This window comes from Toxorhynchites rutilus, chromosome 3, assembly GCF_029784135.1.
Source record: "Toxorhynchites rutilus septentrionalis strain SRP chromosome 3, ASM2978413v1, whole genome shotgun sequence".
Classification (NCBI taxonomy): Eukaryota; Metazoa; Arthropoda; class Insecta; order Diptera; family Culicidae; genus Toxorhynchites; species Toxorhynchites rutilus.
Genome location: NC_073746.1, coordinates 237,589,854 through 238,161,792, shown reverse-complemented (window position 1 = coordinate 238,161,792; position 571,939 = coordinate 237,589,854). Strand labels below are relative to the sequence as shown.

Genomic DNA, 571,939 nt, shown 5'->3' with positions numbered 1-571,939 from the left:
TTATTCTGGTGGGGGCGTGGGAATGCAAATCAACTCTTTCGCCCGGCTGCGAAAGCTTCACTCAGCGCCACTGCCTACTAGATCCATCTTCAATGCTAACGATTAGTGCTTTCTTCAATGCTATACCCTATTGAGCCGTCCATCCATTCCAGCAGTAGGTTCATCTAACAATAAAACAAAAACACTTCAAATAGCAACTTGAACGCGTTGCAAATTCCTCATGGGAAAATAATTTCCACTTCAATCCAATATTTATATAAGTATTTTTTATCAATTAATCAATGAGATTGGCTCTTCTCCAGAATACATGTCCCAAACGCCATCGACCGATAGCTGTTCGTACGTGAAACCATTTATCTTGAAAGCAACGTGCTACTTTACGATACTATCCATTTATTTGGTACAAAATATTTTGAATACATACATACTTCTTTGATGTATAATACACACATTTAACTATGCGCGCAAAAAAAATTCGCGAGAAGTTTTTTGCTAATTATTTATTCCAAAAAATTGAAAACAATCTCTATTCTAAGCATCGCAAAGTTGTGTGTACATCTTAAATTTCTCCAAACAAATTAACCTTTTCAGGAAGATCATTGCGAATTAGCGTACTTTTTTTCGTCAGTTTGTGACGTCAACACCAAACCATTGCTTGTGCAGTGTTGGTTTGTTTTATTTGTAGATGTTTTAAAAAGTTATCAAAATTGCAAGTAAGAAGAAAGAAATAGATATTGTTACACGTACAATGATAATAAGTAGGGGAGCCGCGGGTAAGACGGACAGTGGGGGTATGATGGACAGGTGGTTGATTTGTATAGTTGCACTATGAATTTCAAGTTTCTGTTGATGGGAAACCCTTCTACATGTTATTCTATAATATTTAAACCATCCTATGACAATGAATACTGACCAAAAGTGAAATAGAGAAACAAAAACCGAAAATCGAACATGATTCCGCGTGTGGATGTAACTTTTGCGGCTTCGATATTAAGCATTTTGAGTGGTTTAATTGCAAAATAGAATGATGGCTATATTTCAGTTTGTGAGTTGACAGAAAAGCGATATTAGGTATGTACGGAAAAGTAAATTCATTCGTAAGTGGTAAATTTAAATTATTGAAATAATTGCACTAGGGGGGTGAAATGGACAGTCACATCCATAATCACATCCAATGCATGATGGAAAGTGTAGGGAAGAATATTGAATTCTTCTTATATTGCTTTCTCTTTTTGTTCTATTTCAGTTACTGGACGCACAAACACTGAAAGAGAGTGAAAGTATTCCTCTCGCGAGCGACGCTTCGTATATTATGAACCTGTCCATATCCCCCCACTACATGTCCATTATACCCGCACCGATAAAAAATGGTCTACTTTTCGGCTTGTTTTATTTTCTTTAAAAAACATGGAAAAGCACATTTTTATAAAACATTTGGCCAGTTATTTCGAAAACCAGTATATTGTACTGTAAGAAACTGCTTTTGATTTTTTGGAAACATGAGTTTCCAAAGATACAATTGAAGTTTTGCTTAACATGTCCGTCTTACCTCCATCTCCCCTAAGACTTGTCGAGGAAAGACATTACGGGAAACAGCAGCTGCTGTCGGAGGAACCAACTCTACAGTAAAGAGAATCATAAACAAGTGGAAATACGAAGGAAACTTGGAAAATCTCTCGGGTAGAGGAAACAAACGGATTCTATCTTCTGATAATAAACGAGTAATTGTGCGTACATTGCGAAAGAACCCTAAAACAAATAATCCTAAATTGACTACCGAAGTAACCGGCATCATTGGAAGACCTGTCAGCACAGACACTGTCTGGAGAGTAGCACACAGGAACAATCTGAGAGGTCGTGTTGGCCGTGAAAAATATTTCATCTCAAAGGTGAATATGAAAAAAACGACTACAGTTTGCCAAGGCATATGTAAACAGACCTAAAGAGTTCTGGAACAAGATCTTTCATGCGGATGAGCTGGAAATCAATATCTTTGAATCGGATGGAAGACAGATGATGTGGCGGAAACCAGGATCGGTACGGCGGTAGTCAGTTGATGTATGGTACATTGTTGGCTTCTGGAACTGGAACCATGGAGTTTACCGATTCGGCGATGAACAAAATGGCTTTATTGATCTTCCTGAAGCGTAACTTGCAGTCGCCCGGTCAGAAATTGGAACTACCTCGTGATTACTACTTTCAACAGAATAATGACCCGAAGCAAACTGACCTCATTGTGCGGGAATATCTGCTCTATAATATCCCAATAAACTCAAAACACATCCGCATTTAGTTTTCATCAAGGCGCGTTCATAACAAACACGTATTCTCTCTTGGTACGAAGTGCACCAAACTCAGAAACAAGTGAACGTAAAATATACATCCATATTCAGTCGGTAAATGACTTTTGGTCAGTCAGTCAGGTAAATGACTGAACAGTCAGTCGGGCGTTTAGTCGCTATCTCCCTCTACCGACTCGACTATATCATTCCATTCTTCCCAGTCAAATTGTCCTCATTGCATTTTGAAGTGACTTCCCCCAAAACGAATTCGTTCGTCTCTCTTTCTTTCCCATGCACGTTTGCATGCATCGATATTTGAATTCACCGTGGTTTGACAAATGCTACAGGTGAGCTAGCTTTTTTGTAGCATACACGAAAACTACCCACACGTATAAAACAGCATGCAGTGTATGTGCGCTATTTTGCACGCCTAATACTAACTAATACTAATGCGAGGACCTTTATAGCATACTTGATAAATGACTGAGTTCGCCTTCGAAGATTTCGGGCCCTGATAAAGACAACAGCGCGCCTCCATATCAACCGTATACGTTTGTTTGATGAAAAATAACTCAAGCCGTATATGAATCTGCTCACAAAGTTCGACTGTGTCGTCATGGACGACGAAACTTATGTGAAGGCGGATTTCAAGCAGATTCCGGGACAGGAGTATCATATCTCATCAGGAAAAGGGGAGGTGGTCGAAATTTTCAAAACCATCGAACTATCGGAGTTCCCGAAAAAATACATCATCTGACAGACCATATGCACGTGTGGTCTGAAAAGCGGCATTTTCATCACTACGGGAAACATCAATCAAGAGTTTTACGTCCAGAAGTGCTTAGAAAAGCGGCTGCTACTATTCGGTCCTGGCCGAACTTGGCGAGATGCAACTATGAGAAGAATCTAATCGAGTAGTACGATGCGAACAACGTGGTTGTGGTACCCAAAGACCACAACCCTTCCAAAAGCCCAGAAGTCCGCACTATCGAACGGTAATTTTTTTTATTTTATTTATTCTTCGTCTTCGAAATTATAACGTACAGACTGTGACTTAAACTAATCAAAATACCTAATTCTGTTAAAATCAAAGACATTCTGGCAGCCGAAGAGCATTGTGATGACGAAGAGTGCCTTGGGCCTTGGTCAAACGGAATATCAAAAAACTAATAAATCCATGGAAAACGAGCAGCAGTTCAAATCTCTCTGATGTTCGGCAGCGAAAAAGGTCGTTGAGACCACTGTGCAAAATTTAATGGAATGGGGTTAAGCGGAAGACACGGCAGTTCGGATTTGGCGACCCAAAAGAATAAGCGAACATTTTTTTCTTTAAATATTAGGCTGTCAAAAAAGTCCTGCGGTATTTCCGCGAGGTATCGTTGTAAGCGCGTAGTTCTAGTTGTATTCATTGTATCAAGTCATACTATAGCTTGTTGGAAAGGTATTTTTGCGCGCTATAATATAGTCCTTGACAGTGTTTTGTTTGGTTAAGTCGTTCGTGAGTTATAGTGTCGCAAATATGGAGCAAAATAAAGAGAAAATACGACATATTTTACAGTACTACTATGACAAAGGCAAAAATGCATCTCAAGCTGCCAATAAAATTTGTGCAGTTTATGGACCCGACACAGTTTCCATTTCCACCGCACAACGATGGTTTCAACGTTTTCGTTCTGGTGTAGAGGTCGTCGAAGATGCGCCACGCTCCGGAAGGCCTGTCGTCGAAAATTGCGACAAAATCGCTGAATTAGCCGAGAAAGACCGGCATAGTAGCAGCCGTAGCATCGGCCAAGAGCTGGGGATAAGTCATCAAACCGTTATTAACCATTTGAAGAAGCTTGGATTCACAAAGAAGCTCGATGTATGGTTGCCACACACGTTGACGCAAAAAACATCTTTGACCGTATCGACGCATGTGAATCGCTGCTGAATCGCAACAAAATCGACCCGTTTCTGAAGCGGATGGTGACTGGCGATGAAAAGTGGGTCAATTACGACAACGTGAAGAGCAAACGGTCGTGGTCGAAGCCCGCTGAAGCGGCTCAGACGGTGGACAAGCCCTCATTAACGGCCAGGAGGGTTCTGCTGTGTGTTTGGTGGGATTGTCAAGGAATAATCTATTATGAGCTGCTTCCCTATGGCCAAACGCTCAATTCGGACCTGTACGGCCGCATTGTCTTCCATCAGGACAACGCCAGGCCACACACTTCTTTGGTGACGCGCCAGAAGCTCCGGGAGCTCGGATGGGAGGTTCTTTTGCATCCGCCGTATAGTCCGGACCTTGCACCAAGTGACTACCACCTGTTTTTGTCCATGGCGAACGAGCTAGGTAGTAGCCACAAAAGAGGCCTGTGAAAATTGGCTATCCGAGTTTTTTGCCAATAAGGAAGCGAGCTTCTATAACAGGGGTATTATGAAGTTGGCATCTCGTTGGGAACAAGTCATCGAACAAAACGGCACATATTTGACTTAAAACAGATTTTTTTTTTTATCCCATTTATTTATTTAAGGCTCATTAGCATTTTTAGCTGTAACAGAGCCGAATTTGAATCGTGTACATGTCACATGGTTATCATATCTATAATTAGCACATTACACAGTTGCCATTCGCCAGTATTCCTTCTATACCATTACATATGGTACATTCACACAGTAGCCATTTAGGCGTAAGAGTTATTCTTTCTGTTCTTCCATTATCCAGTTGGACCACCGAACAGCGGAGACAGTTGATTGATCATTGTTGAGTTATTTACAGAACAGTAGCCCGATGTGTCTGGCAGAGCAGAGCAGTTGTATGGATGAATCGATCTTATTTCGACCGTGGATCGATCTCCATCGCTGATGATTGTTGCGTGGACGTAGCTATTCTATAACAACACAAAGATGGTCAATGAGGGCCCTGAGTTTTGAACTCACGGTCGATCGCTTACTAAGCGAACGCGCAACCAATGTGGCTACGGAGACCCCCTTTAAAACAGATGATTGTAACTAATTTTATGAACAAATGAAAATTAAAAAAAAATACCGCAGGACTTTTTGACAGCCTAATATATGAATTGAACTACCAAAAGAAAAATAAGATTCTTGTATTATAAATTTTGAACAAAAGAAATTTCTTTAATAGGTCTAAAGATCATTTCTACAACCTTAGTGAAGATCGGATTTGAACCCCGGTGGAATTTTTGGTCGTATACAGATTGAGAAGGGGAGCTGCACGCAATTGTTTTGAAAACTTTGATCACCCCGTCACCCATGTGTGGGTGACACTTTTCTCGTTCAATTTGAATAGGATTTTTAAACGGAATTTGATAGAATAGGCACTTAAATGTAAATAGGGGTTATGTAGGATAATCCAAAAATGAAAAACATAAAAATGTAGTTTTTATACTATACTTTTAAACGGTTTTATTCAACATTACCTACTGTAAATATGTGTGTATGTTTATCTGCAGGGTTGTCCCACATCAATAGAAATTTAACCTCCTTCCTGTGAAAGGATTGATCTGAAATCTGGAGCACGCCTTTAATTTCTGCTGTCGTTATAAAACTGCGTATTCTATGATCTTGACCGCTACAAAATGGCGGCCTACATATTTTATCAAAACCCCATCAATATCAAATATATATATATATATATATATATATATATATATATATATATATATATATATATATATATATATATATATATATATATATATATATATATATATATATAAGTTATCGCCAGGCCCATATAATCAAACCAGCAACCATACCCACGGCATAAGACGTGCTGTGACTGTAAACAACGGAACCGGATCGCAGCAGAGACCAACCGCGGAGGCATCAAATTATGCCGATTCAACATCTCTCCAAGTAATAATGATTTCCAACTCGTATTGTACCAAAAGAAATTGAATAAAGATTCAGATTAAATTAGTGAGCCGACGAGAACAGTCGCGTTTTCCTTTTTAGCTTTAGCTTAGTTTAGTTAGTCTTTTTTTAAAAACTCCACTTCCTCACATGGGAAGTTAAGTGGCGCAGTCGGTAGGATTAGTTAGCGCCCCGTGTTGAGTGTTTAGTGAAAGTGTTCCCTGAGTGCATATCAGATACAAAACGCAGCAGCTGATATATCACGGAGCTAACAACCTGCTTCTACATAAAAAGAACCCAAAGGATATGGGACCATTTCTTTTTCTAAGGTAAGAATTTTATTTTATTCTACTAAATAAATAAGAAAAATAAAAAGTGAAATAAAACAATACATACCAATCACTCAATTACGATTTAACTATCTATAAAGTGCCAAAATAATTAAAGAGTTTATTCTATTAAATAAATAAGAGATATAAGTGAAATAAAATACTTTCAAAAGAACAATAAGTACACCGTAAAATAGTGATTTGATTATTCACTTTTATCAAGTGCGGAATTAATTAAAGTAAAAATGGATGCGCATATTGCAGAATTGCAACAAGCCATCATGGACCGAGATGATCAAATTCAACAGCTTCAGCTTGAGATACAAGGCGCCGTTGAAGCAGTACACGCTGCTCAACATGCCGCCCCACAAATTGTTGCTCCGCAAGCAGCACAAATTATTCAACATCAACCTGAACCTGTGAACGTTCAAAACGATGTTGCCAACAATTTTGCCAGAACAGAAACAATCATAAAATCTTTGCAAACACCACAAATCATAAGGGAAATCGCTTGTTTCGATGGAAACCCAGTGAAACTGCACAGTTTCATCAAATGCATCGACAATTTAATTCCACTTCTGGCCGAAGCTAGAAATTCCCCTATATTTCAAGTCTGGATGCAAGCCATCCGTAGCAAAATAATAGGAGATGCCGATACCGTTCTGGAAATTTACGGCACCTCGACAGATTGGGACGATATTAAAAACACATTGATTACACATTATAGCGATAAGCGTGATGAAATTTCCCTCACGCGGGATTTATTTAAATCGAACCAGAGCACTACCGTAGAAAGCATTGGAGGCGAATGAACTGCAAAGTTTAAAGCCTCTTAAAAACAAAGAAACAAACAAACAACCGTAGAAGAATTTTATAGTCGGATTTCTCATTCAATTTCACTGCTAGTGAATCCTCCTCATTTTTAACGAAAATAATGCTGACGTGAAAGCAGCGAAAAATTCATTTTATCAAGAATTAGGTCTAAAAGTATTTTTGGCAGGATTAAAGGATCCACTTGGACCAATCATAAGAGCGCAATGTCCAAAAACACTAAAGGAAGTGTTACGACTCTGCCTCGAGCAAGGAAATTATAATTATGTTAGAAACCCTTTTAAAGCTGCACCCCCCATCCCACCAAGACCCAACAATTCGACCCCAAATTTATTCCAACAATACCCTAGATCATCACAGCAACATTCTAGGCCATTCTAATTACAACATAGACCATTCCAACCACCACATAGACAATTCCAACCACAACATAGAGCATTTCAACCACAACCTAGAGCATTGCAACCACCTTTCCATCCACCTCCAAGAGCTCATCACTCACAATCTTACAATCAACCACGCTTCAACTTACCGAACCCCCAAAGGGACGCGTATGTACAAAGACCCAACGATCAACAACCGAGACCGGTACCGATGGAGGTTGACCACTCCATGAGAACTCGTCAAGTCAATTATATGAATAGACCCAACTTCCAAATTCCTGAGGAATTAAATCCTGAAAATTACTATTACCCCAATAATGACGAATACTATTACGCATATCAAAATTTCGAAAACCAAAGCAATGAGATTTGCTCAGAAACCCAGCCATCAGACCAACAAATTGAAACCAATAACGAAGAGAAAATCACAAATGAAATCGATGACTTAAATTTTCGACAGCAGGATGCAGAATTCAATCCAACGTAAATAATTTCATACCTTATATCGAAGTTCCTACTTCGAAAGGAGTTTTAAAATTTTTAATAGATACCGGGGCAAATAAAAATTACATAAGCACCCGACATGTTAACTTTGAAAATTGCAGACACACCGATCCAGCCATTGTCAATTAATTCAATTAATCGTTTTGTAGAATTCAATCCATTCATTCAAGTGCCTCAAACACAAAAATTGCAATTTTACGTTTTTGACTTTCATCCATTTTTTGATGGACTGATTGGTTACGAATCTTTACAAATGCTTCGAATCGACATTCTCACAAATACAAATGAGTTACAATTTCCTACTGGGAAAATAAAAATGAAAAGAAAATATCCGTTTGCTACTGAAATACAATTGAATCCTGAAGAAACGAAAGTAGTGAGCCTTCCAGTAACAATCAGTGAAGGAGATTTCTTCGTGAACACTGACATGAATATTTCCGATACCACATTTATTCACTCTGGAATATACAACGCCGTAAACAATCGTTCTTTCATGACAATTACTAATTACTCAAAGGAACCTACTAAAATTAACATTGAGAAACCCTTTGAATTCGAATTGAATAATTTTGAAACACAAATTCGCTCAACAACTCCAGTTCCAATAAACCGAAAACTTTTTGATCAACTAAGATTGAATCACCTCAACTCAGAAGAAAAATCGAAGCTACTGAAAATAATTGCGGAAAACCAAGATGTATTTCTATTAGAAGGAGAAGCTTCATCATTCACTAATGCTATTAAGCGTAATATTCAAACAAAAGACGATTTACCAATTTATGCCAAATCATACAGGTACCCTTTTTGTCATCGAGAAGAAGTGCAGAAACAAATATCCCAGATGTTACAACAGGGTATTATAAGACACTCAGTTAGCCCGTGGACCTCTCCAGTTTGGATAGTTCCCAAAAAGCTAGACGCCTCTGGCAAAAAAAAATGGAGATTAGTGATTGACTATCGTAAACTGAACGATAAAACAATCAACGATCGGTACCCAATCCCCAACATTTCCGATATTCTCGATAAGCTTGGGAGATGTAATTATTTTTCTACTATTGATTTAGCGTCTGGTTTTCACCAGATAGAAATCGAGAAAACAGACATTCCAAAGACGGCTTTTAGTGTCGAAAATGGGCACTATGAGTTCTTACGAATGCCATTTGGACTCAAGAATGCGCCATCCACATTTCAAAGAGTGATGGACAATATTCTTAGAGAGCATATTGGTTTGCGATGTTTCATCTATATGGATGATATCATCGTTTTTTCTACAAGTTTGCAAGAACATTTAGACAATCTAAAGAAAATTTTTGATTCATTGTCTAAATATAATATGAAAATTCAGCTGGATAAGTGCGAATTTCTAAGTAAAGAAGTCGCCTTTCTGGGACATGTCGTCACATCCGAAGGTGTGAGACCAAACCCGGATAAAATCGAGTCAATTCAAAATTGGCCTTTACCTAAGAGTGATAAAGAACTTCGAGGATTTCTAGGAAAACTCGGATATTATAGAAAATTTATAAAGGACTTTGCAAAAATTGCAAAACCTTTGACTAACTCTTTGAGAAAAGGTGAAAAAATAGTTCACAATGAAGACTTCGTAAAGGCATTTGACAAATGCAAAAACATTTTGACCAGTAGTGACATCCTTCAGTACCCAGACTTCACAAAACCTTTTATTTTGACCACTGAACGTATAATCACGCAATAGGTGCCGTACTTTCGCAAGGGCCAATAGGTAAAGATAGGCCAATTGCCTATGCCTCTCGTACCCTTAATAAATCCGAGGAGAATTACTCCACCATAGAAAAGGAGCTATTAGCAATAGTTTGGGGTTGCAAACATTTCAGACCATACCTTTATGGCAACAGATTTACACTTTATACTGATCACAAACCACTCACCTACAGCCTAAACCTCAAAGAACCAAATCAAAGGCTCATTCATTGGCGGTTAAGTTTATCAGAATTTGATTTTGACATCCAATACAAACCTGGCAAACAGAATGTGGTAGCCGATGGATTGTCCAGAGTTTTCCACGAACTTAACATTAATGAAACTGATTCATCTTCCGACGATATCACCGTGCATTCAGCGAATACTGATGATTCAGAATTCATACAATGCACAGAGGCTCCCATAAATTATTTCCATAATCAAATTATACTCAAAATTGGTGAAGAAAGTACTACTTTCGAAGAAGTGTTTCCCAGAGTTTACAGGCGGACTGTTACCAAAGTAATATTTGGCGTACCGTTTCTAATTAAAATGTTTAAAGAATATATGGACCCTCGACGCACAAATTGCATAATATGTCCAGAAAATCTCATAAACCAAATTCAAATTGTTTATAAAAATTATTTCAGTAGATGTCGTACTTTCAAGGTTAGAATATCACAACGCTTACTAATAGACGTGAGATCCGATGAGGAGCAAGATACTTTAATTGAAGAAACTCACGAAATTGCACATCGTGGAATTCAAGAAAATCTGGCAGTAATGAGAAGAAGATTCTATTTTCCAAAAATGAAAATTAAGATAAGGAAGTTTATCATATTATGTAATACCTGCAATCGAAAGAAGTATGAGAGAAAACCGTATAAGATTCTTCTAGGCGAAACCCCTATCCCAAAGCAACCATTGGATATTATCCACATTGATGTGTTAATATCCCAACCTAATTTATTTTTATCAATTATAGACAAACTGTCTAAATTTGGATTTCTACTTCCTATTAAATCAATAACCACAGTCGACATTAGAAAAGCTATTGTCAAATTTATTTCATTATACGGAACACCTAAAATGATAATATCTGATAATGAACCAGCATTCAAATCCATTGAAATGCGGGACATGCTAGACAAACTTCATATTCAACAGTATTTTATACCAACCAACTACAGTGAACAAAATGGAACGGTAGAACGATTCCATTCAACAATAGAAGAAATTTTCAGATGCAATAAAGACAAATATGAGAATGTCACCAATCAGGAAATGTTTCAAATATCGTGTAGCTTGTACAATAATACAATTCACAGCTCTACCAATATGAGACCTCGCGAAATATTCTACGGAATAAAAAGCGAAGAAGAACGACCTTTAGATAGAGCCCAGCTTTTGGAATACCGTGACAAAATTTATAAAGAAGCAGAGGCTAGAGCTACTGATACACAGCAGAAACAACATCAACAACAAAATGCATCTAGAGAAGACCCACCATTACTTGAAGCCGATCAAACAGTTTTTAATAGACGGCAGGGTATTAAAGCAAAAACTAAAGAATGGTTTCAACCTGTTAAAGTTGTCGAAGACAGGAACCAAACGTATGAAGACGATAAAAATAGGAAACTACATAAAGCTAAAATGCGTAGAATAAGGAAGTAATAAGATGAACTCTAATCTATTTTTCTATTTTAGGATATGGACCGCCGTCCGAACTCTCTTATTTCTCGTTTTAGTATCTGGAACTATGGGCAGGCAACCTACCATACAAATAATGGAACTTAGTCACAATCCAGGTCTGCTAGCAATAGCATCAGGTAAAAACTACATCAAAGATGGGGAACACAAAATTTACCACATCATAGATTTCGAAATTTATCACCCCACTTTGATAACGATAAAAAATATGAATATTTGAATATTTGAATATTTGCAATACATCGGAATTGAACGAAATTATCCTTTCAAAATTTAATAATCTTAACTATCTTTATCATAGCCTTCAGAATAAACCACGACCCAAAAGAGGATTATTGAATTTTGTGGGAAGCGGAATAAAATTTATCACCGGAAACTTGGATAACGAAGATTACAATGAAATTATTAAAGATTTGGAGGAGCTAAGAATTAAAGGCAATCAACTTATCATTGAACAAACAAGCCAAGATAAATTATCAATTGAATAACAGAATAGATACAATTATAAAACAAATTAATAAACAGCAAGAAATCATTGTCAAAAATTTCAATCAGGCTCGTATGGATAACACAGCAAAACAAATACAAATAATCAAAGATGTAATGAAAATCAACATGTTACTAGATAACTTAATCTCACATTTCAAGGACATAGCAGAGTCGATTCATTTAGCAAAACTTAACATTGTCTCGAAACATATCCTCCACCCAGAAGAACTTTTGTTTTCAATAGATAGATTAGAAGAAAAAGGCATAGAAATCAAAAATATAGAGCAAGCTTACGACTTCTTTGAAATATCTGCATTTTTTAATTCATCTTAACTGATATTTGTAGTCAAGATACCTTCTCTTCAAAATGTAACATATAGTAATTTGATACTGGAAACCTTACCAGTTGGAAACAAGATATTGAACATACCTGCAAACAAAGCAATGACGAGCGAGATAGGAACTTACTTCATCACGAGAGAATGTCAGCAGATCGAGCAGAACAACATTTGTAACGAAGACATGCTCCTAAACTACAGCGATGATAAATGCTTCTCAAAAATATTACGAGGATTTACTGGAAATTGTACGTTTGAAAAATATGAACGGAAAAATGAAATCAAGCTTCTAACTGATCACCATGTCGTTTTAAAATCTATGATTCCTCTGGAAATCAAAACAAACTGCGGAATTACTGATAGAAATTTATCTGGATTATTTTTGATTGAGTTTCATAACTGCAGCATCGAGGTGAACAAAACAACATTTACAAACACAGAAATAATCAGAAACGAAATTCCAATAATACTCCCTTTCGATGGTTTGAAAATCGAAGTACAAATTACCCAAAACCAGACCGCTATTGAAGATCTACACATTATCAACAGAAATCATCTGGATTCATTGGTGGAAAGCTATAAAACTCACCATTACTCATCAATGAGTTTATCTATTGTCAGTATCCTGGGAGTTATAATAATGATCGTGCTGTACTTAATAAAATCCAAAAGCATCAATATCAGAATTCTTGGAAAACCTCAACCACACGAATCTTTCTTAGATTGTTTACCAAAACCAGCAGAAAATCCCAAGTCAGCATCCGAAGAAGCTAGATCATCCTTAGTGAGCCGGGACGTCTCATTCTTACCAAAGGGAGAAGTTATCGCCAGGTCCACAAGTTATCGCCAGGCCCATATAATCAAACCAGCAACCATACCCACGGCATAAGACGTGCTGTGACTGTAAACAACGGAGCCGGATCGCAGCAGAGACCAACCGCGGAGGCATCAAATTATGCCGATTCAACATCTCTCCAAGTAATAATGATTTCCAACTCGTATTGTACCAAAAGAAATTGAATAAAGATTCAGATAAAATTAGTGAGCCGACGAGAACAGTCGCGTTTTCCTTTTTAGCTTTAGCTTAGTTTAGTTAGTCTTTTTTTAAAAACTCCACTTCCTCACATGGGAAGTTAAGTTATATATATATATATATATATATATATATATATATATATATATATATATATATATATATATATATATATATCAAATGAAAGGGCTTGACTAGTAGAACATACTTATTTGTGGAAAATCCCATTTTAAATGTACTGTTGAAAAATCAATATCTTTATGTCGTCTATAGTAAGTTCTTCTAATATATAGTCTAGGTCTTCACTTGCGTATAGTTCCTCAATATCCTAATCGGAACTCGATAAGATAATACTCGAAACTTTTCTTCTAACGCTTCGCACTATTTCGTCGTTACCACTTTCCTCGCTTTCAGATTTACTATTACGCCGTCCGGTGAACATTTAAGGATGAAAAAAATACATGTGTGTCTAAAAAATTTGTTTCGGAATAAACAGGGGCTTATCCGTGTAGCGCAATTATTATACTCATTCTCAGAAAAAAAAACTTGCAACTTACTACTTCTTTTAGCTTTTTAACTACCAAGCGCATTACGAGAAAAATCGGAATTGCCAAATGTTGTAAACAACATTTCAAGGTGCTGTCTAATGGCGAGAAGGCAGTGATTCATGAGGACAGGATGGAAATTGAGGATGAGGGACAAGCTGTGGATCCACCGAAATTGAATGAGGTAAAGGTGCATAAATAACCAATTGTACCAAGTGTACAAGCAAGCTGATAAAACACAGCTAGCTACGGTTGGCTGGCCACGTAACGCGAAAAACGGATGAGCGACCAAAAAAGACGAATTCAACGGAGATCTATGCTGGAAAAAAAGTGAAAAAAAACACGTAACAATAATGGACTTTTTCCCAGTCTGGCATGTGACTCACCTTAACCATAAACTCACTTTCACCTTAACCGGATTATCTTCTCACAAATCGCTAATAATGGGTTCTCAAATCATATCACACAGTGGACCATATTTCTTTCCGTTATAATCAAAAGACCGGTATAACCTAACATTAAAATGTATTGCCCACACTAATTACTTGTACATACTCGTGTAGTATTCCTCTTCCAAGTCATACAAATCCGCCGCCATATCGTCCCGAACCGCCATCAACTTGTTGTCCCGATCCATCTGTGTGCTTCGGTAAAGCTGTGAACTGCTGCAAATCGCGTCATTCACCGAATGGAAATCATTCAGGATGAGGTATTGCTTGATGTCCGATACGAGCTTCATTAGCGATTCACCTGCTCGCACTACGGAAGAATCAAATTTATTATGAGATCAATGAACCACGTTGTCAAAGTGATAACATTACCTATATTAGAAGCTCGCACTTGCATTTCATATGTGTCCTGCTCACATTGGGTCATTTTTGAGAGCTGAGTTTCGTTTTCGCCTTTAGCCAGGCGCACTATTTCTGTAAAAGAAAATGCGTTGATTGAGTGGAACAACTTAGGCGTCGTGCACAAATTGCGTAACGCTAAAAATCCGGATTTCAGACCACCCCCCCCCTCCACCCCCCTCCCCCCTACGTAACGCATTTTCCTATCTCTAATACACAGAAAGTAACGCAACCTCGACCCCCTTCCCTCCCCCCCTTATCGCGTTACGTAATTTGTGCACGACGTTGATCAGTCAACTTGTCCGTTCATATTTTATGCGATGGATAATAAGAACGTGGATACTGTACTTGATAGATACATGAGAAATGATGTAGTCTTCAAAAAGCAATTGGCACATTAAATGGAACAGAGAATCTAATTTCCCATATAACTAAGTGTGGATGTTTTAAATTATCCTAGTGTATTTGTTCATTTGCTTCTCTAGCGACATATTTTACAAGAGGTTATACACAATTCCAGGAAGTTCACTTCTTTGCAGGCTGTCTAACAAAATTCTTGGAGAAACCGAATAAAAACTCCATAAGTGAAATATTAAATTAAATAATATTAAAGTCAGAATTCAAAATTCAATATTCTTCCAACGGTGGAATTTTATCTTATGATTCGACACAGATTATCAGGTGTCTTGAAGTTATATATATATATATATATATATATATATATATATATATATATATATATATATATATATATATATATATATATATATATATATATATATATATATATATATATATATCCATAGAGAGGGGGGGGGGGTGTTGGATTTGACGGAGAAACATGTTATTTGCAAGTGGTTGAAAAATCTTGAACGAAAATTGTGTCTGAAAATAATCTGATATTATAATGATGAGTTTTGGTAGAAGTATCAGCAATTTTATAGTAAAAGGTAAATTCAACGGGGTCGATTGGAAGATCAATCAATGAACAGTTCTGCGATTGGACACATGAACTTGCGCTTGCGTGAATAATTGAAGGTATTGATAACAAAGAACACATTTTGGGCGGGACGAAGTTTGCTGGGTCAGCCTGTTAAATATAATTCATTTTATCTTTGTTCACTAATCAAACAGAATGTTTTCATCTATCTCAATAGAAAGTTCTTTACTAAGACATTAAAATCTCTGGTCACCCAGGAATGGATTTTAACACAGTATATTTATACATTTGTGTCTCTGTCCTCAATTAGTCTTCCATTTTTTAATAAACTTCGATCCAATATCATAGAAATTTGAAACAATTAAAAAAAATAGTCTCCTGTAACACGCCTGCCTGAATCAACTAGAACACTTTGTACTTCACTAGTTGAAAATACATCTCCACTTTTATGATGAAGATTTGTAAAATCATCAAAATTACCAGCAACTTTAATGGCAGATACATCGTCTATTTCAACAAGGCCAATAAATGTTTGAAATGTCACTAGTTAATCTCCGCAACCATAGTTCGAGACACGGACTATCGAATAAATCGCGTGGTACAAAAAGACATTATTACAAATATTTTTCGTATTTGAAATACGGTACAAATCAATACAAAGACCTGACAATCAAACAATCTGTTTCTATTCCCAAATTTCAAATATTTGGCTCCGATGGTAATCATTGAGTATGACGGAAGCCAAACGATAAATCAAACGTAAAAAATCTGAAAGCATCGTTTAAACATGGTGATGGTGGAATGGTGGTATGAGGGCAATTTGGTTTACATCAATGGTGTATTGAATCAGAATGTTTACTTAAGCTTCCAGGAGCAGAATATGAAGCAAAGTGTGAACAAAATGAGATTGAATCGATGATTCAAGTTTTACCAAGACAATAACCCAGAGCACAAGGCACATAAAGTTCGCACATGTTTACATTAAAATTGCTCAAAAGTTATTGATAGTCCTTCACAATCTCCTGACGTCAATCCCGGTAAAAAAAAACTATGGAAGTAATCAGGGTAGGAAAGTGAACCATTTGATGAAACAATGGATGAATATTCCTTCTGAACACACCAAAAACTCGTAGATAATGGCTAAAACAGCTGAAGACAGTTGCAATAAACAAGGGTTACCATACTAAAGATGGAATTCTGGAATTGATCAACACCTTCGAAATCGAGTTGAAATTTAATCCCTCGTACGAATGAGTTTGAGTCAATTTTCATGCATTAGCACATATATTCGCCATTATTAGAGAAATAAAAACCATTATTCTGAAAACAGATAGCAAACCTTTTAACTCTCATTGGACACTATGACTTTATCTAAATAGATGGTTCCAAAAACTTGTTTTCGATTTTCAAAAGGAAAGAGATCTGCATAATGGGGTACGATTACGAGTTTGAGTCGCTGTATACCGGCTTACCTTCAAAATTTTCCAACATGCTTCGAACATCTTCCTTCAAACGAGTATTGTACGACTTCAGTAGAGCTTCCTTGGATTGCGTTATATTTCGCTGCATTTTTTGCTTGGATGAGTCCGAATTTCTATAATTCAAGGAATAAAACAAAAAAACAAAAATTATGCTAAATTATCTAAAACTAGATGCGGCCCACTTACGTGCACTGGATGTTTTATTTATATTACACTGACATTTGACTACGCACACTTCAGGTAAATGCATTCTTTTAGCACAAAAGCTTCTCCACAGTAGAGGCAACAAATTCAAACAAAATTCACGTGAAATCCGGGGCTCTGGCTACCCTATCCCATCCAATGCAAATTGAGCGTAGGCAGCATAAAACAGGGCTCGCGCTTAGGGGGCTCACGTATTTAATGTTTGGAGTCATATATGTTAATATTTGATTAAGTTGGATAGTTTCCTTTGGCAAGCGATGTTCGGATACCCATCCGGAAGCTTTCTTGGCGATTTGCAATTAAAATAACTGCTAAAGCATTATGCGGAGCATTTCAATTTTAATTTCAGGTTATGATTTTTATGCTCATGATTTTCTATGCTGGCTACAAAAAGGCGGCCATCTTAGCAATCCCTTGGTGAAATCAGTGTATAGAAGGGTACCGAAAACAAGACGTCAAAATATTCATAACAAAACAGCATGGTCAGCGATTAATTTCATTCTCTACGATATTGCATTTTTGAACTTGTTTTAATATCATTTGCATAGGTTGCAACGAAACGAAATGGTAGATTGTATGAAAATAATTAGTTACAGTTAATATCATCATCATATTTTTTGCAGGGGAAAACACCTAAGCGATATTACCAAACCACCGTTGACGAGAAGCCACCGGGAAAGTTCAAACACAAACCGATACCGGATGAAATTTCTCCAGAGAAAAATGAAAACAAGATATCTGTTAAAAAAGAAAAGAAAAACAAGGTGCCGAAGGTAGAACCTGGACCAAATAACATAGAGGTGATTGAGGTGAACGATCAGAGAACCCATCGGCCAAAGCGTAAAAAGCTTCAGAGGAAACTTGAAGAAATTCCAATAGATCCGGAAGCATTGAGGCGGCATTCCCGCGGCGATGGCATCAATTTGGCTGGAGTTAAAACCAGATTCCATCAGATAAGTCAGAAGCGTAAAGAAATCAACATCGAATTTGCCGCCGAACAAGCTGCCCGGGCGGAAGTGTTACTCGACGAGGAAGAAGGTTACATCGAGGCCGATGATGACGAGACAACGTCGGAGATTAAACAGGCCGAAATCGTGCAAAACGTGGACATTACCACCGCGGCAAAGCATTTCAATTTGCAGCTTGATTTTGGGCCGTATCGAATGAGATACACCAAGAACGGAAGTTATCTGTTGTTAGGAGGGAGAAAAGGTCATGTCGCAGCCTTCAATTGGATCAGGAAATCGTTGCTATGTGAGATGAATGTAATGGAATCGGTGCACGATGTTACTTGGCTGATGAATCAGACAATGTTTGCTGTTGCGCAGAAAAACTGGGTTCATGTGTACGATAATAAAGGAACCGAAATTCATTGTATAAAAGGAATGAATCGGGTTACGAAAATGGAATATCTGCCCTATCACTTCTTGCTGAATGCAGCCAACGAAGAGGGCTTTCTTTCCTGGATGGACGTTTCAATCGGACAAACTGTGGCATCGTACAATTCTAGAATGGGTAAAATCAGTTTAATGTGTCAGAATCCTTGGAATGCAGTAACGTGCGTAGGAAACTCCAAGGGAGTTGTCTCTATGTGGGCACCATCGGTACGCGAGCCTCTGGCGAAAATGCTCTGCCATTCAATGCCTTTAACCGCGATAGCTGTGGATCCTCAGGGGGCACAACTTGCAACTGCTGGCCTCGATCGCACAATCAAAATTTGGGATATCCGTCAGCTGGAGGGGCCAATGGTCACATACAAACTTCAAACTGCAGCCTCAGGTATCGACATTTCCCAGAGAGGGCTAATGGCTATATCTATGGGCAACATTTGTGAAATATACAAAAAGCCCAACATTTTGCAACGTGAACATCGTCCGTATCTCAGGCAGCGAACGGCAACAACAATTTCAAACTTCCGGTTTTGTCCCTATGAAGATATTCTTGGAATTTCAACATCAAACGGTTTTACATCCATCATTGTTCCTGGTGCTGGCGAACCTAACTTTGACACAATGGAAGCTAATCCGTTCCAAACGTTGTCCCAACGCCGTGAGGAAGAGATCCACACCCTGCTGGAAAAGATTCCATCTGAGTTTATTTCACTCAATCCAACGCAAATTGGCGAAGTGGATGTACCCACGATGAAAGATCGGCTCGAAACGAAGGCTAAGGCGCTAACGATGAAAGTGCCCAAGATCGATTTCGAGCCACGGGTGAAAAACCGCATGTCGAAAGCGAAGCGGTTTAAGAATAAACAAATTGTGAAGGAAACATTGCGGAATGAGGCAATTCAAAACATCAAGAATGTTAAGGAATCACTCAAGAGTGTTGAATCCATCGAAACACCAGATTTCATTCCTCTGGAATCGAAGAACGTTCTGGATCGGTTCCGTGATAAGAAGAAACTGAAGAAACATAAATAGTTTTAATTTCACTATGTATAATTTGATCAATTTCAAATAAATGTTAAAAAATGAAGTAATTCTCATGATATTTTGCGTAAATTCTTCCACCATATCACTGTTTGTAATTTGTTCGTTTTTTGTCAATTCAAAAATTTACCTGACAAGGCTTCAACTTCCCAGCAAACATTAAATCATATGAATAGCCATAATAGAAGGCGATTTACATACACATTTGGATGATATATGATCCATAGGCGAACCAGCCTACCTCTAATTTGACATTTTTGTAAACATCGCGTTCGGGACCCAAATTATGGCCATACACATGATGCATCCGTCGATTGATATTTCACACGAATGTAATTTGATACAAATTTATATGCGCCCTAGCATGTGTAAAAGTTATACGATCTAATGTTTGCTGGACATACCCAGCAAATATTAAATCGTATAATTTTGCACGTACAAAGCTTTCAAGAAATCAGAATAAATCATAATCACATATAATATCAATCAAAGTATGTATCGTGTATATTTGAAATCGCATAAAATGTAAAAACTCGATTTTATATACCATCATCAAATTAAGTCGCAATTCGGTATAATAAACATCAATTTTATGATGTACATTGTCGTAAAATATATTTAATCCGCATCATATGCGTATGTTACGCTGATGCAGTTTGTGTGTCGTATAAGCGTATAATTTAAATCGATTCAGTACTGTAGTAAATTGTGTTGCATGCTGAAGAAAATCATGAAACAGTAAATCATATTAGATCCTAATAAAGAACATATTACATCATATTGAAATGTCAATGAAATGCTGATGCACTCGAAAATGATGAAATGCACTCGAAATTGCTGATGTTCGATGAAAGTAACAACTGTAAACATCCCTTCTAATGAAACATACAGCAAAACGAAATGAACTACGCCATTGAACGCCAATCGTAGATATATCCCAGCAAACATTAAATCGTATAACTTTGCACATGATAAGTCACATATAATTTCGTACCAAATCACAATCGCATAAAATATCAATCAAAAAATCGATCATATATATCTAAAATCGCATAAAATGCAAAAACACGATTTTCCATGTCATCGATGGATTGAGTGGTAAAGTTGTCGTATCAAATCGCATATCAGTCCAAAAAGCATCGCATATCGTTATATACGGCTTTATATGCGTACAAAATATGGCATATACGTATATCGCCTCCACTTTTGTGTGTATATGCTAGTTATCTGCATCATATATCATACAAATGTGTCTTGGTTGTATGTATATCGCCTCCAATTATAGCTATTCATACGACTTAATGTTTGCTGGGATACCACATCGAATTTGGCACATTGCATCGCATTGTGATAGTTTTATTGATATTCGTTTATTTTTTATTATTCCAGTTCAATGATATTATATATTTGGTTTCTATGATTGGGAAATCAAAAATCCTATTCTTGGAACATAGTTAAATAATAAATTGATGTTTATCATACCGAATTGCGACTTAATTTGATAATGGTATAAAAAATCGAGTTTTTACATTTTATGCGATTTCAAATATACACGATACATACTTTGATTGATATTATATGCGATTATGATTTATTCTGATTTCTTGTAAGACTTGGCATGTGCAAAATTATACGATTTAATGTTTGCTGGGAATTCATGAATATATTCATATTAGATCGCAATTCAATTTCAACAGAATCGCTATTATAGCCGATCAAAGTTGCGTATTCATCCAAACTAATTCGGTAAGCATTTGCCATGTTAGGCGCATTATATGCCAACCAAAATTTAGGGCATGTGATGTTATATATCCGCTTGTTATGCGATTTAATGTTTGCTGGGTACATAACAATTGTTTGCGAAATAGTTTGGAGGAATATACGACTTACACATGCATCTAGTATGATTTTCAATATCATTGATGGATTAAGCCGTATATTGGTATAACCACTAATATCGCGATTTCCGGTGTTGCATACCTGCATTCTATTTATTATATATAACATTGTCAGATCAAATTGCATATCAGTATGACAAGCATCGTATATCGTTACATACGGCTTTATATACAAATATGATATGACATATTGACAGTTATATGCATCATATGTCACCCAAATGCGGCTCGGATGTATGTATATCGCCTTCAATTATGGCATTTTATACAATTTAAATGTTTGCTGGGTGTATATCGCTTCCACTTTTGCATGTATATGCTAGTGTGATATAATGGATACTCAAAAAATGGAATATATGATGATGTGTATGCGATAGTTATACGATTTAATGTTTTTTGGGCAACTACCACAAGCGGCTTATTAATCAGACTTGGTTCATTCAGAACCACGTTACGAAGGTAACGTTTTTATTAAATAATGTTAAGTCTTTTTGCCGCGAACGGCAATTGATACCAATCGAACGGGATATGATACCAATCGAATCGGAAATTTTCTAAGACTTAAAAGATTTGCGAAAAATTGCAATCCCGTAGTCTGTCAATTGGTTAAAATTGAAGAAAATTAGAAACATTCCATTTGATATAAATGAGCATGTATGTTTATTATAGCAAAATGAGACTACGTCGTATAGATTTGGACATTAGTAGTGAATTGAAAATTTTATTAACTCTAACAAACGATGGTTGCTATGCAGATCGTGGATTACTTGATCGCCAACACACCTCCCTATTCATTGATACCTAGAAATCGCTTCTGGTTCATGATTCCAGCTTGAACAAGTGGTTTGGTGAATCCATCAGCAGCTTGACTTTTGGTGTTAACATATTTACCACTACCAATCCACTTTCGATGGCTTCGTGGACAAAATGATAGCGTATGTCCACATGTTTTGTCCTTCAGTTGAACGATCCATTCTTGGCAATGCAAATGGCAGGTTGACTGTCACCCAAGATTGGGATAGTCATCTCGCCGAAGATTTAACCCAATATATCTCGCCACCATAGCGCCTCTTGGAGCGTCTTCGACAACGCCATGTACTCTGTCTCACAAGATGATAAGACTACCGTCGGCTGCTTCTTTACGTTCCACGAAATGGATCGCTTCAAGCCGTACAGCGCCTTCTGAAGTCGACAAACCTTCATACTGTCCTCCACAAATCCTTCTGGCTGTTGCATATAGATAACTTCGTTGTTCAGCTTCCACTGCAGAAAACTGTAACCGCATCCGTCGCCAACTCCATCAGGAATCTTATCGTTGAGTAACGGACCACCGGTGAATGAACTTCGTCGTAGTCAATTCCCGGATGCTGTGAACACCCTTTGATGACTAAGCGGGCTTTGTACCGTTCTCAAGCGGGCTTTGTACCGTTCTCTCTTCCCGTCGGATCCTCGTTTCGTCTTGAAGACCCATCTATTTTTTATTGCTTTTCCACCTTCCGGCAAATCTTCAAGCGCCCACGTCTGGTTGATCTCGAGTGCCGCGATTTCCTCTCGCATAGCCGCAATCCAGAGCTCGCGGTCTGGTCTACTCATCACCTCGTTGTACGTGGTTGGATCGCTCATCTGTCCGGCATCCGTATATCGTATATCTTGTACTGCTTGACTGTAGGGAAACATTTTGTCCGGTATGCGTTCTGATCGTTCAAGTGTTACCACACCACTTTGGCCTCCGTTTGGCCTTCTCGGGATCCGCCTTCAATGTGCCAAAGTGCATGTGCCGCGCTTCTAAGCCCATCACCATCGACGCGTTGTACTTGGGCAATCCCATCAACAGTAGCGAAGCGAGCCACTCGTCAGTCACTGGAAAATCGATTTCCGCCAGCTTATGACTTGTAGACTCTAGTGCATCCACATACGCTTCCGTGCTGTCGTAGTTCTCAAGCCGTATCGCAGTAAGTTGTTGCAGCAAAACAATTCGGCGATAAATTCCTTCACCTTGAAAAACGGACATCAGCTTGTTCCAGGCTTCTTGAGCGTTTTTAGCATCCATCACGATACTGTAGTTCGTCTTTTCAAGACTAAGGTAAATCGTCGACAGTGCCCTCATCACTGCGCACCAGGAGCCCTGGCAAACACCCAGGACACATAATTCTCCCGGCCTTTGAGTTTATCGATCGCCAGAGCCACACTGCTTCCACCGGTCTCTTGAAATACTGTTGAATTCGCCGCACCGCTTCCAGTGTCTCCCGATCCGTTGCCTCCAGCACCAGGATTCATGTTCGCTTCTTGATTAAACTTGATGAAATCTTACTGTTTCAGGAATCTTCTGTGAAGAATGGCTTCGCAATTTCCAGTTAATTTTCTGAACCCATAACCTATAGCAAAGCGAAACTACGTCGTACAGGTTTGGACATTAGTAGGGGAATGAAATTTTTATTAATAATAGCTGATTTACACATTGACCAGTAATTGGCGCCAGTTACTTGAACGTCAACGGCACGCCATATTTAGATCACCAGTTGACTGGTGCTGTGCGTTTATACACATTTTCAGCAACTGGACAGCTTGGCTGTCACTTTATCCTCGAAGACGAATGACAGTTGCGACGTCTGGTGGCGATAACCATTTTGGGAGGCAAATTAATCTTTATCGGTTTTGTAAGAGCGAAGGCAGTTTTAAATTGTCAAAATTTGAATGAAAAATTTTACTTCTTGTCAATTTACTAATTAAAACACGTCGTACTGAACCTTCATCAGCTGTTTCCTGATATTTCCATGATTTCATTGTCTATTATCATTTTCGCTTCACAAATCGAACACATGAAGCACAATGCCGTCAACGCGAATGGAGATTCTTCCATGGATACGTTGAGGGAATTGAATTTGATGTTCCTTGTACCGTCGAACCATCCAGTGTTGGCAAATGTACAGATTTATCCGGAAAGGTATATTTTTTAACTTTTTTTTGTTTTGTTCTGTACAGTAAGAACACAGATGTTTCTCATAAAGCACCGATAGGAACTGTTTTTAAACGGTTTTATTTAGCTTGCCCTGTAATTTGTATGTTTGTACGTTCATATGTTTGTAACATGTTTGTCTGTAGCGCATTACCACATCGATAGAAATTTGAGCCCCTTCCTGTTGACCGATTGATCTGAAATTTGGAACACACCTTTATCTCTGCAGTCATTATAAAACTGGGAATTTCATGATTTTAAAACTCCAATATGGCTGCCGTTACAAAATGGCGGATTACATATTCTCCCAAACTCCTTCAATATGGGTATCAAATGAAAGGGCTTGGCTAGTAGAACACAATTATTCATGAGGAATGCAAATCCAAAATGGCAGCCACCACAAAATGACGGATTACATATTTTCTCAAAACCCCATCAATATGGGTATCAAATGAAAGGGCTTGACTAGTAGAACACAGTTATTCATGTGAAATGCAAATCCAAAATGGCCGCCACCACAAAATGGCGGATTACATATTTTCTTTAAACTCGATCAATGTGGGTATCAAATGAAAGGGATTGACAGTTATTTATAAAAAATGCGAATCAAAAATGGCCGCCACCACAAAATGGCGGATTACATATTTTCTTTAAACCCGATCAATATGTATATCAAATGAAAGGGATTGACTAGTAGAAGACAGTAATTTATGAAAAATGCAAATCCAAAATGACCGCAGTCCCCAAATAACTTATTACTTTTTAAATGGTTTCATTCAGCTTGACCTGTTTGTATGTATGTTTGAATGTTTGTAGGGTTGTCCCATATTAATAGAAAATTGCCCCGTTCCTATTGACTGATTGATCTGAAATATGGAACATACTTTCAATTCTACTGCCATTATCAAACTACGTATTCTATGACCTTGAAAAATTTATTTTGGCATTCGCTAAAAATGGCTGAATGACTTGGCATGAAGAACACGAAACATAATAAACAACATAAATTCAAAAAGGTCGCCGCCACTAAATGGTCGACTATTTATTTTTTGCAATTCCCTCAATATCGGTATCAAATAAAATGATTTGACTAATAGAATACAATACATCATGAAAATATTCCGAAGAAAATTAGGTAAGAAATAAACGTTGGATTTCCATTATCCACAGTTAGTTGTTTCATCATATACCCCACGATGTTATTTTAGTCTCATCATTGCCCTAGATCAATGAAAGAACGGATGTGATAATTACTAACAGCTGCTTGTCAAATTATTTTCTAGCTCTTAGTACATTAAACCGTTTAACTTAAAAAGGTTTTTTTACTTATTTTATTTCCTAGTTTCTCTACATTAAAACCATCCAAAAAATATGTGTTTTTTCAATTTTTGTTTCTTACCTAACTTTCTTCGGAATATTTCGATGGTGTACTGTATTCTATAAGTGAAATCATTTCATTTGATACTAATATTGAGGGGATTGCAAAAAATACATAGTGGACCATTTTATGGCGGTGACCTTTTCGAAATTATGTTGTTCATAGTGTAGTGTATTCTCCAAGTCAAGCCATTCAGCCATTTTTTAGCGGCGGCCAAATCAAATTTTCCATTTTGGCCATTTTGGATTTGCATTTCTCATGCATAACTGTGTTCTACTAGTCAAGCCCTTTGATTTGATACCCATGTTTATGGGGTTTTGAGACAATATGTAATCCGCCATTTTGTAGCAGCCGCAATCTTGGATTTTTAAAATAATGAAATACCCAGTTTTATAATGACTGCAAAGATAAAGGTGTGTTCCAAATTTCAGACCAATCGGTCAACAGGAAGGGGGTTAAATTTCTTTTAATGTGGTAAAGCGCTACAAACAAACATGTTACAAACATACAAATTACAGAGCAAGCCAAATAACACCGTTTGATTATTGTCTTCACCATAGCCGAAAAAGATTTTTCCCCTTCCAGTACAAATAAATATATGGCACCACTGAAACTGCCTGGCATTTCGATTTCACACAAATGTCTAATATGACGCACTGTTTGGAAGAAATTGTCATTTATCTATTGGCGCCAGTATCTAGAAAATTTTCTATTCGCTGGCGTGGCCAATTACTTGTGCGATACTTGCGCAAGTAACTGGAGCCGGGTGTTTACATGGCTCTAATAACTAGACTCTAGTGATTGGATTCTTCTACTAGCGCGTTGACTGGCACCGTCTAAATCAGCCTTAACTCTAACAAACGATGGTTGCTGTCTTTGGTGACATTTGGAGAACATACCTTAATGCATAATACCAGGGACAGACATACAGCTGTACTTGCGTTCAAGGTGCCTCTATATATACCAGGTGAAACAATCATATGAAGTACACTTTCAGCCATATTGGAATTGCTGTCGGTATTGTTTACAAACAGCTCTGGTGAAAATCAGTACCCGGTCGGAAGAACAGGAAAATCATCAGAACGCTGCCTGCGGCTCTCTACAAACTGCTACGACGCTTATTCAAACGATGCCTACTATGTTTAGCTTCCGCGAATTTATGTGAAAAAGAAGGGATGATTTTGTAGAATTTCATTCTTATCCAGTTCATCCACTACTCTCGCATGTGAAAATGCAAAAATGGCGTATCCTAGCAATAACAAAACAAACAACCCCCGCTCCACAAACCGCAATCCCCTTCTTATTGAAGTGATGATGTTGCTTCACCTGTTTTACATTTATACACTATCGTACCATGACAGACATACTTTGGTTGTACATTGTACCGCATGTCAAACTGACAATCAGGAATTTAAATCTATTGGCGATCTAACGTACAAATCTTCAAATCAAAGGATGGCATTCGGTTATTCTGTTTGCTGCGGTGGATCATCGTTACCGGTTCACATATATCAACGTAGGAGTTCCTGGCCGTTCAAATGATTCAACTATTTTTGAGAACTCCAAACTCAAAAAAGTACACTGCACGAACGAGACATTTAAAGCGCATTCGAAACTAATCGAAGGGGTTGTAGTACCGATGCTGTTGATCGGCGATTCGGCTTTCAGACTGTCAAACCAGGTGATGAAGCCGTTTCTATTTTCTGTAGATCAGCCGGAGCATGAAAAGTTATTTAATTATCATCTATCAGCATGCCGACGGGTTGTAGAGAATGCTTTCGGCCATCTGAAGGCCCGTTTCAGAAGAATCGGGAAAGGTTTGGAGGTCGACCTAAATAATGTCAATACAATTATCAAAACTTGCTGCATTCTACATAACCTATGTAACAACCACAATGACCATATTAACAAAAAATGGATGATCCAGCTTCAAACCTTAAATTCGAAGCAACAACCACAAAGAGGATTGATAGTAAGAAACGAAAACGCATCAGCATCCAGGATTAGAAACGTACTGATGGTACATTTCGGTAAATATCACAGGGAAACTGTCCTATTATCTCCCTCTATATTCACTGTATAAACAGTGGGTGGTACCCACCACCGCAAACTTTTTATCAATTTCTGTATTCATTTAATTTTTTGAACATGTTTTATTTGGTTCAAATTTCCAAGTACACAATTCTTGCTTGCACAATTCGACCAGCTTGCTCATCAACGCGTTATTTTCTTTCATGAGCTCGATTATTTGAAGATCTGTAGTCTTGGAATGCTCCATAAATGTAACCATATTTTCGTTTTCCTTTATAGCCAATTCCAACAATTTTTCCTGCGGCTTGATGATGGCAGTGTTGGTGATGGCGATGATACTGATGATGTCGGCGCAGAAGGTGACATAAACATAGATTGAGCGAATGTGTCGTTCTCCGGGTTGTACGCTTCATCTAAATACTCAGCATCGCAGTAGTCATGATCTGGAACAAAATAAAAGATATTGTTAATTGCTTCGTTAATGCCTGATATAGATCAAAAAACTGTTTTCAAGTTGAGTGAAAAACTATTTAAAATAAAACTATAAAATTTGGCTGGAATACTTTCCAGAAGATGCCGGATGAACTATCTATTCTATCTTGAATCAGAACCCAAGTCAAATTACTCATAAATCCAAAGCTGCTTCAATGAAAATGAATTTGAATGCTAAGACTGAGTTTCTTTCGAATCTGTAAAAGTACACTATCTCAAAAAATTGCCCGTAGAGTGCTGACTCAAACGTTTTAACAGCCGAAAAGCATGTTAATTCGAGCCAAAATAAAAGCATATTTGGTCCGTATGCTTTGTAAATATGTCTTTTTAGTAGCTCAGTTGTCAAAATAATCACAAATGCCACAAAAAATATCTTATCTCTGGCATTAATTTCATGATTTTTTTCAGTGGATCAGGAATTTATGAAAATCAGGGGCACTTGTGATTATTTTGACAAAGGGCACATTTCCCCACGTAGGGACCAAATATGCCATTATTTTGACTTGATTATATATTCTTTTCAAAAAGTATCTACCTGTACTTCCGAGAGAGATTATTGATCCGGTTTTTCAATTCGACCGCCGTAAGTATAACGCCGTGGCCTTTCAGCTCCTCACACATTTGCTTGTAGATGTGGGAGTTCTTGGAAGTGCTCCGAAGGGACAGAATATTGTCCTTCCACACTTCAATGACGACCAGCATCCCCGATTTGTCGAGCATCGTAGCCTTCCTTTTCTTTGCTAGCTCCATTACCGTTGTTCAACTACTCTTGGCCACAGGTATATATAGTTTATAGTTTTTTTCCTCACGAACTGAATAGGAATTGGAATTGGTGTTGGATTTAAGATACTTTAAACTCTGGGAGTTCATTCGTCTCTAACTGAATATTTAACACTGCGGTGTTTTGATTCGGTGTTGACAAAACTTGTTCATGGTGCCACTACTACCCGTCTATGGCGCTGCGAGCAGTTGAAATTGACAAGCTGTAACCATGTACAACGGTGAAATAGGTCGGTACAGATACAGCGATTGTACCGAGTTGCTTGCATGATTCTAGCGCTGTACATGGTGACAGACATACAATTTTCGAAGTACAGCGGTAGTACAGCTGTATGTCTGTCATAAGTATAAGACTCCAGGCTAAGACTTTTCCAGCGTATTGAAAGTATCTTTTTAAGGGCAATATAGTACCAAAAATAATAAGCCCACATTAAATGTATAGCTGACGAGCAGTGAGCTCTCTTCGGTTGTTGAAGCCTACTTAATATGCACCCAATACAGCCAACAAGAAACTGTCGGTGACGCCTGGCACAAAAAATTTGAAGGCGTATGCTGAATGTGCCATGAATATAGCACCATTTGACTGGCCCTCCCTCCAATGTGGCCTATTGGAATATATCGTACCGTACTACTTGCACTAGCCTACACATGTCCTGGAAAATGAAATGTTTTGACAACACTTCAACGCTACCATACAAATATTATCCTTTATTCCACGCGGCGAGTGACGTGAGATTGCAATGCTTACCACTTTATTCTAGAGGCCATTTGACTTTTTAGATCCTTTTTGATACCCGAGACTCCAAATATCACATAGTGACGAACTATAGTCACGCCATTCACCTATGGGAATGCAGTGACATGAGTCATCTCACGTCATTCGCCGCGCGAAATAAGGGAGATTGAATCATTTAAAAAGAATTTGTGGTTTTTTTGTTCAATTTTTTAATGAAATTTCTTCTTATTGAAAAAACATTTCTAATCAAGTATATAACCACAGTACGGCATAGTACATTTTGCGTATATGTACTATAAGTATATAACCGCACTTTGAAATAGTACATTTTGCGATTATTCACAATGAATACCAGCATTTTTCACTGATCCGTTCAGTCAAAGTGAACCAAATTAATACTCAGAATGTGTACCTTATACGCTAACGGGTTCAAGCACATTTCAACAAGATACCTATTAGCTTCAAGAAAAAGTTTTGTTGGTTTGAATTCAGCGCTTGGAAATTGTTTAAATTCATTATACTGCACATGATATTGTGCCATATCGCCATGGTAAATGATACATAGTCCGCTCTTACTGCATACTATGGGGTTTTCGTTGATCAATCATAACAATTTCGATCCGTTATTCCTGATGTATGCTTTCCAAATCTGATAAATGGGGTATGTACCTTACGTGTACCTTACATAATGTTTAACCAAATGCTATCAATAACTCGAAATTTTTAGTTTTGCGCCTTGGTCCCCTCTGACTTAACATCAACTAATTGACCATCAAACTTTTGCCATTTTCTGAGTATTTTAAGATTTCATCCATGTTATCAAGTGAAATATACTAACTTCTGGTAAGTATGTGTATTCCCAGCAATCATTAAATCGTATAATTTTGCACGTGCCAAATCTTACAAGAAATCCGAATAAATCATAATCGCATATAATATCAATCAAAGTATGTGTCGTGTATATTTGAAATCGCATAAAATGTAAACACTCGATTTTATATACCATTATCAAATTAAGTCGCAATTCGGTATAATAAACATCAATTTTATGATGTACATTGCCGTAAAATATATTTAATCCGCATCATATGCGTATATTACGCTGATGCAGTTTGTGTGTCGTATAAGCGTATAATTTAAATCGATACTGTAGTAAATCGTGTTGCATGCCGAAGAAAATCATGAAACAGTAAATCATATTAGATCCTAATAAAGAACATATTACATCATATTGAAATGTCAATGAAATGCTGATGCACTCGAAAGTTTTAACCGCTGTTGAATTAAATTTCAGATAGCCGCGAGATAGCTGGTGGATGATAATACAGACGACCGGAGTTCGAACCCACATCGGAGCAGTTTTCACCAAACATCAATCTGTGCCATTTCAAGCATTCATATTCCACTCCCAACACATGTCAATCAAACAATTATTATTTCTACAAACATAAATACTCATATATAAAAATGGCGATTCGTGAGGCTATAATAAACATTTCACGAAAATATTTTGCGCCATTTGTTTTTTTCTCTATGTCTGTAATAAATCGTATATGAGTATGGCAAAAGTCGTATTTGGTGCTTTGACAATTCATGAATACATACATATTAGATCGCAATTCAATTTCAACATAATCGCTAATATAGCCGGTCAAAGCTGCATATTCATACAAACAAATTCGGTAAGCATTTGCCATGTATGTATATGGCCTCCACTTTTGCATGCATATGCCAGTTAGGCGCATTATATGCCAACCAAATTTTAGAGCATATGATGTTATATATACGCAAGTTATGCGATTTAATGTTTGCTGGGTTGCATCAGACATTCATTTTACATACGGTTGGTAATAAGTACAGAAAATTTGTACATTCTACTAACATTTGCATTACCAAAGGTATTTGGTAGTTTCAAACAAGATGGTGGAGTTAACAGGTGGCTCGTAATTTACACTATTTAGAAAATACGTATGAGGAATGGCATGACGAATGGTTTGGATTTGTTTATGTTATTATTTACGTTGGTATGGTTACATTTGATTTCGTCAAAGGCATTTGAAGCAGTATAATAAATAAACAGTTGTCGTAACCTAGTAACCTTTATGCATGCTTCCGCCAGCTGGTGCGGCTAATGTGATATGATTTATTCAGGGAATGCTTTGATGGTGGTACCGCCACTGGCGCATAATTTGCAGCTTTGTTTTTTGTGCTGATTCATAACAGCGATCAACCGTACCGGTGAAACTGTAGTCAATGTTTAGTGTTGTTTGGATACCATCTATGCAAATAAATTCAAACTTACGGGATACGTCCGAACGGCAATTCTGGCTTACGTTTTACCTTCCACTTCACTTTCCTTGGTTTCAAATATTTCTCTGAGTGCAACTAAATATATAATCACAATTTCTTTGAGTGTATTTTTGGCGACCTGATTTTGATACTTTTGTACTATTCCTAGAAATGTCTATATAAATTTTAGTACACGAACGGGAAGCGACAAAAACGAAAAAGCTCTCCAAATTTTACTTGCTCGGCATCACTCGACAATTTGAGTGATTTTAAAACAAGAATTTAATTCAAAAATTATCAAGGGAAATCTTTGAAAAACAGTGCAGAGTTTGTTGGGAATATCAGCACAATAAATTGAGCTCCGAATTGAAAGTGAGTTTGGTTTCAACTGTAATATCTCCTGCAAAATGGTTTCCACCAAAGCAGTACAAAATAAACGCCGCGGAGGATTTAATGGCATACCTGATAGGCAGCGATTTAAGCCTGGAGGTGGCCACAAACCACTGAACCCTAGAAACATGGGGGCCATGTTTAACGCCAACCAGCTTGGGGACAATCCAGGTTTTCTGGATTTCAATGACGACGTTCAAATTCCTCCGGCAACAACGACACAAACCAATGGAAATAGTGCAACAACAAAAGCAACGCCCGCCACAGGTAATATCCCAGCCGCTAGTTCATCTGCATCAACGACCTCCGGTTCAGTTAAAGGACCAATGAGAGGTAACAATCGAAAGGGAAATTTGAATCAGAAGAGACAGCTCATGAGAAATGGGAATAATATGCGTCGTATTCCGCCTGGAATGAACAATCACTGGGGCCCACTGGTGCCTCCTGTGCCTCATATGTTTCCCATGGGAGGTGGGCGACGAAATGGGCCACTTCCTCCGCCACCACCTCACTTTCGTGTACCTCCAATGGGGCCACGTGGAATGAGGGGTGGTCCCATGATGCCTCCACCGCCCCCGAATGGTCGTTTCGTTGGACCTCCAATGGGACCTGGCCCGATGTCTCTTATGCAACGACCGCTACCCCCAATGCCCCCGATGCGGGGCCCCATGATGACTCCAATGGGACGCATGATACCACCTCCGCTTAGAAACCGTGCAGATGGTCCTCCGATGATGAGGCGTAACCCTAACGGTAAACTTCTGCCTAGTCGAGGTGGAAAAGTCACAAAGATAACGGCTCGAAATGTTATTGTCAATGGTAAGGGACTAAAATCTGTGGCCAAGAATCTGAAACCAAAAGTACCTGCGAAACCACGCGAAGAGTACCCGCTCGACAAACCATGGATTACGGAGGAAATCAAAGCGGAGCATGATAAGAAGGTTGAGCTTGCCGACCGGTTGAAAGGCAACAAGGACGATGCGTTGTTTGCTCAATTCAAGGAACAGCGGGACAGGTTTGTGAAGATGTACGACGCGGCGAGACTGGAGTTCATCGGGAAGCACCCGGAACAGGTAACATTATTTATTGGGGAACTTTGCGTAATGAATTCTCAATATCCGGAAGAGTGAAGCTTGTACGATCTCAAATCCTGGTTCGCGATTATTCGCGATAGCGAGTTCTATAGTAAATTTATAGATCTTCCTGAAATTTACTAGTGAGCCACTATATTGCCACCAACGATTTTATGTTTTTCTCTTGAACAATACATTAGGTCGTATGAATAAAAACAAAATTCATCTTTTCTTCATTCGAGCAGTCGAGCAGTGAGATTAAGTTTTTACTACGATTGGTATGAATAAAAGAAACAACAAAGTATTTGTTTTGTCGAAAATGGATGTTTAGCTGATTTCGTATGAATAAAACGGCATTCATCAAATATTTACTTCGTAATTATCAAGTATGCTCATGAGCATACTTTGGATTTGAAAACACTTTCATTCGTTTTGATTTCATGTCCTATTTATGTTGAATGCTGCTATCTTGCGCTTGAAGTTAAACAAGTTAACGATCCGCATTGATGGCATTGAGCTTCGTTTACTAGTTTAGGGGAGCGTAAAAAAATTTATTGATTTTCAGGCGGAATGAACACGTTTTTAAAATTTAAATTATGAATGAAAAAGTACCTTTCCGTACCAATTCGGCATTCTGTTTAAATGAAAAACACTTTTGTTTGCAGGTGGTGAAAAAATCTTGTACGATAATTGTTTTTGAAGACAACTTTATATTATAATGAAAAGTTTCAGTAATAATGTTGGAAATGTATAGATAAAGGGTTAAATAAAAGTCGGAAAATAGTGTTTTAAGTGATTAAATAACATGATGTGAACATTTTCATTCAAATTTTAACATTTGAAAACTGGCTTCGTGTCTTCTAATATGATAGGTATTACACTAACGAGATAGGGACCCAAACTATTGTCCCTAATTGAAAGTCGCCACCAGACGTCGACGCTATTCCTTTTTCATCGCGAATTCACGCTTTGTCCAGAAAAAAAACTTTTTGAAACGAAACCTAAACAATCAGTTGACAGATGTTTGACAAAGTAAAAACAGGAAGTGGGTTATATCTATGGTATAACCGCAAGGGTGACGTAGGACTATCGTTGATTTAGAGATCATTTGTTTGAAGTTGAATCTGAATTCATTCTGAATGAATGAATATTTGGGGGACTTCGAAAACGAAAGCGTTACGTTGGAGGCATAAGGTTTTATGCATCCAATATTGGATACGAAAATATCCTACTGATGGGGAAGAATAATCTACAGAAGCTATCCTGTTAATTGCGATTGATTGAAAAATCACAGAACCAAATGTATTTGGTCACAGTGTTATATGGATAGAAAACATTCAAATAAACTCTTTCACATGAATGTATTTTTAATGATTAGATCTTTCCGGAACGTTCTCGATGCTGAATGGCATCCTAACGGAAAGAGTTCTGCGCGTGTATGTGTCGATCCTTCGCCGTCCACCTCCTCCAGCACGTTAGGCAACGATGTTGTCTTGTCGATGTCCTCACGAAAAATGAATGTGTCTCACCACCAGAATATCGCTTAAGTATGCTTTTTGTGTGTGATTGAATCGAGAGAAGGTGTGGTTTACGATGGCAATTTGGAAGGCAAACTAGAGGGGAATGAACTCTCTGAGCTCGGAACTTTCGGCGACTGAGCAATAATCGATTGCGGGCGCATACAATATTGGATACGGAAATATCCTACTGATGGGGAAGAATAATCTTCTGAAGCTATCCTGTTAATTGCGATTGATTGAAAAACCACAAAACCAAATGTATTTGGTCACAGTGTTACATGGATAAAAAACATTCAATTAAACTCTTTCACATGAATATATTTTGAAAATTCCCAAAGGAACTGGCAGATTATTTTCAGTAACGATTAGATATTTCCACATTTTCCTCGATACTGGAAGCCCACCAGTGGTTAATGCCAACTCGATAACCACCTGTTAATAGCCGCGCGTGTATGTGTGTGTAGCGATGTCTTCCCAGGGAACCGTTTGTGGCATCACTCTCTTCCTGATAGATTCCCTTCTGGCCTAGGGTGCACAAACAGGCTCTTGGTGACACCGTTCATCCGCGCTTTCATGATAAATAAAGAGCTTCACCGCAACAGCGACAACATGCTCCAATCGCTGTTCAATTAGAACTGAGTGGATTTCCGAGCGCCGCTCGCTTATATACCGATTGGTGATTTCAATAGTCTGTTTTGAAAGCAATTTTAAGACTATTGAAACAAGTTTTTGGATCAAAAAGTAACAAGTATATAACGCGTAGACATTTTATCTTTCGAATGAAGTGTTTATCATACCATTTCGTTCAGTTGTTTAGGAGCTATTAACGCTCAAAATCTCGGTCTCCGGCGTAACGCTTTCGTTTTCGAAACTTTGATTTTACACCCCGGTATAGAAATGAAAGACGTAGTCCTACGTCAAAACTATGTTCGAATTCGAAAATCAAATTAGTAAAGTAAACATTTATTCATACGGATTCAAGTAAATACTAGGAAAGTTTACTTTACTTGGAAACGGGCAGAATAAGTAAATACTTTTTTTTATTCATACGACCTATTATCACGTCTAGTCTTATGTGGCAACTAGTACTGATATCTAGCAACATGCCTCATTTCTTTGAGCGCAAAAAAAACTTCATTTTGGAGCCATTTTCGTGTTAGGAATTGACGAATTTCATGCTAACTCGACTGTCCGATTGCAGCACCAGCTCGGATAGCAGTGAAACGTTGTGGGTGTAAACACATGGGTGTTCTAAGCAACTTTGCATACTTGAAATGTGACCTTACAATTTTCAACAAGTCGTCCATACATCGTGAGACGGACAACTTTTTCACGTTTTTCTTTGAAAATTAATAATAATGTTGAAATTGTAACTTTTTTATGTATAAATTTTCATGATTTACATGCTCTGCTAGTTTTTTTTTCTGTTTAGAAACATGTCAAGAACATGTCAAACATGGAATTTACACACAAAAATTCTACGAGTAAAAGATTACTTTTTTCAAGAGTATCCATACAAAAATGCCATGTATTTCAGAAACTATAAAAGTAGTAGGATCTGAGCCTAGGGGCACAGACGGAAGTTTGACGTAGGACTGTGATTGTTCCGAACAGTTGTTTTTTAAAATGTGATCTTTTTCCTTGTTCAGAAATCTGTTAGTTTAACTCGTTCGAAACTCCAAATGGTTACCCTGAAAAGGGGCGTTTGTTATTTATACTCATAACCAAGGATGGAAAACAAGGGAGCATGCTGTGATTTACGATTAATCGCAAACTGCACAGATCGTAATCTGTGCAAACTGCGACTAACTATTAATCCTCACCCATCATAACCAAATGATTTTCTCTTGGTAACTCTGAGTTGACCAAAGCATTGCTAGACTGAAACTAGTTCTAATAATTGAGTTACTCTCCGTCCTCGTTTTGTTTACAACTCCTAACAAGAATTTGCTCCATGGGAATGAGTGTCTCTATGACGTACGCTTTACGATTCTCGCTCTCTCGTCCGGGCGTTCAATTTTCCTTTCCGAGCGCGTTTACTTCGATGAAACTGGGTAAAATAAAAAAAAAGCGCTACAGTAGATAGGACGACTCTAATGTTTCATGTTTCACAGAGGATTTCTCAGATGGTGTTTAAATTAATCTACTACAAACAATAATCCCCCTCAAATCACTAATTTTAGGAGTTAATGTAAATGCGTTATTGGCCAAGGCTATTACGACATCGAACACGTGGTCTTGCGAGATATATTTTTCCGCCAGCTCAACTACAGACCTCTTTTTTCGGGCCCGAGTAAACTGGTGGCTATGCAAGACCTTGATTACCTTGAATTAATCAAAAAACATAAATTAGCGCAAATATGTGAACATGTGTTTTTTTGTGTAAGCACGTAAATATTTGCTCATAATTTTTTTGGATTGTGGAACTCTACATAATTTGTATGCAGATAGACTATCCACAGATTGTGGGGGGGAATACTCATACAACTCAAATGGATAATGATTATCTGCTATCACAAAGGTGAGAAATTTTTCGACGTTTTGTTTTACTACTGATTCATTAAAAAAAAAGCTTTTTTTTTAAATGTTTTCTTATCCTGAGACTGGCTCACCATATTGCACTGCTACTAAAACCGTAGGCTAAATTCAAGGATATTTTTTATTCATTTTCGGCGAATAATCAATAGAGTGCCGTGTTATGAAATATCAGAATAATAGCAAAAACAATATTACGATCATAAGGTGTTGGACAGGTTATTCCAGACGACATTGGAATATATTCCATCTGATCATCTTTAGAAAGGTTAATGAACTTCAAAGGATAAATTTATCTTGGGTACATTGAATTGATGTTCATGACTTCCAGTCGAACGTTTATTCGCTCTGATAATAATTGTGTGGTCCTCACAAAGCATATATTCCAATGCCGTCAGTTCACTGAAATTCTTCGCATACCGTTTGATGATAAGGTAGGATGTTGATAATCATTTGCTGCGATACCTATTATTCCAACATTATTCATTCGACAATATGAAGACTGAATACCTGAAATTAACCAGATTCAACCATGCAAATCTGCGGTCAAAGCAGTATATACACTTGAGAGATGCAACAAGTTTGAAGGGATATAAAAAACATAAATCATTCGATAAATCTACTGCCACATATGTCGGAAGTCCACGATATATGACTAACATACGTCCATACTAATTCATTACATTTATTCGCAGCGAAGAACGTAACCACACAGAATTGAATTAATCAAATATGTGATCCGTTTTATCTACAAAATAAAAAAGGGTCTGAAATTCAATCGAATTCGAAAGGTGTTTCGTGAAGTCACTAATTGAATTACTATTGGAAAAATTATTTGGACAGTGCAATAGAGAATTAAAAATCCCTCGATGAGTGTCGTAAGATTTCAGTTGATCGTCTCTTGTTATACTTTCCGATCAAGAACTCATCATCCGCTCTATGGGATGGGATTAATCGTTTGTGGCTTGCATTCACGATAAAACTTGAGTAGTAGAAGTAATGCTTCGAGAGTAGCTCACCGTTCCAAGTATTCTCTCTGTGTACATATGAAGAATAAAAGAGCATCGCCTGCTGGGGGTGATTTAAAAACATCCGACTAGAGGGATATACTTATTCATTGATCGTTGAATGTGATTTTTTACCATCCCTGCTCATAACAGTCAAACGGTTTGTAACAAACAAAATAATCAGCTTCTGGCAGGAAGTTCAAGAATATCAGTGTGACACATAACAAGGTGGAATGGTAGATGAAGTATATGTGGATCGGTAAACAAAAAAAATATATCGTCATTGATTACATTCAATTTATGTTTTAAGTTTATGGGAAATATACAAAAAAAACAAGTTGAAAATACTTACGATCTCGTTATATTTTGAGGTAAAATACACATGAAATCATGAAGTTGCTTTATTTTCAATGGATAGCTATGGTATTGTGATTTCTTTCCATTGTCTTATTCTTTTTATTGATCTTTTGCTAAGGCACTAGGGCAGCTTTTTCGGTGAATTAATGTTCGTTTGTAGACGATCACAATCCAGTCGTATTGGTTCTACTGCTCAATCTATCATAGAAGAAATTGAGTCATTATGAATTATGAATGTGAGTCATGAAGGTTATTAATATTTTATTTCGTTTCATTTTTCAATAAGTCCTCGCATGATAATAGCTGTCATCCTCCTAGTATTGATATCATTTTTCACTATACAATTGCCCATATTGCCGCAGTCCGGAAAACACTCACTTAAGACATTCGTCACCCCGTCTTATACAGAAGCAGGGTGGCCACCCATTCGAGAAAAGCGGGAAAAAGTCGGGAATGAAAATCCATCGGGAATAACTCGGGAAATGCTTCATGAAGTCGGGATTTTTTTGCTCAGTGTTTTTTTTGGCGATCTAAAATGATACTGTATGTTAGCGTATTAAAACGTCGCACGAGATACAACAATTCTCTCTCTTCGATGTACCAAGATGAAGAACTCTTTTTTTCAACAAAATTTGTTTGGAACCGAAGGAACGTAAAAAATGAAGTTGTTGGCTGACGCCCAGCAGCCTTGAAAACCCAGAAAATTAGAAAGTGTTAAAAGTTGAACTGGATTTGTAATAACGCCTCAAAACATAATACTACCCTATGATCAGAAAGTACCGGTATTTTTAAATAAAACAAAATAGGCAAATTTATTTTATCTCCTTTAAAATGAGGGGCTCAAAATGAAAAAAGTGTAAGTGACATCATCTATTTCTCTATATCGACTTAGCTGCAAACACATTCCTAGCTGTATTTGATAATCTGGAAGATAGGACCCAATCTGTCGGATTCTATAGCAAACTCAAATTGGAACGTTTTTGCAGTTGATTTATGAAATAAAGAGAAAGTGGGATAAGAGAAATCGATCAAGTCACTTACACCCCTTTCCTTCTGAGCCCCTCAAATATGATCCATCTGAAGCAACACACATGTGCCAACGCTTGACCCAGTCCTCCATGCATACCTGGTAGGCTGACGAAGGGTGGCTTTTAGTTCCCTCGTCGCATTCCTTTTAATCATCTTGATCGTCTTAAGGTCGTACCAACATAAGGAAAACAAATAAAGTGGTTCCCGCATGCACGGTACATTTAAACAAAATAAATCCGGTACTTTCTGATCATAATGTGTTAATTCACATTCTTTTCTCTTATGGTTTTCTTATGGTATCCAATAGAAACATTCGTATCTTTGAAAAAAATAATGGTTGATAGTCGAAATATAGATTCAACATACGGGCCGAAACAAGTTCTTAAAATAAATCAAGGTTCTGGAGTAAAACGGGATGCATTTCAGAGAAAAAGGAGTCAGATTCAGGATCATTAAAAAGCGCTGCTTACTTCGTGTTATTTACTTCATCTTGTCTCATATGCTCCTATTCCTGGTGAGCTTTTTTGTCCAGCGTTATTTCAACAAGAAAGGTATTCTGTGTAATTTTATTTGCGATAGTTAATGAAATAATTGAGTTTGGGTTATTACTTTAACCCCTTGAACGACAATTTTTTTCAGTTAGCACTGCTCTGGCAGACGATTTAATTCACTCTATTTAATATATACACTCCATTCAATTCAGTTCAAAGCGCTTCAGGTCTTAGATGCATATATTTCAGAAACAATCTCGTCCGTATCTCCTGAACCCCGAAGTCTGTTGCTGAATAACGCACCGTTCTTTTTTTTTTGTCACATTTTGGACATGCGAAATATTTTCGCAATTCGGTTTTCAAAAATCAATGTTTAACTAATGATACAATACTATAAAACTTTTATTTTTGAGAATCGGGTATTTCGTGATATCGTGCGGGAAAAAGTCGGAGAAATGCGGGAATTCAAATATGGAAATTGAGTGGCCACCCTGCAGAAGTCTTTCGCTAACTGGACTATCTTCGACTAAACATATCTATAACAGGGCGTACGTTAACTGGTCTGTAAAGCAGAGATGTATTAATAATAGATGTCATCTTGAAATATTGCTTCTACTGTTTCGTAGTCCAGTTAGCGAGTAAAATTCGATAATTGTACTGATTTTCCGGCCCAATCAACGAACGATCACTGTATGGGTGACACTTTCCTCGTTGCTTTAATGGAATCTTGCATGAGATTTGAGTAAAATCATGAAATCTTGCATCTGATTACTTCAACATGTTTACATTCGAAAAAGGTCTTGCTAATTTGTTTGATAGAACACAATGTTGTGTTGCATATAACATTAATGGGAACGAAGTTGAAAGAAAGAATGCATCATACATGATTTACCTTCGCTCACAAAACATACCTCTTTTATTTGTTAAATTGCTCACTTGTTTTATTATTACCACTATTGATGTCAAAACTAAAACAAAATTTTTATCGTTCCACTTTTTTACAATGCTGGCGACTAACAGTTCTGTATTTGGGTTTGTCTTCAATATTCTTGTGAACCACCTACAGCTTCTTGTGATATGTTGACTTCAACAGTTTCAGCGTTCCGTTGAATTGATATTCATTTTTCTGATAATCAGACTTGCGATTAAATTTTGTTGCTAACTTCAGAGTTTTAGATGATTATTTTTCTTTTTTTATTGAGAAAATTTTCAACCGAAGGCTGTTTCATCTCTGTTTGATAGGGCGGAGGGAGTCCTGAGGGAGCTCTCCCAAAGAGTGGGGGTTTTTTTTTTATGTTGCACCCTATACATGGAGCCCTGAGGGAGCTAAACCCATGTGTTAGGGACATCAAATTCTCTGATTCCGCCCATGTTGTAGACAAACGCAGCATGACAGATTGTCATTCTGGAGACTACCTGTTGATCGCGGTGTTCCCGTGGATCCTCCCGGTCCACGTTGGCCAGCTTCGTACCCTTCCTGGGCCTATTTTTGCTCAATTTGTTTAAACACCATCCACCACGTTTTTAACTCAGGTATCAATAATTTCTCAAACGGATGAACGGATGGGTGTTGTGACGAAGGAATAGCGAGCGCAACATTTATGGAGACTGATTGGAAGCGACGAATATTTTGTCTATTGGAAATGATATAGATGCAACTTCGAACAAATGATCACTAAACCAACGGTAGTCCTACGTCAACCTTGCGGTTATACCACAAATATAATGCTCTCCTAGTGTTTTGAGTATTTAAAATGATAACACAAATCTTAAACCAAATAGCGCGGTTTCCGCTACGATTTCCAGAGCTGAATATAATTCAGTCGTTGTTTATTTTGTGCATCTTACACATTTTAACTCTTTGTGGTCGTTTGTCTGCTCTCAGCCACCATACCTTTTTTACCGTTCTGGTCGTTTGTCTGCTCTCAGCCACCACAGCAAGAAACCATGCTAATCTTATATTTTACTCAACCATGTATCAATTTATGCTTTTCCTAAACGAAGCTTCATGTCTAGTGAACATGTTTACGAATCAATACGGTGCTCCTATGAGTATTAGATAACGGTACTCAGTATCAAACGCAGTAGTCACCCACTCAAGACAACGCACAGTGCGTTGAATGCATAGGAATGTGGGACAAAAATAATAACAGCAGAATTTAGCCATTGTAACTTTTTGGTGTGATGGAAAAGATTGTTCATAAGTATTAGAACTACCGTTTGCATAAATGTCTCATGTTATTTAAATAATTGCATAAGTGTCTCAAGCGACAAAATCTTTGTTCATCTAAATTGAAAAGTTCTGATCATTTCGAATACTTAGGAATCATTATTTGAGTAACTACTAAATAAGCTGTTTTTAAAGAGCAGAATAATTGTTTGTATAAGTGTCTCATATTCAACGGATAATAAAAATAAAATAATGTATTGATTATGCTTCATATGATTTACTTTTGGAGTCTGTCTAAACAGATTTCACACGAAGTTGAATTACAAAATATAATTTTTATACAAAAACATAACATCAAAATGTTATTACAAAAAAAACAAAAGAAAGTTTATTTTTCATTATCTTACATGTATCATTGCTTTTTCAAGGGAAAATAATTCCGACCAGTACGATACCATGCCCAAATTTAATACGACCGCAAAGGGTTAAAGCACGAACGAACGATCGAGACATTCTCAGGATGATATGCTGAAATCAACGAACGGAAGAACGACTGAATTATATTGTGCAAGGTTCTGATTGAAATAAGACTAACTGTAGTCGCAGTTATAACGAGTGGGTCGTATCATTCACCTGAATCAAACAGTTCATTCTCAAAGTGTATTGTTCATCTAACAAAACCTATACCAAGGCGCCTATATATATATACCAGGTGAAACAATCATATGAAATGAACTTTCATCCATATTGGAATTGCTGTCGGTGTTGTTTACAAACAGCTGCCGGCGGCTCACTACAAACTGCTACGACGCTTATTCGAACGATGCCTACTATGTTCGGTTTTCGTGAATTTATGTGAAAAAGAAGGGATGATTTTCCTTCGCATGTGAAAATGCAAAAATGGCGTATCCTAGCAATAAAAAAAAACAAACAACCCCCGCTCCACAAACCGTAATCCCCTTCTTATTGAAGTGATGATGTTGCTTCACCTATTATACATTTATATAAGCGCCTTGACCTATACCAGCATTTGAGTCGCACAAGCTTCACGGCTAAAAAATTCAAATATATATATATATATATATATATATATATATATATATATATATATATATATATATATATATATATATATATATATATATATATATATATATATATATATATATATATATATATATATATATATATATATATATATATATATATATATATATATATATATATATTTCAGATTGTTATATTTTCTCTATTCAAGTTTCAAACATTGCTCTTGTTTTCTATATCATTCAATAGTAATCATGATATTCTCAATTGTTTCAAAGTTTTTTGATTTCGGTTCTTGTATAATATAAGGTCCAAAGATTAAACACTAGCGTTGCTTTATAATTTATTCCTCAGTCAAGGAAGGTATTCGTATTCTCAATCTCTCTGAAGTAACACCAGCAAGTCCTAACAAAATATGTATAGTTATTGTGTGTCACTCTACAGTTTTGCCCAACTTCGTTCTACTGTTTTTGCAGGACGTTGAAAAAATTCTGACCGAGTCAGGCAAAAATGACAAAACCGATATTCAAAAACCTAACGATGCAGTTTCTACTGATACACCTGCCGCTACATCTACTACTACTACTACTACTACTGTCACTACTGAAACTACTGCTAGCGAAAGCGATGCTGCAGTTACTTCTGTTTCCTCCGCCTAAAGATGATAGTTCCATTTTTTTTCTCACTTGTCATGGCTGTAGCGTTAGTAAATATGTAACGATTCCTCGCGCTCTTGAAATTGTCAAACCGAAAGCCACATGGCGGAGGAAACGCAGATGTCACAGTCCTCGGGAGATACAAAGAAGCCTATTTTACGCAGAGTATGCGAGCGCGGTAGTATTGCGCGAGCCTCAACTATAGTGCTCTATGCTGCATGTTCACATGAGGGATCCGTTTCCCAAGTTTTAATTTTAGCGATAACGATATGCAAACTACTAATGTATGAACTTTGTCGATTTTAACAGTAATTATGAGTAATGATTCGGATCCAATTAATTCAGAAGGCAGTGTAAATTTTTCTTGAGAACAAAGAATATTTGTTTTGTGCAACATAACTTACAACATTCTTGAATCATTGAAAGCTTATTCCGATAAGAGTTTGTAACAGTAATACGATTTTCTTAATTGTAGAAGAGTGAAGCTACAAAATCAATTGTTTATCTTAATAATACATTGCTTCGGATGCTCCCATATAAAGCCTAATTGTTTATTTCGTTCTTGAATTACCCGTGCTAAAAGCTTCAGAAAAACTCGCTTCACTCGGCGTAAAAATAAGAAAGTATATCAATACCACATTTTAACGAGTAAATAATCAGCATACGTAGTGGCTAAATCTTTGAATGTAGTTTACACTTTTAAATAGATATATTGAATAGCTGCAATGCAGGCAACCCATTTGAATTTACCCGAATAAACAGAGTATAAGAAGTAGTTCTTTCTGTGAATAATGTGCTGAATTCAACTTGGAATAAATTTTTAAAAATCACGCGTTTGTTTTATCGTTTATTGCATAGGGATCAGTTTTTTTTTTACAATAAATGATGTTTTAAAATTAAAGCTCTGATTCACATTGTATTGTTCCACTCGAAACTTGTAAACCGTTATGTACCCGAGAAGTAATAAATGCAATTTTATTTCGATCGAAAGAGTGGACTAATTTATATTTTGCTTTGTTTCCTTGTATTATAACTTGTACTATAACAACCCAGAAGATAATCTAGAGACGATAATTCAGCACAAATATGAAAAGAAAGGATTCACATCGTCATCGAACACAATCACTAGAGATTTTATTTCAGGATGGATTTCCTGAAATCAAATTTCGAATCTTATATCATGATGCGGCAGAGAAAGAAAGCGCATATTAAGTAGTACTGTTTAAACTTTAGCATTGCGGGGTTGGCGGTCACAGTTATCAGTAAAAACTGGTTATGCATCAAGCGTGTTAATTTTTGTTGTATTCACAGCAACTAAACTTTGTGTCGAATATCGAACACTGAATGTATAGATTACTAAACAAGAGCATATAACTATTGGTAATTTCTTAACAACATCATACATCCTACAGTTACGAATGAAGTAAAACACACATTAATAATTACAGAATCCACAACGGTCAAATACATCAAAATACAGGATGGTATCTTCTAAACATATGAATAAATTATTGAATAAAATGTTTTTTCGTGTTTGCATACTTTGAGAAATACTGATGTCTTGCTGGATAATAGGATCGTTAAGGTGAGTTTTATTAAAATGGTTTTTTATTTTTATTAAAATGGTTGATTCTACTATTGCTTGCACATCGAAGGACGAAAATCGCCAAACGTGAATGATCTCTATTAGTGGAGAATGAACTGCAAAGTTTAAAGCCTCTTAAAAACAAAGAATTGAAATGAATTGAATGATCTCTATCTATTGTAAATACACCCAGTTTTTTCTCGCGTGTTTTTGAATTAACGCTGAGCAATATCGCATCTCTCTGTCAGCCAAAACTTTTTGAACATTTGAACATTTTGAATTAAATTTAGGGCTTATAATGAAAATTAGTGCCGCACGCCATCACGATTTTCACGTGGATTTTCAGGTGACCTTGTTTTTTTACGCGGCTTTTTTCGCGAGGTGCGTATCCCCCGCGCAAAAACCTAGGTTTAGGTTATGTCTGTGGTACAACCGCAAGGTTGACGTAGGATTACCGTTGACTTAGTAATCATTTGTTTGAAATTGCATCTGAATCAATTCTCAATGAATGAATATTTTGTAAAATTTCTGGAAGGTCGAAGCAAGCGCGAGAATAGAGCTTCTTTCATGTAGGATAAATGATCTTGGTTTGTCCGATTTGGGGTGTTTTCACGCAACTAGTTTCTTCATGAAAATCACATATAATCAATACGAGTTTGGGTTTGTTGAAAAGCTTCAAGTCTCTAGTCTCCTAATACTACCATAAGGCATTGATATTATTCATATTTTTATGTTTTTTTTAACGATTTTCCTCAAAGACAAATTATGATCATGGATTGTCCACCTCTGATCATGATTTGTCCAAAAAATGATCATGGATTGTTGGGTTTTAGAAATCACCATTTTCGAATGAAAAAAATCGAATTTTCAAGTCGATGTTGCATTTATCATTGTTTCAGTTTACTGTCATCATATTGATCTATTCATAATTTAGGCTTTCTTCAGAATATTGCCTTTTCTTGGGCATTTTAAAAGTGTTCATTTTAACACACTAAACACAGAGAAACTTTGTTTCTGCTATGCGCGAAGGACACAATAAACAAACTGCAGCGCGCCAAGCGGTTGCCATAGAAATCATGTGGACAAAACAATAGTGAATCGGACAACTCATGATCAGAATTGAAGTCATCGAAATGCGTTTATTACATGGTTTAGCTATGTAAATGATACAAATGGTGTGCAAGCATGATGTTTATAATTTGTAAGTGTTATAATCCAGAAAAGAACTGAATACGTGCCAAATAATCACCTGGAGATTGATTATAAGTTAGCTTAAGTGAGGGGCGCATTGACATCAATAGAAGGTGGATTTTATGAGCCTTCAAAACATGTGAATACGTAAAAATGTACTATAAAACTACTGCAGATCATGAAAAAGACAATTTTGTTTATATGTTTTGGAATATTTGAATACCTGATTTGACACAGGTGCACTGAATTAGAAGATTCAAAAAAGTGGACAAACCATGATCATATTTTCGACTGGAGAAACCACAATCATTTACCTTATATTCTGCGGATGCATTCTGAGGTGAAAAATTTTGCACGTCCGTTCAACTCGGTAGAAAAATAGAAAAGGGATTAGCCAGAGCGAGCATAATTGACCCATCGAACAATCATGATAGATTTCAATATTTGATTTTCAAAGCAATTTTTGAGCTATTGGAACAATTTTTTGGATACGTATTGAACAAAAATCATTTATAGACCTTTCATCTTTCGAATGAAATGTTTGTCATATCACCTCCTTCAAAGAGATACTAACGTTCAAAATAGTCTCTTGATAAAATCTCACCGCACTGTCCAACAAAATCTCCGGTGCAGTCGATTCCTGTTTGAACCTGATTTGCATGCATTAAGTGGATGGTTGAAGTATAAGCAATTGAAATTGAATATAAGTGAAACTAAATTCATAGTAATCTCGCAAAATGAGACTGTCGATCACGTTCCGGAGTTTAAATATTTTATTATATAGTTTATTTAGTTTTTATATATCACAACATTGTATTTATTATTTATAGCTTACATGGTTTCGGGACTAAGGGCGCTATGTTTTTTTATATTTTTTCTTGAAAGCTGAGGTTTTTTCACATATCATATGTCGAAACTAGAGAACGTTTTTTTTTCGTTTTTGGCTTTGATTTTTCAAAGTTAACTTCAATCACTTTTTTCAAAGAAATATTACTTTTGAACTACTGTACCGATCCACATGATCGATATATCAAACTAAAGCCAATTCGCTAGCCTTTTTTTGTTTTAACACATTTAACACATTGCATTCTGGTCGCATACAACCAGTCTAGTAGCATAGAAATATTGAACGAAGACTGAAAACATGAAGCTTTGAAAAACCATAACATAAAAACGAAAAATAACACATCTCTGGTGTTGGATGTGTTATGTGAAAAAACCTCAGCTTACAAAAAAAATTGTAAGGGGTTGTATCTAGGATACGACCGCATATTTTCGTCGTAGAACTACGCAATTGATGAATTTACGTTAGAATTGCAACCAAATGGCACAGCGAGTAAAATAATGATGTTTTGTTTTTTTTTTTGGTATGGAATTGGTTTGATTTGTTTTGAAAAATCAGAAATTGTTCGGATTTAAGTATTTTTTCTACGCTTTCTACGTTAGAAAATCATCATTTTACATTGTTTTAATTCATAACATATGACGAATGATAGGTACAAGTGTTACGATTCACATTTTTTTCACTAGGCAAATGGTGGGTGGCATTTATTTTCACAGTTTCAGTTTCTGAAAAATGTCCGGAAGTTAGTACTCATAACCTATATTCACTATCAAACATAAACATTTCGAAGATTATCTATGACTTTGGTCCAATCGGGTGTTGAGACCATTGTAAATAGACACAAATATCATTTTCTTACAATTTACTGATGACATTTAATGGCTAAAATGTTTTCAAATAGAAATAAATGGAACTAATCACGTCCGAATCGCGCTTTCAAGTGCGCAGAATAAACAAACATCATCACTTTTGTGGTTCTGAGCCCTAATGTAGGTGTCGCATGAGCTGATTCAGCTTTGCGTAAATTCGTCAATTATATTATGCAATCCACGTGTTTCCCACTTCTAATATAATAAATTTAATGAACGTCCTTTTACGTTTGATATGATACCTAGGACTACCAAAATATGTGAACGGAAGAATTGTCAAACGATCATTGTATTCTACATTTTCCTCTGAAATTGCACATCTGATGTTTACGTAGTTCTCGAACCGCGAAAGTTCGTTCTCCTCTAGTATCTGAAATAACGATTTTCCTAGGCTTCTCAGTTTGAAAGTACGTTTTAGGGAAACATATCCGGTCTGCACAACGACAAGCGAGTACAAAAGTACTCAACACCATAAAATACCCCCGACTTGCATGTATTTGCAAAGCGGATTCTCCCAGGCGCATTAATTTTGAACTCCGTGTTAGGGAAACACAGCTCAGTGGGATAAAATACTCCCGACTTGCATGTATATTTGCAAAGCGGATTTCCACAGGTACATCGATTTTGAAGTCCGTGTTGGGGAAACCGTAAATCGCGCCAATCAAAACTTGGCTGTTAGGTCGTTTAGATAATGCTTAACATTTTACAGTTATTCAATTGTTCATCTCATGAAAAATAACATTTTATTAATTATGACGCGTAGAAATATTCCCTATCAATCGATGCCAAAACCTTTCCGATCTATTACGAAATGTTCGAGTTATAAGCATTCGAAATACGGTAGAGTTAGCACACAAATCGGCAGAACAAATATATGGGAAAAAAGAAATTCTTCCAGTTTTCATGAATTTAAACCGTTTGGAGATTAGCGAATTGTAATGTATAGCATATCAAACAAATCTTATGGCGGGTTTACATTAGGGAGATCTATAGCTATAGATGGATTTATTCACGTGAAAATAGGTGTAAACGGGTGAGAATAAATATGATACACTTATTCGAGGTATATATAACTTGAATAAATTCAGCATATGTAAACGCTTGTAGTTTCTCACTTGTGAGAAATCACTAAAGTTGGATGCAGTTCTACTTCAGGTGAATAAATTCATCGAAAATATGAACATATTCATTATAGAAGTTCACACTAGTGTAAACGGTTGATGCGATTTCTATAAATCTCATCATATTTATTCACATGAATATATCACTAGTCTAAACCCACCCTTAGAGAACTTCCGATTCGATTGGTATGCAAATCATGAGAATCGTTCACAGTGAAAAAAGTTATTAACGTTAACTTTATTTCATTAAAACGTGACCTGTTTTCTGATTTGGCACCTTTCCTGAAAGACGTACTTCTACGTCAAAAATATAAAAAAATATAACATCTTTGAATATCTAACAAAACTGTTTTATTTCATAAAATTCAACTTCAACAACCATTTTCATGGTTTATTAGCACTTTCGTGTACTGCCGTTTTACGCATAATTGTCCCACGGTTCATAGGGATTTCATAGAACAAAGTACAGTTATGCGTAGAACGGTAGTGTATCGGATTTAGTATCACTAAGTATGGTACCGGAAAAAGCACTCCGAAGGGTGCAAACCCACATCACACTTCAAGCAAATATACGTCGGTTGCAATACGCACACCTTCGTTGGGTACCAGTTGGATTCGTATTAATGAAATAATTTATTCCGTCAAACCTAACTTTCGATGACTTCGAGTGTTTGGGCTTGATCTGTATGAACTCGATCCTTGCTGGATTTATATCACTCATCCGAATTTAAGGTCATTTTTACCCAGTGTCTGGCTCTCCGCTTCTTGCTGCTGTCTGAGGAGCATTTTTGTGATTGGCCTCGTTCAATGTTGCTCTCGACATTCACCTGTTTGCCAAAACTGGAAGGGCCGTCCTCCGAGTCACTATCTCCAGCATCCACATCGCTGTCTCCACCGCTGGGGGGCACGATGACAAAGTCAATACCATTCGTTGACACTAGATTTTCGGAAGCGCCTTCGTCCAAATCAGTCAGATAATTGTACAGCTCCTCCGGATTATCGGGAAGCTGATATATCCTATTGAGAAAAAAATATACCGTAGTTGCACAGCGTATGAAATTTCATACGCTCAAAAGTAAACATAGATTTTTTGCGGTTTCATAATTTTCTTCGGATTTTTGCTAGATATATTTTTTTACACTCGTCTAGTAGTGTTGTGTCACAGATTTGAGCAATTCAGAATCCTTTAAGGTGAAGGTGGAAGCTAGCCATAAATGGCTGCCACAATGGCGCTCATTTCTTTCTTTTCCCTCCCTCACCTCTCGCCCGAAAATCAATAATTTTGCGAAACAGTGTGAAGAAAATGATCGTTTTTGCACACTTCCCATCAAGTAATATCAACCAAACTCTAATCGATTACTCACAAGATATTAAATTTTCATCTGCTTTCGCACCATATAGTGAAGAACGTCGGAAAACTCGAGCAAGTGCTCTGAAAGTTAAATTTTCGTTTTTCAATCTTCTGCAATGGTTTTGTTTGTATTGGTGGAAGCATCGTTATTTTTTCGACACTGATGCCAAACAACATCATCGAAACAGCTATAAAAACCACTCAATAAAATGTTATTCCGGAGTCATAGCGTCCCATGTCATGAAAATCAATAGAATTAAATTGTGTTGATATCAATACAATTATTATTTTTACGTTTAATGGGTCTATAATGTAAGTTTTAGCAACTTTAACATTGGGTAAGAAAATTGTATTGCAGAGCTCGGAACACTGCCACGGCTGCTTATGCTTTCAAAAACAGTAAACGGAAAAGTATTAAATTCAATCTAAATGCCTCGGCCAACGAAGAGAAGGGTTAAGGCTTTCCAACGTGAATATGTGAAAACAATACGATCAACGAAGGAAAATATTAAGGAATTATCAACATCGAGTTACTATGCGGAAGAACTTGTTAATACCAAAAGTGCCCCAATTCGCATGTGTTATAAATTTGCTCATGTTACGCTCGCGTATAATCAGAATCATATGCAAATGCACCTTCTATATATATTTATATTTGCAATTGTTCATCGGAACATATCGTTCATACATTTTACTTTAGTATTGAATTGTTTTTTTTTTCAAATGTATTCAAAGACTCGTGTCAATGAAGCGCCACACAGTCTGATAAGTGAATTGATCTATTTACGTGTGCTTTGCTCTTCTCTCACAAACACTATTACCCCATTTTTACACGAGGGTTTACCTATACTACTACAATGGCTAGCTTCCACCTTCACCTTAAGAGGTAAAACTTTGATAAATTTATGTTTACTTTTGCGACTCCATTGAACTCGTACTTTACAAGCTTCAATACACAACAAAACAACAATAAGGACAGATAAAATGACACTGACAAAAAAAACACTCTTAAATTGTCATGTGGTATCATTTAAAATGCCCTCAACACTTTAGTTTCATCAACAGTTTTTTTTTTTAGGGGGTCTCCGTAGCCACATTGGTTGCTCGTTCGCCTAGTAAGCGATCGATCGTGAGTTCAAAACTCAGGGCCCCCATTGACCATCTTTGTGTTGTTACAGAATAACTACGTCCACGCAACAATCATCAGCGATGGAGATCGATCCACGGTCGAAATAAGATCGATTCATCCATACAACTGCTCTGCTCTGCAAGAAACATCGGGCTGCTGTTCTATAAATAACTTAACAATGGATCAACGACTGTCTCCGCTGTCCAGTCTTAACTGGATAATGGAAGAACAGATAGAAAACTCTTACGCCTAAATGGCTACTGTGTAAATTTGTACCATTTGCAATGGTATAGAAGGGAATACTCTAACGCCGAAAAATGGCAACTGTGTAATGTGCTAATTATAGATATGATAAATATGTGACATGTACACGATTAAAATTCGGCTCTGTTACAGCTAAAATGCCAATGAGCCTAAAATAAACAAAAGGGATAAAAAAAAAACAGTTTTTCAAAAACGGTAATTTTTGCGTATGAAATTTCATACGCAGCTTTAAAAAAAATAAAAAAAATATAGCATCCTTGATCCCGAAACCATGTAAACTACAAAAAAAAATAAAATCAATAATTACGAAATCAAAATAATTTTTTTTTCGCAAGTTTCATATTTTCCAAGAAAAACAATCTAATTGACTTCAATTGTATGTGAATCGGTCCAGTAGATCTAAAGTTATGATTTTTTGTGTTGAAAAAAGAGGAAAAGTTGATTTTTCAAACCATCGGTTAACTTTGAAAAATCATAACTCAAAAACGAAGAAAAACGTCTCTCTTGTTTCAACACATGTTGTGTGAAAAAACCTCAGCTTTCAAGAAAAAAAAATTAAAAAATATAGCGACATTGGTCTCGGAACCATCTATATATATAAAAATGGATTTCTGTCTGTCTGTCTGTCTGTCTGTCTGATTCTTATGGACTCAGAAACTACTGAACCGATCGACATACAAATGCCATACCTGCCATACAAATGAAGCATACATTTCCGCATAATTCAAGAACTAATCAAGCAAACGGAACTAAATTTGGCATGTGGAGGTTTAATGGGGAAGAAACATTTCTAAGGTGATTCGACACTCCTCCCCCCTCTCTTAGGGTGGGCTGTCATACAAATGAAAAACAAATTTTTGCATAACTCAAAAACTAATCAAGCAAATGGAACCAAATTTGGCATGTGAAGATTTTAGGGGACACAAAACGTTTCTATGGTGAATAGACAGTCTTTCCCCTTCTCTAAGAGGAGGCTGTCGTACAAATGAAACACAAATTACTTCAACTCGAGAACTAATCAAGCAAACGAAACCAAATTTGGCATGGTCGTTAGACACTCCTTCCCCTTCTCTAAAGGAGGGCTGCCATACAAATGAAACACAAATTTCTGCAAAACTCGAAAACTAGCTTTGTTAGTCCATTTCATGTTTGCGCTAAAGAAATTGATCTTTGTTCGAAAGTGGAAATTGATTTTAATGTGATAAAATTCACTCCTATAGCTTCTTCTATCTATATAAATAAAAATGGATTGCCGAATGTGTTGATAAGAGCAAAACTCGAGAAAAGGATTGTCCGATTTAAGGCTGTCTTTATTCTATCATATTTTCTGTATCACAAATTTATGTCATGTAACGGAGAAACATGTTATTTGCAAGTTGAAAAATCTTGAACGAGAATTATGTCTGAAAGTAATCTGATATTATAATGACGAGTTTTGATAGAAGTACTAGGAATTTTACAGTAAAAGATAATTTTAAAGGGTAGATTAGAAGATCAATCAATAGACGGTTCTGCGATTGGACCCATGAACGTGCTCTTAGTAAAAAAACGTGAATGTGATGACGAAAAATAAATTTTGGGCCGGACGAAGTTTGCCGGGTAAGCTAGTGTAAATTATAAATGATAAATACAATGAATAATTACGAAATAATTACGGTTAACTTTTTTTTTATTAATCCGATTATTTTTACAGGCTCAGTTACATAAGTTTAATGGAGCCAAACTCTTAACTATATTTCAACTAGCATATATCAACATGTTGTTTCCTTATTTCTATGGTTAATGAAATAGGAAACCGATTACTCGCGGTCGACTCGAGTTTAGAAGGGTGACACATTTTCATTAGGAAAAGGATGGGATGTAAGGAGATGTGTGTTTACACTCGCACTCACATTCACATTCACATTCTCATTCACACTGGCACTTCACACTCAATTCTTAAAACTATCCTTACATCTAATATGTATTTACAATTTAACTTATTCTAATGTTAGTAGGAAGGGAACCGATAGCTCGCGAAGGACGAAAAGTAGAGGAGAAGGATGTATGAACAATCACACTCGAAGATCGATAGCTTTAAGGAAAACATATATTTGGGACATGTAATCAAGGTCTAACCGAGCCAACACATCTCTCACCAGTACATTGGACTGCTTTCCTCCAGCCCGAAGGGAGTTTTCTAAATTCGATCTGGCGACAAGATACAACTCGCACGACCAAACAACGTGTTCGATGTCGTGGTAACCATGGCCACAACCGCAGAGATTGCTGTCGGCAAGATTAAAACGAAAAAGCAGCGCGTCTAACGAACAGTGATGGAGAAGGTACGAATAAAGTCCCGACTCAAGTCCAGACTTTTGAACCACGGATTGAGGCTAACCTTAGGGATAATTGAGTGGAGCCACCGGCCCAATTCATCTTCGTTCCATTTGCGTTGCCAGTTACCGATGGTATTTTTACGAACTAAAGAATAAAATTCATTGAAGCCGATTTGACGCTGATAAATTTCGCCTTCAATTGCACCTACCTTTGCTAATGAGTCAGCCCTCTCATTACCCGGAATCGAGCAATGTGAAGGGACCCAGACAAAGGTAATGACATAACAGCGTCTGGATAAAGCACTCAAAATTTCTCGTATTCTCTCAAGGAAGTACGGCGAGTGCTTTTCCGGCCTCACTGAACGGATAGCTTCGACAGAGCTAAGACTATCCGTTACAATGTAATAGTGTTCAACAGGTCGTGAGGCGACGCTGTCCAGCGCCCAGCGTATTGCTGCCAATTCAGCAATATACACTGAGCAAGGATACTGAAGACTGTGTGAGGTGCTAAAAAATTTGTTGAACACTCCAAATCCTGTGGACTCATTCATAGAGGACCCATCAGTAAAGTAAATATCATCACAATTGACACGCCCATACTTTGCTTCGAAAATCGTAGGAACGATCCCCGATCGATGATAATCTGGAATTCCATGGACATCCTGCTTCATGGACAGATTAAAATTGGGTTGGGAATATACGAAGAAGGATCAACCTGCATGGAGACGAATTCATGATATGAGCTCATGAATCCAGAATGAAAATTTAGCTCGATCAGCTGCTCAAAATTTCCGATCACCAATGGGTTCATAACCTTACACCGGATGAAGAATCGAAGAGATAATAATTTGAAGCGATCTTTTAGTGGGAGTACGCCTGCCAAAACCTCGAGGCTCATGGTATGCGTTGAGATCACCAATGGGTTCATAACCTTACACCGGATGAAGAATCGAAGAGATAATAATTTGAAGCGATCTTTTAGTGGGAGTACTCCTGCCAAAACCTCGAGGCTCATGGTATGCGTTGAGGGCATGAGGGTGATCCCATCCCAACGCAATACGAAGACAAAGATACTGAATTCGCTCGAGTTTGATGAGGTGTGTTTTGGCAGCTGATTGAAAACAGAAACTGCCATACTCCATCACTGAGAGAATAGTTGTTCGATACAACATTATAAGATCTTCGGGATGGGCTCCCCACCAGGTGCCGGTAATTGTACGGAGAAAGTTTATTTTTTGTTAACATTTTTTACTCAGATACCTAATATGGGCTCCCTAAGTACATTTGGAATCGAACCAGACCCCAAGATACTTGAATGACATAGCATGAGTGATCGGTTTACCCAAAAGTTGAAGCTTTGGTTTTGCTGGTCTATGCTTCCTAGAAAAAACCACCATCTCTGTTTTCTCCGTGGAGAATTCGATCCCTAGCCCAATGGCCCAGGTTGAAAAATTGTTCAAAGTATCTTGTAAGGGTCCTTGCAGGTCGGATTCGTTTGATCCTACGACAGATACCACTCCATTATCTGCAAGTTGTCTTAGGCTGCAATTTTATGTAAGGCAATTGTCGATGTCGCTTACATAGAAGTTGTACAAAAGGGGGCTTAAACATGAGCCCTGGGGGAGGCCCATGTAAGAGAACCGACTTACTGCCGAATCTCCGTGAGAAAAGTTCAAATGCTTCTCACAAAGCAAGTTATATAACATATTATTCAATAGAGGCGGCAGACCCCGAGAGTGTAATTTGTCTGACAAAACCTCTATTGAAACAGAATCGAAGGCCCCCTTTATGTCCAAGAATACTGAAGCCATTTGAATTTCTGAAGAAAGCAACGCAAGACAATCATTCGTCCCCTTGCCCCTGCGGAACCCATATTGTGTATCTGAGAGTAGGCCATTCGTTTGAACCCATCGATCAAGGCGAAACAAGATCATTTTCTCCAACAATTTCCGTATACAAGACAGCATTGCTATTGGGCGGTACGAATTGAAGTCGGACGCGGGTTTTCCGGGTTTTTGAATAGCTATAACTCGTACTTGTCTCCAATCATCTGTAACAATATTATGTTCCAGAAACCGATTGAATAAATTCAACAAGCGATGTTTCGCCACATCAGGGAGGTTTTTCAACAAGTTGAACTTAATTCGATCCGATCCCGGAGCAGAATTGTTACATGAAAGGAGAGCAAGAGAGAATTCTACTACGAAAACTCAGAATCAAGATCGCACCTATCTTGTGGTATATTTCGAACAATTTTTTGCACGGGAGCGGAATCGGGACAAACCTTTCGTGCAAAATTAAAAATCCATCGATGTGAATATTCTTCGCTTTCATTCGTTGAAGAGCGATTTCTCATGTTTCGAGCCACTTTCCATAATTTTTTCATTGACGTTTCTCGTGACAAACCTCCCACGAAATTTCGCCAATAAGCACGGTTTTTCCCTTTGATCAAATTTTTGAACTGATTCTCAAGGGCTAAATACGTTTGAAAATTTTCCGAAGTTCCACGTTCCCGAAAAGCTTTAAATGCATTCGAGTTTTTCTATATAAAGCTTGGAACATTGGCTATCCCACCATAGATTGGGAGGCCTTCGGGAAATGGTGGAACCTGGAATGGGTTTCGTTTGAGCGCGAACTGCGCTGTCATAGATCAAACGAGAAAGGAAGTTATACTCCTCCAATGGAGGTAAACCATCTCTGGAATTGATGGCTAGAGCAATCGCGTCCGCATACTTTTTCCAGTCAATGTGTCTTGTGAGGTCATATGCCATGTTTATAGATTCAGAAGAATTCGACCCAATGGTGATGGAAATTTTGATTGGCAAGTGATCACTACCGTTGGGGTCCTGGATTACATTCCACTTGCAATCTAACGATAATGAATTCGAGCAAAGCGAGAGGTCAAGAGCACTTGGGTTAGCAGGAGGTTTAGGTACACGTGTTGTTTCCCCAGTGTTCAAAACGGTCATATTGAAGCTGTTACAAAGGTCATATATCATCGATGAACGATTGTCGTCGTACTGTTCCCCCCAGGCAGTTCAGTGAGAATTGAAGTCTCCCAAGATCAATCGTGGCTCAGGAAGGAGTGAGCACATGTCAACAAGTTGCTTGCGGCTAACCGCAGCTCTCGGAGGCCAATACAAGCTGACAATACAGAGGTTTTTGCCTCTGATGTTTGCATGACAAGCAACAGCTTCAATCCCTCCAATAGGTGGAAGGTCAATTCGAAAAAATGAGTGGCACTTATTGATCCCCAATAGCACCCCTCCGTATCTGTCATCACGGTCCAAGCGTATAATATTGAAATCATGGAAAGAGATATCATCTCGCGAAGAAAGCCAAGTTTCGGACAGAGCAAAAACATCACAATTCAATTTATGAATTAAAAATTTGAATGTATCCAATTTAGGGATGAGACTACGACAATTCCACTGTAAAACAGTGATATCTCCGACCTCTCTATTTAAATTAGACATCAAGAGAGATAATCATTGCAAGGAGGGGCCATGTTTGCATCAATTGTTGCAAAATTGTCTTTAATACTGGAAGCATTGAGATGACAATGGTTCTGATGGAGTCGGAAACATTAAAACACTTGATGATTTGATCCAAAAGGTCAGACAACTTTATAAATCCCGATTGGGAAGTTTTTTTTTTATCCCATTTATTTATTTAAGGCTCATTAGCATTTTAGCTGTAACAGAGCCGAATTTTAATCGTGTACATGTCACATGGTTATCATATCTATAATTAGCACATTACACAGTTGCCATTCGCCAGTATTCCTTCTATACCATTACATATGGTACATTCACACAATAGCCATTTAGGCGTAAGAGTTTTCTATCTGTTCTTCCATTATCCAGTTAGACCGGACAGCGGAGACAGTTGATTGATCATTGTTGAGTTATTTATTGAACAGTAGCCCGATGTGTCTGCAGGGCAGAGCAGTTGTATGGATGAATCGATCTTATTTCGACCGTGGATCGATCTCCATCGCTGATGATTGTTGCATGGACGTAGCTATTCTGTAACAACACAAAGATGGTCAATGAGGGCCCTGAGTTTTGAACTTTATTGGGAAGTTGAACTGGACGAAAAAATAGGGACAGTTGGGGTTTTTGATGTCCCCTCGAGTGCCGGGTCGTTCGAAGGTGAACTATTCCCACGGAAGCCAGGAGGAACCTGATTTTGCTTGTCCACTGCACTCGATTTTTTAGGCAAGCTAACAGGGGGTATCACCGGGGGGACTTGTTGTTGAACTTTGGGAGTGGTCACATTCTTGCGCCGGGGATTCCCTTTGGAAATAAACGGTGTGTTCCCGCTAGCTGTGTCCGCTTCCATTTCATCAACTGGCAACGAGGAAAAAGTATTGTGTGTTGAGATTGGTTGTTGTTGTTGTTGGGTCAGTGGAGAAGCGCCCTTTAAAATTTCCGCAAAGGTGCGCTTCGAGCGTTCCTTCAAAGAGCGCTTCTGTTTCTCCCAGCGACTCTTGTAAGTTTCACAAGCTGAGAGCGCGTGTGGAGTTCCCCCGCAATATGGACATCTATGCTCAGTCGCACTGCAGGATTCCCCCACATGTTGCTCTCCGCAAGTTGCACAGCGCTCCTTGTTGGCACAATAATCTGAAGTGTGACCAACTGACTTGCATTTGTTGCAAGTCATGGGCTTTGGCACAAAGAATCGGACCGGCAGTCTCAATTTGTCCACCATAACGTAGTCAGGGAGAGCGGAACCAGCAAAAGTTACTCGAAACGAGTCGGACGGTGTGAATTTAGTTTCTCCCCCTTCCTGGGAGACTTTGCCTAATTGGCGACAGTCCAAGATCTCGACTTCCATCGAGGGGAGCTTCTTGAACTTTCCATTTCCTTTTTTAATAAATTCACACGTCAGACCCGTTTCTGTAATCACTCCCGCAATTTCTACGTTGTGGCAGGGCACGTATGCGCGATATTCTAAAATGAACCGCTTGTCGACAACAATAGCGTTATCTTGCTTCCGATCAGCCACGACAACACGCAGTTTGTTCGGGCGAACCTTGGAAATTTCGACCACAGAGGAATAATTTTTTGTCAAATCTTTCATGATCTGAATGACATTCAGAGATTTTCCTTTAGGTTTAGGTCGGAAGAAAACAACCCATGGGCCAGTTCCAGTTGCATTTTCTGGATAAACCTTGACACGGGGTGGAGACACAACAGGAGAGGAAAGCGGGGTCGATTGTTGAGCGGGAGCGGAAACAGCAGGGTTGGGTGGCGTGATCGGGAGTTCAGCGGGAGCGGGAGCGAGGGGGAGCGAGAACGGGAGTGGGAGCGAGAGGAAGAACGGGAGCAGGAGATTGAGGGGGTGAAGAGGAAAGGTTTGCAAATTTTCTTGAGGGGGGCTTGTTTAGGTGGGTTAATTCCTCCCCCGAAAAGACTTCTTCTGAAGGGGGAACGCGTTTAAGCGACTTCCCACCTCCCGTAGATGTGGGGGGATAGACAGTGGATTCAATCTCCATGTCAACGGGTTCCCCGCATTCTGCCATATAAAGTGGCAGATGTACAATTTTTCAGTGATTTTTCAATCTTTTTTCTGATTATTTAACCTACTAAAAACCTTAATCTAATAAAAAAATATACTTATATCGCACATCCGTGCGGTTGAATTAGAAGGGTTCCCAGCGAACCGCGTGTCGATCGTACAGCACAGCTGCAACGGTGTATGGCTCCACAGTGCGATGATGATTTCGATGACGATGATATGGCGATAAACAAAAAAAACAAAAAAAACGCCTCTCTGGTTTCGAGATATGTTATGTAAAAAATTATCAGATTTAAAAAAATATAGACCATGAAAACTATAAAAAAACAAATACATTCAATAATAGCGAAGCCAAAATTCAATTTTTGTGCAAAAAAAATTTTTTTGGAAAAAGTGGAAAAAAATTGATTCGGACCACCCTAAAATGGAATGTGTCACCCTAACAAAAAAATATAAAATCTAATGGCCACTCCACAAGGATCTGAGGACCCCTATATCGGTTTGGCATGGAATGGCTGTTTTAAAATATAAATACAGTATTAGTGTAAAATGATTACAGGATTTTGTACCGTAAAACAATATACTTCGCACTATGGATGAATTGTTCTATTGCATCGTTTATGGACGTTCATCGCATATTACCAACTCAATCAATACAATACGTTTCAGGATTCTCGTGTGCAAAACCCAAACTCTCATAATACGCTTGTTTTGACTGCTTTTTTAGTTGTGAACATTGAGCGGCGTGCGCCGCTCACAGATACACTTTTGAGGCGTAGAGACACAAATTACGTGACTATCACCACTCTTTCGGTATGCCATTCGTACCATTCGGTAAGCTGGAGGGTACGCTCAACTAGCACTAGCAAACATCGCGAATAACACCAGTTCGTGGGTTATATCGTATGACTTTTATTCCCAGTCATCGTTTCAGCTTGTTCAACTTCACTTGTTGGTCTTGCGTACGCGAGTGGTCTGTCGTCTGTTTTCCATAAAAAAAAGGATTTCACCTTTCGTGTTTTATAATCACATAGTGTAATATAGTGTTGAATCGCTAATATTCTTTCCAGATTATTTTTCTACGTTACTAAACTGTCTAGCAGGATGACTGAGCCGTAAGTACTGACTTTGCAATTAAGTATTGTACTCGTATATGTTTGAAATAGGATATACTCCTGTCACTCGCCGACAGAATGCACTTGAACTATTAGATAAATGTTTTCAACGATCGTTCTTGCATGAAATGTACCTTCGTATTTGTATGAAACAGCAGATTTTTACGTTGCACTGATTAGCTTGAGGTATAGATAATTTGGTTGTAGTTTATCCAGCATTTTAGTAGACCTTGACTTAGCGAAGGTCAGTGAAAAGCGGAAATCATGATTCTTCAGCTTAGCAGTTATGAGTGTATTCAACCTCTCTAGGCTTAATGAAAGTTGGCCAAATAATTACGTTTGGATCAACCAGAAGCGATGCGATGAAATGTGTTGTAAAATAGGCAAATTCAGAATTCGATATTGATACAATTTCAATACAACAACTGTATATATGTCATTGAGTCATGGTAATTATGGAGATAAAATTGCTTATTGTATCGTTTACCTGATATATTGAGTGAATTAAAAGAAAATGGAAATTGTGAAAGGTCAATTAGAAAATCAATAAATGAATAGTTCTGGGATTAAACCCAAGAACGTTCGCTTAATAAGAAACCATGAATGTTCGAAAGTATGCATTTCAAAAAACAAATTTTGGACGTGTTAGAGGCGAATGAACTGAAAAGTTTCAAGTCTCTCAAAGCCAAAAAAAAAAGAAGAAGAAATTTTGGTTCGCTGGGTAAGTTAGTTTTATAGAAATATCGGAATAAGTTATAACCCATAGGGGTACTGGAAGCAAGGTGGTCAGTGGGCGCAGAGTGGTCACCCGCTTATTTGGTAGTATAACTATTGAATATTTATGCCATATTGATAGTCACCTTATGTTTGAAGAATTTCATGACTTTTGAGCATGGATGCCAGGTATGAGATGCCACTGAGAAGCCTTACTTCTTTTGACGATATTTTCGGCCATATAGTAGGAATTTTATGGAAATAACAGGTCGTATGAATAAAAAAAAAGTATTTACTTATTCTGCCCGTTTCCAAGTAAAGTAAACTTTCCTTGTATTTACTTGAATCCGTATGAATAAAAGTTTACTTTACTAATTTGATTTTCGAATTCGAACATAGTTTTTACTTTGTCAAACATCTATCAACTGATTGTTTATGTTTCGTTTCAAAACGTTTTTTTTTTTTGGACAAAGCGTGAATTCGCGATGAAAAAGGAATAGTGTCGACGTCTGGTGACGACTTTCAATTAGGGACCATAGTTTGGGTCCCTATCTCGTTAGTGTAATACCTATCATATTAGAAGACACGAAGCCAGTTTTCAAATGTTAAAATTTGAATGAAAATGTTCATATCATGTTATTTAATCACTTAAAACACTTTTTTCCGACTTTTATTTAACCCTTTGTCTATACATTTCCAACATCATTACTGAAACTTTTCATTATAATATAAAGTTGTCTTCAAAAACAATATTCGTAAAAGATTTTTTCACCACCTCAAACAAAAGTGTTTTTCATTTAAACAGAATGCCAAATTGGTACGGAAAGGTTATTTTTCATTCATAATTTAAATTTTAAAAACGTGTTCATTCCGACTGAAAATCAATCAATTTTTTACGCCCCCCTAAACTAGTAAACGAAGCTCAATGCCATCAATGCGGATCGTTAACTTGTTTAACTTCAAGCGCAAGATAGCAGCATTAAACATAAATCGGATATGACATCAAAACGAATGATAGTGTTTTCAGATCCAAAGTATGCTCATGAGCATACTTGATAATAACGGAGTAAATACTTGATGAATGTTGTTTTATTCATACGAAATCAGCTAAACATCCATTTTCGAAAAGTAAATACTTTGTTGTTTCTTTTATTCATACCAAACGTAGTAAAAACTTAATCTCACTGCTCGACTGCTCGAATGAAGTAAAGTAAAGGTGAATTTTGTTTTTATTCATACGGCCTAACATCTCTCAAAAATCCACATACACTATCATACTGGAATGGCTTCACAAAATCAATGGTCTTCACAGTAAGTCAAAAGTCTTCAAAATGACCTGGTATTTCTGCTTTTGAGTCACATTAGAGCTGTCGCAAAATATAAATAAAAACTAGAAGTGGGATATATCTGTGATATAACCGCAAGGTAGATGTAGAACTACCGTTGGCTCAGTAATCATTTATTTGAATTTACATCTGGAATAAATTCTTAATGAATGAATGAATGAATATTTTGAAATATTGTTGATTTTTTCTTGTTTGTGTGTGAGTGGATGAGTATAAATATGGAATTGTTATTAACATAAAATTCAACTCTTCCGAACTTGTTGGTGGTCCTGAAAAGAGCCGATAAGTTTGAGTGGCTTTGTAAAAGCAACTGAAGATATTTGATACATTTCCGTGAGGATAGTACGCGAGATTGTTCACGACCATTCCATGCGAAAGCAGAATAGAAACTGATGCTTATGGATTGCATCACGGAACACCTAGTCGAATGTGTGCGAATATTCCTTTGTTCGAGTGCAATCTCAAGCAAACAGTTTTCCAAGACACCTCCATGCGAAAGCAAAATAGAAACTGAGAGGTTGGCGTCGGCATCATGCATCATGTCTTAACCGCAGTTCAATCGCGACTGCAATTGCGGGTTTTCAGCTATTGAAACAATTTTTTGGATCAATAAGTAATAATCATTTAAATCTTGGACATTTTATCTTTTGAATGAAGAGGGTATCATACCAATTCATTCAGCCGCCATAGAGTAATTAACGTTCAAAACCTTGCACTCTAAGCGTCTCTCTCTAGTTTCCGAAACTTTGAACTTACACCCCGGTACAGAAAAACGTAGTCCTACGTCAGAACAGAAATTGCTCTCTCAATAGCCATCCAGCCGTAGTTTTGTGCGCATCGTACTAAGGATTTTTTTGTGAAATTTAGTTTAAGGTAAATAATGTTGGTTTGTCCGATTTAGGGTGTTCTCAAGTAGCTAGTAAATGCAAATTGATTTATCTTTATGAAAATCAAACATAATCAAGACGAGTTTGGGTTTGTTGAAAAGCTTCAAGTCTCTAGATGCAAATAATATCATAAGGCGTTCAAATTGTTCATTTTTTACGGTTTTAACGTTTTTGTTCAAATAGAAATCATGATCATGGTTTGTCCACCTCTGAAAAATTAAAAATGATCATGGTTTGTTCGGTTTTAGAAATCACCATTTTTGAATGAAAAAAATTCAAATTTTCAAGTAGAAGTTGCATTTCTTATTGTTTGAGTTTCCTGTCATCATTTTGATCCATTAATAATTTAGGCTTTCTTCTGAATATTGTCTTTTATTGAGCTTTGTAAAGGAAAACAGCACTCAACACAGAAAAACTTTATTTCTGTGTCGCGCGACGGACAACAAAATAAAACAAACTGCAGCGCGCCAAGTGGTTGCCATAGTAATCATGTGGAAAACTAATATCAGTAAACCGGACAAACCATGATCACAATTGAGATCATCGAGATTCGGTAAATACATGATTTAGATATATAAATCTGATACAAACGGTGTGCAAGTATGATGTTTACAATATTTGTGAGTGTTATAATCCAGAAAAGAATTACGTACCGAATAATCATCTGGTGGGTAATTAAAAATTAGCTCAAATGTGAATCCGTAGAAACATTCATCCAACATCCATGAAAGAGACAATTTTATTTATATTTTTTGAAGCATTTTTATACCTGATTGGACAAAGGTACGCTGAACTATAGCATTAAAAAAGTGGACAAACCATGATCACATTTTCGACTGGATAAACCAATATCATTTACCTTATTCAATCTAATATCAGTTTGGACGACTGTTTACATATTCTAGAAGGGGTGAACCGATATTTCGTTTAAACTCAGTGATTCACATATAAATTACTATGATGTTTGGAGCCAAAGTGGTCAGTGGTAATAACTTACAATGTTCAAACAGAAAGCTGATATACCTTATCACATTCTGCTCTTAAAGGCGAAATTATGCGGAATGTTATGTGTTTCTCACTACGTTTTTTCAAGTATGATAAAATTTAAATTACGACTCGAGGTGAATAGGCCAAGCTTATTTCATGCTTGTTCCTATTATTTTAATAATGCTCTAGACAAATTTGGATGAAAAAAAAAATCATAAGTCTGTCCCATTTAGTATGATATATGCAAGTTACCACTTTACCTCCAGGCCAAAAAAAAGTTATATTTTAAAACTTTTTTTTTTTCTAATAATGAAAAATGTACTATTTTTAATTTTTATGATAAAATTCGTTTGCTATCTTAAACGCAAATAAGTTGAACTACAATATTCTTCGAAAAACGATGATTGAAGCGGTATGTGGACCCAGAAAATGGGCTTATTCCTTAGGGTGACCACTATGTCCCCACTTCCCCTACATGTATTAATTATAAATTATTTTTCCCATCATAGAAAAGCCGATATCGCTCTCATTGGCCTGGCCGTAATGGGTCAAAACCTTATCTTGAACATGGACTCGAAAGGTTTCGTGGTATGCGCGTATAATAGAACTGTTGACAAGGTACTTCAAAAAATTCAATATTCATTGCCTTGACGTCACCGTTACAATAAATAGTTTATTTGTGCACTCAGAAAAAAAAATGTAGAGACAATTCTTTTGCTTTTTCTCATTAACTTTATAGGTTACTCACTTCCTCAACAACGAAGCCAAAGGAACAAAAATCATTGGGGCCAACTCGCTTCAGGATATGGTAAATAAACTGAAGAAGCCACGCAAGATCATGATGCTGGTTAAGGGTAAGGATGAAAACTAACGTTGGTTGACGTTTTTTAACCAATTTTTGTTGTTGTTTTTTTTTATTTAAATCGTTTATTTTTACAGGCTCAGTTACATAGGTTTAAAGGAGCCGAACTCCTTACTGTATTGTTACTAGTATATATATACATTTTTCCTTAATTCTAATGTTAATAATATAGGAAACCGATTACTCGCGGTCGACTCGAGTTTAGCAGGGTGACATATTTTCTTCAGGAAAAGGAGGGGATATGAGGATATATTGACAATGATCACACTCACACACTCAATCACACTCATCACACTCAATTCTTAAACCTATCTTATATCTAATATGTATTTACATTTCATCTTATTCTTAAGAAGGGATCCGATCTCTCACAAAGGAAAAGGAAAAACTAAGGGTATAAGGACAATCACACACGAAGATCGATAGCTTTAAGGAATACATATATTTGGGACATGTAATCAAGGTCTAACCGAGCCAACACGTCTCTCACCGGCACCATGGGCTGCCTTCCTCGGGCCCGAAGGATGTCTTCTAAATTCGATCTGGCGACAAGATACAGCTCGCACGACCAAACAACGTGCTCGATGTCGTGGTAACCTTGGCCACAAACACAAACATTGTTGTCGGCAAGATTAATACGAAAGAGTAGCGCATCTAACGAACAGTGATTGGACATGAGTCGGGAGAAGGTGCGAATAAAGTCCCGACTCAAGGATTTTGTTGTTGTTGCACATATGGAAAAAAACTTATTGTATTAAGCCAGATAAAATGTCATTGATAGAACGAATCCCTCGGTTTTTTTCAACCTCCAGTAAACTAATATTTCTATCATTTTCCGTAATAGTAAGTTTTCATATAAGTTAAATTAAATTGGGGACATAAATAATTGTTATGCTGTAGAGAACGTTTTACTGATATACTGATCACTGACGAATAGCGTAAATTCAATGAAAAATTACTCTTAAACAATATTATTTCAACATTTTTCCCACACAATCGTCGTGAATGGACGAAACCCAATCCTTTTTCCTTTACATTAATCAATATGCTTCGTGAGTCATGCAATAAAGCAATTTGAGGTCACGATTGTTCTCAACAGCGATCCTGCGATGGATAGGGTCATCTAGAGGTGACAGAATGCAATCCAGAGTTGCATTGGTTCAAATAAATCTACAGAACGCACTAACACTTCCACTTCAACGAAGTGGTAAAAAAAACTAGTAAATAAAATGCCGATCATGAATAAATACTACTACCATGAGGTACCAGATAAGAACTTGTGCCGGCTTTCTGGGATTACTCACACTGCATCGTTCATGTTTACAACATTTTAATCCATAGTGGAAGTGAAGTTCAACTGCCGTAGGCAGGAGACAACTTTACACATAAAACACCTCAACGCATTCAGCCGCTTAGGGTCTCCAAGTTGAAGCACGACACCGCTAAAACTGGGGCACGCGAAAGTTAAAGGTTTTCGTGTTTGCTGTTGCATAACAGGTTGCACTTACAACAATAACCTTCAAAGCGGAATAAAAATCCTACACAGAAGAGATCGTGCATTGATCTTGAAGTTGTCGATTTTGTGGCTACCCTTTCGGTTTATTTTGTTTCAATAGGAAACCGATGTGGTGATTGTAGTGACAGACGCACCCCTAGTAAAACGTAGAATCTCATAAAACTCGATAGTCTACCAATTCTCGATTATGTCGCGCACATAAATTTGCAACACTAACGTGGTAATGAAAAAAGACTGAAGGTTGAACAGATCTCAACTCTAGCGGGACAGTCACATGGTCGGGGCACCTTATGTTTAACTCAATTTACTCTAATTGCTTCTTTTTTTCTCATTACAGCCGGCAGCGCAGTCGATGATTTCATCAATCAGCTGCTTCCGTTGATTGAGAAGGGTGACGTTATCATCGATGGAGGCAACTCCGAGCACCAGGATTCTGCCCGTCGCTACGAAGAGTTGAAGGCCAAAGGCATCCTCTATGTGGGTTCTGGGGTTAGTGGAGGCGAGGAGGGCGCTCGGTATGGTCCCTCGTTGATGCCCGGTGGTCATCCGGATGCGTGGCCGTTGATTAGAAATATTTTCCAGGTTTGTTAATCCACCTAGCATATTCTGGCGCAGGAAGTTTAATCTTGCTCCAATTTATTTTCATTTTAGGCTATCTGTGCCAAATCGAATGGTGATCCGTGCTGCGAGTGGGTCGGTGAGGGCGGTGCTGGTCATTTCGTCAAAATGGTCCACAACGGTATCGAGTATGGTGACATGCAGTTGATTTGTGAAGCGTACCATTTGATGTTGGCTCTCGGGATGACCCAGAAGGAGATGGCCCAAGAATTCGATGAGTGGAACAAGGGTGTATTGGATTCTTTCCTGATCGAGATTACACGGGACATTTTGAACTACAAAGACGACCAGGGATACCTGCTGGAACGTATTCGAGATACTGCTGGCCAGAAAGGAACTGGCAAATGGACAGCCATCGCTGCCCTTCATCACGGAGTTCCTGTGACGTTAATTGGCGAAGCGGTCTTCTCACGTTGTCTCTCCGCTCTTAAGGAAGAACGAATCAAAGCCAGCAAACAATTAGCTGGTCCTAATGTGAGGCCATCGGTTGCCGATAGAAAGGCATTCCTGACGCACATTCGCAACGCTTTGTACTGCGCCAAAATTGTTTCATATGCCCAAGGATTCATGCTGTTGCGTGAAGCTGCCGATGAATACAAGTGGAATCTAAACTATGGCGGAATCGCCTTGATGTGGCGTGGGGGCTGCATAATTCGTAGCGTCTTTCTTGGCAACATTCGGGATGCTTTCGTGAGGAACCCACAGCTCTCGAACTTGTTGCTGGACAACTTCTTCAAGGAAGCCATCGTGAAGAATCAGCAATCGTGGCGCGAAGTTGTCAGCCAAGCCGTACTGTGGGGGGTTCCAGTTCCTGCGATGTCCGCTGCCTTATCTTTCTTCGATGGGTATCGTTCGGATCGTTTACCCGCTAATTTACTGCAGGCTCAACGTGACTATTTCGGGGCGCATACATACGAGTTGCTCGGTAAGGAGGGTAAATTTGTGCACACCAATTGGACTGGAAAGGGTGGCAATGTTTCGGCTAGTACCTATTTGGCCTAACTGAATGAAGCCAGCACCATTTCCGAACATGATGCATTCCCGTTTCTGACAAGAGTACAGATTTTTATTAAAAGTTGTTATTTATTGTTGCTTATCTTTTCGCTTTCGTAATTGTTTTCCATGCAATAAAACGCTTGCCAAGGATGAAATATTTTAAATGTATGTAGAACATATCACATCAAAAAAAGAAGGAATATCATTTCTGTTTGTTTTGTTCCCAAAAATTCTAAGCCCTTGGAAGAAAGTAGATTTAGGTCACCCGCGTCGATGTCCTCTAACGTGAAACTATCGTTAAAATGGATCAGAACACTTGTCGTAGTGGAACATACGATTGGCAGTTGCGCATGGGAATAATCTGGACAGACCCTTCCAAACAAGCTTTGGTACGAAGAAAAATTTCTTTGACGAAAAATTACCCCGATTCTACGATCTCCGAACTCCGCTGCCCGCTCTGGAAACGAAGCACAGGATAAGCGTAAGAACACACTGGACGGCTCTCCCGCGCGGATTTTGTAATGACAGATCGCCGCGGGGCCTCGATAATGAAATGTGAATGAGATAAAACCAAGCCCCGGGCAAGGGGATATGATCCGCGAGTCAAGATGTGCTACAAATTTAGCTGTCATTGCCAAACCTATCAAATTACTCGGCGAACTCAAGGCAAATCTATGGAACAAGGTGCGCCCATTCGCTAACTAAAAAAAGAATTGTTTTTTGAAAAAAAAAAATTATGTGAAATGTAATGATCATGATGATCACAAGGGTCTGAATGATAATATAAAACGTAGAACCCTAGGTTGATCACTTGAAATGTAGTATTATATTATAATGTAAACCAACTTAAGAAATTAAAAGAATTTAAGTGAAATAAAAGGGTTTGAACGTAAAAACGTAATGAATATAATGAATATAGCAATGAGTATTTCATAAAGTATCAGTATATTCCACAAATTGTGCTCAATCGTCTTAATTTACTTTTGTGTATTTTTTAAATGGCTGCAGAAAACCACTTCACGTTTTGACCCACCTGGTAGTATGATAAGTGCCTTGTTTTACACCAGCTTGAGAGTTTGGCAGTTCTCGCGAGTGACAGTGGTCGCAAATTGCATTTGCGACCCGGACATGTTTGACGCTGTCAAATCCTATGTGCTAGTATACGGATGCCCTCAGGCTGGATAAAACACATAAGGCGGGGCGGGTGTGTGCGGTTCCAATATCACTGTTGTAAGGTTCCTCATACGCTGCGGTGGGTCGATGGAGATGATGCGCCGCAACGGTTTTGTGGGAGTATTAGTGTTTATGCGCTTTTGATAGGTGTAAATAAAGCAAGGCAATAAGAAATGTACTCTCAGGTGAGCCAATACGTGAAAATCATTCTGCGGTCATGTAGCTGCGGATACTCGAATTCCATCCAAATTGTCGAGAAATGCAATATTTTAGACGTTTGTGATCAACTTCTCTCTCCCTCTTGCTCAGGTAAACATCCCCTCTTCCGTTTTCCACCATTCTGTCTTTATATACCGCATCTCTCATCCGCTTACTATCCAAACAGTTGTACCTTGTATCATAGACTCGTCTTGCATCCGTCTAAAATATAATAAGCCGAGAGCCGCTTAATGTGTTTTACTTCAAGTTCCTGCTGCGACTTGTCATTGCGAAAATCGCGCGGGTGAGCCGTCTAGTGTGTTTCCACGCTAATGAAATGTGAATGCGATAAAACCAGCCGGGTGCTATGATTGATGCTAGGATCGTTAGCAAAATCTCAAGCAGAACTGTCAGTGGGATACCCAATTCATGTGAAAACAAAGGGAAAATGTCAGTGGGATACCCGATATGTTGGCTCCTGTCAGTGCAATAGGGGTTCTCTAAAGATGTCACCCACCTGGATAAAACATATACGGCGGGGCGGGTGTGTGCAGTTCCAAAATCATTGTTGTACGGTTCCTTGTTCGCTGAGGTGGCCCGATGAAGATGATGCGCCGCAACCAGGGGTTAGACATCAATTGAATATAGGCTACTCAAAATCAAATTCAATATGGCGTCATTTGTTTACTAACATGTCATTTACGAGGATTGAAATCATTAAAATCACGGAGATAGTATGCTTTATTTTTAACTGCATGAGCGATTTTCATACTTCGGTTTCACATGGAGGTGTTCAAATTTAACATGGAATTTAAAGTTAGCCACTATTCGACTATATAACCGGACCGAGTTGTAAACAATAGTAATTGATAGAACCAAAATGTCAGTAAACCGCAGCAATATTGGGTAAACCGGCAATACGAGGAATTTGACGTTTTAGTCATACCCCTGGCCGCAACGGCTTTGCGAGAGTGTTAGTGTTTATGCGCTTTTGAAAAGTGTAAATAAAGCAAGGCAATAATAAATGTACTATCAGGTGAACCAATACGTGAAAATCACTCTGCGGTCATGTAGCTGCGGATACTCGAATTCCATCCAAATTGTCGAGAAATGCAATATTTCAGACGTTTGTGATCAACTTCTCTCTCCCTCTCGTTCAGGTAAACATCCACTCTTCCGTTTTTCTCAATTCTGTCTTTATATACCATTGTACCATATATTCGTCTTGCATCCGTCTATAAAAATATAATAATGGCAGATAGTGAAACCGTCGGAAGCCGCTGAATGTGTTTTACATGAAGCTCCTGCTGCGACTTGTCATTGCAAAAATCGCGCGGTAGAGCCGTCTAGTGTGTTTCCACCAGCCGTATGGCACCCGCCATGTTTTTGGTGCCAACATCTCAAACGTCAGAAGTTTTTGTTTTCTTCAAAACAGCGATCCGCGTTGACGGCAGTGGGCTTCGTTTACTAGTTTAGGGGAGCGTCAAAGAATAGCTGATTTTCAGTCGGAGTGAACATTTTCAAAATTTAAATTATGAATGAAATTTAGATTTTCCATATCAAATTAGTATTCTGTTTAAATTAAAAACATTTTTGTTTGAAGGTGGGGAAAAAGTCTCATACAAAAATTGTTTATGAAGACAACTTTATATTATATAGAAAAAAATCAGCAACAATGTTGGAATTGTATGACCATATGGTTGAATGAAAGTCAGAAATACGCGTTTCTAATAATTAAATAACATAATGTGAAAATTTTCATTCAAATTTTAAAATTTGAAAACCGGCTCCATGTCTTCTAATCTGGTGTAATCTCTACTAACGATTTTGGGACCCAAATTATGGCTCTAACTTGAAGTCGCCACCAGACGTCGGCGTCATCGCGAATTACCAATTTACCACCATCTGACATATCGTGATGTCGATGATGAACTTTTACAGCAGAGGGATAGTGAGATAGGCGGTGACGGTAGGTAGAGTGAGATAGCGATAATCGTGTCATACACCTGGTTTCCACGCTAAGCTTCAGCGTAAGGTGCTACAATAAGGTGGAACAATATGTCAGAATTGCTATTCAGCCATTACTTGAGCTTGAATTGACAGTGGCCGAACGTATTTACAAACAAACGGCTAGAGTTTTCCGAGGGAGAGGACAACAAATGACTTGCAATAAATGAGCAATGGGGAGTGCATACCGTTATGTGTTTGCTGCACATAAATGTTGTTTTTTTTCGCTGTTGGCATCATTGTTCTGATTCGGTGACTGCTGCAAGTCATTGTTTCATTGCTGTTTCATGGGACCAGCCAAAAATGAAAGTAACTTGAAAGTAACTATAATACAGAAAAAAGGCATGTCGTTTCCCGGTGACTGCTGCTTCAACTGGAGATTAAACTGATCTTACAGGTTGTGGGACACTATAGCTGGTTCGGTTGAAGCCGGCCCAGCGTAGGTAACTATTGGTATGGAGAAAACGCTCTGTAGCATAAAAAATAGACCTGGCTGTTTCAAAGCAAAAATATTCGCTGTTATTTTTCATCCCCTCCGGTATATTCCATGCCTCATCTTCATATTGTCGAAAACGAACCACCTGTCAATTCCAGCTCCTTGCTTCAGCGATGAAGAACTGACAGCGATAAAGGAATTGGTTGATGCCCTCGAATCAGTTCTGGTCGCTGTTGAACTGCTATTTCGGAAAAACTGCACCCTTTATGAAGTTGACGTTGGATTGAAATTTATGCTAGAACAGCGATCGAGCAACCATCAGAAATTGCAGTCCTTTCACTGCAGAAAAACATTTCGTCTATGCAAATTTGTTCGCCTATATGAATAATCGTTCTGTTCGTGGTCGGGACACAATTAATGAGTACTCCGGTGTCTTCTATCAAAAGTCGGACTGCAATGATCAAGCAGGGATTTGAAATCATTCGTGACTTGACGAAATTTGACGATTATGGTATTGATTCAGTAGCTAGACAACACGAGGGAAAAATCCACTGGACGTTGCAGAGCCTGCAAAACAGTTCAGGGAAAAACTTAAACTGCGATCAATCAAAGGTATCAACATCCAGCCCAAGCTCAACGTTTATGACCGGATTGATGAAAACCCTCAGACAAGAGTTTTCGTACTGAGGGCGTCAAAGGCAAATACGCGAAATTCGATGCTCTTCGTACTGTACGCCCAACATCATTGGACTCTGAATGTGCGTTTTCCTCTTCTGGAAAGTTCGGTAATGATATCCGATCTGGATTAGAAGACGACCTAAATTAACACTATTTGTATCCTTTAGTATTACTTAACTAAGTGTAATTCAACCAAGTAGCAAAAACTTGCAAAATGTTTTCGTGTAAACTAATCATTATCAATAAAAGCCGTTTCATCAAGAAAATTTAAATTTATTTAAAGTATTGTTTTTACCGGTTTTATCGGTAATGAAATTTTCATTACCGAATAACCGGTTATTGAAATTTTGGCACGGTAATGCAATCCATAGTTACAACTGCATGAAATATAAAAACAAAATTTTTTTAGAGCATGCAGTTATGGTATGTTCTGATTCTTACACCAGTGGAACCACAATCGAGCAATACGTTTTTAAGTTATTCCATAGTCCTTTATACTTCCATGAATCATATTCAGTTGCTTACTTTTTGGTAAAAACATGAAAAAAGTTGAATTTCGTTATTTGTGTTGGAGTACCAAAAATTACTCTGCTTTATGGAGGGTGAATTAAGTAACTATTAGAACTGAATGAAGTTGAAGAAAACATATTTTTGAAGTTATATCCTCTTCCTCAAATAAATACCAATAACGCCTAAAGAGAACACAATGACAATTATACAGAGAAGTTCAATATTCGGTCTGCGATACCGTGTGCGAGTACAAGATAGTTGAATTTCCGGATTTACATGCATTACGGTACGTCTCTAAAAACAGTCTCCCTTCATAATCAAAAGTTACAACCTTCATTAAAAAAAACCCATGCATTCACAACAAACGTCAAACTAGTTTGTTTTGGTTTTTTTTCCAGTGGTGCGATTATTTGTTGCCGGATAGCTTCATCGTTCCGCATTTTTCGTACAGAACAAATCTTTTATGGCCAGTGCCACCCACAGAATGAAAGTTCTTTCCCTCTATAAAGAAATGCTGCGTGAATCGCAGAAATTCAACTCCTACAATTATAGGTTTGTTCATAAGGATGGTTTATCATATCCCATTATTGATTATACTATCTTCCGGGTAGAATGTACGCTTTGCGAAGAATTCGGGATGCATTTCGGACGAATAAGAGTCTGGTAGATTCTAGCCAAATACAAAGTGAGATGGATTACGCTCTGAAGAACCTGGATATTATAAAACGACAGGTGAGGCTCGTTGGTGTTGAAAAAACAAGCATTGGCGGATATGATGTAATCTCGTTTGTATGTACTCAAGTGCCGGTCTGTGTGTCAAAATGAGAATCATGTAATTTTGCATTACCAATGTGGAGTGAACGGTTTAATTTCCATTATTGGCTGATATGTTAGCCATTGACCAATTGGGATTCATCATTCGTTAAATTTGCAATAGTTTTATCGAGGAAAAACGGCTTCTAATTTACTTTAAGATTTCGAAAAAAATAGTTAAAGAACGATTGAACGTTTTGAAATTCCTTACCGTCATTTGAAACTTTATCCAATATATTTTTTAGGCAATGATTGGACACATGTTCCGGGCGGATAAGCTTGTGATCGAAAAATAATTCCATTCGCGCAATTTATCATTAAAGACACACCTGCAGTGGAGAGGAATGATGACAAACGCATTTATCAACTCCGCGTTGGAGATGGATGAATTTTGTCTTCAAAGTGATACTCTACGATGAACGTTTATCGTGTATATACTGTTAAAAGTCATTTCAGACACAATAAATGATAGCTCTTAACTGCATATCAATGTCAGAACGAAAGAAAGTGCCAAATTCAACATAATACTTTGTACGGGTTCAAGATGCCATTCCTGTCCAAAACCAGTTTCAGTTGTTTCATCAAATCGATCGACTCGGCTGATTTCGAATATTTCAAGTATTTAGGCTTCAACAAACCGATACCGTGTTCCGCGCTTATGCTTCCTCTGAGTTTACGTGTGAATTCGTACACAAACGGATCGATAAGCTCTGCAATCTCCGGTGTCAACTCATCGCCGGCTATATTCAAGTGAATGTTGGAATCACCTAAGGGTGGGAAAAGGTACACATTAATCCTGAAAAAACATAGAGCGTGTTTATCAAATCGATTCACTTACCAATGTGGCCGAATCCACATACTAGTTTGACTAGGTGGCCAACACGGTCCTTCATAGCGGGCACTATGTCATAGAAATTCTTCAGCGGCAAGGATAGATCGAAGGTTAAACAGAAGTTGTTACTGTAAGTTGCTTCCGGTATCCGCTCTCGTAGCTGCCATAATTTCTGAAATTGAAAGCAAAAAAATATGGATTTGAACAACACGAACAACACTTGCAAATAACATGTTTCTCCATTACATGGAATAAATGTTTGATACAGAAAATATAATAGAATGAAGACAGCCATAAATCGGACTTCCTCGAGTTTTGCTCTTATCAATACATTCGGCAAACCATTTTTATTTATATAGATAGAAGAACAATCCACTTTCGAACAAAGATCAATTTCGTTAGCGTAAAAATCCAGTGAACTAACAACGCTTGTCATTTTGTGATTGAAGAACATATGCGAATTGAATTTTCCGAATTTTGCTTCAGAGTTTTTCGAAAATTTTCAATTCTCATGTTTGGTTGAAATATGTTTAACATTTTTATGGGACCCCCTCTCCATTCCAGAGAAGGGAGGAGTCGCATACCATCATAGAAACATTTCTCGTACTCAAAAACCCTTACATCCCAAATTTGGCTCAATTTGCTTGATTAGTTCTCGAGTTATGCAGAAGTTTGTGCTTCATTTGTATGGCAGCCTCCTTTCCCTTAGAGAAGGGGGTAGGTGTGTCAAACCACCATAGAAACATTTAATGCTCCCTAAAACCTCCATATGCAAAATTTGGTTGCTTAGTTCTCGTTGCTCTTAGTTTTCGAGTTTTGCAACCCCTCACTTTTCTTTAGAGAGCAGGAAGGAGTGTCGAACCACCATAGAAATTTTTCTTATCCTCTAGAACACCCACATGCCAAATTTGGTTCCGTTTGCTAGATTGATTGTCGAATTATGCAGTTATGCAAAATGCAACCTGCGATGTATTTGTGGATCTGGCAGATTTTTCCAACTTTGTTGTCAGAGGAAACTGTTTGGTCGTCGAGGGGAAATCCACTCATTTGGTGGAAGGAAATTCAATTCGCTTACATGAAAACTCTATACAGTGTTGGTTATCAACGTTATGTTGGTTAATCTTCATCCTAAACCACTGAAGCCATTCGAGGTAACAGGTTCCACCCGTTCTCTATTAAAAGCCACGGTAGTGCTGGCTAATATCTTGATTTACAATCAGTAACGATGATATAAATTGACCGACAATTAGTTTCATCGTCATGCTCTTAACTTTCAGTATCACTGACATAATCAATCTCTTTTTGTTAGGACAATTCGTGCAACGTTTCAGATCTATTTTCTATACGTTCTGATTAAAATAATTAGAAGTTCTTTTAGTTATTATCATATTAGGGTTAGGAGTATGTGATCTAAAAATGCAAATAATTTTCATTAAAACTTTGAAAATTTAAAACTGCTTTCAAGCATGCTTATCTGAAAGAGAGTACACTTATTTGATTCTGCGTTACGGAACCGTTTGGTACATCACGCCACTCGGGTCCGCCAACCTACGGTCGACAACGTGGAGCGTGCAGCGTCAGCAGTATGCAGTCATAAGAGGGCCGCGAGCGCATGGCTCGCCCTCTTTTTCGCTGTGCAGTTCTTGTGGAGCACCGGTGGTGCCGTGTGATTAGTGATAAGTGAATAAATTGTTGAAAGTAGTTAGTTTTTAAAAGTGTTTGCATATCACGATTCCCATAAGTGGTGTCAGAAGTGGGATCGTGAGGTGTTAAAATAGTGGAAGATCCCGCCGCACGAGTAACCAGCCGTCGAAGGATCACCCGGATGCTGCAAACACAACCGTAAGTGAATTACTTTTCAACATCTAAAACTCTATTATCAATCATGCCGGAAACAAGAGCCAGTGAACTTGAAGCACTCAAAACAGAGCTTGAACAGCTCCGAGCATTGGTAGTGGCCAGGGAGGGCAACAAATATGCCATCCCCGACCCTATTAAAAATATGTCGGAATTTTCCGGAAATAAAAAGGAATTGGCAAGTTGGCTCAAGGAAGTCAACGAGCTTTACGAAATGTTTAAAATAAAAAGGCGAGAACGGGCAACCCGACTCGCTTAGCTCGATATATTTGCGGGCAATAAAAAATAAAATCAAAGGGGACGCTCGCGTGATATTATGCGCAAATGGTGATCCCGATACCATTCACGGTATCAAATCGGTTCTCATCGAACAATATGGGGACCAGAAGGACTTCGCCACTAATTTGTCGGCGATGTTCCATTTGAAGAAAGGAGATAAGAATCATTTGAGATTCTTTAATGAAATCAAAGAAATTAACACTAGGCTAAAAGCCAATCTATCCTCGAACCCGTTATCGGCTCGAGAGGTAGTTGATGTGATAACAATCACACGATATTTGGACAACATCGGAGAGCCCCTGGCCTCCATTATCAGGCAATCGAAACCAAAATCTTTAGAAGAGGCATACCAGGCTGTATGCACTAATCAAAACGCGGAAAGTAGAACGAAACCCGCAAAACAAATTTTCAAACAGCACAGTAACCCTAGTAGCAGTGGTTCTGGTGGCTATAATAATAACAACAACAGCAACAGCTCTTACAGAGCATATGCCAAAGAAACGAACGCAAAAACTGCATTCAAACGACCGATTCAGCAATTTAAACCGCGCGTGGAACATAACACCAACGAGGTTGACGTGGATAGTGATGATGATGATGACGATGATGACAATAACGCGACCGAGTGCGAAGTGCAAAATACACGCGAAGTAAATTTTCACAGAGGAGAGGAAGACCAGACAATAACTTGAACAATTTCATTCCTTACATTCGCTACCGATCTAACAAGGGAATCTTAAAATTCTTGATAGACACAGGTGCGAACAAATCGTATATGAATCCAGAACATGTGGCAAACGCAAAAGTGACTGATCAGCCAGCCATCGTCACGAACAAAAATGGAAAATTTATTTTGGATAAAGTGGTGCACGCGAATCTTTTTCCGAAAGATGTCAACAGAGCACTACCATTTCATGTGTTTAAATTTCATAAATTTTTTGACGGGCTCATAGGGTACGAAAACTTAGCAGCCTTGAAAGCCGTGATCAATACAGATAAACACGAGTTGATTATTGGGAAATCTACGTACCAATTTTACCGGTATTTCCCTTCTTCCATGAATTTTCACGAAAATTTCGAAACTTTCATGAAAATTCCAACTTTACAAGATGGAACGTTTCTAATCGAAGATGAGCTTAACATTACTGCAAATGTTTCAGTCCAACCGGGACTTTACTTGGCAAAGAATAATAGTGCGATGGTTCATGTACATTCAAAAGGCCTACCGAAGCCTATATTGTCGAAACCATTCGAAAATAAAGACTTTCTTATAAAAACCGATAATCCAAAAGAGAATTTGAATTTCCCTGCGGATCATCTAAATAAAGAGGAGGTCAAACTTCTTGCAAAGACCTTACAGCCATTCAAAAGCATCTTCTTCCAGGAAGGTCAAAAACTTGCCTTTACACATCAAGTAAAGCATAGAATAGAGACCACCGATAACAAGCCAATACACCAAAAGACATATAAATATCCGTACCATCTAAGAGAAATAGTGAGTGAACAAATCCAAAAGATGTTGGATACAGGCATTATTAGAGAGTCTTCATCTGCCTGGACTTCTCCTATTTGGGTCGTACCTAAGAAGGTCGACAACTCAGGTGCGAAAAAGTACCGCATAGTGGTAGATTACAGAAAATTAAATAAAATCACACCGTCTGATCGGTATCCAATACCGGAAATCAGCGAAATTTTGGATCGTCTAGGAAATGCGCAGTATTTCTCTGTGCTCGACCTGGCCAGCGGGTTCCACCAAATAGAGGTAGACCCAGCTGACATCCCAAAAACGGCGTTTAACGTCGATCATGGGAAATACGAATTTGTGCGGATGCCGTTCGGATTGAAGAATGCGCCCGCAACATTCCAACGCCTGATGGATTCGGTATTACGGAAACATTTAGGTATTAGATGTTTCGTCTATATGGACGACATCATAATTTTTTCCAGCTCTTTGGAAGAGCACATGAAAGACATTCAAAAGGTTTTAAAAACTCTAAAGGAAGCAAACCTTAGAGTTCAGTGTGACAAGTCGGAATTCCTTCGTAAAGAAGTTGAATTCCTCGGTCACGTGGTTACTACGGAAGGGGTTAAACCTAATCCCAAGAAGGTTGAAGCAGTGAAAAACTGGCCTCTTCCGAAAACCCCGAAGGAACTAAAATCCTTCCTTGGAACAATTTCATACTATAGAAGATTCATTCCCGACTTTGCTAAAATCGCAAAGCCGATGACAAGTGTGCTTCGTGGAAAAACCAAATCCATAGAAATTACTCCGGAATATGAAAAAGCCTTTACTGAATTGAAAAATATAATGAGTTCGGATCTCTTATTGCACTACCCCAATTTTGACGAGCCGTTCGTTTTGACTACGGACGCGTCAAACTTTGCGATCGGGGCGGTCCTCACACAGATAGTGAATGGAGGTGAAAAACCCATTGCCTATCTATCAAGAACATTGACAAAGGCGGAAGAGAAATATTCTGCCACCGCCAAGGAACTGTTAGCTATCTATTTTGCAGCTAAAAAGTTCCGGCCATATCTGTATGGTAGGCAGTTTACCATATACACAGATCATGAGCCTCTTACTAAGGAAATCAAGTTAACAGATGCTACAGGACGAGTGACTCGCCAACGGCTATACCTGGAGCAATTCGATTTCCAGTTGGTTTACAAAAAAGGAAAACAAAATGTAGTGGCCGATGGTTTATCCCGGATACCACGAGCTGACGAATCTGAACTAAATATTCAAACCGTTTTGCAAAACGAGCTTTATGAAAATGACCCGATATATGGACCAGAAATAATTAACAAGTTTAGGAATCAGCTGATAATTAATGTGTCAAACGATCCTAGAAAATCGGCTCACATATTTTATTCTATATTTTCAGGTTACAGCAGGCATACTTTCAACCGTGGAGAATATTCCGAAGATGAAATCCGAAACATTCTTAAAAGTTATCTTTCCCCGACCATATCCAATGGTATATTCGCTCCCCTAGAGATTGCACAATTGTGTTCTAAAATAATGAAAGATCAATTCAAAGGCATGAAAGTACAATTTTGCAATCTAAAACTCCCTGATCTTATTTCTAAAACTGATCAAGAGGAATTTATTCGTAAGAGCCATAATTTTAACCACAGAAGTTGGAAGCTCACATACGAGGAGATTCGTCAGTCAGTTTTCTTCCCCGATATGATTACGAAGATCAAATCATTCGCAAAAAATTGTGAGGACTGCAAGTTCGCGAAATACGAACGACGTCCCTTCAAAATTCCAATAACTCGAAGAGCATACGACAAACCATTAGAGAACATTTTCATTGACGTGTACGTCAAGGAGGGTGAAAAATTCCTTACCCTTGTTGACGCATTTTCCAAATTTGCCCAAATTTTCAAAATCCAGAATGAAACGGCGGATGAGCTGATCGAAGTAATTACAAAATACTTTAAAATTTTCGGCCTACCAAAAACTATAACATGTGATCAAGCCACATCTTTCAGAAGCTCAAAATTCAAAACCTTTCTCCAAAATCAAAATATTGATATACACTTTGCCAGTACTAGTAACAGCAATAGCATTGTCGAGAGATACCACAACACGCTTTTAGAAATGTACATGTCAAACAGGAGAAAACTTGAAGAACTAACCTTATACGAAGGGCTCTCCATAGTAACTGCCCTATATAACGATACCAAACATTCAACTACGAAATTAAGACCTAGGGATATAATTTTTGGAAATTCTCATTCATTGAACCCGGAGGATATAAATACACAGAAAGCAAAAATAATACTAACTGCCAGGGAAAATATTGCGTTAGAAGCGAGGACACACAATCAGAAAAATGAAAGTCAAAACAATAAAGAATATGAAAACCTCACCATCAGTGAAGCTTTAGTTAAAGGGAAAGGAAAGCCGACCCCTTACACCAATAGATTTAGGCCAATTAAAATCCAAAGTCAAACCAGCAAAACTGTAACAGATGAAAAGGCTATCAAAATTCACAAATTAGATATGAAAAGAGCTAACTAAAACAACACTTTATATTTTCTTGCAGAATACTGTGGCTCCTTACGCTGGTAGGGATGGCCACTTCAGACTTGAGAATTCATACCCTGGATCAGAGTCCGATCATTATAGTTCCGTTAGGACCCGCTAAAATAAGCACTAGTTCTCTGCGAATTGTGCACCCCATAAACTTGACCTCAATTGGAACAATTGTAGAAAGCTTTAACGCCGTTTCTATGGAGAGATTGTCGAATCAAACGCCTTTTAAGTCAATAGTTAAAGCAAAATTAGACAAAATAAACTTGAGTTACAACCGAATAAAACCACTACGTAGGAGAAAACGATGGGAATCTCTCGGAAAGGCCTGGAAATACGTATCGGGAAGCCCTGATGCAGACGACCTTAAGATTATAAATTCGTCATTAAATTCATTAATTAGCGAGAATAACAAGCAAATAAGAATCAATAGTGCTTTCGATTCACGAATGAGCAACATTACAAAAGCAATTAACGTCATACTGGAAAATGAGGAAAATGTAATACATTCCTTAGAGGGCTTTGATGTATTAGAATTAATATTCAAAATTGATGAGCTATTATACTACTTAGACATAATCGAAGAGGCGATCACACTAGCGAGACGGAGTATCCCAAGCAGCCGCATCATTCACCTCGACGAATTGGAAACCATTCATCATTCCCTCATTAATGACGGTTTCGGGCTTAACTCGGTCGATAGCATACTTAGTACTGCCAATGCCTACGCAGTATTAAACAACGAAATTTTCATGTACATACTGAAGATACCCAGGATCAAAAATGTACAGTACACCCTCAACTTCATTGAACCAGTCATTGTAGATCACCACAGAGTCCACCTACAAACACAGTTTTATTTGAAAGGACAGAAATCATTCATGTTAAAAAGCGCTTGTTCCAAAGCCAACGCCATGTTTATATGTTCCTCAACGGATCTAGAACCTTTGACGGGTTGTATGCAACAATTGGTCTCCGGAAATACAGCAGAGTGTCCCATAGAACGCACCTACGGAAACAAAACTATTCGGAAAATCAATGATGGCAATATAGTCGTCAATGCAATCAATGTAACACTTTCGTCAAACTGTTCAGTCACCCAACGCACTCTACAGGGGTCGTTCCTAATCCAATACTCAAACTGTACACTGAAATTGGATGACGAGGAATATGTCAACACAAACATGGAGATACAGCCGTTCATACCTACCACGGGATTGAAGGTAAATCCAACCAAACTGTTTAACCACATTCCGTTGGAACATTTACAGGAGTTACATATGGAACAGCGTAACCATATCACACACCTTAACCTGACAGCCGAAAACCTCCATTGGAAACTTCATTTCCTGGGATGGATAGCATCCGTAATCTCATCAACTTTACTAATCTGCATACTGGGTTCATCCATAATCATCGTTTTGAAATTCGCCGCCTGGAAGACACTCCTTACCAACAGCAAACCAGAAGTCATCGAACAGGATACCATCGCATCAACCGAGGCCCATCCCGAGTCCAGAGAGGTACCGCTGATACTTCAGCAGTAGACGAAAGCCGAGGACGTCTTTCAGCTAAGGGGGAAGCCGTTACGGAACCGTTTGGTACATCACGCCACTCGGGTCCGCCAACCTACGGTCGACAACGTGGAGCGTGCAGCGTCAGCAGTATGCAGTCATAAGAGGGCCGCGAGCGCATGGCTCGCCCTCTTTTTCGCTGTGCAGTTCTTGTGGAGCACCGGTGGTGCCGTGTGATTAGTGATAAGTGAATAAATTGTTGAAAGTAGTTAGTTTTTAAAAGTGTTTGCATATCACGATTCCCATAAGTCTGTATTGTGTATCAGCGAAATAAAAAAAACGGTTCCTCAAGTGGAAATTGCTTCACTAAGTTGCACGTATTCGTATTTTTTATAAACTTTAATTGAATTAAAAAAACGGAACTCACAGTACAGTTGGAAAACAGATGGTTTGGTTTTAATTTTCATCATACAACCATAAAATCCAGTAGAAGGCGACACTGTACTATCTATGTCTCGAATTCATTTTGTTTCAAAGAAGTTATATTTTACGGGAGCCGTGAATCTAACAAAAACTAGAAGTAGGTAATATCGGTGAAAAAATGTACATTTTATCTTTTGTATGAAATGATTATCATACCATTTCATTGTTCCGAAGCAGTCATTATTATTGCTTGAAGAAAGAATGGATTCCTCTTTGGAATTAAAGATGTCTAAATTTTTTGTTTATTCAATTATCGTTCAATCGTGGGGCCATTTTCAAAAATTCGATTCATTCGAATAATTGTCTTTCAGTATTCGATTAATCGATCGAATATTTATTTTTCGTAATCAAAATGAACAGACATTTGTAATAAAAAAGATTATGATGTCATAATTTTGAAAGTTACATTGAATATAATTTTAAAATAAACATGGTGCAGAACAATGGCATTTCAGTATATTGATAAATTCACCATTGAAAAAAGAGCACATCATGAAAATCATGCACAATATTTTTATTGCACCAACATACAATTTTTTCTGTTCAAAATTATTTGTTCTTCAAATGCTGTTGAAATAGCAGATTTGTTTGAAAATTTCTGCTTGGTCCCTATAACTACTAGTTCAAAAGAAGTATATTAATAGAATTATTGACTACTAGTATGGTATATTTTCCTTGGTACTCTGAATTTGAATACTAGTACAGCTTAGACCATCTCTTTCAATTCACTTTTACTCATGCAAACGCAGAATTCTCTTATTTTTGGTTGTGCTAACGTAAGGACATTCATCTTTATTCACTTACGAGACGCGACACGGAACTAGGACACAACACTTATAATCCTTACAAACATTAAAAGGGTTAATAAAATTACCTTTTTCGTCGACCGGTTTCGGGCTCGATGTTGCCCATCTACTGGACGGTGTCCGACTGGTTACGATGGAGCACTAACACATATTCATACGGTTATCAAATGCACCAATATCATCTCAACTCTTTCATTCCGACGAAGCTGATAACTCAGCAAAATATATCTTCGACAAGTACTGATAACCGTATGAATATGATCTTCCATCCTGTCGTTGAGGATGACGGAGTAGGTAGGTGAATTCAAGTTTCTCTTCACTACACTGAGGATATGGACAACACTGGTAGAGGAGAGAGAATCTGGATTTTTTGGAGTGGTTCATGAGTCTTATTGGGGCTTCGTGGTACGTTGCCGTAGGTACAAGATCTGACATTTCATTCGCATAGAGGTTACGACCTGTCCAAGCACCAATTGAAGCTATTTGGATTGTGGTCGAACGAGTGTCAACGCTATCTAGAGTCAACGATTGACCTTGTGTTGTGTATGGGGTGCATCGGTGCGCAGCTCAAGTGTTTTGTAGACGCGGAGTGGGTCGGCGATTTTTTCGATCGCATGCCGAGCTCCAGATACTTGCTAAAGAAATCAGGATTGTGGTTCAGTGAGGTATCCGCTATCGCTTTATGTGTTTTTATGACAATGACCACGATGTTCGCGAAGTAGATTACTTGATTGGCGTTGTTGAAAACCGTGTCCCACATGTTGAATCCCGCTCTTCGCATAACACCTTTCAGAGCTACCTTGAATCGCAAACAGGATCGTTGAATAATCGGTCATGATCCACAAATTTCCTCACTATTGGGAATAAATGGCGGTAGAGCATATAGGGAACGACCAAAATTTGGTCAACTCATACTTTGATGTAGGGGAAGACGGAGTGAGACTGCCCGGCGGGTTAAAACGGACCACTTTTAGTTTTATAAAGAATGCTCAGTATTTTGATAAATATGCTACGCAAGAAGCATTAATAGTATATTTTTGTCATTTCGAAACACCTTGCAACATCTGAGCGCACGGAATATCAAAACTGTAAATAAAACAAAGTTTTAGTCATTGCGATTGCAAGTGATCTAATTTTCAAGGCAACAAAAATAAGGATTTTTCCAGCAAAAACGGTTTATTCCGTTAGTTATCAGTGTCCCAGTCCTTCAGTAGATTGTTCCGGTTCTTCCTGCGTGAAAAGGTATGTAAAATGTAATATAAAATGTGTGTAAAGTGCGAAATAATGCAAAGGGTGCTCTGAGAGGAAGACGAATCATTTTCGACGGGGTAAAAGCGCCATACATCGTGATATTGAATGATTTTCATATCAAATAAAACACCATCTTTTTACTCGTGTTGTTTCGTTCAGCCAGCTAGAACGCCAACAGGCCATCCGTCACTAAATTTTTCAACCTCCTAACATCCATCACGAAGCACACGGATTTTCGACCGCCAATGAAATTTAATGTAGACGAAACTTGCGTTTGCACGGAAATACCCAAGGGAAGATTGGGAGATAAATGGCTACCGTCTCTATAAGTTTCCCTTTTTTTGAAAACCTTTACCATTGGTACTCTTCTTACCCCTAAAATGAAAGGTCTTCGTGTTACTAAGAGAAAACGTGCTGCAGAGCAGACGGCCGAGTTGACTTCCAACTACTACATGGAAGGCTTGAAAAGGGCCAAAGCGTCAAAGTACATAAAAGGTATAAAAAAATAACTAAATATGACTTTGAGGAAACCTAAAGGATCAAAAGCATCACCTACTTCGGGGTTCACGAAAAGCGAAATTCCAAACTTCTCGTAAGCGAATTTGGCAAAATCGCGGAACTTTTTTTTTTTATAAATTCGTTTATTTTTACAGGCTCAGTTACATAAGTTTAAAGGAGCCGAAATCTTAAATATATTTTTAAAACTATATATATGAACAATTTTCTTAAATCTATGGTTAGTAATGTGGGAAACCGATTACTCGCGGTGGACTCGAGATTAGAAGGGTGACATATTTTTCTCAGGAAAAGGATGGGGTATAAGGAAATTATTACAATGTTGATAATCACACACACTCAATTCTTAAATCTATTCGTACATCTGTTGTGAATTTACATTTCATTCTCCTGTTTATAGCAAGCGGACCAATTACTCACAAAGGAAGAAATGGAGGGTATAAGGATATAAGGATAATCACACACGAACATCGATAGATTTAAGGAAAACATATATTTGGAACATGTAATCAAGGTCTAACCGAGCCCGAAGGGAGTTCTCTAAATTCGATCTGGCAACAAGATACACCTCACACGACCAAACAACGTGTTCGATGTCGTGGTAACCTCGGCCACAAACGCAGATATTGCTGCCGGCCAGATTGAAACGAAAGAGTAGCGCGTCTAACGAACAGTGATTGGACATGAGTCGGGAGAAGGTGCGAATAAAGTCCCGACTCAAGTCCAGACTTTTGAACTATGGTTTGAGGCTAACCTTAGGGATAATCGAGTGAAGCCACCGGCCCAATTCACCTTCGTTCCATTTGCGTTGCCAGTTAGCGATGCTATTTTTACGGACTAAAGAGTAAAATTCATTGAAGGCGATTTGACGCTGATAAATATCGCCTTCAATCGCACCTACCTTTGCTAATGAGTCAGCCCTCTCATTACCCGGAATTGAGCAATGAGAAGGGACCCAGACAAAGGTAATGACATAACAGCGTCTGGATAAAGCACTCAAAATTTCTCGTATTCTCTCAAGGAAGTACGGCGAGTGCTTTTCCGGCCTCACTGAACGGATAGCTTCGACAGAGCTAAGACTATCCGTTACAATGTAATAGTGTTCAACAGGTCGTGAGGCGACGCTGTCCAGCGCCCAGTGTATCGCTGCCAATTCAGCAATATACACTGAGCAAGGAAACTGAAGACTATGGGAGGTGCTGAAAATTTTGTTGAACACTCCAAATCCTGTGAACTCGTTTATAGTGGACCCATCAGTAAAGTACATATTATCACAATTGATACCCCCATACTTTGCATCGAAGATCGTTGGAGCGATCCTCAATCGTTGATAATCTGAATATTCATGGATATCTTGCTTCATGGACGGATCAAAATGTACAGAGGAATTGATGTAGTCAGGAAAACAAACACGGTTGGGAATATACGAAGAAGGATCAATCTGCATGGAGATGAATTCATGATATGGGCTCATGAATCCAGAGTGAGAATTTAGCTCGATCAGCTGCTCAAAATTTCCGATCACCAATGGGTTCATAACCTTACACCGGATGAGGAACCGAAGAGATAATAAATTGAAGCGATCTTTTAGTGGGAGTACGCCTGCCAAAACCTCGAGGCTCATGATCGCGGAACTTGAAGACGCAAAAACGGTGGAAAGTGAAAGGCGGCTCAAAGAAAACTGACGTTATACGGCGAACAAAGTCGAAGAGGCCGCTATATAAAACTCAATGGCGCGTGTTTAGCGGAAAACACGACTGATACAGTAGGACCCCGATTATCCGCGGAATAATCTGTCAAGGTCACTGCGAATAACGAAAACCGCGGATAACGCAATAAAGGACTAAAACGAGATGCAAACATGCAAAAAAAAAATTTCAGTATGAAACCTATGTTACATCAATACAGAAATCATTAAACTATCCATCTGTACACGACCCTACACCAGTGGTCTGATGGTGTGAAAGACATGACCAAAACAAAAGAGTATGAGCCTACCGCTCGCTGACAAATTTCGGGAAGCTCTATAGATTTACTATAGAATTGGCCTTCGCGAATAATCCGCGCATTCTCCGCTCCCGGATAATCGAGACTCTACTATATATTTTTTTATAATATTAATTGAACACATAAAATAAAAATAAGATGCTTTTTGAATAAAATATTTAAACAAACTACATGCATTTCTTCTCTGACAAAGATGTATCTTCTGAAATATCACACCAAAAACTATTTTATACGAAATTAGCTGAACTTCGTCTCACTCAAAATTAATTTTTTGATATGGATGTTTACGATTTCGATGACATGACAGAAACACGAATAATACTTACTGTGATCTTCGAAGGCTCGTTGGTGACAACACCATCGCTGACAATCCCATGACCGATCACATGTTCTAGATAATCACGAATCTTCTCAGCATCATGCTGCTTAGAACTACCGGTCGTTTCAATCAGGACGTAAAACGGATAACTTCCAATTGGACTAGATGTTCTCAAATGTTCGATACAACATTCCAATGCATCTCGATCGATGAGTTCAAACGAAGTAAGTATTTCCCCAAGACATGCCTTGCATTCTAGGAATGTCCTCAGTACGGAAGAGTAGTCCCTCAAACCTAGAAACAGAACATTTTGTGTCTTCGTTGCAGTCGGACACGCTATTGCTACACGTGTTATTACGCCCAATGTTCCTTCCGATCCAATAAACATATGCTTTAGGTGGTACCCAGTGTTGTCCTTCTTGACGTTAGACATCAAATCCATTATAGTTCCATCGGCCAGTACTACCTCCAATCCAAGAACCGACCCGTGAAGGCTTCCGTATCTCAACAACCGTATGCCCCCTGCGTTGGTCGAAACGTTTCCTCCAATCTGGCAGGAGTTTTTCGCACCCAAATCTAGTGGCATCATCATACCTTCCATCGCCAATTCCTCCTCTAGTTTACCCAGAACACAACCAGACTCGCAAACCAAAATGCCAGAATATTTATCAATCGATTCGACCCGATTCATCAAGTCCATCGATAGGATTATCTCATCGAAGACTGGAATCGAGCCACCGCAGACTCCGGTGTTACCACCGAACACGGACACAGCCAACCGCTTGTTGTTGCAATAGCGCATGATATTGGAAACTTCTTCACTGGTTCGAGGCTTTAGCACGATCGCTCCCAATCCACGGACATATTTGAAATAGTCCCGATTGTATCCGACAGTTTCTTCGAGCCCCAGTAGAATTTGATTACCCGCCGGTAGAATGCTTTCAAAATGCTTAATATCCGCGTCGGTTGCGACACTGAAGGGTCCTCGCTTGATGTTGTAATGATCCTGGAGGTTTTTAGTGATTTTGGAATATTATCAAATGTTAGGCGGCTTTCGAGTTTAAAGTAAATACCTTGGACAGGGGAATTTCGTTCACTCCCGTAGTAAGGGACCTTTGTCTGTACATTTGTAAGGTGCATTGGAAAATACGTGAGAGTTGTCGACCGTTGTGGAATATGTTTGGTAGCATGTTGAAAAAATACCTTGAAGAGTAGAGAAAATATTATAAATTTCAATCTTAAGGGGTATTCTATTGTAGAGACACGAATTTCAGACGTTTTTTGAGCTCCGAAAAAATAAAAGAAAGAATATTTTTCAAACCATTATATCATTAATTGTTTATCTATCTTTTAACAATAACAACAAGAATTTTACGGAAAAAATATTCATATTTTGAATAGTGAGGGCGTTCATAAAAAAAAAGTTGTGCCATGGCGTACACGATTCCAGGCCTTCTGTTTATCGGAAACAAAAAAAATTAAACAGATTCTGAGCCAGTAAAGATGTCATTATCGCATGAACCTTGGACAAGTTAAAAAAAAAAGTTTTTTGACTAAATGGCGGCCGTTTGAAGAAAAATATATTGTTTTTTCCTACGTTTCCCGAATTTAAAAAAAAAATGTAAATTTAAAAAAAATGGATTTATTTTTTTGTTTTTGCGATAGAGAGATGCATACAGATTAGATTTATATAAATTAGACATAAATCGGTTCAGTAGAACTTGAGATGCCACTTTGAAAAAACTAGTATCGAGAAAAGCGCGTTTGAAGTTGATTGTCATGTCCGCACTAGTCTAGGTACCGCATCCTTACAATGGCTGTAACTCGGTAGATAATAGCCTCTTCGAAAAGTCCTTTCTAGGGTAAATTCCTAAATTTCAATGCTTCATATGTTGGCCTAACAATTGAAAAGTGATAGAAGGTTCTTGTAAATTCACGATTCATCTGATGTCATTTGTCATCTGATCAAATGAACAGTGAAATTTTATATCATCATTTTGAGTCATCACTCATAGGCCCTTTCGAAATATTTTGTTTTTTTCGGGATGGTTCACGCGCAGTAGAGAATCCACAGTTGAGCGTTAACTCTTTATCATCACCTCGAGCGTAGCAAACCATGAGAAGCTCTACGGATAAATTGAATATTCACAACATCAAGATCATACTCTTTAGTTGGTATGCTGAACCAAAGACGATTTATATTATACTAGCTGACCCGGCGAACTTCGTCCCGCCCAAAATTATTTTTTTGTTATCAATACCTCGAACAATTCACGTTTTCTTACTTACGATCATGGGTCCAATCGCAAACACTTTACAATGAACTTTTAATATAAATTCCCTAGGATTTTTACCAAAATTTCATTATAATATCAGATTATTTTCAGACACAATTCTCGTTAAAGATTTTTCGATTACTTGCAAATAACATGTTTCTCCGTTACATCGAGAAAATGTTTGATACAAAAAATATGATAGAATGAAGATAGCCCTAAATCGGATAATTACTTCTTCGAGTTTTGCTCTTATCGACACATTCGGCGATCCGGCGGTTCGGCAAATTTATATAGATAGAAGAAGATATAGGAGTGCGTTTTATCACATTAAAATCCATTTCCACTTCCGAAAAAAATCAATTCCGTTGGCGCAAGCATCAAATGGCCTAACAACGCTTGTCGCTATGTAATTATAGAACATATGGGAATTGAACTTTCCGAATTTTCCCATTTCCCTTCAGAGTTTTCTGAAAATTCTCAATTGTCATGTTTGGTTGAAATATGTGTAATATTTTTATGGGAACCCCTCTCCATTTCAGAGGAGGAGTGTCAAACCACTATAGAAACATTTATTGCCTTACATTATTATTATTAATTGATTCTCGAGTTCTGCAGCATCCCCCCCGAGGGAGGGGGAGGGGGAAGTGTCTATCCAACATAGAAACATTTATTGCATCCTAAAACCTCCATATGCCAAATTTGGGTTCGTTTGCTTGATTAATTCTCGAGTTATGAAGAAATTCGTGTTTCATTTGTATTGCAGCACCCCCCCCCTTAGAGAGGGAGGAGTGTCTATCCAGCATAGAAACATTTATTGCACCCTAAAACCTCCACTTGCCAAATTTAGGTTCGTTTGCTTGATTAATTCTTGAGTTACGCAGAAAGGGCTTGGCCGGGTAAAGGAATAAAAAGTGCCCCCAAACCGAATCACCTGTATGGCAAATATTGTATAGGATATAAAATATGAAATTTTAGCGGTTTATTTGTGGTTTAACATAGGATCTATAGTGAAAAACGTACTTTTTCATTTATTTCACGCCATCTTATATGGTACACAATGCGGTACAAAAACATTTAATATATTTTCTGGCATTTCGAAATTTTGAAAAAAAAAATAACTTCGAGGCCCGCTTCTGTTCTAATTTGTATTTGAATGCGTTCGTATGTGTCTTTTTTTCTACATGTGGTGCAATTTTTTCCTGAATTTTTAAGAGCATTGCGAGACACAAAAATAATTTTCTTCATAGTCTGCATTATTATTTTTATTTCCTTGAAATCGATTATTTTATTGTATTCGTGGTTTTCAATTGTAAGATTAAAATTTAAAAAAAATTATAATTTAGATATTTTTAAGTGTTCTTCTCATAAATCCGAATTATCTTTCCACAGGGACTTTATTTTTTCTCACAGAGCTCTATCGTTCTGCTGACTCCTATGAATTTGGTAAACTATCTAAATCCGATGTAAAGATAATCTCATATGAGAAAAAAATATTTGTACAGCGCAATGCTCTAAATATACCGACAAAATTTAGACACATAAAAAACAAAATTTCAATAAATATCAGAGCAGTACTGGGTCTCTAAATTGAAAATTAATTAAATATACCTAAAATAGACGTAGGAAGAAATTTGAATACAAACTAGAGTAGTACTGAATCTCAGAATAAAAAAATGAAATTTAATTTATAATAAAAAAAAAATATTTTATTTACAATAAAAAAAATTAATTTAATTTTTTTTAATATTTTATTTTTTGATAAAGAAATTGTTTGAAAATATTGATTGATACACCTTAGTAAGATGTACTTTCAGTATTTTTTCCATATTTTTATCTCAAATCTATTGAGAATGGCGTGAAAAAACAAGAAGGTGCATTTTTCACCATAGATGTATACCATATAAGATGTGTACCATATAAGGGCTCAAATATATGGTACTACTGCCAAAATATTTTATTTAGTACCCTATACAATATTTTCCATACAGTTGGTGATATGGTCTTGGGGCACTTTTTATTCTCTTACCCAGCCGGAACCGTTGGAGACATAAAAAAAATATTTGTTTGTACCGCGCAACACTGAAAAAAATCTGAAAAAAATCACGCATATCTAGAAAAGCCGTAGAAACACATTTAAATATGAATCAAAGTAATCAAAGTACTGAATCTCTAAATCCCAAAAAAAAAATTCAAAATTTCAATAATTTTTTTAGTACTTCAATTTTTGATAAAAAACTTATTGATAATTTTTCTTGATACACCGTAGTAAGTTGCACATTCAGTATTTTTTCAAATTTTTATCTCGAAGCGTGAAATAAACGGAAAAGTACGTTTTTCACTATAGATCCTACGTTTAACCACATAGGGGTTCAAAGAAACCGCCAAAATTTCTTATTTAATATCCTATACAATGTTTGCCATACAGCTAGTGATTTGGTTTGGGGGCACTTTTTACTCCCTTACCCGGCCTGGCCCTTTGTATTTCATTTGTATGATGTCCACACACCGAGGTTGGGTTCGTTAGCTTAATAAATTTTCGAGTTATAAGCAAATTCGTGTTTCATTTGTATGGCAGCCCCTCCCTTAGAGAGTGGGGAGGGGTCTCGAACTATCGTAAAAACCTTCCCCAGCCCCAAAAACCCCTACATACAGATTTTTACGTCGATCGGCTCAGTAGTTTCCGAGTCCATAAGAATCAGACAGACAGACAGACAGAAACCCATTTATATATATATATATATATATATATATATATATATATATATATATATATATATATATATATATATATATATATATACTGACATAGTATGTAGCATTAGTACTTACGTATTAACGTAACCGGATCGTAATTTTCATTATGAATTTATTTTTTCGTAATGAAATTTATTCCGAGGCCAATGTCGGGTCCGTCTCGGTTTCATATCCTTCGGCCATCATTACATTAACATCAGAATGAATTTTATTGCAAAAAAATAAATTCAAAAAAAAAATTGCGCTCCGGTGGCATTAATACTTAAGAACGGTAATATTTTTAATTTTTCCTCATCCTGTTTGTGTTCATACATTTTAACATTATACTTTTGTTTTACATCTTTGTGTCGTTCTAAATATTCCTGACAGTACTTTATACAGGTCTACGTAATTTTTGGAAGCTAGAATCCCTTGTATAGTTTGTATAGTTTGTTCCTGTTCTTCTTCTTAGTTTTGATTTCTTCAAATGTTATATAAAAAAACAATCGCTCAACGGTTGTTAACGCATTGCGGACCGCTCACGAGATTTCTCGTGTTTCGCGTTCCGTCTGTTACGGATGGATTGTGAAAAAAACCGTGTTTTCTCAACTTGATGGTCAAATCCTTGGTTTGCCAAGAATCTAACAGGGCCTACCGATGGCTCGCCTTCGTCTCATCCACTTCGAAGGGAACGATCTCATTCGTGGATTTCGAACAAATTCATTTTGTTTGCCCCAAAACCTGTGATCCTTAATGTGTTAAGAAATGCGGTAAAATCAAGAATGTTGAAGTTATTTTTTGTCAATCTGTGATGAGCAAAACTAATATCATACCGTTTTAGGATAAAATTTTACCCCAGAAGAATAAAGGCCATCGATGTGAGTCGAGCTCAGGGTTCTCACAACTAGAAAAAAAGGATAATTATTTTGGGGAGTACAAAACGAAAAAACCGAAAAAATTAAAAAAAACTGGAGAAAACTGTAAAAATTAAATATAAACCGGATATGTTTTGCCTCTGTAAACTAGCAATATAAAGGAATATACAGGAAACACTGGAAGGTTGGCTACCTTGGGCTACCTACCAAGCGAGAATATAGAAGATGTAATTTGCGAGTTCTATTCCACTAATGCTCTAGTCAGTAAAATATGGTCGCTATGCCAATCGATCGTGCAGATCAATGCAAGCGCTCAGTGCGCTTGCACAAAACATGCACTCTGTGGAGAGGCGAAACAATTACGTTAACGATAACAACACGATCGTGTCTTGCACATCACCTTTCTGATTTGTCGATACACTTTGCATTGTGGATTTAAGTAAATCAAGCTTATCTGCAAGTATCAAAAGGCTAGGATTTTCGTGACGCCCGAACAAGATCCGATCAAATTCGATAAACGAACGTGTTTTTCGTTTATCGCCATCTTTAACAATCCTTACGAAATGTCAAAATCGAGAATAAGCTTTTATCTACCGACAACCAGCCTTATTTGAGTGTAATATTTTATTCATTACTGAAGTATTTCAAAACCGAACGTGCCCAGATTATTTGTGACTACAGTCCTCATTGATAATTGGAGACGATAAAAGAAGCCACACGTCAATCGTTTAATGTAGGACAGCTCAATTAACATTTGAGTGGCGTTGAAGTTAGAGTGTTTTGTTTATTTGTTGTTCACACAATTATAGCCTTGAATTGTGAGTTTTGATTAGTTGTCTTTCACTAATCATTAATTGATTAGTGTAGTAGAGTGCTTGATCTGAATACAAGAAGCTCCTTGGTTATGTTCTGTGCTTCGACAGAATATATTTATTCCATAGTCCTTCTGTTCTGGAGAAGAGTTGTGCAATAAGAACGTTAAGTTCAGTGGGTTTTTGGAATACGGTTCCGGTATTCGGTAATACGCCCAGAGGCTTAGCACTTCACCAAACAAGCATCATGGGAATTAGAAGAAACAGCAGCATCCTATTTCGAGATGGTGTTGATTCCAGCGGGTTAAACTGACCAATTCAGAGTAATCTATTGGATCCAAGAAGTTTGATTGTGAGACAACACATCGGCAGACGATATTACAGAATCCAGAAATGGAATATTTTATAAACCTGCAACAGCGTTGTTTCAGAAACGGTTCACAATTGTGTTCTGCGACAATAATAGGTTCTAAAATTCTTATATTTTAAATTCGGTGAGATTTGAGATAAAATACCGTTCCGAATCATATTTCGGACGCTCTTTAATAATAACTTGAAATGCTTTTTTTTCCTTTATTGATATAAATTAGACTCGGCTGTCCTATAGGGCAAATTTTATCCAATCAACCATTAAAGTATATACATAACATAAACTTAATAATAAAAAAATAGCTTTGAGGAAACGATTACCCGCGGCTTACTCAGGGTTTGTTCCAAACATACTCACACACATACTTTCCAAACATTCGATAGCTTTCATTCTCGCATACAAAAGGATGGACAAGGGAAGGGGAACTTCATGATGAATTCGTGTAAGAGCTTCATGGAACTTGAAATGCTTAATGCCCTGACGATATAACTAAAGGGTTACTCTAAAGAATCAATTGTGATATTAATTTTATAGTTGTATCATCAGGGCATCAAGCATTTCAAGTATTATTACAGTGACCGAAATATGAAGCTGTCCGAAATATGATTCAGAACAGTACTTAAATCGTGAAACACAGCAACCAGATCATGTTTTTCGGATGCAGTAGAAAAAGAATAGATTATTCAAACTGTTTCCATCATGTTTACATTCTTCAAACATACATCTAATACTTAGGAAATGTTCAGCACGGAAGCACTTTGTATGGATTCAAAATACCGTTGGGATCCATCATCTGTTTCATTTGTCCCATTAGCAGCAGCGATTCGGGACGTTTCGAATATTTCAAATACTTCGTCTTTAAAAATCCGATTCCATGTTCGGCGCTGACACTGCCACGAACCTTAGAGGTGTATTCGTAAACGAACGGTTCCAGTAGCTTGTAGATCTCCGGCGTGAACTTCTGACAGGACACATTCAAATGAAGATTCGAGTCGCCGATGTGCCCATAGCCGGTAACTTTGGTAGCCAGCGGACCAACTCGTTCCCGAACCGCAAGGACGATGTCGTAGAAGTTCTCCAGCGGAAGGGAAATATCGTACTTGAAGCAGTAGCCGTCGTTGATCAAACTGTCTGCGATGAGTTCTCGTAGTTTCCAAATGTTCTGGATAAAAGGAAATAGGAATATGAGTTTTTGCGGCACGTAATGTGAACAACTTACTCTCATCTTAGTAGGTTCGTTGGTTACGGTACCATCCAGCACAATTCCTTCTTCCATAGAGTTCTCCAAAAAGGTCGTGAGCTTTTCTTCATCGTGAGCAACATTGCTTCCTGATGTTTCAATCAGCATGTAGAAAGGGTACTTGTCGATAGGAGATCTGAAATACTGCTCTTTTCCATAATATTCATATGATACAACAAAGCAACTTACTGTAGATTGAAGTGCTGGGTGCTACTCTCCAACGAGAGTTCATCAATCATTTCACACGAAGACAAAATCTCTCCGAGACCACGTTTAGCCGCCAGGAATGTGTTTTTCACAGCGTCATAGCTTTCTAAACCGAGAAATGCAACGTTGACCGACTTCGAAGCCGTAGGGCAGAATATGGACAGCCGTGTGATAATGCCCAACGTGCCTTCTGACCCGATAAAAAGATGCTTCAGATGATAGCCGGTGTTGTCTTTCTTGAAATTGGACATCAAGTCCATAATACGTCCTTCCGCAGTGACGGCTTCTACTCCCAGCACCGATCCGTGAAGATTGCCGTACCGAACCAGCCGTAATCCACCAGCATTCGTCGAAACATTGCCTCCGATGTGACAGGATCCCTTTGCGCCCAAATCCAACGGCATAACCAAACCTTTTTCGTTGACTTTTTCTTCCAAAGTTCCCAGTATACAACCAGCTTGGCAAACCAGTATACCCGAATACTCGTCGATCTTTTCGATTTTATCCATCAGCTGCAGAGATACAACGATCTCATCGAATACCGGTACTGATCCACCAACCAGTCCCGTATTACCACCTTGAGGGCAAACCGCCAGTTTGCGCCCATTACAATACCTCAATATCTCCGCTACTTCCTCTGTGTTTTTGGGTTTCAGCACCACCCTGCTGTATCCACGAACGCTACCCAAATAGTCGATATTGTAACCCTGGATTTCCTCCGCCTGAGTTAAGACTCTACTGCTTCCACCTAGTATCGATTTAAATTTGCTCACATCACCGTCGGTAACTTCCGCGAACTGGCCGCGTTTCACCGGATAGCGCTCCTTAGTGAGAGCCGGTATTTCACGATGGCCGGATGCGAACTGACGATAGAGACTCGATCCGACGGTACGTTTGAGCAGTTTTGCTCCGGTTAAGACCGTGCGTTGTATCATTCCGAGGCTTCCTGTGCAAAGAGTCTGAGGATTGAATAAAGTTTAGCTGTGGTGAACATTTTTGTACGGTTATGGAAAAAAAAGCTTAAATCTTCAAACTTTTTACACACTCAAATATTTTTTCATAGCTTGTTCACTTTCAGAGATTGTGATGACTGTACGTGTGGTGTTGATGTGTATGTATCGTGGTTTTGTTTCTGTGAAGTGTTTGTGCGGTATTCAATTGTCATTTAACAGAATAGGACGGATCTTCGTCGTAACATCGGATGTTCATACCGATGACGATAAATACAAAATGTCCCTTCATGGTCTTAATTTAGCCATTCATTCGTCTTAGGGATAATGTTGATGTCATGTTGCTGTTACGTTATGCGAAAAGCATTTTTTTGAATGGTTAATTTTTTGAAGCATTATGTGATGCCCGTGGAAGACTACCGACTTTGTAAAAGATTTATACATAGTACATTTCGAACGGGTCGGAGTTCGTTGGATCTTAAAGATTTATGAAGTTCATAGGAACTTGTTAGAATACAGATTTATTTTTTTGTTTTTCATCGTATCGGGTGTACATTAATGGATTTCATGCTTTTTGTTAGGCCATTGTTTCAGTCTTACTTCTTACCATAGCTCATGACTCAATCTTTTTCCCGAAGACAGTCTTTTATCAATTGAATCAGCTTTTTCCTATTTCTTTTGTAGCCAAATACCAGTTAGGCTTGAACTTCGTCGCTTGCAGATATTATCCAATTCGTACTACACAATCAACCAGTAATCCTCAATTGACCTTAGCTCTGGGGTATTGGTCATATTCCACTCCTCGGGAACCACTGTGACGCCATTGTTGTTGTGCCACTGTTTGGTCAAATTTAAATTGGGACAACTAATGTAGTGATTGCCAGAAAAAGCAGTCAACCCCAAATTGCTTCTGATAAATTTTCTGGTTCATGGCTCCAGATGTTACGGAACCCGCCTTTCAGTCCGCTGCTACAGATTATTGACTTCGTCCCGCCTAAAATTTATTTTTTTGTTATCAATAGCTTCGAACAATCACGTTTTCTTACTAAGCGCATGTTCGTGGGTCCAATCACAGAACTGTTCATTGATTGATCGTCTAATCGACCCTTTAGAATTACCTTTTACTATAAAATTCCTAGTATTTCTACCGAAACTCGTCATTATAATATCAGATTATTCTCAGACACAATTCTCGTTCAAGATTTTTCAACTTGCAAATAACATGTTTCTCCGTTACATGAAATAAATGTTTGATACAGAAAATATTATAGAATAAAGACGGCCCTAAATTGGACAATTCCTTCCTGGAATTTTGCTCTTATCAACACATTCGGCAATCCATTTTTATTTATATAGATAGAAGACGATATAGGAGTGCGTTTTATCACATTAAAATCCATTACCACTTTCGAACAAAGATCAATTTCGTTACCGCAAACATCAAATGGACTAACAACGCTTGTCACTATTTAATTGTAGAAAATATGGGAATTGATTTTTTCGAACCCCCCTTTGAAAGGGGGAAGCGGTGTCGAACCACCATTGTAACTTTTATCGATTCCTAAAACCTCTAAATGCCATGTTTCATTCCATTTGCTTGATTAGTTCTCGAGTTATTCAGTCTCTCATTTCTTCAGAGAAGGGGAAGAATTGTCAAACCACCGAAAAATCGAACAGCAATTTAGATAATGTTTCATGGGTTTGGAAGGCAACCATATGGTTTTTAGTATCAAATGATAGTTTAGTTTATTAGCTACCGCTTACTATTTTTTCATTTTTCTCTTTTTTGTGATCATATTTTTTATATTAACTATACTTTTGTTTTACATTTTGTGTCATTCCAACCAACCCTAAATTTCCTGTATGCATGTCTACATGATTTTTCGGAAGCTAGAATTCATCGCAAAGTTTTTGTTCTTGTCATACTTCTTATATTATATTCTGAAAACAACCGTTCAACGATTGCTGAGGAATGCGGCAGAATCAGAATTATTGTAATATTTTTTTCTTAATTTAGAAAAAGCAAAATTGTTGTCATACCTACAAAAATTCAAAGAATAGTTTTTGCCTTGAGCTGTTTCACTAGTATGCTTTAAAAAACTGACAATATCCAGGGAAACTGGAAGGCTTGGAACTCTGATTGAAAGCAAGTATATGCGGAAGGTGTTTTCAATTTCAATAAAAAAAACCTAAAAAAAATACATAATGTGATCCTTCCTGCAGTATTACTTTGATAAAAGAACACATATTGTGATGTAAGGCAAAAACCATTTGATTAAGCCTTCCACAGGAAAAAAACAGGTTTTCAAAAATGACTAAAAAAATTGAGAAACAATTGATTTTTCGGACTAACGGTTAATTTTGAAAAACCATAGCTCAAGAACAAAAATAACGCCTCACTGATTATTGGATATGTGATGTAAAAAAACCTTAGCTTTCTAGAAAAAATATAGAAAATATGCGCCCTTGGTCCCGAGACCATGTAAACCCTAAAAAACAAATACAATCAATAAATACGGTTACAAAATCTATTGTTTTAGGAAGTGTAGTATTCTTTCAAAGAAGACATTAGTTAGTTTTTTCAAAGAAGACAAAGAAGACATTTGATATGTTAATCTTCTAAATCAGTAATGTAAAAATTATGAATTTTTAAAAAAGGAATTTTTGGAAAAAAGGGAAAAGGATTGTTTTTTCGGACCACCCTAAAATGGAAATGGATACCCTGATTAAAAAATAAAAAATACGGTTCTTATATTTTGCGAAAATGAACAAAACTACCACTTTTCACGAAAATCCGAGAACCACTATATCGGTTTAGCATGGAATGGCTGTAAAATACCAAAGTTAGAGCTCGGAGATGGTGTCACCAGTTTTTACTGATACTTTCAGGCCGCAGATATGATTGCAGCCAATACAGGAACCAGCGAAGTCCAGAGATAAGACCAGAAAACAAATCTGTAGATTTCAAGACCAGATAACCGTCAAACCCAGACCAGCTGCTGATTGGTCCATTCTAAAGGGTTGCCAATAGTATATGGAAAAATACACATATTATATTCATGGTATATACTCCCGAACTGAAACTGTCAAAGAATAACAGAAAAATATAATTGGTTCAAAATATGAAGTAATTTTGTATTATATCAACCAAATAGAACTATTTATAGAATATATGATTCGAAAAATATGTGTCACGGGCGTGGAAATAATTTCCAGAAATGCTACGAAATGCTCGTATATCAATTGGAAACCTCACATCTCATGTGGCTCGGTATCAAAAATAAGAGTAACAAGCCAGTTGTTAGAGGTCTTAGCTGAAGCCAGGACATCGAAGTTGGAGGTTTGGCTGCTGAGAAACCTGTATTGCGGTAGAATCCGAGTAATCAAAGATGTGTTCACAATCCAATTCTGCCAGCCTTTTTATTCCAAATCGTTTCGTTTTTAAGCGCTTCAGTGAAAATTTCACAATAGTGGATAAAGGTTGTTACAATTCCTTTTTTAAAAAAATTGGTCGATGACATAGAGCAACACATATGATAAAGATATAATGGCTAACTTTAAACCTTAGTCTAAAATTCGCTCCAATTCATGTCCTAATGGCGGGTTTACACTAAGGAGATCTATAGCTATAGATGGATTTATTCACGTGAAAGTAGGTGTAATCGGGTGAGAATAAATATGATACACTTATTCGAGGTATATATAACTTGAATAAATTCAGCATATGTAAACGCTTGTGAATTTCTCACTGGTGAGAAATCATTAAAGTTGGATGCAGTTCTACTTCAGGTGAATAAATTCACCGAAAATATGAATATATTCATTATAGAAGTTCACGTTAGTGTAAACGGTTGATGCGATTTCTATAAATCTCATCATATTTCTTCACATGAATATATCACTAAACCCACCCTGAGAAATTTATTGTGATATTTCTGATTTTTGGTATCAGATAGTTCTCATCATTAATTAACCTATAATTACTTCATGCTATTGTAACCCACTGTTTCTTCAGTACTTGGCGATTGGCGAGACACGTAACAAAAGGAGAGGATGGAAGTGATTAGGGTAAGTGGGGGCCATTTGGACCTCGCCTAATTTCTAAATAAAAAATGTCACATTGAACACTGAGCTACACTTGTTTTCTCTCAATCAATAATGTTTAATCATTACATCAAACTTCAAGGACCAAATATATCATTAAATGAAAGTGATGATTTTTGGACATTGCAATTCGATGCGGGGTGATTTGGTCCAGTGTGTGTTTCATCGAAAGAAACATACTTATGTTTATGTAAAGTAATGCGGGATATCTACCTTTTATGCTTGGTCAAAAAAGTCTGTCTGTCAGTGTTGAAATTCGACCATATGCGTAGAAGGATTCTTTCCATCAAATATAATACTTTATCACCTCCTGAAAGATTCCGGATATATGTAACTTTTGTATGCGAGAAAGGTGTTTTCTGATTCTATGCGGAAATGCGAAGGGGAAATAATTCAATTCTTATTTCATATTAAAAAAACAAAAAAAAATGTATTTAAAATAATGACAAAAAATCGATTCAATTATATACAGAGAAAATAATTGGAGATTCGGTATCCGAGTCGATAACATATGAAGACACGACTTCAAATCTAATCCAGTGACAAACTATAGGCACGCCATTCGCCATCGGGAGTACTGTCATTTGAACCATCTAACGTCATTCGTCGCGAGTAAAGGGTGTGTCACATCAAATTGCATCACGGAAAAAACGCTGTAGAAATTTACAACATTTTTTTCGATGCGGGTAATATGGACATATAGTGGGAATGATAGTGCAATTCCAAATGAAATCGTCCAAAAAATGCAGATTTTAAAAACATGTATTTTTGATTCGAATGAAATCTTGAAATAGTGTCATAGAAAGAATTATAGCGTATTGATGTCAAACCATGAAAAAAATACACTGAGAAAAAAAATTAGTACTCTTTTTTTTATTTACAAAAAACTTTAATTTGCAATATCCAAAATACATATTTTTTAATTTTTTCTTAATTTTTTCATATAAAATAGAAGTCATGTAGAAAACTTAAAAAATGGGTCCAAGATGGTAAAACTATTTTTGACGAACTTTGTGGAACATCGATTTTTTATGAATTTTCGAAACTTCGTATTTTTGTATGTTAACAATCATTTTTAGCCACAAATTATGATTTCTGATGTGATTTAAAACAAAAAAGCTCATTATAAATCTCCTTCTAAATGTAGCCATTCTTGAGATATTTTAAAACATATTTTTAATTTATTGTCTTTTTTATAGTAAATATTCCATTAAAATATGTTTGTCGTGTTATACCGTCATGTTTATGAAATTTTATGAATTTGCTTATAATTTCCAACAACTTTTCCAAATACATCATTATGGTAAAAATATATGTTTAGGAGTTACGTTGAAAAACATTTGAAGACATGTGGGTTAACACAAAACGTAGCGTTGTTAAAAAATCTTTTTTTATCTTAATACAAACTTTTAACATATTATTCGTGTTACACAATCAAAACACGAACAGTAGAATTGAAATCCCAACAACAAATACACCTTGTTGATTCAACCGGACGTTATGGGTACAAATATAATTAACTTGTTTACGTTATGCCTAGATTATAACTGAAGTCAGGTATCTCTAAGCTACCTCTGTATAGGTATATAAAGTCAGGTATCTTTAAGCTACCTCTGTACAGGTATATAAAGTCAGGTACCTTTAAGGTACCTCTATAATGTATATAAAGTTACTCATATTCAAACATCGTGATCAGTCGAACAATCTTTCTTATAGAGTGAATAACAGTATACCACAATGGACTACAAATTTTTTTTTCGTGTTGTAGACCGTTTCCGAAAAACAGTAAGAAATGTTCATCTGAAAAACGTTTCTTAAACGTGTCAATGATTGCGAAACTTAGGTCAATGGGATGCAATATCCTTTTAGATACATCTTTAAAAATTTGCGGATCATGCCGTTTATCTATATACTCTTCCAAACCAAAGCAGTGTAATACTGAGGAGCAGATCAGTACAGCAGTAGGAAATACTTTAGAAGAAGTACCATCAATAGTTTCAGTCGTTTCAGCATCTTCACAAGATTACCAAAACAGCAATATACCAGAGTATTCCCGAGCGTACAACATTGAGCTATTCAACAAGGGAATCGCCGGTATAATGACGCCAATAATGACGAAAAGACTTGGACAGGCTAGTTACCCCGAACAAAAATCCAAAGAAATTTCTAAAGGTATTAAAAGAAATCAATTTTCCTTTTCACATGAAGAAGACGAGGAGTCGAACTTTAAACAAAAGGCAGAAGAGTTTGATGAGATTATCATTCAGCTCAAAGAGAAATTTGACACAGAGACAACAAGATCAGAAAAATTTAGAATTTTAACAGTTTTGCCTAAGTCTTGGTCCGTGCAAAAAATGGAAGAAGAATTTGGCGTTAATAAATATATGGTAATTCAAGCCAAAAAACTGGCAAATGAAAAATGTGTATTGTCGACACCACATAGCAAATATGGACCAAGTTTAAGTGAAGATGTTAAAAATCATGTTTCGGAATTTTATAATGACGACGATATCAGTCGATCATTACCTGGAGAATGAGACTATGTTTCTGTAGCCAAAGATGGGAAGCATCAATGCGTCCGAAGCATTGCAAATTGCTGAGTAGTTCAGGAAATCATAACGTTTGTGTTTGTACATTCCATGAAAATGTAAATCTTATGCTTCATAGTCTCAAAAAATTTTCCTTTAACATTGAATGCAAAGAATATATGGAAAAAATACTATGTAACATATCAAATAGATCAAAATACTGTTACCTTCGTGAATGTAAAAAATGCCCAACAATGGACTGGAAACTGGTTTCTAGATGAGCTTCAGGAACGCAATTTAATTGAAATCACTTATGCACAATGGATTTCTACTGATCGATGCGACATAGAAACTCTTGTAAAACCGGTGGAAGAATTTGTATCGTATTTTTGCGAAAAAATGGAAAAATTACTCATGATTACAATCAAACACAACAGTTTCTTAACAATATAAAAGCTAATTTGCAAGAAAATTTGTTGTTATTTGCGATTTTTCCGAAAATTATTCATTTGTGCTTCAAGATGAAGTTCAAAGTCACCACTGGAACAATGATCAAGCAACAATCCATCCTATGTAGAGACGAATGAACTCTCAGAGTTTAAAGTCTCTTTAATTCAAAACCTAACCTAACAATCCATCCATTCGTTGTTTATTATAGAGATGAAAAAGGTTCTCTGGCAAATTTAAGCTTTGTAGTTATATCTGAAGTTTTAAATCATGACACAATAGCTGTGCAAGTATTTATTTCTAAATTGGTAACATTTTTGAAACAGCAAATGTAGGTAGAAAGAATAAAATTCATGTCGGATGGTGCTGCATCCCAGTATAAAAATAGGAAAAATTTTGCGAGTTTTTGTCTGTTTAAATTGATATACGACATTGACGCTGAATGGCATTTTTTTGCAACATCACACGGCAAAGGACCTTGTGATGCAATTGGTGGTACATTAAAACGTATGGCAACAAGAGCTAGTTTGGCTAGGCAGCATGAACATCCGATTACGAGTGCGTTATTTGACTGGTCTAGCAAGCGAAAAGAAGACTATCTTACAAAATTGTCATTTTCATATATGTCACAAGAAGAATATGATCAGGGTGTGGAAGAGTTGAGTAGCATGTATGATAACACCAAACAAATTCTAGGTACCCAAAAGTATCATTCTTTTGTGCCTGTATCCGAGAATGAAGTACCAGCAAAGTTGTACTCTAACGACAATGCAGCAAATTATCATAATGTGTATAGAAATATAAAAAAACTAATGAAAAAATTAAATTATATACAACAAAATTGTTAGTTAATAAAAATAAATGTTGAAATTCTAGTATTATTATTAGTATCTCTTAAACTCCGATAAATATAGGAATTATTTGACCAAATTGTAAAGAACTACGTTTTATATTAACCCACATGTGTTCAAATGATTTTCAACGTAACTCCTAAACATATATTTTTACCATGATGATGTATTTGGAAAAGTTGTTGGAAATTATAAGCAAATTCATAAAATTTCATGAACATGACGGTATAACACAACAAACATATTAAAAGGGAATATTTACTATAAAAAAGACAATACATTAGAAATATGTTTCAAAATATCTCGAGAATGGCTACATTTAGAAGGAGATTTATAATGAGCTTTTTTGTTTTAAATCACATCAGGAATCATAATTTGTGGCTAAAAATGATTGTTAACAAACAAAAATTCGAAGTTATAAAAATTCATAAAAATTCGATGTTCCACAAAGTTCGTCAAAAATAGATTTACCATCTTGGACCCATTTTTTCTACATAACTTCTATTTTAGATGAAAAAATAAAAAAAAAATTAAAAAATGTGTATTTTGGATATTGCAAATTAAAGTTTTTTTTTGTAAATAAAAAATAGTACTAATTTTTTTCTCAGTGTATATTTTTTTCATGTTTAATCATCAATATGCTATAACTCTTTCTAAGACACCATTTCGGTACGACTCATAGTTTTTGAGATAAAATCGATACGCCCTTTCCAAAAGTTACGCTTGAGTCAGAAAAAATCCCAATTGCTGTGGAAAACTCATATTTCCTTCAACCCAAACGGAATACAAACTTTCATTCGAATCAAAAATACTCATGTTTTGTCTTTTGTCGATTTCATTTGGAATTGCTCAATATGGACAAGTTTGTAATATATGAAGCGTAAAGGTTTATTGATCGCGAGAGGAATAATTTTATTCAACCAAGGTCTGAACTCATCACGAATGTCCGTTAAATGATGAAAAAATCGAATTAATCCACCTAGAAGTGATATCGTGCATTTCAGCAGTATAAATGGACAGACTCTCAACTATTTTGCTTTTTGTTCCAGTCATCTTCTAAACAGTCCCCATTTGGCGATTTGATTTCCATTTATAGACGCAGGGAATTCCTTAGGAATAGATTAAACAGACTTTTCACAGTCCATCTCACCAGTACAATTATTTAAATAATTGAAAATTTCCACTCAAAAATGAATTTACTTTTCCGTACATACCTAATATCGCCCTTCTGTTAACTTAAATATTAAACCACTCAGAAATGCTTAATATCGAAGCAGCTAAAATTGCATCCACACGCGGAATCATGTATGATTTTCGGTTTTTGTTTCCCTTTTCCACTTTTGATCGGTATTCATTGCCATAGGGTGGCTCAAATATTATAGAACATCATGTAGAAGGTGTTCTCATTAACAGAAATCTAAAATTCAAAATGTAACTATACAAAACAACCACCTGTCCATACCACCCCCACTGTCCGTATTACCCGCGGTTCCCCTAACTCGCATCATTATCACAGAAATGAGTTCAAGTTGACAAAAAAACATCATAAACCGAATTTCCATCAGTGAATCGCTGCTGAATCGCAACAAAAGCAACCCGCACCTGAAACGGAAACGGTGAATGTTGATGAGTAGTTAAGTTGTACAACGCTCCGGTTTCGGTAACAGGACAAAGTTCCGTCGAACAACTGATAGCGGACCCTTTTCGATGTTCATTTTTTGTGAACGTATCTTTTTTGGATAATCCGAAAGATAAATTTCCATTTCGTGATTTTGACTATCAACAACTGAACAGTCTGAAGGAAACTCTCGCCCAAAAGTAGCCAGTTTTGTTCAATATAAGATGTGTGTTCTCTCAGGAGAGGGCTGGTTCTATCAGCAATTTAATTCGCAGTAATTCGACAAACGCATCGGAAGTTTGGTTGGGAAATTTTTGTGCATCCTATAGCCAAGATCTGACATTAAGTGATTAATGCTTGTTCCTATCTACGATGGATGGAGAATCTTGTCCCAGTTCGAGATGAGGAAGTATTTTCAACAGATTATCTAACAACGGTTAAAATAATGGATTTATTTTTACCCCAAGTAAATATATCGTCGGTTTATTCGAAATACACGTAGTCAAGAGATTAAATAGAAGAGTTCGTTCTTAAGGATATTTAAGGATAGTACTGCTGTTTTCCAAATGCTCAAAAGGTTAGAGACAATTTTACGGGCGAAATGTCACAGAATATATTGCCGGTTTGTTGTCATTTTGCGTTTCCAATATATCGAAACTGAAGGTATTTTCTCGTTGCCTTTTCAGACTATCCAGGGATATCTTTCACCGCAGTGGAAATCTTTGTGCCAGGACAGCAAACTGATAGTGATGTGAAAGGGAACACAATTTTGCTGAAATATGTAGGTATCATTGACCTCAATAGCTTTTTTCAACATTTAGCTTATTTTGTAAATGGTAATATGCACATAAATAGCAAATATGTATATCTCATTTGAAGTATTTTTCTTACCATTATCATTATCGCGTTAGCATGGATAACCACGAAAAGAGGATTATTGAGCAACTATTTGAATAATAATAATGTTGTCGCTGAACTTTGACTCGTCCTTAACACGTTGAGCCCCGGGTCGGTCCCTGAGGGCCGATATTGAGCTTTTGGTAGAAAAGCGCTGAATGACTGGTACTGACAGTTACAAATTAAGAGAATTTAAAAATATATGGTTTGTTTTCGGATGTTTTACAAAATGTGACTACTTTCTAGTCAAATTACTGACAATTTTCTATTTATATAATAAGTATTTTTGGGAGCTGGAACAGACACTGATACCGAGCAAACATTCTTGATTCGGGCTGAATGGAAAGTGAAGCAAGAATAACTCGGGGCTCAACGTGTTAATCAGTGCATCATAAACATTCGTCTATCAAGCTTCTCCATTTTGCAGCGCGATGCCTCATTCAATTAAATCTTATCAAGCCCAGCAAGAAAATATTAATTCGAAACAGTCTAAACACAGCTACATCTGGTTCATCGCTTCCGAACGCGTGGATACAAAATGGCACTGCGTACAATGCACATCGTTTTCGTTGATCGTGAGTTCGAAGGCATGCCTGCTAAAATTTCCTTATCTCCGGCCAATTTCATTGCTGTGTGTACTCATTTGAGAGTGCACCAATGAGTGTCGGGTGTTGTTAAATAGCATTCCGCATTCCATACCAAACGTGTTCCAATTGGTCCGTGAATTGTAGGGGCCAGTTCCGATTCAACCGAATGAGCGAGTTCTTTCGCCGACGCAAGTATCCGGCGAACATGAACGCATCGATCACATCGCTAAAGCGAATAAAAAAAGTACGCTCGTACGGAATGACGACGCTTCCACCGCCACCGTTAGTGATTGTGACACAGGCGCGCGCGCACACATGTGTGTGTTTCCCATCGTTACATCCTAGTGTTGGTAAATCACAAACAATGTCGCTTGATTCATAATTTCACCTCCGTTTGGCGAATGGGAAGTTGCTCTCGGTTGAACATTTTTTGGGGGTGGTAATATTGTGCGCATGGGTGTCTTTGGTTGCTCTTGCTCCCTCTCCTTGCACAATCGTGTGCTTTTATCACACGATAAGCATCATGGTTTTCAGACATTGAATAAAACTGGTTAGACCCCGACATTTATAGCTAGATTATTGTTATCTCGAAAGTCTTTTTTCGGAATGCATCAAATATACTAATTACAGTCTTCCAGTCATTGCAACCAGTGCATTGCAAATCATTATAGAGAAGCAGATCTGAGTTGAACGTGGGTAACGTTGGCCAGTGCTGCCAATTTCAACCATTTTTATTGGTAAGGAAGAATTTGTGTGTAATAATGTGCTGTGATAATATATAATCTCAACTAATTGAACCCCCGCAGACTGCAGACTTTTTATCGGCCGATAGTTTGGTCAGGTTGGGCTCTTAGTGCAAACACCGACCCAACTGCATCGGTATAATGTGCGCTTATGCATACCATATAATGGATTTCTTTTGCTCCAACCTAATAAATCCATTATTTTCACCCGAACTCAAAAACTTTACTTAGCAATTCAGGTGAAAGAAAAATTCGTATTGTTTGATAATCAACAGGTTCCCTCATCCCTCATCCCAAAAACTGGGACAATCTTCTCCATTCATCGTAGATAGCAACAAAAAGTAATCATTTGATGCCAGTCTGATGCATATAAAAATCTGTAGTCTTCGGGCGTTCTAAAGCCTTTTATTAAAAAATATTGAGCTTGCAAAGAAAATGGGTTTTATTTTTGTTATTATTGATTGTAGTCGTTTTTTATTGTTTTTATGGCCTAGAGGGGTTTTCATGGACTAGAGGGAGAGGGATATTTTTTTATATTTTCTCGTGAAAACTGAGGATTTTTTACATAGCATATCTCGATATCAGAAATGCTATTTTTTGGTTTTTGAGATATAATACCTCTCCGTACTGATAAAATCCGACCAAACTATCGGTCGATAGCACAGGAGCACTTACTCTCGTGGCTACCCCAGCTATAAAAAAATTCGAGGGGTTGTATCCGAGACACGACCGCTTAGAACGTAGGACCACGCAATCTGTTTTTTTTTTGTAGAATCATTTCGAGAAGAAACGATTCTTTCTTGCCTTTGCGAGAACAATACACTAATTGGTCATATGTCGCATTTTGTTTCTTTATATCAATGCACGCATTGCACTGAGTATTTAACGATAATTAAGTAATTTAGTAATTTAACAAGCATCAAACATGCGTCTAACAAATGCACACAGTTGCAGCGATGAAAATGAAATATCGCGAGAATAACCGTTTATAAAAAATCGTTTCTCCATTCTCGGTCAAAACCGTCAACAAAGCTAGCTTGCACTCTTCTCTTGTTTCTCCTGCTTTGCCATGGCTCGGATGGTTGGTATTAATTGCAATGAATATTTCACTTGAAGTGAAATATTCCCTAGCGTTCACAGCACATAAAACACAACATGAGCAGAATAAGCGACCTTTGTTGTTTCGAGCACAGAAAGATTCTGAGAATTTTCCTCAGAGAAGATGCAATACTTATACGCTAGTGACATCTCACTTAGTATGCAAGTTTATTACCCTTCGTTGTTTTTATTCTAGCGGCTGCATAAGTTGTCCGTTATTGACAGCTCTGTTCGAGAAAGCACACAAATGGACAGAACAAAGGTATGAGGAAATAGGAATGCTTCCAATTTTCATCAATTTAAACCATATACAGACTATGGGATTCTAATGTATAGCATATCAAACAAATCTTAGAAAAATTCCGATTCGATTGATATGCAAATCGTTAAAATCCGTTCGCAGCAAAAATAGTTATTAACGTTAACTTTATTTCATAAAAACGTGACCTGTTTTCTGATTTGGCACCCTTAATGTAAGACGTAGTCCTACGTCAAAAGATGACAAACTGGATTTTGGGAACTACCGTGCAATCACGATCCTGAATGATGCCTACAAAATTAAATCGCCAATACTAAACGTATTTGTGGGAAGTTATCAGACCGGATTCAGGCCCGGTTGCTCGATGACGGATCATATTTTTACACTACGGTAGTTCCTCCAACAATACCGTGAGTACCAGATCCCTTGATCGTCTTCAAGGCCGCGTATGATACGATCGACAGACGACAGCAATGAAGAATCATGGACGAATACAGCTTTCCCCGAAAGCTGACAAGATTGATTCAGGATACGATAAACCGTGTGTGGTGCAGTGTGCGAATCTCTGGTGATCTATCGGAATCGTTTGAGACTCTTCGGACTTCGACAAGGCGATAGTCTCTCCTGTCTGCTCTTCAACGTGACGCTGAAAGGTGTTATGCGGAGAGCAGGTTTCAACATGCGGGGCACGATCAACAACCGCTTCACCGACGACGTGGACATAACCGGAGGAACACATGCAATGGTAGTGGACTTGTATGCCCGATTGAAACTCGAAGCAGTGTGGATTTGGATTAGGATCAATGCGTCTAATACTAAACGCATGCTAGCAGAAGGGACTGACCTTAATAGAATTCTTCTTGGTGTTAGCGGTAGTGATCGATGGCGGCGAGCTTAAAGAAGTAGAGGAATTTGTCTACCTTAGCTCATTGATGATAACTGACAACAACAGCCGTGAAATTGTAAGACGCATAGTCAACGGAAGTCACGCCTACTATCGGCTTCGTTAATCCCTTAGGTCCAACAAACTCCGGCCCTGTACGAAGTGTACCATGTGCAAATCGCTGATTCGACGGCTGATTCGTTGTTTTCTATGGGCACGAAGTATGGACAATGCTCCGAAGTTGTTTCGAACGATGTTTTTGAACGCCGAGTGTTCAGAACAATATACGGTGGTGTACAGGAGAACGGAATATAGAGAAGAACCATGAACTAGCATAACTCTACGGCGAACCCATCATCCAGAAGGTCGCCAAGGCTGGACAAGTGTGATGGGCAGGGTATGTTCCAAGATTACCGGATCGAATCCGGTAGGAACAAGATGGAGAGGAGCCCAGCAAGCGAGGTGGTTGGTGGGGCAGAATTCGGCAAGAATTGGTGCGGATCGAGATTATTGGAGAATCATTGTGAAGATCTAGTATCATTATGAATAAAATATCTTAAAACTTAGCAAGCAACTCTATAATGACACATGCAAAATAATTTGAATCACAGATTTATCTTTTATACCGAATACAGTATGAAAGATAATATTAGGTTAGGGAAAAAGTTATCCATTATTTTCTGACTTTAGTGGCCAATATCTCGCGTGATATCGATACTACAATTTCAAATCTAGGCTCGTTGTAAAGATGACATTTCACAGTAAAAAAGATTCTTTTGCTGTTTTTTGTTTGTTCCATTCAGTTGTGAGTTACAGGGTGTTAATAATGGAGGTCAACAAAGAGAAAGTTCGGTACATTTTACACTTTTTATTTTATAAATGCGAAAATGCAAGTCAGGCCGCTGAAATTGCGAATGGTGTTTATGGTTCCGATAACGCAACAGGAAAATACGTGCAATTTAATTATTTTTTTAAATTTCCTAATTTTAAATTTTATTAGATATATTTTTATAGTGCAATGAACTAAATTGAGATCTTTACTGTCAACAAATGGATTGACCAGAAACGTCCAGAATTGTGCAACAGAAGAGGTGTTGTGATCCATCAGGACAACGCAAGGCCACACAATTCCAATAGGATGTGGAACCCCGATTATCCACGAGCGGATGATCCGCGAAAGCAAGCTCCATAGTAAATCTATAGCCCTTCCCCGAATTTGTCAGTGAATGATAGGTTCATGCACTTTTGTTTTGGTCATGTCTTTCACATTATCTGACGACTGGTGTACACGACCTGGTAGATGGATTATTTAATGATTTTTGTATTGATAAAACATATTTTTCATGCTATATCTTTTAATATATTTTTTTCGTGTTTGGAACCAAATTTTTTTCCTTCATAGCGTTATTCGCGGTGAGTCAGACTATTTAGCGGATATTCGTTGTTCTGCTGTAGTCCGGACCTGGCACAAAGCGATTATCGCCCTTTTTTCGCATTGCAAAATTTCCAGAGTGATAAGAAAATGGGGTCAAGAGAAGATTTTAAAAATCTATTGCTAGAGTTTTTCGACAATAAGGACCAAGACCTCTATGATAGAGACATTATGAAGCTATCTTTAGAATAACAACAAATTTTACAACAAATCGGTGTATATTTGACCCGAAACGGACAATCCGAAACATATAAAAAATGTTTTAAATTTCACCCGAAAATAATGGATTACCTCCTCAGCCTAATATTAACACATTGGGTTTCGAATTGGAAAATATCCAAGAGATATAATTATCTATGAAATTACGTGGTCAGATCTTCGCAGATAACTCAATAATACGACAATGTTTTATGTGAAGTTTAGTCATTAAATTTAAAGTGATCAGATAATGTGAACACAAAACCAATTCCAGTTATCTCTTTGAATTTGCACTTCGGTAATAATTATTTTTAATTATTACCGAATTATTTTAGGCTCATTAGCATTTTTTTAGCTGTAACAGAGCCGAATTTTAATCGTGTACATGTCACAAGTTTATCATATCTCTAATTAGCACATCACACAGTTGCCCTTTTTCGGCGTAAGAGTATTCCCTTCTATACCATTGCATATGGTACATTTACACAGTAGCCATTTAGGCGTAAGAGTATTCCTTCTGTTCTTCCATTATCCAGTTAGACCACTGGACAGCGGAGACAGTTGATATGATTATTGTTGAGTTATTAATAGAACAGCAGCCCGATGTGTCTGCAGAGCAGAGCAGTTGTATGGATGAATCGATCTTATTTCGACCGTGGATCGATCTCCATCGTTGATGATTGTTGCGTGGACGTAGTTATTCTGTAACAACACAAAGATGGTCAATGAGGGCCCTGAGTTTTGAACTCACGATCGATCGCTTACTAAGTGAACGCGCAACCAATGTGGCTACGGGGGATCTTTAATCAAATTTAAAATATTTAAATTATTTTGTAGTTTATTGACAACAACTTTGTCGTACATAATTTTTCAATCGGATATGGATTTCGAGTTTCGAAATAAACAATTTGTAAATAAAAGTAACAATTATGTTGGATATGGAAATTGGCTACCATAAATTGTGATTTCGGGTAGCTACCACTTTATTTGTAAAAGGTCGCGTCGAAATCGACTGTTTTTTTGGATATGGAAGGCTTTTGTCTCAATCATAACGGCGGTCATTCAATGGGTATCGTGTTTGGGATAAACTGAAAAAAAATGTTTTACATACTTGCACATTAGACACACAATTTTTCAAAATATATTTATTATTGTGAAATATTCAATGATTGTATTATCCAGATATATGTGATCGTCGCATTTTTTTTCAGGTTTTTCAAACAAAAACTGGATAACACGGCACATTTTTACACGAAAACAATTTAAAAAAAAACCCTAAGAAAACATTCGATAACTCTGTCAAATGTAAGAAGTCTACACTTCGACCTTTTATTGGTGTTTTATTGAAAGTGCTTTTAAAATCTCAATATCAAGTGATCCGACGCAAACGTTGACCATATCAGGATTGGCGGCCATGGTGGGCTTCTCTTTTACTATGAACTGCTGCCCTACGGGCATACTCTTAGTTCGAAAAAGTGTTGTATACATTGTCTGAAGAATGGAATCTCCATAGGCGGCAGCATTGGCCAAAACAAAAAGAACTGTGTTCTATGAGAACAACGACAGGCCACATACACATACCGATAATTGCTCGTCAGCCGTCAGTCCGCCAGAACCACCATTAATGGAATTAACTTGACTAGAAACTATAACTATAACGGTGCACATTCGATCAAATCGGATCATTCTAACTAAATAAAATCTTGAAGTTTTTCTCGACTTATTATGAAGCAGTACTGATTATACTAGCAAGAGAGCTGGACCTTTTTAAACTAACGTTCCTAGGGAACTTCGCCGTCTCAACGTATAACGTATATGTCAAAATGAATAGGTAAATGGGTAGATGGGGATTTGAATTCGGTGTTACTGAAAATAAGAAAATAATGCAACATCATAAGAAAACTTCTTCGTATCAAGATATGATAAGGTTAGCAAAAAGAAAACAGTAGACAAAATTTCCGATCATTCCAATAACCATCAGTAGTCCACAATAAGATGGCAACGCTGACGTCGTTTCCTATCGAGCTTGACAGCGACTTCATCTTTAATGCGCAACCGCGTTTCTTTTTCACCGTTTTTCCGTCTTGCGCATATCAATTGCTCTGTGTGATTCGGTGTCACGAAGTGGGCTAACAAAAAATAAAAAAATAAATAAAAGCTATAATCAATTCGACCAACGATGTGAAACGATATTGTTTTTTTTTTGTATGTGTTGTTCCTCCGCCACTTCATTACGACAAAAATATACATATTACACGTAGAAGCATTGCGATTCGGAACCACGCCCCCTACGCCTTGAAGCAGTAATTCCCCTCTGCAGCTCATCGTTGCCAAGACGGTACCGTAGGATGGCAGAAAAAGATGAAAGAGCTCTGGCAGGGGTCGTGCGCTCGAGAGAGTAGGAGGTGTATAAAGGCCACGCTTTTGCGGACAACAGTGCGGCAACGTTGTTTCAGTCTCACCATCTAGTAGTTCGTCGGTTCCCGAAACGTACGCGACCGTGGCTCTATGTGCTTGTGATTGACAGCGTAAGCAAGACGAAACCAACGCGACGTTGCCTCGAAGAACAGTGGAAGAGTGAGAAGCAAGAACAGACAAAAATAAGCGTGAACTCTGGTCGTTCTGTGTCGAGCGGGAGAGTTGTAAACGTCAATATTGTGTGGCAGTGTGGTGCGAAGAAAAAATAAAAGGCAACATCATAATTTGAACTGTGCTACGAATTCGCGATAAGAAATATTTCATTGAGTGTGATAATCTACAGCGATGAGGCAGTGGAAAGAAACCTAAATGGTATGTGGATTTTGATCATTTTCTAAGATTACCACTTTCAAACGGGATGCAGTGATATTTTCCATAAAATTTGATAGGCAATCGTGGCAAGCAGCAGTGTTTGTGCAATCGCATTCGTGCATTGGTATTCGTGCTAGCTTCACGTGTACGTATCCAGTGGGAATGCACCTACACGTGTGCGACTGTTGACATTGCTCTGCTTTCTATGTTTACGGCGATGTTTTGCTGGATCTGTTTTGTTCGACCAGCTTGAATTGCATCGCTGCAATTCTAGTGAATATGTTACGAATAATAGACTATTTCATTGAAATGCAAAAACATGAGGGTCGCATTTTTTCTCGCTTGCATCAATTATTTGTATAATTCTGTGAAGTTTCCAAGATCGCTGTTATTTTGTTGTTTTCATTGAGTTTGCGTGTTGCCTAACGTCAATGTTTACAATTCATGCTTTGTGCAACAGACAGGTATAGCGAGAGACACACTGTAAGAGTATTAGAGTCGTTTTTTTTACGTCATACATGGAGGAAGGAAGTGTAATATTGAAGTGCTCTAGTGATGCTTGAATGATTCTGGTATGAATGAATGAATGAATCGAATACCCCCTATATATCTTCGATTTGAGGTATGTTTTTTAATGCTTCTCTAGGTATATATTTTTAAAACCAAATTAATAACAGTAACTATCAGCTTGATTATTCAGCTTTTTTTTGCATACTGAAACGTCCCAGTAGGACCTTTAGTTAAAAAGATATCTTTTGTCAAATGAAAAATTAGAGATGGGTTATTCTGTGATACAACCGCAAGGTAAACGTAGGCCTACTCTTATCTTAGTAATCATGCATCTGAATCGAGATGAAGAATAGAAGGTGGGAAGATTCACAGATTCTGGTTGTGTTAAACTTTGATCGTATCAGTAGCCAGGAGTTAGGAAGTTTACATACCAGGCATACCAGTCAGTTACTCAAATGATACAAAATTGAATGTGCCAACGAATAACGTTGCAATGTCTACTATGTTTGGATTTTAGAACAACTTCATGGACGTTTATCTCTTGTCAGCAATTGTAATTACTTTTTTCAAAATTAGGGTGCTGAACACTTCATTCGTTTAAAACTAAGACCCAAACGGATAACTTTTCGTCTCAATCTAGGTCATACGGAGTGAATTAAATTTATTTTTCATGTGCATTTTACAAGAAAAAATGAAACCTTTTTTCCCATGCACTGTCAAATGCTTCTCCGTCAAAGGAACAAAATATTCTGTGACTCAGAATTTGGTCATTTACATTTTTGGTCGACGTAAGCACAAGAAACATTGAATTAAAATCAAGTTTAGAACACCTCAATAATACTGAAGTTTCAGTTTCTGCTGAAACGTCAGTTGGGCCCTTATGATTTTTAACGCTAGCATTGATTTAAGCAAAAAAAACCAGTTCGTTCATTTCATCTGCATATTTTTACTTTTAATAACAACCCTTTTGCTATGTAGTGGACTATTCTAAGAAAAGTAACATATATAAACAAAATCTCAGAGGCGAATGGATTGCAAAGTTTGAAGCCTCTTAAAAACAAAGAATCAATCAATAAACAAAATCTGTTACGTCACAGATTTAAAAATCTTCCCACCTTTCATTTTCCATCTCGCTTCTTAATCAATTCACAATGAATGAATGGGTATTTTAAGACTTTGCTGATCGTTCTTCTTGTAAGTGTGTGAATGGATGAGTATATGTGTTAGATTATTAATGACACAGGGAAGAACAGAATCGTGCAAGTGAGATGTATTTATTTATTCGGGATCGACCCGACCTCATCATAAAATAGACCTCATCTTAAAACTAGACTCTGTCATAAAAATTGGGTAAATAGAACCCGTCTGTATTTGAGCTGTGTATAAGTGCAGCATTACTACCATCACCCAGGATTTTATATTTGTTCAAAGACCACCATAATATATCTTTGTCAACGTATAAAAACAACAACCGATTCAGAACACAAACTCTAACGGTAAGAAAACCAACGATGTATGTAAATGTTCTCTATACTAAACATTACATATTCTCCGCTTTCGAATACATAGCTAACGGTATCATTTGCACGCCATCTATATCGATTTATCATCGATAGTACGTTTTTCACTAGAGGCTTCGATCAGATCGGCAGTAGAAAAGAAACGGTAAATAGTGCTTCATTGAGCGATCGAGAAAATTCTACACCTGCTTCATAATTATAACTAAATGAATTTCCAGTTCAGTTCTTGTTTTTAAGGGAATTTAACCCAAAGGTCATTCGCTCCTTAAATGGTTTTCTTCTTCTTTTTCTTCATGTTGAATTATAGAGGCTTGAAACTTCTGCGTTTCAGTCTTTAGCCCTGAGAAGGACCCTTTTTGAGGAGAGATCTGGCGTAGTGGTAACATCCGTACCTCTCACGCTAAAGGTACCAATTCAAACTCCCTCTTCACCTGCCTTGAAATAGACACTTTATTGTCATTCGACGCTTCCAGCAAACCGTATCCGCTTTCAAAAACATCAAACGACATTCTTGAAATGGAGATCTGCTTAAATACAGATTTGTGTGTTTTCAATAGTCTGTTTTCAGCACTTTTTTCATTGAAACATTGTTTATCGGATCAATAAGTAGCAAACATATAGCTGTTGGACAGTTTATCTGTGCAGAATTATTAACGCTCAAAGAAGGAACGGATTCCTCCTAGGAAAAAAAAACTCAGCACAAATAATACCCCCCTCTTCACGCCAATTGGAAACAGCAATCGATTGTGGTATTTGTCAACGAATGATTTTATAACTGCTGCTTTCATCAATGTGATTTCTTTGATATGGCGAAATATGCTCTCACCATATCAAACATTCCGTATGCTGTAATGATCGGTTCAGTCCGGCTGCAGAAAAGAAATGTGATTTGGTGAGGAGAGCATAATGCATAGGTGTGTGAGCGAGATCATCCTCATGTCACATCGCAATTACCATTAAATGAATTTCCGAACGTGTGCCAGCTTATATAAAGTTTGTGTGTTTTCAATAGCCTGTTTTCAGAGCAATTTTCAAGCTATTGAAACAAGTTTTTGGATCAATAATTAAAAAACATGTAAGGCTTAGACATTTTATCTTTCGTATGAAGTCGTTATCATACCACTTCATTCAGTTGGTTAGGAGGAAGTAACGCCACAAATAATGTTCCGGCGTAACGCTCTCGTTTTCGAAACTTTAAACTTACACCCCAATTCAGAAATGAAAGACGTAGTCCTATGTCAAAAAAAAAAACTCTTCTGTCTCTGATTATCAATATTCCATGAAACAATTACCTCACAGCAAATCGATAGACAGTCATGAAAACTAATATAAATTCTATACAAGATCCAGTTATTGATATGGCACAAAAGTATTTTTGATTTGCACATTCTACGAATGCTTTCTGGAGTGAAACATTTTGCACATCCATTTAACACGGTAGCAAAATACAAACTGGATTGGTCAGGATGAGCAAAGTATGTATAGTATTTTGATCCCAACCGCTAAACAATCGTGACTAAAAGGATTTTATCCACGAAAATCTACCGGCCAGAATAGGAATCGAACCCGCAGTCCCTGACCGTAACATTTTTGTGTATAAATTCCCGCGATCGATATGTTTTTGACACGTTTCTAACTAGAAAAAAGTTTGCAGAACATGTCAATATGTTAAATAAATGTTACGAGTGAAACATTGGTAATAATCTTTCAAAGCAAACATAAAACAGTTGTTGTTAAAAAAAAATTACCCCGTGTGTGGGGTTAGTTGGTCAATTTATTCTGAAATATAAAGACATTAAATAGAAGAAAAATGTCAAATAAATGTTTCTCTGCTTATTTTTCATTTAAAGGGTAAAAGGCAAACTTTATTGTGGTACATATCATTCTAACGCAAAACTTTGTACTACAAAGTTTAATCAAATTTATTCAAAAATAACCAACTAGCCCCGCCCTACCCTACATTACCATTAGATGGGAAACTTACCCTATAATTTTTGGCGTAAAATACAAATTGTGGCAACACTTGATCATACAATGTAACGAATAAAATTATTTGTGAACTAATCAGGAAAGTGGATATGAGGGGACAATCTGTATTCTCCGACACGGACATCACGGTGCTCGGTGCTCAATGCTCGACCACAACGTTGACAATAAAATATAGGAGTAATAATCCAGAGAAGCACTTGCCAAATCGCTGACAAGCTGACAGAAAGCTAATCCGGTTGGAAGTGTTCTCTTAAAAATTGGAAGAATAAAATTCAAAAACAATTGTTCCAGACATAAAATTTTACATCAAAGTTCCATCCGTGCTCCTTTACCTTTTTTAGCAACCTTCGCTCGGTGGACCGCGAATCGAATCGATTGAAAACGTAAACAAATAGTGAGACAACCAATCCCAACCCATGGTTCCGAGTACACGAGTGTACTCACACATAGCCAAGAATTACCCAAGGCACCAAATGTTCGCTACCGGTAGCCTCGATACGACTAATGATACCATATAATCATGTTTCGTCTGTCTCTATCATTCTTCACGTTGACTCTGTCTTCCGCTGTTTTCATTATTATTTTTTTTTCCTGCTAACCCCACTGCAGAACTCAGCTTGGAGTGGAAGTACAACAGACGATCGGTTGATTGGGTAATCGTGTTTGGGCTGTGTGGTAGCAAGAAGAAGAGTAGTGTCGACGGACTGCGGAAGATGGGACAGCCGTCAAAATCAGCTGCTACCGGTGTTTATGACGTGCTTTGCAATTTGAAAAGGGGGTGATGATTTAGAGCACCTCAAACGATTGGTGCGATAATTATGTGCGTGCAGGTTGATTTTTTTGTTGTTTGCTGTTTTGTTTTTCGGCCTATGCCCATAGGTAACCGACTTGTTCTGCTTTTGCCAACGGCAGTACATACATATAAATTCTGTGTTTATTAATGCTTGAATCGTGTGCTACGTTGGTACAGCTTTTACAATATCCTTCACGTTTTTGTTTTTGAACAATCTGAGCGATTTCATGTTATCTCCTTTTCTAATTTTTTCAAAAGCTCTAAGCGGCGAGAGAGTTTCCACTCTATCCTTCGCTTTTTCATTCTAAGAACACTATTTAATTTTGAATTGAATTTTGAAAAGGTATCCATTTTTCAACAACAGAACATTCTAGTTCTGAAACAAACAATCATTTTCTAGCCTGGTCTAGTGGGGTATCATACAATCAGCCCAAAAATACCCAAAATCACAGTTCTCATTATCATATTACGAACTTTAATTACTGTAATTTTGTAAGAGCGTATCCAGAAACATTGTCCTTTTTTCACAAAAACCGCAAGAAGAGTAGAAAACATATACCTGATTGAATAATGATGTACGCAGTTGTTGGAAAACCAATGAAGGTGAAAGATGAAATCGTCCTGCATTTCGACCAAAAAAAATCGAGGTGACAGTAGGGGACAATCGGGAAAGATGGACACCTATGTATAATTGATAAATTACATTTTTATTTCAAATTTTAATGATGTACAAATTTGCAATACAGTATAACAATACTTTTGACACTTACTTTGTACACCTAGCTGACCTTCTGTTAAAATTGTAAATAAAAACAAAAAAATAATCTCCAAAGAGCAGCTTGATGTAAGTTTTCGTCTGCAGAAAATAAGGTTCTATAATAAATAATGATTGAATAATTGTTTAGGGTATTTTTCGTTTCGTGAGTGTTTTACCATCACTTCTTCCAGTTTGTCGATTCAGCGGTGAAGTTTTCTTATTTTTACTCCAGAAATATTGATGAAAAAAAAATTAATCAGTTTTGTTTCGTTTTGAAAACAATTTGATTATCTCCTCCTTTTTTTAACACATGCCAACTAAGTACGTTCGCAAGTGCAAGCAGATATCATGGACGAAATAGCAGAGCGGTTTTTAAAACATAATCCAAATGACGGAAGCTATTTTAAACATGAAAAAAATGAGAAAAATTACGAGCCCTTCTAGGTGATTTTAGTCTAGCCTTTTTGTTCAATCATTTTTAAGGCTTATTTGAAGACCTCCAAAACTTATTGAGTACATAAATTTGAATTTTTAAGTTAGTGCCCATCTTTCCCGCCAAGTGTCCGTCTTTCCCGATTCAATCTTATTTTTTCAAAGATACCGTACACATTCATTTTGCAAAATTTCTGCCTCAAGAACAAATTTTATTATAAAAAGAGACCTAGACTATCAATTTGTGGTGAGATAGCTCTATATTTTTTGTGAAATTCACGAAAAAAAAACAACTTACTTAGGGTGTCTCGACGTTTCAATTTAAAGACATTAGGCATTTTTTTGTGGAAACCCCGATTTCATGTTCTCCCAGAAATAATTTTTCTGTATGTGATCAATATTCGTGGTATAGAATATCTTATAAACTTATAAATTTCATATAAACCTGACGTAGACTAAGGCATAAAACCCGATACTGACTGTTCAAATCCGTTAATCCGTTCTCGAGTTAAATCGTGAGGAATGGACTCCAAATTATTTTTTATTTATATAGATATATTGAAATCAGCCATTGAATTTTACAAATTTTAATTGCCTATCAAAGTAATATACGAAGCACGACAAGCAATACAGTGTTCTACATTGAGAATTAAAAGTCTCTGTAATAGCAACAAAAAAAAAATACAATTTTGTTGAGTCAAAAACTCAACACAAAAATTTTGTATTAATAATTAGTAGGAGTACAAGTATGCTTTTATGGATTTTATGTTTGAAAAAAAAGTTTGTAACACAAAAAAATACTGCTATTTTTTTTCGAAGTATACGCCATCGGAAGCTACATTTGCCCATATTTCAGGCAATACACGGATTCAAATCTAAGAGAAGTTTGGTTGGTTAGAAGCGATCCAGTTATCCAGCCATTTTTTTTTATTTTTTCTTAAGATTGGAACCAGTTTTCAGAAAGGATCGACGACATGGACCGGCCAATTGGTAATCTGAGGGAACAATGTCGGGGGAGTAAGACGGGTGAAGTAGAATCTTTCAGTTCACTCTTCATAGATAATTCCTAACAGATACAAGAACCAGAGTATGGCGTTGTCATGGTGTAAAATTATCTTGTCGTGACTATTCTCTCATTCCATTCGTTTTTTTTTTCTTTCTGAGCTCTGTTCAAACATATAAATTGTAGTCGGTACCGTTCGCTAGTGAAAGTCTCAAACAATACATTTCATTCATTCAAAAAAAAAGCTTTATTTTTAAATGTTTTCTTATCCTGAGACTGGCTCACCATATTGCACTGCTACTAAAACCGTAGGCTAACTTCAAGGATATTTTTTATTAATTTTCGGCGAATAATCAATAGAGTGCCGTGTTATGAAACATCAGAATAATAGCAAAAACAATATTACGATCATAAGGTGTTGGACAAGTTATTCCAGACGACATTGGAATATATTCCATCTGATCATCTTTAGAAAGGTTAATGAACTTCAAAGGATAAATTTATCTTGGACAGATTGAATTGATGTTCATGACTTCCAGTCGAATGTTTATCAGCTCTGATAATAATTGTGTGGTCCTCACAAAGCATATATTCCAATGCCGTCAGTTCACTGAAATTCTTCGCATACCGTTTGATGATAAGGTAGGATGTTGATAATCATTTGCTGCGATACCTATTGTTCCAACAGTATTCATTCGGTAATATGAAGACTGAATACCTGAAATTAACCAGATTCAACCATGCAAATCGGCGGTCAAAGCAGTATGTACACTTGAGAGATGCAACAAGTTTGAAGGGATATAAAAAAACATTAGTCGTTCGATAAATCTACTGCCACATATGTCGGAAGTCCACGATATATGAATAACATACGTTCATAATAATTCATTACATTTATTCGCAACGAAGAACGTAACCACACAGAATTGAATTAATCAAATATGTGATTTGTTTTATCTACAAAATAAAAAAGGGTCTGAAATTCAATCGAATTCGAAAGGTGTGTCGTGAAGTCACTAATTGAATTAGTATTGGAAAAATTATTTGGAGAGAAATGCGAATGTTCAGAATTATTGGAATCTAAAAAACGATTTTGGGCGGGATGAGATTCGCCCAAATCTGCTGGTAATAAAATTAATCAATTGCATCCATTACCCGTCTGCTGTTTATCGAGCGGGAGACGACAGCAAAATAAAATCGACACGAGACTGAGTCAGCCACTCACTGCGGTCAGTGCAATAGAGAATTAAAAATCCCTCGATGAGTGTCGTAAGATTTCAGTTGATCGTCTCTTGTACACTTTCCGATCAAGAACTTATCATCCGCTCTATGGAATGGGATTAACCGTTTGTGGCTTGCACTCACGATAAAACTTGAGTAGTAGAAGTAATGCTTCGAGAGTGCAAGCAGTGGGGATTCCGCTTTCATATTGCTTTTTTGAGATCTTGGTAGCTCACCGTTCCAAGTATTCTCTCTGTGTACATATGAAGGATAAAAGAGCATCGCCTGCTGGGGGTGATTTAAAAACATCCGACTAGAGGGATATACTTATTCATTGATCGTTGAATGTGATTTTTTACCATCCCTGGTTACTAGTGTTACGGATTTGTGACAGCGTTACTAATTAATGGTTCCGGATTCTTTCTACCACAATCCATTTGAAGTTCAGTTCAGTTCATATAACAAACGGGTTTTCCAGTCTCCAAACAAGTTAGCCATTTCTTAATAATTCCATGTTCTACATCCAGCATTAATTTTTAGCATATGTTTTGACATCCTGATTTATAACATGAAATGAGCTTCAAAATAATAAAAAAATGCTACCCTCCCAAACTAGTACAACATTTGTATAATATATATGCCATAGCAATATAAGAGCAATATGAGAGAGCGAAACAAGAGACACATTGCAAATAAACACGATTAAACCTTTCCGCATGCTTTGCTTTCGAAAACGATACAGATTCACGTTTATTTTTTCTTTTTTTTACTCTTAGAAAACACTTCTCATGCATGTTTCAATAAAATTAAATGCGCTGAATAACCCGAGAACTATTCAAGCAAATGGAATCGAACTTGGCATATATAGATTTCAGGGATCGATAAACGTTTCTATGGTGGTTCGACATTCTTCTCCTCTCTCCCTTTAGAGACTGCCATTCAAATGAAACACACATTTCTGCATAACTCGAGAATTAATAAAGCTTATGGAGCCAAATTTGGGATGTAAGGGTTTTTGGGTACGAGAAATATTTCTATGATGGTATGACACCCTTCCCTTCTCTGGAATGGAGAGGGGGTTCCATAAAAATAATAGGGGAAAGGGGGGCACTTTCGGACGTGGGCAGTTTCGGACAACGCTTGTGAAAATTAAGTGGTACAATTTTCAACAAAATTAAAAATATAAATAAGTTAACAGCCCTTCCACCAACAGCTGTCATATGATTCGACATCTCCTGGTAGTTTATTACTTACGAAAACAACACAGTGCCCTTTGTCATAGACGTTTCGAAACTTTTGAGCTTGAAGTTGTAAGTATGTCCCTAATTCCTCTGTGAACGATTTAGAAATATCAGTACACCACCTCAGTTAGTAACTAATATAAAATGAAAAAACGTGCATACAACTGGGAAATGAAGGTCTATTTATTAGATAAAATTATTATTTGTCTTCGGATGGTGATGGGTCACATTCGGAAATTGTTCACGGGGCACATTCGGACACTGTTTAATACCTTATAAAATTTGTGTCTGATTGTTGTTTACTAAAAAAATCAATTTAGTCTGATTGAAAACATCAATTTAGTCTATTCTAATGATGGTTCGAAACTACAAAAGAAAACCGATAGAACCAGCATCAACGAAGATGAGATGGAAATAGCTATCGAACTAGTTTCGAGTAGAACGTTTCCATGATTGCAGCTCACAGGAGGTCCAACTAGGTGAATCGTCTTTCCCAATCTCCCAACTAACGGTTGCATGCTTCGGTTATAATGCTTCTTTCAATCTGAGTAGGTTTTATCCATTCTCAAGAAAGGTTTTTTCGGACAAGGATTTTGAATGGTCCAATGATTTCATCTACCGGAGCGGAGGTAGCAACTGACTAATCGGGTAATACAACAATGCGTCTACAGCACAGATAGATTCTACTTTGGCAACTTTGTCCCCGAAAAATGTGTTCTTCACCGCGGAAAATCACCACTCGAAAACGGAAGAAAGCAAAATCACGAATTTTTACTGACTCTCATAGCAAGCAGTTTCCTTTTAGAAAAATACTGATAAACAGAAAAATGCAGAATATGCTGGAAATAAGAGGAAACCGAAGTAATTGTTGATAAACATAAAATTTTAATTTTTTTTCGTTGTCCGAAAGTGCCCCAGGACTGTCCGAAACTGCCCCAGGACTGTCCGAAACTGCCCCACACATTGGGCACATTCGGACAAAAAGGCAATTTTCAAAAATTCGAATAAACCATTCGTAATCGCATCAACGCACTCATCTATCACGCTCATATGATACATTGATGTCCAAATGACAACCAGGATGAATTCAGGATTTTTTTTTTCAAGTTTGCAAAAAATATTAAAAATCAAGGAAAAAAAGTGTCCGAATGTGCCCCCCTCTCCTTTACACATATTCCAACCAAACATGACAAATGAAAATTTTGGGAAAACTCTGAAGGAAAATGGGAAAATTCAAAAACAAATCAATTCGCATGTGTTCTACAATTACGTATTGACAAGCGTTGTTAGTCCATTTGATGTTTACGGTAACGAAATTGATCTTCGTTCGAAAGTGGAAATGGATTTTAATGTGATAAAACGCACTCCTATATCGTCTTCTATCTATATAAATAAAAATGGATCGCCGAATGTGTTGATAAGAGCAAAACTCGAGAAAGAAATTGTCCGATTTAGGGCTGTCTTCATTCCATCATATTTTCTGTATCAAACATTTATTCCATGTAACGGAGAAACATGTTATTTGCAAGTAGATGAAAAATTGTGTCTAAAAATAATCTAATATTATAATGTCGAGTTTTGGTAGAAGTACTGATATTTTATAGTAAAAAATAATTTTAAAGAGTAGATTAGAAGATCAATCAATGAACAGTTCTGCGATTGGACCCATGTACGTGCGCTTAGTAAGAAAACGTGGATGTGATAACGAAAAATAAATTTTGAGCGGGACGAAGTTTGCCGGGTCAACTATTGTAGCTATACAAATCAACCACCTGTCCATATTACCCCCACTGTCCGTATTACCCGCACTTCCACTATATTTCAAAACCTCTTCAAAAAAATATTCTTAGATAACTCATCTACTTTTCTTAAATGCGAGTCGCTAGTTGAATACATTTTCCTTCTTTCGTGATGAATGGTTCAGGTAGTTTCATACTTTCAAAAAAACATAGTTGTAATATCAGATACTGCCGACATAAAAAAAACTATGGATGGGTTATACCTATGATATAACCGCAAGGTTGACGTAGGACTGCCGTTGGCTTAGTAATCATTTGTGTTTTTTTCAATTAGCAATAATCGCACCTTGGATGTTCCTTATTGGGTACGATATCGCTACTGCGCAGAGCTATCTTTTGTATGTATTGATTAAACTAGTGAATGAATGAAACAATTTACGAATTCAATTGCAAACAAGTCCCAATTTAGGTCAATTCATGCATTATGGTAGTGGTCATCGCAGCAAATAGCTATCAACATTTTGCCTAATCATCAAACGGTATGCGTAGAAATTGTACCCGCTTTTGCAGACCGTGTTAGCAAAACGAATTCCGCAGTGCAAAAATGCATGAGAGTATAAAAGTACTGCTAAGATCTGCAGTGCCGATTTTCCCAACTTATTGGTTTCGAAATCTGTTTTAGGAAAACACATTCCGATTTGTAAAAATACAAGCGAGTACAAAAGTACTCGTAGCTTGCATCTCAATTGCAATGCCAATTTCCCACGCTCTATGGTTTTGAAATCCGTGTTAGGGATATATTCCGATTTGCAGAAACGCAAACGAGTAAAAATTACCCACAACTTGCATCTATTTTGCAATGCCAATTTTCCCAGGCTCCATGGTTTTGAAGTTTGTGTTAGCGAAACATCCATTCATTCCAGCGATAGTATCTCAATCGTTACGCACGTATTACGCACGTATGTTACGTCGTATAACTGAGTGGATTTTCGAGCTTTTATACCAATTGGTGTGATTTCAATAGCCTGTTCTTAAAGCAATTTTAAGGCAATTAAAACAAGTTTTTGGATCAAAAAAGACGGGTGGGTAATGTCGGGGACATAACCGGAGTGACATAGGACTATACAAAGGGGACAGCTTTTGTTAAATATATATTTTGAAAATATATTGTTTTATGTTCTTCTCCTACATGAATACCTACCTATCTACCTGAAAAATGGATTAGTTTACTGTTTACTCTTTATGAATATGTTGATGGTCCTGAAAAGAACCTTTGGTGTTGTGTTTTTGTTATCACTCGATATTCCCATCTTGTTCGGTTAAACCTTCCTGTTTAGCTATTGCGTTTGCCACTCGCCACAGCTTTCACAGTTGGAAAATTTCTTCCCATCCAGCTTGTGATATGTTGTTCAGTAAATTACATTTAATGCGACGTGCCGGAGAAACACTTTGCCACTCACTGAAACTAATTGTTGCCTTGATGAGCGCCGAACCGATGCTGCTCTGTTCTTGATGCGGGTTTTCTCATTGTCGTGAGCAGCTTTGCAAGCCAACTCGAGCACTCCGACGGCCGAAACTCTATAATCGCTTTTAGGTATACTGGTGCTCCGGCACCAATCCGTTCGGCCTAGTTACCCTTGCGGAGCAATCAGTGAATGCGACAAACAGGGAACTGGAGACCTGCACGGTTCGAGTGAGACTTTGCCTTTCCCTTAACTTGTTCTCCTTTGTTACGTCCACGATGCCGATGCCGTACAACCACACGGGTTTACGGTTTGAAAGAAAATAAGATATTTTTTTGGGGTCCGCGTGTTTTATACTCTAGCGGTACACACTCACAGGATAGAGACAAATCGGCAGACTCAGCCAGAGGGGCGAGTCCAACGAGACGAACGAATGAGCGTTAAAAGGCAGCGATGGCAAAAAAATACATTCATTACGATTTGTTCGCTCGTTGGATTCACATACAGGCTAAAAAGGGTCCTTTTCAGGATCACAAAATTATCTTCAATCTAAAGAGTTTATTGTTTTGTTATCACTCGATATCCCCATCTTGTTCGGCTAAACCTTTCTGTTTAGCGATTGCATTTGCCACTCGCCACAGCTTTCACAGTTGGAAAATTTCTTCCCATCCAGCTTGTGACATATTTTACAGTAAATTACATTCAATGGCACGTCGCATTACCACCACTCAGTATCGGATTGGAGGTAATTTTAACCTGGAATTAAACATTTGCGATGACAGTGGTACAGTGTCAACTTTCAATGTGGGGTCATAATTTGGACCCCGAACTCTATGTTTACAAAAAGGTCCAACTAAATATGTTGCATTACAGGTCCGTCCAATTAGCTAAATGTCGATATAAGTGTAAATTACTGTACTTTCAATCTAGAAGCAATTTAAGTGATTAAGTGGTGAAAATCAATAAGCTCAGAACAACTGCCAAATTCACATACTCATCAGATCCTGGCAAACAAATGATGAATAAATCAATTTGTGTTTTATTATTATTTTGGATAATGTTTTAGAAAGCATTGAACTGTATTTCCTAAACTCTTTTTTGGAAGGTTTAATGGCCCTGAAAACCGCCTTGTTTTATGGAATGGTTCCAATTTAGAAAACTTAGTACTCGTGGTTTTGAAAAAAACCATTTCGAACGCCCTCGATGCCGCCTTGTTCTGGATTTGCCACCAAAGCAGTTTGTATAAAGAACAAACTTTTTTCTTCTGCTATCTCATGCCGTTTTGCGATTGCGTTTGCCACTCGCTGCAACTGCCTGTTGTCTTGATGTCCACCGAACCGAATGTGTTCTGTTCCGAATGCGGGTTTTCTTATCGTCGCGAGCAGCTTTGCCAGCTAACTCGATCATTTCGGCGGCCGAAACTATATAACGCCGGCTAGGTGGACTGGTGCACTGGTACTAACGCGCTCGGCCTAGCTACCCTTGCGGGGAACTCCAGATTAACACGGTTCGAGCGGGGTTTTGCCTTTCCCTTCACATTTCCTCCTTTACCATGTCCAGACATGGCTGCTTGGGTTGGTTTGTTGATGTGTTGTGATGCGAACCAATGTGGTGTACGGTTTGAATGAGAATGATCGTTACGGTAGGTAGGTAGGTATTGTATTATAGAGACTTTAAACTTTTGCAGTTCATTCGTCTCTAGCCTTGAGAAAGGCCCTTTGAAAACTCTACTCTACTTTACTCCAGCGCTACCATCTCCGCCCTCTTGCCTTGAGAAAGGCACTCGATCCCTCGCCGTCCAGCCCGTCCAGCAACGATGTTGTTCAGTCGGTGTCCACACAAAGAATGTGATCGTTACGGCAGCGGAGCGGGGATTTTTAAGCTGACTGGCTGGCTCGAGAATTACGCATGTGTGAGACTGCGACCAATGTTTCGTTCATTTTTTTCTTTTTCCTTTCCAATCGTGCTTCATTCTATTTCGCTGCTGCTCTGGTTGCCCGTTTTGGTCGGTACGATTTGAGGAGCACAAAATGGACCAATCAAAAATGGGCACATAGTGCATTTTGACAATGCTTGATATTTCACAATTATTCAATTATTTATCTCAAGAAAAATGAAATGTTATTCGTTATGATAGATGCGTAGATATATTTCCTATCAATTGATGCAAAAACCAAAAATCTATTGAGAAATGCTCGAGTTATAAGCGTTCCAAATCTTGCATTTTTTCTTACTTGTTCAGTGCCTAGATTTCCATTTCACCCCCTATATCTTCCGGTTAGACGTAGTCCTACGTCAAAATATGAGAGGATAAGGTTATAGTCAGATTGACCTAGAAGCTAGACAAGGTCGAGAATATGTCCCTAAAAGTTCACATAGTTCAACGGCGTATCATACAATTCCTGAAACTTCAAGAAGAAGAGCCGAGTGAGCACGATTGATTGAACTTACGTTGAAATATTTCAATAATTATTACATTCTTTTCATTGTGTGTTTTTATGATTCACTGTTTCTACGTGAACTTTCTGTTAGTAATGTGCAGAAAGCAAACAAATCTTCTCTCCTTCGTAGCGTCATACTTTCCTCTGCGGATAGTTGTCATGATGATTGAGAAAAATTTCTAATCTCATCACTTTCCTTGCGTCAAATCGTAAGCAGAGTAATCGGTTATAAAATCCATGAAGTGAAATCATCATTCTATAGAATGTTTGACAATAAAATTTCACAACTGTGCATTCGAAACCAATTAGAAACCATTACCATTAGAAGAACTTAGAGACTCTGATCATGTTTTGTGTGACTGTTGGCAGTGCTGCAATCACCATCAAGAATTGCCACCCATTGTCATGTATATGTTCAGGATTTTTTAAATCGTTCTGTTGAAATAATCTTTCGGAACAACTTGACTTAATACACTGTATTTGACAAAGGAACATGCCCAAATAGGGTCACATACTTCAAAGATATAGTGTTCAATGATTCTGAAGAGAGCGAAACAACATGTACTGACAATAAAAACCCGTACAAATTGTTTTTAATTCCGTAGATCCGAATCCGTATTTCAATACAAATCAAACAAATCGGTTGATCTGCAATTTTAGAAGTGCAGTAGAACTCCGATTATCCACGAGCGGATGATCCGTGGTGCGGTTTATCCGCGAAAGCGAGTTCCTCAGTAATTCTATGAACCTTCCCTAAATTTGTCAATGAGTGGTAGGTTTTTGTTTTGATCATGACTTTTACATTATTTGACCACTGGTGTACACGACCATACAAATGGATAGTTTAATGATTCATGTATTGATAAAACATAGTTTTCATGCTGAAATATATAAATATTTTTTGTATTTGCAACTCATGTTTAGTCATTTATTGCGTTATCCGCGATTTTCGTAATCCGCGGTGAGATAACCAGACTGTTCCGTAGATAATCAGGGTTCTACTGTAAACTTCGATTGAAAACAGCCGATTTTGGTAAGCAACAGTTTTGGTTTTTGGCTGCGTTTTTATGAACGATGAAATTCACCGTCAAGATAAGAATATCTTCATGTGAGCCTATAGTATCATCTCGCCAGCACTTGGTTTAGCATTATTTTACGTTTCTCGTTCGGGAAGAATTTACTATCAAATTCATACCAACTGACGTTCTATTCCCAATAGCACACCAACTGTGATACTATTTATATTCAATAATTCAAGGCAGCTTTCAAGAATTAAACTTGAAATTGTTTTGTGTGGAATTTTATTTTATTCATAATGATTTCCACAGTATTTTCACTAAAACGCAATAGTGTTTAGTTTTATTAAAATTTTATTAATTTTTTTTTTATGTTTTATTAAAATAGGTATACACAAAGCGTGGTATACATAGCGTCGAAAGTTGTCTTTAGATACCTTTTATAGAAATAGTGCTAAATGCTCTCGTTTTGGTCAACACCTATCATACAACCCTCATATATAATTGAACAATTCTGGTCATTCGAGCTGTACCACTCCGGCCAAGGTTATCTCTAGCCCCACAAAATTGTGCCAAATTTCATGTATTCTGTTCTATCGTTCTTTAAGTGCCACGACGCAAACGCAGTACCGAACTAGAAACATTCCGCTTCTAGCATAGAGCAAAAGTACGACTTTAATGTTTGTGTCCTGCCCCCCTCAATCCCTCACCACTCTCTTTGACTGTTGCTGTTGCCAGCCAGCAGCAGCTCCCATGGGAAACGTGAAACACCGGAAAGCTGTCTGTGACGGAGTCCCACCACCGTTCGCATGTTTCTGCCGTGGACGAAGCAGAAGTGTGAGACCATGTTTACGGCGCACGTTTCTGCTTTGGTAGTTATAAATTTTTTAAGCACATTTTCGAGCTGAAATCATGTGAAATGTGATTTCATGTGCACCGCACATCGCCCCACCCGAGCACACGGCTAGCAAAAAGTGTTGCCGATATCATCGTGGCGAATTCCGAGAAGTGGTGAGGGAGGTTCCTAACGTTTGCTCCCGCTTCGTGCAAGTATCCGAGATGGATACACCCCACTTGACGATGCGAATCATTCTCATAACAGTCGCCACGGCGTGGTCCCCCCAGATGATACCACTTTGGAGAGGCAGCAACAAGAGCGCACGACGAGTTCCAAATTGTTGAAACTGTTTATGAAATTCTGTCATTTGGTAAAAAGAGAGAAACGGTGAGAGACGGGAACCCCACGTTGTTGGTGTACTGACGCAGGATTCGACTGCCAGATGGGAGCACAGGGAACCAGTCTTCGCTGTGTTTCTCTTCTCCCTTCCTGACATGTGGCTGAAGTTGGGGACGAAAATGACACAATCTGATGATTATTATGACTGGCTCGTGTTTTTTTCCTCTCTCGCTCTGCATTGCCACTTGTCAGGATGCCACACGATGCCACATAAGGTTCAGCCTTGGACCATGACGGGTAACGACCTTGGTTGCGTCCCGCCATCATACCATCACCATCACCAATATTGTTGTGTTTTTTTTTGTCTTGCACTGCTGTTTTTGTTGCATTTCTTAAGAATTTTCGCCCGTACCGGTGCGACACTCAGTAGCGCGGATATGGCGGAAAGAGAAGATTAAATTTCGCGGATGACAGATTCTGTCGTGGTTAGTTGCATGTCCATTTCGGAGTACATGTTGTGCTGGAAAGATTTTATAGAAAAAATGCACCAAACTAACATCGACTGTTTGAAGTACGGTATCTGATATTCTCTAATGCATTCGAAACCAATTGTCGCAACCTACAAATATCGCAAAAACTAAGCTCATTGAACAAAGTACCGTCTCTCACACGAACCATTACTAACATGTTTTGAAAATACAACAATTATCGGCTTCATACAGCTACAGAAAATGAACCAAATACTCCAGTGATGAGGAAAAGCTCTGTTTCTCATAGTGTATTTTGTATTTCCTAGCGTTGTGAAACATATCATTCCCTTTTTGAAAAGGGATTTGGGTTTAGTTGATTAGGAGTTTCAAATATAAAACCTGAAATCGATTGATTCTAAATATGCGTATTATTTATTTAGTTTTTGAGATATTTAAAATTTACGTTAAAATTATCTTTTCATTAGTTATTCGAGATGAGTGAAATTTTTTCACAACTGTCTCTTCAACAGTAAACGATTGTATGAATACGAATAGTAAAGCAGATGCTGAAACGCATACATCATTTTAAAAAAAAATCTGTAGTCAAATAAATCATTCCACTAGAGGAGCTCTCTTAAGCCAAATCCGAGTGCATTAGGCGTTGAACCTCAAATCGATTTTATGATGGATAGCCTTAACCCTTTCGCTACGAGCGTCGTCTTTAGACGACATGAGAGTGATACTGCGCATCGATCACACCAGCGTGATGTGCATACTTTTCGGCGCAATGCACCATTCAGCGGTAGCACTCTGACGGAGCATACTGCCGTAGAGAAAGGGTTAATGACGCCAGTTGTTCAAACCATTGAATCCCAGCCGAACTAGAGCACCGACCAAGTATGGAAATATTCATTCGCTCATTTCTCCACACCTAATTATAAATCACTCTTGTATCTGCTTAGAATAATTATGGCGAAAAGAATGTAGCGAGCAAGCGTAAGATTGCACGATGAATCATTTTGCACTCCCCGACCATCTTCAATCGGGACTGATAGTGAACATAACAAAACAAAGAATGGAAAACAACATTCAATGAATGAATACTCAATTCACCTTCCCGCTCACCAATAACTTTCATTAATATGGTCTTTTGCTTTTGTTTTTTATTCATTGTTGTGTCAATTAATTCGCAGTGCTGATTGTATATACGCATCATGCGATTGATAGGAGCGTTGTTTGCATAATTTGTTCTGGATGTTTTGGTTAGAAACAATTTGTGTGTTCTTAGTTGACGCCCAGGTACATAGAAATTTAATTTTTCTAGTAATTCAGCTGATTGTACTCGTTGCGAAATTAGATCATTAACAAAAGAAAGGATTGCAAATTTACGGCGTTCCTTTAGTGCTTGGATGTTTATGAGCATGCAGTGTGCTTCATATGAAGGAAGTGGAAATGAGGTTCAACTTACGTAGTGCAAATAAGAGAAACTGTTTCTGGACTGCCTCAATGCGTTCTTCATGTACGACCATATACGGGTTCCAAACGATGTTGCAGTATTCCAGAATGGGCCTTACGTATGTGATATACAAAAGCTTGATTGTGTATGGGTCCTGGAAGTTATGTGAGAAGCGTTTGACAAAGCTTAACACACTATTTGCCTTATTGATTACAGAGTTGTAGTGTTCTATGAATGTGAGTTTACAGTCTAGGACGACGCCTAGATCTCTAACTATTTCACATTTCTCTACATTTTGATTTCCAAGACGTATTACAATATTTGGTACATGATTTTTGCTACTAAATGTAATGGAGTTGCATTTTTAGTTTTAGTAGATTTTTACTACACCAAGTATGGAATACATGTATTTAGTTTTGGAAAGCTTCGATGTCGTTTTCATTACCAATTTCCGCGAAAAGCTTCATGTCGTTTGCATACACAAGTACATTTATTAGCTTGAGAACGAAGGAGATGTCATCACCGTACAGAATGAAAAGAAGAGGACCAAGATGAGAGCCTTGTGGAACTCCCGAAGTGACTTTTACTGGATTTGAGAGAGAATTTTGAAAATGAACAATTTGTTCACGATTTGTTAGATAAGAATTCAGCCAGTTTAAGAGTCCTTGTTCCATTCCACCTATATTTTACTGCCGCGATCGAGGCTCAATGATTGCTATTTGAGTAAAAAACGAATGATTTTACAAAGACACTCGCTGGTTCAAGCAAAAGTTTCCACTTTGATTCTATCACCATTTAACGTCATTCTGAGAGGCAAATGAGGGAATGCAAAAATTTCTGAGAATAAATGAGCGGAATCGAGACAGTATTTTCCGTGCTAATCGAGAATGAACTTTGCGAAAAGGATAGGTGAATGTTTTCTGTCTCAAATAAAGTGAGGCATAAACGGAGAATAGAGGGGTGATTTTTATCTGTGAATGAGTGTTGTTGAACGAATTTCGATGCGATTTTGCCCATATCTGGCACCGACAATGAACTTTTCGTCTGACTCACGTCGGAATTTCTCCGTCTTAAATCATTTATGTATCTATTTCTTCTTACAATAGTTGCATGGAAGGAATATACCGCATCAAAACTTTGCTCCAATTTTTCTCAAAACTTGCATCAAAATATTACACTCCATTGGTTTCCATTGTTGTGTTATTAATAACATAAATAGCCCGATGTTTTCTGTTGCAATGCAGTAGAGCGTGTGTGAACGTAAGGAGGCTGAATCACCGTCATTCGGTATTGTTGCGTGGGCGTAGTATCTATAAACACACACAAAGATGGTCAATTGAGGGCCTTCAGCCTCAGCCCATTAACGACCAGCTGTTCGGAAAATTGAACCGCAATTTTGGTAATTTTTCAAGTCTTTGGAAAGCAACATATGCTAAGGTTTTTGAAATCATACCATATGATAGCTTCATTTATTGACTACCACTTACCATCAATTTCATTCAATTTTGTGTGACTTTATGGGGGAACAAATTCGGTTTAAGGGGATATTCCAGTCTAGAAATTCGAAAAACAATCGAGTTGTTGGTGTTGCAGGTGTTTTAAATTTAAATGATAAAAATATGTGAACATTTCTACAATACTACCTTGATGAAAGAACATTACGATGTAGGACGAAAATCATTCGATTGAGCCTCCTGCAGGAAAAAATAGGTGGGAAAACTGAAGTGTTCGGAAAATCGATGCATTTAAGTGAAAATTTGCATTTAGAGCTCTACAGTTATTCTCTAGACAAAAACTGTTTGCATTAAAGTTGTCACATATGATAGAGCGCTCATTTTTATGTTATCAAAAATAGGGTGATCAAAATTGTTTATGGAGCGCGGATACAAAAATTAAACGCGTTTTTCTCGAAACCATGTTTTGCATACTGGTGGGAGTTCTACCTCCGGAATGGTCCATCCGATTTTGATGAAATTGGTTTCCCTAAATTCTCCACTGAATTTACTATCATCGTACGTAGGATTTTTTTTCGATATTTTGAAAAATAAAATTTCGTTGAATTGGTGAGTTTTTTTGTCTTGATGTTTGAGGCACAAAAGGCTTTTTTTTACACAAAAAAGTCGCCTTTCGTCAAGAACCAATATTTCGAAAAAATCCTACGTACGATGACAGGAAATTTATCCAAGATCACGTAAAAAAACAATTGGTTGAAATCAGTCCACTAGAAAAAATTGCAGAAATCCCACCAGTTTACATGGTTTTGGCTGCAAGTGCTCAACAAACCGGTTGTAGCTATTCAGGGGACAATCCAATTGACACCAATTAATTTTTTGTTTGTTAAATAATATATACCTAATAAAACCGTGATATCAGATTAATCATAGTAATTTGTTTTCTCGTTGAAAAAAATCGCGAAAATCTATTTTTTGTGGTGTTCATAGTGTACTACCCCCTTAATAGATAGAGGTAAACATAGTTCGACAATGTTGTAATCCCAGTTATTTGAGACATCTTTGTAGAACAAAGTTTTTTTTTGACGTAGAACTCTTTAAGGAAGGGTGCCAAATCAGAAAACAGGTCACGTTTTTATGAAATATAGTTAACGTAATAACTGTTTTCACTGTGAACGAATTCTCATGATTTGCAGACCAATCGAATCGGAAATTCACTCAGATTTGTTTGATATCCTATACATTACAAATCGCTAATCTCTAAACGGTTTAAATTCATGAAAACTGGAAGAATTTCATTTTTTCCATACATTGCTGATATGTGTTTGCAAACCCTACCCGTATTTTTAATGCTTATAACTCAAACATTTCATAATGGATCGGAAGGATGTTTGCATCAATTGATAGGAAATATTTATACGCGTTTATCACAATTAATAAAATGTTATTTTTTATCAGATAAAACATTGAATAACTGTAAAATGTTAAGCGTTATCTAACGCCCTAACTGCCAAGTTTTGGTTGGCCCGATTTACGGTTTCCCCAACACAGACGATGTACCTGTGGAAATCCGCTTTGTAAATATACATGCAATTTAAGGGTATTTTTGTTCCCCCCGAGCTGTGTTTCCCTAACATGGACTTCAAAATTAATTTGCCTGTGGGAATCCGCTTTGTCAAAACATGCAAGTCGGGGGTATTTTTGTTCCCACCGAGCTGTGTTTCCCTAACACGGACATCAAAATCAATGTGCCTGAGGGAACCCGTTTTGCAAATACAGTAGAACCCCGATTATCCGCGGAACAGTCTGGCTAGGTCACCGCGAATAACGAAAATCGCGGATAACGCGATATACTACTAAAAATGAGGTGTAAACACAGAATAATGATAGTTTTCAGCATGACAACTATTTTTTATCAATACAGAAAACATTAAACTATCCATCTGCAAGGTCACGTTAACCAGTGGTCAGATAATATGAATGCTATGACCAAAACAAAAAAGCAAGCGCCTTCGTCTCACTGGCAAATTTTGGGAAACTCTATAGGATTACTATGGAACTCGCTTTCGTGGATAATCCGCACCGCGGTTCATCCGCTCGCGGATAATCGAGGTTCCACTGTACATGCAAGTCGGGGGTATTTTTTGGTATTGAATACTTTTGTACTCGCTTGTCGTTGTGTAGAGCGGAATATGTTTCCCTCAAACGTACTTTTAAACTGAGAAGCCTGGAAAAATCTACATTTCAGATACTAGAGGTGAATGAACTTTGGCGGTTCGAGAACTACGTAAACATGAGATGTGCAATAATTTCAGAGGGAAATGTGAAATACAATGATCGTTTGACAATTCTTCCGTTCACATATTTTGGTAGTCCTAGGCATCATATCAAACGTAAAAGAATGTTCATCAAATTTACTTGTAACGAAGAAAATATTTTATTACAAAAATTTCGATGCATTTTAAAATAATATTCGAAGTGGTAACCAAGGTCGTGTCCTAGATACAACCCCATACAATTTTTTCTATATCTGGAAATAACCAATATAGCGTCTTCCTTATAAGTTGCGTTAGGGTCACCATGAAAAAACGGTTTTTTGCTCTAACTTTTATATTTCAAATAAAACAAACATTTTGCGATGCAGAATTTGTCAATATCTTAATCCTGATCAAAGTTATTGATGGGTTTTCACCCAAAAACTCATTATTTCAATTTTAACTTATTCAAACACAAAAAAATAATATAGCTCACGTATTATGCAGAGTTGAATTTGTTCTCTCAAATTCCGTCAACAATTTTTTTTATGTTTTCCCCAGAAAGAATGGCAAACAAATGAAAAGAGCGTATTTTTGGGAAAAAATACCAATAACTTTGTGTGAAGTTGAGATATTGACAAGGTCTGCATCGCAAAATATTTGTATTAATAAGTTCTAAAAGTCTTTCGAAGACAGTTTGTATGTAGAATTTGGAATATAAAAGTCAGAGCAAAAAAACAGTTTTTTTTTTCATGGAGACCCTGACGCAACTTAGAAAAAAGGTGCTATATTGGTTATTTCAAAAGATAGATAAAAACTTCGTTCTACAAAGATGTTTCTGTTCCAAATAACTGAGACTACAACATTGTTCAACTATGTTTATCTCTATCTATAAAGATAAGAAAGTTAGATTTTTTATTTCATCGACAATTTTTGTCACCCTATTTCTGATAACATATAAATGAGCGTTATATCATTTGAAACAACTTTGTCGAAGACAGTTCTTGTTTAGAGAATAACTGTCTAGCTCTAAATGCTAATTTCCACTTAAATGCATCTCCTAGAGCATTGTGCACTGATGAAGAAAACCTAGATGACGATTATATTCCACTGAATGGCAACCTCCCAGCCTTCAATATTATTCTTTTTACGGGGCTTTTTATGCGTTGCTTTTACGTAGACGAGAGCTAAAAAACCCAGATGTCTTCGGATGTCATCGACGGCTTTCAAACCTCAGGTTGATAGACATTGATAGTCAAAATTTATTTAGTATGTACAGTTTTTGGTTTAGGTTTATCACTGAATTACAAACAACTCGGATCGACTATTTTTCAAAACATAGCTTGAGCTTAGGTAGGCTGTACATTTAATAGGTGCTCTTCGTGATTGATCAAAATTAGCGAGATTGCACGAAGAACACACTGAAGAATGCTTGGAAGTTACAAATAATTCTCATTGTGCAAGAAGAATGGAAGGAAAGAATGGTAGTATGGCATTCTTGACCAGACCTATTTTTTCACAACTAATCATTGAGATTCATGAATGTTTTTACGTCCTAGAAAGATGTGCAAATCTTTACGATCAAAAGAAAAACAGCAGATTTTTAACGTTGTCAAATCAGGGCAAATAACGTTTCATCACGGCTGAGATCAAGATGGGTTATCAAGCAGTTCAAAGATTACAGAACAGAATCTGCAACGCAAAATTCGACGATTTTCTCAATTTTGATAGCATTTTCAGTTTCCAGTTTCTAACACTGGGGTAATCTGTAAATGAAAAATCTGCAATAAATAGACGAGAATACAGTTGTTTCGCTAACCAAAATAAGTCTTCTAGAAAACTGGATAGATTTATAAACATACGAAGAAACATTATTGGATTTGTTACCCTTGAGCAGAGACAGTGCATCACGTCACGTCATTGATGAAATATCAATGTGACCGTGAAAACCCGCCTATTCACATTGGAAAAAAGTGAAAAATGATTTTTCGAACTATCGATTAACTTTGAAAAATCATAACTCAAAAACAAAAAAAAACGCCTCTTTGGTTTCGGCATATGTTATGTGAAAAATCCTCAGCTTTCCAGAAAAAATAAAATATAAAAAAATATAGCGCCTTTGGTCCCGAGACTATGAAAACAACGAAAAACGAATACAATCAATAATGACGAGAGCAGAATTCGAATTTTATGCAGGTATAGTATTTTTTCAAAAAAGGTGATTGGCTTTAATTTGATATGTCGATCATCTGAATCGGTCTAGTAGTTCAAAAGTTATGAATTTTAGAAAAAAGTCATTTTTGTAAAGTTGATTTTTCGGACAATCCTAAAATGGAAATGGTCATCCTAATGAAAAAATAAAAAATTACGGGTCAAATGTTTTACGGTAGAGAACAAAACTACCAAATTTCACGAAAAACTGAGAACCACTAAAGGGTGTGTCACATCAAATTGAATCACAGAAAAAACCCTGTAGAAATTTAATTTTTAGGAATTATATCTTCAGCTTTCGTTTATAATCAGATAAGAGTGTATAGATCACGTTGGCCATGCTTCACTGTCAATTTTTCGTAAATTTGGAAAAATGTCGTCGAACGAAAAAGAGCGTCGTGAATTAATCCTGTGCACTCATTTCGAGAATCCGGAGTTGTCACATCGGGACATCGGTAAGATGCTGGGAATCGTCCAATCCACGGTCAGCAGAGTACTAAAATGATACTTCGAGAACCTAACCATCGACCGGAAGGTGAATAACGGCAAAAATGGATGCTCCGTCAGTGAAAAAGATCACAAGCGCGTAGTTAAGCAGTTTAGACGTGATCCGAGAAGTTCGGTCCGGGATGTCGCCAATAAGCTGAATTTTTCAAGTTCATTCGTCCAGCTGACCAAGCAGCGGGAGGGCCTGCGTACATACAAGGTTCAGAAGGCTCCTAACCGCGACGAAAGGCAAAACATGGTGGGGAAGACGCGAGCCCGGAAGCTGTACACCGAAATGCTGACGAAGCCGCATTGCCTGGTAATGGACGACGAAACCTACGTCAAAGCGGACTTTCGTCAGCTGCCGGGCCTGTTGTTCTTCTCCGCAGAGGACAAATTCAGCGTTCCGGAAGAGATTCGCAAGCAGAAACTATGCAAGTTTACCAAAAAGTACATGGTGTGGCAAACGATCTGCTCTTGCGGAAAGCGAAGCGCCCCCTTCGTGATGACCGGCACGGTAAACGGGCAGGTTTACCTTAAGGAGTGCCTACAGAAGCGCTTACTATCACTATTGAAGCAGCACGAGGGCCCGACCATCTTCTGGCCGGATCTCGCTTCGTGCCACTTTTCAAAGGACGTGTTGGAGTGTTACTAAGCCAACGGGGTCACCTTCGTGCCAAAGGAAATGAACCCGCCCAACGCGCCGGGGCTTCGCTCAATAGAGAAATATTGGGCGATTATGAAGCAGGCCCTCCGGAAGAACCCAAAAGTTGTCAAATCGGAGGCGGACTTCAAGAGAAAATAGATTTCTGTTAAAAAAAACTACAACCTGACGTTGTACAGAACCTTATGGACGGGGTAAAGAGGAAGGTGCGAGCATACGGGCTTGGGCTCGAAGTATGAATAAAAAGAAAATGCCAAAAGTTGTTTAATAGTTTTTATTTTACTGTCTAAAATTTTCAAAAGGATCGGTCTACTGGGCGAATTTCTACAGCGTTTTTTCCGTGATGCAATTTGATGTGATACACCCTTTATATCGGTTGGTATGCAATGGCTGTATTCCGATGCGATTTGAATGTGCTGTTTTTCTAGAGGACATAATATTGCTTTATACAGAATTCCTTTATATAAATTAACAAAAAATAGTATTAACAATATTAACAATCGGGGTTCTACCGTATATTTTTGTTGTTTTGTCTGTTTTTTTATGAAAATTCTGGGTTGCCAAGTATTTTTTTTCTGAAAAACGTTTTTATGAAGTTGTACAGATATATTTCATTAAAAAAAAACTCTGAAATAGTTGAGCAGAGTTAATGCAATTCGGGCCTCTTCCTCTGAAAAATCTTATGTAGCCGATTTACTACTAATAATATGTATAACAGAATCGTCAAATTTAGCATAAGTAAATTTAAATGCTCCGTATATTAATCGAATGAACGTTTGCTTTTCGCGATTCACTTCCATGGCCGAAATTGAAAATTGAACGGAAATCTTTACAAGCATTGATTATACTATATGTTTCATGGTCGATTCCGGAAGCTTCATATCAAAATGTACTGGAATTTGTGATGGTGGCGATAGTACTTCAAAGTACTTCCGGTCAGCGTTTATAAAAATCGTTTTTCTGATCTCTGATCCCCTTGTTCAATAATCTAGTGCCAATCGGTTTAAAATAAAAAAATAAGGAATGAATAAAATGAGGGGCCAACGTTTTTTTTAGAATGTTTTTTGTCAGTTCTCATGCAAAGTGTCCCGCCAACAAAACTTTGGCAGAGAGTTCACTGATGTTGATTTTAATGCAGAAACCGATAGAAATCTGGAAAAAATTAACACCTTTGTGTCGAAAAGTCTGGATAATCTTGGAAAATTAGTAACGTTGGCATCACTGACTCCGTATGTTATAATGTAATAATCCCTTTTATTCTGCACCGCGAGTGACGTGAGATAAAAGTCACTGGCTTTATTCCGAAGGTCTTCTTACTTTTCAGCTCCGATTTAATACCACAATCGGTAATAAAAGGGAACACGTCTTCAAATCTCATCTAAGGCGTCGTGCACAAATTACGTAACGTGAGAAAGGGGGTGGTAGTTGAGGTTGCGTTACTTAATGCGACATAAGGTGGAGGAGGGGTAGCCGTAATCGTCACATAAGAAACCCTCATTTTCATTCCTAAATAAATTGACGCACCTCTATATGCTTGAGCAGCTAGCTTCGATTCTGGGACCGAATGAGGTTTGTTTCCTGAGCCAAGATGGAATAGCACGTGTTGTAATGGACTCAACAGGAACTAGTAGGCAGGCACCTCGAATGCATCTCGAATATCGTATTAACTCATTGTGGTCGTTTGTCTGCTCTCAGCCACCACAGCAAGAAACCATGCTAATCTTATGTTTTACTCAACCAAGTATCGGTTTATGCTTTTCCTAAACGAAGCTTCATGTCTAGTGAACCTGTTCACGAATCAATACGTTGCTCCTATAAATAATAGATAACGGTACTCAGTATCAAACGAAGTAGTCATCCACACAAGACAATGCACAGTGCGTTGAATGCATAGGAATGTGGGATGGAAAAGATTGTTCATAAGTATCAGAACTGCTGTTTGCATAAATGTCTCATGTTATTTGAATAATCGCATAAATGTCTCAAGCGACAAAATCTTTTTTATATAAAAACATTATACAATTTAATTACATTGTTAAGTTAATACATATATACTGCCGTTCTACGCATAGTTGTCCCATGTTACTTTTTGACAATTTTCACTTTTCTTCAAACAACGATGTTTTTATGCATAATCTTTCGGAAAAAACTCAAAAAAACTTATTGTTTGTTCCCAGCTTTAAAAAAAACATCAAGCTCAATTGTCCCATGTTGAAAAGCCCATTCAGGAAAAGCGGGAAAAATTCGGGAATTAAAATACATCGGGAAAAAGTCGGGAATTGTTCCACGAAGTCGGGATTTTTTTTGCGCAGTGTTTTTTTTCGACCCTCTAATAAGTTACTGCATATGTTTTAGCGCATTACAACTTTCTAAGCAGTGTGAATCTTTGTTTTTCAAAAAAATCCTGTCGGCTAGGTAAGGAAACAAGAGAAGAATAAGCTTAAGGAAAGCCATCCAAACTTTAAACGGAGTTTTGCATCAGTTTTCCGGTCAAAGATGTACGAGATTGTCGCACATGCTATGGAATTTAGGCGTCTGGAACTAAAATTGATTTGTTGTATTACGGCAGCATCCACAGTTAAATAGTTGTTGTGTGAATGTCAGACAGAGGCAGAGGTTTCTTTCCTTTTCGAAGACATAAAGGGACTTGTGAAGTGTTATGGAGAAATTTATGAAATCCGAACGACTGAAAGTCAAATCTAAATCAACTCACAGAAACCATTCTACTGCTACCTGGAAGTATTAAAATTGGATTTGCAACGAAATCCGCAATCAACAAGCAAAATTTCCGATGAAGGTGTCCTAATATTTCGTACCAGCTATCGTCAGTTCTACTGTGAACTTTTAAAGAAATTGTTCATACAATCCCCTTTGACATATCGCACTCGTTACCTAACGTGTATTAACCCGGATGTGATTTTCAACTTTCCAGATATGGCGCAGAAACGGACGGAGTTATGCTTGGAAGTATTCGTCGATGTTGTTTGCCCGGCGTTTGTGCAGATAAAATAAAGAATGACTATGGACAATTGTGTCCAACGTCTTCTGCTGAAATTGTATAATCTGCATATCAAATAAAAGAGCAAAGGTTGTCTAACTCTTGGATGGAAGTTATCGCTCAGTCGCAGACGGAGCTTTCAGTTTTGACCTTGTTTGTGAAAAAGTTCTGAACCTATCGCATGGCAATGCATCATTGAAGAGAGAGGATTTTCTTCGAAAAGCACGAACGAGGCTAGAAACTCGAAGATTTTGGTTGACACCCAGAGAGATGCAGTCTTGATGGTAGAGAAAATTAAATGCTCAAAACGTGTTGAAAGTTGAACTGGATTTGTAATAACGCTCAATGAACATAATATGTTTAATTCAACTTCTTTTCTCTCATAGTTTTCTTATGGCATCCAATAGAAACATTCGTATCATGGAAAAATAGTAGTTGATAGTTGAAATGAATATCCAGCATACGGGTCGAAACACGTCCTTAAAATAAATCAAGGCTTTGAAGTAAAAATGGGATGCATTTTAAGAAAAGGGAGTCAGATTTTGGGTCATTAAAAATGCTACTTCGTGTTATTTGTTTCATCTCGTCTCATATGCTCCTATTCCTACTAAGCATTTTTATTCAGCGTTTGTTTTTTAACAAGATAGATTTTCTGTGTATTTTTATTATAAATTTTAGGGTCAACTCAAGAACTGATCATATAAGTTATCCGGGAAATGCTCGGAATATGTTTGGATGTGACTAATGAAGTTCTGGTCAGTTATTCTAATAAATGAAACTTTTTGAATTCGGAGCAGGTAGAGGTTGAGTGGATCTGATAAGTTTGAAAGCGATTCAGGTTCCAGATATCTATATTCCAGAAACAATTCCGTCCGTATCTCTTGAATCCAATATCCAAGCAAAAATCTGTTGCTGAGATACACACCGTCCAATTTTTTGTCACATGCGGAACTTTGAAACATAAAGTGAAAAAACATTCGCAATTCGGGTTTCAGAAATCAATTTTTAACGAACGAAACGACACAATATTATTAAATTTCATTTCTGTGAGTCGGGAATTTCGTGAAATCTTGCGGGAAAAATGCTGGAAAATGGAAAAATAGTTCACAAAAAAAAATATTTTTCATAATTTTCCATGTATCACTGCTTTTTTAAAGAAAAATAATTCCGACCAGTACGACATCCATGCCCAAGCTTAACACGACCGCAATGGGTTAATCTAGCGGATCATGATTTTGTCATGGCTAATAAACATAAGCTTATTCCGTGTGTTATCGCAGGATGCAAAATTCGTTCGGGAAGGCACTGTTCATAAAACGCATTTACTTATGGGCTCGATTTTGAAAGGGTGTACGAGCTGCCTGAATTCGAGATTATTCGCCATCAAGGAATAATCAAGCCAGTTCATAATTCATGATTAATGTGGATGGAGAACCAGACGAGAACCCCCATGATAAATAGATTATAGATATCTTCGATTGATTCTCGATGCAATATTAGTTGCTACAAATGCGTCGGTTAGCTTTTCTTTCCCGGGAGTTAGCAGGTTCAATTCTTCCTCATGATCATGACGGATTTCACTTGAATGGAAAACTTGAAACAAGGGACACGGATGAACTGGAAACGAAATATTTTGGGAGTGTCCAAATATTTTTGAGTGGTCCAAAAACCGCATTTTTAGCGTTACGTAATTTGTGTACCATGCCTAATGATAAACCATAGTTACAAAATTCCCCCTGTGATTCTTATCATGTCTCGTCATTCGCCGTGCAGAATAAGGCCCAATAACTACTTCACCTAGTAATGAAGCCGATGTTTGCGGCATTTACCGAAAAGTCGACTAAGTTTGGCAAAGATCAATAACTTCTTGCTTAATGTTCAATTATCTTGAAAGCAAAGTAAAGTAGATTTTTTGTTGATTAATCACGATGGACGAAACATGCAATCCTCACTACACACCATCATCTAAAATATGAACAGTGCAATATATTCGGTGCAAACCGATAGGGACTGGGCGATCTTTATAGAAAGATCTTGACGAATCGATTTTCTAAACGGGGTAGGGATGAATTCTTCAATTTAAACGGTACCAGAGAATCGAATTTTGAAAAATCAAAAGGTTTTCGATCTTTTCATTAAATAGAGAAGCAAAATTTCACATTTCTATTCAAACATCAAAGGCGTTTTGTTTTGTTGAAGCCCTTGAAAAAACTTGAAAGTCCAGAAAATAAGCACTTTCCAGGGCATTCATCCTGTGCCGTCAAGGAATACCGTCACATCTATATATATACAGCAATTTCATGCGAAACCAATATAGTGATTCTCAGATTTTCGTAAAAATTGATAATTTTGTTCTTTATCGCAAAACATTAGACCCGTATTTTTTTATTTTTTCATTTAGGGTACCCATTTCTATTTTAGGTTGGTTTGAAAAATCAACTTTTTCCCCTTTTTCCAAAAATTACTTTTTTCAAAAATTCATAACTTTTGAACCACCGAACCAATTTAGATGACCGACATATCAAATTAAAGCCAATTAGCTAGTTTTGTTTGTAAAAATATTACACTTGCAGAATTTTTTGATTTTTAATTTTTAATTATCGATTGTATTTGTTTTTTTGTTGTTTTTATGCTCTCGGGACCAAAGGCGCTATATTTCTTTATATTTTTTCTGAAAGCTGAGGATTTTTTACATAACATATCTTGAAATCAGAGAGGTGTTTCTTTTTCTTTTTAAGTAATGATTTTTCAAAGTGATCCGATGGTCCCAAAATCATTTTACCCTTTTTTTTTCCAAAAATTACATTTTTCAATAAATTATTACTTCTGAACTGCTGAACCGATTCATATGATCGATATATCAAATTAAAACCGATTGACTATTCTTTCTTGAAAAAATATCACACTCGAAAGAAAACTGGATTCTAGTTGCACAGATCTAGTCAAATAGTACAGAAATATTGAACGAATACTGAAAACATGATTACTTTGAAAAACATATAACTCAAAAACGAAAAACGGCACCTGATTCCAAAATATGTTTTGTAAAAAATCCTCAGCTTTCAAGGAAAAATATAAAAATATATAGCGTTCTTGGTCCCGAGACAATGAAAACTATAAAAAACAAATACAATCAATAACAACGGAAATAAAATTCAGATTTTTTGCAACCGTAGTATTTTTTTAAAAAAAAGATCAGCTAATTGTCTTTAATTTAATATGTGGATGATCTAAATCGGTACAGCAGTTGAAAAATTATGAATTTTTAGTGGTGGAAAATATGAGAAAAAATTGTTTTTTAGGACCATCGGTTAACTTTAAAAAATCATAACTTTTTAACGAAAAATAACACCTCTCTGGTTTCGAGATATGTTATGTAAAAAATCCCCAGCTTATAAAATGGAAATAATCACCATAAAAAAAAATAAAAAATACGCGTCTAATGTTATGCTATAAAGTATAAAATAACCACTTTTGACGAAAATCTGACAACCACTATATTGGTTTGGCATGGAATTGCTGTATATATAAAAGGATTTCTGTCTGTCTGTCTGTCAGAGGAAGGGGAGGGGGGATAACTCGAGAACTAATCAAGCGAATTGAACCAAAATTTACATATGCAGGTTTTAGGGAGCAATAAATGTTTCTGTGGTGGTTCGACATGGAGCCTAATTTGGGATGTGAGGATTTTTGGGTACGAGAAATTTTAGTTTGATACTATGACACCCCTCTCTCCTCTGGAATGGAGTGGGGGTCTCATAAAAATAATACACATTTTTCAACCAAACATATTCCAACCAAACATGACAATTGAAAATTTTCGGAAAACTCTGAAGCAAAATGGGAAAACTCGAAAAATTTTATTCCCATATGTTCTTCAATTACATATTGACAAGCGTTGTTAGTCCATTTGATGTTTGCGCTAGCGAAATTGATCTTCGTTCGAAAGTGGAAATGGATTTTAATGTGATAAAACGCACTCCTATATCGTCTTCTATCTATATAAATAAAAATGGATCGCCGAATGTGTTGATAAGAGCAAAACTCGAGAAAGAAATTGTCCGATTCAGGGCTGTTCTTATTCTATCATATTTTCTGAATCAAACATTTATTCCATGTAACGGAGAAACATGTTATTTGTAAGTGGATGAAAAATCTTGCACGAGAATTGTGTCTGAAAATAACCTGACATCATAATGGTATCATAATGGTATCATAATGTCGAGTTTTGGTAGAAGTACTGAAATTTTATAGTAAAAATAATTTTAAAAGGTAGATTAGAAGATCAACCAATGAACAGTTCTGCGATTGGGCCCATGGATGTGATAATCAAAAAATTAATTTTGGGCGGGACGAAGTTTACCGGGTCAGGTAGTAATTAAATAAATTAATTACTACTTATTACTTATTAGAAAATCCAACAGCTGGTACCTGCTCAGACCTCAGCTGACAACGATTCCATAAAAGCCAACCATGCTAAACGCCTGAAATTTAGTCAAAACCAATTCTTAATGTTCTACCTTTCGTCTGGAGCTGATGTCATCATCCATTTTAGTGATCCTATGAGACATTGGTTGCAGTGTATCGCTACCTTCAATAGCTGCCGCTAGTTCTGATCCTGTCAGCGTTTGTCGGAAGAAAATCATAGAAGAATCAGACTGACTTTGTCAGCAAGCTTAATAAGCGATCCACATGTTGACATTATGTTTTTAAAATCTGTGAGTGTGTCTTAGGTGAGATTAAAATTGATGTAAACTGGAAAACAAATTCACGAAAAGTTTTTCTTTTTTTTTTTTTTATTTCTGTATTATAGTGACTTTCAACACATTTGGCTGGTTCGTCACTTTTACCTTCCATTTCGGAAGAATGTCGAGAGTGAGAATTGAACTCGTGACCTTTAGCGTGAGAGGTATGGATGTTACCACTACGCCAGATCGCCTCCACAAAGTTTTTCTAATCGAGATTCGCGATTTATTCGAGTGCAAAGAATCGATCCAAAAACAAAACAAAAATCAAATTAAAAAAATCGATTTTCTAAATATCGATCCAAGATCGCTCAGTTCTAAAACCGACCAAAGCCAGCACACATACCACAAAAAGTCGGATGGAAATGTTGCTGTCACTACATATTGGAACACCGGCTATTTAGAGAAAGGAAAAACGATATCTGGCGACTATTATGAATGACCCTTACTTCTAATGATGTTTTCGTTGATATTATGGGAACAGAATCTTTCCGACGGCAAATCGGTTGTGATGTTTGCGAAATTTCCGCCACTCTCAAAACAGTAGCTTTCAGTTTGCAGTAGAAAAAGTTCAGTTTATTTATTTTGAGTTTTAAAATATTTAGATCTTTCTTTTTATTACGCTTCAATCCTTTTAAAATACAACACTGATCGTTTCCACAATCATATATTTCCTTATCTACCGAAATACCGACGGCAATTCAGTAATTCTCACGAAATCGCTTTCATTTCGATACCTGCTGACAATTTCGAACACTGGTTCTCGTTAGGAGGTATCCCGTTTGAGAATAAAAAACGGTGTTCTCAATCATTTTTTCAGAGCAACAGAAAAATTTAAACACATTAATTATCCATAGAAACGAAGTTGAAATATGGAATAAGAACAGCAGCAGTGCACACTAATTTTCCCCAAGAAGTTCATTAAACTCGCACCAGACAAGCTTCGTTTTTGCTTGGAAACCTAAACCGTACCGTCTGGCCACTTCACTCAGGTATTTCTCACATGCACACACCTTATCTCCCGGACGGTCGGTCGCTGGTCGCAGCACCCACGGCGTAGAAGACATATTCTGATAACTTTTCTCACTCTCTCTCTCACACACACACGCACACACTCTTTCGTTCGCTCTCTCTCTCTCTATCTCTGGTCGTTGCATCGTTACGGTTCCACGAGTTGTTCGGAAATGATTGAAATACAAACCAGTGGAAATTTAATTTCTAGCAGTTCTATGTTTACCATCCGTTTTCTTCTTGGTTTACTTCACTAACACAAGCAAAGGTGACTTCATTCACACATCGAACTCGCTTCGATCTCAATACCAATTCGATCGTTGGAACAACAATAATCCTATTGGATAATGACTGAGTTATTGAAACGGTGCGTGTAATCCACATTACCGGTCCAATTTAAAATAACTTCGAAATAAAGCTGTCGACGAGCATTTGCTTGGCACACATTTTTTTTTGTGTTGACAAGGTCAACGCGGCGTTCAGTTCGTGCTACGAAAATATGCCACGCATAGTATTAGCTCTAAAACAGCTGTATAGTCAGAACTTCGATCTACTTACGGAAAAAAGGTATCAGATGGCGTAGTTCGAAAACAGTTCACGTAAGGCACTATTGTTTATCAAAGTATATTAGCAAAAATCGTTTCTACCAGCGGCAACCAATGTGGAAGACTAACCTTGGTATTGCTATCAGCGACAGGTTAGCGAAAAAACCAAAATCCAAATTATCCCATTCGCATGCACACACATATGTACTCGTGCCCCTTCACGTCAAGTATGAAATACAAGCAATGAAAACCCACGTCGTTGGGATGAGTGCGCTGGTCAATACAACACACATTTCAGATCACGCTACATGTAGCCGTTATGCCGAACGGGTCGTCAAATATTTACCGCTCACTCCACCAGACGATTGGAGAAGCAAAACAAACCATGGCGTTCAACGAATGACGGACGGCAAGATAAGCATTGACTGCAGCTCACCGTCTCTCATTCACACTATCGCAGCACATGCCGACAGTATTCGTCGGGTTCAGATGTTTGTGAACCTCCGTGGTCTCCCAGCGAACTTCCACTTACACGGTTCTCGTTTTTGGTACCGTACTGTGTGTTATTTATTCTGGTTTCTATAATTCCGTCCGGATGGATTGGATTGGAGTATGTGTGTTTCTCAGTCGATGACTGAGAGCAATGTGGGTTCTTCGGATGTAAACAAAAATGACAGATGATTGTGAAAAGAGCACGCGCGTTGCTGTTTTGGTTTATTAGATTTTTTTCTTGCTACGTTGTGCATAAACTAGCACGTGTTAGTTTCGATAGTAATTGAATAGAAATAAATTGTGAGAATCGTGAAAAGGTGGTGTTTAACGAATAGCGACCGCAACTTTTTGTATGGTCTTTCATATGCTTTAATGCCACACCTTCTATTCGAATACATTGCGTTTAGCATGTAACACAATGTAGGTGAATGTGTGCGGCACGTTTATAGGGTCACTGTCATCATTTGGTACACTGTATTCAACTGAAAATATAGAAATAAAAATAAAAAAAATATTTTCAGTACATGTTTCGGATTAAAGCTAAGGTCATTTTTAGACATTCAAGAAATGGTCCTAGGTAGGATTTTTCTAAATTCTCATTATTTACCGTTTTAGTGAAACGGTATCTAAATCGGAATCCTTGGTTCTAAACTTTGAGGGCGTTTTTATCGAAACTATTTTTTTTCACACTGACGCACATGATATCTTAAGGGCTACTGAACCGATTTATTTCTAATTTGGTATGAACATCCTCTATAATCTCTCGATCACATGAACCAATGTTTTTTCCTAATTTTACTATTAAAAGAACTGAAATCGTCATAGAAAACGTACTGAAAACTTTTCTAATTTCAAACTGCCGCCATTTTGTCTTGTCCGAGATTTATCCATAGCGATCCATAGCGATGTCTTTACAGATTAAGAATCTTCTTAACTTTTTCTGTCGGAAAACAAGAACAGCTGAAATAGTGTACGCCAGGGCATTTTTTTAATCCACACGCTTGCAACTTTGTTAATTATAAATAACTAGCTGTACCCTGCCACGCTTTCCTGTGGCACATTGTGGTTGCATGGTTGAGTCGAATTTTTCGTTTTTTTATGTTGCAACAACAATCCTAGATGTGTTTGGTTGTTTTTCATATTGTATCATAGTTTGAGCTCAGTAGGTTCCGTACTTTTCGAGTTTTTAACGCGCACACAAACGAACAGAAAACTTGTATATATAGAGAATCGATAAATTTTAAATCACTTCGAAACACAATTTCAGTTCATGATTTTGCCAAACACGTGAAAAAAAGATGTTTCCTTCACATAGAACACATATTCATTACTGAATAGTCGATTTTCATTAGCACTCTGGTCATATATAAAATCATTTTTCTTCCAATTTTCCAATTTTTTATGCCGTAACAACACTCCTTGAAGTGAATTGTATATTGTGTCCAAATTTGAGCTCAATCGGTTTCGTACTTTTCGAACACAAAAGAACAGAACATTTTTATATATATAGAGATATTTTTTCGTTTTTTTCCTAAAAGTAAATAAATAATAAAAATATTTATATTGGAAACATTATTTATTTTATATGTTCAGAGCACAAAAAACATAAAAAATCATGCCTCTACACTAGAATGCTCTTTAAAAATGTTGAGCTCCGACCGGTGTAGGTCACCGACAGTGAGGTTTTTGTCTGACCCTCGTCGATCCCTTCGGGTCGATAGTGGAGTTTTATGAAATCATATTATAATTCTATATTTAATAAACATGTTGAGGCATCACAAAAGCGAATTTACTTGACCATTCTGGAATTGTACTCAATACCTATAGTGACTTCCAGTATTTCTGTGAAGACTAGTGTTCTAAACTTTATCAGTCTACATTATTTGCAATCTAGTCATTAAAAATATATTTTGTTTTTCAACTATCGTTTTTAAACATTTTGTAACATGTTCTTTGTTTTGTAGAATGAAAATTGAGCTTCGTGGACATATTTTCACAGGTAGTTGTTTCATCAGTGTGTTTCATCAATATTCCGATTCACCTTTGATCCAATCTCGAACTTTTCTTCGAATGCCACTCATCATATTTTGGACACTCCGTTGACTAATCTGAGCGGCCATTTTGTTCTATGATCTCTTCATCTCTGTCCCATTCCGAGTCACCTTTTCACCTTCACCTTCTGTTTGACAACTGCTCAATATTTCTCAATTAGGCGGAATCGAGGGCAGTTGGATGGATTGATGTCCTTTTCGAAGAAATCCACCCCATTATCTCGATACCACTGTAGTACTTCTCCGTTGTAGTGTTAGTTTGCCAAATCAGGCCAAAACTTTGAAGGCTCATTGTGAGCTTTAATGTACGGCATCATTTTCAGACATTCTTCCTTGTACATTTTTGAATCCATAGTCTTGTTTGTCACGAAAAGATCAAAATTTTTCTCGCAGACGAATCCTTCCGGCGATTTTTGATTTTGATTTTTTTTGCGATTCTCCCCATCCTTAGTTTTATTACGACGCTTACTACGATCATGCCGATCGATAGTATGTCGCTCAAGGAAATGTTTGGGAACACACAGATTTAGCCAATTTCCCCGACTTTTTTTACCTGACCACGTCGAATTTTCGTCGGACACCATAAATTAATTTTCCAATCGCTGTTTCCATCAAGTATAACTTCTTTAAAACAAAAGGAATCGTGATGAACTTTACAGAACTGAAAGAGGAAACAACTGTCAATACATTCCAGTTCCAACCACTAATAGCGCTGCAGTAAAACAAACAGTACGTCCCGATATTGAATGACACGCGCTTTACTTGAAAAATTATAAGTGGGTTCTATCTGTGATACAACCGCAAGGTGGACGTAGGACTACCGGTGGTATAGCAATCAATAAGGGATAAACGTACAACTCTGAGACATATTATCTTTCGAATAAAGTAATTGTTATACTACCTTATGAGCCGAAATAGAATAAAGTCTGCAATTGAATTTCATGTCCACTTGGCGGGTCATTGGCAGCACAATCTCAGATTCCATGATACGTAGTAGTTCTGAAGCCATTCAAGCAACTTAGTATATTCCATATAATAAATTTCAAAAAAATCAAACTCTTTTCCGAAAAGGGCCATGGTTTTTTTCTTAATTATTTACAAAAAATCTAACTCTAAAAATTATAAGACCTACATTATTGGACAAAACATTGGCAACTCATAAGGAGTGATTATAAAAACTAGAAGTGGGTTATATATGTGATTTAACCGCAAGGTGGACGTAGAATGACCGTTGGCTTCGCAATCAACAAGTAACAAGCATATAGCTCTTTGAAATTTCATCTTTCGAATGAAGTGATTATCATACCACATCGTTTAGTTGGAAAACAATTATTAACGCTCAATGGAGGAATCGATTGCTCCTCGGAAACACACAGCGCTAATAATAACTCCTCTCCAATCCCCAACAATTGGAATCATCGGTCGATAGCGACATTCGTGAACATTCTATAATAGAACTGCCGATTTTACCAAAAAAATGAGACTCCGTTTAGTCCAGCGGCAGAAAAGAAATAGGATTGGGAGAGGAGAGCATAGTGTTTGGCGAGCTAGCAAGATCATTCTCATGTCACTTCGCAAAAACAACTCAATGGATTTCTTCTTCTTCTTATTCTTCTTCTTCTTCTTGTTCTTCTTCTTGAATTAAATAGACATTAAACGTTTGCAGTTCGTTCATCTCTGGCTATGAGAAGGAGGGCCCTTGGGGACAACTCAAACCAAATTTTTCCACCCACCTGCCTTGACAAAGACACTTTATTGTCGTTCGACGCTCCTCAGCAAACCGTGTCCGTTTCAGCGAAACATCAAAAGACGTTCTTGAAATGTATTTCCGAGCGGGCACCAGTTCATATACAGATTTAGAATTTCATCAGCCTGTTTTCAAAGCAGTTTTCAAGCTATTGAAAACTATGTAGGTCGACCGATCGGAAAACGCGTAATGTCGCGTGATTGTCAGAAAACTGCGAGCCATGGTAGAGGCAGTGTTATGGTGTTTTTCTGATAATGGCATTGGTCCAATTATGCTGATTGGAATAAGCCAATAAAATGGATATATCAACAACATAATGATCCTAAGCACACCTCTAAGGTGGCCAAACAGTGGTTTAAAGAAAATAACATCTTGGTGATGGACTGGCCACCACAATCTCCGGATCTCAACCCTTTCGAGAACCTATAGGAGATTATGAATCGAAGAATAAATCGTGAAGATGAACAAGAATCAATTATTTGTACAAATACAAGAGGCGTGGGCATCGATTCCATTAAGATTCATTAACAATCTGATCGAGTCTATGCAGCAAAGATGCAAGGCCACAAAATATTGAAAGCCAAAATAATTTGACTAACATAATGCAAAAATATCAAACAAATTGAAAAAAAAATCACTGACAAAACTATTTAAAAAATTTAAATTTATTTTTTCTGAACCTTTTTTTTTAAAATTCTCAGAAAATATATACCATGGATAAAGCAATATTTTCCAGCATTGCATAATAAATATCTATATTTTTAGATTTAGTACAATAAATTGTTCATCCTCTCAATATCAGAAACACGTGTTCAATTTTATTGCACAACCTCACATATGGCTCAATGATATGATATGGGCCCCTTTAGAAAAATTCCGACTCAGTTGGTATGCAAATTATCAACATCTTCTTCTTCTTCAATGGCACTAACGTTCCTAGAGGAACTTCGCCGTCTCAACGTAGTATTACTTGCGTCATTTTTATTAGTACTTAGTTGAGATTTCTATGCCAAATAACACGCCTTGAATGCATTCTGAGTGGCAAGCTCTAGAATACGCGTTATCACAGTGCAAGTCGGAGGAAATTTCTTTGACGAAAAATTCCCCCGACCAGAACGGGAATCGAACCCGAACACCCGGCATGTTAGTTATGACGCTAACCACTCGGCCACGGGAGCACCAACATCTGTTCGGTGCAAATAGTTTTCAAAATACAATGAATATGTCCCCAAACCGTTTTTCGTTAAGCTTTAGTATGGTAGTATACAGCCATTCCATGCCAAACCGATATAGTGGTTCTCAGATTTCGTCAAAAGTGGTAGTTTGTTCTTTATCGCAAATTATTAGACCCGTATTTTTTTTTTATTTTTTTGTTAGGGTGATCATTTCCTTTTTAGGGTGATCCGAAAAATCCATTCTTTCGTATTTTTGCCAATAATGACTTTTTTTTAAATTCATAACTTTCGAACCACTGGACCAATTCAGATGTACGATATATTAAATTAAACCCAATTAGCTGTTTTTTTTTTGTAAAAACACTACAGTTGCAGAGAATTTGAGTTATGTTTTCGTTAGTATTGATTGTATTTGTTTTTTATAGTTTTCATGGTCTCGAGACCAAAGACGCTATATTTTTTTATATTTTTTCTGGAAAGCTGATGATTTTTCACATAACATATCTCGAAACCAGGGAAGCGTTTTTTTCGTTTTTGAGTTATGATTTTTCAAAGTTAACCGATGGTCCGAAAAATCATTTTCCCTTTTTTGCGCCCTTGGTCCCGAGACTATGAAAACAATAAAAATCCAATACAATCAATAATAACGAGAACAGAATTCGAATTTTCTGAGGGTGTAGCATTTTTTGAAGAAACCAGGTGATTGGTGATTGGCTTTAATTTGATATACCGATCATCTGAATCGGAATAGTAGTTCAAAAATTATGAATTTTTGAAAAAAAGTCATTTTTGGAAAAAAGAGGAAAAAGTTTATTTTTCTGACAACCATAAAATGGAAATGGTCACCCTACTTAAAAAATAAAAAAAAAACGGATCTAATGTTTTGCGATAAAGATTACCACTTCTCACGAAAATCTGAGAACCACTATATTGGTTTGGCATGGAATTGCTGTACATGGAGTTACTCTTTTGCATAAAAAGCTTTCATTCCAACTAATTTATTACTAATAGATATAATTATTAATAGATATTTGGAATTAATAGAAGAGACAAAATATATAAAAATATCATCAAAATTATTATCGATAAAAGTTTTAAAAAATCTGTTAAGCAACCATTTTTATCCACCTTTACCCTATTTTGTGCCTTGTTGCCATGTTTATTTGCTGTATCTCCTCCACATAAGTCCCAAAGAAGAATTCCAACATTGCCCACAATCCGAGCATGTTGCCACATTTTCCATCTATGAGCTATGCTTATGCTTTCCTATGCGTACCCTTCTCACTTCGCATAACTTTCGCCCTACGCGCGCGAGAGTATTGGAGTCGTTTACGCTGTTCGTAGAAACACTAACCCATCATGCTTCGGTATTAAATTTCCTGGGAATCACGTCACGTCGCTCTCGATGATGTTGGAGTGATCCCTAAACGCTAACCGACACGTTGCTGGGACTGTATCTTGCAGCGGCGGTAAGAATCCTTAGGAAGTCTCCCTCCGGATTGCACTCGGTGACGTGGCTCGGCTCGACAGTGGCACACTGACCTTCTATGTCTGTTTCCATGATGCGATGGCGCTGCTGTTGGCTGGTGCGTGTATTCATAGCGCTACTCGTGAGAACACAAGAGAACGCACCGCCTGTCCTCTTTCACCCGTTTCCTCCCGCCATCCCGCGCTTCCTCCTCCGCCGGGAAACCGACCGATACACAGCAAATGGTGTGATGCTATTACTCTGATTGACGTTTTCTGGCTTGGCTACACCTCCCAGCCGGTATGTCCTCCTGGTACGAAGCCGCTCCCTTTTGCCGACGGCACAGTGTACTTTTTGGGAATTTCCTGTTTCTGAAATTTATGTTATAAGTTTGTAAGTGATTTTTTACGGAAATTTTTTTCGATTTCGTATACAATTGATCTGTTCTAAGCGTAATCTTAGTATAACAATTCGTTAAAAAAAAAGTTAATGGAAGTAAATAGATGTTGAACGGAGACTCTTAAATTATGTAAATAAGTTATATTTCAACATCAGTATTAGAGAATGAAGTGTTAAAACACAATTGAATGTGGCATATTAAGTTCCACTTTTAATAATTTGCACAACATTTTCTGTATCGTTTGATAAGATGATAATGTAAACTATCGAAAACTTCCTGTCACTCAATAGCTTCGAATACTTATTCGTTATTATTCCATAATTTATAGCTTATCCCGCACCGGCGGATGAACATCGGTTGAATCGGAATCAAAAAATGTCGGAAACATTCGTAGCAAGGTTTCAAAGTATTCCCGTTCTTTGCAGATATGAGCAATTGAACACAGCAGCGCATTTCGCTTAGTACATGTCGCCAAGCGCAGAAAAAAAAATGGCGACCGCCACAGTTAAATTTCGATGAGCGTGGCGAAAAATGTCCCCTCACCACTCGGTGTTCATGATAAAAATATCAACAGCGAACAAGTCACACAAGACGCAAAATGATTTTCAATTCACTCACCCGATAATAATGGGGGAAGAGAAAAAGGAATACTGCGTTGAACAACGTGTACCACTAATAAAACTAATAATAATAATAATAACTGCTACAGAAATATAAATGTCGGACAGCGTTTGTATGTATGAGAGGTATAATCAAAGAAAAGAGCTCTTCCTCTTTTTTTCCCTGCTTCTGTTGGTCGATTCGATATTGAATCAATTTTATTTAATCGCCACTAATTTACATATTAATCTTCTTATTCTTCATGCGCTCTTGGCGTCCGAGTTACGGAGTAGAAAAATGCGGCAACAGTGGCATCGTCTCCGGGGCGTCGTTTCCTACCATTCACATTAGTGAGCAGAATGCCAGATACAAATGGCGTTCGGGAGAGAAAGATGCACTGATGACACAAGTGGAGGGAGTTATGTAAATACTCTCCCCCCCACTTTGTCTGAACTGGGATAACGCTGTTGGGAGGGGCAACGTTTCTGTGTAGTGTTCCCCTCGTGTGACTATATACTGTTCAAGATAATAAAAGTTTATATAAATGAAAAACACACATTTTTTCCGTGTTTGTTAAGAGGGGATAGATAATGAAGAGAGGGAAAGATTAAAGCATACAGATGAAGCGCGCAAGGAATATGTATACATGTATACAAATGTGTTGCACTAACAATTTTGGTTCCCTTCATTTGCCTTCCAGAAGAGATAGCAATATGCAATATTTTGTGCGAGAGAAGAGGATCGAAAATGTCGACGCAGAGTGCGGCCTCTGCGCATAACCCAATAAAAGTGGAACGAATATGACGCAACGGTGGTTGTGTTTTTTCACTGAACATACATTGGTATTGGTATTAGCCATCGCGGCTTGTTTCTCTTTGTTAGAACCGAAGCGACGCATCGGCGTCTTCATTTTACTAGCACTACTACCACTACTACTCTGTATCTGTTTTTTTATTACCAACGGCTTTAAATTCAAATACTTCATTCCAATATTTTATACTTTAATGCCTTCATTTTTCTTTCTCCATTGCTACAGCAAAATGAGTTGCGTTGCGTCATTTTTCTCTGTTCTATCTCAGCCACTCGAATTGGCTCTCTCGAATGCAAAATGAAGATTTCGCTGTCGTGTTGGCAGTTGGCGTGACCTCAAAGGGAATTAAACGAAATGTGTGGAGCAGTCTTTTTGTCGACACCATTTTTGAAATGCGCGCATGCTCTTCCAACTGAGGAACACCTAAGCGATGCGCATATACGATATGGGTTTGTTTGGGAAGACGCCTTCACAAGAGTTGGTACGAAATGCTAAATCAATATTGAAGTATGACGCGTTATGTGATGCTGTTACTGCAGAAAAACCATATGTTCATACGTTTTAACTACGATCATAATTATACGCATTTAGATTGCTAAGTTCCAACAGCGCATAACATACAATTCTCGCGTAACTTTTGAAAAGGTCCAATGTAACATTTTCGTCAACTCGAGAAAAATGAAGTTGAAGACCCGAACATTATTCCGCGAATTGTCTTAAAAGGTATCGATCTTTATTACTACTTTTACCACTAGCAGTCAATGATAACTCTGAAAAACCAATCGTAACAGTTGTTCCGTGATTTGAGCTTAAATTTGAAGCCTCGGAGCGAAAAATGTTACATTGGACGTTTTGACTGCCCCTGTTTGCACATTGGATATATTACGTTTCACGATAAGAATTTGAAACTAACTACTGAAGAACAATCGAAACATCAGCATTTCGTTCTAAAGACAGATTATTATTGTTATCACTCGTTGGATTGCACTGTCATAGATAACAACACCCGAAAGAAACAAAAACTCAAAACGACCGAAGAACGACTTCTTGTTGTTTTGATTGCTTTGTTACTTCGGACGTTTCGAGCGTCGGAGGAAAGAGGCGTCTGAAGTAACAACCGAGTGCTTAAAATCTGAATCTGTACATTGGATATTTTTTGCATCGGCGATTAAAATATGATGAAGATAGATACGTGAACGATTGTTTTTGTAATGCATTCAATGATTGAAAACTAATAGCGTGCATCCATTAACTCGATTTGTTTACATTTGTTACATAGGACCTTTTCAAAAGTTACGCGAGAATTAACTCATCACTTATTAGAACAAGAGAGATTCCAAAGTGATGACTAATAAAAAAAAACAAACTATGTCAAAGCACGAAATTCGATTTTTTTTGTTCCTTTCCGATTCCCTGAAAGATTACAAAGTACTCTACTCCCCCCTTGGAAGATTTTCGAGGATCAAAAAATCAAAACTTTAAGAGCTTTGAGGCACCCCTAAATCATGTCCGATTGAGCTGAAATTATGCACAGGTCATTTTTTTTGGGCCAATAAACAAAATGTACATGGTCGGTTCTTTCAATTCGATATTTTTTTTTCCATACCTTCATTGCCTCTCAAGTCCCAAAAAGTCGATTTTCGGCCAAAATTTTTTTTTCGAGATGACACCAGATCTCGACGTTTCATTCATTTTTAAATCATTTGGCATCGAAAAAAAAAATTCGATTTTCCAAATTTCCTTTCTCTCCCCCCTTGGATGTCCGATAGAGCTGAAACTTTGCACAGATCATTTTTTTGGGCCAATGATCAAAATGTACATGGTCGGTTTTTGAAATTCGATGATGAAATTTTTCCCATACATTCATTGCCACCCTAACGTACACATTATCAAAGTGTGAAGGAATATTTTATTTGAATATTTATTTTCTGAAAGAACAATAAATTATTTGTATTTTGATTCTAAAACATGTTCTATACCTTCAATCAATATTGAAGTACAACTGGATTCCAGATTCTAAATGAATCATCAATACGAAGGGAAACATCATGAGAAAGGCTGCCTTCATCTTCAAGTTGAATTTATTCATTAATCTTACCCAAACAGCAACACAATAAAATAAAATAACGTTTACGTTTCTCAGCTTATTTATAATGCTTCGATATAATGTAAAATTCGATACAACGCATAATACGATTTTGAAAGTGAAATGTACGTTACAGGAAAACCTGTTTTTGTGCGGTCTTTTTTATGCGATTTTCTGTTCTTGTGTGATTTTTTTCTTGTGCGGTATATGAAAAGGTGCATATTTGACAGGATTATCGTCCATTTAGTTTTTGTTCGATGTTTTATATGCATTTCAATGCGAAAAAACCATATCTTCGTCTAAAACATTAATTTCTCAAATTATTTTCATCCTTCCTTCAAATGCACTATGTTGCACTCGACATGATTTCTAATAGCAACAAGTCTCGACATGAACTAAGAGCACAACACCACGCGCAATCGAATAGGCAAACTGTCCCATCCCAATCAGGGAAACAAAAGGAAATCGAACGGTGAACGGCGTGTATTTGTGGATTCTTAGGGGAATCTTTTTTATGCGGTCCCTATCTACCGCACAAAAAAAGTTTTTTTTTTCAAATTTTGTACCGAACACTAGTGAAGTTTCGCACAATTTTACAATTTAAAACTACTAGTGAAGTTTCGCACAATTTTTTAAATGCGACTTTTTGGTGCGGTCCCTATCACACGCACAAAAAAGTATCCGCCACCATGTGCAAAGTTTTGAAAAAATTGGAAAACATATGAATAAAATTGTACGAGAATATGTGTCCGATTGGCCGAATGTGGACGCGTCTTTACAGTCTGGGATATTTATACTCGTTGTTGAGGCTCCAACCTTAGGATCTTCGGGATCTGTCTCTGCTGCGGAGTTCTTGAGAACTCCAGCCCAATGCCTGCTTGCAGATTTTCACTTTTGTGTGATGTGTGGCCGATCACCATGAAGGATGACATACGAGAATATGTGTTTTTAGTCTGGAGGTTCTATTCTAATATTTCTAGCAAATTTGTATTGATATTCATGAGCATAATTTTTGATGATTTGGCGAAGTTGAAGGCAATCAACTAGTAAGCATATACACAGTAATAAAAATGTTCTGCTTTGATGTGGTGTAATTGAAATTACAGTGTTAGAAGTTTTACTAGAATACGTGTGTTTACGCTACGTTACGTGACCTATATTTGGTACCGTCATCCGGAGGCAAATTGATCGTCGGAAATTGATCAAACGTGCTACTGAAAACAAACTAAAAATTTTTAAGGCGTTATTTAATTAAATTAAGAACTTTTTTAATGACAAATTCAATAATCATCTGTAGATTCTTTTCGTCAGTAATTTTCATCGAACCGCTTTTTGAATTGCAGTTGATTACGATTTAAAACAGTAATCAAATATTTACAATTACTGTAAAATACAGTGAAAAAAATAATTTTTCGAAAAAGGGTCATGAAAGGCAACTTTGACCAATGTTGCGACTAAGTTTTCTCGCCAACGGCTGACTCGAATTCGATACGACAGGTTTCATTTAAACGAACCCTTTTAAGTATTATCGGAATCGGTACACGGGTTCTGGAACTATGGGCGAAAAAAGTTTTAGGGCCGTAGATTCCAGAGGCCAACACTATACAACCCAGCCATTTAAGGATTTTCTAAAACTTGCTTATTTGTAATGAATTCAAGCCTATATAACTCCATTGACGTAACCCATATGTTCCGAACCAGGTTTCTGACATATCGAACTTCATGGTTTGTTGTAATTGGCTCATTTGTAACAACTTCTAGGGTTTTTGGACACATTAGTTTAACCCGAATGATCTTCGGATGACCTGCAGATCAAATATTAGATCCAGATGTGGAAAAGTTAAGACTACACCTTTAGGTGGATGAAAACAGAATTTGTATTCTCAATCTCCTGAAATATTATATGAATTACCTTAGATTAAAAAAATCAGTGGGTTTCTATACTTTTTCGTACATATTACAGTGGAAAATAACGAAAAAATAGATTGGTCATTTGCACCCCCGGGGGGTTAACGGTACTTACAAAAAACGGAAAAGAGGGTAATATATGAAAAGGTACAAAATAAAGCAACAATTCAAAAAACAACAGAAGGGTGGTGTCCAAGACACTACCGCATTGTTAACGTAGGACTATAAAATTACGGCCGGCGAGAACGAATATTATAAAACATGAAGAAATAAGTTTTCTTTAGTACAAGTACAAGGTAGAAAATCCTCGTAGCTGGCTTGGAACGTCGGTGACGCCACGGTTTCCGCTTTAATAGTTCGTGTTAGGGAAATATATTGCGTGCTCCGTGGCCGAGTGGTTAGCGTCCCACACTATCATACCCCCGGTTCGATTCCCGTTCTGGCCGGGGGATTTTTCGTCAATGAAAATTCTTCCGGCTTGCACTGTGGTCACGCGTATTCTAGAGCTTGCCACTCCAGAGTACATTTAAGGCGTGTTATTCGGCATAGAAATCTCAACTAAGTATTAATAAATGACGCTAATTAATGCATACGTTGAGACGGCAAAAGTTTCACAGGGAACGTTAACGCCATTCAAGAAGAAGAAGAAGCGATCGATTCACTGATTAAATCGGCACAAGAGAATCGATTTTTGAAAAATCAAAAGTCTCCCCCAATTTATCTTCTTATGCTATATGACTTTTCTTTAAACGGGGAATAAAAATTTCACATTTATATTCAAACATCAAAAGCATTTTGTTTTGTTTCTCTGCATGAAGGTCACAAAAAAAACTTTGAAGCGTAGAAAAAAAATCCAGGGCATTCCTTTTGTACCATCATGGAATCGTGTGATTACATAAATTAATTGAAACAGCATTGTCAGAATTCCAACAATAGGTATCTGCCCAGAAACCAGTTGACAACGATCTCATAAAAGCCAACCGTGCCATACAACTGGAATTTGGTCGAAGCCGATTATTGGTTGTAGCGCCAGTTCTAGAAAACAATATTTCGGCTAAAACTGAATCATCGTCTGACTAGGTATTTTCCTGCTATCGGATATACTGCAGGATACACAAATAGCGAAAAGATTTGAATCTTGTGTTACAACCTTGCGATGTAAGAAATTCTATTCATTAATTGTATTCAGTCATCGAATTAACTCAAGTAACTTATAATGTGCAGTATGGAATACCATTATCAAATGGTATGGAATCCATATCATTTCATGATTTAACTCCCACAAATTGATAGATCTGTGCTCAACCACTACTGGTGTTGAAGTACCCTTTGCGGCAGTTGATGATTTTATTAGCTTCAACTGTATCGAAGCGTGAGCTAATGTGCTGACGTAGATCGTCTTCAAATAATGATTTAGCAAAGTAGCTATGACAAATGTACTCACAAATTCATTACTTTTGAATTTACGTTAATATTTCGCCTTTAGTTGTTTGACTGGTTTTGTGGTGGGACACATTACATCAATTTTCAGAAATCGTACAATATTATGAGCAACATTATTCTAGAAAATAAACTTCTACATTATTTTTCATAGATTTTTTTACAGTAAGATTATCTTCTCTGCGTGAAAAAACGTTTCTACCTCAGTTCAGTGATCGTATGAGCCAGTATGAGTTCCAAAAACTCACGCCTCTCAGTACCTGCCGCTATTTCTGATTATAATTTTTCAGCATTTGTCCGGAAATATATATTGTAGAAGAAACAGACTGACTTTGTCCGCAAGTTTAATCAAATCAAAAAATCGTTTTTTTTCGAATTCAAAGAATCGATCCAAAAAATCGGAAATCGGGATGGAAAAAAATCGTTCTAATAATCTTAACTGAGTAGATTCCTGCTGCTGCTGTATTGAATTAAAGAAGCTTTAAACTCTGAGAGTTCATCCGCCTCTGCCAGTGGATTCCGAAGCTGGCGACGTTTATATACAGATTTCTGTGTTTTCAATAGCTTGCTTTCGAAGCATTTTTTGAGCTATTGAAACAGGTTTTTGTATAAATAAGTAACAAGCATATAAGTCGTAGACATTTTATTTTTCGAATGAAGTGATCATCATTCCGCCTCGTTCAGCCGGAAAAGAGACACATTGTACCTCCAACGTTACACTCTCATATCTGAAATTTTGAACTTACACCTCAGTATAGAAATGAAAGACGTAGTCGTACGTTAAAATTGGATATCTGTAAATGCATATAAAGCAGACATAAAATTGCATAAATCTTGCTGATAAAAGCGTTCAGGTTAGCCAGAGGTGGCTGTTTCTATCTTCTTCAAAGACGGCGCTTCTCTGCTGACACGGGCTCTTGCCATCTCATGATTTTGGATAATTTTTTTGTGTATCATGATTATCATAGTATTAAATACAGTAAAACCTGGTTTTGTGCGATTTTTTTTTGTGCGAATTTTTGTTGTGCGATTTTTTTGTGCGGTTTTTTTTGTGCGATTTTTTTTTGTGCCGTATACGAAAAGAAGCATATTTGACAAAGTTATCGTCCATTTAGTTTTTTTCGATGGTTTATATGCATTTCAGTGCGTAAACAGCATATTTGCGTCTCAATTATCCACTTCTGAAATCATTCCCCTCCTCCCATCATTAGTTTTTCTATGTTTTGGAATGACATGATATCTGACAGCATCACGTTTCGGCATGCAACTAAAAGCACAGAACAACCACGCGCAACCGAAAAGGCAAACTATCCCATCGTAAAGTAGGGAAACAAAAGGTAATTGAACGGTGAACGGCGTGGATTTGAGTTATTTTCTTGGGGGAAACTTTTTTTATGTGGTCCCTATCTACCACACAAAAAAAGTTTTTTTTCAAAATGTGTACCGAACACGGTTTTTTAAAGCTACTAGTGAAGTTTTGCACGATTTTTTTTATTTGCGATTTTTTTTATGCGGTCCCTATCCCCCGCACAAAAAAAGGTTTGCCTGTAGTTTCATTCTATATATGTGACATCCCGAACAGTGAAAATCGATATCACGGACAAGGTTTCAGAGGCAAAATTGTAAATAAGAACGGTTTAAGGACGTTGGACAGCGTTGCTTCACGATTCAATACTATACCGATGAAGTAGCGTTCGCGGATTTTTCGAAGTCTCTTTGCACAACCAAGGGTACTTCTGCTGAATTGAGCGATGTAACTTTGGCTACTAGAGTATGGAGGACTTCTCAAAACGAGACACAACGGCGTTGATCGGCCAGTCTGATAGAAGGAGTATACAATACACAGTAGCTGAAGTTTCGTTGAATTTCCCAATGTCACATTTTTTAAATCGTAATCCCATACATCGTTAGACCTGGAGTCGAATGGTCTACACTCTGTCCAACTTCTATAAGACCACCCTGAAATTATTTCGTTGAAAAACCAAACAGTTGGAATTTCAACAAGATACATTCATACATTGTAAAATGCTTACAAAAAAGTATATTTAACGTCAATTTCGTTCAAAAGAGTAGTTTGTTTATTTATTGTGCTTAAATATGATAATTTCAGCTGTCCAGTTTCTATAAGACCATATAAAAATTCATAAGTATTATCAATGAAAAATTCATTATTGCCTGATTTACATGTCAATAAATGGCAACATTGCCTTTTCGTCTAAAAACCTGGAAAATTCATGTTGGAAAACTATTTACCAAACTCTGCTGAACGGATTTCTCGATATTTTTTCCATTTTTTCAAAATTGCGACCATGAGCTCTTCAATCGTGGTGTAATGCATTCCTTCAGTGTAGATTCTGCGTACAAGGATCCCCCTAAGATTTTCAAAAGGATTGAAGTCTGGAAACGAGCCAGTCAGTCCAAAAATTCAGCTTCAATTGCTCCAGTTTCCTTGCTGGTATTAATAGTAGCATTATTTTGCTGGATTGTGACGATATCCATGCAAAAACAGGAGAGAAGATTTCAGAACATGTATGTAATCCTTGAATGATGTGAAAGCTATCTTGAGCTTTCCAGTTGCACAGAATCTCACCCGAACCATGCAAGAGCCTCCACCAAAATTCCTGGTTGAAAAATACTGTTCCTTCTTCCGTAAATCATGCCAATACCCGTTGAAACCATCAGGACCATCCTAATTGAACTTTTTTTCGTCATGGAAGATACCCTAGCGAAGTTAAAAGTAAAAAAAATTGAGGAACTTTCCTTTATGGTATATAGCAGAGAGCTTCGATTTACGTGGAGCTTTCTTCTTTTTACCATATCCTTGGGGATTCGTCGAATAATTGAATACTACTTGATGGGATCGCACAATCCGACGAGCATTTTCTCTAATTCCAACATTTTCTTGGTGAAATGCATCGATTTGTCCTTTTTCTCTATTCGTGAGCACTTTTCCTTCCGATATTTTCTAGATTTATTAATCAAACTAACTAAAAACAACAGAAAACGTAACAGGTCTTATAGAAAGTTGACACTTGAAAAATACAAAAACATTTATTTACGCTCAACGCTTGCACACACACATATGAAAATCATTCAGTGTATGATAGTTAGCAATACAAGTACACTAGAATATAAATTGAAGCGTTGTTTGTTCACAATGACACAAAGCAGCTGGTTCATACCCTGGACTTATAGAGGTTGGACAGAGTATATGTGGATCGTTCTTAGGCAACATTCGGTGGTATTATTGAATGTATTGGTATTGGTATTGAATTTTCGGTAATGTTCATGAAAGACAAATCTAACAAGTGGCTGTTATAGTGGGGAATGTAGCAGTTTTGGTTTGATCCAGAGTCGAGAATCTATTGTGTCTCTCTTATTTCCAACTCAGAGGAGACGTTAGCGGGTATGGCGTTGGAATTTTTAGCGAGCTGACACAAGACATCCGAAAGTTCGGTTCGGTATGCTTTTGGAGATCAAATAAATGCTGAACTTTCCTACAGTGCCTCCCGAATCGTATCTACAGTTCCTTCTGAAAGCGTTGTTTCCTGTGTCGACGCTCTGCAAACGAAAAGCCCACTATCAGTCGCATGAGATCGGCGCGAGCCAGACAGAAAATTAAATGTCAGTCCCCATGGACCGACGTGAGGCTCAACGTGTTAAATAACTGGCAGTGTAATAGAATCCAAGATGACAGCTTTGCATTATTAAATCCTACCATTCCAATACGGTCACACCTCGTACAAATCTCAAACCAAAAAAGGAATCCAAATATCGAATTCTCATCAATGTGTAATTCTCATCAATGTGCAAAATATGGAAACTGAATCTATAATCTGAATACGAAATCTAGTTCTAATATTTCTAATATTTTTATATTTGAAATCTTAACATCAAATCTAAATCTAAATATCAAATCAGACTCGAATATATATGATTCGATTATATATGATTTTAGACTCGATTATATACAATTTGCAAAATTGTTTTTTATATTTCAAAAAATATACAGAAAAAAATATTTTAACGTTAAAATGAAAATTAATTGGCTATTATAAGTACACCAGGAATTGTTTATAATGATATTGCAGCGAAATTGAAAAAAAAAGATTTGTATGTAAAAGGACAAACTGTAGAGCGATTAGAGAGCTTTAATTGATGGAAACAATCAAGTTCGTTATGGTTTTTCGGAATAAAACTAATAATGAACAATTTACTTTTATGTTTTTCACATCCAAAATGTTATTTAAATCCACTAATTTAGATGTTTCGCAACTATATCCTGTACTAAATTTTCTCATCTTTTAAATCAAAGCAACAAAATCGTCCTATGTAGCGCACTTTATGAATTAGTGCAAGTTTCAGGTAAACACAGCCCAGAATAAAAAGAAATTCAATAACTGTCATTGTTGAAATTCGAACATATGCGTAGAAGGATTTTTTCATCAAATATGATTCTCTATCACCTCCCGGAGGATTCCGAAAATATGTATTTTTTTGTAATAAGAAAGGAATTTTCTGATTTTAGAAGGATGAATCGAAAATTAAATTCATCTTCTATACAACAAAAAATACAGAGGCGTTGTGCACAAATTATGTAACGCTAAAAATCCGGATTTTGGTTTTACGATACTGTGACATTAATTTGTTCGCGGGTGATACTGGGGATTATTCTGAGAGTCAAGTCGGTATAAGGGACGTTTTCCCTTCGAAGTTACATGACAATTCTCACCCAATTCTAAGAAATGGACTCAGAAGTACAATGGCAAATGAACAGAGTTCATTTTACCAATTATTTTTTTCTTACATCGATTCCCAGAATACCGAAACGAGCGCGAAATTGACTGTCACATCGAGAAGCGACTCTCGGAATAACCTCCACTAACCTGTTCATCGCAGCTAAGGATATAAAATAAACCGCGGAACATATAGACGAAGATTTGCATTCTCTGGCTCAGTGGCTCAAAGTTAAATGTTGGCAAAACAAAATACATGCTCATTTCTGCAGCAAACTCCAGTATTGACGTAAATTTTGAAATAGATGGTGAGACATTAGAACGCGTAAAATAAATCAAATACTTAGAAGTTATCATTGATGACACGTTAACTTTCAAGTCTCACATCAATAATATCATCAAAAAGATTGCCAAAAAGTACGGCGTTTTGTGTCGTTTGAAGAAAGAGTTGACAATAAACAGTAAAATTAAATTGTATAAATCATTGATTTCACCGCACATTGATTCTTGCTCGTCGATCCTATTCCTTGCAAATAATACACAATTAACGAGATTGCAGCGTTTTCAAAATAAAGTAATGCGTTTGATTTCAAGATGTAGTAGATACACTTCCTCTAGTTTTATGTTGGGCCCGCTACAGTGGCTATCTGTGAAGCAGAGAATTCATTACTTGACAATCTTCAAAATTTTAAACGATATGCTGCCTCGATATTTGTGTGATCGAATTGAAAGAGGAAGTGATGTTCATAGATACAATACAAGAAACGCGAATGGTGCAAGAACAACCAACTTTATGTTTAGTAGGTCGCAGAACTCGTTGTTATATAAAGGTATAAATTTCTTCAATTCAATGCCCAGAGAAATTAAACGTACGAAAACAATGGCAGAGTTTAAGAAAATGTGTATTTCACACGTAAAATCTGTTTTGTAAACAGGGTTTATATTTTTTCCTAAATGATTCATTTATGTTTCCAATTGATTAAAATTCATAAAACTTATTTACAGGTTAAACTACCATGTTCGTACTGATGATGGTGATTTTTTGTTGTTGTTTTGTTAATGTATATTGTAAAAAAAAATAATAAGCGTTGTCTACGAACGCTTGACCCTCGCGCGCGTTTAGTGGGCCTGGCCTATGGTAAGGGAACACTGGCAGAACACTGATACATAATGAAATTTTTATGTGGGATCTGAAGTGGACACTGGAATGGGGATAGCTCATTCAGAACTATCGCAAACTATCTTTTTATAGGATGGTTATATCGAGTATTTCTGAATGTGGCAGATCTCTATCATGTTCTAAGTCGAAGTAGACACTTTTAGATATTGGGTTCGATTCCCAATCTGTCAAGGATCTTCCCGGGTTGGAAATTTTCTTGAAATGCATTAAAAAAACGTTGGGCCTGAAGTTGGGATTATCATTATGATAATGTCGATACGGATAGGATCATTGTTTTTCTTTTAAAGTTTTTGCCTATTTATAATGTTCGATCAATATAAATTCATGCCTGCAGCAGAGTCAGTTCGCTTTGATTTTTGTTTTATAATACTGATATCTTAATTTAGTTAAACATAAATATTATCTATTAGATAAATCGGCCAGTTCAAACCATTGTAGGGGTACGATGTGGGTCATCATCATCATCAATACAGTCTAGAATTTCTTTTCACTGTGCATAATCGAATCCTGTATATAATCGAGTCAAAAACAATGTTTTTTTTTCTATTCGTTTTTTATGCATTATTTTTCGTTTATTGAATATAAAAGAATTTGATTTTTGATTTCATCCCCTTAAAGTCAGAAAACACCTTTCTCACATGAGAAAATTTTTTTTTCCAGAATCTCTCAGAAGGTGATAGACGATCATATTTGATGAAAAAATCCTTCTGCGCATATGTACGAATTTCAACAATGACAGAGTTATAGAACTTTTTTTTTGTTTCGAACTCTGTTGCCTCAAACTAGCTTTACATTGAAAAGTATGCTATTGAAGACGATTCTGTTACTTTCATTTGAAAGATGAGAAAATTTAGAACATCTAAATTAGTGGATTTTAATAACATTTTGGAATTGTAAAACTTATAAGTTGATAATTTTTAATGTGTTATTATCAATTTTATCCCAAAAATTCATATTGAACTTGATTGTTCCTATCAAATAAATTGTTGCTCTCTAACCGCTTTTCAATTTGTCGGTACAGGTCGGACTCGATTATCCGGAGACTCGATTATCCGGAATTTTAGACTCGATTATCCGGAGTATATTATTTTTGATTTTCGGAAATTTTGAATAATTTGTATAATAATTCCATATTGAATAGCCAATATGGGTATCAAATGAAAGGGCTTGACTAGTAGAATACAGTTATTTATGAAAAATGCAAATCCAAGATGGCCGCCACCACAAGATGGCGCCATATATATATTTTTAACAACCCTATCAATATGGGTATCAAATGAAAGGGCTTGACTAGTAGAACACAGTTGTTTATGACAAATGCAAATCCAAGATGGCGGCCACAACAGAATGGTGGATTACATATTTTCTCAGAACCCCATCAATGTGGGTATCAAATGAAAGGGCTTCACTAGTAGAATACAATTATTTATGAAAAATGCAAATCCAAGATGGACGCCACCACAAGATGGTGCCACATTTTTTTACCCAACCCCTTCAATATGGGTATCAAATGAAAGGGCTTGACTAGTAGAACACAGTAGATCATGAAAAATACAAATCCAAGATGGCCGTAGTTTCCAAATAACTGATTACTTTTTAATGGTTTCATTCAGCTTGTCCTGTTTGTATGTATGTTTGAGTGTTTGTAGGATTGCCCCACATTAATTGAAATTTGACCCCGTTCCTGATCACTGATTGATCTGAAATTTGGAACATACCTTTAATTCTATTGCCATTATAAAACTGCGTATTCCATGATCTTGAAAAATTCAATTTGGCCGCCGCTAAAAAATGGCTGAATGGTTTGACTTGGAGAATACACTACATTATCAACAACACAAACATGAATGAAGGAACGGATGTGATAACTACTAACTGTTACTTGTCTCATTTTTTTCTAGCTTTTAGTACATTAATCCGTATAACCTCAAAAGCTGTTTTATTTATTTCATTTTCTAGTTTTTAGTAAATTATCTGTACCATTAGCATACTACAATGATATCTCTACAATAAAACCATTCAACTTTTTTTTTCAATTTTTATTTTCTACCTAACTTTCTTCAGAATATTTTAATTATTTACTGTATTCTATTAGTCAAATCATTTTATTTGATAACAATACAGGGTAACTTCGATATAACGTACATTTTACTTCCAAAATTGTACGTTATATCGAAACATAATAAAGAACTCAGAAATGTAGCTTATATTACTTTATTGTGTTGCTGTTTGAGTAAGGTTAATGGATAAATTCAACTAGAAGACGAAGCCAACCTTTCTCATGATGTTTCGCTTCGTACTGTTGATTAAAATTTGATTCATTTAGAATCCGGAATCACAAAACAGTTGCACTTCGGGATTGGTTAAAAGTACAAACCAAGGTTTAGTATCAAAATACAGATAATTCATTGTTCTTTCAGAAAAATACTATTCAAAAAATTATTCCTTTGGACTTTGAAAATGTGTACGTTATAACGAGGGTACGCTATATCGAAGTTTCCCTGTATTGAGGGGAATGCAAAAAATACATAGTCGCCACTATTTAGTGGCGGTTACCTTTTCGAATTTATGTTGTTCATAATGTAGTCTACTCTCCAAGTCAAGCCATTCAGCCATTTTTAGAGGCGGCCAAATTGAATTTTCAAGCAGTTTTATAATGGCAGTATAATTAAAGGTATGATCCAAATTTCAGAACAATCAGTGATCAGGAACGGGGTCAAATTTCAATTAATGTGGGGCAATCCTACAAACACTCAAACATACATACAAACAGGGTAAGCTGAATGAAACCATTAAAAAGTAATCAGTTATTTGCGGACTGTGGCCATCTTGGATTTGAATTTTTCATTATCTGCTATGATCTACTAGTCGAGCACTTCCATTTGATACCCATATTGATGTGGTTTTGAAAAAAAAAATATATATATATTTGGCGCTACTTTGTGGTGGCGTCCATTTTGGATTTGCATTTTTAATAAATAACTGTGTTCTACTAGTCAATCCCTTTCATTTGATACAGGTCAGACTCGATTATATACAGACTCGATTATATGTGATTCGATTATATACAATTTTGGACTCGATTATATACATTTTGGAAAAAAATATTTTTTTTATATTTCATATATGACTTATTTCAAGAAGAAATGTAACCTTTCAACGTTAAGGTGAAATTTGAGTACAGTGGGGTAAAAATAGTGATTTTTGGAAATTTTGCTTGATTTTTTGCTAGGAATTCTTTATATCGATATTGCAGCTAAATTAAGAAAGATAGAATTATGGTGTCAAAGAACAAATTGTAGAGCGGTTTGAGAGCTTCAATTTAATTGATAGTAACAATCCAATTAGTACAATTTTTAGGATAAAAGTAATAATAACACATTAAAAATTATTAACTTTTAAGTTTTTTACTTCCAAAATGTTATTAAAATACACGAATTTAGATGTTCCACTACTATATCCTATACTAAATTTTCTCATCTTTCAAATGAAGGCAACAGAGTTGTCTTCCGTAGCGTACTTTTTAATGTAGAGCCAGTTTGAGGCAACAGAGCCCGTAACAGTAAAAAAGTTCTATAACTCTGTCATTGTTGAAATTCGAACATATGCGTAGAATGATTTTTTTCATCAAATATAATCGCCTATCACCTCCTGAGAGAATCTGGATAAATTTATTTTTTTCATATGAGGAAAGGACTTTAAGGGGATGAATCAAAAATCAAATTTTATATTCAAAAAACAAATAATACATGCAAAAAAAACCAAAAAAAATTTTTTTTTGACTCGATTATCCGGAGTGAAAAAAAAATCAATACTCCGGATAATCGAGTCCGACCTGTATATATAATTCCTGATGAAAATTCAAGCAAAATCTTCAAAAATCACGATTTTTACCTCACTGTACATGTAATAGCCACTTACATTTCACCTTAACGTTGATAGGTTACATTTCTTCTTGAAATGAGTCATATTTTAAATATAAAAAAACATTTTTTTTTCAAATTTTATATAATCGATTCCAAAATTGTATATAATCGAATCACATATAATCGAGTCCGACCTGTATTTTAATTTTTCATATGGAACTTCGTGCGAAATGTTTATTTACACGATAAAACACACAATGCAAAATATCAGCTCAATTGGAACACACTTCATTTAATAGAGTCCCAAACGTTATAATTTGAGTTTTTCGAAAACATAGCATAGGGTGTTCTTTCGAGGTGGTGAACATTTTTTTTTGGAGTAACTTTTGGAAATTTTTACCATACATTTCTTGGCACCCTACTGTATATAATCGAGTCTGCCCTGTATTTGTAATTTGGAAATAGGAAATCCAGTATTGTTTCGGGTCCTCGAGTTCGATTCCCGTACAGGCCGGATACTTTTTGTGAATAAACTTACTTACGACTTGCTCGCGCGTACGCTCGTTATCTCCAATTGGCCATTCAGAGTACAATCGGGGCATGTTATCTGGCATAGAAATCCCACCCGAGAAAAGAAGACGGTGAAAAAAACGGAAAAGAACAATGTCGAAGGTAGAGATCGGTAAAAGGAATGTTATTTGAAATATTGATCAACGCTTAAATTCGAGCTAAATGTTTCCGACTTTTCCCTACAAATCGAATCATTTCTTCGGACTGACTGAACTAATCATAGAGAATATGTGAGAGGGTATGTTGATCTGAAGTATGAAACCTCATGATGATTTTTCTATCTAAGTGTAAAATAATCAAAGAAATGAAATAGTAGGCAAGCCATTATTAATTATAATTGAAGGGAAGGCGCCAACACTCCGCCTTTCTCAAAACAAACATTCTACGAAACGCGCATTGCAATTTGCATCTCACATCGACCTAATTGAGAAGGATACATAAATAAGGAACAAATAAATGTGGAAGAAACCTCTTCTGAACCCCTTTTTGCGCTTCCCTTCCGCTCCTTAACCTCTTCCTTCCACTTCCTCTTAAAAAGACGGAATCGCAAAAACAAGGGAGCGCAAAGGAGCGCATGCGCGTGTTTTGCACTGCACAGCGAGATCCCGCGTTTCAGTTCCAGGTAAACGCTTGCATGCATGTATGTTTTATTCATTACTATTATCTCATATTTCTACATCGTTGTCTTGTGTTTCTTTTGTCTCTCATTCCAGTTTGTAAACCCGTCCCCCGATCCTTCACTAGAAACCGTTGTGGGGCATAGTAAGTGAGGCCCCCTCGTTGGATGCAGCCGCACGGAAGGAATTAGAACGCGTGATTTAAACTCTTTCGTCCGGCGGTGAGGTGAGTGAGGAACTTTTTCGAAGCTTGTGGGGAGCTTGTGAGGTTAAAGAAAGTGTCATTATTCACTTCCGGAGTTTTTTGAACGATCCCGTTCACTTGATAATTCGCATGAAATTGTTCCATTACTTACACCGTGTTTTGCTAATTAAAAATTATATGTATATCTGGAATACGTACCTGAATTTGTATCGATAGTTTGGTGGCAATATTTAATCTGAAATCAACAGAATCTGGACCTGTAATTAAGATTTTGATTGAGTCTGGGATTAAAAATCAGAGATATGGAAATCCGTATTGATTACCATATTTCAATATCATATACACTTATCATTATTTGGTATCTGAATGAGGAATCTGTGGTACGATTTCGGAATTTTGCAACTGACATCAAAACAGAGATTGTATTTGGAATCGAAAATCAGAAATATCTGAATATACAATCTGGAATCTGTGATTTGAAATCTATAATTTTGATAGGCTAACTCTATGTGAAGGCTGAGATTTTAAACTTTGGTATCTACATTTTGAATTTGAGATCTAAATCTCTAATCGATAGTTGGGATCTTGACTACTTGGCAATTGAACAAGAAAATATGGAATAGGATCGAGGTATTCTGAGATATTAATGTCACATCTCAAACCGAAGTTTTAATTCCGAAACATTACTCTCAAATACGTATCTGACAGTTCACATTCAAACACAAGGAAATTGCATCTACAATCTGAATATGGAATCTGGAATTTAAATAAATTTAGATTCTTCGTCTGAATTCTGCATTTGAAAATTGGGAATTTGCAATCTGAATATCTAATCTGAAGGGTAGGTTGAAAAAAATAATCAATATTTGGGATCAAGAATCAAAATACTATCCGTATCACGAATCTGTATCTTGAGTTTGAGAATCGAGAATATGTTTCTGGAACACATATCTGAATTTTAATTCTAGGGTAGGTAAATTGGTATCAAAAATGTAAAACGTGAATTTGGAATCTAGTATTTCAAAGGCTCAGACTGATTTTTTTTTATTAATCTGGAATCTCGGATATAAAATAAACGTAACTGGAAAAATCACAAAGGAAATAAGCGTGACATTCCAATCTAATTTCGAGTTCCGTTATTCATGTGTGCTATTTGCCCAGAGAATCTGTTAGTTGGAATACAAAATGTAGAAAATAATTTAAAAACCCCTGCTATATAATGTAAAACTTTTTAATTTTGATATCTTTATCAATCAGAATTCTGAATCTTAACTTTAGAATCTGACATCTGGAATTCAGAAGTTTGAAAATCGGGAATATGATTCCAGAACACAACTATGGAATATGTTTTTAGAATCAGAAATCAAAAATTTAGAACACGTATTCGAAATCCAGAATTTGAAATCTTGAATCTTGATCTATAGGATGAGTCTGAAAATACGAATCAGAAATCTGAAATTCTGGATTTCGAGTATTTGAAGTCGGGATTTGGAATATGGAAAATAAACTGTGTTTCTCACATTAAAAAACTGTGCAGCATAAATCTGGAATCAGAATTATTAATCTTGATTGAAACACTGAGTTAGGAATCTCAAACTCTGGTTTTGGTAAATGAGGCTTGAGCTTGGATAGATTGTACACTTTTTTTCGTGATTGACCTGAACAAATGAAATAAAGGAACACACTAATTGGCGCTTGCAAAAAAAAAATGGAATTGAGAATTTCAATCCGTATTTTAAGTTTAGAATTCGGGAAGATAATTCCGAAGTACGTACCTAGAATCTGTAGTCTGCGTTTAGAAATATGAAAATACTGTATGTGTTCTGAACAATATAATCAGGAATCTGTGAACTGGAATTTAGAATCATGATCTTTATTATGAAATTTGGAATTCAATATTTGGAATTTAAAACCGGGAACTTGGCATTCAAATGTGGACAGAATGTGGAGAGACTTACGGTATTTACAACTGTATCTTTATAAGGCATTCTAATCGGAAATTTGAAATATTGAATATAATTCGGAAATCCGTATCTGGAATTTACATTGTGATACTGAGAATTTTAAATCCAAAATTTAAAAAAAAATTAAACCCAAATAAATCTTCAATTCTGAATGGAGATTTTTAAACAGAATACTGAGTCTGAAGGATTCCAAAGTTTGGAATTTGGAACTCTGACTCTGGTATCTGGAGCATGAAAACTAAAACTGGAAATGTGATCTAAAGCACTTATCTCTTATGAAATTTGAAATCATGAAACGTGTATGGAATTTGTATCTGAAATATGTAATTTGGAATCAATGATGTGGAACCTTGATTGGGTATATAGGATTCGATTCAGTCTGGAGTTCGGAATCTGAATTGTGGAGTTCCGGATTTTGATTTTTTGTCTTCGAATTCGAAATGTTGAATCTGTAAAACAGAATATCAATCTCATACTACATGTATATATCCGCAACTGTTGAAATTGATACCTGAATCTAGAATCTGCAATACAATGTTCGAACTGGAATCTTCATTACCAAACTGAAATCTTTAAACGAAATCTTGAACTGGTTCGCGGACTTCCGTGAAAAGCGGTAGATTTGTTCTTTATCGCAAAATATTAGACCCGCATTTTTTTTTTCATTTCCATTTTGAGGTGGCCCAAAAAATCAACTTTTCCCCATGTTTTCCAAAAATTATTTTTTTTTTAATTCATAATTTTTGAACCACTAGATCAATTTAGATGATCGGTATATCAAATTAAAGCCAATGAGCTAGTCTTTCTTTGAAAAAAATTACACTTGTAAAAGTTTTGGATTGTAATTTTTTAATTATTGGTTGTATTTTTTTTTATCCCATTTATTTATTTAAGGCTCATTGGCATTTTTAGCAGTAACAGAGCCGAATTTTAATCGTGTACATGTTACATAGTTATTATATATCTATAATTAGCACATTACACGGTTGCCATTCGCCAGCATTCCTTCTATACCATTACATATGGTACATTCACACAGTAGCCATTTAGGCGTAAGAGTATTCTTTCTGTTCTTCCATTATCCAGTGGGAACACCGGACAGCGGAGACAGTTTTGATTGATCATTGTTGAGTTATTTATAGAACAGCAGCCCGATGTGTCTTGCAGAGCAGAGCAGTTGTATGGATAAATCGATCTTATTTCGACCGTGGATCGATCTCCATCGCTGATGATTGTTGCGTGGACGCAGCTATTCTGTAACAACACAAAGTAGGTCAATGAGGGTCCTGAGTTTTGAACTCACGATCGATCGCTTACTAAGCGAACGCACAACCAATGTGGCTACGGAGACCCCCCGGTTGTATTTGTTTTTTGTTGTTTTCATGACTTTGGACTAGAGGGCACTCTTGATTTTTATATTTTTTTTCTGGAAAGCTGAGGTTTTTTACATAATACATTCAAAAATCAGAGATGTAATTTTTTTCTTTTTCAAGTTATGACTTTTTAAAGTTAACCGATGCTTAAAACAATTAATTTTTTCCAAGAATGACTTTTTTCAAAAAATAATTACTTTTGAACTACTGGACCCATTCAGACGATTAGCACATCAAATTGAAGCCAATAAGCTAGTCTCTTTGGAAAAAATATCACTCTTGTAAAAATAATGGATTTGGTTTTCGTCATTATTTGTTGTAACAGTTTTTTGTAATTCACATGGTTAAAGCGCTATATTTTTTATGTTTTTTCTGGAAAGCTGAGGATTTTTACATATTTTGAAATCAGAGATGTGACTTTTTTCGTTTCCAAGTTATGATTTTTCAATATTTTCAATAACTTGTTTTCAGTGTCCGTTCAATATTTCTATTCAACTAGATTAGATCTATGCAACTAGCCTTTTTTTTTTGCAAATATACTATTTTTTCAAAAAAGTCTAACTGATAGGCTTTTAATTGATTTGTCGGTCACCTGAATCGGTCCAGTAGTTTAAAGGTTATGAATTTTTGAAAAAGTTATTTTTGGAAAAACTGCGAAAAAAATATTTTTCGGACCACCCTCAAATCTAAACGGACACGTTAATGGAAAAATTTATAAAACGGGTCTAATATTTTGCGATGAAGAACTAATCTACCATTTTTTACGAACATCTAAGAACCACTATATCGGTTTGACATGGAATGGCTGTATATTAGGGTGCCAATGAATGTATGGGAAAAAATCAACCCTAAAATTTCTAAAAGTTACCCTATACAAAATGTTCACCACCTCGAAAAAACACCCTGTGTCGAATTTCAGCTCAATCGGACTTAAGGGAGAGTGGCGCAAAGCGGTCAAAGTATGAGTTTTTTGAAAATCAAAAAATCACCCAATGTAAAGGAAATCGGGGTTTCCGACAAAAATTTTTTGATGCCAAATGTCTTAAAATTGCATAAAAAAAATTTGTCGAAAATCGGCACTCTGGGACTTAGTTTTTTTCGGAATAGGAAACAAAAAAGAATGGTTTAGGGTGCCAATAAATATAGTTATCTCGATTTTTATTCGGAGCTTGCTACGAAATGTTGATTTGCACGATAATATACCCTATGCAAAATATTAGCTCATTCGGACTTCATTTACTGTTGTCGCAGACGTTAAAATTTGAGTTTTTTGAAAACTGAAAAATCACCGGAAATCGGGGTTTTTAAAAAAAATATGCCAAATGTCTCAAAATTGCATGACACGTAGAGATATGCAGTTATCTGTAATTTTTTTTTTGTCGAAAATCAATTTTTCAGGCGGAAAAACGACCATGTGCCAAAAAACCTTTTTTTGTCAAAAAAAAAATCGAAGTAACTGTAAATCTCGACGAGTAATGCAATTTTAAGACGTTTGGCATCGATTTTTTTTAAAAACCTCGATTTTTGGTAATTTTTCGTTTTTCAAAAAAAAAACTCAAATTTTAACGTTTGTGACACCAGTAAATTAAGTCCGAATGAGCTAACATTTTGCATAGGGTATATTTTCCCGTAAATCAACATTTCGTAGCAAGTTCCGAATGAAAATCGAGATAACTATTTTTATTGGCACCATACTATTTTTATTAGCAAAACCATACTTTTCGTTTCGTAGTCCGGAAAAAAGTTAAGTCCCAGAGTGCCGATTTTTGTCAAAAAATTTTTTTCGAGATGACACTAGATCTCGACTAGATCATGCAATTTTAAGACTTTGGGTACCAATTTTTTTTCGGAAACCCCGATTTCTTGGATTCTTTGGGTGATTTTTCGATTTTCAAAAAACTCAAACTTTGACCGCTCTGCGCCACTTTTCCGTAAGTCCGATTGAGCTGATATTTGGCGAAAGGTGTTTTTTCGAGGTGGTGAACATTTTTTATGGGGTACCTTTTGAAATTCGAGATGACCATTTTTCTAATATACATGTTATATTCTGGAATCCAGTATTGAATCAGGTATATGATTCATAATCGGTACCTAGAATCATCGGAATCTATAATCTGGAGACATGAAGAAGTCTTCACGCAGAACCTAGCATCTGGCATTCAAAATTTAGAATATAAATTTGAAGTTTATGTTTAAAACTAGGAAATTTGAAATCGCGAAGACTGAGGCTTTTAGTAATTAGAATCCGGAATCTAAGTCCGGTATTGATATAATTTCATTAGCCATATAAATTATGGACTTTGATTTTAATAGTTAGAATACGGACTCAGGTATTTCCACTCTGGAATTGTTAGAAATTCATATTCATGATTGAGGTTTTGGAAAAAAATACAATATTTTTACGTAATTTTCAAGACTTTATCCAGCCGCAATCGCAATTTTCAGCTCTTGGACATTCACAACAGATCATTTCTGTGATTCTATCGATATTATCTACCACGGACTTCCTCGAGCGAGATGCCTCTTTAACTTAAAAAACAAGGGAAAGGGAGAAAATGCCCTTTTGGCCAGGTACTTCTCCACAATTTGACCGGATGCTCTGACCTCCCGGCCCAAGACGCGGAACGATGATCCTACCATGCTTTCGGTCTTGCTTTTAAGCTTCTGCTGCACTTCACGGTCGCACAGTACCATCGGGAGGCTGGAACCGTATTTCCGTTCGACGCTCTCGATTTCCTCCAGAAGCGAGAGGAGGTTGTAAATGACGGATTTGGCAGTACTAACAAAACATTGAGCGTCGTTGCTCGACTGTTTTGTCTGGCTGCTGCAAATCAATTGATAAGGGGATCGAAGCATTTTTGCAGAAAGCTTAATAAACTTAAGATTTGAGAAAAAATGGTCCATTAAATTATCTATATTCCTCAATTTTTTTTTTCATCGCGCTCCGAAATTAGTTAATTTTTTGAAGCATGTGTTAATTAAGAAACGAATCGAACTCATAGAAATATCGAAAAGTGACTTGCTATTATACTTGTCATCATTTTGTCAAATTCCAGGTCGAGTATTCGAAATGTGAACTGTGAAATTATTAATTTGTACCTTGAACCTGGTATCTGTATTTTGAAACAGAAGCTGATCTACGAGAACCTTCATCTGGAGTTTCGAATGAGTAATGTGGTATTCAAATGGTATTCAAATCTGGACGCTAAGATCCAGAATCCGAACCTGAGTTTCGGATTCCAAAAATTTTGAACCAAATAGAATACGAAATATTCATCTGGAATCCGAATGAGGATGCTTTGAACATTTGGTACTTGGAAATATAATCTGAGATCCAGAGTAGTAGTTACTAACAATCCGGCATCATAGGGTTACCTCTTGTTTAAAAGGGTTTTAATGAAAGAAACAAATGATGGAACCAAAAGAGATGAAATATGCTTTCAAACAAATTATTCTGATATTTTTTTTGCGAAATCTTCGATCTTCTAATCGAAACCCAAGCGTCATATCTTGAAAATTCCCATTGACCCACCCGACGGAAGTTTGAATCCACTATCCGTTTTTCATTTCTGCTGCATTTCTAGTCACTTCCTCTCTTTTCTTATGCTTTTTTGTTTGATATATATTTATTCAATATTTCTTGATTCGGCGACAATTTGGTGAATTAGATGAACTTCACTGCGTAGTTACGATACCACTGAAGTATCTCTTGCCTATTATCCATAAACCCGTTGTAACAATAACCTTGATGTGTCTTCCGTACTGAGAATACCCTGCCAGATCAGGAATTTTCTAGCAAACAAGTCAGCGAAAACGAACTTAAGTTATTCGAATCTTGTCCTCAAGCAGTTGTTTTACGGACTTTTGATTTATGGGTGAGAATCCTAGGTATTTCGCTAGTACCTTTTTATAGAACTGTTTTGACCACAAAAAGAACAAAAAAAAACTTCTTGCAGACGGATTTACGGCACTCCAGCGCTCCAGAGCACTGTGATTACCTTGATTATTCTAGATATTTTGAAACGAGGCTTCGATTCGTTCTTTTGACTGTTTTCCATAAATTTGAACGATTTACCAATTTTTTTAATCAATTTTGATTTCGGACATGGATGATCAGGATTAATTCTTTGCTCATGGTTTTCATAACTTTAAAAATAAAATTATGCTATTAAATAACAAACTTTGTAGTTTGAATCTTGAATTTAAAATCTACACCAAACAATTTGAATATAAAATGTAAAATGTAATAATCGAATCTCGCAAATAAAATCTAAAATACGAATCTGAATCCGTTTTCTGAATGCATAAACACCCGACATGGAAGCTACCGTTCCTTCATGTTACGTAACAAAAATGGGCAAAATGCTTTCTTAAAAATCGGAGTTCTCAGTGGAGTTCAAGTCTGTTGATTAAGTGGTCAGATTCCCATCAAAAAAGCACATTTTCACAGACTTAGCAGTATTTTAGATCGATGTCCTACATGAACATCGGTATAAGTGGCATTTCATCATGAGGAGCTTCAAACGTTTGAGTTTCAAACATTTACGTGTTCAAATATTGATCCATCATCTAGGCAATCCGAAATGTAGCACTAACCTGTTCCACTGAAAGCATACTCAAACCATAATGATACTGCTTAAAGTCTTAATAGTATACTGACGTTAGAATGCTACATTCGCTGATTGTCGGACACATCTTCTTTCGTCGTATCTGATTGGATTGATATTCGATTAATTCAACCAAAGAGTGTTTTGCTGCTTTTCGATATATCCTGGGCCGGCACAATCACTATGATGTATCCAGGGTGGCAACTCAACCGGGAAAATTGGGAAATATCCAAGATTATTTTGCACCAGGAAAAACCTGGAAATAACCGAAAATTTTCATACAAAACCAGGAAAAATCAGATGGATTAGTATTTTTGATAAAGTTTAATAAAGTTGAGAACAACTGTAATTTGTCCATTTCCACTGAAACGCAGAATAAAGAGACGAGTCAGATCGAAAGCTCATTTGGGCAATCTTCCTCAGCAAGTGGTAGACCTGATCCCATGAAACGATACATTCTTGGAGAAAATGTGACGAAGGCAGAACTAATATGGGTACTGGAAACTGTGCCATCACACAGTTCTGCTCCAACCGGAAGCCCTGGTGCTAAGCTCTTTCCGCTTATGTTTCCGGACAGTGATATAGCACCAAAGATGCAGCTTAGCAGAACTAAAATTAGCTACCTGGTCACATACGGTATTGCGCCATACATTTCGAATGACACCCTTCGTTTACTCGAAAATTGTAGGATATCTTTATCGGATTCGAAGTTCGTTCCACGTTCCATTTAGACGTCCGGAGTACTATTTAACTACTGGATCGGCGAAGTTCCCCCTGAAGTTTTGCGAAGTAAGATGGATCGAAAATCAGCCGGTGGCAGAAACAGCCCTGGGCATGCTGCCGTACCTTAAAACCTACGTAGCCGCAGGCAAAGCACAAAAGGAGCGTAAGTACATAGATACGCATCCAGATTTCCGTAGGAGCTTTGCTGCTGTTTTCACAGCCAATACTTTTAGACTAGTTGCAGAGGCTGTTGAGAATAAATTGTTGGGGACTAAATTAGGCTTTTTTAACACCAGCTGCTGCAGTTCAACCTTTCCTGACGAGAGTGACGGCCTATAGCACCTTGCCTTTTCTCCGAACTGACGTACCTTATCAAACCAGTATAGATACATTGCTCAAACCTTCGCTTTTGAAAGGTAATCTGAAGTCCCTCATAAACGTTGATCTTTCTGACGATTAGTTTCTACCAGCAGTTAAAACCGAATTGAGGTTCGCTGTGAAAGCTGCAATCAAAAATGTTGTGAAGAAAAAATGCACGCATGATAGCAGAGCGCGAACGAAGAGCTCCAGAAAGCGTCAGATGGCATTTGGAAGTAACACTCTCCCTTATCACACATGCGCAATTTGAACTCAAACACCAACCGGTATATTCACGGATACTGGTGCTATGTTACTGCGAGTTCAACAGCGTTCTGGTATCGAATTTTTAACAATTCCGATTTTACAGGCTCCTTGCTCACCGTGATTTTTTTCTGTTTCCTCTATTGAAGGGAGAGCTCACGGATAATCACTATACATCAGACGATGGGAAGAAGGCAACACTCAAGGATTCAAGAAAAATCAAAAGTCTTTGTTGATTAGTGGTCAGCTGCATCTCAACATATAGTATCTCCTATCGATTACGAACGTTAAAACTTTTCTGTCACTGTTCGGCTACGGGGAGCCCATAGCTTGAAAAGTAGAGTGGAGTTGGCGTTGATGGTTTGCATTCATGAGGCTCAGAATAGACCGACGGGAAATAAACGAGAGGAAGCGGGAACCTGATGGAAGAGTTCATCGGAAATATTGCCTGTCGTCCATGGTATGACTCGAGTCACTGAACATATTTCAAATATGCATGCTTGATTTTGGAGGCCAACCTCCAGACGGTATCCGCAACAGTATCGTGTAGCGCAGACAAAATGGATAGACCCATTGGAACATGTGAAGAGTATTTTCAGTCTAGTATTTTGAAAATGGCGTCTTCTGTCCATAAGCGCATAGGCGTGAAAATGGAAATCCAGTTCATGTAGTTTGTGCTCATGATGCTTCTCCTTGTCTCCCTCGGTTGGGGAAATCAACACAAGCAAACAGTTTGTATATAATGTAACATTTCCATTCGCTTTGTTAGCATCCAAACCAAAAAAAAAGAAGAAAAGAGCAGTCAAGCAAGGCGCACATTGATCATACTCCGTTACATGCAGCTTACAGCTCAATACAAGTTTCCCTTGCCAGCATTAAACACTGCGATCCGTATCGGACCGACAGAGGGAGACCACATTGTCGATTTATGTTTCCAGATAATAACCATACTAAAAAAGGGAGGGAATGAAATTATGCCCTCGGAGATAAACGAGTCTTGAAAAGCACACGAAACCCTCGTCCGATTCGAGTCCCCTGCGTGTTGTAAGTCATTAAAAAAGAAGAAACTGCGATGAAATGAATGGTTATTCAACGCTACAGAAGAAATAACACACAAAAAAAGAAGGGAACCCATAAATCTAATTTTCATTCCGTTTCCCCTCATCAATTTTAATCTTTTGCTCAATTTTCTGTCTTCGCTCGGATGGGTTTCTTTCGCTTAGGATAGGGGGAATGCGTGGCTACGGGAGGTAACATCGTTCGGTACAAAGAGAACACCGGTAACAGACATTTTTCATATTGCTTTAACGTCCTGCCCTCCTCCCACTTGCCTCCTTCCGCTCGTTCCATCACTCGGCGCTTCTGCTTCTGCTTTGCTTCGTCAACGATTCACGGCTCAACGGCGCGCATGACAGAGAAAGACAACAACACTACGTCAAATAATGTGCTACTCACACTGTTGTGTGCACCGTTTGGTTTCGTAACTGTGGAATAAGAGGATGAAGAAACCCTCCACGGGGTCGAAGTCGGAATGATCGGAATAGTGGCGTTTAATCAAAGTGGTCAAAATTGGTTAGTAGAAACAAAAAATCGAAAAATCTTAGACACGTGTTTTTTTGTATCGTCCTTATGGTATAATTCAAAATAAGGATGGTTTGAAAAATCTGTTAATTCACCAACATGGCCATTTTCGTAAAATTGTTACTTTTGAACCGCCTAATAGATTTACGATTTCTTAAGCGCAATTGAAAGGTATTTTAGCAGAGTTTTAACAAACATTTTGTATGACATATGAAACCTACTTTCAGACGGAAACTTTATAAATGTAGCATCAGAGTCATTTTTACGGGTCCTTTTTTCATGTAATTGCTGTACTATAACTATCATACCGATACCATATTTTCTCTGTCATCATTTTTTGTAACTAGATGATTCTCAATAGGCATAGGCGGTCATAGATTCTGACCCACTTCATTTGTTGTCCCAGCAACGCAAAATCAACACCACGTTCCTCTATAGTGTTGCAGATGTGATACTCGGAGGAAGTACCCGCAACGAGGTCCCCGGCACAAAACTTCCGTTTTCGTGATTTTGACCACTTCTTCGAATGAGAATTGGCATTTTCGAACCTATGGAATGAACTTAATTTTTTTTGCTTATTTCCTTCCCCTCAACTAAAATGGATTGTCCCGGATTGTATGACAAAAAACTATGGATGAGTTATAGCTATGATATAACCGCAAGGTTGACGTAGGACTGCCGTTGGTTTAGTCATCATGGTTTTTTTTTCAATTAGTAATAATCGCACCTCGGATGTTCCTCAGTGGGTTCGATATCGCCGCTGCGCAGAGCTATCTTTTGTGTGTATTGATTAAACTAGTGAATGAAGGAAACAATTTACGAATTCAATTGCAAATAAATCCCAATTTAAATCAATTCATGCATTATGATAGTGGTTATCGCAGCAAATAGTTATCAACATTCTGCCTAATCATCAAACGGTATGCGTAGAAGTTCAGTGAGCTGGCGACATGAAGGGATATCTTCCAATGCAGTCTTGAATAACCGAGTCAAGGCGTTGCATTTGTACCCGCTTTTGTAGACCGTGTTAGCAGAACGAATTCCGGAGTGTAAACATGCATGGGGGTACAAAGGTACCCGCAGCGTGCATCTATTTTGCAATGCTGATTTCCCCTGGTTCCATGGTTTTGAAGTTTGTGTTAGGGAAACATCCATTCATTCCAGCGATCATACCTCAATCGTTGCGCAATCGTAACTGAGTGGATTTCCGGGCGGCACACGCTTATATACCGATTGGTGTGATTTCAATAGCCAGTTTTTGGATCGAAAAGTAATAGACATTTTATCTTTTGAATGAAGTGTTTATCATACCATTTCGTTTAGTTTTTTAGGAGGTATTAACGCTCAAAAACTTGGTTGTTCCGGCGTAACGCTTTCGTTTTGAAACTTTGAACTTACACCCCTCTAAAGCGATGAAAGACGTAGTCCTACGTCAAAACTAGAAGTGGGTTATATCTGTGATATAACCGCAAGGTAGACGTAGGACTACCGATGGCTCTGTAATCATTTATTTGAATTTGCCTCTGAATCAAATCTCAATGAATTAATGAATAATTATTCCTAAAGATTGCTGAAAGTTTTCCTTGTTAGATTGTGAGTAGATGAGTATGAGTATGAAATTGTTGTTAACATGAAATTCAATACTTTCGAACTTGTTGGTGGTTGAGCAAAAAACCGTTGGGCTGAATGGTTTTGCAAAAGCAACTGGTGAAATTTGATACATAACTCTATTTCGTTCTCGTGAAAGTTTCCATGATCACTCCACACGGAAGCAGAATAGCGCAAATCTTCCTTCGCTCGATCGTGATTACAAGCAAACATTCCTTCATCAACACTTCACGCGGAAGCAGAATAGAAACTCATGCTCTTGGATACGATTACATCACCGAATGCGCAAATCTTCCTTTGCTAGAACGCATTTGCAAGCGAGGAAAAGAAATCACAACCTGCATGTAGTCGCGATGACGGTTTCTCTGGGTGCCTTGATTTTGCGTCCGTGTTCGAGAACACATTCCGATCACCACAAAAGCAATCATCATCAATGAGCTAGATTGTTATGATTTCAGTAGCCTGTTTTCACAGCAATTTTTAAGCTATTAAAACGATTTTTTGGACCAATGACCAATGATTGTCATATAACTCTTTGACATTTTATCTTTCGAATGAAGTGATTATTATACCACTCCATTCAGTCGGTAAACAGGTATTAACGTTCAAAACTTTGCAATCCAGCATCACTCTCTCGTTTTCGAAACTTTGAACTTTACATCCCAGTACAGAAATGAATGACGTTGTACTACGTCAAAATTCACTAGAATATTCGGACGGATTGAAGAGGGATTTAGGAGTATCGATGAAACACCCTCGTATCGGCAACGGAACTGTTGGTCAACCCCATGCTTCAACAGACTTTTTTTTTTTTTTTATCTTCGCTTATTTTTCGTCGGCCTATTTCCGCCACTTTAGTGCCAATCACCGACATCAGGGAGGCGACTCCACCTGTTCCTACCTATCAGACTCAACAACTCATGAGCCGGGCCAACTTCTTTTACTTCCGCTCCGAAGGAAGACGTAACCAGAGATTTTTCGCCTCAGAAAATCCCAACGACGCCAGCTGGGATTGAACCCAGGCCGATCGGATTGTGAGGCTGTTACGCTAACCATACAACCACTGGCGCCGTCCCAACAGACTTCATCGCAATAAATATTACTTTCAACTGCCCTTATTCTCATCGAATAAGGAAACGCATATCTTACAGCATGACATAGTCGTGCGCAATCAATCTATCAAACCCACCAATTTAACGCTACCAAATCATCCGTAGATGGCGTTCGTCTTGCAATCCACCGGCAAGCAAGTAGTTAGCAAGTAGAATCGATTTTGCACGATGTTGAATAGGTCGATCGATGTGTGCATACGATCGATGTCAGAAGCAGCTTCACTAGCTCTTCCAGCTGATGAAATTGTTAAGCTTGGTGATTTCAATCTTTTAGATCTAAAGTGGTGAATCGGCCCTGGGAAATGATGTTCGCCGATCCAGTCTAGTCAACTTTCCACTTTGGAACGAACGTCTTACTGCACGGGAATAGTTTCATCAGCAAATGTTTCTTTTGTGAGTTTAGTGTCCCACTATCCTTCATTATTCCTCATATTGGAAGTCAGTGAGAACAGTTTGAACATCGTTTCAACTGCCGTCTGCTGCGATTTTTAAAATTCTGACATCAATAGGTTAATTGATGCAATTTTTAACATTAATCATCTAAGAAGAATCTTGAGATATTAGATACACCATTCATATCTATTCGAATGATTTTGAATTGTTATATCGAATGAAGTCAACCTATGTCATCTAAGCTACTAAGCTATGTAGACATAGCTACTTCCTTAACATATTTCTGGTCTACGAATCGTCCTTGAACAGAGATCGATGAAGATCGCGGCGAGAAGACTTGGGTTTTCGCTCTGGAATATAATGTTTGACAGCATTTCATTTCTCTGAATCTGATTCACAACATTGTTCCGCTAATGCACTCGGTTCATAGCTGCAGTTGTCGAACTCCCGGCTGCACCGATTCTTGTAAAGTCCTGCTCCAACAGGTTCACCAACCTCGCTCGTTGGGCTCCTTTCCTTGTTCCTACCGGATTCGATGCGAACACCATCTTTGTAGGGCTGCTGTCCGGCAATCTTGCAATATGCCCTGCCCGTCGCACTCGTCCCGCCTTGGCGACTTTTTGGGTGTTGAGTTCGCCGTAGAGTTTCGGTTCATTCTCCTTCGCCACACTTCGTTTTCCTGTACACCACAGTATATTGTTCTGAGCAATCGTCGTTCGAAAACACCAAGTGCTTGTGAGTCCTCTTCGAACATTGTCCATGCTTTGTGCCCATAGAGGAAAACTGGTCGAATTAGGGATTTGTACATGGTACACTTCGTACGGGGTCGGAGTTTGTTGGATCTTAAGAATTTGAGGAGTCCATGACAGGCGCGACTTGCATTGACTGTGCGTATTCGAATTTCACGGCTGTTGTCGTTATCAGTTATCAGTCAACGAGCCAAGGTAGGAAAAATCTTCTACCACCTCGACCTCGTCACCGTCGATCACAAACCCTACTTCCAAGAAGAATTCTGTTGCGATCAGTTCCTCCTGCTAGCATGTATTTAGTTTTAGACATATTGATTCCAAACTCAATCAGTCCTGCTTCTATTTCAGTCGGATGTAAAAGTCGGCTACTGTCGCATGTGATCTTCCGATTATGTTCACGTCGTCAGCGAAGCAGATAAACTGATAAACTAGACTTGTTGAAAATCATGTCCCGCATGTTGAAGCCAGCTCTCCGCATAACACCTTCAAGCACCACGTTGAAGAGCAGTCAGGAAATTCCATCGCCTTGTCGAAGTCCCTTGTAAGTCTCAAACGATTCTGTCAGATTTCCTGGGAACCGCACCGCACACCGTTCATCGTTGTCCGAATCAGTCTTTTTAGCTTTCTGGGAATGTTGTGTTCGCCCATGATTCTCTTCCCACTTACCACAAATCTACTTACTATTGGCAATAGATGGCGAACGAGGATCTGAGACAGAATTTTGTAGGGACCATTCAGGGTCGTGATTGCACGGTAGTTCCCACAATCCAGTTTGTCATCTTTTTTTTATAGATTGGGCAGATTACCCCGTCCGTCCACACCTCCGGTAGCTATTCTGTGTCCCAGATTCTGACTATCAACCGGTGCATACACTCTACAAGTTTTCCTGGGCCTTTCTCGAAGAGCCCCTATACGAGGCCATCCTTACCAGCTGCTTTGTAGTTCTTTAACTGATTAATGGCCTCCTTAACTTAACCCATCGTCGGGGTTGGTACCTTGTCGTTGTTCACTGTACCGGTGAAGTACTCATCAACGCCGTCTTGGTCTCCTTTCTGCGCGCTGTTCATCGTGCTACTTCCACCTTTCGATCACCTTGCGTTCGTTCGTCAAGATACCTCCTCCCTTGTTCCTGCACATTTCGGCCCGCGGCACAAAGCCTTTGTGCGAGGCGTTTATACTCGTTGACGGTCTTTGCTGTGCTGCTTTCAAGTTGGTAACGCAACTTCAAGACGCTGCGAGTATGTTGCATCAACGTTCGGGTCCTGCAGTCGTCGTAGGTGGTATCGTGGTGAGCGCTAGTGTCGTATGTTATTGACGACCAAAAGTTCAGAACGCAGTTTGATCATCACCTGGTAGTGGTCTGCATCGATGTTAGCGCCTCGATAGGTTCTGACGTCGATGATATCCGAGAAATGCCGACCGTCGTTTAAAAGGTGGTCTATTTGTGTTTCTGTTTGCTGAGGTGATCTCCAAGTGTAACGGATTTGGAGACTGTGCTGGAAGAAGGTGCTACGTATTGTCAGATTTTTTGAGGCAGCGAAGTCGATAAGCCGTTTTCATTAGTTCTCGGATGGGTGCTGAACCTATCAATTACCGGTCTGTACTTCTCTGAACTCTCCTTCTCCAATAATACCGAAAGAATTCGGGTACTCGCAATAAAATTGCTAGACTTGCAGTTCCATGTTCCGAGTTTCCAATCTCTAGTCCGAGTTCTTTGCGTGGGTCTAGTTCGATTATCCTGTCTCGAATTTCTTTGTGAATTTTCTGTGCGTTTCATTTTTACGGATGGCTTACAGGGCCTACGCCAATCCTCTTTCCCGACGGAGGACCTTCGTACACAGCTCTTTTTAGAGTCCTCGATGACACGAAGACAGTGATCAGCCGCTCCTGACATGAGGAACAGACGCTGTTTTGAGCCGCACCTGACGAACAGACGCTCGGATGTTTGACGGCATCCCAAAACTGAAGCTGCCCAGAGATGTGCATATTGTTGGATTTGCTGATGACCTCTATCGATCTAACTTGAAACTGGATTTAGAGATGCTGGTGGAGAGTAACTGCAAAGCGTTGCATTGAACGAACATCACTGTCGGAGGACATGCATACCTTCAAAGTGTATGCAGGAACATCGGGTAATGAGAATTGGCGACCGACTAAACTTCAACAGCCACGTTGACAGTGTCTTCTAGCTACTGCATCGTCGTCGATACTAAACGTTCAGGCTAGTTGCGACTCTGAAGATTCGTCCGAAAGTCTCCAACGTAAAAAGTATGGAAATTTTCTTTTTTATGAAATAACTGCTACATCAACAATAATAATGTCCGAAAACATCATACTGTTCCCACTGTGCGGTATTAAACAACTGCTTACCCCGGCTGGGTTAAATCGGCGGATGGGGGAGCATAAGCCGTACTCACCACGGTGAGGCAATGTAAAATTGTGAACCGATCGGAATTCATTGATAGATGGAATGGGCTATTGATATTTTTTCTCTCCTTTTTTGCGCTGTTGAGCATAAAAAAGAAGACAAACTCTGTGGACGCGCTGAGGTATGCTTTTTCATGTTGCCGCTGAGTTGTTTCATTTTATGCGCATAATCAAGATTTCGTTGCAGAGTATAGTGAAGTGAGAGAGCGAACGAGCGAGAAGAATGGCGGTGGTGGTTAGGATCGACGGTGGAAACATGTAATATGCTTGGTCTTATGCCCATAGGATGGGGAGAGATGGCTGTAGAGAGACAATGGGAAAAAAAGTTTCGAAATGTCTCGTTGATCGCAGTTTTGTGTTCACGTTAGCCAAGGGATTGGTGTGGGGTAAGGGGTACCCAGCATTTCGCTTAATTTTTTTTGACATCTCCTGTGTGTTGGTGAGACTGCGCCAGATGTTTGTCACTTATATATATAAGGTTGTCCTTTTCCTCCGTATGCGGCGCGAACTGGCTTTCGAGTAAATAATGTAACGATTAACAGTGGTCGGAAAGGGATGCAGTGATCAACTTTTTGAACGCCAATGGCGGTTATTTTCAGTACCCTAGGTAAAAAATCCCTCTATTCGATAAGATAACTTACAGCAGTGTGTGTAATATAACACACAGCGCATGCGTTTAGTGAATCTGTTACCTTGATGAGGATTTTACTTTATATGCTACTTATATGCTCGGTGTTTGGCTAGGGCAGAATCGACCTGCTATTGTCGCTTGTGTTGGTATGACAAAACGCGACTGTGTTCGTGCAAAATGATTCATACAGGGGCGGAAGGAGCGCGCAAGGCATCGGCAAGCCCAAGACAGCCCAGACGAAACAACGAGAACTTGAATTTTCAGTCCGTTTCAACAATTCACGATGGTTTGTCGGAATCCTCGTTCAGAAGCACGCGAAGTTTGGTTTTATTAATTTTTGTGGAATAGCTGGTTATGGTACTCTGTGGATAATTGATGATAGCACGGCGCCTCCTCCCCCATCATTTCATTGGATTACGATAATTCCCCAAACGACGGTGACCAGTATTGCTAAATGTATTGATCCAACATCCTTGGAAGCTCAGTGAAAAGTTTGATCTTGGAACAAAAAAAAAACTGCAGCAGCAATGGGAAATCGGTTCAACCCAAACCACCGATATACCGTGCAGCCAAGTGCTTACAGCAAAAAACACCGCCTCCGACAGTGAAAGACAAAGTGACTAAGCATCGCTCGAATTGTGAAGAAGGATATTCGATAACTGTGTGCCATATCGCACTGCTTCAGATCCGGGTATTCCTGATTGATTGATTTTTATAAATTAATCCGGTTGTGTTTTGTGTGTCCTTATGTGTTACCTAATTTGCCATATGAGTTTATTGTTTACCATCCTTGAAAATGGAAAGACCGAGAGGTTCTAGGTTTTACACAAAAAGGTTTGTTTAGTTTTTTATTTATCGATTCAATTGAACTAGATTTCGTTCGTCTTTATCTTTAAGTTAAGTATTTTTTTGTTGCAACTTCTCCGGTCTCGATTAATTTTGAACTGACGAGGGAATACTTCATCAACTCAACTTTTTGTCGGCAGTGCTTGATTGTATGCATTTTCAAACTTGTTATTTTGAACCGTGTGTATTCCAAATCCATACTATCGATGGGTGTGTGTATGTGTGTGCGTGTATGTTGCTCTTATCATTTTAGTCTCCTGTTTCTCACCATTTCCCTTCACTGTTTGTTGTTACATATTCTCATCCAACTACCACCGCTTTTTGCTGATCGCTTGGCGAACCCTTCGCTATCTCGCGAGTGCTGTGGTTACGGTACGCCTATCATGTTTTATCCCTTGGTTCCTTCCTCTTCTACGCAATGCATTCTCGCCTCACATGGTGTCCCACTCAGGCCATCCCAACCTTCAGCCAGATGTGTGTCTATAAATAAGAAGCTCGTCTCGGCAAAAGAGCAAAGGGGGCAACGCCGGACCAACCGAGGAACCGGTTTTCCATCAATTACAATACTACTGCCCGTGTTGACTCCCGCTTTAAATTAGCACATGGCAGCAGTGATGCCAGCTCGAGTTGAAGAAGAAAACTGAATACCATTCGTAGACTCGTCCATTCGTTATTGACATCGATCACCAACGCTGGATAGACATGTCAAATCAATCATCTCTTTTGTTTACAATGGCTTGGCAGCCCTGACCCGATATGTTGTGTTTAGTGTGTGTGTGTGTGTGTGCGTGTGCGTGTTCGTGTGCGTGTGCGTGTGTTCGTTAATGCTACTTATGACTTCAAGTTTGAGGAATACCTAATCGCTTGCTGCCGCTGCTGCGCTGCCCGTGTCACCACTACTACTCAAGTTTTTCGATATGTTGTACACAACAATCGCAATCGCCAGAACCATTGATACAAGTGTCAATGTAAGTGTGTAGTGGTGTGTTTCGGTTTTCACTTTGCTGAATGCGGCGGCTGCTTTTGCTGCCAGTTGTCGGCCCATTTCGGTAGGGAAACTGGTGAAAAAGTACGAATTTGGGAATCAGAAAGGACTGCTTTCATTCTGGGTGCAATAAATGTACTGCGTTCCCTCGCTCGGGTTTTTTTGTGGAGCTGTACGAGGGATATACAGGACAGATTGGGCCCTTTTTCTGGGAGAATAACATACATTTGTAACACTGTGTGTAACATTCTGGTCGTTGGTTTGTTTATTATTTGATCAAACGCACGATTTCATTCCTTGAGGTAATAATTTTCCACATAAAATTCAGTGGGAAATTAGTGCGGAAGAGCGAACTAAAAAAATAATGACATAAGATGTAATATTTAATGAAAACAGTTTACATCGAATATTATCAAACATGATTTATCGATCCGCAGTTCAATCGACATTCATCCGTTATTTGATTTTCGACTAGAACTGAAATTCAAGTAAAGTTTATATGTACAGGTGGGACTCGATTATATGTGATTGGATTATATACAATTTTTTACTCCATTATACAGGGAAACTTCGATATAACGTACCCTCGTTATAACGTACCCTCGATATAACGTCACTCGATACAACGTACATTTTACCTCGATATAACGTACACATTTTCAAAGTGTAAAGGAAAAAAAATCATATTTTTTTTCTGATAGAACAATGAATTATCTGTATTGTGATGCTAAAACAAGTTTTGTACCTTCAATCAATCCTGAAATACAGCTGGTTTTGTGATTCCGGATTCTAAATGAATCAAGCTTTAATCAACAGTACGAAGGGAAACATTATGAGAAAGGCTGGCTTCGTCTTCTGATTGAAGTTAATCATTAATTTTACTAAAACAGCAACACAATAATGTGTTATAGACTACGTTTGTGAGTACTCTATTATGCTTCGATATAACGTACAATTCGATACAACGTACAATTCTGAAAGTGAAATGTACGTTATATCGAAGTTTACCTGTATACAGTTTGGAAATTTTTTTTTTTTTACATTTCAAACATGATTTATTTCAAGGAAAAATGTAATCTTTCAACTTTAAGGTGAAATTTATGTGGCTATTATATGTGTCGTTTAGTTGCAAAACCGGCCAATTTCTCAAATTAGCCCTTAGATACATTGTTCCACTTATTGGTAGTGAGAAACAGTGTCAAAATTGATCAATTCCCTATGAAACATGCGTTTGAAAATCATGATATGCTGCAAAACCGGTCAAATCCTCTCGACAGTGAGTTTCAATATCCGCTAGGTCGCGCTGCAGTTCCAGATCAAAAAGGCTTGTTGTCAGGCGACTATCCAAGTTTCAGAATATTTCAGAATAATTTTCAACACAAGATTTTACATTGGTTTGGGTCACCTATATAATTTTACGATTGTTCATGGATCTAAAAATGACTCATTGGCAAAACATAATGTGTAATAATGTGTATGTTAAACGTAACATAATCGTCTTCTATAGTGTACTTTGTAGAGCTTTCAGTTTGAGACAACAGAGTCCGAAACAAAAAAAAAGTTCTATAACTCCGTCATTGTTGAAATTCCAACATACGCGTAGAAGAATTTTTTTTTCTCAAATTTGATTGTCTATCACCTCCTGTGAGATTCTGGATCAATTTTTCTTTTCATGTGAGAAAGGTGTTTTCAGACTTTAAGGGGATGAATCAAAAATAAAATCCTTCTTTATATACAAAAAACGAAAAATATATGCATAAAAACGATTAAAAATTTTTTTTGATCAATTATATACAGGATTCGATTATATACAGTGAAAAGAAATCGGAGACTGTATATAATCGAGTTCACGCTGTATTGACATTAGGTGATCTGATTGTTTTCTAATAGACCGGGTAATTTTTTTCCCTAAGGTGACCCACCTTCATACGGTTTATTTACAATTGAAATGTGACAATTTTAGTGGCTTCTGTGGCCAAGTCGTAAGCGCTATCAATGTTAATTACCCGATTCGGATAATAATGCTGTTGATTGTTTTCTTTGCATCCAATAATAGATTATGTTATTGGTTCCAAAATCTCAATCGATTATTTATAAGAATGATGTAAGTAATATTAGTAGGGATGTTTCAGCTCCTCGATGGAGAATGTTTTATATTTCTTCTGGACATATTGGGGATTTATTAATCAAATCGATCGATTCATCATTAACTGAGCCGGAAAAAATACTAAAATGAACAAAAATGTAGAATCTTTATTTTATATATTGGTAAGATTTAACATCTAGTTTAAAGCCAGAAAGAATATTCGCGGGGAATTATAATACACACAGAATTTTTACTGAGAGTAAAGGTAACCGTAATTTGATGCTTCAAAAAGAATGGATTACGTGTTGAAAATGAAGAACGCTCTAGCAGATCGAAAATGCTCAGAAATAGTGGTTCAACCAAACGAGACCTTCTTCTCTTAACGACGACTTTAAAACTTTCGATTCGCCCGTCTCCGAAGGAGCAGAGATACGACAAAATGAATTCGCAACACGACAACGCTCGGCCGCATGTTGTAAGGTTAATTCAGACATTTGGATACTTGGAAACGTCGGAAATCCTACCTCTCGCCCACACTTTGAGGCACACTTTGATGAGCAATTTCATTCTAACGAAAATTTTACAAAAAGGGTTGACTATCCAATGGTCCCAAAAGATTTGTCGTTATCCTGACATGAAATTCCTATGAAACACATGGAAATGAATGAGGATCAGTGATTATATCGATTATATACAGTCTCGGATTTATTTTTACTGTATATAATCGAATCCTGTAGATAATCGAGTCAAAAAAAAGCTGTTTACATCGTTTTTTTGCATATATTTTTCGTTTTTTGAAAATAAAAGAAGAATTAAATTTTTGATTCATCCCCTTAAAGTCATAACATACCTTTCTCATATAAAAAAAAAACAAATTCATTCGATAAGTGATAGACGATCATGTTTGATGAAAAAAATACTCCTACGCATGTGTTCGAATTTCAACAATGACAGAGTTATAGAACTTTTTGTTTGTTTTGGACTCTGTTGGCTCAAACTGGCACTACATTGAAAAATAGGCTACAGAGGACGATTCTGTTACTTCCATTAGAAAGATTTGAAAATTTGGTATAGGTTATATTTGTGAAACATCAAAATTAGAGGATTTAAATAACATTTTGCAAGTGAAAAACTTCAAAATTAGTAATTTTTAATGTGTTATTATCAATTTTATTCTAAAAAGTCATAATAATGTTTCAGAAACCACAAGAAGCCAAATACGGTGAATGGGGGAATTGGGATACGACTGGAATTCTTTGTCATAAAAGTCAGTATTTGATAGGATAAATGAAAATATGCTTGGACACATATTTTGAGCATATATCAAAGCATCACACAAATTTGCAGATGTGGAATCTGTATATAGGCGTCTCAACCTCCTTCTTTTCCAACTCATAAACTCATAAAAATGGCTATGGCTTTAAACTTTACAGTTCATTTGCTTTTAGTATCGCCAGTGACGCCTTCACCGATATTCCTAGTTTTGTAACTACCCAGGCATCTTCTCCAAATATTTGCTCGAAGCATTTGACATAATTTGAACAATAAAAAATCCGACGAACATTTATCAATTTCGTAAACAGGTTACCAAAAAAGCACTCCAAAAAACTCCAAAAAAGGAGTTTTTCCTCAAGCCGTGTATATATGTTTTCATTTTATTGTAGACCATTGTTTTTTATTGTGCACCATTCTGAATTGGGGTGGTCTGTAAAATCGTCAAATACTTCATTTTTTCCAAAAAAAATCAACTTTAGAAAACTGACGTTCAATGGTTTTGACAGTGGACGAAAGGTATTTGGATGAAATTTCTGAGATAAAAATGCATCTAAAATATTTGCTTTAAGATGAAATTTAAGGAAAATCATTTTCATAAATTCAATAAAAATAATTTAGGAACCTTAAAATTCTTAATTTATTTGTCTCAATTTTTTAAAGGCTCAGTTACATAAGTTTTAAGGAGCCGACTTCTTTTCGATAAACAATAAATAGAAAAGGTTGGAACAGAATCGGAGCATTCTTGTGTTCTGTACATTTTTTTGTGCAACCACTGTGAATGTGTAATAAAAGGGTAACAATATTTAACCCATTACTGAATGCAGTTCCAGTGCTCTTTGATTCTAGAACAAGATCAAGATCTGGTTAAATTTTATTTGGCCCTTAGAGTGCAACACTCTCAATTAGGGTAGTTTTCAGCTTTTTGTAGAGTATAACTGTTTAAAAAACTTTTAAAACTTTGAAAACTTTCAAAGCTTTTTTGAACCATTTCTACAACCATTGAAAGGCGTTCTGGGATAACTGTCTACTATGTCCACTTTGGAGCGAACATTTTAGGTAAAATTTTGTTTTTGTTTTTGAGATAAGCTCAGTTTTATTTACAAACTACAAAATTGTTTAATTATTCGGAATGACATATTCTATTCAAAAATTTAAAAATGCAATGCTCAAATCTCAAATTTGTCTGTTAGAGATTGATACAAATATTCCATGAAAAAAGGATCTACTGAAGAAAAACTTGCTCTGATTCCGTTCAAATCTCGCATATTCATTCCATCTCCAAAAAAAACGTACAGCTTTTCCGATCAATAGGGTACATGCATTAGAATTAGGGAGGTCTGGAAATTGGCTGTTTTCCCAATACGCTCATTTTAGAAAATGTTACAAAATTTTGGATCGCTCGACCGATTTACGAATTCTTAAAATGATGAAAGGCATTTCAATAAAATTTACACAATATTATACTGCGTGGCGCATTAGTCACGCAACGCTCTTTGAAGGAAAAAAAATAACGATCGCGCTGCAATTACCGAGCGTGTTGTAAATTGCGTCCCAAAGACAAATACTTTTAACATATTTGTTTTTTTTATTTTTTGTCAGACTTGAGGAGACCCTAGCTGTCCATAATATTTTTAACAAAGCTAAGACTTCTTCGAAACATACTAAAAAAAATCAGGAAGGTATGCGTTTCAATCGGTGAGCTATACTTTCATAAAATAAAACTTTGGACTTGGTATTTTGAGAGAATATATCTGTGTGATATCCCAAAAACGGAAATATTTACCTTCCTGAGTTTTTCCATAGATTCTGTAAAGAAGTATCAGTTTTATAAGTAGCTAGAGTTTCTTCTAGTCTGATTCTTCGAAAACCGTAAAACCAACGTTTTTGAGGTTTTGTGCTTGTTATATGAAGTGTCTAAGTTGTTTTTTCTAGAAATCTACTGAAAAAACGTTTCATTTACACATGTGAAAACATAAATCTGTTAAACGGTTCAAAACCTACGAATTTTCCAAAATTCGATTCTGGTAAAACAGTCGATTTTGCAAACCACCCTAATTTTAAACTATTCGAAACTATGCAGGGCAAAAATCAAAAACGCGCCCAAAATTTTTCAGAAAAGGAATAAATATGTTTTTCTCTAGATCTTTTTTTGTGGAATTAGTGAAAATTCAATTATGTAATTAAAGCTTCAATTTAAAGATTTTCTACTAAGTAACGATTCGTAGAACAACATAGCAGGTAGATAGCAATGCTTACTTTTTGCTGACTACTATTCTTTTCTACCTTTCAAGCTGATCTGCTCGTTCCAATTGAACTAATTGTCACCATGATCCAGAGATGCTAGATGCAAAGTTTAAAAGTATGTGAAGGTTTTGTTTTTTTTTTCGTAGAAAATCCAAAACCTTACCTTGATTTATTCAATCGAATTTTGTTTCTAAGTTTCATTTGCTTCTTTCTCAGTGTTTTATGTTACCTTTTTATTTGATCAATTAACGTTTCATCACAAAAATTTTCATATCCATATATCTTCCTTTGAAACTGCACAATATAGTATGAAATATTGCAATCATGGCATTTATTGCAACATACTTCGAAACATTGAGATAGTTTTGATAAAACGTAATTTGAACATAAAAATATGAAATAGAATCAACAGTGTATGCCTTTAGGAGGCGATCTGGTGTGGTGGTTAACATTCGTACCACTCATGGTAAAGGTCATGAGTTCAATTCTCACTTCTTCGGAATGGAAGTTAAAATCTTGATCAGCCAAAAGAATTGAAAGTCTACATAATACAGAGAAAAAATGCATGCTTTATCAAACATTATTTCGAAATTGTTTTACTAATAATGTATAACTAAGAAACATCTAACGTTTTATGATGTTATCAATGTTTTATTTAAATTTTATTGTATCTGGCATCATCTTTGACGAGTATTCGACGCTTCAGTTGCTCTTTTCATTCAATTCCAAATTTGCCACAAATGCTTTACACCAAAATCGAAGATTTTGATGAAACTCGAAGCGATATAAACTGCTTTTGCACCAACTTTTGACAACTGAGATGTTTGAACTTTCTTAGTTTAGCCAGTAAGGTTGTCGATGCCACCAGGCTGAGGGTTTCTCTGTAGTCTACAGGAAAAGATGATGTATAACATGTGAAATTATTAGATAGGACACATTTTGTAAATTTTTGGCAGGAAAAAAATTTATTTTGGTCAAATTATGATTAAAGGTAAAGTTTCTCGTGAAACCCATCATAGATCAGACAAAAGAATCGATGCTCGCTCTAAGAATATTCTCTAGGTAAAGGCAGTCGCAATTCATAACAGAGCTTTTTGCACTAACACAGGCGTATATTTGGCATGGAAAATGTATGAGTTATTCAAGAAAACGAAGAAATGAAGGCCGTTTCACGATATGAAGATTTAACCTAAGTGAATTATTGATATTCGCTTGAAATTTAATTGCGAAAAATACAATGATGTTATGATGTTTTTGTACATTCAATTATTCTCTTAGTTTCACCGCATTTTTTTTAACATTTAATGGTTTTTAAGCCCTTGAGGAACAATTATCATCTGATGAGAGTAATTAAATGAATAACCAATCATTTTCTCCGGAGAATCATTTTTAATTTCTTCTCATTTTTTAATTATGACTCTTCGATCCATCACATCTTCATTCTATTTATTAGAACAGTACATACCGTTCGTCGGTCAATCTGCTGCAAATCCCTATTGGCTAGGACCTGCTTTTGTCACGCGCAGTAGTTGTAGGGGGGCACCTACATCCTTCAGTGTGTGTTTTTGTTTACTGCTGCTGCCCCTACACTAAATTATCATCAAAACGAAGTAGAAATCAGATGTGAAGTAATATGGGAAAAAAAAGATAATAAACATGGCGTCCATCGTCGTCATCAAACACCCGATGGTCCCGATGCGGTTATGTGTGTAGCTGGAACATGTTGTCACTCACCGAGAGACTGTTGTCCCTCTGACCCTCCGCCGTTCCTTCGTTTATGCGTGAGCCGCCCAACTCCCTGGAGCCCCCGATAGCACGTCTTGGTAGCAGTAGCATCAGCTATAGCTAGCTTTTGTATATTTGCTTTTGGGCATAAATTTCATTCATTTACATTCGTAATCCGTTGCCGTTCATCTTGAAACCCGCTCCGCGCCTTGTTCCTTGCTCCTTGCTGGCTGTTGTGCCGATGTTCTTATCTCCCGGAACGCCACCACTCTGTAACAGCATCTCCATAGTTACCATACCGACCGTTCAGCCAAAAAAAAGCGGCTGTGTGTGGATACGAACACAACACAGCCTGATGATTAATCACGTAATCGAAGCGGAGCTGGTATTGGTGCTGTTTACTTCGGAGTATGCTTGTACCGTAGGAGAGTTACGGCTTCGGCTTGAAACGTTAGCCAAACAGGAGGAAGGGAGGAGGAGAGCGGAGCGTGATAAAAGAAAAATGAAGTTATGCAGCTTCGTTGGCTGAACCCGGCGGCTATGGCGGTGTGGTGTTGTGTTGTGCAGCTGTTCAAGTTCGAACATGACTCCATCCTTTGCCTCATTCGACATTTCGAGATTTCACAGTGCATTGTTTTTTGTTGTGTGTGCACAAAGCAAACATATATGTATGAACATACGTGCTCGTATCGAGGAGAAAGACAGAGCGAGAGAGAGAGAGGGTTCGTTTATTCGAACAATAAATGCGTTTTTGGGCTCGGAATCGCTTTTTGTGAGTCCTTCGTCCGGCGCGTACCGCACCGCGTTGCCCTGATGAGAAAATTTCATATATTAGCTGTGAAATGATCACATGCTGTGGGTTCCATGCTTTTTACTTTGTGTTGTCTTCCCCTCACAACGCTGCCGATTGCAATGGTGATCTTGCTGCTGCTGCTGATGATGATGATGATGACGATGATGTCGATGATGATTGTATGAAAGTACAATAATTTGGATTGATGGCCCTCTTTCGTTCTTTGGCTTTGCACTTTTCGAAAATGGATGGAACCGGAGAAAAAGTGGGTTCGTTGTCCTTTGGGATCTTTCCTCGCTGCTTCCCTGTTCACACAGCTGTTCGCTGTTCGCAGGTAGATTGGAGTAGAAAGCGTATTTCAGGACTGTTTTAACTACTTTTTTGCTGTCTTCCTTCGCAGGACAATGTTCGGGATTGATGTGTATTAATGTTAGTTGTTGGTTTTTAGAACAGGATGTCTCCATGTTGTGGGTAGATAGGATGTTCCTAAGAATATACTTTTTCTTAAATAATCTGAGTTCGCATATTATAAATACAAAAGCTGGAGGTAGAGCTCGGTCTTTGGCGTATTTGGCTTTGTATGTTACCTTTTGAGTACTCATTAATTATGATTCTTTTTTGTACCAGTTTTAAGGAGTCACCATTAATTTGTTTTTCAAATATGGTTTTAGACTAGGGTTAACATGGTCCATTTTTACCATTGGCATAATGTACCAGTTAAGTTTCGGGACTCATACTATATCTTAACAACCAGGGGTGCTAACTGTGTGCCACCAGGCTAAACGGTTACCAGAGAATAGAGTTTTCAGTCCAGTCCGATTACCAGAGAATATTAGTCAGAGTTTTGAAACATTTTTATTGTAACAGTATGGCGCATTCCACCGGAATATTAATTCAGAAGATCGCAATCCAATTATAGTTCGTCAATTTTTGGCCTCAATTCGTGTCTGTATCCTACATTATGCACCGCATTTACCTGATTTGCCATCCTGTATTTTTTTTTTCTTTTTCCAAAAATTGTAAGGACATTTCTAGATGAAACAAAGATGATCCAAAAATCCATTGAAGCTGTATGAGGCTATTTTCGATGCATCAGTCCCCAAACTTTATTGATATACTGTGTGTCTCTAATTGAGAGAACACGGTTTACCTCTTGTAAGGGAATTGGATCTGACGACAGAATATAACTCGCACAAAGGTGATGAATGACACAACAGCATCTGAATGAAGCGCTCAACGATTTCCTCATCTTCGCAATTAAACACCGAATAGATAACAAAGAGAAGCGATTCTCTGGTGAGTGTATGCCAGCTAAACCCACAACGAAACGCATCGGGTTTAATGAGGTGTGTTTGGGCAACTTTTTCAAAGGAAGCGGTACTATTCCATCTCTTAGAGAATCGTTGTTTGGTACGCTTTCTTTTCGATTCTGGCCCGATCTGTCTATGGCAACAGGAAATTTTCGGCACAGAGCCATAACTGAATCAATCCCTTTCGTAAATTCAGAGTTTTTTTACCCCAATATGGACTCAGCTAACCTAGGGAGAGAGATAAGTGGCACAGGTCGGACTCGATTATATACAGACTCGATTATATACAATTTTAGACTCGATTATATTCAGTTCAAAAAATATTTTTGAAGATGAAATATTTCAACGTCAAAGTGAAAGTTAATTGGCTATTATGGAGTAAAAATCGAGATTTTGGTAGATTCTAGTTGAAGATTCACAAAGAAATGGTATAAAATGATATTGCAGCGAAATTTAAACAGATAGTAGTTTGGTATCAAAGAACGAATTATAGAGCGATTAGAGAGCTTCAAATAACTAACTTTTAAGTTTTTCACTTCTAAAATGTTACCTTAATCAACTAATTTGGAAGTTTCACATCTCCTGAAACAATTCGGTTTTGGATATGAGAAAGGTATTTTATGAATTTAAGGAGATAAATCAGAAATTAAATTTTCCTTTTATATCCAAAAACGAGTCCGCCCTGTATTTTGTTCACACAAAGTTCGAATTTGGAAGTATGAAATTCTTCAAATCTCTGAATCGGACAGGTAGTATACAACTTTCTAAGGTCTTCTGGATTGGCAGATGTAACTCGGCAGATGTGCGGAATTACTTTTTTTGCTGGTATTTTTGATTTAGTTACCTAGGAAGGATTCCCCACATTTGGAATCGAACCGGACCCCAAGATATCTAAATGACATAGTCAATCTAAAAGTTGAAGTCATAGAAGTGATGATTTTATCCGTAAGATGAAACTTTGGTTGTGCTGGAGAATGCATCCAAGGAAGAACGCTATCACAAGTTGTTTAGAACGTTTTGGCGGATACCATGTTGGATGATTTGTCTTTGTCTCTCTGTCAGTCTGTTTAATATTTTGACTCAAAATATTTGACTAGAAGAATGTTCTGGACGTGTTAGTCAAGGATTTCAGCCGTTTTTTCCGTCGAAGGGTGTCAATGAACTGTGTGTACCTTGAAGTTCCTATATGAAATTCGACACCTGAATGTAGTAACAATCACAATACTGTTCGAAATAATAGTAATGGCTTGATTTTCCCTGGTATGCGATGTATAGGTCCTACCGTTGCAATGAAACATGCAATTATTTTAGCGCTGTATTTTTTATTGGTTTTTTTAGCCGATCTCATTTTTTACTCTATACAAGGTCATTAAAGAAATGAGTACCTTCAAATTATTGACGGATCAAAACTGTTTTTATTAGTGTCCGAAAAACTCTACTTGTGAATATGACAATAGTTTCTGGTAAATAAATGGCGAACACAATCGTTATATTGCATTGGCTCTATTCACACCTACACACAGAATAGAAGTTAGCCATGAACTGCACTAATATAAGTACGAAATGCTAAACACAAACAACATTTACTTGTATTGCTAATATTTCTAACAGCATTTTAGATTATATTTCGATGTTGAATGCACAATGGGCTTTGACAAGTTCAAAGATACGTCCAGTGCATATAGAAAAAACATTCAATAATGAAAAAAACCCTGTTCGAATTGATCCCAAAACATTCAACACGATATGTGTGACGACAACAACTAAATACTAGTAAAACGTCAATAGTTTAGATTTTTAAATTTCATTACTCCCCCCCATTTTGGGAAACTCGTTACCCGTTATAGAAAGATATGACTGTAAGTTTTGGGAAACACCATTTCCGGTTTTTTTTTCATAATGCAGTGATACAATGTTTACAGTTTAATTCGTCAAGTCTATCAGAATTAAAAAACAGCATTGACGGCTTCGTAATTGCTCATAGTTTTGTTTATCTCCGTGCCATTGTTGATAATGAGCCAACAGATGATAGTGGCTGTGGACGAAATCCGATGAATATGGTGGTTGGGGGAATAATTCTAAACTTTTAAACCATTGATTTTAGCAATTGAGCCATTTTGAGATTCTCCAATCTCAAATGTTCAAATGGTTGTGTAAAGTATCATGTTCGAGTGTTGTGAACTCAACGGATCCAATCTGAAACGTGGTCCATCAGAAGTGTTTGTGCAACCTTCCTTTAATTCTTATACCTATCTTTATACCGTCTTAATACGATGAAGAAGAATTTTCAGTGTGGATTCCAGTGCCTCTTAATTTTTGGGTATCCAAATAGAAATTCATAAAACAGTCATTTTTTATCTTAACTGAGTATTTAAGTAAATTCGAAAAGCTGCAAAACCTTGCTCAAAACTAATACCAACCTCTGCGGGAGACATCCAAAAGCAGACTCCAGCGCATTCTCTTCCAGCGCCTCCACTCTCTCTTCTGTATTCTGCATCGAATCGCCATAACAGCTCTCGAGGGATTCTGCTAAAAGGCGCGAATACTACAAAACTGGATTACCGAAAAACCACATCAAGTAAAAGAAAGAAAAAAAAAATTCAAAAAACCACCCGCCATTTCTAACCACAAATGGACACGCGGAGGGAGAAAAAACGGCGCCGAGGCCCCGAATAACGTCCAAAATGAATGACAGTACAATAAAACCACATAAATAAATATAAAGGAACCGATTCAGCAGCAAGAGAGAAAAAAACGCACTCCATGAATGCAACCGGTTGGGCATGTTGTGCATACTCCTCGTATTTTTTCCCTCTGTCTGCTCTCCCTCTCGAGCCCAAGCTCACTCAAGATCAATGATTAGTGGTGGTTGTGGTGGTGATGTGGGAGTGTGAAACGCGTTTGATTTGTGTGGTGCGATATGACACAAACACACAAGCAGCAGCTATCTCTTCTGTCGCGAATCGAGAAGGAACGCGAGAAGAAACTTAGCGTAGGTACTTTTAATGATATCTCATTCGCTATTCAGGCGCACTATGCTGCACATCTTCTTCATTAGTTGGTACCGTCGCGTGGAGGAATATCCTGGCTTCGGTTCGAACCGATCCTGGTTTTGCATTTGTCTTGGGAGGTGGTAGGCATACCGGGAATATGGAAGAATTTTACCATTCTCTGCTAACTGCCGGCAGGAGATGGGTCTGATTTGAATAATGGAATTTTGAAAATTCATAATGTAACGCAAGGCGTTGTAGGTTGGAGTGGATAATGATCCCGTTGGTGAGGGTGGCGGCTGTTGTTGGGAGCATGATGCCATGAGTTTGTTTCGATCTGAATTACTCTCTATTGAAAGCGATTAGGACACTTACGCACGTCTTGGTCACTTCGGAAGTAAGCACTACGAATAGATAGGCGATGTTTGTATTCAATTATCCTGCAAAAGTTTTGCATTCTTCGTGTTAACAACAAATGTTGAGACCAAGAGTGCCTACCTGACACAAACATCTAATAACTAATATTATTCACGTTACCATAGTACCGAAATTTCTTTGACGAAAAATCCCCCGGCCAGAACGGGAATCGAACCCGAACACCCGGCATGATAATGTGAGACGCTAACCATTCGGCCACGGGTGCACAAACATTAAATTGTATAACTAGCGAATGTCATATGTCCATATTTTTTGAGTGGTATTTGATGCGCCTCACTGACATATACATGCAAAAGTGGAGGTAATATACATACATGACAGTTGCTTGAGAATTGGTTTGGATGAATATGCGACTCTTAAATGCATCTAGTACGACTATTGTCATACGTATATACGATTTACCACAGGGAAACAAAAAAACGAATGACGGAAAATGTTCGTGAGGTTATAATTATTTTCATAACTTTAGGAATCGCCGTTTGTATAAATGACAACATTTATTTTTCAAGAAATACGAATTATTCGATTATTCTTAAGTGGGGAGAGAGTATAAATATTTAAAAGGAGTATTGGGTGTAATTGAGAAAATTTATTCCGATGGGATTCGAGCGTTTGCTGTTTGGATGCTAAGCAACAGCTATATCGCATGGCTTTCTGGAATAGAAGTCCAGAACAGTAAAAAACCGAACATATAATACGAAAAAAATGCAATGGAAATAGAAATGGTCAAGTAAGGTTCAGTGCTACGTGTTTCAAATAATCAAATAACATGAAGTAAAAATTTCCATTTCCATTTTCATTTTTAAATTTTACCAATTTAAATCTGATTTCGGGTCTGCTGATCCGGTAGAGATTAATTCAACTGCATCAGTCTGATATGCATATATAATTTCGTATAGATCCATTATACGATAGTGTATATCATGGAACCGATGCTTGTTACACCGAATTGAGACTTAATCCGTAAAATGATGAATGAAATAGAAGTTTTCAAATTTCATACGATTTTGGATTTACACAAGGTATCTTTTGATCGATATTGTATATAATTTTGATTCGATATTTATATGACTTAGAATATGCCAAGTTATGCGATTTAATGTTTGCTGGGTAATTAGCTACGGGCATGCAACCACCTGCTTAGCGGCTGGACACTCAAAGAACCCTTATCTTCTTGCGTAAAAGACACTGGAAGGTCACCAATAATGTAGCAGTTGGATACTAGCATACAATCACCTTGTTGGTGATAGTTGAGCTCGAAAGCAACTGAACACTGGAATGCCGGATTTTTTTTAATGTTCACAATTTTAAATATCGTCAAAAAGTACTATATTTGAGATATACATTTTAAATTGGGATTCTAAAAAAATGTTTTCATAGCTTTTACTTGGACGGTTGAAAAAATGAATGTGAATAGTGAATAGAACAAAAACAAACTTTTTGATTTTCTATATCTTTTTTGATTAATAATAATAGATTATGTATTAATTTTCACGAATATCCGCCCGTTACCTAGTAGGCGAACCGTGGGTAAGATGTACATCTAGTATTCATGTTGATGAGCTCCCCTCCTACATTTTATTACATTGGAACCAACTTTCAACATTGACGCCTTGTCAATAGTGGAAAATGTGAATACAGACTTGAAAGCTATGTTAGGAATATACCGAATAGGCAAATCCATGTGTGAGCGAAAAATTATGATTGAATCTTACTGGCGAGATAAAACGGATAGCCTCTGGTGGGGGTAATATGAGCAGTGAAAAGTTAGTGGTGGAAAGGAAATCAAACTCGCGCTCTATTTCTTACTCTCTGTTTATATTTCAGTTGCTGGACAGACAAACAAAGCAAGAAAAAGAAAAAATAATTTCTCTCGCGAGCAATAAACTTCTACACTTACCGTGTTACATGACCTGTGCGTTTTACCCCCGTCATTTTTTCTTTACACCTGTACTGCCGTTCTACGCATAGTGTTCTCAAGTTTTGTTTTGACAATTTTCACTTTTCTTCATAAAACGATGATTTTATGCCTAATCTTCTGAGAAAATATGAAAAAAAGTTATAGTTTGTTCCCAACTTTAAAAAAACAACATCAAACTCAATTGTCCCATGTTAATCTATTCATATCTCAATCTATTCATTCTATTCATAACTGTCCCAGGATTTATTTTTTGTAGATTTTTATCAAATAAATCGGTTTAAGTACAAGATTTTTAGTACACGTTATAATCTTTCGGAAAACACAAAAAAAAACTTATTGTTTGTTCCCAGTAATTCAAAAAACAACATCAAGTTGTCCCATGCTGATATTCTAGGCATAACTGTCCAACCATGAATGTTTAAGCCTGTAACCAAGATTGATTGATTCAAATGAGAGGATCTTTTCACATTTCATTAAACGATAGTTCTCTGCTTATAAAAAAACCCAGTGTAATGCTAAACAGAAATGCTTGAAGCTTCTGGTAGACAAATATGCTAGAAAACATTGAATGCTCATGCTTTTCTAAGTTGCTGATTCTGGAACATGGGACAACTATGCGTAGAACGGCAGTGTACCACAAACAAAAAAAAATCAACTTGTGGGTTTGGTTTCAAATGATTCTGGTAGAAATAGGAAAACAAACATTGAACTAAATAAAACGTAAAACGTTATATTGAGATTCTAAAGACTTTTTTTATGTTTTGGAAAACGTATGTTTCCAAAAACACAATCACAGTTCTAACCTGTCCGTCATACCAGCTTGTTGCTTGTTGCTCAGTTATTTCTTGATGGATTTACGCGATTTTTTCACAAATCCATTTAGACCCTCCCTATGGATCTAGTACAATATAGATAATTATATAATTCTCGATAGTTCTACGAGAATCTTATGTCATTCTCGTAGAACTAGTTTCTGTTGCGATTTGTACGTAAAACGAATTAAAAGAGTGACTCACTACCCTGAAAAGATTCAGTCTAGTGATACTTTAGTCAACCCTGTGTTTCCAAGAAAACATCATTTTTTTTAGGAAGCAAGATCATGGGTTTGTATAGATCGAGATCTGCACAGTTTATGATATTAAAACAATTGTGAAAGACATTTCCAGAACATCCATGTGGTACCCATCTCATTTCCTTTTGGAATGTTCCCATGTCGTGGAAACAAAAAGCTCGTAGCTCTTCTAATGTTCAAGTTTAATTCTCCTGTAATAATGCTAACAATTCATCATTTTTCTTTTTTTTCGACTGTCGTTGTTTGTTATTGACATTACAATCTTTATCTTTAAATCGCTTGCTGAATTCACACGCTTTATCATTTTCGTCCTAACTATTTTTTTCTTCTATGAAATAGTTTAGTTTATTTGAAATTTTGTGCTCTTGTCAGTCTCATTTCCGCTCAAAATTCGCGACGAAAAACAGCTTACCAATCGAAACACAAATGAGAGTTCCCACCGGGAACTGTTCCTGATGAAATTATTTCTGTTCCTTTTATTTGTTTTAATAATTTTGCAATGCGAACCGCGTTCCTCACGCATGACCGGCTTCTTGTAGCGCGACTGTGACGAGCAACAAGTTAATACTCACCTTCTAACTGAGCACATTGATTTCGCCGAAGAGAGGTGTATGCGTTTGTGTGGAGTGGGATGATGCAATCGTGAGAAAATAATGACCGACGATCGGAGGAGGGAGGGTAAGAAAAACAAAACGCTGGCTGTCTGTCGAAGGCAGTGCGTATTCGGGCGCCAATGTATAATTAGGGATAATCTTTCGATATTAAAAACCCATCAAATTCCTGAAGAGTTCGAACAGATTCTCTGTGGGTCATTTGAGTTTGTTTGTATATGTATGAGATTTGTTCCCGGTATTTTTTATTGGAATAAGGGTGGATGGTTATTTGCAACCTGAAACGAGAAAAAGAAAGAAACTCACATAATTTTTTAGCATTTCATGACGAAATCTTTTTAAGCTTGTTTCCGTTCGTCTAAGCTGGTAATGAACGGACTGCGATTCGGAACGAATTGTTTTTTAAACAAAGGTTGATCAATCAATCATGGCACTGCAATTTGGTAGTGCATCTCAGAATTTATATTTTATAATGGGTGAGAATCTTATATATAAAACAAGGGTTTTTCCCACGTTCGTATAACTCATCATCACAGGAGAGCGGCTGATCAGATTAGAGTTTTCCATATTTCGTTGAGTATGTCTTCACCCAAATTAGAATGATGAAATACTTTGGAGAATATTTAAAATAATTAAAAAAAGGTACGCAGGTTTCCCAGTGAAAAACATCATTCAGATCAATTTACAGATCTGAACACAAAACTCTTTTCCAAAATATTCTCTAGAAATAAATTATATGGCAGAACAACGTTTGCCGGGTCAGCTAGTTTCCATTTTTTATTAGTACATCAGAAACCATTTTCGTTAAAAGGCATCCTTAAAGCTGAAATGAATGCGTTGACGTTTGAACAGAGCGTTGCTTTAGATCATTGGAACTTCGTTCCACACAAATTTGATTTTTGGATACGAATACTTTCAGGTACACTAAACTTTTTTTACGCGATTGATGCGCGCGCAATAACAAAAACGCGTAACAAGAGATCGCCAATAATCGGCGCGCGCTCGTCACAACCACACATACACTCGCAGGATATATTCACTGTATGGCCGGGTAATCTGGTGAAGATTCTGTCTGTTTGTTGAACTTTGTTTTGATTTATTTTGTTTTTATTTTCGTTAACACTTGCATTAAATAAATATCATTATGTTCGTATTAACAATAATTATCGAATCATGTTCAGGCCTACAAATGACCTCCTTGTGCATGCGTGTGTGTGATATCTTTCTTTATTGGAAAAACATGTCCACATACAAGGAAATGCAAATATCGAGTCAGATTCTAATCCCGTATGTTACTGATCCTTTTTCTTGTTTCTTTTTTAATTTTTAGGTAATTATCTTATATCAATAAGTCATACCATATACCACAGGAATGGAGCATGTTGTTTGTACGAAATCGGATTTTCATCGGTTGATGTCGAGTGTAACAAAAAAGCTTGTGAGTAATACTAATATAATACACAGATTACCATGAGTTGAACTTCTTCATATATTCTTCATATATGTTTGTTTATTTGGTTGTTTGTTTATCTTCGACATAAAATCTAAATTTAGAGGAGTACAGTCAAGATATATTCATTTCTAAGGATTGAGTATTAGACCATCTTATCGTACATTTCAACCGAAATTGACTCATGTTACATATGCTACATTGCGTTGAATATAATGATAGTGCTCCGCACTTTCGTGGAATAGACATTCTTGAAAAGTATTACAATTTTCAGTGAAAATTCAGTGCTGAGACTTTCACTGAGCGCTGAAATTTATTTCCAATAAATAATCCCATGATTTAACTATCGGACCCTCTGCCATTGGTATTTTCGATCTGCCGTTTATAGCGTGGACCCAAATGTGTGTACTTTTACGACGCCCCACTCTACCACCACCGTATTCAATAGTCATGTAAACCTCCAACGGAAGATCAGCAGAAGACAAACCTAGAAAAGAGGTACCGCTGTGCCTCTCTACAGGTTGCTTCCTCTGCACGCGCTCACTCTCTTCCCTCACCATCGAAGATTCGCGGAGGCCCAGGGGCAAAACTTTCACTTTACCGTCTCGGCGGCGGAAGACGAACCCAGCCAACCAATAGGCGAAAAAAAACCTTTCTCTTTTTTATGCACAAACCGTAATTGCAATCCAAATTCAGCTGTGTGCTGTAGATGGGAGAGGTGGAAGCGATCGAAAGACAACACCTAGCTTCTAGCCTAGGAAACAGTGGGGAAGAGCCGATGGAGAGGATCTCTTGCCTAGGTTTTTTTTTGTTTTTCTCCGCCGGGGTCCGGAGCGGGTCTTACGGCAGCGCAACTAGTCTGTCATTCCGCCTATAGAGAGTAGGTAGGCGTCGGTCGAAAGGGAAGGCGCGCGTTCGGTGCGAAAAACGAGTTTCCCAATGGAAGCCGCAAGTGTGCGTGTTCGTCGGAGCGCTGCCTTTGTGGATTACATTTACATTAATTGGTGGCAATTACCCCCTCGCGGTGATCGACGGTCAAGTAGCCAATGATAACGTGCGGGAGATCGTGCCAGTGAAAACGGGATTTCGTAAATACTTTGGGATGGGAGACGTAGACAGAGGTTTCCCAGATGTTTCGTTAGTTTACGTGAGACTTACATAAGTCTGGCCAAGCGAACACAGTGATGTAGTGGTGAATTGCAGTTTTCTCATTAGCTGTGCTATTTTTAATTGTGTTGCCGAAGCAAATGTGCATGTGTAATAAAAATAAAAATGCAATTTTTTATGAATGTGCAATAATACAACTTCGAGTTGTCGTGTACTCTGTGTGTGAAGATGGTTATCTTCATGATGCCGTCCAGTTGAAGAGACTGTTATGAGATACCAACAATGACAACGTCTTGACTTGAATAGGTACACAATTTCACTGCATTCTTTAAAAAATACGTATAACTTATTCCAAATTCCTCTGCCATCTCATCAATCATCTGCTTCGGGCATACGGTAAACCCCAGTCCAGACAGATCTCGGTCTCCGACATTCGCCAACCGTGTTGTCGTGTGGAGTCGAGGGTGCAGACGGCGCTGCAATCGCCGCTGTTTTGCGTTTGCTTCTGTGTAATGGCTCCACTTCACGCGAAGTGTGCTGTTCCAGAGGAGGAGCTGTGGGGGGACCGGTGCACCGAGGTCATAAATATCCACCGTGACTTGGGTTTCTTCTCTCCTTCTTGACTGCGCGCTCGCTAACTTTAACAAACGGCCAAATACTACTCACAGCACGAAACTTCGACGCTGAACTTGTTGAAGACCCTAATACGCGAGAAGAGTGGAGCAAGCGAGCACTTTCCTAGTCGTCTGGCTGCACGGAATGCATACAACGAGTAAACAAAAACAACAACAACAGCAACAATATACGAACGGTCCCGAGAACCTAGCAATGATTTATACTCGTGGTTTTATTTGCTTTTTCTTCGCTCTTTCACTTCGTCTCATTCTTGATTGTGTATGTGTGTTTCTTCTTTTTTTTGTTGTGCGTTTGGTGCTGCTCGCGTCTGCTTACGTGAAGACACTGACTGTAGTGTCGGACAAGGATGCCAGACTAACCGGGTCGAATTCGAGTCGAAGGTTTTCGGAATTTTTTGGATTATTGATCAGAATGAAGGCTCCCTTTTTATTGCATCCTTTTAATGAATTCGCTGCAATATTTGATGTTTTTATATAACATTATACTCATACATGTTGTGCAAATGTCCTCAACGTTCCTGAATTGAATGAATTTTATTTGGAAAACTTGTTTTCCAATCAGTTTTTCTCTTAAAACTTAGTTATTCTACTTCGTTAGTTATTAAAATACATCCATGTATTTTATTATTTTTTATGCACATAAATTTAACCTAAATCGAAAAACATTATACTACAAATTGCCATTTGAGGGAGATGTCTTACATTGCACATTATCGGCATCACACGTACATTTGGTGGAATTAGTGTCTTATCATCATCATCACACTTTGGAGGTTCATTCACCTAAGCTATTCAATCGACAAACATGTGTAAAAAAGGTACTTTCATCGGTTCACTAACCGCAGCAAAATATCGATTTTGGAAGATTTGAAACTGTCACGAGAATTGCCTCTGGGATATATTCGAAACATCGCCCCACCCTTGAAACTACACTTTTTTACAAGTTACAACTAAACCATCATTCTACTTACTTTTTGTTCAGTTCAAGAAAGAATCCTGAATCGTAGAAGGTCTCGATTATCGTTATATATGTTCAATGATGGACATAATATCACATGGAAATATCATTCTCGAATGAGTCTTTGTCAAGACCAGCTATCTATGGCCACAAGAAGCGTTCTACTTCAGCTCATTGCCAGAACTTTGTTGAGGTGGATGGAATCTTAGGATTGATTCTGAAGATTTTTCCCGATATGTTTCACTCGGTTTTCCTCTGTTTATGTGAGTTTTCCCTTTGTTTGGGGAATGATCTCATACTTTTTGGCCCAGAAAAAAAGTGGCAGAAGAAGCGTTGATTATGGAACTGATATTCCCTTACAGCAAGCATTATAACACAATCAATGTACATGGCTTCGTGCTTACAGAATGTCCAGCGGTTGCCCAAAACGGATGCAACGTATACCGACCGATCCGCGGTAAGCTTTCAGTGGAAGGCTAAAATCGTTTTTGATTGAACGCTCACGGTCAGAATTAGTAATGATCTTCCTGGATAAATCCCTACTCTATCAGGAACACCTTAGGAAAGTCATCGTACCGACTCACTTTAATGAGTGATACCTAGTAATGGCAGGATAATGAATAGTTTCCGAATATCCGTTTCATTTTTATTCGAAGGTCTCCACCTTTCCTTCGTTTACGACATGAAGCTGTTTCCTCACGTTAAGTCGGAAACTGATGCATTGTTTCTCCAGTAACAATTGTGAATTTTTCTTCCTGAAATAGCGCGTGATAAATGGAACGACATTGACTCCAAGCATATGTTCCACTTCATCTTCATAATTCTTAAGGGGGTATCAATAAAGATGCCGCTATCCTATGAATCTTGGGCAATTTAAAAAAAATGACATAATGACGGTAGTTTAAAAAAAGAAATTGTTTTTTTTTTGCATGTTTCTTATAACAATTTAATTTGTTTTTAGAGTAAAATAAAAAAAATAATGATTTTTTATTGATTCATTGATTCATGATTCATTCATACCATACTGCATTTTATTTTAGACACTGCATTGCAAAAATGGTCATAATCCGATAACTAATGTGATTTTCGAAAAATTCGTTCTAGGGAATATTCTTGAATGTTTAAATTTCAGAAATATGAAGAAAAAACATTTTGATTTTTTTTTCAAATTTCCAGATTAGAAAAGGGTTTTCAATATTTAAATAGAATGTGGTAGTATTAGTTGTGTGGTACTAAATAACTTACAAGCATTACAAATGCTAGTATACTGTGGCATTAGAGATGCTTAATTAGTGCCGTTATAGGGCTCTGATCGTGTAACTATAAGCATTGATGACTACCAACATATCATAGCGTACTACAAACATGCCTGCTCATCCAAGCAATTAAAATCTAGGTAATGAAGCAATGAAACTGACTGTTGTGGTTACTTTTTAGTCATTCTATACTGATGAGGCTTGGTCTTGGTCATTTTCAATCAATAGTCCAACTGACACGTTTGTTTACTGCATGTAAAGTGTTCAATACTATCAAACTGGAACAAGCGAAAAAAAACGTGTGGGGATAGGGTAATAGTTGAAAGCTTTGGTATCCAAAAAAAAAAATAACGATCTACAGGCGTGTAAGTTTGATACTTGGAAACTGATGGAGAAATTGATGAGCTACTTTTGAAATTTTGGCTTTAAAACATTGGAGAAAAAGCTTCTTGCGTCGAAGTGGTAATGACGATTAGAATGATGTATAGGTCTAGAATCCCATACGCAAGAAAATCGAGGTTCTGCCTGGCGAAGTATCAACATCGAAGGCACAGTAATATATTCAGTGATCCTCCCTGAGATAGACGAAACTAGGAGTTTCTTCATTCACAAAGTTCTAAAGATGTGCCGGCTGGAATTAAACCCATGTCATTTGATGTGTGTAGTTGTCACTCAATCCATACAACCGTCGATGCCTTCAAAAAAAATTGGTTTATATCGATACAAACGATTACTTTGTTGCTATTGTTTCTATAAACATTAGAAGGGTTCTGTGAATACCACGACCGCATTGTTAACGTGGGGATATGAAATTACATTATTAAATTCGCCTGTTCATCACTTACGATATTATTTTGAGAAGAAAAATAATTTAATAATTGACTCTTCAGAGGACTTTTTTGATGATTGGGTGCATAGTTTTTCCGTTATTCTCTCGTAACCTTCGAAAGGCCAATTCGAAAACATGAAGATTAACTCTAGGCCCTAACGGAGGCTGTTGACTGCTCATATACTCGTGGCTAGCAGGTAATTTTCAATTACCATGCTTTTTCAAAGTGTTCCATCTTCTAACTCTAGTACCTTTTGAAAGTTGTTCAAAGTTGTCATTTCTGTGTGTTAATATGGGACTTTAATATTTTTTTCATTAATTAACTCTTTAAGATATAAGATACAGTGTTCTGAACTTATGTTATATTACAATGTGTATAATCTTTCAAAAATTTCATAATTCTCGTCTCTCAATTCTACAATTGCTATAAACTTTTAATCAACGTTGTTGATATAGAGGGATGCGAAGAATGGAATCGAATGAATAGAAGCAGGATTTTCATTCATTATCGGTGGCAATTATTTGAGCTTCTTTGCCACAGATTCCGGCTAGCAGGTATTTCTTTATCAATGCGCCTTTTAAATATTCGCTTTTCCTCAACGATTGACATATTTTCAAAATCCATTAAAACTTGACCCGGTCGATGAAGTACCTCTGCTTTTAGCTCAAGACAACTTGGCGGTTAGACACTCATGCAATTACTGGATACAAACGGTCCCTATTCGAAATCCTTTTGAGGGGGTCTTTTCGGATTTTAAAATTGAGTTTTTTGCTTGATATGAACAGCGTTTTGTTTTGTTTGGAATTGAAATTAAATAGCAATAACAACGACATAAATTCCTCGCGGGATAATTGTCTCGATGTGGTGTAACGTGATAAGTTGCCGGAATAGGGTGCAAATTTACATTTTTTTACAAAATACTCGTCTAAATTCTCGTCAAATTAAAATCACCTGTCGAATATAGGAACAGAGTGCGACGTCGAAATTTTTATTAAATTTATTTTTGAAATGGTGTAACTTTGTATAAAATTGGAGTGTGCCTCATTGAAAAATTTTAAAATCCTTCAGAATGAACGGACATGCCCGAATATTCATTTTAATGCATTTGTGGATTCGATTTTCAAAGTAAAATGCTATTTACAATATATCAATGCAGAAAGCTGTTATATAATATCAAAACACGATCGCGAATTTTAATGATTATTTGATACTGGAGACTGGCAACACTGCTCCAATGCGTTGCAGCATGCGATACATACATAGATCCCGTTCCATGACGCACAGACGCTTGGTGTGTGGAGAGGGTTCGACCCATGTTGAGTATTGGAGCTGAAAATATATCAAATTGTGTTTTGAGGGCGGTCGCGGCAAGAGCCCCTTGGGGGATATACACTGAAAATAAACAATGAAGAGTGTAGGGAGAAAACAAAGAAATATGTACGCTAGGGGTGTTATGTGTGGAGCGCAGCGAGGGGGGAGGGAAGTGGGCATACGGTAGCATTTCGCAAATGGGACACGGCGCAACACCAGAAGAGCAGCGGTAAGCATCAAGTAAGCTGAATCCGAGGGAGTTCGGATGAAGTTTGAGGGGAAAAATGGAGACAAAAAAGTTTTCATTTTCCCCATACTGCTGCTGTTCGTGTTTATCCGATTTTTTTTCTTTTGTGGGTTCTTGGAAATTTTTCCATGATTTTCATTATCATGGAGATATACACACACGCCTTTCCGTCGAGACCATGAAAATGATCGATTACTTTTCGGGACCTCGGCGATGGGCGGTCATTTCTAGTGCATGTCGGTGCCAGCGGTCAAACTAGCATTGTTGGATCTCTTCTTTTTGTTTGAGTATTCATTTAGAGGAAGGGACCGCTTGTAAATAACTGAAATAAATCAATCTTTCACGACTTATTGGCCATTTGTCTTTTTTGCAGTTATTTGCACACAAGCAAAGTTATAAACCTTAGCCATATATGGATTCATAGGAAAAGGTATGGAATTTGGAGATGTTCGCTCCGGGTAGCAGCAAACGGAGATAAGCGAGAATATTGCTGCCTTGAAATTGTATTCCAAAAGCCGAAATTGATTTATGGGTTTGTTGAGCGTTGGACATCTTCCCATAAAAGCAAAGGATGAAAACTCTGGATTCTCATTGGAATCTAAGAATCTTATAAAGCAGATTTCGTATATCGATATTCCCTTCCCCTCTCAGAGTTATAAGTTGCAAAAGATTCCACCAACAAGAAGCTGAACCCGTCCAACAGAGAAGAGGCGTTTTTGCGGTCTCCTCCGGTCGATCAAAACGTAAATGAGGTTCTGTTTCTTGTTTAATTGTACGGTTTCATCATGGCCTATAATCGTTATCTTCAACCACATCGTATCGACTGCAATCATCATCGGCGGCGTCATTGGCACATTACTTCGGCCCGGTTTCATCATCGTTGTTGAAAACGACCGTCGTCATCAGCATCATCATTTCCATCATCGGTCCGTCATCGCCATGCTCTTTTTTTCTGCCATCCGTAAGGTTCTCGCTATAATTCCTCCCGCTTGGAAGACCTGTCTGGCGGGATCTCCGTCCGTTTTGTTGATGGACCAGAAAAAGGTGTCTCGAAACGTTATCCGGCTATCCCTTTTGCACTGCTTGTAGCGAACGGTTGGTCCGCGCATGCTGACTTATTATTATATCGTTTAAATCGCTCTCCTCCAGCAGAGAAGGGAGCGAAAAAGCGACGCGGCTGATCAACAGAAGCAGCAGAAGAAAAGAAGGAAAAAAAGAACTCCAAACTGGTTTTGGATTGGTCGGGTTCTCAAGTGTTGATGCCCACACTCTCGCGTGCACTCCTTGTTACGTTGTTTTTTGAGAAAAGCGACCGAAGAGGGATGGGGATCAACGCGACTGCGCGCAAAATGTGGCAGGAAGGAGTGGAACAATCAAAAAGTTGAAAAGCAAAAGGCTCACAAATTGATGGGTTTCGGCTCGTGTTGTGAGGGACGAGAGAAAGAGACGAAATTGCATTGGACATACCTGCAGTCATTATGTTTCCTGCCTTCGGCAGAAACGACTGTTTGAAATAGCCAGACGAAGGAAATTGAAAATTGAGGTATTAAAAATGAAATCTAAAGCTAACAAAAAAAAACTGCAAGAGCGACCACTTGGTATCTTTGTCCATTTACAGAGCCGCTGTCAGTGTAGGGAGGCCTCTCAGTCCGTGTCCATTATTCAGCTCTATCGTAAGCACAATTTTGCTCTTTGAAAAGATTATCCATTCGAGCTACAGAATAGCCAGTAATAAGGGATTTCTCGTATTCCAACATGGCGGACGCTACCCGCAGAATCCCTAGCACAATTTTTCACCAAGATAAAAAAATTTGCTAGGGTGTGTATTCATCACTCGATACACAAACTATGGGGGCATACTTTTTACCTCTCTGCTGAGGCACATTCTCGGCAGCTGGCCCGCCAGATCTGTTTTCAACAAACTGGATAACCTTGCCCCCTGTGTCACTGCCAGGCATCATATTTTGGGTTGTCCAAAGCGGTCACCATCCCCTGCATCCATCGTTCGATCACTTTTTCCATTCTTGTCTACCACGATACGATGGTACACGCGCAGTAGGAGTTAATTTATTCAACCCTTTCCCTCGATGGAGCGTGTTGCTGGCGAAGGATGGGAGCCTGGTGTCTTCTGCTGCGCTTTGCCTCGTCGGTGGCGTAGGGATGTTCACGAGGTATTTGTATCTGTAATAGATAAATAAACAATGAAAGGTAAAGATCCGTCCTGACTCTTGTTCTTTTTAAATCACATTTTCAAGCATTACATTGCGCGATAACGACCACGTTGAAAACTTTGGAAATGGGATTGATTCTGATGTGTAAAATATGAAAATATTATATTATGTTGATTCAATGTACCGTCAGTGTGGTAATTTCCAGATATTCCCCCAAAATCATAAAACATACACAAGAAACTAGTAATCAGGGCTCGGCATAGTAATATTCAACTGAGTCAGGTCAGGGGACTATGAAGAAATTCCCCTTCGTATTCAATTGGAAATGCCTTTTGGCTTCTTCCAACAATTTCTTCGTTAACTGGACTTAACAGTCAATCGGGCGTTCAGTCGCTATCTTCCTCTACGTCTCGACTATCTCATTTAATTCTTCTCCGTCAAATGGACTCCATTGCATTTTGGAGTGACTCCTTTCAGTCTGAATTCGTTTCTGTCTCTCATGTATCACGTATGCATTTGAGTAAAAATTAATAAAATAATAAAAGTCAATCGTTTTTTGGACAAAGCTGTATTCACTCCTCACGATAGTTTCCTTCGAGGGCTATACCCTTGATATAGCGAGTTTCCAACATTTCGAAACGTCTAAGTCTTCAAAATGTGTCTCAGTGCCACTCTGCAGACTGCCTATTGTACTCAGGAGTGTGGTATGGATCCTCGTTTCATCCATTGTCACAAAACGTCGGATGAAATCCACTCGATTACGCTTCAAAAACTCCAAACCGGCTGCTGAATCATCAACGTGCCGCTGTTTTTAGTCGACGGTCAGCAAACGCGGCACCCATCGCGCAGATATAGCTTTTTCATGTCCAAAACGTGGTAAAAATGTAACCCACTCGTTCTTTTGAATACATACGGCCTCAGCTAACACGCGTAACTTCACTTTATGACCGTTCAAAACGAGTCGATGCACTTGTTTTACGATATCTGGTCTCGTAGCCTTTTTTGGCCTTCCACAGCGAGGTGCATCTGCGGTGCCTGATTGATCCATTTTTAATTCACTAAACCATCGATAAACTGATGTTCTCGAAGGAGCAGAAGTGGAATAAGATTTCATCAACCACTGCATTGATCGTTCAGGAGTTTTTCTCATAAAAAAAACTATGTTTGATCATAATACGATACTCCTCTTTTCCCATTTTCTATAGGAATGCTCAGATAGTAACAATTAAGCAACTGTAGTTTGTGAACAAATAAACGAAATGTCATGAAACTTCACACACAAGCTAGTGACAGATGAATCTCTCGAAATGAGTCTTGTTCTTTTTTTTAGTGGCGCCATCTGTTGAAAAATTTCGAGGCTTTTCAGCCCATGTAGTATTGCAGCATCTCCAGGATCTTGTAAGGCTTGAAGTTTGTCAACCAATGCATCGAACTCCTCCTCCACAGATGACCGCACTTCATCTGACTGCTAACTGCTACTTGCTTAAATATTTTTTAGATTTTAGCACATTATCTGTATTATTATTATATTTAATCACAATGAAACCGTTTAGCATAATACGTTGAGCTCCGTGTCGGTCTCTAGGGACTGACATTGAGTTTTTCGTTAATAAACATTTATTGCTATTTTGTGGCGGCAGCCATTTTTGATTTACATTTTTCACAAATAACTGTGAAAATAATAACGCTTTCATTTGATACCCATATTGATGTGGTTTTGAAAAACATATATGTATATCGCCATTTTGTGGCGCGGCCATTTTGGATTTTAATTTTTCACAAATGCTGTGTTTTACTACTACGTCACAGTTTTTCCATGAATCACGGTTCTTTTATGCTATTTTTCGAACCGCGACTTTTTTTTTTTGAACCGAGGCTTTTCTTTTGAGCCGAGGCTCTTTTGAACCGCGGCTATTTTTTTTGAATCGAAGCTCTTTTTTGAACCGAGACTCTTATTTAAGTTGAGGCTCTTTTGAGCCGAGGCTCCTTCGAGCCGAATTTTTTTTTTGAGCCGAGCTCTTTTTTGAGCCGAGGCTCTTTTTTGAACATAGGCGCTTTTTCAAATCAAGGCTGTTTTTCGAACCGAGACTCTTCTTTGAGTTGAGACTCTTTTCAACCGCGGCTCTTTTTCGAACCGAGGCTCTTTTTTGAACCGAGGCTCTTTTTTGAACTGAGGCTCTTTTTTGAGCCGAGGCTTTTTTAAACGTGGTTCATTTGTAAAAAAACCTGGATCGTATGCTCGCTCTGACCAACCGAGTCAAATGGGCGGCTCGTGAGCGTTCGCCCATCTCTAGTGTATAATACATTAATGGACTGTCATGCATTCAAAATGCCAATATACTGCTATTTGGTATTTCTAAGATAGAATTAGTGCCATATAATGGCTATAAATTAATGCGTATGGTTACTATGGTTACTCGCAGCGGATGCAGTCTTATTTCTATCAGAACATTCTTCTATTAGAAGGCCGTTATCCTTCTTTTTTCGACGAGCTGCACCTTATTTTGGAAGATTTGTAACTTTGTAACTGATAACCTTTAAGAAGTTTCAAAGAGATAGCCCGGTCTACGATTCTGAAGACTGTATTCGAAAAAAATACAGACATACAAAATAGATCGTTGAAAATTTTCTCTATAAACTTTCTGGAATGCGGAGAGGAACTTCTTCGCCCAACCCAAATGCCGCATCTTTGCCGTCACCCCTCTCGTAATTTTTGGGCAATGGTAGAGCCGACTTGTTAATTCACCCAACCCAACATTACTCGATATGGCAAGGTAAAGTTACAGAGTGTTTGGATGGTTGACCTCTTCCAGTACAAAAACAACATTCTTGCTTCAGCAGCAGTCTAAGACGGACAGGTAATAGTGGTAGGATGTGAAATGAGGCCTCAAGAAACACAAGTCGCTTTCGGAGGAATTTGTTTTTGCAGATATGTCTGCTGGCAGTGTCAGTTACGTTGAAGGGCTGATTCATTTTGCTATAATCCACAGATTGCTTGCGATGACGGAACTTTACATGATTTTTTCCGCTTCGGATTATCGTAATGACCTGATTTTTATCAGCAGCAACTATTCGACGCGAGAACGTTGTTTTAGGTCACTTGTAATTTTCATTTCTATCGCTTTTGAGTTAGTCCCAATGATTTGAGACGAGTGAAAATTGCTAGTAAGCTTGCAAGGGCTTCTTCTATTGACACCAGTTTCTCAATGCTATCAGTTCTTCGTTTTCAAAATTTGGACTCCGTAAAATTCCGCAAGCAAATGATGACTTTCGGCTGCAGTTTAGCTCGTCAATCGAACGTTTTGCGAGCCAAACCATGTCTTCACAATTGATCATCCCTTCCGTCGTTGCGCCCATCTTTTCGAAAAATTATCGGAACTGGAACTCACATCTGACGAGAAGACCGGATCGTTCGTTGAGCGAGAAAAAAGTGCGAAAGCTGCAAGATGTACTTTCCGGAGCGGACCGAAACAAAAAATCCAGCGCTATTATCCTGTAATTTTGAACGAATCATTGGCGCACTCCGTCTCTCGTCTCTCGTGGTACGACTGAGTGTATGTAACAAAAAAACTTGTACCCCTCTCGATCAAAGTTGTGTGCATTTGGATGTTTTTTCCCAGAGATCAGAGGTTATTCGGAGGAAACTTGTCCAGCGCAAAACTTGCACCCCTTTCGCTAAAAGTTTGACTAAATTCCTCTAACGGGACCAGTTTTTTTTTGTGTGTGTATCTCTGATGCTTTCTCGTTTTTTTTTCGGTGGCAACTGGAATGGCTCTTCCTGTTTTATTTCGGGTGCTTCTGGTGCAGGAGTAATCCTATGTGATCTGGGCAAAGTTTTTATATATTTTTTTTTTCATTCTTTCTGGTTGGACTACTTCTGTGGCAATTTATGGGCAGATTCGATTTCTAATGGCTTTCAAAGAGGGCGAATGGAAAAAAATCGTAAAAATGGGATAAAACTCGGGGAAAATGTGCTTTGTTATATCCAGGGAGTTCGGGTGTGTTATTATTGTACAAAGCGAAGTGCTAATGATACTGGAAAAATGTGAACTATTAAGTGCTAACCCATTCGAATGTATGTTGTTTATACAGACAACACTCTTGAAGATATTAAAACTTAAGACACATTTGAATTCAGGAAACTCTTTCAATCACTTCTCCCGAAAAAAAATCTTTAAACTTGGTTTCCCGGGGCAAGCGAACGCGCCGTCTGTTTCTGCTTTTGAAGTTCATCCCAGAATTTAATTCGTCCTGACAGTTCGACACTCTCTCGACGATGTCGTCGACACGAAGCGGAAAGCGTGCACCAAATTTTTTTGCACTTTGTATATGGAATCAGCCGTTCCGAAGTGGAAGAAAAAATCGCATTTTCCTACTCCCCACATTTTTGTACGGAACTGAAGGCGGTGTGAGCGATGCGCGAAGGGACGAAGACGAAAGGAGTTCTAACCTTTCACGAAGGAAGCAACAAACTGAGAACAAGCGAAAGTTTCAATCTCAATCTCGTTTTTTCTCACTGATGGGCTTCCGATACTTTTCTGATGTCTGTTCTTTTTTCCCTCGGCATGTCGGGAAAATATCTATTGAAGAGCGATAGAATTCCGTAAAAGAAATTGTTTGGGTTCGATCAAAGACACGGGATTCGGTTGACTTTTGATGACCAAAAGAAAAAATGCGATAAATTTAAATTCCGTATTTCGCTTTCTGCCTAATATTGTAATAGTTTCGCACTCATTTTTCAACAGTATATTCTCCTCGCGACAGAGAGGTTGATTGAGAGCTAAGAGTTTGCAAATTTATTAGTCTCCAGTAAGCATGACAGTGGCGGCGGTCTTTTGCCACCGTTCACGTGGCCTCTTCTCTTTCCGTCCATTCTCGTATTCGCACTAAAAGTACCGTAGCCCCTAAGGAAGAAGCAAAGAAGCGTCATGCTTATTATGATTGTTAGGGTGGTTCTTACAAATGTTATGAAAAAATGAAAAAGCCAGAAAGTAGATTGGTAAAAATGAATTTTCTCCGGGTTAACAATGTTGAAAGCATGTACTTAAATTGATGAAATTTGGGGTATTCGATTTATATGTTTCACTCTGAACCGATATCTGAGAGTATTTCTATCCAAGGGTGTCATTCCAGCTAAAAGTAAACGATTGGCGTTAGAACAGCTCCCATATTTATAGTTCGTATATTTGAGCAGTTCATCATCATACATCCTGAGAAAAAAGTTGGAGGGTTGTGTGTCCGAGAGACGGTCATATAGTTGACGTAGGACTATGAAATCGTTCCAATCGAATCGTATATTCATTACTGTTATCGTTAAATTCGAGAATCAACTTTTGAGTAGAAATTTGGTAGTCCTAGAAAGGGAGATTTTTCGCCGGAAACGTATCGATAGTCAGAGATGAGAAACTTGGTATTTTTTGGGTTTTTAGCATCTATGTAACTAATGCACATTTACGGGAGCTCATATTATGTGGGTAAATATCGTGCACTCAAATCGCTGAAGTATCATTTAGCGTAGCCAAACTCTCGTACCCAAGAAAACAACCGAAGCCAAAAGCTCACGTCATTTATTAATCTTCCTTTTACTATATTCATCTTTGGAAAGCATGTTCCAATTAGAAAGCTGATGCCCAAAACATTTTTTAGATACAATTTCAATTCACGAAAGCTTCAGGAACTCAGTTTTTGTCATAGCCATTAGTGACTCTATCGATTTTGACGTAAGTTTACGTCTTTCGAGAACACATTGAGGACATAAATTGAAAAACTGAATATCGATCGCGTCACGAAAGTCGTCCAATTTTGAGTCATTTCCTTATGGATTTTGCACCAATTTATTTGTACACTCCTAGCTATTTATTGCAATATAAATAATTATAATACTTTCTTTTTTCTAGTGGACTGTGACTGGGGTGGATGTTGTTTAAAGATATTAAAAGTCAGCACGCAACAAATATAGTAACGTAATCCTACGCCAAATATGCGGTCATTTCTCGGACGCACTTATCTTTGTCTCCTCAATGTCTTATCACTCTTGAAACGGGCTCCGTGTAGTGTTTATTTCACTATTATATAGGCTTCAAACCTACAACTTTGTTTGCTTGTAGCTTTGAAAAAGCCAATTTGCAAATAAAAATAAGACACAAGGTGCTGTTCAGATGATGGCTGTTTAATGGTATTCGAACATTTTTTGCTGTGAAACTCTCACGATTTTTTCTGATCACTGAAAATTGAATTCCATCGTGGTCTCCGACAACGTTATTGATATTTGAATTTCAATTGCACAGATAAGAATATGAAATATGCTGTTAAAAATCACTCAAAATTTATTTTTTATTTTTCATTCATGAAACACAATCCATTAAATTTTTTTGAATGAAATATATCCATTCTTTTTCTAAATTGTGGCGTTTAATGGTGCCCTGTCGGTTTTTATAAAAATGAAGGTTTCGTTTTTTAAAAATGAATAATAATAATTAACATGAAAATTATGTATAAGTTATTATTCGGAGAATAGTTGTTGTGGAGATACAATAAATTCTGTATTTAGATAGATTGCATATTGATTTACGGTTTAGTCTAGAAATAGTAACTTTCGTGAGATGTTAAATGCAGGATTGTGTGTAAATTCTATTTTTTGTAATGAGCTTACGCAAACTTTCTTTTAGTTTGTTTTGTTTAATTTTTTCATTCAATTGAAATAAGTTCCGAATATTTTATTTATTAGGTTAATTTTGACATTTTCAACAATTCCATCGAAGACAAAATCTTTTCAAGTATTTCATGGATTTGCTGAAATAACCTGTTTATGAGCGTTGGCCTTTCCCTGTGTTGCTTTCTTCCTTGAAATGCATTTGACAGAAAATTAGATCCAAGTCTGAAAGTCGATGTTTAACGATTTTTTTTAGTTATTTTCAAGAAGCTGTATCTTTGTGACAATGGAACATCTGGAGATGAAATATACCTCATTTAAAGCTACAGTTTCTAGTTTTAGAATGTCCTACTGTCGTTTTTTATTTGATGTGTTCATGGGTAAAGGATCAAAATATCGGAAAAGAGAAAAATAAATTATGTCTGTTGTTTTGAAGATTTTGTACAAGCACTAATCATGTTTTTTTGTAAACGCTTCCATAACGTATTTTGTTAGCGTAACTTTTCAGTTTTCATTTGATTAAAAAACATTAGTTGAACATGCCATATCTTAAATCAGGATCTTCAGATGTTCATTTATGACAAATTTATAGTCCTTCAAAAAGAAGTAATAAATTTCGATGTTGGACCTTGTTCATCTAATTGCTTCTGTCAAATAAATTGATCATTCGTAATAGAATTATTGTTCAAAAGCATTCGAACTGCTTAGGGAGATGTTCTCAAATATACTTTCCTTTATCAGTTATTGTCGATTGGACAGGTCAAAGTCAGTCAGAGCAATCTGAGCATTCCAAAACCACATGCAAGATTAATCAGATATTGCCTATGATGAAAAACGATGCAAAACATGAGAGCTATCCAGAAAGTAGCAGACGATTTAGACTAGCGAGACAGTGAACGGAGCTATTCAGAAAGTAGCAAACGATTTTAAGATAAATAAAAAAAGAAAAATATTTGAAATTCAACTATCGCAAAATGAAAACAATGTTGCGGATATCTGACATTTATTTTCCCTGAGCAACTAGAGCAATCAGATGAATTCGATAGAGAGACGATTAGAGCAGTCATTTTCTATGCTCTACCTAAATAAATTCAAATGTTTCATCGAAGGTGCGATACTTCTATAGTTTCAATCAAAACAAAATTAAAATTCTTTCAAATATATTTTCAAAACTTTGCTTTGACTGAAATCATAGAACAACCCTTACCGCCCGAAAAAACAGCGACAGAGCCGGAGGGAGATTATCGATACTTACTCAAAATACCGGTTAGCGATGGCGAGATGGTGAGGTTATGGCGCACTCCCTGTGTCTTTCGGTACGAGGAAAGGTGATTTTTTTTGCGATGTGCTTCTGTTCCACCCTCGTTCCATTGCTGCTGCTATTTCGCGTTTCTTTGCAATCTTGTCTCTCCATCTATTCATTCATGAGTTGTGAAATTTCGAGTGACGTTCGACATCGTCGACGACAGAATAATGTGGTCATCTGAAATGATCTTCTCGATCGGCGGTGGTGTCTGTAGACGTCATCGTCTATCGGGGAACTGTTATCACATCGTCATGATTAAGGAAACAATTTAAAAGAAAATGTAAGAACCAGTTAAGGCTATACGCACATATTCGCAGCGCAAAATTTCCCATTAGGCGTGCGGTATATGCCCCCATCATGCCAAACCGTTCTTATCTTGTCCCGGATACACCTCTGGTGGGACGGTAAACTCGAGCTCGAGGTTGCCCAAGAGAGCTAGCGTGCTTCCCAGCCAGAAATAAATGGCTTAATTAAAACCTATAAATGTCGTCATAAAGGAGATATTAAAATTCGAAACCAGGGAACGGACACGAACGAGTCGGCGAGAATCGCAAACGCTTGTTCTGTAGCAACCAGGTTTGGTTTTTGCGGGTACTAATTTTGCATATATCACGCATCTATTCCGAGATGCATTTATTGGCCGTTTTGTGCGGCTGCTGGCGGTGTGTGGGTTGGAGTGTGTGTTGCGGGCGTCGTGTGCGGTTAGCGGCTCCTGGTTGAGAGGACCGGAATCGACTCATACTATGAAGTGATTTGAGTGGGTAGAAGTAAAGATTCTGGGATTCAGTTCTGTGGACGATAGTCAAAATCATCGAAACTCAAGATATTTTTTATAGATATTGAAGTTTTATTCAAGTGTAGTACTTCTGAACCTTTTTTATTATTAAATTCGTTTATTTTTACAGGCTCAGTTACAAAAGTTTAAAGGAGCCGAATTCCTAATTATATTTTTATTACTATACATGAACATTTTATTAAATCTAAGGTAAGTAAGGTAGAAAACCGATTACTCGCGGTCTACTCGAGTTTAGAAGGGTGACATATTTTTTCAGGAAAAGGATGGGATATACTTCTGAACCTTAGGAACATGTATTTTACAATCCGTTGTTGCTGCTGTTTAGTACTTTTCATTTCTACTCAACCATTTTTCAGAGGGATCACAAACACAAGACCACAAACACCGATTGGCACAAAAAAAAATCGTATAAAAAAATGTCTCACGATACAAAATCTTTATTCTCGTCAACCATAAGTTATTCATGATTTATCAGTCATTCATGATTTATCAGTCATTCTGCTAGCGACCAGATGCCAGCGGCAGCGAGGCTTTCCAAATGGCCTTTCTCAAGGCCGATTATTTAAATTGGTCTTGTTTTATGACTGAGAAAGTCTGAGAGGCTGAGCATTTCTATAACACTTCGATAATTCAAAACATCATTATCATTATACCAATAAATCCCAACACGCTCCGAAATTCACAGAAGCTCTCTCAACAAAAAATCGGAAAAAATCAATTCGCTTCCAATTACTCTGGATATTATTTCACAATGCATTGAAATTTTAAAAATAATGCCTTAGTCGAATCTTTTGGTGGTCCTGAAAAGGACACGTTTCTACGATACACGAAATTTGTGTCCTGATTGGCAATGCACGTAGCGCACTCAGTATGTAACGAGAAAATTCTTCTCGTGTTGCAGACCGAGACTATTACATGTTTGTTCCCCACCATCGTTATCTATTCAATAATGCATAGAATCAAACAGGTGTGATTCAATCATACACAACCGATCTCCATATAACGGTATCAAAACCGACGCAATAAGTCATATTCAATATTTCTTTTTTGCTTTGCTTTTACCCGTCAGTGCAAGCTCCGCATTATGTTCACTTCGTGCATATTCTGAGAATGCATTCTGAGGCGAAAAGTTTTGCACGTCCGTTCAACACGATAGCAAAATAGAAACTGATGTTGGCTAGATGATGATGATGATGTTGGATTAAAGAGGCTTTAAACTTTTCAGTTCATTCGCCTCTAAAAATGTTGGCTAGAGATGTGCCATCCGCTTATGAGCTGTTCATCCGAATCACTTAATTAAAGTGAGCGGATTCGGATCGGCTCGCAATCAAAAAAACACCACTCTTCAGCTCACATGGGATCTGCAGAGCTACTGAGCTGATGAGCTGCTAAGCTGATGAGCTGATGTACTGATGAGCTGCTGGGTTGCAGAGCTGATGGGCGTTGGAGCGGCAGGGCTGCAAATAATGTGAGTTGTGAGATGCGAAAGAATTATCTGTCTCCCGTTCTTCATGATATGACGTCAGTTTGTTTTCGTTTGCCTCTCTCCGTTTACTAGCTTTAGCAGAGATGCCAGATAGGAAAAGGTTTTTGATTTGAAAATATTAAATTGCTCGATTTTAAATTACATTTTCCATACAATGCATTACAAACTATATCATATTAATAACTGTTTACAAATGAAATTAATATATTGTATTTTATTTAAACATGACTGGGGATGCATCAATGCTGATTATTGATTAGTAATGGTTTGATAATGGACTTCTATGTGGAACATACAGACTTTGATAATACAACAAATTCCACTATCTTCGCATTTGCTAGTCTGTTAGAGATAGAGAGTGCCTGTCTTTTTGTGACCTTTGTCGTCGCGAACAATTATTTCGCGTTGGGCCTATTAGTGGACACTTCGGTAGTTTTATCTAAAAACGTCGTTTCGGGCTATAACTCTGAAGGAAAATAGAAAAAGAAGGAAAAAAAAAGAAAGAATAGAAAGAAGGAAATATGAGGAATATGAACATAACGAAAACCAAACATCTTGAATATTCATATTTTTTAACGTTTTCATTTGGCTATTCCTGGGTTTTCCATTGTTTAAATTCAACATCTCCTCTGTTGGATTTCAGCATTCAGTATTTCATGTATATTATAATAGCTGACCCGGCAAATGTCGTTCTGCCATATAAATTATTTCTAGAGAATATTTTAGTAGGATAAAAAAATAACTAATAGTGTGTTATCGTTCAGATCTGTAAAATTAATCTGATTGATGATTTTCACTGCGAATTATGCATATGTGTAGTCAATTTTTTTCGAATTTTCCTCTTCATCTTAAATATCCTCCAAAATAATAAAGTAAAATCCATCATTATATTCACAATAACGACATATTAATCTCAATGTCGTCAAATTTAATTCCAATTGAAGAAATTACCTCCATATCTCCCAAAGTATTATATCCTCCAAGTATTCTATCATTTTAATTTGAGTGAAGACACAAACTCAACGATATATAGACGACTGTGATGATGAGTTATTCGTACGTGGTACAAACCTTCTTTTATACATAAAGATTAGTAGAATTTATATCAGTCTTAGTTTGTATATAATTACAAATACAATTCGTTCATTTCTGTCTATTAAGAAAACACGCGCAATTGTGCAATTATGTGAACAACCGCAAAATTCAAATGGGCTGAAGAGTCACTTCAAATGATCAGCTCATTTGTATGAGCTGAATGGCTCCGAGCCGCTCACCATGATGAGCTGATTTGTCCATCTCTAATGTTGGTCAAGGCGAGCATAATATTTATAGTGTTTTAACGGCTATTCGACGACACGCATCAACCGCTGACCAATCTTGACTTCGTGGACCTTCAAGCATATTTATACATTTTTGTGATTTCAATAGATTGTTTTTAATTCTGTTTCTGAGCTATATAAAATAGTTTTTGGTCTAATAAGTAAAAAACATCACTCATATACCTTTTATCTTTTGAAAGTGATCATCATTTTACTTCATTCAGCCGGCAAAGAGCTGAAAAATTATGCAGAAATCCTTGCGGGCTTTACGTTTGCTCTCGTTTCCGCAACTTTGAAATTACACCCCATTACAGATGCAGGAATGATGTGGTGCAAAAATGCAGAAGCACTCTCCACCAGACGGCATAAAAATTGGAGCGGTGCCTCCATCGAACAAAATTGCATCACTGTGTGCGATATCTATTTTGAATAATGGCTTCGAAATTTCACAGATGATTCGCCTCTGGCTTCTGAAAAGGGTCAATTTGGAAAACTGAACTAAACTCTCGGTCTCGACAAAGGCCATTTGGAAAGCTTCGCGCCCGTCTGGTCGCTAACTGGGTGACTGATGAATCGTGAATGCTGTCAAATCGCAATAAGCTTGTTTATCTCAATAAATTGAAAACGGGTGGAGCTTGAATTGCAAATTTTTCTCTATCCAGTTTTTCAGTAACATAAAAATGTGCTGTTTTTTTTTAAACGTAGTCCTACAAAAATGGGTAATGATTTATTAAGTTTCCGTTACTGTTGCACATACAAAATTGTTGAAAATAAAATAACACCAGATGGCTCAACCAAAAGAGGTTGAGTATAGCTGACTTAGACCTACTGATTTTTAGAAATTGATTCACCTTTCGTGGCGAGTATCGATCTGTTTCGAGAGATTGTATGAATAATTTTGATGATCTGATATATACAATTTCTTTCAAGCCAATGCAATTCTTTTTAATCAGAGTTGTTTTACATAACACTCGTAAACCTCCTTAAATTCTGAATCACAGCATTGTCATCTATTACTGTACGTAATTGAATTTCTAATATGAAACAGAAATGATGCGAAAAGAGGCCGAGCATGTGAGCAACACTACCACATCAGGTTGAACACATACAAATAGCTTCAGCTTCCAAGTGTGCATCTGACGGAATGTGAAAGCTATTCGCATTGGTTGAATTCCCGGATGCTCCGGAGTGCTCCGATGACAAAATTATGATCTATTAATTAACGTATTCATAACATACACCCGCCTTCGCTCTTCTTCCTCCAACCCTCATAACGACATGATTCCGCCATATCCCTCTCGATTTAATCGAACATGCCACTCGTGCCGCGTACTTTGCTCCCTTTTCCGCAAAATCAAATTGAAGTATCCAGTCGACATTGTGAGGGACCCAGAGCGGATGAGGAGGCTGGCGATAACAAGAAATCCTTCCGCCTTCTCCATTCGAAGCGCGCACTCAGCACAGGAAACCTTCCAGTGCAGAAGGAAATTGAAAACTTATCCCTTTAAATTAAAATTCACAATATTTACACTCGCGCGCGCTGTTTCTACCCTCTGGTGCCATCTTCGCCAGAGAAGGAACGTTGTTTCACTTTTACCATCTCAAACATGTGTCTCGGCTTGTGGCCCTGGTGATGTCTAGCCCTCATATCTCGTGCATTAGTTTGCGTGCTTTCCGCTTTACTTCCACTGCTGTGCATCCTTCCGTGCCGACGATAGGACTCCATCGTCGTCCCTTTCGTCCGAACGAAGCATTTTATCTCGTCTATCGGAAAATTTCAACTTCAGCAAATAACAACAAAAGCGGAGGACTGGATTTGCTGCTCCCTTCGCATTATTGCGTGCGTGTGTCTTGTGTGTGTCGCTCCGAATGGTTTATATGGAGGATTGTACCCCCACGGAAAAAAGAGAGAAAATGCCATTAGCTAACGAAAGGTCCCGTCAGGACTCACCCTAATCGAAATCGTATCGAAAATTTAGGGTGTATTTTCGGCAGAGTGCTGTGCGCGCACATGTGCTTCCTTTCTGGGAGTTAGTATGTGTGCGTGTGCCTGGAATAGTCCAACCATGCTGCTGGGTAGTCTGTGTGCCTGGTAGAAAGTCCATAAATCCTGACAAATCTATAAATTCCATTTCTCTCTTTTTTGCGCCTTTTGGTGCCCCTTTACGAGAGGAATGGTGGTGGTGATGGCGGAAAGGCAGAAAAAAGATGTCTCCGCGTAGTGTGGCTTCGATCCTGGTAGCAGAATGCCGCCCGGGCTCGTCCCTTGTTTATGTTGCGGCATGGAGAAATATGTAACCAATTAGTGAAGTTTGTCGATTGGAGATGGTCTTTCCACGAGATGGTATTAAATGTCATGGTGATTGTCTCCATTGTGATATTTTTTTTCTCATTCTAGGTCGGAGCATTATAATAATCTGCAGAAGCAAGAGGAGGAGAAACTGAACAATAACAACAATCTGCACCAAACCGCCCATCATCATCAGCCGTTGCATCCGAATTCGCAACAACATCAGCAGCAGCAGCAGCAGCACCTCCAGCCGGGACAGCATCCTCTGAAGGACAACTCCAACATCCAGCAGAAGCAATCATCCGTAGTTAAAATCGAACTATTGCGCAATTCCCAACCGGAAGCGCAACAAGGCGGAGCGCGTCTTATCAAAACTGGTGCCCAGTCTCCGGCAGCTGCCTCAACAGCTCCTGCTCAGCTCTCGCCTCACACAACAACCGGAGGAAGTCCTTCGACAGTTTCCCATCTCCGTTCGATTAGACCATTCCCGACATCCGTGACCGCTTCCTCAGGAGGTTCGACGACGACAACCAACACAACCGCCGCAAATAATTCCAGCACCGGTGAACGACCGCTCAAGTGTTTGGAGACCCTAGCGCAGAAGGCTGGTATCACTTTCGACGAGAAGTACGACCTTCCCAATCCTACGCTGGAGAAATCACAGAGTCCAGCGCAGGTGGCACACCAAACGTCGGTGCCCCTGCAGCTGTCCCAAGAACAAATCCAACAATTCCAGCAATTCCAGCAGTTTCAGCAGGCCATCACTGCTGGAGCTGCTACCATCCAGGTTAAGCAGGAATACAATCCACCCCAGCAACAGCAGACGAATGCCGGCGGCGGGCTTGATCAACAACAACAGCAACAACAGGTGCAACAAATGCAGGTTATTGAGGCAATTGGTGGGGCTCCATCCCAGGGCGCTCACCATGCGCAAAATGCTCAAACACTGCCACAGCAACAACAACAAACCGCTACTATTAACACAATGTCCCCACTTCAGGCAATGGCTGCTGGTCAACAACTCTCGGCTGACTGGCAACATGGGCGCGTTCAAGTTCTTCAGCAGCCGATCCAAAACCAATATCTCCAGCAACTCTACGGATCCCAGCAGCTGTTACTCCATCCCGGGATCGGTGGCCAACAGCAGATTCAACTGATTGCAGCCTCCAAGCCCTTCCAAGGAACGCCACAAATGTTGGCTGCTGGCCCCGGAAAGCAAGTAATTGGAACAGGTGCCGGCAACTTCAGTGGAGCTTACGCCCTGCCAACCATCCCTTCCAGCCAATCACAAACGCTTCTTTTCAGTCCCGTAAGTGTAGTACACTCTTTATTATATTGTTCTGTCTGCTCCTAGCGAGAGCATGTAAACTCAAACAATCCTTCCTATCATCTGCAGGATGTTCAGAAACAACTGACGGTTGCTGCGGCAGCAGCAGCAGCAGGGGCTGCTGGTCAGAAGGTACAACTGCAGAAAATTGGCACAAGTATTTCTGCTGCTGGCCAACAACAGAGTGTCACTACTCTGACCCAGCAACAGGCAGCCGGTCAACAGTGTGTCCAGGTCTCGCAAGGTACGATGCCAACAGCTCAGCTGCTTGGTCCTCTCCAGCAGCAAGGGGCTCAGCAAATGCAGTTTACTGCCCCCTGGCAAATTCAAGGAATGGGTCAATTTTGGACAGCAAATGGACTACAACCCCAAATTCTGGCGTCGAACCCGATTATTTTCCGTGGAACGGCTCCCGATGGTAGTAGTAATATGTTCATTCAGCAAAATCCACAGCAGGCAATCCAACAGACCCAAGCACACGGCCGTAAGTTGATCACGTGTCACATATTTAACACATACTTCATTATCATATGTTTTCATATGTAGAAACGCTGACTCTTCCGTGCACAATTGCCCAGCAGCCTCAACAAGCACAGCAACAACAACAGCAGCAACAACAGCAACAACAACAACAGCAACAGCAGCAGCAACAACAGGCCCAATCTCAACAGCAGCAGCAACAACAACAACAGCAGAATCAACAGACACAACAAGCACAAACTACACAACAACAACAGCAGCAGCAGCAACAGAATGCCGCGCAACAGCAGGCAAACGTTGCTGCCCAGTCCCAGAACGCCACCACAACCACAATTCAACAGAAGACCGCAGGTCATCTAGCCCCCAAGCAGGTTCAGCGTCCACAACTCCTACCACAAGGCGTTTCCCCGATCCGTCCGTCCGCTTCGACACAAACGGTCCAAGCTCAGCAAAATCTTCTCGCGAAGGGAGGAAAAATTCGTACTAAACAGCAACCAGTGCGTCCTTCGGGACCTGTACAAATCAAAACTGCAGATATTGCCACTGCTCAGGCGAAGCTTGGCCAGCAGCAGCAACAGCAGCCACAGATGCAGCAGGTTGTGACCACCGGTGGGAAGTAAGTTTCGTGATCACTGTTTTCTGGATACACTAATTAATTTGCTTTTTCTTAAGGATGGTGCTCATGAACACGGGAGGGCAAATCAATCCTTCATCTGTACTGAATATCCAACCGATGCTTACTAACGACAAACAACAACAGCTTCAGCTCCAACAGCAGATAAAGAATGCCCAACAGCAACAGCATCAACAGCAGCAGCAACAGCATGTGCTGTTACAACAGCAGGTAGGGATTTTGCGTGGTCTAACCTAGAACCTTGATTTTCTATTATCTACTTATTTTAGGCCCTTCAACAACTTCAGCAGCAGCATGCTCTTCAACAGCAACAACAACAACAGCAGCAGCAACAACAACAGCAACAGCAGCAACAACAACAACAACAACAGCAGCAGCAGCAGCCGCAGCAGCAAACACCACAACAGCAGATTCACCTTCTGCAGCAACAATTCCTACAGCAATCTAATCAACAGAGTCAGGCTAATCAACTCGTCGCTGGTGCGCAAGCTGCCGTTACCCAATCTGGTCAATTGGTGCAGACCACAGCTGGAACACAGCAGGGCAATATTCTGCAGCAGTTCGTGTTCCAGCATCAAGGTCAACCAAATCAGTCCGGCATATCGATGATCAATGTCACTTCCTCTGACACAATTCTTCAGCAACAGCAGCAGCAGCAACAACAACAACATCAACAGCAACAGTTGCAGCAACAACATCAGCAACATCATCAAGGACCGAATGCTGCCCAAAAAGGAACCACACAGATGATTATCACCAATCAGCTGCCACAGCAAGCCGATCGTACTAGCGCTAGTGTCGCCCAATCGCAGACCCTCCAAATTGAGCGAACAATTTTGCCGGTGGTTTCAATCGCTGGAATGACTTCCGCACCGATCGTTGTCTCTAGCAATGGAGCAACAATCTCCCCCATCAATCAGCAAGGACAACCCGGACAGCTTCATGGCACCCAAACCGGTCCTAGCGCTACCCAAATGCCGCCCGGTACTCCACACCCATCCCAAATCCTTGTCTCAACTATTCCAACATCGGTTCAGCAGCAACCCAACGCCCAAAATCCGATCGTTGCAATGACCTCCCTCTCCGCGGCCCCACTGTCCGCAGCGACCATGATGGTGAGCTCGGTCAACGCCCCTCCGGTACCATCCACTGCCATTACCACTACCTCGGTTACCACCAGTCAGGCTCCGGTCGTTTCCGCTTCCATTACGACCACCTCCGCGAAGGAAAGTGCCGATCTCAAGGCGGCCAGTGTGGCGATGCTCCAGTTGCAGCATCTTTCCACCCCGCAGAAGCAAATCCAGCACCAGCAGATGCTGGATAGTATGAATGCTGCCGCGGCCGCCGCCGCCGCTGCAGCGTCCGCTTCGTCTCCTGTCGCAGGCGGTGGTACCATGACGACGGTTGGGTCCCCCTCGACGGTTAACAGTACGGGGCCCACCCTCACAATGACCATGCAGAGAACATCGATGGGGACCCCTACACATTCCGTTGGCGGCGTTGGCAACAATGGGCTTCTGTCGGCCGGCAGTACACCAACTGGGGCTGGGGATCAGATGAGACTTCACGGGGGACTCCACACTCCGACCAAGGCGATCGGAAGCAGCGTTAGTGCCGATACGACGGCGAAGGACAAAACGGCGGGCGACGTTATCAGTGGGAAAGGTGAGTACCGACATTTCATTTAGCTGTTTAACATATTCATCTAACTCAGAGTCATGTTCGGGTTCAAGAAGATGGTATTTTCAGTAAGGATCGTTATATTTTTCGCTTTATTTTTTATGAAATTAGCGTGGGCCTTATCACCCCATTGCTACTCAAGACATTTCACACTGATTCGGCCCAATAAGGCTCACAGAACGAACATTCGAAGACTTGTTTTGCTTTTTGAGAGAACCAGTCATTCTCAAGAAGACTCCTCAGAACCCAAATGTTGGTGATACCAATCCACAAGGCTGCTTCGATGGATTTGTATATTTTGGAATATAGATTCTCTTCACATCAGACGATGTAATTCAGGAATTTATTATAGGTTATGTCGAAAATGAGTTCATATACAGAAAATATTACTGAACTGTTTTGCCTGTTTCTCTTAAGCAATTTCATATCGGTACAATGATCTGATCGGTGCTAAGCAAGACCGAACTATGTGACATTTTTATGATTTCGACAAAAACTAGCTTCAAGATGCTTCCTGATTATTTGTGTAGGTTAAAGATTTGTCTGAGTAATTATTAATTAGCATTATCAACCAATAAGTTAATTCAATATTAGAAAAAGCAACCGAAATTAATTATTTTACAACGCGATAAAAACGCGACTATTTTGTGCTTCCTTATTCCGAGTTTCAGGTGGTTTCGAGTCAGAATTTGTTCAAAGAAAACATTTGTTCCAGGTTAAACTATTAGATCTGTTTTAGATTGAAGCTCAACTGAACAACCGATGACAACGTTGTGATGTTAAAAGAATTCCTCCAGCGATTTTTCAACCAAAACGATTTCCATGTCTTCAGATGCCTGTTCTACGGTATGATTTTTATTAGTTTCTCTTAAATTTCACTAATAAGGCTCCCGAATTGTTTCGTTCTCAAAACATTGACGAAAAGCGCTTCATTACCACTTTTCTTCGTTGTAAATCGAATAGAGACAAGCCTCGAACCTAATCGAGGTATTTGGACAGTTTATATCCGCAAATTATTTGACTTTGAGTGTTTTGCACAATTTCGAGTCTAGAAAAAAAAAACAAACATAACCTTGCGATATGATTGACGATGTGAAATTGACTCCTTCTATCAACACGATTGCTGCTGAAATATTATGAATGAATAGTTTTTTTTAATATGTTGATTACTGTAATTTATGATTGTTGATAACAATGTTTTCAAAGTAATTGTTTCTTGAGCTGTGAATCGCTTCCGCTCGAATCTCAGAACTTTTTCTTGTTCTGACAGTGGTGGTAGTTTTTTAGGCCTATGCTAAATAGTACTAATAGTATTACTTTAGAAAAAGGTCGAAAATATATAAATTCAAAAAGTATTTCTGCTAGAAGACAATTCAAAGCTAAAATATCCAAAGTAGCCTGACACGATGGCGGCTGGATAGCCAAAAAATCCAAAAAATGCAATTAAACATCCATGAAGCTTTCAAATTTCGAATGTAACTATTCGATTTATAAGTATGGGAGATGGTTTCTTCATCTGTAGAAGCCGTGGCCGAGTGGTTAGCGTCTCACATTATCATGCCGGGTGTTCGGGTTCGATTCCCGTTCTGGCCGGGGGATTTTTTCGTCAAAGAAATTTCCTTCGACTTGCACTGTGGTCACGCGTATTCTAGAGATTGCCCCTCGGAATACATTCAAAGCGTGTTATTTGGCTTAAGAAATCTCAGCTAAGTATTAATCAATGACGCTAGTTAATGCAAACGTTGAGACGGCAAAAGTTTCACAGGGAACGTTAACGCCATTCAAGAAGAATATAAAAATTTCGAGCTTTGCGTTCCATAGAAGTTTATACAGACTCTTAGTGACATAACCGACAACTCTGGTCCAGATTTGTTGGAAATGTTTGGCATTTTCAACCTCCTGTTTTTTTACGGAAAGCGCCCACTTTATCTTTCAAATGGGCGTAACTCAGATCAACTGGAAGGATTATAAGATTTTAATAACATTTTGGAAGTAAAAAACTTAAAAGTTAATAATTTTTAATGTGTTATTATTAATTTTATCCTAAAAATTTATATTAATCTTGGTTGTTTCCATCAATTAAATTGAAGCTCTCTAACCGCTCTACAATTTGCTGCAATATCGAAATAAACAATTCATGGTGATAATTCAAGCAAAATCTTCAAAAATCATGATTTTTATCCCACTGTACATGTAATTTTTGCTTGAGATTGAAAGGTTACAATTTTTCTGGAAATAAGTCATATTTGAAATATAAATAAAAATCAAACTGTATATAATCGAGTGCAAAATTGTATATAATCGAGTCCGACCATTACAATCCCTTAGTCTTTGAATGGCTTAGATTGAAGAAAATTAGCATTACCATTTTCCAATACATTTTTTCTGTTCATTTGTTCATTTGCTTACCTATCCGTCAATAGCGAGCTTCTGGTTGGCCCATCTGGTGCTACATTATTTTGTACTATTTTGTATGTGTAACAATATCGAAAACCTAAGAAATCATTAGCTATTTTTTTAGTAGAACTATTTATTTAATTATTGGGATCAAATCAGAAAAATAGGGAACGTTTTTATAAAACAGAAATAAACGTTCTACGGACAATGTGGAATTCAAAGTTACGATAAATTGCAATTTAAGCTCTGCGCGTTTAAAATTTATGGAGAGTGGAGAGTGCTTCTGTATTTTTGAACCGTTTGTTGAACATTTCGAAAATGAGAGCGTTTCATTCGGGGTGCACGAATTTGAGCGTTAATACCTCTTTACCGGCTGAACGACGTGACATTGAAAACACAAAAATCTCTTAATATTGGTGAAATCAAATTACCTATAAATGTGTTTGAAAGTCCATCGGAGTCGAGATTGGTCAGTGGTTGATGCATGTCGTCGGATCGCCGAGAAAGCACTATAAATATTGTGCTCGTCCTGAGCAACCTCAGTTTCTATTTTGCTATCGTATTGAGCGGAGGTGCAAAAGTTTTTGCCTCAGTATGCATTATCAGAATATGCGCGAAATAAGTATAGTGCAGAGCTTGCACTGACCAGTAGAAATAAAGCAGAAGAGAACATGTAGGACGTACGGCCTCAGTTTTCATATCGTTATGTGGAGATTGGTTGTGTATGATTGAATCACACTTACGAATTGTTGATTTTATGTGTTATCAAATAGATAACGGTTCCCCCATTACCCCCATTATGTATTAACCTAGGGCTCTGTGTCTAGCACGAGAAGAACCTTGGCTATTCATACTGAGTGTACTACGTGCATTGAAATAACGACATAAATCTCATTTATTGTTCTCGCAAGAAAAAGAATGAATCATGAATCACTCTTCTTCAACTGCCACTACCAAATCACGCAAAAGCAATTCTTTTCAGGACCACTAAAAATTTCGTTAAACATTTCTAGGCATTCTAAAACGTTAAAAAAATTTTTTTTGACAAATTTTTGTTTTCGAGATAACAGTAAATATCGACGTTTCGTGCAGTTCTAAGACTTTCAGCATCAAACAAACATTTTTAATACTCGGATTTCCGGTGATTTTTCGATCACCGAATTGAAGTGTTTCAAACACTTTTTACGTCAGCGACACTAAAAAATGAAGTCCGATTGAACTAATATTTTGCATTGGGTATATTATCGTGCACACCAACACTTCACAGCATGTTCGGAATGAAAAATTGAGTTACCTTTTTTTATTGGCACCCCAAAGCATAAGTTTTGCCTCGCATTCCGAAAAAGTCCCAGAGTGTCGATTTTTGATAAAAATTGACTTTTTTTTCGAGATGACAGTAGATATCGACGTTTTTAAGACATAAGGACATTTTAAGACATTTGGCATCAACATTTTTTTTTGAAACCCCTTCTTCTTCTTCTTTGTTTTTAAGAGGCTTTGAACTTTGCAGTTCATTCGCCTCTAGAGAACCCCGATTTCCTTTAACCCTTTCGCTACGAGCGTTGTCTATAGACGAAATCAGAGTGATACTGCACATCTATCACACTAGCGCGATATGCATACTTTTCGGCGCAGTGCTCCGTTCAGATGTAGCACTTCGAAGGGGCACACTGCTGTATTGAAAGGGTTAATCCCCTCTTGGGTGATTTTTCGATTTCCAAAAACTCATACTTTGACCGCTTTGCGCCACTCTTCCTTTAGTCCGATTGAGCTGATATTGTGCATAGGGTGTTTTTTCGAGGTGATGAACATTTTTTATGTGGCAATTTTTTGAAGTTCGAGATGACCTTTTCAAAGTGTACTAGTCAGAGAGAGCAGCTGGTGCTGGGTGAATAGACTCAGGATGAAACACGACTATATCAACCGGATAAGGGCTTTGCTTCTTCTCCGATGGCACTAACGTTTCTGGTGGAACTTCGTCATATCAACGTAGTATTTTATTTGCGTCGTTTCTATTAGTATTGAGATTTCTATGCACAAATGACACGCCCCGAATGTGAGCTGAGTGATAAGTTCTAGAATACACTAGGCCTAGTGCAGTTCGGAAGAACCCGAACCACTGGCATGATATTATGTGACGCTAATTACTCGGCCACGAGTAAAGGTCTACCATATTGCTTCATACTGTATGGCTTATGATGCGGTAAACTAAGTTGAAGTGACATGTGGGTGGTCTGTTTTATTGGTTAGATTCATACAAACGGATGATGATCTCGCCAGGTCAGTACCATGAATCATCGACAACTTCAAATACAGTTTTTGATACGGTAACTCTGAAGGAGATGGAAAAAAGATCTGGTCTCTTCCCACGTGATACTTGCTTGATTATTTTGAATCGAGATTAATCGATATTCATTTCGTTCTAATTTAAGGGTCACGTAGCCCAACAGTCAAAAACGGAAAGATTTTTTGCATCGGATTGTTATTGGGGATGGCAAGTGTATCCATTTCGACAATCAAAATCGAAAAACATCATAGGGTTACCACGGCCATCAGCCGACATCGATGGTCAAGACACAAATCCATGGTTCCATGGTGATTTTGCTGCACGACAACGCTCGGCCATACCTTCGTCAAATCGATACCAAAATAAGTCGATTCGTGAATCGCCTCGAAAGAGCAGCAGTTCTTTAGGCAAAAAAGTCTTAAAAGTTCACTTAAATAGCAATCATTGAAGCCTCGATCGGGTAGATAGTTGAAATCGAGTTGTTTCTTGTGCACTATTACAATGACATTTTTTAGTTTCTAGTATGAAACGATCTAAGCCAACGCAAAAGACCATATTAACGCAAGTTATTGGTGAGCGGGAAGGTGTATTCATGTGCACTTGAATGCTGACAAGGAAAAGAGTACAAGGGAAAATAAAATCATGCATACACGCAGATTCAGTCTATTTTGACTCGCTCGTTATTTTGATTCATGCGATCTTTCCAAAGGAGTTTTCATTCAATGAATGTTGTTTTTCACTTTTTGTTTTGTTATGTTTACTATCAGTCCCGAATTAAGATGGTTGGGGAGTGTAAAATGATTCATCGTGCAATCTAACGATTGTTTGCTGCATTCTTTTCGCCATGATTATTCCAAGCAGATACAAGAGTGATTTATAATTAGGTGTGGAGAAATGAGCGAATGAACTTTTCCATACTTGATGAACAGTAAGAAATTGAAAGGAGGTATATTAGTTTCACTTACACTAACTTATTTGAATGCTTCGACCGAATCTCGCACAAAAAAAAAATCTTTTTAATGTCGCCATTGCATATTGCACTGATGAAGAGTACAAAAGAATGGTGATATGAAATGGAATTGCCGCTTAAGAATAGTGCCCTCCTTTTTTTAGGTACCCATTTCAGTTAAAAAGTTCTCGACACATGGAATGGAGCAATGAGCTGGAACCCAGACTAATGTAAATCATAAATATTTTTCGACTAGACTTCTCGATAGCTGACTAATTTTCTTAAGTGCTTTTCAGATTTTATTGATCGGATAGCTTCTATGTATTAAGCTATCTGAGACTCTCTGAGTAGATGAAATAATAATCAACCAGCAAAGATTCATTTTTTTCTAAAGCGTGATATATTGAAGCTAGTTAGTTTTCTCGACTCTGTTTACAACAGTATACTCTTGACTGAACTGATCTAAAATTCAACTAAATGGTATGGCGAGGAGAGGTGCAATTGAATATAAGAGGTTCACAATTGAATCCCGAACGAGAAAGCAATTTAAATAATGAAAATCAATATGGTACACACATAATTCCATTATCCAAGGTCATTCACAGGCTGTTACAATTAAGCCTGAAATGTGTCATGTATTGTATATCTGCATAACGCTGATGGATTGAGTAAAGCTAATTATAATGCCGTCAACACTTCATACGCTTCCCCTGCGCTTTATCTCACCCTGTTTGGTCAATGCGAAAATTCCACTGATTCATCACAACAACGCCCGAATACCCCAGCGACCCATTTACTAGCGAGACAAACCACCGACGCGGCTTCGCGAATGCTGCACTTGAACTTGAATCGCGCTGCACCGCACCGGTTGGCCCTATATACCAACTGCCAGGCAGCGATACTAAATAAAGCATATCCGTTTCGGGGGGGAATGAAAGAGAACCGGTGTATATCGGTTTTACGTGCTCTCATTCTCATATTTCTTCCTAGGAACTGTTTACGATATATTTATGGACGCCCCATTTGGCTATGGATTACATCTGAACACGGGAACGGGAAAGGTGCGAATAAATTATTAGTCCACGCTCTCGTGTCCGTTCGCTCACCGATTGGTCAATAGATCGCTATAAATATACAGTTACATATTGAGCGGAAGTTATGATGAATGACGAAGGCCACCGGTTTGAAGGATTAGCGTCCCAAAATTCAATTGAAATTGATATTTTCTCATATCTATCTCTATCTTCCGCCAACACTGCTATAGCCCAAATAGTAGTAGGTGTATTGAAACGGACACCTCTAAATAATATCATCAATCCCGTTTCGCCGCGGCGAGAGAGAAAGAGAGTTTACGTTCCCTAGTAGTGTCCCGCGTATACTCAGTGGCTGCAAATGAACGGCTGTGTACCTACTCTTAATGCTTAATGTAAAAGGCAAAAAATTAGCGCGCAGTTGAGTCACACACGTTGGACGCCGCGTGTTTATGGTGATATTCATTGCATTTTTGTTTCGTATGTTTTTTTTTCTGCGTGTAGCGTGTGGTTTTTTTCGTTAACTCATCATTCCCGGTTGGTTCGAAGTCATCTCTCTTTCGCTCAATTGTGTGCAAATAAGGCTCGTTTTGCCCACATCGTCGTCCGCAGCATATACAAGCTGTGAGTGATGGGCTTTTTTTCTCGCGATTAACCATCCCCCTCTATTTATGTGGAAGCGTACAATTTGCGTGCAGCGTTTTGGGCATCTCTTCTACCGTCACTTCCTACTCTTTCGAGCGAAAACTAAATTTTCGAATATCGTTTTGTTTTACAGATTCTGTGCAGAATACAGCTGCTGCAGCGGATAGCGCATCCGATGCGCAATTAAACAGTTCGACGCCGATGGACACTTCGTCGTCTGTTGTCCCGTCGGGCGCTCTTTTGACGACGGTCCCGGTCCCGGTAACGACAACTTCATCCGTGCCCGTCACGCCAACAACAACAGCACCAGTAGCTGCGGGCGCAGCAACACCAACAGCGTCAGCCCAACCAGCTGTCGCCTCCTCGGACGAGCCGACAGATGCGGTGAGCACAACCACAACGACGCCCCAAACGACGACAACGACAACCACGCTCTCCACTACGACTAGTTCGGTTTCATCGGCCGCTTCCATCACCAACACCATTGCGGCCGCGAGCGTCGTATCCACGGTGACGGCCACATCCACCGCCCCAGCCGGCTTTGGCTGTGCGAATGGTTTACTCTCGATGGCCACGACGGCTGTGGTCACGTGTACGAACACGACGACGCTGACCAACGCCAGTGGTGGCGGCGCTTTGACGACAAACACCACCACCACCACCACCCCGACAAGTTTGACCCAGAACAAGACAGGTACCACGGATAAGGGTGGTCTGCCGAAGGCGATGATCAAACCGAACATCCTGCTGCACGTTATCGATGGCTACGTGCTGGAGGAATCGGATGAACCGTTTCCGGTTCAGCGGCAGCGGTACCCGGAGCGGGATGCCAGTGATGAGCCTCCGAGTAAGTATTATTCTCTATTGAAATTTATTTTCGCAGGATTTATTTAAACGAATATCAAATTTTTGAGTAGAAATTTTGAAACGAATTTTTGCGAAGATCTGAATGCCGAATGTTGAATGGTATTTCATTTACTCCAACAGCTTTGATTTGCTTTTTTGAATTGCTTTCACGTATAAAGTGCGATTCAAATACAACATCCACGTCACGTCCACGTTCCGCCACGTCACGTTACCTCAGTTATTCTATTATGCATTTGTTATGGAAACATTCACATGCACCGGCAACGTAACGACCCGTCAGCATACGTTCAACGAAAACGACCGGCAGGATTTGTAGAAAAGAATAATTGACGGAGACGGACGGCTCGTTTGGTTTTTGTCTGGGCTTTGTGTCTCGGCTTTTGTTTTGATTTGGTTGTACAGTAATTTATATCTAATTCGAAATTAAGCTAATTGAACAGATCTGTGATGCAATACGTTTAATTGGAAATTTTTACCTCTTATTGGACATTTTTGTAAACATTGAGTTCGGAGCCCAAATTATGGCCCCACATTGAAAGTCGTCACCAGTCGCGAATGTCCAATTGCTGGTCAAAATCGACTCCAATGCGACACTGAATAGTGCCTCAGCATATCGCTTGATAAGTAACTGACTGTACTTTTTATGCCAACATATCTCTTAGCTCCAAATTTCGGAGTGAAAATCATTCGCGACTAGCTGAGAGAAATATTCTATTTATTATTATTGTTGGATAAGGGTCGGACTACGGAGTTTAAGCAGTTAAATAATTGAATTCAATGATTTTCATTGAATTTTTCAAAATTTAGAACTGATTCTAGGCTTGCTGATTTGAAAGAGGGCATTGCAATTTAAAATTGTTGTAGGTGGCGACACCATGAATAACATTACATAAATCATTCGTTTGACATTTGACGCGACGGTGCTGATGGAAGCATTGACTGCATGTGTGAATTGGTGGAGACGTTGACGGAACGTAGACGTTCTTCTCCGTAACGTTCTATGTGAATCGCACATAATTCGGTTCGTGATTTGCAAATCAACGTCAGTTCAGTTGTTTGTTTTTAAGAGGCTTTAAACTTTCCAGTTCATTCGCCTCTAAGGGTGGGTTTAGACTAGGGATATATTCATGTGAAGAAATATGATGAGATTTATAGAAATCGCATCAACCGTTTACACTAGAGTGAACTTCTATAATGAATATATTCATATCTTCGGTGAATTTATTCACCTGAAGTAGAACTGCATCCAACTTTAGTGATTTCTCACCAGTGAGAAATTCACAAGCGTTTACATATGCTGAATTTATTCAAGTTATATATACCTCGAATAAGTGTATCATATTTATTCTCACCCATTTACACCTATTTTCACGTGAATAAATCCATCTATAGCTATAGATTTCCCTAATGTAAACCCACCATAACATCGGAAAATTGCATCAACTTATCAAGTTCCCACAGTAATTGCACAGTTCAAGCTCTTGTTGCAAACTGGCTAGATATCGTAGAAATTGACTACTCTGCCGTAATCTCACATTTTGACGAAGGCGTCAGAGAGAAGAATTTTCAGCACGAGGCTTTTCTTAAAATACATGTATAATTAACATACGCATAAACTACAAAAATCAGGTCTGTAAAAAAATGTGTGCCCTTGATGGAAAAACCTTGCCATCTGCTTGATTTTTGAAAAAATGCAGTTTCTTCAAGATATGCTACCAAACGCAGTTTGTTATAGAAACAGCGGATCTCAACCGTTGTTTCCTCTGTATGCAGCCATTCCATTCAGAGAATTTCAGGTGATTGACTTTAATTTGATATGTCGATCATCTGAATCGGTCTTGTAGTTCAAAAGTTATGAATTTTTGAAAAAAAGTCATTTTTGGAAAAAAGAGGAAAAAGTTGATTTTTCGGACAACCCTACAATGGAAATGGTCACTCTAATGCAAAAATTAAAAAAAACAAATGTTTCAAATGTTCAAATGTTTTGCGATAAAGAACAAAACTACCAATTTTCACGAAACTCTGAGAACCACTATATCAGTTTGGCATGGAATGGCTGTATGTTTATATGCAATTGAAAATAGTCTTTTATTTCGATCCTATTTCTGAAATATATTCGTGTTGGCTTAGTGATTGATAGCGATAAATTGTTTGATACTGACGCCTACACACAACTGGTGTCGAAGAAGAATGTAGTGCGTAATTTCTGGATCGACTAGAGTGGATAATTACCAGCTATTGATTTACAATTTGCTCGAGCACCGAAAACAATACTGCCCATGTTTGCATAGGAGACGTTAATCACCAGCTAGAGATGGGCAAATCAGCTCATCATGGTGAGCGGCTCAGAGCCGTTCAGCTCATACAAGTGAGCTGTTCATTTGGAACAGCTCTTCAGCTCAGTTGAAGTTTGCAGTTGTCCACACAATTGCATATGAAACGTAATCACCATGGGATATTGCATAGTGTGCATTTTCTTAATAGACGGAAGCAAAAAATAAACAAATTTAGTTTGTAATTGTACAAAAACTAGAACTGATATGAATTCTAATAATATAATATACAACAAATACTGAATGCTGAAATCCAACATAGAAGATGCTTAGGATATGCTGAACTTAAACAACAGAAAAACCAGCAGTTGTCAAATGCCTCCAGGAAATTGGCCGAGACAACGTTTTTTGAAAAAACCATCGAGATTTTTTTTTTGCATCCGAGGATATAAAAATAAATCCACTAATAGGTGCAACGAGAAATAATTATTCACGATCACAAAGGTAACAAAAGGACCAGTATCAATCATCAACATTTATGCCGGGTGGTTTTCTGAATTGTTTTGATTCAGCACGCGGAAATAAATGTATGTGTTTCCACAGTAATGTTTAAATAACAATGCAATATATCAAATTTATTTACAAGCATATAATAATGTTTATTATTTTGTTTGGCCATATAAGAAAAATTTAATGAAGTAACGAACGATTGAATATCTTCAAAACAAAAACCTTTTTTCCTATCTGGCATCTCTGCTAAAGCTAAAGTACGAAGAGGGATACACGAAAACAAACTGACGTCATGCCATGAAGCGCGGGAGACGAAAAATCCTTTCGCGTCTCGCAATTCACTCTCTGCAGCTTTTGCGCTCCACAGCTATGCAGCTCAACAGCTCAACAGCTCAGCAGCTCAACAGCTCAGCAGCTCAACAGCTCTTCAGCTCTTCAGCTCAACAGCTCATTAGCTCCAGCTCCGTAATGAGCTGATGAGCTGCGTTTTTTTGATTGCGAGCCGATCCGAAACCGCTCACTATGATGAAGCGATTCGAATGAACAGCTCATGAGTGGATGGCACATCTCTATCACCAGCACCATTATTGTTGGGAAAACGCATTTTTGTTTTTTTTGCCCTGTACATTTCCTATGAAATAATCTATCCAGTTAAAGGATACTATCGATCAAAAGAAGGCCTAGAAGAAGCAAAATCGCAATTTGGTTTCAGTAGTTGTTGAAAAAAAAACAAATAGATTTGAAAAAAAAATCACGAAATATCTGGAAAAGTTGCTCTGCATTTGTTGCGAGTCTATGATAGTTCCGACACGGAAGATGAAAATTAATCCAATTCAAATTAATCTGACTGGTAATGTGAGGTCTGAAAACTTTTTACTTACACCAACGGTATGAGTAAATCTTCAATACGTCAAATGAGTTGATGTCGAATTGAATCAGTAATGCTGAGAACTAATATTATTTCAATTTAATTACCAAACTGATTATTTTTTTCATCAAGTATATGTTTCAAATGCAGAAATTTACGTTATCACATCATAAAAACTAGATTACTTCTCTACGTTTGTCGCGATGCAGTGAACAGATAACAGTAATTATATGAGCAGTGTTTCAATGGTTTCTTATATCATCTATTAGAAAATGTTAAGTAATGGAACGCCATCATGAAATTTTGGACTCTACTCAGAATTTGATTCAATTGTAGATGTAGATGTAGTACAGATGTAGTACAGTTCGGCTGAAATGTTTATAAGGTAACACAGTAAAACTATTTTTTTTCAAAATTCAATTTTATTATTCAACATAATTACCTTCGAGGGCGATACAGCGATTGTAGCGATCTTGCAACTCTTCGATACCATTTTTATAGGACTTTCGGTTTTTCCTTAATACAGGCCTCAGTTTCGGTAATTCGGTAATTTCGGTAATTTTCCACAGTTGCAATAACTGGAGCAGAATCCGGATAACGTTTGTCAAGCCATGCTTTGGTTTGCACTGTATTTTTTCCATCAAATAGCAATGCTTTATCAATACACGAAATTCTGATTTTTCCATTTTTTTCACAATAACAAAAGTTGCTTCACCCCCAATGCTTGTAACTCACGAATCAATCGACAGATTGCTGTCAAATTTCGACACGTATCCATCGAAAGACGGTGCTTTGTGATAGTCAAGTCGATTTTTGAGAGGCGCCATCTAGACGTCAACCTTATGAACTTTTCAGTCGAGCTGTTATAGTGGTAACCGTAAATTTTTCGAACGATATATGGAAGTTGTATGGAACTACGTCAGTTATTCGTTCAAACTGTGATTATTTGAAAAAATTCTCAAATGTTTTCGGGCAAAAAATGTTTCTTTGCACGTTGAACATACGTATCACATAGTGTAGAATGCGTAGCAACGATTTTATGAATTTTATCGCTATTGGAAAAAAGCGCCATTTGATTTTTTATAGATCGATTCTTTGGTACCGATAAAACCAGTGAATCGATTCCAGCGCCGTTAAGAAAATCAATCCATTAAGATCGATATTTTTCTAAAGATCGCCCAATCCTAATCTGCCTACCACCAGATGGACAAATTGGCTGGGGAGGAGTTGACATCGCTACTTGGAATGCATTCCTTTCGAAAGTGTTTCAATAAGAACTACGCTGCAAGCGATAGCAATCACGATACACAACCCAACGAGTCGAACGTTCGTTTCACTTTATACTCCATCTTTCAATAATCTAACAAAGTGTTGGGAGCAGAACTTCAGGATTTGATCAGTCAATTGCCGGAACCGTTTATAAAAATAAGTGACCTAAATGCCCATGGAATAACGAGGTGGCGACAGTTATTAAAAACAGGTGAAAAACACTCAGAGCTCTTCGAAAACTCAACAAAAACGAACCACTATATGCACAAGTCCTTACAGATTTTCAAACAAAAAGGTACAGTGCCGGATCTGCAATGATCAAAGCCAAGCAAGAAAGTTGTACAAATTTTGTAGAAGGAATACATCCAAACTCCAGGGGAAAAATAGGACAATGAGTGTTCTACTCCCTGGCAGCAACACAAACACGGATGACCCGGCCGTTCTAGCTGAGATCAGTGGCGTGACCGGGTGTCACCCGGGGCGGATGTCTTTGGTGTCACCCTCATCATTCAAACTTCGTTTTCAAGTATTTTGGCGTAACCTAGGCACGAGTTCCAACCTAACTGTTCTCAAAATGTTTTTTTATTTGTTTTTTATTTAACTTAAACATATTTTCGGCACCAGCGAAATATAATTGGAAACCGAAAGCGATCATGACGTTTTCGTTCGCATGCTAGTGTATCATGAAGTACTAACCGAAGCAGAGTTCTTTCGTGCTTATTTGTGTCATGATTTGTAGAATGAAACAACATACGAATGCCACTTAGAAGGAATGACTTCTGCAAGACCACATTTGAACGAACGAAAGTGAATCATTCAGTGAAACGCTCAATCCGCAGACACTGTTCACACTAGTTTCAATCAGAAAACTGATGAACTCGCACCACGACCCTAGCATCCCAAGATAAGCGTAGACAGCATAGAAAGGGCAAGCTGTCAATTCAGTCGAGCTCTGAAGTTTCTGAAGTTTGTTCCGCAATGTGAGTGACAATGCGAGTTTTTGAACCCCACTGATAACTTTGATGTTGGCGTCATCCGAGCACATAGGAAGGGATAGGCGATAGCAGGGCCCTAGTGTCACCCCTCTGAGGGTAGCACCCGGGGTGGATTGCCCCCTCGCTCCCCTCGCTCCCGTACACTGGCATAGATGCTTGCAAAACACTATTGGCAAATCTTTAACTCCAACAATGAGATGAACAGACCTCAAGTAGCAAGAAAGCAAGAGGGAAGGACGATTACCTCCACTTCCACCAACGAATACAGTAGTGCGTAGCACGATCTTATCGCCCACTTTCAGAGCTAAATGACAGGGGAAAGTATCTCCTGTTTGTCGGACGAACACAGAAATGTTTAATTATGATGTTGGGCCTTGTATTTATTTCACTGAGCTTCGATCGCGCCTTTTTTGAAACTCAACGAACTATAATAATGACCTCTCGTTAAGGGAACTGCACAGAACAATTCGAAAAAGGCAAAAGTAGGTTTACGGGGCACGACGAAATAAAATACCCATTGCAACATCTACCAGAGACTGATCATTCGGCTCTGCTGAGAACACTCAATGCGGTTTGGCAAAAAGGATGCATCCCAGAAGCGTGGAAACCAGCGACTATAGTACTAATCCCAAAACAAGGAATAGCAAGAGATCCAAAAGACTTTGTGCACACTTGAAGAACGTGAACCCCTCGATCCAAGACAGTACGCTTTGAATTGAAGTCTACTCAGCAGACTTAGAGAAGCTTTTAGATGCCCGGTTCTGCGGTCTCTTCCCCTACGTGCAGATGCAAACAAAGACTCACAATTGAACATATTCTTCCGAAATTTTGACTTTCATTTCTGTACCGGAGTGTAAGATTGAAGTTTCGAAAACGAGAGAGTGACGCTGGAGTGCAAGGTTTTGAACGTTAATACTTCTTTACCGACTGAATGGAGTGGTATAATATTCACTTCATTTGAAAGATAAAATGTTACATGATTGTCATTTCTAGGTCAAAAAAAACGTTTCAATAGCTTTAAAATTGCTTTGAAAATAGGCTATTGAAATCAGAACAATTTAGCTCATTGATGATGATTGCTTTTATGGTGATTGGAATGTATTCCCGAACACGGACGCAACATCAAGGTACCTGGAGAAACCGTCATCGCGAATACATGTAGGCTGTGATTTCTTTTACCCGCTTGTAAATGCGCTCGAGCAAGGGAAGATTTGCGCATTCGATTTCAGTGATGCAGTCGTATCCAAGAGCATCAGTTTCTATTCTGCTTCCGCGTGGAGTAGTCATGAAAACTCTCGTGTATTGTTCTCACGAGGACAAAATGGTAAAATGTATCAAACTTCATCAGTAGCTTTTGCAAATCCACACAAACTCAACGGTTCTTTTCTGGACCACCAAGAAGTTCGAACTAATTGAATTACAATTTCATACTCATACTCATCCACTCACACACTAACAAGGAAAACTTTCAGCAATATTTAGAAATAATTATTCATTCATTCATTCAGAATTGATTCAGATGCAATTTCGAACTAAAGATTACAGAGCCAGCGGTAGACCTACGTCTACCTTGCGGTTCTTCTAGTTTTTACTACTAAAAAAAGAACGTGAAAATGAAGGCATTCGTGGTATTCTAGAGGAAATCCTCAAAAACAGTAACGACAGTGAGAAGAAACTGCTAAAGTTTTTTTGAGGAAGACTATGATCTTCAATCTTCAATGAAGACTATGATCTTCAATCGTGAAAATTGGACCCTTTTGAAGCGATAAACTTTTTCCGACGAACAATATAGTCATCGAAACACTCTTCATAGCTGTATTCAGAAATTGCCTTCAGTTCACGCAGCGAGTTTGTTTTTATGTCTTCAATGCTTTCAAAACGGGTTCACGAAGTGATAATTCGAGTTTCGGAAATAGGAAAAAGTCACACAGTCACAGTGTTTTAGGCATAGTTGAGTCATGTATTCTGCGTCAAGCAAAAAAAGCAAAAAAAATCACTTGTTTTCAATGACGCTGTAAACAAACTAAATGATCAAAGTTGACATTAAGACTACTGACAGAAGTATCAATTTAAAAAAAAAATAAAATTATTCTGCGGGCAGATTGAAAATTACAAATGCCCTGTACACTTTTACAGAGTGTATTATAAATCCGTAAAGTTATACTTGCACATCTAATGTATATTTTTAAAACTCTACTAATAATCGCTTCTCTTTCCAGAGAAACGCAACACCCTCGAGTCCAACTCTCCCATCTCTCCGCATCATCCGCAGCAGCAACAACCACCATCCTCCCAACAGACGCTCCAACCGCCACAGCCGATTGGTTCCGACATGGGCAACTGTGAGATCTGCGGCAAACCGGAGCTGCGCCAGAAGATGAAGCGGAAACGATTCTGCAGCGTCGATTGCGCTCGCGCGGCCAAGCAAAACTCAACAGATCGCGGTAGCTCACCATCGTACAACGGCACCGGTGAGGCCCACTCCACTAGCGCCGGGGCCGGCAATAGACTGGGAGAGCACCACCCGTCGTCGGTGACGACCACCGTGAATCCAGTGGCACCGTCCAACATCAAGCTGGAACGACCGGAACCGATGGAGCAGTCGCCGTCTGTTCACCCGGCGCAGTTTGCGGTGACTCCAATGGAGACAGGCGCTGCCACCGTCCCGGTCGCACCAACACCAGCTGCCGAGGAGACACCGATCATTAAAAAATGGTCGGTCCAAGATGTATACGATTTTGTTAAGAGTCTGCCAGGATGCAGTGACTACGCGGAGGACTTTGCCAACCAGGAGATTGATGGTCAGGCCTTGCTGCTGATTAAGGAAGATAACCTTGTCAATACGATGGGCATGAAGCTGGGACCTGCGTTGAAATTCATGGCAAAAGTTCACTCTATAATTGCCAGTTCCAACCCGGACGGACAGCAGCAGCAGTCGTAGAAAAATCCTTAGATACTATAAACTGCACCTTCTTCCCTCCCCCGACTTTGTCCACTTTGAATAGACTGTACATTAGTTTATTATTTGTTTGTATATATCCATCTGTAAATAGACCTCTGTTGTTTGGGGCTAGCTATAAAAATGTCTATACAATTTGCATTAAGATTATTTTTTTAACATAAGGATATTTCTCATTACGGAGAAGCTTAATTTTACTTTGTTCCAAATAATAAGTTATTTTATGTAGCAAAATATCCTCGAAGTACTTGTGTACAAGCAGTTGACATTCGATGGGCAAAACAAAAGATGATCAATGTTAGAGTTTTCCAAAAACTCGCTGTAAATAGGTATTATCCACTATCACCGCAAATAGTATTTTTAAGAACAATTTTGCTCGGAATAATCGAATGATCTAAATGTAGTAAGTTAATCGAATTGACTTTGTCCTTCATAGGAATTCAAACAGAGCTCAGCAAGACCAATGTTTTATATACTGTACACATAGAAAATGAAAAAATACGATCAAAACTATTTGAAAACACTTTCTTGAAACTCCACACAATTCATTTTTCGGAAGTAAAAATGCGTAGATTTGCCAAATTGAGGAAAGCAAAGTTTGTTTGCTTTATCGGAACTGTAAATATTGTCACTAAATTCATCGTAAATATTACTAATAGAATTCTGAATCGGAAAAAAGTACGGATGGAATGTAATTCAACGAACGTTTTAAAATAAAACAATTGAAAATAATTACGTATTGGCCCAGTGCTGTCATCCGAACGATCCATTTAACTACGATGTGATACTGAGGCTCCGCAAAAAATCTGCAAAAAATTCTCGGATAATGGATGAAAATGAATTTTTCGAAGCAGTGAGAATTCCCGAACCAGCGAACATTTGCTTTCTTCAAGTAGCGGAACATAGCCCTCCATTATGCCAACTATATCACTGATGCATGCCAACGAGGACGAGCCATTCTATGTATGGTATCTGGCAAGTATGATTATTTTGCTTAGCTTTTGATGTCTCACACATTCTTTATTTTCAGCAATTATGATGATAGTCACCTAATGTTTGAAGAATTTAATGACTTCTGAGTCACACAGATAATTTTTTGACCAATAAACAAAATGTACATGGTCGGTTCTTCAAATTCGATAATTATTTTTTTTCCATACCTTCATTGCCTCTAAGGCTAGGTCCCAAAAGGTGACACAGGGGTAACATTGCGCATTTCGAAACGAGTAACTCGTTTCGATATAATTAAAACTCGAATCGAATTGATTTTAGTATTATGTATCTTTTTTGAGTTAATATTTTCAGTGTACTAGATTTCGAGCAAAATTTGTCTCGAAGAGAAATGTCAAATTTTTGGGTTTGTAAACAAAGCAAACGCCACAGCTATTGCAAATATCAATGCCGAAAAACAAATTTGATTTGATTATATTAGAATTGTGATTAAAAAGAAAATATCTCGAAACGTTTTTTGACGACAGCGATAGTGAAGAAAGCACGCTTATCTCACAGAGGCGAGAGTTGGGGCGATGAAATTGACTTTCGCTAAGTGAGAATGAGTTAGTTTGCCTTATATACGTTTCCGACATAAATGATAATAATGATTCTTTTGTTTCAAGGTTTCGGCAGTATATCAGACTTAGTCGAGAAGCATTTAAAAATATTCCAGATACAACCGAGTTCCAAACAACTTTCAATTTTTCGATAAAAGACTAGCCAATTGACTTTAATTTGATATATCGATCATATGAATCGGTTCAGTAGTTCGAAAGTTATGATTTTAAAAAAAATGCATTTTTGCTGTTCGGAATTTGAGTCAGTGACAAAAATGGTGTTCGGAATTTGAGACAAAAGTGATTAAACATATTTTTAGTTTTTCGCCATGAATTTTTAAATCAATTTTACTATAGTCAAATGAAAAAGAAGGCTCTACTGTATCTAAAAATCAAAATAATTTCGCGAAAGAGTACCATTTTGAGTAATGAGACACTGTTTACAGCTTAAGTGTTCAGAATATGAGACAAAACGGTACACACATGTTGGGAACGTTTTTGTTCGCACCGAAATGTGTTTTCCTAACACGGAATTAAAAACCGAGGTGCCTGGGGAAATCTGCTTTGAAAATACATGCGAGCGGCAAGTACTTTTATACTCTCTTGCCTGTGTGCCCAACACGGACTTCTAAACTGAGGAGCGTCTTTTCAGATGTTAGAGGCGAATGAACTTTCAAGTTTAAAGCCTCTGTAGTATAAAAAATAGAAGTTGAAGTTTTTGATTCATGCAAGCCGAGGGTACTTCTGTACTCGCATGTACTTTTGCGCATTCCGGAATGTGTATCTAACACGGACTACAAAAGCGGGTACGAATATAACGCTTTGGCTCGGTTATTCAAGATTGTATTGGAAGATATACCTTCATATTTTCTGCTCACTGATTTTCTGCGCATACCGTTTGATGATTAGGCAAAATGCTGTCATCAAATTTACTTGTAACGAAGAACACAACCTATTACAATACATGAATTGATGTTATATGGTATTGGTCAAATAATTTACTTACAAAGCAAATACGTTGAATTCAATTGAATTCGTAAATTGTTTCATTCTATCAATACAAACAAATGATTACTAAGCCAACGGTAGTCCCACGTCAATCTTGCGGTTATATCATAGATATAACTCACCCATTTTTTCTCTGCGGTTATTTTCTTTTCCTTTTCGGGAATCACTCGTCATATACCCTGGAACCCGAATCAGAATACAATGGAATTAGTATACATAGCGGAAGTAGTCGAAGCTAGCAATATTTTCTCGGATTTCGTTAAAAGTATTTAAAACACTACGTATAGAGCGATTCAACGGGAAAGATTCCAACATTTTTGTAATATATTTCTTGTCGGATAAATTTCGTAGCCGCCAACGCAGCTGGGAAATTGTGTTACACGCTGGTCATCCTTACAAGAAGTTTATTCAACAAATTGTGAGCTGTGAACTGGGAAAGTTTAAACCTTCCATAATTCTATTTTCACTCAATTCGACTCATTTTTTTTCAATGCGTCTTTTTGAGGAGAATTTTATCTTTTCCCTTGAAAAATAATTATCGTGAATTCCATTTACTGATGCTGAAGTATTGATTACACAGCATTCACATTTTTGAACCGTTGACAAGAAGTAGCGGATTAACTGTTTGTGATAGTTGAATTTGATTAAAATAAAACAGATATTTACTTCATGAGCAAAATTAATTATTTTATCCTACCAAATATGGAGGAAAAATAGGTCGTGGCTGAAAGAATGACCATCTATAACTGTATTGCGGTATTCTGTTATAAGATGCTGCCAGCTTCAAAACCGGAGGATCTATGGCCTGTACGTTTAGTTTCAGAATTTATGGACAAATTTCTTGCGATAATTGATTTTAGGCAATGATTGAGAATAAAGAGTGGACAGGACGATTAACGTTTTCCTCGGGAGAATAGAAAAAAAAAATGGTCTCCGTGTATCCTATTTTGATCCGGAAGAATTTGCGCTTCATGGCATTGTTTGTTTTTGGTCGCGCGCGCGCTCGTGTGTGTGTGTGTGTTTACTATCGTTTTCATCGCCTTTGTTCAGCAGAAAACATTGAACCATCATTTTTACGCAAGACAGCCTATTAGTAGTAGTGATCGCTTCATACATAGCTAACTGCGTTTGCCCTGTCGCACTTGAAGATGCAGAAAAATGTTTGAATAACGGCGGGTTCAGAAGGTTGGAATCCGGTAGTTACTGTGTTGTGTTGCGTGGTTTCAAGTGTAGCCATAAGATTACATTCTTCACGCCGAAGAAGTTTCACCAAAACAGAGAAGAAAATAAGCATGTTCGGGATAATATGGAAATTACAAATGAATTATGTTCGATAATTCCTTATCCATCTTACAAATGACGAATTTCATGCCAACTCGTCTTAGGAATTGGCAACACCATCTCAGATAGCAGATAGCAAAAAAATTTGACTAAGACTTTTTGAAAAGGGCAAATTTTTTTTTCTTGACCTTGCTTTTTACATAACTTATCCTAAATTCGGAGATGTGATTTTAATCGTTTTTAAGTTATGATTTTTCAAAGTTACCCGATGGTTAACAAAATCATTTTTTCTTCTTTTTCCAAAAATGACTTTTTCAAGTAAAATGAGTAAAAAAACTTTCTAAGTTCAACGGTTTCATTGTGATTAAACATAATAATGTACTAAAAGCTAAAACATAATTAGGCAAGTTGCAGTTAGCAGTCTAATAAGCATTAATAAGACTAAAATAAAATCATGGGACATATGATGAAGTCGCTAATTGTGGATAATGGAAATCCAACGTGCCCTACGATTTTATTTTAGTCTTATCAATGCCCTAGACTAATGAAGAAGAGGTGTGATAACTGCTAACTGCTAGTTGCCTAATTATTTTCTAGCTTTTAGTACATTATAAAAGTTTTTTTTACTCATTTTATTTTCTAGTTTTTAGTACATTATCTGTTTCTTTAGAATATTTCTTTACAATAAAACCATTGTATTGTATTTTGTTAGTCAAATCATTTCATTTTATATCGACATTGAGTGGATTGCAAACATACATAGTGTGTTCTCCAAGTTAAGTTCGTTCGTTTGATACACATATCTCAATCAACCTTTTTTTAAGATGATATGGAATCAGCTATTTTGTAGCGGCGGCCAAATTGGATTTTTCAAGATAAGCAGTTTTGAAATGACAGCAGAGATAAAGGTGTTTTATGAATTCGGTTTGTTCCTATTGGCCAAATTTCTATTAATGTGGGACAACCCTACCGACATACAAACATACATACATACAAAGAGTTCAAGCTGGATAAAACCGTTTAATAAAGTAATTTGCTATTTTGTGATTGCGGCCACCTTAGATTTGGATTTTTCATGATCTACTGTGATCATCTGTTCAAGCTCTTTTACCCATATTAATGGGGGTTTGAGAAAATATGTAATATATGTAAAATATGTCCGCCATTTGGTACTGGCAGCCATCTTGGATTTGCAGTTTTCATAAATAACTGTGCTCTATTAGTCAAACCCTTTCATTTGATACCCACATTAATGGGGTTTTGACATAATATGTAATCCACCATTTGGTAGTGGCAGTCATCTTGGATTTGTATTTTTCATAGATAACCATGTTTTACTAGTCAAGCCTTCTCATTTGATACCCACATTAATGAGGTTTTGAGAAAATATGTATTCCGCCATTTTGTAGTGGAAGCCATCTTGGATTTGTATTTTTCATAAATAACTGTGTGCTGCTGTTCAAGCACTTTCATTTGATATTCATATTAAAGGAGTTTTGAAAAAAAAAGTAGTCCGCCATATTGTAGTGGCAGTCATCTTGGATTTGCTTTTTTCATAAATAACTGAATTCTACTAGTCAAGCCCTTCCATTTGATACCTATATTGATGGGGTTTTGGAAAACCCATATCGATAAGGTTTTGAGAAAATATGTGATCCGCTATTTTGTAGCGGCCGCCATCTTGGATTTTTGAGATCATGAAATACGCATTTTTATAATGACTACAGAGATAAAGGTGTGTTTCAAATTTCAGATCAACCGGTCAACAGAATGGGGGTGAAATTTCTACTAATGTGGGTCAGCGCTACAGACAAACATGCTACAAACATACAAACATACAAACATATTACAGGGCACGTTAAATAAAACCGTTTAAAAATTATAATGTTAGACCCGTATTTTTTCGTTAGGGCGTCCATTTCCATTTTTGGGTGGTCCGAAAAACCAATTTTTTCCCCTTTTTCCAAAAATGTCTTTTTTTCAAAAATTCATAACTTTTGAACTATTGAATCGATTCAGATGAATTTTGGAAAAATATTGCGCACTTGCGAAAAATTTGTATTTTATTCTCGTATTTATTGATTGTATTTGTTTTTCTGTAGTTTACATAGCTTCGGACTAGAAGGTGCGATCTATTTTTATATTTTTTTTGAAAGCTGTTGTTACTTGCTGTTTTCTTGAATGTTTTTTACGTAACATATCCAAAAACAAGCGATGTCATTTTTATCGTTTTTGTGTTATGATTTTTCGAATTTAATCGATGGTTCGAAAAATCTATTATTTCTCAAAATATCTTTTTTTTAAAAGTCTCTTGAATGGCATTTACGTTCCCTGTGGAACTTTTGCCGTCTCTACCTATGAATTAATTAACGTCATATAATAATACTTAGTTGAGATTTCTTAAGCCAAATAACACGCCTTGAATGTATTCTGAGGGGCAAGCTCTAGAATACGCGTTACCGCAGTGCAAGTCGAAGGAAATTTCTTTGACGAAAAGTCCTCCGGCCAGAACGGGAATCGAACCTGAACACCCGGCATGATAATGTGAGACGCTAACCACTCGGTCACGGGTGCACTTTTTTTTTAAAAAAAGTCATAACTTTTCAACCACAGGACCGATTCAATTAATCGACGTATCAAATTAAAGATAATGAACTATTCATCTTTTAAAAAATCACACCTGGAAATAAATTAGATTTTGTTTCCGTAATTATTAATTGTATTTGTTTTTAATGGTTTCTATGGTATTTTTTCTTAGAAACTGAGGTTTTATATCCAAAAATCAGTAATGTGATCTTTATCGTTTTTGAGTTATGATTTTCAAAGTTAACTTGTGCTTAATCTCCGTTCAATATCCCTATGCGACTAGGCTAGATCTATGCGACTAGAATTTAATATTTTCGCATGTGTAATGTTTTTTTTAGCTTATTAAAGATTAGCTAATTGGCTTCAATTTTATGTCGATCATCTGAATCGGTTCAGTAGTTCAAAAGTTATAAATTTTTGAAGTCATTTTTGGAAAAAAAAGTGGAAAAATTATTTTTCGGACATATAATAACTCTAAAACGAAAAAAATCACATATCTGATCATTGGATATGTTATGTAAAAAAGCTTTCCTCAACTTTCAAGAAAAAATAATAGGAGTACCGGTAAGTTTCTTCTTTTTTCCAAAACTTAATGCTTTATTCTGCAAAAATGGTTAAAATCTGAATATTCAAAGTATTGCCCATCGATGGTCACAACTTTTTATCATCTTTCTGACAATTCACGGATCCCTTTCGGCCGGTTTGTCGGCTAACCACGAATCGACCCAATTTTTGACTTCATCAAAATTGGAGAAGTGCTGGTCAACCAGGCCATGTTGCATCGATCGAAAAAGGTAGTAATTGGAAGGAGCAATGTCTGGAGAATACGGCGGGTGGGATAGAAACTCCCATTTCAGCGTTTCCAAGTATGTTTTGACCGGTTTCGCGACATGCGGCCGAGCATTGTCGTGCTGCAAAATATTTTTATCGTATCTTTGTTCGTATTGTGGCCGTTTTTCCTTTAGTGCAGGGCTCAAATGCATCAATTGTCGTCGGTAGAGGTCCCCCGTAATGGTTTCATTCGGTTTTAGTAGCTCATAGTACACCACACCCAACTGGTCCCACCATATAGACAGCATAACATTGTGGCCCTGAATATTCCGCGCGGCCGTCGATGTTGATGATGTTGATGGGGTATCCATACGTTGGCCGACGTTTAGGATTGTCGTAATGGACCCACTTTTCATCGCCAGTAACGATTCGACGCAAAAAACCCTTTCTTTTATGCTGTTGGAATAGTTGTTCACACGTGAAAAAACGGCGTTCGACGTCTCGTGGCTTCAATTCATAATTACCAAAATGACCACTTTTAAACCGTGCAAACTACGTCTGACACGTTCGCTCAGTTGGAGCATGGTCACCATAAATTTCCACCAAAATGCGATGACTTTCCGCAGCTTTTTTCTTCATATTGAAGTATTGAAGTAACACTCCCCGTAAAAATACTCTCGTTGGTACCAAATTCGACATATTCGAAGTGGCAAAAAACTATGTTGTTTACGCTTCAACTTTTTGACATACACTGAAAAAAACGCGCAATGACAGTAGCTTTCCAACAAATGTCTGGAAATTTGATTCACTGGAATGATAATCAAGTTACGCCATCTGTTGTAAAACCGAAGAATCTCACCGGTACACCTAATATAAGCTCTTGAATTGTGATTATTATCAAATTGTTATAAGTTATAAGCCAACTATTTTCTAATAAAAAATACTAATCCCTGTATTTTTCCATCAAATCATATTGAAAAAGGTATTTGATTGCCACGAGGTGAAACCATTACTGTGCACTTCGATTATGATGTTATTTGCTTGAGGGTGTTTCTGCTACAAAAATGGTAGATCTAATGATGATATAATATTTGTTGCGCTTCACACTAGCGCCTAGACTCACATTATCGATGTTGTTAGCGCTTCTGCGTCTATGTTTCCGGCACGCGTGGCTGCGCAATTCTCACCCGTTTTTATACCGCTCAGTTGTTGCGTTCGCAAGCGTCAACTATCCCATGCTGGTTGATAGGTTAGGTGTGAATCTGAATGGAAATTATGACGATGTCAGGTATCAGTTAGGTTTATTGTTTGAGATAGCAAAAATGAAAAAAACCGAATCACTCAAAAAAATGAATTTTTATACGTTTTGCTTCGCGTATCATACTATTGGAATGGTTCGGGTCTAAATTCAATAGAAAACTTATGGTTCATTTTAGATCAGAATGTTGACAAAAGAGGATACCTCGACATATTGAAAATCTCGTTGCACACTTCAACTGCGCTTGCAATTTGTGTTTAAAACTATAACGCGTGCTTTGTTTTGTTTACCGATAAATGAACAATCCTAAGAAATTCCGTTTCGAATAATCCATCATTTTAATTCTCTGCACAACATCAATTTTGGTAACGCAGAGAAGTTCCGTTGGAACATTTTGAATGATTTTCTGCTATTAACTTCCAGAATATCAAGAATGCTCAAAAATATTAGTGCACTTTATTTTGTTTAGTACTATTTGAAGCTGTTATACTATGTCATAATTATGATATGTACCCGTAATATATTTTTATCAACTCACAAGAAAACAAAAAAAAACATGAGTTACTAATTATTAAAACAGCAATTACACCCACATCCAACGGAATGTTTCGCATGCCTACATTGTACGCGGACAGAAGACACAAGAAACATACTTTGGATACCAATTTGCCATCAGGGAACAAGTGCTAGTAGAACTTTGAACTGCCGCCGCCGTTAGGGCCCAAGCTGATGCCCCGCTAGCGTGACGATGGGCGAAGTGGACGCGCGTCTCGACGCAGCGGCAGGTTCAAGCTAATAATAATGAAAACCTCATAAAACTAAAATAAACACACCGGAGAGAAACTGAAGCACATAAATGGATGGGAAAAGCGTTCCAGAAGAAAGAACTCTATTGTTGAGTGTGCTTTTTGTTCTCTCTCTCTCTCCCATTTTATCCACGTTCCTCTGTCGGTTTGTTTTGGCGTGGCGATCTAGCGAGAAAATGGACTGAGAAAATAAATGAATTACGAGAGAGAAACAAGTGAAACTGGAAAATAAAGCGGGAAACGTAATGAGCGAACGAAAACATCGAAGGAAACGGTGAGAGAACGAACGGAATACTATGTGAAGAACGTGGCGCAAGATAGAAAGACTAAAACGTGGCGCGAGAGAATTTAAATTATTTTCGGATTATTAGATGAGACTTATTGAAGCATCGAGCACTTCTGCCACATTTTGTAGTTGCTCTTAGAGTTGTCTAGATTTTTCCTTTATTATTTAAATATTCGTTTCATTCGAATAATTGTCTTTCGGTATTTGATTGATCGAGCGAATATTTTTTCTTGTAATCAAAATGAACAGACGTTTATAATAAAAAAAATATTATGATGCCATACTTTTAAAAGTTACATTCAATATAAGGGTCTGTCCACATACCACGTGGACTGAAAATGCATGATTTCAGATACCCTCCTCCCATTCCGCGGACAAGCGTGGACATTTCTCTAGTTTTTGGAACAAAATCAAGAAATTTCTATATTTTTCGGTAAAATTTCATTTCAACCTTATTAATAGTAACGGTTTGTTTTAAATGCTTCGATTTTATTCAAAATTGTCAGGGAAGCTCTTTATTTTCTACCAAACAAATTTTAACAAAATCAGACAATGAAATCAAGCATTCACTGTATTAAGCGTTGTGCTCCGTTTTTGGGATGGGATAATGACAATGAATTGGTGGATTGAACACACTTTGGAAATAAAAGGTATTAATTAAAATTTAATTTTCAAATATGTATCAAATATGTATTCTATCTAATTAGGTCTAATTATGATTTTATATTATGATGATCAATTCTAGCAGGAATATCATAGTAGTTAAGTCGTAGACAGGACTACGTGCTTGAAGTAATCAAATAACACCAAACCAAAATTCCATTCAAATTATCTTAATTTCAGATTGACTTCAGGCCTGCTGATCTATCGTAGTAGAAAGTCATATGTCTCAAAACCTGGATTTCGCGACTAAATGTCGACATTGTACATTCGTGATCGTGGTTTCGGAATAGTTTTTTTTATAGACATAAATTTATTCGATTATAGATGCACCGTTTTTTTGCACAGTACTTCAGCATCCTTCACGCAACTTGAGAATTCCATCCTCTCACTTTTAATGGTAAATAGTGAGTTCTTACAGGAATCCTAATAGTTGATAATCTAAAGATGCAATATCTGGTGAGCAAGGCGGGTGGAGTCTTAGAAGCGCTTCGAGGGCGCTGACGGAATTGATGGTCCTCTATTACCGATTGGAAAAAAAGATCGATCCCAGTTCATGTGTGTTTCTTTCAGAATATACATCTCAGGGAAGAATTTCAGTCATATGAAAAATAAGGATGTTTGACCGGGCAGCACTCTCAGGCAATTCAGTCTTTTTATTGATGAATACAGAGTACTCAGGGTGGGCATAAAGTTCAAAAAGACTTAAGAAAAGATTTATGTATCCACGTGCACGTTATTTAAACCACAAGCGTGTACATTTCCGTAACCCCTGCCCCCCTACAGTTGTCCACGTGGTATGTGGAAAGCCCCTAATTTTAAAATAAACATCGTGCAGAATAATGGTTTTTGCGTGAAATGGTGTTTCAGTATATATTGATAAATTTACCATTTAATGATTTTTTTGCGGACGTTTGACATCATGAAAATGATGCACAATATTTTTATTGCATCAACATACAATTTTTTCTGTTCAAAATTACCTGTTCTTCAAATGTAGTTGAAATGGCAGATTTGTTTGAAAATTTCTGGTCCCTATAACTACTAGTTCAAAAGAAGTATATTTATAGAATCATTGACCACTAGTATGATAGCTTAGACCATCTCCTTCAATTCCGCTTTTTATTCCTGCATACACTGGATTCTTCTTCCCAGTCTCCTCCACCACCAGGGAATTATTTTCATGCTTCAAACCGTAAATGGTTTAGTATATTCGATGAACTTCGACAGAACACCATGATGGTTAAACGAATTTTGGCACTGTATTTTTTTGAAAAATGGTTCCCTTTTTCATTAATCGCGATTACTGTGATTATTATTCGATGTATTCATATTTTGATTTTCCATTATTCGATACAAAATTATTCGATTAAAATTGCAGATATTCGATTGTTTGAATTAATCGGACGATTAACCGATGTCTCTAGTTCCTCTCCATGATAGACTCGAACCTAAGCAGTTCTAAGTGAAATATAAAATCTTGCATGGACCTGATCAAACATTCAACATGTCTCCGAATTTACGAATTCACGCAAAGCTGAATCAGCACATGCGACACCTACATTAGAGCTCAGAACTACAAAAGTGATGATGTTTGTTTATTCTGCGCACTTGAAAGCGCGATTCGGTCTTGATTATTTTCATTAATTTCCATTGGTAAGAAAATAATATTTTTGTCTATTTACAATGGTCTCAACACCCGATTGGACCTCATAGTCATAGATTATCTTCAAAATGTGTTTGATGTTTGATAGTGAATATAGGTTATGTGTACTAACTTCCGGACATTTTTCAGAAGCTCAAACTGTGAATAATGACGATGCAATCGATATCGCAATCAAGTTGGTTCATATCATTGATTATGCAGGGGCTTCCTTTCGGCCGATACGATAAGGATCTGCAATATTTGAAGCGCAACAAATGCCACTCATAATTTGCTCAGTGAAAAAAATGTAAATTATAACACCTATACCTATCATTCGTCATATGTTTTGAATGAAACAATGTAAAATGATGATTTTCTAACGTTTTCAATGTAGAAAGAATATTTGAATCCGGGAAATTTGCAGAAAATTTCTGATTTTTCAAAACAAATCAAACCAATTCCACACCAAAAAAAAACAAAACATCATCATTTTACTCGCGGCGCCATCTGGTTGCAATTCTAACGTAAATTCGTCAATACAGAATGGAATATTATCAAGTCGTTCGAAATACAGAATAGGGGTGAATATTTTTTCCGCAATTAAACTGACTATCATGACTCAAGATATTTTTTTCAATGCGAAGGGGTTGGTAAGACGGACAGAAGTTATCCAATATAGTATAATATTGATATAACTACAGATACAATAAAACTATCTGAAACCCCAAAGCATCTATTTCAAATTTAATCAGTTCAAATACTGAATGTTCTAATAATCACAAAAATTATATACGAATTCAAAAATTACAAAAAAATGCCACAAAAAGGCATAGAGACAATGATCTCGATCTCAGAATGATCGTGCCGGCAAATATATTCTTAACATCATACACACGGTATAAACATTATGCGGTGAGCATTGAAACAATAAACAGAAAATAACAGCCAGCGGATGGAACAAAAGGGAAGAAGAAAAAACAAAAAAAAAAAAGCTTATGCTCCCAAACTATGAAGTCAGCAAGTCAGTATGCTATCAGCTGTATGCCAAAGCGGAGGTGGTATGCCGTACCCAGCGTCGACGGTCAAACGCGCAAACATTGATCGGAGGGTTCCACGCAAACCCAAACTGGGGTCTCGATTTGATCGTGTGTGGGGGAAAAGCGCGCGCGTCTGACGGTTGCATTGCTTCCTTCAGTGAAGATTTACGGCCACCGGAAACTCTCGGAAGCCCTGCGAGGCTCTCGGCTCACAGTCCGGAAAGGAAGTGGAATGGAAATTTGATCGATTCACTGTTGCTAGAGAATACCATTGAAGGAGAAAAGGTCGTAAGTCAGTGACATTTGAAACGGTTCTCAGCGCAATATAGTGTTCAGTAGTGTGCATTGAATTTGACAACTTTGACAGCGGCAATTTTTGATAACGTTCGTAAGCCCCGGTAAGTGCCGGTATGCATTGTGGTGCCGTGAGAATATGTGGGTGTGATTGTGCAGCATTTGGTTACCAACCGTCGTTTGAAAAGAAGGCATTAACATGTGAATAATAATGCAAGTGCGCATGTACCTAACTGACGCGACAAGTGCTGTTTATCTCCGGGGTTTGTTTATGAAAGAAAAATAAGTTCCCGTTGCCTTGGTGATCAACGATTCATGTACTGCATAAGTGACGGATGTGCCGATGTGTTCTGTTGTGTGGTGGTTAACTTACAGATATGTGGCACAGATATAGCTTTCAAGTGAAATAATGCGTCGATGCTGAGTGATACTGAGTAACGTGAAAATACAAATAAAGTTCGCCGCTTTCGAAGAATAAAGCTGCTATAGTTTCCTCGCACACTGCTCGTGGAATTCGGTTTTAAGTTACAATTTTTACAAAAGGGATCAAAGGTAATATATAGGTTTTTGTTTCTTCTTACAAATATAGAATGTGTCAATTAGGCTCGAGAATCGGTAGAAAAAATGATCTTTTTTAAATAAGTTATTTTGATATTTGATTATTTTATTATTCAAAGTTATTTCCTGTAGCTTCAATACATCGATTTAATAACGAATTCGATGCGTGCTCTAGCTCATTTTGAAAAATGGTGCTCATTGCTTCGGTTGAAGCCTTAATGTTTGAAAAAATGTAAAAGTCACAATGTGCCTAATCAGGTGAATACGACGGATTATGTAGAATACAGACGTGGTTTCGATACAAAAATTTATGTACGATCAGTGATATGTAACCTGTTGTTTTCTTTCCTCCTTCCAAAAAATATTGATGGAAAATTCTTGTTTAGATAAACAATCATTGCTGCACACATCTCTCATCCACTGCAATGTTTCTGATGCACTCTAATCAAGTTTCGCGTTAAATTTAATCACTGCTCTTTGTTTCATGTGAGGATTTCAACGAAGACGTTTTACTGAAAACACCTGAATGTTTATTATTTGACAATCAAAATAAAAGAAGTTTTGATCTCTGATTGCCCGGAACTTGATTGACACACTGTGTAAATAGTGTCTTAGTATATGCATTCGTTTTATATTCAGTGCCTCAATATTATTATATCACAACTGAGACACAATAACCGTTTCGACACCAAATTTTATTTCATGGCAGCTTTGAGTTAATTTCCTGCAAAATCCTGAAAAAAATCATAGTTTCGGTGAATGACTACGTGTGTTTAGACTTGCCATGTTCGTTTTTTCTTGTTTGTACGAAAAATGTGTGGTGATAAAATGAACACCCTGAGGAATATGTCCTTTTACTGCGCCCACCTACCGTTACAATCCCCGTTTTCCGAAGAATATTCTAACCTAACTAAGTGTTGTTCAAGACGTTTTTCACTATGAAAAATAAAAATAGTACATTTTTCATTGACAGAAAAAAAAGTCGTCAAATCGAACATATTTTTAGTGTGCGGTCAAAATGATCACATGGAGGTGGTAATAAAAACAATGGGAATGGGATAGATTCATGTGTTGTTTCTTATCTAGATTTGTTTAAATCATTATTTCAATAGTAGGAACATGTATGAGATAAGCTGGGTATATTCACTTAGAGTCGTAATTGAAATATATTAATACGTAGTAAAAACGTAGTAATAAAACACAACGTTTTACATAAATAAGCTGGGTTTTGGTTGGAGTGGTATATTTTTTCCAGAATCAAAGTCACAAAAAGAACACCTAGAAGAGACAAATTTCATGCCAACTCGACTGGCCGTTGGCAGCACCATCTCAGATAGCAGTGAAACGTTGTGGATGTTAAAACATGGGCCATTAAAGCAACTTTGCACACTTGAAATATTCGAAAAATAATTAGACAAGTTATTGGAAAAAAAATTGTTTTTTTTTCTTAAATTTTTACAAAAATTTATAACTTAAAAACTATGATACCTACAAAATTCATGTCAAAAGATGAAATGTGGGAAATAGTTTAAATTTCTACGAAAAAATGCCAAAAATTTTTTGGAAAAAAATTTCGCTGAAAAAAAAGTTATTTTAAAAATTAAAATTATTTTTTTTCGAAAACGTATTTTTTTAAAATTCCCAAAAATATATTTATGAATAGCCTTTAAAGTTTCCAACAATTAATCGAAAGATGAGCACTTTTACAGGGAAAAAGTTTTTCCAACAAAAACTTTTTTATATATTTTTTGAAAAAATACAACTAATCTTAATTCAAGTCAAGATAGCGATATAGTGTATTCGACAATGTTTTAGATCTTATTAAAATGTGAACTTTTGTCGTAGACGTCAACTTTATATCTGTTATAGTTTTTGGAATATAACTCATTTTTGTATGAAGACTTCTGAAAAAATAATGTTTTGCTCGTAACATTTTTGTGTTTAAATTCTCACGTTTGACATGTTCTTGACATGTTTCCAAATAGGGAAAGTTAGCAGAGCATGTAAATTGCGATAATTTATACAAAAAAAAATGTTACGAATTGAACATTAATAGTATTTTTTCAAAGAAAAAAAACCCAAATGTTGTTGTTCGAAAAACTTTTTCCATGTAAATGTGCCCATCGTCCGACGTATGGAAAACTTGTTGGAAATTCTAAGGGCTATTTTTATCTATTTTTTTCAGCATATATTCATATCTATTTTTTTGAAAGCATATGTTTTCGACAAAAATGAATTTTAATTTTCAAAATATTTTTTTTTCAATCAAAATTGAAAAAAAATTATGAAATTATTTTGGTTTTCATTAAAAATTATGAAAAAATTTTTTGGAAAAAAATTTAATTGAAAAAAAAATATGTTGAAAATTAAAATTCATTTTTCTCGAAAACATGTGCGTTCAAAATACTGAAAGAAATAGATGTAAATAGCTCTTAAAATTTCCATATATCGGACGATGGGCACATTTACATGGAAAAAGTTTTTCAAACAACAACTTTTTCATGTTTTTCTTTGAAAAAACGCTATTAATGTTCAATTCGTAACATATTTTTGTATAAATTATCGCATTTTAAATGCTCTGCTAACTTATCTCTATTTAAAAACATGTCAAACTTGAGAATTTATACACAGAAATATTACGAGCAAAACATTATTTTTTTCAGGAGTCTTCATACAAAAATTACATACATTCCAAAAACTATAAAAGATAGAAAGTTGATGTCTTCGACAAAAGTTTATATGTCAAATACACTATATCGCTATCTTGACTTTAAAAAAAAATTAGGATAAGTTGTATTTTTTTCAAAGAAAACATGAAAAAGCCCATCTTCCGATGTATAGACTACTTGTTGGAAATTGTAAGGGCTATTTATATGTATATTTTTGGGAATTTAAAAAAATACGTTTTTGAGAAAAATGAATTGTAATTTTTAAAATAACTATTTTGTCAGCGAAATTATTTCCAAAATTTTTTGTGAAAATTGAAACAATTTCCTACATTTCATCTTTTGCCAACATTTTTGTAGGTATAATAGTTTTTAAGTTCTAAATTTTTGTAAAAAATTAAGAAAAAAAATTGGCTTTTTCCAAAAAGTAGTCTAATTGTTTTTCGAATATTTCAAGTATGCAAAGCTGCTTAAATGACCCATGTTTTTACACCCACAAAGTTTCACTGCTATCTGAGATGGTGCTGCCAATTCCTAAGACGAGTTGGCATGAAATTCGTCAAGAGCAACATGTCGCTGAACTGGGTGCGATATATTACGCATTAGGGATCATTGAAACATTGCCCATCGACCACTATTTTATTTTTTCAGACAGTCTCAGCTCAATAGAGGCAATCCGCTCAATGAAAGTTGATAAACGCTCATCTTATTTCCTAGCAAGAATAAGACAACTATTGAGTGTTTTGGTCGAAAAATTATTCAAGATTACCTTAGCATGGGTTCCCTCTCATTGCTCGATTCCGGGGAATGAGAAAGCGGACTCGCTAGCTAAGGTGGGCGCTTTAGAAGGCACACTTTTTGAAAGGCAAATTGCTTATAATGAATTTTTCCACATTCCTCGTCAGTATACGCTCGTAAGTTGGCAGCGCATGTGGAGTGGTGATGAGTTCGGTCGTTGGTTACACACGATTATCCCTATGGTCTCGACGAGTGCATGGTTCAAGGGATTGAATCTCTAGCTCTCTAGAGCACTGAGAGCACAAGGCAGACAATCGGATATCCCCGTCCGGGATATCTTAGGTAGCCGGGATCCTGATCTTCTGCTTCATCTATACCTGTTCCTCAGAAACGCCGATGTCAACGTTTAATGATGTTTCCTTCGTTGTGCCCCCTGTTTCATATCCCTCCTATCCGATCGATAAACTTTTACTTAGTCGCGGCAATACATACACACACTCTTTACAGATGCACGGGCCGAAGGTTGTGCAGTCCACTGATCATTCAACAAGAGCCAAAGGTTGTACCGCTCATGACAACTCTACACGAGCTGATGATTGCGCCGGCTAGTGACCATTCTATCCTGGATTCCTCGAGTCGAGAAAGACGCACCACGCTAGATATGGGGTACAGACTAGGGGGGCGTTGCTGATTAATGGTCAGCTGCATCCCAATAGGAAGTATCCCGTGTCGGGCACACGTACAGAGCATCGAAGACTGCGACATACCAATTATGAGAACACTTGTAATACTAACCTCGAGTCAACCGCGAGTAATCGGTTACATATTACTAACATAGTCTAAGCAAACATTGTCAAAATATTGAACTCCTGGCCCCGTTAGGCTGACGCCATATGAGCCTTAATAAAATATATATTTTGGATAAAAAAAAAAAAGAACATGTGATAATGTTTATCAGCTTTAGAAAACATAACATTGTAAGTCGTTATCCAATGGTGGCTCATTTTGTAAACAAAGTAATTTTGAATGCGAATTAATCGTTGAAATCAAACAAAATATCTGTTTACCTCTTCTAGAATATTATATAATATATAACTGATAATTTGTTGAAAGTATCAGGTTGAATAACACGGGAAATTCCTCAACCCTCCTGTACTCGCGTGCAAAATCATAACTCATATACTCGCGCACGGTGTCACAGACCGAAAGTTGAGCTTCTCTGTAGTATTGCTATTGTGTATTTTTTAGGCTTCATTGGTTTTTATTTGAAGAAGAGGGTGTAATTGAATGAACAAACGCTAGAAAATATGTTTTCTCCGTCTGCATTCAGTTTTAATAGTCAGCCTCTTCAAAGCAGAGTAATTTTTTATACTCCAACAGAAGTAACGAAATTCGACTTTTTTTCTGTTATTGATTGAAAGAAAGCAACTGAATATGATGATGTATAAATATCATGAAAGTATAAAAAGCTATGAAATAACATAAAAATGTATTTATCGATTGTGGTTTCATTGGTGTAAGAATCAGAACATACCATAACTGCGCGCTCGAAACAAACATATTGTTTACATTTCCTGCAGTTGAAGCGTGTTTGGGGCCTTTTATCGAGGAGAAGAATGTATAACGACCTTCCAGATAATTACCAGATGATAAAAGTTCTGAAATAAAAAGTTTGCATATTTCTAATATTATTTGTTGATAAACTAAGAATTAATGTCTTTTTTTAGATGGGGCATAAAAGATGATATAAAAGGATTTCAAGGAACTCCCTTTTCTTTTTATTGTTTTTTTTTTGCCAAAATTGTTCATTTTAAAGAAAACCCGAAACTGTAACTGTAAAAAAAAACCATAAGCCACTGATTAGTTTGAAGTTTACTGTTTACAATTCTTCCTCAATTGAAATCCTTTCACAAGTGTGTATATGTGTGACCATTGTTTTAGCGAATAACTATTCGAAAGTCAAACATTTCTGCTTGCTTCTGCTCTTATGAATTTAACGACGAATATAATTTAACGACGAATAGTTAATATATGAATCCGTTCAATCCGGTGACAAAAAGGACTAAAATCAAATAAAAATAGTCCTGTTATGATCTTATGCATTATATTCAATAAATATTCCACGCCACTAACAATAATTTATACATTTCATTGAACAATATTCTAAAATAGGGAAAAAATCACTTGTCCAGAAAAGTTACTCCTATGCTCGCGTCGGTGTCTCAGACCGAAAGTGTTAAAAAAGTGACACACGTCCCCTTTGTACCAACACATGCGATACGCTAAACGATGACGACCGACGAATAACGAAGCTAGAGAGAATCGCAAAGTCGTAGTGTTGATATTTTCTGAGAAATGAACGAATTATTTATTTTTCGGTCCCACAGACCTATGCGCGAGTATAGGAGTGTCCAATACGGTGCGCGCAAAATTACACTACCGTGAGAGAACTTTTTGTTTTATTTATTATTTTCCACATTCGACAGTTTCATGTATAACAGGGTGTCTTTAATAGCTTCATATGTTCTATGAAAAGGGTAATCAAGAAGTATAAATTGGTTTTTAGTTAAATTATCGAAATTTAAACATCGATTCATTTTATTACCCCTGTTCATTTTAACCGCATTTCCTCTAAATAATGTATTCGATAATAATAGGCAATGTCCATTCGACTTTTGATCCATAACGTGTTTCGACGTAGAACTACGTCTTTCAGGAAGGTTGCCAAATCAGAGAACAGGTCACGTTTTTGTGAACGAATTCTCATGATTTGCATACCAATTGAATCGGAAATTTTGTTTGATATGCTATACATTACAATTCGCTAATCTCTAAATGGTTTAAATTCATGAAAACTGGAAGAACTTCCTTTTTCCCATACATTTGTTCTGCCAATTTGTGTGCTAACTCTACCCGTATCTCGAATGTTTATAACTCGAACATTTCTTAACAGATCGGAAAGATGTTTGCATCAATTGATAGAAAATATATTTCTACGCGTCTATCACAATTAATAACATATTATTTTTCATGAGATGAACAATTGAATAAACGTATAATGTCAAGCGTTATCTAAACACCTTAACTACCATGTTTTGATTGACCCAATTTACGGTTTCCCCAACACAGATTTCAAAACCGATATACCTGTGGGAATCCGCTCTGTAGGTATACATGCAAGTTGGCGGTATTTTTGTTCCCAAAATATTCAAAAATAATGTACCTGGGGGAATCCGCTTTGCAAATATTAGGCTGTCAAAAAAGTCCTGCGGTATTTTTTTTGAATTTTCATTTGTTCATAAAATTAGTTACAATCATCTGTTTTAAGTCAAATATGCGCCGTTTTGTTCGATGACTTGTTCCCAACGAGATGCCAACTTCATAATACCCCTGTTATAGAAGCTCGCTTCCTTATTGGCAAAAAACTCGGATAGCCAATTTTCACAGGCCTCTTTTGTGGCTAACTTCTGACTACCTAGCTCGTTCGCCATGGACAAAAACAGGTGGTAGTCACTTGGTGCAAGGTCCGGACTATACGGCGGATGCAAAAGAACCTCCCATCCGAGCTCCCGGAGCTTCTGGCGCGTCACCAAAGAAGTGTGTGGCCTGGCGTTGTCCTGATGGAAGACAATGCGGCCTCTGTTTATCAAAGATGGCCTCTTCTTCATGAGTGCTGCCTTCAAGCGGTCCAGTTGTTGGCAGTACAGGTACAGGGCTTGGCCACCGTCTGAGCCGCTTCAGCGACACTATAACTCACGAACGACTTAACTAAACAAAACACTGTCAAGGACTATATTATAGCGCTATATTCTTCCGTTCAAATATTTTGGTAGTCCTAGGCATCATATCGCAAAAGGACGTTCATCAAATTTATTTGTAACGAAGAACATAATCTATTACAAAAATTTCGATGTATTCTAAAATAATATTCGAAGTGGTGAACGAGTGGATTGCATAATATTGGGTTGGGGAAAAAGAAATGTCGTATTTCTGATCGAAATTTGACGCTTTATTTAACATACTTAAAATTATCAAATTTAAGTCAAATGCGCCGTTTTGTTCGCAAACTTGTTGCCATTTAGAAGGCAACTTCATTATCCCCCCTTATAAAACCCCCCCTCCTTATTTGCTAAAAACTCAGACAGCCAGTTTTCGCAAGCCTCTTCTGAGGCCAACTTAGTACCACCAAGAGCGTTTTGCATGGACCGGAAGAGATGATAATCACTTGGAGCCAGGTCCGGACTATACGGTGGGTGCAATAGGACACCCCATCCGATCTCTCGTAGCTTCTGGCGGGTCATCAAAGATGTGTGAGGCTGAGAGTTGTCCTGGTGGAAAACACCACCATTCCTATTGATCATTTCTGACCGCTTCTGGTCAATCGCCCGCTTCAAACGGTCAAGCTGCTCACAGTAGAGAACCGAGTTGAGGGTCTGGCCATAGTTGAGCAGTGGATGATTCCTTTCCAATCCCACCAAACACACAGCAAAACCTTCCTGGCCGTCAATCCGGGCTTGGCGATGGTTTGGGCCGGCTCACCGCGCATCGACCACGACTTTTTTCGCTTTAGGTTGTCGTACATGATCAACTTTTCATCACCAGCCACCATCTTCTTCAAAAATGGGTCGAGTTCGTTCCGTTTCAGCAGTGCATCGCAGGCGTTGATTCGGTCTAAAAGATTTTTTTTGCGTCAACTCGTGTGGCACCCATACATCTAGCTTTTTTTGGAATCCAATCTTCTGCAAATGGTTCCAAACGGTCTTATAGTCTATATCCAGTTCCTGGCCAATCGAGCGAGTGCTCACATGCCGGTCTACTTGGATGATTTCAACGATATTATCGGTTTCCGCGACGATTGGCCTACCAGTACGGGGTGTATCTTCGACAGCCACTTTACCAGAACGAAATCGATCAAATCAACGCTGTGCTGTGCGAATCGTTACAGTATCGGGTCCATAAACTACACGAATTTTTTCGGCCGCCTTCGTTGCAGTTTTACCTCGCAGGTAGTAAATACGTAAAATATGGCAAATTTCTTGCTTGGTGAACTCCATCTTTGACGCGCTATAACTTGAGACTGAAAAGGACAATCACAACACTGTCAAAACGACACTTGTAGCACAGATTGTCGTCTTTAAATAGCCGTATAGTATGACCCGATGCGATAAGTACAACACAAGATATGTTTAAGTGTTGCCATATATTGACAATATACGACATTTCTTTTTTCCCAACACAATATAATGGCGTAGTTCTACGTCGAAAATATGCGGTCATACATCTGCAGTTTCCTCTAATCAAACATATGTCGTTCAGTACTCATGTCCTCTTCTTCAATTACCTTCAATCATACATGGATCTAATAATGTTCAGTTTGGATTACTTTTGGAGGTTGTGTTACATTCACCTGAAACGCATTTACCCGAACATAACACATACCTGAATGACATTCACCCGAATGTAACAAATACACAAATGTGACATTTACCCGATGAACATTCCCCCGAATTCGACATTTTCCCGAGTGCAAGATTTAACCGTTAGAAGATTAAATCGATACAACATGAGAGAGCAACAAAAATACGCAGTACAATGAAAAATCGTGATGAAGAAATTATGCGGGAGTTCCGTAGTGCTTTTTAAGTCTGAGCGATCATTGGAATATTTTTTTCGTAGGAAATTTTAAAATGAAAAATTTGAAGTATAAATGTCTTGAAAATGTGAAAAGAATTGGTAAGAACAAGATGGTACTTGCGTATTAACGCCACCGCCGTGCTATTTTTATTTTGGATTCAATTTTTTTGTTATATTTTTTCTGAGGACAATTTAATGGAGACGGAGTCCTCATCTAACGAGGATAACGAACCGAGGTGGCCCTAAGGCAAGAAATGAACTTCTCAGTAGGGTGGTGTTCAACTGATTTTAATTTATTATCAGGATTATTAACAAAACTGAAACATTTTCTTGAATATTTCTTTCTCGTTCTTTCTCATTCGGAACTTTGTACCATTCGGGTACGCGTTCTATCAAGATAAATGGTATATGAGTGACCTTGTTTCTTGTAATCTCTTTGTGTTATAACACTGTCTTTTTATCTCCTTCATCTGGTTTTTTTCTTTTTTTTATAGATTTCAATATCTAATTCCATGAATTTCATGGCGACTGTTTGAAGCTGATAGCTTTCTTTTACGTGTATGGACTACGTGATGACTGAATAATGATTATAATAAAATTTGAGAGTCTATCATTTATATAAAACTGATAATTTAACCCTTTACGGTCGTATGTCTGCTATCAGCCACCAAAGCAAGGAATCATACTAAATACTTTATAAAACGATGTAATAGTTTACATTTTGTTCCATTCGGATACCTGTCACATTCGGGTATTTGTAACATTCGGGTGATTGGATTTTTGGTGAATGTCTTTCGGTAGCTGTCGTTCGGGTGTGTCTCATTACACAGAATTCCTTTATTATCCCACCAGACACAGAGCATGATTTACTTTGGGTCAAAGTCGGTTTAGAGGGTAGTGTGTCTGCTAATTCATGTGGCGGCACTTTCCGGACAAACCGATACATCTACATTTCAAACGATACAGTAAAATACTATAAGTGAGCCATTCCACGTAAAATCAGCCGATCGCTGCCCCGACCGTGTCCGCAAACTAAAAGGTAAACTCTAAAAGGAAAAAAAGGAAACTTCGAAACATTGTTAAAGTATTTAATTTTTTGCATTGATTTTAAAAACGTGCCAAAAACAGGATTGCAGTGTTTTTGAAAATTTTCTGTAATTTTGCAAATATTGCAGTAAGTTCTAATGTTAAAAGGAAAAAAATTAGTCTAGTGTATCCCCAAAACCCGTGTGAACGTTTCATAATGATACGTTCAGCCGCAATTTTTACCAGAAGTATAAAATGGTATGCATACTGTCAAAATAAACGATTCGTAACTTTCATTTTCGTGAGTTTGTGGGTGAGAAGTGTGTGTATATGTGGAAAAGCATATGCATATGTGTGAGTATCATCACTCGCTGCAATCCTCGTACCTACAATCGCACGAAAACGAAGGTTACGATCAGGTTTGCCATAATAAAATCTGTGTTTTTGATCTCAAAAAATCTATTTATCTGTGTTTTTAATTAGAAAATCTGTATCGAAATCTGTATTAATCAATTACGGTCGTTTGTCTACCTCCAGCCACCACAGCAAAGAAGTATACTAATATTACAATTTATGCAACATTGTATCAGTTCACACTTTTTCTAAACGAATTTTAATATCTTGTGAACTTATTCACGAACCAAAGCGGTGCTACATACTATGAATAATTGGTAACGATAGGCAGTATAAACAAAAGTTGTCATCCATTCTTGAGGAAATGGAAAGGATGGAAAGGATTAATGGAAAATTCCATGTATTGCGGCACTGTGTAGATGAAAAGAGAATTGTTCTGTATGTTCAAACAGGAAGATGAAAGACGAAAGACGCCAAACTATAACATTGTTTAGTAACTACTTATCAGAAGTTTACAAAAAATAAAACACAAAGTTATACATCACTGCTTTTTCATGTAAAAATAGTTGCGACCAGTACGACACACGTGTCGAAATTCAATACGACCGCAAAGGGTTAAATTTATAAGTTTAATCTTGAAGCATAATCTTAGCTTTAGTATCATTGGTTAGCATAGTTATTATGAATTTGACGATGTTGATGGTACCCATGTAAAATTCGTATTCATTGTGCCTTAGTAGGAAAAGGATAAACAGTGTTATTTATTTATTGTAGAACAAACCGATGATGCAGACTTTTGCATCTTTTCGCCTTAGATTGAATATGAGAAAGCAGCATTAAACGCTACATATGAATGATAAAATGACTCTCATTCATACTGATTCGAATGCTATGTGAATATAATTGAGGAGTTTGGAACAATACTATTGAGAGCCAGTCATAACTAATATTGGACCGTTATTCTGGAAAATCTTTAAGTCTGTATGAAAACCTAAAAAATCTGTAATCTGTATCTACAGATTCTTGGATTCAAAAAGCATGAAAAATCTGTATAAATACAGATTATTCTGTAAATATGGTAACCCTGGTTACGATTCGTTCATCAGAGAGTACGCATAGCATTTTGCACTTCCCCAAATTTAAAATTTTCATTTTTTTCTAATTAATGCAAAAAAAAAAAAAATCTAACCCCCGGCATGATTGGTGCGACGCTAACCACTCGGCCACGGGAGTACCTGGAAGGGTCATATAGAAACTTTCCAGGAAACACATGAAAGGTGGTTGAATTGATTTGCTATTGAGTTGACTAGCAAAAAATTGTGTTAGCTCACTACACCTATATACACCATGATAAAAATATGTACATAGAATATTTTAATACATGGAAGTTGGACCTTTGAAATGATGTATATTTCATGCATTGACTTTTTACTAGGCTACAGCAAAAAAACAAAATTCGCCTTTGCACTCTGCTCCTCTAATTTTTTGTCGTGTTTATTAAGGAAAAATAACATTTCGAATACCCTGTTGAATATTTTTTCTGGAATGGAATCTACATTAACGGTCTAACCGTTCTCGAGACTTGGTATATAGTCTATATAGTGTAACAAATGTTTGTGTAATTTCAATACAGTGTTGGAATCTCAATTCAGCAGGAGAATGTATTTCTATTTTCCAACGAACATGATTATCATTATATTTTTATTTGTTGAATCTCGAAAAAGGTTAGTTGCATATAGTTTTTTTTATTATTTTTTTTTGTTATGGTCATGATTATGTAAAGAAAAATTTCTTAAGTTTTTTTAAATTCAATTTTAATTCAACTTTCAGAAAACAAAATTTAATTTATCAAAATTAATCATACAATCGGTTCGATTTATATTGATAACTAGCTGACCAGGCAAACGTTGTTCTGCCAAATAAATTATTGTGAATATTTTGGGTGTTGAATAAAACACACTGATGTATTGTAAGTGTGTTTGAATATTTTAACGATTTTTAAAATAAATCGAATGTGACCGATAAAAAAACCAATTAAATTATTTGAACGAAAGGTTATATGATGTTTCTTGGTGTATTTCATTAACGTAACTGACATGTTTGATCTCTTAAAAGTTAAACGTCAACTGAAAAAAGTAATATAAGTTTGTCGTAAAGTAGAAAAAATGAAATATAGAAAATCAATATTTATTGCTGTCTCCTTGTTAGAAAATACGTGCATGTGATTTTCAACATGGCTTAGTTTATAACAGCTTGGTCTCGTTCATAAATTGCGATACGCCAGCTAACTTCATTGAAGCTGATTAATCGGCCTGTTTGGAATCGCGTTATTTTATCGTTGTCATTCAATCGAGGAGTATTCACATCGGTAATCTAAGTTTGAAACACAGCCATATTGCTACCTTTATTCATGGATGTTTTTATTACTCTTCACCGATTTGTAGAACTCAATATTCATATATGCATATGAGTGATCGGATTTTACAATTCAATCGAAATAGACTTTTACACTCTTAAATTCGTTCGCCTTGTCGCGAAACAATGGTCAAAATAAGTCATCCGTATTTGTGGTTCAATTTACTCTCTATCTGATCGGCATAATTCCGGAAATAATTCTAAATTGTTGAAATTTGAATGAAAATTATTATTCGATTTCGTTTGGATGCTAAATTTGTTTTGAATGTGTTTGAATGCTAAATTTTGCGTGTTTATTCCACCCGAAAAACCATTACTATTTTTGCTTCATAGAAATGGAACATGGAGACCAATGTTGTTTACGTCGAATTGCGTGGCAAGGTTGTCACATTTGCTCAACTCGATTGGACTTGAGCTTGAACAGAATGCAAAATTGCGCTTTTTCCATTCAACAGAATACAACCAACAATATGTGGGGACGAATACGATCGAACTTCATTTTGTGTTTGAACACACGCGCAATGTCATGACAATGCATTGCGCTTTGGCCAGGCTATAACTAAAGCTGTGTCGGCGTTGCTCATGATAGTATCTCACAAGTGAATGTATTATTCCTCGCACCGCTTTTGTTGATTGTGTATTAAGAATTGCAGTTGTGCAATCTCTACCTTCGCGTATATGTCGACCATAAATTGTTGGCACAGCTTACGATATCTTGAATTGGCGTTTCATGACCATGTCAAATCACTATATGATAAACATAAAAATCCATCGAGCGCGCCCTCTGTTTGTTTCGTTGCATGTTCATAAATATTAAATCAAAATGAGAAATGATGTTCATAATGAATTAAGTATCTGTGACCGGGTCTGGTTGGTCTAATGTTTATGCAAGAGATTTTTCGTTAAAGAAACCCTTCTGACTTGCACTGTAGTCACGCGTATTCTTGAGCTTGCCACTCCAGAATACATTCAAGGCGTATTGTTCGTCATAGAAATCTCAACTATTTACTAATAAAAATGACGCAAGTAGTACTACGTTGAGAAGGCAAACCTTGGGAACGTTAGTGCCATTGAAGAAGAACATAGCGAGGGTCGTATGAACGGTCGTATGAACGCAATTCCAGATTATTGTTTTTCTTCGCATTAAATTTCTCGTGTCACCGTGCTATCATGATTCCAGCAGCGTTTGTGCTTTGGATCTACACACGTGCTCTCCAGCTGATGTTTTATCAGGGTTGGTGGCAATAGCGTGATTGTCATTTTGTAATCCGAGCAAATGTGATTTGAAGAATTTCGATAACTCATTGCGCTCATTCAAAAAGGCTTCCAACTCGTCGGAGATGCTCCCTGCTTTAGATGAATTGATGTTACTTGTGTATTTGTAGATGGATGTTCAATGGAGCGGGCGTTTCGCCATCAGTCATTGAACAACTTAAATAAATTTGTTCTGTTGAAAAAACGAACAACGGTTAAATTATTAGAATATTTTTGACACAAAAATAATAAAATCGCAATTAAGAATAGGGAATTGGGGTCAAAATTTAAGGTTTTATGTATGGTATGATGTCAAATTTTTGAAAAAAAATATCCAGATCTTTTTTTCTGCATAGAGCCACCCTATTTGGTATTAAATGTATGGTTATCGGTATCCTACCGGTATCATATATAGTTTACAACCTATTCTCATACCTACCAAGTATTTTGAGTATAATTTCATCAAAATCGGTCGAGCCGTTTCGGAGGAGTTCGGTAACAAACACCGTGACACGAGATTTTTATATATATAGATTACTTTCTGAACCCTTCACATCTGACATCTGAGTTCTCTTTCCTTTGGTAGTTTATAATAATTCAAATGGTGTAGAAATTGGAAACTGTTAAGAAAGGGAATAATAAACATTTCAGGTTCTCGCATTCCAGTGCTTCATATCCTAGAAATCTTTTCCTGTACGCTACATTACCCATTCATGCCACTTGGCCGCAATCCTGTTCTTCAACTGACTCATTTATCCTGCCCCGCAAGGAATGGTGAACGTACGGCCGGGGGTGAAATTGATAACACCGGTTTTTTGAGATACTATTTTTCGATGTACAGTTTAGCCCTAGAGTTCAGCAGCTTGGCAGTTTACGGCGGACGTAAAAGTGGGTCGTCTGCAACTGACAAAACAAGTGCTACGGAAATTTCGAAGTGAATAAATTAAGCAGATACCGTACCGACCGACAATGGTGGGATAGTTCGAAAATCCGAGGCAGAATTGAATTGAAGCACCCGAAGTCGTCGTGGCTTTAATGCGAGGGCGAGGAAAGTCTTGACACTTTGCGTTACTCAGTGTTCCCAAAAAAGGTGGCGTCCGTGCTGCCGGGGGTGTAATTATCGAAAGAATCGTGTTTAATTAGTCAATTTGAACGAAAAAGTTTAACGAACTAAAGTGAAACGAGAATCGGAGAAACACGATAATGTTGTTTTGTGTGATTTTGGCTTTCGCACTCTCGAGCGTGGTCATTGTTTATGCCATTTATAGTTTTGCTTTTTGGTTTTGTTGTGAGGAGTGAGCCGCAGTTTGTTTCACACACAGCATGTGATCTGTCGATCTCGTCGGGTGATCTTTTCCGGCTCAACAAAGTAAAATTGCATTTAAGTTCAATCAATTTCCGTAAAACACATGTCAAATAATTAAGTAGAAACCTGCATGCATGATAAATCTTTTCTTCGCTTAATTTACCGAAAGACTCAAACATACACTTGTCATGCCTAATTCAATGCCATGCCCGCTTGTCGATCGAATCAGGCAGCTCTAGGTCAGTGGATTTCTCCAAAATCCATCTTCAAACGATTGCTACATGACGTTTGCACTCACAACTGGAATGGATCAATGTTTTCGGTTCAGCGTCGTGAAGCTTGAATAAGGAAAAAAAATGTTTACATTAAGGTTAATGATTGGTGAGTTTAACAGTTTCGGCGGTAGCGAATTAAATTGATTTGCGCGAAACCTTCACACTTACTGCCTGTTCGGCGAAATTGGAGGACGGTTTCGAAGTATTAGAAAACTTTAATGGGTGGTGAATTGTTTAGAGATAAAATCATTATTCATTCTAAATTGCAACGATACTTCGGAATGACCTTGATAATGATTATGTACAACTATGTAACCGCTGCTTGCACGCTGGTAGCTTACATTTTTCGCATAGAAGAGATAATTGCTTGATGAAACGGATTACAGTGCCGCATGCTATCACTCGGAAGTATCCATCTATTTCATTAGTGAACATTTTTCATGGTATTTAGTCTGAAAATGGGAAGGAATGGCAGGACCGGTGAGAGACTCTCTTGATTGTGTTGTTGCAGCAGGGGAGATATCTTTGAAACCGTTCCTTCAATTCTTTCCTCAATCAGTTAAGGTAAGATATTCTGCCTAATTAACACGTTCGTTACCGGGTCATTTTTTTTGTGGCAGGCAAAATTCGTTGCAATTTTGTAACTCAAATACGAATGGCTGATCTACATAAAATGATGTAGAGTTACAAGTTATTTTCAAAACATATTTTTGCTGTGAGAAAAAATTTTTTTTTTCTATTTTTCCGAAGATTTTTCAAGCTAAGAAAATTTATTACTAACCAAACCAAAAACAAGTTCATTTACCAGTTTTTAACTTTATTTTGCATCCTTGTTAACGTTCTAGTTGGTACTAGTCGAACTTTTTTCTACAGAGGTATCGAAAAGCTTTATCTTTTATAATCAACATTTCATGAATCGGTATACAATTCTGGAGTTTTGAATAATTTAGGCCGAGTTGAATTATAATTTTGATTGTATTCATCAATTTGAAAAAAATTTGGGGTGCAGATCAGAACCGATTATATACAGAATTGACTAAATACAGTTGTATAGAGTATCATATTATTTGTTCTATATTTAAAATAGGGTAGATGATTTTGGTTTGTCCGATTTAGGGTGTTTTTACGCAACTAGTAGATGCAAATCGATTTTTCTTCATGAAAATCACATATATTCGATATGAGTTTGGGTTTCTTGAAAAGCCTCAAGTCTCTAGTTGCTAATACTACCATAAGGCGTTGAAATTAATCATTTTTTTTTTGTTTTTTAACAATTTTCCTCAAAGAGTAATCATGATCATGGTTTGACCACCGCTGATCATGGTTAGTCCGGTTTTTGAAATCACCATTTTTGAATGAGAAAATTCTAATTTTCAAGTAGTTGTTGCATTTATCATTGTTTGAGTTTACTGTCATCATTTTGATCCATTCATAATTTAGGCTTTCTTCAGAATATTGCCTTTTCTTGGGCATTTTAAAAGGTTTCATCTCAACACACTCAACATAGAGAAACTTTATTTCTGTTATGCGCGAAGGACACAATAAACAAACTGCAGCGCTCCAAGCGGTTGCCATAGAAATCATGTGGGCAAAACAACATTAGTGAATTGGACAACTCATGATCAGAATTGAGTTCATCAAAATGCGTTAACTTAATGGTTTAGCTATGTAAATCTGATACAAATGGTGTGCAAGACTGATGTTTACAATATTTGTAAGTGTTATAATCCAGAAAAGGTCTGAATGCGTGCCAAATAATCATCTGGTGATCGATTAAAAATTAGCTCGAATGAGGGGCGCATTGACACCAATAGAAGGTGGATTTTGTAATCCATTAAAACATGTGGATCCGTGAAAATATACTTTGAAACTAATGTAAATCATGGAAAAGACAATTTTATTTATATGTTTTGAAACATTCGAATGCCTGGTTTGACAAAGGTGTGCTGAATTAGAGCATTCAAAAAAGTGAACAAATCATGATCATATTTTAGACTGGACAAACCAAAATCATTTACCTTATGACTTATTTTAGGAAGAGATTAACATTTCAACGTAAAGGTGGAAGTTGATTGGCTATTTCGGGTACAGTGGAAATAAATCGTAGTTTTGGTTGATAGGAACCATTGAGTATATCATGCATTTTTGGGAGAAAATAATAAAAGACGCTTAAGGAAACGCTCTTTATGTTTTTTAATCAAATGTTACTTAACTCCACAGATTCGAATGGTTTACAAATGTATTCAGAACCAAATATTCTCATATTCCAAATATAAACAACGCATTGTATTTAATTGTGATTCGCTGTGATTTGCTCAAACTTTCTATTTACAAATTAAATTAGGTTGTTGTTGTTGAGTTGAATTCAATGGAATTCCAAAGTTGTTCCATTAAAAAAATAATTGAAAAAAAATTGTACGAAGTTCACCGGGTCTGCTAGTCTTATATATAAATCATCAATAGATTCAATACCAGTTGCGATTTAAATGAATATTTGAAGCCAACTTGAATATTTCCACAATTAGAAAAAATTCAAATTTTGATCCGGATAACATGATTTGCGTTAAATCGGTTCATGACAGATAATAGTTCAGACTCTGGTTGTCCGGCTGATAATGGCATTGTAGGGGCTAAACGCGGAAACGAGGAGACTTGCGAATGTGATCTTAATCATCCTTACATTTTAACTTTACTAGAATCAAGATCTGATACTGCAAGATTCGTCACAGATCTTCAAAACGCTCCGGTCGATGTCTACCCACGTTTGGCGTACGTGTCCGTCTTGGCTCTTCAACAGTAGTTCGAACACAATTCCATTTGATTTCGTCAGCAGAAAATGGTTACGCATTAGCACATCCGGATTAACTTCATCCAAAGGCACGAAGACCAAAGGTCTGATATTGACTTTCGGATCCCCGGTTTCCACAAATACAGTACCTAACATCTCCTCCGTTGGAAGCTTAGTAATGTAGATAGCGAACCCCGAATTGTTCTTGCTATGCTTTCCATTCATCTCGCATCAAGAGCATTTGCATAATATCAGTGTCAGGGCTCCGCATAGTCATAGTCAACTGAGGATAGTCAGCTGGCTATCTGACTGACCATATCCGTACGCAGTCGGAAATGACTTTTGGCTTCTTCACGCAGTTCCTCCGCCAAAATGACTAAACAGTCAGTCATGCGTTTAGTCGCTACCTCCCTCTACCGACTCGACTCTATGATTCCATTCTTCCCAGTCAAATTGTTTTTGCATTGCATTTTGAAGTGACTTCCCCCAAAACGAATTCGTTCCTCTGTTTCTCTCTCCCATGTACGTGTGCATGCATCGATGTTTGAGTTCAACGTGGTTTGACATACGCTACAGGTGAGCTAGATTCTTTTGTATCGTACACGAAAATTACTCACACGTATAAAATAGCGTGCTGTGTGTGTGTGCTATTGTGCTCGCTATTTACTAATACTAACGCGAGGATCTTTATAGCATACTTGATAAATGTCTAAGTTCGTTGGTTTGAGTTCACGATGGGTAGACAATAAACCGTTCATTGATGGGGTAACTACTTTTGTGCATCAGAAATCAAGTTTTCGTTCCTCTTTATATGGACGTAAAATAAGATTGCGTACGCGGGTAACAAATTCCTTCCTAGGGGGATAGAAATGTGCATTGAAGTCAGTTGAGTGAAGAGGCAGAATTGTATTCATTAGTCGCGTCAGCTAAAATATCCACTGACTTGACTAGTTCACCAGTCATCCTCGCTAATCAACGCTAGTCAATTCATTTTCTAGTCAAGTTACTTTTTGTTGGCGGCGACTACCGAAGCAGTGCTAGTCGAAGCGACTGAGAGTAGAGTCGGTCTTCATTTTTCACCTTCGAAGATTTCGGGCCCTTTCGGGCGGGCTCACGAAGATATTAATTGTATAGAAAGGAAATAGTCTGAATTTCGACTAGAAAGTAGCTACATCTCGTAAAACATCCGAAAACGAAAATTTTTTTTTTAAATTTCCTTATTTTGTAATTGTCATTCCCACTTATCGAAGTTTTTCTAACGAAAACCTCAACGTCAGCCCCTACACCCAAACTAGCATTGGCTGAAAACATTTCATTTTTGGCTAAAGTGACCAGATGGTCAGAGGTCTAACGCGGGACACAAAAAACAAAATGTTATGTGAACATAAACCATAGTTTAGAGCAGTGGTGCCCAGGTATAGACATGGTGCGGACCGCATTAGAATTTTCATTATAGCCGCGGGCCGCAATGATTTTTTTCACAGTACTTTTCATAATAAATTTAAAATATACGTATTTAACTGGTACTTTCTTTGGCTCACTTTTTATTTTAAATTAGAAAACATTCAGTTCTATACCTGTACAATTCATAACTCAAGAACAAAATGAGATAAAAACCCAAAACTTTTATGGAAAATATAAATATATCCACAATTGACATTTTTGGCAAAATACGCTAAGCAAAGGTCAATCGTCAATCGCTGAATTTTCTCGATTGAATTCTATACCGATTGGTCATTTCAATGAGAATGTCCACAGGCATGCTCCTTCAACTTGGCCTAAAGTGAGTAATCCGATGAAAAAATAATTTATTTCGACTGATGAACGCTTTTGTTTCCAAAGAACATTGCATTGAACGCGTTCAAGAACAACATATATAACATTGTGCAGCCGTACTGACCTCGGACGTCCCTTTTTGGGTCTATCGCCCATATCAGCTGTATCTCTGTAGTGTTGAGTACACTAATCTTTCGTTGATAGAAAACGGTTTGAGCAGCTTGTAGATCTGTTTTGCCGTTTTCCCGCACTTAAATAACGTGACAGTTGCCACACGCTTCTCGTACAGACCGAACTTTATCGTAGCTAGGAAACCGAACAAGTACTGATGGGACCACGAAACTTGGTTTGAGTGAAGGATGACATCGAACTACACGACTATGCTATCACTTTTATTCGCTCCAAATGTCTCTGCTGAGATCAGTTGCGATTTCACTAACAGAATTATGGCTATACTTGATAATGTAAATACGGTATCACGAATAAATTGGACATTTTTTCAATCATCAAAAAGTTTCTATAAAATTTTTTGTTTGTTTCAATATTGAAAATCCTCAAATACAAACATACTCCAACACTGTTTCGATTTCATTCGAACTACCTTGATCAATTTTATCTAAATCAGCTTGAATGTGAGAGATGACGGTGCGAAGCGTGTTTTCCAAATGGTTGTTAGTTATTTTGGTCCTTGACTTTGATTTCACTTCTTTTATAACTGAAACAATTGCTCACAAATATTTGTGGATTCAAAGAAAGAAGTAATAAAATGAGCATGTTTTATTAGTTCGGGAAATCGCGCTTCTGGAACAAATCTGGAGTAAAAATCCAAGACATCATGGGTTGCAGATTTCTCACGCAGCTCTTAATAACACTGTATTTCAATGAGTTCCATCTGCATGTTTTCAGCGGCATGTACATCATCGAAACTGAATGGGGTAGAGAAAATTGGAGAATTCTTTCAGTGCTTTGCAGTGCCAAAATCTGCGAGAAAAATCAGCATTAATCGACTGGAGTGGATCGAGATTTTTCCTAGTTGTAGACCCTTAAGAAATTTTCAATGTCAGAAGATATGTAAGATAAAAATTTCCTATTTGTTGATTGAATTTGAGTTTGTTTTCGAGTGAAAAAAATAAAAGAAGAAAAGAAGCTTGGAAACTCACGATGATCCAATGCGTGCGAGTTGATTGATGATTTGGACGATATCCTTCAAGACAACCTCGAACCCTACATCCATAGGAAAAAGGCAAGTAAATTTCTCGGTAACTTAAAAATCTTTCTCTCATCTATCACCACTGAATGAAATACATAGTCGGCAGCTCGTTCTTTCAAATTTTCAAACAAACAATTTTCGCTCCTCACTCAGCTAATCCAGCGCAGGATGTGGCAACAAACAATAACAACGCATCGTTCGACTCATATTTTCGTTTCAGATTGACGTTTCCTCGTAACCGAGTAACTGACAACGTCTAAGCCCGGTTTTACTGCCGTTACTTGCACGAATTTATGTGAGTGTGATCAGAACAGAACCAAAAACGTGAAAAAGTCCTTTGAGTACTAACGAGAACAATTGTCAGAAGGTTGAATTAGAAACAGAAAATGATCCGCTTGGATACATACGATTAACAAGAACTACTCATAAATTTATTTTTATTCAATTGTATGAACGAATGTTCAACTATTTTCTTAATTTCGCTCATATAATTTTTTTTCAAGTCAGGCTGCGGGCCGCATGAATAAAGTTGGAGGGTCGCAGGATGGCCACCACTGGTTTGGAGAGTCTCATTTATTCGTGAAACTCTTAACATAAGTCCTTGCAATTAAACCGGATCTGTATTACTTCTTTATAGGTATCAGCACTCAGTTGTGATTTTTCGGTGGTTTAGATTTTGTTTACGCCTGAAAATCACTCACTCAGTTAGATCATTTAAGTCTGGCAAAGACAATTCAAATTCTACAATTTTCTTCCAATTATCGAATGGAATGCTCCAAAATTCCAATCCATTTTTCATTGATTTTAGTGTTAACGTATGCATTAAAAAAATGGACTAATTCCGGATGGCTACAAAAGATAATTTAATGGAACAAATTTTCCTCAAATCTAACGTTTATTAATCCTACAACAAAAATTATTCAAGGCTGTTGATTCGCAGCAGCTCAACGTATTAATCCGCGTAACGCGTAACGCGCGACGTCTGGTCAGTTTATCTTTGGCAGAAATGATGCCATTTCGTATGCTGGAGGGTCAAATGCGCAAATAATGAACTGTTTTAAAAGCTTAAAAATGGTTTGTATGTATGCGAGCAGACATCTCTTTCTGTTTTCTTCTCTCATTTCATTTGGGATTGTGCAAAAAAAAGTCCATGCGACGTCAATGGGGATCGAACCAAGGTCGGCTATAATGCAAAGCTATTTCACACGACCACGGTATCCATATAGCTGCCAGCGCTGTTATATAGAAGCGTGATAATATTACACCTCATTATAAAACGAAGTGTTTTCTAAGAGGATAAAAAAGAACATGAACGAGAATATATCTTTCTCTGTCTGGGCCGTGTATTTGGCAAACTATACGAAAAGCTTTCATATGCTTTCATTCAAATCTGTCCCCTGTTTCGCTCACTCATCTTGGCTCTAACATACATATTGTAGAACATTTTTCAGCTTATTTAATGTAATAAATCGTGATGCCATAACATGTGCTAAAACTAACTTTGGGTGTACCAAACAAGATTCACAAATTCGCATTGTATCATCCAACGGATGGGTATATCCCGGTAAACGTATTTTCTCTATTACTGTTGATGTTAACCGACGTAGTTTATTATGGTTACACTTGAGGTTACTAACCCTTTCCCGTACAACATCGAGTCTCACTCGTAGAGTATTTGCATATCATAGAGCGATAGAACGCACAGCAGAGTAGTGAAATCACTTGATGTGTGACGTATTAAATAATACGGGAGGGAGTTAATACCAGCACTGCATTTGCAATCCCTGCAAATCCTGGAGATCACGGCTTGACTCATGTTGCAAAATAATGTCACACTTTTCTTTGTTGAATTCTGATGATTACGCAGAAACAAAATAATGCTATTTCTTTTCCGCCTCATTACATTTGCTGCCGGCCACGATGGGTAACTTTCAAACAACTGCAGAGCCATTTTTTTCATCCTTTAGATATCTATACAATCCATTCCTTGTTATCATATCTACAGTGACTTACAGTGACTCTTAATAGATACCTAAATCTACAACAACTATTCGATACCTGACCGACCGATCAAGAGATTTTTGCCAGATGGCTATTGTTTGAGAGCTGTCGTTGCTCTCTGAATTGAAACATTGTATTTGACTACAAAAACAAGCTGAAAACTGTACTTTAGCATCCAAGGGTCACCATAAATCCATTTCTACCTGTTATTGATTTTTTTCTATAGCTGTACAAAAAAAAATAAAAAATTTTCAACAAAAAATCTTGAAAAAGTTTTTGTTAGGTAAACTTTTTGTCTTAAATATGCACAAGTTACGATGTGTGGAAGAGTTGTAGGGCATATATTTATCTACAATTTATCTCCCGTTTCATTAAAATCTGAGATGACCATTTTGAGAAAATCAAAAATTTTCAGCCAAACATTTTTTTTTTCGGGATAACACCAGATCTTGACGTTTCATGCATTTTTAAGTCATTTGGCTTCGAAAAAAAAATTTCGATTTTCCAAATTTCCTTTACTCTCCCCCCTTGGAAGATTTTCGAGGATAAAAAAAAATCTAAACTTTGAGCGCTTTGAGGCACCCCTAAATCATTTCCGATTGAGCTGAAATTTAGCACAGGTTATTTTTTTTGGGCCAATAAACAAAATGTAGGTACATGGTCGGTTCGCCAAATTCGATAATTATTTTTTTCCATACCTTCATTGTCTCTCAGTCCCGAAAGGTCGATTTTTTGCCAAAAAATTTTTATCGAGATGACACCAGATCGCGACGTTTCATTCAGTTTTAAGTCATTTGGTATCGAAAAAAAAATTTCGATTTGCAAAATTTCCTTTACTCCTCTCTCCCTTTTTGAGGATCAAAAAATCAAAACTTTGAGCGCTTTGAGGCACCTCTAAAATATATCCGATTGAGCTGAAACTTTGCACATGTCATTTTTTTGGACCAATAAACAAAATGTACATGCTCGGTTTTTGAAATTTGACATAACCATTTCCGCTGCCACCCTAATATCCATCCATTATATTATTGCATAGCATTGGTTGCCAGAAGGATATCCATTCCCGTAACCAACTGAAGTATATGCAAAATTGATTTTTAGCTCATGTTTGTCACCCCGATTTATGGCATTAAATGAGACATAACATAACAGAAAATGTCATGACTCACAAATACTGGTAAGCATTTGTATAATACGAGGGTCACTATTTATATTTCGGGAATAGGAACAAAAACAAATAGTTAAGCTGCGAATATATTTTTATTGTTTTTCAAAGTACTCGCCACGATGATCGATACACTTTTGCATGCGCTTAAACCAATTTTCAAAGCATTTATTCCAATCGACACGAGCCTTTTTTTTAGCGATTGTCAAATTATGTGGGATCCAACGTGAACATAATTTTCGCACAACTAAGTGTTCATGTAAAATCGCATATTTGCTGGTGGAACTAATGCTTAGGGATGCCTCAATCTCACAAGAGGTTACATGATGATCTTGCTTAATCATTTCGGCACAGCATCGATGTTTTCTGGCACTACAGTCGATTTTGGACGATCTTCACGAAACTCGTCGGACAGCGAACTACGACCACGATTGAATTCACTATACCAGCGATACACAGTGGTTTTTGATGGAGATTCATCGCCAAAAGTCAAATTAAGTTGATTGACGCACTCTTGTTGTGATAATCCACGTCGAAAGTCGTAAAAAAATCATCGCACGAAAATGTTCACGATTCAGTTCAATTTTTTTGCCGAGACCAAACTTTCAACTAAATATAAAATAAACAAATAGCGTCCGTATGACAAAATGTTCTGAGTACGTATATCGTCAAAAATGTCAAACTTTACGATGGAACCGTCAGATGGACTCACATGACATCAGTGTTGCCAATTCCCGAAATATAAATAGTGACCCTCGTACAGGGGTATAACTAAAACGTCAAATCCCTCATATTGCCAGTGTACCCAATATTGCTGCGGTTCACTGACATTTTGGTTCTGTCAACTAATGTTGTTTACAACTCGATCCGGTTATATAGTCGAATAGTGGCTAACTTTAAACTCCATGTTAAATGTGAACACGTCCATGTGAAACCGAAAAAAAATCGCTCATGCAATTAGAAATAAAGCAGCGCATTTTTCTTTATTTTTACTATCTCCGTGATTCCAACGATTTCAATCCTCGCAAATGATATGTTGGTAAACAAATGACGCCATACTGATTTTGATTTTGGGTAGCCTATATTCAAATGATGTCTAACCCCTGGTATAATATACATGGTACAGCAATATAAGTTTAATACGAGCGAGTGACACAAAAGACAAATAAGCTTTCCGCATACTTTGCCACATACACGGCCCATATCGAGATAGATATTGTTCTCCTTCATGCGCTCCTTTTTACTCTTAGAAAACACTTCCCAACTTCATTTTATAATCAGGTACAATATTATCACGTATTTGCTGAACATTTATGCTGAAGCATCATTAGCCATGTGGATAGCGTGGTCGTGTAAAATAGCTTTGCATTCCAAGCCGGCTTTTGTTCGATCCACCTTGGCGTCGCATGGACTTTTTTTTTGGTACAATCCCAAATGAAATGAGAAAAGAAAACAGAAAGAGATGTCTGCACGCAAACATACAAACCATTTTTAAGCTTTTAAAACAGCTCATTATTAGCGCATTTGACTCTCCAGCACACTAAATGGCATCATTTCTGCCAAAGATGACATGTTTTCTGCCAACGCTAGTTTGGGTGTATGAGTTGCGCACATTCTTCACGCGTTCCTTACGCAAAGACTTAGGTCCACTAATTGGCTTGTAACTTCGGAACCGGGCATCGAGCAAACCAGGGACAAAAACTACAGCAAAGTTTTATTTTATTTTTTCAGGTTTCCATAGTGTACTACCCCTATAACATTAAAGCTATTCCATAAAATTACTAAATACTGCCCCTATAACATTAAAACTATTCCATAAAATTGTGACATGTTTTCCTACACTTGAAGATAAACGTAATGCAACGTCAAAACTTGTATGTCACCAGAGCAAGCATTACATTTTCGTCCATTCCTGTTCGTTTGCACACATGTGGAACAAGTGGTCAGGTACAATCCGACCACTTGTCCTAATTATGCATCGCGGATAAATTATCCACAATTTACTTCTTCGCCACCTTTGTCAGCAGCAGCAGCATATGCAGACGACGCTTTGGTCTAATTTAATATCCACCTGCCACCGGTCAGCTGACTTTGTTGCTACATAACGTCACGACGGCGGCGGTCCTGCGTTTGCGTGTTTATTTATCAACGAGTATTTAAACTGATCTTTCGGTTCTTTCGCTTTTCGCGGTTTTCTTTGCTCTTTAAATTCTGTTAATATGTCGGCCGGGCATAGTGAGGTAGCGTGTTGTTGGAGGTTACAAGTAAAATTAAAAGCCACAAAAGAATGTTCCCTCGGTTCCGTCTGCAGGAGAGAACGCGTTTATTTTTCTTTTCACGTGAGAACATCTGCACAAAAGTTCAGAACACGACGCCGAAGGGGCTGAGGAAAGCATGCGAAAATCGGCAGAGGATATCATGCATTCCCGTTTCCACCACGCTTTGTTTTGCCACATCTCTGGGAGTGAGAGGATGAACGAGCGTTTCCGCCTGCAGATTACCGTGTGAGAACTCACACGATGATCGGTTCCGATTTGGAGGTTTCTGTCTGGAATCGATTTCTTGCGGTTGGACCCAAACGGTGGAGGTGGAGTTACTCCATGGTAACATTTTGTAACTATTTATCCACTGGGTATTTCTGTTTGCGAAGCATTCCGGGAGGATATGTGACAAATTAGCTTGTCACAAGTTTTTGCCTGATTATGCTGGGGAATTGTGGTGGCTTTGCGTGTTTGCTTATTTTGAATATGTTGCGTAGCGTTTATTCGGTTTCTTGTTTTCTTCAGTTGAATATTTGAACATATTTGCTCCGATGCATGCGAAACACTGTGCGATAAATTATGGTAACATTTTAAGGGGTACACAGTTTCACTGTGCACACACAAAACACACGATGTCTCCAACTTGGAAGTTGGCAACAGCTATACGACCAGTCGAAATTGACTCCGCAAAGAAATCCAGCTTATCTGTGTTTATTTACTTTCCCGTCTTCCGTGTTTTGTGGTTTTCGTATAAGCTAAGAGCTAAGAGTTTCTCTGTTTCGGTTGCCAGGTCGTGTTAATACCGAGGCTGATGACACGCAAAGGAAATATGTTTGGTGGAGTTTTTTTTTCCTCTGTTGAATCCTTCTATCGAAGCAGCTTTTCCGGAATCAAGTGAAGCATGAATTGAGGGGGAACTTTTATTGCAACGGAACCCAAGAGAGGAACTGACTTGACGGGAGCATTCTTTCTGTCCAAAATTTAATGGTTTACTAGTTTGATAGTTTTCCGCATGAAAGGTTAATAAATATCGTTCGTTCAGGCGGGCTTAGGGGGGCTGTAAACATGTGAAATATAAATGTTTGATATGCCAATATTTTACCGATACCTTCTCGTTATCGTTTAGCCGTGGGAGTTTATTGATTCGACGAACGAATTCAATGCATGTCTGCCCTTTTATCATGTTGAATACATTTTGTATCATTGTCGAAAGTAGTTTTCACATTGCCAACAGCAGTTCCGTTCCCATAGATTCGGATATTTGTTGTTATTTGTGGAACTATTAAGCTCTTCCCAATAACGAGAAATGATGATTCACATTCACTTCATTCGGTAGAATATTTCTATTTGATATTTATGAACTAATAGCTTTTAGAAACGCCGCCGAGTTACGTAGGAGTAAGAATTTCAGAGAAGCAATTTTCATTCTTGTTTTCTTGGGATTATTTTGGTGCTGGAAAAATCGAAGACGACTCAGATGGTCAAACTGAAAATCGAAATTTCCCGGTGGAATTTCCTTCAAAAAACTTTCTTCCGACTGATCATGCATATACTAGATCTACAGTACAATACAATAGATACAAAGAATACAATTCAAGGCGTGTTATTTGGCATATGAGATCTCAACTAAGTGTTAATAAGAATGATGCAAGTAGTAACCTACGTTGAGCTGATAAAAACTTCTCTGGAAATGTTGGTGCCATTTAAGAAGAAGGTTGGTTACATATTATTGGTCTTGGCGAGTAGTTCAAAGGGCGATATAGTTGATTTAATCGTGGCTACACCCAAGGTTAATTTTTAGCACATGTTATGGCATCCCGATTTATTACATTAAATGAGCTGAAAAATAACAGAATATGTTCTACTGCCTAATACATGTATATCATTTTTATAATATATATGCTAGAGCCGATATGAGCGAGCGAAACAGGAGACACATTTAAATGAAAGCATATGAAAGCTTTTCGTATAGTTTGCCAAATACACGGCCCAGACAGAGAAAGATATTTTCTCGTTCATGTTCTTCTTTATCCTCTTAGAAAACACTTTCCAACTTTGTTTTATGATCAGGTATAATTTTATACGATTCTATATAACAGCGCTATATGAATAGCGTGGTCGTGCGAAATAGCTTTGTATTCTAGCCGGCCTTGGTTCGATCCCCATTGACGTCGTATGGTTTTTTTTGGAATGAAATGAAAATGAAATTAGAAAAGAAAACAGAAAGAAATGTCTGCTCGTTATTTGCGCATTTGACCCTCCAGCACACGAAATGGCATCATTTCTGCCAAAGATGAAATGTTTTCAGTCAACGCTAGTTTGGGTGTAGCATTATCTTGTTGCAGCTGATTTTAGCGCCGGTTTATAAATAGGGCCCTGGCACGCCCTTGGTTGCAGCGATTCGCAACTGATAAAGGAGCAACGTTCAGTTTCTTCTTGCGTAGTTTTTATGTGATATTTGTTGATTCCAGGAGTCGCCGAAACCTCCTAACCAGAGCTTGGAAATATTGAGCTTGTTAAGCAACATTGAAAATATATTTTTATCAGTGTAACGCGTTTATTTTGCTTGTCGATGCTACTGTCATTCATTCGACGGCAAACAAATTTACAACTGTGAGAATTCATTCACATTCATTCATTGCCATTGAATTGTCAGGAATGTTCTGACTGTTCATTTTCAATATCCCGATATGTGTGTGATTTTCTCATTAAGTCAGTGCCTTGCTTATTCAGTTGTTTTTGAAGTTACTCCGAGAGGGCAACGCAAATCGGTAGCGCAAGCGGAAATGCCAACAAAAGAGCAAGATCTGCATGCACACTCACAGCTAAGGATTGCTTAGGCTTGGACGGCGAGGGGGCATTCTGCAGAATCGATCCAAGCAGCGAATGCAAACTATGTCAGCCAAAGCTAGATGTTGGCAATTTCATACGCTAATCCTATAGCATAGTTTGATCCGTTTGCAAAAGGAAGCTCGAAATATTCCCATTGCGGTCGTGTCTTGGACACCACCATTTTATGTTCGTGTGTTCAGAATTAAAAAAAAATTAAATGTTTGAAATTTGAGTCAAGACGGTATTTTTTACATCGGAATTCTTCTTTTGAAGCATTTCTGACAAGTGGATTTGGTACTGCATATTCACTATGTAAAATGAAAGCAATTTAACTGAGACGGAAACCTTGCATGCTTGAACAATTTAATTTATTGTCACTATTATGAGCATTCTGTACTTTCTTATCTTCCTCAACGAATTTCTCCGTTTCGTCAGTGTCCGAGAACGATGCTGATAGTGAATGAACTAGTATGTTAATGTCAATGAATGACAAAACTAGGGATATTTTGTTTTGCTCACATTCCGTGAACGCAGAACGGAACGAAAAACAGAATGGAAAAAAATGGATGAATCAACTGTGAGTGGCTTGCTGTGATCGTGAGGTTTGGCGTTGGTTCATTTTCGGTATCCCGAATGCAATGGTATAATGATCGAATGTGGCCGGAAATTCAGCTGAAAAGATTGATGTGATACAGATATTTCCAAGCACTGCTCCTAACACAAAATATTGTCAATTTGTTGCCCTGGTCTTGGCATCTGTGAACTCTGAGCCCTAATTTCTGAACTCTGAGATTAAGCAGCAGTTGTGTGTGGATGGTTCTTGTATTGATAGCATTATTTATTCTGTAAAGAATTGCATCTGTTTAAAATATTTTCAACTTCAGATTTTGCTTTTTATTCTTCGGAAATCAATGTTTGGATTTTGTTCCCAACGAATTCAAGTTCTTAATCGTGAATGTCTTTCAAGTTGAATAAATTTCTCTTCAAAGGTTTAAGAAAAAGTCACTCAACTTTCTCTAATAATTGTGTAATTTGTAATAGATTTCAAATCGTGACTTTCATTACAATGGAAAATGTTTTGAAGCGTTGATGGTTCGAAACCCTTTTTCCAAATATATTTGCACAATCATGTCAGGCGCGATCAGGTATCAATTTTCGAATGTGGTAAACGTCACTTGAAGGGAATAATGTGGAAGTTGGAATGAATTGGATGGCCTAATCTTAATACAAGTAAACTCATCTATAAACTTGATAATATAACCAGATTTCTCTGAGTAGTGACAGATTTGTTTGCGAATTTTAATGGACATGACTATATGAAGGCCCTGAAGAACTGACAAGAATTAGTCTAGATGAAATAGCCTATAGGAGTTAAACTACACAATCTACACCCAATCTAGCGTTGACAGGAAACATTTCATAACCGTAAAACCGACACCCTAAGCATTTCCATTTATTTCCAAGACCTCCCATACTCCTCCGACATGAAATCGTTACAGAACCTCTCTTCAACTATTGATGAACTATTCTACAGTATCGGTTGATTATTTTTTGAGTAGAACTCGAACTCGAGTAGAAAAACTGACGTTTTTAGGTGAAATAAATGAGTGTGCGGGTGAAATGGACACACTGTCGGGTTAAAACCTTCAGAGAAACGAATGTAAATTTGTTACAATAAGCAGGTGATGGACAAATTCCTACTCCTGGTCCGAAGTAAACACGAGAGATTTGATTCCAGCTTGGGTGAGCAACCACGGGGGTTGTGCCAATGAGCGTTGAAGCTCTTCCAGACGTTTTTGTTGACAAGCCCTGTTCAACGTTGGTTTTGGCTGTTTTATCAATCCAGTTCTGTCGTTTTGTCTTCCAAGTATAAACACAAGACATCTACAAAAGCAAAAATGCATTTTTTCTGTCAGTGGAACACAAACTGGTTTTACCCTGACTTAAGGTGTCGGTGTTTCGAAATTTCAAAACAACATTTTCCATCATCGATAATCATCAAAACCACTTACCGTCTCACAAAATACACTGAACAATGATCTAATATGAATTAGGCTCACAGAAGTATCGAATTTTCCAAATTTTTCCGACTTCTTCTTCTTCTTCAATGGCACTAACGTTCCTAGAGGAACTTCGCCGTTTCAACGTAGTATTACTTGCGTCATTTTTATTAGTACTTAGTTGAGATTTCTATGCCAAATAACACGCCTTGAATGCATTCTGAGTGGCAAGTTCTAGAATACGCGTGATCACAGTGCAAGTCGGAGAAAATTTCTTTGACGAAAAATTCCCCCGACCAGAACGGGAATCGAACCCGAACACCCGGCATGTTAGTTATGACGCTAACCACTCGGCCAAATTTTTCCGACTAAAACACTTAAATTCCACCAGCGAAATTTTACGCGGACTCCTGTTTGCTGACCGGTCCTGTTGTGTTGTTTGTTTTGACAGTAAAGCGACTTCCGCAGCTGTAGGGTGAGTCGGAACGTGAAAAATAAAAATTGTGTACAGGAGAATTTGCAAGAAATGTCTTCTAATTGGAAAAATCAGAAGGTGTCGGGTTTACCCTGATTTCTCTCTACTGAAATTTCCAGAAGAGGAAAACGGACGTTCAGAGTCCAATGATGGGCGTACAGTACGAAGAGCATCGAATACCATTGCCATGTATTTGCCTCTGATGCCCTCTGTACGAAAACATGTCGGAGGATTTTCATCAATCCGTTTATAGACGTTGAGTTTGGACTGGACGTTGATACCTTTGATTGCTGCAATCGTCAAGTTTTTCCTTGAATGCTCAACAGATTCTGCATCTTCCAGTGGGTTTTTTTCCCTCCAGCTACTGAACCTGTACCATAATCGTCAAATTTAATCAAATCACGAACGATTTAAAATGCCTGCTTGTTCAATGCAGTCCGTGAAGTTTGATAAAAGACGCCGAAGTCATCATTAATTGTGTCACGACCCCGAGCAGAATGCAGATAGCTGTTCTAGCATAAATTGCAATCCGACGTCAGTTTCATAAAGGGTGCAGTTCGTCCGGCATAGCAGTTCAACATCGACCAGAACTGGTTCGAGGGCATCGAGTATCGAGATCGAGCTGCTATTTTTGAACAGAAGGTCGGAGGTCGTAGAATCGGCGCAACACTGCCAGTTGGATTTTTCGATCTTATTTAGATTCTAGAGTAATATTTCAAAGCGGCATAAAGACGAATATTATTTATGGTGTAGAAATTAAAATTACCGAAATTACCAGTTCCGGTTGTAAAATTACCGGTAATTCGGTAATGGAAAACGACCCGGTATTACCGGTAAAACCGGTAACTGTAAAACGGTTAACAATAACTAATGGTGTCGGTGATGTAAGAGGAGAGGCACAGTAAATTTGTGATGGTGGAGCGGCCCGTCGTGAATCCGTGTTGGTCAGTACCTACTTATGTACGGTTTGCTGAGAGCGTCTAGCGGTTCCAAAATAACGAGCTCAAACAGTTTGCGGGATTTAAGTTTCCTCTGTATTCCACGCTGATAATTCAGGAAAGATTGTTTCGCAATACGTTTGTATCCGTAATTGATTCTCGCATATTGGCATTGAAGAGTTTGTTTGCGATATGTGGTGAACTTTCTCAATGCGGCCCTCTTTATGGATTTCATTCGTCGAAGTTCGCGTGTTTGCCATGGTTTTCGGGACGTATGGAGGCACTTCTTCTTTGGCACATATCTTTCGATGACATATGCCAGGACGTTGGAGAATGTTATAGCTGCCGACTCAGCGTTAGCGGTATCTAATATATCTCCCCAATTGAAGCTAGAAAACAACTGGCTGATGCTACGATGGTCAGCATTACGATAGTCATAGGAAACGACTGCAGGTGAAATATTGATGTCCTGTAACAGTTTTGTGCCAATGACAACCAGCAAGGATGGTGGATGATGAGGGGTAAGTTTCACTAGAGGAGCCGGAGCCTCGCATAAGAATGGGGCTGTGTCCTGCGCACTCACAATGCAGAGATCCTGGCTACGGCCATTCTCATTAGTGACGTGGTTAATTTGCGAAAGAGTGGCTATGCTTTAAGTATCTAGCATAAAAGACGCGTTGGAGTGGAGTGCCGAGTGGCCCAGATCCGGATAAAGGAAGCCGTTGCGTGATTTCTTCCACGAGATTCCTGGGATATTATAATCATCCATCAAGATGACTTCGTTTGTTGCTTTAGCGACTTCCAGAACGGAGAAAACTGACTGGCAATGGATCTCTATAAGTTCGCGTCCTCGAGTTCAGTCAGGAGGGATGTACAATGCACATAGATATAAAGTACGATCGTCAAGTGTGATCGCCGTCCAAACCTGCTCTAGGCAAGACCATTTTTGGTTTTCTACAGCCCTCGTCTCGAGTTTGGAGTTCACGGCTACTAAAACACCTTCGTCTCTAGCCTTACGGCTATTATCAGCGTTCCTATCGCAACGAAAAACTTCGTCATCGCAGCCGAACACTTGGTGAGAAAGTATACGTGAGTCTAACCAAGTCTCCGTGAGAACTACTATGTCGTAGCATTGGTCTGATACAGCTACCCGGAAATCGTCGACCTTGTTGTTGATGCCGCCAACGATTCGGTAATATACTCTGATTTCCTGATGACGGTTGGACGAAAGAACGTTGAAATGCGAAGCTGTGGTAACTGGAACAACGGTGGCATCGAGGTTCGGCTCGGTATCAACCACACCATTGATATAAGCAGCACTATTAATGGGACTACTATCAGGAAGCGCAGGAAAGGTACTGCAATCGTACTTGCCTGAGGTAGCAAGTTGGAAGACTCCCTCACTAGCTCCGAACACAGGAACGGAATGTCTTGAGTGGCAGGAGCAGTCAGCGGAGAGACGACAGCGGTGCTCGACTGTGCCGAGCGGTTTGCGAGCTTCCATCATGCTGTTTTGCGCGCATTCCGTTGGGAGTAACCATAGATGGCTGGAAACCAGTGTTGCTAATGGTCACCATCGTATGACTGTTCATGGAGACGTATGTGCTGTGTCATTAATGAACATCATAAAATGAACAGTCAAACAACCGTCGAACTAAAAATGTCATATGACATTTCGACTTTTTTTCGTCCTATACATTAGATATCCATCGCCCCGTAATTAAACAACAGTGTTCACGGGGAACGCTCACCACTGAAAACGTTCATTCAACACATTCGCACTTGATAGGGGAGAGTTCGACGGTTGCTTTGATATAGCAATCCGTCTGAATACCATCCATCGTGTATGGATGTGTGAGTGAGCAGATGGATGTATATGTGCAGCTACGCTTGAATGCAGAATAAAGGGAGAAAAAAATGCACACCACTGCAGTTTTAATGTCAAATGACATTAAAACTACAGTCATATTAGCCGGAATTGAGGGATGGTTATGAGCACAAATGGTAGAATGGAAATAGCATATTTTCATCGCTCTTCTGGGTACGGTCGACAGAAAGACAAAACATATAAACGTTCAATTGATAGTCGTGTTTACGGCTGGGCGTTTATTTCTGATGTGACTGTTAGAACCGAGCAATGCATTCTTGGTTACATTCGCAATACATATTGAGCCGTAACTCTTGAGCAGAGGCAGTATGTGATGGTTGAGAGAAATGTCGACCGTTTACAACACTGCTGGAAACAGTCAGCGGTGACGGTGGCGATGTATCCTCTGATTCGGTGATTGATGAAGGACAAGCAGTAGAAGCGATGGGGGCATCAAAGCGAGGTGCGGTATCAGCCGCACCGTCGAAGTAGGCATCACTTTTAATGGGACCAATATCAGGAAGCGAAGGAACGGTACTGCAATCGTACTTGCCTGAATAATAAATTATAAATAATCATACTTATAAAGTATATTAACAAATTATTCAAAATTTTTGATTAAAAAACAATAAAAACCAAAATACTTCGGATAATCGAGTCCGACCTGTATCACCAACTAGAAACTTGGGGCTTATCAACAAACTCAAACTCGTCTTGATTACATGTGATCATAATTTACCTTAGATGATAATTTTGCCAGTTTCCGAAGTTAACATTTTCTCATCCGTGATTTCACACGACATTTTTTGTTGAACTGGCTGGTTTTCGCTGGATACGTTCCATGTTCCACTTTGACCACCGCTGCAGTCTGACCCGTTTTTACCCGGAAACAATGTTGCCAGTCACCATAAAACGTTTGATGGTCCTGTACACAAATAATCTGCTCAAATTCAGATGTGTTACCTCTCACTCAATAGATCAGCCAGACGGGCTAATCCCAAATACCCTCGATCCCTGGTCTAAGCCGCGGGGACCATTGAGGGAGGGTTCTCAAAACCTCTTTTCGCTGGCTAGCTCGAGCTTGAGATCGGCTTATTACACATCCGTGCACAAATCAAGGACTCAGTTCGCATTTGAATACACACTAGAAATTCTTTTTTTTTCAATTTTTTTTATTAACTTACAGGATGTGTGAGTGTGAGTCTGTAGTGTGTCCTTTCCGAGGCTGGCCGGCAAAAGTCGAGCGAAAGGTGCTTTTTCTGCGGTTGTCGCTCGCTGAGCTGTGCTGCAAGTATCTAGCGCGTTGACGACTCAAGTTGGTCGAGTCCGAGTTTCTCGTCGACTACTGGCTTAGCGATGACACCAATTTTTACTGTGCTAATCATTTAGCGGATGCTATTGGGTCCTGTTGGGGAAAGGAAAGTACAAATTTACCACTGGGTCCAGCTCTATTATCCTTGAAAATCCTTTACCTGAATTATCGGTCCGTTCAGTTCGAACTGCAGTTCCAAAGTGCTTTGAATTTTTAATTTAATTTGTTCAGTATGGACACATGTGTATGCCCATTGTGTCTTGGGTAAAGAGCTTTTTATTATAGACTCAGTAGTGCTTCCCTTTTCCCCAAATTTTCATAAATTCGTATGTCGCTTCTCGAAACCACTACATTTTCATTTGAACCATTGTGGCTTTATGGTGTTTCGCTCGACTCCATGTTTGTGTTTATGATGTATATGTGTGTGTTAGTGTAATTATAGCTAACTTATGCCCTATGGTAAACTTACTTTACATTCTAATTTATTTCTATACAAAATTATTTATAAAACTAATTTATTGATTTTCTTAACGGTAAGAGATGTGACAGCTTCCTTTCGAATTATATGAGGCTTATTCCAGTGTGGTGCAAGATCCTGATTTTTTCTTTTATTTGAATTCGCTGCAATTTTTCTCTGAAAAAGTCAAACACTAGCTTCACTGCTTACAAGTAAACTATTAGCATATGTCGGAATCAAAACAAGCACCGCTGATTAAACGGGTTCGGAAAAGTTCGGGTGACACTCAAATAGGTGTATCACTTTCCCAGTATCATCCTGTAGTTGCGAGATGGTCTGAGTTTGAGGCTAGTTGTACAATAAAAAATTATGAATTATGAAAAAAAACCTAAGAATGTTCGATAACTTTGCATGATTGCATACACGTCGTTGATGGCGAAAAAGTTGAAAGGAATATTTTCCGCGTTGTTGCGTCTACACTCCATTGTGGGATGCAAAGATCGTTGACGGAGTGGAGAACCGACGTCTCACCGACGTAATATCTGGGAAAGTGGTACTCTCGTGGATTGATAGGTATTAGGGAAAATGCATAGATGTGCATTGCATTCAAGTACACAATGATGAAGACATATTGCATCATTCATACTTGCATCCATTCATGTTCAGTTTCTAACGTGTGCTGTATTGAATGGTTGTATGCAAATCATGTGAAGGTTATTCTTCTAAAATTCTTCTTAAGTTTTCGGCAAACGTTTTTACCCACCAGCTCAAAACCCCTGTGCTTTTGAATTCTCTCGAAGCGCACTATACTAATACATTTTTCAACAAGTGCCTCCGGCTTTCATCCACCTTCAGCAAGGGCGGTAGGAATGGTGCCTCCTGTTGCTGTTATCGAGCGTGGGAATGTGCAGCGGGATAGAACAAGAAGCAACAACCCGGTCCGCAACTGTATCGGGTGGTGGTGGGAGCATAAATGTTGCAAGTGAGAGGGACAGAGAGAAAAACGCAGCCAACCGTTAAAAACTTGTTAATGAATGGGAAATTATGTGCAGTTTTGCTTTTTGCTTTAGAGCAGAAAATAAATAAACCGGTTTTGGACGTCATCATCGTGTTGATTGTGCTTTTAATAAATCTGCGGCATTAACGGTCATTACGGGGCGTGAAACAGAATCTTCGGTGGATGTTTTTTCTGCGATTCAATTCTGTTCGGAGTCGAAATAATCGATAATTTGAAGCCACAACTTTTTGACCCGCATTCTGACATTATGAAGTAAGGAAGAGATAAATATTTGTTGATTTTAAATGATGAGTGAGATATTGTTCGTAGATCACTAAAAACACCACAATGTTTTAACTAGTGTTGTCTGCAAAATACTCAAATTGTTGTCATCTTCCTCAGCCGCGTATCTACAACGCAACAGTCGACAAAATTTATGTTGACATTAAGCAATTTCATTTCAAAAACCGTGGCCAGAAACGGAAGCCAACATCTAGAGACAGTAGGCGAAACATCCTTTTCCTTCGCCAGATGTTGTTCCGGGTTAGACCAAATTGGATTGTTGTGAGGGTGCCACTTCTGATGATGTACTCTGGTGTGAACCTCAAGAAAGCTAAACGGTATAGCATAGTCGAACGAATCGATGCTTGATGGTGCATTTACTAGCTTCTATTATTCAGAGTATAGGCTATTTACTACATTTTTTCGGTTGAAAAATTAGTTGCTGAGCGAGAAATTCTTTTCAATTTGCCAATCAAAAATGACATAGCATCCAACAAATTATTCAGTGTCGCCCATTTTTTTCCAAGCCAATCTAGAATAAATTATTCACTCAACAAATCTTGATCAAAATTCGATGATTTTCTCGGCCACACTCACCATGGCTTCTGCCATTTTTAACAGTAACTGCCCTCAGCCGGTGTTAGTTAGCAAAAAAAAAGGAAAAAAAATAATGAGAACAATGCAGATGTTTGTATAATTTACGGACTTTCTCACACATAAATTACATCATCTAGTGTAGTTTTCCCGAGACGGCCCCTCGAAAGGTTGGAATTGGAAAAGAATGATAAAGGGAGAGAGGGAGAGGATAGGAAAGATGCTATCAATCTTGCTCCAATTGGATTCGGCCAAAGGGCTGCTGGCAATAAACATAAAACACAACATTATGCCCCACCGCTACTGCTTCTAGCTGCAAAGTGAAACAACGAGAAAATGGGTTGAAGTGGAGTGGAATTGCGGCCGAAGAGTAGCATCATAAAACGAAACAATCATTGGGCGACGGATGGCAATTGACGTTACCGATGGGCGATATACATTAATTTAAAGAAAGGATATTAGGATTATGCTCAAACCGGACATAGTTATTCCTTATCGAAATGATTTGACACCATCCCGGAATAGAATGTTCTTGATTTTCTTGATTTTGCCAAACATACTACATGGGCTGAAGGGTCCCGGGATTTTTCAATAGATGGCGTCACTAGCTTATGTGTGAAGTTTCATGACATTTAGTTTATTTGTTTACAAAGTACATTTGTTTAAGTGTCACTACCTGAGCGCTCGTATGGAAAATGGAAAAACAGGAATACACCCATACCTCGCTTTACGGCCTAGATAGGTTCCACGAAGCTTGGCCGCAGAGCGAAAAGCCGTATAAGGAATCAAATATTATAATAAAAAGCAATTTCAATCGGATCGGTTCCAAATTTGTGAAACATGTAACATGGTTCATCATTCAAATTGCATTTAAAAAAATATATTTTCGTTTAAATGAAAAATACCTACATAACAAGTACATATGTTTGAACATAAAATAATAACACAGACTCAATAAACCAACAATAACCTATAAACAAAAATGAAACAACTTCATGTTAAATAAAATATGTGTATTTATACTAGAGTGCCAATAAAAATGGCCATCTCGAATTTTCAAACGGGACTTTCTTGAAAATTTTTATTTCGACGAAAAACTACCCTATACTAAATTTAAGCTCAATGTTTAGATTTAGTTTCGATAATCGTTTCGGCGGCATTTTGTCTGAAAAATAATTATAAAATAAGTTAATTACAAAAATACAATTACAAAATTTTAAATTTATGCATACACACATATGTACTTACATACCAATTTTGTCTCTAATTGTCTCCTATTTTTTCCAAGTAAAACACTCACAAGCAAGTTTAAATCACACACTGAATAAAGCTCGTAAACAAGAGGAAATATAAAAACTCTTTTATATATCCTATATCGACTATATCGATATATCGACATTGAATAAAAAAATGTTTGCCGCTATAGCGAAACATTTTTGGCCGTAAATCGATAACATACCTTAATTGAAGAGGGCCGTTATAGCGAAATGCCGTATAAAGAGCGGTCGTATAGCGAGGTACGGGTGTATCGTATTTTGATCAACCTTTGTTTTTTGATGAGAAGAACTCCTGAACAATCAATGCAGTAGTTTTCGAAATGTTATTTCGAAATGAGCCGTACAAGCATGTGCACCCGTGGCCGAGTGGTTAGCGTCTCACATTATCATGCTGGGTGTTCTGGTTCGATTCCCGTTCTGGCCGGGGGATTTTTCGTCAGGGAAATTTCATTCGAATTGCACTGTGGTCACGCGTATTCTAGAGCTTGCCCCTCGGAATACACTCAAGGCTTAAGAAATATCAACTAAGTAATTAATAAATGACGCTAGTTAAGTTAGTAACAGGGAACGTTAACGCCGTTCAAGAAGAAGTACAAGCACCACAGATGCACCTCGCTCTGGAAGGCCAAAAGTGGCTACGAATCCAGATATCGTGAAATGAGTACACCGACTTGTTTTGAACGATCGTAGCTGATACATTTCTTACGATTTTGGACATGAAAAAGCCATTCGCGCGATGGGTGCCGCGTTTGCTGACCGTTGACCAAATACAGCGGAGCGTTGAAGATTTGACGTTTTGTGATAATGGATGAAACGTGGATCCATTACGACACTCCTGAGTCTAATAGGCTTCCGATGTATTCAGGACTACGATGTTATAAATTCTATTTATGAAGTTTCGTCAAATGTTGTGGGTCGAGAAATTTGTAAAATGAATCTTTCAGTTTTACTTGATCCATTAACATACATGTTCAACAATATTATTATCCATTTCAAATATCCCCAAGCAGGGAAATACTCCAAAATACAGGTCGGACTCGATTATATATAGTCGACCATTTTTTTTTTCGACAATTATTTTCAAATCCTATACATAATCGAATCTCAAGAAAACAATTTTTTCATTAATGTATGAATGTCAAACATCAATAGAAAAATTGTTTTTATGTGATTCGATTAAGTATTGGATTCGAAAATTAACGTTGCAAGTGAAATTGCAATTATATATAATCGAGTCCGACCTGTAATACCTTTGAAAAAGACAAAAACAACATAGATTCATTGGACAACTCACGACCCATAAGCCATATTTTATGCGCGATATCGAAAAGGTTCGAAAGAATTCTAAAAACTCAAATGTGCTCTTATTTGTATGAGCATAGTTTTATAAAATCTTTTCAGTCTGTTTTGGTTTTGGTATAGTACCAAAACGGCTATGCTAAAAACTTATGATGATGTTGGTGCTGCTATCGACAGTGGTGGCAAAGTGATTGATTGATTTTTTTAGATTTCTCTAAAGCTTTTGATATGATTTCTCATAATCAGCTGTGCAATAAGCTTAAATTGCTTTTTAATTTCAATACTGATGCCGTTAAACTTATTGAATCCTACTTACGTGATCGTAAGCAAGCAGTTACTTCGGGTGTGCCTCAGGGGTAGGTTCTAGGTTCAATTCTTTTTAGGGGCTGTCCACATACCACGTGGACAGAAAAAGCACGATTTTGGACTCCCTCCTCCCCCTTCGTGGAAAAGCGTGGACATTTGCACCCTTCCCCCTGTTGTCCACATAGACATTTTTCTTTATTTTATTAGAATAATTCAGGAAATAACTGAATTGCGCATAAATTAAATTGTAATTCCATTTAAGTTTATTTTGTTTCAAATTTTACCTTGAACCCTGCCACGTTTGCTGTGACTCATTGATGTTTTATGGCAGAGAAATGAGTAGTAAAACCAAAGCAAATATTCCATATGAGTTTAATTTTGAAATACTTGTAATACTTTGTATTTCTATTATCTTCGAAGATATAAAAGCTATCTGGTTTGTGAACACGGAAACGCGCAATATCCAGTTGAACAATCCGCATCCGCATCCGCAATAACAAAACTCCAAGGATTGATCTTGAGCAAAGCCAATCGAATAAAAATAAATGGATTTAAAATCATTATCATACAATTTAAGCTCACGATTTTTAAACAAAGGCAAAAACTATTTACTACAGAGGAAGTAAACAGAACTATTTACTACAGAGGTATTCTCAATCGAGTGAAAAATTATCCTTTGATTTCGAATTAAGAAAATTTCATGCAAATCGATGGTCAAATCTACTCATCGCGACTTTGGAAATATTTAATACATGGTCCAGTTGTTGCTTTGACGAATGCATTATTTTATAACAGAGTTACAGCGTTTAAAAGGTCACTCAAAACTTTCGTTGTCGCATTTTGCTCCTCTACTTTCTTTGTCGAGTGTAGTTCTTTGCCTATTTCAGCATACGATCGCCACAGGAAATGTCGGTTCATTTACACAATCAATTCACCTTTAGTCATCAGCGTAATAGAAACCTTTTCCGGAATAGTTCGTGGAATTTTGAAAGGGTACTTATACCTTATTAAAAATATTTTCAATATCTATATATTTTTTATATTTTTCAACTGCTTATTGACCATTCTGCATTGAGTGTCTTGATAGCTTCCAAAATGCTCGTAGGGAAAAAACATCACAAAACTCACCACTCAATAATTTTTTACTAACCTTGCACGAAAAGTTGTTTGTATTGCTCTTTAGTTTTCCTCCGCTTAATGTGCGATTCACACAGAACGTTACGGAGAAGTTCCGTCAACGTCTCCACCAATTCACACATGCAGTCAATGCTTCCACCAGCACAGTCACGTCAAATGTCAAACGAATGATTTATTGATTGTTATTTATGGTGTCGTCACGTACAACAATTTTAAATTGCAATGCCCTCTTTCGAACCAGCAATCAGTTTTAAATTTTGAAAAATTCAATGAAAATCATTGAATTCAATTATTTAAATGCTTAAACCCCGTAATCTGACCCTTATTCAACAATAATAATATATAAACAATTTCTCTCAGCTAGTCGGCATGATTTTCACTCTGAAATTTGAAGCTAAAAGATATATTGGCATAAAAAACAGTAAGTTACTTATAATGCGATAAGCTGAGACACCACTTAATGTCGCATTGGAATCGATTTTGGCCAGTTATTGAACATTCGCGACTGGTGGCGACTTTCAATGTGGGGTCATATTTTGGGCTTAATGTACTTACGAACTTAATGGTTAAAAAATGTCCATTAGCTTAATGTCGAATTAGATGTAAATTACTGTACAACCAAATTAAAACAAAAGCCGAGACATAAAGCTCAGACAAAAACCAAACAAGCCGTCCGTCAATTATTCTTTTCTACAAATCCTGCCGGTCGTTTTCGTTGAACGTATGCTGACGGGTCGTTATGTTGTCAGTGTATGTGAATGTTTCCATAATATCTGCATAGTAGAATAACTGATGTAACGTGACGTGACGGGACGTGAACGTGACGTGGATGTTGTATGTGAATCGCACTTAAGTCCTTATCAAAACGTCACAGTTTACCATAAACTGACTTTAATTCAAAAAGTGCGCTATTTTGCACGATCGAATTGCTTTCATTTGAGGAAATTTTGCATAAAATTCTGTTGTAAACACATTTACATTAGTAGAAGATAACGAGAAGGATAATAATGTGGTGTCAAGGAAGGAACTGTAGAGTGGTTGGAGAGCTTCAATTTGGCTGATAGGAACAATCCAGTTTATCATACATTTTGGAACAAATAATTCAAAACACAAACTTTGAAGTTTTTTCTTTACATTTAAAAGTTGATTCTGGGTTCCATTAATTTGAAAGTTTTACAACTGCATTTAATGCAAAATTTTGTTATCTTTCAAATGAACAGTATAATTATTCTAAGGAGCATACTTTCTAAATTAGAGTCAGTTTAAGACATAAAATTAGACTTACGAAAAGTTCAAAAATGTCCTAGTTGAGAATTGACCACATGCGTAGAATTTTTTCATCAAATATGATCCTCTATCATCTCCTGAAATATTCTATAATTTATCAGAACACTGGCTCAATTGTTTTAAGCTGACGACTAACGATGCATAGACAATCTCATGCAAATGTAAATATTGATTCCTAGAAATTAACCCTCTCCGTGAACAAGAGTGGACATTTTGTTGCCCCCCCCCCCCCTAAAGTTGCCACGTGGTATGTGGACAGCCCCTTAGTCTCTATATTAATGATCTTCTGTCAAGCTTGATTTTTTTTTCGATACACATTTTCGCAGATGATGTTCAACTATATATGAATTGTAATGGTATGAACTTGCACAATGCACAAAAATCACAAGATTTGTTCATTAAACGTGGTAGTGATAATGAACCTCCGATTTTGAAAATTGGGATGACACAATACGTTTAGTCGATGATGCCACTAGTCTAGGATTCACAATTCAGAACGATTTCCAATGGGATAAATTTGTTTTGTCCCAATGTAGCAAGATTTACACTACTTTGTGATGTTTCAAATTAAAAGGTTATTACTTGAATAAAGATACTAAACTTAGACTTTTTAAAAGTTTCATTTTACCATATTTCATATCGTGTGACTTTCTTTTGCTTTCGGTTAATGTGCAAACTTTGGACAGGCTAAAGGTAGCACTTCATACTTGTGTTCGTTTCGTTTTCACTCTCAGCCGCCTGGACAGCGTTTCTCATTTACAAAGCGAGCTTTTGGGTTACCCATTCCAAAACTTTATCAAAGCTTTTGATTCATAAAATAATTACCACAAAATGCCCTACATATTTGTATGAGAAATTGACGCCTTTCAGTAGTGATAGACTAAATAAATATGTATTACCGACACGCACCACTGCATTATATGGGAAAACATTATTTGTAAGAGGTATTGGAATTCTCTTCCCAATCATATGAGAAATCAAAAATCATTTAAAATATTCAAGAAACAATGCAAAGAATACCTGAATTAATTTTCATAATTGTTATACAGTGGAACCCCGTTTATCTGCGAGCGGATGATCCGCGGTGCGGATTATCCACGAAAGCGAGTTCCATAGTAATTCTATAGAGCTCCCCAAAATTTGTCAGTGTGACTTAAAGACTTGCTCTTTTGTTTTGGTTATGGCTTTTATATTATTTTACCACTGGTGCACACGACCTCACAGATGGATAGTTTAATGATTCCTTTATTGATAAAACATAGTTTTCATGCTGAAATATCCTTATTTCGTGTTTACACCTCGTATATCGCATTATCCGCGGTGACCTAGCCCGACTATTTCGCGGATAATCGGGGTTCTACTGTAGTTTAATTTTTTTTTGTTTTCTTAATAATTGAATTGTATTATTCAGCCATTCCATGCCAAACCGATATAGTGGTTCTCAGATTTTCGTGAAAAGTGGTAGATTTGTTCTTTATCGCAAAACACAGATATAGAAGAAGGGTGACCATTTCCATTTCAGGGTTGTCCGAAAAATCAACTTTTTTCTCAAAAATGACTTTTTTCAAAAATTCATTTGAACTACTTTTGAACTACTAGACCGATTCAGATGTTCGACATATCAAAATAAAGCCAATCACCTTGTCTTTTTTGGAAAAATACTAAACCTGCAAAAAGTTTGAATTCTGTTCTCGTTATTATTGATTGTATTCGTTTTTTATTGTTTTCATAGACTCGAGACCAAGGGCGCTATATTTTTTTATATTTTTTTTCTGAAAAGCTGATGATTCACATAACATATGTTGAAACCAAAGATGCGTTGTTTTCGTTTTTGAGTCATGATTTTTCAAAGTTAACTGATGGTTCGAAGAATTTTTTTTTTCCTCTTTTTGCCAACACGAAAATTCATAACTTTTGATCTACTGGACCGATTCAAATGATCGACACATAAAATAAAAGCCAATTGGTATGGAACAATCCGGATATCGGGAAGGCCATTCCTGTGAAACCGCATTGAATTTGGTGTTAGCAAAATGGAACGAAAAACTAGTAGATAAAGACACGATTGTTGCTGTTTTCTTGGATCTAAAGCGCGCTTTCGAGACATTTTCTAGGCCCTTGTTGTTGAACACGATTAAGCGCTCTGGAATTATGAGTACTGCATATAAATGGTTTGAAAGCTATTTATGTGATAGAACTCAACTTTTAATGATTTAGTTTTACGAGTTTTACGATATTGCGATATTAATCTTTTTGCTGATGATACTGTGTTATTCATTGCAGCTAAGAATGTATATGAGGCCGTTTTACACTTGAATGGAGATTTGCGTTCTTTAAGTAGATGGTTGAAGTATAAGCAACTAAAATTGAACATAAGTAAAACTAAATATATGATAATCTCGCAAAATCGAATAAAAGAAAACGTGTAATTGATGATGAGACCATTGATCGCATTCGGGAGATTAAATATCTTGGCGTGATTATTGATAATAAACTTAAGTTCAATACTCATATTGACAATATCATCAAGAAAATCGCCAAGAAGTATGGAATCTTGCGTCGACTAAGAAACGATTTAACTATTTGCAGTAAAATACAGCTATGCAAATCAATCATCTCTTCTCATCTGGACTTTTGCTCTTCCATTTTGTTTTTGACCAATGAAACACAAATATCGAGATTACAGCGCTTGCAGAATAAAATAATGCGTTTGATTAAACGGATTATATTGTTTATACAATTTTGAACAGTTTTTGATTTATGTTATATTTTTTGTTTTCAATTTGTATTCGTCTTTATTATGTCTATCATGATCTTGGTGATGATGGACTATTTTTATTTTTTGTTGTTTTTGTTTTGTATTAGTTAAAAAATAAAATAAAAGTAGTCTACAAAAGTTTGAGCGCCGCGCGCGTTTCACAGATATAAAGGATATATTTATTTATTATTTATTTATTTATTTAAAGATACATTCATCTGACATAAGTCTTAATGAACTAGAGGGTTTAATATTATATGAGCCTAGAACCAGTAATACGTCGCTGGAAACGAGCTGCAGGTTCTCCAAACTCGAAAAGCTCCTCAACTGAAGAAAATGTGTGGATCATGCTCGTAACAGGCTCGTGTTGTCCATATGAAGTGCGGTGTGGGTCATGCCGCAACAGGTACGTTGACCGGAGAGATCTGCTTGGTGCACGCAGATTCAAGCGCGAGAGTAGGTAAAAGGAGTCGATTTCATTGGCCAAAATCTTTGCGACATAAGTTGCTTGTTGAATTTTTCGTCGGCGTTCTAATGTATCCATACTCAGCAAACGACATCTTTCAGCATACCGAGGCAAATTTGAAGGATCTCTCCAAGGAAGTTGCCTTAGGGCTCGACGAATGAAAGTTCTCTGGATACGTTCAATTCTGATGCTACATGACAGTTGGTACGGAATCCAAACCACAGACGCAGTCTCGACAATTGGTCGCACAAGTGAACAGTATAGTGCCTTTAGGCAGTACGGGTCGGAAAAATCCCTCGAAATCCTGGATATAAATCCTAGCTGTCGATTCGCCTTAGTGACTACCATTGATCGATGCAAATCAAACGAAAGCTTTGGGTCCAACGTTATCCCCAAGTCACTTACTTGTTCAACTCTCTCCAGTACAACATCATCAATCGAGTAGTCGAATGTGATCGGTGTCCATGTTCGATGAAAAGTCATTACTACACATTTAGATATACTGACAGAAAGTTTGTTCAAGCGGCACCAGTTAACAAAGAGATTCAACATTTCTTGAAGCCGAAGGCAATCTTCGATGTTCTTGACGACGATGTAGATTTTTAGGTCATCGGCATATATGAGCACACAACCACTTAGAAGGATGAGCGTCACGTCGTTGAAAAATATTATGAACAGCAATGGTCCTAAATTGCTGCCCTGAGGAACGCCCGATGTTGCGATGAATGGCGCAGAGGTACAAGATCCCAGCTTAACGCGGAGAGTTCGATTGAGCAGGTATGATTCGAGCCAATTCACTAGACTATCAGAGACTCCCAATCGAGACATTTTCCGCAGAAGGATACCATGATCGATGCGATCGAAGGCTGCTTTCAGGTCTGTGTAAACGGTATCCACTTGAACTCTGTTTTCCAAATGTGCAATACAAGTTGACGTAAATTCCAACAGATTCGATGACACAGAGCGCCCTGGCATAAAACCGTGTTGCGACGGAGAGATGTAGCTTTTGACATGAAAGAAGATAGCTTCTTTCACAATTATCTCAAATATTTTTGAAGCAGCAGAAAGACTTGTTATACCCCGATAGTTTGTTACGTCTCGTTTGTCGCCCTTTTTATGAACAGGAAACATAAAGGAATGCTTCCAAATCTCGGGAAAAATTCCTTGATCCAACGATGCAGTAAAGATCCAGGCTAAGGGCTCAGCTAAAGCATCAACACAGCGGCAAAAAATTATTGCAGGTACACCGTCGGGACCCGGAGAGACCGATTTCTTTAATTTCTTAACGGCCTTAGTGACATCCGTAGAGCTAATCCCAAATAAGCGCAGATTAATGAGATTCTCTGGAACATTGATAGCTGCTTTTACAATTTCATCCGTATTCGCAGTCGCATTCGAAAAAACGGAACTGAAGTGATGAGAAAAAAGGTTGCATGATTCGAGCACAGATGTTGACTCCAAATTGCCCAGAAACACGGACTTTGGAATAGTCGATGATTTACGTTTGGAGTTCACAAAGTTCCAGAAACTTTTGGGATTTCGACGCAAATTGGTCTGAACACGCAAGACATACGACTTGTAGAGGGCTGAATTGAGCTTTCTATAGGCGTTGCAAGCACGATGAAAGTTGCGTTTAGTTTCAGTGGTTCGATATTGGCGGAGTTTACGCTGACAGGAATTTTTGTCGCGTCTCAAAAGTCGCAGGAGAGGAGAGCTCCAAACAGGAGAGGCAGCAGGTTTTCGTCTCGGAGTATTGTCATTAAGCCAATCGCAAATAATATGGCAAAATGTTGCAGCCATATCATTAACGTCATTTGTTGCCAGCCTACTGTTCCAGTCACAACTCTGCAGATAATCGTTGAGCATGGCAAAATCGATTTTGGAGTAGTCTAGCGGCTGTTGAATAGGGTCATATGATTCACAGTTAGCACGGTCCTCACAATCGGTTAGAGTTGGTAAGGAGAATAATAGCGGAGGATGATACAGATCAATAGGTAACAATGGGCATATCGCTTCGTTCACAACAATATTGCAATTAGCATCACATACAACCAAATCCAGGATCCGACCCCGATAGTTGCGAACTGAGTTGTATTGCCGAAAGTGCAGGAAATTCAAACCATCAACTAGAGCAGCGCTGGCAGCAGACATCGTGGAAGCTTCCTGACTTAAGGCTTCGTCGTCAAGCAAATCCCATGTGATGTTAGGCTGATTATAGTCGCCACAAGCAAGAAGAAGATTACCATCAGGCATTATGTCACGTAGCTCATGCAGCGTAGATAGATGCGCATCAATAACACCTACATTCTGACTTCGATCGGGAGGTATATAAACGGCGCAAAGCATTAACCGCTTTTCACGAATACAGGCAGACACACAAACTTGTTCGAGATTATTGCCATGCATTGTGCGTACCTCAACAGATTTATGATGACTTGACACTGCAATAAGCACTCCTCCTAATGTAGTTTTGCGACTAAAGGGTGTGTCACATCAAATTGCATCACGGAAAAAACGCTGTAGAAATTCGCCCAGTAGACCGATCCTTTTGAAAATTTTAGACAGTAAAATAAAAACTATTAAACAACTTTTGGCATTTTCCATTTTTCATACTTCGAGCCCAAGCCCGTATGCTCGTACCTTCCTCTTTACCCCGTCCATAAGGTTCTGTACAACGTCAGGTTGTAGTTTTTTTTGAACAGAAATCCATTTTCTCTTGAAGTCCGCCTCCGATTTGACAACTTTTGGGTTCTTCCGGAGGGCCTGCTTCATAATCGCCCAATATTTCTCTATTGGGCGAAGCGCCGGCGCGTTGGGCGGGTTCATTTCCTTTGGCACGAAGGTGACCCCGTTGGCTTCGTACCACTCCAACACGTCCTTTGAATAGTGGCACGAAGCGAAATCCGGCCAGAAGATGGTCGGGCCCTCGTGCTGCTTCAATAGTGGTAGTAAGCGCTTCTGTAGGCCAATCTTAAGGTAAACCTGCCCGTTTACCGTGCCGATCATCACGAAGGGGGCGCTCCGCTTTCCGCAAGAGCAGATCGCTTGCCACACCATGTACTTTTTGGCAAACTTGGATAGTTTATGTATGCGAATCTCCTCCGGAACACTGAATTTCTCCTCTGCGGAGAAGAACAACAGGCCCGGCAGCTGACGAAAGTCCGCTTTGACGTAGGTTTCGTCGTCCATTACCAGGCAATGCGGCTTCGTCAGCATTTCGGTGTACAGCTTACGGGCTCGCGTCTTCCCCACCATGTTTTGCCTTTCGTCGCGGTTAGGAGCCTTCTGAACCTAGTATGTACGCAGGCCCTCCCGCTGCTTGGTCCGCTGGACGAATGAACTTGACAAATTCAGCTTATTGGCGACATCCCGGACCGAACTTCTCGGATCACGTCTAAACTGCTTAACTACGCGTTTGTGATCTTTTTCACTGACGGAGCATCCATTTTTGCCGTTCTTCACCTTCCGGTCAATGGTTAGGTTCTCGAAGTATCGTTTTAGTACTCTGCTGACCGTGGATTGGACGATTCCCAGCATCTTACCGATGTCCCGATGTGACAACTCCGGATTCTCGAAATGAGTGTACAGGATTAATTCACGACGCTCTTTTTCGTTCGACGACATTTTTCCAGATTTACGAAAAATTGACAGTGAAGCATGGCCAACGTGATCTATACACTCTTATCTGATTTTAAAGCGAAAGCTGAAGATATAATTCCTAAAAATAAATTTCTACAGCGTTTTTTCCGTGATGCAATTTGATGTGACACACCCTTTATTACGTGGACTACGGTCGCAACGAAAAACGTTAAAGTCGCATCCAAAAAGTTGTAGCGAGTTGACACTGTCGTCAAGACCGGTTTCGATCAGGATAATGACCTCGTAATTACAATCACAAATCGCTACGATGAGGTCATCGATTTTTGTTTTCAGACCGCGTACATTCTGGAAGTACATCCAGACATCATTTATGCTGGTGGTCACACGTCTGTTGACACGAGATGGTTCGAAGCGTTGCTCATGTTGACTGGAAGAGTTTGGAAATCTGAAGGGGGGAACATCGTCAGGCAGGATAGGTTGAAAATTACATCCATACTTGCCTAGACAAGCAAGTCGGAAGACCTCTTCTCTCACATCAGACACAGGGCCGGGGCGACTACGGCTGCATACATGGCTAATGGGCTCGACTGTGCTAAGTGGATAGGAGGCTTCCAAAATGCTTATTTGAGTGCGCCCCGGTGTCCATTCATCGGCTATGTTGTGGCTGAGATGGTTGCTGCTGGCTTGAATGTTTGGTTCACAGCAGATGGCCGCCGAAATTTTTGAGCCGAGTGGCCTTCGAATTCACGAAAAAGAACTCCTTCCGGCCACGATGACGGATCCAAGGCATTCGTCTTCAAAGCCGGATCAAGACCAACTTTGAAAGAGACGAAGCGCAAGTTGTTGGTGTCTGTTCCTTTGGCAACTAATTTCACGATTTCAGGTTCTGTTTCGATTTCCAGGTTTGCTTTAACCATTGCAGAGATTTGATCACTTGTCACATCTGGACGGATGCGTGATAAGTAGAGCCAGAATTTGGTCTCCGGTTGTACAAAGATTGGTACCGAAACAACATTCTGACACAGCAGTTTCGAACCAGTCTGACACTCATATGTTTTAGGTATCGGAGAGTCGGATCCCCGGAATCTCTTCGAAGGACGAGTTGGTTCACTTCTTGGCCAAGGGTTAACAACAGGGGACGGGATTGATGGAACAGGCTTCGATGATAACTGCTTGATTTCCGTCTGCAGGTTGCTGATAGCTTCCGTCAGGGAAACCAAAGGTGATTTCTCATCGGCCAAGTTGGTGATCGAACGGAGATGTGAGTTCTCGAAAAGCTCTGCGCATTGATCACACATCCAAAACAGGTTCTTCCGATGTGAAGTGAAGTAACCCGTCAGGGCACGTGACACTTCAGAGCACTGCATGTGAAATAATTTGCCACAGTATCCACGGCAAACCACCACGGTATCAATGCCAGTTATTCCCGACAAGCATTTGGCACATGTTTTATCCATGCTGGCAGTTGAGCAGTTGTAACGCCTTAAAATATATTTCGGGCGGTTCCCAGCCGGTCGATAATGAAACAAGCACGAAGTTGATCGCTCCGGCAACGGCACGAAGGTGATGAATGAACCACAACAGCGCGATACAATTGAAGTGATACAAAACAATATTAACAGTCAATTTGCACTCCAAATAACAACTTCATCAGGGATATTTTTAAACAGGATAGTCCAGACAATTAAAATTAGTAACTTGGTCAATTAAATTAAATTTTTAACTACACAAAACACGTTAAAAAGCAAACAAAAACAACAGTTAGCTTACACAAGCTGCTGTTTACACTTGTACACATTGAAATATAAAGTAAAAGTTTTTTTTAAGAGCCGGTCTAGGAATTTTGATCGTGAAAGAAAATTTCTCGACTTCTCAGTTTGAGGATATTCATTGTCAATCCAAAACAAGGCTGGAGGTTGGATATATGCTTTGGTGGACCAATTGGCTGCAAGAGTCTGGTCGGGACCGTATCGGCTCTGGGTATCGGCTTGGGTTGTTTTTGACATTGCAATACTATATACGAATTTATATCTGAAAATAAAATCAGTTCGTTTTCTTTTGCTAAACTGGTTTCAATGCTGAGAAAAATAAATTATCTTGTAGATAACTCGTCTTGCCCAAACCTCTGTAGGGGAAGGAGGCGGGACCATCATCATCATCATCATCATCATCAATTAGCTAGTCTTTTTTGAAAAATATTAGACTTGCGAAAAAAAATAGATTTTTATTTCGTAATTATTACAAACAAAATACAAAAATATACAAAAAAATCAGAGATGTGTTATTTTTCGTTTTTATGTTATTATTTTTCGAAGTTAAATTGTTTTCATAATTTGATATGTCGATCGTCTGAATCGGTCTAGTAGTTTAAAAGTTATAAATAAAAAAAAAAGTCATTTTTGGAAAAAAGAGCAAAAAGTTGATTTTTCGGACAACCCTGAAATGGAAATGGTCACCCTACTGGAAAAATAAAAAAATACGGGTCTAATGTTTTACGATAAAGAAAAAAAAACTACCACTTTTCACGAAAATCTGAGAACCACTATATCGGTTTGGCATGGAATGGCTGATTGTTATTTTTTATGTTACGTCAGAAGTAAGAAGTCGTATGCTATGTAGCAATTTAAAAGATGCAAAATCTTACGCTATCTACCAAACAGATAAATAAAATAAATAAAATAAAATAGATAGGCAGTCTGCAGAGTGGCACTGAGGTATATTTCGATGACTAAGACGTTTCGTACTACAGAAAGGGAATCGAAATGTTGGAAACTCGTTATACCAAGTGTATTGCCTTCGAAGGAAACTATGTTGAGGAATAAATACAGCTTGGCCCAAAAAACGATTGTTTTCATTAAAAATCCCGGGAGTTTTCAGCCCATGTTGAGTGTTATACTGACTTTTTATGACTCTTCAAAACATTCTATGGTTGGATAACCAGGATTTTCTGCCAGAGAAAAATCATGCTCAAAGTATTATTTTGTCACATACAGCTCTTTCCTTCTAACCCCATCAATAATATTTTACGATAATACGAAGACTTCGGCGACAAAGTGGATATCAGACAAATAGGCTTCTGGAAAAAAAAGTAAAATGAAAGATTATGTTGCAAACAGTCTAGCCTAAATCACGATTTAATTCACCCGTCTGTGTTGTTTTTCTTTTTATCCAATAAAATATTCTAGAGGACAGCATATATTAGTCTTTACCTTTCTGTCAAGTAGAAAACTTATCTGATCACATAAACAATGAATAATGGTAGCCGATTCCACATGATGCTGCACTTAACCTTTGTCTGTGTCATCTGCCACAATACGTAAAATAACTAAATTCATACCACCCACCATGCCAACACAGTACTTCAGTTTCTGCTCTAACGGAGGTTAATGAATTCCCGAGGCTATTTGTCATCTCGCATCCTGCAACCTGCTAGCTTTTATGGCAACGGTAGACCGGCATCTCAGAGGCTACCACAAAAAAAAATAAGCCCCATCTCGTAAGAACATGTTTACGTCTAGTGACGTGTTTGCTCATCGTAGAAAGCAACGTAAGATACCGACCGCTGGGTGAGAATGGTTGGGGATATCCTCCGGTTATACGAAGCGTTCATTTTTCTTTAGTCCTGGCAACGGAACATCGTGTCGAAAGTATTTTTTTTTCTCAACTTTTTTTTGTGCCTTCCATTTAGGTGAAGAGAAAACATGCTAACAGTATTTCAAAGCTGGTTTCAATTGTGCCTCGAGCCTTCGTGACTCATGGTGCTAAATTTAGTTTGTCGCGATCCTGACCTAGTTTAGTGGCGCAGCTTTGTCCGTCTTACGCTTTTCTTCATTTGAAAATTTGACAATGTTTTTTCATTCTCCATAATCACAATTGGTTTGTTGTGAATCGCAATCTACAGCTTGGATGACAAGCATCAACATGATAACGCCCTCCAGATGAACCAGATCATATCGTCAGTTAAATGATTGCTTCAACATGAAATTGAATTCCTAAACGATGATTGTTTGACCAAATTAAACGAGAGTGAATTTTCCCGTACAATGTAATTCTGAAAGAATGTGTTTTCGGTCCAATTTTTCGGCGCTAAAAATTACGAGCTGCCTGCAAAAGTTTGTACTGCTGCTGTTAATTCCATGTTGAAACATATAGCTACAGAGACAATTAAATTAGATCCAACTGGCACACTTTATCTTCAACATCCACAGAGAAAAGCTCCCACGCATAAGTTGCATAACAGTATTCCATTTCTCAGAAAGACGAGGAAACAATACATTGCAGACACCTTTCTTAAACACTTCTCTTTCCCATGTTCGTCATCTGGAGCAGAAATGGGAAGAGGCCGGAGCACAGTTGCATGCGCATCGAACCCCAAATCGGAGTTGGTTTTATCGCTCGTGATGATTGGGATTCAAACTCGTGGATGCTTTTCGTTGATTGTTTATTTTTTGTTAGTATACACAGCCTGCGCTACCGATCTGATCGTTTTGAGTAACAGTTTTTGCTTAGTTTGTTCAGCCATAGTGTGTTTCATGTTACGCTTCTGCCGATAACCTAAACTGTTGGTGAACGGCGACATATGGGTTTGGTTTAGTGCCAGAGACTATAGAATTGAAATTGATTCGACGTGAGGAAAAAGATGCAGCTGGGAGGATAACAGACAGTCAAATTCGATAAATGTGATCGCTCAGCGATATCACTAGATGTTATTGGACTGTTTACACCTAATATCCTTCATCAACTTGGTGAATCTTCAACATAAAAATAACTGGAACAAAACAAGCTTTGGTGCATTTTTTTCCATTCACGAACAATTCTTATGATTTTATAATATACCGAAAATGTCACATTTCTTAATTCTTTAAATTTTGAATACAAACAATTGGTTGATGTTTTTTGCATATTGAAATTATATGGCACAAAATCTGTCTGGAAGGTCATGGTTATCGTAAGAGAAAGCCAATTAAGAGAATCGATCAAAGCAAAAGCAAAATTTAGGGGGTCTTCGTAGCCACTTGGTTACGCGTTCGCTTACCAAGCGATCGATCGTGAGTTCAAACTCAGGGCCCTCAATTGACCATCTTTGTGTTGTTATAGAATAACTACGTCCACGCAACCATCATCAGCGATGGAAATCGATCCATGGTGGAACAAAGATCGATTCATCCATACAACTGCTCTGCTCTGCAAGAAACATCGGGCTGCTGTTCTATAAATAACCCAACAATGATCAATATCAACTGTCTCCGCTGTCCGGTCCGCTGAACAATGGAAGAACAGAAAGAATACCCTTACGACTAAATGGCTACTACTGTGTAATTTACCATAATGTAATGGAACAGAAAAACTTAACGCCTAAATGGCTACTACTAACTACTGTGTAATTTACAATTTATAGAAACATAAACATATGTACATGTACACGATTAAAATCCGGCTCTGTTACAGCTAAAATGCTAATGAGCCTAATAAAATAAATAAATGAAAAAAAAAAAAAGCAAAATTTAGGAAAAAATTGCAGAATAATGAATAATAAATGATGAGACTTGTACAGAATTTATAGGAATTGGATGGAATTTGTTTATTCTATCAAAACTTTTTCCTGTAGTACGATGACCTACAGGAGCGTTCTTGGAATCAAATGAATGCTGATTGATAAGGTTAATTGTATTTAGTATTGACTTGGTTAATAAAACACTGTGTTAATCTACAAAATCTAAAATAAGCAGATAAAATCGGTTTTTTTTCTTTCCAGTATTGTTATCCACTACACCTACGCACAAAAAGATAGAAGCATTCAAGTATCACATCTCAAAACTTGAAGCTTTAATATTATGTATATCCCATCTTCATGCGTTGGTTTTTCACAAAGTTACAGCTTTTCTAAAATCACTCAAAAACATCGACTTCGCGCTTCGTTCCCATAATTTTCGTCGACATATTATTGTATACAGTGGAACCCGGATTATCTGCGGAATAGTCTGGCTAGGTCACCGCGGATCACGAAAATCGCTGATAACGCAATAAATGACTAACAAAGAGATGCAAACACAAAAAAAAATATTTCGGCGTGAAAACTATGTGATAGTTCATACTATGTTTTGGTACAAACTCACACCAGAAGTCAAATAATGTGAGAGCCATGATAAAAAAAAAACAAAATCCTACCACTCACTGATAAATTCCGGGAAATACCATAGCATTACTATGGAACAAGGATGCAAAATTTCGAAAGAACATGTTGAAATCGAAAAGCAATTTTTATCAGTGCAAAATATCTCCACCGATACTCTTCACATCTTTCTATCGCGGTGCCACTGTGCCTATGACCGCTGGCTCACCATCTCGTTTGTTTTGATATAGTCACGGCAGTGGAACTTCATACAAATCACTCGTCGAAAAGTGTCTCCTTTTTCACCGCTTGTTTACATCGACGAATATATTTTTTTCCACTATGTTTCGTAGGAGAGTGTATGCATATTGACAGATTTCTATTACGAGGTGTTTAATGAAGGATGAAAGGTGGGAATGTTTATGTTTATATATGATTCATCGTATGATTTAATTGAACGCATAAAAGTTGTCAACAAAACTGTAGTTAAGCACATTTTTAAATTTGAACAAATATTGATAAGAGATTCCCAGCAATCCTTGATGTTTATTGCGTGATTTGGTTACTGTATAAGTTCGAAACGAAGGTTTAATGTAATGTAATTTTATTTTGAGGATTATATTCACAAACATACAAGTATGATTAATATAAATTGCATGTATATGATGCGCCTAGCATGCAAACGTGGAGTCGATATACATACACCCTAGGAAAAATAAATCGTATAGTTATCGTTTATATTACATCATATACCCCATATACATGTATATGGCCTCCAATTTCATATGCATATGCCAGTTATACACATCATACAAGTAATGTGTCTTGAATGTATGTATATCGCCTCCAATTTTATATTTTTGACGTAGGACTACGTCTTACATTAAGGGTGCCAAATCAAATAACAGGTCACGTTTTTATGAAATAAAGTTAACGTTAATAACTATTTTTGCTACGAACGGATTTAAACGATTTGCATACCAATCGAATTGGAATTTTTCTAAGATTTGTTTGACTTTGATTACAATCCCATGGTCTGTCTATGGTTTTAATTGATGAAAATTGGAAGCATTCCCATTTTCCCATACATTTGTTCTGTCCATTTGTCTGCTTTCCCGAACAGAGCTGTCAATAACGGGTAACTTATGCAGCCGCTAGAATAGAAACAACGAAGGAGGATAGCGAAACGAGAATATTTGCGAAGTAAACTCCACCCTTGCATAGTAAGTAAGCTGTCGCTAGCGTACAAGTATTGCATCTTCTCTGAAGAAAATTCTCAGAATCTTCCTGTGCCCGAAGCAACAAAGCTCGCTTATTCAGCTCGTTTTGTATTTTATGTTTCCCCTCGAGCTGTGAACGCTAGCGAATATTTCACTTGAAGTGCATTTGGCATTGCACTTAACACAACCATCCGAGTCATGCAGGCGAAAAAAGAGAATTGCACACCTTCGATACTTTTAGTTGCCATTCGTATTTGGTCTCGTGCGCATTGGCTCTGTCCTCCTAGCTTTGTTGACGGTTTTGACCGGGATTCTAGAAACGATTTTTCTTCTTCTTCTTCTTATATGGCACTAACGTTCCTAGAGGAACTCCGCCGTCTCAACGTAGTATTACTTGCGTCATTTTCATTAGTACTTAGTTGAGATTTCTATGCCAAATAACACACCTTGAATGTATTCTGAGTGGCAAGCTCTAGAATACGCGTGACCACAGTGCAAGTCAGAGGAAATTTCGTTGAAGAAAAATTTCCCCGACCAGAACGGGAATCGAACCCGAACCCCCGGCATGTTAGGTTTTGACGCTAACCACTCGGCCACGGGAGCACAGAAACGATTTTTCATAAACGGTGATTCTCGCGATGTTTCATTTTTAGCACTGCAACTGTGTGCATCTGTTAGACGCGTGTGTGATGCTTGTTGAATGGCGATGCACTTCTTCTTCTTATTCTTCTTTTGAATTATAGAGACTTGAAACTCAGAGAGTTCATTCGTCTCTGATGGCGATGCACGGAAGATGCCTCTCGTTAATATTCAGTGCAATGCGTGCATTGATATAAAGAAACAAATTGCGACATATGACCAATTAGTGCATTATTCTCGCAAAGGCAAAAAAAGGATCGTTGCTTATCGATGATTAATTCCTATTTGTACAAACATAAATGTTTATAAAGGTTCTATATACATACAAAAATGGTGATTCCCCGGACTGAACATTTTACTTTAATATATTCCGCCATTTTTTTATGTCAGTGATGAACCGTATATTCGTATGACAACAGACTATTATGTTATTCGGTATTGCTCAATAACCTTGCATGCACAGTAAGTTACCTCTAATGCGACATTTAGTTAATTGGGGTACAAATAATTGGACATTTTCATCTCTAATGGGATATTTTTGTAAACATCGAGTTTGGGACCCAAAGTATGGCCCAGATTGAAAGTCGTAACCAGACGTCGACATTGTCCCACTATCATCGTGAATGGCCAATTATAGGCCAATCACGTCTAATGCGACACTGAGTAGTGCCTTGGTATGTCGAGGATTAGAGGTAACTTACTGTATATGCTTTTTGGGCGCATCATATACCACCCAAAATATCAGATATTCGATGCTCTATATACAATAGTTATACGATTTAATGTTTGTTGGGTTGGCATTCTTGGCAGCTTGGTTTGTCAAGTTCATAATCTCATGTTTACAGTTTTGAGTTAAGTGCAATTGAATGACGAAGTTGAACTAATTTATTTTTGTCACTATGTATATCAGAACGCAAAAGGCCGGCAAACAGATAATCTTTCGTTATTAAAAGTTAAAAATAAAAAATAGCAACTTTAACTTTCATTTTTCTTGAAACCGGAAATATTCGGACTTAAAAATATTTTTTAACGTAATATTCCAAACATACATGCATTTACAAAAATCTATCTATAATAATTATAATTATCAGGAACGTTTTCCGCTATTGGTTTTTTTGGTTGTGTGTAGTAAATCGTATATACGCATGACAATAATCGTACTAGATACATGTATAAGTCGTATATTCATCCATCCAATCATCGTGAATACTGTTGCAAGTGGGAAATAAATGTGTGTTCGTCGTACGTGGAGGCGATCTGGCGTAGTGGTAACATCCATGCCTCTCACGCTAAAGGTCACGAGTTCAATTCTCACTCCCGACATTCTTCCAAAAATGGAAGTAAAAAGTGACGAACCAGCCAAATGAGTTGAAAATCACTATAATACAGATAAAAAAAAAAAAAAAAATGTGTGTTCGTTGCTAACGATGCGAACATAAATAACAATATAATAATTTAAATTTGCAAGTCGGTGCAATTTTTAGAGTGTAAAAAAAGTTCACTGTTTACATAAAAGCAATCTCGAATCGGTCCCACTTTTTTGCTTGAAGTTACTATCCCCTGATATAGTTTTCGTTCCATCAACAGAAATATCAGTTCATTCTCGATGTCAGTGAATGCTCAAGCCGAAAATATCATTTTTCATTGCGTCCTGGTGAAATTTTCGTTGGTCATACACCCATAAACTCAGCACTCAAATGTGCCGTTGCCAATCGATGTGTGTGCAATAAGCGGCACAAAAATGGGACCGGGGCTAGAAACATACCAGGAAAACATACACACGAACACGCGTTTAAACGTCTGACGCGGTGTCAGTGAGATGATATTTCCTTGTATGGAATTTTGTTCCCTTCCACTGTCAGCTGATCGAAGATGCGTATGAAAATTTCGGGCGTAAATTCTCAGTAAGACAGTGGAACGAATGAGTGTGGGGAATAATGCAAAAAAACCACGTGACGGAGTGTCGGTCGCATGTAATTAAGTTTGGTTCATTTGTCATGAACTGCAGGGGCATTGGTGGTTGATTTTGATGTTGTTTCAATATCTTGCGCTGTCAGTAAAGTGAATATGACATATATGACATATGACCAATTAGTGCATTATTCTCGCAAAGGCAAAAAAAGGATCGTTGCTTATCGATGATTAATTCCTATTTGTACAAACATAAATGTTTATAAAGGTTCTATATACATACAAAAATGGTGATTCCCCGGACTGAACATTTTACTTTAATATATTCCGCCATTTTTTTATGTCAGTGATGAACCGTATATTCGTATGACAACAGACTATTATGTTATTCGGTATTGCTCAATAACCTTGCATGCACAGTAAGTTACCTCTAATGCGACATTTAGTTAATTGGGATACAAATAATTGGACATTTTCATCTCTAATGGGATATTTTTGTAAACATCGAGTTTGGGACCCAAAGTATGGCCCAGATTGAAAGTCGTAACCAGACGTCGACATTGTCCCACTATCATCGTGAATGGCCAATTATAGGCCAATCACGTCTAATGCGACACTGAGTAGTGCCTTGGTATGTCGAGGATTAGAGGTAACTTACTGTATATGCTTTTTGGGCGCATCATATACCACCCAAAATATCAGATATTCGATGCTCTATATACAATAGTTATACGATTTAATGTTTGTTGGGTTGGCATTCTTGGCAGCTTGGTTTGTCAAGTTCATAATCTCATGTTTACAGTTTTGAGTTAAGTGCAATTGAATGACGAAGTTGAACTAATTTATTTTTGTCACTATGTATATCAGAACGCAAAAGGCCGGCAAACAGATAATCTTTCGTTATTAAAAGTTAAAAATAAAAAATAGCAACTTTAACTTTCATTTTTCTTGAAACCGGAAATATTCGGACTTAAAAATATTTTTTAACGTAATATTCCAAACATACATGCATTTACAAAAATCTATCTATAATAATTATAATTATCAGGAACGTTTTCCGCTATTGGTTTTTTTGGTTGTGTGTAGTAAATCGTATATACGCATGACAATAATCGTACTAGATACATGTATAAGTCGTATATTCATCCATCCAATCATCGTGAATACTGTTGCAAGTGGGAAATAAATGTGTGTTCGTCGTACGTGGAGGCGATCTGGCGTAGTGGTAACATCCATGCCTCTCACGCTAAAGGTCACGAGTTCAATTCTCACTCCCGACATTCTTCCAAAAATGGAAGTAAAAAGTGACGAACCAGCCAAATGAGTTGAAAATCACTATAATACAGATAAAAAAAAAAAAAAAATGTGTGTTCGTTGCTAACGATGCGAACATAAATAACAATATAATAATTTAAATTTGCAAGTCGGTGCAATTTTTAGAGTGTAAAAAAAGTTCACTGTTTACATAAAAGCAATCTCGAATCGGTCCCACTTTTTTGCTTGAAGTTACTATCCCCTGATATAGTTTTCGTTCCATCAACAGAAATATCAGTTCATTCTCGATGTCAGTGAATGCTCAAGCCGAAAATATCATTTTTCATTGCGTCCTGGTGAAATTTTCGTTGGTCATACACCCATAAACTCAGCACTCAAATGTGCCGTTGCCCATCGATGTGTGTGCAATAAGCGGCACAAAAATGGGACCGGGGCTAGAAACATACCAGGAAAACATACACACGAACACGCGTTTAAACGTCTGACGCGGTGTCAGTGAGATGATATTTCCTTGTATGGAATTTTGTTCCCTTCCACTGTCAGCTGATCGAAGATGCGTATGAAAATTTCGGGCGTAAATTCTCAGTAAGACAGTGGAACGAATGAGTGTGGGGAATAATGCAAAAAAACCACGTGACGGAGTGTCGGTCGCATGTAATTAAGTTTGGTTCATTTGTCATGAACTGCAGGGGCATTGGTGGTTGATTTTGATGTTGTTTCAATATCTTGCGCTGTCAGTAAAGTGAGTGTGAGATTTTGCAACTCTGCTATGGAACTCGCTTCCGCGGATAAACCCCACCGCGGATCATCCGCTCGCGGATAATGGAGTTTCCACTATACTAGGGATAAGCTGGTGACATATGTCCTCCATAATTGGTACACTTACCCTATTTAGCATTAAAAAGGTTTCTTCGACTGATTTGTCTGGTGAAAATGATTTGCATCATTTTTGCTATGCCATGAATGAGCCATACCGAGAACCTGCCTCGCTTACATTGATTGATTGATTGATTGAGCGTAGATTGTAAATTTTACTCCGGAAATTGTTTTTATTATACATTTGATTAATATTAGGTCACGCTCATCTATATTATTGAGTATCGTCGAAACATTGCTGATCTAAAGCATACCTTAAAATTCATCAATTAAATTACATTCTAAGCAGCAAATCTGTGTTCTAAGTGACTAGAGTTTTAGGGAAACCATAGAATCAATACGCCAATGATTTCCTAGAAAGTGTTTTAGTTTGGTGAAGTTTGAAAATTTCGGAAAGGTAAAATTTCATTCATATTTTTTTATTTGAAAAATGCGTTTATTGAATCTGATGAGTCTATTATAATTTTCGCTTGACAATGACAGTAAACTAAGAAAAAAAAAATTGATTCGTCTGTTCAGGGAACCGTTTTCCAGAACTCTAGGGGCTTATCAGCATGCTTCTTAGCAACCATTTTTTTCTAATACAATTTTATTTTTTGTTTCTTTAAATAATTTTTTTCAGTATCCCATAAGTGAAACTTTTAAAAAATATAATAAATGAGATACCAAAAAAGATTACAGTGTTAGATTTGTTTACTTTAATTTGAATGGAAAAAATTCAAAAAATTTTAGGTGGTCACTTTATTTTGCTTTTATTTATATATGCTTAGAACACAAATATATAAAAACCAATTGTATGTTCCCGCACTATCAAAGTTTTCCAGGCCCGAGAAAATATACATTTCCAACTAATTCAATAACAAACCCAATTTACCTCATTAACTAGCTTTCATTTGATTTCTAGAACATTCCAATAGTACTTTAGCTACAAGAATATGTTCGGTTCAATGAAAAATTAGCGCTACGAGTTTTTCAAAAAATAATGATGGCACAACAAATCGATAGTTCTGAAAATGTTTGTAAAAGCAATTTTAGCTCTGACGAAATTAAATATCAATATTTTTTCATTCATTTTCAAAAAAGTACTAACGTTTTTTTTGTAGTGTTTTAGAAAATGTTTTGTAATTTCTCAAATGTTGCAGCAAGTTCCTATGTTAACAGGTGAATTTTTAGTACATTAACGTCTCGATGATATAACGCTCAAAAAAAAAATTAGCGTGATATAATGGAAACTTGATATATTCGTATAAATATAAAATATGTTTTTTTCTCCAATATGTGTAATTTAACTATAACTATTTGTCGTTCCACATGCAAAATATAGAAAAACATTTCTTTATTTATCACATGAGCTGTGGTACTTCATATTACAACACAATATAACATATCATATTCAAATTATATATTTTTTCATAGTTTATGTTATTTGATTACGTTTTTCAGAGTTGCTATTTGCATTTGCATTTAAAGGGTGTGTCACATCAAATTGCATCACGGAAAAAACGCTGTAGAAATTTAATTTTTAGGAATTATATCTTCAGCTTTCGCTTATAATCAGATAAGAGTGTATAGATCACGTTGGCCATGCTTCACTGTCAATTTTTCGTAAATTTGGAAAAATGTCGTCGAAACGAAAACGAGCGTCGTGAATTAATCCTGTGCACTCATTTCGAGAATCCGGAGTTGTCACATCGGGCCATCGGTAAGATGCTGGGAAGCGTCCAATCCACGGTCAGCAGAGTACTAAAACGATACTTCGAGAACCTAACCATCGACCGGAAAAGTGAAAAAGATCACAAGCGCGTAGTTAAGCAGTTTAGACGTGATCCGAGAAGTTCGGTCCGGGATGTCGCCAATAAGCTGAATTTGTCAAGTCCATTCGTCCAGCGGACCAAGCAGCGGGAGGGCCTGCGTACATACAAGGTTCAGAAGGCTCCTAACCGCGACGAAAGGCAAAACATGGTGGGGAAGACGCGAGCCCGGAAGCTGTACATCGAAATGCTGACGAAGCCGCATTGCCTGGTAATGGACGACGAAACCTACGTCAAAGCGGAATTTCGTCAGCTGCCGGGCCTGTTGTTCTTCTCCGCAGAGGACAAATTCAGCGTTCCGGAGGAGATTCGCAAGCAGAAACTATCCAAGTTTGCCAAAAAGTACATGGTGTGGCAAGCGATCTGCTCTTGCGGAAAGCGGAGCGCCCCCTTCGTGATGACTGGCACGGTAAACGGGCAGGTTTACCTTAAGGAGTGCCTACAGAAGCGCTTATTACCACTATTGAAGCAGCACGAGGGCCCGACCATCTTCTGGCCGGATCTCGCTTCGTGCCACTATTCAAAGGACGTGTTGGAGTGGTACGAAGCCAACGGGGTCACCTTCGTGCCAAAGGAAATGAACCCGCCCAACGCGCCGGAGCTTCGCCCAATAGAGAAATATTGGGCGATTATGAAGCAGGCCCTCCGGAAGAACCCAAAAGTTGTCAAATCGGAGGCGGACTTCAAGAGAAAATGGATTTCTGTTCAAAAAAACTACAACCTGACGTTGTACAGAACCTTATGGACGGGGTAAATAGGAAAGTGCGAGCATACGGGCTTGGGCTCGAAGTATGAATAAAAAGAAAATGCCATAAGTTGTTTAATAGTTTTTATTTTACTGTCTAAAATTTTCAAAAGGATCGGTCTACTGGGCGAATTTCTACAGCGTTTTTTCCGTGATGCAATTTGATGTGACACACCCTTTAGTTGCTGTATGTATTTTCTTTTATCTTTATCTTCCTCAAAATCAATATCTTCACTTCTTTCCAATCGACCATTCTCTATGACACTGTGAAACATTATTTCTTCTTCGGATTCCAGTGCTGTTATTTGACAGATTAATTTCGTATACGTTGATTACCACACCTATTTATTTTTCAAGATTTGATGATTGTGATTGTCAATGTTAGCGCCTTTTTCAGTGGTTCTGAACATAGCATGAGACGAATTTCATGCCGACTCGACTGACCGTTGGCAGCACCATCTCAAATAGCAGTGAAACGTTGTGGGTGTAAACATATGGATCTTTTGAGCAACTTTGCGTGCTTGCAATATTCAAAAAACTTTTTGGAAAGAGCCAAAAAATTCCTTGATTTTCTAAAAAAAAATTATAACTCAAGAACTATGATATCTACAAAATGTTGGTCAAATGATGAAATGTAGGAAATTATTCAGATTTTCATAAAAAAAACAATGTTTTTTTTAAATTTCGCTGAAGAAAAATTATTTAATTTTTTTAAAAATTAAAAATTATTTTTTGTCAAACATATTTTTTTTAAAATTCTCAAAAAAAAATAAAAGAATGGCCCTTACTTTTTCCCTGTAAAAGTGCCATCTTCCAATGTATGGATGACTTGTTGGAAATTGTATGAGTCTTTCATATCTATTGTTTTTTTTAAATTAAAAAAAGCTGTTTTCGAGAAAAATGAATTTTAATTTCCGAAAAAAAAATTTGACTTTGACTAAACTTTTGTAGACCTGTTTTTTAAATATTGAGTGTTTGTCAGCTTTTTTTTCGAAAAATCCTCATTTAAAAACTATAAGATCTACGTGCTCCCGTGGCCGAGTGGTTAGCGTCATAACTAACATGCCGGGTGTTCGGGTTCGATTCCCGTTCTGGTCGGGGGAATTTTTCGCCAAAGAAATTTCCTCCGACTTGCACTGTGATCACGCGTATTCTAGAGCTTGCCACTCAGAATGCATTCAAGGCGTGTTATTTGGCATAGAAATCTCAACTAAGTACTAATAAAAATGACGCAAGTAATACTACGTTGAGACGGCGAAGTTCCTCTAGGAACGTTAGTGCCATTGAAGAAGAAGAAGATCTACAAAAGGTTGGTTTTATAATGAAAAATAAGGGAATTATTCAAGTTTTCTTTAAAAAATATCAAACAATTTTTTGAAAAAAATTCACTGAAAAAAAATATTTCGAAAACTAAAATTAATTATTCTCGAAACCATGCGTTTTTAAAATTCTGGAAAAATAGATATAAATAGCACTTTCAATTTCCAACAAGTCACCCACAAATCGGAAGATGGGTACCTTTACAGAGAAAAGTTTTTCTGACAACAACTTTTTCAACAATTCTTTGAAAAATTATTATTAATGTTAATTCGTATTATTTGTACCTATAACTTATCGTGATTTATAAAGATAGAAAGTTGAAAAAATTAAATTTTGTTCAATATACTATATCGCTATCTTTACTTTAAACAAAATTAGGATTAGTTGTAATTTAATTAAAAACATTAAAAAGGTTGTTAGAAAAACCTTTTCCCTGTAAAAGTGCCCATCTTCCAATGTATGAACGACTTGTTGAAAATTGTAAGAGCTATTCATATAATTTTTTAGAGCATTTAAAAAAAACTTTTTTGAGGAAAATGAGTTTAATTTTTTTTAATATTTTTTTTAGCGAAATAAAAAAAAATTGGTATTTTTTGTGAAAATTTGAAAAATTTCTTACATTTCACCCTTTCCATAGAGTTTTGTAGGTATCATAGTTTTAGAGTTTTTTCGCAAAAAATCAAGGAAATTTTTTCGGCTCTTTCCTAAAAGTAATCTAGTACTTTCTGGAATATTTCATGTATGCAAAGTTGTTTAAATGACCCATGTTTTTACATCCATTACGTTTCACTGCTACCTGAGATGGTGCTGCGAACTCCTAAGATTAGTTGGCATTAAATTCGTCATGATTGTCTTTACTAATGTTTCTCGGTATATAGGCTTTATATTTCGAATTATTCCCTGCTCATTCTACAATTATCATCAATGACAGTTTAAACGTATCGGAAAAGTAGGAGCACGTCAAAAAAATATCCGGTTTTGTCAGTTTTGTTTCCTGTAACGCTTTTATTCTCCGAATGAATTTTAATGTTTTGAAAAATATCAGATTGGTCGCAATTATGTATCTGGTTAAAATTATCCATATACCAATATTCCCTATGTCCGAAGCAAACAATACTTTTAAGCCTATGCCGAAACTCTTTTGAAATTGAAATTGAAACGACGCAAGTACTTCAAAATTAGGTATAGTCTGCTTAGTCTGCAAGTGAATCATTTTAAAGTTTTTTTCATGTCCAGGTTTTCCGTAAAGGTTAACACATTATCATCTTTCATGTCCACCAGATACTCTGGTCACGTAAGTCTTGGCCCATATTTGGTCATTTCTTATAGAATTCAAATAGTTAGATACTCTTAAAACAACCGATATAGCGCTTTTTTGTAAGTTGCGTTAGGGTGACGACAAAAGAAAACGTTTTTTTCTCTTACTTTTATATTTAAAATTGTACATCGAAACTGTCTTCGGGAGACTTTTAGAGCTCACTAAGACTGACATTTTGCGATGCACAACTTGTCTTTATCTTAATTCTATGTTATTAATGTCTTTCCCCAAAAATACGCCCTTCTCATTTTTTTGACGTTCTTTCTGGGGCGAACATAAAAAAATGTTTATTGGCGCCATTTGAAAGGGCATATTAGATTCTACATAATGTGAATTTTTCGAAACAATGTTATTTTTTGTACTGAATAAACTAAATTTGAAATCATGAATTTTTGGGTAAAAATAACATGGATAACTTTGAGTAGGATTAAGATATTGACATGTTCTGAATTACAAAATGTTTGTGTTGATAAGCTCTAAAAGTTGTCTGAAGATTGTCATTCCCTAGACAATCTTCGACAAAGTTGTTACATATGATGGAGCGCTCATGTTCATGTTGTTAACACCAGAACTAGAATTTTTAGTATAGTTTTCTAATATTGTTATGACTTTCTAAAGATAGTTTATTTCCTTTGAATTTTTTATATTTTGACAATATTTAGTTGTCACTGGTCAAAATGATCGGTTTGATTGAAACAGATATATAAAAACTGTCGGTTGTTTTAGTGTTAAAAATAGGGTAACCAAAACGGTAAAATCGAACAAGTAACTTTCTTATTTTAATAGATAGAGGTAAATAAAGTTCGATAATGTTGTAGCTCGAGTTATTTTAAGTAACTTAGTAGAACAAAGCATTAATTATTTTGAGTAGAATTAAGATATAGACCAGTTGTGCATCGCAAAATGTTAGTCTTAGTAAGCTCTAAAAGTTGTCCGAATACAGTCTTTAATCTATATATATATAAATGGAGTGATGTCTGTCTGTCTGTCTGATTCTTATAGACTCGGAAACTACTGAACCGATCGACATGAAAATTGGTATGTAGGGGTTTTTGGGGCCCGGGATGGTTTTCGTGATATTTTGAGTCCCCTCCCCCCTCTCTAAGGGGGGGGGGGGGGGTCTGCCATACAAATAAAACACAAATTTCTGCATTACTCGGAAATTAACCAAGCAAACGAAACCAAAGTTGGCATGTGAAAGTTTTAGGGTGCAATAAATGTTTCTATGATGGTTAGACAGTCCTTCCCCCACTCAAAGGGGGGGCTGCCATACAAATGAAACACATATTTCTGCATTACTCGAGAATTAATCAAGCAAATGAAACCAAATTTGGCATGTGAAGGTTTTAGGATGCAATAAATGTTTCTATGGTGATAAGATACTCCTTCCCCCTCTCTTAGAGGGGGCTGCCATACAAATGAAACACAATTTTTTGCATTACTCGGAAATTAATCAATCAAACGAAACCAAAGTTGGCATGTGAAAGTTTTAGGGTGCAATAAATGTTTCTATGATGGTTAGACAGTCCTTCCCCCACTCAAAGGGGGGGCTGCCATACAAATGAAACACAAATCTCTGCATTACTCGAGAATTAATCAAGCAAATGAAACCAAATTTGGCATGTGGAGGTTTTAGGATGCAATAAATGTTTCTATGGTGTTAAGATACTCCTTCCCCCTCTCTTAGAGGGGACTGCCGTACAAATGAAACACAAATTTTTGCATTACCCGAGAATTAATCAAGCAAATTAAACCAAATTAGGCATATGGAAACTTTAGGGTGCAATGAATGTTTCTATGGTGGTTAGATACCCCTCCCCCATCTCTTAGGGGTGGCTGCCATACAAATAAAACACAAATTTCTGCATTACTCGAGAATTAATCAAGTAAATGGGCGGGACGAAGTTTGCCGGGTTAGCTAGTTTTAAATAAAAAAATTGAAGCAAAAAAACCTTTTTTGTGGTCATACATTTTTTGCGGCTATACAGGTTATTTTAAGAAATAGAAAAAAAGCTTTTTGAACAAAGTTGCTTTAGAAAACTGTGGTTACAACATTGTCAAACTATGTTCACCTCTATCTATAAAGAAAGATTTTTTATTTTATCGAAAATTTTGGTCACCCTAATTTCGCTAACATAAAAATGAGCGCTCGAAGACAGTTTTTGTCCAGAGAAACACTGTCGAGCTCTAGATGCTCCACTTCAATGCGCTTCCTGGACCATTGTGCATTCAACACAATCAGAGAGAAAGTCGCTCATAGGTACCCGTAGTTGTTGCTTCTGAACTTAAGAAAGTCGTACGAGGAACTTTGAATAGAAATACCTAGTATTCGCTACAGATCCACAGTAAGAAAAGTTTCCACAAGGCCCATTAATATCCGTGATCACCAGAGGCGGCCCAATTTTCATTTTTTGTTCAGTAACTTAACCGATCAATATTTTGGGAAAACTAGAGGTAATCAATCCAATACGGGTAGTATTTGTTATTGACTTGGTTGGGATAATATTTTTAAGTCTAGATTTTTTTTTAATCGGAAATAATACAGTTCCTTTCTCTTGCGATATTTTCGTCCTCTACGCCTCTACGTCCTCTAAGGTTATCCATCAGCTTAAAAATATAATGTTCCATATCTAGAAACTTGTAGCTTCAAAATACTGTTTTTGTATTATGTTAATTTATCACTAAGTTGCAGTGTTTTAAAAATCAGTTCAATGCCGAACTTTGGTCCTCTAATTTTTTGTCGTGTCGATCTTAACTATCCAAAATAACCAACGCCTAAAGACTTGAAAAACATCGCACGTTCAAACGCAATTGATGTATGAGTTTTTACATTCCGGCTTAGCTTGGTTAGACATGGTAATCTTTGACCATGTCTAAGAAAGCTAAGCTGTTAAAAAAATGCATCCATAGAGTTTGAACTAACGATTTTTTTCAAGCCTTTAGGCGTTGGTTATTTTGGATAGTTTCAAATGTTGCATGATATTGCAAATCGTTATGAATAAAAAAAAGGTGAATTGTTTGCCAATTACCGATAATTTGCTGTTAATTTTTTTCCAGACACAATCACGTACGACCACAGCAGCAGCAACAATGCCTGACCTAATTTAACGAATTTTGATTGCGATGGATGAATCCATTGGAAAATTACTGCCGTTGGATTTCCCTACCAGTGGCCTCAACCTCCAAATGGTCCCATCCAAATGCAGCAATGCATCAACGGATTTTATCTCACCACTGGCCAACAGCAAGCAGCCCCCCGTTATTGTTGGCATGGCGGTCAAGCGAAGCCTCAGACGTCAGGAGGACTCCCCGGCGGAGAAACAGGTTGATTCGAGTGTGGTCACTGCCAGCTTGGGTCATGGGATCGACTTCCTGGAGAAGTGGCACCGAGATATGTTCGAGTGTCCCCGATTGCGAAATGATTGCAATAACAACGATAGCACCAACGGTAACGATGATAGCCAGCGACAAGCAGACGACAAGCAGACTAAAGTTGAGGTAGATAATGAGATCGATTTGATTGACTTCAGCACTGATGTCGTCGAAGTGGTTCCAGTGGTGCAGGGTATAAAGGCGCCGAAAGTGAAGAAAGTAACATTTCTTCTGGAAGATCTGACGGGAAGTGATGGGGAAGAATCGCACGATGGAACCATCGATGGGGTAGACTTTGAGGGGATAGTGATGGGTGTCGACTGCAAGAATGAAACCAAAGAAGGTGAATGGGATGTAAGTGAAACCGTTGAGCGGTGCGGGTGGAAGAGCACGGAAAGAACTGCTGGTGGTAATGAAATATCAACAGAGACTATGCAAACAGATGATATTGTTTCTATCGCAGATGATGGTCATGGGCGAGAGGCGACGAAAGGAATGGATACAGTCCAGTGCGCATGTCCGCCGTTACATTACGATAGTCATGAGCGTCAACGGTGTCATTATTGCTACCATCATCGTCAGCAGCAGCAGCAGCAGCAGTATAATCACCACAGCTATCACTGCCAGCATCCTCCAAGAAATGCCTCAAATGGGCGAGAATCCCCCTCCACCGCCCAGTTCTCAGCGATGGGAAGACAGCGCCAGCAGCGGACTGCTCTATTGCCAAACAACACCAACACTCTGATAGAGCTGAATTCCGATACATTGCCGTGGGAGAGGAAAATCGACCAAATACCAGAGGACATCTCTGGCGTTGAAAATGCACGCAAGCAGAACGCATGTGCAGTAGCTGGCAACATTGGAGTCAGTGGCAGAATGTGTCCAATTGGCACCTATACAAGCAGCCCCGGATGTATCCGTGAATCGATCGATGTCAGCAGAGACGACGAGGACGAGGGCAACATTGTTGATGTTCAGGATGTTGTGCACGTTCAGGACGACGAAGGTGGCAGTACTCGTGTGGCCCGAACCGTACCCGAGTGGCTCATCGAGCCACCGAGAATCGATGAAACGGTTCCGAATCTGAGTAGTCTGCAGCCAATTGTCAAAGAAGCAGAAAATGTTGTAATATCAGTACCTACTGGTATTGAGCAGCTGGAATTTGGACCAAAAAATCATCCGAATCCGAGCCAGTTGTGTGAAAAATCGATTCAGGTTCCATCGCCATCGCGTCAGCCCTCGAATAGTGCAGAAAACAGTGGCCCACGGGTGGAAAAAGAAGTTCACTTCCGTCTGGAGGAAAATTACTACAGCAAAAGTTCGGACAGTGAGAGTGAAAATTATTATGGAACTGGTTCTCCACCCCCTCCCCCACTAGTTCCACCCGACAGTGTTCCACCACCGTATGGTCTGAATGTTGAAGTTACCCTTAACGCTCATATCAGTGTTCATGGATTAAGTGATTTTAATTTTTTCTCCGCTGGCGAAAGATCCAGTCCCGGAGGACCGTTTTCGACGGAGGAAAAGATTCTGAAGGATTGTGCTACCAACACCAGCAGGAATAACAACGCAAACGTTACCCCATCCAGTGCTGACAGTGGAATTATTATTATCGACGATGACGTCGATGATTGTGGTGGCGAAATTGGAAGTGCTACTGTGGAAGATGAAATCTCTGAGCCTTTGCTTCTGGTAGAGGACAGTATCGAAAAGAAACCAGTGGGACAGTGTCGAGATCAGGATACTCAGACTTTTGTCGGAAATTTCCTACAGCCCAGAAATACCAATGAAATTAGTGTGCAAGTGTGTGAAAATGGCGATTCCGACCTACGAAATCCTGATAGCTCTGATTCATGTGTAAGTGAGTCGGAAATAGACGAACGAAAAGATTTATGCTCCCCCCAAGCGGAGCACACAGATCAATATCTTAGACCCCCAAACAGTTTTCTCAGCGAGAAGCAAGAGTGTTTCGAAGCGAGCAATCGATTAAAGCGTCTGGAGGAGCGTTTTCGAGGGTTTACGTTTACGAAAAAGTTATTACGTGAATCGTTAGGCTCATCCGCGGTACCGTCACAGAATCTATCATCCTCGCTGAGTTCTCTCTCGACTCTGCTGGCAAACTGTACCAACACAAACGAAGCATCCGTCTCATCGTCATCAGTGCCAGCATCATCGACCCCATCGCTGCCAGCTGCTGCCAGGGCAGAACAAGAACAGGAGGACCAGTCTCTTGCGAGTAACTGTTTTGTGCCATCCAGAAAAACATCATCTCTAAGCTGCCTTGAAAAGGATGGCCATCAAAGCGAGCACCAGCTGAGCCATTTTCCGAAACGTGCAGCACCAATCCTACCTCCGTTATCCTCCTCCTTGCTGTCCCTCTCAGCATCATCTCTACTTTCCCTTTCCTGTATTGACCTCGAACGCCAACAACGGCAGCAACTGCAAACCCAACAAAACACTGCTAGCAATAAAAGTAAAATAAACGATAATAACACCGACTATTTTCTGCTGAATTATCCTCTCGAGTCTAACAATACCATCGTCGATTCGGAGAAATCGTTATCCAAGTCATCATCGCTACCATCCTTGCTACCACAATATCTGTTCCCAGCACCGCAAGTGACATCACAATCATCCCTTCGGTCGCCATCTGAACAAGCTTCGGAGACGAGTAAATCATCTGTTCCTTTATTTTCGCCCGCGGGGACAAAAGAATCGCTGCTCCCCGGGGACGAACTTGTGCCCTGTCAGCCCAGAATACCATTGTTCCTGAAAACACCTCTGGATGAGCCTTATCGATCCTCGGTGGGAACGCCCGAGTCCAGCATAGAATCGGAGGAAATTTGTGAAATATTTCCCGGCGGCAAAGCCCTTGTCGGAGATCCTTTGGAAGTGGTTGAAACGGTGTTCAAAGAATCCGAAGAGGACGACGACGTAGACGAAGAAGTTGATGATCGGGACGTTACGCGTCGAAGTGAAAGTGAGGAAAATCGTGAATTTTTCAACCTAGAAAAGCTCCTAACGGCCGATCCGTACACTAATTGTGAGTTTGACACTCGACATCTCAACCAGTACGAGCCGACGGTTTACCAGATTAAGTACTGCTACGATGAGCTCGAGGAGGAGCTAGAGAGCGAGGTCGGAAGTGTCGGTGGAATACTGATCGGCAGTGAGAGTGAACGGGTGGGCAGTGTGGGTGTAAGTGACGAGGACGGGTGCGAGTGTGTGATCGAGGCGGTTCCGATCTATCGTACGCTGCCGCTCAACATGCGTGAGACGACCGGAACCCTCCGGGGGCTGCTGAAGAAACCCAACCGACCGCCGCCGGTGCGGAAGAATCGCGTCGTGTTCGACGAAACGCGCAATGAGTTCTTCGAGGCGGATTACATCATTCTGATTCGGGAGGACTGCCCGTACGACGAGGAGGACGAGGAGCCGTGTACCTGCGGCGAACACGAGCTCGTTAGAATATGTTGTGACGAAGGCTGCAACTGCGGCTACACGGACGATGGACGGACGCCTCCGGTGAGTGTTGATTTGGTTTATTTTTAGGGGGTTGATAGGAATTTCAGTATCTCTTGGGAATACGCTGGAGTGCAGCGCCGTTTTCAGTTCAACATCGGATCGATTTTCTTTCACATACTGACCAATAGAATTATTGTGCAAGTTGATTCCGAGAAGAAGATTTGACAACTTGTTTCGCAGCTTTTTTGTGTGGTGACAATTTCCGGTCAACTCTGAAACAAAATTCTTGAGAAAAAACCCAACGAACGTTATTGGAATCTGATGGTTCGATGAAACAAGAAAAATAGATATTGGATTATCACTACCATATCCACACAAAACGAGTGTCCCATGCGGAAATATATCGTGGAGTCTGATGCAATAAATTATCGGTTTTCCAATGAAAGTTGGTGGGGGGGGGGGGGGGGGTGGTTGAAGAGCGAATTGAGTTGGCAGATACTGTAGGATGGGATGGCATGCGAGACGACAGTTTCCACCCTATTGGGATTTGTGGTGATAATTTATTGACCATGGCGTGTTAATCGTATTTACTTACATGAAAAGTGTAATATGTTTGATTAGACGCACACTCTTTTCTACAGGCGTTCCTTTCGAAAAGCATTGACATTTGATTGTCATCAGCAATTTTCATTTATTGAGTTTTTATTTTTTTATTCATTCATTTATTCATTACAGTTTATCAGATTGACATTGAATTTAGGTTCAAGCTTATTATTGGTTGTAACTACTTGAGTCTACTTGAGATTACTTTAGAATTTTTTTTCTGGCTTTATGAAAATCATGTTCAAACTGACGATTACATATTCGTGCGAGCAACAGGTTCATGATATGGCGAAGAAAGTCGTGATTTCGTAGATTCCTCATTCTGACGTTGAAGTTAACATAGCTCAACAATTCAGAGCGGTCGATGTGGGCTTGGATGATATCGTGTACGAAAATTACTTTAGCTGTATCACGCCATTCGCATAGTCGATCCAACCCCAGATGCTTACAACGTTCTTCTACCTAGAGAGGTTCTGAGGATCATTCCAAAGGAAGACGACGAAATTAGGGATTTTTGAAGTAAATCGTTCATCAACTAATCGAATGTTTTTCAGGTGTTTGTTATCCGATACGATTAATTGCCTCAAAATAATCGATCAATTGATTAATCACCATACTGAGAAAATATTTTGTTAGACTAATAGAGGAATTTTATGCCAACTCGCCTTATGAGCTCAGATTGTAGTGAATTGGTCATTTAAGCAACTTTGCATACTTGGAATCCCCTAAAAAATTAGATTACTTCTTGAAGAGAGCCAAGGTTGTTTTTATAATTTTTTTATAAAAATGTCTAACTCAAAAACTATAAGACCTATAAATTTTTAGTCAAAGAATGAAATGTATGTGTGTCTGTGAAGAATGAAATTTAGGAAATTATGTTAATTTCCATGAAAAAATATCAATTTTGTGTGCATGAAGTAAATAAAGGATTACATTTTTTAGGGAGAAACAAAGACATTATCACATAAAAATAATGAACGATGATCAAATTCTCTGTTTTGAATCAATATTCTTTAATAGAAAATAAAAGTTTTCTGCAAAGAATGTTGAACAGATTTTAATGTGATATATTGAAATAATTGAAATGATTTTTATGTGGATACATTGAAATAATTTTAATACTGGACGGGTAAGAGTAAGGACTATGATTTTGTATACGCAACGTACATCAACCAATTATTTGCATTCAAAATTAAACAAAACTATGAACTGTCTTCAGGGATGATAATCTGAGAGAGGGTACACTTACTTCATTACAAATCCAAAATAAATAATAAAAATTGGAAATTTCGGCTCCTTCTGTGTATCCGAGGTAATTTCGCATGGTGCTGCATAAAAAAGTATTTGGACAAGGAAGAGACTACACATAGAACACTGAACTTACTTCGCATGAGAGCATTTTTAAACGCTGGATTGGGAAGTCATTTCAACTACATGGGATCTAAATTACCCAATGCAACCTTTTAGGACGAAAGGTTCATGTCAGAATTTTTGGAGTTCTTAGGAGTTCTTGAAATGAAAACAGCCCGGTAGAAAATTTTGGTGCATTTTTCGACGAATCTTCTGAGAGTAAAGCTCAAACCTTACAAGCGAAACTCACGCCACTTTTTGGGACAGTATCAACGAAGTGGCAATTGGAAATAGCGTCGTGTTCAGGCCTAAAATCTCATTGCTAACGAAATTGATTGTAGCAGTACCCACAGTTGGCAAGGTTTGCTAAAGTTTATCTTTTAGTTCCCTGCAGTAGTGTTTACAGCGAACGACTGTTCTCTGAACCTGGTATGGTGTACGAAGCAAAGCATAAACGGTTGTCACCATCAACTGCTGAAAATTATTTTTTATTTATCATAATTTACCAATGGTTAATTTTGAGTATTAATTTTATATAACTATATAACTCATAATGAATTTGATTGACAAGAAAACTTATTTTTTATTTATTCTTTGATAATTTTTTTTGTTCTTATAGTTTTCAGGTTGAAATTTTTAGAAAATTAAGTTGGAAAAAAAATGTACTCAGAAGCTGTAGGACCTACAAGAATTGAGAATTAAAAAATAACGTTTAGAAGAAAAATAATTTCAATTTCCAAAATATATTTTTCCGGCGTAATATGTTTTTTCAATTTTCAATCTTTTTATGGAAATTTAAATGATTTCCCATATATTTTTTGATCAAAATGTTGTAGGTCTTATAATTTTTAACTTAGAAATTTTTGAAAAAAAAATTATGATTATCATCCCTGAGGACAGTTCCAAGTTTTTTATTCATGAATTCATTCATAATTGATTGATGTCCTTTGCTTATTTGAATGCATTGTACTTACTATTACTCGACCAGTGTTAGAATTATTTCAAAAAATTCCACAAAGTTTCATCAAAAAAATATTTTCAATATTCTTTGCAGAAAACTAGATGCTCTGTTATGACTCACAATGATCATCATTACTCAAGTCACAGTCTCGCTCCGGCTAATAGATAGCAGTCTTTCCCAAAGCTGATGTCAGACACAGCAATTTTGTTTGTCATAAAGAAAGAATGGAAGGTATAAATCGCCCACAGTGGTACAATTTTTTTCGGTGGAGGCACTGCGCCGATTTGCCGTCTGGTGGAAGGTGCTTCTGCACCACACCATTTCTGCATCTGTACTGGGATGTATATTAAAATTTCAAGAACGAGAGCGTTACGTACGGGTAGTGGTATGACAATTAGTATGACAAAAAAAAACCTACAAATATTAGTGAAATCACATAAATCTATAAATGGTCGGTGTTGAGTCAGAGTGAACCAAGTCGCAAAAATGGAAATTTCGAGTTTTTGATGGCATCAGGTTAAGCATCTCGTTAGCTACATACTACATTAATCAGACTTGGAAAATCACACGTGCAGCAGGAATAACGTATCGAAATTGTTCCAAATGCTTAATGAAAACCACTTATAGCACCAAACTTCTGGCTTAACACCGACCGGATATGCTTGATAGTCGAACGAAGTCAACCGTTTTGAACGGACGTTCAAATGTTCCGCCTTAGAATGCATTCTCAAGATATGCGCGAAGTAAGTATAGTGCAGAGCTTGTACTGATGGGCAGAAGCAATGCAGAAGACAAATATAAAATAGGACGTACTGCGTCGATGTCCATACCGTTATTTGTAAATTGGTTCTGTATGATTGAATCACACATACGAGTTGTTGATTTAAAGAGTCATCAAACAGGTAACGGTGGTGTAATCTGATTGCGCAACTTACGTTGGCAATAAGGACAAAGCTCGCGAGAACAAATATGAATCATGAATTACCCATCTTCAACTGCTTCTACTAAACCACGCAAGCCCAACAGTAGGTATATCATCTTGCCTGATTTTGAGATGTTTTTGGGGCGTTTTAATTTATTTTTCATATTCTAGCATTTGTCCTGATTTTTAAAATAAATGCAATTTTGTTGACGAATAATAATTAATTTAATTTATTTGTATTTTTTTTGAGTAAAAACTTTTTGACATAGGATTACGTCTTTCGGGAACATATTTGGGTACAAATTGAAAAACGAAAAATCTGCTGCATCGTAAATTTTCGTCCAATTTCAAGCGCTTATTGCTCAGTAATGATTGGTCAATTGGCACAAGCCATCTGGGCTCTTGCAGTTGCTCATTCAATACGAATACGGGACTGTGTAATGAATTATGCGTTTGGTTTGATTTTCTGCTGCGGTAAATCTCATGTTTTGATTCTTTCACCATCTTTCTGCCATCATCGCTGGATTGTACCACTGATGACTGAACTGAACAAACAATACCCAATAACCAAACTAAACGCTCGTTTTCAGCACCATCAAATTATTATGGTGGAATTTTTCGAACATATCCAGAATCAATATGCAATAATAGCTCAACGTAATCCTTCGTCATATGCGGTCGTCTCTCGGACACAACCCTCCTGTAACTTTTTTTGGTGTCTAAAATATTACAAGCGTGTAGAGAGTGACAGTTACATCTTTCATGAGAAATGTAATCAGTTTTCATTCAGAGTTACCGTTACACCGGGTTGTTTTGGGTTTTGTCTTCATATCCCAAGTTAGGTTTTAATACGGGCGACGTTGGGCTTTTTGGTAGGAAAGCGCTGACTGACAGGGACTTACAGTTACATAATAAGAAAATAAAAATCTATACGGTTTGTTTTCGGATTTTTTACAAAATGTGAATGCTCGGAATACTCGGTCGAATTTCGGACTATCTTATCTATACGTTAAATATCTTTGGGAGCTGGAACCGTCACTGATATTGTGCAAACGCTCTTGATGAGGGTTGAATGTGTTAAATGTCTAAATGGAAGTGTCATTTTACCAACGAATTGCGTCAGAAGTACCTTTATATCATAGAAAGACCTAATGATTATGAGACTAAATGCTGCATATGTGATTTATAAGTGTTGGTGGGCAATAGCGGTATGTGCATTTTGTCGTTTTGTTGAAAGTTTGGAATTCATAATGAAACTTCTTCTTCTTCTTGGATGGCATTAACGTTCCCAGTGGAACTTTTGCCTTCTCAACGTAAGTATTACTTGCGTCACTTTTATTAGTGCTACTTAGTTGAGATATCTATGCCGAATAACACGCCTTGAATGTATTATGGAGTGGCAAGTTCTAGAATACGCGTAACAGTGCAAGTCGGAAGACATTCTTTTGACGAAAAAATCCCCCGACCAGAACGGGAATCGAACCCGAACCCCCGGCATGATAATGTGGGACGCTAACCACTCGGCCACGGGAGCACAAAATTCAACATTACAGGTAAATCAGATTTGTAAAAGCATATCCAAACACCGATACATTGCAAGAATATTCAATTGGAATCCACTTCCAAATCCATGCTGAATTATGTGGTGTAAAAATCACATCGCTCAGAAGATTTGGGCTGCAGAAGAAACTTTTGCGTTTCATGCATCATAAAAGCTTCAAATCCATGAATTGTCTTCGGCACTATACGTATGTTTGATGACTCGGAAACCGCCCACCAAAATCTCCTGTTCTCGCACAGAACAGAAGCCATCACTTCCGGAGTGTTTTCACCTCATTGATTGTCCGAAAAATATGTTTTTATATATTTATATCTCAAAAGAATGATAATGGTTTGACCATAATCGTAGCTATTACAGGTGTCCTTATTTCCAACTCCGACCAGATGGTATCCCTACCCATCGGTCCTTTTCAGGGCCACCAAAACATTCTAACTGAAGAGTTGTTTTTGATGCATTCTAGAATTATACCCGACTTTTGGCTAAACGATCTGATTTTGTGAATTTAGAAGCCTGTACGTACTTATTGGTGTAATGATGGCGATGTTTTGAAACATACTCTAAGACCTTCTCAGTTCATTCGCCTCTAGCTTTGAAAAAAGGCCAATTTGGAAAACTAAACTAAACAGTCAGTCTCGAGAAAAGCCATATTGGAAGTTGTCGCTGCCATCTGGTCGCTAGAAGGTTGACTGATAAATCGCGAATGAATGAATCTTTACGATTAAATAGTTAATTTTTCAATTATTTCTCGTGAATTCTAGCATTGTTTCCGGGTCAAAAGTGGTGTCAATGTGTAGCACATTTTGAGCCGAATGTTAAGAAAGTATTTTTCAGCGGTGAGAGCTACGTTCTTCGATGGAAAACTGGAAGTAAAAATTTGTTCATCGGCGGTTGCTGTCGACAACACCGCCCCACCACGCACCATTCTTTGTGTTATTTGGAGCGTTGTTGTTAGAGTTTTGGAAATGTAATTTTGCTAAGACTGTTAATTCTGAAATCCAAGTAGTCTTGGATTTTTAATAGGTTCAGTATTTCAGTGTCGCTCTAGATAGTGAGCAGTCAACAGCACGAGGGCGGTCCGATAAGTACTTTGCCACATCGCCCGATGGTGTCAGTATCGCAAGAGAGATTACTTATCGTGTAGTACATTCTCGTAAACGGCTACTGTCAAACATTTCAGCCGAATCGGACTCGTAGTTTTGTTTTGACCGTGTGTGGAAGCGGGTGTGTCCACGAATTTTATAAAAATGGAAATAGAGCAATATCGGTCGGTGATTCGTTTTTTTCTTTTTGGAAGAGAAGACTCTTCTACTTCAATGGCGACGGTAAAAATTTGGTTTAACGAGTTTCAACGTGGTCGCTCGTCGGTTTTCGATGAGCCACGCCCAGGTGCTTCGAAAACGGCTACCACGAAGGATAACGTGACAAAAATCCACGATCTCGTATTGGCAGACCGCCGATTGAAGGTGCGCGAGATAGCTGAAACAGTAGGCATCTCAAAAGACCCCGTGGTTCATATCCTGCATGAAATGTTGGGCATGAGAAAGCTATCGGCACGATGGGTGCCGCGTTTGCTCACCCCGGACAACAAGCGCAACCGTGAGACCACTTCAGAGCAGTGTTTGACGCTGTTCAAGCGCAATCCGAAGGAGTTTCTGCGTCGTTTCGCGACCGTCAACGAAACGTGGATCCACTGGTACACACCAGAAACCAAGGAACAGTCGAAACAGTGAACTTCATCCGGCGAACGTGCTCCGAAGAAGGCGAAGACTGTCCTATCGGCCGGAAAGGTGATGTCCACCGTTTTCTGGGATTCACAAGGTGTGATTTACATCGACTACTTGGAGAAGGGCAAAACGATCACAGGGCTCTACTATGCCGAATTATTGGACCTTTTCGACGCCGAATTGCAGAAAAAAAACCGCCCCATTTGGCGAAGGAAAAAGTGCTCTTCCATCATGACAACGCACCGGCACACACTCCGCCACGGCCAAATTGGTCGAATTGCACGGAATCTGTAGTTCGTAGATTTCGCCCCGCGCGATTTTTTTTTGTTTACAAACTTGAAAAAGTCACTCGTCGGGCAGAAATTTGAGTTGAATGAGGAGGTCTTCGCCGCCACGGAGGCCTACTCTGTAGACCTCGAGAAAACGTATTTTCAGATGGATTAAAGAAGTCGGGACATCGCTGGGTCAAGTGTATCGAGCTGAAACGAGACTATGTTGAGAAATTTTTTTGTCGGTTATGTATTTATCGGACTGCCCTCGTATATACTCTATAGGGGAAATGAGGTTAAAATGAACAGGGTTGGTAAAATGAATCAGTGCTCAAACATCGATAATTGAACTAAAAACTAATTGATACTTCTTCATTATCTTATTCTTAGAACATTTGAAGCTATTTAAGACATGAAACTTTCAAATGTTTAAAAAAATAAATACAACATAAATTTCTCTCACGGTAGCCATTCGAATGTAATTTTTCGCGCATCGTATTTAAGGAATTTCCCGTAAAATTCCAATAATTCGACCTGATATCTTCTACAAATCACAACTGTTCTCATATTCAATGAGAGGTAAACAGATATTTTTTTGGTTTCAGTGATTAATTTGCATTCGAAATTACTTTATTGTTTGGGGTAAAATGGGCCACCACTGGAAAACGACTAACAATGGTATATTTTTCAAAGCTGATCTACTTCATCACATTTTATTTTTCAATGCGTTCCGTTTTGTGGCTGTGACCCTGGAAAAATATGCCACCTCAACCAAAATCAAACCACAATATGGGAAGCGTTATGGATTTCTTACTACGTTTTTGTACGTGTGTGAAAATTCTAATTCCTACTCTAGGCGAATAAGCACAGCTTGATTCATACATGTACCTACTATTTCAATAATGATTTAAACAAATTTAGATAAGGAACAACGCATAAATCTATCCCATTTAGCATGATATGTGTAATTGTTCATTTTACCACCACCATGTGATCATTTTAACCGCACAATAAAAAATGTTCCATTTTACATCTTCTTTTCTTTTAATGAAAAATGTACTATTTTTATTTTTTATAATGAAAACCGTTGGATATCTTGAACAACAATAATATAATATACTTCAAAGAACGGAGATTGTAGCGGTATATGGACGTTAATGGCATATTCCTTAGGGTGTTCATTTTAATCGCTTTTCCCCTATTACAGAAACACTTCAAACAAATCATTCCTTCTACTCATCATACCTACTCGCCCGATAATACCCAAATGTATACAGTATCCAAACCCAAGGACTCCAAATGGGACCTTAATGCAGTAGCAACGGTGATTTGCGAATAAACAAAATCACACTCATTTCACGGAAATACAATCATCCTTCTGTCGTTGAGAGCGTGAAAAAACAACACCCCAGTGCGCACCCATTTATTTTTCGACGTCGTCGTCGGTACTCACGGATCCAAAACAGGCCGAAGAAAACGGCTGCGCCCATCCCTTTCCAAAATTAAATAACGACCTTGACGCTCGTGACCATATTTATTCTCATTACAGCAAATGGAGCATAAAAGTTTCTCTTGTTTTTGTAGTCTCCCCATCCACACTATGGGTGGGGGTGAAAATCCTTGCGCTTCTGTTTTCCCTCGCGTCGCTTCTTAGGCGCTTACACACATGAGGGTGAGAATAGCATTTTTCGGTTGGGAACCAAAACGGTACACATCAGGGAGTAAGCAGTGGTTTTGTCTCGTGGCTCAAATGTTCGGAATTTATGCCGTGGGGGAATTCTGAGATGAATTGAATGTACAGAATATTTGCGGTTAGGTAGCGGGACTGGTTAGACCGAATGTTTTACGAATTTCTCACACAATATGGGTGTGCTCGGTTTCTTTTCGATTTGTATGATTTGTATGGTTGTTTAGGAATGCATTACCGGATATTAATTCTGCGCTGCATGTACCCTTGGCAGAGAATACTTTCAAGAAAGCGCCAAGGGAACTGCACCAAATCTTCACATTATTGGTTAACTCAATTATATTTCAAGATGGTTGCGAAATGTCTTAATGGATTGAATTTCCTCAGAAATCCACCAAATCGTACATTGTTGATCTAAAAATAGAAAGAGGGCTGACACCATCGTTCGAAACTTACTTGTACAGAGACGAGAAATCAACTGAGTCAAGTTTTTTTTTCTTTTCAATTCACAAGAAAGAAAGAAATCGTACATTTGGGGAAAATTCGCCCGTATTCAGCCAGATAACAGTGAGATGACGGTTTCACCTTTTCATTATCTTGCCGACCTAGAAAGCAATTTTCTTTGATCTTTTTTTGTCTCCCCTCGATGCCGAGGTATACTAACTATTTGGCTCCCACTCTTTTGTATAGCATCTATGATATTCGCTGAGAGGACTATATACTCGAATCTAACGTGATTGTGAGTCCCAGGTTTATATACATTATGCCATACGGAATCCGGAGCACTTCATATTTAACAAGTAGATAAGGTTTCCATTCATGTGTGAATTCTGGAAAGGATTTTTTTTCAAATTAGGGCCAGATGTGAGATGATCAGAAATTGGTAATAAATTTGTACTCTCTGCGGAACTTATTGATTCTTTTTCCTCTTGCACGTTTTCATAACTGTTCCAAAACATGGCGAGACATTGATGATGCAGTGCACATTCCAGTTTCTAGATTTCAAATGCAAATTTGGATGCTACTATATTGAAAACCATTATCTATAATTTGTAACTTGAATGTGAAAAACATTTTTCATATAATTCTGCAGCTATTGAAACAACATGCAATCTGTACCGTTCTTAATTTGCAAGCTGCCTTTAATTCTGTTCAGCATAAGGAACACTGCATAGCTATTTTCTTGCTCTGAGGCTGCTGCAGTTGGTTAGACTTCCTAGCTCCTTCATTCACATTCCGTGATAAAACCCACCTCTCCCGCACCACACAAAGAAGCAAACTTCGGCCTGAGGTCGTCCGGAATTCATTAAGTCTGTAGGTCTGTAAGTGATTCGGTGGCTTCCGTGGCTTCCGTTTCGTTCTTGGTTTTTTTCTTCTCATTCTGCTTGCGGACCAGCCAGCTTCTCGTTTTCCATGTGTATTTAATTTATATAATTCCTTCATTCTATAGAGGTAACTTTCCCGCTTTCCGCTAGATTTTTCATCATAGGTTGACATGGCCATAATGCGGCTTGAAATGATGAGGCTTGCTTTTTACTTCCTTTCGTATTTTATCAGAAACCATATTCTGAATGAAAACTATAATCGTTCATTTGATCTGTGTTGTTGAACGCCGATGGCATTTTCACCATACTTTCCAACTGAGGGCAAACTTAATTTTTTATTGTTTTCCACAGTAGTTCACAATTTCACGTTATTACTGTATTACTTTATGACATGTTAAAATAAAATAAAATTAATCAATTTGTAGATCGGGAAAATAACTTTTTTTGCTTTGTTTCGAATTTACAAACAATTTTTACTCCACGCAATAAATTAAAGCCAACTGATTCCAAGTCAAATGGAAAATGGAAAACTAAAGCGAACTGCGAGAACGGAGTGTTTCTTTACATTGTGTCACTAATGTGGGATGCGGAAAAGATGCGCGTTCGAGAAGAAAATCAGGATCTGTAGTGGGAATAACCGGAAATAAAGGAATACGCAACGTTTTACTTCTCGTGAATAAACAACCTGTTTTAGAAATAAAAATAAAATAGATATGCGTAACAGATGCAAAAGTTTTTCGTCATCCCGCAGAATTCATTGGAAGAAAGACGTTGATACTTTCATAACACATAGTTGCTCTAGGAACGTATGTGAGAAAAAGAAGATATTTTCTTTTTTGTACAAGTTGTACAAAAGCATTCATTAATTTCATCGATTTTTCGTAAGCTTTGTCATTGAATGAATTATTAGATGTCATCCAATGAGTGCTTCGTTTAATGATGTTATCACTTAGATCTGGAACGGTTTCGTTTTATCCGCCAATATTATCTCGCCGGTAGTAAAAGCTTTTTATTCCCCCTTTTTGCTCTTTATTTTCGCGTCCGCAAATCACAATCTGCCTTCATTTCCGCTAAGCAAAAAGACGCTGCAGTTATTTTCTTGCTCCGAAGCTGCTGCACTTTGGTTAGACTTCCCCCTCCACACACACCCCCACATTTGTAAATAAAAAATCCACCCTCAACCACACAAAGAAGCAAACTTCGGCCTCGGGTCGTCCGGAATTCATTAAGTCTGTAAGTCGTTGGGAAAAATTTCCCTGGAGCAGAAGGAGCGATTCGGTGGCTTCCGTTTCGTTATACGTTTCCTTTTTTTCGCTCATCCTGGCTCGTGGCAATCATCGTCTCGTCTCCCATGTGTATATAATTCGTGTTATCCCGCTATCTATAAAGGCACCTTTTTCGCTTTTTGCTCCTCGGGTTTTCCGCAATAGTTTGGCTTGGCTATTAAAGTTTGGATTAAAATGGTGCTTTATTTGCTAGTTTCGTTTTTCTTTCCTCCAATCATATCTTGGAACTAGGTATATTCGAATTTGAATTTTAATTAAAAAACGTTTGGATTATTCATGATGGATCGCACTACGAAACAGTGTCTCTTAAACAATTTTGTTTTAATTTAATGTAAAATTTATAGAAGTTAGTAGGAATACAAAAACACCTATTTATCTCGATTATAATTAAACGACGGTTCCCACTCTCAATTCACCCAGATTTACAAGCCAATCGGTCCAAATTCAACAGCAGTAAAAAAACTTTTAATTTCAACCTTTTCCGTAAGGTAAAAAATTCAAATCCATTCATGGCAATGTGGCATTGGAATTTTTTTTCTCACACTTTGTGGTCTGATGAGTTTTTGTTTAAATTCGATTCAGATAAGAATTTTGTTATGCTCTTTGTTCACATATGGTAAACTGTTTTGGAAATAGATTTATCCATACGAGAACATCGAGAGTGTAGAACTTTAAACTCAGTTTTTCAATACTTCAACTCTTTGCGGTTGTATGTCTGCTCTCAGGCATCAAACATGATTCTGCCGAAAAAAAAACAGATAGTATGGTGGCTCTCGGCGAAGAACTTTATTAATCTTATCCTTTTTCCAACATTGTATCAGTTTACACTTTCGCTAAACGAATTTCGAATTTTAACGAAAAAGAGTTCATCAATTTTTAAAAGAATCAAAACGGTGCTTCTATGAATAAAAGATAACGGCACCTAATATAAACAAAAGTTATCACTCATGCTTGAAAGGTTAAATGAAAAACTCCATGTATTTCGGCACTGTGTAGATGTAAAGGAGCAAGGGTTGTTCTGTGGGTTCAAACTGAAAGATAAAAGACGGAAGACGCCATAATTATTTTTACGATACATGTGGTCAAAAACCAGGACTACTTATTGAGAACTGTTTGGAGCTTTTCCTTAAAAAAACGTTGATCACTACTGAGACTGACAGTTACTAAATAAGGAAATAAAAAGAACATTGTTTGTTACGATATGTGACTAATTTCTAGTTGAATTTCTAACTATTTTGTTTTTAAACAATAAATATCTTTGGGATCGCGGATCGACACTGATATTGTGCAGATACTCTTAATGCGGACTGAAAGCATGGCAAAAATAATCCGGGGCTCAACGTGTTAACTAGAGCTATTTCGCACAGTTTTTTGTGAAATATACAGCAATTTCATGTCGAACCGATATAGTGGTTCTCAGATTTTCGTGAAAAATGGTGGATTTGTTCTTTATTGCAAACTATTGGACCCGTATTTTTTTTAGTTTTTTCGTTTTCTGACTGTTTCTGTATTGTTTGGGTCCAATAAAGTGATAAGCCAAAGTTGCAACAAACGAAAGTTTCATTAGGAGACACCACATCCAAAATTAATTTTTAGCATATGTTCTTTCATCCCGATTTATTACATAAAATGAGTCTAAAAATAACAGAAAATGTCATGACTCTCAAATACTTGTATAGCATTTGTAAAATATATATGGTATTGCAATATAAGATCAATATGAGCGAGCGAAAAAAGAGACACATTGCAAATAAGCACGCATTAAAGCTTTTCGCATACTTTGACACATACACGGCCCAGACCGAGCTATATATAGATTCACGTTAGGCTCTCCTTTTTACTCTTATAAAATACTTCCCAACTTCATTTTATAATGAGGTGTAATATTATCACGCATTTATGTAATAGCACCAGTAGCTATGTGGTCAGCGTGGTCGTGTAAAACAGCCTTGTATTTCAGTCGGCCTTGGTTCGATCCCCGTTGACATCATTTGGGCTATTTTTTGGGTACAATCCTAAGCTGACGTTGACGTTTCTGAGAGAAAAGGTGGGACCACAATGCCGCGCTATGCGTCGCATTGCGACAATTGTGCTTTGACACTTCATTTTAAATATGTGTGTTTCCATTTAGTCAAACACAATAATGCGTTGCGTCAATAGCATCGTTGTACTAAACGCTAGCATTTGTTCTAAACTGCTTGCGCCGAATTATCGATGGCAGTGGCATGGTGTCGACGTCTGGTGGCAACTTCAAATTAGGGCCATAATTTGGGTCCCAAACGCGTTAGTGTAATCTCTATCAGATTAGAAGACACGAAGCCGATTTTTAAATTCTAAAATTCGAATGAAAATTATCACATCATGTTATTTGATTACTTGAAACACGTGTTTCTGACTATCATTCAACCATATGGCTAAACAATTCCAACATTGTTGCTGAATTTTTTCATCATAATATAGAATTGTCTTCATAAACAATTTTCGTATGAGACTTTTTCACCACCTGCAAACAAAAATGTTTTTCATTTAAATGGAATACTAGTTTGATATGGAAAAGCTAATTTACATTCATAATTTTAATTTTGAAAACGGTGTTCATTCTGACTTAAAATCAGCTATTCTTTCACGCTCCCCTAAACTAGTGAACGAAGTTCAATGCCGCCAGCGCGGATATGGCAATGTGTTGTTTTGAAAAACATTCAACTGATCCGTGGACACTACAAGAACAAGATTTTCATACGAATTTTATTTTGTTTTTGTTTACATTAAAAGTGGTGACGCGAATGCTAGATTGTGACTGCAAATCAACAGACTGCGTCGGGCAAATGTTTTAGTTCAAAACGCAAGCAATGACAGCCGATGAGAAGCAACGCACAACGCGGCATTCTGTTTCCACCTAAAGAGATGTCTGCTACAATGCATACAAACATTTCAAATCTTTTGACACAGATGATTTTATTTGCTCATTCGACCTTTCAGGACACGAAAAGGCATTTTTTTTTCGGCAGAAGATTAAATATTTTCTTCTACGCTAGATTGGGTGTGGTTACGTCGGTGACCGGAATAAATCGCCACAGTAAACAACTGCAACAGAAACAACCGCTTAGAAAAAGTGTAGTAGGCTAGAAATATTTGGCGCGGGAAAAACATCATGTGCCTCACATTTCTATTATAAATTTATTCTCTTGTTCTCGTTTTTCGAAATTTATTCTGAGGACAATGTAATGGGGACGAAGTCCCCATTTGGCGAGGATAAGGAATCGAGGCGGCCCATGCCGCCAAGATGACGCAATCCGAGTCCACCGCCGACCCGCCGTCGGAAGCGGCGGTGTCTCGCACGCAAACCTGGGATCCACTGATTGCCCGGTTAGTTTGAAACATAGGATACGATCCTTTAGCAATGTCCGACCGAGCTCTAGCGAGCGTCGGACGGTATACGTCTGCCCGGGGCGTTACGTTTGCCTGGGGCGATACGTTTGCCCGGTTAATTCTTGTTTTGAAATACAATACCGCGCCACAATATTTATAGCCTACTACACATTTTATAAGCGGTGGTTTCTGTTGCAGTCGTTTTCTGTGGCGATTTATTCCGGGAACCGGTTACGTCAACAGTGCAATCATGGTTAGAATACTGGTGATGGGATTTCGATGGTTCTTAGCAATATAATATATTACCACTCCTTCTATTCAGTCTGCCTTGCATAATTTCATAATTTCATAATTTCACGTTCCCATAACATTTGTCAATTGCTAAAACTGTTTACGAAAAATCAGGAAACATAGTTGTTACTCAAAAAGATTTACGGACATATCAATGTCGTCATTATGACTCGTTACTGTATAATTGAAAAATTGGAAAGTAAGTATGCTAATAAATGAAGTGGTGGTGGTCATATGAATGACAATTCATTTAAATTTCTCATAAATTCATTAATTCTATCAAATCATTTCGCATATTTTCTGACCAAACTTCAGTGTTTTATTTTAACTTCAATTACACGTTTACTAGTGTTTTTGAAGATTAATTTTCACGAAAAATCTAGCGAGAACTTGTACAAGATTAAATACACTCGATGAAAAAAAAATGGAGGAACAAAGTACTACTTTCTTTTTTTTAGTTATATTTCAAAGCTTTAACACCGCGATAAATGAAAACCTGCGTGTATGAGTAAAGAGTGGAAAGTATATATTCAGCTTTGCCATGCTAAACCAATATAGTGGTTCTCAGATTTTCGTGAAAAGTGGTAGATTTGTTCTTCATTGCAAAACATTAGATCCGTATTATTCAATTTTTTCATTAGTGTGCCCATTTCCATTTTAGGGTTGTCCGAAAAATGCATTTTTTCGCCTTTTTCCCAAAAATAACTTTAATCGAAAACGAAAATTTTTTAATTATAGGACCGATTCAGATGATCGATATATCAAATTAAAGACAATTAGCAAATATTTTTCAAGAATTTTTTTCAAAATATAGTGCCTTCTAGTCCAAAGCAATGAAAACAACAAAAAACAAATACAATCAATAATTACGAATACAAAATCCAAGTTTTTTGCAAATGTAATATTTTCCTAAAATATATCAACTAATTGTCTTTAATTTGATATGTAGATCATCTGAATCGGCCCACTAGTTCAAACGTTATCATTTAAAAAAAAATCAGCTAAAAATGGATTTTTCGAACCACCCTAGGATGGAAATGAGCACCCTTATTGAAAAAATAAAAAATACGGGACTAAGATTTTGCGATAAAGATTAAATATACCACTTATCACGAAAATCTGAAAACTACTATATCGGTTTGACATGAAATGGCTGTATTTTTATGTTTTTTCTTCAAAGCATAGCATAAGCATAAGTCCAATCATTCATTTTTTATTTGCTTCCCACAACGTTCCAGTAAGACGTTTTCCTACCGAGATGATTGAATGAAATTAACTTTTTTATTTTTTTGGTTTTTATAATACAGGTTACGATTGAAAGTTCTTTGTTTATTTTCATGTTATTTTCGAACGAAATAATTTGAAAAAAACCTGTATATCAGCCACAAAATTCTCTTCAGATTTAGTACATTTTTCTCATGACTATTCATGGTATTCCTTTGATGTTAAAGTTTTTGAGCAAATTTAAGTTTAGAAGTATTCAAGTTTCCATTGCCGACACTGTCTAAACTAATAGTTCACTGTTGACTCGATGAAAACGGAGTGGAAAATTCAGTATCTGCCTCGTCGGGGATCGACGCGGAGATCAATAAAAATAACATAAAATTATGATAACCCATTCAATCAAACATAGATAACGTAAAAAAACAATACACAATTTGTGCGTGTATTGCAAAAATACGAAGCTATGGGCCTCTGAAACGATTTTTCTGAGATTCTGTGATTTTGGAACATCAGCATTACGGAAGACTGGCCGAACGAAACAATATAACGCAAATCAAAATTTCGGTGCTTTTATACGTTGGATCGTTGTACCAAGTTGCATCGGCCGGGGCCTCGATTGCAATTTTTCTTTCACGTGTTGCAGTGCTTGTTCACTGCATTTGTATTTCGAGCGACCTATCTACGCGCGACTGATTTGCAGTGTTATGTAAGTTTTTTCGTTATATTATATGCTATATTGCTATATTGCTATATTGGCTGACCGTCATTGACGGGATGGGTATTTAAGCACAGACAAGCACAGACATGTACAAAAAAAAATGTATGGGAAAACGGGAATGCTTCCACTTTTCGTCAAATGAAACAATTTCCTATTGATATGCTCTATATATAAAATGTTACATGATACAAAAGCTTAAAAAAAGAATAAAATCGTTTTTTCTTCTCCGATATTTTTGTCCATTACACATATATACAACGAAGCAATACCAGCTTGTAATGTATTACAAAACTAGAACATTTAAGCTTTATAATGATGAATATTCTATCTCATGTTTTCATTTTTCCATGAAGTTACATCCTTCAAAAATCATTCAGAAATTTCGAAAATTTGTACATCTAGTATTTTTGGAGTGTATTAAGGCAGTATTCTAGTTTAGAATTTTGGAAAAAAAATTCTTTCATATTTCTGTAGTTTAGTCATTCAAAAATATACCCTCAACAGGAATTATCGAAAATCCTATTAAAGGGTGTGTCACATCAAATTGCATCACGGAAAAAACGCTGTAGAAATTCGCCCAGTAGACCGATCCTTTTGAAAATTTTAGACAGTAAAATAAAAACTATTAAACAACTTTTGGCATTTTCTTTTTATTCATACTTCGAGCCCAAGCCCGTATGCTCGCACCTTCCTCTTTACCCCGTCCATAAGTTCTGTACAACGTCAGGTTGTAGTTTTTTTTAACAGAAATCCATTTTCTCTTGAAGTCCGCCTCCGATTTGACATCTTTTGGGTTCTTCCGGAGGGCCTGCTTCATAATCGCCCAATATTTCTCTATTGGGCGAAGCTCCGGCGCGTTGGGCGGGTTCATTTCCTTTGGCACGAAGGTGACCCCGTTGGCTTCGTACCACTCCAACACGTCCTTTGAATAGTGGCACGAAGCGAGATCCGGCCAGAAGATGGTCGGGCCCTCGTGCTGCTTCAATAGTGGTAGTAAGCGCTAGGCACTCCTTAAGGTAAACCTGCCCGTTTACCGTGCCGGTCATCACGAAGGGGGCGCTCCGCTTTCCGCAAGAGCAGATCGCTTGCCACACCATGTACTTTTTGGCAAACTTGGATGGTTTCTGTTTGCGAATCTCCTCCGGAACGCTGAATTTGTCCTCTGCGGAGAAGAACAACAGGCCCGGCAGCTGACGAAAGTCCGCTTTGACGTAGGTTTCGTCGTCCATTACCAGGCAATGCGGCTTCGTCAGCATTTCGGTGTACAGCTTCCGGGCTCGCATCTTCCCCACCATGCTTTACCTTTCGTCGCGGTTAGGAGCATTCTGAACCTTGTATGTACGCAGGCCCTCCCGCTGCTTATTGGCGACATCCCGGACCGAACTTCTCGGATCACGTCTAAACTGCTTAACTATTTACGCGCTTGTGATCTTTTTCACTGACGGAGCATCCATTTTTGCCGTTCTTCACCTTCCGGACGATGGTTAGGTTCTCGAAGTATCGTTTTAGTACTCTGCTGACCGTGGATTGGACGATTCCCAGCATCTTACCGATGTCCCGATGTGACAACTCCGGATTCTCGAAATGAGTGCGCAGGATTAATTCACGACGCTCTTTTTCGTTCGACGACATTTTTCCAAATTTACGAAAAATTGACAGTGAAGCATGGCCAACGTGATCTATACACTCTTATCTGATTATAAGCGAAAGCTGAAGATATAATTCCTAAAAATAAAATTTCTACAGCGTTTTTTCCGTGATGCAATTTGATGTGACACACCCTTTATTTACCGAGTTAGAGCCATTTTAGTTATGCGGTATCTAACCTGGTACAGCCATAACAACGAACTTCAAACGCGTTTTTCTCGAAACTAGTTTTTTTTTAAACTGGTGTACACGATATCTCGAGTTCTACTGAACCGATTCATGTCAAATTTATATAGATAAAATTTGCAGGCATCTCTCTATAGCATAAACCTATAAAAAATAATATTTTTTAAAACTTTACTATTTTTCAAAAATCATGAAACGTAAGAAACAACGTTTTAAACCACATTTTGTTTTATAAACGGTCGCAATTTTGTTAAAAAAATGTTTTCGACTTGTTCGAGGTTCATGCGATAGCGGCATCTTTACTGATTCAGAATCTGTTCGATTTTTTTGTTTTCAGATAACCAGAAGGTCTGGAGCCGTGTACACCATGGCACAATTTTTTATTTGAACCCTTTTACTTGAGAAAATATTTGGGATGATTAGAAAAATTCGAAAAAATTGACTATGCATATCTTTTTATATAAAAGAAGGGAAAATTCCAAAATAAGAGATACGCATATGTATGTTTCGTAGTGAAAATCATCATTTACATTATTTTACAGATCAGAACGATAACATACAAACTCTGTTGAATATTTTCGTTATTTTTATCAACCAGAATATTCTCTAGAAATAAATTAAATGGCAGAACAACGTTTGCCGGGTCAGCTAGTGGATGGTAAAAATATTCTTTGTTCTATTTTTACGTAGCTCGAAAAAACGTTCGAAATTCGTGTCTCTACACTATAATACCCCCTTAAGTCTGCGCAGAAGTAATTATTATTGTTAATTATCAAGCAGCTAAATTTGAAAGGATAGCATCTTCTTGTTCTCTTACTATATTCGTTTTTCTATATAAAAAACCTTACATAACTTCTTAATTGGAATATGATATTGTCTATGCATTATGTGTAATTTCTTACATCCTTTGAGAATTCATAAGTTTTGTTTTGTTTCGAAATCAATATTAGCTTAGTTTCTTCTTTATTATCACCCCATAGCAACTTTTCAGATGGTTTTAAGCTTTCTTACGAAACTTTGAGAGGCTTCGCAATCAAGTTTTCAATAGTATAAATGTTGTAAGCATCCCGAGCGTTTCAACGGAATCATCGTTAGTTATGTTCCTTTATTGGTTGCATTATGGTCATGAAAATGGTTATCCCTGTAACAATTTTCTCTCCCGATGACTAATTGCTCAACTGGTCATAGATATAGTTATAGTTTAAATAGATATAGTTTAAATTTATTCGATTATTGAATCGATTTGCTAAACTTTGTGGTCGACAATATATATTTTGACGAATATGTTTTTAGTGAACTTTGCTTTGCCCTCACTTGCAAAATTTGGCTTACTTGCAAGAAACACGATTATTTTTATGTCATTACTTTTTAATTAGAGTTGAGTTTAACAGCGTGTAGCAATGCAGCAATTCTAGCCTACATAGCCGAGAGGGAAATAAACACATTTTCCTAATAAAAGTATTGAAGAAAATAAACTTTCCTCTACTAAATGAATGTCCTAATTTATAGTTTGAAGAGTTGTTCTGCAAGCAATGAAAACATTTTGAACGACAATGTTTTCTGATAATGATTTTCAATTATAACTAGCTTCAAAAAAAATTATGGGTCCTCATAATGACCTGCAGTGATGGATGAAGAAAGCGTAGAGCAATATTTAGCAATTATTTTCATTGATGCTCAAAACATTTAGCAATTATTTTTGTTGATGTTTTACAGACTTGAAATTGTTTTTTTGCACATGCTGTATTACCAACAAAACTTTTGTAGATGTCGACAACGTACATTCGTAGTCCCGGAAAAATTCAATCAATGCGTTGGCGGCATTATGTATCATGCTTGGTTGTTGTGATACAAAAACCGTTAATGGAATTTCAGCACACTTCTTCAAATATGAATTATGAATGTAAACTATTAAAAAAAAATATTGATTGCATGGTTAGTTTTAGAACTAGTTGCATTTTTCTTGAAATATTATTTGATTTATGTTTGTTTTTGACAAATTCTAAACATGATTTTGGTTCTACATTTCTGTCATTTTCTATATTTGTGTTATATTCATCGTGATTTTTCTTTTTTATTCAATTGTTCACATGAGGATAAACGAGCAGTTTATATGGTTTTTGTCTATTTTGTTAATGCGATTTCTGTTTATTTCACACTAAGCACTGCTTTTAGACAATTTTTTCATTTCTTGACACAAGGTAAGTAGTTAATTTCGATAGCACAATGATCGGGTATCTTTGGCACGGCAATCCGTATGTGCTCAAAATCCAAAATGCTGTATGCTGTACGCTAAGTAGAGGAGACGTGAGAGTAAATGTACGTTTTTGATACCCCAATCAGTAAGTGTGCATTACATGATGATGAACCGAAAGTACGCCACCATTCGTTTTAAGAACCACCGTTTACGCGGAAAATAAACGATGCGACCGCAAGGAGGGACGAAAGAAAATTTACCCGGCAGTTATCATAGGATTTGAATTGCTACCATCTCACTTCAAGCACGGAAAATCCCAAGTACCTGCCAGTATGCGCGCACCATGATGGCATGGTTCTGTTTGCATCCACATAAAACCGAAACATCAAAACACGTTCGACCGTGTTTTCCTTTCCGTCCTGGTATCATTTGAACCGTGATAGATGGGATCTCTGTCGCCGCGGTGTCTGACGCTGGTTGCCCGTTGCCAGAATGGCACGTTTTATTGCATCCTCTGCCTTGATTACTGATTATTTTCCACTCTGCAGTTTGATCCGAGGCTGGAGCGAAAGTTCGTTTGTTTTTACTGCGGCGCCGGTAGCTGACGCTCCAGTCGGATGACGTCAGTCATTAGAGTGAATTTCAATGGAGATTGAATGTCTGCATTCGTTTGATGTTTTGCATATTTTTCGAATCACATCCCCAGAAAATTGTTCTTCGAACAGGGAAGATTAGATATCGCACCGAACCGTGTTTTCTCGTCGCCGAGTTGATTGTTCAATTAAAAGTTGTCCGCTGACACTGATACAGTAACGTGTGTGAGATTGTGGTAATTTCTGTCGCCTCTTGGCGCAGTTGGAAAATTACTCCATCTTTTGCGCTGTGTATCAAGGGCTATTTCGAGGGCATACGTGTGCATGTGTGATCCCGGCAAGCGCTCTTCGTGAGAGCTTTATCAAACGTGTGGTAGTTTATAAACAGCCAGTAGCATAGCAAAGCAAATGGCGTGAAGTTCCAAAGTCAATACAAATATTACGCTGCGAACCTTCGGTGTTATCGCAAAACTTTGCGGACGTGCTTTGGTTTCAAGAATCTGGTCGACCTGCAAGTGAGGTAGGATAAGTTCAAAGCGATGTGCCCTAGCTAGCAACTGTCTTCCTTATCGAGAACAATTATCTTTCGCCAGGACTCAATTCTAGATTATTTCGTTATTCTGGGAACATCATCGGAAGGAGACTTTCGTGTGTTGCAAAATGAGATTCTCACTTGCTTATTTTAGAAGCTTCTAATCTAGACATTTTTGTTCGAATTTTGTTTTTTTTGCAGTGTTCGAATATATTATCGTTCGTGTCAGTTTGTTTTATGCGGAAATCTTTCCCCGAAGCAATCATCCTGTTTGATTTTAATTATTATAATTACTTTTCGATCGAATGAGAATACTCGCAGATGTTTGTTCTGTGGATAATAGGGGAAGGTAGGGAAAGACGGACAGGGCGTGTAAGATGGACACTAACGTATACTTGATAAAATACATTTTGATTTTAAATTTGAATGATGTACAAACTTGCAATACAGTGTATCAATTTATTTCACACTCACTGTATACACCTAGCTGGCCGTCTGTAAAACCATAGAAGTGATCTACAAAGAACAGTTCGATGTATATTTTCATCTGCAGAAAATTAGGTTCTCATTGCTAACAAGTAATATATTTTTTGTTATGTGAGTGTTTTAGCATCATTTTCCTTCAATTTCATCGAATCAGCGGTGAGTTCTCTCATGTTTACTCCAGAAATATTGATGTTAAAAGAATACTAATCAAGTCGGGTAAGACGGAGACTCCACCGAAAGGAAAGACAAACATTTTGTTTCGAAAAAAATTTGATTAACTCCTCGTTCTTTTTTTTTTAAAGGTGCCCACTAACTTTGTTCGCAAAAACAACCGGATATCAGGGACGAATCAGCAGAGCGGTTTTTAGAACGTAATTCGAATCTATCATTCTGAACGCCGGAAGCTACTTTAGACATAAAAAAATGAGAAAAATTACAAGCCCTTCTAGATTATTTTAGTCAAGCCTTTTTGTTCGATCTTTTTAGAGTCTATTTGATGATCTCCAATACTTATCGAGCACATGAACTTAAATTAGGGTCTGGTTACATACCAGGTGGACAGAAAAAAATTTTTAAACTCCCCCCTCCCCCTCCGTGGACAATTTTCCTTATTTTTTTAGAGTAATTTGAAAAAATAACCGAATTGCGCCTAAATTAAAAAAGTTTTTTTTTGTTTTAATGAAAAATGTTTATAATGTTATGAATAAAAAATAATTTCTAGGAAATAAAAGATAAAGTAGGAAGTATGCACTGCTATCTGTAGATCTACTCTTGACAAAGGATTAAGGAGTAAAATGGATAGTGAACATCGAAATTGTAAGATTGCATTGCAAGAGAAAAAAGGCGTTTTTGGTTTGTTTTCAATGTTTCTATAGACTTTGAAAATATATTCCCGATAACAATCCAACAAACCTGATTATTTTGTTTCTATTTGATTCGTAGAAAGTTCCAGTAGAACCTTTTACTACAGAGGTCTTCTCTATCGAAATTTAATTTTGAATTCAGAATATTTCATGAAATAGTGATCGCACAAAAATCGATTGTCAAAATTGTCCACTGCCCACGGCAAATTTCAAAATATTCTATACAAGGTCCAGTTGTTGCTTTGACGAATGCATTATTCTATAACAGAGTTACAGTGTTTTAAAAATCACTCAACATTTTCGATGTCGCGTTTTGATTCTTTATTTTTTTTTTTTGAAATTCCTTCAACTATTGCAGAAAAGGTTGACCCCTAAAGATGAACTGGAACATCAAGGCGTGTTATTTGGCATAGAAATCTCAACTAAGTACTAATAAAAATGACGCAAGTAATACTACGTTGAGACGGCGAAGTTCCTCTAGGAACGTTAGTGCCATTGAAGAAGAAGAAGAAGAAGGAAGGGTCCCCAGTGAACACACCTGCGTTGAATTCCAACATTCCAAGAACAACACTCTTACGGCACCTCTAAAATTCCAATTTTTCACCACAACCATTCACCATTTTCGACAGTTTTAGGTCAGAAGTAGGAGCAAGAGCTAGTGCGACATCTTCTCGACCTAGATTCTATGGGAAGTCCATGTCGGAAGTCAGAAAATTGACTTTCGAACTGCCGAGAAAAAACGGACTGAAGCGTTCGTTCAATAAACCAACTCAGATTGCTCAGATGGCTGAAATGAACCAACTCAGATGACTGGCTGATTTTAAAATGTCATTCCTGTCATTCCGGAAACCAGAAGGTATTTTAGGCTTGAAAAAATAAGAAAAATTCCAAGGCCTTTCTAGATGATTTTAGTCAAACCTCTTTGTTCAATCATTTTTAAGGCCTATTTGTAGTCTTCCACTCATTGAGTAGATCTTATATACACTTTCAGTCCATCTTACCCTTCAAGTTTTCGTCTTTCCCGACACATTCTTATTTTTTCAAAGATACCGGACACCTTCATTTTTCAAAAACGAATTTTGTTATAAAAAAAGACTTGGACTATCAATTTGTGGTGAGATCACTTTATTTTTTTTTGTGAAATTCACGAAAAAAGTTAACTTTTACTTAAGGTGTCCGTCTTTACCACCCTTCCCCTACATCAAAACATATTTTTCGAATGAATCAATTTTACATAACTGAAAAAATATTGTTGTTGTTCGGATAGTAATTGCAAAAATACGATTCCGATGTATGTGTTTGAAAGGATCCTGAAAGATTGAGTTTCAACTCAATTTTCACAATTATTTGATCTTTCATAAATTGACCAACATAAAAATCTTCAAAATTGTTTAGCTTGAGTTACTACAGTTTAAAATATTTCATCAAACCTTATATTTATTCAAAGTGGCATCCTTCCAAAACGATCGTAGTCGTTTCCAAAAATTTTAAGAAAAGCTTAAAGCCGCGAATGGACGCCTTTTTGTGGATTTTTTTTTAAACATTTTTTTTAAGTAAATTATTTACAGTATCAACTATATATTCGAATCATTGCCTCCAGCAACTATTTTTTGTCATTGATGTCCATAATTTCTGACATCCAGGCCGATAATTGCGATGGTGGCATATTTTTGAAAACAATACATACCAAATTAACCTTATATTTCATTGACTATGCGGGCGCTACACGATTCGTCCAACGTTTCACTCGAACGTTGGTTTCAAACATTTGACTCGATGAATCGACAAATGTTGTGACGAATGTGCTGCTACACGGTGAAGTGAATGTTCGATTCAATGCAATCGGTCCAAACAATCGGCGAGTATTTGGATCGAATGTTTATTGTTTTTATTTACCATCAAAAACGTTAGGAAACTGGATGACGATGCGAGTATTGAAATTGCTGCCGTAGCAATTGTACTGATATCGGGCTTTAAATTAGGTATGCTTGAAATCAACATTATAAAACTGCAATATTTTGCCGAATATTTTGAATTTTAAGAATCAATTTCAAAGTTCCTTCATCTAAAACTTGTAAACAAACCAATCTGTCAAAGATAGATTCGGATGAATCGTGTAGCGCTGTATCGAATGTCATCGAGTGTCGAATCAACGAATGACAAAAATCCTTTGACTCGTGCCACTCGCGTTGGAAGGTAATCCACAACGAACGGATTACCTTCCAACGCGAATATTCGACACTCGACATTGGAGGTTCGTAGCTCGTCAGTCGACTACACGATGCGTCGAATCATCGAGCGTCCAGCATTCGAGGGTGTTCGTAGCATCGTGTAGCGCTGGCTTTACATTCTTCCACACCTTGTTATCCTAGGTCGGATCGATCAGTTGTGAATTGTTTCGAAGCGAGAAAATCATGTTCACATCAGCAAATAATTTAATAAAACTATCTCTCCTCCGCACTCTTCACGCTAGGCTGCCAATGTGATATTTATAACGTTCGTCTGAAATAGAGAATACGTAACATTTGTGTCTGATGAGTTCTCCTCCTCCCCTACTCAACCAACCCCCCCATCCCCACCAACCAAATGCTTGCTTATTCGATTGGAACGGAATGGGATTAATTTGAAATTCGCTACAGTGTGGCGTGAAGGCGCTTCGTTTTCCATCATTCGCCATCGGTCCCATGTGAGCCTATCCTCCCACTTTTGCACGGCGCTGGTATGTGTGCCGAGCAGAAGCCGTAAGGTCAGAAGTGGAGAAATCTAGGATTAGCTCGTACTTGGCCCCGGCTGGAATGTTGCTTGGCTCGGACATGACATGTTGTGTACGGGATTGGAGCGGTATATAAAAAAAGAAGTCGTCTTGTTCTGCTGAATAAAAGCTTCTTGGCCATGACGGTCGCTTATCAATGGTGAAATGTCGATATGGCTTTTTTTTGCTTTTTCTATTCGGGCACTATTTGGTCCACTTTTTGCAGATCCTTAGCAAGTCCTTTTTGGAAACTGGGTGGCATCGAAAGAAACTTGCAATCCAAACATTTTTTTTCGGTATGGTGTGCTCTATTGAAGTGTTTTTTTTCAAATGAAATTTATATCAGCAATCTATAATAATACAATAATAATAAATTAACCAAAAAGTGCCTTCATATAATGGTATTAGAATCTCACGTTGACGTCACATCAATGTGAATGGTAAACCCTCTGGTGATTTTGGCAAATATATTCACTTTCAATGACGAAAACGTTTAAACATTCATTCCTCTCACGATGGAATTTGGATACTCTTCGAAACAAGATTGGTCCATATCTCCAAATATGAAATTCTCAGATTTATATGATACTGTAGAAGCTTACACTCACAACAAAGGGAGAGAATTTCTTTCGAATGTCTGTATGGAAATTTATTCCGAGCGTGTGATAAAGTATTCCAATGCAGATAGCATGAAGCCTTGTGCTATACCGCTTCTACGAAAATAGGAGTATTTGTTTCCCTGGGACTTTGTTACACATTTTCAATGGATCCAGTTGTTCGTGTATTAGTGCGTTGGAATCCTTTGAAAGTTTGTTTTGTTTCGTGTGCTATAGGAAACTGCATTTCTTGATTCAATTTTCGCGATTTCATTCTGACCTCTATCGTTTTCGCACAATGCTGTCGTGTGTAACCCATTTCTCATCCCCAGCTAGGGTTCTACGGGACTAGTTGGTCAATTTTAAATAAATTTTGATATAACTTTTTAGAATGAAATTTTCCGTTAGAATTTTATGCGCCACAATTAAGCTTATATATTACCCTTTCAACGAAAAATAACCAGATAATCATTTCTATCGACCTATTTCTTTTATTCAACGTCTTTATATTTATATCTTTACATTTCAGAAGCAATTGACCAACTGACCCCACATACGTGATAAGTTAGTCATTATATGGGCACATTCATCATATAAAAAGCATGTTATTTTTGGTCAAATAATAAGCGTTTTTCTATTGGAGGTTCCATTTATTATTAAAAATCAAGATAAAAACAGTTGAGAAAACTAATACTGTTAACAAAATTCATATCGTTAATTTTTTTTTATCGCTATCACTACAGAAATTTCCATTACAAGCATTTATAACTAATAGGTACAATAAGTCTCTGTTAACATTTGAACCTTTTTTTTTTTATTTAACCTACCTACCTACCTACCTAATAAATAGTTTTGCTAATTTTCTAATTTCATTGTTCCAGAAATCTGCTATATTTCATGGAATTTCTAATGGAAGCAACAGAATCGTCTTACGTAGCGTACTTCTTTAAGTAGAGCCAGTTTAAGACAAACAGAGCCCGGAACAAAAGAGAAGCTCCATAACTCTGTCACTGTTGGAATTCGAACATATGCGTAAGATTTTTTTCATCAAATATGATCCTCTAAATTTATATCAGCAATCTATAATAACACAATAATAATAAATTAACCAAAAAGTGCCTTCATATAATGGTATTAGAATCTCACGTTGACGTCACATCAATGTGAATGGTAAACCCTCGGGTGATTTTGGCAAATATATTCACTTTCAATGACGAAAACGTTTAAACATTCATTCCTCTCACGATGAAATTTGGATACTCTTCGAAACAAGATTGATCCATATCTCCAAATATGAAATTCTCAGATTTATATGATACTGTAGAAGCTTACACTCACAACAAAGGGAGAGAATTTCTTTCGAATGTCTGTATGGAAATTTATTCCGAGCGTGTGATAAAGTATTCCAATGCAGATAGCATGAAGCCTTGTGCTATACCGCTTCTACGAAAATAGGAGTATTTGTTTCCCTGGGACTTTGTTACACATTTTCAATGGATCCAGTTGTTCGTGTATTAGTGCGTTGGAATCCTTTGAAAGTTTTTTGTTGTTTCGTGTGCTATAGGAAACTGCATTTCTTGATTCAATTTTCGCGATTTCATTCTGACCTCTATCGTTTTCGCACAATGCTGTCGTGTGTAACCCATTTCTCATCCCCAGCTAGGGTTCTACGGGACTAGTTGGTCAATTTTAAATAAATTTTGATATAACTTTTTAGAATGAAATTTTCCGTTAGAATTTTATGCGCCACAATTAAGCTTATATATTACCCTTTCAACGAAAAATAACCAGATAATCATTTCTATCGACCTATTTCTTTTATTCAACGTCTTTATATTTAATCTTTACATTTCAGAAGCAATTGACCAACTGACCCCACATACGTGATAAGTTAGTCATTATATGGGCACATTCATCATATAAAAAGCATGTTATTTTGGGTCAAATAATAAGCGTTTTTCTATTGGAGGTTCCATTTATTATTAAAAATCAAGATAAAAACAGTTGAGAAAACTAATACTGTTAACAAAATTCATATCGTTAATTTTTTTTTATCGCTATCACTACAGAAATTTCCATTACAAGCATTTATAACTAATAGGTACAATAAGTCTCTGTTAACATTTGAACCTTTTTTTTTTATTTAACCTACCTACCTACCTACCTAATAAATAGTTTTGCTAATTTTCTAATTTCATTGTTCCAGAAATCTGCTATATTTCATGGAATTTCTAATGGAAGAAACAGAATCGTCTTACGTAGCGTACTTCTTTAAGTAGAGCCAGTTTAAGACAAACAGAGCCCGGAACAAAAGAGAAGCTCCATAACTCTGTCACTGTTGGAATTCGAACATATGCGTAAGATTTTTTTCATCAAATATGATCCTCTATGGCACCTTGAAAGATTCCGGATATATGTAATTTTTCATCAATCAATAATTAAATTAATAATTACGATTCGATTATGTACAGTGCAAAGTATCTGGAGACGGTTTTGTTACCTGAATACCATTCACCCGAAACAGGTTTACCCGAATGTAACAAATACACGAATGCTACATTTATCCGAATGACATTCACCCGAATGTAACAAACACTCGAATGCAACATTTACCCGAATGAACATTTACCCGAATGAACATTTACCCGAATGTAACAAATGTTATCGTTCCACAAATCTGGCCGTTTGCGATGATTTTTTTTTCTCTCGAACACAGAATAACGTCAAGGTAGGAATTTCGAATGAGTAATATCATATCAAAAATCGCCCAACAAAAAATGACGCAGTAAACATACTAAAAGACAGGTCACGCTCAAAATTGACTTAAGATCACTGATAGTGGTACAAACATAAAAACAAAACAAAAAATTGAATGTTCAGCGGGAAGATTAAAAATTACAAATTCCCGGTATATATTTGACAGAATGTATAAAGCAAGATGTATTGAAAACTTTCAGCGCATATTTGCATATTTAAATCCTATACAATCGTGAGTTAATCCCCCGTAATCCTAATAGCACAGTTTTTCTCATTATTGTGGAAGCCACCGTATTTTCAACTCTTTTTTAACACCCCAGACGATAACAGATGAGGACACGACTTCAAATCTCACCTAGTGACAGACTATAGTCACGCCATTCTCCTTTAGGGACACGATGACTTGAGTCATCTCACGTCATTTGCCGCGTGGAATAAAGGCCAATATTCATGCTTCGATATTTTAGATGACTTTTGACGTGTGTATTTGTTCTATATTGATTTTCAGGTGGATATTACATTATAATAATACATTTTACCACTAAGTGGCCACATTTACTTTCCACCGCAAATTATGAATTGAATTTAATATATTTTTCTCTCAATTTTTTCATTGCAGGTAAGCTACTTTCACCGCATATTTCTGGTTAAGAATATGTCGCATGAATGTGAACAGTGTTGTTTGTATCATGTTGTTTATGTACAGGTAACTTATTATAACAATGGAAATATAATTTATATATTACGCAAAATTTATAGAAGGTGATTAGGGTTACTTACCCGTTCATTGCGTAGTCTTGATACAGTTCCTCTTATTGAGACAGCTCAAACACATTGACATCAACGAAAGATTTATCTTCCTAACCACAAAAAGGCACGTCGAAACGGGTATTTGTACGTCAAAAACATGAATCTCTACCAACGGTTAGGGCCAAAAGCATGAAAGAGAGAATTAACTCTTTGTGGTCGTTTGTCTGCTCTCAGCCACCACAGCAAGTAACCATGGTAATCTTATATTATACTCAGCCAAGTATCAGCTTATGATTTTCCTAAACGAAGCTTGATGTCTAGTGAACCTGTTCACGAATCAATACGGTGTTTCTATGAGTAATAGATAACGGTACTCAGTATCAAACAAGTTGTTTTCAAAGAGCAGAATTGTGGCATAAGTGTTAAGACACTCTAATAATCTCTTTAAAAAAATCACATTTTTCACTTTTAATAAACAAAATCGGTTCAGTAAAACTTGAGATATCGTGTACGCCAGCTTGAAAAAACCAGTTTCGAAAAAAACGCATTTGGAGTTCATTGTTATGGCCGTACCAGGTTAGATACCGCATCACTGAAATGGCTCTAACTCGGTAAATAATACGATTTTCGATAAGCCCTTTCTAGGGTATATTCTTGGATGCCTATATGAAGGAAAAATATGAAATATGAAGGAAAAAAATTGATTTTTTTTCAAAAAAAAAACTAGAATACTGCTTTAAGTTAACACATATATTAGGCTGTCAAAAAAGTCCTGCGGTATTTCCGCGAGGTGTCGTTGTAAGCGCGTAGTTCTAATTGTATTCATTGTATCGAGTCATACTATAGCTTGTTGGAAAGTTATTTTTGCGCGCTATAATATAGTCCTTGACAGTGTTTTGTTTGGTTAAGTCGTTCGTGAGTTATAGTGTCGCAAATATGGAGCAAAATAAAGAGAAAATCCGACATATTTTACAGTACTACTATGACAAAGGCAAAAATGCATCTCAAGCTGCCAATAAAATTTGTGCAGTTTATGGACCCGATACAGTTTCCATTTCCACCGCACAACGATGGTTTCAACGTTTTCGTTCTGGTGTAGAGGTCGTCGAAGATGCGCCACGCTCCGGAAGGCCTGTCGTCGAAAATTGCGACAAATTCGCTGAATTAGCTGAGAGAGACCGGCATAGTAGCAGCCGTAGCATCGGCCAAGAGCTGGGGATAAGTCATCAAACCGTTATTAACCATTTGAAGAAGCTTGGATTCACAAAGAAGCTCGATGTATGGGTGCCACAGACGTTGACGCAAAAATACATCTTTGGTCGTATCGACGCATGTGAATCGCTGCTTAATCGCAACAAAGTCGACCCGTTTCTGAAGCGGATGGTGACTGGCGATGAAAAGTGGGTCACTTACGACAACGTGAAGCGCAAACAGTCGTGGTCGAAGCCCGCTGAAGCGGCTCAGACGGTGGCCAAGCCCTCATTAACGGCCAGGAAGGTTCTGCTGTGTGTTTGGTGGGATTGTCAAGGAATAATCTATTATGAGCTGCTTCCCTATGGCCAAACGCTCAATTCGGACCTGTACTGCCAACAACTGGACCGCTTGAAGGTAGCACTCATGAAGAAGAGGCCATCTTTGATAAACAGAGGTCGCATTGTCTTCCATCAGGACAACGCCAGGCCACACACTTCTTTGGTGTCGCGCCAGAAGCTCCGGGAGCTCGGATGGGAGGTTCTTTTCCATCCGCCGTATAGTCCGGACCTGTCACCAAGTGACTACCACCTGTTTTTATCCATGGCGAACGAGCTAGGTAGTCAGAAGTTAGCCACAAAAGAGGCCTGTGAAAATTGGCTATCCGAGTTTTTTTTGCCAATAAGGAAGCGAGCTTCTATAACAGGGGTATTATGAAGTTGGCATCTCGTTGGGAACAAGTCATCGAACAAAACGGCGCATATTTGACTTAAAACAGATGATTGTAACTAATTTTATGAACAAATGAAATTTCAAAAAAAATACCGCAGGACTTTTTTGACAGCCTAATATATAGTCCACAAAAAAAATTAAAAATATGTTTATTTTTCATAATCTTGCGTGCATCACTGCTTTTTCGAGGAAAAACTATTCCGACCAGTACGACACCCATGCCCAAATTTAATACGACCCCAAAGGGTTAAGCAGCAAATTCTCAGGAATCCTGGGGAATTCGTGGAGATAAATGGCCAAGGATTTGAACATTTCTCAATGTGAACAATCTCAATCAGACTAATTTCAAACTCGAAGCATACAAGTGATAGCGGGTTCACGAACTGACGGAGAAACAGCGGCAAGCAGTCTTCAGAATGCAACGCGGTGCTGAAGTGTAACAAGTTTTTTGTACTCAGTTGAGCTCTCATTCTTTGTATACACATACGCTTTGGTGAATTAGCACGCTCCGAAACACAGATCGAATGTTTTGTTGCCAGCACTGTTTTCGCGCCGAGTTTTGCACCATACAGGGTCTTTCAGATTAAACGCTCACGCAACAAATTTGAATAACTTCTACAAAAGTGAACAGATTTTTATTTTTAAAAAACAAAAAAATAATTATTTTAGGACATTTTCGATGTTACCATCCCTTTTTTAGGTAGCGCGTTTTAAACGGTGAACAAAATTCTTCATGCACAACTCTAACAACTCTAAAAAATTATAAGGAGCTTTTCGATTTTTTTTGCGTGAGCGTTTAATCTGAAAGACCCTGTATTTATAAAACTGTTTTACACGGGCGCTAGAATTTGATGTCTGTGTATAAAACGAGCGAGAAGCGATGTTTAGTATCTGAATTCTGCGCTGTGTTTATTCGGCGCTCTCATGTTAATGAATTTGGTACACTTAGTACCAAGAGATAATACTAATTTCCTATGAACGCGCGGTGATGGAAATAAAAGTCAAGTCCAGCGCAGCGTATGTATTCTGAAGACTGGTGGCAAGTGGGGTAACAGGGGGTGATTTCGTCATACGGGGTGATTTGGACCACCCCTATATCTCAAAAAGTACGGTTCAACTTGGATTTTTTATAATGTAATTTCCTTCTGTTGTATGTACCTAACGTAAAAAAACTTTGGTAAAATTTCACAAGTAGAGGGAAACGGTAGAATGAACACAACAAGTACTTTGATTGTCAGAAAATGTGAATTTTTCGATCGTGGTTTTAAGGTGTTTTCTGCTGATTAAACAAACTTTTCGCGTACTGCGCAGTTCTGTTCGCCTACAGAGGAGGAACAATTTGATGCAGCGAAACTGTAAGATTGATAACAATGAATTAAATTAATTGCATTTTAATTTTTGCATGTTGTGTGGGGTGACATGGATACGTTTCTGTGGGATGAATTGGTCCTACAGGTTCGAGGCTGTTCTTTAGTCTAATTGATTCCAGATGTCGCGGAATTACAAAAAAAAATATGGAGAGACAACTTTCGAAGAAGGAGGAGCTTGAAAGAGCAATACTTATATCAACTAGGACGGTCTTATTGAGCAAGCATCGAAAGTGTTTGAAAATGCTCGAACAACAGTGAAAAGATCCATACATAATTCGAAATGGTCTCAACGCAATTTTTCTGGTCTGGAATGTTACTGATTGTAACATTAGCCCGAAATACTTTACATAAACATAAGTATGGTTTTTTGATGAAACACACACTGGACCAAATCACTCCACAGACGGTCAAAATCACCCCGCATCAAATTTTAATGTCTAGAAATCATCTCTTTTATTTTATGATATATATGGTAATTTGAAGCTTGATATAATGATTAAACATTATTGACTGAGAGAAAACAAGTGTAGTTTAGAGTACAATGTGATTTTTTTTCTTTAGGCCGTATTGGTTTGAAGATACACTGCGCTTCACAACTATAGAACCACTCATTTTTTTTGAGTTTCCAGAGATATGTAAGAAGTCGTAGAGATATGAGATATGAATTGAAGTATATAGTGTAGGACATAACAACTATCATTTAATATACTGGTCATTTGGACTTTATTGTTGTGTTCAAGCGCGAAACATTCAATAAACAAAAATTCCAGTGTTTCATAACTATAGAACCAGATAGAAAAACTCTCTTTACATCCAAAACAAGGTGATAATTGGGTAATTTGACATCAATTTATAAAATCCGGAAAGTCATGACATGGTTTATTGAATACGGGCTTCAGATTCTGGACTGGTCAGCTGTTTACCAGATCAAAACCCTACCATGAACTTATGAGGAGTGATCGTACGAATAGTAGATGCAGTTTACAAGCAGTATGAGTGATTTGAAGAGCTTAAACTAGCAGTATCCTCTGCATAGAACGAGATACACACTACAACACGGCGCAACTTGATCAAAACCACTCTGAATGGATTTTTTAACTGATTTAGAACAAAACATGATCTACGAATTAGAAGCTTATTGCAATTCATATGAAATCGACGTTAATGAAGGAGTGAGAGTTTTTCTATCTGGTTCCATAGTTATGAAACACTGGAATTTTTTTTTGGAATTGTTCGCGCCTGAACACAACAATAAAGTTGAAATGGCAACTCTATTAAATGAAGATAGTTCTTATATCCTACACTATATACTTCAATTCAACCGACTCCTTACATATCTCTGGAAACTTATAGTGAAATATAGAAAAATATAGTGGTTTTATAGTTGTGAAACGATGCAATGCAATGCAATGCAAAGTAAAACCGAAAGTATGAAAGGCGCCACTCTGTGGAATCATTCAAGCAACTTTTGATCAGTATAGGGAAAGAATTACACTCGAGCAACGTTTAAAAATCTGTATTTTTGAAAAAAAAATTGACAATTTTTAACACAATTTCTCTTGCTCGTTTGTGCTTAATCGTCAGAAAACACAAAATTCCGACACTATATGCATTTAAAAAAAATCGGATGGCGATGAAAAAAACTACAAAAGATTATTAAGTGGACCAAATTTTCCTAAAATGCTACATTTATTAAACAATAATTCGACGCTCTGCCCGGCAGCCTCACGGTAGTTGACCGGAACCATAGCCACGATCGATTAAAAGATAAATGTCAGTATGTTCTACAGATCTTTTGTGGCCTTGGCGATCAGCTGCTTCTCTGTTGTACCACATAATTATTGGAGTGGATCCTCCGTTTGTGATTCGCCCAGTAACTTCTCATCGGTCGCAGGTGGTGACTTTTGGGAGGGTTGGCTGACTTCGGTATAACTTCATCTTCACGCTTTTGCATAAAAAATTCCATTTTAGTCATATCCTTGTTCCCAATTTGGCCGGTTGATCCGACCTCACGGCCTAAGGCGCGAGCGATGAGGTTACTTTGCTCTCGATCTTCCCCACCAGCTTGCGCAGCCCTGCCGGACGATCAGAGCCAGACTCCTTTTCGACGCACTCGCCATTCTTCTGAAGAAAAAAGAGGTTGTAAATGCAGAATCGGTTATATCCGGTAGACACGAAATGCCTCGCGATGTCCAACTTCCTCGGGCTCTGGGGAATAATTGGCAGTTCGAACGAAGTATCCGTCGTAGTTGTTTCACAGTTTTCGCCAAGGCTACTGCTAATCAACTGATGAGGGTGTCAATGCATTTTTGTAGAAGGCCCAATAAACGTAGGATTTAACATAATGGTACATAATGGTGGAAATTTGCACCATAAAATTGAATGCCCAAAAATTTCATAAAAGAACAAGTTCACTTTAAGTTGATCGTGTCTGGACCTTGGTTTATTTCACCAATAAAGAAAAGTAGTTAAGGTAACGCGACCGAATATTTCTTTTTTTTAAATGTTACGAACGAATCAATTTCTGTGAACGGTGCGACGTCATTCTATTATCCTAATAACAGTAGTAAAAGTCCCTTTTCATCGTAATTCGTGGAAATCCGGTTTCGGTTATAGTGTTACAGCTTTTACCTGGAATAAATATCACTAAGTGTACCAAATGATACTATCATTTCGGATGTCATATTCCATTAGGGCCGCCCTCGCATTGTAGGGAATCTTTTCATGTGGGAAGCGTTTGGGAAGACATCTAAGAAGGGGTCGTGTATAGGAGATTTTGTATCGTCAGAAAATAATTATTGCGTCAGACTGTCATTCATTCTCCCACTAGTAGGAGCCGGGAGCTTAGGATGTGAAGTTGTAAAGTGATCAATATGCCTTTCTCCTGATGTGACTGATGTATACGTGTTTTCTGGGAAGTCTATAATAGACTTGAATATATTTATTTTACACAATCGATATGTTTTTCAATATCGTAACAATATTCCATATTATCGATTGTTTTTTTTTTACTTTTCAGATTGAAAAGGATTGTTAAGGATTTATTTCGGGCGCTTATTTCTTCTTTCATATGAATCCGTGGATTCTGTTACGAGCCAAGATGATGTCGTTAAATATCTCACTGAATTCTGAAAATCATTGGGATAGCTGAACAATGTGCTGTTAATAATAGAATCGGTGATGAGCATTAGCTACGGAGTATTAACCAGCCAGATAAATGAAAAATTGATGAACAACGTCAATGCAGGCACAATCCTGATATATAAGAATGTGCGAAGTGCAAAGTTTATCGGGTCTGCTTGTTAATGTTAATACTTTTTTAATCTGTTTCTGTTTATTGTCTATTCATCAACAGGCTGTGAAGGCCCCAATGATGTTACTTATATCTAAACATGAATCTAAACATAAGGTCGTCACATGAAAAATCGTCACATAGTAGGTAGTCACATCGAAACTAAAAACCTATGGTAAATTAAACTAGTTCAGAAAAAAAAGAGCTAAACCTCCGGCAAAGAAGCGTTCGGGATAAATGGAAGTCGTACAACATGGTCACTCTGTTGAATAATCTTTGCAAACCACTAAATCCACCAAACATGCTGTAGTTGGTACGTTGTACGGACAATCTTAGCATCGCATTATTCCGGAGAATAACGCTTCCTAACCCTCTACAACCCAACCCCGCCTTTCGACGGGCTTCACGGATTTTCTTTTCATATTACTTAGACATTATTTTCAATATTCTCCCGCATTAGAACGTCTTCAAAATATTTTCATCTATTACATCTATTACATCTATTACATTACATGGTTTTATGCTGTCAGCTTTCTGCTAGGAGTATTTTATGTTGAAAGTCGGAAATTCGAGATAAAAGTGGAATGGGTTTTTAGGCGAATAAAAAAATTTGGGTCTTAGAGCGTTAATACCTCGCTCAGAAAGCCAAATTTGAGCCATGAATGGCAAAATGATAGATGGAAATTCTAGTAATAAAACACAGCCTTTTCCGCTTCGAATACATGAACACAAATGAACTTCTTGCAACATTTGAACAACTTCACTTCCACCCAGGTAGACGACGGAGGCCTTCCTGCTAATGGATTAACGAGGCCATTAGCACCGTATATTTTAATACACCGATGAGTATGGAGAGCACATCCCTGCGGTCATATTTCGGTCACAAGTCACTCCGCACTTTCCGACGAGTATTTATGTTATGTGTGCAAAGCTGTGCTCAGCCGACGGCAAGTGGCGAAAATCCCGTCGCCCGTCGTTCCGTTTACCTTTTGCAAAGCCTCTGTAAATGGGAGCACTCCCTCGCTGGCGTTGACATATTTGTTGTTCTTCTTCTCAGCGTGTTGTACCTACAAAAATATTTTGAGCACACTCTCGTCTGTTGGACGGTACGGTTGGTGAGCCCATTCAGTGGGCCGCTGCCACCCGGAAAGCGTACAAAGGTACACCCACATGCAGGCATTCGTACAATCGTAAAAGTACGACATAGCAATTTATATTCCACAGGCTGAGGCAATCACCGGGTTTGGATAATGATTTTCAAAAGATGTGCTCGTAAACAGAGTATTTTTGTACCAACCAGGCTGGATATGTGTCGCTGTGAAAGACGCAGCAGCGTCCATTTGGGGTGCGCTTTCCAAGTAGATCCCTTTCAATAATCCCCCCGGTGGAAGGTTTCAGGTATCTTTGGAAATGATACGAAATATGCTGAGTAATGGGGTGGCTGTCTCACTTTTATAAATTTTATCGATTATACATTCCCGAGGAGAGCAATTTCTCGGTGGATATGTTTGAGTTCCACGAGGAATGGTTTCACCTAAGCACTTATCCTCATTAATGGAAATTGGGATTTTTTCGTCGAAGGATCAATAAAATAATATTTCAAAATAAAATCATCTTTAAAAATACGACACGCCTCTTCTTCGGTACAAATGAACACTTTTGGTTGTAATAAAATAACAAGTTGGAGTCACCATTCATCACATTCTTTGAAAAGTTCGTTGACAGGATCGTCCACTCGGTGCGTATAATTCATATTTTATTCAGGTCATTTCATCAATCGCTACTTCTGTTCCACAGAATGCAAGATCTTGTAATAATTGTCTTATCTTCAAGCCCAGAATCGAAGTTTTCCAGCATAACTCGACGAGCGTTCTGACTTGTCTCCAATGATGTATATTTTGTGGTTTTGTATTCCAAATACTTCTCGTTTTCCTAGCCGATGATGGAACATACAGGAAAACCTTTTTTTATGCGATTTTAACGAAGTTATGGTCCATTAAGGTTTTTTCGATGTTCGATATGCATTTCATCGCACTACATAATTATTATGTCTGCCAATTACCAGTCTAATACTTTATTTTGTTTGTTTAAACGTGTAAGTAGCCTAAAATTGGATCGAATCGTCATATTTTACAAAAAAAATTGACAAAATTTGTGAAAACAATAATTGGGGCAGAATGCACAGAAACATTATGTTCTGTACAACGCCCTGGCATGAAATTAGGGGCCGTCCACATACCACGTGGACAGAAAAAGCACGATTTTAGACACCCTCCTCCCCCTTCGTGGACAAGCGTGGACATTCCTGATACCCCTCCCCATCTTGTCCACGTGGACATCCCTCCATTTTTAAAAAGAATAATTAAATTTTCTATGTTCTATTCCATATTTTCTATTGGTGATAATGTTAGCTATTACTATTAAATGGTTTGTTCCCCCTTTTTTTACCGAGCTCTGGAAGCTTTTTAGTATTTTTTGTCCACTGAAGTCCATATGAAAATATTATTCATGGATCTAATCTGACGAATTTTTGTTAAAAGTCGACGCAAGTTTGCTGAGTTCTTTGAGTTTTCAATTCGCTTTGAGGGCAAATTGCCGCTCAAATTCATAGATGTTAGTCAGTGCCTGATTTCTGACGTCGCCCACTTAGCAGATCCGCTGATTCATCACTGTCAAAATTAGATTATTAATGAAATTTTTTCCTGTTCTAAGCATCATTTACATTTCACAAAACTTGGTTGGGTAGTGCATGGCAGCTACAATAAACCTTGTCAAAACTGAACACCTGCAGTATAATCGTGATTGAAGATGTCATCAATCAATATTTTTCTGTACAGCTCCATTAATCGTGGAAAATATTAGGTTGCCCTGAAAACTCGTGCCGATTTGAAGAAAAAATCAAAAGTTTCATTTTTATAGACTTGCTCTCTTTGCTTTGGCTTTGGGCTCTCTAGTGGGTTCCATTGGTTGCATAATGTAATGAAATTGCAACAATCTTATTGGTGTTATACTATTTAATTGAAATTTTATTCAAGCAATGAATTTCTTATAAGCTATCACTAGCATCGAAGATGTTTTTTAATGAAATATAACAAATGAAAGTACTGTTATTAACTCATCGATAAAAAACAAATTGGTATTACGGGCAATGTTTTTGAAAGAAACCCGAGTAAATCATATGAAGTATAATCAATACATATTATTTTTTTAATCCGGTGTATCCGGAAAGATCAGTACTTTTCACTTTTGACAAATATTTTTTTTCATGAGATTATTCAGATGACACAAGACAGTTATGCAAACAATTATTCTGCTCTTTAAAAATTCTTCAACATAATTTAAACCAGTAGTTTCTCAAATTATAATCTCTACGTATCCGAATGATCAGAACTTTTCACTTTAGAAACACAGAGGTTTTGTCGCTTTAGACACTTATGCGATTATTCAAATGACATGGGACAACTTTGTACCACTCTCCCCTACAGTCTCCGATTTCTTTTCACTGTATATAATCGAGTCAAAAAAAATATGTTTTTTATTTGTTTTTTCTACATTTATTCTTCCGAATTCTTACAGGATATTATAGAGGATCATATTTGATGAAAAAAAAAATATGTTCGAATTTCAACAATGACAGAGTTATTGAAGTTTTTCTCTGTTTAGGGCTCTGTTTGACATAAACTAGCTCTGATTCAAAAATTAGGCTACGTAGGGCAATTATATTGATTCCATTTGAAAGAATGGAAAATTTCGTGTGTTGTGAAACTTTCACAACGTGATGGATTCAGCGTTTTTCGAACGGACCGTTCTGCTTTGAATAGTACCAGAACGCGTGGCGGGGGCGTTTTGATTGCTGTTGATAGCAAAAAATATGAAGCAACGATAGTGCAAATTGCCTCAGGTTTGAGCGTGGAGAATGTCTGTGTGAAAATTTTAACGGCCTCAAAATCAATCTTCGTCATTGTATCATATATTCCGCCAGAAGAATCGGCTGTTTGTGAATGTATTCAATTTCACGTAGACGTTGCTTCGGAAATTAATCGTTAGATGAATATTAAGAATGGTTTCATTTTATTCGGAGATTTCAATCAGCCTCAGATCGTCTGGAAATCAGTGAACAATATCTCTGTTTTTGCTCTAGACTCGAATTTTTCGCAAGCTTGCCGCACTCGTTTGGACAGCCTTTCTTTTGAGGGATTGAGACAGCGCAATGTGATACGTAATCACTTAGACAGAACGCTTGATTTGGTATTCACTAATGAATCTTTAACTAAATGTAGCTCAATTGACAAGGCTCCGGAGTCCATCATAGATGCTGACCCCCATCACCCATGTCTGGTTTTCACAGCTTTCTTCCCGTCAATAACTCCATACCTAGAAGACATCGATGAACGTAATCGTGATTTTGGAAAAGTCGATTCTAATGCACTCAACTGAATGCTTTTACGAATTGATTGGTCGGTCATTTGTCAAAGTAACAGTGTAGACGACACTGTTAGTCATTTCAATGAAACACTACGCGAATGCTTCGCCCTTTGTGTTCCGTTGTCGAGACCACGGCGAAACCCAGCTTGGTCTACTTCTCGTTTACTGTACCTTCGACGCGGGTGGTCCAAGATGCCGAAATGGTACTCAGCTTGAAATTGTAACTCAGCAAAGCTGAAATTCAGACAAACGAGTCGCCTATATCGAAGCCATAACCGTTACCTGTATAGCAGGTACGTGAGACGTGTTCAGGACAAATTACGACGCCATCCAAAACAGTTCTGGAACTTCGTAAATTCACAACGGAATGAAATGGGTCTTCCATCAACCGTTCGTTTGGATGGCGTAAGCGCGTCCTCTGCAGAAGAGAAAAACAGCTTGTTCGCTAAACATTTCGCGAGCTTGTTCCAGTCATCGAACACATCAGGTATTGAACGAGCAACACAGTCCCTGCAATTGGACGTTCTGGACATTGACACTTTCAATGTCAACCAAGAGATGGTAGAGAAGGCACTGGAAAAGCTTAAATCATCTGTGACACCTGGTCTGGATAGCATTCCTGCGTGCATATTGAAAAAATGTAGTGCCATGTTGATAACACCATTGCAAGCTATATTTAATCTCTCTCTCCAATGTCAGCAATTTCCGTTGGCATGGAAAATGTCTTACTTGCAGCCAATTTTTAAGAAAGGAAGTAACATCGATGCGTTAAATTATCGTGGAATAACCTCGCTACCTGTTGGATTTAAGTGCTTGCAGATAATAACCAACGACGTTATATTCCAGGCCAGCAAAACCTACATTTCAACATATCAAGATGGTTTCTCTCCTCAACGATCAGTGAACACAAATCTTTGTGAATACACGTCGTTTTGCATCAACGAAATGGATAAAGAAAGTCAAGTTGATAGTGTTTATGCTGATATCAAGGCTGCATTCGATACAGTTAATCACGAGATTTTGATAGGCGTTTAGGTGCATCTTCGAGAATGTGCGAGTGGTTCAAATCATATTTAACTGGTCGTCAACTGTTCGTGAAAATAGGATCAGTCATATCTACATCATTCATACCCCGATGTGTTGTGCCCCAGGGAAGCAATTTGAGACCGTTGTTGTTCGTGTTGTTCTTTAATGATGTGTCTCATGTTCTCGTAAACTGCCATTTGATGTTCTATGCGGACGATTTGAAAATCTACTTGACTGTAAAAAAAACATTGACGACTGTCGCCAACTGCAACAGCAACTAGAAGCGTTTGTTAATTGTTTGTTAAACCATTTTGCTGTAAGTGTGTCCAAATGTTGCATCATATCCTTCCGAAGAACGAAAAATTATATCGTGTATAACTACAATGGCACTGAGTTGAATAGAGTTGATAATGTTAAAGACTAAGGTGTGATACTGGATCATCAGCTCACCTTCAAAATGCACTACTCACCAATAGTAGATCGAGCGAATCGGCAGCTAGGATTCATCTTCAAGATAGCAAGCGAGTTTTATGACCCACTATGTCTACGATCTTTGTACTGCTCATTAGTAAGATCCATTCATGAATTTTCCTCTGCTGTCTGGTCACCATATGATGCGATGTGGATTTCAAGAATCGAAGCAGTGCAGCGCAATCGCAATCAAGCTGTTCTTGGTGCCAAGATTCTGCGCTCTGAAGTTGACATCAACTGAATATCTACGCTCCCGAACGAGTGCTGCGATCCAGACAATTGTTATACCAACCACTGAGAAGAACACTATATGGATCCAACAATCCCATCGACTCGATTAAGTCGCAAATTGCAAGAAAATTACGATTTGTTTGACTTCAGCATATCAACAGAAGCTTTTCAGAATCGACTAAGAAATCTCCAACATCGGCTATAGTTAGTGAAACGGAAATTTAAGCTAGATTTAATCATAAAGACCTTGATGTCAGATGAATTATATATATCAATACAAACACAAACACAAACACAAACACAAACACAAACACAAACACAAACACAAACACAAACACAAACACAAACACAAACACAAACACAAACACAAACACAAACACAAACACAAACAAAATCTACTACTCCACTGTACCTATTAAAGCAAATTAAATTTCGCTTTGACGTTGAAATATTTCACTTTCGCTTGAAATAAATCATATTTGAAATATATAAAAAAGGTTTTTTCAAGTGTATATAATCAAGTCCAAAATTGTATATAATCGAATCATATATAATCGAGTTAGTACAAAATCGAGTCCGGCCTGTATTAGAAATCATGTCATTCGCAACTTGGAGCATTTGATGGAAGGATGGGAATGATTTGAGAAGTGAATAATTTAGACTTAAATTTTTTTTTATATTAAAATGCATATAAAACATCGAAAAAAAATAAATGGACGATAACTTCGTCAAATATGCTTCTTTTTATATGTCGAGGGGATAATATTGACAAATTTTTGACTAATTTTTGACATTCATGTTTATTTTCACCACTTGTTGAATTGATACCGCAAAACATAAAATATATTTGCAACCACAATAATTCATAAAATTCATTAATAGCACACCTTTGAAGCATTTGTGTGTACCGAAGGTAGCGTTATAATATTACTTTCATCACAGAATATCTGTTGAACTCATAAGTCCCTGTCTATAATCGATTCCCGTGGAATGGATGGGAGCCGATAGCAGTACTTTCTATATTGTTCGTCTCGTTAACTCCTTCGCCGAGAGCATATTTGAAAAGCTTGAAGGTATTTTCTTTGTAGTTTATCGGTGCTGCTTGGAAGTCGATCGCAACGAAAAAAAAACTACAGAACAATCTCCAACAAAAACCAATAAAGCCAAACCTGGAGACCCAACGGCCCGGGGGAATACAGGGCGCATTGGAAACGACAGCGTTATCCTGCCGTCTATACCTGCACACTCGTATATCAACCAGAGGAACGCTGTTGAACTTCACCATATCGGGGAGGAAATTGCTACCACACATCATACATCGTACCACGTCGTGCATCTGTTCAACGAGACGCGCCTGGCAGCTTTGTCGGCGTTTGACATATACGTACTATAAATCGTTTGATATCACGAACGAGGCGAATTTCTATCAAGGAGCGGAATAGATTTAAGATAATCATCTGAATAGACATGAACCTGCTATTTATACCAAGTGTTAAGCTAAATTGGAAAATGACATCGATCAATTTTGATGTTGTTTGGTTGTCAAATTCATGTTGTATCTATCTTCAAGATCACTGACATACGATGCACTTAAGATTTATATGAAAATATGTTTATGATTCGAACATCGAACGCGCATTCAAATGTTTTTACAGTTCGTTTAATCCCACGCTTATGAGCGTCTGCTGACCATGACTCATTCATTGCTTTCGAAATTGATCAAAAACCTGCCACGAGAGCCACATCCGAACCGGTGATGACTCCGATCCCGGCAAAGATGATGATGATGAGGCTCTCAATTCGTTTCAAGCACCCTTTCGGGCAGCCTTCTCAGCCCATCAATCCGACAAGTGTGCGAATCCGCGACGATGAAAAATCTCCTCCGCCCGACGGAAGTTCACCACGATGAAAGGAAATATTCGCTCCCACCCACACCACAGACGTAATCTCCAGGGAACAGAACTGTGTTCGCCGTCAACGTATATTTTTTCCTCTCGCTTCTTTTCATAAAACTGATGATCTACTTCAAGTTGTTTTCCTTACATTCCATTCAAGAAGGCGCTCCTATTCAAAGAATCTGGCATGTATTGATCTACCCCATGGAATGTAATTTTCACACTAGCATCAACCGCATCTAATGACAGCACATCAATTATCAGCAGAGTGTAATCAATCCTGATATGGGGAAGGGTCCTTTTTCCTCGTTTCATTGGAAGCATTATGATGCTTTGCAACGCAATAGATAATGAAGTGAGAAGATAAACACATTTGATATTTAAATCCATAACACTAACTTATCCTCCCATCGGGTTTTCTTTTTGGGTACCGTATCGTATGTAGTGGTCGTCATGTTTATCAAGGGTTCTGAGTTGAATTTAGCTTCCATAATTCAAAGAATAATTTTGTGTTCATCCCATCACTGTTTCAGATTTTAAATGAATGGATGACAGAGACGCACTGCTTCGTGGGTTGCGCTGAACCGCATTGAATTGTGGTTGATAATCTGCTTCTTCCCACCATTGAAACATCTGCTGTTTGGTGTCAAACTCTCACGATATGAAAATTCAATTTATTTCTGAAATTTCACTCGATAACTTTTGTAGCGGTTCTCATTTTTGGACAGTTGTCAAAGTTGAACTAAATTACTGTGCCATCTATAATACTTGTTAGATGCAAACGGGTGGCTTAAGCTTGAGCTTGGGTAGACTGTACACTTCGTAGTTGCTCTCCGTGGTTGACTTAAATCGGCGAAATTGCACAAAAAACACACTGGATGACGCTTACGAGAAGAAAACCTTTCTCACTGTGTAAGTTTCGGTGATTCGTTGTTATATGCTAACGGGTGGCAACTAAATTTTTGGAATTTTTTCGATGCCCCTATGCTCAACAACAAACGAGCTCAGTGAACTGCACAGAATTCTTGGCCAAAAGTATACGGTATAACATTTAAAAAGCGAAAATGCTGCGGCTTGGAACAACTACTCGCAAGCAGGGTAGTGGAAGACTAGCCAAAAGTATACGTCATCCCATTACATAAAAAAAACAATCGTTCAAGAATGCTCATTCGTTGCCATTTGTACCCAAAAACCTTTGCCTCAGTGTCGCCCAACCGAAACCGAACCGAAAATGAAATGAAAAAAAAACATTTTTTCTGTAACCTCTGCGTACATTTTTTTAAAAAGCTAATAGGCTTCAATTTGAAATGTTGATCATCTGTGTCGGTCCACTAGTTCAGAAGATATGAATATGTAAAAAAAAGTCATTTTGAAAAAAAGAAAAAAAAATTCGGGCCCCAAAATGGAATTTGGCACCCTAATGAAGAAATAAAAAAACGGGTCTAATATTTTTCGATAAGGAACAAAACTACAACTTTGCACAAAAATTTGATAACCACTTCGGCATGGAATGGCTGAATTGCAAACAGTTGATTGGTAGAACCAAGAGATGCATTCACTAAGTTGACATGAAGGCCGTACAACGCTCCTGTTCCGACATCAGACAGAATCTTCGGGGATTCTGGACCGTTTTCAAATGTTCACTAATATTTTTTTTCAAAAATGGGCTTTAATTTCAATGAATTAGAATGCCTTCAAGTATGTTTGTCTTTTTTTTAATAGCATGAGAAAGAAATTTCAAAATTTTAGTTGTCACCCGTTATTTCAGATAGAGGGCATCAAAATTACACCGAAAACGCTAGTTAACCCACGCCCAGAACAACAATTATAAACATTATATGATCTCACAATACGTTGACAAACGAAACATGAAATCAACGACACTGATGGTAACCTTTACAATGCGTTCACATTAAACAGCTACCGACCATGCGTTTCCTCTAGTTTGGAAAATGATTGTATTGAGGCTTAGATAAGTAATTTCGTAATGGTACCTTTCACTTTTGTTCCATATCGGCGCAGTAGACGGAAAGAAATCTCGAATAGAGAGCCCTCTGCTAATGGACTCTTGCTGACAGACAACAAATATAAGAAAAAAGTGGAGTATATAACTACAAACGAACAAAACAAAACATGTGAAATCCCAGTGGAACATTAAAGTTATTTTGAAGGGATCCACCATATGAAACAACACTAGAACGACGCAGGAGAAAGAAAAAAAAACTAACATTAGCCAAAGTCTACATATACAAGGGCAGTCCGATAAGTATTAAGCCTACAAAAAAAAACAAAAGTTTTGGAAAATCTCCTTTTAGCTCGATTCACTTGACCCAGCGTAGCTCCGACTTCTTTAATCCATCTGAAAAATACGTTTTCTCAAGGTCTGCAAAATAGGCCTCCGTGGCGGCGATGACCTCCTCATTCGACTCAAATTTCTGCCTGGCGAGTGACTTTTTCAAGTTTTCAAACAAAAAAAAGTCGAACGGAGCCAAATCTGTAGAATACGGTGGATCTGGCAGCAGTTCGTAGTGCAATTCGAACAATTTGGCCGTGGCGACGGCGGGATTTCCATTTTTCCATTTTTCTAACACCCGCGGACACGCCGCTTCCACATACTTCAAAACAAAACTACGAGTCCGATTCGGCTGAAATTTTGACAGTAGCCGTTTACGAGAATGTACTACATGTTAAGTAATCTCTCTTGCGATACTGACACCATCGGGCGATGAGGCTAAAATTAATATATTTACCGAATTTTCCGAAAATTTTCCGATTTTTCTATCCACTATGTTGATCTATGGACCAAGACAAATACAACAAAATAAAGACGACTCAAATCGGACCATTCCTCTTCGGATTCTGCACTTAGAAGCACATTTGGCTTTCCATTTTTATTTATATAGATAGATAGAGGATATAGGAATTCGTTATGAAAATCCATTCCCACTCTCGAACAAAGATCAATTTCGCGAGCGCAAATATCGAATTGAATAACAAAGCATATCATGATGTAATTTTCGAACATATGGGTATTCAATTTTCCGAATTTTCCTACCTTCCTTCAGAGTTTTCCGGAAATTTTCGGAATTTTCTCTCCGCTATATTGATCTACGGGATGAGACGAATACAAAAAAAATAAAGAAGGCTAAACTCGGACCATCGCTTCTTCAGGTTTTCCGCTTACGAACAGATTTGGCCTTCCATTTTTATTTCTTAGGAAAGTAAGAAACGATCAAGTTTCTAAAAAACAACGATTTCAAAAACCACTTGATGCAAAAATGTATGAATATTCCTTCCGAACACACCAAAAAACTCGTAGATAATGACTAAAGATAGCTAAAATAGTTGCAATAAACAAGGGATACCATACTAATCATTGAATTCTGAAATTGATCAACGCCTTTGAAATCGAGTTGAGATTCAACCTCCGTACGAGTATGAGTTTGAGTCAATTTTCATACATTAGCACATACATTCACAATTTTTATAGAAATAAAAACCATTATTCTGAAAACAGATAGCAAACCTTTTAACTTTTAATATGACGTGTGATAAAGTTATTGGAATATCATTGAACAACTTAGGAAGAACAATAGTTTATCCCCTTGCGGTCGGAATTAATTTCCCTTGAAGGAGATCCTTTTATATTTCCACGCTAATAATATTTTTTGTTCATAGAAAATCCGTATACATTCGTGAAAAACTAAACTCTAAAATTCGTTCAGAAAAAATGTAAACTATTACAACGTTGAATAAAGTATTCTTGTCAACGAATAGTGATTGTTATTTTTTTCATAATTCTGAAACGACGTGGTGTCGAGTCTTCCGGAAAGTCTTGCATAAAAAAAAGTGCACGCTCATTTGCAAAGTTCATCGGAGTTCACAGGTCCGCACGAACCGACGAAAATGCGGATTTTTCCCATTATTCGCCATACGATGCGAGTACGTCTGTCCACAGAGTGCAAACCAAGCGTCAAAGTGAGGCAGTTTATTGTGAGCTACACTTGAAGATTATCCAACAACTCAACCGGATCTTCAAACAGAAAAAAAACTAGCTGGTTCAGATCTTAGGGCTGTTCTGTCAGATGCTAACAAAATTTAAATGATGTATCTACAACGAATGTAAAGGGTACAAAAAATCCCGGGACAAACATGTATCTTCTCGGGACAAAGTTCTTGTCAAATTTAAATTTATATTTTTGTAGATGAGTTTGCGGAAAACTATATTGTTTGGAGAAAGATTTGATTTGTAGTTTGTAAATAACTCGAAATTTTTGGTTATAATCAAATTTAGAAATCGATATTATACAAAACTGAGCGTTTCGAAAGCTGGATTTTCCTTCCAACAATTCCCCTGACGATCCAATAAAAGATTAAGCTAACTGTCATTACACCAAGGTTGTGCTACTATGGGAATGGTAGAGTTCAATTCATTAAAAAAAACGGAATACTCTTCACTGAATGAATAATTTATTATATTTTATAATTTAATTATATTTGTTATATTTTTTTTCCTTATTTTTTCCCTATGTTTTAATCAATATTTTTTCCGTTTTCTGTAGTTAATCAGTCATTTAAATCACATTTGAATTTATTCCATTTCCAAATGATCTATGCATTACACTTCAGTTCACTAAAAATGCAATTTGTAATTTTTAGGCTAGAAGCGTATGGAATTAATTTCTATAGTCCGAATGTCCAAAAATGAGCAATTCAGGAACGGAACCACATCCCCTCGAAGTAAAACACAAATTACGAGAAGTCAAAAACAAACGCCCACACACATCGACCGGAAAATTCAATCAGGGTTCTCCAATTAATAGTTCGTTTTGACTATTTTAATCTGCCCTGCTTGTTTTCTTTTTTCCTTCAGCATAATCTAAATAAAATCTTTTCCGAAAACACAGCCATCTTCGAGATTTTTAATTAATGCTACTTTTGGAATCCCATTTTTTCCATTTTCAGTTCATCAAAATTGTCAACATCATCCAACAGAAACAATAAACTGCATATTTATGTCATTCTTTACCGAACAATCACCCATTATCGTTCGAAGGAAAAAGTCAATAACGTCAATTGCTTATTCATTTTTCAAGCTTATTGCTTCTGAAGTTGCAGAGAGCTTTAGACAGACAGACGGTCGTGGAGTGGCTTCTGGCTGTTGATAACAATGAGACATCGTTGAATCCAATGAATGGGAAAATCACACGGTTTGTCTCAACGCCACGGTTCATCGGTAGCACAAAGACAACTTTCCGGGTGGCATCGTGGGTGTGGTTATACGATCAGATGAAATCCAAATGAATTTGTAAATAGATTAGAAAAATAAGATAATTTTAATTTCCATTCAGTCAGTGAAACGAAATTCAGAAAACTTCCTATATTGATATCTTACAAAGTTTTAATTGAAGTATATTCTCGCAAATGGAAATCGCTTCGGACAACTTTAGCCCGCAATGTAAGCGATGTCCGTCAAAAGTGGCAAACATTATTCCAAGCCAACAGGGAGTGAAATTTTTGCAAACGTGCGGCATGAAAGTTCGACGAAGGCTTTTCATGCCTTCTCCGGAGAATGCAAAATTAACGCGAAAACATGACAGATAATACGGTCTGCTGGCGGAACGACGAACGACTTTATTTTCGCCTCTAGTCAGAATTTGTGCGATGGTTTGTAACCACTTTGAGGGCGAAAACGTTCTTCCAAGATATCAGTAAGAAATTCGCAGTTGGATTATTTCTCTTTTTTTTCTCCGTGGAAGTTTCTCACGGTGTGGTGCTGTACCAAGTTCGTAATTAATATCAGCGTCACAACAGCAAAAGAGCAGTGCCGTGGAAAAGATTTACGCCGACGACTGGCATGAGCCTTTGGGGTTCGAGGAAACTGCTTTAATTACGAATTTTCGTGGGGCTAAGTGGAAAAATTGAGGCAGACTGTCACGATATTCTTTCTCACCGAAGATTGGATTCAACAAAGTTTTCTCATTTGACTGACGCTTTCTAGTTGCTGGTGGTGTTTTTATTTCTTTGTTGTTGGGTATGTTATTCGCATACAGTTCTGGGTAAACAGACTTCATAAGCGTTTACTTTTTCTTTTATTTTGGCACACTAACATAAAAGTGAAGTACAACATTACTATCATTTTTCAACTTTTGAGTTGTTTTCTTTCTCCAGTGCAACAACTTTTGGAGCAATGCAAGTGGAACACTTCATTGACACAAATGTAATGCAGCAGTTAAAGTTGCTCTATAAAAGCCATCGAATATATTCATCGATACCAGAGAGGTATCTATGATAGTTTAAGTTTCGTAGATAAGAGAAAACTTTTTCAATTAGTGTCAATAAAGTGAATATTTCTGGTACTCATTTATGAAGTGTGATTATTAAACAGATGATTTTCCACATTTATTTTCCGAAGACAATTTCTTTTAAATATTGGCTGTGACTGCAGAGAAAATTTCAGTCTTAATTTATAATCCTTTCCTTGTAGACACTATCCTAAGCAATGAAGGAAAAAATTCTAGATGTGTGTTATTAATTTACCCATTCATCCGAAGCGATAATTGAACTCTTCGTTAAATCGTAAATCTCACATGAAATTTAAATTTTTTCTACATTCTCCAAGAAAAGTTCACGTTACATTGTTACTTCTGGTTGAAATTTGATTGAAAACAAAGTACCAGTATTCATATTATTTCTGTCGCTATAAAATTATTTTCTTCAGTACATTGTCCCGTTTTTCAATCACTATTTAATTCCACTACGATGAAAAGCAGGAAGACAGCATACTTCCGCATTACGTTCCTGTTCCATTAAATGCTGCCAGCAATGAGGACGGCGCGCCGCGGCGTCTTCCATTTCGTACGATCTTCCATGTGGCAGCCTTGCCCTACGAAGGGCTAGGTAGCCCCACCTTCGCATGTTTTCTGCTTGAATTTTCCCAACGATTGATGATGTAACGTATTTTGCTTTGCACTGGATCGTAGTGCACTAAACTGTGTCCTCGGAGCGCTATACCAGCATCTACAAGCGTAAATTGCTGTTTCCGTCAACATGAGAGGAAGCAGACTCTTAAGGTTCAGGGTTAGTGGAGAAAACATAATCCTGCCTCTGTAACGTTTCCAGTGGCCCTTGGTTGATGATGGGTGTTGTATGGAAGCTAATGAAATTAGGAAAAATGAACATCCCCACCCTAGGAGAGTGATTAACATATAGCTCAAGGATCTGGCTTTGCGTGTTGCCTCTAGTTTACGTTTCCAACGGAGCCGACCTTTCGCGAGACTTTGCTTGCTGCAGGAAGGACTGAATCTTATATACGTTCATATACATAGGCATATAGCAACGAGTCCCTTCCAAGTACCTTCTAAATCAAAACATCGCTACGCATTAGCTTAGTGCTTCTGTTCCAGCATCAAACCCATTATTATCAGCAAGGGTTGTGGATGCGATAGAGGCGGAAGATCAGAGCCGATGGCTATTATAATCGATTGGATGGAGTGGGGAAGTGGGGTATCCTTGGCTGTATGTAGAAATCGTTGTTGACAAGAACGTCTCTCCCAAGAAACTGGTTGCTTATCTGATACCCACGATACTGGTTGGTGGTTGGTTTATTAGGTTTACTTGGTAATTGCTGGGAGGTCAACTTGTAAGTGTTTATGTTAGTTCAGGGAGTAGCACGGTTCATCCACTGTGGGATATATTGAAATCGCTCCAAATGTAGCGATTTTTATTCTTTTCTCGAAGAGTTTACGATTACATTAACATATTACATTAAACAGACTCCGATTTTGCAAATTTGCAAGCAAATTTATTCCTTGCTCAAATATTTCGGACCTGTGTTTTTTATTTTTCATCCATTGGGAGCACCATTCTGAATTTGTGTGGAATGAACAACTGTTCTTTGCGAGTTTCGCCGTGTATATATTTAAAGAAATTTAATTTTTTGATTTCTTGATAATTTTTTCGGCGAAAATTTTGATTATTTTTCGTGTGTTTTAGTTTGAAATATTTTTTTTGAATTTTTAGTTTTTTTTTGTATCTCAAACAACCATACTTCTCCATTCAGATTCTTATCGAACAACCTCGACACCAACTCAGGTATTCTAGGGTCTTATCGCGACATCTTGAGAACCAAAAAAAATTTTTTTTGCATTTTGTTTCCAGGAGTAAATATTTGAGGCACAGTTTTATATCAGGAGTATCTGTCGTGAGCAGTGATACCAACAGTATCGTAATGCATCGAAATCCGAACACTTAAACACTTACGATGATAACCTCAACTGTTAAAAAAATATTGACATATCATAGCATGAAAAATTACCGTTACTATCGATGGAGCTTTCATGAAAGTTATGAATCACAGAATTCCACAAAATCATGATATATTTGTTCAAAATTTGTAAATTTCTCCATTGTGCCGCGATTTTGAATCCGGGCACTTTTTTATTCATGATTTGAATTTCGTACATTTTTGATTCCAATTCCGGACACTCTTATGCAACTCCTCCAATAAGAAATTTACTTTGATGGTTCGTCCGTCATCTTCTGAATGTGCAAATATTTATTTTGATTTTGCTATTTTTTTGTCAACAGCTAGGTATAGTGCTTGACACTACACTAAGTTGATACAGTAGTAACTATCACTCACATTAACACTAGAACTACCACCCGATTAAAATGACCGATTGTATCATTTGTTCACATTAATTTATCTTGAAATTTTATTGAATATTTTCTGTTAATGTTATGACTTTTTCCAAATATAGTTTATTTCCTTTGAAATTTTTACATTTTGACAACTAAATATCACACTGGTCAAAATGATGGGTTTGGTAGAAAAAGGTATATAAGAACTGTCGGTAGTTCTAGTATTAATTCAACATGCAAAAGATTGTATGGTTTTGGAACGATAATGAATATAATGAAAAAAGTGTTCGGATTAAATTATTCAGAATTGTTGACATCGTTTCCGATATATTGACACTTTTTTGACTGATTTTCTTGAACGATTCTAATTTTCCTTGATTTTTATACCTTCTATACATCCAAATAATATCAATGGAAATTAATGAACTGTATCTGCCTCAATATTTGTTTATTGGACACTTCCAATAAAAACTGTTGACACTGGCAGACTGAACTCGAATGGCGTTTTGTCTTCCATTCGTTCAATCATCCGATTTATCATTCATTACAACAATTTTTTGTCTTGTCTTCTTTTGAAGATTTTTTTAGCATGTTTCGGCTCAAAACTGAACGTTTCGATTTTGGGCCCTTAAGCCCTTATTCTAATACTATCAGCCGACCATGTAGCCACAGATTCTACCAATCGATTGTTAAAAACGATCCAAAATCAGCCATAAATTGCGTACGAAATGGTGTCAACTCTAGGGTAATTTTTTTATACAACAATTCCAAGAAAAAATGATCTAGTGAAAAAAATGCTCCGGTTTTGCCTAAATTTTGTATACCCGTTTCCAAACGAAACATTTTAGACCCGTTCTTTTGACGTAGAACTGCGTTTTTCAGCAAGGGTGCCAAATCAGAAAACAGGTAATGTTTCATGAAATGAATTGAATGTTTATAACTAGTGATACCAGACATCCAGCAAGCTTCGAGATCGGATGGCCGAATATCCGGTCTTTGTTGACGAAAAACTGCATGTGTGCATGAAGTAAATAAATGATTACATTTTAGGTGGGAATGAACACATTTCAACAAAAAAATATCTCGAACAGATTTTTTTCTGACGAGGATTTTCTATTTTAAAATTTTTGTGGATATATTGAAATAATTTTATTTATAGTAGAGTAAGAGTAATTACTACGAATTTAAAAAGCAAAGAACATCATTCAATTATTTTCATTCAAGATTAACAAACATTGTTTTCAGTGATGATAATCTGAGAGAGGGTACACTCCCTACAAATAAAACTATCATAGGCGGCTACACACTCACTTATTTAACGACACAACTTTATAAAGCAGTGCGTTAGGCTTCTGAAACCATTTGATAAAATGACGAAAGTTACAAGTTCTAGCCTCTTCTGTACATCCGAGGTATTTTCGCTTATAACTGCATAAAAAAGGATACGAACAAGGACGATACTGTACACAGAAAACCGAACTTACCTCGCATGAGAGCGTCTTCAAAGCGTTTCAAAAATACCGCCAGAATCGCACGTCAAGTAATCAAATAGGGATAATCAAGTGTAGTGGTTTTGGAAACTAAACTGAAATATCTTTTTCCGTATAGCTCTGAGCATTTAAACTCACCCCATGTTTTTTTCAACCCTGGAATAAGTTGGAACCAATGAAAATCCACTATTTTTTTTATCTTTGCTGCAGATGCCGGACGTTATTTGTCGGTGATTGCTGTACGAATGAATGATGATAAATTTAAAAAATAAGGATCACTCATATTTCATTCCTCAGTATGTTCTACATAATTACAAATGCGCAGATATGATACAAGTAGAATTTGTTAATTTTGCAAATATGGGTCGTTCAAATATTACGTAAGGCATTTTTTTTACTATTTTAGACTTCCTGTTTTCTACATAACCTGTAACGAATGGTCATTTGCATAAAAATGTTTGGATTTATTTGGATTTATTTCTAAATAAGTTTCAACAAGATATCCCCTCTTCCCTTTCGGAGTGCGTTACGTAACATTTCAATATTTGAATGATCCCATAAAGTTAGTAACCGTTTTGAGTGGCTCTACACTAAAATGAAAGCGTCTAAAATAGTATTCTCGATGTTATTGATTCGTATATAAATTCCTAGTACGTAGTGTATATTTTGTGTGTATCAAACTATTCCTATGACTATGACTTCAATTTAGTGTATCATTATTCAATTGTAGATAGTTCGAGAGGCAAAACCGTGCATTAAAACCGGGACTTACCCCGGTCTACGGACAAGTTGAAGAAAGGAATATGAAAACTAAACATTTTCAAAATTGATATTTTTCGAAACATCCAGTGTGAATCCCTATTTCTTTTATCAAAAGTCATCTGTTATACCTTGTATACGCTGCAAACAGATTTCAATTTAGTGATTCAGTGTTGTTTTATGATAACTTTCGAGTTGAACTTTCAAAAAATAGTTGCAACTTGTCCCGGTGTACCTTATATAAAATAATTGGCGCCGAATCTTTCGACAGTCGCTTTCAACATTTTCAACGAAACCAAAGAGACAAAACAGAATCAAACGCGAAGCTTGCGTGAACTATTGGAACTTTTTATGAGTTAATTTTTATTAATTTAATTTTTAATTTCAGTAATGCATTTCAGCAATCAAACTTCTGAATTATGTTAATGAGTTATTCTGATGTAATTTATCTTGTGTTAATTAAAATTCATTGGTTTTTTTTCTAATGTCCGGTCGGCAACTAATACATTCGGTTTTGCCCGTTTTCAACTTATTTGGAATAAATAAGCCATTCGCGGTTTAAAATCACAGACTCAGCTCAGCTAGTGAGCGGAGAACATTCATTCCTAATGCTGATATCACACACACAGAGCTCGAAACAAGAACGAATGGAATGGAAGCTATTTCAAAATAGCAGTGCATTATGTTCAGTGATAACAGGACATTGATTTTATTATTGTTGCAGTCCGCACACCGTACTGAAGAAGGAAAATGTTTGCATCGTTACCCTCGCTTCTTTTGCATTCATCTCGCTACACTAAGACTAGGAAAGGGGAACATAATTAGTTGCCATGAGCGCGTGATTCATTTACAAGCGAATGAACTGCAAAGTTTAAACTCTCTTAAAACCGAAAAAGAAGAAGAAAAAACGCAAGGCATTCAGATATCCTTCAACCGTGTAAAGAATAGCGAGCAAGCCAGTCAGTATCACTTGTTTTGTTTACAACTTACGGCGAACTGATTTCCAATTCACATACGAATTATCGAAGAGTTCAAACTAATACAGCAGCCAAGTACAATCGAAATATACCACTGCGAATCAAATGCATCTTCGTTCGTTCTTAGGACGCTGTGAAGAGAGAGAATATTATAATTGAAGGCCCGCCCGATGGCCTCTTTCTCACACGGTCTGAACGTAAAACCAGAATTTTCAATTTCAATGAATCACTCTTGAATCTGCCAGCGAGCTGTCAACATCTGTTTGGAGGCTCGACAGTGCCTCATGTTGCAAATGAAATCGTGGTGCGATTTGGTTCGTAACACAAGGTGGAACTCGATGAAATGATAGAGAGTGTCGTTTTTCATGGCGTTTCATGCTGGCGCTTGTGTATACGGGCACACGCACACATTGTTAGTTGTTCTGCGTTGCCAAATGTAGATCGAAATGGTTACCATTGGACGAGTTACCATTGTTACCATTGTTATGAGTTGTTAAAATAATAGCGGGGATTGACAAAAACAAATAATCGCTCGTGGAGGTGTGTTTGCCAACTGGATTCGTTACCGTTATAGTTATAAAGCAGAAAGAAAAATAAAGCCTATGACCAGAGTTGCCAACTATATAGTTTTCAAAAATCAACTAGAATGAAAATAGAAATCAGGATAGTTTATATTGTATTGTCCAGAAAGTTCGTGCTATTGTCCAGAAAGTTCGTGCCATCCTTCCAGGATATGTTTGATTTCTCGTTGAAAACCGTTCCAGGTATTTGTTATGCTGTCGATAAAATCGAAGTTTTTTTTTTTCTTTGAGAGACCTTTGCAGGGACCTGATCCTATGATTAGCTGAAGATGCAATATTCGGTTTGTTTAGCTGATTGGATAGCACCTCCCAGCCAGAGTCAAAAATAATTTGTCCTGTTTTCAAAGAGACATGATGTTTGGCATTACCCTGATGGCCTGATGGGATTGCACGACGTCTATAACATTGGCTAATTCTGGAAGTTTGTACTGGATTTCATATGACAGGCAGTCTGCAGAGCGGCACTGAGGCATATTTCGAAGACTTAGACGTTTCGTACTACAGAAAGGGAATCGAAATGTTGGAAACTCGTTATACCAAGTGTATTGTCCTTGAAAGAAACAATGTTGGGGAATAAATACAGCTTTGCCTAAAAAACGATTGTTTTCATTAAAAATCACGGGACTTTTCAGCCCATGCAGTATCATTCAAACAAAATCTGCCAAATGTCTGTAAAGCTGTCCTCATAGAAGTAAATTTTTGGTGCGAGAGGAATAAATATCTCGGACAGTGTGTCCTCACACACATTCATCGAATTCACGTTAACGGAATTATCTTCTTGTTCAGTCATTGCACAATGGTCCAGGAGATGCATTTAAGTGGAAATTAGCATTTAGAGCTTGACACTTATTCTCTAGACAAAAACTGTCTTAGACAAAATTGTTACTCATGATAGAGTACTCGTTTTTATGTTATCAAAAATAGGGTGACCAAAATTGTCGATGAAATAAAAAATCTAACTTTCTTATCTCTATAGATAGAGGTAAACATAGTTCGACAATGTTATAGTTCCAGTTATTCAAAACATCTTTGTAGAACAAAGTTTTTTTTTTCTATTTCTTGAAATAACCGGTATAGCGTTTTTTTTTCAATTTGCGTTGGAGTCACCATTAAAAAACTGTTTTTCTGCTCTAACTTTTATATTTCAACTGTTAACTTGCAAACTGCCTTCGAAAGACTTTTAGAGCTTACTAATACAAACATTTTTCGATGCAGAACTTGTCAATATCTCAACTTTATTCAAAGTTATTGATATTTCTTCTTAAAAAACACGCTCTTTTCATTTGTTTGTCATTCTTTCTGGGGCGAGCATAAAAAATGTTTGTTGACGGAATTTGAAAGAACAGATTCCACTCTATATAATATGTGATTTTCAAAACTATGTTATTTTTTGTGTTTGAGTAAATTAAAATTTAAATCATGAGTTTTTGGATGAAAACCCATCAATAATTTTGAGCAGGATTAAGATAGACATGTTCTGCATCGCAAAATGTGAAATGAGGGGATATGAGGATTTTTTTATTTCATCGACAATTTTGGTCACCCTATTTTTGATAACATAAAAACGAGCGCTCTATCATGAGTAACAACTTTGTCTAAGACAGTTTTTGTCTAGAGAATAACTGTTGAGCTCTAAATGCTAATTTCCACATGCATCTCATGGACCATTGTGCATTGTGAAGCGAAAATCATTATAGATTTTTCAACTCATTGTTCTCATGCTCGTCGTTTAATTTCGAAAGGGAAGAATGAATCATGACTGAAACATATTCAGCTGAACTTTCTACCGAAGAATTATTTCAAAAATTTTGATTAATTCTTCAAAAATTGATTGAGGGGAAAATCTACTCTGAAAAGTTGAAAAATCGATTTTTTTTGCGTTTTCCTTCAGAAATGGAAAACTAGGGGGCCATTTCAGGGAAAGTAGCATTGTTGTATGAATATTTGAACGCGTTTTTCTCGAAACCATGTTTTTTTCAGGTGGCGATGTGTTTATCTCATAATCTAGTGGACCTATGTGGCTGTTTTTTTCAGCATGTAAAATTGAATTATCTAAATTGTTCCCTAGACGTTTTTTGATATCTCAATTTATCATTTTTTTTCATGATATTCATTGAAATTACAGCTAATTTTTATTCAAATGGCCGTCATTTCAGCAATTTTTCGAATTTTCAAAAACCGCTACGTAACAATTTAGATAATTCATTTTTACATACTGAAACAAATTTTCAGCCAGATCGGTCTACTAGATTCTGAGAAAAACATACCACTAGCAAGGAACTATTTTGGAGAGATCATTCAAGCGCCCAGCTCCCAACAGCATAATAATCGATATATTGGTATCCAAAAAAAAATTGTTCAAATATACTTTTTTTTTTATTTAAATCGTTTATTTTTACAGGCTCAGTTACATAGGTTTAAAGGAGCCGAACTCCTTACTGTATTGTTACTAGTATATATACATTTTTCCTTAATTCTAATGTTAATAATATAGGAAACCGACTACTCGCGGTCGACTCGAGTTTAGAAGGGTGACATATTTTCTTCAGGAAAAGGAGGGGATATGAGGATATGTTGACAATGATCACACTCACACTCTCAATCACACTCATCACACTCAATTCCTAAACCTATCTTATATCTAATATGTATTACATTTAATCTTATTCTTAAGAAGGGATCCGATCTCTCACAAAGGAAAAGGAAAAGGAAAAACTAAGGGTATAAGGACAATCACACACGAAGATCGATAGCTTTAAGGAATACATATATTTGGTAAATATACCTTGATCAATCACCAAAATGTCTCATCACTCAAATTGAATTCCAACATCTAAAAAATTTTAGAAAACCCGTTATTTTTCGAACCTCCAGAGTAGGGTCCCCCTTTATCATGAGAAAGGTTAGCTCTCCTTAGATCCTAGAAAATCTGATAAAATCTCAGTGCCGATTGATACAAACAAATGATTAGAAAATACAATGTTCTAGAACGTGTTAGGTTGCAATAGAAAATAAATCATGAATCTACGCGTATGAGTTGAAAATTAAACAGCAGCTCGAATGTCAAAAACTCACTTATTTTTAATTGGATAGTCTTTTGGGGCACCTTTAGAAGAATATAGTAAACATTGAACATGGACATGGAAATATGAAATAAAAGCCATCAGTGCTGCGGGCATACTTTCATCAAGACAGTGCAAGATCAGTCACTGCTCGTCAATTTTCTATTTGAACACTCTTCTGTTTGTCTTGAAATGCCTTAATGTTCCTAGAGGAACTTTGTCGTGCATCATTAATATTGTAACTAATTTCCGTTGAGGTATTCGAACAATAATTGAGAATTTAAAATTGAACAAACAACAATTGACTAAATTTCGATTTGATAAAATTATTTATTGTACCAGTTTGACTTATAGAAGAGGCTCGAATGCGCTGTGAACAATTCAGTTATGCCATTCCGTGTGAAATCAGTACAGTGGTTCTCAGATGTTCGTGAAAAGTGGTAATTTTATTCTTTATTGCAGGATATTAGACACGGACAGTGTTTGCCGATTGATCCTTTCAGTGAAAAATTCGTTCGTGCAAATATGATCTTACAGAAATCATTTCCCACAGTGGCATTCTTTTGCTTTTACGTGCTACAAATCATGACACAAAAGAGAACGAGACAACTCTGCTTCGGTTCGCACTTCATGACATACGAGCCAACACACCGAAACCGTCATATACGGTTTATTTACGGAAAGTTTATTTTCTTCTTTGCCATATACATGTCGAACCTCTCCATACATCATGAAAAAGCAGGATCATACGGACTACGCAAAGCGAATGATTCATATTCGACTAAAGTAGCAGATCCTGATTCTTAAGTCTCAGAGAGTGCAACCTATATATTTGTTTAGCTCGATAGAGGCTCAGAGAAGGGTGGTCAGATTATATTTTTCATTTTTAACGTTGCTTCCCTTGAAATATATGTATTCATATATCCCGCATAGTTACTAGCAACACCGCTCCAGTGAGAAACAAAAACTCTCTCGTTTTAGCTCTTTTCCCATTCGCTGCTCTCCGCAAATGGTGACCGAATGATGACATAGTTTTTCATGTATCATATTTGTCTGTGCAGATGTTTTCGCAATACTAAAACGGGATTATATATGCGGTTCAAACTTGAATGCAGGCTTCGAAAATGATGTGCGATGTTTGGTACAGATCGGATATGCAATCAACAGTTTTCGTTCCTCTCTTCGTTTAATCATTTAGTGTAACACAAGTGATTACTGTCTTTCATATAAGTATCTGAATGATCCAGTCATGTTTGGTTGTCCCTTGCTCCCTTCGTTTCATTCTGCCTTAGGAGCATGGAAGCTGGAGCGCAGGTGGATGTTGTGTACACCGACCTCAAGGCTGCTTTTGACAGGGTTGATTACACCATACTGCTTGCTAAACTTGAGAAGCTTGGTGTATCTCCGAGACTCACTCGTTGGTTCAGGTCTCACCTTACCAATCGAAAAATATGTGTACAGAATTGGATCTGATTTTTCGGAGAATTTTACCAACAGCTCAGGAGTACCTCAAGGTAGCAACCTTGGACCGTTGCTTTTTTCCATCTTCATGAACGAGATCGGATTGATCCTCCCAGCCGGTAATCGATCATTCTATGCGGATGTTGTTAAAATGTACCTGACAGTTCGAAGCGCAGCTGATTGCTTACACCTACAGCATCTGATAATCAGTTTTGTAGAGTGGTGCACAAGAAATTATCACACACTAAGTGTTTCAAAATTTAACGTTATAACATTTCACCGAAAACTCAAGCCAATAACGTTTACATACATGATCGATTTTCAACTTTTGCTACGTGTGGGAAAAATACGTGATCTTGGAATTACGCTTGACTCTGCCTTAACGTTTAAGTCGCATTACTCGGACATAATTACCAGGGCTAATAAGCAACTCGGATTCGTGTTCAAAATCTCCGATGAGTTTCGCGATCCAACCTGTTTGAAAGTATTGTTCTGCACGCTTGTTCGATCAGTTCTGGAATTCGACGTGGTTGTCTGGTGTCCTTATCACACATTATGGATTGCTAGGATTGAATCCATTCAAAAGAAATTCGTCCGTTATGCCCTGCGTAATCTTCCGTGGAATGATCCAATCAATCTCCCACCCTACGAAGCTCGATGTCAGTTACTTGGACTGGAAACACTTGATTCCAGAAGAAAGGTTAGCCAGGCGATGTTTACAGCTAAAGTGCTATTGGGTGAAATAGATTGTCCTGGTGTTCTCGCGGAACTGAATATTTATGCTCCTGAGAGAGTACTCCGGTCAAGAAGTTTTCTTCACCTTGGGCCCCGTTTTGCAAACTACGGTTTACATGACCCAATTCGCTTCCTGTCAGCACGATTCAATTCATTTTATGGATTCTTCGATTTCAACCTATCTGCTGAAGCCTTTCGTCGTAGGATTCATCGAGGACTACATGATCGAGAGTGATTGCCGGACACTTCCAACGATGGACTATGCCAACTTTTTACTATTTTTTTTATTGATTATCGATGTTTTGACCATCATTATTCGTCTATATGTTTTTTTTACAATGTTTAATGTCAAGATATGGGGTTTTTACGCCACTCTGGCTTTTCCCCATCTGTTTTCAATATGACAACACAAGTCAGATGAAATAAATAGAGAAATATGTTCGTGAGAGGTTACTTGCATGACTTGCGATTTTGATCGATATTCAAACACTGGACAAGTATTTTTAATTTTTTCATTAGGGTGACCATTTACATTTTAAGTCCGGAAAATCAATGTTTTCTCTTTTTTCCAAAAATATTTTTTTTTAGAAATTCATAGCGTTCGAACTACAGGACCAATTCAAATGATTGACATATCAAATTGAAGGCTATTTGTTGAAAAAATATTAGACTTGCAAAAAAATGAGTATTGTTCTCATAATTATTGATTGTATTTGTTTTTTATAGTTTACGTGGTCTCGGGACTAAGGGTGCCATATTTTTTATATTTTTTCTTGAAAGCTGCGATTTTTCTACATAATACATCCAAAAATCAGAGAGGTGTTTTTTTAGTTTTTTTGCTATGATTTATCAAAGTTATTCGACGGTCAAGAAAATCTACTTTCCCCTACTATAAAAAACAATTACAATCAATAATTAGGAAAACCAAACCCATTCTTTTCGCAAATGTTATATTTTTTTCAAGACTAGAGAAGACTAGCTCATTGACTTTAATTTGATATATTGATTATTTGAATCGGCCCAGGAGTTCGAAAGTTATGAATTTTTGAAAAAAGTCATTTTTGAAAAAAATGGTGAAAAGGATTTTACGACCACCCTAAAATGGAAAAAGTCACCCTAATGAAAAAAAAATTAAAAAATACGGGTTAAATGTTTTGCGATAAACATCAAAACACCACTTCTCACGAAAATCTGAGAACCATCGCAATCACATCTCAAACTGTGGAGAAACTATGTTGGCAAACATTTAAATAGAACCCTGAATTCACACAACACATCTATCCAGTGTTGCCATACGTACAGATTTATCTGGAAAGGTACAGATTTTTTCGTTATTTTTGGTACAGATTTTGTACGGTACAGGGTACAGATTTTTGTCAAAAGGTACAGATTGGTACAGATTTTTTCCACGTGTGGCAATTCTTACATTTGAACAAAGTAACATTAAGGTAAATGACGGCTTTTACGCCGCAGTTACGCGTGGTGCTGCTGATCATAAGAGCATTTACAATATAATAATTGATCAGTGTCTTAATGACGGAATTCCTCACAAGGATCGTCTGAAAGGATTCGCTTCGGACGGTGCAACGTATGTTTTGCCCCAGATCAACAGATCGTTTGTTCCAGGCTGAAAAACCTGAATTCACGATGCTACATGAAGAGCTGAAATATTTTTATTTGATCATTCTCACTAATATCTGCGTAGGAATCTTACGATGTCGAATACTATTAAATATGAAGATCATTTGAAAAGCGACATGAATTTTTGCTTGGAGTAGCAGCAGAAAAAAATATCAGGTCAATGGACAGCGAAAGAAACCTGACTAGCATTAACGTTGTGTTGGAAGCGTTTCCAGGATTCTACAATAAGAATGTACAAGATGTGGAGGATTGATTCTGTTGCCTAAAGATAACATACGATTTCTGAAAACGAGCATGCGCAGGGTTGGTGGGCACGAATTGGATGCCTAAAAAGAATTGACGGTTCGCTCGCCTCTTCGGCGTTTCAATGCCTTGTTCGTAACGTTTTCACTATGCCTCGCTCCTCGGCAACTGTCAAGCGATTTTTTTCTGAACAAAAATAAGCTTTGAAATCGGCTTAGCAACGATACGATGAACGCTATTTTGAGATCAAAGGATTTGGTCAAACATCATGCCACCACGAACGTCGAAAATTTTAAAAAATTCTAGTACGCAATCTAGATTCAAAAAAACTATGTATCAAACACACGAATGACTCGCAAATGTAAGTGTAGCATTTGTTGTAATATTTTTTCTCTACAACGAATGTTTTGGATGGTACAGATTTTTTGAAAAAAAGTACATATGAGAAATATGTTTGACCCCTCTGGTACAGATTTAACCCTCTACCGCCCAAGTTTTTTTTATTTATCTGAAAAAACCTACTCCACGTTTATCTCGAATTTCCGACTTTCAACATAAAATACTCCTAGCAGAAAGCTGCCAGCATAAAAACAATGTGTATGTGTGATAGATGAGAATATTCTAAAGACGTTCTACTGGGGATGAACATTGAAAATAATGTCTGTATAATTTGGAAAGAGAATTCGCAAAGCCCGTCTAAAGGCGGGCTTGGGCTGTAGAGGGTTAAATGTGGCAACACTGCACCTATCTTTGCTGATTTGCTAGCTGCAGTGGGTTGTTGTAGGATGAACTATTCTCGAAAACACTTGCTTTCGGTCTTCGGTGGTTCTTATTTTGCGGCCAGCCGCCATCCGGTTCTGCTTCCTTCCTGTACCGTTGCGAAGGTTGCATGAAACAAGAATAATAACGAAATGCTGTTTGAATTGGGTTCTGGTGTTTGAAAGTTTTTCGTTGAAATTTATGTTGTTTTGCTCACGATACTCGAAATATCGAATGGTCTCCACTGGGAAACGAAGAAAGGGGTGGAATCAATTTCGTTTAACTTTGCAAATTTGGCAGTCGGTGTCGCTGGACTTAAAAGAGCTTTGAAGATTTAGTTTTCATCCAGGGGCTCTCCTCTCTTTGGAGCAGAAGGCAGGTTTTGCTCGGAAAGTTTTCTGTTTTTTGAATGGTAAAATGGCGGCACACACCAATGTGAATGTTATTGGAGAGAACATTCAAAACTCACTGTTACTTCCAGATAACATTTGTTTCGCTGATTTTATTTCCACCCCAGCAGTTTCATTGTGTTATTAGATAATAATTTTCAAGTTCTATTCAGCGAATCTCAAAACCGACTAGACAAAAATTAATTATCATGGGAACAAGCCCGAACTGAAAGTAAATATGAAATTAATAGTTCGATTTTTAAGGAAGCAATATCTCATTTGCGCTCAGCGCCAAGAAGATGATTTTCCTTCTTCAATTTACATTAATTTTGACCCTCTTATATTGGAAGCTATATACCGAACAGCAAACAAAATTTTGTCTAGACCTAAGCACATCATCAGAACGTTATGCTTTCAGTTTGAACGAAACATTTATCTTTGATGCTGCTCTCAGAAAAGATTTTTTCTTCCACTCTATATAAAAACAAATTATGTAGAAAACACAATTCAAATTTGAAAAGTGCAATTTACTTTCTCGGTACGCTCAATTAAACTACCGATTAACGCATGAGTGAGCGCGACAGTATCGAAAATGATAGTCTAATTTCTCGACAACAATCACGACCCCAATTACGATAGCTATAGTAGCGTCACATTGATGATGCCACTTCGGGTCGGGAACAGGAAGTTGTGCCCATTTCGTGCCGGACACGTGCTATATAGCTGTACACGCTTCCGTAGGCACACTAATTTGTCGATTTCCAAGATAACCATTCTAATGGACGAACATTTTCCTCGTCTCTTTTCAGAGTCCCAAATTTGCTCCTCCCATAGAGTTTGTCGATCAGGCCACGCTGAGTCCTCCCGAGGGTTATAAGGACGGCAGTGGGCTGTTGGACAATGCGCTCGGCGGCGCCCTCAGTGGGCATGTCTTCGGTGCACAACATATTCAGCAGCTCCAAGTTATCCAGCGGCTACAGCAGCAGCGGGCGGCCATGTTGGCCGCACGAGCTGCTGCTGGTCAGCAGGGACAACAAACGGGCAGCACTCAGAACCCTCAGACTGGCAGTAGCGGAGGACCTCCAGGACAGACACAACCGCAACAGCAGCAACAGCAGCAGCCCCAGCAGCAGTCACAACAGCCACAACAGGCGCAGCAACAGCAACAGCAGACTGTCTGTACCGAATGTGCGGAATGCGCAGAATGTGCTGCCAAGCAGCTGCATGATGAAGGTATGTCATATTCTACTTTTTTTCATTATTGTGCAATCACATGAAGTGAACGAAGTTGATCCAAATCACAAACAATAGCTGTGCTATAAGTACGAGTATATATATTAAAAGATGTCATTTTCGATTTTTAGTATCACTCTGGACAGCAATCAGTCAATATCATGAGGTTAACCCCTATAAGACCGTGGAAACTGGGCAACGAATTGACTCCAACTTATCAATATAGAGAACATTTTGTCTATATTGATAAGAACTAACTATTGAAAACAGTTGAAAAAAAAAATTGGTGGGAATATAGTTGCCACTGCCCGTTAACCCCAAAAACACTGTCTGCCTTGTAAGCTCACTTTATTGCGCCTTTTGATATGCAAAAATCAAATCAATATTTCTAGTGCGGACAGGTAAATGTTTTGACCTAGGACTATGTCTTTGATTTCTATATGGGGGGGTCACTCAACGAAAAATGTAACGATTCATTAAGAGTTTTCAAACGCATATTACTCAAAATCGTTATTGCGACATATGTTGTGTTGTATACCATTAGACAGATCATTTATCCAGCTTTTTTTTTGCTTAAAACATGATATAAAAAGATATCGATTAAAATGGGTATGTTTTCTTTTGATTGCACTAACCACTCGCTTTTCTCCCCGACGCAACGAACAACGAGGCCTTTTTGCCTGAATTCGGGCGTTAGCTTACAATATGAGTTCATGCGTGTAATGAATAATTGTCCCTTTACCGATAATATGCAGTGCTATAACGTTATTTTTCTCCATAATATCATTCTGTAGTTATAGATTTATTTGACTTAGGCTTATATTTATGTAGATCTTAACTTGTTACCGTTTGAATTACTGATCATGTTTGTTTGTGTTGTTTTACTGTTATACACTTATATACTTACCCAGTGTTAGGGATTAGATTAAGTCACAAGTACACTCACACTAAAAAGCTGGAAAAAGATAATGGAGAGAGTGCCACGGAAGTAGAGATAGAGATACAGAATGAATAATAATGAATAAAAGAAAGACAGAGAGGAGCTGAAGAGAGTGAGCAAAAAAATGATGGTTAGAAGAAGGGTTCATTTCTTGGTCAGAGCGTTTACCCAGCAGACACAAAATCGATACACGGAAAATTTAAAAAAGAATAAGTTAATTGAGTCTATATAACTAAATTAATAATATAGTGTGAAAAGGGGTAGATTTTTGTAAAAAAATCAGGTATTTACCGATTACCTTTATACAAAAAAAGGACCTTTACAAAACTCTGTCTCTCTCTGTGGGTGAACAGGACTCGTTTATTCTGGGATTAATTCAACCACGAAACTGAATCTCGTATCTCAAGAGAAGCAGCGGACAAGTTAGCCAGCGTACGACGTTCGAGATCCAACCGGAGGACACACTCACCACACAGGTTTATAGAGGTTAGATAATAAAAAGTAAAAATTATATGTACACGCTTTTCCATACTCCACATCCGAGCCTTGATCAGCTTTTTCCCCGAAGAGCCGACCCTGAGAGCGATTGGCCTCAAGCTCGAGCTTGCCATCATTAAAAGAGGCCTTGAGAGCCTAACCTCAAAGGTTCCCGAGGCTCAGATCAGGAACCGAGGTGTTGCGGGAGGTCCGTCTGACCCCTGGAAGTAATAATTGGCGCCCAACTAACTAAGAGAAAAGTTAATCAAGACTCGGAAAAATGGCATTATTTTTTACACCGGAGTGTAGGAGAGGTTAAATAGCGAACATTGTTGGTGGTACACGTGGCGGTATTTGCCTGAAATCCTTCTAAAAAAAATAAAACTTAGGTTCCGATAAGTGACTTCCTAGTGCGCGTACGTTTGTGAAGAAGAAATATAAAACACTAAATTTTCTTGATTCATTCATAAGCGCGAATTCGCAGATAGGTTAGAATAAGAATTGTAAACGGGTCTTAATTCGATTATCGAGTATTTTTTCATTGATAGAGTTTCTCCAAGTGGCTCGTGACACGGATAAAAATAACTAAAACACTGCTAGAATATTTATTAGTGCAATTCTTTCGTACATTCATTTTGAAGATTAATTTTGATTCATTATACCGGAAGTTAGAGGTTTCTCATTCAGGCGTAGATGAAGTAGAGCATGAACTGTTAATCCGGGACATATTATATGACCCGAATGAACACGAGAGTATCAAGCGGCGTAAGCTCAAAGATCAATTGAAACGTGAGAGGGAGCATAGCAATCCATTAACGTTGTATCAGATAACTTGGCGATCGACCAAGGATGAAATACAAACAATAATTTTTTTTTATCCCATTTATTTATTTAAGGCTCAATAGCATTTTAGCTGTAACAGAGCCGAATTTTAATCGTGTACATGTCACATGGTTATCATATCTATAATTAGCACATTACACAGTTGCCATTCGCCAGTATTCCTTCTATACCATTACATATGGTACATACACACAGTAGCCATTTAGGCGTAAGGGTATTCTTTCTGTTCTTCCATTATCCAGTTGGACCACCGGACAGCGGAGACAGTTGATTGATCATTGTTATTTATAGTTATTTATAGAACAGTAGCCCGATGTGTCTGGCAGAGCAGAGCAGTTGTATGGATGAATCGATCTTATTTCGACCGTGGATCGATCTCCATCGCTGATGATTGTTGCGTGGACGTAGCTATTCTGTAACAACACAAAGATGGTCAATGACTCACGATCGATCGCTTACTAAGCGAACGCGCAACCAATGTGGCTACGGAGACCCCCAGGTACAAACAATAATGATGAAGCTCGTAGCGATTGGTTCCTTATTAGAGAATCCTAAAATGGATACTAGAAATAAAGAAAAAAATAAAACAAAATTAATTCATTACAAATCTCGCATCGCACGTTTGAATTCAGCATCGGACTCTCAGAAATTTGCCCCAGATATTAATAGACTTGGAAAAGAATTTAATCAGATTTGTTGTAACCATTTCCCAATGTTAGCTGAGATCCCTGAAATGAGTAACGTGGAAGAGGAAATTTCGAAACAGTTACAAGAAGTGAGAACGGAAATAGATGATCTAAATCAAAGTGTAGGCGCTGTAGGCCTTGTTTCTGAGGAATCAGAAGAGGCAAATAGAACGGTCAAATTGATTCAGGAAAAGGAGAAAGAGCTAGAAAGTTCAACGAAGCGTACAGAAGAAATATTGGAAAAATTGTCTGTATATGAAAAGGGTAAAGACGAGTATCTACCCGATCTGTTTAGGGCTTTCAAAGATTTCGTTATTCAAACATTTGAACAAGAGGAAACAAGACGTCAGAAAGAATTAGAGAGACAGCATCAAAGAGTGAATGACGTAGAAAAACGCATTTACAATAAGAAAAAGCTAGAGAAATTGCTTTCAAATTTAAGAACAAGTATAAAAACCGAAGCGATGAATTTGCCTAAAGCAAAAGTTGGTTCTCAGGAAACACTGAAACAAACGAATCCGAGACAGAGTATCAGGAAAGATCAAAACAGAAATGAAAGCTCTAACACTGAAAGATCCCTATCTGATTGCTCGGTAGATTTAACGAAAGATACGTGGAAACATCGAGTGAATAAATCGGTTAATATACATAAAGCTCGAACGATTCATAATTCTAAAACTAAGAGGAAATCGAGGAAAGCGAAAACGGAATCGGAAAGCTCAAATGATTCGAAAGGATATCATAGTGAGTGGTCGCGAGAAACCAGTCCAGAAAGTTCGTCTAGATCGCGAAATCGTAGGAGTAGAAGACTAAGGAGATCGAGCAGTATAACAGTGAGACGCATACCAATAGCGGAATGGAAAATTAAGTATGACGGTAGAGGTGAGGGTCGCAAAATAGTAGAGTTTCCGAAAGAGGTCAAAATGAGAGCCCGAGCGGAATACGTAAGCGAGGGAGATTTGTTTCGTTCTGCAATACATTTATTTACTGGCAGAGCAAAAGATTGGTACCTAGAGGGATATGAAAATAGAAAATTCAGAACCTGGTCTCAGTTGAAAAGAGAACTGAAGCGTGAGTTCTTGTCTCCCGACCTAGACTTTCAGTTGGAAACCCAGGCAACTAATTATCGTCAAGGACGAAGCGAAAAATTTATTGATTATTTTCACAAAATGCAGAAGATTTACCATTCCATGACCAAACCAATTTCGGAACGACGAAAGTTCGAAATTATTTGGCGTAACATGCGACATGAGTATAAAAATGCGATGACAGGTGCAAATATAAGTTCTCTATCAATTGAGAATTGAGGATAGTGGAGGAAAATCCTAGAAAAGCATTCTAGGAAAAGAAGTAATTGGCTTACTTGACAGCGGAGCACAGTGCTCAGTACTTGGAAAGGGTGCAGAAAAATTTCTGAAATCATTAAGATTAAATATTAATTCATCTCACACAAATTTAATAAACGCAGCTGGCAAAACAATCCCTGTTATTGGTCAGGTGGATTTGCCAATACGTCTGGGTGATGTCGAAAAAGTAATTTGTACGATTATTGCTCCACAGTTAAATCATCGATTGATTTTAGGCGCAGGCGACTTTTGGAAAGTATTCGAAATTCAACCGAATATTCCATGTTCAGTCGAATTTTGTGAAATAACCGAGTTTGATACTGAAACAAAATTAACCCAACAGCAGGAACAGCGTTTAAAAGAAGTCAAAAAACTATTCAAAGTATCTGTCGAGGAAGAATATCTTGATATAACACCGTTAATCACTCATAAAATTGAAATAAAAGATGAATATAAACATCTACCACCCATACGAATAAACCCTTATCCTACGTCACTGTCGATTCAGATAAAAATAAACCATGAACTGGATAAGCTACTGACTCAAAATGTCATTGGAAAGAGCCACAGTGAGTGGTCTCTCAGCACCGTACCGGTTGTAAAACCTAATGGCGAAGTACGATTATGTTTGGATGGTCGTCGTCTTAATGAGAGAACACGAAGAGATGCGTTTCCCTTACCACATCAAGACCGAATACTTAGCCGGTTGGGATCGAGTAAGTATTTGTCGACGATCGATCCCACGAAAGCTTTTCTTCAGATACCACTCGAACCCAATTCGAGAAAGTATACGGCATTCTCGGTGCTCGGTAGAGGGCTTTTTCAATTTAATAGACTTCCCTTTGGTCTCGTGAACAGCCCAGCAACATTATCCAGGCTGATGGACGAGGTTTTAGGATACGGAGAACTCGAGCCAGAAGTATATGTGTATCTTGACGATATTGTCGTCGTCACAGAGACTTTTGAGCGACATATTGATTGTTTAGAAGAAATAGCCAATCGATTCGAAATTGCTAACTTGTCGATTATTATGGAGAAGTCGAAATTTTGTTTGAACGAGCTCCCTTATTTAGGGTATTTACTTACTCCAGAGGGCTTGAAACCGAATCCGGAGCGAATAGAGGCCATTGTCAACTATGAGCGACCATCTTCAATCCGAGCTTTGCGTCGTTATCTTGGCATGGCGAATTATTATCGTCGCTTTATATGCCACTTCAGTGAGATCACCGCTTCACTTACGAATTTACTCCGTAAAAAGCCGAAATCGATTGTTTGGAATGATGAAGCTGAGCAATCATTTATTAAAATCAAGGAGAGTTTGATAGCTTCAGTCCTCTGTAATCCCGATTTTACACGACCATTTCAAATACAGAGTGACGCAAGCGACACAGCAATAGCGGCGATACTAACACAACATTACGACGACGGAGAGAAGGTTATTGCCTACTTTTCTTAGTAGCTGACACTAGCTCAACAGGCCTACGCAGCATCTGAAAAAGAAGGTTTGGCTGTGCTTTCAGCCATCGAGAAATTCAGACCGTATATAGAGGGAACTCATTTCATGGATATCACAGATGCTTCAGTATTAACCAACATCATGCGAGGCAAATGGCGCACATCTTCGCGTTTAAGCAGATGGAGCATCGCGCTCCAAGGCTATGACTTCGAGATGAAGCACCGCCGAGGGAAAGATAATATCATTCTCGACGCATTATCTTGCGCTGTGTACACATGACGATTCTTGGTATACCAAGCTCTTAACGAACGTGAGAGACTATCCGGAAGAAAATCCCGAGTACAAAATAGAACAGGGAAAATTATTTAAACTGGTTCCGACCAGAAATGAAGTGCTAGATTATAGCCATGAATGGAAGCTGTGTATTCCGTTGAATATGAGATCACAGATTTTACAACAGGAGCGATAACTTACACGTTGGCTTCGATAAAACATTAGAAAAAATAAAAAAACTGTATTTTTGGCCCAAAATGTCTTCTACAGTCCAGAAATCCGTAATTGTGTCACCTGTAAGGTGAGTAAGCCGTCCAATACATCACAACATCCTGAAATGGGGAAGCAGAAATTAGTTACAAAGCCGTTTCAGATTATTTGTATCGATTTTATACAATCCTGCCCCGTAGCGAATCGACAAACGCTCATCTTTTGGTGATGCTTGATCTCTTCTCGAAGTGGACAGTCCTAATTCCTGTTCGCAAAATTTCAGCCAGTTTGACGACTAAGATTCTCGAAGAGCAGTGGTTCCGTAAATTTTCGGTGCCAGAAATTTTGATTTCTGATAATGCATCAAGCTTCGTTAGCAAGGAATTCCAAGCCTTCATTGAGAGATTTCATATGAAGCATTAGACCAATGCACGTCACCACAGTCAAGCTAACCCCGTAGAGAGACTTAACCGAAGCATAAATGCTTGCATCCGTACCTATGTAAAATTAGATCAGAAACTGTGGGATACTCGGATATCACAAGTAGAGTATGTAATGAATAATACCGTTCATGCGTCCACCAAATTCACTCCATACAGGGTTCTATTCGGGCATGAAACAGTTTCGAATGGGGATGAACATCTTCGGGAGGTGGATACAGATGAAATATCGCCTTCAGACCGAGTAAACCGTAAGCAAAATATTGACCAATCCATTTTCGAAATTGTTCGTCGAAATCTTGCGAAAGCCTATGAGCATTCTAAACGTTATTACAATTTACAGTTTCATAAGTCTGCTCCAGTATACCGTGTTGGTCAGAATGTGTTCCGTAGAAATTTTGCATTATCATCTGCAGGAAACGCCTCTAATGCCAAATTAGGTTCAGCGTATGTTCCATGCACAGTGGTTTCTAGACGAGGTACTCATTCATACGAGCTTGCTGATGACAATGGAAAAAGTTTAGGCATATTTTCTGCAGCTGACTTGAAACCGGGTGTCGATGATCCTTGATCACATCCATGCATGTTCTAAAAGTTCAAGCTTAATAGTATAGTTCTATATGTAAGTTGATAAATAATTACCGAGATTAAATCAATTTGAAGTCCTCGGTGTTCGTGAACGGTCGAAGCCATATTAGCTTTTTGTTCTGTGCAGATCTTGCTTCCTAGAAAAGTAGCTCCATGTCTTATCTTGAGCTGATTAGAGTTAAATAAAACCGCTAAATGAAAAGATAGACTATCCAATAGATGCTTTGTAACACCAGTTAAGTTGAGCTCTTTAATAGGACACGACACTGTACGGTATTTTCTTTTTTGAATTGATTAACCAGCCACGATTTGTTCACGATGAAAACACCACTTTCGTTACAATGGAATTTACGAGAGAAATTCCTATTGTGATGCTAGAGAGACTTTATCAGTGAGTGTTAAAGAAGAGATGAGTTCTTATCTGATCCTTATCGAGATCCAACCGGAGGACACACCAGACGCCGACACTCACCACACAGGTTTATAGAGGTTAGATAATAAAAAGTAAAAATTATATCTACACGCTTTTCCAAACTCCACATCCGAGCCTTGATCAGCTTTTTCCCCGAAGAGCCGACCCTGAGAGCGATTGGCCTCAAGCTCGAGCTTGCCAGCATTAAAAGAGGCCTTGAGAGCCCAACCTCAAAGGTTCCCGAGGCTCAGACCAGGAACCGAGGTGTTGCGGGAGGTCCGTCTGACCCCTGGAAGTAATAAACTATTTAGACTTGTGTTTAAAAATGATACATGATGATTCTTTGTCTTCTTTTGCATAATTGAATAAACAGAAGAATTAGGTAGTAATGGCTTAAATGGTATTTTTGTGTACATTTTTGGACAGAGTGTGGTTCCGGATTCTACCGCGTTATCTCATCTAACCCGTTAAAGGAAACAAGTTCATACAGGAAACGGTTTTTTTGAAGACTTCCATTTGATGTATCAAAAGAGAAAAAATTACAGGTTTTGAATAATGAGAAAAACTGCAATGCAATAACTACACACAATCACAGTCCTATGTCAAGATCTCGTCCGTGTCCCTAGACCCAGACCTATTAACTTTTTTTGTATGGTCGGTGTTAAGACAGAGGTGATTAATTCGCAAAATTTAAAATTTCGAGTTGTTGATTGGATTAGGACGAGCATCTCATAAGCTACACACCACATTTATCAGATTTGGAAAATCATGCGTACAGCAGGAATGTCGTATCGAAATAGCTCAATGAAAACCTCTGATAACGCCAAACTTCAAATTCGTTTCTTTCGAAATCATAAAAATAGTCCGACATGGTCCGGCCTGACTTAACACCGATCATATACAAAGAAAAAATTGATTTTTTTTTAATCAAATACACCATTTATTTTATTGAATGATTTGCATAATCTTACACAATAGATTCTTTAGGTTTTGTTACATAAAAATGACTCCCAAATTAATATCGTACATTTTTAGCAGCCCAAAAAAATGGAGTATTATCAGGAAGTTTTTGGTTAAGTAAAATATTAAAATAATATTCCAAGTGCATAAATGAAATATTTTTCGGTGTGACAATATAGTTGTAATATAGACAAATTAGAATAAGAATCAGCACTATAAATAATGCGATTTCTGCTGATGTATTTCACCGGATTGCACATAATAGATGTATTTTGTCATCATCGTAATTTCCATTCCAGTATTGCTCTTGGCAGTAAGCAATCAACAGCCTTTGTGAGAGCTGAGAATTAATCTAAAACTTTTCAAATTGGCCTCTCGATGTTTCATGTTTCGTATATGAAATGTCCATAAATAATTTATGTCACATAGTTAAAATGAAGCAGATTTGTCGAACGACTTAATCTGTATGTTGCGATATGCATATGCGCATACTACACCGATTCAGTCCCGGTCGATCAAAAAAATTGATAGGCTTCCCCATTGCATTCAAACTATTCATTCGGTCAACTATCGGCCGTCCGTTTAATCAGTACTGGCTAGCAAGTATGGAAAAGTTCATTTGCTCATTTCTCCACACCTAATTATAAATCACTCTTGTATCTACTTAGAATAATCATGGCGAGAAGAACGCAGCAAGCAATCGTGAGATTGCACGATGAATCATGTTTCACTCTCTAACCATCTTCATTCGGGACTGAGAGTGAACATAACAAAACGAAGAGTGGAAAACAACATTCAATGAATGAATACTCCTTTGGAAGGATCGCACGAAACAAAATAACGAGTGAGTTAAAAGAGACCCAATCTGCGTGTATGTATGATTTTATTTTCCCTTGTACTCTTTTCCTTGTCAGCATTCAAGTACACATGAATCTACCTTCCCGCTCATCAATAACTTGCGTTAATAAGGTCTTTTGCGTTGGCTTAGATCGTTTTATATTAGAAACAAAAAAATGTCATTGTAATAGTGCACAGGAAACAGCTCGATTTCAACTATCTACCTGTATTTTACTGCCGTGATCGCGGCTAAATGATTGGTATTTGAGTGAAAAACGAATGATTTTACAGAGACATTCGCTGGCTCAAGCAAAAGTTTCCAATTTGATTCTCTCACCACGTCATTTCGAGAGGCAAATGAAGGAATGCAAAATTCTTTGAGAATAGATGAGCGATGAGAGGCCGAGAGTTCAATTCGCTCCCAATTTTGGTATCCGATATACACTCTGTCCAACTTCTATAAGACCACTCTGATTCTATTTCGTTGCAACACAAACAGCTAGAATTTAAACAAGTTACATTCATACAATGTTGTATGTAATGTTGTAATGTTGTTATGTTGTAATGTAATGTTGAACGCTTAGAATAAAGTATATATAACGTCAATTTCGTTCAAAAGAGTTGTTTGTTTATTTATTGTGCTTAAATATGATAATTTCAGCTGCCCAGTTTCTAAGACCATTTCAAAATTCAGAAGGATTATCAATAAAAAAAATCGATCGGCTGGTTCACATGTCAATAATTGGCAACCTTGCCGTTTCGGCTAATAACCTGGAAAATTCGTGTTGGAATACTATTTACCAAATGCTGCTGAACGAATTTCTCGATATTTTCCCATGTTTCCGAAATTGTGAGCTCTTCAATCGTGGTGTACCGTTTTCCATCAGTCTCGATTCTGCGTACAAGGATCCCCCTAAGATTTCCAACAGGATTCAAAACTGGAGAGTGAGCCGACCAGCCCAAAAAATTAAGTTTTTGGTCCTTAATCCATTGCTTAGTTTTCTTGCTTATATGAATAGTAGCATTGTTGTGAATTTTTTGTGACGATATCCACGCAAAAACGGTAGGAGAGAGGATTCCAGAACATGTATGTAATCCTTGAATGATATGAAAGCTGTCCTGAGCTTTCCGGTTGCACAGAATCCCACCCATACCATACACAAGCCTCCACCAAAATTCCTGGTTGAAAAATACTGTTCTTTCTTCCGTAAATCACGCCAGTACTCGTTGAAACCATCAAGACCATCCTAATTGAACGTTTTTTCGTCAGTGAAGATAACCTATACATTGAAGAACTTTTCGTTATGGTATATAGCAATATGTATTCTTTTGGAAACATTCTTTGTTACAACATACCATGTCCCACTGTCGGTTCATGTGACCTTTGGCAAAACTCAGACGTCTTCCGATGTGAGATAGTGTAAGGGTGGGTTTAGACTAGGGATATATTCATGTGAAGAAATATGATGAGATTTATAGAAATCGCATCAACCGTTTACACTAGCGTGAACTTCTATAATGAATATATTCATATTTTCGGTGAATTTATTCACCTGAAGTAGAACTGCATCCAACTTTAGTGATTTCTCACCAGTGAGAAATTCACAAGCGTTTACATATGCTGAATTTATTCAAGTTATATATACCTCGAAACGTGTATCAAATTTATTCTCATCCGTTTTCACATATTTTCAGATGAATAAATCCATCTATAGCTGTAGATCTCCCTAGTGTAAACCCGCCATAAGATGAGGAACTTTAACCTTTTAAACCCTCTTTATGTGAGGATTTTTTACCAAAACATGACGAATTGTCACCCGAGTAGCATTTAAATTGAAATATTGCTTTATTTGCATAAGCGATTATGATGTATTCGAATCTGTTCTAGCTTATCCCGGTCAGAGACCTTCGGTTTACGTGGAGCTCTCTCCTTCTTACCGTATCCTTGAGGATTTGTCAAATAATTGAGCAGCACTTGATGGGATCGTCCAATTCAACGAGAAATTTCTCTGATACCAACATTTTCTTGGTGAATTACATCGATTTGACTTTATTTTCTCGCCGTGAGCACTTTTCCCTTCGGAATTTTCCAGATTTATTGATCACTAGGGATATTTTCTTTTGCTCACATTCCGTGAACGCAGAACGAAAAAGAGAATAAACAAAACTGGATGAATCAACTGTGAGGAGCTTCTTGTGATTGTGAGGTTTGGCGTTGGTTCATTTTCGGTGTCCCGAATGCAATGGTATAATGATCGAATGCGGTCGGAAATTCAGCTGAAAAGATTGATGTGATACAGATATTTCCAAGCACTGACTAGAATATAAGTTGAAGCATTGTTTATTTATAATGGCACAAAGCAGCAAGATCATCACCTGGTCTTATAGAAGTTGGACAGAGTGTACGTGCCGTGCGAATCATTGAGAATGGGATATCGTGAGAACAGAAATGAATCCATTGGCACTTTTCAGGGCCACCAAACCTCTAGCTAAAGAGTTATTGAAAGTTATTTAGAATACGATGCATTCTAAAGTGATATCCGGATAATAAAACAGTATAATTTGTGGATTATTTGTTTGAGAATGCTGTTTTTGGTAGCGTTGGAGATGGAAATTTGCTAATAGGTACAGAAAAACTACTCGGATATTCGATAAGTTGTTTAAATTGGTAGCTCTTGGTGCAGTCCTAGGTCTCTTCGGTTATGTCCCCGACATTATACAACGATATTACCAGATGTAGAACTACATCTTTCAGTAAGAGTGTCGAATTTGAAAACAGGTCACGATTTTGTTAAATGATGTTAACGGTTATAACTGTATTCACTACGAACGGATTCTGTTGATTTGCATAGCCATCGAATCGGAAAACATGCGTTCGTTGGATCTGAGAAAATCTCGTATTGGATGTTTATTAGCTGGCGTTCTGGACCTTCACTTTTCAATAAATTTCTCCCGCTTATGGCATTGGCGACTGGTTAACGGGTGATTTGCAACTCAATGAATGTATTATGTAGTTGTATTTTCTTTAAATCAACCCATACACGCTCAATGTTATTGTGCAATAAAATTGAACGTGTATTTCTGATATTGAACGGCAGTAATATATTGTACTAAAGTTACAGGAGGGTTTTGTCTGAGACACGACTGCATATGATGTAATAATGATGGTCTCACCTCATACTCCTACAATGGTTTGAGCAGATACGATTCATCATTGAGATAATTTTTAAAATTGAACAACACTCATAATAAACCAGTATGCAAAACAAAACGAACTGGTTCTGACATTAATGGACTATCATAAGAACATTACACAATAGCTGAAAAAGAAAAATATAAGCGAATTCCCAGTCCAGTTTCCACTGTAGATCCTAGACCATTTCGTTGTATATCTGTTTTCGCCAGTGTTCCAACTCTAGTTATGCATATCTACCGAAAGGCGCGCGTGGCTTAAGCGTTTGTAGACTACTCATGCATATATCTTTTTTTTTAAATCTAATTTACAACAACAACAATGCAATGCAATGCAGCTTATGCAAACATAGACATATTTAAACAGTCTTACAAATTTACAATACAGATATCACAAATGAGACACATAATTTTTTGAACTCAGCCATTGTTTTTTTTACGATTACGATTTTACGATTTTTGGATTACGTTAGGTTTTTTTTTTAATTCTAGAGATTTTCTGTAGGTTAGGCTATTTTTTGCATATTGATTTTAGATGTGTTTGAAAAAAAAAAAAAAAGTTATCTCCATTATTAAACTCTTTGACAATAATTTGGTGGTCCTGGAAAGAACTGTTTAGTTTGATTGTTGAGTTTTGTTTATTCACTAGAAAATCTAGAAAATCGCGTAATAAAATCATGTAAAAAACCGGGTAAAAAGAGAATCCAGTGTACAACAAAATTTCCACCAGATAGTGTCACAATTACACTTATACTAAACGTTTTACAATGCATGATGTTTTGAGATTTCGCGAAGAAACCAATATGTGGAATAATAGGGCAAAGGGTGGTAAAGACGGACACCCTAAGTAAAAGTTGATTTTTTTCGTGAATTCCACAAGAAAATATAGCTATCTCACCCCAAGTTGATAGTCTAGGTCTCTTTTTATGATAAAATTTGTCTTTGAGGTAGAAACTTTGAAAAATGAATGTATCCGGCATCTTTGAAAAAATAAGATTGAGTCGGAAAAGATGGACACTAACTGAAAATTCAAGTTTATGTACTCGATAAGTTTTGGAGGTCTTCAAAGATGCCTTAAAATGCTGATTTGTCCATATATGGTTGCACTTGCAAACGTAGTTAGTGGGCTTCTGTTAATAAAAGAAGGAGGAGATAATCAAATTGTTTTTAGAACAAAATGTTTATCTTTTGTCGGTGGACCGTCCGTCATACCCGACTTGATTAGTATTTTATTTTCGTCAATATTTCTGAAGTAAATGAGAAAACTTCACCGCTGATTCGATAAACTGTAAGAGAAGTGATGGATAAAACATTCACGTAACGAAAAATACTCCAAAAAATTACTCGATAGCAATGAGAGCCTTATTTTGTGCAGACGAAAATTTACATCGAGCTGTTCGTTGTAGATTACTTTTTCGTTTTTATTTACAAACCAGCTAGGTGTACACAGTCAGTGTCAAAGGTATTGATACAATGTATTGCAAGTTTGTACATCATTGAAATTTTAAATAACAATGTAATTTATTTATTATACAAAGGTGTCCGTCTTTCCCGACTTTCCCCTATTATCTATTTTCGCATGTGTACTGCAATTCAAGCGGGTGACTTACTGGGGAAAAATTTAAACAGCAGACTTCGCCATGGTAGTGGTATATGAAAACAACAACAAACCAATTCGATATCGTTCGGCTCCGAATGTACTGTAGCAACTAACATCGCATAATTTCAAGTAATTTTCGTTTTTATGGAAATCTAGCCCTTGTAGGCAACGTTGTCAAATGAACTCTTAGCTCTCTTGACATACATTGCTCGTTGTCTAATATTAAAGAACTCAAATCGTGACACACGGCTCATATTCTTGCTGCATGGTAAAATTAATCGGCGCTTGCTACTTTCAGACGGCCAAACTGGGGGAGCGCAAATTGGACCAATCAAAAAGTGGGATTTAGCGTAGAAGAGAATCAAACCAAACCCATAATTCATTGCACAGTCCCGTATCGTTTATCAATTTGTACCCCAATATGTTCCCGAAAGACGCAATGTCACGTCAAAAGATGGATACTTTTGTGCAATGTTGTATTGTATTTTATTTGGACAATATTTTGCACAACCTTAAATATCTTCTTCACAGGGTTAAATTTCATAGCACTAACTCCACAACACAATTATCTACGTTTGTGAACAATTTTAAATCATATTGTGCATACATTTTCACGATAATATTGAGTCTGCATGGGCTGCTTAACACATTCATTTGTCTGATGGTTGCCTCCACATGAACTGCAACTGTTGTTCATAAAATAATGAAAGTACCGTGTTCATTTTTATGTCGTCTGGTGAAGAGTGCTTCTGTGTTTTTGTATCACACGAACACATTGATTCTATGCGTTGACAACGGTAGTTTTAAAAGGTTTAGAAATGTGGAACAATGGTTCTGGTGGGGCAAACTATAATCGCCCATGACCGACCGTGAGCTATCTGCAAAAAGGCTGCTGCGATTGTTTTCGATGAATTCTAATTGCAATGCGTACGTGGATGTAAGGACACCCATTTTGGCATATGGCCAGCATGCGTACTGTTCTTGCAAGACAAAAAATCCTTAATCTACCATCTTCAGCTGTTACAGTCTTTAGCCTTTTTAAGGGTCGTTCAAAAAGTTCTTACTGAAGAGTTTTTTCAAAAAATCATTCTGCATTCTGCATTGTCGGGAGAGATAGTGCGAATTTGTGTTTGAGCCTATTCGTGACTTTTTCCGATCGATCATTTAATTTTCGTGAATTCGAGCATTGTTTCCGGGTTAATGGTCACAGGGCAGGGATTTTCAAGACGGATATTAAGAAGGTATTTTTTAACGGTGAGTGACGCGTTTCGGTGCAAAATTGAAGGTGAAAAAGGGACACACAACTGTTTCGGTTCGGATTTTCTGTTGCCGTTCTGCGGAAGAAACTTTATGGATTACTTCTTGGGTTTTTAGGAGCGTAGGAGGAGGTACCGAAAAACTATTTGAATATTAATTATTTAAAGACTAATGCTCAGTCTTCCAGTATTGCTCTAGACAGCCAACAATGAACAGTTATTTGACAATATACTTTTTTCAAGTTGGTTTTTTATTGCATTGCGGTCCTTGTCACTACTACCATATATTTTTACTATAATGTTTATTCTCGCGGCAACAATTTCGTAGTCCTACGTTCATATTTCGGTGTTGTCTCGGGCACCATGTTTTTAATTTTTTTCTTCCAATTGTTTCACATTACTCTAAAAAAATATATAATTACTATAAGATTACTATAACACGACTGCTTCACTGTTAACACTATGTTGAACTCATTGAAGAGCAATTATGTTTGAATAATTTTTCACGGATTATTTTTCCTCACACATTTCGTGGCAAAACTAGGAATGTTTGATTTATATCTGAAAACTTTAAATGTGGATGAATCCAATCAAAATTATGTCCATTACGTGCATTGATATTCTGTTCATTCCAGACGGTACAAACTAATAGGGGAATATAACCCCTCATTTTTCATACGCCTCACCGATTCGCTCTCATCCGATGGGCAGTGGAATTGGTTTTGGGTTGACGTGTACGGGCACAATAAGTGAGCAAAGCGGAAAAATTAGTCGAGTCAGTGAACAATGATGAGGATGATGATGACGGTTGAAGCTAAAGGCGGCCGTCTGTTCCACCGTTCCTTCGCAGTCGGGTGGTTTTAATGCCGTGACGTCGTGTAGCACCAACTCGACGTTGACGTCTGGAGCTTCTGGCGGCTTCGGGACACACTAATTGTATCATGTCTCATTCAAGTATCACTTCGGAAAGAGGATTTGAAAAAAAATCGAGGTGTCATGACCGTGCTGCAGCAATTGGAATGAGAGTGATGAGCCCGCATGAGTCGCTTTGAGTGGCGTCCTGAAGTTGATGGCGAGCAGAAACGAGGGTCAATTTCCGTCATGCTTTGCAAAGTATGCAAGTATTAGGAGCAAGATTTCTAACTTTATGCATCTGGAGCATTAATTTAAATTTAATTTATTTTAATTTAGTTCAAATTTAAATTAAATTAATTTAATCTGATTTTAGATTTAAAGAGTATTTTAGCTCAAATTCACATTTTTCACGCAACATTTAAAACTTCAGCAGTACTACTTCTTAAAAAGTGCTAGTTTTTTTTAAATTTTTTACAAGACTTACAAAATTTTGATTGAAGAATGAAATGCAGGAAATTGTTTAATTTTTTATTAAAAATATTTAAAAAAAACATAACAGCGCAAAATACATTTTGAAAATTCAAATTCATTTTCCTTCAATACTTATTTTTTTAAAGTTCTCAAAAAATTATATGAATAGCCCATACAATAACCATTCAATAACATACATAAACACAAAAAAGGAATGGGTAAAAATGAGCATCTTGATTTTCAAACTTGTTTTTGTTCTATGAATACTCCGTATTTTGTTATCAGATAAAAAGAATCTCGCATAAATTTTTTGATATGTTGTGTTTGAGGTTTAGCTTTGACAATGTGTATTATTTATACATCGTCTTAACGGTTCTTCATTACTTTTTCTCACACGCTTTTCCGCTTTTATCATTTTTTAAAAATATTTTAAGCAGTGACACTAAATTCTTCGGGACAAGAACTTGTAATTGTATCCTTATTCGCGGCTTTTTAACCATAACTTCAACAGAAATCTCTTCACAAACACCGTTCCATCCAAATATAGCACTATGGGACGATTTGACGTAGGACTACGTCTTACATTAAGGGTGCCAAATCAGAAAACAGGTCACGTTATTTATGAAATAAAGTAAACGTTAATAACTATATTTTCTTCGAGCGGATTTTCACGATTTGCATACCAATCGAATCAGAAACTTTCTAAGGTTTGTTTGATATGATATAAATTACAATTTCATAGTCTGTATATGGTTTGAATTGATGAAAATTGGAAGCATTCCCATTTCCCCATACATTTGTTCTTGCCATTTTTGTGCTTTCTCGAACAGAGCTGTTAATAACGGGCAACTTATGCAGCCGCTAGAATACAACAACGAAGGGGGATAACGAAAAGAGGATATTTGCGAAGTAAACTCCACCCCTGCTGGTAAGTAAGCTGTCGCTAGCGTATAAGTATGGCATCTTCTCTGAGGAAAATTCTCAGAATCTTTCTGTGCCCGAAACAACAAAGGACGCTTATTCTGCTCGTTTTGTGTTTAATGTTTCTCCTCGAGCTGTGAACGCTAGCGAATATAGCCATCAGTGTTTGGCTTTGTGTGTGTTGCTTGTTTCAGCTTTTTTGCAATCCATCTCACTCCTGGGGGTCTTCGTAGCCACTTGGTTACGCGTTCGCTTTCTAGGCGATCGATCGTGAGTTCAAACTCAGGGCCCTCAATTGTGTTTTTTTTATTCAAAATATATATTTTTATTAAGGCTTAAAGGGTGTGTCACATCAAATTGCATCACTGAAAAAACGCTGTAGAAATTTAATTTTTAGGAATTATATCTTCAGCTTTCGCTTATAATCAGATAAGAGTGTATAGATCACGTTGGCCATGCTTCACTGTCAATTTTTCGTAAATTTGGAAAAATGTCGTCGATCGAAAAAGAGCGTCGTGAATTAATCCTGTGCATCATTTCGAGAATCCGGAGTTGTCACATCGGGACATCGGTAAGATGCTGGGAATCGTCCAATCCACGGTCAGCAGAGTACTAAAACGATACTTCGAGAACCTAACCATCGACCGGAAGGTGAAGAACGGCAAAAATGGATGCTCCGTCAGTGAAAAAGATCACAAGCGCGTAGTTAAGCACTTTAGACGTGATCCGAGAAGTTCGGTCCGGGATGTCGCCAATAAGCTGAATTTGTCAAGTTCATTCGTCCAGCGGTCCAAGCAGCGGGAGGGCCTGCGTACATACAAGGTTCAGAAGGCTCCTAACCGCGACGAAAGGCAAAACATGGTGGGAAAGACGCGAGCCCGAAAGCTGTACACCGAAATGTTGACGAAGCCGCATTGCCTGGTAATGGACGACGAAACCTACGTCAAAGCGGACTTTCGTCAGCTGCCGGGCCTGTTGTTCTTCTCCGCAGAGGACAAATTCAGCGTTCCGGAGGAGATTCGCAAGCAGAAACTATCCAAGTTTGCCAAAAAGTACATGGTGTGGCAAGCGATCTGCTCTTGCGGAAAGCGGAGCGCCCCTTCGTGATGACCGGCACGGTAAACGGACAGGATTACCTTAAGGAGTCCCTACAGAAGCGCTTACTACCACTTTTGAAGCAGCACGATTGCCCGACCATCTTCTGGCCGGATCTCGCTTCGTGCCACTATTCAAAGGACGTGTTGGAGTGGTACGAAGCCAACGGGGTCACCTTCGTGCCAAAGGAAATGAACCCGCCCAACGCGCCGGAGCTTCGCCCAATAGAGAAATATTGGGCGATTATGAAGCAGGCCCTCCGGAAGAACCCAAAAGTTGTCAAATCGGAGGCAGACTTCAAGAGAAAATGGATTTCTGTTAAAAAAAAACTACAACCTGACGTTGTACAGAACCTTATGGACGGGGTAAAGAGGAAGGTGCGAGCATGCGGGCTTGGGCTCGAAGTATGAATAAAAAGAAAATGCCAAAAGTTGTTTAATAGTTTTTATTTTACTGTCTAAAATTTTCAAAAGGATCGGTCTACTGGGCGAATTTCTACAGCGTTTTTTCCGTGATGCAATTTGATGTGACACACCCTTTATATGGCGTCAGCCAAACGGGGCCGGGAGTTCAGTATTTTGACAATGTTTGCTTACAACTATGTTAGTAATATGTAACCGATTACTCGTGATTGGCTTGAGGTTAGTATCACAAGTGTTCTCATAATTGGGATGTTGCAGTCTTCAATGTTCTGTACGTGTGCCCGACACGGGATACTTCATATTGGAATGCAGCTGACCGTTAATCAGCAACGCCACCCTAGTCTGCACTCCATATCTTGCGTGGTGCTTCTTTCTCGACTCGAGGAATCCAGGATAGAATGGTTGCTAGCCGACGCAATCATCAGCTTGTGTAGAGTTGTCATGAGCGGTACAACCTTTGGCTCTTGTTGAATCATCAGTGGACTGCACAACCTTCGGCCCGTGTATCTGTAAAGAGTGTGTGTATGTATTGCCGCGACTAAGTAAAAGTTTATAGATCGGATAGGAGGGATATGAAACAGGGACACAACGAAGGAAACATCATTAAACGTTGACATCGGCGATATCCGATTGTCTGCCTTGTGCCCTCAATGCTCTGGAGAGCTGAGAGCGAGCAGCATTGATCCGGATACACGACCAGACAACATGCTCGATGTTGTGGTAGCCATCGCCACAATCACATAGATTGCTTGCTGCGAGCCCAATGCGATAAAGATGCGCGTTTAGGTTGTAGTGATTGGACATAAGCCGAGATATCACGCGAATGAAATCAAGACCTACATTCAATCCCTTGAATCATGCACTCGTCGAGACCTTAGGGATAATCGTGTGTAACCAACGACCGAACTCATCTTCACTCCACATGCGCTGCCAACTTACGAGCGTGTACTGACGAGGAATGTGGAAAAATTCATTATAAGCCTTTTTCATCATAATTTGCCTTTCAAAAAGTGTGCCTTCTGATGCACCCACCTTAGCTAGAGAGACCGCTTTCTCATTCCCCGGAATCGAGCAATGAGAGGGAACCCATGCTAAGGTAATCTTGAATAATTTTTCGACCAAAACACTCAATAGATGTTTTATTCTTGTTAGGAAATAAGATGAGCGTTCATCAATTTTCATTGAGCGGATTGCCTCTATTGAGCTGAGACTGTCTGAAAAAATAAAATAATGGTCGATGGGCAATGTTTCAATGATCCCTAGTGCGTAGTATATCGCACCCAGTTCAGCGACATACACGGAAAATTGTGTTGTTATAGAATAACCACGTCCACGCAATCATTATCAGCGATGGAGATCGATCCACGGTGGAACAAAGATCGATTCATCCATACAACTGCTCTGCTCTGCAAGAAACATCGGGCTGCTGTTCTATTAATAACCCAAAAATGATCAATATGAACTGTCTCTGCTGTCAGGTCTGCTGAACAATAGAAGAACAGAAAAAATACCCTTACGCCTAAATGGCTACTACTGTGTAATTTACCATAATGTAATGAAACGGAAAACCTAACGCCTAAATGGCTATCACTACTCTGAGTGCCGGTCTGAGCTAAACGGCGGCAATGTTAAACGCTACCTGGAAGACAAATTAAAAACTCAAAGCGCACCTCCTGCCGCTGTTGTTGCGTCAGATGATTTATCGAGCCAAGTAAAACTGCTCGCTACTGCAGTCGATAATTTGGGTAAGAAAGTTGATGATCTCGCATCGACTAAAGCGCAAACGGCTGGTGAAAAAACATATCAATCGTGCATGGCCTAAGCCGGGAGTAAAACGGCCTCATGTGGAGCAAAACGAGTCATCATCTTTGGCAACGGATCGCGGCACTAGAACAATCGACCTCAGTGATCTGTCCATTGGTTCTATTGTGCCTGCTTCTAAGCCCCCCCCAAATTTAGGATATATTTATCGGGGTTTCAGCCTCTCATTTCACCCGATGATGTGCAAAAAATTGTGGCTCGCTGTCTTGATATATCATCACCGTGTGAGGTGATTCGTTTGGTCCCGAAAGGAAAGGAAGTCTCGAATATGTCGTTCGTTTCATTTAAAATCGGTCTCGATCCATCGCTGCAACAACGTGCGCTGCTTCCATCGACGTGGCCGGAAGGAGTAATATTCCGAGAATGCAATAAAACTCGCATGGACCACCGTACAAACTTGTGGACAACACCAATTTTGAGCAATCGGACGATACACTTATATTCAACCAACCTTCGCCGGGATGCAGCTGCCTTTACCCACCCGAAACAGTCGCGCCAACCTCCGATAGAAAACGTACATCTCGACACTCACATGTATCCTGCCATCAAAGTCATCCCGGCCCTGTTTTTGTGGAAAGGGAAAGGGTTTTCCGGAATCCACTCGCAGGCAAGTATTTGAATTGCGCAACTCTTTTTCTGCCTGAAGTTTCTTCGGATTGCAGAAGTGTATGCATCGCTAATGATCAACTGAGCCCAACTCACATGACATTCCCGTCAGTTTGGATACCGCAACATACACAAATAGGACCATTTGAAACGCCACATCTGAAATTGAGTTCCATCATGCGAAACGTCAGCAATAAAAGCCATGTCATCTTCGGCCAACCTTCACCGGGATGCACCTGCGTAAGGAAGACCCCACCCCACCCGAAACAGTCGCGCCACCCACCGATAGCTATCGCACAACATGTAACTCAGTCGTACTATGTCATCAGAGTCATCCCGTCCCTGTTTTCGTGGAAAGGGAAAGGGTTTTCCTATATCCACTCGCAGGCAAGTACTTGAATCGTTCTTCCACTCTCCGGCCTGAAGTTTTTTCGGATTTCAGTTGCCCTGGACATGTTGAAACGAATGGCGCATTGACTATTGAATCAGCTCTAATTTTCAACACAAATAATACGTCAACCAATCGCTTTCTGTCGGTGTATTATCAAAATGTCAGGGGACTGCGTACCAAAACGAACGAGCTTCGACTGATGCTTTCCAGCTGCGATTACGACATTCTTGTGTTGACAGAAACATGGCTTCGACCTGACATCGTCATCATCGAACTGTCATCAGACTATCATATCTTCAAATGCGATCGAAGTGATTCTACAAGCGAATTATCAAGAGGTGGCGGAGTGCTTATTGCCGTCAAGATGACCCATCAATGCAGCGCAATCCCTGCGGACAATTGTGATCAGCTCGAACAAACAATTATCCGTATCAAGTTAGCAAACCGCTTACTCTATGTTGTCGGAATATACCTCAGGCCATCGTCATGTTCAGACAAATATATTTCGCACACAAATGCAATCCAGGACGTATGCGACAACGCAACAAACGCTGATATTGTTTTAGCATTAGGCGACTACAACTTACCAGACCTTCATTGGAAATTTGACGATGATATAAACGGATATCTACCCGTGAACGCATCAACAGAGCAAGAGATTTTGCTGATCGAATCAATGTTCGCTGTTGGTCTTGTTCAGACAAATGGACTACGAAACGTGAATGGAAGAATGCTCGACTTAGCGTACGTCAACATTCCTGATTATGTCGAGAATTTTAGCCCCCCACTTCCACTCCTAAGATTAGATGAGCAGCCGTTCATTCTAAGACTCGACACTCAGTTTACTGTGCCAAGTTACAGTGACGCTCCGGCGGAAGCCACGGACTTTGACTTTAGGAGATGCGACATCAGCTTGCTGAAAAATGAGCTTTCGACAATTGACTGGGCACAACGCTTGAGCTGTACTTCATTGGATGAAACTGTGGCTGCTTTCTATGCTACGCTACATAACATTTTCGCTAAACTTGTGCCACGCCGCAAAAATTACACTTCCATTGTTACTCGTAAACCTTGGTGGACGCCAGAGCTCCGTCACTTGCGCAACAAGCTTCGTAAATCCCGCAACCGATTCTTTAGAGCCAGATCTGAAGAAAATAGCAATGCCGTACGACTAATCGAAAGTGAATATAATGTTCTCCTGAGGACAACATATGCAGCGTACGTAGATAGACTTCAAGCAGGTTCGAAGCTGAACCCGTCATCATTTTGGGCTTTCGTTAGATCTCAAAAATCATCGAAACTCATTCCATGCAATGTAGAATACGAAGGACGCAGAGCAAGCACAGCCAAGGAAGCTGCAAATCTGTTTGCTGAATTCTTCAAAAGTGTTTTCAGCATCACCTCTCCTGTATCCAATTCGGAAACAAGTAGTCTTACACCTTTACATGTTGTGCACCTACCACATTTTCGTTTTTCTGCCAGAGACGTTTTTGAAGCGCTGAACAACGTGGACCCCTCCAAAGGACCCGGTGTGGATGGATTGACGCCGTTCATTGTCAAGAGGTGTGCAGCAGAACTGGTCGCACCTATAGTGCTAATTTTTAATCGCTCATTAGCCGAGTGTACGTTCCCGTCGATGTGGAAAACTGAAAAGATGGTCCCAATCCACAAAGCAGGAAGCATAAATCTCGTTGAAAACTATCGTGGAATATCGATACTTTGTTGTCTGGGCAAAGTATTCGAAACAGTCGTCCATCGTTTTCTGAACAATGCTGCTAAACCTCTAATCAGCGAGTTTCAGCATGGTTTCGTCGAGCGTCGTTCAACAACGACCAATTTGATGGAATATTGTAACATACTATTCCCTGCAGTAGAATCCCGTTGTCAAGTAGATTCGATCTACGTAGACTTCTCGAAGGCTTTTGACGTGGTTCCGCATACCCTTGTAGTAGACAAACTTTTAGTTCTGGGCTTCCCAAGTTGGATAGTCGATTGGTTAAGGTCCTATCTTACTGGGCGGTTAGCTTTCGTACAAGTGGATCACGGAGTCTCTGCACCGTTCGACGATACATCTGGAGTTCCTCAAGGAAGCGTACTCGGCCCTCTCATCTTTATTCTATATTTAAACGATCTCGCCCACTGTCTGTCATCGAGAAAACTATTCTTCGCAGACGATCTGAAAGTCTTCAGGGTGATTACATCAGTCCTGGATTGTCAAGTTTTGCAAACGAACATAGATCGACTTTTGTTGTGGTGCAATGAAAACGGTAAGAACGTGAATATCAAGAAATGCAAATTAATCTCTCACCCGCTGCCAAACTGCTGTTGAATTCAGTTACCATATAGATTCGACAGCTCTTGATCGGGTCAATTCCATACGTGACCTAGGTGTAATAATGGACAGTAAGCTGAGATTCAGTGAACATGTTGTGGTAACTGCAGCCAAGGCTTTCTCTGCACTGGGATTCATCCGTCGCCATACAGCATTCATCACAGATGTATATGCTCTCAAATCACTATACTGCTCGGTAGCGCGCAGTGTTATGGAATATGCAGCGCCAGTTTGGGCACCGTATCAAGTCTCACATTGTCTGAAACTTGAACGAGTACAGAAGCACTTCATCCGATTCGCTCTTCGCCAGCTTCCCTGGGCTAACCCTGCAGAGTACACATCACGTTGCCTGCTGATTGGTTTGGAATCATTATCGGCCAGACGTCTTAAGCTGCAGCGAGTGTTCATTTTTGACGTTCTCACAAATCGTTTGGATTGTTCGGCATTACTTCAGAGTATCAACATAAACGTCCCCTCTCGTGCTCTTCCTCACCATAATGCTCTTCGGCTGTCAGCCAACAGAACAAACTATGGATACAACAATCCTTTTAGTGCATGTATCCGTGCTTTTAACGCTGTTTATGAGAATTTTAATTTCTGTATCAGCAAGGATGTCTTTGTTAATAGAATTAGGCATTTAGATTAGTTTAAGTTACAGTCTCTACGTTATAGTTTCGAAGACAAAAAATAAATAAATAAAAAGCTCAACGTCGGTCCATAGGGACCGACACTGGGCTCAAGTTGTAATTGGCGATTCAATGCCGGAAGATGCCTCTCGTTAAATACTCGGTGCATTTAACGCACTCAGGGTCCCCGGAACTTTTTTACTAAAGAGTTATTAATAAAATTTCGACGTATTTGCAAATAATATCTGAAATGATAAACCAACAAATTTAAAAAAAAATAGATTGCGTAGTCCTACGTCCTAAGCGGTCGTGTCTCGGATACAACCCCGCGAATTTTTTTCTTTTTCCCAAACATATACACAGTAAATAAACACTATAAATTCCAAAGATTTCTGCTCTGCTCTGCCTACATCAGGGAGGCGACTCCACCTGTTCTTACCTATCAGACTCGACAACTCATTAGCCGGGATAACTCCTTTTACTTCGTAAGGAAGACGTAACCAGAGATTTTTCACCACAGAAAATCCCAACGATGCCAGCTGGGATTGAACCCAGACTGATCGGATTGTAAGGCTGTTATGCTAACTACTGGCGCCGTAGGAACACTGTTGGAAGTATGATTATCCTTAAGTTTTAACTCCTCATTCTTGTCACTCCCATTCAATCCGAGGAAATCATGACTAATTGATGTTTGAATTGTTTTTGATTCGAGATAAAATCGTTCTTCGCAGCAATTAGCCATCCGATGGCCATTATTTTTCTTCCACCAAAATAAACGTTTTCAATTGTCGAATTTCCCATCCCAATCTGCTGCTCCATTTCCAGGAAATAGGCAGCGATTTAAACATTCTTTGCATCGATCCGTTGCTAACTTCTCTCTGTTTTTGGAGCGTTTGGGAGGGGGTGGAAATTGAATTCGCTCCGAATGATTGGCGCAATCCATAGAGGAGCTCTGGCTTTGCTTTGTTTCCTTTTTTAATATGCGCTGTGATGATGTTTGGACGGATGTTGGAATCACGGAGCTAACTGAGAACGCAAGCACAACAAAACGGGAAGTATATTTGAGCATCTATTTTGGAAAGCTGTAAATTGGAATCCTCTCAGTTTACTCTTTAGTCTTTAGTTAACAGCTGGAATTTCCGAACATCAAATCCGTACAATCATAGGCAATGAATCCGCACATTTTCATGCAACTATGCACCTGTTTGGTATCTTACTCTTTATAATCCTTTCAGGCATGAAATATATTGCCATTCTCATCCGCTCAAGCAGCAATTTTCACAAGTATTATTTGATTGGTGCTCCTCCCCCGTTTACCACAAATATAAACTTCAAACTTTGTCGGATAGTGGCACAGCAAGTTACCGTCAAGTACTGAAGTAACAAGTAAAAAGCTACTTTGCGGAACCATTCAGACATTCTTTTTTGTAAGTATCTTTTGATCGAGCTGCATTGTGGACGATTATGAGGGGGTCCTAGTACATTCAGCGCCAGTTACTGACGGTTGATGCTGTCTGTCTGAATCAGTTGTTCAGTGAATGAATGGCAAGTTTTATTTACAATATATTTAGTGGTGACACTGGCTCCGATTGTAAACTGGTGTTTGCTTCCAACAAGGGTTATTCCAATGGTAGTAATGCAAACAAGCGGATGTAAGAATTTAATTTTTTGAATAATATTTAGATATTTCATTCTACTTCCGACTATTAATTGTCAGATGTTGTACTTGTTCGAAGAATTCCTTGATAGAAAAAGGTCGCGATCGCAGTTTTTTCGAAGAATGTGGTACAGATTTCATAAACGACGTGAGCTCCAAGCATTTCTGTCCAGGTTCGAACGTTACGCTTGAGCATTGGAGTAGTGCGGGCCAAAGGTGCGCACAGTGCGGGATAAAAGTGCTCACTTGTTAAATTGAACTTCTGAGATAACTTGTAACAAAAATGAATGCTATGTTGTTACCAGCGGGAGCATCATTACTAGAGTGCGTTGTTACCATCCAGTGAGGAGGCGAGAGGTGTTGTATGATGTTTTATGGGTGGAGAAGAGTGGGTATTATGATTGAACATAATTTTGTTATGTGTTGATTGATTCTTGGCACCTAGAAATATGATAACAGGCCAACCACATACCACGTGGACATTTTCGGGAGGGAGGAGACTGACAATATAAGATATTTGAAAATGTCCAAAGTTTGAAACAGGATTCTTTTTATTATTTTTTAAGTTTATAAATACATATTTACCTTCGCCTGATTTATTTGAAACTGATTGTTGAAAAAATGAAAATATTTTTCATTTGAAATTCATTTTGAGTTATTTTTAAGCGATTGTTTATACCGCCTTAGGTGCTTGCTGGAACATCCTAGCAGATGTAGAAATGTAATTAACCCATTAACGACCAAGCTGTAAAAAATAATTTTTTTACCAAAGCCATTGGTGTTATTTCGATTATTGATGCTAAAGAAACCCCAATGTTCAAGAATTATGTTTTTCCTATCTTCCATTTTTCGGGAAATGACTGTTCGAAAAATCGAGCATTAGCCGAAACCCTCACTTTTTTTTGCAAGCACAAACATACTGCGAAGTTCAATTAGCAAATATACTGTATTCATAAATGCATCAATTTTATATTCCCGGACGAACAAGTACAGGAGGATAGAGGTCTCTAATTATAAACCTAATTCAATCCACCTAAGGTGAGATGTGACATTTCTTATTTCATGTAATTTCAACTTATTACTTTCATTGTTGGCCGAGGAGAAATGTCTATGCTTAAGAAATATTTCTTCCCAATTATCCATTTTCCAAAACCTGCAAAATACCAAAATGATGCGTAAAAACAATGTAATCGAAGGTTGGGTGGTTATTATTCGGTCCGGCGGAACAATATTTATACCAGCAATTTCATTAAAATCCTTGTTACATGTACTGATCATTAATTATCATATTTACCGAATTAATTGATATTTGCAAACATTCACAAATGAAAATGCAAAAACCTTCCGTCTTCCAAAGTAAATGAACCAAAATACGCTGCGGAGGTTAGATGTGTTGGTATTGATTCAGCAGAGAAAAATGTTGGTTATGGCCAACGTTCGATTTTTCGAACACTCAATTTTCCCGGCTGTTATTTTCCTGTACGAGGCTCAATCGAACGATTTTTGTCCCATATCGCAATGTATGTTATTTTATCAAAGTAATACAGTACAAAAGTTCACATATTTTTGTATTTTATTGGGTTTTTTAATTGAAAGTAAGAACACCTTCCAAACATACCTGCTTTATATCGAATTTATTGCCCAATAAAGATATACAAAACTGAATGAACTTGATAGTAAATGGTAGCTAATAAATTAAGCTATCTTTTTGTGCAAAAACATTACCATATGTTAGCTTTCCAAAGATATGAAAAATTTTCAATGTTGCTGTTCGATTTTTCGAACGCTTGGCCTAAAATGGGTTAAAAGAATATTGAAATCATAACACACTTACATTTCTGGAGTGCATTTCTTCATATTAGTTTTGTTCTTGTGGTCCCCGTTAAAAATATGGTGGAAAAATTCTCATAGATTTTTTGAGAGCAAAACACGGGTGCAAACTTTTGCCCCACGCCACTGCGCACTTTTGCCCCACAGCCGCTGCGCACTTTTGCCCACAAGCAATTTTCAAACTAATCGAATTTAAAAAAAAAATCTCTTGAACTTTTTCACAAAAGCGAATACGCACTATTATCTACTATAGGATGAGGGTTTCCTTGACAATGTAGTTGTTTCCATTTATTTTAGGTAACTAAATCGTCATCCTAAAAATTGAAAAAAATAGATCAATACAACGCAAAACTCTTCTTACCTCATAACTTTTTGCCACTTTCAAGAAATTTATATTGTTTATATGGGTGAGCTGCTGGTGTAATAATGTGTCAAACGAATACACTGCTGCCAAATTTTTATGCTCGTTTGTATCAAAGGCCAATTTTGCCTTTCGCACTTTTGCCCCGCACTACTTTATGTATGAAGGTCACTATTTTAGCGTGGGAGCGCTCTGCCTAGAACGAAATAGGGAATCAGAAGAGGCAAGGTGTGAACTATAAGACAATTGTGCTAAATTTACAGTGCGTAATTCTCAAACAGTTCTTAACCGGTGCATCAACCCGAGGACGAACGTTGACGTCTCGTCTTTATTCACCAATTCTGGTTGTTTTCCATTTAATTATCGTTTCAGACAAATTAATTGTTGTTCCCTCGTAACAATTTAACCCAACGCAGCTTCCAATTGATAACTTTTTTCATAAGTAACTTCGGTTTGTTGAAATGAATCCATTTTCGTTCACAATATCGATATTTGCAGACATAATTTTCGCTCAAGATTCTTGATTCACTTGCAAATAACATGTTTCTCCTCTACATGGAATACAGAAAAGTCAATTTTCATTCACAATTTTCATTTTCCACATGAAAATCATTTTCGCATCGCAATTTTCGCAATCGTATGGATACTTACAGAACACGAAACTTAATTCCGCAAACGCGAAATACATTTGGACTAACAGTAATGTAATTGTGGAACATACGGGAATTATTTTTTTTTCGACATATCACTCAAAGCTCTTCCAAAATTTCTAAACTCTTTCACATCATAACATTGATTTACGGGCAGACACGAATACAACAAAATAAAGACGGTGCAAATCGTACCATCCCTTCTTCGGGTTTTGCGCTCAGCAATACAGCAGAATGACTTTCCACCTTCGAAGAACATCAATTTCGTTAGCGCCAACATCAAACGGAATACAACACTTATCGTGATGTAATTTTATGTGCCATATGTGAATTCAATTTTCCGAATTTTCCGACTTTCCTTCGGAGTTTCCCGAAAAATTTCCGATTTTTCTCTTCACTATATTAATCTATGGGCAGAGGCTAATAGGCTAAGTAACTAAGTAATTAATTTTGCGCTAAGTAACACATTTGGCCTTCCATTTTTATTTATATATTTAGGTCCATTTTGCCCCATCAATTAACACAAGTTTTTGTTCGAAACTTTCAAGACACAGTATAAGTTATATTACGTGATTCAAATTGATTTCTAGTAGAAAGTATCATTATTGTACTTTTCAAAAACTCAACAAATACGAGATGAGCATAAGTTCGTATAAGATGATGAATTTGGCAAGTACATTTGGTATTTGCGTTCTGAAATTTGTTGGAACTTGAATACACTCATTTACTAACTTAATTCAAGAGATTACATTAGTAGAAATAGAAAGAACGTCACCAGATTCATCAGACAATGATTTTCATGCGATTTTTATTTTTTTTTACAAAAATTAATTGTCTACTCCAGTATTTGTGAGTAATTTGTATGAAGATATTTACCATTAAATCAATATTTTTATAATTTTACATCTATTTATTTTGTTGATTTTTGATGAGAAAATGATGTCAAGTTTACCCGCTTATCCCAGATATCCAGTCCATCCAGACTTTCTGCACCCAGATTTTTCCAGATTTGAAAAAAAATCTTCAATCTCATTTGACTCTATAGTTTTTTTTTGGAAAGCTAGTTTGTGCTAGTTTTATTGAAACAGTTATTAAAATTAAATCACTGATTTCACCGAAGGGATTGGGAAGCCAGGCTGAGCTGGCTTTCTCAGAGCACCTAGGGGCATGCTGGTTTCTACAAAGTATGTAGTAAAGTCATGAAGTGTCTTGGAAGATTGGAAACCATGACATCACCAGACACATCGGTCGGTCAACTATCGGTCGTTTAGTAAGTTTAAGTCGTTGATATATGATGAGAAGAAATAATTGTTAAACCATGTTTTACACATCAGATGTAAAAATGTTGTTTGATTGATTGTGTTGAACTTTAGAGACTTTAAACTTTTGCAGTTCTACCCCTATGATGGTCCCTTGTGGACAAACTCAATCCAAACCCCTTCTTCACCTGCCTTGAGAAAGACACTCCACTGTCATTGCTAGTCAGCAAACCGTGTCCGATTTCGCAAACATCAAACGACGTTCTTGTGAAAATGTTCAATAAAATTCACAATTAAGTATTGAAAGTGTCGACAAAAATCCGGACTTTTGATATTCAAACATATTTTTGTTCAATACACCTGGCAACCTTAGTTTAACCCTTTATAAGGTCGTAGATACTAGGCAAGGAATCGACTCAAACTGCAGTGAACATGATCCTTACATGAGGAAGAATACATTACCTTTGATAAAAATGTAAAATATTGAAACAGTTAAAAAAATTGGTGGCAATATAGTTCCAACTGCCCGTTAAACCCAAAAACACTGTAAACGGAGCCAAATTTGGCATGTGGAGGTTGAGGGGCGAGAAATTTGTCTTTGGCTATTTGACACTCCTCCCTCCTCTCTAATGGAGGGCTGTCATTCAAATGGAACACAAACTTCTGCATAACTCTAGAGATGTGGAGGTTTCAAAGGGCAAGAAATGTTTGTACGGTGGTTCGATACTCCTCCCCCTCTCTAAACAGGGGGTTGTCATACAAATGAAACACAAATTTCTACATAACTTGGGAATTAATCAAGCAAATGGAACCAAATTTGACATATGAGGGTTCATGCTTTGACATATACGAAAAATGCTTCCATGATGGTTCATATACTCCTCCATCCGCTGGAAGGGGCAAGGTATACAAATATTGCACATAATTCAACCAACCAAACATGACAATTGAAATTTTTTGGAAAACTTCGAAAAGAAGTGGGAAAAATCGGGAAATTGAATTCCCATATGTTCCACACTTACATTGTGATTAGCGTTGTTAGTCCATATGATGTTTTCGCTAACGAAATTGATCTTGTTCGAAAGTGGAAATGGTTTTCAGGTGCAAAAACGCACTATCTGTCTATATAAATAAAAATTGATCGCCATTTATGTTGGAAAGCGAAAAACTCGAGAAATATTTCCTGTATCAAATATGTATTCCATGTAATGGAGAAACATATTATTTGCAAGTGATTGAAAAATCTTGAATGAGAATTGTGTCTGAAAATAATTTGATATTATAATGATGGGTTTTGGTAGAAGTACTAGGACATTTATACCAAAAGTAAATTGTAAAGGGTCAATTAGAATATCAATCAATGAACAGTTCTGCGACTGGACCCATGAACGTTCGTTTAGTAAGAAACTGTGAATGCTTGAATGTATTGATAACAGATTTTATTTTTCGGGAGATGCTATTTTTTTCGTTTTTGAGATATGTTTTTTCGAAGTTCCAGAAAACTACTGAATTGGTCCGAAAAATCATTTTTCCCCTTTTATCCAAGAATGACGTTTTTCGAAAATTCATAACTTCTGAACTACTGAACCGATTCAGATGAACAACATATCAAATTGAAGCTATGAACTAAAAAACTATCAAACTTGCGGATAATTGGATTGTGGTCGTATAGGTCTAGTTTAGTCACATTGGAATATTGAACGAAGACCTAACATGTTAATTTTGAAAAAATTATATCTCAAAAACGAAAAAATTACATCTCTGTAGAAAGATCACAAAAATAGTATTTTTTAAAGCTTATTCTAGATATATGCTTCAATTTGATATGTCGGTCATCTGAATCGGTTCAGTAGTTCAAAAGTTATGATTTTTATAGTGGAAAAAAGGAGTTGTTTTTTCGAACCATCGGTTAACTTTGAAAATTATATCTCAAAAACGAAAAAATAGCATCTCTGATATCGAGAAATGATATGAAAAAAATCCTCAGCTTTCTAAAAAAATACAAAAAAAAGAGCGCCCTCCAGTCCAAAGCCATGAAAACATTAAAAAACGACTATAATCAATAATTACGAAAATAAAATCCATTTTTTTGCAAGTTCAATATTGTCTATGAAAGGCTAGCTTATTGGCTTCAATTCGCTCGATTTCCGTTCAGGCCGGGGGATTTTTCGTCGAAAGAATATTCTTTCGACTTGCACTGTGGTCACGCGTATTCTAGAGCTTGCCAAAATTGAAAAAAATGATTTTTCGGACCACCCTAAAATGAAAACGGACACCCTAATAATAAAAAAAAAAAATACGGGTATAATGTTTTGCAATAAAGAACGAAATTAGCACTTTTGACGAAAATCTGATAACCACTATATCGGTTAGGCATGGAATGGCTGTATATAGAAATGGACTTCGGACAAATCCCGGGACAAAAATTTTAACTTGCTAAACATAAGAGAAATACTCCGGGTAAGTCAAAATTAGTCTTCGCGGATGAATTCTCTCGCAAGTTGATGATTTGGCGAGGCATCTGTAGATTCGGAACTAAAATAAATGTTCTAATCACTGGAGCATCTATTAATGGACAACTTTTCAAGGAGAAGCGTGTTCAGAACATAATTTTTCCGTTCATTCAATAACACCGAGGTTCCTTGAAGTTCTGGCCTGATTTAGCCAGCTGTCATTACAACCGAGATACAGGGAAACTTCGATATAACGTACCCTCGTTATAACGTATCCTCGATATAGCGTCATTCGATATAACGTACATTTTACCTCGATATAACGTACACATTTCCAAAGTATAAAGGAAATTTTGTTTCAATATTTTTTTCTGATAGATCAATGAAATATCTGTATTGTAATGCTAAAACATATTTTGTACCTTCAATCAATCCCGAAATATAGCTGGTTTTGTAATTCCGGATTCTAAACGAATAATGTTTTAATCAACAGTACGAAGGGAAACATCATGAGAAAAGCTGGATTCGTCTTCTGATTGAAGTTATTCATTAACTTTACTAAAACAGCAAAACAATAATGTATTATAGACTACGTTTGTGAGTACTTTATTTTGCTTCGATATAACGTACAATTCGATACAACGTAATTTTTTGAAAGTGAAATGTACGTTATATCGAAGTTTATCTGTATTGTAGAATGGTATAAGCAGAATAGCATTGATTTTAATGAAAAAGGTATGAATCCACCAAATTGACAACACTATCTGATATGGAAAAGTGGAGGAAAAAGATGGATACGGTTAACAATGCCACTGTGCAGAAAATGATGGGAGGTTTTCAGCGAAAACAATGAAAGTTCATCAGAAAAACAGAAGAATAATTTTCATTGAAAATATATTTTTATAGATTTTGTACTTGATTTCTTCCTGGAGAAATTGGTAATTTTGCGCGGTCAAATTCTAATTGGAACAGACATCCGAAATTCTACTAGGAATATTTAACTTCCACATGCGTAACCAGCGTTGCCATGCTACATACTTTCATCGTTCAAACGTTTGGCGATTCCGCAGATATTTTCTGGCCTCGCTCAATTCAGTAGTTTCTGTTTCTTTCTGTAGATATATTTGGATTTTCTAGATGCTTTTCAAAATCTACAAATTCCAATCCTGCTATCTTAGCATATAATGCTCAAGAGAGTAAGATAAATTGTGTTTCCAAATTATTCTGAGTGAATTCGGGTGTTTCAGTTTATTTAGTTCAACGTAATAATAAATCACGAAACGTTGTACTAAAAACAGGTATGATCATCGAGTTTTTGAATTTTGAAGTTAACGTGAAAGAAATATAATCTATAAGAATCATATGCCCGGAGGTTCTCGCAATTCAACCTCAATAAAACGAAGATTAGAAACAGAATTGGAACGGAAGCGATGAAAGGAATATTAGCGACCAAAAATTATGTACAGTTAAATAAAAACGATACAGGTTGCATTACATGTTGGCAGCAAATAACATCCAATGTACAAGAATTTTAGAAGTAAGAACGTGTAAGCATCTTTTTTTTTATTAAACTGTAATTATTATTAAAAAGTGTTTTATTTCTTGAAGAATATATATCAAATTGTTTGTAAAGCAAGAAGTTGTAAGAATGATCCGTGAGACACGACAAATGAATTAGCAGGTACACTACATATGTTTAAAATCTCCGTTCACGTGCATCAGTTGAAACATGGTTACGTAAATCGTTATGACTTGTGCGTTTCATCTATGCATCGATTTTTCTTAAGCAAATCGTGGCGGGTGATGAACACAGGTCATTTTAAACAATCAGACTGATCCGGTCTTCACCTGAAAAAAAAATTATGATCTGGTTCAGGTGGTATTGGAGAGGAATTCTGTATTGTGAGCTTCTACCAAGCAACCAGTCGATACATTCCCACAAAATAGCTTCCATAATAAGATAATGTTTAGGCTACCTGAAAGATTTCAGAACTTTTTGAATTGATTGCAAAACAACACTGAAATAAAACATAAAATTCAAAAAATAATACTTTTGTTTTCTCAAAAATGTGTACGAACTTTCCGGACAACCCAATATGAGCTATCCTGATTTTCCCTGATTTTTTTTTCATTCTCCCTGATTTAAAAAAAAATAGTTGGCGTTCTTCTTTCATGACCATGAAGCAATAAATACGAGATTTTTCGAGATTTACCCAAATAAAACAGTATTTTCTAAAGGTTCTAGACAGAAATATCCTGAAATATTGTTTTCAGCAATGTTCGAGTGGTGGGAAACTTCATTTTGATCTGCTCGAATGATACAATTAATTAATGGTTTATTTCGCCATTTTATGCACTACATATTAATACTACTTGAAACTTCGAAAGAAATGCTAATTCTCAGGCATTGGAATGGGTAAAAAATCATTTTAGATAAATCGAAGTCGATCTTCTTAAAGTAAAACGGTTTTACGGAATCCAGTTTTCTTCCATTTTTTAAGAGTAATCCAAATTCCAGTTCCAATTTCAGTTTTTTGAATATATTTTTGGCAATCCTGTACGTAACTAGTAAATGTGCAGAGCAGGCACAAACTTATTGATTCATGTAAAATTTTCGTACACATTTTAGGAATTTTTGTGTTCTTTATTTCAAAATGAGAATCGTCCATGAAAAATTTTAAATATATCTTTGGTCAAATTGGTGTCAAGCGTGTCCCCATTTTTCTGTAAACAAATTAGAGTTTGGCGACTTTTGCATTGGTTTGAATATAGCATTATATTTCACTCTAAATTTGGCAATCAAGAACACAGAAACGAGTAGAAGACCAAATCGATTGAAACTTCCTCTGTACCATCACATTCCTGAATAACTAATAGTTGTAATTGAAACATGTAGTTTCTGTTTGATGGCACTACTATTTGGTTAACAGCACTTATGGCACTTCCAAACGGAAAACATATTGTTGTATGTACAGGGTAACTTCGATATAACGTACATTTTACTTTCAAAATTTACGTTGTATCGAATTGTACGTTATATCGAAGCTTAATAAAAAACTCAAAAACGTAGCTTATTTTACTTTATTGTGTTGCTGTTTGAGTAAGGTTAATGAATAAATTCAACTAGAAGACGAAGCCAACCTTCCTCATGATGTTTCCCTTAGTACTGTTGATTAAAATTCATTTAAAATTCAAAACAGTTGTACTTCGGGATTGGTGAAAAGTACAAATCAGGCTTTAGTAAAGTTGAAAATGTGTACGTTGTATCGAGTGACGTTATATCGAGGGTACGTTATAACGAGGGTACATTATATCGAAGTTTCCCTGTATCACTTAGATTGTACATAATTTGAAAACGTTCATTGCGATCAATTTCAACGTACCAATATTATTTATCTTTTAATGGAGAGAGAGACACTCAACAGGTTCGCTGTCAACCTTTTTCGAACGCTTCAGTGATTCAAAATTCCAATGGGTATTAATTTTGCTTTGAAATAAATATTCAAACGAGGGCACAACATCCTACCAAGCGGAAGGAAATTAGGGGTTTGACTTGTGCAGTGGAAATCACTCACGCATGGAAACGTTTCCCGACAAATGCTATCTAGGGTTTACAGCGCGGCACTAACTTATCAAAACTCTGTGTGTGGACTATTTTAGTGGGCTAAACTATACTTCCGTTCGAAAGTACATTCGAGGGGTCCAGAATTAGCAGCGAACGGAAGCACGGTTACGGTTTTTAGATTGCGAAACCAACTGTTGGAACGTGAAAGTATGGATGGTGTAGCAATCGCGTAGAACTCGGTGCAATTATCACCAAACTGAATATAATAATATGAGCGTGTGTTTACGGTATAGTTCGGAGACAGGTAATGTTTTTCACTATTATTTGTTTATCAGTGTGGTGTTCCACAAACTTTGAATTAAAACAAACTCAAATCAGTGATGGTGCCCTTCCGTCGCTCTCAATTTGTCCGGAAAATTGGTTCATCATTTGTTCCAAATTTGATTAGCATGAATGATAAAGAAAAACATTCCAATCATAACTATTCTTGTTTACCTACCATTCCTTTGGGGGTCCCGTGTGTTGCGAAACCATCACTATTGCAACCTTTCATTCAAAGGGAGAAAAGTTTTTGTTCCTGTTAATAATGTGAGGTTTTGATAAATTTTGAGCAAACATTTTTGCTACAATTTGACGGCTGGATGTATTTTGCATAAAGTTAATACAATTACTCAATCTAAGTTCTGGTAAAATTTACAAAGCAAAAAACAATGATCCCTTTATTAGTGACTTATTCTCACACACAATTTAAATGCCTCATGCTGCATCGTTTTGTCGGCGGAGGGATTTATTCAACTGTACGTATGAATGCCCAGTAGCAACAGAAAAGTAACCGTACGGAACAGGAAAAGAATCGTCTCTCCCACCCGGTGACGGCCGGCGGATCGTGATGGGAGTGCCAAACATAAACGCCTCTTTTCATCTAACCGTTGCCAGCAAAACTAACCATATGATAGTGAGAGCGCATGTGGTTTCGATGAAAAAAAAACCGACCACGGAACAGAACAAAACACGTAACCATAGTTGACTTCATGTGAAGAAACAATTGTAGAAAAAAACAATCTGCTTTTTTGAATGTTCTACACTGCATCTGCAGTAGTTAGTAATGGCAAGAGCGTCTGCATTTTGAACTGATTTAGCGTGATGACCATTCCGGGTTTGACCTTTCCTCGCAGTGGTCCAATTCGCGGGTGCCGGCGTCCGAAAAGTACTCGTTTCTCGTCATCGTTAGTGTATCGCTAGTTTCATCGAATCGATTTGCGTAACGATAGTTGACTCTCGATTATACGTCGGTTGTGGCGTGGCCACCAATTGCATCAGCTGGTTGATAACGACCAAGCCATTATCGTCACATTTCCATCGAGCGTGCTTTTCGTGTTTGGTGATATGGCTTCAATCGAGCATGGACGGATCATCCCAGCTTGGGATATAACGTTTCAGTGAAATGAGGAAATTTGGTGGTTTTGGAGAATTTCATGGTCAGTGAAAACGTGTGGATTCAGTGATATGTATGTACACCACAAGCAAAACTTGTCTACTGATGTGGGTATTTTTTGGTGCATAAAACGAATAGAAAGTTATGCAAAAAATAATGTCGACCGAGACCTAAATTAGTGTCCTGTAGTCGTGTTTTTGCAAAATGAAATAATTTCAATGTTTGGTCGCACATGATGAAATCAATTTGTGGTTACAATCCCGAGAGCACATACAATGTACAAGTGTAGTTAAACAATTAAGGTATAATCAGAACACACTCGGTTCATAATATCATTACAATTATTAATTATTCAATTATTCGAGAGAGTGTGCAGTGCATTTTAACATGCACTTATAAGAAATGTAGCTTGGAAACTATTAATTGAAAACTCTAACTCTATTGAAAATTCTATGAAAATGAGATGTAGAGAACTAATAGATGGTTGTAAGCGAAATAAACAATAAGAAAACATTTTTTTTCTGGAAAAAAAATTAAAGATTATCAGTGAAATGTGAATGTGAAATGTGTGAAGTATTAAAGGCATGTCCGTTTTTTATTTTCTTAAGGTCAACTTTTGGTTTATTTTCAAATCTCAATGTTTTCAAGAACAAGCGTATCCTTCAGTTTTAGAAAGTATTTTTTTCAAGAGAATCGAGGAACGTAATGCGTAGTAATATGATGTGATATTTCCTAGAATTTTTCGCTTGTTCCCCGATTTGTTACTCAAAGTGATTATTGAAAAAGTCACCAAACCACGTATTCATTCCTTTCGTCATTTGCTGTGCGGAATCGAGGACACTTAAAAATTAGTTTTATCGTCAAATAGGAAGAACTTCATCATGCTATAATTGCAATTCAGTTGACCATTAGTATCGATCAAGTTGCACAATAGCGTAGGTGGTACGAATTCAGAGCTGCTTAAAAATAGTAATGACTCTTAGATGAAGGCATGCTTTCTCCAACAGTTAAAAATTGTTTTGCCCACGTCCTTGCATCTGCTAATGAAAGGGAAGAAATGCGACATCTGCTAATGAAAGGGAAGAAATGCGACATTTACTTAACCCTTTCCCGTACAACATCGAGCCTCACTCGATCTGGTACGGGAAATAACATGGGGTGCTAGAACGCTCAGCAGAGCAGTGAAATCACTCGATGTGTGACGTATTAAATAATACGGGAAGGGGTTGAGAGAGATGCAGAGAACGACCTCTCATGAATGTCTCAGGAAATTGGCAATGTGATGGCAAGTAAGGTTAGCAATAGTATAGCCGGTGATACTGGCGTAGATTACTATTACTATTACTATTACTATTACTATTACTATTACTATTACTATTACTATTACTATTACTATCACTATTACTATTACTATTACTATTACTATTACTATTACTATTACTATTACTATTACTATTACTATTACTATTACTATTACTATTACTATTACTATTACTATTACTATTACTATTACTATTACTATTACTATTACTATTACTATTACTATTACTATTACTATTACTATTACTATTACTATTACTATTACTATTACTATTACTATTACTATTACTATTACTATTACTATTACTATTACTATTACTATTACTATTACTATTACTATTACTATTACTATTACTATTACTATTACTATTACTATTACTATTACTATTACTATTACTATTACTATTACTATTACTATTACTATTACTACAGTCAGCTCTCCCTAACTCGATATCCAAGAGGGACCATCGAGTTGGGGAAGTGTCGCGATACAGAACATTTTTCCATAATTTTTTTTATGTCATAAATTTTCATATATTAGGGTAAGTGTCTCAATTATGGTATGGATTTGAATTTTTTATTCATTCCCTTAAAGTCAGAAAACACCTTTCTCACAGAATCTATCAGGAGTTGATGGACGGTTACATTTAACGAAAAAAAAAAATACTTCTACGCATATGTTCCAATTTGACAGAGTTACAGATTTTTTTTTGTTTCGTACTCTGTTGCCTCGAGCTGGCTCTACATCGAAAAGTACGCTATGTAAGCCGATTCTGTTGCTTTCATTTGAAAGATGAGAAAATTTAGTACAGGATATAGTAGTGGAACATCAAATTAGTGGATTTAAATAACAATTTGAATTTGAAAATTTCAAAGTTAGTATTTTTTTTAATGTTTTAAATGTTATTAATTTCATTCCAAAAATTTTGGTTGATTGTTTCTATCAATTCTTTTTTGAAACATCGTGGGTTTTTACTCTTTCCAGTGACCAGCGACGGTAGTTTATCACTTCAGTCCATATTGGTTGTGCTTTGAAGATAAGAATTCTCAGCTCCCGAATTCGCAAGCATTCTCCCGAAGAATAGAACAATCAACGAAAATCAAAAGTGGCATGAAATTCATTGAGTTAGGGAACATCGAGTTACATCGAGTTACAGAACATCGAGTAAGGGAGAGTTGACTGTATTACTATTCAGCCATCCCATGGAAAACCGATATAGTGGTTCTCAGATTTTCGTGAAAATTGGTAGTTTTGTTCTTTTTTGCTCTTTATCGCAAAACATTAGACCCGTATTTTTTAATTTTTTGTCAGGGTGCCCATTTTCATTTTAGGCTGATCCGAAATATTCCACTTTTTTCCAAAAATGACATTTTTCAAAAATTTATAACTTGTGAACTACCGAACCGATTAGACGGTCGATATATCAAACTAAAGCTAATTAGCTAGTCATTCTTGGAAAAATGCTACGCTTGCAAAAATTCCAGGTTTTGGTTTCGTCATTATTGATTGTATTCGTTGTTTATAGTTTTCATGGTCTCGGTACCAAGGGCGCCATATTTTTGGATATTTTTTCCTGAAAGCTGAGGTTTTTTCACATGATATATCCGAATACCAGAGAGGTTTTGTTTTTTTTTATTAATCCGTTTATTTTTACAGGCTCAGTAACATAAGTTTAAAGGAGCCATACTCCTGACTATATTTCTACTAGCATATAATAACATGTTTCCCTAATTCTATGGTTAATAAAATAGGAAACCGATTACTCGCCGTCGACTCAAGTTTAGAAGGGCGACACATTTTCATTAGGAAAAGGATGGGATGTAAGGAGATGTGTGTTCACACTCACACTCACATTCACATTCACATTCTCATTCACACTGACACTTCACACTCAATTCTCAAAACTATCTTTACATCTAATATGTATTTACTTTTTAACTTATTCTAATGTTAGTAGGAAGGAAACCGATAGCTCGCGAAAGACGAAAAGGAGGGGAAAATGATGTATGAACAATCACACTCGAAGATCGATAGCTTTAAGGAAAACATATATTTGGGACATGTAATCAAGGTCTAACCGAGCCAACACATCTCTCACCGGCACTGATGGGTGCGAATGCTTACGGGGCGGGGTTTCTCCAAAGCCTTTCTGGCTGGGGTGATTCTCCGTATAAATGCGCGGAAATCTTATCGCGATCGCCACGTGGGTCGCAGATGGTTTTGACGGGGAACACTATATATCGAGGACACTATGTGAATTCTTCCTCTATTTATTTCTGCTATACACTATAGCACTCTAACTACGCGTGACGCGTTAAATAGTTCGGGATAATAATAACTTGGTAAAACTATAACGAAATAAACTGGAGCTATCTTTATTCCGACTTTTATTCACGGTAGCTAAGCGGAAACTGATTATAGTGTGTGACAGTAAAGCGGAATAGGTGGCCATAGGTGTCAGAATATTGGTTAGCCAGTGAGGGGCTGTAATATGGTGGTATTTCACTAGAACTACTTAACTAGCGTATTGCTGATTTCTGCGAATATTTGATTTAAAACCTAACAGGCACGTTGGGCTGCTTTCCTTGAGCCCGAAGGGAGTTTTCTAAATTCGATCTGGCGACAAGATACAACTCGCACGACCAAACAACGTGTTCGATGTCGTGGTAACCATGGCCACAAACGCAGAGATTGCTGCCGGCAAGATTAAAACGAAAAAGAAGCGCGTCTAACGAACAGTGATTGGACATGAGTCGGGAGAAGGTACGAATAAAGTCCCGACTCAAGTCCAGACTTTTGAACCACGGTTTGAGGCTAACCTTAGGGATAATTGAGTGGAGCCACCAGCCCAATTCATCTTCGTTCCATCTGCATTGCCAGTTAGCGATGGTATTTTTACGGACTAAAGAATAAAATTCATTGAAGGCAATTTGACGCTGATAAATGTCGCCTTCAATCGCACCCTTCTTCTTCTTCAATGGCACTAACGTTCCTAGAGGAACTTCGCCGTCTCAACGTAGTATTACTTACGTCATTTTTATTAGTACTTAGTTGAGATTTCTATGCCAAATAACACGCCTTGAATGCATTTTGAGTGGCAAGCTCTAGAATACGCGTGATCACAGTGCAAGTCGGAGGAAATTTCTTTGACGAAAAATTCCCCCGACCAGAACGGCAATCGCATCCACCTTTGCTAATGAGTCAGCCCTCTCATTACCCGGAATTGAGCAATGTGAAGGGACCCAGACAAAGGTGATGACATATCAGCGTCTGGATAAAGCACTCAAAATTTCTCGTATTCTCTCAAGGAAGTACGGCGAGTGCTTCTCCGGCCTCACTGAACGGATAGCTTCGACAGAGCTAAGACTATCCGTTACAATGTAATAGTGTTCAACAGGTCGTTAACTACCAGAGAGGTGTTATTTTTCGTTTTTAAGTTATGATTTTTCAAAGTTAACATGTTTTCAGTTGTCGTTCAATATTTCTATGTGACTAGACTGTATGTACCGTTCCGAATCATATTTCGGACGCTTAAGGCATATGATGCAAAAAACAGGTCTAAATTTTATGCACAGGTATTATTTGGTTGATATTTTTAATAAATTAGTTCAATATGCTTTTAAGCTTTCTACTTTGGTACATATTTGATTGAAAACATAGAAATATCATCGAATAAAATCCTTTCCAAATGAAGCGAATAAAAATCAAACTTCGGACACTAAATCAAATTTCGGACAGATTGAATTCAAATTTCAGACATTATATTGTAATTGTTGAACGAAAATTACATTACACTTGATTATATTTTATAGTCAACTGCGAAACACTTACCAAGCAATCACATTAAACTGTTAACGATGATGAGAACTGATGAAACACGGAAGAAATTTAAATATTTATGAACGGGTACATTCTACGTGCTCACGCAAAACAAACGTCAAACAGAAACGATAATGAGTGGTGCTGTTGAATTTTTTCGTACTATGTGATAATCCGAATGTTTTTCTCAAATGAAGTGATAGTGAAACCAAGGGATCACTCTAAAGAAGCAATTGTGATATTAAATTTATAGTTATATCATGAGTGCATGAAGCATTTCAAGATAATGAACAAAGTGTCCGAAATATGATGTTGTCCGAAATATTATTCAGAACGGTATGTGACTATAATTCAATTAATTGGCAAGTGTGTTATTTTTTCAAAAAAGGCTAGCTAGTAGGCTTTAATTTGACATGCTGATCATCTGAATCGGTCCAGTATTTCAAAAGTAATAAATTTTTGACAAAAGTCATTTTTGGGAAAAAAGGGAAAAATTATTTCTTGGACCATCGGGTAACTTTGAAAAATCATAACTCAAAAACGGAAAAAAAGGCCTCCCCGATTTCGAGATATGTTATGTGAAAAATCCTCAGCTTTCCATGAAAAATATAAAAAAATATAGCGTTCTTGGTCCCGAGACCACGAAAACTATAAAAAACGAATACAATCAATATTGACAAAACCAAAACCTGGAATTTTCTCAAGCGTAGCATTTTTTCAAGAATAACTAGCTAATTAGCTTTAGTTTGATATGTCGACCGTAGTTTACAAGTTATGAATTTTTGAAAATTGTCATTTCTTGGAAAAAGGGGAAAAAGTCGATATTTCGGATTAGCCTAAAATAAAAATGGGCACCCCAACAAAAAAAAAAAAAATACGGGTCCAATGTTTTGCGATAAATAACAAAACTACATCTTTTCACGATAATCTGAGAACCACTATATCGGTTTGCCATGGAATGGCAGATTACTATTTAGAATTGTCTGCAGTTCACCAGTGAATTCGTTCGAAGCTGTCAAAACGTGTCCCACGAAGCTATAATAGAAAAAAGTATCATGCAACTGTGTTGCAACACAAAATCCCAATAGAATAATCCATATCAAAAATCGCAGAGCAAAATTAAGTTAGACCTTAATGACGCTGAAAACAAACTAAATGACAGATCGCACTCAAAATTGACATTAAGACCACTGACAGCAGCACCCAGAGATGCCAACTTTCCTGATTTTTCAGGACTTCCCAGACTTTTTGGCCCGTTCCCCGATATCCTGTCAAACTCTCAATTTTGGCTGATTTTTTCGAAATGATCCTGATTTTCGTACATTTGACTTTTTCTGAATGAAAATGATCTGTAATATGTATACAAAGTTTTTCAGACTGGAAATGATAACTGTCATAATGGCCTTTACAAGGAAAACTGTTCGGTCCGCAATAAATACTTATTCTTTCTTTCACTTTTCATTTATCTATACCGCTTGAATTTGGCTTGAAAGAAAAATACTTTACCAGATTAGCAGGCCCGGTAATTTGGAATCGTTATACCGTTCTGAATCATATTTCGGACACTTTGTTCTAATATCTCAAAATGCTTCATGCACTGATGATATGAATATAAATCTAATATCACAATTGCTTCTTTAGAGTGATCCCTTGGTTTCACTATCACTTCATTGGAGAATAGGAGGTGGAGGTGTTTCATCAGTTCTCATCATCGTTAACAGTTGACTGTGATTGCTTGGTAAGTGTTTCGCAATTGACTATAAAATATAATCAAGTGTAATGTAATTTTCGTCCATAAAATTACAAAATAAAGTGTCCGAAATTTGAATTCAATCTGTCCGAAATTTGATTTAGTGTCCGAAGTTTGATTCTTATTTGCTTCATTTGAAAAGCATTTTATTCAAAGATTTTGTTATGTTTTCAATCAAATAGGTACCAAAGTAGAAAGCTTGAAAGCATATTGAACTAATTTATTAAAATATCTATTAAATAATACTTGTGCATAAAGTTTAGAACTGTTTTCTGCATCATATGCCTTAAGCGTCCGAAATATGATTCGGAACGGTATTTTGAATGAAAATGATAACTTTTTTTTTCCAAAATATATATTTTTATCAAGGCTCATATGGCGTTAGCCTCACGGGGCCGGGAGTTCAATACTTTGACAATTTTTCTTATTATCTATGTTAGTAATATGTAACCGTTTACTCGCGGTTGGCTCGAGGTTAGTATTACAAGTGTTTTCGTAATTCGGATGTTGCTGTCTCCAATGCTCTGTACGTGTGCCCGACACGGGATACTTCCTATTGGGATGCAGCTGACCCTTAATCAGCAACGCCCCCCTAGTCTGTACCTCATATCTAGCGTGGTGCGTCTTTCTCGACTCGAGGAATCCAGGATAGAATGGTCACTAACCGGCGCAATCATCAGTTCATGTAGGGTTGTCATGAGCGGTACAACCTTTGGCTCTTGTTGAATGATCAGTGGACTGCACAACCTTTGGCCCGTGTATCTGTAAAGAGTGTGTGTATGTATTGCCGCGACTAAGTAAAAGTTTATCGATCGGATAGGAGGGATATAACACGGGGACACAACGAAGGAAACATCATTAAACGTTGACATCGGCGTTCCTGAGGAACAGGTATAGATGAAGCAGAAGAAGGAACCGGATACACGATCAGACAACATGCTCGATGTCGTGGTAGCCATCGCCACAATCACAAAGATTGTTTGCTGCGAGCCCAATGCGATAGAGATGCGCGTTTAGGTTGTAGTGATTGGACATAAGCCGAGATATCACGCGAATGAAATCACGACTTACATTCAATCCCTTGAACCATGCACTCGTCGAGACCTTAGGGATAATCGTGTGTAACCAACGACCGAACTCATCTACACTCCACATGCGCTGCCAACTTACGAGCGTATACTGACGAGGAATGTGGAAAAATTCATTATAAGCAATTTGCCTTTCAAAAAGTGTGCCTTCTGGAGCGCCCACCTTAGCTAGCGAGTCCGCTTTCTCATTCCCCGGAATCGAACAATGAGAGGGAACCCATGCTAAGGTAATCTTGAATAATTTTTCGACCAAAACACTCAATAGTTGTCTTATTCTAGTTAGGAAATAAGATGAGCGTTTATCAACCTTCATTGAGCGGATTGCCTCTATTGAGCTGAGACTGTCTGAAAAAATAAAATAGTGGTCGATGGGCAATGTTTCAATGATCCCCAGTGCGTAGTATATCGCACCCAGTTCAGCGACATACACGGAACAAGGATCTTTGAGTTTGAAAGAGGCACTGGAATTTTCATTGAAGATGCCGAAGCCAGTGGACCCGTTTATGTATGAACCGTCAGTAAAGAACATTTTATCAGATCTAACTTTCCCATATTCTGCCGAAAATATCGGCGGAATATAATCGGAGCGTAGATGATCTGGGATTCCATGAATTTTTTGTCGCATGGACAGATAAAAAATGACAGAGGAATTGCAAAAGTATGGGAAGCAAACTTGGTTGGAGATGCCTGGTGAAGGGTGCACGTCGTGGGTAAGGTACTCATGGTATAAAGAAATAAAACTTGACTGAGGAATCAGTTGGAGTAGATTTTCGAAGTTATGAATCACCAATGGATTCATGATCTTGCAACGGATGAGAAATCTGTAGGATAATTCTGTGAACCGAAGAGTAAGCGGGGGTACTCCTGCCAAAACTTCGAGACTCATCGTATGTGTCGAATGCAAACACCCCATGGCTATACGCAGGCAACGATATTGTATTCTCTCCAGCTTGAAAATATGAATCCTGGCAGCTGATCGGAAGCAAAAACTGCTATATTCTAACACTGATAATATCGTTGTTTTGTATAACTGAATGAGGTCTCCTGGATGGGCACCCCACCATGTTCCGGTTATTGTTTGAAGAAAATTGATTCTTTGCTGGCATTTCTGTTTCAAATACGCAATGTGTATTCCCCAGGTACATTTAGAGTCAAAATATACTCCAAGGTATTTGAAAAACATCGAGTGCTTGATCGTTTTTCCGGATAGGTGAAGCTGGAATTGGACGGGTTCGTGCTTCCTAGAAAAAACGACCATTTCAGTTTTCTCCGTAGAGAATTCGATACCCAGCTTGAGGGCCCACGTGAACAGATAGTTCAGGGTATCTTGCAACGACTTTTGCAGAACGACGGGATTAGTACCCGTGATGGAAATAACTCCATCGTCTGCAAGTTGTCTCAGCGTGCAGTCTCTAGTTAGACAATCATCCATATCATTGACGTAAAAACTGTACAAGAGGGGGCTTAGGCAGGAGCCTTGTGGTAGGCCCATAAAACTGTATCGAGAAGATTTCAAGCTGCCATGATTGAAAAACATGTGCTTTTCTGACAGTAAATTGTACAGGAAATTATTCAGAATTGGTGAAAGTCCACGATTATGAAGTTTCTCTGAGAGAATTTCCATGGAAACTGAATCAAATGCCCCTTTGATATCGAGGAAAACGGAAGCCATTTGTTCTTTGCGAGCAAATGCGATTTGGATTTCAGAAGATAGCAGCGCCAGACAATCGTTCGTCCCTTTACCTCGGCGGAAGCCAAACTGCGTATTTGACAGCAAATTGTTCGCTTCAACCCACTTGTCAAAACGAAGTAGAATCATTTTCTCTAACAATTTACGAATACAGGATAACATTGAAATCGGCCTATACGAGGTGTGATCGCAAGCCGGCTTGTTGGGTTTCCGTATGGCTATCACTCTCACTTGCCTCCAGTCATGTGGGACAATATTCAGCTCCAGAAACTTGTTGCACAAGTTCAGCAAACGCTGTTTCGCCAAGTCGGGAAGATTCTTCAACAAGTTGAATTTAATCTTGTCCGACCCAGGAGCTGAATTGTTACATGAGAGGAGGGCAATTGAGAATTCTACCATCGAAAAATTCTCATAGTCGCATTGGAGCGGAATGTCGCGTACGACGTTTTGTGCAGGAACGGAATCGGGACAAACCTTTCTTGCAAATTTGAAAATCCAACGGTCAGAGTATTCCTCACTTTCATTTGTATGGTTCCAGTCACGCATTCTCCTAGCCGTATTCCAAAGAGTGCTCATAGCGGTCTCCCTTGACAAACCATTGACGAACTTTCGCCAATATCCACGCTTTTTTGCTTTAATCATACCTTTTAGTTTGGCTTCTAGAGCTTGGTACTTTCGAAACCATTCCACTAGTCCAGTTTTCCGGAATTTTTTGAAAGCGGATGATTTTTCAAGGTAGACCTTTGAACACTCCTTGTCCCACCAAAGTGATGGAGGACGACGTCGGAAAGTGGTAGCAGGAACACGTTTCTTTTGAGCTTGAAGTGCGCTTTCGTAAATCAAACTCGATATAAAATTATACTCTTCGAGTGGAGGAAGTTCATGCATTAAAACAAGTGCTTCAGATATTATTTCTGCAAATTTTCTCCAGTCAATATTTTTCGTGAGGTCATACGCCGAGTTGCATACATTTGTTGCATTTCATTACCCGGGGTACAAACAACCGAACAGGTAAACGAAGTGCACCTATTGCAACGTAGTTTGGAAGAGCGGAACCCTCAAATGTCACACGAAAAGAGTTTGTCCGATTGAGAACTCGTTTGTCATTTTTAAGTGACACAGACTTCAGTCGATCGCATTCAAGAATCTTCACACTTTTAAGTGAGGAGTTCTTGAAGCGACCGACACCATCGAGTATCTCTTTTCGAGTCAAACCCTTTTCGTTTATTACACCGTCTATTTCAACGTTGCAACAGGGTACGTATACGCGATACTCAATCGCAAAGAGATCACAGCGCGTTATTGCATTCGCTTGGGTCCTGCAAGAGACGACAACTCGTAATTTGTCTGGCCCCATCCGAGTAATTTCAGTAACTTTGGAAAATTTCTGCGTTAGTTCTTTTGAGATGCGAATGACATTAAGAGATTTTGATTTTCGTCTAAAGTATACAATGAATGGACCTTTGAATCCCTCCGGGTATTCCTTTAGACGAAAATCATGTTTTTCATCAATTTCCTCATCTTCAGAACTTTCTACTTCATACACAGAATTTTCCTCCTCAACGTCTGCTTCATCCTCCTGCTCTTCAGGAGGTGGGTCAGCATCAGAAACATTCAATGACGTGGAGGGGGGATCCTCCCCGCCCTCAGCCATAATAATAAATTAGTCACCTGTTCGATGTGAACAGTATAGAATAATAAAAAAATAGAAAAAAATAAATGAGTAAATAAATTATATTTGTATTCAAGGTATATATAAATTATATTTATTTCAATTTTTTATTGTATAAATTCAAAAATGAAAAAAAGTTTCAACAAAAGTTCAACGGTAATGTAAGAAAAATGTACACCCCTAATGCCAACGCTTGCCGATTTGGTAAATACAATGTTGGACAATGGTGTAAATCGTACACAGGTGGTTGAAGGAATGATAAATGGAACAATAGAAAAATAAACTTCTACTTGCCGCTGCTGTGTAGCGTGTGATGAATGTGTGTTGATCTGAAGTGGATCCTCAGCGTCTCGATCGTGCACCACTTTTTATTGAGCTCGCTTCACTCGCAAGCGCTGATGAAAAAAGCACAATATAAATCTGCGTGAAAAAAAACACCGTTATCGGATCGATTCTCAAACTTGTCCGATCAGTTCGCGAGTTCTCGAACGAGTGATGATGATAACTTGATAACAAATGATAACTTGATGTTTTAAAATGTTTAAAACATCCTCATTCTTACTTAACCACTTGTCTATACATTTTCTGATTTTTTCACAAAAAATCATCATTATGATATAACATCATTATTCAATACAGTTTTTGTTCAATATACACATTCGACACGGAAAAATAAAGTGTCATTTATAATTTTTGTGCAAGTGCATTTATTCAACTTGCAAACCCGGTAATATTCTCGTCTTACAATATTAGAAATGAATTTATGAATTTTGCGAATTGAACAAATGAACAATGAGGATAATGCTACAAGTTTTTTCCTCTCCCTCAGAATTTTCCTTCATGACAGATGACAGATTTAGTTTTGGCAGATTTTATATGCATAATGAGTAATATTCTTTTGCGGTTCAAAATGTGAACTGCAGGTAACCGGATAATTCACTTACAGAATATCACAGGTTCAGGTTCCTGCAAAATTCACTAAAGAGTAAGAACTTTGACTCTATGGACTCTAAAAATGGGTAATGTTCAGCGGGAAGATTTAAAATTACTAATTCCCAGTGTATATTTGACAGAACTCTGCCAGTGTGCGTAGAATTTGATAAACAAGTAGTTACGTTATATCTGGTTTTCGAACGATTCAATTTCCACAAGGTGTGTTTCAGACAAAAAGGCTAGAAGTGGACGCTTTTCTTCAACAATCTGACGTAGAGGTACGTAGTTAGTTGACAGTTTCGCATTGTTTAGATTAGAGATGAAACGGATATCCGGTAACTATCCGGATAGTAGGCCGGAAACCGGATATTAGAGAAATATCAATAATTTCTCAATAAAACAAGATAAATCATATTTTTTTCAAGATTAGATCAATATGAATATATAAAATTAATTCATTCACACTATTACTTTTATTATGAACTAGCTGACCCGCCCAAAATAGATTTTTTGATTTGAATACTTTCAAACATGCACGTTTTCTTACTAAGTGAACGTTAGTGAGTCCAATCACTGAACTCTTCATTGATTGATTACCCTTTGACCCTTTACAATTTCCTTTTACTATAAATTGTCAAGTACTTCTACAAAAATTCGTCCTTACAATATAAAATTATTTTCAGACACAATTCTCGTTCAAGATTCTTCAAGCATTTGGAAATAACATATTTCTTCGTTGCATGGAATACATGTTTGATACAGAGAATATTACAAAATGAAGACAGCTCAAATCGGACCATTCCCTCCTCGGGTTTAGGGCACACCAACACATTTGGCCTTCCATTTTTGTTTATATAGATGAAAGACATAGGAATGCGTTATTCCGTCTGAAAATCCTTTTTCACTTTCGAACTTTCGAAAAATCAATTACGTTAGCGCCAACATCAAATGGACTAACAACGCTTAGCTAATTGTAGAACATATGGGAATTCAGTTTTCCGAATTTTCCGATTTTTCTCTCCGCTATATTGATCTACGGGAAGAGACGAATATAACGAAATATAGATGACTCAAATTGAACCATTTCTTCCTCCGGTTTTGCGCTTACCAACACATTTGGCCTTCCATTTTTATTTATAGACTAGCTGACCCGGCAAACTTCGTCCTGCCCAAAATTTGTTTTTGTTATCAATACCTTCAAACATTCACGTTTTCTTACTAAGCGCAAGTTCATGGGTCCAATCGCAGAACTGTTCATTGATTGATCTCCTAATCGACCCTGTTGAATTTACCTTTTACTAACAAACTCCTACCAAAACTCATCATTATAATATCAGATTATTTTCAGACACAATTCTCGTTCAAGATTTTTCAACCACTTGCAAATAACATATTTCTCCGTTACATGGAATAATCTCAATATACCTTATTTGGTTTCGTTTACTTGATTAGTTCTCGAGTAATACAAAAATTGGTGTTCCATTTGCATGGCAGCCCCCCCCTAAGAGAGGGGAAAGGAATATCTTACCACCGTAAAAACATTTATCGCACCCTAAGACCTCCAGACAGGGTTGCCAACTATTTTTTTGAAAAATCAGGGAGAATGGAAAAAAAATCAGGGAAAATCAGGATAGCTCATATTGGGTTGTCCGGGACCGAGTCAGTCGGATTGTTTCAAATGACCCGTTTTCATCACCCGCCAAAATTTGCTTTAAAAAAAATCGACGCATAGATGAAACGCACAAGTCGTAACCATTTACGTAACCATGTTTCAACTGATGCAAATGAACGGAGATTTTAAACATATGTAGTGAACCTGCTAATTCATTTGTCGTGTCTCACAGATCATTCTCGCAACTTCTTGCTTTACAAACAATTTGATATATATTCTTCAAGAAATAAAACACATTTTAATAATAATTACAGTTTAATAAAAAAAAGATTAATCGATTGTTATACTTGGATGCTGCGGAAATGTGATGTCGGAAATGTAACCGTCGTTTTTATTTAACTGTGACGGATTTCACGCCAACTAGTTGGCAGCACCATATCAGATTGCAGTGAAACGTTTTGGGTGTGAAGATATTGGTCTTTTAAGCAAATACTTGAAATATTCCAAAAATAATTGGACCACTTTTTGAAAAGGGCCAAAGTTTTTTTTAATTTTTTTTCAAAAATTTCTATAAGCCTATTAATTTTGATCAAAGAAGAAATTTTAGGAAATTGTTCAAATTTTCATAAAAAAATATTTAAAAATTTATTGTTTTTAATTTACACTAATTTTTTTTTCGAAAACTCAAATGCAATTTTCTCAAAAACGTATTTTTTTAAATTTCTCAAAAAAAAAAGTGTGAATAGCCCGTACAATTATCAACAAGTCGTCCAAACATCCAAAGATGGGCACTTTTACAGGAAAAAAGTTTTTCTAACAGCAACTTTTTCATGTTAAAAAAAAACACAACGAATCCTAATTTTGTTTGAAGTCAAGATATCGATATAATGTGTTCGACAAAGTTTTAGATAATTTTAAAATATGAACTTTTGTCGAAGACTTCAGCTTTCTATCTTTTATAATTTCTTGAATATACGGCATTGTTGCCTGATGACTATTGAAAAACTAATGTTTCTAGCTAATGGAAATGTCAAGTGAAACCTTAGTAGTAGCTTTTCAAAGGAATAAAAAGTTAGAAAAACTCTTTTCCTATAGAAGTGCCCTTCTTTCGATATTTAGATGAATTGTTGGTTAAAATATGAGCTGATTTTTTTTATAATTAAAAAAAACTTTTTCGAGAAAAATGAATTTTATTTTTTTAATACTTTTCTCCAGCGTAATTTAAAAAAAAGTTATTTTTAATGAAAATTTCAGCAATTTCCTATATTTCTTTGGCCACTATATTTGGTCTTTGGGCACAATTTTAAAGTTTTTTGATTATTTTTTTTTTGTAACAGTTTAAGGAAGAAAATTTGGCCCTTTTCAAAAAGTCAACTAGATTTAACAAGAAGATTTCAAGTATGGAAAGATGCTTTAATGGCCAATGTTTTTACACCCACAAAATTTCATTGCAATCTGAGATGGTGTTTCCAACCATTTCCTCATTATTCAAAACACACTTTCGGTGAATATCATAACTAGAAAATTTATTCAACATCATATAAAAACTATACATATAATGCTATAGAATAACTATACATATTATTTTCTGGCTTTTCCCAACAATGTGAAAATTCGTGGAGTTTCCTTCGATTTCGAATATCTTAAAGCAGCTATTTGTTCATCATTAATAGGTACAAAACAATGAAATTTCTGGGTTCCTGAAATTGTCTTTGCGTTGTTAAATATTTTTTCGAGTTTCTCCGACATTTTTTTATATTCTTAGTCGTTATGTAACTGAAATTTAGTTTAGTTATTCCTTTATCTGTTTGTTGTTCTGCCCATTCGTAAAGCTCTCGTGGAGTTTTAATAGTATTTCTGTATTCTTGAGCAAGACTTGCTCTCTTTGCCATTCGTTTAAGTGTTCCACCAATAGCATCACAAGGCCCTTTCCCATGCGATGCCGCGAAAAAATGCCATACAGCTTCTAAATTATACTCTGATTTAAGCCTACACAGACTGGCAATTTTTTGTTTGTTTTTATAATGACTAGCTGCTCCATCTGACATAAATGTCATTTTTGTAAAATCAGTAAACTGTTTCATAAATCCTATTAATCTTGAAATGAACAACTGAACTGCTTTTGAATCGTGGGCTAGTACCTCTGATATAATAATGAAACTAATATTTTTTAATTTTGTACTACTTCTGTAGTATACTTCAAACGGGTGAATTGTTGCTTGCGAATTATTCCGGTGATAACCCTGAGCAGCGTTTTGGATTATAAATGAATAGTTTTCTGAAAAGTCGCAAATTGCAAGTAATTCACCATGCTTTAAAGATTCTTTTTTGTTTCTTAGAAAGGATGACTGTTCTTTACAAATAAAATCATGAGTGATCAACATATCAATTTTATCAACAAAATATGAAACAAACTCATCTACCGGCTTCATAATGTTTTCTAAATAACAACGATCAGTTGTCAACCATTGTTGAAAAACAATGTGTTCTATCTCGTTTTCCTCTAATAGCATTTCAAGTTCCTCTTTTACTTCTTCCTTTAATGCACATTCCTTACAAGCACGAAAAAAACATTCTATCGTTCTTACAGATGTATTACAAAGCAATTTCTTAGTAATTTCTTCTTGGGATACGATTCTTAAACTTTTAGACATTAATTTCACATTGTCATGGATTGTGCATACACACACATTATGAATTCCTGTACTATCGAGTAGCCTACAATGTTTCGGTCTTAGCATGATAAACGAGGTGAAACCGATGTTCAAATTTTGATTCCGTTTCTCGAAAATCATAAATGCCTCTTTAAGAGACATAATCAAAAGACGCTTTTGAACTCTTTCTTTTTGGCCATTTTTGAGTTCAGAAACGTAGTCATTCATTCCTGGTATAGGTCTGCTTATATCATCACTGTCGTAGAAATTTGTTACAAAGGCTTTTTCGGGTTCGCTGATTCCATGGCCACTTCTGGTCTTGGTGGTACAAAGGATTCCCTGCTCATAAACTAATTTTTGCATTTGTTTAACCATGTATTCCGGTGCATCAAGCTCTCCTACGATCTTGGTTATAGGCCAAGATTTGGGTAATACTGATAATATTTTTATCTGCTCGCTTCTGTCGTTAGCAGATGATTTAAACTTTTCTTTCAATTGCATAACAATCTCGTCAAAATCATCTGATTTGTTTTTGTCCACTGGATCCAGTGCGAACAGATGTTACCGCACTGCTTGCGCAATTTCTTCCGATTTTTTAATACGGTAGTCTAAGCTCCTCATATTTCTCATTGAAATTTGTGAAATTTTCAACATTTGAACGATGCTGTTAAATGCTTCCACAATAACCGTACATCTATCTTATCATTGACGTTTGAATTTTTGAATTTGCTACCTATGCGAACATCCCCAATTCATAAACAAAAATGAAATGTGCTTGCATCACACTGATCAACTAGATATTGTTTTTACCTTCTATATCTTGAACCACTAGTTTTCCACTTGTTGAAGGCTGCGTAGGGTCGACGAATGAGAATATTCTTTTGTTCATTTCCAACTGCTGTGATTCTCTCGGTGGACATCTATTGTGAACCACAAAAGCACGACATGATTCACAAATCCGAATATTTTCATCCAGATGGTGATTATATCCCATAGTATATATATTTTTAATCAATTCCGGCGTTAAGAAACGTAGCTTGTTTCTATTACACTTTGAATTCGAAATACCAGCACGACAATAGAGCGTATTAAACTTATTCATTTCGACAGAACTGTGAGGAACCAGTATCTAGCTATCTTCACTAGGTTGAACAGTGCCCAATACTAGCACATGAAATATTATCGTCGTCAGCAGCTACTTGAATGAAGTGTGCATGCACGGTGTTACAGTCACCCCCAATTATAAAAAATATGGGGTGCTATCAAAAAATTTGAAAAAAATTATATTTTTTCAGGAGTCCTCAGGGAAAATGCCATATATTCAAGAAATTATTAATGATAGAAAGTTAAAGTCTTCGACAAAAGTTCATATTTTAATATCATCTAAAACTTTGTCGAACATACTACATCGATATCGTGAGTTCAAACAAAATTAGGATTCGTTGTTTTTTTTTCGAAAAAAACATGGAAAAGTTGTTGTGAGAAAAACTTTTTTCCTGTAAAAGTGCTCATCTTCGGATGTATGGACGACTTGTTGATAATTGTACGGGCCATTCACACAATTTTTTTTGAGAATTTAAAAAAAAATACGTTTTTGTGAAAATTGAATTTTAGTTTTTGGAAAAAAAATTTTTATTGTAAATTAAAAACAATTAATTTTTAAATATTTTTTTATGAAAATTTAAACGATTTTCTATAATTTCTTCTTTGACCAAAATATTGCAAGTGTTATAGTTTTTAAGATATAAATTTTTGAAAAAAAAAATAAAAAAAAACTTTGGCCCTTTTTAAAAAGTAGTCTAATTATTTTTGGAATATTTCAAGTATGCAAAGTTGCTTAAATGACCAATATCTTTACACCCAAAACGTTTGACTGCAATCTGAAATGGTGCTGCCAATGACCGGTTGAGTTGGCGTGAAATCCGTCCTGTACTTAATTTTGGTCGCTAATATTCCTTTCATCGTTTCCGCTCCTATTCTGTTTCTAATCTTCGTTTTTTTGAGATTAAATTGCGAGAACCTTCGGGCATACGATTCTTATAGATTATATTTCTTTCACGTTAACTTCAAAATTTATGAAATGTCGACACTGAACCTTCGAAAATGCGAACAGATAGAGTATAATCGAAAGAAAGAGTAAGCATTATATAAGCGCGGACCCAAAAGCTTATTAATGTAGACTATTATGACAGTTCTCATACAGAACCAGCCAAACTCCCACTATATTTATGTGGATTTTTTTCTGATTTAGCAAAAAGTAAAAAATCAGGAAAAATCCGGATCATTTTATAAAAATCAGGGAAAATTGAGTGTTTGTCAGGATATCAGGGAGCGTGCCAAAAAGTCTGGGAAATCCTGAAAAATCAGGAAGGTTGGCATCTCTGCCTCCAGATGTCTAATTTGGTTGCATTTGCTTGATTAATTCTCGAGTAATGCAGAAATTTGTGTTTCATTTGTATGGCAGCCCTCCCTAAGAGAGGGGGAGGAGTATCTAACCACCATAGAAACATTTATTGCACCCTAAAAACTCTAGATGCCTAATTTGGTTGCATTTGCTTGATGAGAGCTGAAAAGTCCAGGGATTTTTAAACAGATTGTGCCACCAAAAATGAACAACAAAATTCATTTCGAGAGGTTCACCTGTCACTAGCTTATGTGTTAAGTTTCATGGCATTTCGTTTATTCGTTCACAAACTAAAGTTGAAAAAGAGGAATATCGTATTTTGATCAAACATTGTTTATTGATGAAACTTCGAGAAAAACAGTTTATCGGTGGTTTACTGATTTTAAAATGGACCGTACAAGCACCGCAGATGCTCTTCGTTCTGAAAGGTCAAAAGAGGTTACGAATCCAGAAATCATAAAACAAGTGCATTGACTCGTTTTGAACGATCGTAAAGTGAAGTAACGCGAGCTAGCTGAGGCCGTAGGCATTTCAAAAGAACGAGTGGGATACATTTTGCGCGACATTTTGGACATGAAAAAGCTATCCGCGCGATGGGTACCGCGTTTGCCGACCGTCGACCAAAAACAGCGGCGCCTTGATGATTCAACAGCCGGTTTGGCGGTGTTGAAGCGTAAACGAGTGGACATCTGAGTCCAATAGATAGTCTGCAGAGTGGCTGACAAGCGACCAAAGCGGCCAAGAGACCAACGGTCGGCCAGGAAGGTTTTAGCCTCGGCTTTTTTTTGGACGCACATGGCATAATCTCCATCGTTTGCCTGTAAAAGGGAAAACAATAACCGGAGAGTATTATGCAGAGTTATTGGACAAACTGAACGACGAAATCCTTTTGTATCATCATGGTACTGTACCGTCACATACGTCCTTTAAAGCGATGGCCAAGTTGGACCAATTACGATTCCAATTGGTTGCTCACCCACCATATTCTCCAGACATGGATCCTAGCGACTACCATATGTTCCCAACCCGCAAGCGGTGGCTCCAGGGGAAGTGATTCACATCGAATAAGGAAGTCATCGCAGAAACTGAGACATGCTTCGAAGACGTAGACGTTTCGTACTACAGAAAGGAAATCGAAATGTTGGAAACTCGCTATGCCAAGTATATTGTCCTCGAAGGAAATTATGTTGAGGAATAAATACAGCTTTGCCCAAAAAACGACTATTTTCATTAAAAATCCCGAGACTTATCAGCTCATGTAGTACAAAACTTGTCTTTACGATGTGTTGTGTTTTGCTGCATGTCAGAACTTTTTTTGTAAATCGTTTATTTTTACAGGCTCAGTAAGATAAGTTTAAAGGAGCCAAACTCCTCACTCTATTGTTACAAGTATATATAAACATTTTTCCTAAATTTTAATGTTAATGATGTTGAAAACCGATTACTCGTGGTCTACTCGAGTTTGGAAGGGTGACATATTTTCTTCAGGAAAAGGAAGGGATATAAGAATATGTTGACAATGTTTACACTCCCATTCACACTCACATTGCATTGATCACACTCAATTCTATCTCATCCTATCTTATATCTAATATGTATTTACATTTCACCTTATTCCATTGTTAGTAAGAAGGGATTTGATTTCTCGCGAAGGAAAAGAAAAAGGAAACATGTCAGAACTTATTGCTATTAGAAATTAGATAACTTGTTACTATTAGCCATTCACGACTTGTAGCTACATTTACCCGAATGCAACAATTACCCGAATGTAACATTTACCCGAAAGCGACACTTACCCAAAAGAAGAATATATTCAAATAATACACAAATTTTACTATATTTGTATTTGTATTTGTATATTTAATTCTGATCAGTGTTAAATAAAGATCATATTTGTCTCATACTTTCATTTCCATTCAAAAAGAATTTTTCGTGGGAAGTACAATTCGAGAAATACTGGCATTGAATAAAATCCTTTTCAAAATAATGAAAAGTGAAAGAATGCAGTTTTATAACGTATTATTAAGACCATCCATTCTTATGGCGGCGGCAAATACGTAAGAACCATTTTTTCTTATCTATTCTTTTCACATTTTCATTAAAAAAATTTATGTTAAAGTTTAAACAGGTTTTCGGAATATTTCATAACCCATGCTCAAGACAGCATGTCAATTGTGCCTACACTAATTTCTAAAAATGACACAGCGAAGTCTTCAACATCTTTTTCGAATTTCCTCATTACAGTTTCTTAGTTTACTTCGTAACTTCCTAACAACAGATTCGACAAAACTCATAAACTGATTTGTCGGAATTTTTCCTTCTTCATTCGGGTAAACATCCCATTCGGTAAATGTCGCATTCGGGTAAACGTTGCATTCGGGTAAATGTTCATTCGGGTAAATGTCCATTCGGGTATATGTTGCATTCGGTTATTTGTTACATTCGGGTATGCGTTACATTCGGGTAAATGAGCTTCGGGTAAACGTGTTTCGGGTGAATGGGACACAACCCTGAAATGAATCGTTATAGCGTGGAAGCACTTTGAAAGACGTAAATAAATATGTGTTTTAAAAACCAAAACGAACGTTATATGGGTGACACTTTTCTCGTTGAAATTGAATAGGATTTTGAAAGAAATTTGATGAAATAGACACCTAAATACAAATATAGAATGTATATAATAATCGTGAAATCAAAACCTTTAAAAATAAAATGTCTATACTATACTTTTTATTGATTTATGTATCGGATGGTTTGTCCTACTGTTTCTTGCGAAACCCTTACGTGGCATGTGTTTTTGTTGTCAGTAAAAAGAAATCACTAGATCATGTGGAAGTTTTCTATAAGCAAAGTTTTACCTTCATTTAATAATTTGTTGGAAGGCAGTTAGGCCCCGCAAGGAACTTAGCCGAAAGGCGCAGGACGACGAAAGTGAGAAGCGATCTTATCGCTTGCGTGGTTCAGAGAATAATACAAAAATCCAACTCTTTGCTCCCTTCAGTAAACTTCTGCTCACCCGTAGAAACAAACGAAACATGGCATGAGATTAGTATCTAGCTGGCGCAATACTTTTAAATACATATTATGAATCAACAAAAAAAGAAACTAAATGGTTGATTATTCCGTCAAATTTGTTCGGACAAAATGTTGAATGTTGCAAAAGTAACATCTGTAACTTTTTATCTAAATGTGATATTATCTTGAATACAGTACGCGCATTCTTTGAATGTTATTATCTCATGAAAAAAGATCACATTAACCCATTTTAGGCCAAGCGTTCGAAAAATCGAACAGCTACTTAGATCATTTTTCATGTCTTTAGAAGACAACCATATGGTAATGTTCTTGCACCAAAGAATAGCCTAATTTATTAGCTGCCACTTACTATCTAGTTCATTCAATTTTGTATAATTTTATTGGGCAATAAATTCGATTTAAAGCAAGTATGTTTGGAAGGTGTTTTCAATTTCAATTAAAAAACCCAATAAAATACAAACATATGTGAACTTTTCTACAGTATTACTTTGATAAAAGAACATACATTGCTATGTAGGGCAGAAATCATTCGATTGGGCCTTCTAAAAGAAAATAACAGCCGGGAAAATCAAGTGTTCGAAAAATCGAACGTTGGCCATTACCAACATTTTTCTCTGCTGAACACATCTAACCTCCGCAGCGCATTTTGGTTTGTTTACTTTCGAAGACGGAAGGTTTTCACATCTTTTTGCATTTTCAATTGTGAATGTTTGCAAATACCGATTAATTTAGCAAATATTATTGAAAATCTGTACAATTTTTTGTCCGTAATTACTTTAAGTGATAACGGCCCGTGTGTTCGTGTGTGCAGGTACTGGAGAAAATGATCAGTACGTGTAACGAGGATTCTAATGAGATTGCCGGTGTGAATATCCTCCCGCCGGACCGAATAATAACCACCCAATCCTCAATGCCTTTTTTTTCGCATAATTTTGGTACTTTGCAGATTTTGGAAAATGTTTGATTTTTCGGGAAAAGAAATGATTCTGAAGCATAAACATTTCTCCAAGGCCAACAATAAAAATAACAGCAAATGCTTTCGTTTGAAAGAAAAAAACTGCCAGTAATAAGTTAAAATTACATGAAAGAAGAAATGTCACATCTCACCTTAGGCGGGTTTATTTAAGTTTATACTTAGAGACCTCCATCCTCCTGTGCTTGTTCGTCCCGGAATGTAAAATTGATGCATTTATGAATACCGTATATTTGCTAATTGAAGCGACTTTCAGTTTGCAGTATGTTTGTACTTGCAAATAAAAAGTGCGGATTTCGGCCAATGTTCGATTTTTCGAACAGTCATTTCCCGGAAAATGGAAGATGGGAAAAAAATGATTCTTGAACATTGGGGATTCTTTAGCGTCAATAATCAAAATTACACCAATGGCTTTCGCCTAAAAAATAATTTTTACAGCTTGGTCGTTAATGGGTTAACTCTGGAACGTATACTCGTCCAAACTACTACTAGTGAAATCTAATTTTTATTGATTTAATATAAGGGTATAAATATTCATAAACAACAAACACCTTTTCCTGCCGCGAAACGCAATGAAACCACAATCTGAATGTTTTGGCGTAAAATTTGTGACAAATTGGCGAATGAAATTAACTGACAAAACGTGTGGAAAATGCCGATCGTTAAACCACGGGAGGGGGGGGGGTCGTTGTCATACTATTTGCTGTACAATAGAGGCCAGTGATTCTAAAATTACTTCGAAAAAGTGGGAGTGAAGGTCGTTTGAATGTATGTATATGTTTGTGTCGTTCTAGCGTGTCGTGGGTGTACAACGTTATAGATGGCTATACGGTGATAACAGTTATAGTTTTCATGAGCCGAAAACAGTGCCCTAATTGGATGAACGAAAATAAAACAGCGCCAATTCAGCGTATCTCTGACCAGCGGTAATTAATTTCGTGATTGGTTGGGCGTTGTTTTTTGAGGGGTGTTTAGATTGGGTATGTTTTTGGACAGATTAGGTTAATCGAAACATGAATCAGCAAGCGGGACACTATAGAACAGAAGCTTTTTACAGACTCGATTTTAGCATAATGCGTTTCTGTGACGTACGGACAATTGTTAATACCGTATAATACTTCTCACTTTGAATCCTCTACAAAGTATTCACTACTGTTCTGTGAAGTTACAATCCTCGCTTCTACCATTGATCGGACAAACGACGGGTTGTTGTCACTAGTAGAAACAATACGATGACGTTGCCCTTCTTGGGAAAATTCGCTGAAGCATGGATTGTGCCGGATAATATATGTTTCTGTATATGCATGAGCCAGCGCAATTTAATTCAGCCATCCTCCCGGTTGACCACCAGACCAGACGAGAAGTTCGTCCGCCAGCAGCCAGCTCTTCGTAGTTGAGTTGATATATGAAATCAGCAGAAGTCTTGTTGAGTGTTATTGCTGTGTTGCTGATGGTTTCTATTGTTGGAATTTTGGTTCCCAGGAAATAAATTAAGTAAAACGTTTCTTGTTTCCGAGTTCGCCTTCAACCAATAGCGGCTCTGTCGAAGAAGGTCGTTGGCTCGATACTCGACGGAAATTGCCCACTCTTCGGGGGTGGTTGTTGTTTGATGATAAAAGTTATTAATATGAGAAAGTGTCTGGAAAGCGAAATACTTATAGGTGATTTCAATTACGAGTCAACTATGAAACCATGAACCAAACAGTATCTGAGCTTTAGTATTCTTCTTGTCAAAAATGATTACCCACGGTGCTTACTGTTGATTTAAGCTTCGGTCAAGTGATTCATGACTGACTATGTATTTGGTTTCACTTTGTTTCGAAGGAATAATGTTGGCCAGATGACATTTTTCCATCAATCGTTTTGGTTCGATTTCACAATTCGTTACTGTTATACTGTGGTAGACTCATAATACACTCATAATATAATACACAATCATTCAGCCGGAGGCCGGTTTTGATGTGCATTGAGGTCCGAAAAAATAAAATTTGATTAGCATTAGCTCAAAAAGATGCTACATGATTCCATATTACTGATATGTGTAATTGCATTTCACTCACAATAATACTTCGCTTCTGATAGTTACTCCGCGCGGTAATTTTCAATCCCAAAGCAGATGACAACTTTTATACCAAAATATAAGTAAGAAACCCCTCCCACAAGCAAACGCCCCAAAAGTAGTGGGAGTTGTGAAAATCTGGGCCAGGTACGAAAACCCCAATAAGCGTCATTTGTCGGTACCCCGAAAGTGCGCAAAGAAAATATCGTTCGTAGCCCCACAACTCTGCGGTGATTGAGTTTCGGTGATTCCGTTTACTTCCGAATCCGGAATTCAGCCTCCATCGCATGCCTTTCGAGTCAAGAATAAGCAGAACTTGTAATGTTCACTTTCACTTTCCGAACGTTCGAACGAAACCTGAAATGCGACAACTTTACTTATATTGCCAATGGCGGAAAAGTTTCGGGCTTGGAGCGGTTTACGGAAATGGGAGTGGAGAGATGGATGGGACGTAGACTGAGCCCTTCCTCTCTTCATCCCTGCGATGGCAGCGGGCTGACAGCGTAGAAGTGGCAATGGTAGCGCCACATTGCGAAGGTGAAACCTTTGCCGTCAAAACTTATGTCATTGACAATTCCATCACGTTTCGGTTTTGCTGTTTGAGTTGTAAATTGAGGTTACATTAGACGGGAAGAATTGAATCCTTATTTGATGATTTTAGATCGTAGGAAATTAGGCTCATTATTACTGCTTGCTATTGCTGTTCTAATATGAACATCATTTTTGATACACGTTAATCAATAGGGTTTCGATCACATTCAAATAACAACTTTCGATTCAAAGCATATATTAAAGACTCATAATTTTCGAAAGAAACACAAAATCTTACACAGCTCTAATTGGTGTTCATTTTTTCTCTTTTCTAGGTAAGCACTTGGAAACATTACAAAAAAAAAGTCAATGAGGTAAAATGATAACATTCATGAGCGATTCGTAAATTATCAAGGCAACGAATCTGAATAGTGAAAAGCTCAAATAATATCACGATTGAATTCTTACACTGAAAATTGTTTTTCAAAAACTAAGATTCAGTTTTCTCAAAATGGTCATTTCAGAAATCGCTGTATTGAAAGACATATACTTGGCTAAAAATCGTCTGTTCATCACAAAATAGGGACATGTAGGGAAACACAGTTTTCAAATACTACGCGTTCTCTTGTAACTATGTAACTATGCTAAAGCCGCCAAGAAACTAATATTCTATAGCTTGTTTCATTTCCGGAATTACAAAATCAGTCGTATCGCTGGATTGGTAAATGGTTGAAAAATGTTTTTATATCAAAATGCGGTTGTTCTTTTTGGAAAAAGTATTGAAAAATTATTCCGTTGCTGTTGTGATGAATTTTCATACTTTTCTTCGGAAACCGTCCATCGAAGTTTGGACTTTCTGTTGGTCAGCCTCAGCTGCCATATTATTCCTCGATATCTTCATATCTGCTAAATCCCGAGTTATTCTGGCAATCTTCTTCCGCTTGACAATTGCCCAATATTTTTTGATTGGGTGGAATTGGGGGCCATTGGGACGATTTAAGTCTTTTTCAATGTAATCGACCCCATTCTTACGTTACCACTGAAGCAATGTAGTGGCAGCTTGACTAATCTGGTCAAAACTTCACCGGACCTTCGACCACCGGATATTTTCGAGCCAATTTTTCTGTTTGTGGCGAGAACTTTGGTTTCTGTCCACAGCTGCAAATTCCTTGACAAACCAAGAACATCCTGGCATAACGAACATAAATTAGTTGGGGACGTCTCCCCCGGCAGTGGCCTTATTCCTATCAGGCCTGATAGATGTCCAAAATCCATCTTCACGTACGTTTCGTCATCCATCAGCATGAATCCTTCGTACTTCATCAAAACCTTGTACAAATTTCGAGCGCGTCTCTTGGTGACCAGATTTTGCTCTAGCGTCCTGTTTGCGATATATGAACGACTTGTAGCCAAGTGTATTGCCTTTCATTTTTCAGCTATGAGAGAATTTTTCAGCCATAAGAGCCCTTTCTGGAATGACCATTCAAATTTTAATTTAAATTTTTCTATTTTTTCCATAACTATACCGATAATTTACCGAAATAGATATAACCGTGTTTGGGTTATATCAATTTACAGTGACCAGAATGAAATAAAAGTTCAAAAACATTGCCAAAAACATAAACAAACCGTGATGATTTGTTGCAAATGTGATGGAGTTTTATCAGCAACTAGCTGACCCGGCAAACTTCGTCCCGCCTAACATTTGTTTTTTTTTTGTTATCAATACCTTCAAACATTCACGTTTTCTTACTATGAGCAAGTTCATGGGTCCAATCGCAGAATTGTTCATTGATTGATCTTCTAATCGACCCCGTTGAATTTACCTTTCATTATAAAATTCCTAGTATTTCTAAGAAAACTCATCTTAATAATATTAGATTATTTTCAGACACAATTCCCGTTCAAGATTTTTCAACCACTTGCGAATAACATGTTTCTCCGTTACATGAAATAAATGTTTTATACAGAAAATATGATAGAATACAGACAGCCCTTAATCGAACAATTCCTTCCTCGAGTTCTGCTTTTATCAACACATTCGGCGATACTCTTTTATTAGTATAGATAGAAGAAGATATAGGAGTGAGTTTCATCAAATTAAAATCCATTTCCAGTTTCGAACAAAGATCAATTTGTGTCTCATTTGTTTGGCAGCCCTTCCTTCGAAAGGGGGGTGGAGAGTCTAACTACCATAGAAACATTTTTTGCACCCTAATACCTCAATATGCCTAATTTGGTATCATTTGACACATGCAAAATTTCAGACAGACACATGTAAAATTTGGTAACATTTGCTTGATTAATTCTCGAGTAATGCAGAAATTTGTGTCTCATTTGTATGGCAGCCCCCCCTAAGAGAGAGGGGAGGAGTATCTATCTACCGTTAACACATTTATTGCACCCTAAAACCTCTACATGTCAAATTTGGTTTCATTAGCTTGATTAATTCCCGAGTAATGCAGAAATTTGTGTTTCATTTGTATGACAGTCCCCCTTAGAGAGGAAAGTGGAGAGTCTAACTACCATAGAAATATTTATAGCACCCTAAAACCTCAATATGCCTAATTTGGTTTTATTTGCTTGATTGATTCTCGAGTAATGCAGAAATTTGTGTTTCATTTTTATGGCAGTCTACCCCCCCCATTCATATGTGGCGTGAAGTACTGCTTTCTCATGGCGAAAAGATGCAAAAGTCTGTGTCTAGCTTTACAATAAATAAATAACGTATAAATTTAATCAATTTATAACTTTACTGCATTTTTCGATGTAGATTTTCAGGGAAAAAATTAAGAGAAAAAGATTTTTAGATCAAAAACATAGATTTTATTACGGCAACCTTAATACACGAATATTCTAGATGGATAGTCTAACGATTTCTGTATTGATAAAACATAGTTTTCATGTTGAAATAACTTTTTTTTGTGTTTGGAACTAATTTTTAGTCCTTTATTGCGTTATTCGCGGTGAGCTAGCCCGATTATTTCGCGGCAAATCGGGGCTCTACTGTACTCTGTTAATAATTAATGATTTTTTAAATTTTACAATACTTTCACATTCAATTTTTTCTAAATTTTACTTTTTTTTAATTAAGAAAATGAACAGATTTTTTGTCGGCGTCTATAACATTCAATTTATCTGTATGTTGTCAATCCAATCCCCAAATATCCGTTTGATCTTCATCAAAGAATGGACCGTCATTATATCAGGTTTGGGAAGATACGAAACGAAATGGTATATTGCACTGATGTTTCTGAGCTGCTCCGCAACGATATAGAGATGGACCATCTTCCTTCTTAACCCTTTCGCTACGAGCGTCGTCTATAGATGACATCAGTGTGATACTGCACATCGATCACACCAGCGCGAAATGCATACTTTTCGGCGCAGTGCTCGGTTCAGCGGTAGCGCTTCGACGGAGCACACTGCCGTAGTGAAAGGGTTAATAAAACACAAGAGTTATGATCGTTTCACGTTTGTTTATCGAATGACAATATTTTTTCAAATCGTTTCATTTGTTCTATTTCATCGATCACATTCGATTAATTTTAGAGATCGTTAGAAACTTCAAACACACTTATGATACTTTTTTTTCATTTAACTATCAAAATATTCACTAGAACTAATTTATATGGTAGAACAACGTTCGCCGCGTCAGCTAGTCTATCTATATATTAGGTTGGGGAAAAGTAATCCATTATTTTTGGATGAAATTTAAAACTATTTTTAATATGCTTCAGATTGTCCGATTTTGGTCAAATATTTGCCGTTTGATGCAAAATTTGTTGCCATTCTAAAGGTAGCTTAATAATGTCTCTATCATAGAGGTCTTGGTCCTTATAGGCGATAAACTCTAGCAATAAGTTTTTAAAATCTTCTCTTCATCCCAATTTCTTATCACTCTGGAAATTTTGCAATGCAAGGAAAAGGTGATAATCGCTTGGTGCCGCGTCCGGACTATATGGTGGATGTATAGAAACATCCCAATCAAGCTCTCGGAAATCGGTGGCCTTGCGTTATCCTGATGGAACACAAAACCTCTTCTGTTATCCAGTTTTGAACGTTTCTGGTGAATCGTTAGCTTCAGACGGTCCATTTATATTGCACTAAAATAAAAATTTAAAAGAAATTAAAAAAAATTAGAAATAAAAAATTTGAAAAAAAATTCAAAATTAATTGAAAAATAAAATAAGTTGCACCTAGTTTACTGTTGCAGTATTGACATCATACACACCAATCGCCATTTCAACGGCCTAGCTTGCATTTTCGCATTTATTAAAGCAAAAGTGTAAAATGTACCGAATTTTCTCTTTGTTGACCTCCATTGTATGCACCCTGCAACTCACAACTGAATGGAACAAGCAAAAAACCACAAAAGATTATTTTATTATCAATATTACGCGAGATATTGATCTCTAAAGCCAGCTATCGAGAAAATAATGGATAACTTTTTCCCCAACCTAATCTATATTAAAATAGATTTCCGTCTATCTTTCTGATTCTTGTGGACTCGGAAATTACTGAACCGATCGACGTGAAAATTTGCATGTAGGGATTTTTGGGGTCGGGGATGGTTTTTATGATAGTTTGAGACGTCTCCCCCCTCTCTGAGGGGGAGGGGTGGGGTTTGGACTGCCATACAAATGAAGCACAATTTTCTGCATAACTCAAGGGCTAACCAAGAAAATGAAACCAAATTTGGTATATGGTTTCAGGGAGCAATATATGTTTCTATCGTGGTTTGACACACCTACTCCCTTTCTAAGGGGAACAGTATATGTATAACAAGATAAAAAAAACATCGATTTCATGAAAACGAAAAAAAAGAGCAGATTACACCATCTAAAAGACAAAATACTACTTTAAATCCTCGATACATTATGAAAAAAGTCTAAATATTAATAAATTACACGTACATACAACACACAACAGTGCAGTATCTCAAAACTTAATTCAAAAATTTGTACCGCTCCAAAATTCTGAAGAAAAATCACATCAAAAACACGTAGATTTAAATTATGTTCATAAAAATTATATTTTAATAAATATAAAATTAGAAAAAAAAAATCCAAAATTTCGAGATAGGTAAAAAGTTAATTTTAATTTTATAAATTTTATTTTCGATAGAATGTTTTTATAATTTGTCGCGGTACGGTCGTGATCGTTATCTAACAAAATTATATTTTTATTCATTAATAAATTCACGGGCCCCTATATGGTTGAGCAGCTAGCTTCGATTATGGGACCAAATGAAATGTGTTTCCTGAGCCAAGATGATAAAGCACGTGTTTTAATGGGTTTAACAGCAGCCAGTGAGCAAGCATCGATAGATGAATCTCGAACCATATTACCACATCTTAATAATAATTTGTATTTTTACAGATTTTTTAGACTTTTTTAAACAAAGAATCTGTAGAAACAGATTACATTTTTTTGTGTTTCATACAGAGTTTACAGATTTTTTTAAAATAACGTTGCAATTATTGCTCGAAGTTAATAATATGTTTTTCCATCTAACTTATATAGCGTTATAATAAATACATAACATCGTCTATCCTTTTCTTACTAAAGCACAGAGAATGTAAATTTCAAAAGTGCACTCATACTGTCATGAAAATTCATTTCTTTTGAAAGTTTATTTTTCAAATTGATTAAATATGCACAGCTCAAAGCGAAAAGAAGGGATTAAATCAGTTCAGGAAATATTGAAGCTCGAACCATTGAACATGCATCGTTCGCTCTCACTGGAATCTGTCGTTGAACATAATCTATAGAGATTCAACTACGACCGAAGTCCTATTTTACTGTTTTTTAACAACGTTTTGCTGTTGATTGTTGAATTGAACAAAACAAACTGAACACCTGAATTCACTCAGATTATTTCGGACACCAGAACACTTTATCTTACTTTCTTGAGTAATATATGCCAAGAATAATATTAGGTTGTCAAAAAAGTCCTGCGGTATTTCCGCGAGGTGACGTTGTAAGCGCGTAGTTCTAGTTGTATTCATTGTATCGAGTCATACTATAGCTTGTTGGAAAGGTATTTTTGGGCGCTATAATATAGTCCTTGACAGTGTTTTGTTTGGTTAAGTCGTTCGTGAGTTATAGTGTCGCAAATATGGAGCAAAATAAAGAGAAAATCCGACATATTTTACAGTACTACTATGACAAAGGCAAAAATGCATCTCAAGCTGCCAATAAAATTTGTGCAGTTTATGGACCCGATACAGTTTTCATTTCCACCGCACAACGATGGTTTCAACGTTTTCGTTCTGGTGTAGAGATCGTCGAAGGTGCGCCACGCTGAAAGGCCTGTCGTCGACAATTGCGACAAAATCGCTGAATTAGCCGAGAAAGACCGGCATAGTAGCAGCCGTAGCATCGGCCAAGAGCTGGGGATAAGTCATCAAACCGTTATTAACCATTTGAAGAAGCTTGGATTCACAAAGAAGCTCGATGTATGGGTGCCACACACGTTGACGCAAAAAAACATCTTTGACCGTATCGACGCATGGGAATCGCTGCTGAATCGCAACAAAATCGACCCGTTTCTGAAGCGGATGGTGACTGGCGATGAAAAGTAGGTCACTTACGACAACGTGAAGCGCAAACGGTCGTGGTCGAAGCCCGCTGAAGCGGCTCAGACGGTGGCCAAGCCCTCAATAACGGCCAGGAAGGTTCTGCTGTGTGTTTGGTGGGATTGTCAAGGAATAATCTATTATGAGCTGCTTCCCTATGGCCAAACGCTCAATTCGGACCTGTACTGCCAACAACTGGACCGCTTGAAGGCAGCACTCATGAAGAAGAGGCCATCTTTGATAAACAGAGGCCGCATTGTCTTCCATCAGGACAACGCCAGGCCACACACTTCTTTGGTGACGCGCCAGAAGCTCCGGGAGCTCGGATGGGAGGTTCTTTTGCATCCGCCGTATAGTCCGGACCTTGCACCAAGTGACTACCACCTGTTTTTGTCCATGGCGAACGAGCTAGGTAGTCAGAAGTTAGCCACAAAAGAGGCCTGTGAAAATTGGCTATCCGAGTTTTTGCCAATAAGGAAACGAGCTTTTATAACAGGGGTTACAGAAGTTGGCATCTCGTTGGGAACAAGTCATCGAACAAAACGGCGCATATTTGACTTAAAACAGATGATTGTAACTAATTTTATGAACAAATGAAAATTCAAAAAAAAACCGCAGGGCTTTTTTGACAGCCTAATATATCAAATCTGATGTTCCATGACCAGACTTTGGTGATTTAGAAAAGCATCTGAAGATATTACGTAGGTGTTGAAGATGTTACTACTAAACTGGGCGAGAACAAGAAAAAATAGCTTTTAGGACCATCTTCTGAACCATCAAAATGGTTGGACGACAATAGTTTGAATAAAAAATTGAAATTTAAATTAAAACATACCCGATTAATTTGTTTAGAATGAGAAATTCCTGTCCTGTTCATATCCTAAGCATTAGCTATATAGTAACTTCATGTGCCTTTCTCAAGCGTTGAGAGTTTTCCGCATTTTTAGCGTTACGTAATTTGTGCACGACGCCTAATATTTGTCGATACATCATAGTAAAGGGCATTTTTTTCAAATTTTTATCTCGGTCCTATTGAGCATGGCGTGCAAAAAAATGAAAAGTACGTTTATTATCATAGATCCTATGGTGAACCACAGAGGTGTTCAAAAAGTAGTCAAAATTTCTTATTCGGTAGCCTATACATTATTTTTTGTAGAGCTTGTGATTTGGTTTAAAGGGCACTTTTTACCTTCTTACCTAGAGAGGCCCTTTGGAAAAAGATAAAAAAAAGTGCAGTATTGGCAGCATTTTGTTTTGCATTTTATGTGTTGAAAATATTTTTTTTGTGTTACATCATAATTTGTTGGACCAGATCATTAACACGTTGAGCTTATTGGTAGGAAAGTGCTTACTGACTGGAACTGACAGTTATAACATAAAAATATATACGGTTTGTTTTCGGATGTTTTACAAAATGTAACTACTTTCTAGTCCAATTGCGGACTATTTTCTATTTATACAATTAGTATCTTTGGGAACTGAGACCGACACTGATATTGTGCGAACGCTCTTGATGCGCGTTGAATAGAAAGCGCAGCAAGAAAAAATCGGGGTTTAACGTGTTAACAGGAACGGCTGATGCTTCGACTGAAGGAAATCCTAATTATTGATAACTCAGCAATTGTAAGCTCTGGGCTTGAGAAATAAAATATGTACAATACTCCTTAACACAACTGTTTTCTTTTCCCGCGATGTTGGGCTTTTAAAGGTTGGGTAAGAAGGGTCTTCTGATTATGTTTCGCTAATACGTCTGAGAGTTATAACATCATCAAGGTTTCTGCCTCAAGAGGTACATGAAGCGCACTGAACGTCGAAACTTTCCACCTCCTCTGACAAAGATACATAACAATTCACGATTCTTGGGTTGTTTTCTCATTATTATTATCTGATGAAAATGTTGATTAATCCTTTCTCCCACCCCAAGAGATTGCCCGGCAGTGAAGCCTGCGATAATCACAAATTAAAATTATTGCAAACTTTTTCGCTACCAGCATTCAGTAGAAGAGCATCTTTTTTGTTGTGATTAATCAATGTTTACAGCGCTTCTCTGGCAGCTTTAGCTGTATCAGCATACCAGCCGGCGATAACCATTAACCTTTCGGGTAGCTCGATATTCTTTCGTGCTCAACAAATTGTGAGGGAGGGGCTGTGTAAATAAAACACTTTTCCATAAGACTGTCACGTTTTTCTACAGTGGGGCATATTTACATGGGGGCTAAGAACGATGTATATTGCCGATGAAGATGACGATGAATGTGGTACTTTCTCGTGACAGAATAGCGAGATTTTTTTATATGCCATCATTCCAATAATATATTTCAAGTGAGGAAACGATAATAGCTGCCGTTTTTAATATTTTCATATGACATGAGCTAGTAGCAACAATCGTGGATTAAAGACATCGCGACAGTCGATTCCGCAGAGAATCTGTGTGACACTTCCTTCGAACGGTTCACGTGGGAAATTCATATTTCCATGAGGGAAATTTATGAGGGATCAACGTGATATCCTTGCGAGGGCCATAAAACCTATCCCAAGCCAGCCGAGAAAAGAGCCGACTTGAATAATGTATATTCCGTAATCTATATTCCGAGACGACGCAGGCCATGTGGCGCTATGGGACTGCGAAACGTGGTTGATCCTGAATTTTTGATTCCGCTAAACGTGGCTGTGATGAACGATTGAGCGTTCAATCTTGCGATCGCTTGCCGCTCTGATATGTTACATGATGTACGATGAAGAATGTATCATTAGAGTTGTTGTCGGGGGGAGATTACAAATTCTCATCCTGGTATGTGCAATCTGGCACTTGTTTTTTTCGCGGCTAAACACTCAGTGCTAATCATTTGTAGGTTTTGGAGGAAACTCAATTTCAGAATGCGAGGAAACTCAATTTGTAGAATGCGATTCGACACAGGATGGTAACGCGATACGCGTTAAGACATTGATTGTGAATTCAAATTGTCATTTGAAAAAAGAGGAATTCCACTGGAACCATCCTTTCTCAGCTTAAGGCATATGTTTCATTCCGTCGAGCGCTTCTCCTTTTATTGACCGTTTACATCTTTCGACTGCTCCCTCAACATTGCTTGATGACTTTAAAGCTGACTTCACTGCACTATATCAAGCAATAGTCCAAACAGAATACGATTTTCTGGAAACTATCGAGGATATGGATACTGCCTGGTAACGGTTTACGACTTGTATTATCGTTGATTGTGTACCAGCGTGGAATGCTGCAAGGAAACCGGTCTGGGACAATAGACGGTTGAAGGAACTCAAACGATTGAAATTATCTACTCTCCGGTGTTTGTGCAGGCTGCGTTGTCCATTTAAAAATCAAGAGCTGAATCGGACGAGTAACGACTACCGTTTGTACACTCGTTTCCAGTATAAACAGGGGAATTCTCAAGCAAGCATTCAATTACCGTCTGTCCCCCGAGAGTTGCCGTCAGAGATACTCCAACCAACGTATTAAATCTCGATATGTGTTGAGTTACTAGTGAGATTTACTAGTGGAGACTGCGATTCGTAATTTAAAGTATTCTTTAGCTCCCGGGCCGAACGGTTTTTCTACCAGTTTTCTACCAGTTGGTGTGATTCATGAGTCTAAGAAAGGGAAACACAGAGACCAAATCAGAAGTACATTTTCCCTCTCCTTCCCCTTCATGGTTTTGGATTAACGATCGGTCCAGGACCATTCACCGCTATGCGTTCGATACTAAGTCATTGAAGTTTTGTTTTTTGTGGTTTTTATTTTTTTGAACAATAGCAGTGTTTATTATGTTCCTAAATTGTACTGCACCTACTCTTTGACGCAACGATATTGATATTCTGGAAGTTGCTGATCCTCTTGCCACAGTCGTGCCGCTGCAGCCGTCCCAGTCCTGAGTGCTAGCTTTGGGATGTTGTCTTCCAACATCGCACTGAAGACAGGTACAACTATTTTCCGATCAGTGCAGTTCGTGATCCGCTCTCCAGTTTTTGTACTACAACGGACTATCAGCAATGAGCCAGCTCCTTTCTGAGACACAATACTGTTGGTACTTTGGGAGCCCCAAATCAGCATGCCACAGTCGTGCTTGCCCCATCTCCGTGCGAAAGTAGGGGTCTTCTTTGGAGAAGGTGTCTTCCAACTAGCTATTACGAGCAATTCTTCTTCTGATTCGTTTACTGTTTCCAGCGCTGTCATCAACGAGTCTAATTATCCACAAAATTAAAACAATATAATAATGAATTAATACCTTGTACAACCTGGGGGAGTCTTCGGTGCACATTACACGGCCGCACTACCTGCCTCGCCATCCATGCCTAAAATAGGTGACTTCTTCACCTCGGCGATTCGGAAATTGACGTTGTAATACTAACTGAGTCATGGCCATATAAACAATATCATTCAACCCAGCTATTTTGAAGTGGATACAATGTATCCACCGGGGGTGGCGTCCTCACTGCTGTTTTTAAATATCTTTGATTGTACTTAAAAAATGGGATACTTTCGGAACCGCTACTTGAAATCCATTAACCAATCGCTTCATCTGAAAACATTTTCTGAAAGCTGTGTTCAATAAAGGAAACAAATGCAATGTAACCAATGTAATCAATGTAATTACCTTTCTTTGTGCCGGATCGAAACTCTTTGAGATCCTACGATGGATTGCTACGAAGCTCATGAATGTGACCTCGAGATTTCTCCATTTAGTTCAGTACTGTTTACGGTCAAAACGCACCAATTTGTTTTATGTGTTGTATGTTCAATTCTGTTTTCCCTTTGTTCGATTTTAATATTAGCTGTGAAACTTTTAAGTGTCGCTCGCGTAATGGTGATTTAATTGAATTTGTGAACTAGTTTGTTAGTTTTTTATTTTTAATTTGATTTTCAATTAAGGGAGCAGGATATGATTTCCAATTAAGAGAATGTCAACATTGGAAAAATCCTGCATTTCAGTGAGACAATTTAAAAAAAAATAGATGAAACGAGTCGTTTTGTAGTTGCACATATTTAGATTTGCGATTTTGACTTTGGCGTGGGCAAACGTCAAAGTATACGATAGATTCAAAATTATTCTATACAATTCGTTTCGGATATTATTTTAGAATGATTCGTAATTCCAGAAATACCTGTTTAGTTGAATGACATGTTTTCAGTCTTCGTTCAATATTTGTATGCGACTAGACTGGATGTATGCGAATAGAATTCAATTAATTGTCAAATGTGTCATTTTGTCAAAAAGCCTAGCAAATTGACTTTAATTTGATATATCGATCATCTGAATCGGTCCAGTAGTTGAAAAGTAATAAATTTTTGAAAAAAGTCATTTTTGGAAAAAAAGGTTATCGGTTAATTTTGAAAAATCATTACCCAAAAATGGAAAAAAAACCCTCCTTGGTTTCGATATATGTTATGTGAAAAATCCTCAGCATTCCAGAAAAAATATAAAAAAATATAGCGCCTTTGGTCCCGAGACTATGAAAACAATGAAAAACGAATACAATCAATAATAACGAGAGCAGAATTCAAATTTTCTGCAGCTATAGTATTTTTTAGCAGGTGATTGGCTTTAATTTGATATGTCGATCATCTGAATCGGTCTAGTAGTTCAAAAGTTATGAATTTTTGGAGAAAGTCATTTTTGGAAATAAAAGAGGAAAACGTTGATTTTTCAGACAACCCTAAAGTGGCCATTTCCCACCTTAATGAAGAAATAAAAAAAATACGGGTCAAATTTTTTGTGATAAAGAACAAAACTACCAATTTTTACGAAAATCTGAGAAGCACTATATCGGTTTGGCATGGAATGGCTGTTTATAAACATTTCTCTCCATTTTGGGTTATTTTCAAAAGAAACGCTTTCTGTTAATATTATTGTCCTCTAAAATAGTTGCGTGATTTTGGAGTGGAGTTAGTGAAGAAAATTTTGCTACTGGCAAGCGAAACCAAAACACTTAAAAAAATTACACATACATTAGACCCGTATTTTTTATATTTTTTTGTTAGGGTGCCCATTTTCATTTTAGGGTAATCCGAAATATCGTCTTTTTCTCAAAAATAATATTCATAACTTGTGAACTACTGGATTCAGACGGTCGACATATCAAACTAAAGCTCATTCTTTGAAAAATGCTACACTCGCAAAAATTCCAGGTTTTGCTTTGTCATTATTGATTGTATTCGTTTTTTATAGTTTTCATGGTCTCGGGACCAATGGCGCTATATTTTTTATGGAAAGCTGAGGATTTTTCACATAACATATCTCGAAATCAGGGAGGCGTTTTTCCGTTCTTAAATTATGATTTTTCAAAGTTACCCGATGATCCAAAAAAATTTTCCCTTTTTTCCCAAAAATGACTTTATTCAAAAATGTATTACTTCTGAACTACGGGACCGATTCAGATGATCGACATATCAAATTAAAGCCTACTAGCTAGTCTTTTTAACAAAACAAACACACTTGCTAATTAATAGGATTATAGTCACATACATCCAGTCTAGTCACCTAGAAATATTGAACGAAAACTGAAAACATGTTGACTTTGAAAAATCATAGCTTAAAAACGAAAAATAGCACCTCTCTGGTATTCGTTTATATTACGTGAGTAAACCTTAGCTTTTAGGAAAAAATATAAAAAATATGGCACCCTTGGTCCCGAAACGATGTAGGCTATAAAAAACAAATATAATCAATAATTACGAACACAAAATCTATTTTTATTCAAAGTGTAATTTTACAAGACAAGCTCATTTGCTTTAATTTGATATGTCGATCATCTGAATCGGTTCAGTGAATCAAAAGTTATGATTTTTTGTAGTGGAAAAAATGGAAAACCTTGTTTTTTCGGACCATTGGTTAACTTTGAAAAATCATAACTGTAAAACGAAAAAGTCGGTGCACCAATAACTTCAGAGATGTTTACGCAATCAAATCGCTACGTTGTATTTTGGAGTATGCTGCCTGCGTGTGGTCTCCGTTTCACAGCACCCAAATCACACGAATGGAGAGAGTACAGCGTAGTTTCATTAGATATGCTCTCCGACAACTCCCATGGATAGATCCAGGCCATCTCCCCGACTACTCGAGCCGCTGCAGACTGATCGCGAATTTAATATAAGGATTCAGTCTGTGGAATTATAAACAATTCGAGACGGTGATAAATAAATAAATGAATAAATAAATAAAAAAAAACACCTCCCTGCTACACTATGAAAAATCCTCAATTTTCCAGAATAAAATATAAAAAAAATATAGCGCCTGTGGTCCCGAGACCATGAAAACTATAAAAAAACATATACAATCAATAATAACAAAAAAAACATGATTCAAATTGTCTGCAACTGTAGTATTTTTCCAAAAAACACCAGCTAATTGGCTTTAATTTAATATATCGAACATCTGAATTGGTCGAATGGTTCGAAAGTTATGAAAAAAGTCATTTTGGCAAAAATGCGAAAAATTGATTTTTTGGACCACCCTAAAGTGGAAATGGTCACCCTAACAAAACAATAAAAAAAGGGTCTAATAATTTGCGATAAAGAACAAAACTACCACTTTTGACGAAAAACTGAGAACCACTATATCGGTTTGGCATGGAATAGCAGCATATACACACTTCTGACCCTTTTGCCGTTTCGGAAAAGCTCTTTCTTTCAATCTTTTTAACCTCGAGAAGGTTTGCATTGCTTCTCTATGCTATTATCGTTTTATCATTAACCCAGAAGTCATCCTTTTTGGAGACAGTTTGCACGCGAACCTTTATCACTCTTAACATTCTAGCATGGCATTCACGATGGTCTAGATTGATGATTCTCCAGATAATTGTGTGGCGCAGAACTTTAACGCCTGCTTCGTTATATTTTATCGTGCAAATCAACATTTCGCAGGAGGTCCCGTATGAAAAATCGAGATGACCATTTTCATTGTCACCCTAAACCAAAATGCATAAAACGTCGAGATCTGGTGTCATCTCGAAAAAAAATTGACCGAAAATCGTTCAATTCCAAATGGTTGCTGTGACTAGTGCAGAGTTTAATTTAACATTCACTATTTTCTTTTCGTTTCAAATGGTTCCTCGGGTGAACAATCGAGTTATTATTCTTCAGTGCCTTGAAATACGCTCTCCATTTTTGACAGGGTAGTAGTTGTCATAATTCCTAACTTGAACGCGGATCCTTCAACTCCATCGCAATTGTTTCAGTCTACGCATAAATTTTCTGTCTCAGCACCAGTTCCAGTGATTCTATGCTATTATTATCTCTGTTATGTTGTTACCAATCTGCTACCATAACCCTTTCGCTACGAGCGTCGTCTATAGACGACATCCGCGCGATGAGCTATGTGTACGAGCGTCGTCTTTAGACGACATGAAAGTCATACTGCACATCGATCACACCAGCGCGATGTGCATACTTTTCGGCCCAGTGCTCCGTACAGCGGTAGCACTTCGACGGAACACACTGCCGTATTGAAAGGGTTAACGCTAATTAATTTCGTTTTATCCGCTTTTTTTCGCTGAATTGTGTGAATGAATTTCCCCCGCTAATTTGACTACTTTTGGTAGTCTGCTCGTTTAATTCGTCAGATATTGTCAAGATCGTCAAGATTTTGATTTTTTGTTTATACAGGGTTTTCCATTTCGGGCTTCCGAAATTATACAGCCCTGCGCTGACAACAGTTTGACATAGCTGTTAGTTGAATGTCTGCCATTTTACAATATGGATCATTTTAGCATCGCACAACGTGTTAATTTTGTTAAATTATACTATAAAAATGATGAAAAACCGGCAAATGTTTTTCGAGCATTACGGACGGATTTTGGTCGTCATGGACGGCCTACAGAGCACACAATCGCTAATGTAGTGCGTAAATTCGAACAAACTGGATCCGTAACGGATATTGTGAAACCTGTGCATCATCGTAATGTGCGTTCGGCCGAAAATATTGCTGCTGTTGCTGCCAGTGTGGAGGATGACCCGAAAGTTTCGATTCCACGGCGTGCTCAGCAATTGGGCTTGTCAAACATATCATTGTGGCGAATTTTGCATTTGGACTTGCACCTACATCCATATAAAGTCCAACTGGTAGAAAAATTAGAGCGTGGTGACCATGGAATGCGTCGGGCATACGTCGATTGGGTGAACGAACAACAGCAGCAATATGCTGAATTTTCTCATCAAATTTTCTTCAGCGATGAGACACATTTCGAGCTCGGTGGCTATGTGAACACCCAAAATTTCTCAGAAAAGAAAATCCACACGTGATTGTTGAGAGGCCATTGCATCCGCCAAAAGTCACTGTTTGGTGCGCATTATGGTCTGGTGGAGTCATAGGGCCGTATTTCTTTGAAAATGAGGACGGCGAGACGGTAACTGTGAGTGGTGAGCGCTATGGCCGCATATTAACCGATTTTTTTTGCCACAAATTGAAGATATGGATACGGATGACATGTGGTTTCAGCAGGACGGCGCCACGTGCCATACAACACGACCGAACATGGCCATATTGCGAACGAAATTTGAGGGACGCATAATTTCGCGTTTTGGTGATGCCAATTGGCCGTCCAGATCGTGCGATTTGAACCCGCTAGACTTTTTTTTGTGGGGTTATGCGAAAGACCGTGTCTATGCCAACTCTCCGCAAACTATTGAACATTTGAAAGACAACATTCGTGAAGTTATGACCGAGATACCGTCCCATATGTGCCGAAAAGTCATCGAAAATTACCTGTTCCGGATCAAGGTGTGCGAGGAAGCCCTAGGTGGACATTTGAATGATGTTGTATTCACACATAATGGCATAAACCAAACTTTAATTTGAAATAAAAGTTTCATCGAAATTCGAATTCTAAGTGTGTTTTATTTCAATTTACTTTCGGAATTTAAAGTTGGAAAACCCTGTACATCATCTCATAATATTTTGGATCATGCTGATGCGTTTTCAACCATTCCAGATACTTTTGAAAAGATTGTGCGACTGAAAAATCATAATTGTCAACGAAAAAGATAAAATGACTTAGCAGCGTTACTATAGTATCTGACAATACGCATATCTACCTTGATCGTATTCTTGTATAATAAATTAATCAATAGGTTAGCAACATTCATCGGGATAGAAATTAATTTCACAGCGTTGACATGTGGAAATGATCAGGGATGATTTTAGTTTGCGACGTTCAAACTAATTACCAATTTGTCGAATCGCTCTATATAAGCGCATGGTTAATTGTTTCCCTATCGTATAACCAGAAATACCAACCCCTCCCCTTTCAACGCAATTCCACCGCGCCCTCAGTAGTAAAGCGTGGAATAACAGGAAGGCATATAATGAAACTGACGAAGAAAATGCCTGCCGACCTAGAATCATTAATTACTGCCAGCGCGAGAACCCACAATAGGTTTCCTGACGAACATTGCGAACTCTCAAACAATTGCAATAAACGGTTTGATTGTTCTTCGCGAGGATGGATCAACTTCACGACTGCACAGCCTTACAGCGAACAATATATACCTATATAGTTCGTCCTGTTAATGCCTGAAATGAATCCTCGTTCACTGAAATTATGGTTACGTTTGAAAAATTAATTGAATGTGCACATAGCACATGAACTGATGGTGACTTCCCCCGAAAATCCATTCAATTATGTCATTATTCAAATGAGATAGACGCACGGGCGATTCAGGTGATTTGGAATAAAGGATAAGCGGTTTCCGGATCAGAGAATAACATAGACCGCAACCTAGATCGTTTTGTAATAGCATATATGACAAATATCTCGAATTGGCGAACAAATTCTGTCGGGGTAATTAATTTCAAATCGATTATTTATCTGTCCGGAACATGTTCGGATTTAGATTTAGATTAAGTTTCGGTATTAACATTGGCATCGGCGTTGTTCGATTCAGGTTGAACCAAACTACAAGCAAACCAATTTTTTCCGCAATTCCGCCTAGGAATTCCACCTAGTGTCCAATGTTTCAGGCGTTCGATTTTTATACCTCGTGTGCTGAAAATAAATCTTCCAGTTTTTGCTCTTATTTATTATCAACATATATTTATTTCTGATGGAATATTTCTGTGCAGTTAACCTTGCTAAACAGTTTGAATCCTGGTTATGTCTTTTTCTATTACTTCAAATATGTTGAATTCGTAGCTAAAATCGACCTGGCTCTATAATTTAACCAAACAAATTTAATAATTCCAGTACCCCGAATACTCCGAGCACGTAACGCAAATGTAAACGAGTTACAGTTTGTCAACTTTTTAGCACAAGCTTTTAATAGCTACGAGTATATTAAGTAATGATGAAACACCCCTTATCGTTTTAGAGCATGTAACATTTTAGCAAAAAAAACAACTAGGATTATTCCTGTGAGATCGACTGGTAAGGGACAGGAAAACATCATGCACTTTAGCACTGTTCGTACTTCGTACTTTTCTACTCAACCATCAACTTCTGGTATCGTTGCCATTGCTGCTCACTGGGTCGACTTTCTGAGATTATTTTTAATTAAGAAAAGAGCTCGCAAATATGTATTCGCCACCATTACGCTTCGAGTGGTAGAGGGCGAAAAAAGTTGTTTCGTTTTCACTTAGGATTATAAATTTGCTTGCTTGTTCCTTACTGTGCTACTCACCAAGTGGAGTGGTTCTGTTGGATCAATTGCACAGTGTTCCGTATGAGTCGGTTGTATGAATGTTAATGTCTAAATTGGGAGAAAGTTAGTCTACATATTATTTGTCCAAATTCGGTTCAACGAAGAACTATGTAAACAAACCGGTGAAATCAGTATCATGCCCTCATATGAGATATGTTTTCATCGTCCGACCAGTTCAGTGTTGTTGCAATTATATTCCATTGACCTTCAAGGTCAACAATATACTAAGTTTCTTTTTATTTTCGATAGTATTTTTTCTCAATGTGAATAATTGCCAATCTTCTGGTTGATGTTTGTTTTGCAGGCCTTAGAACACTACATATTTTATCTGATTTTCTGTTTCCGGAAAAGCCTTCCACAATTATTTTGAAAAAAATGGTTAAAGGTATGATTATTATCAAAAATTGAGTACTCTTCTAATATAATATGTCATGTTTTTTTACTATTTCAATTTCTACCTCCTTCAAATGATGTTCAAATCATTCGAAAACCAGCACTTCAGGCTCCTTATAACTTAAGGCATAAACGTGTCTTTCGGATCCTGCAATTAGATCTCTCATTATCCAGGAACAAAATTGTTATAATTAAACACTGAACAGATGATTTTACGAGTATACAAGTTGGGCTATCCCCAGTTTCTTAATCTACATCTCACTATGAATGAACTACGAATGATAATATGATCCTTATTGAAATTGTTATTGGACAATGGTCAAAATTTCAAAATAGAGGCAAATGTTGATTTTTTCCAGGTTCGATAACAATTCACAACAAGCCAGCTTGTAAAATAAAACCGAATTATGTATATTAGGGTGGCAAATCATCATCGAATTTCAAAAACCGACCATGTACAATTTGTATATTGGCCCAAAAAAAAAATGACCTGTGCAAAGTTTCAGCTCAATCGGACATGATTTAGGAGTGACTCAAAGCGTTCAAAGTTTTGATTTTTTAATCCTCAAAAATCTTCCAATTTGGAAAATCGAAATATTTTTTTCGATGCCAAATATCTTAAAAGTGCATGAAACATTGAGATCTGGTCGAAAATCATCTCGATCATCTCGAAAAAAAATCAAAACGTTGAGCGCTTTGAGGCACCCCTAAATCATATCCCATTGAGCTGAAACTTTGCATGAGTCATGTTTTGGGCGAATAAACAAAATGTACATGGTCGGTTTTTTGAAATTTGACCATTTTCGCTGCCACCTTAATGTATATACAGTACTGGACCAAAAACAGAATGAATCCACTCGAAAAACAGCTGATTGAAAACATTTTTTAAGGTGGTATTCTAGTTTAGAGGTGCGAATTTTGGACGTTTTTTCGTTACAAAACATTATTTTTACTATTCATTATTACATTATATGTTTCGTTATCTTTTAACAATGCAACAAGAATTAAACAAAATTTAAAAAATCAAAGTTAAAATACAGGACTTGTTCGCTAACTGGGCTATATCATAGTTAAAAATCAGTTAAATATCAAATATAATATAAATAACAAAATTGGTGAGGGGTAGTCCAATGCATCACGGTTCTATAATCATCAATACACTGAGAAAAATAATTAGTATATATAACAAATTTTACAGTAACTAGCACCAATTCGATAGTCATTTTCTACCGTACTAACTATTCGTACATTCTACGTGAGTAAATGTATTTAAATTGTATTTCACAAGTGCCAAAATATATAGCAGAATATCGGCTCAACATCGATCCTGTTTTCGGGATTTTGGACCAACGCCCGATTGATTAAGCTCGGACTGCATTCGTATTGTTATTGTATCTTCAGTTCTTGCAAAGGTTATGTTTTGTTCATCTATTTCCATCAAATATAAAATGTAATCGGATAATTTGAGAAACAGAAAATCGAAATTTGGGGCGAATGAACTGTGTGGTGATGGTCCGAAATTTTTCGGACTTAAACACAGGGGCACAGATGGGTTTACTTCCACACTCGAAGGATTTTTTTTATTTTGTTGCCGGGTACCATATAGAGATTTTGATTAGCACAATAATTGGATAAATTTTGCTGGCACAATATTTGTGCAATAGATGAAGTGGACCAACTGAAGACTTATTGAAGAACCCAGCAAACATTAAATCGTATAACTAGCATATATACATCATCATCTATCCGATGGTTCGGGGTAGTATATGATGCACGTAACTGGCATATACATATTTATGCCGGGTATAGCAACCCGCGCATGATGAGACATCTCTTCTGTGTGCAAAGCATTAAGGTGGAGAAAAATATGCTATTTAGTATGGTGCCAGACACTTAGGAATCGATTGGCCTTTGAGAGTAACAACTTTTGAAACAACCTGATATATGTGCAAACACTGTAATACTAACCTCGAATCAACCGCGGGTAATCGGTTACATATTATAACATAATATTTAATCAAAGATGACAAAATATTGATCTCCTGACATCGTCGTTTATTTATGCTTCCAATATTTTTTCTTCTATTTTGGCTGATTCATAAACTTATTGTTTCTACACATATTAGGTACATACATTTTCTATAGTCTGAACGCTATATGAACGTTGTATCTCCACCACCGATTACCCATATTATGCACCTCATTGTAAAACTCAAATATTATAACACTAGTCTAGTTCAACTAGGCAAGCCGGAGGTCTAATAAATTAATTTTTGCCAGAAAAATCATCATTCCTTGATTAAATACATAAATATTTAATAATAATATAATCCAGAAAAAAACCCTGGTAGAAAACTATCCAATACTTTTGGTAATGCAAACATTATTAGAATGTTCATATTTTCTGTACATATTAACAACCGTATGTAAAATGAACGTCAGATGCAATGCACATTCCTACCAGAGGGTAGTATATTTTACTCGATAACATAAGTTAACTTGAATGTGTCATATCTGAAGACTGTGCTGAGAAAAGCGCGCATCAACAATTTTTATTGTTGCCATAAAGAAATACGGAGGTAATAGTTTTGATATAATTGTAAAATGTGAATTTTTGTCGTGAAAATGTAGCCGATATTAGGCCTACGAATCATGGTTCTGCTTGACACATCTACTTAGATGGCACTAACGTTCCAGTGGAACTTTTGCCTCCCCCAACGCAGTATTATTTGCGTCATTTTTATTAGTAGTACTTGGTTGAGATATCTATGCCGAATAACACGTCTTGAATGTACTCTGGAGTGGCAAGCTCTAGAGTACGCGTGACCACAGTGCGAGCCCGAAGAATTTTCTTTGACGAAAGATCCCCCGACCAGAACGGCAATCGAACCCGAACCCCCGGCATGATAGTGTGGGACGCTAACCACTCGGCCATGGGAGCACTGATCTGCTTGACACATATGTTTACCAATTTCTGCTCGTGACTAGATCGATTGCATTTATCAAAAAAAATCGTTGTTTACTAATTATTTCTCTCAGTGTAGTTTTTATTTTGCTCTTCAATATTTTTATTTTTAATATTTTTTGAGTGCATCTATTGACGTTCTCCTCCAAGGATGCCAGGTTTGAAGACATATCTTCATTTTTGAAAACATTTGTCTTACTGTGAAGACCTTTGATTTTGTGATATTTTGAAGACATTATGAAGCATGTGAAGACATTCCAGTATGATAGTGTATGTAGATTTTTGGGAGAGATTATTTCCATAAAATGTAACTAACCTTTAGTTTTCGTTTATTACAAATGTGGAACCATGGTGGTGGAAAAACATATAATTATATGTGATCGTGTGTATGTAAATTGGAAAAAGTTTGGGCTCATTTCATGGCCACCAAAATGTTCTACAAAAATTATTCCAAAAATTTTGATGCAAGCGGTAAGCGAACGAAGTGATTAAAATAATATGGTAGTTCTACGTCAACAAAGCGGTCGTGTCTCAGAATACTCCTACAATTTTTTAATTCGGGAAGTTAACAGTTTCGTCTAGTTCGTATTCGAGGCATAATTAATCATCAAAAACCCAAGTGTCTGAGAACGTTAATTCCATGCAAGAAAACTTGTAGCTGCATTTTTAAGTTCTATGTGGGTCTAGGATCGGAATCTGGAATTCAGCTCTCAAATTGAAGTCGACGTATCATGTAATGATCGGTACCTATACTCTGAATTTAGTTCATAGTTAATATGTTGATATGAAAAATGTTGGTGATTGACGAGAGAATCGACGAAAGCATCCAACTTTTTTCAGCATGTGAAAACAGCTTCTTCAATCAATGTGTTGGTCTCGCATCATACGATACCACTCAGTGAGTGAGTGAATCCAAACATGTGGTAGACAAGTTCATTCTGTCTCGTAAGTAGAAAGAACAGCAGCTCTGTCGATCAATAATTCACTCTCCATCGATCGGATTTGTGTGCGGATGAGACAGAGAAGGAGCGATAATTTTTGCACTCATTTGAACAATTATCATACCGACAGCAAGCGTTTTAGGGGCCAATGCAGCAAATGTCTGTATATTGTGATGCTTACCGTACAAATATTCATAAGCAGGGAACAAAGCGGCGATTTTTATTCGATCCCTACTAATACTTAATTCTTAAAAATTATCAGGTGTAATACATATTTTAGATTAATGTGGACTAATTGTATATACGATAAAAGATGTTATGTTTTGTAAATGCTTGTGGTATAGTAGTTTGTTTTCGAAGAATGGCAGCCTAAAGGACATTGGAAAACCGCCAGCAAGTAACTTTTAACGACAAAAAAATCAGGACCACACGCCTAACTTAAAGAAGAAAACATCGAATAAAAAGTCTGGTGCATGCGAATATACACACAGATGTGATATGAAATTGATCAAGAATTTTTATGTTATCCGGATGGTCAATATTTACCAGTTTTCGCATGGAGTATAGCGTTTCACCAATCGATGGAAAATAAATACGATACAGTAATCGTCCGAATATACATATTTCAGTTTTTGCGGAATGTTTCTTCAGAAAAGAAATGAAGTTCTAATGTAAATCCGAAAGAACTTTTCCCATCATCAAATAACGTTACGTTCCAAATTGTATCCATTACTTCTCCCAACAAAACGTTTTTAACCTGTTTTTAACCCTAATATACTCGCGCAAATGGTCTCCCAGACCGACAATCAATAATTTTGTTTTAAATAGGATGAATTAAATGACTTTAAAAACTGAGTGAAAGCATATTAATAGAGTATCACGTTTTCTGCAAGGAATATTGAACAGATTTTCTTCTGTTAAGAACTTAATAACAGAAAAGGTTACAATTATGATTTTTTGGGGATATATTGAAATAATTTTAATATTAGTTAAGAACGAGTAAGTACAGGTCGGACTCGATTATCCGGAGGCTTGATTATCCGGATTTTCGACTCGATCATCCGGAGTATTTGGGTTTTGATTTTTTTTTATCGGAAATTTTGAATAATTTGTTAATATACTTTATAAATATGGTTATTTGAACAAATTTGTACGAAGCTAGATATTTTTTTAGTAAATTTAAAAATTTAGGAAATTCCAAATTCAAATGAATACATTGATTTAATATTTAAACATACCCAATATGATAATTTCATGAAACATGGATGTAGTTAGGATGAGCAGTGTCTGTTTAGTATGTTTTAATTCGGTTATCCACAGTGCATCATATGATCTTTCGAATAATCATGGATGTAGTAAGGAAAAGGAAAAGTTGGGGTAGGAGTGTTGAGATTGTCGCAAAGAATACAAAATAAGTGATAAATCTTTGAATCCGCTTGGATAGTCCTTTGATTTATTGAATTCTCAAAAGATGTCTATTTAGCATCTTCATATGTATATTATCGCAGAATAGATTTAATTTATTTATTTATTTTTTCTTGCAAATTATTATTTATTTTGGTTCAAAAATAAATTCAAGAGTATCTCAAATTACGAATGGGACTTCCTGAAAAATATCGATTACCTCGAAAAAATACACTATACAACATTGTTACAGCTCATCCAGACTTTACTTATTATTGTCGTAAAGACGCTTAAGTCTTCCGAAAACCATAAAATCACCGTTCATGCGTTCTTTTACAGCCGACAACGGGATATCAACATTTTCCTTGACTTCACAATGGAATCAGTCGGTACCTCGTCCCAAGCCTCAGCCACCCAAAACATAGCATCCCTAATGCTGATTCGCTTAACCATCTCATCGAACTCTCCTTGGCTCCTGGATGCCAAGCTTTTGCTTGCATTTGGACATCATTTGAATAATATTTTGGTTCATGAGCTGTAACAAGGCAATGTTTTTTTTCGAATTTCAAAACATTATTCCTCCCCCATGGGGCGCTAGTCAATTTGTGGCTAGGATTCTGCATTATACAGATAAGTCAGTGCAAATCATAGTTATTTTACGTTTACCGAAAGATTTCCTTTTAATTTTTTTATGATTCGATTATCCGGAAAATTCGATCATCCGGAGTGGAAATAAAATCAACATTCCGTTTCATCTCTAGTGAGCAGTCTGAGAAACTGATCATCCATTGCAGACCATTGGACAAAAGATTTCTTCAAAGATTTGGTGTTTTTGCGAAAGCCCTCAAAATCCAGCGTGGATACAACCAGGTTACAAAACTAGAGGGACGAGATCTAGCGTCATGGGGATGCATCGTATGCTTTTTCGAAATTTACAACAAATCAGTCTAGCCAGCAAATAATCAACTACCCATCCCCTCTTAGATGATGCCTACACACGCTACTTATGATTTTTTCACACGCTACTAATGATAAATCATTGATTTTCGATACAAGTTATATCAAAAGCTTATTTCAATAAGTGCGATCGTTTGCCCCATAGGCTGCGAACTTGTGCTTCCACTATTGGACAAAAGTCCTCATTTGACGATTTGTATTATAATGAATATTGGACAAGCAAAACTCGAAGTATTTATAGATTGCGTTTCGAAGGTTATATATAGTTACTATTTGGTAAGCAAACTGAACCCTATTGGCTTTCCTTTTTTTTTATCCCATTTATTTATTTGAGGCTCATTAGCATTTTTAGCTGTAACAGAGCCGAATTTTAATCGTGTACATGTCACATGGTTATCATATCTATAATTAGCACATTACACAGTTGCCATTCGCCAGTATTCCTTCTATACCATTACATATCGTACATACACACAGTAGCCATTTAGGCGTAAGGGTATTCTTTCTGTTCTTCCATTATCCAGTTGGACCACCGGACAGCGGAGACAGTTGTTTGATCATTGTTGAGTTATTTATAGAACAGTAGCCCGATGTGTCTGGCAGAGCAGAGCAGTTGTATGGATGAATCGATCTTATTTCGACCGTGGATCGATCTCCATCGCTGATGATTGTTGCGTGGACGTAGCTATTCTGTAACAACACAAAGATGGTCAATGAGGGCCCTGAGTTTTGAACTCACGATCGATCGCTTACTAAGCGAACGCGCAACCAATGTGGCTACGGAGACCCCCTGGCTTTCCTTTTAAATGTTATTAGACGACAACTGTTAGGTGCGCACATGCGAGCATTAGCACATCGAAAAGTTATATTTTCATCGCATCGCATTTTTGCCTTGCGATTCAATTCTTTTCTGAGAGCGACACCATTCTATCACAAAGCGATTCGATCCAAAGCTCCGAGGCTAAGCACCCAATCGGATCAGTAAACGAAAGTAAAGTGACGGCAGAAACTAACGAACGAATCATATAATGATACAAGCGAGCATCGATGAACACGCGCACAAATACCAAACGATGATTCTCACGCTGTGTTCATTCAGTGTTTTCGTTGACACGTCAGGTTTCTGTTTCATGAGTGATTTAAAACATATTATTGTGTGCGTTGAATGAATCAAATAAGAGAATGTAACGAGCGCTCGTTGACACGATTGGAACCATCCTTGGATATGAATTTCAAATGTTATCACGAATCGTCTTGCAGTTGTGTAAGCATCCAGTTGGTATTTGCATTCACTTAGTTTTTCAATATCGCCTAAATAGAACTACTCGTCATCACTGTGTTTAATAAACTTGGCAGCTATCTCCGATATCACAACTCTTTTAATTTCACTTCATTTGGAAGATGATCCATTTCGCTTAAATACAACGGATCAAACTTTCAATTGAATAGCAAGCGAACATCCTCACGCATGCCTAATGAAGCAACTTAACGATGAAAATGAATAATCCGCAAATCCATTGGAGGAGCCTCGATCGTCAGTGAAAGCTTCTACTTTCGTAATTGAAAGGAAACATCAGCAAAAATGAACGAAACAGAAAACTCGATGTTTCGGTATGCGTAGAGAATACATCGATTTCACTTCAACACGATGTACTGAAACGAATCAATCGAAAAAAAAACATGCCCTGGTCACAACGCAGACAATTTGGTTGCACCGTAGTCTTTTTGATTCTGAAAAAAGATTTTTGACCTGTATGTAACTTGAGTGAAATGTATTGTTCGACTGCGAAAAATTCCAAAGGCAAAGATTTTTCATTGCTTAAGATTATTTTGTTATTTTGTGAGAGAATATGTGATATAAAGTGAGTAAACCACGAAAAGAGATTCTGTGCAAAAAATAGCATTTCGTCTGACGTATAACGCAATAAAAACACAAAATGCAAATGATGGTGCTAAAACTCAAAATTAAAGGGAGAAGAGAAAAGATCCCAATACAACCGAACTGTCAGTTTTTACCTGATTTAGTATTCATGAGAAAATAATATTTATAAAAAAGGTTTTTGAAAACAAACTATGAGGGGGACTGCAATTGAACGTAAAACAGTTGATATCAGATAAAATATAAACAATTCATACATTTCCAAGAATTGTGAATTCCAAGAACCTTGAGTATTAAACAGCGCTATCATATATATCCTGAATTTCTCTTGATTCATTCTAATATGACAGTAAATCGATCTTTCAGTTGTTAAATCCAGGCTGGTGTAAAGTATTGCAAAAAATAATAACCCTTGGTTCGCTATTTCATTTTTAATATTGTTCAGTCAAATTTGCTTTTTATTTCGTTCCTACAGCGCATCGTAAATTTCGCCCTCTTGTTATAATTCTCCTGATTGCTAAAAATAGCGAAACATCCAACCATTATTTAGTCTACCGAGAATTTATCAAATTAGAAGCACACGAGTACAAACAAAGGATATTTTGGTTTAGTTACAGAATTCCCAGAAGAATTACGACTCGCTGTTTGGCAAAGTGAAGGAACTGCTTTGGGCGAAAATCCCAAATGGATTGTTCGTGGATCAACAAACAGAACATTTTCCTTTCCTCCCGAGGAATCCGTTCTGTGATCCAATATTTACGATTTCCTCCCGCCTTGAAAAGGATATTATCCAGCTACACGGAAAGGATTGCTCTCTTTGTTGAGTACCAGTTTTATTGCACATAGCGAAGGTTTTCCAGACGGGTGGATGTTGAAGATGGCAAACAGACTCAGTCCGTGAATAGGGAAGCTCTCTCCGATGGTGTGTTTCTTATCACACTTTAAGAAACGAGACACGTACCATTAATAATTTGGCGGTCATTTGTCACTAGGTGCCGGTCAAAGCCGAACCTTCCTCGAGATCTGTCTCTTTTATGAAGAACGACGTCAACGAGATAACCATATTTATCATTCGACAAAGCGTTTACTGCAAGTTGTTTCATCTTCAGTTCAATTATTTTCTCTCTCTGACGACAATAATTATTTATAATTGTCACTTGCGAAACTCTGAGGCATCTTCACTATCTTCAATGTCGTTGGCAATAAAAGATAAATGACTATAACATCTAACAGCGAAAGCATTTTCGAGAGAAATTGCGCAGCATTAAACAGAGAGGTCACATTGAACCAAGCTGTAAAACCCCAACAAAACTCAAACTCCAGTAAAACTGTAACGGTTTCACATAAATTATCCATGAATTTCCATTACTCTCGTTTCACAAGTGGTGGGAAGGGATAAATGATTCATCTTTGAAAACGGATTCTTAACATTAAATGGCTCAAGTACGCCTCGAAGTTACTAAAACTGGAATTAATTTTAATTTTCTCTATCTCTCCCTCGTTACCCCACAGAGTGCGATTCACAATGTTCGGATGACATCTCGCCAATGATGGAAGCACCGTTGCCACCTCATGCCACTCTGCCAATCGCTCTGGTGCCACTGCAAAAATTCTCCCCGGAGCGAAGAATTACCCAGAAGGAGATTGTCGCGGGTGAGGAACGGCCTAAATTCCTGACCATCAAGCAGGTCCAGGATGTCTCTCAAGGTAGGTATAACGAACCGAAGTGCTTCGTACTTTTGTTTTCAGTTGCTCTTAGTGCAATTTCACAAGCATTTGGTATTCGGTTGCTCACTTCGTGTTCGTTTTGATAACGCAAACATTTCTGCACACCCGCAACAACAATCTCGCATCCTATCATCATCGCTCAGTGACAATTGGTCAATAGCCGTTTTGAGGAACTGAACAAAAATCTTATCCACGTCGATTGGTTAACACGAAATTCTATGCCATTTTCCATAATTCACACCCGATGCACATCGCCAATCGCGGAACACATACCTATCAATTTTCATGCATTCGAAGTTGTTAATAATAAACGAAAAAATAAGGATATGCATGCTTTAGTATCATATTATCACGGAAAATTGTTATCGATTCAACGAATGTTTTTTCTTGCGCCGCTGTGATTTATTTTGTACTACATTTTTTCCGTGTTAATTCAATCGGAAAATATTTCGGAATTTAAATTTATTATTTTATTTTTAAGTACGTGGCATATAACAGTTTATAGGTCACTGCCAAAAGTTGCCTGTCTGTTATACAAAAGACCAGGCATATTTTCTATGCGCTTCTCTTCCAACCGGATTACAGATTTTTTTTTATCATATTCGCAATTCGTATTATGAAAAGACACGTTCGGTACAGTTTCAGGTCTTGAAGCTTTCGGCAATTCGGTAACTGAAAGTGCTAGGAAAACTTTACAAACTCTAGCATGGTGACCATATCTATGACAAACAAAGCATCCAATCAGTTTCGTAGAATATCAAACTACGAGATCATTCGATGTTGTTCAAGTTATGAAACTTATTTTACAACTATAGGTATAGCTCAAATTTGATAATAATCCACAAATTATTTCCTAAATCAGCATTTTCAGTTAAAACCATAGTTGTAAAAGATTCGTCGTCTGATGTTGACGGCTAACATAATTCGGCATGTACAGTGTCGGACAAAACATTAAGATCACTGCTCAAGCGAAACAAGTAAGTGACAAAACTTTGAGAAAAAAAATCCAATACAGTGCTTAAATCCATTTATAATAATTTATTTGCATTGTTCGAAGAAATTTATAACATCACAATAGTAGTTTATTAAAAAATGTGTTTTGAGCATATTTAATAATAAAAATGTTGTCGCGTCATTAATTAAGATCGGTTTTAAAGTTCATGGTAAAAAAAATAAAAACAAGAAAATTCATACCGTGAAAAGCTTCTAGGGTTAGTACTCGGTCGTGTAACCTTTCTTACGCATCCCTTCACGCACCCGGTTCGGCATGGATTCCACCATTTTTTGGCACGTTGTGACCGGGATGGCGTACCAACAAGGTTGGATCCTATCCCAAAATGTGCTACTTATTCTTCGGCTTCTCCTTGTACACCGACCTTTTCACGATCTCCCATAAGTTCTCTATAGGGTTCAAATCCGGTGACTACGCTGACCACTCCATGACGTCGACTTTGTTATCCTGGAACCACTTTTTGACGGTCTTTGCGGTGTGATCGTTATCCTGCATGAACTGCTATTTCACGGACATCTACCACCCGGCGTGTGGCAGCATAACATTCTTTAGGATTTGGGCGTAGAGGTACTGATTCATGATCATATCAACTCAATACAGTTGATATCGGATTCTGGTGACACCGACGATGGAGCTCGACGTTCGAGATCCAGCTGTGAGACCACCAGTCACGAACTATGTACCGCAGGCATCGCTGATACACACCACGTCTCGCTGGTGTACAACAGCACGGATTTCAAGTTCGAGTTGAAGATTCGGTTTTTGGTGCGAGAACTTATCTGGTTCAATTTCCATACATTACGTAAACACGCCTTCTTGATCCGTGAATCTATGTTGCTCTTGGTGCTACCATTCGACGCTGCCAAGATATTGAAGGCTTTCTATGTTCTCCACTGCTTGTTCCGCTACTCCGATATTGGGGCGATTGTCCACGTTTACATCCAAGGATTTGGTCTTGTTGCCGTTGATTTAGAGACCCAACGCAGAGGAACGTTCGATAAGGCCATTGAGCTAACTCTGCATATCGGAGCGCTGTTGTGCTAGTAGTGCAACGTCATCAGCCATCTCGAAGTCGTTCAGATGTTTCATAGTAACAGGCTGCCAAAGCATCCCACGGTTCGGTACGTGGTCAATTGCACGCACCATGATCACGTCCATTACGATGAGGAACAGTAGCGGTGATAGTATACATCTTTGCCTCACACCGGTGACTACCCAGATCGGGTCGGACAAGGCTCCGTTATGTAGGACTCTGCACGTGAAAGCCTCGTACTGCGCTTCGATGAGGTTGAAGATTTTATCTGGGACTACTTTGTGTCTTAAGTCGCTCCACAGATTTTCGTGATTGAGTCGGTCAAAAGCTTTTTTCGGTCAATGAAAACCAAATCTCTTGGAATTCGTGGACCTGCTCGAGGATGATGCGAAGCGTGACAATATGGTCCACACAAGATTTTTCGGCACAGAATCCTGTCTGCTGCCGTCGGAGAGTCGCGTCGATTTTTTCCTGTATCCGTTCTAGGATAACTTTGCACAGAACTTTCAGAACAATACATAGTAACATGATGCCTCGCCAATTATCGCACAGAGTCGGATCCCCCTTCCTGTGAATCTTCACTAAGGCGCTTGCATCCAGTCGGCCGGAAATGTTGCGGTGTGTCAGATATTCGAGAATAGTTGATGCAGCACTCGTGTGGATATCGTGAGTCAGCTTTGAGCATCTCTGCTGATATGCGATTGACCCCCGGAGCTTTGTTGGATTTCATAAACCGGATGGCTGTTTCAATCTCGTGCAGCGATGGGTCCTCGGAGTTGACACGAGTGATGCGCCGAACCCTTGACGGATCCTGCCGAGATGTTGATGGGTGATTGGATCGAAACCTGAAGAAGTTGTTCGCAGTGCTCAAACCAGCATTTCACCTGGTTAGTGGGGTCGGTCCCTACGCTCCTCAATCTTCCGCCAGGTGATGGTCAGACGCGATGTCGGCGCTACGTTTATTCCGAACATCAAAAAGGCTCCGTCTCCATTTTCAGCTGTTGCAAATGTGGTCGATTTGATTTTCGGTATGTCCTTCACGGAAGACCCACTTTATGCACTGGTCGATGGGGAAAGAGTGAAGCCCCAATGACCATGTCGTTGTTGCTACAAAATTCTACAAACAGCTCGCCGTTTTCGATCATTTATCCGATACCATGACGTCCCCTGTCCGTGTTGTCGGAGCCGATGTTCACGTTTAAGGTGCCGGTGTAGATATTGAGGTCACTCTTTGGAACCTTATCCACGATGGTAATCAGTTGACTGTAAAAGTTCTCCTTGTCCTATGGCTCGGCAGCGTCGGTTGGCGCATAGCATTGGATTATGGTTAGGTTCCGAACACGTGTTCTGAATCTGGCAACGATGATCCTCTCGTTGATAGGTTCCCACTTGATGAGCGCAGCCTGTGCTGTGCAGAAACTAACTCCACGGTGACGGGGAGCGTTTTCACCTCGAATGCCAAAGTATAATAGTACCTGTCCCGACGGAAGCTTGTGTTCTCCACAGTTAGACTAACGGACATCGCTCAGCCCCAGGATTTCGAGCTTCATGCGTCGCGCCTCGCTGGTAAGTTGTGCCAGCTTTCCTTGCTGAGCTAACGTTAATACATTATATGTCCCAATTCTTATCCTTTGTTTTGCGCTTAGATTTTAAGATTTTGTAGAGCACACTACGCATCCCACGGCGCCCTACCCATGCTCCTGCTGCTTGTCCGGGTGTGCTTATTACACCCGAGGGTGCTATTCACACTCGACCCCCACATCTAGGGGTACTTTCCGCCATCCACAACCCGCGGACCTGCCTGGTTCCATTCAGCTTGGACCTTGCGTCTTGCGATATGATCACAAAGGGTCCATGCTTGAATGTCTTCGTGGAATACTGTGTCATGTAAGCGCAGCCTATTGGGCGAAGGACCAAAGTGGTCTTTCGTGAACTCCAGCCGTGTCTTCAGATGCTTCGGCGTCAGCATCCGGACCTTCTGGGGCTTTTATCGCCTAGCTCCTGTTCCAACAGCCGTCGCTGAACTGTCAGGGAACTCACGGACATGTTCAGTTCGTCCCGGATCTTTTTCGATGCCTTGAAGGGATCTTTCCTGGAGGCTCGCTTCATGGCAGAGTCATCCTTCGCGGTCATTTTCCTTGGGCGTCCAGTCGTTTCGGATTTTTTGCGGTCGTGGAAGGCACTAAATACGAAGGTTTTTGATTGTCCCAAGGACTCTGCGATTTCGCGTTGGCTGCTGCCTGCCTTGGACATTTTGCAGATGACCATCCACTGTGTTTCCGTGCAATTATGCGTGACCCATTTTTCGGTGACTGCAACTAGAATTCGAGAATTAAAACCTTACATACATCTTGTTTACATGATAAATACTTACCAGGATCCGAAAAACACAAAATATTACCGAGAAACAATCATTTTTCTTCAAATCGGTTGGAAAAACATTCGAAACAGCCGTAACGAGGAACTGGTCCTAAATTTTGTCGCGTCATTATAGTTGTTGAGTGTGCTTAAAATGCATTTTTTTAATAAATGGCTATTGTTTTAACTACAGATGTTAACAATTTCTTCGAACAATGCATTACATTATAATGCAAAGCTTTATAATAAATCGATTTAGGCGCTGTATTGAATTATTTTTCTCAAAGTTTTGTCACTTTCTTTTTTTGCTTGAGCAGTGGTCTTAATGTTTTTTTCCGACACTGTATACGTTCTGAACATTTTTTAATACATTCTAGTACGCAGTCTGGGGTGAGGTATGAGCTCCATAATAGGATTAAAATATTGACAAGCTCTGCATTGCACATCATTTGTCTTGATTAACTCTAAAAGTCGTTCGAAGACAGTTTTTATGTAGAATTTTAAATATAAAAGATAGAGCGAAAAAACAAGTTTTTTTCATTGTTTTTCATGGTAGAGGCGAATGAACTGAAAAGTTTAAAGCCTCTTTAATCCAACATCATCATCATCACTCTAATGCAATCTAGAAAAAGTGCTTAATCGGTTATATTAAAAGATAGAAAAAAAACTTTATTCTACGAAGTAGACGAAAATAATTGAGGCTACAACATTAAACTATGTTTACCTCTAACTATAAGGATAAGAAAGTTAGATTTTTTATTTCACCTAACATTTTAGTTACCCTATTTTTGACAACATGAAGACGGGCGCTCCATCATATATAACAACTTTGTTGAAGACAGTGAACGATGTAAATAAAGTTTCAAATGAAGTTAAATGGGAAAATGTAGCTAGCTGAATTGATACTAACACATGTGATATGAAAAAGTTTAAGTGAAGCTCGTTGTCGAGTCCGCTTAAGTCAGAAGTTTTCCCAAAGGTATTTGTCTGACCACACGTTCACTTTTTAGAGATCATCACTCTTATTCTTGTTTACGGCCGTATCTGACTTTCGTTCGAAAGTCTTGATTCGAACAATTTCAAAAATGTATATTCTTGTTTTCGTACGAATCCGTTCGAACAAGACCTTCTTCGAACGTAAACATGTTGAAGTAATTAGATGCAAGATTTCATGCATCATTCAAATTTCATGCAAGATTCCATAAAAAAACGATAAAAGCGTCACTCATACAGTGAACGTTCGTTACTCGCTAACTGGACTGAAAAACAGCAAAAACAATACTTCACATTGAAGATGACGTTTATTATTGATACATAACTACTTTGCAGTCCAGTTAACGCACGCCCTTTTAAGGATAAGGCCAGTTGAAGGAAGTCCAGTAAGTGAATGACTGCTTTATATGATGGGATGACGAAGAGGATGTCTTCCGGGTTTCCGCAACATGAGCAACCATACAACGGAAAATGATATCAATACTAAGGGGATGGGTACTAAGGGTACTAGATTAGGCAGTAGAACCTACACGACTTGAATTCGAATTATCCGAAAAACTGGATCATGTATTTGCAATTCCAATTTTCCCCAGGTACCCTGGTTTTGTTGGCTGTGTTGGGGAAATCGTAAATCGGGCCAATCAAAACTACGTAGTAATGGCGTTTAGATAGCATTTTATTGTTATTCAATTGATTATCTCAGGAAAAATAAAAATTTATTAATGGTGATAGATGCGTAGAAATATTTCCTATCAATTTATGCAAACATCTTTCCGATCTATTAAGAAATGTTCGAGTTATAAGCATTCGAAATCTTTAATTTTTTGCTGCATGTTCTTAGTGCTTAGGTTTTTATTTTGCCCCCATATATTCCGGTTAGACGTAGTCCCACGTCAATAGGTGTAAATTCAATGGGTTATGAAAGTGAGACTTCATTCAATAATCAGAATCCGTGAATGATTATACCTCGCATAATTTTGGATCAATTTGGAGATTCCTAAAAATAGTATTTATCGTCAGGCTTCCAGAATTAAAATCAGTGCAAGACGCGTAAATAAGAAAGGCCCTTTGGAAATTTGGTATATATCCGGTGTCCGATGACAAGTCTACTGTTGAAATTTAAGATTACTTTCGTGTTTTGAGGATTTGGGCCAGATTCTCGAATACACTTCACGGTGGAAACGAAATAAACGGTACGCCATTGAACTACGTTTTACGAGTTAGTGAAATGTCGAAGATAGTAATGAGTTTTCAGGCAGAATGAGCACTTTTCAAATAAAAAAATCATTAATGAAAATTAACTTCTTCGTATCAAACTGGTATTCAATGTGAGTGGAAAACTTTGTTTTCTTCATGTGATATAATAACTCATATAAAAAATTCATCTGAAGATAATTTGATATTATAATAATAAGTTTAGTGGGAAACTAATCTCGTATCCAGATGTCGACACCGTATCGTTGTCATCGCGGATACGTTTCATTCCGTTTCCACCGTGAAGTGTATTCGAGAATCAGGCCTTTTATCTTGTGTTCAGAATTATCCTACTCTAAGAGAAGTATGGTCTATGTGGGACGTTAAGCAGTGACAAAGTGCCTCTTTAAACGATGTTACGTTTTGAATGTGGTTGATTGTTAAAAATTGCCTAATGCATTCTCGTAAGCACTATTATTGCGACTTTCTAGTCCATTACTCCCAAATCACAATATATTCGTTTCACACATATGTATCTATTTTCCCCGCATTAGGCACACCCGTAGTTCATGAATAAAAAAAACAGATTCGCGTCCACACCATGACCTTTCATTCCTACAATCGATAGCCGTAGTGCAAAATTATGTAGTTCTAGTTTGCTACAGCACAGGACACACGAACACCAGCAGTTAGAACGCTTCACATTTGACACTAGGTCAAGCGGATTGTCGCCTGGAAATCGTTCAACTGAATAATTGATTTCTTCTCTTTTGTTCTTGCATGATCTGCGGTTAAATCAAAACACATCTCCCCCCAATGTTGTGCTCGTACAAAATACTGACACATCAAAAACCTATAAAAACACCCCTCCCTGGTAATGTGTTATGTGATGCTGGGTGGTGAAAATTATGGATTATGGAAAATGCACTTGTTTGAAAATGGCACGCTTCGGTAACGGCATGTCGTTCGTGGCCACGGTGTCCCACAGCTGATGATGATAAGAGCCAGTCGGCGGGTTTGACAGTCTCCAAAACACAAAACCAACAGCGTTATATTGTTGAAACCATCACGATGACCACCGTCACCGAGCGACGGATCATCCAAAAGACTCAAACTAATACCGATTCTCCTCCTCTTCCTCCTTCATCTACCACTCCCCCTTTGGTAACTATCGTTGCAGTGACATCGAACAATGAAGCCGCAGCTTCCACAGCAGTGCCCTCCGTCGGTCCCGGTGTCAGTAGTAACGATCTTCGAACTCTACAGCAGAAGCAACTGGTGCAACAGCTCCAACAAAAGCAGCAACAGGATCAATCGACAGCGGTCGCAGCGACCGGATGCCCTGGACAGGAATCCTGCCAACAACAACCACCCACGCAGCCTGCGAGTGGGGCTTGCATAAATAGTCATTACGAAATAGGAAAACACAAACAATTAAGCACGGCGCAGGCAATAAGTGGCATACTGAAAGGTGGAAAACTCTGGAAGAATGAACATCAACCACAGCAGCAGCAGCAGCAGCAGCAGCAGGGGCAGCAACAATCCCATCCGCAGGCTCAACAGCAGCAGCACCAGCAACAGTCCCAGCAATCAGCACAGGTAATTGGGTGGAAGTGGGTGGCAATAGAAGCTAATGGACTGGAGATTTTTTTTTCTTCTTTAGAGCACACCATTTTACCCATTAATTTTAAGTACGCCAATGGTTTTTATCTTTTGTTTTGTGGCTTGTGGGAGATTGTTGGGATACAATTTTATTCGATTCTATAGTTCATCGGAACAACGATGGTTTTTATTTAATTCTATACCTCATTTTATCGAAATAATTGATCATCCTAAAAAAAGTTAATTGTATTGTGTATTTACCTGTTAGCAAATAACATTCATAGATGTTTACTCCAACGAGAGTGAGTTTTTTAAATTTAATTTTCACTCAGTTTTCTGACCAGGGTCCAATATTTTCGAAGGCAAAACATGAAAATCGTCTCCTCTCAGCCGCTTCGTGAAGGAATACTTCGGCATTCGCCGTGAACATGACTAGTTCATCAGTCATCCTCGCCATTAACGCTCGTCAATTCATTTCTATTCAATTCAATCCTAGCAAATGGTTGTTCTAATTGACATGGCGAATGAATACAAATCTGCTTCTCCATTCAACCTGACTTCACCTCGATATGTACAATCTCATTTTCACGTCCATTTAAAGTGAAGCGAAAAATTGATTTCTGATGCAAAAAAGTATTTACACCATTAATGGATGGCTCCATTGTGCACCCACCGTGAACTCATCCACAATTTGCAAATGAGAGAGAAAACGAATTCAGTCTGAGAGGGGACTCATTGCAATATGCCGTATGACGGTGATAAATGAAATGAACACGGACCATCGTAGAGCAGAATATCAACCAACAGTTCGGCTGAAAAGTTCATAAGGTTGACGTCCAGATGACGCCTCTTGCGAAAATCTACTTGACTATCACAAAGCACCATCTTTCAATGGATACGTGTCAAAATTTGATTGACAGCAATCGGTTGATTGGTTCGTGAGTTACAGCATTGAGAGTGAAGCTAATTTTGTTATTGTGAACAAAATGGAAAAAATTAAAAAAATAGTATTACTGTGTTACTTTATAAACTTTTCAGCCGAACTGAAAGTTTTGGACTCACGTTCAAGGGAATATCGTTCCCAATTGGCTTCCTTAGGATCTCTCTGTACTGTCAAACCAACATCCCATTCAAAAATAATGTGTCTATAATCAAACAAGATTGCTTCTTCTAAAACGCGTCAGTTATGATTTTTTTCTGAAATAACCGGACTGCACAGTGCTAAGTCCAAGACTTCTTGTCTGATAGCGTTTGTGAACGTTGGTGCATTGCATATGTTAGCAATGTCCATGTTGTTTGACCAAATTTGAAAAAGCGGGAAAAAATTTGAAAAAAAACTGGAGAAAGCTGAAAAAATTTGAAAAGAAAACTGGAATCGATTTTATTTATATTAACAATAAAAAGTATGTAAGTATGTATGTCAGTATGCAGCATTGGTACTTACGTACACTGCGTTTCACAACTATAGAGCCACTCATTTTTCTAAATTCCCAGAGATATGTTAGAAGACGGATGAATTGAAGTATTTAGTGTAGGATATAATTACTATCTTCGTTTAAAAGACTGGTTATTTGAAATTTATTGTTGTGTTCAGGTGCGAAACAATAAAAAAAACTAAAATTCCAGTGTTTCATAACTACAGAACCAGTTGTAAAATGGTAAATGATTGCTACCGACTTCAGGAGATACTGGACAAATTCGCATGGTGGTGCCGTGCCAACAACTTGACTCTCAGCATTCAAAAGTGCCACGTTATCAGCTTCCATCGCAAAAAGCCCCCCTGCATTTCGAGTACGCCATCAACGGGACTACCCTGACTCGTGTAAAGACGGTGCGTGACCTTGGAATCACATTGAACTCCAGTCTGACATTTAGGAACCATTATTCAGAAATAATTGCGAAGGCACGAAGGCAGCTTGGTTTCGTTGGAAAGGTGACGAAAGATTTTAAAGATCCTTACACTCAGAAATCACTGTATGTCAGTCTAGTTCGTCCCATTCTTGAGACGGGTTCAATCATTTGGGATCCGTTTCATAGTACCGTAACTGATCGCTTAGAAGCCGTTCAGCGTAAATTCGTGCGTAAATTCGCGCTTCGCGACTTGCCGTAGAATGATCCTGTCAACCTGCCGCCCTACCAGGACAGATGCCAACTGTTGGGATTGGAGACACTGGAACGAAGGAGAAAAAATGCGAAAGCCGTTTTTGCTGCCAAGCTACTGAGCGCCGAGCTCGACGCTCCGAACCTCCTGGCTCTTGTGGACATCAATATTTCTGGTTACGCACTCAGGACCTCCGAATTTTTCGACTGCCACGATGGAGACAGGACTACATTGGTAATGAACCAGTTCGAGCAGTCATGCGTAGTTTCAATGTCGTGTTCAATCTTTATGAATTCAACGAAAACTCAGCTCAGTTTCGCACAAGGCTCCGAAGAAATTAGAATAAGATTATATTCATTAAAACGTTACATGGTCGGATGAAATAAAATTTAAAAAAAATTATAATAAAAAAATAATAATAAAAACTCTCACTCCTTCACAAAATTAACGTTAATTTCCCATGAATTACAATAAGTTACTTATTCTTAGGTCATCTCTAGTTCTCAATCAGTTCAAATAACCCATTCGGGGTGGTTTTGATCAAGTTGCGCCATGTTGTGGTGTGTATCTCGTTCTTCACAGAGGACACTGCTCGTTAGAGCTCTTCAAATAATTCATACTGCTTGTAAGCTGCATCTACTGTTCATACGATCACTCCTCATAAGTTCTTTATAGGGGTTTGATCTTGTAAACAAGCTAGTATGTTCTTCCGTGGACGGTCCGAAGACAAATGTTGTATTTCAACTGTATGGGGCTCCATGCCACATCTCGAACCTCTGAACTCTGAAGTGGTTGCAGCAACATCTGCCGCTCTGGGCGAAGGATATGTGGCCGCCATCCAGCCCCGATATTAATCTGCTGGATTACTTAGTATGGCGTGTCATGCAGGCCAAGGCCTGTTATAAGCCCCACCAGAGTACAACAAGCCTCAGACAAACATTGACCCGTACCTAGAAGAAAATGGACCCTGGCTTCACTATAAGGACCTGCCGTGCGTTCCGAAATCGTGTGGAGACCGTAATTGCAGCAAGCGGAAACTCGATCGACGATTAAGGCAGTATTCTAGTCTATAAATTTGAAAAAAAATAAAAAAAAAATTTCTTCATATTTCTGTAGTTTGGGCATTCAAGAATATACCCTAGAAAGGACTTATCGAAAATGCTATTATTTACCGAGTTAGAGCCATTTTCGTGATGTGGTATCTAACCTGGTACGGTCATAGCAATGAACTTCAAACGCGTTTTTCTCGAAACTAGTTATTTCAAACTGGCGTACACGATATCTAAAGTTCTATTGAACAGATTCATGTCTAATTTATATGGATATAATCTGCAGCCATCTCTCCATCGCACGAACTTCTGAAAAATGATATTTTTTAAATTTTACTGTTTTTAAAAAATCGAAAAACGCACAAAAAAGTTTTAAACCGTATTTTGTTTTATAACGCCCACCATTTCCTCAAAAAAGATGTTTTTAACTCATCCGAGGTTCATGCGATAGCGGCATCGTTACTGTTTCAGAATCTGTTCGATTTTTTTTGTTTCCGATAACCAGAAGGCTGGAATAGTGTACGCCATGGCACAACACTTTTTTGAACCCTCTCACTGCATCAGCTCTTAACCATTCTAGTTATGAATATCTCTTTTCCCTTCAATTTTTTGTTGTATTTTAAAAAGATAAATGAACAAATAATGGTATAACGGATAGTAACAATATTCATTGTTTTATTTTTGCGGATTCGGACATTTGTCCGAATATCCCCTTAACATAGTTGAATAATAGCTCTCAGAAACGTCCCACTTTTGAATAAATATAAAACCGAATATAAAACTGAATTGAATAAAGATAAAAAAAGGAACCGACATTTTTGATTTTTTTTTTTAAATTTTCACATTGCTCAATGGTGCAAACATTATCAGGCAAGCGGTAGATATGAAAAGAAAGGGATTTCTGATCAACAATTATTTTTATACTTTGATTCACAAAATGCATTGTGAATCTACATCTACTTCAGACCTCAAAAAGAATATTTTTCATTTTTGTTTGACCAGGAATTTAAAATTATGGTGAATTGACCATCAAAGAAATTATTGACGTTTTTGATACACAAAAGTGGGCTGAAAATTTCAACGACTTTGTCATCCACGGGAGATTTTCCTATATTTAATTATATTAGATAATTGAAAGAAAAATTATTAATTATAATCGAAAAAGTGATGACGTGATCTATGCCAACCAGTCAAGCCGAAAAAAAAAAGAAATTTTACCATTTGTGCTCACTAGATTCTAATGGCTGAAAGTTTTTTATGCACTTTTCAAAGATAGTGAAACGATGAATGGTGTGGTTTCGACAACATTTGATCAATCTATACCAATGGACCAAAAATAGGGAGTAAATTTACTTGATAACTATGCGATAGCCAAAAGTATAAAAGTTATCGAGAAAACTTCGAAGAAATCAATTAATGGTTTGTTTCGGCTTTCAGTGCGGAGAAATCCATCTTTTGCCGGAAAACTAACGTTTTTTTGCAAATGTTTGTATGTTTGTATGTGTTTGTATGTTTGTATGTGTATTGATAAATTTCTCTAATACTTAATGAAACATGTTTGTGTATCGGGAGTAGGCACGATCTTATTTATTCTTCCATCGTGAGTTGTTATTAATACGAAAGTTACATTTATTTTTGTTGAAATTCCAAACTGCGTGGGATATTGTATTGCGTTAAGAGAGAACTCAAAAATAAAATGTTCATTTCAATTTATTCCCTTTTTGCTGAACAACTGTAAAATTATATTTATTCTTCTTCTTATGTACAATTTGAAGAAAAAACGAATTCGTCGTATATTATACAAAATAGATAAATCACAATCAACACAACTGACGTCAAGTGAAAGATATTAAAACATTTGATGTGAAACACCTCGCACTAGTAGACATACCCGCTCAGTTGCTGTTTCCCTTACGCCCTCTCCATCGTTACCTTCACCTCTTGGAAAATCTCTGAGGAAAATACTGCAATATCACACTGTACTCCCGAAGAACCCCACACCACGGGACGTACAAATTTGAGCGATAAGCCTGCTTACGAAACGATATCGCTCACAATAAATATTGGCATATTTGCAATCTGAGCACGTACACCATGGCTAATAAAACGTTATTAGACGGGAATAAAATATTCATATCGCCGCTGAGGACATTTCTCCCACGCTTCTAGGGTTTACCTGCTTTCGTTTGTACGTCTTCCACTGAAATCCATCATCATTCTCTCGATTGATGAGTGCCAGCGTGCTTGCGGATGTGTGTGTTTGTGTTTTATGGGGGAATCAGCTCAAGGATGAGATAGATAATATGATTCAGAGGCAATTAAACTCCTTTCGTGGGTATAAACTCTGGAAAATCTAGAATTTGTTTCGTTATGAACATCTTATGCAAATGTTCTAATACCAACTTTTCTTTGTGAATATTTGGAAGAATTACATTGAATTATCAAATAACGCTACTCGTCCTTCCCAGCACGACGACTCGACCAATGTGACATCGGACGAGGAAACCAGCTCAAAGCGATCGGTGCGTTTCACCGAAGAGTCCACAATTCGGGAGGCCTGTTGCGATGGCGAGGTTCAGTCCGGTCTCGGTGAAGGAGAGATGTGCACCGGAAAACCCATCAACTACATGTCGGATACGCTGAAGCGACACTCCTCCAGTTTGTTTCACAATGCTCTTCGACCTAATTCGGCCGTTCGGCAACTGTTCCCGAGTACGGCTATCCATCCGCTGGTATGTACGGCTGGCAGTGCGTTGGCGACCTCAACCACCACAACTGTATCGACGGCGACGGTGTTGACTGCGGTTAGCACGACCAACACAACCAACGCTGGTAATCCAACGGCACTAACACAAGAGGCCCTGAAGGCCTTCGATGACTCGAAGAAGGCCACTTTGGTTCATCAGCACAGTATCACTAGCAATAGCAGCAGCAATAACATTAACGCTGGCAGTTCGATGGTTGCGAGCGGCAGTCCGGGCGGTTCCAATGCGTCAGAGACTGATACCATCAGGCGGACAATCGAACGGAACGCTCTCCGCCGATCGCTCATCAAGTATGAGCCGAAGTAAGTAAAATATTTTGATAACACGTATTGACAACTTTTTTACCCTATACATAAATTCACAGGAAAAAGGTACCTATTAAGGATGTCACTTCGCTGGAGGAACGTATTCGGCAGCTAACTTGTGACATCGACGAACCGATTGACGAAGGTGGCGATGGTGACCATGGCAACGATACTGATCTCAGTGAAATGGAACGACGGGATAGTCCAGCAGGGGAAGAAAATCCCCAACAACCCAAATACATCCCGGATAAAAGTTTCTCCCCAAGTTCGTCGGCCTCAAGCTCATCCAGTGGATCCAACGGATCGACATACAAAAAAATCACCGATCTGTTCCATCGTGACCGGCGACATGAGAAGATACCGGAAGCAGATGAGAATCCGATAGTCATTATTCCACAGGTGAGTTTACTGTGTTCTCACATATCTAACCTATTTGACGAGAGTCGGGGTGACTCGTGCTGTATCAAGAAGTCGTCTCCATTCAAATCGGTTTTGGACTGTTTGTCGCCAGGATCCCTGGCATCTCAACACTAGCAAGTCACTCCTGATCTGGACGAGCCATCGTGCGCGCTGTCCCTATTTCGCGCGCTTCCCTTTTCTGGTGCTGGAGGTTGTTGAAATAAAGCTTCTCGACTTCTTGATTACCGTCCGGCATCTTTCCGACGTGTCCGGCCAACCGCAGTCTTCTGACTTTTGACCAGATGTGCAATGTGGGTCTCTCCAAGCAGAGCGTGTAACTCATTGTTCATGTATGTACGCCTGTTAACTAGGGAATCCATGTTTTCCTTAGTTATTGGTTTTTTGACAAATATTTGGTGTGGCTCCTCCTCTCTGGAGCCACCAATGTTAATCTGGGAACTTATTTCCCTGGATTTTCGTTACTTTTCGAAATCTTGCCTCTTGACTCGATCATATACAGTTTTAAAAAAATGTATATATATTTTTATATTCCAAATATAAAAAAAAATTATTATTTCAATGTTAAGGTAAAAATTAACTGGTATTATAAGCAGGGGCACTGGGGGTAACACCGGCCCCTTAAATCTATATATATATAAAAATGGATTTCTGTCTGTCTGTCTGATTCTTATGGACTCAGAAACTACTGAACCGATCAGCATGAAAATTGGTATGTAGGGGTTTTGGGGGCCGGCGAAGGTTTTCTTGATATAGTTTGAGACCCCTCCCCCTCTCTAAGGGGGGGCTCCCATACAAATGAAACACAAATTTCTACATTACTCGGGAATTAATCAAGCCAATAAAAACAAATTAGGCATATTGACGTTATAGGGTGCAATAAATGTTTCTATGGTGGTTAGACTCTCCACCCCCCTCTCTAGGAGGTGGCTGCCATGCAAATGAAACACAAATTTCTGCATTAGTCGAGAATTAATCCCGCAAATGAAACCAAATATTGCATGTGAAGGTTTTAGGATGCAATGAATGTTTCAATGATAGTAAGACTCTTCATCCTTCTCCCTAAGGGGGGGGGGGGGCTGCTGCCATACAAATGAAACACAAATTTCTGCATAACTCGCGAATTAATCAAGCAAATGAAACCAAATTGGGCATATTGAAATTTTAGGGTGCAATAAATGTGTCTATGGTGGTTAGACTCTCCACCCTCCTCTCTAAGAGGGGACTGCCATGCAAATGAAACACAAACTTCCACATAACTCGAGAACTAATCAAGCACAATTTGGAATGTGAAGGTTTTTGGGTATGAGAAATGTTTCATAATAGTATGACATCCCTCCCTCCTGAAATTGAAAATTTTCGGAAAACTCTGAAGGAAAAAGGGAAAATTTGGAAAATTAAATTCCCGTATGTTCTACAATTACATAGTGACAAGTACTGTTATTCCATTTGATGTTTGCGCTAGCGAAATTGATCTTTGTTCGAAACTGGAAATGGATTTTAATGTAATGATATCTATTTCTATACAATAAAGAGGATCGTCGATGTGTTGATAAAAGCAGAACTCGAGGAAGGAATTGTCCGATTTAGGATTGTCTTTGGTCTATCATATTTTCTGTATTAAACATTTATTCCATGTAACAGAGAAACATGTTATTTGCAAATGGTTGAAAAATCTTGAACGAAAATTGTGTTTGAATATAATCTGATATTATAATGATGAGTTTTGTTAGAAATACTACTAATTTTACAGTAAAAGATAAATTCAACGAGGTCGATTAGAAGAGCAATCAATGAACACTTCTGCGATTGGACCCATGAACTTGCTCATAGTAAAAAACGTGAATGTTTGAAGGTATTGATAACAAAAAAAAACAAATTTTGGGCGGGACGAAGTTTGCCGGGTCAGCTAGTTTGTCAATAAATATACTTGACACGAGTTAAACCAGTTTGAATGTGCCAACCGCCAAATGGGAAGTAGTCTAATTTTATATATCACTATCTAATATGGTTTGAATCGCTCAACTGATTCCGGAGGTATGGTCGCAACAAGCTCCGGTGAACATGGAATATGGAAAGGAAAGGAATTTGATATTGGGCAAATCTATCATGCGACACCTCAAACTAAAGGGTGTGTCACATCAAATTGCATCACGCTGTAGAAATTTAATTTTTAGGAATTATATCTTCAGTTTTCGCTTATAATCAGATAAGAGTGTATAGATCACGTTGGCCATGCTTCACTGTCAATTTTTCGTAAATTTGGAAAAATGTCGTCGAACGAAAAAGAGCGTCGTGAATTAATCCTGTGCACTCATTTCGAGAATCCGGAGTTGTCACATCGGGACATCGGTAAGATGCTGGGAATCGTCCAATCCACGATCAGCAGAGTACTAAAACGATACTTCGAGAACCTAACCATCGACCGGAAGGTGAAGAACGGCAAAAATGGATGCTCCGTCAGTGAAAAAGATCACGCGTAGTTAAGCAGTTTAGACGTGATCCGAGAAGTTCGGTCCGGGATGTCGCCAATAAGCTGAATTTGTCAAGTTCATTCGTCCAGCGGACCAAGCAGCGGGAGGGCCTGCGTACATACAAGGTTCAGAAGGTTCCTAACCGCGACGAAAGGCAAAACATGGTGGGGAAGACGCGAGCCCGGAAGCTGTACACCGAAATGCAGACGAAGCCGCATTGCCTGGTAATGGACGACGAAACCTACGTCAAAGCGGACTTTCGTCAGCTGCCGGGCCTGTTGTTCTTCTCCGCAGAGGACAAATTCAGCGTTCCGGAGGAGATTCGCAAGCAGAAACTATCCAAGTTTGCCAAAAAGTACATGGTGTGGCAAACGATCTGCTGTTGCGGAAAGCGGAGCGCCCCCTTCGTGATGACCAGCACGTTAAACGGGCAGGTTTACCTTAAGGAGTCCCTTCAGAAGCGCTTACTACCACTATTGAAGCAGCACGAGGGCCCGACCATCTTCTGGCCGGATCTCGCTTCGTGCCACTATTCAAAGGACGTGTTGGAGTGGTACGAAGCCAACGGGGTCACCTTCGTGCCAAAGGAAATGAACCCGCCCAACGCGCCGGAGCTTCGCCCAATAGAGAAATATTGGGCGATTATGAAGCAGGCCCTCCGGAAGAACCCAAAAGTTGTTAAATCGGAGGCGGAACTCAAGAGAAAATGGATTTCTGTTCAAAAAAAACTACAACCTGACGTTGTACAGAACCTTATGGACGGGGTAAAGAGGAAGGTGCGAGCATACGGGCTTGGGCTCGAAGTATGAATAAAAAGAAAATGCCAAAAGTTGTTTAATAGTTTTTATTTTACTGTCTAAAATTTTCAAAAGGATCGGTCTACTGGGCGAATTTCTACAGCGTTTTTTCCGTGATGTAATTTGATGTGACACACCCTTTATAATAATCGAGTTCGCCCTGTTACTTCAGGACCCCGGTTTTGTTATTGTGGTTTTAGTAGAAGACCTGGCAAAGAAAATCAATTTTACTCTCGTTGGCTTGCATCTGCGACCTGCGTTTTGCAAGAAAGGAGCATCCAAACATTTGTTAACAAATGTTCTTTTTATACTGTTGCACCAGAATTGGATTGTCCTTGTACTCTAATTTGTGAACTATCGTTGTATTTGCCGGAAAATAGTGTTCAAACATTTTCTTTCGGAATTCGATTCTTGCGTGGAAACTTGATTCAAATTACGAACACTACTTTAACGTTAATTTTAATAAAGATTTATTCATAGAAGATTTTTTTAACAATTTATAGTAGATTCGTAACTAGATTCTTACCGAACGAACATACAAACAGCAATTAAAACACAAAAATCGAAAAGTTCACGATGCTTGTTTTCGACGAATTTGCTAATGCAAACATTTTATCACTGGTTTTCGAAAGTCAATTTTTTGTAAATGTTTAATATTATAAATTATAGGCAGTATCTATACCTGTGAATGAATTTTAAAATGAAGCCTACAAATCAAAGAATGTTAGGGTTTTCATTATAGAATTATTTATAACATTAAAGTTCAGTAAATTCTCATTTAAAAATTATGTGTTCGGGATTTGAATCATACGTCGAAACTCGATTTAAATTCCGAACTCTACTTCAATACTAATTTTAATAAATATTTCTACATAAAATATCATTTTTTTCGTCCATTTATTGTATATTCTCACCTTTTCTAGCACTCAACATTAAAAAAGCAAACAAAGAAATTGAAAGAACTACAAAAATAAAAAATTAACGATGCTTGTTTTTTTACGCAATTTGCTAAAGCAAGCATTTTATCTTTGGTTTTGACTGTCACTTTTTTCCAAATGTTTAATATTTTGAATTATGGGCTAAATCAATGCCTGTAAATAATGTTAAAATGTAGCTTATAACTCAAAGAATGGCAGGGCTTACATTGTTCAATTATTTGTAACATGAAAGTGTAGTTAATTTACATTTGAAAGTGAAGTGTTCGGAATTTGAGACTGTTCGGAATATGAGACAAAACGGTACTAGTGTCGCACAGCTCGCGCACCTCAAAGTTTGAGTTTTTTGAAAATCGAAAAATCGCCCAAGAAGGGAGTAAAGGAAATCGGGGGTTTCGAATTTTTTTTTAATGTCTTCTAATTTCATGAAACGTCGAGATCTTTTTCTTTTTCAAAAAACGACACTCTGGAACTTTTTTCGGAACCAGGCAAAATGTATCGTTGAAAATTGTCATATCGATTTTTAATACGGGGCTCCCTGAGATGTTGATTTGCACGATAATGTACCCTATGCAAAATATTAGCTCATTTTGAGTTCATTTACTATTGTAGCAGATGTCAAAATTTAAGATTTCTGAAAATCGAAAAATCACCCAAAGGGGGAGTAAGGGAAATCGGGGTTTACAAAAAAAAGTTTTCGATGCCAAATGTATTAAAATCGCATGGAACGATTTACTGTTATCTCGAAAAAAAAATTTCGTCAAAAATCGATTTTGTTCAGACGAAAAAACGACTAAGTGCCAAAAAGTCAAAAAGTTAATTTTTCACAAAAACAATTTTGGGGCAACAATTCGTAGTGCAATTCGACCGAATAAACGACGGATTTGACGGATTCTAAAGCATTACTGTAGTTGTAGAATCGGCCTTTTATCCTCAATGCACACATCCTGTCGCAGATCGCCTGCCACTTAATCACACGACTTTGCATTTTGCCTAACACAATAAAGCCGGTGCCGCCGCTCTGATAGTATTGGGCCCTGCGGCCAAACATCCTTCGTACGTTTTCTCTTTTCCGGCTGAGCTCCTGCAGTGCTACGATGCCGAAGTGGTTGGGTTCAAACTGAACCCTGGCGCCATCCAGGATATTTAGTGATCTACAGTTCTAAGTACCGAGCTTTCAATCCTCGTCCTTTGTTCGTTACCTAAGTCGTTGCCGATTTTCCGATCCGATCCTAACCTGGAGTACAGCCACTCCGTTGTGTAGCTCATTTAGTGCTACCCAGTATGCTCCACGCGGAGGCGAACTATTTCAAATCCTTTACAACTTTATTCACTTATTAATAATTATCATTTCCTACCATAGGATTGTCGTTGTCCGGCTGGACCAGACATTGGAATGGGGGTTCAGATTCAAGGCGCCCATACCCAAATCCACCAACCACCGCAACAGCGCCAAACGGATTCTCGAAGACAGTTCCTCTCAACACTTGCTCCACTGACGGCATGCGTTGCAGGTCAACGCGATGATCTGTCCTACTACACACTCGCTCAGCCTGGCGACAGGAATTCGTTGGGTAGCTCAGCGTGTACGGAATATAGTTTAGGAGATATTGACGCCGTGCTTCGTGACGATGAAAGCAAAAAGGTAGCTCCGGATGTAATTGCCGGTACTCCGGGCCAGGAATCGGATGAATTGGCGGCTTTCGTACAGCAGGAGGGAGCAAGAACAGAACGACTGAAAAAACGCTACAGTACCGAAACATCCACTTCGGCACCTGCTTCTGGAGCAGGTTCTGACGATGACGAGCACAATGATTATGGGTTCAACTCGCGGCCTTCGGTAAAGGGAATCAAACCGAGGTTTGGTTCTACCAACGAAATACTTCAACAGATGCAAGCTCAACTGGCGGCGCCGTCGCCACCCCAGGTAGAGTATAATCTTATCACGTACATTCAGACTATCTAAGCATGTTCCATTCACAGCCTAAATCCCAGACCAGTACCGATCCACCTCAGCCAATGCAATCAAACACTTTGCCAAGACCGCACACTGCTAGCAGTATGCAACTGGCCGCCGCAAAGCAACAGATAACAACCCATCAACACACGGCGTCCTGGAGCTACTATCCCGTAAACAGCACTCAATCCAAGACGGTGGCAGCAGTTGCGGCTGCCGGAACCAACATGGTTGCTGCTGTGGACCCCCACGGAAACTACTATCACATCCCGGCTCAAGCCCGCCATAGCTACCACGGACAGGAAGCCATCTATCAAAATTGTGCTCAACTGCCTGCAGGCAATATTCAGGCGAACACGGTTCACGTTCAGTCACAGCAAATTCACACCCAGCATCACGCGGTGCACACTGCTCACCATATACATCAGCCAGATCCGGCGGCCTATGGAAAGTTTGCCCGAAGTCCAACAAGGCGACCGGAGTCTCCACCACCTCTGCGAAACTACCATCAAACAATGGTACTGATTCCGTACAATGCCGAAACCTATCATCAGTACACCGCTCAAGAACAGGAGAACTATCGACAGCAGCACAATATCGTTGAGTATCAACAGGTGAGGTTTAAACCTGTGATTTTAGTAGAAGCCTCATAGAAATCGCTCATTAGAATTGTCGTGTAATCCATTCGCTTCATTTCCGCCAGCGTGGTATGTGACACCGCTCAACGTCTTCTTTATTTTTCAGGTAACCCAACAAACGATCCGTGTTCCGGTCGGATATCCACTGCCCGGAATGCAGCTTCACGTGGTCGCTGGTCGAGGCGCCCTTCCCCCGCACTATTCCACGTTGCCAAGGCTCGGATCGGGCTCCAATGCGGCCACAGCGGTTTCAACGCCGAATGTTACCCAAGGCAAACCACCGGCCTACAGTCAATATCCGATGGAGAAAAACGGGGTGAAATTTACCGAACGGGGTGCACCTGAAGGAGCGGCTAGTGTCCAGCCAAACGATTCGAACAGTTTGCTCTCTCCCACCTCCCAAGGTCATGGACCGCCAACTGCGGCCTCCGTTGGGCCACCCGTATCGATGACAATGTCAACCGGAGGTGCAGGCGCAACACCAAACGTCGGTGGCTCAACCGCTCAAGGACAGGGGGCTGTGTTTTATGCGATGAATGTTTGACACGGAGATTAGATAAATGTCACTATACGTATAGAGCAGCAGCAGCAGCAAACGAATGGCAGCTTGTTGTCTGAAGATGAAAGCTTTACTGTTGATAAGCTCATCGGGGACATTAATAGAAACTATAAGAACTATAGTCTGGACGAATCAACAGCGACATGTGGCCTGGAGTGAATCAGCAGCGAGAGTTTGTTGGTTCAAATGTTGTTTCGGGGAGGTAAACTGTGGCACAACGATTTCCTCGCGGGTTGTAAACTAGGAGTGCTCCAAGCATGTAAAGCTATGGAATCGCATTGTGGAATATGCTCAACATCTATTGCTCGTGTACTTTGCATTTATGCACTAATACTTTAGGTTATTGGTAAGGAAAGTGATGTGATTTATGCGAAAACGATCCGTTGATATTGCAAAAATCTGATACGATTGATCTGCGAGTGCAGGCTTTTCCGAGTGTTTTCGGTGTTGGGTACTGGCTTCCTCATACACACACAGGAATACTGTCTTGTATAGTTTGACGAATTGATAGGGTAGGAACTGTTATCCTTGATCTAAAAGTGTAGTTTAGTTACTGCCAGCTCTGCATATATATATAAATTAGATATTGTTTATCCACAGGACAAAAAAAAAGTGTATACACTGTATTGTTAAAAACAGCTCCCGGGAGATGAGGCGGGTGTATATAATGCATTAGCGACGATTAGATATTTCAGTAACACTAAAAGATAAATTTTAATTATAGTTAATCGCTGAATGGTGCTAGCCACGGCATTTGCACTCTGAGCTTCTTCGTGTCTTCTTCCTTTAGTTTAAGTTTATGATGCTGCAAATCGGAATGTTTTCCTCGAACAAACGCGGATTGAAAGAGATTACGGAGGTGTTGGTTGATGATAGTGTAGTGCAGATGTTATTAAATTCATTGATTGCTGAATTGCTCTGTCTGCTCAAGATGAAAACGTTCCTCAAACGTAAATAATTGTTTTCGGAGTCTTTTTAAAATTTTGTGGGGGCTTCAAATCCATGGTGAAGGAAACATCCCATTCTATTCAATGGTACTTTTGACATAGAATGCGGTCCAGTGGTGGTCTGTGACTGCTATCTTTCTCAAAGATAACCAAAACCAACATATAACAAATATCATAAAGTAATCCTACGTCAACTATGTGGTAGTGCCTCGAACACAACCCTTCAACTTTTTTTTGTTTCTTCTCAACGCATCAAATTGCATGATAACTACAGAGTGGCGCATTATGTTTGCGGAATCAAAATTTACAGCAGTGTTTTTGTTGCCAGTAGAAGAGACAAAGTAATAATATAAGGTTGGGGAAAAAGTAATCCATTACCATACAACATAGAGCATAACACCTCTTTTGTTGACCAATTATGAACGTTTCTGGTCCACCGTTAGCTTCAAACGGTCCATTTGTTGACAGTAGAGATCTTAATTTAGTGTATTGCACTAAAAGAAAAATTAAAAAATTAATTAATAAAAAAATTAAAAAAATTAAAAAAGAAAACAGCGAACGATTTTTTTTAGTGTGAAATGTAATTTTTACAACGAGCCTAATTTTGAAATTGCATGATCGATAATACGCGATATATTGATCATTAAAACCAGCTACTGAATAATCCTCCTGGTTATTTCAACGTTTCTGATTTTTGATTTTTTTTTAAATTTTTTTGTTTATTAACAGCGATATTTTTTACAGTTTTTCTTTAATAAAGTCAAAAATGCAAGCCAGGTCGCTGAAATTGTGAATGGTGTTCATGGTGACGATACTGTAAGCCCCGCCGCACATACCCACACTCGCATTGGCCGCCACGAGCAGAGTGCGAGTGGCTGTATTTAAAACCTATGACGCAGTACCAAACTCCGCATTTGCTCTAACGTGTCGACGCAGGCACGTACATGAACGTACACGTGCGTGTCTGCTAGGTGACCGAGACATTGTTTTCGAGTGGCAGTGTCACGAGTGCAAAATGGAGGAACTGATTGAAGCTGTTCGAAGTGAAAAATGCTTATACGTGGTAAAACACCATGTTTTTTCCTTTTGGACAGGTAAGAGCTCTTCCATATTTTTTTTCTCGGATGATTCCCTTATTAACAATAATCTATTTGAAAACTCGTTATCACTGTCGGATTCTGAACTTATATCAATCGCGTCCATCTTGCTTCACTGACTGATGTACGACTCGTGAAACGAATTGCGGACACACACGTGCCCACCAATGTCAATGTGACATTGGCGCAGTGTCGTGAACGAGTGCGAGTGTGGGCATGTGCGGCGGGGCTAACAGTTAATTACGAGCAATTTAATGTTTTTATTTAATTTTTTTAGCAGACCTATCACAGTTGTTTCTAAATGCCAAAGGGCGAATAGGCTCTGTGCATGCTCTTATCTGCATGCTCGTGACTTTTAATCTTGACCAGGGAATTATGGCACAATCGCGCAGGTGCTAAGGATGACCGCCTTTTGGATGCCGGCCAATTCCTTCTCCAACACCTTGAGCGCTTCCAGGAGAGTCTTCGGGACAATTCTAGTTCCAGAGAGAACGACTGGAACAATTCTTGGGACCTCATTTAGCCCCCACAGTTCCTTGAGTTCCACGGACAATGGTCGGTACTTGCAAATTTTGCGACCGTGGATCTCTTCCAGATTATGATTCAGTGGAATAGCAGGTACCGGTAGATAGGTACGTTGTCTTCCAATATACCACATTGGAGCGCCAGTTGTCGATGAACAATGCTGGTCACGTTGTTGTGGCGCTCGGTTATGGACTGCCTTCCATAATTTATATTTTCTCTATATTTTCACATATCAGAATCAGGCATATCAGAAAAATGTCATCAACGTCTTGATTCCATTCTTGTCGGAGTGGCGAAACTCAGTGAACTGTTGGAATCCAAAATATTTATAGGATTCGCCACGAACCATGTCCCTGATAAATTCGCCGTCATAGTCATCGTAGCCTCCGGATGCGGTGAGTTGTCCTTTTCATAGATGGACACAGCGGTACTTATCGAGGCCGAATACCATGCCGATGTCCCTGCTCATGATCACGTATATTTTGACGTCATCGACGTAAAACATTCGGCAGCCAGCTGGTTCGTGAATTGCTCCGATGTTCTCGACCCAATGCTAACAGTGAGCTTACGATTCGTAAGGTATGATTCAAACTAGACAATAAGATCTGTGAAGACATCGATTCTTCCTTATCGTTCCAGTAGAATTCCATGATCAACTCTATCAAAGGCTGATTTCAAGTCGTTGTAGACAGTGTCGACTTGAGCGTCGGCATCAATGTTGTTTATGCAAAACGAGGCAAACTGAACCAGGTTCGTGGTAGAGGATCTTTTAGGGTAAAATCCGTGTTGATCCGTGGCAATGTAATTCGTGCAGGCGTCGAAAAGTATATCGTTCATAAGGATTTCGAAGACCTGGTAACAGGCACAGAACAAAGTTATTCTTCTGTAATTTTCAACGTTCTGTCGATATCCTTTTTTGAACACAGGAAACATGATTGACGTTTGCCAGCTTGTGGGAAAGCAATGTTGCTGCAATGAGGTTAACGATGGCCGATAGTGGAGAAATCATCTCATCACTACATTTTTCAATTATGTAAGCAGGTGTGCCATCGGGACTGGACATTGAACGTTTCAAGTTGTTTATGGCGAATTTCACTTGGTTCGGCGTGATCTCGAGATTTCTCAGATGGCTCACATCTCTAGGTGTATCCCTACAAGCGTCCAAGATTAGGCATCTCGCCGAAGTCGTATGATTGAACGCACTTCTAAAGTGAGTTGCAAACAGTCTACATTTTGATGCAATGGAATTGGCAGCTTAATTGCCCAGAAACATCTCCGCGGGCAACCTATTGTTATATTTCCGTTTAGAATTCAAAAATGTCCGCAAATGTCGAGGATTTCTGCGTAAATCATCCTGGGTCCGTATGCAATAGCGTTTGTATAAATAGAGGTTGTATAAATAGCGGTTGTGCGTTCTATAATTGTTACTAGCGCGTGCGAAATGTTGTTTGGCAAATACCCATTGGGATTGGCAATTAGCTCGAAGTGCCTTAGATCTCACACTAAAATGTGTGTACAGGTGTACATTTCCCCATAGTGGCTTAGGAGACGGTCTGCGCAATGGGATGAAATCAGCCATATAACTTTTAAGCAAGCTTGTAGAGCAATTAACTGCAACGTTTATTTTATCTGTGAATTCTAGGAAATGCCAATAAGTTTGGCGAAAGGCTTCTATTAATCCTTTAGATGGTTCGATGGTCCGATGAAAATCAAGTCCAGGTTCATCCGGAATGTTTTCAAGTAAGATGGATTGTAAGATACTAATAGTTACCTCCAAAGCAGGAGGGTCGGCGTCGAGAACTGAGAGCGGTTCTGCAGGAAGAGACCGCTTCAATTGACTTAATATGATTATTAATGCTCACGGTCAGGTGGTAGATAGATAGCTTCTTCTTTTTTCTTCTTAAATGGCACCAACGTTCCTAGAGGAACTTCGCTGTCTCAACGCAGTATATCTTGCGTCATTTTTATTAGTACTTAGTTGAGATTTCTTTGCCAAATAACACGCCTTGGATACTTTCTGAGTGGCAAGTTTTAGAATACGCGTGAGAACCATGCAAGTCGAAGGAAATTTTTTTGACGAAAAATTCCCCCGACCAGAACGGGAATCGAACCCGAACCCCCGGTATGTTAGGTGTGAAGCTAACCACTCGGCCACGGCAGCACTAGATAGATAGCACCAAACCTGTTCTAGTGTTACATTGAAATTGGGATCGATGAAGTCGTTGTGGTTACGTTGTGGTGGTTTGCGACTATTGACATTGCAGCGATAAGTTCTATGAACTGTGTAGGAATACCCGAAAAGTTGTGATGAAAATACAATGACGTCTCGATTATACCACGCTCAAAAAAAACTTTCGCGTGATAAAATGAAAACGTAATATATTCGAAACAGATATTTTTATTAAACGAAACATCTTTCTTTCTTTCCAATATGTATGATTTAAACATTATTTTCCGTGCAACAAGGAAAATTGATAGTAAAACATTCATTAAAATATTTATCACATGACCACGTAAAATAACATCACATGTATAACGAAATTATAGTTGCAGTGCTTTTCTCATAGCAATTTCTTCTGTTTTTTCGAAGACATTGTGTGAACGACATTGTACCTAAATTTAAGTTATTTTGTGCTTCCCATTCTATCGTATTATTAAACTTTTGAATCGAAGTTTTGTATGAATTGCATTCAGTTTTTCAGAGCTGCTATTTCCGGTTGATTACTGTAACTATTTTTCTTTCCCAACATCGGTATCTTCATCCTTTTCTGATGGATCATTCACTATACCGATAATTTGATTGTTGGAAAGTTGTGTTGTGAAATATTCTTCCTTCTTCGAGGTTCGGTACCACTATTTGATTACCAGGATCAGTAAATATAAATAAGGTGGATACAGAAATCTCCATTCCCCCCTTTACGAAAACTAATCCCAGTGCTTCCTCCCTATTATTATTTCGGAAGAAAGTCTGGAGCATACCAGTGGAATAATAAAAGAATACAAACGGGTTTCAAGTTATATTCGTAACAAATTTGATTTTATACTTGTATCTGTTTACAAAAAAGGTATATAAAGTCTGTCAAGTCAGTATGGCACCTGAACGTTTTTCGCCAAAATGGCATTTCTTGAGAACGTTGTAGAAAAGCACACCTCATGTCATCTTCGATATCCAGTCTGTAACGGTGTTTTGTTCCCATCAGCAGGATTGTAGGAAATTAAGATTTCCACAAATATTACGAGAAAAACAACAACACTCGTAATGCTTATTCCGCATATTAGGATAAGAATCGATCATTCGAATATCGATGAGTTTGTTCTGAAATTGATCTGAAACTGTCGTCACTGCAAGTCGGAAGGGACTTCAAACCATACCCAAATCCTGTTCTTTGATATAAGGAAAATATGTTTTAAGTTTAACTTGTTGTAAAAAGTCTTGGTAAATGCCGTATAATTTCCTTTTTACGATCTTCTGTACTGTTTCGTCGTCTGTTCTATCAACATTGCCTGATGAAACTCTTTCAAACATTGCGAAGTTACTTTTCAGATTTGGAAATGTTTTTGCCGAGGGTCGCAAATTTTAGCGTATCCAAAAAAGTTTTTGTGGTAATTTTTGCTAATCATTGCCATCTTCAAAAAGAAGTAAATGAGCAATATTCGCTTGCAAATTCCCCCCTTTTTATGACCAAATTCCCCACTAGGGGGGAATTCCCCACCGGTTGAAAATCACTGTATTATCGGAACAAACTGATTTTGGAAGCATTCAAGAATTAGCTTCCGCTTTGTAACATCGAGGGTTCTTCGATTTTCCAACTATCATCAATGGATGTTTATGAGTACCAGAAAAATTGTAACATGAAAATTATCCGTATTTTATCAGCTTTGATTCATGCGACGCCTTTTTTCCTCCAACTGAGTTAACGTTTATCTGGTAATCATTTTGAAACATAAGGCAGATTCGTTGCAATTATATACCTGGTCAACGGTCAAATCATAAGTCTTCAAATAATTGAAACAATTAAAATTAAAATTTGAAAAAAAATAAAATAAATTAAGACAAGAATCGCTGAACATAAACGACGCAGATACTATCAACCACCACAATCGTATTGCCGTTTCTAACTTGCTGTATTTTCCATTAAAGTGAGTATAGAATATCTACCATCAATTAATTTGAACATTAAAAGAATTCTACCTTTAGCAGCATATTCAAATTTTCTTATAGTGCTTATAGTCAAAACATACAGTTTCACAAATTAATCCTTCTACTTTAGCATTCTTGGGATTGCCGTACGATGTATACCGAATTGTTGAGCAATTTGTGACTTGTATTTTTTTTTCATTGGCTTATATCGCCTTATTATCACTACACAAGAATAAATCTATTACAAACAAAATATGTCTGTCTCTTCATCGGCTCAAAATGGGAAACGGCATAGGTCGTGTATCTCATTTCACACAATCGAAGAAAAAGTCGCTCATAATTTTTCATAGTTTTTTATTCTGAGCTTATGAAAGTAATATGCATTCAAGCTTTCGAATAAACATGTGAATACGGCTAATCACGATAGGCGGCATGAATGCTCAAAAATATTTTTTCCGCTTAAATTTCATTTGTTGTTCAATAATTTAACGGCAGATTGAACTTTTCATATAATTTCTCATTTTTCTGAAAAAGTGATAAAAGCGAAACATTTTCAGTGATAAATTCGAGAGTGATAAAAACGAGACGTGATAAAAACGCCCGGTGATATAATCGAGATGGCACTGTATTTTGATTAGTCTGGCTAGCTCACCGCCAATAACGCGGATAATGCAATGAAGGACTAAAAATGAGTTTTAAACACGAAAAGGAGGTATTTCAGCATGAAAACCAGGTTTTATCAATACAGAAATCAATAAACTATCCATCTAGAAGGACGTATACACCACTAGTCAGATAATGTGAAAGCCATGGCCAAAACAAAAGTAGATGAGCCTATCACTCACAGACAAATTCCGGGAAGGTTTATGGATTTACTATGGAACTCGCTGTCGCGCATAATTCGCACCGCGGATCATCCGCTCGCGAATAATCGAGGTTCCACTGTATTTATTATTTATTTATATTTATTTATATTAATTTTTTATAGTGACAAATTGGCCGAAAGGTTAACTCTTGGCGCTCATATGTCTGCTATCAGCCACCACAGCAAGGAAACAAACTAAATGTAATAGTTCACACTTTTTCTAAACGCATTTTAAAGTGAACCTGTTCACGAATTAATTCCAAGCATCTTTGATTAATAAATAACGGTACTCGGTATGAACAAAAGATTACAAGTATGAACTATCTCTTTCAAGGGAAATTATTTTGATTTATATTATTTTGTGTTAAAAGTCACTATAATACAGAAAAAAATCGCTTCGCAAAATCTATTGGATTTTTTCCAGGTTGAATGTACATTCATTGACCATTTGGTGTCTAGTATTTTCGTATTTTTTCTGAAACTTCTTGTTATAAACAACTTGGGAAAAGCCAGGCAGCGGTTTTCATTCAAATAGACCATTTTGTCAATCATCACAAGGCTATTGTCAACGTGGGAAGCATGGCTTACCTAGAAAGTAGCTTTGAGATTTGGGGTTACAGGATTTAAAAGAATAAAAACCTTAGATGATAGCTAGAAAAAAATTAAACTTTTGTTTTTTTTATCCCATTTGTTTTTTTTTTATATCTGTATTATAGTGATTTTCAACTCATTTGGCTGGTTCGTCACTTTTTACTTCCATTTTTGGAAGAATGTCAGGAGTGAGAATTGAACTCGTGACCTTTAGCGTGAGAGGCATGGATGTTACCACTACGCCAGATCGCCTCCCAATCCCATTTGTTTATTTATTAAGGTTCATTAGCATTTTTTAGCAGCAACAGAGCCGGATTTTAATAGTGAACATGTTACATATTTAATCGAATCTATAAATTGTAAAAAACTCTATTTATATAACAGTAGCCATTTTCAGGCGTAAGAATATTCCTTCTGTTCTTCCATTGTTCAGCTAGACCACCGGACAGCGGATACAGTTGATATGATCATTGTTGTGTTATTCATAGCACAACACAGCCCGATGTTTCTCGCAAATAGAGCAGTCCCATGGATGAATCGACCTTGATTCGACCGTGGATCGATCTCCATCGCTGATTGATTGAGTTTTGAACTCACGATCGATCGCTCAGTAAGCGAACGCGCAACAAATGTGGCTACGAAGACCCCCAAACTTTTCTTTTGATAAAGATGATTTGATTCAGGTTGCATTGGTTTTAATTTCACCAATGCAACCTGAATGCAAATCATCTTCATCGAGGAAATAAGTACTAAACTACTGGTTTATTCTCGCGATGCGGCATGGTTGAAAGCAGGACATGGAATGAAGATTTTGATGGGAATGGGAAACCAATTCAAACGACACTTACTTTTCGTTCGCATTATCCTACAGGTCGGCAGTTGTCAAAAATCCGAATTATTTTATCGTCCTCCCTTACATTTTATAGGTTGGGTGTATTAAGAAAAGTTTTTCAGAATATTGATCCGCAAAATTGGACATTTTCATTTAAATTCTCACAGAGTTAAAATAAAACTTGGTAAAGCAATTTTTTTATGCTTATGGAATAGTTGAGATCTGTTTTCAGCCAAATTGAAATTGATCATGAAACTTTGCTGCAGAAACATGATTTCTATAAGTGAGTCATCGAGGCACAATGGGTTTTCCGGTGCCACATTTGGTTGATTTGTCGATTGAATTCAGGAACGAACTCCTCTATTTGAAGTGAAAACTGCTCCGATCCGAATTAAAGGAGTAGGTTTCAACAAGAGGTCGGTTTTCAACCATATGGAACCAATGTGAAATCAATTACAAATGAGGGGCTCAAAATGAAAGGGGTGTAAGTGGCATCATCGATTTCTCTACATCGACTTTCTCTTTTGGTCACAACTCAGCTGCAAACATATTCCCAGCTGTATTTGCCAATGTGAAAGATAGGTCAGGACCTCATCTTTCGAATTCTATAACAAACTCAAATTGGAACGTTTTTGCAGTTGAGTTATTAACTGAAGAAAAAGTTGATGAAGAGAAATCGATCAAATCACTTACACCCCTTTCATTCTAAGCCCCTCAAATAGTAATCACTAGTTAATATTTTTGGTTTGCTGTTTGGAAACTAGGCTCAAAATTCAAAACTGAAAACTCTATTTATATAGGACTCTTATTTTCAATGTTATTTAATATAATAGATTAAATCCGAATATGTTCTCTGCAATCCTAGTGATATATAGTCAAAAGTGTTTCCTTTAATATTTGTCGAAATAATCGTTTTTTTTTCTAAAAAAAAATATGGATAACAATATTAACGACGTCTGCATTATCATCAATCACAGCAATGTAATTCTCAACACACGTATTAATATTTATTGTTTTACCACATTCAACACAAAATTCCAGTTAATGTTGCGACTTCAGATCCGATAGCATTTAGGTATGCGAACTAATACAAGCAACCTCTCAAGTGAATTGATCAACACTGTAATTACACATTATAATACGTTAAGTCTAATTCATCTTCGCTACACAGTAAGTGATTCCTCCTAGAGTTCAAAGCCTAGAAGTGTAAATATCGCACCAATCACACAGACCATACCGAAGAATAAATACTAGGGAACTAGAACTTAAGAGCGTGCGGAAGAATTCGATTCCGACGAAACCAAAAAAACACACAACACAAAATTCTAGCTCAATGCACTCTTGAATGCATGAATTGTGACGCCGCGAAATGACACCAGAAATGAACATCGCAAACACGACACAATACTCGTGCATAACCAAGAACATTTACATACAGTACTTAGTGCCAAAGCGAATAAAGGATCAAACAATTTGTTCTTAGTTTCGTCTATTTTAATTGTAATGATTTGCCCTTACTTCTCATACAAACTGTAAATTTACCAAAGACACTCCAAATGCTTTTTATCTATGTTTTCGAATCACAAGCAAGTCTTCTCGTTTACATAGGATTTAGGTTTAGTCATATGGAATTGATTTTGTCCATCAGTGAATTTGACCAGTAACTTTGCGAGTGAAAGGAATAAACAATACACAAAACAAAAGCTCGGAGAGGGATAATAATAAATCAGCAAAAGTCAGAGAACAATAGGAATTATCTAGTATTTAGGAAGACTTGTAAATCGCACAACCAAAAGAAGTATTTTTTTTAACCGGTAGATATTATACATGACAAGACAAAATGCAGCGGTGGGAAATAGTTTTTAGAGGTTAGAATCCATTACAAACAGAGAGAAATTCGCAAAGTGTGGCGGACATGAAGAGGGGGATGAGGGGAGATGCCAGGTTGTTGTGTAATGGGATACAATTCATACACATATAATCATAAACATTGTGAAGCGGTAGCAAATCGGGAGAATTTTGTATTTCACAGTTGAAGAAAATAACTTGATTGTGAAAAGAACGAGCAGCAGTAGAAGCGGTGAAAACACTTCGCTTGCTCATGCATCAAGGAAACAAAAGTGTACTGAATTAAACATAGCATTACACATAAAACAATTAATGTACTTCAAAAGTAGTGGCAGAAATGAAGAGTGAAAATATAATAAAACCAAACGAAACGCTGTAAGTGAATATATATGAAATTAACATTTGTTTCGAACTTGAAATCTATATTATATATTTATTGGAAAACGAAGGAAAACAATCTCTGCTCCCAGCTCAAAAAGGAAAGAGTTTCTAGAGTATGGATGTAGTAAAACTTGTGAAAACTGAGTCTATAGAAATGCACTTTGACAGTTATTTTGGCGAGCCAAGCAGCGTGGAATGTGAATTCCTGTATTACACTGTGTATCTTTGAAACGTACTTCAAAAAATTTAAACAGAGAATGTTGTTTATCTCATACATTAACAAGACATTATTAATAGATTTAAAAGGGGATACAAAGAAAAAGAAGATCGGTAAACGATTGAGAAATGAAAATAATTAGCGAAGGATAGAATATTATGCCGAAAAAATTGAAATAAATTATTGTTTTTAATAAATAATGTTTGCTGTCTTCATTTCATCTAATACTTTGCTTGATTCGACCTGTCGATATTGAAATGTACCACGTGAGCTTCGTTCAGTCATCGCGTTTCCAGACTGACAAATAAGGGGATTCCGGTCAAGGCCAGTTGGCAAAAAATCATCACTTTCCCGCGAATTCAACCATTGAATGGACAGTGAATATTAAAGACACCCACGCTGGCGAATATTTCGCAATGTCCAAGCCGTAAAATGAAGTTTGTTTTTATTTCAGTTCTCGCGCGCTGAATGAAGGATGGAGCGTCATCGTTATTTACTTAATATAAGCGGTTGTATATATTATCGTCATAATAGCGAATGTGAATTGTTCAAGTTATGCGACTGCTGATTCATGAATGCGAGTCCGAGATGTTCAGTTAGAGCTTTAAAAATAATAGCTTGCAGAATGATAACCAACCCGGGTTCTCTGCACAAGCATTAAGTCAATTTCAGCAAAATAAGCATTCTACGATAGTCGGAGTTGAGTTGCACTAATATGATTTTCCTTGCTGATGTGCTGCTAAGCCTTAATTCCAGTGCTCGATCTTTAGATTTCCAGTTTTTGTGTAACCCTCTTTGGTGCGATTTTATTATTAAATCGGAATTAGAGTTGCACAAACCAATTGCACAAATAATAAAATCGGGCGAAAAGGATGTTGTTTCGGGTCTGGTGGTCGCAAAATTCTGTACTGTTCATTGTTAATTGGTCGATATGGTAATGGTAATGGTAATGAATTAGAGAGACTTTAAACTCTGAGAGTTCATTCGTCTCTTGCCCTTGAGGGCGGGAAACTTAACTAAAGGAAAACTAAGAAAAACTATTGCAAAATTCGTTATTCTCGCTCGACTCAATCCTAGCAACCGCTATGGACGTATGTCGCATCGCCGCACCCCACACGGCTCTGGGGCCAAAAACACAACCAAACAATTGGAGCAGGGAAAAAGCCCCTTTTAGTGTGCTTGACGAGCTCGCTTCTAAAAAGGGCGTAAAAAACCTGCTCATCTTTTGCTGAAATTAGAAGAGAAAACAAACGTAGTTCTATCAGTATAGGTAGATATAGTAATTTGTCATTAGATCTGATCGAATGAACCTGTATCCTTTAGGAACTAGATGGTCCTTTTCTGCTCGACGGCGTCGTCCGATAGTGCTGTCCTTATGGTGTCTGCAACCGTGAGTCTTCGCCATCACTCCCACTGAGTGAAATGGAGGACAACTCCCGGCCTTTAGAGAAAATATAATATTAGACTAGGAACCGCCGCTCACCCTGCCATCTCAAAAATAAGGTGAGAGTCGGTTTCCGGTCCTACGATTATGAAAGTTATTTAAAGAATTAATCAGATTAAATATAATATGAATAAGTGAAAGCCTGAAGACCGCCCTCCGTCCCATCCCTCTTAAATAAGGCGGAAGGTGACTCCAGGTCTTTCGATTTATGAATTATTTTATGAAAAGTATGGTAAATAGTATCAAGAGATCGAGGGCTGGAGCCGCCGTCCATCCTACCTCCCTCAAAAATAAGGTGGACGGCAACTCCGGGCCGTTCGGTTTAACTAAAATAATATTGATTGATATAAAAATGCTGCAGATCAAAGGTTAAAATTATGTAATAGAAGGAATAATTTATTTGTTTTTATTATTACCCTTTGGAGGGCTGGAAACTTTCCTGGTGTGTGTGTTATTTGTGTTAGTGTTATTTTTATTTGGAGTGGAGTGGTATAGAGTGTTAGCATGTGATTGTTGATTGTTGTTATGTGGGTGTTTATTGTTGGTGTGTGTGTGTTGTTTCTTTCATTTATTTGATTTGTTTGTTCGTTCCTTGTCCGTTTCCGTTGGACTTCTTTGGTTTGCTTGTTTTCCTCATCAGAAGACTTGAGATTAGGAATGGGTAGATTTGCTGGATTTGTTCTTCAGTCTAGGATCATTTTTGGAAGCTTTGGCAATTGATTTGTTGTCAGGTGGGGTGGGTTTGTTTGAATGGTTGGATTGGTTGGAAGTTTTAGTTTTGGTTGCGGTGGTTGGTTGGAATGAAGTGGATGGTTGGGGGGAAGTGGATGGTTGGAAGGAAGTGGATGGTTTGGATTCGTTGGCTGGTTGGGTTGAGTTATATTTTTGGTTTTTGGATTTCTTCCTATTGGATTCTTTTCCTCTAAAAATTTCCTCTTCTGATGATTTGAATTCATCTGAGGTTGACCTTTTGTTTGTATTTTTCCTCTTGTTGGAAGGGGTAGTTTCGATTTCCATAGAAATTTCTGGGTCGGATTCTGAATCTGACGAGGAGGTGTTGAGTTCCGATTCCTGTGGATTACTGGACGGGGTTGGAACTGCTTTTTCTGAAGAAGTTAGCTTAGCCTGATTGCAGTTGCATTTGCATTGAGAACAACCAGTATTCTGGATTTTGACTAGTCTTTCTTGAAGCTTACTAGCAAAGGAAGGACCATTTTTGTTCTCAAAAATGGATTTAGCTTCCTTATAAGATACACCTTGGTCAATTCGGACTCTGGTGATGTTATCCTCTGCGATCCACACTGGGCACTTCCTACTGGTAGAGGCGTGATTTCCCTTGCAGTTCACACAAGAGGCAGGTGCATTGCAGATAAAATTTTTAATTTTGTCCTTATCGTTACTATTTGTGTTAAGTTCAGGGTGGGCTACACCGCAGTTACGACAAAGCTGGATTTTTTTGGCGCATTTTTTGGAAGTGTGGCCGAAAACGAAGCATCCGAAGCATTGCATCGGGTTTGGATAAAAATTCCTGGTTGAAGCACGGAGGAATCCGAAGTTAATTGCTTCAGGGATAACTGTTCCGTTAATGGTAAGGATCATTGTTGAAGTAGGAACTCTTTCCTTCAAGACTGGGTCAAATCGTAGGATTTTTTTAACGCCGATCACATTTTGGTCGGCTAGTTCAGTTAGGAGGACGTCTTCGTTTAAGAACATTACGTCACGACAGGACACAACGCATTTGCGTTGGTTCAAGGTGGGATGGTATAAAATTTCGATGGGTGTTTCGTCGATCAGCGACTTTGTACCCAGAAGCAATTGAACGAGTTTTTCATCTCGTAAATGTAGCGCATATTGCAGGCGATTTTTATCGTCGCGTTGAGGTTTCGCGTCTTTAAATTCCGTACCGATCACTCCTTGGATCGATTTGGAAACGGTGAAAGGATTCGATGGAAGAATGTTACCTTCAGTGGCTCTCAACAATAATATTTGCAAGTTGCCACCAAAAGGATCAGCCCATCTGGGCAAGGTACGAGAGGTGGTAACACCTCTGTAAATGTTGGTTGGCCTTCCGGCGCCGGAGCTGCTGGAAGCCATGATTGGGGCCTGGCTATATCGAAATACAGCCAGGCGCGGAAAAATATTCACGAACCAAAGTAGACTATACGACGTGCGACGGGGGACGAAAACGGCGGAGGACAGTAACGGCGGGGGACAATGCCGACGCAGTTACAAGAACAAACACCGAAATCACTTGGCGGAAAAACACTATTTTTTAAAAACACTTGGAAAAAATCACTTTTTAAATGTCAGTTAAATTAAAATCAATTTGGGATATGTAGTAAAAAGTTTTTTTTCTAACCTATACCCTATGGGCGTCCTATTTTTCACTAGCTCCTGGTATTAATAAAGGTTTGGTCACTCACCGATCGTGTTGAAGAACCACTCCTAATACACCACCAAATGGTAGTGGGGTAGCGGGGAAGGGACCAGATACCGCCGACGGCAGGGCAATCGCCGCAGCGGTTCGAAGCGACGAAGCGAAGAAAAACTCTTTTCACACCTCCTGAGCTGCTGATGATTGATGAGAAGAAAATTGCGCCAAAATCGCGCGTCACTGGCAGGGAAAACGTTGCTGATGAAACGGTCGCAAACAGCGGGACACGCAAGGGGCAGTGAAAACTGCCGGTCAAAGTGGCCAATCCGACCGAACCAACTTCCTGAATGGCCGTTGGGGGCTTCTCGGCTGCTTCCTCCTTTCCTGATGTCCGGACAACTGTTGCTGAAAAAGAACGCTTTATTTAGTACCGAAGACAGCTTTGAAAAAAGCTATGCATCCGGTTGTAGGAGAAAACTTCTATAGTTATTATTCTCTTTTAGGATGGCGCTAAAACATAACCGTTGCGGTCGAGTGTCAGTAGCACCATGGTCGATATGAATTTGAATTCACAAATACTATACAATGTAGGAAGGTGCTCAGGACCACAAGGAATTATAACAAAGATTTTGTGATCGCCGATTTTGGTGCTGTTCACAAGGACTTGGTCGCTTCCACTTTGTGTCTGTGCTCTTGACTGAATCTCGAGGATGTCTGAGAAATATCTGGGTACTGAATTTTTTACTGAAATAAACCGATATGATAGCGTGATAGATAGATGTCGCACCGTCTAGCTGGAACCAGAAAGTTTTCACACAGTTTTCATGTGGTTGCTGCAACACAACGTGAGTTAACATTCACGGGAGAGCACCTAATTTATTTGGGGAACTCCATAGCTGTTGTAGTATATGACTAGCAGCGGGAAATGTCCTCACCGAATGCAGATTACCCATTCTAGCGTGACGTGACAACGCTTTGACTCGCTAGAAACAGGTTTTTTTTTTCGTTTCCATGTATAAATCACACGATTTCCAAAAAGTAAACGATGTCGAAGTAAAATTGAAAATATTTCCTACAAGAATCATCAGTTGGAGAGTGTTTCATAGTTGAATTTGCGTTACTTTCGTGACGTGACAACACCTGACTTTTTGCGGTTTCCGACTGTTGAACATCAATGTTGTATTTTCTGTTCCGTTTCAAAACATACAAACGAGCTTTGTTCTATGGTTTGTCAAGAAAAGATGAACGTAGATTCCTGTATATTCAGTTTTTCGAAAAACCCGCAAGTATCTTGCAAACATCGGCACGTTTTTTGTGACGTGACAACACGCTCTGAGTGAATAAATAAACTCCACAAAGCGTTGTCACGTCACAGAATCAATATAGTGTAATAAATGTGGATTTCACCTTATTGTTGCAAGCTATATACTACTTTTTATGTTAGTTATTATTCTGAATATTTCTCAATTTCCTCTGAGATCTCCCCTTCCTACTGGATGCTACTTTTGCTTCCTACCGAATTTTCAGTAGTGTCAAATGGTGTCAACAATGGTGACTGTTTTCTTGCTCTCTACATTCTAGCGTTTTAGCGCCATTTTGCTTTTTCATTGTTTCAAAAACAGAGAAAACATATTTTTGACCTGTATGGAAAGTGAGTTGAATGTTCTTTCAGATTGCGAAACATTACAAAATAAGGCAACTTTAATTGCTTATGGTATGGTCATCAAAATAAGGTATAGAATAGTGTGGGGAAAAGATATGTATATTACCTTCGAAACGTTATACAAGAATGTTTCAAGTTTTCTTGGAAGCTGGACAAATAGTTATTTTAAGACAAAATGATGAATGCAAACTTTTGCTCCCATAGTGGAAGCACTTTTGAACTTTTGAGATAATTTGAGACAAAAAAAATGCTTTATCGTTAGTAACCGGTGAAAACATAATCAGAAGTGTGTAGGTATCGCGTGTAAGAAGAAGTGTAGGTATCATCCAAGCGGGGGTGTATGATGTTTTGTGGGTGAGGCGTTTGTTATGATCGAAAATGATTTTGTCATGCAATCTATCGATTTGGATTAAAGTCCGATGACTAATGTGCTGGTTTATTCTTGGCACCTACAAATATAATAACACATACTACACCCAATTTTTTTACGCGGGGGATACATACCGCGTTAATTGGGAAATCCGCGTAAAAAAAGCGCATTAGTTCGAAAATCCGCGTAGAAAAAACCGCATTAATAGGAAAATTCGCGTAAAAAACCATGTCACCTAATGATAGATATCAAATGGGACTATCCTTATGTATAACGGAAATAAAAAGTTAAGTGTTGCTCGCTTCCGAAAACCCGTAGTTTTTTCCTGCAATTTCATTGGTTGCTGGTAGGCTATAGTTCGGTTTTCCTCACGAATGAGGTTATCTGCTGTTGCTAGAAGATTCCCTAGTAATTTGTACACTCTTCTGCTGAGGCACGTGCAGTACCACTGTTGGACCGTCCAGAGCTAAATAGACAGGGAAAGACATTCACGAATCGCCGCCCGTAAAAACCCCATCCCGTTGTACCGCAGGGCGAGCTCCCCGTTACCCAACACTTAAAATCCACGTAAGAATCGTGATATGGTGCGGCACTAAGCGCTATGTTCCGTTACAAGCACTAATTACCGTAATATGCTCTGAGGGAACATGAGAGATAGAGAAAAATGTGAGCTGAGGGGGAGGTGTGATATTGCTCAGGTCTTGATGGTTAATTGGAAAATCCGCGTAAAAAAAAATCGCGTTAATTGGAAAATCCGCGTAAAAAAACCTCCTAAAAACCGCGTAAAAAAAACCTGGGTGTACATGGAACAATTTTTGGAAGGAGGGAACTTGCGACATAGCAACTTACAAGAAATTAATTGTGAATGAATACTAAGCAATCGTTTACTTCTGTTTATCCACCCTCTGGGATTTCGGTTCTAAGGGTTTCGCCACAAGCATAAGTGATGAAGCCAAGCATTGCTCGCCATTCATGTACCCACAATTCAAGTAAAAAGGTTGCTAAAGGCATATAAAGGATTCCAACGCCTTCCTTTGAAAATTTCGAAATATTTAAAGATGATGATGGTCCCGCCTCCTTCCTCTACAGAGGTTTGAGCAAGACGAGTTATCTGAAAGATAATTTATTTATTTATTCTCAACACTGAAATCAGTTTAGCAAACATGAAAAACGAACTGATTTTATTTACAGATATAAGTTCAAAAAATTGCAATGTCAAAAGACAAGCCAATACTCAGTCATGTCTGCCACAGAGCCGATACGGTCCCGAGGAGGCCCTTGCACCCAAAGGGTCCACCAGATACTAACACAACTTTAAAAACAACAAAATATAAATAAAAATATTCCATCATCACCAGATCATGACAGACATGATAGAGATCAATACAAATAAAAAAAAAAGATAATTTAAAAAAATTTAAATAGTCTACATAATATAATCCGTTCAAAAAACTTCGTCAGGTTAATTGAAAATATTAAAACAAACTACAAAAAAATGTCCACCTTAATTATCCGTTCGTATAAAACTTCGTCAATAAAAATCTTCGTCATAAAATAAAAAAAAAAATCGTTCGACTGTTAATAAAGCACAGCGTTTACGTGTGAAATACAGTGCCTCTTAAATTCTGTAAGTGTTGTTGCGCATTTAATATGTCTTGGCATCGAATTGAAAACATTTATTCCTTTGAAGTACAACGAATTTTGTGAAGCACATGACAAGAAATTAGGTGTTCTTAATTCTTTCGCGTTTCTAGTATTATAACTATTGAAGTCACTCCCTCTTCCAACTCGATCACACAAATATCGAGGCAGCAAACCATTAATTACTTTAAAAATGAACACCATAGTTAAATAAACAATTTTTTGCTTCACGGATAACCATTGCAGAGCGTCCAACATTAAAGATGAGGAAGTGAATCTGTTACATTTTAGTATCAGCCGCATTATTTTGTTTTGTTGTATTTATTGACTAGATCCTTGTAAAATCCATGTTTTGAACAGTTTGAACTAATATGTTGAGGAGTTCGAAGAGACAACCGAAGCTACCTCATAAAGCTAGATTATCAGTTTTGATCTTCCTGCCAGTTTTATAGCTCGGTTGAATCCGTGCTGGAGGCTGTTGGGTTCCACAAAATCAATAGCCGCAAATGATTGACGCTTTGTCCAATGTTCTTCAATAGTTGGCCAGCTTCTCAGACTCCTCACTCGGAAAACGTAAAATTAAAGATCGTAAAACACTAAAAACTAAACAATTATTTATACTAATATGAGCCTTTTCCTCAGAGTTGCTTCAGAAATACCAAGGTTCGCCGCAATCCAACGCTTACCTACTCCCTCGCAGCCAAAAATTTCTTCCAGGTTGTTTTCGTCCTGTACAGGCAAACCTTTTTTTTGATCGCACAAAAAAGTCGCATAAAAAAATCGTGCAAAACTTCACCAGCAGCTTTAAAAAATCGTGTTCGGTACACATTTTGAATTTTTTTTTGTGCGGTAGATAGGGACCGCATAAAAAAAGTTTCCCCCAAGAAAATAACTCAAATCCACGCCATATATCGTTCAATTTCCTTTTGTTTCCCTTCTTTGCGATGGGACACTTTGCCGTTTCGGTTGCGCGTGGCTGAGACTAAAATAAAATCGTGGGGCACATCGGATTTCCATTATCCACAGTAAGTCGTTTCATCATCTGCCCACGAATTCATTTTAGTCTCATTATTGCCCTAGATTAATGAAGGAAGGGATGTGATAACTATCAACTGCTACTTGCCTAATTATTTTCTAGATTTTAGTACACTAAACCGTTTAACTTAAAAAGTTTTTTTTACTTGTTTCATTTTCTAGTTTTTAGTACATCCTAAAATCCACGTCATGTATAACTGTGTTCTACTAGTCAACACCTTTTATTTGATACCCATATTAATGAGGTTTTAAAAAAATATGTAATCCGCCATTTTGTTGTGACGGCCATTTAGGATTTGCATTTTTCATAAATAACTGTGTTCTACTAGTCAATCCCTTTCATTTGATGGGGTTTGGGAAGAACCCATATTGATGGGGTTTTGAGAAAATATGTATTCCGCCATTTTGTAACGGCCGCCATATTGGATTTTTTAAATTCTGAAATAAGCAGTTTTATAAGAGATAAAGGTGTGTTCCAAATTTCAGATCAATCGGTCAACAGAAAGGGGTTCAAATTTCTATTAATTTGGTAAAGCGCTACAGACAAACATGTTACAAACACACAAACATACCAATTACAGGACAGCTAAATAAAACCGTTTAAAAAATCAGAGATGAACCAGCCTTCGGCTGAAAATCGCTTTAATAAACAGAGAAAAAAAAATCGCTGAAAAATATCTTTTTTCAAATGCTTGTTCATCATAAATTACAAAATGAAACCTAAATTCAATCACTGCTCTTCAAACATGTATTCCATTATACATTCAATGATATTTAGATATTGAAGTTTGGTTAAGAAAATGCAGAGATATCTCAAGAAAAATAAAAATAGTGAAAATCTAAAATATTTTAAATATAATTATGTAGTTTTTTGAACTCGGCCTTCTCAAAAATTGTCGCATAAAAACTAATTTCGATTCAAAGAATTTATGTTACAACACGATAACAACACGAAACATAAAACACAAAGTAACAATTCTTCAAAAATCACTAAAAACATTCAATGTTGCATCATTCTCCTCTAGTTATTTTTGTCAAGTGTAGTTTGAAATGAGTAAAAATAATCGAGAGCGCTTCGTCACTGAATGATCGCGAGGAAAATTGAAATCCGGTGTTTCTGGATTACATTTTCGAGTTTACTAGTTTGAACGCTTGCAAGAAAAAATGCAACAATGTAATGAAATTCACAAAGCTTTTGATAAATTTCTTGCTATATTACCAACTAAAGAACCTAAAGGTTTATCATTCCTGCTTTTGCAATTTCTGTAAACGAATCTAGAAGTTCAAACACCTTTCATTTTCGATATTTTACGCGAAACTGTTGTCTAGCTGTACATTTTACCAGTAACATTCGATGGCCTTCCTACTCACCTGAGCCGCACGTGGGAAGTTGAAGGGGTCACTCCTCTGGTGAAGTTTCTGATCAACCCGTACATACAGCAACGTCATCGATTGGATTTTACAGATTTAGCCGTTAGCTCATGCTTACTATCACCAGACACAGTGACACAGTACCCGGTGTGCTACAAACAACTTCTAGTTCCCTGTCAATGTTTTGAACCGCCAATTGCGAAATCTCTATGCGTGGGCGCCAAGTTGTGCGAAGTTTAATTATGCGTTACACACAAAATTTCCTACACGACGAATTCGATGGTCCAGAATTTTGAACCTAATTTTGCTTATCTTTCGTTTTATTCCTTTAGTTCTAAGTTTCCCGCAATTTTTGCAAATTTTTGCATTATTAAAATTTAGTGTGCAAAGTGGCGCTCAAAACACAAATCAGCTGGAGGAGTGAATTTCGCAAGGCTGACTATTACCACACCCCAAATCGGTTGCTTCCATCTACAGGAACTTGTTCGCGACTGGTCTGCTGGCGACGAACCGCGATGCGCGTGATTTTTTTTTCTTTTCAATTTTCAATGAATCTGGGGTGTAAAGTTGATCCGTTTCAATTCGCTTCATGGATGGAGCTGACGGTTGTCCACCGCTAAAGTATGAATGGAAATTTGTGAGAAAAGAGGGGACGCGTCGAATACGTCCCAACAAAGGGGGAAAAATAAACAAAGGTCAACATTTATCTGCTGAGATATTTCTTTTCCCAAAAGAGATTTTTGTGCCGTTTAATGTACTGTTCAAATTCAGTTTACCCAGGAGACCCACAACGAACAGTTCGACGGATTCGAACGAGGCGACAATATTAATTCCAACGACTAGAAAATTGTGCAATGGTGGTTACGTGATTGGACAGTGTTTTTTAAAAGTAATGGATGATACAAAATTGGTTAGTGTGTTATTTTAACAAAACTGTCGATTGTGATTTACATTTTTTGTAATAACATGTAACACCTCTCAAGCAACATTAGTGAATTTAGACAGCGGTGTAATAAGAATTCAAATTGATGGTAACCATGTAAACGCAGAAAATTGATGTTCGATATCCAATTTTGGTGTATAGTCAGCTATTCAAATTGGATGTTCCAGTTTTTTTTCGAAAATTTCGAGACGTACCCCTGGCCAGAGCGGGATTCTTGTGACGCCAATCACTAGGCCATGGAAGCCATCATTTGTGCCAGCTTGTTTTCAACGCAACATGACATATCCTCCGACCGAAATGATCACACCATTCATAAAATTGAATTTTATCAAACTTTAACGTCTCGTTTAACACACAACTTTCCTGGTTGGAAGCTTCGAGAGTGAATTAACTCAAAATACAAATCAGGTATTTTCTACCCTCAACATGTTTGTTGCATGTGTTGAAAACATTAATGATAACAGTGAAAGCAGAGTTTTGAAGGGAGACAATATAATGAGTAGTTTTTCTGCTGTTTCGTTTTTCAGCACACTGATTCGTGCCATGTTTCAAAATTAAGGTTGTGTAGTTTTCATTGCCATTTCATTATGGAAGGACTTTCAAACGAACTATTCTTACAAATCTATAGAATATTAATATCAAGAACGATGCGCTGTTAAAAATGTGCTTTCTTGTATAACCGAAAACTTGTCTTTAGCGATGAACCACTTTTTTAGTTGAATCGTTAATAACAAAAATTGCCATATTTGGTTCGATGAGGATCCAGGATACAAGAGCTGCCAATGCACCCCGAAAAATGATCTGTTTGGTGCCGTTTATGGCCCGGTGTAATCATTGGCCCGTACTTCTTCAAAGATGGTTGAAAGATGAAGATACGAACAACGTGACTGTCAATAATGGGCATCGCTATCGTGCTATAATTTCCAAATTTTTGTTCTCTAAAATACACGAGCTAATGCTGGTTAACGTGTTGTTTCAACCACACCACACGCCAAACAGATGAGCAATTCATCTTTCGTTTTGGATCAGTGAATTGGGCGTTTAGATCGTGCGATTTGACGCCGTTGGACTATTTTTGTGCGGGTATGTCAAATCTCTCGTTTATACCGATAAACCAGCATCAATTCAAGCAATAGAAAGACAACATCACAGGTGCTATCGGTGAGATAGTAGTCGATATGCTCGAAAAAGTAACGTAAAATTGGATATGTCCAATTATGGATCCCCTAGAACGTAGTCGTGGCCATCATTTACATGAAATAATCTTTAAAAAATAAATGGTGAGGATTGATTTTTAAACCGCAATAATAATAATTATATTTTTTTTTCTCAATTTTTGTGTTTTTTCTGTAAATTAAAAATCAATCGCATAAAAAATCAGCCTTTGTATAAAATTTCGCACCCTGCTATGATGACAGTATATGTAACATACACTTAGACGTGCTCACCAATGAGCTAAAATTATTTTCGTTCACTATAGGATTAACACCTTGATCGCCCCGTCACCCAGATCTGGGTGACGGGTGTATTTCCTGGGAGGCCCCGTCACCCAGATGTGGGTAACACTTTTCTCGTTCAATTTGAATAGGATTTTTTAATTTTAGAAAGGAATTTGATAGAATGGGCACTCTAATGTAAATATGGGTTATGAAGAATAATCAAAAAATCATTAGAATATATTTTTTATACTATACTTTTAAACGGTTTTATTTAGCATTACCTACTGTAAATATGCTTGTATGTTTATCTGCAGGGTTGTCGCACATCAATAGAAATGTAACCTCCTTCCTGTTGACCGATTGATCTGAAATTTGGAGCACGCCTCTATCTCTGCTGTCGTTATAATTCTATGCGTATTCTATGATCTTGAAAATACAAGATGGCGGCCGCTACAAAATGGCGGACTACATATTTTATCAAAACCCCATCAATATGGGTATCAAATGAAAGGGCTTGACTAGTAGAACACAGTTATTTATGAAAAATGTAAATCCAGAATGACTGCCATCGCAAAATGGGACATTTTTTTCAAGTCATCAATATGGGTGTCAAACGAAATGGCTTGACTAGTAGAATACTTATATGTGGAAAATTACATTTTAAATGTACTGTTGAAAAATCAATATCTTTATGTCGCCTATAGTAAGTTCTTCTAACATATCGTCCAGGTCTTCTCTTGCGTATAGTTCCTCAATATCCTAATCGGGACTCGATGAGATAATACTCGAAACTTTTCTTCTAACGCTTCGCACTATTTCGTCGTTGCTACTTTCCTCACTTTCAGATTTACTATTACGCCGTCCGGTAAACATTTAAGGATGTAAAAAATACATGTTTGTCTAAAAAAATATACAAAATAGATATATTGTTTTTTGGAATAAACAGAGGCTTCTCCGCGTTGCGGAATTATTATTCCCATTCTCAGAAAAAAACTTGCAATTTGCTTCTTCTTTTAGCTTTTTAACTACCAAGCGCGAAGAACGATGAAAACGAATTACTTGGAAATTCGGAGTTACCAAATGTGATATAGTTTATGACGATTATTTTCCCACAAATGTGACATATGTTCTCAGTATGATATATTCACAGAATCTTTGCAATCGATTGAACAGAATATTCCATATTATCCAATAAAATTGTAGTTATTCATCGCCATCGAATATAGTATATAAAGCAAGTACGTTCGGTTGAATTTCCTTTTTTTTATTATCACTGCCAACTCTGTATAATTGACTGAAAACTTATTTTTATAAGTTTCCTAATCAGCAGTCGGTTGATTTCATTCGTATTCAACAGAAAAGTAGTCCTGAATCGAACCCGAATTCATCATTATCGTTCCCCGCTTATTTTTCTAGCGCACCGACGGTTGAATTTGGGCCCCGCAAGAAACTCGACCGAATCGCTCTGGGCGACGAAGGTGTTAAGCTTCTGTTGGAATTATAATTTGATTTTAGGCAAGAGATATTTTTTAACCACAAAAGAATAGTCAATATTCAAATGGGTTCAACCGTTTTACTTGATTCATCGATTCAATTGCATACTTCAATTACGATTTTCATCGGTAGAATTCGAGCGGTTTGTAGTTATAAATATATATATAAAAATATAAATAGCCCTTACTATTTCCAACAAGTCGTCCATACATCGGAAGATGAGCACTTTTACATGGAAAGAGTTTTTCAACAACAACTTTTTCATGTTTTCTTTGAAAAAAAATACAACTTGTTCTGATATTGTTTAAAGTCAAGATAGCAATATAGTGTATACGACAATGTTTTAAATCTTATTTAAATAAGACTCCTGAAAAAATATATTTACTTGTAACATTTTAGTGTGTAAATTCTCACGTTTGACATGTTCGAGATCCCTGCCCCCCTCTCTAAGGGGGGCTGTCATAAGAATGAAACACAAATTTCTGCATAACTCGGGAACTTATCAAGAAAATGGAACCAAATTTGGCATATGGAGGTTTTAGGGTGCAATAAATGTCTATGGTGGTTTGGCACTCCTCTCCTCTCTTTAAAGGGTGAGGGGGGCTGAATAACTCGAGAACTAATCAAGCAAATGGAACCAAATTTGGCATATAGAGGTTTTAGGGATCGATAAACGTTTCAATGGTGGTTCGACACTCCTCTCCCCTCTCTAAGAGAAGGGGGCTGCCTTACGAATGAAATACAAATTTCTGCATAACTCGAGAGCTTATCAAGCAAATGGAGCCAAATTAGGAATGCGAGGGTTTTTTTAGGGGTACGAGAAATGTTTCTGTGATGGTATGGCACCCCTCCCTACACTGGAATTGAGAGGTGGTCCCATAAATATATTACACATATTCCAACCAAACATGACAATTGATGATTATCGCAAAACTCTGAAGGTAAATGAGAAAATTCGGAAAATTTCATTCCCATATGTTCTACAATTTCATAGTGACAAACGTTGTTAGTTGAAAAATCTTGAACGAGAATTGTGTCTGAAAATAATCTGATATTATAATGAGTTTTGGTAGAAGTACTAGGAATTTTATAGTAAACGGTAATTTTCAAGGGTCGATTAGAAAATCAATCAATGTACAGTTCTGCGATTGAAAGTGCGCTTAGTAAGAAATCGTGAATGTATGAAGGTATTGATAACAACAACAAAAATATTGTGGGACAAAGTTTGCCGGGACAGCTGGTTTATACATACAAAGATAACCAGATAACATTAATAGGATTTTTTCAACGAAAACATGAGAAAGTTGTTGTCAGAAAAACTTTTTCCCTGTAAAGGTGTTCATCTTTCGATGTATGGGTGACTTGTTGGAAATTGTAAGGGCTGTTTATATCCATTTTTTGCGGAACTTAAAAAGCACATGTTTTCGGGAAAAATGAATTAAAATTTTCATAATATTTTTTTTTTTCAATGGATTTAAAAAAAAATTTTTTTTTTTTTAATGTAAACCCAAATAATTTCCTACATCTCATTCTTCAACCAATATTTTGTAGGTGTTATGGTTTTTAAATTAAGATTTTTCGAAACAAAATTTAAAAAAAACTCTAAATACATTATTAATGTTTTCATTAAAAAATATCAAACGAATTTTTGGAAAAAAATCATAGAAAAAAAATATTTTGAAAATTTGAATTAATTTTCCTGGAAAACATATTATTTTGAAATTCTGAAAAAATAGATGTGAATATAATTTCCAATAAGTCACCCATACATCGAAAGATGGGCGCTTTTACAGAGAAATTTTTTTTTATGTTTTTCGTTGAAAAATTAATATTAATGTTTAATTCGTAACATTTTAATGTATAAATTATCGTGATTTACATTCTCTGCAAACTTTTTTATATTTAGAAACATGTCAACATGTCGAACGCGAGAATTTACACACAACAATGTCACGAGTAAAACATTTTTTATTCAAGAGTCTCCATATAAAATGCCTTATATTCCAGACACTATAAAAGATAGGAAGTTTGCGTCTCCGACGAAAGTTCATGTTTCAATAAGATCTAAAACTTTGTCAAATAAACTATATCACTATCTTGCCTTTAAACAAAATTAGGATTAGTTATATTTTTTCAAAAAAACTTGCAAAAGATGTTGTGAGAAAAACTTTCTCCCTGTGAAAGTGCCAATCTTCCGAAGTATGAAAATTGTAAGGTCTACTCATATTTTTTTTTTGAATTTAAAAAATACATTTTTAAGAAAAATCAAATTTTTATTCTTCAACTACTATTTTTTCCAGTATTTTCTATCAAAATTCTAACAATTTCCTACACTTCATCCTTTGACCTGATTTTTTTCATGAATCACAGTTTTAATTTAAGTAAGTATGATATTGAGAAATTTCACGCTAAATCAGCCGGCCGCTGACCCGACCCTCTCGGATTTTTTGGAAACTTGGAATTTATGATGGAAACTACCTGAAATTACAATTGTCATTATCATATGATCAATTCTAATAGGGACTGTTTTTCAAAAAGGGCATATTCAAAATCTTTGATCTTTCTTTTAAAAAAAATTAGCTTAAAATACAGATGTCTGATAATACAATGTGTGCCAAAGTGATTGGAAAATCAATGAACTATTTAGGAAAAATAATATTTTGAATGCACTCCAAAAAAAAAAAATACTCAATAATTGAACTTAGTATTGGAAACTTTTATATTTCAAAACAACCACCTCTTTCAATATTTTTTTTTGGTATATGTTTATTGGAAAACCCTTCCAATTTAACAAAGTATGACGTAACTTACTACTTTGTACTTTGTTTTCACCAAAATGGAGATATGAATTTTTGAAATTTATGAGATTTCAATACTTTGTGAAATCGTTACCATTCAAGAAAAGAAACATAAAAATGGAATCTATATGCGATTCAACGTGAATAACGTTTCATCCTAGGACTAATCATTCTCGAAATACTTTGTTAAATAAGAAGGGTTTTCCAATAAAAATATTAAGAAAAAATATCGAAGGCGGGAATTCGGGTGTATAAAAATTTTTATTATTAAATTTAATTTTTGAGTAAGATTTTGTAGTAGTTTAATAAAAAAAATATTTTTCCTAAATAGTTTATTAATTATCCAACAACTTTGTCAAACATCATATTTTAATTAGACATCTGGATTTTCAATCAAGATTTTTCGAAATAAAGATCAATGATTTTGAATACACCGTTTTAAAAAAAATCAGTCGTAATTTAAATAAGTCATGTAATAATGAAAATTGTGATTCAGGGTAGCTTCAATCGCCTTCTATTTATATTCAAGTGCCAAGTTAAAAAAAATCGGTGAGGGTCAGGTAAAAATTTGCTCTTTTTTGGCTGATTTGGTATGGCATTGCTCTAGATAGTGGTGCCGAGCCGGACTGACAATAATAAAGATACAGGGAAACTTTGATATAACGTCACTCGATATAACGTACACATTATCAAAGTCCAAAGGAATAATTTTTTGAATATTTTTTTTTCCTGAAAAAACAATAAATTATATGTATTTTGATACTAAAGATTGTGTTGTACCTTCAACCAATCCCGAGATACAACTGTTTTGTGATTCCGGATTCGAAATGAATCATACTTCAGTCAACAGAACGAAGGGAAACATCATGAGAAAAGTTGGAGAAAAGGGAAACATCATGAGAGAAGTTGGTCCTCTAATTTAATTTATTCATCAACCTTACTCAAACAGCAACACAATAAGGTAAAATGAGCTACGTTTCAGAGTTCATCATTATGCTTCGATATAACGTACAATTCGATAAAACGTATAATTTTGAAAGTAAAATGTACGTTATATCGAAGTTACCCTGTATGAATTTGAAGAAAACATTAAAATTTCAAATTTTTTTTTTTGTGAAATGGTAACAATTCAAGACAGTTCAAACTTTGTTAAATGGAAGATTTGTCTTTAAAGTATAAAAAAAATATCAAGAAGGACCTGCTATGTGATTTCAAGTTTTAAATTTTTAATTTTTAATTTTTAATATTGAATTCGGTTTTCAAGCAGATTTTTGAAAAATTAGGTCAATAATTTTGCATTCGGAAAGATGAAAAATCAGTCGCATATAGAATTGGTCATATTATAATGAAAAGTTTTTTATGTACAAAGTTCAAACAAAATCAGAAAGAATCGGGATAGTGGCCGATTCATTTGCCATGGAAATGATGTATTCAATGTAAACCCAATGCCTAATGACATAGATTTTCAGTAATCTCCTCTATTACTTTTATATAGAAACTTAATCATGTATCTCACCTAGGTCCCAAACTGCGAAAACCGAATCCTGTATGGAAAAGGAATGAAACTTTGAATCAAATGATCAGATGTAATAGAGCTCCAGCCTTTCCTTATTTTTTAAAATTTAAACGCGATTCCAAATGTATGTAATTTTCTGGAAGTTTTGTTATACGAGGGTCGTTCAAAAAATAAGAAAATCGCGGAAAAATAAAGTTAGGACAAGAAAAAGGTGATTTTCTTTATTATCTATTTTTCTGCATAATCGCTGTAACGTTCGAGGCTTTTTTCATAGCGTGGTACGAATTTTTCTATTCCGAGCGCGAAGTGTGTAGCGTCCAACTTTTTGAAGTACGATGTAACTGCGTCACGAATTTCTTCAGTGTTATCGAATCATTGACGCCGAACACATGGGTCACATTCGTACAAAAAGGCAATTATCAAAAATTCGAATGAACCATTCGTAATCGCATCAACGCGCACATCTAACACGCTCATATGATGTCCAAATGACAACCAGGATGAATTCAGAATTTTTTTTAAGTTTACAAAAAATATTAAAAATTAAGGAAAAAAAAGTGTCCGAATGTGCCCCCCTCTCCCCTACTAAATAGATATATAGATATACCTAAGCTCCTTTCGTTTGATATTAATTTTTTCAACGGAATAAAAATGAATTCATTTTTTAAACGTTGCAGTTGGAAATTTTGAAAATTTACATCCGGCAAAATATGTAAAAAGGCATTTTCGGACCACCTCATGGCTGCATGGAATAATGGTCAAATATTTCTCGATAATGAATAAGAAAGAAGCAAACCCGATGATTCTTTTTTGGTAGATCCATTTTTTATGGAAATGTGGTTGCCCGAAACAACATTTTACTCCTCCACTTTCACGAACCAATGCTGACTGTAACTTTCGCTTCTCATTTACTTCGACTACAGCTCAACATAGTTCTTCTAGCGATTGTCTGCCACACAGTATCAACGACGCCTATTTCCTTCCCAGACGGTTCCCGCTCGGGGACCGGAGACACTCGTGAAACGTCATCATCACTACGGCAGGAGGAATTCGAGGGTCGCAGCATTCGTGGTGGCTACAGTCAGGACAAGCGTCCCGACTACAGCCGCTACAGCGTCTACGAGCATCCCGAAAATGACTACTACACGACCAGATCGACGCTTCGACCATACGGCAGCACGACCACGGTGAGACCATACAGTCGACAACCGAATGCTTACTTCAATCGACTCCCGCCGCCGAAAAACGATGAACCAATCGAGGCCGAACCTGAAGATGACTACGATGATAGTGATGATGATGATGGCGACGATGATCAAGGAGTTTCGGACGTTTTACCTTCGAAGCCTACATCAGGTACTAGCGGCGATTACGGTAACTATGGCAGTAAACCGATTTCGTTCAATAATCTGTTTTATAACGTCAACGACAAATTTGCGGGTTTTGGAAATCTTTTCGGAGAAAATCGACGCAAACACAAGTTTAAATTCAAACGCAGAAAACCCGGCCAGCCTTGTATACCCTATGATCTCTTTAATAAACTAAAGTATGGTCGCGACGCCAACGGAAATCGTGTTGACCCGAAAACACTGATTAATCCACTGAATCTGGTACTCGCAGATATTAATTACTATTCACCTTCTAACAACTATAATGGCCATGGTGACAGCGGCTCCTCCGACAGTGGAGCAGTGTTCAACAATAATTTTTACGACGCCGTTGGAGGATATCCATGCTCAGGTGTTAATTATGGACAAAAACCATTCGGACATAAACCATTTGGGAATAAACCCCACGGAGGTCCATTAGGCTTTTTTGGACAAGGGGGATTATTCGACTGGACCAGTTCCTCAGCGTCAGTACAGAGTGATACTCCAGAGGGAGGAGCAGCATCGCCGAACAGACCAACGGTTGTGTTCAATCTAAATGATGCTATTGATTCAGTGGTGAGTCAAAGTTTCATTTAATAAGACTCCGGCATGTGTGTTATACTTAATTTCATAATTTTAGGCAACGAATTGGAGACCCGGCCAAAGCTTCCAGATGGTTATGAAGGTATTGGGCGATTTCATCGCAACTGTTGCCGGTGGCAGTCCAGTTGCTGCTGGTGAAATCGTTGAAGATACTGTTGACACCGTGAGAAAGGTGAACAAGGAGTTTGTTAGTTTGTTTACGTAAATAAAAACATTTTTCAACAAAAGCCGAAAACAATTCCGTTTATGTTATTAAACTTCTTCGAAATGAATCACTGAGCTTCGTGATAAAATCATAAATCTGTGACCCATCATCATGATCGAAACAGTTACATATGCTATCAAGCGTTCTTGTTTACGTCTATCTTCTCGGTGCATGTAAATGTTTGCCGTTGTGCATGTCTGAGCAGAAAACAATCATTTCAACAGTACACGCTCTCCGGCCCGATTACGCCGCTGCTTCAGACATGAGTCGAATTAGCCGGAAGGAACTGCTGACCAGGATAGTTTGGCATTCAATCGACAAAACATGGTTCGTATACACCTTCAATATTTTCCCTCCTAACCTTGTGCCCCGTTTTTAGCTACTTCTACTGTCACTACTCAACATCATCACCAGTGCGATTGCCAGTTCCAGCAAAGTATCCTGGCCAGCATTGGAAATAACGTCAGCAGATTTTTTCGATCCACTGATGGCTTCGTTTTCCAAATTTCCCTTCCACGATATTTACGAAACCCCATCGAATATGGATGTGCTGTTGCAAAACAAACATAAGCCAGTTTCGAAATCATTCCGAGAGTGGTCATCCCAGGTGCAGGAAATTATCGACGATGACGGTCCAGTGGGAAAATCTCGACTCTGTAAACTTCTCTCGATGATTCCTCTGGGTCGCGATGAAAAGTTAACCGGAAGAAGGAGACTCGTGCCGATTAAGTTGAGGAGGCTGCTGAAATATTGCAGATCGTAGTTCAATAAAAAGCGATACGAGTTGTAAACTCAGGCTAAACCGTTTCGTTTGGGGATATATACAACCTAATTTAGCTACTCTGATAATAAGTAACAACAATTAGCGGAAGCATGAACATCGTGTATATAATATAATATTGATAATTTAATAAACTTATATGGCCTAGATAATAATTTACCCCATCGCCATCTATATCCAAATCAAATAATATGCCTGACAACGTGACTTATCAGATATTGTTCTAATTCGTAAAACAGCTGAATATTTGTGTGGAAATCCGATAATTCGCGTTGTCGTCAAACGAAAATGGTAATAAATTTTCAAGTGGAACATTTTGAAATTAAAATTAACTTTTCCGTGTAATGTAATCGAGAAACACGTTTTCCGCAAGTGTAGAGAAAATCTTGAGCGAAAATTGTGTTTAATAATGATTTTGTATTATAGATCTGGCGAACTTCATATGGAAATTATTGAACTACACGTTTTGAGTATTCAAAGGACAACAAATCTACGCTGTATCTTCTGCTACATTAGATCTCAGAGCCATAAAAGTGATGATGATTGTAATTCCACAGGCCTAAAAGCGAGATTCGGTCGGGATTATTTTAATTAATTTCTATTTATATTCATTTTAAACATGAAATGTCAGTAAATGGTAAGAAAGTATGATTTTTGTATATTGACAATGGTTTCAACACGCTATTGGACCATAGCCGTAGATAATATTCGCTCATTCTGTGGATAATGGCAATGAAATCGATATCACATTAATTGGTTGAAATAATTGATTATGCAAGGGATTCCGTTCGGCCAAATCAAACCAAATCATCATTTTACTCGCTGCGCCATCTGGTTGTAAATCTAACTTAGATTTGCCATTATCATTCGTGCGATTCATAGTTTTCTGCCGTGGAAACCAGAGGCGCTAGTGTTGTGAAAAGTTGCATACAATTGAGTATACAATTTTTGTAATTGAATGCCGTATGTCTTATGCTCTCTCCATGCTCTCGTTGGCGGCTTTCCATCGAACAACTTCGCAATCAGCGAAAGTTTGATATTTTTTTAATAATTTTATTTCAATTCTCGTATTTACTTTTTGAGAAATAACATCGAAGATTCTCAAGTTGAATAAAATTGCTCTCACCGTTTGGCAAAATGCCGATTTGTAACTCTTATTAATATCGTTTATTTCGAACTACCGTTTTGTCTCATATTCCAAACAGTCTCAAATTCCGAACACTTCATTTTTAAACGTAAATTTACTATATTTCAATGTCATAAATAATTGAATAATAAAGGCTCAGACATTCTTTGAGGTATAGGCTACATTTTAACATCATTCACAGGTATCGATACAGCCTATAATTTATAATATTAAACATTTGCAAACAAGTGACAGTCAGTCAAGTGCTAGAAAAGGTATGAATGTCGATAAATGAATCAAAAAATGATATTTTATGCAGAAATACTTATTGAAAATTGCATTGATGTAGTGTTCGGAATTTGAATCAAGTTTCGATGCATGATTCAAATTCCGAACACTTCATTTTGAATGTAAATTTACTGAACTTTAATGTTATAAATAATTGAATAATGAAAGCCTTAACATTCTTTGGGTTATAGGCTTCATTTTAACATCTTTTACAGGTATCGATGCAGCCTATAATTTATAATATCAAGCATTTTCAAAAAAGTGACAATCAAAACCAACGATAAAATGTTTGCATTAGCAAATTTCGTAAAAAACAAGCATGGTTAATTTTTCAGTTTTTGTAGTTTTTTCAACAATTTTGTTTGTTGTTTTCATGTTATGTGCTAGAAACGGTAAGAATCTACAATAAATGCATGAAATAAAATCATATTTTATACAGAAATGTTCATTAAAATTGGTGTTCGGAATATGAAACAAGTTTCTACGCATGATTCAAATTGCGAACACTTCATTTTAAATGTGAATTTACTGGACTATAATGTTATAAATAATTTAATATTCAAAACCCTGACATTTTTTGGGTATTGTACTTCATTTTAGCATCATTTACAGGTATCGATACCGATATAGCGCCCTTGGTCTCGAAACCATGTAAACTATGAGAAACAAATACAATCAATAATTACAAAAGCAAAAACCAATTTTTTGTGAGCATAATATTTTTCCAAAAAAGTTAATTGACATCAATTTGATATATCGATCATATGAATCGGTGCAGTAGTTTAAAAATAATGATTTTATGATTTTTTATGAATTGCATTTTTGCTGTTCGGTATTTGAGACAAAAGTGTTCGGAATATGAGTCAGTGAAAAATATGGTGGTCGGAATTTGAGGCAAAAACGATTAAACATATTTTTAGTTTTTCACCATGAATATGTATTTGTAAATCAATTATATTGTAGTCAAATCAAAAAGAAGGCTCTATTGTATCCAAAAATCAAATTAATTTCGCGTACCATTTACCATTTTGTACCATTTTGAGTAATGAGACACTGTTTAATGGCCATCAAAACTTAAGTGCTTGGAATATGAGACAAAACGGTATTGAACATCCTCAACATAATGATAATTTAATCCGAATCGCGACTGAATAACATGGATGCATCATCTTCGGATTTCTTTCACTTCTGGAAAATGTTGATGATTGAAATCAACTGAACCACATTTGTCACAGCTGACAAAAGTCAAGTTCCCAACATTGTGTATTTGTGTTTTTCCGCGATATGGAATCTGATCGTCTGAAAATTCGTTTTTGTTTTTTTAATGTTCCAAGACTCTCCAATCAGCAGTTTCATTATTCTTAATGTTCAGTGTCCGACTGAGTGATTTTAGAAAATGGTCATACACAAGCTTCGTGGTCGTGAAGTTTAAAGGTCCCTAATATATTTACCGTTGTTTATCCATTCTTTCGCATATTTTGTTAACTTTTCAGAATATTTTTTGACTTTTTTATAAAATTCATCCATTCATTATCCATTCTTTGTGAGGACACCGACTGGACAACACCGTTGCTGGGCGAGCTGGACGGCGAGGGATCGAGTGCCTTTCTCAATGGAGGCAATGGAGGTGCACGAGTAGGAAAGTTTCCCAAGGGTCTTTTAGAGGACTAGAGACGAATGAACTGAAAAGTTTAAAGTTTCTTTAATTCAATAAAGAAGATGAAGGAAAATTCTCCGAATCTTTCTATGACCGAAACAACAAAGGTCGCTTATTCTGTTCGTTTTGTGTTTTATGTTTCCCCTCAAGCTGTGGACGGTAGCGAATATTTCACTTGAAGTGCATCTGGCATTGCAATTAACACAACCATCCGAGCCATGGTAAAGCAGGCGAAGAAAGAAAAGAGTGCAAATGATTATAGCCCTACAAGCGATCACTGTTTGGCTTTGTGTGTGTTGCTTGTTTTCGTTGCGCGAAATTTAGAACTTGTTCATTTCCTGCACATGTAAAACATGTGAATAGCACACCTTCAATACTTTTAGTAGCCATTCGTATTTGCTTTCGTGCGCATTGGCTCTGTTCTGATGCAACAAGCTCTTAGCTTTGTTGACGGTTTTGACCGAGAGTTGAGAAACAATTTTTCATAAACGGTCATTCTCGCGATGTTTCATTTTAATCGCTGCAACTGTATGCATCTGTTAGACGCTTGTTTGATGCTTGTTGAATGGCGATGCACGGAAGATGCCTCTCGTTAAATACTCAGTGCAATGCATGCATTGATATAAAGAAACAAATTGCAACATATGACTAATTAGTGTATTGTTCTCGCAAAGGCAAGAAAGAATCGTTGCTTCGCGAAATGATTCTACAAAACCACGCAAACCATTAAACCATTTCAGGGTCCCAGGAACTTTTTACTAAAAAGTTATTTATGGAAATTCGACGTTTTCGTATTCACAAATAATATCCGAAATGATAAACCAACAATTTTTTTAAAAAATATTGCGTAGTCCTACGTCCTAAGCGGTCGTGTCTCAGATACAACCTCTCGAATTTTTGAATATTCAATATGGAATTCTATTCTTTTATGTCTTTCTTTTCGTCATTCAGCCTATGGGTCATCAGTACAAATCCACCCTCCAATAATATTGGTATTGTTGATTTTAAATATAACACTCTTCCAAATAAATTTTCCACATGCCGATAATTTTTTAAGCATTAGATGGAAGACAAATTTGAGCAACATACAGAAAACCAGAAAACAACTTCAGACTTCCTGATTGTACTAAGCCAGTTCGCAAATATACAGACTTTTGAAAATTGATATTGTTCTTGGAAGATTAAGATCGTGTCAACCATTTTTCTTGTTGCTGATTAACGATCAGTTGCACCCCAATAGGAAGTATCCCGTGTCGGCCACACATACATAGTACTGGAGACTGCTACATCCCAATTATGAGAATCTTTGTAATACTAACCTCGAGCCAACCGCGAGTAATCGGTTACATATTACTAACATAGTTGTAAGACAAAAATTGTCAAAATATTGGACTTCCGGCCCCGTCAGGCTAACGCCACATGTGCCTTAATAAAATATATATTTTGGAAAAAAAAACCATTTTGAGAATCATGTCAAACTCCTCATCATTCTTGATAGAAACTGTTATGAAAGCCATAACGTTCATGAATTTGTCGTAAATGAGAACACCTGTGGTGTCGTTATCTTCCTCAAAAGAAGTTTCTACAGGTAAGTCATAAGTAGCGAGACTAAATGAAAACGCGTTTACCTCGATCTTCAATTATTTTTTATTCATTAATCAATTCATAAACATGCTGTGAGGACCCTAATGATGTAGATTGAATCTAAACACAAATAATGCATTACAAAAAGTCGTCACATATTCGTCACATTAAACAATAATCACATGGAAGTATGTTCATTAAAGAAAGAACTGAATCTCCGACAAAGAAGCATTCGGGGTAGATGAAAGTCGAAGAACCGGGCTATCTTGTTAAAAATTCTCTGCAAACCTTTGAATCCTCCAAATATGCTATAATTCGTGCGTTGTATGGGTAATCGTAGCATCGAATTATTCCGGAGAGGTCGAGGTCGAACGTTGATGTTGATGTTTTCCGAAAGAACAGGACACTCGATGCGTTCTTGCAAAACATCAGCTATCAGCAATGCTCTGGCTGTGTCTCTACGGACCGACAAAGATTCCAAGTCGATCAGCTGACAATGACTCTCGTAACTCGGCAATTGGAAGGGGTCTAACCACGGCAAACTACAAAGTGCGAATCTCACGAATTGTCGTTGAACTGATTCAAATCTTTCGACGCCGTTGTTATAATGAGGAGTCCAAACTTCTGAATCGTACTCTAATACAGAATGAGTAAGAAAGCAATAGAGAGATTTAAGGCAGTAGATGTCGGTGAAGTTTTTGGCAATCCTGAAGATAACCCCCAGAGTTCTGGACGCTTTATTGACCATGAACGAGATGTGCGGTTTAAATGAGAGTTGTGTGTCTAAAATAACTCCCACGTACTTGACATCGCTGACTTCGTTCAATTACCGTGTCAAACAAGACATATTTGTATATGTTCTGTCTCGTGCGTGCAAACGAGATAACAGAACATTTAGCGGGGTTTACATCCATTCGGTTGAGAACACACCAATCAATATTCCCCAAGATTCCCGGAACTCTCGTCATCATGGCTTTTGACACATCTGATGATACGGAATTTGAGTTGTTGAGCTGATTCCCAACCATTTTCGTACACCGACATTGACAGTATGGCCCAATACGACTCGATTGGCCGCGTCTGGGGCCAATTTGCGTAATGGTACAAAGCTAGGTCCAAACAAAACACAAGATCTTCATCCTCATGGTGCTTTTGACGTAGGACTACGTCTTTCATTTCTATAACGGGGTGTAAAATCAAAGTTTTGAAACCGAAAGCGTCACGCAGGAGACCGAGATTTTGAGCGATAATAGCTCCTAAACAACTGAACGAAAATATAAGAAAAATACTTCATTAGAAAGATAAAATGTCTACGCGTTGTATACTTGTTACTTTTTGATCAAAAAACTTGTTTCTATAGCCTTAAAATTGCTTTCAAAACAGGCTATTGAAATCACCAAACGGTATATTGAAATCACCAAAGCGAGCGCCGCTCGGAAATGCACTCAGTTATAATTGAACAGCGATTGGAGCTTGTTGTCGCTGTTGTGGTGAACCTTACTTCGTTCATCATAAAAGCGCTGATGAACGGTGTCACCAAGAGCCTGGAGACCCAGCAAACATTAAGTCGTATGAATAGCTATAATTGGAGGCGATATACATACAACCAAGACACATTTGTATGATATATGATGCAGATAACTAACATATACACACAAAAGTGGAGGCGATATACGTATATGCCATATTTTGTTCGCATATAAAGCCGTATATAACGATATGCGATGCTTTTTGGACTGATATGTGATTTGATACGACAACGTTACCACTCAATCCATCGATGACATGGAAAATCGTGTTTTTGCATTTTATGCGATTTTAGATATATATGATCGATATTTTGATTGATATTTTATGCGATTGTGATTTGATACGAAATTATATGTAACTTATCATGTGCAAAGTTATACGATTTGATGGTTGCTGGGAGTGATGCCATTAGATAGGCGGCCAAGAGAATATCAGCATCGAAAAACGGTTTCGCCAGCATCGAGAAGATTCCGGAAAGATGTCATCGTTGCTGAAAAATAATCTGCCAGTTCCCCTTGGAATTGAAAATTACATTCAAGCGAAAGAGTTTATTTTAATGTTTTCCATCCATTGATTTTGTGATTTTTCAATCAAGTGCGATCAACTTAAGACCACGTCTTTCGGCAATTTATTAGAGGTGCAATGAATCTTAAGATGGAACTCCCGCTCTACGCGCACTGGCAAACTATGGTTACTCAACAATTTCTCAAACGAGAAATGGGTGTTGTGAGAAAGTGCAAAAATGACATACCGTTTTTTTAACAATATGCCTGAACTAATTGTCATCAAAACCTCTATTCAAGCTTTGTTCATGCAAATTAGGAGAATTTTTAAGCTATAGCCAATATTTTCATCAAATGCAGTTTAAAGTCAATTAGAAAATGTTTATCCAACTCCAAGGTGTGGTGGAAACGTCTATTCGACCATATTCTAATTTGGTTAGCTCTACTTAGATCTTTGGCTGACTGCATTATTTTCTTCTGCCAAATTTATATAAATAGAATTAGTTTTTTAGCACCTTGGCAGACGCTTGTTAGAGTCTTTTACAGCTACTAGATAAAAGTTGTTCAACTTCTGATGAACTTTTGAAAAACAAATAATCAAGATTCAAACTTACGACCTTCGTATCGATGATCCTCCCTCAAACCATTTGCTACGTTAGAACACTGAAATATGTAATGCCATGCAGTAGAACATGAGCTGTCATGTGTTGTACGAAAGCTGCCTGGCAGTTAAATAAACGTTTTCAAATCGTTTTTTCTGGCATATTACCCAGGTTGGTTGTACAAAAGCTTCAATTCGGTCTAATTAAGCTTTTATACAACGTATAGTACAGCATATAGTCTTATTGAGCACTAAATATTGTTCGATCATTATTAAACTGATTAATTTTATTCAATAACCGGTAATTTCGGTAATTTTTATGTTTACTCCATTAATTATATATGCCTTTATGCCGCTTTGAAATATTGCTCGAGAAGCAATTAAGATCGAAAAAACACAACTGGCAGTGTTGCACCGATTCTACGACCTCCGAAATTCAGTTCAAAATTGGCTGCTAGATCTGAAAACGAAACACAAGATAAGTTTCAGCCATGAAGAACTGATAACGATAAAGAAATTGGTTGATGTCCTCGAACCAGTTCTGGTCGCTGTTAAACTGCTATTGCGGAAGAAATGCACCCTTTTTGAACCTGACGTCAGATTGCACATTATGCTAGAACAGCTATCGGAGTAATCATTAAAAATTTCGAAGCAGCTGCTTGAAACCCTGATTTTAAGGATTGCAGAAGGACGTTTTGTTTATGCAGATTTGTTCCCGTATATGAATAATCATTCTGCTCGCGGTCGTGACACAATTATGTTTTCTATAAAACGTTGCGGACTGCATTGATCAAGCAGGCTTTTGAAATTGATCCTGACTTGATCAACTTTAACGATGATGATATTGATTCAGTAGTTGGATAACAGGAGGAAAAAAATCCACTGGACGATGAGAAACCTGCAGAACAGTTGAGCCTTAATGAGCATCAAACTTGAACCACGATTGCAACAGTCAAAGGTATCAACGTCCAGCCCAAGCTCAACGTCTATAAACGGATTGATGAAAACCCTCGGACAAGAGTTTTCGTACAGAGGACATCAGAGGCAAATACATGACAATGGTATTCGATACTCTTCTACCCAACATAATTGAACTCTGAACGGGCGTTTTCCTCTTCTGGAAACTTTGTTAATGAGATCCGATCTACGACAAAATTAACGTTCTCTGTGTCCTTAAGTATTACTTGATCCAGCAAAAAATTTAAAAATGTTGTTTTTTGTAGACTAATCATTATAAACAAAAGCCGTTTCTGCAGGAAAATGGTTTATTTTAAAACATGTTTTCACCGGTAATTTACCGGTTTTACCGGTAATGAAATGTTCATTACCGAATAACCGGTTATTGAAATTTTGGCACGGTGATGCAATCCTTAATATCGTCTTATTAAGCACTCAATACTATAGTTCGACCTTTATTCAACTGACTAGTTTAAAAACAGCTGATGATTGTTTGTTGGGCGGTGTCACCAAAAGCTCGTTTGTGCACACAAACGGCATTGGTGCTTCGGGTTCGTTAAAGATTCCCCCTAAGGCCAAAAGGGAATCCACCTGAGAGAAGTATGATATCACTAAGAAGGCGACCAAGAAAGCACCAGCATTGAAAAAGCTTGTGGCATTGAATACAGTCGCCACACACAGTCGCGCGCGTCTATTTTCGTTTGGTTGTCATCGAGTCAGCATTGATTGCCGGCGGGCGTCGAGCGCCGAGGAGAAGAGACCGCAAAAAGGTCACCACTGCTGACAGCAACAGCAACCGCTGTCGAAAAACTCAAGGTTACTACTGTGAAGAGGGTGAGCAACAAGAAGAAAGCTCCTGCTATCATCGGTACAGCTGTAGCGGAGAAAAAACCAACTAAACCATCCAAAATCGTTGCACAGAAGTCGAAATCACCGATGCCACAGAAAGGAACAGAGCGGTCTGAGCACAGCACGAGGGTTTTTTTTTCAACAAATCGAATCCAGTTCTTGTTAGAACTTTAAATTACTTTAAAGCGAAAGAGTTAATTTTGTTTTCTATTTATAATATGCAATCATGTATCACTCTCTTTTTCGAATTTCGTTTACTCAATTCGTATTCCCGATTATATTCGGACGAATTCTTATCATTGAAATTTTCAAACATCGTTCGTTCGAACGAATTTTTCTATTCCCATTTTCGCGCGAATGCCTTTTTGACTTTTCCCTTACTTGTTCTTCAGTCAACCGTTATTTGTGACTTAGTCAGTT

At 37.6% G+C, this 571,939-nt stretch overlaps 10 protein-coding genes and 2 pseudogenes across 22 annotated transcripts; 8 read left to right on the top strand and 4 right to left on the bottom strand.

The window, feature by feature from the left end:
• Nucleotides 1–14,523: 14,523 nt before the first annotated feature.
• On the bottom strand, nucleotides 14,524–17,557 carry LOC129778501 (mediator of RNA polymerase II transcription subunit 22). Its single transcript, XM_055785427.1, has 4 exons — nucleotides 17,471–17,557; nucleotides 17,276–17,397; nucleotides 14,837–14,938; nucleotides 14,524–14,774 (listed from the first exon to the last, which is right to left on the bottom strand). The coding sequence occupies exons 2-4, from the start codon at nucleotides 17,370–17,372 to the stop codon at nucleotides 14,557–14,559; spliced, it is 417 nt and encodes a 138-aa protein (XP_055641402.1). The 5' UTR covers nucleotides 17,373–17,397; nucleotides 17,471–17,557; the 3' UTR covers nucleotides 14,524–14,556.
• A 380-nt stretch (nucleotides 17,558–17,937) lies between these two features.
• LOC129776909 (WD repeat-containing protein 46) lies at nucleotides 17,938–19,944 on the top strand. The gene is made up of 2 exons (XM_055782844.1): nucleotides 17,938–18,055; nucleotides 18,112–19,944. Exons 1-2 carry the CDS (start codon nucleotides 18,053–18,055, stop codon nucleotides 19,909–19,911), a joined length of 1,803 nt encoding a protein of 600 aa, XP_055638819.1. The 5' UTR covers nucleotides 17,938–18,052; the 3' UTR covers nucleotides 19,912–19,944.
• A 12,733-nt stretch (nucleotides 19,945–32,677) lies between these two features.
• LOC129776933 (DNA-binding protein K10-like) lies at nucleotides 32,678–45,745 on the top strand. 2 transcript variants are annotated; one of them, XM_055782882.1, is made up of 2 exons: nucleotides 32,678–33,943; nucleotides 44,801–45,745. In XM_055782882.1, the coding sequence occupies exons 1-2, from the start codon at nucleotides 32,888–32,890 to the stop codon at nucleotides 44,804–44,806; spliced, it is 1,062 nt and encodes a 353-aa protein (XP_055638857.1). In that variant the 5' UTR covers nucleotides 32,678–32,887; the 3' UTR covers nucleotides 44,807–45,745. The 2 variants fall into 2 exon arrangements, with proteins under 2 accessions (XP_055638857.1, XP_055638856.1); XM_055782881.1 differs by having other exon boundaries at nucleotides 44,576–45,745.
• A 16,113-nt stretch (nucleotides 45,746–61,858) lies between these two features.
• Nucleotides 61,859–70,146, top strand: LOC129775483 (6-phosphogluconate dehydrogenase, decarboxylating). 2 transcript variants are annotated; one of them, XM_055780277.1, is made up of 5 exons: nucleotides 61,859–62,065; nucleotides 66,509–66,617; nucleotides 66,739–66,853; nucleotides 68,715–68,959; nucleotides 69,029–70,146. In XM_055780277.1, the coding sequence occupies exons 1-5, from the start codon at nucleotides 62,055–62,057 to the stop codon at nucleotides 69,995–69,997; spliced, it is 1,449 nt and encodes a 482-aa protein (XP_055636252.1). In that variant the 5' UTR covers nucleotides 61,859–62,054; the 3' UTR covers nucleotides 69,998–70,146. The 2 variants fall into 2 exon arrangements, with proteins under 2 accessions (XP_055636252.1, XP_055636253.1); XM_055780278.1 differs by lacking the exon at nucleotides 66,509–66,617.
• A 5,225-nt stretch (nucleotides 70,147–75,371) lies between these two features.
• On the top strand, nucleotides 75,372–76,285 carry LOC129780167 (LYR motif-containing protein 4). The gene is made up of 3 exons (XM_055788157.1): nucleotides 75,372–75,545; nucleotides 75,605–75,725; nucleotides 76,052–76,285. Exons 1-3 carry the CDS (start codon nucleotides 75,457–75,459, stop codon nucleotides 76,100–76,102), a joined length of 261 nt encoding a protein of 86 aa, XP_055644132.1. The 5' UTR covers nucleotides 75,372–75,456; the 3' UTR covers nucleotides 76,103–76,285.
• LOC129780165 (D-2-hydroxyglutarate dehydrogenase, mitochondrial) lies at nucleotides 76,059–238,067 on the bottom strand. 6 transcript variants are annotated; one of them, XM_055788151.1, is made up of 5 exons: nucleotides 153,334–153,436; nucleotides 90,786–90,915; nucleotides 89,720–90,718; nucleotides 76,645–76,810; nucleotides 76,059–76,573 (listed from the first exon to the last, which is right to left on the bottom strand). In XM_055788151.1, the coding sequence occupies exons 2-5, from the start codon at nucleotides 90,900–90,902 to the stop codon at nucleotides 76,323–76,325; spliced, it is 1,533 nt and encodes a 510-aa protein (XP_055644126.1). In that variant the 5' UTR covers nucleotides 90,903–90,915; nucleotides 153,334–153,436; the 3' UTR covers nucleotides 76,059–76,322. The 6 variants fall into 6 exon arrangements, with proteins under 6 accessions (XP_055644126.1, XP_055644125.1, XP_055644124.1 ...); XM_055788150.1 differs by lacking the exon at nucleotides 153,334–153,436 and adding an exon at nucleotides 153,218–153,321; XM_055788149.1 differs by lacking the exons at nucleotides 76,059–76,573; nucleotides 76,645–76,810; nucleotides 89,720–90,718; nucleotides 90,786–90,915; nucleotides 153,334–153,436 and adding exons at nucleotides 97,458–97,940; nucleotides 97,998–98,154; nucleotides 98,208–99,184; nucleotides 136,851–136,992; nucleotides 153,218–153,306.
• Nucleotides 78,196–84,610, top strand: LOC129780166 (uncharacterized). Of its 2 annotated transcripts, XM_055788156.1 has the most exons (3): nucleotides 78,196–78,480; nucleotides 82,830–84,039; nucleotides 84,137–84,318. In XM_055788156.1, exons 1-3 carry the CDS (start codon nucleotides 78,464–78,466, stop codon nucleotides 84,176–84,178), a joined length of 1,269 nt encoding a protein of 422 aa, XP_055644131.1. In that variant the 5' UTR covers nucleotides 78,196–78,463; the 3' UTR covers nucleotides 84,179–84,318. The 2 variants fall into 2 exon arrangements, with proteins under 2 accessions (XP_055644131.1, XP_055644130.1); XM_055788155.1 differs by having other exon boundaries at nucleotides 78,202–78,480; nucleotides 82,830–84,610.
• LOC129781017 (U4 spliceosomal RNA) lies at nucleotides 129,022–129,206 on the bottom strand (annotated as a pseudogene).
• Nucleotides 190,118–190,197, bottom strand: LOC129781003 (U4 spliceosomal RNA; annotated as a pseudogene).
• LOC129780164 (polyhomeotic-proximal chromatin protein-like) lies at nucleotides 196,601–260,358 on the top strand. Of its 2 annotated transcripts, XM_055788148.1 has the most exons (9): nucleotides 196,602–197,179; nucleotides 238,564–239,323; nucleotides 239,456–239,764; nucleotides 239,852–240,266; nucleotides 240,329–240,878; nucleotides 240,935–241,106; nucleotides 241,166–242,561; nucleotides 250,019–250,732; nucleotides 258,887–260,358. In XM_055788148.1, exons 1-9 carry the CDS (start codon nucleotides 197,142–197,144, stop codon nucleotides 259,606–259,608), a joined length of 5,076 nt encoding a protein of 1,691 aa, XP_055644123.1. In that variant the 5' UTR covers nucleotides 196,602–197,141; the 3' UTR covers nucleotides 259,609–260,358. The 2 variants fall into 2 exon arrangements, with proteins under 2 accessions (XP_055644122.1, XP_055644123.1); XM_055788147.1 differs by having other exon boundaries at nucleotides 196,601–197,179; nucleotides 238,564–239,764.
• A 12,170-nt stretch (nucleotides 260,359–272,528) lies between these two features.
• Nucleotides 272,529–541,577, top strand: LOC129774670 (uncharacterized). Of its 4 annotated transcripts, XM_055778505.1 has the most exons (11): nucleotides 272,529–273,360; nucleotides 344,404–345,127; nucleotides 345,182–348,243; nucleotides 415,015–415,438; nucleotides 507,529–507,723; nucleotides 515,323–515,933; nucleotides 521,555–522,153; nucleotides 522,216–522,555; nucleotides 528,143–528,706; nucleotides 528,763–529,350; nucleotides 529,481–541,577. In XM_055778505.1, exons 2-11 carry the CDS (start codon nucleotides 344,470–344,472, stop codon nucleotides 529,916–529,918), a joined length of 7,479 nt encoding a protein of 2,492 aa, XP_055634480.1. In that variant the 5' UTR covers nucleotides 272,529–273,360; nucleotides 344,404–344,469; the 3' UTR covers nucleotides 529,919–541,577. The 4 variants fall into 4 exon arrangements, with proteins under 4 accessions (XP_055634480.1, XP_055634481.1, XP_055634479.1 ...); XM_055778506.1 differs by having other exon boundaries at nucleotides 344,404–348,243; nucleotides 515,515–515,933; XM_055778504.1 differs by having other exon boundaries at nucleotides 344,404–348,243; nucleotides 528,763–529,335.
• Nucleotides 541,578–552,051: 10,474 nt separating this feature from the next.
• LOC129774052 (uncharacterized) lies at nucleotides 552,052–562,406 on the top strand. Its single transcript, XM_055777748.1, has 4 exons — nucleotides 552,052–552,185; nucleotides 560,389–561,411; nucleotides 561,476–561,639; nucleotides 562,058–562,406. The coding sequence occupies exons 1-4, from the start codon at nucleotides 552,168–552,170 to the stop codon at nucleotides 562,404–562,406; spliced, it is 1,554 nt and encodes a 517-aa protein (XP_055633723.1). The 5' UTR covers nucleotides 552,052–552,167.
• Nucleotides 562,407–571,939: the final 9,533 nt, after the last annotated feature.

Coding starts and splice junctions, on each gene's coding strand:
- LOC129774670 (XM_055778503.1), top strand. CDS start 344,470: ATGGATGAATCCATTGGAAAATTACTGCCGTTGGATTTCCCTACCAGT. Junction 507,724..515,322: donor GGTCCAGGATGTCTCTCAAG/GTAGGTATAACG, acceptor GGTGTCCCACAG/CTGATGATGATAAGAGCCAG. Junction 522,556..528,142: donor CGATAGTCATTATTCCACAG/GTGAGTTTACTG, acceptor TTCCTACCATAG/GATTGTCGTTGTCCGGCTGG.
- LOC129778501 (XM_055785427.1), bottom strand. CDS start 17,372: ATGCAGCGAAATATAACGCAATCCAAGGAAGCTCTACTGAAGTCGTAC. Junction 14,939..17,275: donor CATGTTGGAAAATTTTGAAG/GTAAGCCGGTAT, acceptor TTTCTTTTACAG/AAATAGTGCGCCTGGCTAAA. Junction 14,775..14,836: donor AGTGCGAGCTTCTAATATAG/GTAATGTTATCA, acceptor ATTCTTCCGTAG/TGCGAGCAGGTGAATCGCTA.
- LOC129780167 (XM_055788157.1), top strand. CDS start 75,457: ATGGCCAGTGCCACCCACAGAATGAAAGTTCTTTCCCTCTATAAAGAA. Junction 75,546..75,604: donor TTCAACTCCTACAATTATAG/GTTTGTTCATAA, acceptor TCTTCCGGGTAG/AATGTACGCTTTGCGAAGAA. Junction 75,726..76,051: donor TGGATATTATAAAACGACAG/GTGAGGCTCGTT, acceptor TATATTTTTTAG/GCAATGATTGGACACATGTT.
- LOC129774052 (XM_055777748.1), top strand. Junction 561,412..561,475: donor ATGATGCTATTGATTCAGTG/GTGAGTCAAAGT, acceptor TCATAATTTTAG/GCAACGAATTGGAGACCCGG. Junction 561,640..562,057: donor GAGTTTGTTAGTTTGTTTAC/GTAAATAAAAAC, acceptor CATCATCACCAG/TGCGATTGCCAGTTCCAGCA.
- LOC129775483 (XM_055780277.1), top strand. Junction 66,618..66,738: donor ATAATAGAACTGTTGACAAG/GTACTTCAAAAA, acceptor TTAACTTTATAG/GTTACTCACTTCCTCAACAA. Junction 68,960..69,028: donor TGATTAGAAATATTTTCCAG/GTTTGTTAATCC, acceptor TTTTCATTTTAG/GCTATCTGTGCCAAATCGAA.
- LOC129780165 (XM_055788149.1), bottom strand. CDS start 136,901: ATGAAGAACGCATTGAGGCAGTCCAGAAACAGTTTCTCTTATTTGCAC. Junction 98,155..98,207: donor ACCCAGCACTTCAATCTACA/GTAAGTTGCTTT, acceptor GCAGTATTTCAG/ATCTCCTATCGACAAGTACC. Junction 97,941..97,997: donor ACGAACCTACTAAGATGAGA/GTAAGTTGTTCA, acceptor CCTTTTATCCAG/AACATTTGGAAACTACGAGA.
- LOC129776933 (XM_055782881.1), top strand. CDS start 32,888: ATGGTTTCCACCAAAGCAGTACAAAATAAACGCCGCGGAGGATTTAAT. Junction 33,944..44,575: donor TCGGGAAGCACCCGGAACAG/GTAACATTATTT, acceptor CTGTTTTTGCAG/GACGTTGAAAAAATTCTGAC.
- LOC129780164 (XM_055788147.1), top strand. CDS start 197,142: ATGGAAAGACCGAGAGGTTCTAGGTTTTACACAAAAAG. Junction 240,267..240,328: donor ACAGACCCAAGCACACGGCC/GTAAGTTGATCA, acceptor TTTCATATGTAG/AAACGCTGACTCTTCCGTGC. Junction 242,562..250,018: donor CGACGTTATCAGTGGGAAAG/GTGAGTACCGAC, acceptor TTTGTTTTACAG/ATTCTGTGCAGAATACAGCT.